At 40.4% G+C, this 576716-nt stretch overlaps 9 protein-coding genes, 1 long non-coding RNA gene and 1 pseudogene across 20 annotated transcripts in view; 6 read left to right on the forward strand and 5 right to left on the reverse strand.

The window, feature by feature from the left end:
• Positions 1–1149: 1149 nt before the first annotated feature.
• LOC127455488 (uncharacterized) lies at positions 1150–8302 on the forward strand. The gene is made up of 3 exons (XR_007899681.1): positions 1150–1317; positions 5615–5710; positions 6929–8302. It is a non-coding gene; the product is annotated as an uncharacterized LOC127455488 (long non-coding RNA).
• A 181-nt stretch (positions 8303–8483) lies between these two features.
• On the reverse strand, positions 8484–17478 carry mettl3 (methyltransferase like 3). Of its 2 annotated transcripts, none has more exons than XM_051722941.1 (11): positions 17229–17478; positions 16659–16849; positions 16089–16541; positions 15823–15998; positions 14110–14323; positions 13507–13694; positions 9944–9982; positions 9741–9849; positions 9166–9231; positions 8895–9007; positions 8484–8750 (listed from the first exon to the last, which is right to left on the reverse strand). In XM_051722941.1, the coding sequence occupies exons 1-11, from the start codon at positions 17329–17331 to the stop codon at positions 8639–8641; spliced, it is 1764 nt and encodes a 587-aa protein (XP_051578901.1). In that variant the 5' UTR covers positions 17332–17478; the 3' UTR covers positions 8484–8638. The 2 variants fall into 2 exon arrangements, with proteins under 2 accessions (XP_051578901.1, XP_051578909.1); XM_051722949.1 differs by having other exon boundaries at positions 16659–16846; positions 17229–17477.
• Positions 17479–17671: 193 nt separating this feature from the next.
• On the forward strand, positions 17672–20858 carry pop7 (POP7 homolog, ribonuclease P/MRP subunit). The gene is made up of 2 exons (XM_051723365.1): positions 17672–17780; positions 20016–20858. Exon 2 carries the CDS (start codon positions 20044–20046, stop codon positions 20488–20490), a length of 447 nt encoding a protein of 148 aa, XP_051579325.1. The 5' UTR covers positions 17672–17780; positions 20016–20043; the 3' UTR covers positions 20491–20858.
• A 1054-nt stretch (positions 20859–21912) lies between these two features.
• epoa (erythropoietin a) lies at positions 21913–36918 on the reverse strand. The gene is made up of 5 exons (XM_051723327.1): positions 36772–36918; positions 31222–31352; positions 31018–31104; positions 28759–28923; positions 21913–23336 (listed from the first exon to the last, which is right to left on the reverse strand). The coding sequence occupies exons 1-5, from the start codon at positions 36785–36787 to the stop codon at positions 23184–23186; spliced, it is 552 nt and encodes a 183-aa protein (XP_051579287.1). The 5' UTR covers positions 36788–36918; the 3' UTR covers positions 21913–23183.
• Positions 36919–50689: 13771 nt separating this feature from the next.
• Positions 50690–51427, forward strand: LOC127455398 (ufm1-specific protease 1-like; annotated as a pseudogene).
• Positions 51428–54089: 2662 nt separating this feature from the next.
• Positions 54090–55756, reverse strand: LOC127455364 (endonuclease domain-containing 1 protein-like). The gene is made up of 2 exons (XM_051723204.1): positions 55367–55756; positions 54090–55151 (listed from the first exon to the last, which is right to left on the reverse strand). The coding sequence occupies exons 1-2, from the start codon at positions 55670–55672 to the stop codon at positions 54570–54572; spliced, it is 888 nt and encodes a 295-aa protein (XP_051579164.1). The 5' UTR covers positions 55673–55756; the 3' UTR covers positions 54090–54569.
• A 7158-nt stretch (positions 55757–62914) lies between these two features.
• si:dkey-85k7.11 (endonuclease domain-containing 1 protein) lies at positions 62915–64665 on the reverse strand. The gene is made up of 3 exons (XM_051723219.1): positions 64653–64665; positions 63891–64138; positions 62915–63625 (listed from the first exon to the last, which is right to left on the reverse strand). Exons 2-3 carry the CDS (start codon positions 64074–64076, stop codon positions 63029–63031), a joined length of 783 nt encoding a protein of 260 aa, XP_051579179.1. The 5' UTR covers positions 64077–64138; positions 64653–64665; the 3' UTR covers positions 62915–63028.
• Positions 64666–64879: 214 nt separating this feature from the next.
• Positions 64880–90423, forward strand: si:dkey-85k7.12 (interferon-induced very large GTPase 1). The gene is made up of 6 exons (XM_051722742.1): positions 64880–65039; positions 73698–73751; positions 73967–74072; positions 82621–82878; positions 82984–83241; positions 83347–90423. The coding sequence occupies exons 2-6, from the start codon at positions 73728–73730 to the stop codon at positions 88044–88046; spliced, it is 5346 nt and encodes a 1781-aa protein (XP_051578702.1). The 5' UTR covers positions 64880–65039; positions 73698–73727; the 3' UTR covers positions 88047–90423.
• nlgn2a (neuroligin 2a) lies at positions 88590–347660 on the reverse strand. Of its 5 annotated transcripts, XM_051722795.1 has the most exons (11): positions 346842–347659; positions 295796–295864; positions 291078–291146; positions 230462–231280; positions 194817–194870; positions 167865–168014; positions 103115–103300; positions 99416–99681; positions 97327–97486; positions 96202–96568; positions 88590–95243 (listed from the first exon to the last, which is right to left on the reverse strand). In XM_051722795.1, the coding sequence occupies exons 4-11, from the start codon at positions 230931–230933 to the stop codon at positions 94412–94414; spliced, it is 2487 nt and encodes an 828-aa protein (XP_051578755.1). In that variant the 5' UTR covers positions 230934–231280; positions 291078–291146; positions 295796–295864; positions 346842–347659; the 3' UTR covers positions 88590–94411. The 5 variants fall into 5 exon arrangements, with proteins under 5 accessions (XP_051578755.1, XP_051578744.1, XP_051578764.1 ...); XM_051722784.1 differs by lacking the exon at positions 291078–291146; XM_051722804.1 differs by lacking the exons at positions 291078–291146; positions 346842–347659 and adding an exon at positions 338544–338569.
• A 54622-nt stretch (positions 347661–402282) lies between these two features.
• Positions 402283–413699, forward strand: tmem102 (transmembrane protein 102). 4 transcript variants are annotated; one of them, XM_051722978.1, is made up of 3 exons: positions 402283–402415; positions 403040–403265; positions 409089–413699. In XM_051722978.1, the coding sequence occupies exons 2-3, from the start codon at positions 403064–403066 to the stop codon at positions 410444–410446; spliced, it is 1560 nt and encodes a 519-aa protein (XP_051578938.1). In that variant the 5' UTR covers positions 402283–402415; positions 403040–403063; the 3' UTR covers positions 410447–413699. The 4 variants fall into 4 exon arrangements, with proteins under 4 accessions (XP_051578938.1, XP_051578948.1, XP_051578931.1 ...); XM_051722988.1 differs by having other exon boundaries at positions 402287–402385; positions 403054–403265; XM_051722971.1 differs by having other exon boundaries at positions 402289–402385.
• A 68344-nt stretch (positions 413700–482043) lies between these two features.
• The window catches only part of LOC127455383 (fibroblast growth factor 11-like), a 126471-nt gene continuing 31798 nt past the window's right edge, over positions 482044–576716 (forward strand). Inside the window, exons 1-4 of one of the 3 annotated variants that reach the window (XM_051723251.1) lie at positions 482044–482838; positions 483018–483793; positions 541211–541321; positions 559933–560036. In XM_051723251.1, coding sequence (XP_051579211.1) covers positions 483601–483793; positions 541211–541321; positions 559933–560036 — 408 coding nt within the window. In that variant the 5' untranslated portion in view covers positions 482044–482838; positions 483018–483600. Of the gene's footprint in view, positions 483794–541210; positions 541322–559932; positions 560037–576716 lie in introns of all 3 variants that reach the window. The other 2 variants (XM_051723242.1, XM_051723260.1) reach the window with 2 other exon arrangements.

Consider the following 576716-nt stretch of genomic DNA (forward strand, 5'->3'; position numbering starts at 1 on the left):
ACTTTCTTTTTTCTGCTGAACACAAATGAAGATTTTTAGAAGAATATCTCAGCTCTGTACATACAGTGCAAATGAATGGTGACCAAAACTTTGAAGCTCCAAAAAGCATATAAAGACAGCATTAAAATAGTCCATACGACTCCAGTGGTTAAATCTATATAATAGGTGTGGTAAGAAACAGATCATTATTTAAATCCTTTTTTACTATAAATTCTCCTCCCTGCCCAGTAGGTGGCGACATGGGCAAATTATGTATATTGCAAAAAACAAAGAAGAAGAATGTGAAAGTGGGGATTTATATTAAAAAATAACTTTAATATTGATTTGTTTCTCACGCACACCTATCATATTGCTTCTGAAGACATGGATTTAACCACTAGAGTCTTATGGATTACTTTTATGCTGCCGTTATGTGCTTTTGCAGCTTTAAAATGTTGGCACCCATTCACTTGCATTGTATGGACCTACAGAGCTGAAACATTCTTCTAAAAATCTTCATTTGTTTTCAACAGAAGAAAGTCATACAAATCTGGGGTGACATGAGGGTGAGTAAATGATGAGAGAATTTTCATTTTTGGGTGAACTATTCCATTAACTGTGTTAAGTGTCATTACAGCACACAGAGGATTTCTATAATCCCATCTTTTGCTGTCCCTCTCATTTGGGCGTGTCCATTCATTCCTTTATGTGCCCACTAATTAAATTAATCACGTTCTCCTCTGTTCTGTTGTATTGGATTTTAGAAAATTCAGTATTTAATTTACCAATAGCAAAAAACAACTCTCAAGTCTCAAAAATCAAATCAAATCACTTTATTGTCACACAGCCATATACACAAGTGCAATGGTGTGTGAAATTCTTGGGTGCAGTTCCGATCAACATAGCAGTCGTGACAGTGATGAGACATATACCAATTTACACCAATTTACTCAGTTACATAGTTTGCATTATAGAAAGAAACTCAAGGTCTTACATGTGAGGATTCTATATAATGTAATAAACTGGTCGTGTAGAGACTAGATAGAGAATGTTTTCCTTATGCTTCACTGGAAACTTGCCAGAACTCTATCAAGCTACTGAGTGAAAGAGGAGGAGGATGAGAAAAAGGAGGAGGGTGTGCTGCTCAGATAAGCTATTTAAAGCTGAACGTCCCGTGCGCTCAGACCTGAAGCTTTCCATGTTGTCACAGCTGAACGGGATCCATCGCCGGTGATCGTTCACACTTTTGAACAATCGTAAATCGATTGGAATTTAAAGTAGATTTCTTTGCACTACAGTTCCAAAGTAGTGTGTGCGTGCGTTTCATAACAACTACTGGTGAGTCTATTGACAATTTGATTATGTATTATTTATTTGTATTATTCAATTATATTATTAATTTTTTTTTTTTAAATGCCAATTGCATTACCATGTACACATTTTCATAACATCTGCATTACGTAACTTACATTTTCAGTTATAAAAAGGTTGTTAGACACATTGGAGGTGTGTCAAAGTGGGAGTGTCTCATAACACGCATTCATGTCCAACTTTGCCTCAGGTACATTGAAAATAATAGCACAGTTGTTTGTCACAGACAATTTTCTTGACGGTTACATTTAACCAATAAGTCTATCCACTTATTATTGATCAAATAACAAATAACCGTAATAATTTTCATTCGTCGCCTGGCACAAATCTTAAGTGAATCTGCAGTAAATGTGATGTTTATTTATATCCGCTGCATAAGAATCTCGCGTTTCTCATGAGAAATGTAGTTTTCTTCTGAACTCTCCATGATCTCTTGCATTGAGATTGTATGTAACGTACTTTTCTACGAATTATGCCGTCTGTACCACGAATAGCCTTAATGTCTGCACGGGGAATCGCAAGAGACTAAGTACACATTCTTTTATCTTTAATAATTGATATACACATTCACCTGTACACAGACCCCCTGTTGCCCCTCTGGACCACCGCGTGCCCGAACGTCACGTACTGCACATACTCAGCGCGCAAATGGGCACGCGCGTGTGAGCGAGGGCAAAACAGTGCGTGATCAAGGGGGAGGCGAGTAAAATGATAAAAATAAGTAATCAAGATCATTAAACGCCATCATTTGAATTGAATTGTTTATGCCTAAACCTTTCTAATTAATGTATCTTCCAAATTATGCTATTACTGGCAAGAAAGGCACTGCTTTCATTCAAGTCTAAAAAGTCATAAAAGCCCATAAGCCCAAAACACATAGTCATCCGTGTATACAGTATACTGTATTTAGTAACTGCTATTAAATCCAAGGATTACATCCTGTCTGGTTGGCAACATTTCACTTTGACAAGTGACAAAGTAAACCACTTGGTATTGAGGGCCACATCAGCCTCTTATAATTACAGCTCTGTTGTTGTTGTTGTTGTTGTTATTATAGCCTCTTATGCATCACTTACTGCAAATACTAAGGCATAAATACAGTTTTTAAAATATTTACTTCACTTGAACATTCGCTTGCACTTTTGTGAAATTACAGCATTAACACAGGCTGAATATTTGTCTTTACAGGGCTGTACATAATATTTGTCTTTATCTGTACAGGGCTGTGTTTCCCAAAAGCATCATAAGCCTAAGTAGATTGTAGAAACCATTGCCGCCAATGGTCTCTACGATCAACTTAAGCTTACAATGCTTTTGGGAAACACAGCCCAGGTCTGTTATTTTGAAATAGCTGTAATTTCTAAACAGCACTCTGCAAATCCGAGCATGTTCTGTGATTTGGAGGAAAAATCTGCAGTGCTGTAAATCAATGTGAGAAGAGAAAAAATTGTGACGCCTTTCGTCTGTTTCTGAGAGTGTGTACTCAATGTGTCCATAGGCGGTGTCTTATTCTCAGAAAAGAGGCTGGGATATAGGAGGAGAAGGGGGATTGAAATATTGTAAAATCAAACTTCAGATTACTTAACTGTGTCAAGCCAAAGATTTTAAAGACAGAGCACAGTCATACAGATACACAAGCCACATTGCTCGCAATGTTTAGTAAATCACATAGAGAGGGCCATCATGTTGAGCCATACAAGTCCACGTTAAATACCCTATAAGGAGGTTTTGCGTGCATGTGTATACAGGGATTCATGTCTACAAGAGCTTTTTTGTAGTGTATTTAGAAGTACAAGCTTCACTAGCAAACAACTTAACTTTAAATTGTACACTTTTTACGTTATTACTGGGTCTCTGTGCAAGAACCTCTTCAAAAATAAAGCATAGGAAAAAACATTCTGTCTCTGGCCTTCCAATCTCTCTCTCTCTCTCTGTATCATTCATTATTCTTGTGCCTCCCTCACCCACCTATTTCTGATCTGTTCTGGGCCTTGTCTCTTCTGAGTTTTGCCAAAAATGGAGTGCTTTAGGGAATCAGAACAGAACCCAAAAGTTCTTCTGATGAGCCCAGTATAGAGTTATTAAAGCAGTAAGGGGAGAAGAGAAGGAAAGAGTGGAAAAACAAGAGATGATTGCAGATGTGATTGGCCGAAGCAGTGATGAAAATGTGTGTGCATTTACTAGAGCCAAGGGAAACATTAATAAAAAAATAAAAAACATTCACCTTTGCTCCTCAGCTTCATTATTGGAAAAGATCCCGAGCACAGTATTGCTCGGGATCTAGGAGCTAGGAGGTTTCTGTGGTTTTATGCGGTGACAAACATCTGAGGCACTAAGAGTTCATTTTGACATGAACTCATATCTGCAATCTTAAAATGGTGACACTGCACAACTACAATGAATAGAAGACATTGTACAGATGCTTGAAAACCTGAAACTTGAAAGTAAACAAAAGCTGAGTTAAACCAAGCTGTCCGTATACATTGACTCTTTAAATAATCTAGATCAGAAGATACCAAACTGTAAAATGATCATAAGGGAGCTACTCAAGTCAAATGACAAATGCCCATAGCTGACATGTGGACATGTGAGAGAAGACAGTGTGCATGCAAATCGGAACAGCTGCTGACACTATAATTAATCCGCAATACAAAGATATACTCCAACACCTCTAAATGGATTATATTTATTCCCCAGAGAACCTTTTGACTTTATCAGCACAGTTATTTGCAGTGACAATGTGCCTTTTTGCATTCAAATTACCATGATTGTAGCAGTTTTAGAGTGTTTTTTAGTTGTTTCATTTGTATTTTGTTTGATTTTGTCCTCAGGCTTACTCAGGCAAGCTAAGTAAGATGAACAAAACCATGTCACATCTCTCATTTTTATGAGAGTTTACCACATAACTTTGGTGGGAAAGGGCCCGGGATGGGTTGGAACATAGCGTTATGCATGAAAATGAATTCTGTTGCAATATTTCTGTTGCATGTGGTTACGTGGATCCTGTGACAGCAGTTTTGCCTGTACACTCTTTCTTTCACTCTCTATTAGTTGTGCATGTGTGTTTCTGTTTAAAGGAACAGTTCACCCAAAAATGAAAATTTGCTGATAATTTACTCACCCTCAGGCCATCCAATATGTATCAGAGTTTCTTTCTTAAAGATAAAGGCAGTGTAACATAAAGGTAGTTGGATGGAAAACATGCCATGAGGTTATTTTTTTAATGAGAGTTGCAAGCTTGACAACTGAATTTTTACATAAGCCTTTTGTCCTGAAAATGTAAACTTTTTGTAGTTTGTGATCCCACATCCCAATCAGGATTCCCATATCACTCACAATCCTATTCTACATTCTCTCGCACAAATTTGCCCCCTCTAAACTTTCTCAGCCACTTAAGTTCCTTATATTGGTTTCTGGGGAAGATCTCTAGAGTCACAGAGCATATCAGAACAGTGTGAAGTCAACTCACACACACTGAAAATGAACCTTTAACTCTTTGCACTACAAACCGAAGGCCAAATAGCTGATAAGAGGAGCCTCCATTAGGGCCATGGAAAGCTCATACATCTGGAGATCTAATATTTGTCAGAATAACAACAGCAGAGCATGTATTTTGAACGCGAGTTCATAAACTAATTAAAACATGATTAATATGCTTAGCAGCTGTCAAAGTGATTTGAAACTGCCATGCACATGGCCCATATATAAGATTACTCTAGAGACAAACCAACCGCCCATCCCCATCATTAAGAACATGACCTGGCATGTAATACCATGACTACCAGTCATGGATTTACTATATCGGATGTCTCTGTGTAGTCTAACCAGTCTGACGTCGTTTAATGGGATTAGACCGCAGAGCAGAGGTCTCCTGGTCTGTTATGTAGGACTTGATGTTATTATCCCTCAATTGCACACGTGAGACATGCTGCCTAAACTTGGTCAAGTGAGTGATGGTATCTTCTGGGTTATCAAGTGGGCGCCCTCTTTCCTCGATGTTTCGCTGATAGGCCCACGAGAACGCGTTGTTCATAGACTGCCAGCCATAATGAGATTAAGATTAGACAGTACATCAAAGTCACGCTCACGGGTTAATTTTAGGAAACGAATGTTGAGAACAAACAGCAAGAGTTTTATTCTGTTGACTGGCACCAGAAGACTAACTAACAACTGTGACTTTACAATTGTTAGTTTAGAAAAATAGTGTTTAAAATGGTCACGCAAAGAGTCAAACATTCTGACAGGACTTTTTCTTGTTTTGTAGCGCCCCCTTTTGAAATGGGTGTGAAGATGCTGCAGTGCTTCCCATTCTACAGACGCTGCAAGGAGAGGTGCAAAAGACAGTGCCCTCCAGAGACGGGTAAGATACTTGCTGTAATTTAAACATTTAACTTTATAAAGGGAGCTATTTTAAGACAAAAACTTGGCTACTTGATAATCTTGCCAAACGATGAATGGGGTTGTTGACATGAAATGTCAAGATGTGGCAGCAGTGTCTTGCAGTGTGACGTGCTATAGTTAATCTGAAACACATTTTTCTTAAACAAATTCTATAATTTATCATATAATTGTTTATTATTATTCAAGTATATTGATGTTTAATTATTATACATGCAGTTTTATGACCATATTAAGAAACTACATGGAATATTTGTTCTTTTAAAAATGAACTTGTCACATTTGAGTGAACTGCAAAACAGTTAAAGGCATAGTCCACCCAAAATGAAAATTCTCTCATTATTTACTCACCTTCATGCCATCCCAGATGTGTTTGACTTTCTTTCTTCTGCAGAACACAAACAAAGATTTTTAGCAGAATATTTTAGCTCTGTAGCTCCACACAATGCAAGTGAATGGTGACAAGAACTTAATAGATCCAAAAAGCATAAAAGTAATCCATACGACTCCAGTGGTTAAATCTATATCTTCAGAAGCGATATGATAGGTGTGGGTGAGAAACAGATCAATATTTAAGTACTTTTTTTACTCTAAATTCTTCTCCCTGCCCAGAAGGTGGCGATATGCACAAAGCATGCAGATTACCAAAACCAAAAGAAGCAAGTGGAGATTTATAGTAAAAAAGGACTTAAATATTGATCTGTTTCTCACCCACACCTATCATATAGCTTCTGAAGATATGGATTAACTACTGGAGTAGTATGGATTACTTTAATGTTGCCTTTGTATGCTTTTTAGACCTTCAAAACTCACTTGCATTGTATGGACCTACAGAGCTGAGATATTTTTATAAAAATCTCAGTTTGTGTTCAGCAGAAAACAGAAAGTCATAGACATCAGGTATGGCATGAGGGTGAGTAAATGATGAGAGAATTTTCATTTTTGGGTGAACTATCCCTTTAAAGTGAATAGAATTGTGAAAATGCTATATTTCATATAAACTTTCCCTCTTACATTCATGTACATTTTAATCTAAAATTTTTATGTTGAAAACAATTTGTCAACCACTCAAGTATTATTTTATCCATTTGTTTTTATGATGTGCAATTTTTTTTAAATTAAGTTAGATGGTTCTAAACTTGTTTTTTTTTATCCTACCCTGCTTTGTCTACTCCTCTAGCAGTAGCAAGTGAAGAGCTGAAACCTCGACTGTTGTCCACTGCCTCCTGGGGCAGTGAAGGGGACAGTGGCAGTAGTCCAAGCTGCCCACAGGCCTATTTTTCCCACAAGGCTCGGCTCTCTCTCCGACACCGGATGGACAGCAACATCAATGCAGTGGATGCCACATACTAACTCTGTCCTGCAAGTGGTCTCTTAAGAATTCTTGAAAGTGAACTTTGGCCTTTCAGCTACAAACCAGTTTACATCCCTTGGTTGAGAGCCTTTGAGGGTAACTTTTGGATGAGACACTGGGAAGATGGAAAAAGCAGCATGAAAGACAACTATTCGAATTTGTGCTCTAAATTTCACCTCCAGTGGCACTGATGAGTGTCAGCATTACACATTTTAACAATGTCAAGATACAGAAAGTGTATAAATGTCTCTAACATAATGGTACAGCTGAGTGTCATTTGGTGAAAGGGGAAATGACAAAACACTCTAGTGAGTGATGTTTACATGATCAATAAGTGCTTTTTGTGTAGCCTGTAGTATTTGTAATCTGCAGTATCTTTTATACATGTAGCTGTAGTATCTGTGATTTTAATTTTAAATGAACTAGATGCTTCTGGTTGGTTTAATCTGAGGAGACACAGATATGCAACTGATTATTTTGAGCTAGAGAACAATTAGTTCAACAATCAGAAGTTCACTCTACGTAAGCCTCACTGGTCATAAATTTAGTGTATGAGCAACTGAATATGTCTTTTTTCACATAAATGGAAAGGAGAATTTCAAAGCTCTTTTATCTTTCTAAGTGCCATTGTTTTCCCTACAAGCTGTAAAAGATACATTAACATCCATATAGCGTGCACGGCTATAACTTAAAATTTCAAGTTCAGTTTTATTATCTAGAATTTCAATGCCTTCTGAAATAAAACATATTTTGCTCCAGAAAGGTAGTTTAAGCAATGGCTTAATGTACGATTTTATGGTCTCACCAACTAATGTATTAACATACAGATGGCCGATTTCTAAATCTTTAAGAGTTGTTCTTTCGATTTGATGTATAAGAAATTCAAGAAGATGGAGATGTTCATCATGATCAACTCATTGCTTCTGTTACTACAAATGTCTGTAAAAAATGTTTCACATGTGCTAACAAAGTATGTGCATCTGGCTGTCTTCAATTTGTCTGAGTGCATGTATAAACATTTGAGGTTTCTAAATGTTATATATGGTTTCGTTTTACACCCTAAACTAGGAAAAGAACAGAGAATTCACAAGACACTGTAACGTGGTCATGATTAATATTACTGTTATGAATGATTCCTTAAGATATTTTTGTACGAGACAATGTGAAAATTTTCTAAAATAAAATACAAATTTTAGCAAATACCTGCAATTTTGTTTTCATTGTCAACTGTAAGAAAAAAATTAACAAATAAAAAATAATGTTTTTCAAAAAGTGTCTTAATTTTTATACTATTCTCACATAAATGTTGTCTCTTTGAAAATTATCTGACGTAGCCAAAAAAACAACAACAACAAAAAAAAACGACAACGACAACTAAAAACAGATTTCAGTGTTTTTATTAAAAAAATTTAAAAAAATTTTAAAAAAGGAAAGTGGTACAAAAAGCTGTTATTGACACTGGCAAGTCCTGTTTGAAATCATCTTTCAGTGTTGAGACCTGTGGCTTTGTGACTATACATCTCACTATTCCAGTCCTCACATGTTTTTAGGTTTAGAGATGACTCCGTCAGGGTAGCGCTTCTTAAAACGTGCAACTACTTCAGGGTCTAAAAGGTGAATACCATCCAGCTGATTACCAAGAGTTATCCTGCAAATAAAAAAATAAATAAAAAAAGGAGTAGCGAGTGAGATAAGTGAGTAAATATTAAAGGCAAAATGTGTATATTATTGAAAAATCGACTTTGTTTTGTAAATGATTTGGACATCAAAATAGCTCCTGAACCCGACTCACCAATTAGGCTGCACATTGTGTGGTCTGCCAAACAATTCAATCTTTCGTGTCCCTGGTGACAAACGTTCGATCATTCCATAGATCTCATCTGGTTTATGACTAGTGGAGCGGACCTTTTGTGTAAACAGATGACAGATGTTGCTGATCATTTAAAGTTGTTGTTACAAATATACATTTGAGCTACAGAAACTACACAGGTTATCAAACAAAATGAATATGTGTAGTTTACTAGTTTATCATTGCTTTATCAATGACAATGATTATGACTGACCTCCGCCACTATGACATCACAATCAAGGCCTCTGTTAAAACCTTGTGGGTTTCCTTTTACACCCACCTAGAGAAAGAATGAATATATTAGCTGATATCAGTGTCAGAAATGAACTTTTCCATTGAGGGACATCATTTGCCGCCTAAATTAAAATTTTAGGAGCATTATTTTTACCTTTTTATTTATATAAAAATATACAGTGTGTCATCCTTTATGTCAAATACTTCATTGTAATCATCTCCTTAACATAAACTCTTAATATTAAATTAATTACATTAAATATCAATATTATATATACATCAAATATTATTATATAATAATTGATGTCTATTCATATAATTTTATTTATTATATTTCCCATAAAATTAAATAAACTTATATTTATGTGTTAATATGGAATTAGGCCTAGAATAGAACAATAAGAACTAGATCATGTTACAAATAAAAAACACTCAGAATGCCCCGACTTTTGATTTCTGGGGCATGTTTGTCACTTTCGGTGGAATTTCTCCCCGATCCCCCTTAATTTCTGACCCTTGCTCAAAAATAATTTATATTTTTACATACACACATACCAAGCAATGCTCTTTGCCATGATTCAGCCAGTGTCCAGTCCTTCCAGTGCGAATTATTCGCTGGAGCTGGTTGGTCTTTACCCAGATAATCTCATCTACACGCTCATAGCTTAACAAATAATAAAAATAAATAAATAAATAAAAATGTAGTTTCAGTTTAAGAGACATCCCTCTTTGCACTGTGTACATTTCAAGGAACCTACCCCCATAAACTCAGACACTCTCGACCCAGCTCCATAGCTCTGTAAAGACAAAAGATGTACTATTGTTGACTTGCATTTGGATTATTGCCAAGCTAGCATTACATCATCTCCTTTCAACTTATACAGATCATGTATACATAGATAAAAAAATATGTATGGCAAGCATATACCAATGGAGCTACCGTACATTAGTGGTCGACCGATATATCGCAGAGGCCGCTAAATCGGCCGATATTCTGATTTTTTTCATTATCGCATCAGCCGAAAAATTCTCCCGTTTGGTCGATTTGTTTCTTGAGGGCGCTGAGAATCGCCTGCTTGAATGTGAAGTGACTGAGACATGTAAGCGACCAATCACGGTTCGGTTTCTTGTTGCGTACCATTGTGTTACTACAATAATAGACCAGTGTGCAACACAATGTCATTTAAACGGTCCGCATATCAGAGCCGTGGCAGGCGCGTTTGAGCTCATAATGTTAAAGTGTTTGCCTGTTTCATTCACCCTCTCTCTCCTCAACAGTTCCCTGTAACTTTTAACTGTCTTGTCTAATGGTAAAAAGGCAAATATCAATAAAACAAATATCTTATACCGTCTGCAAATATGCGTATAACCTCTAAAACACGTATTCTAACAGTCATTCCTCAACAGATCACTGTCACCTTTAACTTTGTTTTCTAATGATAAAAAGGCAAATATCAATAAAACTTGTCTTATATACCGTTTGGTATATAATGGCTCTCTGACGTCCTTCCTGAACATCGGACTGACCTCAGGGTGGCTGAGAGGAGATGCCGGAAATCTAAAGATCCAGCAGATCTGGGTAAGTATCAGTCTCTGCTTGCATCTTTTTCAGATAACGTTAAATCTGCAACAACTTCCTATTACAAGGACCAACAGCACCACAGACACTCGCAGCTTATTTAGAACATTCAACACACTTCTCTGGTCCTCCCCCTCCACCTCACTGACAGCAGACGTCTTTGCCACATTTTTTTACTAATAAGGTTACAGCCATGAGCAATAAATTCTCAGCACAACATCCTCTCAAACACCTGCCTCCTGCATGCAGCTCTTCTGTCTCTATGTTCTCTCCTCTGACTGATACTGAGGTCTCTAAACTCCTCCTCTCCAACCACCCCACCACCTGTTCCCTTGACCCCATTTCTTCAAACCTTCTCCAAACCATCTCTTTGTGCATCCTACCTGCACTCACACACATAATTAGCACATCTCTACTTACAGGCATTTTTCCCACTACATTTAAGCAGGCTCGAGTAATCCCGCTGCTTAAAAAACCTGCACTTAACCCCACACAAGTAGAACACTCAGACCAGTCTCTCTCATCCCATTCATGGTGAAAACACTTGAAAGGGCTTTTTTCAATCATATCTCTGCCTATCTCTTGCAGAACAAGCTGCTGGATGACAATCATTCAGGCTTTAAAAGTTGACACTCCACCGAGACTGCCCTGCTGTCTGTCATCGATTTGCTGAGACAGGCGAGAGCTGGATCCAGATCATCTGTCTTGATTCTACTGGAACATTCTGCAGCCTTTGACACAGTCAACCATCAGATCCTACTCTCCACCCTCTCTACTCTGGGCATCACAGGAACTGTGCTTGGCTGGTTTAATTCCTATCTCTCAGATAGGTCCTTCAAGGTAGCCTGGAGAGGTGAGGTGTCCAAGTCACATCAGCTACTTACTGGAGTACCTCAGGGCTCAGTACTTGGGCCACTACACAACATCACTGGGACCCATCATTCAGGCACATGGTTTCTCTTACCACTGCTACGCTGATGACATACTGCTCTACTTGTCTTTCCAGTCCAAGGACACCATGGTGAATGTTCGAATCTCTGCCTGTTTGGCAGACATCTCGGCCTGGATGAAGGAACACCACCTGCAACTTAACCCAGCCAAGACTGAGCTCCACGTCTTTCCAGCCAACCCTGCTGTTGAACACAATATCACCATGCAGCTGAGTTCAACTACAGTAACGCCTTCCAAAACGGTCATAAATCTAAAGGTAACCATCGATAACCAACTCAATTTCACAGACCATGCCTCAAAGACAGCACGATCACTTGTCATAACTAGACTAGACTACTGTAATGCTCTCATTGCAGGCCTCCCTGCATGCACAATAAGTCTTCAAAAAACAGCTAAAAACACATCTCTTCCATGAGCACTTAACCATTCACTTATAAATTATATATATATATATATATATATATATATATATATATATATATATATATATATTCTTGTTGCACTCTAATCTGTCTTGAATACTACTATTCTGATGCAAGTGAAACTTTGCAATGCAGCACTTTTCGTACCACTGTCTCCTTAAGATGAATCGCTTATGATGTATTATTCCTGTTTTGTAAGTTGCTTTGGGTAAAAGCGTCTAACAAATGAATAAATGTAAATGTTTGCAAATATGCAGATATCTCGTTTAAACAGATGTAATTCATGAACCTCATGAAAATCCAGCTTTTTCTTCCCGATGAGCACTTATCTAATATCTTCCTTTGAAGATTCACAAATCAAAATGGTCAGTACATGTCAATCCAAGCAGGTGATCCAGGCCGTTTAAACTGTCAGGAGATTAAGGCTCGCGCTGGACCCGCACAAGCGTGTGTGTGCAACTTCAAGGCTGCGTCCGAAACCAGGAAAATGCTGCCTCCGGAGGCTGTATTCAGAGGTAGGATGAAAATAAGGTGCTTTTCAAACTGTTCGGAGACCAGTTTCCTTAAGAGTTCCATTCATTCAAAACAGCTGTTAGTTAAGCCATTAACTGATTAGGCAGCACGTAGCAAGTCAGCTGCCAACGTTTTTGGATGAAGCCCAAGGTAAAAGCACTTCACGTGTGCTATAAGTAAATGTCTTATTCACTATGCACTGTATGTACAATTGGTTTAATTCTGTATTTTTTTTTGTTGAGAAAATGTGATTGTTAACGTGGACATGCCATCCATGGTTGCTGGACTACTGTGTGTACTGTTATTTCCTTCTTCCTAATATATTATCAATTTCTTTATGTGCAAATAAATTACTTAAAATTTATGACTAAACAGAAATCTGAAGAATGTGCTATCTACCATATAAAATAAATTATATTTTTGTGTGAAATTGAGTAAATATATTGCTAAATAAGAGTTATATATTCTTTTTTTTTTTTTTTTTTGCAATTTTATGTTTGTTATTTACTATATTAAATTGTGTGATATATTGGCATTGTATCGGCCTATCGGCCACCCTGCCCTCTGGATATCGGCATTGGCCATTAAAAGACCCATATTGGTCGACCACTACTGTACATAAAAGTTAAATCAGACACGTCAAGTCAAATGTGTAGAGCTAGTTTAATGTGTAATTCTCCTATATAAAAAACACGTATGGCATGACCCCAAGTATTATTAGAGAATAATTTAATGTTGCATGTAAATGTACATTTAGCTGTGGATTACAAATGATGCCAAAATGATCTAATGATTACACAGAGACTACAAGGTCTGATGATAAGCTTTGTGTGCTGTGATCCCCTAGAGCCTCTACCTTCCTGTCACCCAGAGGAAGAGGAAACCGTCATCCTGCAATATAGGAATGTTGAGTTTCCTCATCTCGTCGTCTGTGAGCGTTCCATAGGGAAGCTCCATGTGGATGTCCCACGGTGGGTCGGCCATCACCACTGCAAACTTCCCCAGGATGGACACATCCAGATAACGGATATCACAGCAAATCCACTAAGAGGGGGGGAGGGGGGTGTCAGAGAGGACATCTGAAATGTGTCTTAAAGTTAAATTTCAACCTATAATTAGTTATTACATTCAAATTATATTCATATTATAAATTTGTTTTATCAAAAATGAGGAAAAAACAAGCAATTTATCATAAATTAGCCAACAATATTAGCAGCGCTGTAATACCAAATTTCAACAGCAGTATGAGAAATGAAGCATAATGACAATGACTCAAGCAACGAGATAGGGATAAATGCAATAGTAAATGTGCAATAGAAGATAAGTCTGGAAAGCAATTCAAGATCAGACTAGGAGACTAAACCTAATTCCACATTGTATTGTTAACTGTAATCAAACCATTTTCATATTGTTATTGGGCATTATCAGGGGTTGTGGAACAGGCTAATGCTTCCAATACCTGTGAAGGAAACAGCTTGCCCACGTTGCTATCTCCTACAGTGGAGTGCAGTCCAAGCTCAGTGGCACCTGCTTGTGGCCCCAAGGGGTCACCCTCTGCTTCAGGAGGGCTGTCAATCTCATAGTGCACATATTTACAAGTGTCCATGTGGAAACAGGTGTTCAGAAAGGAGCAGTCGCCCAAGCTCTCATCTGTGTGTTTATTAATGATGCGCCTTGAAAATTCAAATGATAATAACATTCAACAATGGATAGTTACACATTAATCAACAAATGAGCAACCACAGAAAAACATGCTCAGATAATAATATGATAATTTTCATATAATAAAAAATATTAGGAAGAGATATTTAGATTATAAATTGAGGTCTACAAGACTATGATTGAATAGGGATGCTTAAAATGTCATATTTTCAAATTCGACTATTCAGTGGGTTGTTTGCACATCTAAATTATTATTAGTTATAATTATAATTATTATTAGTCCATATTAAGCAAGCCCTGTACAATTAGGTTGGTTTCAGATATTCAACAAATAGGCTAAATAACCATAGCCTTTTATTTCACAAGCTCTTTTTAACCACATTTACCGTTTCAGGTGTTTACAAGGCATTTACTTATTAAGCATAATCGTGCATTAAGATCAGGCATGTAAAGGCACGCTCAGTGATTGTCTTGAAATTTATTGTCGAAGGTGGTGAATTTGTTTGTTTGTTTTACAGAGAGCGGTCTAATTTTTTTCTTCAGACTGCAGTGACATCTGACTGACCAATGACATAAGAGCATTTTGTAATTTTTCTAGAGTTGCTGCTGCTGCACAACCCAGTGCATTGGTGTCGCTAATCAACTGGCAAACACAGGTGCTGTGCTCTCTTACTCGTCTCATGCACAAAAACTCAACAAAAATTGTCAGAGAGCACAAAAAACCAAGGAAAATGTTGTTTGCAATTCTGATGACTTTGCTTTAATATTTCTTTTTTTCTTTTTTGCAGCATATTTTAAATGTGTTTATATATTTTTGATTCATGATTGTTATTTTTTAATCTGCGCTAATTATTTTGATCTGCGCTTTTTATTTATTTTTGTGCTTATTATTTTTTTATCTGCACTTATAATTTTTTGATTCACGCTTATTATTTTTGGATCCGTGACTGCAATACTTTTGACAGGATTTTGATCCCATAGAATATACTCGTTGCAAGATTCATGCATTAATATAAAGAGAGAAGACACTGGACGTATGTAACAGCGCTCTTTAATCACCTCACTTGCACAAAAAACATAGATTCTATACTCCTCTAAATGCATCAAAAACATGGAAAGAACATAATGAAACGGTTATGCCAAATTAGGTAAATAACTGCATTAAATATATTAATTTAATGGATTGACAGCTGAATGTTTAAAGATTCATGCACCAGAATAAATGTTTTAAAACAGTGGCGCCAACTGTACAGGGTATCCAAGTTTTTTTTTTCATTTTATTTGTTTCGGTCTCGGTGTGAACAGACCTTTCATTGGCAGTTCGTCTCTCACAAATTCATCACATATTTAGTGTGAATAGGCCTTTAGAATGTAATCATGCTGAAACCTTCTCCAAGAAGATGTGTCTCTAAATTAATTCCCTTTAAAGCATAAAACATTTAAAAGCTACATACTAAATAATCTGCATAAACTCACTAGACGACCATCCTGTGTGTGAGTGAGGGCTGACCTGAAGTGCAGCTTGGTGCAGGGCTGAGGTGTTTCCCCAGATTGCACACACTCCTCTTTGGTCCCATAATCGCAGAACTCCTGCACTTGAGCTCTGCCTCGCGAGCGGAACTTCTCCACAATCGACTGCTCCTTCGCTGAACTAGTGTTCAACAGCTCTAGGATCTCTTGGCTCACCTGACACAGACCCCACATACATATAAATACACATATACAAACACAGACATTTGGGGAAGGTTCTGCTGACTTGCTTCTTAATTATTGTACCTTTTTGCTTTGCTGTTCCTTGGTGGACTGCTGGCTCAGTAGACTCTCAATCTCCATGTCCAGGTGAGATGCTTGGACCTTATTGCCCCGCCCCTTTTTCTCAACAGCACCCCCTCCACCCCCAGATGATCCGGTAAGCTGCAGGTTGGAGGCAGATGCCAGCGAGACAGACGATCTCTTGGGAGGAGAAGATGGTGCTTGAAGCAAAGGGGAGGAGCCTGGAGCTCTTTTTTGATGAATGTCATCTCCTTTTCTTTTGACGGCAGTTCTCTGTGGCTGGGCTGCACTCCCTATCATAGCCCATAGTTTGGTGTGATCGACAGATATAACGAGGGTAGAGGAGGAGGAGGATGAAGAGGCAGTGATGGAAGGCTGCCGAACCTCAATAAGCTCTTGAGCAGAAAATTTGAGTAGGAGACTTTGGATGCAGGCATGGGAAACTGGAGATTCAGACTGAGTAAAAGTAAATAAGCGAGAGCAAAAAACAAGGGTGAGGGAGAGAGACAAGACAAGAGCGTTTCTAGGATGTTCGTAATAAAACACATACACAAGCATGCTGACAGCTCTTACTGTGCTTAGCTGGTTGGTGATAGCAAGGGAATCGATTGGCAAAGAAAGATTCAAGTCAGACAGGTATCCCAGCAGCCGTCTCTCTAGTTCTGGGTCTGGAGGCTGCTCAACTTCCAGCTGTGGCAGACTCTGGAGGGCCGGTCCTGGGCTGTCGCTCCTTGCAGATACTCCCTCACCACTTCCAATCTCTGCTAGAAACAGGAACTCATTGTTGGAAAATGCCCATGCAGTAGGTAGCACTATAGACTTGTAATCCATTCACTGATATGACAACTCTAATGGTTGAAACTTGGTTCAACGGTACATTCACACTGAAAATCAAATACTCCAGTTCTCAGTTTTACCTACATTTATAATGCTGCCTCATTTTTTGATGGAACCCAGTGTGGTCTAAATCAAGTAAACCAAGCTGACGTAATAAGTAACATGTTCAAATGATTTGCTGTAGTAATTATATCATTACTTTACCAGCTAGACAGATTTTATTAGCAGGTAAATCAAATGCTACGAACACAGCTCGCAGTTTTGCACATCTGACAGCTGCTACATAATAAAGTTACCCAAACACACCAATGCTCAGTTGAGTGTTGTCTTTTCTTCTCCTCTGCAGCCTCTCTCGCAGTGAGTCCAGCTGCTTTTTGTGCGCTTGGATGTGACTCCATGTGTCCGACATGGCCTAGTTACAACTAGAACCAGAGAACCTTACGAATGAAATAAAAGTTGACATGAATTTAAGTTTAGGTCGAGTAAAAAAAAAGGCGGAGTGCCTGAATCGTTCATACACACTATAGCGCCGCCAAACTGGTGGCCCTTCAAAATAAAAGACCGCCATAGCGTAATTATCGTCATTTTAGTGCTACCAGCCTCATAGTGGCACTAAGACACTTAAAACTTATTTACTTGATAGATATTAATTTATAATTGTATAACTGACAGTACATAACGTTTCCTCTAAAACTAGTGGTTTGTATTATGAAATCATAGAGAGCGGCTTTAAGAAGCAGTTCCGGTGCGCGTGAGAGCTCTTTCGTCACATGAAGAAAGACCTGCAGAGGAAACACGCATACGAATTATTGTGTTTAGCAGCTATTCATCGAGAAAGACAGGCGCCGGCATTTCAAGGTATTGCAAAGGCATGAAACAACGGCTATGTAAATTAATTAAGTATGTTGATTAATCCGTGATAGCCTACCGTAAGCTTCTTCATTCATTTGGCTTGGGAAAATAAAATTATGCTCATAAACAGGTGCTGAAAATAAAATGTAATAAATAAAATACGATTATATACTTAATATAAAACCAAAATCAATACCAAATACCAAATATAAAACATCTATGTGCGCACAGTTTTTACTGGGCCAATGCGAAAATCTGATATATGGCCATATATGAACATTAAATTGTCCCTCAATAATTGGGGCATGTATGAATGTATTCACATTCCACCACGATTTGAGAAAATGTGTGATACCCAAATGAAGCACTTTGGTAGGGTTTTGAAATATATATGTGTGTGTGTTTTTTTTTTTTTTTTTCTATCAGTGAAAACCATTCATGAACAAACATAATGTTTTACATATATTGCAAATAGGGCTGGCAAACAATTAAATTGTTTAATTGAATTAAAAATATGAAATGCAGATTAATTGAATTAATTACATGTATCAGTTTTTGCTGAAATAGGCCCCAAATAAAGATAATTTAGTGTGTAATAAAGTAATTACTCGTGTATATATAATAAGTATAATGTAATATATATTTATATGATAATTCAAAAAGGCTTTATTAATATATATATTAAATAATTTAATGAATAATTTAAAGATATTACATTATTGTGGCAGAGGAGTAAAGCATTGATTAGACAATAAAAGGCATAAGAAGTTAATGTATTGTTTGGTTTATTTGCATATCATTGAACATAACACTATCACTGACCTACAGTCTACAGCAATCAATTTAGCAAAGGACAGGATGCGTTCTTGCATTTGGTCTGTACGCTACCATGGGCAGCGCTTGGGTAGGCAACTGAGGTTTAAGCCCGGAATGTTTTCAGTAAAGCCCCAAATGTTTTTATTATCTTGTAGTGATGTCAATAGTACCAGTGCTTCAGTATCAAGTTCATACTAAATATATATTTTTAATAATAAGTGACATACAGTATATATAAATAAATGACACTATTCGTTCTACACAGTATAGATAATACCAAATATTGACACAATTCAGTACCCATGTGCTGTCTTGTTGGGCAGCTGTTTTCCAGTACTCATGTGAATGTGCATGCATGCAAGAAGAGCACTCACGATTGTGGCTGTCAATAGAGTTTGAACAGACAAAATGCGGTCTTGGTGAAGTATTAGACACTGTGTTGAGAGTTGGTCCGTCCAGATGCATTAAGTATATCACCCTGAAAGCAATGAGTAATATACAGATGTGCTTGAGGAATTTGCAGACTTTGTCACGAACCAGGACATTTGCATTTTTTGCAAAGCTCTTTTATTAAGACACGATGACATGAAAATCACAAACTTTGGCAAATTTAGCAATAATTTTTTGCCGTATAAGCACCTATTTTAGCCTACTTGCAGCCTGCAATCCTCTAAACTAACTTAAAACACTCCACAGATTAATAATAGGTTATTAAACTCAATTGCACACAATGTGCATCAAACTACTGAGTGCTCAAAGGGACAAAAATTTTGTCTTTTGTAAATCACGTCTTAAAATACATAGTGTTAAAGTACGCAGCTTCTGGTCTTTGAGCATATCCAAGGCAGAGACCAAAGCTAGTGGGACCTTTTTGTTAAATTTTATGTAAGATTTACTTCATAAATGACGCCCCACAGATGCAACATTTAAACTTATTTTAGCCAATGAAGTGTTTTATATTTGGACATTTCATCAAAGGATAGCCTCATTCGTATCCACAGAGGTCTGGGCTAAGCTCAGAATATTGACTGATCCTAGAACTGCCCCTTGCGTCAGATGGACACTTTTGAAGTGTCTCACTGTGGTTGTGTCGCATTTCACTGGCTTACAGCATCTTTAGCCATGAATGCCATAATTTTTAGGATACTAATTTTAAATGTAATTTGAAAAGTCATAAAATGCATTTTGGGACCCCTGCAGTCAGCTGTAGGTTTGTTGCCTTTACAGCTGCACATTGCTTGTACAGCTGGAGCTGTGCTTACCGCTCTCTGCTAACTGCGAGACGCAAAAACATGAATGTGGTACTTCAAGCCTGAATTGCTACATTGGTTGGAGTGTCCTTATTTGCAATATATCACACTTCTGTATGGGGATGAAGAATGCATTGTTAAATGTTATAAAGTTTTTCTCTTTGTGTTTGTACAGTGGTTTTCTACACTATCAACCTCCTGACATGGCTGAGCCACGAAGCCCGGTGTGTGCATCTGTACCCCACACTCCAATGGTGTTGCCCACCCCTGAGGGCTCCACTCTAGAAATGGACCCAATGGAGTACACCCTTCGTAAGCGCCTGCCTCGCAAACTGCCCAAACGGCGAAATGATGTTTATGTCAATATGAAAACAGACTTCAAGGCCCAGCTGGCGAGGTGTCAGAAGCTTCTGGATACTCACAGGGAAATCTGCATCCACGGTCTGGGACTGGCTATTAACCGGGCCATTAACATCGCCCTGCAGCTGCAGACGTCCAGCCAGGGTGCGCTGCAACTGGCGGCCAACACATCCACCGTAGAACTGATTGACGATCTGGAGCCCGAGGATCCAGATGAGGCTGGAGAGCCGCTTACACGCACCCGCAATAACTCGGCCATCCATATCAAGGTGTTTTATCCTAATCCGTAAAGCCAGCACAATGCGTGGGACAGAGACTTCATGAACATTATTTGAAAGTTTATGATGTTTAGCAGTGCTTTAAAGGAATGCATGTCTTTTCTGTCTTGTGTAAACAGAGAAATTCTGGAAGCTCACACTGATTTTGCCTATTAAATTCATTGTTGTGCTGTTTTGAAATGTTTTTCTTTTACATCTACAAAAAATTATTAGACAGGAAATGTGCCATATATATCACCAAAATGTTTTTTACTGCTTTAAGAGTGGTTCTGTGTTGATATGTTTGTTTTCTTGTATATACCTGCAAATCACCGAGATAAACACCCAGCTGTTGTGACTTGAAGATTCATAAAATCGAAGATAAAACAAAAATGATGGCATTTCCTGCTCACTGTTTTTTGGGGATTGGGAGAGTTGACAATTTCAAGCAAAGAGTCCTGTTTGGATGGTTGAGTAGCAAGATATTGGTATAAGCGGCTTTTGGCTGGGAAGAACAGCAGCTCATTTTTTTTTTATAAATGTATTTTTGGTTGATGGGTGGTTATCCCAGCTGAAAAATCGTAAAACATGCAGTGATACAAAATGTTGGTTCTTAGAGGGCTGAAAAAAATTGCAGATGAAATAGTATGTCATCACCTCCAAGGAGCCATGCACTGATCACCCGGTGTTCCAGTGTAAGAGGGCATTATTTTAAAAGTGCTCTGATTTCTTGTTAAACATGCTCAGTGGGTTCTAAAACTTTACTGAGGAAAGGGAGATAAAGAGAGAAAAGCCTGTGAGTTTATGAAGTCTGGGGAGTCAAGCTTTGTTTTCAAGCTTTGTGGTCCTAGGAGACACATGCTAATGCTGGTTCACACTAACCCAACAGACGGCGACATTTCAAGCATTCTTAAGTTGTCTGCTGGAGTTGTATTGCTGGTCATTTTCACACTGATCCAACAAAACCTAACTACCGTTGGAAGTTGGTGTTTGTTGGGGTAGTGTGGTCTAGCTGTTTGAATTCCTTCTATCTGGAATATCAGCTGTTTTGGTGGCTCAGTAAAGTGTTAGATCTACTTTCAATAAGTATGCTGAACCAAAGTGCCTGTAGTGTGAAGAATTTGTTAAAAGTAGCCTTGTACCATAACCATTCTTGACCAGATTGGGAGTTGATATTTCAGAGGTGACTGATGATTTGGGTAAGTAGCAGATAGATATAAAAAGAATAATTTAAAGTAATGGACAGAAATGTTTAATAGTGTGACTAAAATCCTTTAGAAGATGAGAGAAACAAAAGACAAAAATGTGGTGCTCAATTTTTAACACATTTATGGCTAGGCATAATCAATGCCTGAAGTTCTCACTATCATACCTACAAAAGGTTTTGTTCTCACTTTAAACATTCACCTTGGAAACACATGTACATTATTTACAAAATGGTGAGAAGTGAATTGGATCATTCTCATGAGAGATGCTTCATAAGACAAAAAGACAAACTTCCTCTCCTTGTTTATATATTTCATTTTTGTTTTTTTTTATTTATTTTAAAAAAAATTTTTTATAGCTAAGAACAATACTAAATATAAAATGATGTGGGGAAAGAACCACACAACAACAAAAATAATAGGAAAAAACAACTACAAACATATTTTGTTGCATTCAGGCAGTGACTGATTGACAGATGTAAAAAACAGGGTATTTAGCCAAAACACAAACAAGTATTACAAACAAGAATTACCAGAAAAAGAGAAACAAAATGTCATCATTACAGTCATTTCCCAAAGGCAAATATGCAGCATCGTGAGTGAAGTGGAAGTGAGGCAGGATGTTCATTACACACACTAATCAATATTTTTCCTGGCAGTGTTGTTATCCGCACAAGACCATGTTCTTCAACGTAATTCAGACGTGAGCAGCGATAATTAACACAGAGCCTCATCAGCTCTCACGAAAGCTTCCAATTCTCCCAACACAAGCAGCAATCTAGTCCTTCCTCCTTTTCACCCCAACTGACCCGTAACAATTCAGCATTACAACCTTTTTCCCTTGACCCTTAAACATTCCCAGCAGCATTCTCAAAGGCACACACACATACATATGTACATACACTCTCTCACACACACTGAAATTAAAATAAAACACATAGTGCATAATATTAAAAAATAGTATTCTCTATCAACAATTCAACGTTTGGAGGTGCTTGAGACCATGGTAGATGGAGGAACAGAGCCCTTCACCTGAATAACTTCAGAGAAGAACCTGCAAAAGCCAGTGATTCCAACTCTCAGAAATATATAATCTGTATAAATAATGACAATAATGTAATAAGTGATAAAAAAAAACACTTTCAAATAGTCTGGGATAAACATTCCCAGTTGTGCTGAGCATCAGTCATATGGGGAAACTGGAGTGATTTCTTGCATTTTCATATTCCTTTTTCATTGATTTAGCCAGTTAATGCAAGTCAGTTTGCAAATGCTCAACACTCTGAGAGTAGAAAGTCTTGACTCTGCCATAGGGGGCACTTAGCATTCTGGAAGATGTAGTGTGTGATTAGTAAAAACATTTGTCTCTCAGTGCTTCAGCTACTGGTAATTTCTTCTTACTTCAGTGATGTATCCTCTGTGACTCTATCCTTCTGCAAAAGTTAATCTCAGTAATAGTCCATATCCTGCCTCCTGATATGAGGAGCTCAAATTAGTTTGGCCCTTGCCATTAAGTTTCTATCAGCTGACACCTTGATGGCAGACAGGTGCATTGGCGAGCAGAAGACGCACTTTTCCCCGCAGGAAGTTGATGTGGACCTGAAACAGCTCTGAGATTGAATATACTTTCTGTGTCTCCTGGTCTTCTTCATCACTAGTTGGAGGCACAAATTCCTAAGAGACAGAAAAAAGTGTGTAAGCTTCTCACATTATACGGTTTTTAATTATCCTCAAAGTATAGCTCAGCTATAGCTGAAAACAGCTTTATGTTGAAGATTTGTTCACAAATATCTTTAGTATCCTTTATAAATCCTATATAATTTATTATACTGTGTGTGTGTGTGTGTGTGTGTGTGTGTGTGTGTCTGTGTGCATATTGTGTGTATATATATATATATACTACCGGTAAATAGTTTTGAAACACTTGACTGAAATGTTTCTCATGATCTTAAAAATGTTTTGATCTGAAGGTGTATGCTTAAATGTTTGAAATTAGTTTTGTAGACAAAACTATAATTGTGCCACCATATTAATTTATTTCATTATAAAACTAAAATGAATAATAATAATAAAAAAAAGTATTTGAAATTGATGACTTGGACCAAATAATAAAGAAAAGTAGCCAATAAGTGCCCAACATAGATGGGAACTCCTTCAATACTGTTTAAAAAGCATCGCAGGGTGATACCTCAATAAGCTGGTTGAGAAAATGTCAAGAGTACATGTCTGCAAAGTCTAGACAAAGGGCGACTACTTTGAAGATGCTAAAATATAACACAGTTTTGAGTTATTTTGGATTTTGTTTAGTCACAACATAATTCCCATAGTTCCATTTATGTTATTCCATAGTTTTGATGACTTTACTATTATTTTAAAATGTGAAGAAAAAAATTAAATTAAAGAATGAGTGTTTCAAAACTTTTGACCGGTAGTGTATACATATATATACATATATGTATGTATGTATGTATATACAGTGTATATACTGAATAAACACTCACTGAACACTTTATTAGGAACACCTGTACACCTACTTATTCATGCAATTATCTAATCAGCCAATTGTGTGGCAACAGTGCAATGCATAAAATCATGCAGATGCAGGTCAGGAGCTTCAGTTAATGTTCACATCAACCATAAGAATGAGGAAAAAAATGTGATCTCAGTGATTTCGACTGTGGCATGATTGTTGGTGCCAGATGGGCTGGTTTGAGTATTTCTGTAACTGCTGATCTCCTGGGATTTTCACGCACAACAGTCTCTACAGTTTGCTCAGAATGGTGCCAAAAACAAAAAACATCCAGTGAGCGTCAGTTCTGTAGACGGAAAAGCCTTGTTGGTGAGAGAGGTCAACGGAGAATGGCCAGACTGGTTTGAGCTGACAGAAAGGCTCCGGTAACTCAGATAACCGCTCTGTACAGTAGTAAGCATAATAGCATCTCAGACTGCACAACACATTGCACCTTGAGGCGGATGGGTTACAACAGCAGAAGACCAGGCCAGGTTCCACTTCTGTCAGCCAAGAACAGAAAGCTGAGGCTGCAGTGGGCACAAGATCACCAAAACTGGACAGTTGAAAACTGGAACAACGTAGCCTGGTCTGATGAATCTCGATTTCTGCTGAGGTACATTGAGGTCAGAATTTGATGCCAACAGCATGAATCCATGGACCCAATTTGCCTTGTGTCAACAGTCCAGGCTGGTGGCGGTGGTGTAATGGTGTGGGGAATGTTTTCTTGGAACACATTGGGCCCTTTAATACCAATCAATCATTGCTTGAATGCCACAGCCTATTTGAGTATTGTTGCTGACCATGTACATCCCTTCATGGTCACAATTTACCCATATTCTAATGGCTACTTCCAGCATGATAATGCACCATGTCACAAAGCAAAAGTTGTCTCAAACTGGTTTCATGATCATGACAATGAGTTCACTGTTCTTCAGTGGCCTTCCCAGTCACCAGATCATAGTCCAAAAGAACATCTTTGGGATGTGATAGAACGGGAGATTCGCACCATGAATGTGCAGCTCACAAATCTGCAGAAATTGTATGATGCAATCATGTCAACATGGACCAGAATCTCAAAGGAATGTTTTCATTGCCATGAAGGGGTGTACCTGGTTTGCAACAATGTTTAAGTAGGTGGCACATGTCAAATTGACATCCACATGAATGGCCAGACCCAGTGTTTCCCAGCAGAACATTGCTCAGAGCATCACACTACCTCCACTGGCTTGTTGTCTTCCCACAGTGCATCCTGGTGCCATCACTTCCCACAGGTAAACGGCGCACACGTACACGGACATCCATGTGATGTAAAAGAAAACAGGACTCATCGGACCAGGAGACCTTCTTCCACTGCTCCTAGGTTTCCGATGCTCACGTGCCTATTGTATACGTTTGAATGGTGGACAGGGGTCATCACAGACATACAGGCGCAGCAGGGTGCGATGCACTGTGTGTTGTGACACATTCTTATCGTAACCATCATTAAAATCTTATGTGACTTGTGCCACAGTGGACCTTCTGTCGGTTCAGACCAAATGGGATAGTCTTCGTTGCCCTCGTGCATCGATGAGCCTTGGGTACCCAACACCCTGTTGTCCGACCACTGTCGGTAGGTACTCACCACTGCTGACCGGGAGCACCCCACAAGCCTTGCCATTTTAGAGGTGCTCTGACCCAGTCATCTGGCCATAACAATTTGGCCCTTGTCAAAGTCGCTCAGGTCTTTAATCCTCCCCATTTCTCTTGCATTCAACATGTTGACTACGAGAACTGATTGACTGCTTACCATCTAATTTACCCAGACATTGACATGTAGCCTTGTTAGGAGATGATCAATGTTATTCGCTTCAGCTGTGAGTGGTCATAATGTCTTGGCTCATATTGCTTGTTTCTATGCTAAACACTATGACACAACTACTATAAAGTGAATTTGCACTCTTCCTGAAACTGTTATAAGTGTGTAACAAAGTACACTGCACCTGATTAGTTTGACACCACCATAACATCCATTTTAAGGCCAAAAGATACTACATACGAAATCAAAGAATGAATGGGTATGACGTCGTTTAGAAATAAATCTGCCCAAAAAAGTGTTTTTGCATTCATTTAGGTAGTTCGGAACAGCTCGCCTGGGCAAACTTTAAGGAAAACTTCTTACTGGTTGCTAAACACCTTCTTACTGCCATGGGTCTAAGTCATTGATAGGTGTGAAGCTCCACCTACTACTTTGTTTACATTTTTCAGTCATTATTCAGTGTAAACATTGCCGTGCAAGACCATGTCATGCAATTTTTTTGTTTAATCTACAAAAGGAATTAAATCTACTAAAATCCTCTCAAGTGCCCATTTACTTATGTGCCATCTGCAGCGAAAGCCATTCACACATCTGCCCAAAATAAGATATGCCTCTATCACCATTCTTTTGTCTGTTTTCTGAATATTAACACTCTTTTATAAACCTATCTTTGCATTAGTATCAGTGTCATCATAAATTACAACAGTGTAATCGGCGCATATTATGGCTGCGTATAGCATGTTAGCACATTAGCGACATGAATTCAGAATCTAAACAAGACAAATTAAACACTATCTACTGTATATATATTACTTTAAATCATCATCGAGTGGTTAAAACAGCTTCTTTTACTGACCTCATGTGAATTCTACTCATAGAATGAGGCATAAAGTAATTGATAACACATTTGAATATCACATCACTTCAGGTTTTACTGAGCATCCTCATATTTAAATGCTCTTCTAAACGCCTCCCACAGAGATGTGGTGGGTGTCTGAATGTTCGGGAACAGTATACCGTAGCTCGGCTGTTTAGAACTTCTTTTTACACCTGAGCGAAGAATGCAGAAGAACTTCCCAGGAAGCATATCGGGGCCTTTAAAGGAATAACCCCAAAATTATGATTGTCTCATCATTCACTCACCCTTATGCCATCTCAAGCATGAGCACTGTGCATGCGTCAAGCATGAGAAAGTATGAACAAGCTTCTTTCATGAGAGAAACAAGAAGCAGATGTCAAGATTTATAGAGAAAAAGGAGTTACATTTTGTGTGTTTCAAGTCTGGATCGATTGCCTTTATTTAGCCTTTTAGTCCTTTTTGGAGCTTGAATATTATGGACCCCTTTGACTTGCATTGTATGTACAAACAGATATCATAAATCATTAAAAATATCTTTGATTGTGTTTTCGCAGAAGAAGAAAGTCATACGAGTTAGAGACGGCATAAGGGTGAGTAAATGATGGGAGAATTATAATTTTGGGGGTGAACTATTCCTTTAAATACCCACTTTTCATTACATTTCCATGACATTTCCATGACTTTTCAAGTTGTTCGCAATTACTGTATCCAGATTTTTAAAAATCATTTTATAGACTATTTCACTGACATAAACAATAACAATGGAATTACAATGCTTCTGTGCATGTCCGGTAATAAAGCATTTCTGGTAGTGGTATTTTTATAACAAAACTTTCGAAGCAAAATGTCTAGCACATACGTTTTGAGTCTAGCTAAAAGAGAACAAATAAAATATGTGCAAAAACTGAAAATGACAATGAAGTGTTATTACCGGATCCTTTGAAGCAACAACTTTCAGGACAGCAAAGTTTTACCTGAAGTGACTTATTCAGACATGTATTTTGCAGACACTGAGTGCGTCTACACAAGAGAGGCAATGAAAGCGTATCGTAGTTTATGCTTAAAATGATTTTCTCAGTGTAAAGGTCAGTAATATTTGATCGCTCCTATTATAATCAATGAAGCTGTTAACATTGTAAGTGTGTGACTTGTTCAGCTTCATTCATGATAATTGGATGATAACTCTACATGGTCATTTTATAGCCCGTTAAAAAACACTCTAACTTAACTTGCCACCTATACTCTTAATGTTAAACTTTCAAAAATCCAGTTAACCTATCAAAATGTGTGCTAATTTTCCTACAGTTCTTAGTACTGCACACATCCAGCCATCTTGCTTCACTGCTGCGGTTCATGTGTCAATTTGTGTGTTTTTTTCTTCTTGGAAATTTAAACACTTTCCTTTTTGTTAGTTCCAGGTATCCAGGGAGCATCTAGCTACCAAATTACATGGTCCAAACTTTAATGTTGACATTTTATGAAAATCATGTTAACGTATGAATGAAACGCCTCCCGCTGTTGTTTTGAATAAGTTTGACAACAAGCCGGAAGCATTCTAGGAACAAAGATGTCACTTCCCAAACCAATGAATATCATTATAAAATAGTCTATAGAAATTGCACTTACAAAGAGCAATTTCTAGCAGTGCATAACTAGAAGACTATTTCGAATTGTATTTATTCTGATGACTTTCCCTGGCCTGAAAATCACTATATAAAAATTCCCTGATATTTCCAGGTTTTTCAAGACCGTGGAACCTTGATTGTGGTAGTGGCATAAATTTAGTTCTTTGTATAATTTCATAAGCAATATGCAGTTAATAAAGTATGCCATTTCCCACACTGCATCCCAAAGCAAAACAGATTCTGAATCAGCTCTTATACACTCAAATGTTCTATAGATATCTCCCCAAGGGACCTTTGTGACTCACCGGTATGCTGAGACTTCGCAGAACCTGTCTGATGCTGGCAATGTTTCTAATACTCGCATCTATGTGGAAGTGTAGCACATCAGTCTGATTAGATGCCTGTAATGAGCTGATGGCCTGGTTCAGCACCTGCAAGCCTGACTGGACCTCCTGAGCTTGCTGCTCTACCTGTTTTGACAGATACATACACTTATTATACTTCCAGGAATATGAAAACTTAATGTAGAGTGTTAACCACGTGTTATTTATTACATGATTATATTCCAATGGTGGTCTGTGAGGGACTTTTCAGTGGAGGCTGATGTGTAAATAAATATTGATCAAACCAATAAAATAATTCCAGTAAGTTTTCTACAGACTTTGTTTAGGTTTTATTATGTTGGCTTGACAAAGGCAACATACTGTTTTTCTACAGACTTTGTTTAGGGTTTTCTTAAAATCCCAAAATTTCCGATTGTAACTCCTCCTAGAGCTTTCAAGCTATATCCACCAAACTTGGTACAGATCTTCAAACTGTTCTGACTTAGTGTGCTATGTCTTTTCTAACTGATCAAACTTTCGGTTTTCCTTTATCTGACCTTCAAATTGACCAAAAATCCCATAGACATTGACATCTCTATCTGTCTATCAATTTTTATCTATCCATCCACATGTTATTTATTAAATGATTGTATTCCAGTGGTGGTCTGTGAGGGACTTTTAGGTGGAGGCTGATGTGTAAATAAATATTGATCAAACCAATAAAATAATTCCAGTAGGTTTTATTATGTTGGCTTGACAAAGCCAACATACTGTTTTTCTACAGACTTTGTTTAGGGTTTTCTTAAAATCCCAAAATTTCCGATTGTAACTCCTCCTGGATCTTTCAAGCTATATCCACCAAACTTGGTACAGATCTTCATACTGTTCTGACGTAGTGTGCTATGTCTTTTCTAACTGATCAAACTTTCGGTTTTCCTTTATCTGACCTTCAAATTGACCAAAAATCCCATAGACATCTCTATCTGTCTATCAATTTTTATCTATCCATCCATAATAATAATTTTCTTTATTTATCACACATTTGCACATATACAGTGAAATTCTTCTTTTTCACATATCCCAGCTAGGCTGGGGTCAGAGTGCAGGGTCAGCCACAATACAGCACCCCTGGAGCAGATAGGGTCAATGGCCTTACTCAAGGGCCCAACAGTGGCATCTTGGCAGTGCTGGGGCTTGAACCCCTGACCTTCTGATCAGTAACCCAGAGCCTTAACCACTGAGCTACCACTGCCCAATCCACATGTTATTTATTAAATGATTGTATTCCAGTGGTGGTCTGTGAGGGACTTTTAGGTGGAGGCTGATGTGTAAATAAATATTGATCAAACCAATAAAATAATTCCAGTAGGTTTTATTATGTTGGCTTGACAAAGCCAACATACTGTTTTTCTACAGACTTTGTTTAGGGTTTTCTTAAAATCCCAAAATTTCCGATTGTAACTCCTCCTGGAGCTTTCAAGCTATATCCACCAAACTTATTACAGATCTTCAAACTGTTCTGACTTAGTGTGCTATGTCTTTTCTAACTGATCAAACTTTCGGTTTTCCTTTATCTGACCTTCAAATTGGCCAAAAATCCCAAAGACATTGACATCTCTATCTGTCTCTCCATTTTTCTGACCTTTTTTGTTGGACCTGCAACACCTTCAAAATTCAAACATTTAAAACAAAATTTAGCTGATTATTTATGTTCACATACACGGATGATCTGTTCCTAATATCTTAAAAAATACTATTTGAATATACATATTTATGTATTACCATAGAGAGGAGCCTATATGCTGTCAGCCAACTCTGGCATTCGTGCATTGTTTAAAACTCTGGGCTACACCGCATGAAAGAAAAATAAAAAACTCTTCTTTTTACATTATACACATTATCAGGTAAATGTATTACATAAATAGTTTCATCACTTTAGCTGTTACTTTCATTTTGAATTAACTTTTTTAGGAGGTCCTACCTGAAGGACCACCACTTTTTTTTGTTTTTAATGGCAATCTTGTTTTTTATTTCCCTTAATTCATTGTTTTATTTGCCCATGCACAGCAATTTGTTATACACTTGTTGTTTTTAAATGTGCTCTATAAATAATTTGACCTTGACCACTTTTGTATTCATAACAGAACCAATAATATGCCTACACCCAATAACAATAAAATTGGCAAGCACACTTTTATAGTGTCTGATCTTCAAAAAAGTATATATAAGAAAACTACTTACATTCATTGCTTCCCACACATCAAAATCAACTCTGGTCAGAGGAACAGTGAGGTTTGTTGCAATGCTGCAGTCATCCTTACAAGCTTTCTGAGATGATGAGACAGAACATTCACACGATGAGAATGCTATCAAAATGTGCTTAGAATTACAATTAAATGTATTTCTAAGAACACAGCATTAAGCCGTCGAGTGCCTGTCTCTTACCATGGCAGCCTCTGCATCCCAGGCCTCCTTGATGAAATGGTCGAGGACGCGCAGGTCGCAGATGGGGCGTAATGGGGAGGACAGGCCGGGATGGGTCCACTCCAGCACCATCAGCAGTAAGGCAAAGAGTCCTGACACACACAGAACAATTGAAGATAAGTTCAAAATGATACTTCAATCTATGGATGAAAAAAAAAAAAAACACCTTGAAAAGGTGTGTTACAAGAGGAAGGCAGCCTCCATTAGAAAAGACATCACCTGTGCCAGAGCTTGTTTAGACCTGGCAAAACACTAAGGCCACACCCACGTCGGTTGAAAACGCATTGCTTTTGTTATGTTTACTCCTCTCATCTACACTGGAATGGCATTTTCCTCCATTGAAAATTGAGATTTTCGAAAATGCTCTCTTTTACTGCATATGTTTTGGAATATGATGACTTAAGAAAACAGAAAACTGAGTTTTCAACCAAAATTATTAATTTGGATGTGGCCTAAGGAGCACTCAAGCCAGGACAACCAGTTTCTGGTAGTTTCTTTCCACAAGCTAAGACTTACTTAACAGCTCTGTCTCACACTATTTAACATAAGGATCTTTCCTCCTGCACTCCACTCACTGCACTGCCATAGACACTGTAACATAGAGAGTTATGTTTCAGAGACTGTATTCTACTGTATTGTTTACTGTCTACACTCAGTGTATGCAATGCATAATGCCACCTGACTGCTACTAACTACTAGTTTAGTGTATATATTCATTGTTACATAAACTCACCGAGCACTTTATTAGGAACACCTGTACACCTACTTATTCATGCGATTATCTAATCAGCCAATTGTGTGGCAGTAGTGTAATGCATAAAATAACGCAGATATGGATCAGGAGCTTCAGTTAATGCTCACATCAACTATCAGAATAGGGAAAAAATGTGATCTCAGTGATTTCGACCATTGCATGATTATTGGTGCCAGATGGACTGGTTTGAATTTTTCTGTAACTGCTGACTTTTTCACTGGGGTTTTCACGCACAACAGTCTCTAGAGTTTGTGCCTCAGAATGGTGCCAAAAAGAAAAAACATCCAGAGAGTGGCAGTTCTGCAGACAGAAAGGCTTTGTTGATGAGAGAGGTCAACGGAGAATGGCCAGACTGGTTCAAGCTGACAGAAAGGCTACGGTAACTCAGATAAACACTCTATACAATTTGTAGTGGACCATATAGTGTTCCCAATATAGTACTCAGTGAGTGTATATACTGTTATATTTCTTGTTTGTGATTTGTAATATACTGCCATTTATTAAATTGACCAAATGCTTTTATCAAAGTGACTTACACATTTGGAAAAACACAAGTGAGCCAACAATAATGGGACTGCCACAATACAAAGTTTCAAGAGTAAACCAGAATACTGCTATTAAGACATTGCACATCCTATGCTAAATGTATGCACTGTGGTTTCCTGAGGGAACCACATTTGCCCTGCAATGTTTCAAAAGGCAGATTTTGAAAAGACTGAAGCAAATCCTGGGATATTTTAACAAGACTAGCTACTTTGCAGCATTTTGGAGAGGAAAATCGATAAATCTTGAGTGATTTTTGTCTTATATGACCAGCTCCTCACCCGTCCTGATCTAGACCGTTCCTTGTCAATGAATAAACACAGACATACGAACTAAAGCTCCCCATCTGAAGATTCCAACATCCGTTAAAGCTTTGGCTGCCCTCCACTCAACAATAAATCAATTACTTCTAAATCTTTGTTAAAAGAATAGTTCACCAAAAAATTATCATTCTCTCATCTCAGTTCCATGCCATCTCAAACTTTAACTTTTTTTTATGTGCAACACAAACAAAGGTATTTTGAAGGAGATATCAGGTGTTTTTGTTCATACAGTCAATAGGGTCAAACACTTTCAAGCTCCAAAAAAGACATAAAGGCAGCATGAAGGTAATCCATACAACTTGAGTGGTTTAAGCCATGCCTTCTGAAGTGATGCAATCAGTTTTGAGTGAGAAACGGATCAAAATGTAACTAATTTTCACTATAAATCTTTACATCTGTAGTCTCCTCTACGTGCTCATGATTTGCAGCTTGCTTTCCCTGCACTTGACGCATGCGTGGAGCATTGTACAAATGCTCTATGCATGTACACACTGTGCACATGCGCCAAACATGAGGAAGTGTAATCGAGCTTCAAGAAAAGCCTTTCATGGAGCTTGAAAGTAATGGACACCATTGACTTGCATTGAATGGATGAAAACTCCTCATGTTTCCATCAAAATATCTTTGTTTGTTATCCACAGAAGAAAGAAAGTCATACGAGTTTGAGACGGCATAAGGGTGAGTAAATGAGGAGAGAATTATAATTTTTGTAGGAAACATTCCTTTAAGTGCCATACTGTCCAGTTTTCCTCTACAGTAAACACCCTTTACCCATAACTGCTTCAAGGAGTCAACTGATTGCATTCTTTGTTTGTACAAGACTTGTTATCAAAAGAAATCAATGATTGTAAAAACAGGCAAACAAGTCATTAAATAAGAAGATCAAGAGACCAGTAATCAAAATCATGGCCTGTAAAAGAAGTTAAGATTGGCATGAAAAACACAGTAAAAGGCAACAAATCAAACATATTTTATCCATAAAGACACACGTGGAGACACACTCACAAAATAAGGGCAGAACTTTCCAAACAGTGGACCTCTGTCCACCTGACACAGAAAAACAGATTACACAGAGAGAGTGTTTGTGTATGCCTGGTTTGCAACCTCTAATCCTCTATCACATGCATGTCTGATTGTGTGAAAGCTAATGTGTGAGTCAAAGCAAAAATGCAACGATGAAAATACATATTTGCAGTGGCAACAAATGGTATTCCAGAATAGGAGCCACAATTCAGTAATCTTCTCCTGTTACTTTCTTCTTGTTATTTTGCTGAAGCCATCAGTGTTGCCTGTGTATTTTCAGGGCAAATGAGTGCTGAGTGAATGAGTATTCATCCTATGTAGCTTGTGATGTGAACATCTAGCTTTTATATTCTCACTGTAACATTTTGAATGCAGTCTTTCAGCTTTAGCAGGCAATGACACAGTAAGAATGTAATCATAGCAGTTTTACCCTCTGGAGATGCCCAGGCCATAAATGTGTTCCTCTGGTCTTGAGGTATAAAGACAGGTGGACAGAGATCCACTGTTTGGAAAGCCTGAAAGCTACAGAAAGCATGCCCACCATGTGATCAGCCAATCCCTTGAAGCTTTTCCTGGAACTAAATTTCATGTGACCAACTCTCTAGCATTTTAAAGTCACATAATTTAATTAAATGTAGGCAGAATGGCCTCCCACACCTAAACATATGGATATTACCTCTGTAAACACTGCTTTATTTCCTTTAGCCAGCCCCCATACTTCACTCACTCAGTTATAGTGTCCCAGCTACTACTGGGCTCACTTGGAGACCACCATTCACATATTGTTTTGCATTACATATATTAGAATATACAGTATTGTGCAAAACCTTTAGGCAGTTCTGGAAAATGTTGTATAGTGAGGATGTTTTCAAAAATAATGCCATAAATCATTTTTATTTATCAGTTAACTTCATACAAAGTGCAGTAAACATAAAACTGTACAATTGCGCACCGTTTTTCAACGTTGCTGGCAGATAGGTTGTTCCAAGCATCTACAGTTCTATGATTTTAGGCTGTCTCAATTGCTTCTGTCTCTTCATGTAATCCCAGACTGACTCAATGATCTTGATCAATGATCCAGGCTCTGTAGGGGCCATACAATCTGTTGCAGGACTCCTTGTTCTACGTCTATTCTACTCTATTTGCAAAATGAATGCTTGGAAATCCAAAATTGATATTTCATATTGACACTAAAGCAGATGATACAAAATAACCATCTTAAGACAAATGTTTCTTTGAAATATTTAATGTGCCTAAGCCTTTTGCGCAATACTAGATATCTAAGTTAAAAGTGTCTGCCAAGAGAATAAATGTAAATGTAACAGAGCATAATTTAAAACCTTAATTGTGTTTTCATGACAGACCTTTTGAATTATAACAACTACGCCATGTAAAGATGCTAACAATATTAACTAGTTTTAGGTTTTGTTTCAGACCGTTTGAAGTTGATCCTTTTAAAATCAGCCCATTGCCTCTAAATTACTTGATGAAGAATGTGCTAACCCTCCATATCCTTGCACAAACACATACACTTGACCTTAGTCTTTTGTCCCTGGATGAGAAAGTGATAGAAACAGGAAGAGGAGGAATGACTATCCCATGCAGCCTCACTATTCAGCAGAGAGCACAGCCAACCACGTGTTGCGTGTCCATGGGTTTAAGGGCTTGAAGTTAGGATCTTAGCCAATGTTAAAGGTAACAGGGAAGGTGCCAACACTAAATGCCAACCACTAGAGTCTATTTTCTGCCTCACAATAGAGAGAGCACAGACAAAATGGCAAGTCTTACTCTTGGTTAAACAAAGGACCTTGACCTTAATTTGCTGATAAATATGATTTTTATATATTCCAGCACCAATTTACCTGCTTTGTGAACAAAAATCCACCACAGCGCAAGATGGATATTTCAGTAAAGTTGACTTTGACAATAGAAATCCAAGTTTTAACATGACAAAGTGGACCTCCACTTGAAAACTTGAAAATTAAACACATTTGAGATCTTCTAGTTTCATCCTGATGTACTACATAATATTGCTTACAATAAAATATCTCATAACTTTATTATATGTTGAGCTCAAAGGACACACATTTTCCCTTTTCCAATAGATCTATGATTACACATTATTTCCTGAGCTTTTTCTGCAAAGACACTGTCTCACTTTCAGAACAGAATTTGCAGATTTTTTAGAAGTTTTGATGATGCAGCAGTTTTTATATTGAGTGAGTCAGCTCTCCTTGTAACCTAAAACTCATACTCATAAAGATGCCAGGTCATGCATGGGGAATTCTAACACAGAGGAATTACAAGCAAGTAATGTTGAAAGCTCAAAATACTCTGTAAGCGAATTCTACATCACTTCCTTTATGAAAAATACCTTTCTTTGTTTCACAATTCAGTATTTGCACTCCATCAATGTGATGACTCACTGAGTGGTTATCAAAGCTTTTGACATTGATTCTTCCTTTCAGTCAATGATGTCTATTGATTTCGAAAAAAAATGATCCTATTATCCCAGTGCTGATTTACTCCTTCACCATACTAATGAAAGCACTTGCGCTCACTTTCTAACTGTAAACATAATAGTATACCGGTAAAAAGACTGATATGGGAATGAAGGAATTCATATTTTGCCTCTCGTCAAATGAATGGTGTAATTTGTTTAACGTTTTGCTTGCTTTTCATTGCATTCATTATGAGTTTACCTACAAAACGACGAAATGTAATTGAAACAACAAAAATATATAAAAGCACGAATTTGCATGTGTGTGTGACCGTCCCTTATGGGCTACCGCTAGACGCATATATTAATTCAGACAGTAGCATAACAATTGAATTAAGAATAGGCTATTATAAATAGTAGAATCTTACCTGAACTGTAAAACATTCGCAAAGCACCTTGGCATTTTTCAAACACATGATTAAAAACGACAAATCTCGTGCAAAGGCAGCTCAACTACTTGTACAAAAGACATCGATAGACTGGAACACAGACGCATCCAGCCCGGGGCGCTGCTTCTGAGTGCTCTCAGTGAGAAGCACACAAGATCAAATACTATGACATCGTCCCTTCCCCCGTACAGCGACCCGAGGCTTTGCATCACCCTATTGGCAAGCTTTCTATGAATGTAAATTCACTCTCATTCCACGAAAACGATATCACGATTAAACAGAATGGTGGAACTGTCTCACTAATGCCAAGTTAGAGGTGGAGAATGGACCTGTTACTCGTGGGACAGTTACAAATTATTGAAGCCCAGGTGAAGAAAGCCTGAGGCGGTTTAGTTTACTCACTGGGTATCTGCATCTCAGAATCTAGTCCCTTACAGGATCCTCTCCGATTCGTCCATGGCTCCGTCTATTGCCTATTAATTGCAACCGAAGCTTTTTAAGGTACTGTCAGCACTCATCGGTTCCGTAATATTTATTTATTTATTTATTTAAAATTCATGATTTTGAAAATGCAGTTCCAATATAACAGCTCAGTCTCGTGATAGTTATCTGATTAACTTCCTGTTTTGGAAAGGTTTAGTCTGTCATTGTTACTCACATAATAATATCTGTTTTCTCAAAGTAGTCCTCAAAAGTAAACAGTGTCCTAAAAGGGGTTAGTTAGCACGACTTCCTCTCAAGGCAATTTCTATGATTTTTAAAGGGCAATTTCCATTTGGCATATTTCCAGATAAGGGGTGGAATACAAAGAAAAAATATAGTCACAATTATATATCTATATATGCTAAGATATACTTGTGCTAAGTTCACAAAAAGTTAGCTACTTTTGTTCAGGGGTACTGTTCTACACATTCACTCATCAAATATTCATAAGTCAAATCAAGTCATTTTTATATGTATCATGCTTTTCACAACACACATCGTTTCAAAGCAGCTTTACAAAAAAGTATGCTGAATTGTCTTAAAGTCCTCATCGTGCAGTTTAAATGAATACAAATAATTGTCTTTAGGCCTCCAGTGATCAAGCCAAAGGCGACTGTGGCAAAGAACACAAAACTCCATAAGATGTTAGTTTATGGAGAAAAATTACCTTGGGAGAAACCCGGCTCAGCTGGGGGAACCAGATTCCCTAAGTGGATCCTGTCCACATTTAAACAGCATATGATATTAAAATGTAGACATTTAATAGATTATGCTAGTGGTATCCTATAGTACCTTGGAGATGAAACTTCAAGCCAGAATGGTGGTTCAATGCCAAATGAGCAACTGAAACCTTGGTTGATGCAACCATCCAGGTGCTTCAGGGAGGAATGTCCTTAAGGATGTTAAAAAGCCAATGAAAAAAATGTATAAAATAAAAATTACAAAAAGCATTCAAGGTTATTTTGTAAGCATAAAAAATTAATTAGAGTTACAAATAAACGTTAGGAGTATGTTCATCTATGCCCTTATTTCTAATATTTATTTTAATACATTTAAGTAGTGCAGGGGAAACTTACAACTCGAGTTGGGTCTCATCCTAAACACTCTCTATTGATTGTATTACCATTGTAAGGGCTGTTTCACACTGCATGCACAAGCAGGGCTTAAGCGAAGCAACAGCGTAACCACAGCAAGCTTTCACACTAACAGCATTGCACTGCTGCATAACCAAACTGCTTCGCTATACAGAAAATAAGTGACTTCTGGGTCGCTATATTAAATATTTCCTTTAATAACACCCATAAATTATAAAATAGTTATCAGGAGTTGGTCATTGAGAATTATTACAATCTCGATTGTTGTGAAATCTAATTTACACGAGGAGGGGGACCACATGTACTTAAAAGGTAATTAATTGGCACTGAATGGAACCCAAACACCAAACTGTAGCTATAAACTGTTTTAAATAATCTGGATTCAGTCAGTTTAGCTCAACGGAGAGTGCTGTTTGTGTGCCTTCATGTGGAACTTGCATCAAGCTGGACAGATACAATTTTTTTCCCTCAATATAGTATGTTATATTGCTTCACAAAAGCATACATTGCAAAAGACTGTGTTGATAAATACGTTTACAAAGCATTTTCACTATGTTACGTAAGGAATAATTGACGACAGGCCACTGAATTATTGAAAAATAATGCACAACCGAGGTGGTAATGCAGCCATGACACACAGTGGAGTGGATGCTTTTCAGCATTGGAGTAACAAGATAATGTGTGTGCATGTTTGTGTGTGCATGTATGTGTGTGAGGCAAAGAAAGAGAGAAACTGAGAGAGATCGCGTGTGGGATTACCTGTATGCAGCTCTCGTCAACAATAACAACTTCAAATTGCCAAGATGTAAGTCTAAATATACTTCTCAACAGCAACAAGTGTCGCCATTCTTGTATATAGCTTTTCTGTTGCTAAACAACTGTGTGCTAATTTGGCTTCCGAGTATGTGTGAGAGGTAAAGAGAGGGGGAGGGTAGCGCAAGGGTGCTTCCACTATGGGAGGCTGATTAGGGTGAAATACATCAAAACACTTGCACATATTAAATGTTATTTAAGATAATATAGATACTGTTGTACTGATCAAGTTGCGAGGGTCCAGTTTTTGTTAGTTGCGACTTGAGTCTCTATGTGTATGTGTGTTTGTCAGCGTATGAGTGTGTGAGACAAGAGTGAAAGAGAGAGACGGAGTGCGAGAATGCTCTTCAACCGAAATTTAAATAAATTCAGGATATTATAGACATTGTTTGTCATTCTTATCTGATGTACTTAACCACTGTCTTTGTTTTATTTTGTTATTTTGTTGTGGTAGCCTGTACAGCTCTTTGAAATAATTGAAATAATTTGGCGAAGTGATATGGAATTGTTATGCGGACAAGACCTAGAACTACTTCATAGCCGTGCATTTACTTGAAAAATAATTGCACACCGTAGATCATCTGTCAACCAATCAGAATCAAGCATTCAACAGATCTGTGGTATAATCTTAGTGCAACAAAAGTAGGCTAATGCGACACTCCTGTTCTACCTGCTCCATACGGGACTCAAACCAGCATCTCCATTATGGGAGGCAGGTGTGCTAACAAGGAGGCTAAAGCCTCTAGCGTCAGTTGCTAATGCACCTCTTGAGGTCAGCAGAGTGAGGTTTATACACATTGCACAGCTATCTATCAGCTGGTTCCCGTTACACACAGCTCGCTCTGAAACTTTACTTTCACCTATGCTTTGATGCACTCCTGCTATGCAGCACCATGCTCCTTATACAGGCAATGTCAGTACTGTAAACTGTTAATATGGGCGAGGGGTAAATACATGTTGCTTCTGCATGCGGTGTGAAACAGATCTAAAGCCTATATCTTATACAGCTTTCTATCAGAAACAGTTTTGTTTTTTTAATTTAATAAATTTTAATAATTGAAATAGATGAGAAGAATTAGGAATATTAAGCATCAACTGTGCTTAAAATGTAGTAATCTGAGAACAGTGTTTAATTCAGGATACAGCGAGGCTACCCTGGAAAACATACCAGGCTACTGCGAAGACAAGAGTATATTTGCAGAGTTCAAAGCTCCTGAATTTACACTCAGGGATCAATAAAGTTTATCTATCTATATCTATCTAGAGGGCATTCTTAAGAGAGAATTCTCTTTTCTTTTTTTTCTTTTTTTTTTTTAAGGATACTTAGTCAAAAAATGTAACTGGGCTAAATGATATGTCTGATGCAGTGAGTATGAGGCAGAGCTATATCGCCTCACTTTAGTGAATAATATGGCTTACTCAGTGACATAATTTCAGAATGATCAACAGGAAAAACTGAAACCTTTACAATCTTTACAATATCAGTTAACATTTTTTTTGGCAGCCCTTAAACACACTAAAACTAATATAAAAAATGCATATACTGAAATTACAAAAACTGAAGGGGAAAAAACTAAACTAAAACTAACAGTCATAAAGTGAAAACTGCGGACATATATTTCCGCCATCTCTGCCTGTAGGCAGTTCACAAGTCTATAATAACAATTTGGATATCAATGTATATTATTTCCTCTGTTTTAGTAAACATTAGAATAATAAGGTATTTGCACACACACAGACAAGTTTTGTATCGCCTAGAGTCACCATGTTTGTTGTCATGGCTCTAAGTCCTTCCAAATCGTTTGTTGTCTTGTTTGATCAAACTACTGCCTGAGCCAAACTGAGAGCGGGGAGAGACAAGGTACGTGCTGTGGAACATGTGTCATGGCTGGGGAGGGGGCGAGGGCGGGGGCGTCTCGGCATAGTGACTCCAAAGCTTGGACCCTGTCATTGAAATTGGGATGATTAAAAAAGATAGGGGGTTATATGTGGGAGTAAGGCCCAAGGACACCCCTTCTGTTTTTTGTTTTTTTTAAAATAAACAAAGACAGTCAGGAGTCAGCGATGCAGAGATAGAGAGTGAGGAGAGAAAGAGAGAGAATAAGAGGGAGATCTGCATAGTAAACACAGAATGACTATGCATCCTGAATTTGAAGAAAGCCAGATAAGGCTCCTTGTTTCAGGTCCAGTGGCGCGCCACAAGACAGAAAAATGAGAGAATGGGGGACGGGGAGGTCGGAGCCACTAAGGTGGCCTGTCGAAAGTTATTGTTTCAGAGTAAGAAGCGTCCAGAATAAAAAATCTTAAGTTTATCAGGTAGCACTTTGTTGCAGGACTGTTTTCACTTGCGATTCTCTGTACACCTCACTTGGTAAGTTAAAAACGTATCAAATATATTATTGCTGGAAAATTAACACAAGTCACTTCTGTCTTCATCTTGTGGAGGTCAAACATGTTCTATACAGTACAAAAATAGATCTTCAATGTTTTTTCAATTAAATATTTTTTCTGTCCTTCTGGAAACTTTGTATTTATCAGTAAATAAGTAAAAATGGCACAACAAATACCTAGCATTGGTCTTATAAAACAGTATTATACTGTAATAGATAGCAATGCCTTACAAGAGTCCAATGATACAGAAATATCTTTGTTATAACCAAGGGTCCACCTCAGAGTCTGGCCTGGTATTCCTACAGGCATTGTTATTAAAAGGAGATGCTCCTTCACGACATGATAAGGATTTACTGGCCAACAGAGGAAACCTGCAGCTTGACAGAATTTTTGGCCGGCTTCTCCTACGCATAGTCTGCTGGTGACTCTGTTGCTCTAAACAACCCCATGTCTGATTGATTGTTTCAGGAAGACCTCTTCCTTTTTGCACAAGACCCTGCTGCCCACCCCTTCATCTTCAGCTATAAATACTCTGCTCTTTAGGAGGTGTGGGGATTTTAATAGACTGGATAGAGCTTTGTCTACTGATAAAATCCACACTTTACAATGATAGATTGCAACATTTTCTGGCTGGAAACATGGAGATATTTCTAGCTTTGGCCTTTGTTCATTCCAGCAGTCAGGAAACAAATAGAAATCCTCATCATCTTTGGCATTTGGACAAAAGTATACCTTTTTTATTTTTAGATTATTTAACTTTCAGTAAAAATGTTATTTAATACATTTAAGTTAAATCATAATTACATTTCACATTTCATCCACATTGTCCACCAGCTTACTGACCAACTTTCCCAGTACATAAATAACTTGCCTTTGGTGTTCATTATTTTGCAGTCAAGCCCCTTTCTCAAATTCCTGGTACTTTCCCAAAGGTTCTTTTCAGATGAGAACTCTTAAGAGGAGCTGCATACCCGAGGAGACTTTTCTCTCTTGCATTCAAACACACAAAAGGAACCCCCGTAGCGACGTCATCAAGTGACGACATAAAATACTGTACTGAACTACTCACTCATTGACTTAAAAAAAGACATCTTGATGTACGTAAAACATGCAGTAACAGGAACGCAACACTTTCCTCATGTGAATTAGATTTCAAGACAGTTAAGTTTATAAAACAATTTAATTACCCACTCTAGATAAACATCTTCTTATCTATGTCTGTTATCCCAGGAAAAATTAAATGTAGTAATCTAGAAATCACGTTAATTTTCTGTCTAGTCAGTGGGGTTGTAAATCGCAAGTTTCATCACAATATGATCTTATGACTATTTTCTTAGCCAGCGATACGATGTTTGCAGATACTCCAAAGCCTGCTGTGATGTGATTTGATTCATGGGCCTGCGATCGATATAGTGTGTGCCTAGTTTACATAATCATTGACATTTATTATCTCACAAATACAACCAAAATACAATATGAATATTTTCTGAGCTCTCTGATAAGTGCAAATCCATCCAGTATCCAGATTAGGACATCCACAACAAAATAAGGTACTTCAGTTGTTAATAAAATTATACAGAAAAATAAATAATATTAAAAATAGTCACATACATGTGATCATCAGTCATATGATCACAGCTCATTGCCTTGTGGAATAAGGTAAACACTACAATAACAATTTGTCATCTCTATGTCTCTCAATCCAAAATACTTACATACACATGACTTGTTTCTGACAGGAGAGTATGTGCTATTCATGTGTTTTCTTGGCTACAACTTCCACAGTTGTACTGAAAAATTCTGTTACAGTTTAATGTGATCAATGTTAGTAAGGGTGTTGACGTGAAGATGTGAAAAGTCTTGTAATTGATTCTGGTGCAGGGCAGGTGTTTTCTCTTTCCCTTGTTAGTGCTGTTCGAAATGTCAGGGCTTTCGAGCCGTTTGACATGGTTGAATTGCTCCATAGCTCTTTAAAAAATAAAATTCTCATGTAGATTTCAAATGGGTCACATGCGGCACAATATCGATGGAATTTAATTGCGTATGTGAGCCACTCTGCGCTATCCTATCACTGGAGCTCACATTTTGAGGACAACTTCAGGCTTCAATCACTCCGCGCACATCTGTGTCCCACATGAGAAACACATTTAGTGCTTATAAAGCGAGATGAATATCATAATGTTGTTGCATCGCCTCACAGAAATACGTATGGACGTGGCTGGCATGACAATGTCACAATAAAGGTGCATCTTAAAAAAATATACATTGAAGTTTATGCATTGCATCGATGACATCGCATCATTGGTTATATGATTGATGCATCGATCCAGATCTAAAGACTGTTACACCCCTAATAGTCAAACAGTACATATGAAAACTTAAACCACTGTCATGGCTCCAGTAAGTTTGTTGGTTTGTTTTGTATGTTTTGTCATTTTCTCTCCCTCATATCTTGCATGATCGGCATTTCCATGGGAACATTGATTGATTAGAGTGCCGAGCAACACCTGTTCTCCTCTAATTCACTCCCTTAAGCTTGTTGTGTTCTCAGTATCTTTGCTAGATTGTTGTTTGATGTTTAGTACTAACCTCACTCTCTCTGTCTAGTTGGTCCTGCCTCGTGTATCTGTTGGTTGTCCGCATGTCGGGTGTGTGGCTGGTCTTTCACGGAGGATACCTCGTCTCTGCCCGCGTGTCGGGAGTTAAGTTCGCTCATCTCTACTGGGCGTTGTTCTGCATCTCACTAGCTTCAACAGAGGATTCTACTAATCTGTTCCTGACTTCCACAATGCACACACTCATCCTACGAACACACTCTTCACGGATTGCCCCTTGTGCGACTACAACGCGCACGCCATTGGAGATTGCTTCCCGCTGTTGCAGCCGGTGCCGGTATTTTCTACATTCCTCAACCCAGTGACTGCTCATTATTATTGTTAATAAATCCTTTGAACTGTTCCTCTGCTCTTGGGTCTGTTTATCTCACTATTGTTCGTTACAACCACGTCTCCCATTGAAGTCATGCAGCAGCGTTGCTCACCCCTTGCACACACATAATATGTTAAATAGTCGATACTCTTTGGATACTTTGTGTGCTTTGTTATTTCTGTTAACGGAACTGGAAAATTAAAATCAAATCAAATGAAATCAAATCACTTTTATTGTTACACAACCATATACACAAGGGCAATAGTGTGTGAAATTCTTGGGTGCAGTTCCGAGCAACATAGTAGTCGTGACAGTGATGAGACAATTTACAATAAACATCAGATTTACAACACAGTTTAAAATCTAATATACACATAATTACATAACATAATATACAAATAATAACATACAATGTATAGTATACAATACACACAATATAGAATACACATTATACAATAAAAAAAGTATATATAGTATATATAGAATGTACAGTAGGTAGTATTGTACTGTATTGACATTCGTCGGTTGATAGTAAATTGTTAAGAGAGAATATAATATAATAATAATATAATTTATGACAGTCCGGTGTGAGATATAAGAGTAATAAAGTACAGTGCTGATGTATTTGATCGTGGGAGATCAAGAGTTCAAAAGTCTGATTGCTTGGGGGAAGAAGCTGTCATGAAGTTGGCTGGTGCGGGTCCTGATGCTGCGATACCGCCTGCCTGATGATAGCAGTGAGAACAGCCCATGGCTCGGGTGGCTGGAGTCTCTGATGATCCTCCGAGCTTTTTTCACACACCGCCTGGTATATATGTCCTGGAGGGAGGGAAGCTCACCTCCGATGATGTGTCTGGCAGTTCGCACCACCCTTTGCGGTTGTGGTCGGTGCTATTGCCGTACCAGGCGGAGATGCAGCCAGTCAAGATGCTCTCTACAGTGCAGGTGTAAAACCGTGTGAGGATATGGCGGTTCATTCCAAACTTCCTCAGCCTTCTCAGGAAGAAGAGGCGCTGATGAGCCTTCTTCACAACGGCTTCAGTGTGGATGGACCATGTTAGCTCCTCAGTGATGTGGACACCCAGGAACTTGAAGCTGCTGACTCTCTCCACTGGTGCTCCATTGATGGTGATGGGACTGTGTTCTCTATCTCTTCTCCTGAAGTCCACCACAAGCTCCTTTGTCTTACTGACATTGAGGGAGAGGTTGTGCTCCTCACACCTGTGTGTCAGAGTGTGCACCTCCTCTCTGTAGGCTGTTTCATCATTGTCAGTGATCAGACCTACCACCGTCGTATCATCAGCAAACTTAATGATGGCATTGGAGCTATGTGTTGCCACACAGTCATGTGTGTACAGGGAATACAGGAGTGGGCTGAGAACACAGCCCTGTGGGGCTCCAGTGTTGAGGGTCAGTGATGAGGAGATGTTGCTGCCTATTCTAACCACCTGGCGTCTGCTTGACAGGAAGTCCAGGATCCAGCTGCACAGCGAGCTGTTTAAGCCCAGAGCCCGGAGTTTCTCATCAAGCTTGGAGGGCACTATGGTGTTGAATGCTGAGCTGTAGTCTACAAACAGCATTCTCACATAAGTGTTCTTTTTTTCCAGGTGGGAGAGAGCAGTGTGTATTGTAGATGCAATGGCATCATCTGTGGAGTGGTTGTTGCGGTAAGCAAACTGCAATGGGTCAAGTGAGGGAGGCAGCACAGAGCAGATGTAATCTCTGATTAGTCTCTCAAAGCATTTGCTGATGATGGGGGTCAGAGCAACAGGACGCCAGTCATTTAAGCAAGTTATTTTGGATTGCTTTGGAACAGGCACAATGGTGGACGATTTAAAGCATGTGAGGACTACAGACAAAGAGAGGGAAAGGTTGAAAATGTCCGTAAAAACATCAGCCAGTTGGTTCGCGCACGCTCTGATGACGCGGCCCGGAATGCCGTCTGGACCCGCGGCTTTGCGGATATTCACCCGTCGGAAGGATTGTTTTACATCCACTACAGAGACGGAGAGTGAACTAACCTCTGTAGCTTTGGCCGCGAGAGCTCTCTCCGCGAGGGCGATGTTATTTCCCTCAAAACGAGCATAAAAAGTATTTAGCTCATCCAGGAGAGAGGCAGCGGTGTTTGCGGTGGAGTTTTTATTCCCTTTAAAGTCCGTGATGATGTTAATTCCCTGCCACACGCTTCTAGAGTTGGTGGTGTTAAACTGTCCTTCAATCTTGTTCCTGTACTGACATTTTGCTGATTTTTCGGAGGGCATAACTGGCTTGTTTATGCTCCTCCGCATTCCCGGAATTAAAAGCGGAGGTCCGCGCATCAAGTGCTATTAATCCAAGGTTTCTGGTTCGGATAGATCCGTATTGTTCTGGTCGGAACGACGTCCTCTACGCACTTTCTGATGAAACACGTTGCGCTATCAGCGTAAAGCTCAATGTCGTCATCAGAGGATGACCGGAACATCTCCCAGTCCACATGATCAAAACAGTCTTGTAGCATAGATTCTGATTGGTCCGTCCAACACTGGATCGTTCTGAGGGTGGGTGCTTCCTGTTTCAGTTTCTGCCTGTAAGCAGGCAGAAGCAGAATGGAAGAGTGGTCCGATTTGCCAAATGGTGGGCGGGGGAGGGATTTGTAGCCGTCCCGGAAGGGAGAGTAGCAATGGTCCAAAACCCGGTCCCCTCGTGTGTTAAAACTAATATGTTGGTGGTATTTTGGTGCGACTGATTTGAAACTGGCTTCATTAAAGTCCCCGGTCACAATGAATGCGGCCTCAGGGTTTGCGGTTTCCTGCTTGCTTATAATCCCGTACAGTTCATTGAGTGCCCGGTCTGTGTCGGCTTGTGGCGGGATGTACACAGCAGTGATAATGACCGCTGTGAATTCCCTCGGTAGCCAGAATGGTCGACACAGAAGCATGAGAAATTCCAGATCAGGAGAGCAGAAAGACTTGATAGAATGTACGTTCCTCTGATCACACCAGGATTTGTTGATCATAAAACATACACCACCACCTCTGCTTTTACCTGAGAGGTCTTTTGCTCTGTCCACTCCGCGGGTTCAATGGCTGAGTCTGGAATCTCAGCAGACATCCAAGTTTCTGTTAGGCAGATAATGCAGCAGTCCCTCGTCTCTCGTTGGAAAGAGATCCGCCCTTTCAGCTCGCAGAGTTTGTTATCCAGAGACTGAACATTTGCCAGTAGAATACTGGGTAGCGGGGGTCGATTTGCGCGACGTCTTACTCTGATGAGAACGCCGGCTCTGTTTCCCCTTTTCCTCCTGCGTTTCCGCGGCCGGGCAGCCCAGACAAAGGGCTCCGTTGGCGTGTTTGTAAACAGCGGGTCGGCATTGAGGAATTTGAAGTCCGGTTTGCGGTGTGTAATTGCTGAATCAATGTCCAAAATTGTTTGTCTTTTGGCCAACATCCAGTACAAAAAAACATAAGAATTGTAAACAAAACAAACAAAACACTACAGTGTTGTGTCGGAGCTTGCAACGCAGTAGCCATACTCGGCGCCATCTTCATTCTCTAATGATTTTAGTGCAATCCACTGAGTAGCAGGCTAGCAGCTTCAAGTTTGTTTACTCATGGTGGCTGCCGACTCTTTGGGTTTCTCATTGCTTTGTGCATCATACATGTTTGTCCAATCACAGGTTGCAGCACCTCCCACAACTTCTCTGAAAAAATACCTTCCCCGGAGCAGAGAAGCTAAAAAAGTCTCTCTAAACGGCTAAGAAAACAATGAAAAGTAGAAGTTCTGAGTAAAAGTACCTAAAATGGGCTTTATTTCCTGCAGTGGGAAAGGGGATGTTCCAATAGCACCACAAGGCAATATTTAATAAGATAATTTGAAAAGCCCTTCTGGTGATAAAATCTTGTGAACATTTGGACAACTGCACATAGTTTTGGCCTCGTTACAATTAAAATACTGGAGATGTATTACTTTGCTCCTGAAATTGTCACTCAGTCACACAAAGCTAATTTTTCAAAGCATTTAGCTGGTGTTTAAGGGGATTAGTAAAAATATATACTGTCACAAAGCATACATTTCCTTCATACTCCAACAAACACAGGTTAGCATTATTTTAAAATTAGTCGATGGACTTGTGTTTAATATGCTAGCACTGCCATACTTATTGCTGTTAGATCAGTACTGCTTGTTCTGGCTTTTGCACAGACTTAAACAGCAGATGGATGCTAATCATGTCACTATGCCAAAATTACAGTTAAAACCATTCAGAGAATGAATGACAGCCAATGGAAAAAAGAAATCCTAGTGTCATTTCATGAATGAACATAGCAGTCTCTAAACAACTGCTTTAGAGAAGCCAATAATGCAGTTAAAAGTACCTTACATAATATTACATATGCTCATAATATACATCAACAGAAATGTTCAACCTGTGAGCTTAGTAAGATTTTGGCAACAACTTGAAAACATTTTCAAAAGCATGTTTTGGCAACACTTCAACCAACAAATAGGGCAGTCAGTAATTCCAGTATATTGTTGACTTGAATATCTTTACATTTTTATGCCATTTTTAAATATTAAAAACTATACATTTCAATGAAATCTCCGCATCAGGAAAGGTTGAATGCAACCTACATTTTAACTGTACAAACAGCACTTGCTGCACTGTCAGATTCCACTTACTTACAGTTGTGCATCTTGTGTCCAGCTTGAATCATAACTACACAAACAGTTTGACCTCTCTAGGTACTGGGTTTTTTTTATCATTCTGACCAGTGCTTTTTTGCATCAGAGGAGGATTTCCATGAGGAAACAACTTGAGAACAAAGAGGCTGTAAACTCCAAGCACAACGTTTTGATGATAATCCCACACTACGATGGATTAGAAAGGTAAACTTACAACAAAGGCAAAGGTAAAATTACAACAAAGGCAACAAAAGATACATAGCATTCCCTTAAGCATATGACAGTGATTATTTTAAGACACATAACATAATGATTTAAATTAATTACATTTTAAAATGAACTAATGAACTTGGAAACAGAACATAGAATAGCTCCAGCCAGCATAATTATGGATGAGTAAACCTTTCGCAAAACAGACCAAAAAGGAAAAGATTGCAATGTAATGTGTTTCGCAGGCGCTTTTTTAAAATCCAAGTAAACCTATCAACAACTATTTAACAAATTTCTGCCAGTTACTAGCAACCAAAAAATGTAAAGAAGGCTAGAAAACTCACAAAATGATACTTCCAATAAACTGGCCATTTTTGGTAACCCTGATTGAACTGATCACTTGGTTAAGGTTTTGTGACCTTATATACTTTATGTTTAACTTAGCTTAGTGTACATTCACCATTTTAGCGTGAAAAAAAAAAATGTCTTAGTTGGGGTGACAAAAGTCAAAATTCCTCTTTTTTTTTTTTTTTACAATATTTTATAGTAAGAACAAAACAAAGCAATGAGAACTTTCATTTTATAATAAACAATTTTATCCTTTTACATTTATATAGGGTAAGGATCATATACAAACACCTGTTAAGCCTCATCAAATTGACAAATAAACCATTTAAATATAAATATTAAAATATTATAAAATATTAAAATGCACAATCGATCATCGAGGTATTGTATTACAATACACAATAAACACTACTGATTTAAATTTAGTTTATTTTGTCTTCTTTTGGTAGCCTAATGTAAATTATTTAAGTGTTTGTAATACAGAACCGTCGTACAATTCCTCAAGAGTGCGAATTTGAGGCGGAACTGTTTCAGAACGACCTCATATAGCGTTTTCCAAACAGCATTTTTGCAACCTTGAAGGACACTTCGGGAAGGGGACACCACTCAAAGAGTTGTTCAAACAAAAGTAAGAAATCTTATTTTTTCACAAAGGGCCCTTTTACAAGACATTTAGTGAAGGGTACATTCAAACTGTAATGCCATACTCTCTTTATAGAGCCCACATTAAGAGCTTTGTCCTTTGTAGTGATTAGGGTATAGGGATGATCACTTTTGATTGGAATTCACCCATAATCACAGGGACGTGTTTCATTGACATCTGTCTTTATGTTTAATTTTCTGCGCTTGTCATAATGCTCATCAGTCTTGTTCGTGAATATTTTTTCCTCTTATTTGGTATGTAAACGTTAACAGTCGAATGATTTAGCATATGTTTACTGTTGTTTATAATCGCTAATATACATACTCACAACATGGATGAGACCACACAAAGAGAGACAGCTCAAAAAACAGAGTGTATAGACTGGAGTGGACAGGTCTGTGGACAAACTTGGATGACAGTCAATAACAAAACCTGGAAGGATACATTAGTAAAGAATGCCCATGATGGACTGCCCCTGCAGTCTTCAGACTTTGACAGATGCTCAATCATATCAGGAGAGTGTCTCTATTACCATTATGGTTGTGATGGAAAGGATAACAGAGGTTGGGGTTGTGGTTACAGGACTATTCAGACCATGTCTTCATGGTTGTGTATTAATCAATCTCTTAGTACGAGTCCCAAACACTCTCCTAGTCTTTCTGAAATCCAACAGACTTTGGTGAAATTAGGGGACAAACCTGATTCATTTCTGGGTTCCAGGGAGTGGATAGGCATGTTTGAGGCAAGTCTTGTTCTTGACCAGCTCTATAATGTTCCCTGCCACATTGTGCGGTATGGCAAGGAACTTGAGCAAGCTGTGGAGGACCTCCATAAACACTTCCTTACACATGGCTCACCTGTTATGATGGGGACAACTCCTCTAAGGGTATCTTAGGTGTGTGCACAGGAAAACGGGAGCTATCTGCTTGTGATGGATCCTCATTACTTCGGCTGTCCCTTAGATGAAAACTCTCTGCAAAAGCAGGGCTGGGTTTCACAGAAACCAGTTGGTTCTCTGGATCAGTGCTCCTTCTATAATCTTTGTCTTCCTCTTATGGCTAAAAAGTAATAGTGTTTCACACTGGTGCCGAAAACCGGGTTTGAAGTTGGAAGAAGTACGCCCCATGGAGTGCTCGCAGTTGGCAGAGATCCTCCAGTTCCTCGCCGGCCAACACCAGTCCCACCAACATTCCCTGCGTGAGCTTCACCAAGACCAAGATTGCTGGTTCTGCGAGATCCTACAAGCTCAAGCAGAGGACCGGCATACGATCCGGACCCTCCTCAGCCAGGAGAGAGCCCCGGCCGCGCCCCCGGACAACCACAGTCCCCTGCCCCCACCCACACTCTTGAAGATGGGGGCGGAGGACAACCCTGAAGCCTTCCTTGACTTGTTCGAGCGGGCCACGGAGATCTGGGGCTGGCCGCATGACCAGTGGGCGGCGACGTCGTGGGAGTGATCGACCAGGTGGTGCTGGAGCAGCTAATCCTCTCTCCAGAGCCCGTTCCTACCCTGCGGAGGCGAGATGCCCTGCCACCGAGGCCAGTTCCCCATGCGCGGGGGTTTGAACCGCCCCCAGCATCTACAGTGCCCCGCCGCCCTCCCCCTCAGGTGGAAGTGTCCGCCGACGCAGGTGCGGGTGTGGTGCCTGGGCCAGCTGGCTGGAGTTGTGGGGATCCAGGACACATTCGGGATCAATGCCCTGTGATAGAGCTGGGGATGGTGGTCCGGGACACTTTGCAGGCTGCCCCTGACCGAGCAGAACAGTTCGTGAAGAATTGGATGCAATGCTCGATGTAGGGGAAATAGAGGAATCCCACAGCGATTGGTCCAGCCCGGTTGTTCTAGTTCCTAAGAGCGACGGGTCTGTACGGTTCTGTGTGGATTATTGAAAAGTCAACACGGTGTCTAAATTTGAAGAATACCCAATGCCTCGTGTTGATGAGTTGCTCAATCGGTTGGGCACTGCTCGATTTTATTAGACATTGGATTTGACAGAGGGATATTTGCAGATCCCCTTGACACCAATTTCCCGTGAAAAAACGAAATTTCCGTTCGGTTTGTTCGGGGCTCCGGCCACGTTTCAGCGCCTCATGGACCGAATCCTCAGACCGCATGCGGCATATGCAGCATCTGAGGGTGGTTCTGAGGTCGCTGCGATGGGCGGTGCTCACAGCAAACCCCAAGAAGTGCGCAGTTGGGCGGGTGGAGGTACGGTATCTGGGGTTCCACTTGGGCCATGGGCAGGTGCATCCCAAAATTGACAAGACGGCAGCGATTGCGACCTGCCCGAGGCCCAAGACCAAAAAGGGGGTGAGACAGTTCTTGGGGCTGGCTGGCTATTATAGGAGATTTGTGCCTAATTATTTGGACATCACCAGCCCGCTGACTGATCTCACTAAAAACTGGGCTCCAGACCCGGTCCAGTGGACAGAGCAGTGCCAACAGGTGTTTACTTTGTGGGGGGCTGCTTTTACATGCACCTAATTTCTCTCTCCCTTTCGTATTGCAGACGGATGCTTCAGACAGAGGGCTGGGGCCATACTCTCGCAGGTGGTGGAGGGGAAGGAATTACCGGTGCTATACATCAGCCGCAAGCTCTCCTTGAGGGAAACAAAGTACATCACTGTTGAATAGGAGTGTCTGGCCATCAAGTGGGTGGTCCTCACTCTCCGTTACTACCTGCTGGGGCGGGCCTTCACCCTCTGCTCGGATCATGTCCCACTCCAATCGCTCCACTGCATGAAGGATACCAACGCGTGGATCACCCGGTGGTATCTGGCTCTCCAGCCCTTTCAATTCAAGGTGGTCCACAGACCGGGGGCGCAGATGGCTGTCGCCGACTTCCTTTCCAGAAATAAGGGGGGAGTGGTAGACAGGCCGGATGGCTCCCCGGCCTGAGTCGAGCGGTGGGGATATGTGGCAGCGGGGGCGTGGTTGAGCATCCGTCCGGAGAGAGGGAAAGCGGAAAGGGCGCTTATACCTGAGCTAGATTATGTCTAATACCTGTCTCTAATTCCAGTGAGCATGGGGAGAGCGACATATAAACGGCCACGCCACCAGCAGAGAGGCAGAGAGAGTCTGGCACAAGGAAGCCTATGATATTTGTGAAGCTAACGAGTTTATGTTGTGAAGCTAAATGAGTTTATGTTGTGAAGCTAAATGAGTTTGACTGTCTACGTGCCTCTGAACTGTTGAGTCTGTGAAAGTTGTAAAGCATTGAGGTGGCGATTAAAAGCCTTACCTGAGTCTGGAAAACCTGCTTCCCTGTGTCCTCCTTCCCTAGTGTTGTGGAGTCTTTCACACAGTTTAACTGTTTACAGTATGCTTTGTCTTAACTTAGAGATACAGATGGAATGAGTACATACCTTATAGAAAAATCTAAATTTCTCCATAAGGGATGAATAAAGTAAATGTCGATTTGTTTTTTCTGTCTGTTTCATCCCACCAAATATGAATAAAATGGTATGCTGTAGAAAATTAAGAATTTCTCCATGGGGATAAATAAAGTAGGCCTACATTTCTATTTGTTTTTCTGTATTTTTCTTCTCACCAATACTTAAAAAATGGCTTATTTAAATGGTTTAGGCTTCCATGCACATTGTTTAACTGCCTAGTACTTGTTTAACACAAATATTAAAGCTATGCTGTCTAAGCAAGAACAGAAATATTTGAATATCAAATCATGACAATGAACTGATAAATGAAGCATATGTGACTGAGCATAAAGCATTCAACTTTATTTAGATATATTTCTTCACACAGTTGAGATTCTTCAATGTTGACAGCATGTTGATGTTTGTCACTCTGTTTTATGCTTATATTTACATTTAAGTAATTTAACCAAAATGTATCTAAAAGTTTCACAGGCTTTATAATTTACCAGCATCTCACACTTACAACAAAGACTTGTTTCCCAAACATTTCCAATAGGAGGTCATCAAGGAAAACACAATGTCTGATAAATTATCATTTATAGAAATTATTTATAAGTGGTTAATGAATAAATTATTCATCATTTTAATATAATGTGATTAGTAATAGTAATATAAAGTATTTAACCTCTAATCTGAAGGGGTTTAAAGGCCTTTGTGAAATGCATTAAAACACATAATATGTGGCATAAGTAAATGCGATGCCACAAATGCTATGTTTTACTGAATGTATTAAGATCTCAGATTATAATGAAACCATTTGATTGGTTTGTGGCATATTAGGAATTAGACACATAGTCGCTATAAAAAATCTGGAAGTTCCTGTCCACCTGCATTTTGCCCTTGAGAAATTTCTCCAGATTCTTAGTTGGAACCTCTACTATCTGGTTGTTCACACGATCATTAAGGCCATAGGCACCAAATGCCGGAAACTTGTAGCGCTCTGAGTAAGGAGCATTGCGATCATAATCCGTGCAGCAATAAGCTGTCCATATGTACTCCGGGATGGCCACACGATCCAGGTTATCACGACGGATCATGTTACCGGACATCGTCACCCCAGTGATTACATTAGCCTTTCCGTTACAATAGTTGTTGAGTCGTTTGCGGATTGCCTCTTGCTGTGTGCTCCAGGGACCAAAACTGAACTCCCTTATCAGGGGAACTACATTGGTTAAGGTGTACGTGGCGGCCTTGTCAAGTGGGTCTGCCTGATGCTGATCTGGGTTCAGTTGGCCACGTTCATATTGGATCACATCAGCGTAGTCTTCCAACACAGCTTGTGTGTCTTCAAAGTTTTTGTGCATGAAGAATGACTGGGGGAAGGGTTCCATACTACTGCTACCCTTCTCAGTTGCCAGCTGTACAAAATGAGATAGACAGGTGATGAAGAGGAGAGCAAGATACATTTTAGAGTCACTAAATGTACTGTGTATATTATATATATATATATATATATATATATATATATATATATATATATATATATATATATATATATAATATAACAGACCAAACCAGTGTATTTAAAGAATTCAAGGGAAGTTATCCAATTTGTTCTTCTTCACACACTCACCTGTGGTTCAAACATCCAAGGAACGTCTACTCGTTTCTCACCATCTGATTTCTTGAAGGTGTAGGCTGAGTAGATGGGAATGTGTTTTTGGGGGTCATAGAAAGTGATGAAGCGTGGCTTGTCCATATATCGCTGGCATATCTTTTTTAGTGAGGTACTGAGGTAACCTTTTGGTGGAGTGCCCATATAAAGAAAATCCTTACAGCGCTCTTCATGGTTGAAGTCGTCCACCACTCCAGCCTGTACTCTCAATATCAAAGACAGCAGTGGGATCAGCAAGGCTAGAGAAAGGCCAGTGAGCTTCATGTTATTCCAAAGAGTTTTTAATTGTTGACTCTTTCCTGTGAAATCTTCTTTCGACTGGTAAGAGTAGGACAGTATCACAACAAATTATTGTTTTATGCTCCTTTGAATGTAACTGTTCACTGTATCCTAATTTGTCTTCATTACGTTTCAACTCCATCCTCTGGTAGGAGGAGAATGCAATAACAGACTGATTTCAGCCCTGATTAACCAGCCATTGAAAGTGCTCATGCAGAGTACATGCAAAACCATGCTTGGTGAGTTTGACTGCTTATATCTAACTGAAGAAAACCTTCATATGACATAGTGAATCGTCTTTTTCAAGTCTGAAGTCATGTATTTTGTGGAAGCTTTCTTTTCTGAATGTACTCTGCCTTTATGCAAATAAATACTGGCATCTAGCCACTTTTTTATAGAAATAATATTTTATAAAGAAGTTATGAATATTGTGATCTTTTGTGATCTTCAACCAAAAGTCTGTGATTATTCTATAGCCTCCGCAACAGACTTAGCCACAACATGCACCTAATCTTGTTTATTCTACCTATATAAATTGACAATAGTGCTGGGGGTAACACGATAAAAGAAACACTCGTTATGTAATCAGATTACTTTCCCCAAGTAACGAGTAAAGTAATGCAATATTTTTTATTTTTGACCATAGTATCGGAGTTACATTTTAAATAAAGTAACGCATTGCTTTGATACACCTCTACTGTCCCTGTATTGCGTGATATCAGGAGTAAAATGTGCAAACTTCAGGGAGGAGACGTAGTGCATGATTGCCATTGTATTTCTATAGAGTGTGAGGCCAGAGACTACTTAGCAGAAAGAGACGAGTCACTTCTATTTAAATGAATGGGAAAAATTGGAATTCCCAACCAAGAAGCTCTAGAACCCAACAGTCAATATACAGTATGTAGAAAGGAAGTCCCATCTTGCAGGTAAAAGAGCCAATCATCTTTTAGATACAGACATCTCCTGTCAATCAACTCGCTAACGTGCATGCACATTTCGTGTTTTAGCGTAATATGAGGTCAACAACATTCAGTTGAGTGAAACGTGATTGATTCATGTGTTAATAAACACTGCCTAGGGTGTAGATTTGGCTTGAACGCTGGGGGAGGGGTTGCAGCATGAACATTTACCCATGTTTCCATTGATCATAGTATAAATAATGGGGGGGGGGTACTTGCTGATTTTGATGATTGGGGGGTTACCTCTACCCCATACCCCCTGGAATCTACGCCACTGACACTGCATTAAAAAATAAGTAAACGTGTTTAGGCAGAGGGATTATAAGATTAGGCCACGACATGATGGAAAGGCTTCACACAGGGTGAAATACTCGCTCAATTCACGAACTTATATGCAGCCAAACTGCTCCTTGTTAGAGCTCCCTGTAACTGGGAGAATGGGATGAGAAAAGCTGACTCTGGATCAGTGACTCCAAGCAACGTTCTACATGGTTTGTGAATGCAGAGAAAATGTCTTAGTTTCTAAAAATATCCTACTTTTTTTTTTTAATAATAAACAAGTAGTTTGATTCATGAAACAAACCGTTTTTATGACATTTTGGTAGCATTAAAAACGATTCCATTCAAGTTGTATCAACATGCGCCTTTGAAGTTGTGGTGCCTGTAAGCACCGTGGATCAAACTCAAAACAAGCGTGCACTTAAGTGACTTAAGTGAAAAATATTTATTTATTCATCAGACCTATTCCTTGAACGCGTTAGACTCGCATTCTCCACTGAATTTTGTCCTGACTTCTGAAAAACATCTTAAGTTGACTCTGGTATTGTCAATGGGCACAGCACATGATGACATATATGATGCAGGTTCAAGTGTTGGACTTTGCTGCTTTAGATAAGACAGTGGTTATTCTTCATTATTCCTGTTGGCTGCCATGTTCATGGAAAAACAAATCATGCATATTCATGTTATTGATTCTTTATTATAAATATGACATGAAGACCTACTTTCGAAATATCTGTTTGTTTACTATGCTGTTTTGACATCAGTGTTGTACAGTAGCTAGCATGTCCTGTAATGTCTCTATCTGCAATGCATGGCTTATTTCTATGGAATCATAGCATAGCAGAAGAGAAAGTGGCTGTAAGAAAAAAGTAAGCAAAAGTAATGCAAAAGTATGTAATGCTTTACTTTCCATAAAAATAACTTTTTAATTAAGTTACTTTTTAAGGAGTAACGCAATATTCTAACGAGTTACTTTTAAAAGTAACGTTGCCCAACACTGATAGTGGTTTTCAGCTTATGGGTGTTGTTCATTGCAGAGGAGCTGTCAATTAGTATATTTTGTACAGTTGTATTTTGTAAATAATTGTTAAAATATTAGTCAAAACTACATAGGATGATTTAAAGATAGGCATTTATTCTCTTGATTATCCATCTTGATCATTATGTTACATTAATGTAGTTTAGTTTTGAAACAAGTTACAGAAAGGTCTTATTGTGAGCCAGGAGCTTTCGTGGTTGGCTGTATAGGTTGGAAACCTCTGATCTACAATTATACTTGCACAGAAGGCACAGTGATAACCAAACTACAGTGTGCCATTATCATAGTCTCCATGCAAATCAGCGGGTCAGTTTGCTGACTACAGGCCTACTGTTAATTGACTCCTTAAAAATGAGCAAGACCAACCAGGCCTATTGTTAGCTAAGGAGCTAACATTTTTCATCAGTCTGTATAGGATTTACCAGTGATAGTTAATAATGATGACATTAGCTTGGAGTGTTGATTGTGAATAAATAAATAAATAAATAAACATGGTTTGCTGAATATGATTATTGTTCAAAGCATTTGTATAGTCAGCCAGAACAGTCAGAGTTTTCTTTTAACTTAAAGGAATATTCTGGGTTCAATACAAGTTCATCTTAATCGACAGCATTTGTGGCATAATGCTGAATACCACAACAAATAATTTCATCTCGTCCCTCCTTTTCTTTAAAAAAGCTAAGCTGGGTTACAGTGAGACACAATGAAAATGAATGGGGCCAAACTGTAAATGTTAAAATATTCATTGTTTCAAAGATGTAGCCATAAAACGTAAACAATATGTGTGTTAACATAATTTTAGTGAGATAAAATCACTTACTAGCCTTTTCTGTGTAAAGTTATATCCAGTTTTACAACTTTTTGCCATGATGATGTAACGCTGTGAACCGCCCCTTAAAACGGTAATATAAACAACTTTATAGCTAAAAAATACCAACTTTTAACAGAAGAATTAATGTAAGTGATTTTGTAAAATTATAAGCTTCACATTTCTGAATTTAAACCCTAAAAATGACCCCATTCACTTTTATTGTAACTGTGATGGACTGGACACCTGTCCAGGGTGTTTCCCTGCCTTTGGCCCAAAACAGCTGGGATAGGCTCCAACACTACCTGCGTCCCTGCATTGGACAAGTGGCTATAGAAGATGGATGGATGGACTTTCCTTGTAAGTGCCTCACTGTAACTTCAGTTTTTCAAAGAAAAGGAGGGACAAGTCGAAATGAACAGAAAGTACATTTAAAACTTGTTGTATAATTTCTAATCATATTTATTTATTTTTTTTGGATAGCACCAAAATGATACAAGGGCCAAATTGAGATATTATGGACTATAATTCCATTATTTAAACGACATCATAACCAGCACTTTTAATCTGTCAAAATGTCTTTGTAAATGCATACATACATAACTGAAGACTACTACTTTCAGACAGTTGATTAATGTACAGCTGGACATGATTCAGTATTGATTTAATTAAATACTCTATGTAAGCAGTATAAGTAGAATAAACTGATGAGCTGCACTTATGAACAGACTCTGCTTATGGTTCATGTATCCAGGGGTATATATCTACTTTTTTCTCTCCGTTGAAGCGTTTGAAGGTGCGTGAAGTCTGATGGCTCATAGAACTTGGCATAAAGTGGCACACCAAGTAATAGAGCTGATAGACCTGTGGTACAGTGCATCCGGAAAGTATTCACAGCGCTTCACTTTTTCCACATTTTGTTATGTTACAGCCTTATTCCAAAATGGATTAAATTCATTATTTTCCTCAAAATTCTGCAAACAATACCCCATAATGACAACATGAAAGAAGTTTGTTTGAAATCTTTGCAAATTTATTAAAAATAAAAAACGAAAAAAAATCACGTACATAAGTATTCACAGCCTTTGCCATGACACTCAAAATTGAGCTCAGGTGCATCCTATTTCCACTGATCATCCTTGTGATGTTTCTACAACTTGATTGGAGTCCATCTGTGGTAAATTCAGTTGATTGGGCATGATTTGGAAAGGCACACACCTGCCTATATAAGGTCCCACAGTTAACAGTGCATGTCAGAGCACAAACCAAGCCATGAAGTCCAAGGAATTGTCTGTAGACCTCCGAGACAGGATTGTATCGAGGCACAGATCTGGGGAAGGGTACAGAAAAATTTCTGCAGCATTGAAGGTCCCAATGAGCACAGTGGACTCCATCATCCGTAAATGGAAGAAGTTTGGAACCACCAGGACTCTTCCTAGAGCTGGCCGCCTGGCCAAACTGAGCAATCGGGGGAGAAGGGCCTTAGTCAGGGAGGTGACCAAGAACCCCATGGTCACTCTGACAGAGCTCCAGCGTTTCTCTGTGGAGAGAGGAGAACCTTCCAGAAGAACAACCATCTCTGCAGCACTCCACCAATCAGGCCTGTATGGTAGAGAAGCCACTCCTCAGTAAAAGGCACATGACAGCCCGCCTGGAGTTTGCCAAAAGGCACCTGAAGTCTCTCAGACCATGAGAAACAAAGATTGAACTCTTTGGCCTGAATGGCATGCATCATGTCTGGAGGAAACCAGGCACCGCTCATCACCTGGCCAATACCATCCCTACAGTGAAGCATGGTGGTGGCAGCATCATGCTGTGGGGATGTTTTTCAGTGGCAGGAACTGGGAGACTAGTCAGGATCAAGGGAAAGATGAATGCAGTAATGTACAGACACATCCTTGATGAAAATCTTCCAACAGGACAACGACCCTAAGCACAAAGTCAAGATAACAAAGGAGTGGCTATGGGACAACTCTGTGAATGTCCTTGAGTGGCCCAGCCAGAGCCCAGACTTGAACCCGATTGAACATCTCTGGAGAGATCTGAAAATGGCTGTGCACCGACGCTCCCCATCCAACCTGATGGAGCTTGAGAGGTCCTGCAAAGAAGAATGGGAGAAACTGCCCAAAAATAGGTGTGCCAAGCTTGTAGCATCATACTCAAAAAGACTTGAGGCTGTAATTGGTGCCAAAGGTGCTTCATCAAAGTATTGAGCAAAGGCTGTGAATACTTACGTACATGTAATTTTCGTTTTTTATTTTTAATACATTTGCAGAGATTTCAAACAAACTTCTTTCACGCTGTCATTATGGGGTATTGTTTGTAGAATTTTGAGGAAAATAATGAATTTAATCCATTTTGGAATAAGGCTGTAACATAACAAAATGTGGAAAAAGTGAAGCGCTGTGAATACTTTCCGGATGCACTGTAGGATAGCAGGTGGTAGATGAAGCGTGAACAGCCTGTCAGAGTGTCATGTATATCGAAGGGCACTACAGAGCTGAGGGAGAAGTTAAATAAGAGAATGAAGTGAAGAAATAGAGCAGATATCTTCTACTCTGGCATGATTACTGCTTTAAACTGTGCACTCCTGATGAAAGGCATCTAAAGGATGTGAAAGAAAGAGGAAGGGCAGGGCAGAGAATACTGTAAGAAGATGATCTATTTGCATTGTTCCATGCAGTTTTTCTCTTCATGTTGGTATTGTGTTCAGTTTAAATGAAAATTCAAAATTCAATAATTACTGCAACTGGCAGGCTGGCAATATCAGAGCAGACTGTAACTACATGTTTGGTCCCCGCCTATATGTGTGAAAAACATCAAAGCTTGCAATGATTTGAGTGGAACAATTTCAGCAGTTACAGAATATACAGTATCTTTAAATTCACATTCACTAACGAGATATTTCAGAGGAGTGACAGAATTATGAGCATAGTGTCCCTGCATATTGTATACACTGTTCTGCTGTATGGCACAATAAGAATGGAAATAGTCCATGAAGAGTTGGACAAAATCAGATAGGCGAGTCTATTTACTGCTCAGGTATTTCAGCTGGTTTTGTGCCATAGCTGACAGCGTTTAATTCACAATCAAAGCTAATGTGGCAACCTTTCAGTATCAAATACTATTAGTGGTATTCACTACAGATTTGTTGTGCTACTCTAGTACGGAATTGAAATGTATAATGGTATTTGTATTGTTTTCTCTCTTGGATTGATATTTTCTGCTTGTATTATTCTCATTTGTAAGTCGCTTTGGATAAAAATGTCTGCTTAAATGAATGAATACACTCACGGAGAAGTTTATTAGGAACACCTGTACACCTACTTATTTATGCGATAATCTAATCAGCCAATCATGTAGCTGCAGTGCAATGCATAAAATCATGCAGATATGTGTCAGGAGCTTCAGTTAATGTTCACATCAACCATCAGAATGGGGAAAAAAATGTGATCTTAGTGATTTAGACTGTGGCATGATTTTTGGTGCCAGATGGGCTGGTTTTTGTATTTAAAAAAAAAAAAAGTTGTATCCCCTTTTCTCCCAATTTGGAATGCCCAGTTCCCACAACTTAGTAGGTCCTTGTGGTGGCGCGGTTACTCACCTCAATCCGGGTGGATCTGCTTCTGAGACCGCCAGTTCGCGCCTCTTATCACATGGCTCATGGTTTGTGTATTTCTGTAACTGCTGATCTCCTGGAATGTCCATGCACAACAGTCTCTAGAGTTTTTTCAGAATGGTGCAAAAAAACAAAAAACCTGTTCTGGGGATGGAAACACCTTTTTGATGAGAGAGGTCAGTGGAGAATGGTCAGAATGGTTTGAGCTGACAGAAAGGCTACGATAACTCAGATAACCACTCTGTTCAGTTGTAGTGAGCAGAATAGCATCTCAGAATGCACAAAATGGCGAACCTTGAGGCGGATGGGCTACAACAGCAGAAGACCATGTCAGGCACTTTATTAGAACTATAGTAATAAAATGCTCAGTGAATGCATAATTATTGTTTAATCCAAAATGTTACAGCACGATCACTTTGGTTCTAAAAATTATTACTTATTTTGCTGGCTTTTCTCATCTGCTTTTCAAGTGAGCCACACTCAATTTAATTTATTTTTTCTTTATTATTTTTATGTACATTAATCTCTTGAATGGTTCTTGCATTCATTATCAACAAAACACATATGTACGAAGCCAAATAACATTCAAACAAATATAAAATATACAAACTTTTCAGAAGTCTACATAGTTCTTTCACTTCTTGGTATGTGTGTTTTCTGAGACACAGTCTTTGAAAAAGATGCTCACGCTTTTGTCCATGTCAGTCTGATTTTTCAGAAAGGTCTTCAAAGCCTTCAAAGACAATTCTGTAACACTGTGTCCCACTATCTCATTCAAAGCATATGCTGCATAAGAAGGCAACATGTACCGTACTTCATAGGGTGAGTTTCGATCATACCGTGGACAGCAGTAAGCTGACCACAAGTACTTTGGGACAGCTATGCGATCCTCCCTTCCTTTTCGAATGGTTACCCCTGAAACGGTCACCCCAGACACCACATAGGCAACCCCATGGCAGAAGTTATTAAGGCGCCGTCGGACCACATCAATATACGCAGTCCATGGGCCCTCTAATAAATCTGTAATCTGAGGGACCACGTTTGTGAGTGTATAGGTAGCTGCTTTGTCCTGGTTGTCCGCCTGGTGCTGATCAGGGTTAAGTGGGCCACGCTCGTAATTCACTGCATCATCATAGTCTGCTAGTACAGCCTGGCTCTCCTCAATCAGTGGGTCTGTTTCACCACTAGAGGGCAACACTCTCATGTTCCCGCTTTCATCAGCAGAAGCCAGCTGTTGGCGGCAATAAGGCATGAAACTGCATTATACTGAGGGAATTTTAAATGCAAATTTGCTGTTATGTGATGTAAGCAATTTCTCTAATCTAAAAACAAAGATTTTTTTCTCCTCCATTTTATATGTTTTTCATCCACAATTAAATGGTTGAAATGTTAAAAAAATAAACTGCATTTTAAATAGCCCCAATTTTTATTTTCATTATTCTCATTCTCTTAAAGAAATAGAATCTTCTTAAAACAAAACTATGGATATCTGCTACCTGTGGTTCATACATCCAGGGTGTGTCCATCCTCCTTTGTCCATCTGACTTTTTGAAGGTGTAAGCTGAGTAAAGTGCCAGTCTGCGACTGCTGTCATACAGTGTGGCATAACGTAGTTTATCTCCGTAACGTTGGCATATCCTCCTCAGATTGCCCCCTCGGATCCCTGTGGGTGCTGTATGCATATAGAAGAACTGACTACATTCTTTAAAGCTGTCAGAGACTGTAGTGTGTGCCACATGCAACCCTAGCAACAGAAGACATTTTAAGAGTAAAATCTTGAAAAGAGCCATCAAAGCAAGAATCTAAATACGAAGCTGATAAACCATCAGTTGTGTCTGTAACAAAAGTCAATTTTTTTTAAATGCAAAGACAGGCTGGTCCATCTGTTCTTTCATGGTGTTCCACGTAAGACTGATAACTTGGAAGAGTGAAAGCCACCATATGCAAAGCATCACCTCTCTTACCCGCCTTTCTGTGTAATGACCAATAAAACGTAAGCACAGATCATTGCCCCCCAATAATTTACAATAAATGGCTGATAGATTTAAACGGGAGATGATCACACAGTAGGTATTACATCATATGCATTTGTTTAGGAATAATCACGGCATATCTATATAACTATCCAAAAGCATACATTATGCGGAATCAAACGCAACATTAATGCAACACTCAACCGGGTGTTTAGAACATCAGATCTAAAAAGTAGTTTTGTTTTCCCTGTTGCATCAGTTATTCAGGATAGGGAAGGGATTTACCAGAAACGCCCTTCACCCGTTTAAGTTTCGTTTAACCCAACGCGTAAATAGACTACTTTCATTTCGCGATCGGACCAAACCACTGAAAAACAATTTTGTTATCCATTATTTTTTGCACAACGTAAGGTAATGTTAAGTTAATTTGGAGATTAAACCAATGAAAAACAAAAGGTTTTCGCAAAGCACTTAATACAGCAGGGTAGACGCTGTGGCAATGCTTTTGAAAAAAGCTTGTTGCCTAAATGGATGAGTCTGTTTCAAGGTCACACTTTTTTGAGGGGTATAAATCTGATCGCGTAGTTGCGTTTATAGGAAAAGCCGCCACGGAGATAGGCTACGACTTCAAAATGCTGAGTTCTTCCTTCATTTGATTAGAAGATAAGAGTTGTAAGTAATATTTGAATACAATGACGTCTGACTTCCAGTTTTCCTACAATATGAAGATAATTGTAATAGGCTAACCACTTGCATTCTATATAATTTTCAAAACCATGAATTCGACATTATTTTTGTTTCAGCGTTTTTTTTCGTTTTTTTTTCTGTCCATCTTATTTAATATGGACAATTATTATTATTATTATTATTATTATTATTATTATTATTATATTCTTGTGATTTCAGACTTGGATAATAGATCTTTCTCATAGATTACCTATTTTATTATTATTGTTTTTTTTTCCTGGATTAAATAATTTCCATTGTGCACAAAGATGCTCATAGCATAGTTAGGGTTATGTCAGATAAAGTTTTTTTTTCTTTTTTTTTCTTTCTTGAATTTAGCAGAGTATCCCAACAAACACATTTACGTTGTGGCGATGTTGCTGCCACGTTCCGTATTTACTTTGCAACGTTTTTCGCTTCGTGTTCTCCATGTTGTGACAGTGTAGAGATGAAGACGCGAGAAGGCTGTAGCAATTCAACAACTGCGTGACGATGTTTCAAACACATTTTTGTTTACCTGATGCCATAGCAACACATTACTCTTTATTACCATTTTTTATTTAAATAAATAGGTATTTCATTTACAGAAATACTCAAACCAGCCCATCTGGCACCAACAATCATCCATGCGATTATATAATCAGCCACTGGTGTGGCAGCAGTGCAGTGCATAAAATCACGCAGATACAGGTCAGGAGCTTCATTTAATGTTCACATCAACCATCAGAATGGGGAAAAATGTGATCCCAGTGATTTGGACCGTGCTGGTGCCAGATGGGCTGGTTTGAGTATTTCTGTAACTGCTGATCTCCTGGGATTTTCACACACAACAGTCTCTAGAATTTACTCTGAATGGTGCCAAAAACAAAAAACATCCAGTGAGCGGCAGTTCTGCAGACGGAAACACCTTGTTGATGTGAGTGGTCAACAGAGAATGGCCAGACTAGTTCGAACTGACAAAGTCTATGGTAACTCAGATAACTGCCCTGTACAATTGTGGTGAGAAGAATAGCATCTTAGAATGCTATTCTGAGATGTTGGTTGGCGCAGTTTTAGCGACACAAGGGGGACCTACACAATATTAGGCAGGTGGTTTGTCTTCTGAAGCGATGCAATCACTCTGAGTGAGAAACAGATCAGTATTTCAGTCCTTTTTTTAAAATAAATCTCCACTTTCACATTCTAAAAGTGAGAGATTTATAGTAAAAAGGATTAAAAAAATGTAACTGTTTCTCAACCACACCTACTATGTATTGCTTCTGAAGACATAGATTTAACCTCTAGTGTCTTATAGATTACTTTTATGCTGCCTTTATGTGATTTTTGAAGCTCGAAGGGTCAGGTCACCATTCACTGGCATTGTTATGAACTACAGAGCTGAAATATTATTCAAACTTCTTTGTTTGTGTTCAGCTGAAAAAAGAAAGTCATACACATCTGGGATGGCATGAGGGTGAGTAAATGATAAGAGAATTTTCATTTTTGGGTGAACTAACCCTCTAAACCTAAAATACTGAATACATTCTCTACCTCTCCTTATTGGCAGCTCAGACAGCCTTGAGACGACTGGTCAGCTGAAAAAGAGATACATAACATTAGTATAGTTCTGGCATAATAATATTATCCTTACAGTTGCACATTCTGTTAAAGGTTGAGACATATAAACATTTATAAACATCTGTCAAATTTCAGGTAAATAATTATGTAGGCTACTTTTTATTAAATTTTAGGTATTTAATGGGACAAGAGAAAGCAGAAGTGACAGGAAATGACAGAGAGAAGTGTCGGAGCATGTGCAGGCCACGTCTATGACTACTTACTTTTATTTATAATGAGAAGAGGTCCAATAAACCGTACTGTACATGTGGAATAGCCAGTCACTGTAAAATTAAATATGTCAAACTTAGTGTCATATCTAAACTAGCTGTACAGTACACTAAAAAAAAATAAAAGAACACCCACCCCGACTGATTAATTTATAGCTGAGCGGTGTAAAATTACATTATACAATATATAACATTATGCAAGTTCCGGTCCTCGAATCTGATTGTGACACAGTTGCAAGAAATCCCTTAAATTAAGAAAACAATTAGTTATAAATGTAAGGCTCAGTAAGGGTTTTCTTGCAACCTGCAAGACTGCTGATATTTAACATATGAGACGCTTCACTGTTTGTATTGTTCCAAATAAGAGTTTGAGAGTGCTGCAAAGAGCTAGTGGTGCAGATTTTGATTCATCTCAGTGAGTCAAGTCTTTTGAATGCATTCATCAAAAAGATTTGTTCAGATTCGTTCACTGATACATTTAGTGATCATTTCTGTTACATTTATAGGCCAGTAGGTGGCAACAAATTATCATCTTTTAATGAGGACATGTCAGATTGTAAGCATTACTGTTGGTATTTAAAGTAAATTACATTTAAAGCCACCCCATGCCCCCCTCTAGAACCACCCCTGGTATAATATTTGAAATATTTGATCCATTATATTAATATTGTTTTAATACATTGACGGTTTTAACGTTTTATTTAACTGTAATGGCTGTCCAACCCAGATGTTAGAAAAGGAAAGGGATGCATTACCTTCCATATTTTGTGACATGACTGAATGTGTGCTGTCTGTGTGTATAGCTTCTGTGTTGTCCACTGCCATCTAGAGATCAATTATATACTATTAAATTACTAGCATGCAACCATTTGTCATATACAGTATTGTCAATTGTATATTATGCTTTTTTTTCTTACATTATTACTTACACTTACCACAAAATCCAGTGAAACTGTGCAAACTCATGTACATTACAGCACATCACACAGTGCATAATAACAGTTCAAATTAATGCACAGATAAATAGATATTAATTGCATATTCTTCAATTACAATTCTTACCTGCTCCTCTGAAATGCCTGTCTGCTTTTCTCATCCGGACAAACAAACAAACAAACAAACAAACAAACAAAAAAAAACAAAACAAAACAAAACAAAACAAAACAAAAAAAAAAAAACGGATCAATTCTATGGAATAGTGTCAGTTTTTTTTTTTTTTTGCACTTTCATAAATGATATATTTTAAGATATTAAGTTTACTATCACAGGATATCTATGTCTTTGTTAATTACAAGATAAAATAGGACTATATTCATACAAATAAACACTATAACACATTGATTTTCTGTGCAACAATGAACTATCAACAATGGTGATTTATATATTATTTCTTACTCAAGGTGGCGCTGATGTGTCAGTGATTGACTTGATTTACATTTGACATTGCTCTTTGATGAAGAAACAACATGGAAGTAAACTAGAGCAAGTACAACACATGAACAGTATGATTTGACTATTTTCCTTTGGGTGTACAACTGAAGTTATGTTGTGCATCAATTCAGACTCAATAAGTGCCTGAGAAAATACTTACGTGTAGCTTCTGTGTAGATTATATGTTATGTGTAGCTCAATATGTGTTTGACAGCCAGTTGCATCTCATGAAATACAATGTGAAAGTAATGAATCCTGTTCTATATCTGTCCTGATTTGTTGCATTATCTCTTTGATATATGAAAAATAAAACATAAAAATATATAAAAACATACATTTATTTTATTATTTTCTAATGGTCTTGAAAATATTTTGAAATGTTTACACTATCTGGGCATTTTGTAGATCCATTTTTGAAAGATATACATGCCGGGTCTCTAAAGACCCGTATACCATGGCGTTATGGTATACAATTCCCAGCTATGGTATACCCAGATTTTAAAATGTTATTCACATACTGTACATCAGTCATTTGTATCATATAAATAAATATGGAATTAGTAGCCAAAATTGTTCACTTTTGTTCACCTTTCATAAATAAATGTTTGGGTAGGAGGGTAGTGAAAATTTGATGATTGTATTGTATTGATTTGAAACTGAGTTTGTTGATTGGTTGGTCTGTATGGGAATACATTTTACCATTTTGTATGAGCCAAGTCGTGTGATATCTTACGATTTTCCATTATTTGTAGTTGGACTATAAGTGGTTTTCCACCAACAGGTCGAATGGTCTGAGCATGGAGTGTAAAGGCAGTTCTCTTTCAAACATTCGTTCGGTATCTCACTATGGGAAAAGGCCTCGTGCGTGAAATCATGGAAGAAATTTTTATAGCACCACGTCTGTCCAATGACAGACAAGTCACAGCAGTGACCAGGAAGCCCAGCCTTTCTGATATAAACCACTGTCACCTGCCTTTACGTCATTCTCGTTCTCTTCCCCATGAAGATCGAGTTGGAAGCTATCCTTCAGCAGAGTTTTTGGGATTATTGCCATTTAACTGTTTTCAAGGACGAGCTATTGAGGTACGTCGCTAAACGTGGTTAGATTTTTTTCAAAAACTGTAAATTGTCAGAGAATTTACCAGCACGTTATGGTGGGAAATCTCTCTATCGTCTCTCTCCACATTAACGTTGAGGTGTTATTTATCGCATTTAGTTAAATAAATAAATAAGAGAGAGGAAGTGATTTTCTGCCTCGAACTAACCATTCGCGGTGAGTCAAGAGGTTAATCACTGGACCATGTCCACCGCAAAACCAAGTGGAGAAGGAACCTTCTCGCATGTGTGTTTGCGGGTGCATAATTTCAGCCAAGGACTCGCACCCCCTGTGCATTGCTTGCCTGGGGGTAAAACATGAGCAGGCAGCCTTGGCTAATCCTGAGTTCTGCTCGCACTGCGTTAGATTCCCGTTAAGGGTTCGTGAAAGGCGAGTGCGAGACATTATGGAGGAGGCTCGCCAAACCTCTCTCCTCTTTTTTATGTCTCCGTCGAGGAGAGATGAGAAGAGGAGGACAATGAAGATATGAGCCATCGCCTTCTCGAGGATGATGAGGAGGACGAAGAGGATGAGATCCTTCCACCTCAACCGTCCAGGCCGCTGAGCGGGCAGAGTGGGGGCTCTCCTTCCCTGACACCCATGGATCTTGATCTGATCGAGATGTGCTGTCGGGCAGCGGCCAAGCTGTCTATTGACTGGGCATCTCAACAGATGGAACAGGGCATGAAAAGGGACTTTTATGATGGGAAGAGGCTGCCGTTGCTTCTCGCTCCCGCAAAACAGTTCATTCCTGCTGTTCCAGCATGCATGGCAGAGATGAGAAGAGGTTTTGAGATAAACCCTTTTCAAACTGGGTGCCCATCAAGGGTTTTGCATGCATAATATGCAGGAGATGGGCATGTCGGAGCGCAACCCCCCCTCCCCCCCCGCCAGGGAAAATGGATGGCTTTACTGTGTCCGTTCAGAAAATGTACAGGTGCTCTGCTATTTCAGAGAGGGCTCTGAATGCTACATCCCTCCTGATTGCATACCAAGCTGAACTGCTGGAAGAAATGGGGAAACAAATTGACGGAGGGACCCCAAATCCAGCAATATGGGAGGAAATCTGCATTATAGTGGATTTGAATTTATGCACCTCCCGAGGGGCAATTCTGAACTGAGGCTGCAGCATGGGCCTCTCAGTGGAGAGGGCATTATGGCTGGGACTTTCGGATTTCTCTGACAAAGAGAAACTTGACTTTCTCGATGCCCCGGTGGAGCCTAAAGCTTTATTTGGGTCATCATTCATGCCATGAGGCAGCAGTGTGATCTCCAGAAAAAAGAAGGAGAAGCATTTTAGACATGCCTCCCTCGCATGGTAATTGCACGCCCATTTCAGCCGTCTTGCACAAGCTTCACAGCACCTCAAAAAGGGGGACAAGCGGGTTTTTGCACCAGACCCTCCCCCGCACAGCAGCCGCCAGCCGTAAACATGCAGCCAAGACTGGCTCATGGAAAGAAGCCATCCTTCATGGCAGCAGCTGCTAAACATCACCCAATCCCCAGGGAGGGAAGAGGAGGTAGGAAATCTAGCTGCATCTCAGGTGGTAAAGAGGGGACAGTGAACATCACCCAGGATTTTCTGTACACCTCCCCTCCTCACAAAGTGTGCGAACTATTCCCCCCCCTCCCCCCCCCAAACAAGAAGGGAAGGCAATGGAGCAGTCACTCTATTTGAGAAAGAACTGTTCAGTGGCAAGTTCAGTTCATCCACAGTTTAAATGGCATGGAGGCACAAGTTCAAGTAGTGCCCCCTGTCTTAAACCTCCCCCTCCACCCACAGGGTTCAGTCTGAAGGGCAGAGAGTTCACAAGCATGAGTGTGTTGAATGCAAAAATAAATGTGTTCCCTGGCATCCAGGCAGTGGGCTGAGGGCACAGAACATGATCAAAATAAACATAAAAGAAGACAAGAGCATGAGAGCGGCCTAAGCGATCATTATATGATTTAAAGTGGGGTGTGTTTGAACAGTGGTGTCGCCATAGACATAACATTCCTTTTTATGTTCTGTAGCGGACGTGCTGAGTTTTCTGCAAGACCTTTTGGAAAAGGGTAGAGTATTCTTTGTTGTTAAAGCAGGTAATCTTGCAACGATATCTGCATGCCATGTTGGGTTTGACTTGGGAACAACTGGTCAACACCCTCTGGTGTGTAAGTTCATGAAAGGTGAAACCGCTGATTCTGCTGTGGGATCTGTCCGTGGTTCTGAACACATGAATTAGTATGAACCATCTTTCGCTAAAGACTGCTTTATTGTTAGCTCTCGCTACTGTAAAGCATGTGAGTGAACTACATCCTTTGTCGGTACATTAATGTTGTAGGCACTTTGCTCTGGGGTTTTCAAGAGTAATCCTCAAGACAAACCCCGCATTTGTGCCAAAGGTAAGCAATTCACTGTTTAATGGCCAATCAGTGGACTTGTTGACATTTCACCCTCCGCTGTTTTCCTCATCGGAAGAAGAAAGGCTTCATTGTTTGTGCCCAGTTCGTGCTTTGCGTGTGTACACAGAAAGGTGCTGAGAAATCTTTATATCTGTGCTGACTCTCATAAGGATAAACCTATATCACACCTGTGTTTATCTCATTGGGTGGTAGAGGCTATTATATTAAAGTTATAATAGCAGTGGTAAGCAGCCTACAGAGGGCTTGAGATCTCATTCCACAAGAGGCATAGCCACATTGTGGGTGCTGTTTAAGGGCATTACAGTCCAGGACATTTGTGCTGTGCTGAGCTGGGCATCGCCCCACACATTTGTGAGATTTTACAGATTGGATGTTACTGAGCTTTCGCTGGCTCACACGGTCCTTAGCGTGAATAGGTCTAATACTGTTGAATAAGCACACACAGACAGGCACAGTTTTTAATAGATGTTTAAATTATCTCATTCCATAACTATTCCCTGGTGGCAATATAGTTTGGATATGTTTCATACAATTTACTTAGTCAGTCTGTGTCAGACAGCATATCTGCAATCCGGGAGTTGTCCACATCCCATAGTGAGATACCGATTGAATGTTTGAAAGAGAACGTAAGGTTACATATGTAACCCTGGTTCTGTGATAACAGGAGTGAGGTATCTCACCACACTTCCCTCCTTGCAGCACGGGGAAAAGGTATGCTGAGAATGACGTAAAGGCAGGTGAAAGTGGCTTATGTCAGGAAGGTGGAGCATCCTGGTCACTGCTGTGACTTGTCTGTCATTGGACAGACGTGGTGCTATAAAAATTGCTTCTATGATTTCACGCACATGGCATTTTCCCATAGTGAGATACCTCAATCCTGTTATCAGAGAACCGGGGTTACATATACAATGTTACGATATATACTTCTGCGTCGAAAGTACGATGTAGGCTATGCATAACTATGGTGATTATGGCGTAGCTCTCTCCATAGCCTGATGTGCACCCCTCCAAAAATATGCGTTGCATCGACGCAGACCACAACTGCTGTGATTGGTCCGCTTTGGAACCAGACACCCTCCACCAAGATGATTAAAAAGATAGTAGTGTCGCTTTTTCTTCAAGATTTTAAGGTATACACATTATATCACGATGTATTTGGACTTTGAGACAGCGGTTCAGGAGATGTGGGTGATGTTTTAGTTTATTTTCGAATTATCTTTTGGCTTTTGCTTCTTGATGCCTTGCTCTCCTCATGCGCTCTCTCTATATTTCATTGGCTATTACTCATTGCTGGTCTCTTGCTCGTCGGGAAAGTGCATACAACTGACTACTCATCAACTAGTCGAAGCAAGTGCTCAGACTACATGACTGTTGGCTACAGGCACACGCTGCGATCTGAGACTTTTAATTGCAGACCAGTCACTGACTAGTCGCTGACTCAAAACATCAAAAGAGACGAGCTTGAGCCATGTGCACTAGACTTTACACAATCCAATCAATTTACGATTAATATTTACATTTTGCTAAAGTTGTTAAAAGAGCTCTTACCTTAAGTGTCATATTAACTAACTTTTTTATCATATTACCAGCGCACATTGACATTGAGTAGGCGATGCTTCACTGCTGTTCGAATGCATTCAAAATTTACAGCTGTCTTTAGCGCCGTCCCGTTTCAGATGGATCGCCCAAAATTAATCTTAATACCAGGTGTAAACGGGGCATAAAGTGTATGATATTATTTAATGTAAACATGAAATCAAGCCACCATTTCAGTTAATCACATTTTTACAGTTAATGAATGATTATCCTAATTTATGTATTTAAAACATAATCAATTTTCTCTTTCAGTGTCTCAACCAACCCTAAAATACAGCTGCTATGGACTATCCCAGTGAGGAAGAAGTAAGCATTACATCTTACTATCTTTCTTTCTTTCTTTCTTGACTTTCTTAACTTTCTTTATTTAATTCCTTCATTTTCCGTGTTAGTTTTGCAAACAATGTGCCATATATTTTTGTAGACATTGAGGCTTTCAGACACATATTAGGATTTAAACAAATTTAGGTAAAATTGACCTTGGTGCATGCTACTAATGCTTGAAAAACTTTCAAATGAAGGAATATGAAGATGCCAGTGAACACCTTGAAGACGAACAACAAACCCTTTCTTCAGAAGAAACTTCTAGTGTGTCATTTCGAAAGGATGAAGTTACCAAGTTACAAGGTACCAAAATTAAGATAAGTTATATCTGCCCTTACAAAAAGAGTTCATGGCAAATTCACCACTGATTATTTTCACATGCATATGAGCTTTGTGGCAAACTTGCGGCAAATTGTCCATTTTTGCCAAAGGTTTACTGCAGGTTCACCACTACTGGTGAAGAACTGCAAACTTCTGGCAAACATTTGCGGCGAATCACAAGCTAATTTGCATGTGAAAATAATGAGTGGCAGATTTGCGGCAATTTTGTCAGAACTAGATTTTGTAAGGGTGATTAGATCGGAGAACAACAACCATTTTAAGTGTTAGTTGGAAGTCAAGTCATTTTTATTTGTATAGCACTTTTCACAACACACATAGTTTCAAAGAAGCTTAACAGAAAATCATGTATTATCAGAACATTAAACTGCAATATCTATAAAGTCTTAAGAGTCATCATTGTGTAGTTTGATTAAATATGATTGTAAATTGTGTATAAAAATAAATAAATAAATAATAATAATTGTATTTAGAACCCCAGTGAGCTGTCACTCGACCTTGTGTCGATGTGGTGACACTAGGGGTCGCCCTTGGGAGCCCCAAACACCTCTGATCTTTGAGAAAAGGCCAATGGGAATTGGAGAGTGGAATTTGCATGCCACTCCCCCGGACATACGGGTATAAAAGGAGCTGGCTCGCAACCACTCATTCAGATTTTTTCTTCGGAGCCGAGCTGTTGTGTTTCAACGAACTGAATACCTCCACCGATACATTCACCATGATAGCTGTTGGATTTATGGCTCATTACAGCGGTTTCTCCCCCTCTTGCACCGGTGGTGTGCAGAGAATGCTCCTGGGCACTTCAGCAGCTAAAAGAGTATATTCTTCCTAATAAAAGAGTATATTTTCCTACTAAAAAGTGGCACAGATGGAGTGTCTTTTTAAAGATGCCTTTCTGTCTGTGTATAATTCCTGGTTGCAGTTGCTATCTCTCCACTTCTGACGGTCACAGTCGCTGTCTCACGTGCTTGGGCGCTGCCCACGCGAAGACGGCATTCGTGGACGTGTCATGTTCTCACTGCGAGAGCATGACCATGGCAATGTTGCTGTCGCTGCTTTCCTTCCTTAGAGGGAAAGCCACCCCAACCTAAGTGTTCTACCTAAGGGGTTGAGGCCGCGGCGGTTAGCACTGGGAGCGATTTGGGGATTCCAATGGGAGCCGCTCCGCCGGGTAACCCCCCACGGACCTCCCATTCCCCAGCATGCTCGTTTGCCCCAGTCAAGCTCTGCGGTGAGATCGCCAGCTTGTCTCAGGGCGAGTTCGCGATCTCATTCAAGGCTTGCGAAGTGGATGAGCTCTAAACTGCAGCATCGGAGAGCAGACTGGTTCAGTCTGATGCCGAGGACTTGACAGGGCTCCCACTTTTGGGTGCGGTCGCCCCGTCACAGGCCGACGCAGAGATGACGGCCATGCTTGCCTGGGTGGCTGCGAGTGGCAGGCTGGAGAGGAACCCCGCCCCGGTTCCTTTCTTCCCGGAGGTGCATGATGAGCTCACAAGATCATGGCGGGCACCTTTCACTGCCCAGACCCGATTTATGGGCTCCTCCGCTCTCACTACCTGCAACGGTGGGGCTGCCAGGGGGTACTCTGTGATTCCCCAGGTGGATAAGGTCCCGCAAAACGCCGCCACCTGGCGGAACCGTCAGAGACTCCCATCCAGGGCCTGTAGGCTTACGTTGTCACTGGCGATTAAGGCCTATGGTGTCGCTGGACAGGCCGCCTCAGCCCTGCATGCCATGGCTCTCCTGCAAGTGCACCAAGCCAAGGCACTGAGAGAACTGCACGAGGGTAGTTCTGACCCGGGATTGATGCAGGAGCTGCGCTCAGCGACTGATCTCGCCCTCTGGGCAATGAAGGTCACGGCGCGGTCTCTCGGGCAGGCGATGTCCACCTTGGTGGTCCAGGAGTGCCACCTTTGGCTCAACCTGGTCGAGATGGAGGCTGACAAGGTATGATTCCTTGATGCCCCCATCTCCCAGGGTGGCCTATTTGGTGACACCGTCGAGGACTTTGCCCAGCAGTTCTCGACGGTTAAGAAGCAGACGGAGGCTATCCAGCACATCCTGCCGTGGCGCGGATCAAGATCCCGCAACCCGTCTTCTCGTCGCCAAGGGCGTCCCCCTGCGGCAGAAACACCGACTCCGCTGCAGCCCGCCTTAGGAGACCGGCCCCGGCATTGGCGCCACCCGCAGGAAGCAGACGCCACCCGTCTCACGGCCTGCCGCTAAGAACCCGAGGAAGGCTTCGAAGCGCCCCTGAGGGACCGTCTGACTCGGCTACGTGATTCAGTTTGCCAGGCATCCGCCCAGGTTCAATGGCATTCGCTTCACCTCGGTGATGGCTGAGAACGCCGCTGCCTTGCATGTGGAGATCGCGTCCCTTCTACAGAAGGACGCGATACAGCCTGTCCCTCCAACCGAGATGAAGAAGGGGTTTTACAGCTCCTACTTCATCGTACCAAAGAAAGGCGGTGGGTTGCGGCCAATCTTGAACCTACGAGTACTGAACCGGGCCTTGCACAGACTCCCATTCAAGATGCTGATGCAAAAACGCGTTTTACCGAGCATCAGGAATCAAGATTGGTTCGCGGCGGTAGACCTGAAGGATGCGTACTTCCACGTCTCGGTTTTACCTCGACACATGCCCTTCCTGCGGTTTGCTTTCGAGGGCCGGGCGTACCAGTACAAGGTCCTCCCCTTCAGTCTGTCCCTGTCACCTCGCACCTTCACGAAAGTCACAGAGGCAGCCCTTGCCCCGCTAAGGGAAGTGGGCGTCCGCATCCTCAACTTTCGATGAACGGCTGATTCTAGCTCACTTTCGGGATTTGTTGTGTGCGCACAGGGAAAAGAGCAAGCTCTCCCCGGTTCAGAGCATCTCTTTTCTAGGCATGGAGTTAGACTCGGTCTCTATGATGACGCGCCTCACGAGCGAGCACATGCAGTCAGTGCAGAACTGTCTGAAGGTGTTCAGGTGAAGAACGAAGGTCCCACTGAAACAATTTCAGAGGCTCCTGGGGCATATGGTGTCCTCGGCGGTGGTCACGCCACACGGGTTGATGCATATGAGACCGCTTCAGCACTGGCTTCAGACTCGAGTCCCAAGATGGGCATGGTGCCGTGGGGCACATCGCGTGGCCATCACACCAATCTGCTGCCGCCTGTTCAGCCCTTGGACAGACCTTGCATTTCTTTGGGCATGGGTCCCCTAAGTGCAGGTGTCCAGGCGCATCATGGTTACGACAGACGCCTCCAAGCGTGGCTGGGGAACCATGTGCAATGGGCGCGCAGTTGCGGGCTCCTGGACAGAGCCACGACTGCGTTGGCATATAAACTGCTTCGAGTTGCTGGCAGTGTTGCTCGCCCTGCAGAGGCTTCGGCCATTGATCCAGGACAAGCACATGTTGGTCCAGATGGACAACACGGCGATGGTAGGGTACATCAACCGTCAAGGCGGCGTGCGCTCTCGTCGAATGTCGCAACTCGCCCGCCGTCTCCTCCTCTGGAGTCAGCAGCGGCTCAAGTCGTTGCGAGCCACTCACATCCCAGGTGACCTGTTGCAGCAGGTCACGCTCAAGGGAGAGTTGAGACTCCACCCCCAGGTGGTCCAGCTGATTTGGAGTTGATTTGGTCAAGCGCAGGTAGACCTGTTCGCTTCCCGGGAATCCTCCCACTGCCTGCTCTGGTATGCCCTGACCAAGGCTCCCCTTGGCACAGATGCGCTGGCACACAGCTGGCCCCGGGGGCTACGCAAGTATGTGTTCCCCCCAGTGAGCCTACTTGTACAGACGCTGTGCGAGGTCAGGGAGAGCGAGGAGCAGATCATCCTAGTAGCACCTTACTGGTCCACCCAGACTTGGTTCTCGGACCTCACGCTCCTCGCGACAGCCCCCAACCCCCCCCCCGGCAAAGGAAGGACCTTCTTTCTCAGGGACGGGGCACCATCTGGCAACCGCGACCAGACCTCTGGAATCTCCATGTCTGGCCCTCGGACTGGACGCAGAAGACCTAAGTGGCCTACTGCCCGCGGTGGTAGACACGATCACTCAGGCTAGGGCTCCCTCTACGAGGCGCCTGTATGCATTGAAGTGGTGTCTGTTCATTAAGTGGTGTTCTTCCCGACGCGAAGACCCCCAGAGATGCGCAGTCAAGTCAGTGCTTTCCTTCCTGCAGGAGAGGCTGGAGGGGCAGCTGTCCCCCTCCACCTTGATGGTGTATGTGGCCGCTATAGCGGCACACCATGATGCGGTTGACGGTAAGTCTCTTGGGAAACACGACCTGGTCATCAGGCTCCTTAGAGGCGCGAGGAGGCTGAACCCTCCCAGACCATGTCTTGTCCCCTCGTGGGACCTCTCCGTGGTCCTTCGGGGCCTACGGGGAGCTCTATTTGAGCCCCTGGAGTCAGTCGAGCTAAAGACACTCTCCTTGAAGACTGCCCTCCTGACTGCGCTCACTTCCATCAAGAGGGTAGGGGACCTGCAGGTGTTCTCTGTTGGCGACACTTGCCTGGATTTCGGTCCAGGATACTCTCACGAGGTACTGAGACCCCAACTGGGCTATGTGCCCAAGGTTCCCACGACCCCGTTTTGGGATCAAGCGGTGAACCTGCAAGCGCTGCCCCAGGAGGAGGCAGACCCAGCCTTGTCGTTGCTGTGTCCGGTGCGTGCTTTGCGCATCTATTTGGATCACAAGCAGAGCTTTAGATGCTCTGAGCAGCTCTTTGTCTGCTTTGGAGGACAGCGGAAAGGGAGCTCTGTCTCCAAACAGAGGATCGCCCACTGGGTCATTGACGCCATCGCTTTGGCATATCACGCCCAGGACGTGCCGCCCCCCTTGGGGCTACGAGCACACTCTACTAGGAGTGTGGTGGCCTCCTGGGCTCTGACCAATGGTGCCTCTTTAGCAGACATCTGCAGAGCAGCGGGCTGGGCAACACCCAATATCTTCACTGGCTACGAGGCACACAACGGTCTGCCTATCTCGCACCGCCAGTTCACGTAACACAGTTCAGCTAGTTGTGGCATTATGTATAGGGACCCCTAGTGTCACTACATCGACACAACGTCGAGTGAGTGACAGATAGGGAACGTCCTAGTTACTTTCGTAACCTCTGTTCCCTGATGGAGGGAACGAGACATTGTGTCCCTCCTGCCACAACACTGAACTACCCGCTGAAATGGCCGGGACCTTGTCTCAGCTACTCAGCACAAAACCTGAATGAGTGGTTGCGAGCCAGCTCCTTTTATACCTGTATGTCCGGGGGAGTGGCATACAAATTCCACTCGCCAATTGGCCTTTTCTCAAAGATCATAGGTGTTTGGAGCTCCCAAGGGTGACCCCTAGTGTCACTACATCAACACAACGTCTCGTTCCCTCCATCAGGGAACGGAGGTTACGAAAGTAACCAGGACGTTTTGTATGAACTGTAAGATTAATGACTAATGTTTTTGAAGTCCATCCTGGATTAACTGCAGGATTAAAAATTCAACTTCTGCAGTTGTTTGCTGTCATAACAACTCAAAGTAGATAATGATATCAACCTTACTAACCTCGTCCATATCTTCATATCATACACCCACTCCTCCTGATGGGCGAGGCACTGTCAAAAAATTGCAGCTCTATAAAGTATTAGCACTGTGGAGCTAGATTTTTATTTGGCTATTTTTTTTTACAAATTTAATACGTTAAACTTCAAATTATCCACTAAAAACACACGCTGATGTGAGTGAAGACATATTTGATACCATTAAACAAAAACGGGGTAAAAAGACAGAAAAGCTCTTAAATTTTTTAATGTGCTATTAATAAGAAAAACTGCCTGATGTCAACCATGTCTTGAACAAAAGAGATCTCAGATGTAAGAATAAGAATGGACCCTTTTCATACTTTCACGTTCACGAAGCGGAAGTTGTCATAGTTTGGTAAACTATGGCAGCGATCGAGAAGAACAGAAATAGCCATAAGCAGTCGCTCACTGGTGGAATTGTGAAACGCTTTGAAATCTGAGTTGTATCGTCACAGTTTTAACACACCACAAGAGACACGAGAGTGTGTGTCTGCCAGGGTTAGAAGTCGGATGGAGTGCATCATGGGTCTCTTCACTCCTTATAGTCGATAATCGTTTGTAACGAGAGTGGAGTCACATGGCTTCTTTAACCTATCTGTGCCATGTGTGATTAGAATTAAATCTTTCTTTTTTATTGTTTTTGATTAACAACTGACTGTAAAGAACAGAAATGGAATCAAAAATGTATTCAATAAAAAAAGGATTGTGTAGGTCTCATCTTTAGACACACATTAGACGGAACGAATCAAACCAAACCTTTACTCTCAACTCGCAGTGATATTATCTCATTGCTGATCTTCTTCAGCAATATAATACTCAATCACTGGTGAGTAAATTCTAAAAAATTACCAACCAGTGGCTTATCACATACATTTTTAGTCACATAACGCAAAATTTGGTTAAACATGCGGGTGATTTACTTTTATTGTAGTGGGTTGCCACAGAGTAAAAGATCGATCTTGGGATTCTACAAATCGATTTCAGAATCATTCAAATGAGGATTGTGATTAATCTGAAAAAAAAAAAAAAAATTTGGCTCACATTTAACAAAAACCCACCAATTCACTATCTCAAAAAATTAGAATATGGTGACATGCCAATCAGCTAATCAACTCAAAACACCTGCAAAGGTTTCCTGAGCCTTCAAAATGGTCTCTCAGTTTGGTTCACTAGGCTACACAGTCATGGGGAAGACTGCTGATCTGACAGTTGTCCAGAAGACAATCATTGACACCCTTCACAAGGAGGGTAAGCCACAAACATTCATTGCCAAAGAAGCTGGCTGTTCACAGAATGCTGTATCCAAGCATGTTAACAGAAAGTTGAGTGGAAGGAAAAAGTGTGGAAGAAAAAGATGCACAACCAACCGAGAGAACCGCAGCCTTATGAGGATTGTCAAGCAAAATCGATTCAAGAATTTGGGTGAACTTCACAAGGAATGGACTGAGGCTGGGGTCAAGGCATCAAGAGCCACCACACATAGACGTGTCAAGGAATTTGGCTACAGTTGTCGTATTCCTCTTGTTAAGCCACTCCTGAACCACAGACAACATCAGAGGCGTCTTACCTGGGCTAAGGAGAAGAAGAACTGGACTGTTGCCCAGTGGTCCAAAGTCCTCTTTTCAGATGAGAGCAAGTTTTGTATTTCATTTGGAAACCAAGGTCCTAGAGTCTGGAGGAAGGGTGGAGAAGCTCATAGCCCAAGTTGCTTGAAGTCCAGTGTTAAGTTTCCATAGTCTGTGATGATTTGGGGTGCAATGTCATCTGCTGGTGTTGGTCCATTGTGTTTTTTGAAAAGCAAAGTCACTGCACCCGTTTACCAAGAAATTTTGGAGCACTTCATGCTTCCTTCTGCTGACCAGCTTTTTAAAGATGCTGATTTCATTTTCCAGCAGAATTTGGCACCTGCCCACACTGCCAAAAGCACCAAAAGTTGGTTAAATGACCATGGTGTTGGTGTGCTTGACTGGCCAGCAAACTCACCAGACCTGAACCCCATAGAGAATCTATGGGGTATTGTCAAGAGGAAAATGAGAAACAAGAGACCAAAAAATGCAGATGAGCTGAAGGCCACTGTCAAAGAAACCTGGGCTTCCATACCACCTCAGCAGTGCCACAAACTGATCACCTCCATGCCATGCCAAACTGAGGCAGTAATTAAAGCAAAAGGAGCCCCTACCAAGTATTGAGTACATATACAGTAAATGAACATACTTTCCAGAAGGCCAACAATTCACTAAAAATGTTTTTTTTTTATTGGTCTTATGATGTATTCTAATTTTTTGAGATAGTGAATTGGTGGGTTTTTGTTAAATGTGAGCCAAAATCATCACAATTAAAAGAACCAAAGACTTAAACTACTTCAGTCTGTGTGCACTGAATTTATTTAATACACGAGTTTCACAATTTGAGTTGAATTACTGAAATAAATGAACTTTTCCACGACATTCTAATTTATTGAGATGCACCTGTATATATATATATATTTTCCCCAGCCCTAGAAGATACAGAGGAAGCCACTGCTGTCAACAAACAAACAACAATGCTCCACATTTTAAGTAAACAAAGAGAACCTACAGTACATGTTCCACAATGCTCCTGGCAAAACATCCTGTTGACAGATCAAACCAAAGTTTAGTTTTTTTTGGTAAAAGCACAACACTGTGTGTCTATAAAAAAGGGGCTGCATACCAACTTTAAAATCTCATCACAACAGTAAAGTACGGCACAATTATACAATTATAGGAAGTGTTTGGACATTATGCTTACAAAATGGGGTCCACCAGTTAAAACCAATGGTTCAAATACTTTTTCCACCTTGTTTACATGTTTAAACTAATAATAAACATTTACAAGGTGTTCAAAATAGACATTAAAAAATACAATTGTTTTTGTGTTATTGAAGTATCATTGTTTTGTGCAGAGACTGATCGATTCTTGTTTCTGCAGATGTACCAGAACCAGGGGAAATTTTTGTGCAGTATATTGGAACAAGTTCTGTTACACTTGCTTGGGATTGCCCAGAAAACATATCAACATTTGAGTTGACTTACTCCTGCCTCACAACTACAAAGACATCTACTATCTCAAATGTCAAAGCCATAGAGATTGAAGGCTTATGTCCAGGAACTGAGTACACTTTCAGCCTTGTTTCAATAACTGAAAATGGAGATCGAAGTGTGGGAGTTGAAGTGACTACATGCACCAGTAATAGTATTTCAGTCTATACATGCAGTATGTTTGAAAGTGTTTCATTACAAATGACAAAAAGAAAGAGCTGCAACATAAATATTTCCCCTGTTTTCATTGCAGAGCCAGTCCCACCTTCAGACTTCAAAGCTGAGAGTGTGGATACCACATCAGTTACTCTAATTTGGGATGCATTTAACTGTATAGACAAGAAGTTCCATGTAGTCTGCTGCCAGAATGGAAAAAACATTCAGGAAAAGATGACAGAATCAGACACCGTGGTTTTCAGTGGTCTACGTCCTGGGAATAAGTACTCTTTTCACAACACAACAGTGCTTCCAAATGTCAGAAGTAAAGAAGCAGTGACATTTGCTCAAACCAGTTAGTATGATAGAGCAAACTTCACTACAAACATTTTTAAATGATTTGTAAAATTAGGATGTGATTAGAAACAAATGAACATGAACTTGCTTTTTTTGCCAACAGAAACAAACATTCAAAGTCTCTTGGAAGATTTAAGGTTGGAGCAATACTATCCAAACAAACTTTCACTCAGTGCTGTGCTACAGATTGACAAGAGGGCAGTGACAGATGAGTCAGTCCAATCATTGTCATCTTTACCATGGCTGTTCCTGAAGAAACTGATGATGGTGAATGTGACTGCAAGAAGTGTCAAATGTTCTCTTTTGTCATCTGATGAGACTGAAGATTTGTCAAGCTTAGAGATTTACAATGATCCAATGGATTTTCTTAGTGATCAGAACAAGAGTGTAAACCCTTTAGACATAGTGACTGCACTCTTTCTTTGTTCAGATGGTTTCCTACAGCAGGAAATGGTCTCAAAAATGTCAATGTGTCAGTTCTCTGTACCTTTGCTTCTTCCTAACTGTAACACTCAACAGTGCACGTTCATGCTTTGGGCAATGAGAGATATTGTGAAGAAATATAGACCACACTCCTTGTCAGATCAAAGAGGCTTTGTTGAAGACAGAATTGTTTACTCTCAGCTCCCCCTAGTGTCTTTTGTCAGACTTGGTGAATGCAGCATTTCTAAATCTCAGATCTTGAACAAATTGCTCAGCAACCCACAACAGTATCATGATACATTTGTGCATCATGACATGGATTGTGGAGACATCCCAAGAAGAATATCAAGTGGCTTGGTGGAGATGAGTTGGTATCTGCCATGTGGAAACAAAAACATTGATATCTTTCCTGAACCTGTGGCCGTTGCAAACTTGAGAGGTGACATCAGCACCTTTGAAACACAGTATTCTTTACTTTGTCAGATCTCCACTGCAGTTTTTGTGTTCTTTGACAATTTGGACACAAACTACAGGTTGCTTACCAATCAACATGCTAAGGCACAATTGTTTTTAGTGGGAAATGTACATGGGAATGCCTTCAATTTGGAGCAGCTAAAACAAACAGCCACCGAAATGAGTTTAAAAAAAAGCAATATAATTCTGAAGACCAAGCAAAATGATGTGAATTTTGTCAAAAATCTGCATTCTACAATAAACTACATTATTAGTAGTCTCCCAAACGGAGTATGTTTGGAAGAAATGGAGACTATAGCACATGAACTTGGGATTCTGGCTGATGAAGATGGTAAAGAATGTCAGAAGGCCAAAAAAAATGCAGATGCCATTACAAAACATATACAGGACACACTGCAGTTCAAACAGGATCAGCTTCCCCTACAGGGTAAAATCTGGAAAGATTTGGCAAAATTGGAAAAAGAGGAATGCAGACTCCGGAAAGCTGGCGATCAAAACATTGAGAGATACAAGAGTGATCTCCAGATTAAAAAGACTGAACTTAGGAAACAACAGAGTAAATATGATATCTCAGGAGCAATGAGTTGCTTTGTTAGTGCACTAACTAGCTCGAGCCAGGAGAGGTCCTACTTCCTGAAGTGGATGCGGATGAACCTTGACAATCTCTCTCGGAAAAGTCTCTCTTGCCTTCAAGAACAGTACAAAGAAAAGTGTCAGCAATATTCAGAAAACAAAGAGGAAATTGCAAAGCTTGACCAACAGATCTCTAACAGTTCCTTAGGAACAGAGCACTTCTTGCGTGAAATGGGTCAGCTATATGAAGCCGCGGTGTCTCTTCCAGAAAACTTAGAATCACGTAAACAAATGCTTCACTTACCTAGGCTATGTGCTGAGCTGATGTTGGATGGCTTCCCTCTGGAACTTGTTGATGGAGATGCATCAAATATTCCTCTCAGATGGGTCAGTGATGTGCTTCTGCATTTAAACTCTTTGGTGCAGCCCAATAATAAAATCATGGTGATCACAGTTTTAGGAGTCCAGAGCACAGGAAAGTCCACCTTGCTGAACACCATGTTTGGAGTTCAGTTTGCAGTCAGCAGTGGGAGATGCACCAGAGGAGCTTTCATGCAGCTGATCAGAGTCACAGAGGACATCAGAGAAGAACTTGGCTGTGATTATTTAGTGATTATTGATACCGAAGGCCTGAAATCCCCAGAGCTGGCAAAACTAGATGATAGCCATGAACACGACAATGAATTAGCTACACTTGTGGTTGGATTGAGTGATATTACAATTATCAATATCGCAATGGAGAACTCCACAGAGATGAAGGATATTCTGCAGATTGTGGTCCATGCATTCCTCAGAATGAAGGAAATAGGCAAAAAACCCAAGTGTCAGTTTGTCCACCAAAATGTAGCTGATGTATCAGCACATGACAAGAACATGAGAGATCGGAAGCTTCTGCTGGAGCAGCTGAATGAGATGACAGAGGCAGCAGCTAAAATGGAGAACAAGGAGGAGTATAAAAGCTTTACCGATGTGATGGAGTATGATCCAGAGACCTGCAATTGGTACATCCCTGGACTCTGGCATGGAAATCCTCCAATGGCACCAGTGAACGCTGGCTACTCTGAGTCTGTTTATGACCTTAAAAAGAAAATTACTTCCATAATTGCAAAATGCAAACACAAAAGATCTGGAAACAACATAACAGAATTTTTGGAATGGACAAAAAGCTTGTGGAATGCAGTAAAATATGAAAATTTCATATTTAGCTTCAGGAATAGCTTGGTGGCTGATGCATACATGAGACTGTGCACAGAGTTTCATAAATGGGAATGGTCTTTCAAGAAACATATGCACACTTGGTTAATAGAAGCTGAAACCAGAGTGTCAAATTTTGAGATAATGAAACTGAAATCAGACAAGTACGACTTGCAAGATCTTTTATGCAAACTGAAACAAGAAGCTGCCACAAAGCTTGACACCTTGGAAAAGACCACTATGGAAAACCTGTCCAAATACTTTGAACAAACAGAGGGTCATATCTATCTTGTGGAAAAATACAAAGAAGATTTTGTGAGTAGTGTAAAATCTCTCAGGAGGGAAACCGAAAGCTCTCTGCTGACACAGCTTGAGGCAACAGTGGATATCAGGAGAGGAATGAATAATCTGGACAACATCAAGAAAACATTCACTGATACAATGGAGAAAAAAGTGTTGAGTCTACTGGAGGAGTTGCAGAGAAACAGCAGCTCAAAAAGTGATGCACACAAGACTGACGAGGAGCTTGACAGATTTTTTGAAACAATATGGGAAGAAACTGTCAAGGAGCTGTCATTTAGTGGCTTGAAGAAGGCAAACATATTTGATTGTGTTTTCAAGCAACTTCGGGAGAACATGAAACAGAAAGGAAGTTCTGTTGCAGTAGAATTAAATCGAGTGAATCTAAAGGATTGTGGCACAGGGGCCTTTAAAATCACCAAAGAATTCTTTCTCAAAAGATTGTGGAAATGTTTAACTAATGATAATTCTACTTTGAACTTACAGGAATTGGCAGATAATGTAATTCAGGCATGCTCTCAGTTTGTCCTGGAAAAGACCGAGACCCGATCAGATTACCACAACAACTACATTCAAGAGATCCTGAACATAATTGATGAAAGATTTGCTTCTAATAAGAAAATGGGATTTTCAGAAGAATTTGAACTATCCCTCAAATTGTACATTTGTGGCTTCTCTGCACGAAAATTTCAAAACATGCATGATGGTTACATTATGGAGAATGACCCACGTAGATGCCTTGATCAGTTTAAAGACAAATATCGTAATGATTTCAAAGATCTGTTCCACGATCGTGATCAGTGTCAGAGAAAGGCAGAAGAATTCACCAATCTGTGCTTGATTCCTGCAGTTGAGACATTCATCTACAGCTCATTGGGTCCAGACATTGTTGACAAAATGCTTCAGGGTAAAAATGCATTTCAATTCAGCACCCGCGCATTTTTCCAGTACTCACTCTTAAAGCAGCTTGTCAATGAAGATAATTTTAAGCAGTATGTGAAATATATTTGCTCCTATGAGCATTTTGTTAAGGGCTGGATATTAGATCAAATCACTGAACAGTTTTCAAATGGACATGAAGTGTCTGAGTTGGAGGAACGTCATCTCAGAGGAATCACCAATGAGATACTGGAAGCCATCAAAATGGCACAGAATGAAACAAATGAAGATGGAATAAAAGGATTCATCCATTGCATTTGTAGGAAGCTTGGACAAAAACTAAGAATTCCCAAGGATGCACTTGAAACAGTGATTGTTCTAAACAATGCATCTCAAGAGCCATTTGCTTGCTGGCTAACTCGATCTGTAGAGGAAATGGAACAGATGCTGAAGGAAAAATTCAAGAAAGGCAACTTACAGAGCAAATTGTGCAAACTCAAAATAAAACCCCAGGATGAGCTCTTCAAGCGAGTGTTTGGATGTGGGAAACAGTGTCCATTCTGCAAAGCTCCATGTGAGGCTGGTGGAGAGGCCCACACAGATCACTGTGCTTCAGTACACAGACCTCAGGGACTTGGTCATTACAGAAATGAAGGCACTAAAAAATTAGTGACTAATATCTGCTCTACAGATGTCCACAGTGAAGTAAAGTTTAAGTGTGCTGAGACTGATTTTGAATACCATCCTTACAAAAGATACAGAGAAATCTTTCCTGACTGGCACATCCCTGCTGATGCTAGCATACAGGCCTCAGACTACTGGAAATATGTGATGGTTCGGTTTGCAACACAGTTTGCCAAAGAATACAATGCATATCCTGCTGATATACCCATCACTTGGAAATTAATCACAAAGCAGCAAGCAGAGAACAGTCTCAAAGAGTCTTTCAGCATCAAGTAAACCATCATGTTTTCTCTCAAAAGTAGATTTTAATCTTGTGATGTGACAGCACTCCCTCCTTTCAGCCTACAAAAATGAAACAAAATGCTCTACAAAATGTAGGCCACCAGTAACATGGTCATCAGAACAAATATTAACAATGTTTATAACCTTTCCTCGTAATATGAAAATGTTATTGTTGCTTGCAAATGGCTTCAGCTAGTTACCAACAATACTTGTGCCTATACCGAAGTTAAAAATAATCATGCAAAAGTAAAAAGTAAATGAATCAAGTGAATGGCATGTTTCAAGTGTTCAAATTTGTAAAAAATTGCTGTAAATTTATGGCCAATTCCTACAGCAATCTACTGTGATTCTTAAATACAGTAGTTTGCTGTTAAAAATGTTGCATTCTGGGAGATGAAGAGCAGGCTCACTGTGAAGTGACTAGTTTTACGGTAAATAGCTGTTCTGTGCAAGGCATTAAGGGAAAATGAACATTTAAAATCATGATATCAACTTGGTGAAAGCTATAGTGACATTTTGAAATGTATATTTTAACCCCCCCCCCCCCCCCCCCATGAAAATGTTTGTTTGTGGCACATGGTTAGTGTTCATGATGTTTCTGACCAACACCTCTGTTCTTTATCATCTCACATCAGCCGACATTTGTCTGTCTAATGAGAAGTCAAATAAAATAAAAAAAATCAACCTTAGAAGCAATGTACATATCAAATGTACAATTTTGCCAGGATTATTTTTTATGAAAGAAAAAAAAAAACAACAACAACAATCTGTACACATAAAATAACAGTATAGCACTGCACTGTGGGTTATAATGGTGAAATACCCACAAGTCGTTGCGCTTGAATAAGTATGTGTGCTTTGGCAAATGCATTGGAGCTACAAAAATTGTAAAAAAAAATAAAATAAAAAAAAAACGTACCAAATTATTTATTCAGACTTAGTAGAAATCTTAGTTTAATTAGTGTTGTTGTTTTGTTATCAATAGTTGTTTGATTGAAGTCACCATTATGGTGATTAGTGATCTCTTGAGCTGGCACCTTGGACCTATTTTATTATTATATTATGTTCTTCCAGACAGTCAATTTACATTTAAGTAAAAGACAAGTTGATGCACTGTGCTACTTGGAAAACTAAATCTAAGGTCAGCTTGAATATCTGATCCTACCTTGCAAATGGCACTATATGTGGCAATAGTGATGCATTACACATAAAAAAAATAAAGGAAAAACAATAAAGGATATTTCAGCAAAATTATATCTGCGAATTGAGTGTTTGATGAACTTACAGCAGAACCCATGTTTGATGAAGTTACAGCATAACTCGAGCTGTTTTCAAGACACACATATATCAACTCTCGGCATACAAAATGCAGCAGTGGTGACAATTAACAAACATACTTTTATGTAAAAAAGTAAGAGCTGAACATTAAAATCCAAGTAACTTAGACTACAACAAAAACAATGTTAAAATAAACCAGTAAATAGTAAAAAATCGAAGTAATTTCTTCATGCCGCAGTGCATGCGGGGAACATAACAGTTAATTTCAACAACAGTAGATAGTATGTAATTTGACAGCTATATGCTGCTAAATTACAGTTGTATACTGTAGCTGTAAAAACAGTATCTAGCTTTTAATTTCAGCAACAGCAAGACACCGTTAATTTTACAGTAACATGCTGGCAATCCTGCTGCCAGTTCTTTACTGTTTTTTGACGGGCAAATCTTTAAGAGTGTACCATGGGGAATGTCTCATATGTTAGTACAAGTGGTTAATGGAATTTCATTTAAATTTTTGTTGTTTGTTGTTTGATAGATATAACTCTCATACAGTGTATGTTTTGTGGTAATAGATAATGTACAACTTATATTCTAACTTTTTATTCTCATCTACATTTTATTTTTTATTTCTTTATAATAAGATGCTACGTATACAGTATACAGTGGGTTATACAGTACTGTATTATTACCTCAATACTTCTGTGTTTCTTAGCAGCAGAAACCATGAATAACAATTTGTATGTTCGTAGATGAAATACACAGGTCTTGATTTTGATGTATTGTCATTTTGACAGCTTATTGTTATCAAGATAGTAATCCATCTGAATGGGTCTAATATAAAATAGTTTTTTCTTTATTAGTGTTATGTCTGTTTTATCCAGCTGGATCTAATGTTATTGTCTCGTTAAGACAAATCACTTGTGTTGTAGTATTCCTCACATATAAGTCTATTTGGAATAAAGTGCTTGCTGAATGAATTAAAGTAAATAAAACTGTATGTTTTATCACATCTAATACATATGTAAATTGAGTTTGGTGTTTGTGTATAAATGTATTTTTTATTATTCCAAGTAATAAACTCTCTTCTCTCTCAGCTTTGCCACACATTTGCGCTTAAAACAAACAGGTACATCAGTTGTGATGGTGAATAGCTGAGCATGTTGATCTCATAGTGAATAACTATTGCCAGTGAGACAAAAGGTGCACCCCGAATCGCATACCTGGGCACTATTCGATGCCATTTGTAGTGTAAGTAGAGCGAGTAGTATGTTAACATTGAAAATGCAATGAAGTGTATTGTGAGTACCAGTATGATGCACTTCTTCGACAAAATGGAGTGTGAAATGTTGGACACTTCATGCACTCAGTGCTGCAGCTTTCCTTAGGAAATGGAAGGGGCAGAGTTACATGTATTATTTGAGATATAAATGATGAATTGAGTTTTGTTAATGCACTAAAGCTAGTGGCAGGACATCACTTTCATTTGAAACATCACTTATGTCAGCTGAAAAACAACAAATGCTCCTGTGTAGAAAAACATTAATGTTCCATTTCAGACGATACTATATTTTGAAAGTTCAAACACCAGATGGCCGAGTACAAAGTGCATAGAGCGTAATTTGGGACACAGCTCAATACTGTTTGTTGGTAAGGGAAAACATTTTCTAAGTTTATTGTTGGAAAACACTTCAGGTAAGATGATTTATTGCAGTTAACATATACTTGTATTACTTATTAAATGAGTGATTTAGATGAATTGTAGCTTGATTAAAAGGAAACAGAGTCTGATGTCTGGCTATGAATTTCTTTAATATTCCCCAGATCAGAGTCACAGCATACAGTGTATAATAATTTCTAAATAAAGAGAAATATCATCACCTTATTCATATATTTTTACCTTTTCTTTTTGAAAATCATTTATTAACATGTTTATTCTTCATCTCAAGTGTGGCTTTCTGATTCTGAACATAGAGTAAAACAGGGCAACAGGTGTAAATTTGCTTTAGGGCACAGTAAAACTATATTTTCTTAGAGGAAAAAAATGTGCTTCATTTATTCAGTTATCTTTAAACCGCCAGACATACTGAGATCCTCTTGCACTCTTAATTCCATATTTATTATGCCATTATTTCACTAATTCATTCAAAATTTATTAAATGTACTTGTGAAGTGTAAAATGTGACCATAAAGTTATACATTTATTAGTTTTTTATAGTTATTTATTTAGTTCTACATAATATTAGTTATTTCACGAAAGGCATCTAGTGCCTAGGATTTGTCTAGGAACTTGAACATTTTATAAGAACTGGCAGGTTTTATACTGTATCTGAAATTACGGCTAATCATACTTGTGCAGAAATATGACTAGCTGTGATGATTCAAGTGACATCAATACGCTACATGATATTTTTATGCTTAAATGCAAGAGCAATAAATCATCTCCATCCACAGATCCCAAAACTAAATGAAGCAGCAGAAAGAGAATTGAACCTCTTGTGAGCGAGATTTGCCAATTTTGCTGGTGGCTGAATTACAACTTGCACCTGTTGTCCTGGTCACAATGTATTTCATATTTCATTTGACCAGAAAAAAAGAAAAGAAAACAAAAACAAAACATCAAACAAACAGGTAACTGAATATTTACAAATATTTTCTGCTGTTTTGTTCTTACACTAAAAATGTACAGTTAACTTCAATGGATCTTTCTCTCACTGTACGCCTACTGAAGACCCAATGAATGGCTCATTATGGATGTTGAGTCTTTATTCTGTATGTACCACAACATCACACTCTAGTGGCTGAGCGTACAAAAACAAGCAAGAAAAATAACAAAACATCCTATACTCATCCCTTAAATCAGTATTGATTATTAGAACTGAGGCTGTTATTTGTACGCAGCTTTAGTCAAGTCCTCAGCTTGTTTAAAATGGAGGTCAGTTATACCTACAACCACATAAAAGTCCACAAATGATACATATCCACAAGTTCAAATTATACTCTCAGACCTCAAAACAAATTTATCATAGTAGTTGTAGTTTGTGCAGTCTTCCCCCTTGTTTATTGTTGCTCCACTGGGTTTTTAGTCCATTACTGCAGAAAAAGTTTGCATGGCATACTGAACCTCCAGTATACTATCTCTGCAATGCAAATAGTTTCTGCATGTTATAGTATATTGTGCAGCATAGTGGCATAAGTTTTTGCTCCATCATATTGGTTCTGTGTATGACAGAGAAATGTTCTGGACATCTCAGACAGCTGAGCCGACAGCAAGACACACATTTCCTGACACACCCTCATCCTCCCGTTACACATAGCAGAAACATTAAAGTGAGACAAACCAGGCATGAAGAGAAGTGATCATGTTAATCACATAGCTGATGTTTTGTCTGGTGATTTTGATTTGAAGAAATTTAACTACAAACTGTTTATCCACAATTTAACCACAATCCCTGACTTTCTCTTTGCTGTGCTTGTCGTAAACCAGAAAGTCAGGTTTTCCATGCAGACAGATGTGTGATATGGAGAAATGTGGTCAAACACATCAAACTGATTGATATATGAGGTGCTTATAATCTTCCAGCCTCTCACAACGGACTTACAGAACCCCATACACAATTTACATGTACAATGACATATAGCTTGGTTGGAACAGCATGAACGAGAGGGGGCCAGAGAAAGAGAGAAATAACAAGGGCATTTTTACCCTAAGCAGCTGGTGGAGTCATTGACTTTCTCCTGTACCTATCTCTCTCTCTGACACATACCATTGCTAAAGACTGTTGACATACAGCTTAATTCACACACTCATGTTAACACAGATGGCAAGAGACATAATAGCTAGAAAAGACACACTTGCCATGTGTACACAAAAGCTGCTTATTATGCTGGGCCTTTGAATATCAAACAATGGTGTTAAACAAAGAGCGAGGACAGAGAGAGAGAGAGAGAGAGAGAGAGAGAGAGAGAGAGAGAGAGAGAGAGAGAGAGAGAGAGAGAGAGAGAGAGAGAGAGAGAGAGAGAGATGTAAAAAAAAGCTACATGTGCATTTGCCATTTGTGGTATCTAAGTATCTGCCAATAAACTGACCTGACCATCACAGATAGCTCTGGTAGTTCACTAGTACATTACATGTACATCACTACCACTGCCATTGGTCGACTGATAGCTCCCACAACTATATATGATGTCATATATGACAATGCCCTTCTTTGTTACTTTAAAAATATTTCATGCATAGATCCCACCAGGCAAACCATGTAAATATATATTTCATTCTTTTATATATTTGTCTATATATCTATACATACAAAAAATTTCTAAGAATCAACACATAGCCAAATCAAATATGTGTGATAAAACGACATAAATAGAGCAGACAGAGAGAGAGAGAGAGAGAGAGAGAGAGAGAGAGAGAGAGAGAGAGAGAGAGAGAGAGAGAGAGAGATTAGGTTGGCACTTTTGTCTTTTGTCAGAGGTTGTCATTTTCGCTTATTCTCTCTGTCTCTTGTTACAACGTATGATTTAATGCTTGACACAAGACTGCAGGTAAAAAAAACAGAATCCAAGGTTACAGATCACATTCAGACAGTGCTCACAGGAAAGATAAATAATTTGGTAGTGACAACAATGTAATGGAATAACAAAGAAATGGATGAGAGAAAGTAGATAAAGAGATGCACAGATCTGCACTCTGCCACTTTAGCGAGAGAAAAAAGTGGGAAAATGTTCTAATTTCCACTCATGACATCAGATGACCTTAGTCAATTATCAACCAGTCATTGCCTCATTTATTTAAGGACATTGTGGAAAAATAAACAGCAAGCAGAAATCCAGTAAGAGGTTTATGATTCGTCACCGCCAGCCAAAATTGTTGCTCACTGTAGAGTTAGTAAACAGAGCTCCTCTAGTGTGTACAACATTTAGCAATTCTCTGATTTTTGTCTGTGAGAATGCCAACAAAATATACTGTTGCTGCCTTGGTACTGAAGCCAAGAGCATTTTAAGTTAAAGAGCTCAAAAGGTGGACAGAGAGAGAAAACTGGATATGTGTGAGAGCTAGTCCTCTCATCTTGGGGATGGTACTATACACGGGTGGTGGAGTGTGGGTGGGGGAGTGTGTTGTTGTGGCCGATGGTTGTGGGGAAAGTGTTGAAGGCATGCAGCGGTTGCATGCCAGTGATGGTACTAGGAATCATGGTGATGGTATTGGGGGTCATGAGTGGCACATCGTCAGGGGCCCGCCTTAGGGCCAACGTGTAGTCGGGTGGGCACGTGGGTCGTAGAATATCATGCGGTCGCAATGGCTCCATGTCATGGTGTGCATCGTGCTCTGAGTGCTTCATTTGCAGGGACATTATCTCCTCTTCCTGGCTGTGTGCTAAGTCATTAGCGGTTACGCCACGTTGCGGGGACAGCCGGTGCCTTCGCATCTCATGCCGTTTATCACGTTTGTAGTAAAGAGCAGCGAAGGCCAGGATGTTCAGGAACAGGAGTGATGCGCCAACTGCTACTGTCACGCTTAGTTCAGTGGAGTAGTCCCGGGTGTCGCTTGGGAAGGGTGAAAATCTTGGAGGCTCTGAGCCATCTGGCTCTGTTTCAGAAGGGAAGGTAGGGAAAGGCTGACGTGTTGTACGGGGTCCTTGGACCTTCCAGTGTGGGGTACGAGCGGTCCCTGGAGGCAGCCGGGTTGTGGTGGGGCTTGGGAACTCCTCATGGAGGTTGTGGAGGTGAGGAACAAGTTCCAGCCAGAAGGCAACCTTGTTTGCTCGGTAGTTGTCACGGATGCGAGGTTTAAGGCCAATGTGCAGATACTGCTTGTCCTTAGAGTTGAACTTGGTCCAGATCACTTCCTCAAAGCGATTGGGCTTTGTGTGGATGAACTTGGTGTCTTGAGGAACAGGCAAGTTGGGATCACTTCAGAAAAGAACCAAAGAAAAATCAAACATGAGATCTCTTTGATATCTCAGTTGTTTCTCCTAGACAGACAATGAGATTAATAGAGAGCAAATAGAGACTTTTGCTTAAAGCCGGGTGTACACCTTGATTTTTACGTTCCTTTACGTTTGCTTTTCAGACTGTACGATATGATCCCAGTAAGATCTTGGGTAAAAGCCATGTCACACTGTGAGACATTATGTCAGACTGTGTGTCAAGACTTTGGTCCCAATAATCCCGACTGACAGCGTTGATTTGGTGTTGAGTCTTATCTGGCCGTCGTAGGACCAGTCACACTACACGACTACGACTCAAAATTTCGGACACTGCCAGAACTTCGTCAGAGGATAAGATGCACTGCATCAGCCTCCGGTGAATGTGTACCACTAAGCGATCAAAGATGGGCGATTATGCCCTACGACAAGATAAATATTTTACGATCCCTAAAATTTGTCTCAGATGGAAAAATTGCCGCCAAAATCGTACAGTGAGAACACAGCTATAGTCTTCTGTTTCTCCGATTTTTCTCTTTAGAAAAAGACAATTATTTCCCCAGTTGGCAATCAAAAGTCAGAGATTTCAATATAAACTCAAACATTTCTCATCATATTCTTCCAAAACCAAATTATCTGGGCTATGCTATCCACATTTTATAGCTCTAATGCATGTCAACAATTGTCTCATTTACATAACATATCTTAGGACACACAAAAGTGGATATCCATCAAAACTGCTGAGCTATGAGAGAACAAACTCTGAGCAATAAAGTTTTTCACTGGGAAGATATCTTAAGTGAAAATATCTCAAAAGGATATTTGAACAAATTCCACAAAATAAACTGAAAGTAAAAACATTACTTTTATTTTTGAAATCTAGTCCCTTTCATTATATTTTTTAAAATTCATCCGTGACATTTGTTTTGCACACACAGACCTACCCGGTCTTGGCAAAGTTGGTCCAGTAGGTCATGACCACAGCACTAAGCATGACATCATTTTTGGAAAAGTTGCAAGGGAAGAGATCAGTTGCTCCAATCATGGGCACGCCAAACACATATGGAATCTCGTCCCCATGTGCCGCATCTGCCCATTCAGGTCGTGTTTCTGTTTGGCAGTGGTGATAGAATGTGTAGAAGTAAACGGGAGACTGGTACTCCGCATGAAGCTTGGCAGTAGCGACTGCTGGCGCCACCCACTGATGATCAGTGAATAATGCGAGGAGAGTCTTCCGCCGCATTTCCCCATTGTCTCTGTCTGCCCAATCTGTGTACATGAATTTAATAGTCTCCCTCAGGATGTCTTTACCTAGAAAAAGACAGAGAGTAATTAGACTGAAGAAAAGGCAGACAAGAGAATGGGGGTGGAAGTGAGAGACAGATCTTGCGTTTAAGTGACAGAGCATTTGGCAATAAGTCAAATAAACTTAAGAAAATTAAATATGTATTTGTGCATGAGAGTGTGCATGTATGTGGGTCTGTTAAACAATTATACAAATGTCCACGGACAAACGCTTTTTATATATATATATATATATATATATATATATATATATATATATGTTAGAAAAATATAATAGGTCCCTTGATTGTAAAATACCAAAATCTCCAAGGCTTAATGTTTGGTACAATAAAAAACAGCATTCAGGGCACAAATGATGACTGTCATAGCTTGCCTTTTGGCGCCCTCTAGTGGAAAAAATCATAATAGCACCTAATCAACAGAGAAAACAGACTGCTGAAAGCTGGATATGAAGTAACAAATCAGCATCAATTGTATTGTTGTACCCTGTATTGCTCCTACTGTAAATCTAAGCCAGCGTGGTGTTTTCCCAACTAAACTTTCCATGGCACAATAAATACAGGTATATGAACTAGACCGATACTAGACTGTACTGTACCATGAAATCAGGGTCTCTAATGTCATGTTTTCTTTTTTATTCTGTACATCACACAATTTCATATAAAGTATGTATATCATTATATTCTGGTACAGATCTCTTTTTTCATGAGAATTATAAGACAAATAGACAGTATTTAAAAATTATTTGGTACTCAATTGCTTACCTTCAGGGTATCCATAGAGGTTGTCAACAAAATTAGAGATGGTGTAGTCAAATGCTGCAGCTGAAATCCCCTCTTCACTCTCAGTGCCCCCATCATCCACAAATTTCAGCCCCTCACCTTGATTTACACCAATAAGCAGGTCATAGTTCAAGAACTCCCCCTAGTGAAGAAAGCAAGCAAGTATACATTTTTTTTTTGAGAAACTATATATATATATATATAATCTGTCAGAGCAACCAAGTAGTCCTCACTGCAAACTGTAGAGCGATGACTAAATCTACTATGTAATGGATGTATGTGACGAAGTGGATGTTTTAATACGCATGCACAAAACATTCAGAGCTGTAGAACATTGTATTCAGTGTGTACTATATTTAGTGTTATGTGTAAATAAAGAGTGAAAAAGTGAAATAATGATAGCATTTCCTTACAAAAATTAAATTATTTTTGACAAATTAGTATTGTATAGTGTACTCACAACTTTCGAGAGTTACTACTGAGTATGTTGAATGAATTTGTTTGGTATGGAAGATTACTATTACTGTATACATATACAGTATGTATTGTTATTTTTTTATTAATTTGATTCTGTTTCGAGAACATAATACAGCCCTATTCCTTCGTTAATTTGATTTAGGATAAAAATTTTGTTTTGGAAAAATCTACAACACACATTTTTGCTTGCCGTTTATGATGTGCTGTCCAAAATGTAGGGTTTAGAGTTAGGTTAGAGACTGAAACTGTCTATATTATATTCTTGCTTAATAGATCTGTAAAAGCAATCATAGGTGGCGTGTAATATTAATTAATGACTTAATTAAATATAGGCTATTTTACTTTTCTATCTCTCTGTGCTATACGTGACAGAGTATAGATGTGTTATACTAAAATATGTGGATTATGGACAATACATACATTCTTATAAAATGCAAGATTTACTTACTTGAGATGACAAGAATAAAAAGAAAATAAAGTTTTTTTTATGTGTTCTGCAATGATGGAATACAATATGGCACAATTTATGTAAGCAGTCTCGTGGAGATAAAATATAAAACAGTTCATCCATCCATCCATTTTCTATAGCCGATTATCCTATGTAGGATCGCAGGGAATGCTGGAGTCTATCCCAGCTGTCTTGGGCAGAAGGCAGGGAAAATCCCTGGACAGGTGGCAAAACAATGCATACATCCAGTATTTTAAAGAAGCACCAAACTTTGAAGTGGCCAAAAGGAAAATAACATTTGGCATTTGAAAGAATTTAAACACTAAATCTTATACAGACCTGTGGCGTAGCCAAGGGTGGGCCGGGGTGGGCCTGGGCCCACCCAAAATAGACCAAAGCCCATGCAGAATATTACTGATTATTCTTTGACTTCAAATATATATTGATAAAATAATCGGAATAATCTAAAATTCTGATTTCTGAAAGTGTGAAAGAAATGTTTGAATGCACTGCTTTTCCGTTATTAAGGAAAATTTGATAAAAACAAATTTGGGCGTAAAATTGGCCTATCCATTTTTATTGAGGCACACCCAAAAGTAATTTCCTGGCTACGCCCTTGATACAGACAGATGTCTAGTGACAGTAGTTAAACTTTTAGTTAGACACTATTCTAGCCTGTCGAACAAAGTTGCGAATAAGCTACACGCCATACTGATCACACTAAATCATTTAATTTGTGTAACAATATGTAAAGAGAATCTAATGCAATATACAGTTTTGTGTGTGTGTGCATTAAAAAACATCCAGTATGTCCCGGATATCATTGCGCCACAGTCCACAATGAGGACAGTCTCTAGAGCAAACTTAAGTAAGAATAGTTGTAGATGTAGACTGTATATAATCTCATTCTGTATATTAAGAGCATTAATTTGTAGCAGTGTCATTTTAATGAAGTATACCTTCAATAATTTAGGTTTGATTAAGTTTAAACAAATTCTATCTAAAAAGATAGTCCTTTGGTCTGAAAAGGTTTAAGCCTAATCCTTGGCTTGGGAAATGGCAATTCACCATGGAAAATCCTTGATAGACTGAATGGTTGAATTCTTAGAAACTGTATTCACAAATGAAATGTAATTTTATGATCACCTGCTGCATGAGGATCTCTGGGTCATCTGGCACAACATCTCCGTCCACCACAGGTCCAAACGCAATGTGGTAGCGGGCGGGCTGGATGTCCTGATCCACCAGCTCTCTGAAGTTTTTCCTGCGAAGACAGTCCACAAGGTCCGCAGTCTCCCCATACGTGCATCCCACTTTACGGGCCAGAATCTTGGTGTACTTCAAAGGTTGATAGTTAATGGACCAGCTAGAGATGGCTGAACCACTCTGAGCGATGGCTCTCTGAAACAGCCCTGGGTTGGGAAGGAGTGACACAAAGCTGTTAACTACAAGAAAACTCATTTACTTAACCAGGGTCCAAAATGTAATTTTTGCCACAGCTATGAAAATATATTAATGAAAAATGTCTTTGAAACAAAAAAGCAAGCTAAAATGCAATAACTGAAAAATAATTGTGTTGCATTAACAGTGTTTGCATTTTTTGGGAAGGCAGTTTCCTTTGGTTGTATATTTAAGCTGTGAATATTTCAATTAAAAACATAAAAAATTCAATATTAAACATTTACCTTCCAAAATTTAGTTCCAAAAAATATTTTTTATTTTTTAAAGATTTCATCTTTGTTATTCAACAGGTAATATTCATCCATAATATTATGCTTAGCAAATTCGCCTCTAGAATTTCAGTGGTTAAAATGCAGTTGGAAATTGTACCACCTAGTGGTGAAACCTAGTAGCAGAGATTGAAGATTGTGCATTGGCACTCTACTGCTTTTCCTTCAATGCCAGGATGTACAAAGTTGAATTTCCAAATTAATTTTAACTACTGAAATTTTAGAGGTGAATTTGCAAAGCGAAATATAATGGACCGAATATTCCCTGTTGAATAAAAATGAAATAAAATAAAAAATAAATAAAAGGTAATTTTTTGGAACTGAATTTTGGAAGGTACACTGGCGGCCAAAAGTTTGGAATAATGTACAGATTTTGTTGTTTCAGAAGGAAATTGGTACTTTAATTCATCAAAGTGGCATTCAACTGATCACAAAGTATAGTCAGGACATTACTGATGTAAAAAACAGCACCATCACTATTTGAAAAAGTCATTTCTGATCAAATCTAGACAGGCCCCATTTCCAGCAGCCATCACTCCAACACCTTATCATTGAGTAATCATGCTAAATTGCTAATTTGTACAAGAAAATCACTTGCCATTATATCAAAAACAGTTGAAAGCTATTTTGTTCGTTAAATGAATCTTAACATTGTCTTTGTGTTTGTTTTTGAGTTGCCACAGTATGCAATAGACTGGCATGTCTTAAGGTCAGTATTAGGTCAAAAATGGCAAAAAAGAAACAGCTTTCTCTAGAAAATCGTCAGTCAATCATTGTTTTGAGGAATGAAGGCTATACAATGATTGAAATTGCCAAAAACTGAAGATTTCATACAAAGCTGTACACTACAGTCTTCAAAGACAAAGGACAACTGGCTCTAACAAGGACAGAAAGAGATGTGGAAGGCCAGATGTACAACTAAACAAGAGGATAAGTAAATCAGAGTCTCAAGTTTGAGAAATAGACGCCTCACGTGTCCTCAGCCGACAGCTTCATTGAATTCTACCCGCTCAACACCAGTTTCATGTATAACGGTAAAGAGAAGACTCAGGGGTGCAGGCCTTATGGGAAGAATTGCAAAGAAAAAGCCACTTTTGAAACAGGAAAACAAAAAGAAAAGGTTAGAGTGGGCAAAGAAACACAGACATTGGACAACAGGTAATTGGAAAAGAGTGTTGTGGATCTTAACCCCATTGAGCATTTGTGGGATCAGCTAGACTGTAAGGTGTGTGAGAAGTTCCCAACATGACAGCCACACCTATGGCAAGTGCTACAAGAAGCGTGGGGTGAAATGTCACCTGCGTATCTGGACAAACTGACAGCTAGAATGCCAAGGATCTGCAAAGCTGTCATTGCTGCACGTGGAGGATTAATATTTTGACTATACATTGTGATTAGTTGAATGCCACTTTGGTGAATAAAAGTACCAATTTCTTTCCATAAGAGCAAAATCTGTACATTATTCCAAACTTTTTGTCGGCAGCGTAAATATTTATTATTTAGTTTTTAATGATGACATTTTGTGCGAAAAGTTTTCAGTTAAAATATTCACAGGTTAAATATACAACCATATGAAATTGCATCCCCGCACTGTTAATGCAACACATTTATTTTCAATTAGTGTAATTCAGCTTGCTTTTTTATTTAAAAGACATTTGTCATTAAAATACTTGAAACTGAGAAATGTACAGGCCATAATTATTCCTTTCCGGCCACAAAACTGTACTTTTCATTTGCATTATTTCATTAAAAATAGGCAGTGTACTACGTTTTGGGACTTGTACACAGGATTAGCTTTTTATTCAAAATTCAAAAAATATCAGAATTAAAACTTTCATTGATATTTTAACATTTTGTATTTCCATTAATTTTAATAAGCTACTTTGGTGCTACATTTTGTATAGTTTGGTCCCTTTAAATAACATACCTGGTTTGTGCACATATCAGTGACAGGATGAGGTGGCTATGGTTATTTTAATGGCATGTATGTTGTATATTAAACATACTTTGTGTACACACAGGTAACAATGAAGTGTAAGATAACTGTGATTTGTAAATGGGATGGAATTACTGGGAGCATTATCATGTCAATTTCAATGCAACTCTACAAACTGCCAGCTGGAGTTGCATCAATGGAAAAACATGTCAGAAAAAAGAATGACGTTTAAGTATTACTTTTCTCTGATGCTGAACTGATGCTCAAACAACATTATTCAGTGATTATAGAGGTAATATGGTGCTAATGCCATCTTGCATTGAAATACAAGCTCTGGCACTCTCTCTCTCACCCAAAAAACTAAATAATTTCTCTCTTGTACCATTTTCTATAACAAAAACTTTACTTTTCACTTTTCTTCTTATTCTCAAATGAAGTGTAGAAACATTTCCGAAGGGCTCTTCTTTTCCTTGTCCTGCCCACGTTTCTCTCTCTCTTTGGCTTTTTAATTATTGAAGACCATGTTACCTGATTTCCCAGGGAAATCAATATGTAGCTATTGTAGCTTTGTCTCTGCTAACACAACATGCTTTTCTCTCACACCGTCTGCATTTCTAATTGCACACCCACCCACACAATCCCACCTGCAACTGACTAGCAAGTAGCAAATCACGGTTCATGGCTGTGATGTGGCTAAAGCCTATATGCTATTTTAAGAAATGGAGGAGCCTTTTCATAAGTCCAGCATCATCTTAAATCTTCAATTGGAAATCAAGTGATTTCAAGGGGTCTTTATTTGTTTATCCTTCCTGTTTTTGTTGGGATGGATTTCATACAGGGCATTGATGTGGGCTGAAATGACATGGTCTTTGACTCCAGAGATAATGTTTGTCATGGCTTACCTGACATGATTGACAGTTGAGGGCTGCAAGACTGACGTTAGGTGAGGATGACAGTGATGATGAAGATGGTGGGAGTGAAGATGGACTTTTGACAAGGAATTCAGAGAACAAAGTTAGACAGGACGGTAAGACACTTTGTGAGGTAAATGTAAACACACGCCATCTAAACACCATTAACAATCAAATGGAAGCATGTGCAGAGACACTATTAGTTTGTTAATGGATTAAACACACACACACACACACACACACACACACACACACACACCTTTCTTACCCTCAGAGTGGTGCGACAGGATGAGAAGGTTGACACATGACGCTCCAGCCCCAGAGCCAAAGACAGTGATCCGCTCAGGGTCACCACCGAAGTGTCCAATATTCTCATTCAGCCAACGCAGTGCCTGGATTTGATCCAACAGGCCATAGTTTCCTTTAGCAGACTGATCTCCTGTGCTAAGGAAACCTGCAGTTGAGAAGACCAAAAAGGTAGGGTAGGTTGAAAAAAAGTGCAGGGTAGGGAAGAGGAAGGTTGGTTTAGAGGAAAAGAAAGATAAAGAGAGGAAGATTAGTTAATGGAGAGTGTATTATGTACAATATGTGCATCTCTTTGGCAAATATTTAGCAATCTAAACCATACAGGTGATGTAGGTGATTCTAGTACCTATTTTGGGGCCATCGCTGTCTTTCATCTTAGCCCCCTAGCAATGTAATACCATGTAATAACAAAATGCGTGCATAAATCATCAGACAGACAGGGTTCAAACCTGCAATTTCTTGCATCTAGAAATATACCCTTGACCAACATATTTCTCAAGAGCACGAAGGCGGAACCCTAAGGCTGATATCCAATAGAATCGCCCCTGGTCTGAGCAAATAAATTAATCTATAAAACAGAAGGGAATTGCTTGACACTGAGAGCAGAATGTATGCACATTAAACAGGAGAAGAAGAGAGAAAGGAAAAGACTGAGAAAATACAGAAGAGCTGCCAAGTGACCACCAAACTCATTCAATAATGTCTTAAAATGTCTTGCTTAATAATGTCTCAACAATGTCTTGCTGATCAAATGGAGTTTAGATTTTTGTCTCCACTCTCCTGAATTTTAATGTTGCAACTGGGACATAAAATCCAGCATCTGAACTGCAGTCTGAAGACAGCTCTATGAACCACAGGTCTGCAACATACTGGACTTACAGAAAAACTGAGTAAAACAACTGCCGCACATAGCAGTGTTAGAATAGAGGTGAGAGGTTGTATGAGACAGTACAAAATATAAAGATAAGAAGAAGAGAGAGAGGTTTTTGAGATAAATGGGTGAATGAGGGGGTACTCTAATTTGAAAAAACTGTTTCATCTGTCTCCAAGTCACCAGGAACTCTACTGATCAAAGTCTCACAGGCATACACAGATGCATACACTCATACACTCACACACACATAACACACACACACACACACACACACACACACACACACACACACACACACACACACACAGAGAGAGAGAAGTATATGATAACATCTCCAGAGCATATGCAGAAATACTTCAACGTTAAAGGTGGAGTAAGTAATTTTAATCCAGTACACTTTTTGTCAAATTCTGCGATTATCTCTTCACGGTCCGCTAGCTGTCTATTCTGTGTGTGCGCTGAAAACAAATCTTGTGTTTGTATGCAGCCCTGGCTCTGTAAATGGGAAAATAAACAAAGTGGATCGGACCGATCCACACAACACTATTGCGCGTGCATGAATTTGGGGGGGGGGGCTTCTGAAGGAGCACTGAAGGGAGGGTTGTGTTTGTTTGGCTGTTGAGTTCAAAAATCAACAGCCTGTCTCAGGAATAGATAAAAAAAATCATCTAATTTAAGAGGGTTTGAACTACTGCTAGGTAGGTCATATCTATAAGGGAGGGGTTACTTTGTGAACATAGGCAACTATGAATCTGAGTGGACATCCATGACGTGTGGAGTCCCACAAGGCTCAATTCTTGCACTGCTCCCAAATTGCGTACCATAGCTATGTAGACAATACCCATATTTACCTAGCCATATCGCCAAATGACTGCAGCCCCATAGACTCTCTGTGCCAGTGCACTAATTAAATGAATAGATGGATGTGCCGAAACTTCCTCCAGTTAAACAACGACATGACAGTGGTCACTGTATTTGGCAACAAAGGCAAAATTCCCAAGGTAAACACATACCTTAACTCCTGGGGTCTAAAGACAAAAAATCAAGTAAGGAATCATGGTGTCATTTTGGAGGCAGACCTTAGTTTCAGTAGTAGTCACACCAAAGCAATAACCAAATCAGCCTACTATCATCTCAAAAATATAGCGAGAATTTGGTAGGGTGGACTACTGCAATGGACTCCTCACCAGCCTTCCCAAAAAGACCATTAGACACCTGCAGCTCATTCAGAATGTTGCTACCAGGATTCTCACCCAAACCAAAAAAATCAGAGCATATCACTCTAGTCCTCAGGTCTATATACTGGCTTCCAGTTACATTTGGAATTGATTTTAAAGTACCATTACTTGTTTATAAATCACTCCTAGGCCTAGGACCTAAATACACTATAGATATGCTTGTTGAATATAAACCTGACAGACCTCTCAGATTATTAGGATATAGTCAGTTAGTGAGACAGCATTTAGCTATTATGCCACCTGCTGCTGAAAACACATCTGTTTAGCTGTGCATTTATTCACTGAGGACTGTGCTACACTGATTGCACTGCATCATTTTATTTCAGTATTCTTTTTGTTTTTTATTCATTTTAATATTTATATATATACTACTTTTTATTTTTATTTCTTGTTCGTTGGTTTTAAAATGAATTTTGTCACGTATCTTCTATTTATCATTTTTATGTAAAGCACAATGAATTGCCATTGTGTATGAAATGCTATATAAATAAACTTGCCTTGCCTTGCCTAGGTGTTTAAAATCAACATACAAAACAGCTGCTAGAAAAAAACACACATTTGTGTAATTGGACCTTTAACACAAAACCATATAGTTACTGATATATAGCCCTTGTGACAGCTTCCCCATGTCAAAACTACACCCGGTTTCCGCTGTATGAAACACACAAAGGTTCTCTCTTACTGTTATCATCTAGGACCTTTCTTCTGGGTTTCTGTGAACTATCATGACACTACCTAAATTATGAAGTGCTGTGTGACATTTTGAGGTTGCTGTGAGATGTGAGAGGTTAGATTATGGTTGTGGTGTGACAGTTAACAACACAGATTTGTCTATCACAGAGTATTACAGATCTACAAACAGACATATACTTGTAGACAAATACATTTTTCTCATAGAAAATAAAACAAACAAAAAAGAGATCTCTTTAATACAGTTTCTCAGTTGTTTCTCCAAGACAGCAGGTAAATTAAATGGAGAGCATTTGGAAAAACTGCTTCTCAGATTTTTCTTCTAAGACAATTATTCCAGGAATCTCACATGTGTCTTCTCTAGAGTTTCAGATGAGATCTCAACAATGTCTCAAACTGTGCTCAGGTATGCCAAGATACGTCTGTAAAAAAAGGTCAAGTTTAAATATGAACTCAAATATTTTCATTTAATTCTTCCAAAATCAAATTATCCGAGCTACGCTATCCACATTCATTTTAGAGCTCTGTACTCATATTTTTGTCAACAATTGTCTCGTTTGTGTTGTCTTTATTTCTCTTCAGGAAATTTAGGGGAAAAAGTCCTAAAATCTATCTTAGGAGGTCTAATATCTAATCAGGAGACATACTGATACTTAAATTAATCATAAGTAAGAACTCAATTAAGTTTCTTGAGCTATGAAGCATAACCTCTGAGCAATAAAACTTTGCTCTGAGTCGGTACAGAGAGACAGCACAGACAGATGTTTTCATTTTAGGACCGATCTAAAGAAAAAGAAGCTGTCACAGTGTGAGTCCAACATCAACAACTAATGCATGTCATTCAGTAAATCTGGAGTTTTATGTAAACTATACAAGCTTGCAGCTGTACCCAGCACGCATACTGTGTTTTACAACCATTAGTCACGCACACACTTAATGTACAACATAAATGAGTACAAGTTAAGTATCTAATTATTTTCTCTATATAATGAAGATAAATTGCGATGTATTGCTATTGCAGCAATTTCAGTGAATTTAAGTTAAGTGTATAAGTCCAATACAATGTTAGAGCTTTGTTGTATTCAGTTTATATTCACATACAGAAATTGATGAAATAGTTTGATTATTCCTGGAAGAGCATAAAAATAGGCTGTTCAAAAACGTCACATCAACGAGTGTCAGTTGCGGAAATTAGATTATCTGTGGTTGTTAAGATATATTACGTCACTTTTAGTAAATCTCTCACTGCAGGTAAATGATTTGCAAGTACAGTAAACTTGCTAAAGCACGTTTGTTGGCCTTAAAACTTCCCTGTGAACCTTAAAATAACTAAATGAAATTTTTGGCCTGAGCTTTGTGAGCAGCCATTAAAAGCGGCACGGTCATTACCAAGATTTCACCCCCTAACATCTTCAGCTTTAGATTTATCTTCATTATCGTTATTTCTTGGCTCTGTCAACCACATTATCCTGGTGAAGAGTGTGTATGTGTGCACTGCAGTCAGTATGTAAATGACTCTGTAAAATTGGCTCTAAAAGAATCCTGAGAATAAATTTGGACCTGGAAAATAAGATGTGGTTTCATGTCGGTGAGTCAGTGCCCACTTTTCTGATTAGCTTCTGTGCGTGTATGTGTGTGTAGGTGTGCGCAAGGCCTGTTGAACATCATTCAAGACCATTCAAGACATAAATGGCATTTAGGACCATTTTCTACAGTGGCTTTAAAGAGATCATTTGCATTTACAATACAGCACAACCATTTATTTTAGATATCATCATAATGTTAAATTGTACCTATTCTGACATTTGACATTTGTGGATCCACTTTAAAATGGCCCAGGGGTGCACAACACAACCAAACTAGCAAAGCAAATAAAAGCTGAAAACACAATGGAAATAAACCACAACACAACAATATAAAGCCAAAACAAAATGAAAAAGCCACAGCAAAACAGAAATAAGCCACAATACAACAACATTAAGCCACAACACATTTAAATTAACAGAAGATACATATTTTTTGAAAACTGCATTTTAAGTAGTGTAGCAGTCTGACTCGTTGTTTGCGAGATCATGAGACTGTTCAGAAGAAGGGGACGGATGGCAAAAGGGGAGTACAGGCAACGATTGTGAGCCACTTCGAGGACTGATGCTAGAAATTTCTTTTTGATTAGAAATTGATACCTGATCTGATACCTTTGGAAATGTTGAATTAAGTTATGTTCAGTAAGCGTTCTGGTAGAAACCCATTTAGGTATGCGTTGTTCCAGAGCACTTCAAGACAAATAATTACATCATTACAAATATTTCAGCTCATGAATGAAAGGGAAGCCAGCTGACCTGCCCAAGGTTTTCTATAAACAGACGGTCTTATTACCTCATACCATGCTTGCCTCCTTTTTAATTTGGCTGATCTTGTTAATGAGTGTGTGTGAGTTGAAATGGTGATATCAATGCCACTGTACACAGAATATACAAAGAAAGTCATAATTTGTATATAAAAATAATGAAAGCACTGATTTTGATGTCATACAATGCTGAGGGGGAATTTACTTATAATGAATTTTGCTCCAACTGATAGTGTTGGTTTTTTGCACACACTGCCTGTGTTGTTTTAGCACCTAATTCACTAAAGAAATTATGCAAATCAGGAATGGCACAAATGCACACATCAAATTTGTGCTGAAAGCAATTTGCACAGTGCAATTCCCCATCTTGTGGGCTGCTTCTGAGCACAAGGTTTTGGAGGATGCAACAGACTACTAAGATCTGGCACACTTTACTGGGACTGTACAACATTGCTCCACAGCTGTGATCCAGGCACTTGAATAAGCTATTTAGAATAGAAAATGCTGTTTATTACATCATAATGCTTAAAATGAAAAAAAAAAAAAAAAAATTCTGTGCACTTCTTGCGAACATTAATTGAGCCAGGAAAATAGGTCTAAGTTTAATGAGTAAGGCAAAATCTACACTCATTAAACACTTTATAAGGAACACTATGGTCCTAATAAAGTGCCCGACATGGTCTTCTTCTGTTGTAACCCTTCTGCCTCAAGGTTTGATGTGTTGTGCAGTCTGAGATGCTATTCTGCTCACTACAATTGTACGGAGTGGTTATCTGAGTTACTGTAACCTTTCTGTCAGCACGAACCAGTCTGGCCATTCTCTGTTGACCTCTCTCATCAACAAGGTGTTTCTGTCCGCAGAACTGTCGCTCACTGGATGTTTTTTGTTTTTGGCACCATTCTGAGTAAACTCTAGAGATTGTTGCGTGTGAAAATCCCAGGAGATCAGCAGTTACAGAAATACTCAAACCAGCCCGTCTGGCACCAACAATCATGCCACGGTCAAAATCACTGAGATCACATTTTTTCCCCATTCTGATGGTTGATGAGAACATTAACTGAAGCTCCTGACCCGTATCTGAATAATTTTATGCATTGCACTGCTGACACACGATTGGCTGATTAGATAATCGCATGAATAAATAGGTGTACAGGTGTTCCTAATAAAGTGCTCAGTGAGTGTATAATAAGCCTAATTTACATAGAAAGGAGGCATTTTTTTTTGTTTTTTTAAAGAATGTTTTTAAAGAATGACAATAACAAAATTTAAATACCGATGGGGCAGTCCTTTCTTTCAGCACATTTAGCACCTAGTTAAACTGGATTGCAGGTGGTCAGTAAATAAGATGCAGGTGCATGCATTCAAATAAGAGTGAAGAGTGAATTTGTCTCAATGTCCACTATTAATCTGAACACATGTAATGTAATGTATTTCCGCAGTACTTTATTGTTACTTTTTAAAAACACAAATACTTGGTGATGAAAAACTGTGTGTTAGTGGGTGTGATGAGAGTGCTATAGAAACTGTTTACTGGACGCAGGCAAAGAGATGTGTGCATGGATCTTTATAATTGTTCTGTTGGATCTGAGCTGGGATTGAAACCAAAATAATGGCTTGGGAACCCCTTTTTCCCTTTTCCTTTCTTCTGTTCTGAGGTCTTTCTTTTTATTTCTCTCTCGCTCCCTCCTTCTTCCATTTACTCTCATTTGCTATGCCCTCACACACTCGAGTGGCCCTCCTGCCCAGGGTAATGGGGGGTGAAATAGGGGTGACAACAGGCATTTGTAGCCCGACACTGCATGATGGAACACGCACACACCTCCACAAGTGCACTAAATGCCAGTGTGGCAGCCACAATGTGTGCATGCAGTATCAGAACTTTATAAAAGAGTGAAGGGATAGTTCATTTAAACACACACACACACACACACACACACACATGTTAGTGTGGAAATCTTTATGAGAACTCTCAACAGACATAATTGTTTTTGTACTGTACGAACTATAGGTTCTATCCTCTAAACCTACCCCTAAACCTAATCCTCAAAAAAACTTTCTGCATTTTTACATTTTCATAAAAAACATTGTTTAGTATGTCTTTTAAGCAATTTGAATTATGGGGACACTAGAAATGTCCTCATAAACCACATTTACAGCATAATACCCTTGTAATTACCAGTTTGTAACCTACATTTTAACCACCGTTGTAACCACCACCGCCCCCCATCACACACACACACACACACACAGCACTGCAGATAAAAAAACAGCACTTAATTAAGCCCCATCTGCCAGGCTCACGCAGCTCAGGAGCAGATGTGCTCACTGTTGAAGTGAACTGTGTATCATCACTCCGTTTGTCTCCAAATTTAGGTACTCCAGCTCACGCACATGCTGCTGGTGCCCTCATCTGGGTTTGTCTTGAAATGCCCCTTTAGCCCCCTTTTGTTGTTAACATTCATAAATTCAGATAGAAATTCAAAGCTGATGGGCCAGACAGACTTTTTTGCATCAGTTGCAATTCTTTGCCAAGAATCACATGAAAATGTAAGGCCTTGACTGAAATGACAGCTTTTGTGACTCAGTGAATCAAATAATAAATATAAAAATCATTTTCTTTTGAGATCAGAGGACTCCGTGGGTGGAACTGGGGATGGTTAATTATTAATAATTAACATGCTTGCTCTTTTGTGTTCAACAGAGGGCGGTTGAAGTATAAATACCTTCACTTAACATCACAACTCTGTCTTTCTCTAACTCCTCTGAACTTTTGTCCATTACTGTCATATTTTGTGCAGCAGTGCGACAGATTGACCCTATATAACCGCCTCCCTGAGTGTGTCCGGATGGCATCATGCTTTAATGGCTGCATGACTTCCAGTGATCCCACACTGTGTTTTCTCCCTCAGCTCTGAACAGTTCCACCTCTTTCTCTATTCTTTCACTGCACTCAGACCAGCAATGGCTCAGACACTCAAACTAAACTTAGTGTTTTTCAATCATATGCTCTAGTTCTCTCCCTTGCCTTTTTGCCTTGCAGCATAATTCAAAAATGCAAATTATATGATAAACTACAATTCATTTCAATGGTTCAGATTGTGGCAGTTTTTTGCCGAATGTGGCGAATAGTGGAATAAATCTGTCTGATAACAAGCTGTGTGCTTGATAGGCATTAAATAAAGAGGCACGAGAGTATGAGGCTAACAGGGATTAAATTCATCTGTTTGGTGTAAGAGGTGGAGGATCCAGGAAACGTGACTGGCTACTCTTTATGTGTGCTATGCCAGTGGCAGTACATCTGCAACTTTTTATAAAGCCATATAACCATATCTCCTTTATCTGTTTCTGAATTCCCCCTTTTATTTTAAACTACCCTGATAAAAAACCTACTAGGAGTCACAATTTCCAGTGGCTCTATGATGGAAGTGAAAGCAAGCGATGGACTCATGCATTCATAACTCACTCACTCTATAAATAAATGAATGCAATAAACATTAATGTCACAGTGTTTTTCTTCATTATTGGGAATGATTCAGCAAGAGAGAGAAGGTGATCGAAAGATGTATTCACACACACACATACAAGACCTTGACTCCTGTTGAGCCTCTTAGAAATTCAAAAATCTTTCATAATATTTTGAAACTGGCTGACATTTATAAATGATTATCTATAAAAACAAATGGCTCATAAATACAGATTAGAATCCCCATGATTTCATATTTCAGTGGTTATATTTTACAGTGTGTGTCTAACAAAAGAAAAAGAGTGAGAAAGTGAAAGAAAAGAGGTAAAAAAGAGAATGTTTTGCAGTAGAGAGTGGAATGTAAATGCAATAAAAGTATAAACTGTGCTTTACTGGTGGAGCATGTTTGGGTCCATATAGATTGTTAGGACAGAGAGAGACAGGTTAGCTACATGACATTTCAGCGAATGAGCGGGTATGTGTACTCTTTACCATACAGAAGTTTTTAAGGTTTTAAAAAAAACAATGACACTTGCATAGTCTAGTGTCTTGGAGTGATCTTGAATTTTTGTGTTTACCCACAGTGTGTAGGAAACAGCACAATGCACCAGTGCTACCAGAAAATACACAGCTAATACGCATCTGTCTCTATTTTTCACACAACAAACAGAAACAAACAAATACAGCTTCACTAAGCATCTCTTCACTGAAGAACAGGGACTGAATGTGGAATTATTCACACACCTGATACTAACCACTTGTCAAGTAAAGTTGGAGTGGTCTAACTCAGCATTTGACCCCTTGACCAGCATATACTTTTTGAATTATCACTCCGTGTGTAATCCATACATAAATGCCGAACAGATTGCATTAGTGTGGAGAAGTTAATTTTAGTTTAGCAAATTGTTTTTATCCAGTGCTTCAATAATATAAATTCATTTACTTTTGTGTTTGTGATAATTTATGTGATTTATTTTTATGTTGATTCACAAACACAACTGATCTGATGTCTTACCACACATGAATGGTGTTTGTAATGCCAAAATTGGCGGAGTAAGACTGAGTTTATTTAACGAGCCCCGGGGAACCTGTCCATAATAGAAACTAGAAACTCTCAGAAATGCCTGTTAAACTCAGAAATATTTGAGTCTGTCAATGATGGAGGGCCTATAGCTCTATCAGCATCATGCGGAAAAACATGCAGCTCTCTTCAGATTTTTACACCATGTTAAATACATTTGCAATCCATGCTTCTGAATTTGTGGACAAAAGCACCACTCAAACAATTAGACCAATGTGGCCGCAAGACAAACCTTGAAAAATGTTTACTATAAAAACTAATAATTTTACACACACACACACACACACACACACATATACATGCATATATATATATATATATATATATATATATATATATATATATATATATATATATATATATATATATTATATAAGAATTACTATATAAAGAGTGCTTCCCTCGAGGCTACAGGGCTCCAGCTTTGAGGCTTTCCAAAACTGAGTGGCCTTGGATTAGACCATGCTTTCTTATGACAAATAATTAAGAAAGTTTCTTAACACTGCAGATGTATAGCTGTAAAATAATAATCGGTGATTCTCAATCGAAAGGCTGCAGCCTAGTTAAGTGTATTTAGTTGCATGGAATATACTGTATAGTAAATAGGTCTATCAGTTGTATAGGACAAAAAAAGAGTAAAAACACACATTCATACACTGGAAGCTGCAATATTACATTGTCCCCATTATAATATTATTAGAAAAAACTTTACACAGCTTTTTTAAATGCATGTGATAGTTTTGTCTTGTCTAATGTTAACCATTTAAAATTCGAACTGAACTTCGAACTTAGTGGCTGTTTGTTTTTCTGCAACTTAAACGATATGATGTCCCTTTGTTTATGATTACTAAGGCTATATGAACAGCTTCTCAACTGCCCAATCGATTTCTGTCTTTCCGCCCCAAAATTTAAGACCTCTTTAAATAAAAATGAAGAGTTCTGTTGTATCATTTAAGATATTTAAGACTTTTTATGACCTGAAATTTTGGAAAACTGAATTTAAGACATTTAAGACTTTTTAAGGATCCACGGGAATCCTGTGGTAACAATGGTAACAATGATGAAACGGTAACAGTGACATAATGGTAAGAGTGAAATAATGGTAATAGTGAAGAAACAGTAAAAGTGATATAATGGTAACAGTGATTAAATATAAATATACAGTGACATAATGGAAACAGTGATGTAACAGTAACAGTGAAAAACCGTTAACAGTGAAATACACTCAATGAGAACGTCATGGTTACTTGTGTAACCTCCGTTCCCTGATGGAAGGAACGAGACGTTGCGTCGATGTAGTGACACTAGGGGTCACTCTTGGGAGCTCGAGACACCTCTGGTCTTTGATAAAAGGCCAATGAAAATTGGCGAGTGGTATTTGCATGCCACTCCCCCGGACATACGGGTATAAAAGGAGCTGGTATGCAACAACTCATTCAGGTTTTATGCTGAGGAGCCGATATAAGGTCCGCCCATTTCAGCGGGTAGTTCAGCGTTGTGGCAGGAGGGACACAACTTCTTGTTCCCTCCATCAGGGAATGGAGGTTACACAAGTAACCATAACATTCCCTATCTGTCACTCACTCGACGTTGTGTCGATGTAATGACACTAGGGGTCCCTATACGAAACGCCACAATTGGCTGAACTGTGTTACCTGAACTGGCAGTGTGTGGTGGGCAGACTACTGTGTGCCTCATAGCCAGCACACCAGGTCGACACGTAACCTCCCCCAACATAGTTATGAGTGTCGAACGGCCCTTTTTGGGGACAAGTCGACTACACAAGAGATAGAGACAGGCTTAACCCAGTTGTGGCCTCTTTTCCCCTTCTCTTTCTTCCACTCCCTAAAAAGAAGGGGGATTATCCGACTGGGCCGCCAGGTCTTGTGAACACTACTGGGAATTAATGGTTCACATCTTCAGCTCAAAAGGAGGTGGAAGGCGCTATGTGCAAGCGATACACCCGGCCGGCTATCCCGGGCTTATCCGCTTGTGTTGCGTGCCACTACCTGGGACGAAACTGGTTCCACCGGAGGTTGTAAAACCTTGCAAAGGTGTTGGGTGTTGCCCAGCCCGCTGCTCTGCAAATGTCTGTTAGAGAGGCACCCCTGGCCAGGGTCCAGGAAGCCGCTACACCCCTGGTAGAATGGGCTCGTAGCCCTACTGGGGGCGGCATGTCCTGGGCGTGATATGCCATAGTTATGACATCGATGAGCCAGTGGGTGATCCTCTGCTTGGAGACAGTGCTTCCTTTCCGCTGTGCTCCAAAGCAGACAACGAGCTGCTCAGAGATTCTAAAGCTCTGCGTGCGATCCAAATAGATGCGTAAAGCACGCACCGGACACAGCAACGACAGGGATGGGTCTGCCTCCTCCTGGGGCAGCACTTGCAGGTTCACCACCTGGTCCCTAAAAGGGGTGGTGGGAACCTTGGGCACATAGCCCAGTCGGGGTCTCAGGATCATGTGAGAGTAGCCCGGACCGAACTCCAGGCATGTTTCGTTGACAGAGAACGCTTGCAGTTCTCCTACCCTCTTGATGGAAGTGAGCGCAGTCAGGAGGGCAGTCTTCAAGGAGAGTGCATTAAGCTCAGCTGACTGAAAAGGCTCAAAGGGGGCTCTCTGTAGACCCTGAAGAACTACAGAGAGGTCCCATGAGGGAACGAGGCGTGGTCTGGAAGGATTCAGCCTCCTGGCACCTCTTCGGAAACTGATGATCAGGTCGTGCTTCCCTAAGGACTTACCATCGACTGCGTCGTGGTGTGCTGCTATGGTGACAATGTACACCTTCAAGGTGGAAGGGGACAGCCTCCCTTCCAACATCTCCTGCAGGAAGGAAAGCACTGATCTGACTGCGCATCTCTGGGGGTCTTCCCATCGGGAAGAACACCACTTAGCGAACAGACGCCACTTAAAGGCATACAGGCGCCTCGTAGAGGGGTGGACCACTTAGGTCTTCTGCGTCCCATCCAGGGGCCAGACATGGAGATTCCAGAGGTCTGGGCGCGGGTGCCAGAGGGTGCCCCGTCCCTGAGAATGAAGGTCCTTCCTCAGGGGAATTCACCAGGGGGGAGATGTTGTGAGGAGCGTGAGGTCCGAGAACCACGTCTGGGTGGGCCAGTAGGGTGCTACCAGGACGACCTGCTCCTCATCCTCCCTCACCTTGCGCAGAGTCTGTGCAAGTAGGCTCACTGGGGGAAATGCATATTTGTGTAGGCCAGGGGGCCAGCTGTGTGCCAGTGCATCTATGCCAAGGGGAGCCTCGGTGAGGGTGTACCAGAGCGGGCAGTGGGAGGATTCTTGGGAGGCGAACAGGTCCACCTGTGCCCGTCCGAATCGACTCCAAATCAGCTGGACCACATGAGCATGGAGTCTCCACTCTACCCTGAGGGTAACCTGCCGTGACAGCGTGTCCGCTGTAGTGTTGATGTTGCCCGGGATGTGAGTGGCTTGCAGCGACTTGAAGTGCTGCTGACCCCAGAGGAGGAGACGGCGGGCGAGTTGTGACATACAACGAGAGCGCAGACCACCTTGGCGGTTGACATATGCATAGCAGAATTGCCAACAACTCGAGGCAGTTGATGTGCCAATGCAGTCACGGACCTGTCCAGAGGCCGCGGCTGCGTGCCCTTTGCAAACAGTGCCCCAGCCCGTTTTAGAGGTGTCTGTCATGACCACGACGAGCCTGGAGACCAGTTCTAGAGGAACACCTGCCCGTAGAAATGAGAGGTCGGTCCAAGGGCTGAAAAGACAGTGACAGACCGGCGTGATGGCCACGCGATGTGTCCCATGGCACCATGCCCATCTCGGGACTCGAGTCTGGAGCCAGTGCTGAAGCGGCCTCATATGCATCAACCTGAGTGGGTTGGCCACCGCCGAGGATGCCATATGCCCCAGGAGCCTCTGAAAAAGTTTCAGTGGAACCGCTGTTTTCTGTTTGAACACCTTCAAACAGGCCAACACTGACTGGGTGCGCTCGTTCTTAAGGCGCGCCATCAAGGAGACTGAGTCCAACTCCAAACCGAGAAAAGAGATGTTCTGAACCGGGAGGAGCTTGCTCTTTTCCCAATTGACCCGAAGCCCTAGTTGGCTGAGGTGTGAGAGCACCAGGTCCCTGTGTGCGCACAACATGTCTCGAGAGTGAGCTAGGATTAGCCAGTCATCGAGATAGTTGAGAATGCGAATGCCCACCTCCCTTAACGGGGCAAGGGCAGCCTCTGCAACCTTCGGGAAGATGCGAGGAGACAGGGACAGGCCGAAAGGGAGGACTTTGTACTGATATGCCTGACCCTCGAATGCAAACCGCAGGAAGGGTCTGTGTTGAGGAAGGATCGAGACGTGGAAGTACGATCCTTCAGGTCTACCGCTGCGAACCAATCTTGATGCCGGACGCACACCAGAATGCGTTTTTGCATCAGCATCTTGAACGGGAGTCTGTGTAAGGCCCGGTTCAGTACTCGTAGGTCCAAGATTGGCCGCAACCCACCGCCTTTTTTTCAGTACGATGAAGTAGGGGCTGTAATACCCCTTCTTCATCTCAGCTGGAGGGACAGGTTCTATTGCGCCCTTCCATAGGAGGGTAGCGATCTCCGCGCGCAAGGTAGCAGCGTTTTCGCTCTTGACCAAGGTGAAGTGAATACCGCTGAACCTGGGCGGGCGCCTGGTGAACTGAATGACATAGCCGAGTCGGACGGTCCGGATCAGCCATCGCGACGGATTGGAGAGCGCGAGCCATGCGTCCAAGTTCCGCACAAGAGGGACCAAGGGGACAACGTCGTCAGACGTACCAGCAGGTGGGGCCTTGCGGCGGGGCGGAGCTCGAGGTGCCACACCACGTCGTGGTCATGCTGAGTCTAGGGACATTGAAGCACTTACCTGGCTCCTTGTGACCACCCCTGGAACAGCCTGGGACAGGGGAGGAAGAGGCCTGTCCTCGTAACCCGTGGAGACTGCCACATCGGGGGTGGCTGTGTGCCACAGCTGGGCGCTCAGGGGCAGAAAGGCCACCGCTGGAGCGCCAATCCTGCAAGAAAACAACCAGTGGACGGTAGTCGTGGTGACCGTGCACACCAGGTATGTGACCCAGGGAGGAAGGAAGCCGCTCTTTTGCTGAACTGTTGGGTACCGCAACCACTTGGGCATACGGCAAAATCAAACAAAAAGGCAACAAAAGATTTTCCGCCCGGCCCTCCACCATGGGATGGAGTGGTCTTTTTACCAGATCCAGGTGAGTGGGTTCCCTCGTCTCTGGGTTGCCTGTCTCAGGGGCGCTTTGATGACCTCCGTGGGTTCTTATGTGCCGGCTGTGAGACGGGTGGTGTTTGCTTCCTGCGGGCGGGCTGCGGTGGAGCCGGTGCAGTCACTACAGGGGGACGAACTTGGCGACGAGCAGATGGGGTGCGGGATCTTGAGCTGCGCCGGGGCAGGATGTGCCGGATTGACTCCGTCTGCTGCTTCACCGCCGAGAACTGCTGGGCAAAGTCCTCGACAGTGTCGCCGAATAGGCCAGCCTGGGAAATGGGGGCAGCAAGGAACCGTGTCTTGTCGACCTTGCCCATCTCGACCAGGTTGAGCCAAAGGTGGCGCTCCTGGACCACTAGTGTGGCCATCGTCCGCCCAAGAGACCGCGCCATGACCTTCATCACTCAGAGAGCGAGGTCGGTCGCCAAGCGCAGTTCCTGCATCAAATCTGGGGCGGAACTGTCCTCGTGCAGTTCTTTCAACACCTTGGCTTGGTGGACCTGCAGGGCAGAGGCGGCTTGTCCAGCAGCGCTATAGGCTTTAGCCATCAGGGATGACGTGATCCTACAGGGCTTGGATGGGAGCTTAGGGCGTCCGCGCCAGGTGGCGGCGCTCTGCGGGCATAGGTGCACCTGCCCCTGGCCGCCCCGCCATCGAGGGTAGTGAGAGCGGGGGAAATGCGGAATCGGGGCCGGGCAGTAAAAGGTGCCTCCAACGATTTCGTCAGCTCCTCGTGCACTTCCGGGAAGAATGGCACTGGAGCGGGGCGTGGCTGCTTTGAGCGGCGCCGTGAGCCCAGGAACCAATCATCAAGCCGCGAGGGTTCAGGGGAGAGTGGAGGGTTCCACTCTAACCCAACACTCGCAGCCGCCTGGGAAAGCATGTCCGTCATTTCGGCATCGGCCTGTGACTGGGCAATCGTCCCCGAAGTGGGAAGCCCAGCTGAGGCTTCTGCGTCTGACTGGACAGGCCTGCTCTCTGATGCTGCGCTCAAGAGCTCATCATCTTCGCGGGCTCCGAACAAGAAGCCAGACTCGCCGTGAGACGAGCCGGCGAACTCATCTGGAAGCCCGATTGGGGCAGACGAGCGTGCTGGGGAATGGGAGGTCTGCGGGGGGGGTACCCGGCGGATCCGATCCCATTGGGGTCCCCAAATTGCCCGCAGTGCTAGCCACACTGGCCTCATACCTGTAGGTAGAAGGACCGAGGTGGGGAGCCACTGGGGTTGCCATGGTCATGTTCTCGCAATGAGAACATGAACCATCCACAAACGCTGCCTCCGTGTGGTCGCACCCAGACACGAAAGACAGCGATCATGACCATCCGAAGTTGAGAGATAATGACCGCAACCAGGAATATCTTTAAAAAGACGAGTCTTAAAAAAGACGTTCCGTGTGTGCCGCTCTTAGAGAAATATATACTCTTTTAGAGGAAAAAAGCTCTTTCAGAAAATATACTCTCTTGTTTTCTGCCAAAGCGCCCAGGGGCGTTCTCTACAGTGCACCAGTGCAGAGGAGGGAGAAGCCGCTAAAATGTGCCGTCAGATCCAGCAGAGGTGAATGAACAGTAGAATTCAGCTCAATGAGCATGATCGTTCAGCTCCGAAGAGAAAATCTGAATGAGTGGTTGCATACCAGCTCCTTTTATACCCGTATGTCCGGGGGAGTGGCATGCAAATACCACTCGCCAATTTTCATTGGCCTTTTATCAAAGACCAGAGGTGTCTCGGGCTCCCAAGAGTGACCCCTAGTGTCACTACATCGACACAATGTCGAGTGAGTGACAGATAGGGAACTTTATTAGGAAGACCTGTACACCTACATAATCATGTGATTATCTAATCAGCTAATCGTGTTGCAGCAGTGCAATGCATAAAATCATGCAGATACTGGTCAGCAACTTCAGTTAATTTTCACATCAACCATCAGAATGGGGAAAAAATTTGATCTCAGTGATTTCGACCAAGGCATGATTGTTGGTGTCAGATGGGCTGGTTTGAGTATTTCTGGAACTGCTGATCTCCTGGGATTTTCACACACAACAGTCTCTAGAATTTACTCAGAATGGTGTCAAAAACAAAAAACATCCAGTGAGCGGCAGTTCTGTGGATGGAAACGCCTTGTTGATGAGAGAGGTCAACGGATAAAGGCCAGACTGGTTTGAACTGACAGAAAGGCTACGGTAACTCAGATAACCCCTCTGTACAATTGTAGAAAGCAGAATAGCATCTCAGACTGCACAACACATCGAAACTTGAGGTGGATGGGCTACAACAGAAGAAGACCACGTTGAGCACTTTATTAGGACCATGGTGTTCCTAATAAAGTGTTTAGTGAGTGAAGTAATGGTAACAGTGAATAAATGGTAACAGTGATGCACTGGTAACAATGAAGGAATGGTAACAGTAACATAACAGTGTCTTAATGGTAACAGTGAAGTTACAGTAATAATGATGTAATGGTAACACTGACAGTTTAAAAAAAAAGGATGAGTAAGAGATGGAATAAAGGAGAAGCACAATGTAACACTCACAGAGAACACACAGAGAGAAAGAGACAGAGAGATAGTAGAAAAGAGATGTTTTCATTTTTATTTGAAGAGGAAGCAGAAGCTTTTACTGGCAGGTGTAAATAGCTCTCTTCTTTGTGAGAAACAATCCCAAATAGATATAGAGCTGAAAAAATTCATCTTTATTTATACAGCACACATACCACAGTCCTTGTTTAGTGATCTGACCTACTTGCAGGTGTGTTAGTGCAAGATAAACACTATATCCATGTCACCCCCAGCCTAAGCATATATACAGTATACTGTATGTCTGTGCTCTGTGTTCTGATAAGCTAAACTATCAAGGTTCCTGCACAGGAACTGCTGCTAAAAGGCCGGTCATGGTGGCCACAGTTCACTGTTGCCTGGCAACCTTCCAAAGCTGCTGCAATGAGACTCCATCTGTCTCTGTCCTTCACTCATAGTCTTTATCTAACTGTGAGTGCGTACATGCAAAGATATGTATGTGCACCTATACACATACAGGTGCATCTCAATAAATTAGAATGTCGTGGAAAAGTTCATTTATTTCAGTAATTCAACTCAAATTGTGAAACTCGTGTATTAAATAAATTCAATGCACACAGACTGAAGTAGTTTAAGTCTTTGGTTCTTTTAATTGTGATGATTTTGGCTCACATTTAACAAAAACCCACCAATTCACTATCTCAAAAAATTAGAATACATCATAAGACCAATAAAAAAAAACATTTTTAGTGAATTGTTGGCCTTCTGGAAAGTATGTTCATTTACTGTATATGTACTCAATACTTGGTAGGGGCTCCTTTTGCTTTAATTACTGCCTCAATTCGGCGTGGCATGGAGGTGATCAGTTTGTGGCACTGCTGAGGTGGTATGGAAGCCCAGGTTTCTTTGACAGTGGCCTTCAGCTCATCTGCATTTTTTTGGTCTCTTGTTTCTCATTTTCCTCTTGACAGTACCCCATAGATTCTCTATGGGGTTCAGGTCTGGTGAGTTTGCTGGCCAGTCAAGCACACCAACACCATGGTCATTTAACCAACTTTTGGTGCTTTTGGCAGTGTGGGCAGGTGCCAAATCCTGCTGGAAAATGAAATCAGCATCTTTAAAAAGCTGGTCAGCAGAAGGAAGCATGAAGTGCTCCAAAATTTCTTGGTAAACGGGTGCAGTGACTTTGGTTTTCAAAAAACACAATGGACCAACACCAGCAGATGACATTGCACCTCAAATCATCACAGACTGTGGAAACTTAACACTGGACTTCAAGCAACTTGGGCTATGAGCTTCTCCACCCTTCCTCCAGACTCTAGGACCTTGGTTTCCAAATGAAATACAAAACTTGCTCTCATCTGAAAAGAGGACTTTGGACCACTGGGCAACAGTCCAGTTCTTCTTCTCCTTAGCCCAGGTAAGACACCTCTGATGTTGTCTGTGGTTCAGGAGTGGCTTAACAAGAGGAATACGACAACTGTAGTGTCTGTGTGTGGTGGCTCTTGATGCCTTGACCCCAGCCTCAGTCCATTCCTTGTGAAGTTCACCCAAATTCTTGAATCGATTTTGCTTGACAATCATAAGGCTGCGGTTCTCTTGGTTGGTTGTGCATCTTTTTCTTCCACATTTTTTCCTTCCACTCAACTTTCTGTTAACATGCTTGGATACAGCACTCTGTGAACAGCCAGCTTCTTTGGCAATGAATGTTTGTGGCTTACCCTCCTTGTGAAGGGTGTCAATGATTGTCTTCTGGACAACTGTCAGATCAGCAGTCTTCCCCATGATTGTGTAGCCTAGTGAACCAAACTGAGAGACCATTTTGAAGGCTCAGGAAAACTTTGCAGGTGTTTTGAGTTGATTAGCTGATTGGCATGTCACCATATTCTAATTTTTTGAGATGGTGAATTGGTGGGTTTTTGTTAAATGTGAGCCAAAATCATCACAATTAAAAGAACCAAAGACTTAAACTACTTCAGTCTGTGTGCATTGAATTTATTTAATACACGAGTTTCACAATTTGAGTTGAATTACTGAAATAAATGAACTTTTCCACGACATTCTAATTTATTGAGATGCACCTGTATATCTCTATGACAGTATATGTGTTTGTGTAAAGTGATGGGGTTTGAATCTGCAACTTTAGGTAAGCAGCAAATACCTGAAGAGATGATGCAGAGGAGATATTGCTGAGTTGGACTCATCACATTAAATTGAATGTAGTCTTAATTTACAAATATAAATTTCTGATTTTGTACACAGAGATCAAATCTAATATTCCAGATTTGAAGCTGCATCCCTGCAGGAGCACTACACTACATCTGAATGTCAACACACACACACAAACACACACACACACACACACACACACACACACACACACACACACACAATAATATTGAGTTTTGATATGATGGATCTCACTTCATGCTTTATTAAACTGATTTTTCCCCTTTATGAAAATTTAAATTACAACATTTTCCCCATCAATCTAATAATTCAAACCAGAGACTCATTACTCCACTAATTAGTACTGAGAATATCTAATTTTCACCAAAATATTAAATGAGCCTCTGATTATAATGAGAAAATTATGATACGATCATTAAATATGCTGATGGTACTGATTATTTCAGAATTAAAAAGCCTTCATGTGTTCAGTTCCCCATCAATGTGTGAGTGTGAGAGAGAGTGCGAGAGATATGGGTGCATTCATCATTCCTTGCCTTGCATCTTTGCATTAGGCTCTTTTTATGCAAGTACAGTATACGTCTTACAGCACTCTAAAAACGGCATTATCAGTATTATTACTATTAGCTGTAAGCCAGTGAACATGCGTCTCGGTGCTGAGCCGAAATGGTGGCTTTGGTTTGAGTAGCTGGAGATTGGTGGCCATGATCTTATCTTGCCTCCTAATTACCATACTGCATTCAGACAGACTTATCCAGCTAATGGCAATGCAGTCTGTTTTATCATAATCTTGAGCTGATTTTAATATGGATTAATTTGTGCGATGGTTTAAAATCCCTAGGCCAAAGTTCTCTTGTCTTAAATGCTGATCTGCTAGAAGTACTTATAAATGATACATTAACAAATTCTTGGTCATCTATGTTGAAAAGTAGACAACAATACATTTCATGAATTCATGCTTCCAATAATCTATGTGAGTCACATGACATAAGATTGTCAGGTTTGGCTTATTGTGAGGGGCTTTATTTCAAGATTTCTGAAAAATACACAAATAGATTGAAGCAAGTGACAGTTCAGTCATTCTGATGGACATACTGTAAGTACTTTGATGCTCCCTCCAAAAATTTGTTAGGAATTCCATGTATATTAAGTAAACGAATGTCAATTTTCTTTTAACACTGGCGGCCAAAGAACTGAAATGTTTAAAACTTGGTGCGTACTGCAATCCAGTTGACTTTTAAGAAGTTAGATGAGATGAGTAGGTGGTGTGTGTTTGTGTATGAATATGTGTTTGTGTGGCACAATCACGGCAATCTCTCTTTAAATCTAACTTGCCTGCCAGCTTGTCGATGTCACCACATAAGAGCTGCTGATAATGGAAGTTGGATTGAAAAGATTCTCTCCACCCCTTCTCCTTCTTTGTCCTCCTCTCTCTGTCACTCATCCTAACCAACATGTTTTTTTAGCTATTTGATCATCTTGTTTGCCTTTCTCTCATGCTATCTACCATCATGTGATAAGCAAATCTCAAGCACATCTCAATATTCTTCAACAAGAAATCCCCCAGCAGAGGGCCATTTCTAACTCTGAAACAACAATTCAGAAACATGTGCAATGGGAGAAAAGAGAAAGACATAATGTTTTTTTATTAGTTATTGGAGACTATATTATTTGTTTAACAAATGCCTCCAACTGACAAGGCCTCTATTCTTGCAGAATGGGACAGAGAAAATTAATGGAAAATGAAACAAAAGAGATACAAAAATAAATGGAGAGTATGACAATATGATTGAAATGAAGAAAAATGGAGAAAAAGTGTGAATAAAATAAGCAAATAAGGTAAGTTAATGAGTTGCTGTTTCCCCACTTAGTAAAGGGGAAGTTACTGTATAGTGGTATATGCAAATATAGGTAATAAGACATTGATTTATCCATGCGTAGAGAAGCTCTGCCCTGAGATGGCCATTTGTCAGTGAACTTCTGTCAGAGGCTGGGGGCATTGCAAATGAGGGATATTCTGGTAAGTCATAATTCACTTCATGGTTAGAGTTAACCTGAAGCTTATGTAGCAGATAATCTAACGTAATATAATTATTTGATGGGAAAACGCAAATGTCTGGCAAATCTCTGAGAATAATAATGCTACTGAAGTGTGACTATGCACATGGCTGCTCTGCAGCAGTCTGTAGGCTTCAAAGCGATCGTCAAATATCAAACACATGCAAACGTAAATCATTAGGGGGGAAAATGCTTTAATCGGATAGGTGCTGATGTGTGACATTTTAGTCCTGACTCTGCAGCCCCTGAGGTGTCTTTCGGTAAATAAATCAGTAGTTTAATCCAACCGTCACGAGTGCAGCTCAGATCTCTCCAGTCCTAATGACGACTCATGCCTGCCAGAGGCCACTACCTTTACATGGGTGCATTCTCACATGCCTCATCGACCTGTTCTGCCTCAAAGGATCCAAGTGCATCTAACCACTGTGGTGTGGTAAACGTGCTACCGGTATTAACCGCCTTTTTGATGCTCTGAAATTATTAATTCCATGTTAGACTTTCTATTGTAAATTATGTTTTACAATTCCCACTGGCATTTTTTTTTCACTAAGACTTGAGGCCTGATTTTTTGTTTTCATTTTGTAGGGATGTCAAAAGTATCAGAATTTGATTATCAAGCCGATACTAAAATATAAATATAGTTTATTATTAAGTACAGTGCATTCAGAAAGTATTAAGACCCCTTTATTTTTTTCACATTTTGTTATGTTGCTGCCTTATGCTAAAATACTTTTTATTTAATTTTTAAAAAATTATGTATTTTTTCACATCAATCTACACTTCATATCCCATAATGACAAAGCAAAAACCAGATTTTTTATACCTTTGCAAATTTATTAAAAAGATTAAACTGAAATATCACATTGACATAAGTATTCATACCCTTTGCTTTGATGCTTGAAATTTAGCTCAGGTGCATTCCATTTCACTGGATCATCTTTGAGATGTTTCTACACTTTGATTGGAGTACACCTGTGGCAAATTCAATTGACTGGACATGATTTGGAAAGGCACACACCTGTCTATATAAGGTCTCACAGCTGAAAATGCATATCAGAGCAAAAACCAAGCCATGAGGTCAAAGGAACTGCCTGCAGATCTCAGAGACAGGATTGTGTCGAGGCACAGATCTGGGGAAGGCTACAAAAATGTTTTGGCTGCATTGAAGAAGCTTGGCTTCTTAAATGGAAGAAGTCTGCAACAACCAGGACTCTTCCTAGAGCTGGCCACCAGGCAACTGAGCATTCAGGGGAGAAGGGCCTTGGTAAGAGAGGTGACCAAGATGGTCACTCTGGTTGAGCTCCAGAGATCATGTGTGGAGATGGGATAAACTTGCAGAAGGACAATAATCACTGCAACACTCCACCGATCTGGGCTTTGTGGCAGAGTAGCCAGACTGAAGCCTCTCCTCAATGCAAGAAAGCAAAAAAAAAAAAGAAAAAAAAAAAGAAAAAAAGAAACACCTTAAGGACTCTCAGACTGTGAGAAACAAGATCTTCTGGTCTGATGAAACAAAGATTGAACTGTTTGGCCTCAATGCCAAGCATCATGTCTGGAAGAAACCAGGCACCGCTCATCACCTGCACAATACCATCCCAACGGTGAACCATGGTGGTGGTAGCATCATGCTGTGGGGGTGTTTTTCAGCAGCTGGGACCGGGGGACAGGTCAGGGTTGAAGGAAAACTGAACGCAGCAAAATACAGAGATATACTTAATGAAAACCTGGTCCAGAGCGCTCAGGACCACGCACTGGGCTGAAGGTTCACCTTCCAACAGGACAATGACCCTAAGCACACAGCCAAGACAACGCAAGAATGGCTTAGGGACAACTCTGTGAATGTTCTTGAGTGGACCAGCCAGAGCCCAGAGTTGAACCCAATCGAACATCTCTGGAGAGACCTGAAAATGGCTGTCCACCGATGGTCCCCATCCAACCTGATGGAGCTTGAGAGGATCTGAAGAGAAGAATGGCATAAAATCCCCAAATCCAGGTGTGCAAAGCTTGTCGCATCATACCCAAAAAGACTTGAGGCTGTAATTGCTGCCAAAGGTGCTTCAACTAAGTATTGAGTTAAGGGTCTGAATACTTATGTCAATGTGATATTTCAGTTTTTTCTTTTTAATAAATTTACTAAGTTATAAAAAATAGGGTTTTTGCTTTGTCATTATCGGGTATGGAGTGTAGATTGATGTGAAAAAATAAATAGTTTAAAGCATTTTAGAATAAGGCTGCAATATACCAAAATGTGAAAAAAATGAAGGGGTCTGAATAGTTTCTAAATGCACTGTAATATACTGTACATATAAGAAATGATACTAGTGTTTCTCTACAGTATAGGTCATACCAAATACGGATTCAGTTCGGTATCCACACAGCCTCTGACCTGGGACAACCCAGATAGCAAGAAGTGCTGTGCCAAATCAGGCTTACTTTTGGCACTTCTGGTTTGGTTCTGGCAGTGAAACTTGAACACCTTTGTCTGAAAAAGCATTTGGCTAAAGTCTGATGTGAGTCCGGTCAACCAAAAGAAACAAAGCAAAGACAGACATTCATTTGGCTGAACATTGGCTTGAGCCTGGTCAACCAAAATTGGCTGAGATTTGGGCTGAGTCTGGTTTGTCAAATGAAGAAAAAGACATTCTGTCGGCTGAATTGTGGCATGAGTGCTTATAAACACAAGAAGACATGCTTTCAGCTTATTTCTGGCTGGCTTGAGTCTGTGTTTATGAGAATGTACGATGTTGTTTTTTATGGTTTTAAGAACGTATTTCTGCTGCTCATTCTGATTTCAAATTCCCCATTTCTCTGAGAAAAAACCCCTCTTTTCATACCCATTTGACAGAGAAAAACCCTGGAAATTTGCAGCCATTTCCCTAGGAATGCTTTCTCCTGGCATGTGTCTTTCAGAGCTTGTTCAATGCCTTATAATCCACATTCAAAAACCTGCTCGGGCTCTAGGTTGAAAGGCCAAACAAATTCCCTGTTATCAGCATTATTACTATTAGTAGCAATAATGTGGAAATAATTATGGAAACCATGCCCCCAACCCCCTTTTGCTCCACTGGGTAGCAACCTGAATTAATAAAGAGAAAATGAAATCTCCTGATTCTTAGGCGAACAGGCAACATCAAATACAGACTGGGCTTTCTTACTATGGTAACCATTTAAAAATGAATGAATCTATGTAAGGGCATTTGCCTCTCTCTTTTTCTCTCTCTCTTGCCTGTTTGGTCGTCTCAACCATTCTGTTCACCCGTGGAAAGATTCATAATTAATAGCCGTTATAATTGTAGAAGGAGAGCAAGAAAGAGCGAATGGGAGTGCAGTTATGTGGAAGAGAGAGAAAAGAGTGCAGCCTTAACACTATCTGCCAGTTCTAAATATGGATCTGGCACACATATTCATGGAAACATGAATACACAAGCACCATGTGTCCAGGGATTATTGCATATGGGTACCATGCTGGGTTAATACTCACATACATACACCAAAATATCTTTATTTACCATACATGTTTAACAATGTATGCATAAAATCTATTGCTTGATACATGTGAAGTGAAAAATGTACACACACAAGGTCAAGGTTCATGATAGTACTTACTGTATATAAATACGTGGCACGGCTCAACAATAAGGATTTTTTATTTTTTTATTTTTTTGCTGGCTTGTTCATGATTAGTTCAGATTTTTACTTTTTTTTTTTGATTTTTACCCTGCTAAAATGTTCACTGGCCAAACTAAAAAATATTCTAAAAAATTATGTTTTTAGCAACAACATTTATGTGTCAAAAAACTATTTAAATATTTTTCATTTACTGTACCATTAAGTTTTCTTTATGATTTTTTTTACTATAAATAATTTATAACATTTTTAATTTGCAATAATAGCTGGAAATAAAACACTATATTGTAACTCCAAAAATATGAATTTATACATGCAATTTTGCTAAAAAATTACAGCATATGGTGCAAAAAATACTAATTTGTTTGACGCTTCCAAGAATATCGCAAGTCATATTTGCAATTCTGATGTAAACTCATCTACGTCAGCCAGCTAGAAAACGTAACCATGGTGACATATTTAAATCAGCAAAATTCACAACTACATCACACAAAACCAAATGTTTCAGTTTTGGAAGACACAACACAAATGTACATGATCAGCAGTGCAGCACTTACTTGATAGGGCAAGTAACAGTTCTGTCAACTGGCCCAAAACTCTCTCACACTGGCCCCTGGGCCATCCTGAACCTTGCATGAGTATCAACCCTCCTGAGCAATTCTGCCTAGTTAGTCTGAACACTTACTAATTTCTTCTCCAGAGCTGGTTTAAACCTTTCTCCCTAAATTTTACAGACTACCTCTCTTTCTCTCTCATTCTCTCAAACCCTCTATTTCTTGTCTCATTAAAATTTGAATTTAGTTACACATCTCTAACTTCCAGCAGCTCATGAATACAGCATGTGCTCTACAGGCTTCCTTGGCAGATCTCGCCAGGCCATACTAACCTTCCACCTAATGCCGATAAAATAGCTCTCAAAAATAAAATGAGCTGCCCTTGAACTTCTGGAGTTTATGAATTTAATAAAGTGGAATAAATGCTGGCTTTATGAATTCATGCACAAAACAGGAATGCAGAGATGCATGATAGGATGGAAATAAACAGGTTGACCTTCAGTGCTGACCCAGGAGTACCAGATTTCTTGGTTCCAGTAGTAGCACTGAAGTCATATAATCATACTTTTGTGTCATTTAATTGTTTTCCCTGAGGTCAAGTTTTAATTCCACTAATTGTTGAACAAAAAATATAAAAATAAAAAATACATAAATGTTTTTTTTTAATGACAATTTTCACCCTCTCTGTCCCTAAGAATGGAATAGAATTAAAGTATTTTAGAATAGAATTAAACTGGCGGTTACTCATACACGTGAAAAGATTAACAACTTTTCTGTTTACTTGTTTAGTTTGCGTTCAGGTCTAATATTTCAATATCAGTGTCCTGTCATTCAAAAACAGCCTCTTTGCAAAGTGTCCACCCAAAATAGTCATCTTGCCACCCAAAAGAATATCAACAAAATACATGCTTTTTTTCCAACTTAGATTGGCTTTCACATTTTTCTTGAATTAACTATTGACTATTTAAAGGGACAGTTCACCCCAAAATGAAAATTCTCTCCTCATTTACTCACCCTCATGCCATCCCAGATGTGTATGACTTTCTTTCTTCTAAAGAACACAACCAAATATTTTTTAGAAGAATATTTCAGCTCTGTAGTTCCTTACAATGCACGTGAATGGTGGCCAGACATTTGTAGCTCCAAATATTGCTTAAAAGAAACATCAAAGTAATCCATCTGTCCTCAGTGGTTAAATCAATATCTTCAGAAGCTATATAATAGGTGTGGGTGAGAAACAGATAAAAATGTAAGTCCTTTTTATACTCTAAATCTCCACTTTCACTTTCACATCTGAAAGTGAAAGTGAAGATTTAGAGTAAAAAAGAACTTACATTTTGAACTGTTTCTCACTCACACCTATTATATCGCTTCTGAAGATATTGATTTAACCACTGAGGACAGATGGATTACTTTTATGTTTCCTTTATGTGATTTTTGGTGCTACAAAGGTCTGACCACCATTAATTTGCACTGAATGGACCTACAGAGCTGAGATATTCTTCAAAAAATCTTTGTGTTCTGCTGAAGAAAGAAAGTCTTAATACTTAATAATAAAATGTTTCATTTGTGTGTGATACTGTAAAATGAGTGGTGATGTTGGTGCTGAAATTTGAAGCTTTTAATGTTTTGCTGTGTGATCCCTGTGGTTGTTATCAGTGGAGGATCCTGTTACAGAGCAGCAATGTTTTGTTTGCATTGTGATGGCGGTGTTTCACATTGTACATTTAAATTGGCAAAATTTTTCATGAAAACTTTATTTCAGTTTTGTTTCTTGTTGTAATGACTTTAGCTGCCCACTCCACATATCCAAAGGCCCATATCAGGATTACATCCTTGGAACAACACTGGCTCAAACTCAGACTGAAATGATCAGGAACCTTGTAAAAACAAAAAAATTCTTAGTTTTCAGTTCATAGGAATATGCAGAGCAGCAGGTGCTACACACAGTCAGGAACTTTAAAAGTTACAAAAAAAAAACAAGCTCATAAATCAGTGATTCTTATAGATTATAGGATGAGACTATGTGTGCATGAGTGCGTTAAAGTACAGGGTGTGTTTGTAAGAGCATGGAATGGTTTTAAAGGGAATAATTTAGTACATAACTGCATTTGCAACTGTAATTTAAGGTTAGTGAAAACTGGATGGTACAGTTGGTACAAAGAACAAAGGTGATAAAGACCTGTTGTTTAATAATTCAGTGAGCCAGGTTTAAATGCATAAAACAGCTAAATTCACACAAATTATCCTCAACCCCACTGATGACACAAGCACCTGAACCTGAACACTTTTTCAGCAGAAACACACACAGACTCACATGTGTGTTCAAAATCGATTCATTCCCTAGGGGCTCCAAAAGCAATCATAAGGTAGTGACTGGCAACCTCTGCACTTTCCAAAGCTGTCCGATTCACTTTTGTCAATCCCCCCCGTACAAATTCTCTCCCTTTCTGTGCCTTTAAGTGCAATCAGCAGAGAGACACAGGTGAGATAAGAATTTAAATGCATGGACACGACCAGGTCGCTGTGCCTTAATAACCTTGTTCAAGCACAACAAAACCATCTGACCTTTCAACCTACAGATATCTTATGTCTTTTCATCATCTTGTTCTCTTGGTTCCTCTCCTGCAGAGTTATAACTATGGGTACTGAGCAGGCATGTGCACGGATAGTCGTTATAAGGTTAATTGTGTGATTTGCCTATATTTGAACATAAAATCCGAATGGTTCTTGATGCAAAACCATGCCATTGTGTGCTGATACGGGCCAGTTGGCAAGGTTATGGTTTCTTTTTCCACTGTGGTGCTGCGAAATCAGCACCACAATGTATGTAACATATACAGTATGTCACTTGGTGACAGCATGAGAGGTAAACATTGGAGCTTGTGCGCTATGGAGGACAATCATACTTCATTGATCTAATTGTTTGCATTGATTTTGAATAACATCACGCTGATAGCCATGTTAACTTTGTCAGAAAATATTTATACATAAACATGTGAGCAGATGCACACATAAACACCATCTGCTAGAGACTCTGAGAGCAAATCCATCATTAACCTTTAGAACTTAGAGTATGTGTTTCAACCATGTTTAATTAACCTACATTATATGCTAGTTTATTAGTCACATTAAAGTCTCTTGAAAGGCAAGTCAGCCCACTTGGCAGACATCTTGGCAATGCCCAAATGCAGCTATTTTCTTTTCTATAATTTAGAAAATAGGCATGCAATTACAGGTCCCATCAATAGTACTTCAATGAGGAAAGACCAAGATGACCAAAACTGTTTGTTGTGTTCCAACAACATACAGTATATCCAATTTGCAATGAAATCAGACATGATGTATCAGATGCCTGTTACTTCTTTAGCTAAAATCTAGGCTAAAGATGCAATTTAGTCTAAAAACTGTATTTTTGAGGTTGGTCAAGCTAAAAAGCACTTGTATGTTCTAAAGTAATACGTAGAGCTGTCGAAATTAACTTGTTAACGCATGCGATTATTCTTTAACGTGATTAACGCATTTGCACGTTTTCACATTAGATTCTGATACTTTATTCAGCTCTGTGTTAGTTCTGAACACTGGTTGGAATAGGGTGGAACTTTTGCGATGTGTCCAGAGTCAATTACACAGACGCACACACCACAAACACACACAACATTGATTCTGTGTCACTGATCAAGTGACCCATAAACCCATATGGGACCTGTCAAAAGCTGCATTCACATGACTAGCTGGAGTGAAGCATCAGCATTTCCCCGACGTCATGTTGTGCTTCCGTTTTACTGCACAATTCAGATGAAGAATCATTTACATCTGCAGTGCCAGCGCTCAGAGCAAAACAAGACTTTCTCTGCAGCGCTTTTCATGTGGAGTTCAAAACTGCGTGAATCATGCGAATGCGACTTCATGATTGCTGTAGCAAAGTGAATATCCACGATTAATATTGTGGAGGATTAGGATTTAAGAGATTTAATGCCCATTGCAATGAATACTCAAACTATGGTGACCACTTTGGGAAACATTTACTTGTTACTTGAATTTGTTCTATTGTAGTGCATTACTATTTTTATATTATGGAATACTTTGTCAGTAAAACATAATTTCTAATTGTAACGTATGCTGGAACTGCTGACAATGACGTGAAGATGAAGAACCCAAGTGCAGTTTATTTACAAACATGAACCAAAAAATCCTAACTAGAAACGTTAAACCTGGACTGGCCTGGACTGGCCTGGACTGGACTGGACTGGACTGGACTGGACTGGACTGGACTGGACTGGACTGGACTGGACTGGACTGGACTGGACTGGACACGTACCCATTCACATTCAATACTAGACAACTACACAATGGAAAACATGAGGCTTAAATACATGGACATGGGGGAGCATAAACCAATGAACAAACAGAACTGATAACAAGATAATTAAACAATAAACCAATGAAAACATGACACATGAACATGGAGGGAAAACAGGAATCACATGACAAGGGAAACAAGAACTAAACATTTCAAAATAAAAGACATGAATCAACAGAATACACATGACACTAATAAGGAATTAAATGCATTTTGACACCAAAAGAAGTATTTATAGAGTAAAATTTAAGCATTTTTAACTTAATCATAATCTTAAGCATAATCACAATTAACTAAGAACAATCATGCAATTAATCACGATTAAATATTTTAATCGACTGACAGCAGAAAGATGAAGGACTGCCTTTAGCATTAAGGTGATTATATTGACTCACGGAGAGATCTGACATGTGCTGCCCCCCACTCCACAAAAACATACAAACTGGATACCATTATTTACTAATAAATTAAATATGAACACGGGTCATTTTTTTGTCATTTGACTAGACTGGCCTGTACTGGCTTCTAGAAGGTAAAAGAAGAGGAATGGATACTAGAAACAATGCAGTGAATATGCTTCCCAAACTACAAGCTTTTTATAACTTAAAATATCTAAACCACAGACAAGACATCTAACACAAAGCAGCTAATTACATTGAAGCTATTATAGGAAAAGATGTTTTAATAAAATAATATTATTTAATGCAACTATAAATCTACCATCAATTCTACAAAATGTTTTTAAAAAAAATACACTATTGTAAAAATAGTTTAACTTCTGTCAAGCAGCTGTATAAAGTAATTAAAGTAGTGGGTAGGTAGTTGCTTCCCAACACTAATGCTGGGTTAAGGCTCGGCTTGTCCGGGCACCCCAGAGAAAAATGCAGCTCTAGGCGACTGTCTATATTGCCTATGGCAAGATCTGCCACATGGTGATTGTCTCTTTTAACTAAAGGTGGGATTTCCTTTTCAACCACCACCATACTGAGAGCTGCAATAGAGCAAAACTCCATTCATTTTCTCCACAGACAAATAGATTTTTAACAATAACTTATAAATCTTTAAAGACAGACCGTGACCTCCAAGGTTGTTAATCAATGGTACATGCCATTAAATTCCTTGTGAAGAACTTCACTATCTATGATCCAGCAGAGAAAAATCCACAAAACAGTGAACTGCGGCCAACAAAGCACGCCAAACAGGCTCTAAAGCGACTGCTCTCAGCCATGATGCACTTTGAATGAAGCAATTGAGTCAGTCTCCCTACACTCTCAAACTACTTGTATAATTGCAAATATCTAAATATTTTTAGAAATTTACTTCTAATCAACAACTTTAAATGAATTGTTATATATTTTTCTACCGTTTTTAATTTGATAACATCATTCATAATGCTTCATTACGAATTGTAATTCATTCCTTCATTAAAAATGTTAAGTACACAGTCTTGTACCTCGGTCTTTTGTTTAATTTTCAAATATCTTTTTTGCTTTAGATCAAAGTTTGTAATGGTGTGATTTACCTTGAAGCTGGTTGATTTGGTTTATGGCTTAGAACTCTGTTATAAAGGATTTTATGAAATCCCTATGGAAGAAATGAATAGGAAAAATACTTCAGGAACCAAAGCGGCTGAAAAAGTGGGTGGGAACTGTTGCACTCTATCTCTCCTATTCATTTATTTTTACAAGTGGTACATCTCCTCCACCTTATACTGTGTCTGGTATCATGCATGACTGGTAAAGCAGTGCAGTATTTACAGTATTCCTTGTGTGTGTGGGTGTGTATTAAAATTCTGAAGAATGCATTAATGTTGACTATGGGGGACACATGCTTTAGTGTCTCTCTCTGTCAGTGTGTGTGTTTGTGTTCGAACTCCTGCTGTCACTCACTCTAACTGAATATGAAGGCCAACACTAAACAGTTCCTAATACAAGCTGATGATCGAAAGCTTACTGCTATCTGAACCAAGTAAGAAGTAACAAACACACACACACATGTTTTCTATTTTTGTGGGGACTTCCCACTGACTTTATTGTTTTTGTACTGAGCTAATGATATTTTAGCACTTTCTTGAATGAATATTACAGAGTCATCCAATCAGTTATTGCTTTACTCATGAATATAAATTACTCTTTCCCTGCCATCCTACATTTCGGAAACTTGCGAGCAGGTGTGGAGACCGATGGCTCTCCAGTTAAATATCGAAGTGGCACAAATGTACTTTGATAAAGATGAGACAGATGCTGCAGTAACCTCCAATATATGCAAAGTGGCCTTCAAATATAACAGAAATACTAGTGCTATGCCTAATAATTAAAAAAGGCACCCTCGCTTTTAAGTGATTTTCAAAATGATCAGCACAACTTTGTCTGTTTGGACATCTGACCTGGTTGCGACAATTAGAAAAGTGCTTAGAGAGTACGATGACATGATGGTATGCATCCCCATCCTGCATGCTAGATCCCTGGTCCGCCCCTAATCATTTGTACAAGCGGCTGCAAGAGGGGGAACCGCCTGCATCTACAGGTAGTCCAAGCTACACTAAAATATGTTCAGACACTTATGTAAAATTTTAGCTGTTACAGCTTGATGTATGCCTATTTATTGTTGAACATTTCTAATAAAAAGTTGCTTACGAGGAGATAACATAATAGTTGAAGTTTATTCCATCTGATCCATTGACATACAAAACAACGCTCAGACCGTCACTCATAATTATCCCCTGAGGTGTCAAACTACATACGCACGTTTCCATGGCAACCTTTAGGACCCCAGGCACAGCCTAGCTGGCTATCAAATGCCTAATATAGCTACGTTGCTATTTTAAATGACAAATAATTAGCTAAAACCCATTACACTGTAACAAACGTAGATCTTCTATTGTATATTTTAATGATCACTGGAAAGAGTGGAATTTCTGTCTCAACAATCGACTAGTCTAATGGGCTTGACTAGTCGACCATTAAAAAACAGTAGTCATGAAAATCTTGGTTCAACAGAGATTAGTCTGTATTCAGCAGCAGCATTTGCACATGGTCATTCCAGTAGCAGCAGCTTGTGAAGGTGCGAATCTACAGGAGGTCTGAAGTGGTACCATTTAGCTCAGAGCTGTGAGAGTTACAGAGGTGCCAGAGTGACAGCGAGTGTTGTCAAATAATGTAGATGTGAAAAAAGAGGGAGAATTATGCAATACATGGCCAATCCTGTTGAAAAGACCAACATTCTTCTGGTAAATAGAATGGCTAAGCATGTTAACCAGCTAGACCAGTACAAGCCAGCATAAAGCAGTCTGGACAACAATAGAAATGTAGGCTGGTCTAAGCTGGTATTTTTAGAAGCATAAGTATGTGTAAACCTGAACACCACACCAATATGTGCTTGTTGAACTTGCCATAGCATTCAAATGACCTCTTAAAGAGAAAGAGAGAGAGAGAGAGAGAGAGAGAGAGAGAGAGAGAGAGAAATGCTTCTGGGGTTTAGGGAGGTTAGTCTTTAAAAACAGAGGTGATATAGGAACTAAAACGGGGAAAAGGGAATGGCAAACAGGTAAAATAGGAGGAGAGCAACAGCAGACAGATGTTGCCGTGGTGATGGGAATAGACTGGTGGCTATTAATGTGTGAGACAAGGGGAACGGAAGTAAAGGAGACAATAAGAGGGTGATGGATGTGGTGGAGGAGAGAGATGGAAGAGTACAACAGTGCAAGAGGAGAGAGTGTGAACGACAGGGACACTGACAGAGAGAGAGAGAGAGAGAGAGAGAGAGAGAGAGAGAGAGAGAGAGAGAGAGAGAGAGAGAGAGAGTTTAGTGAATGCACTTTGACAGGCTGTCATAACAACCACAGGCCTGGACCTGTCAGCCAGGGCAGAGTGTACAGAAAGGCAGATAGAGGGAATGAATGTACAAAGGACTGAGACTGAACTCCAGAGAAAACATGCTTCTTTGTTCCATCTGGTCAGTAAACATGTCCTGCCCTTGTCATGAAATCTGTGCGACTGTTTAGCTCGAGTGAATGTCCTATGAGGTATTCAGTGTGGACCAGTGTTGAGGCCAGAAATCTCCAAGTGGTTGGATCCTGGTTAAACAGTTACTAATAGTGCCTGTTGGTAAGCACGTAGCCTACGCTGTAGGTTTAATGCAGAAGTATAAATCCGCCTTGACCCTAGATGCAAAAGCAAACCTGCACATTTCAATTCTGTCTAAGTAGCTATTTTTCCTGTATATTGTATGCTGGATAGTTTTCAACATATCATTTAGGTTAAAGTGTGTGAATGCCATTTGATAGTGGTTGCATTAGCAGAGGTTATTTTTTGACCAAATCATGCTCATCAGGGATTGGGCTTTCTGAGCTGTGACTCACCCTAGAGGAGGTGCACAGTTTTGCACACAGCAATTGTTTACATTAGCCCTTGTTCAGCACTGCACAGGCAATGTTAAAGTACATATTTTTAAGTATGACATTGGTCAGATTGTGGTAATTTCGGCAAAAACAAAAAACAAAAAAAATGCACAGACTATAGTGCACCACCCAGGTACCTTTGAAATGCCACAAACCCATTTCACATTTCTGGGTTTTGAACGCAGTGGGATAAACTTCTATACTGTAGCGGTAAATGGGAGACCACAGAAAATATTATTTTTGCATTTCCATTTGCGAAAACAGCAAAAGAAAATATCCACTATTACGTTTCCATGACTTTAAAAAAAGAGAAAAACAAATAGGATAGTATGCAACCTGGGATTCAACCATTGTGGTACTTCAAAACCAGTACTGATTTGAAATTTGCTCTTTGATCATAATTTTGACCAACCGTTTTGGAGATTTCGGTCTTCTGGTGATGGAAAGTCAGATTATTTTCTGTGAACCGGTTCTTTCGGACAGTTCGTTTCAGTGAAACTTGCGTAATGACGTCACTGTACATAATGATAATACCCCAGTGTCATGGAATACACGCTCAAACACATTCAGTAAAGCCATATGTAAGCATATATTTCTGATTATTACATTTTAATCAATAAAGTTATAATAATAAAGGTGTTCATTGCCATCAGTGTTTCATTCAGTTTCCACAAGTTTTGTACCTAAAGCACCCTGTCTGACACTGATATACAAACGTGGATGTTCTACATGTCTAAAGCATATAAAGTGAATAAACTAGTCTTAATCACCCTTTTTTTTAAAAAACATAATCCAGCTCATAACAACTTCAAAAATAATATGCATGCACAATACTCAATAGTAAAATTAATTTACATCTCTTGACTGAAATGTATAGCCCTCTCATTCAAGTCCTCAGTACATACATGCTCATCAGCAGCTCACTCATCAGTTCTCAGTATTTAGAAACAAAAGAGGCAATTCTCAGTTCAGTGTACTGGTGACTCGAGAACTGCTGCGAGCGACTCATTGTACTGGTGACCCGAGAACCGATTTGTGAACTAGTTTGAGCGGTTCATTGCAAAGAAGAGTTAGGAAAAGCAGATATCACCAGGATTCTAGGATCACATTACTCCCGGTTATTGGCTCATTTCAAGTCAGAGTGCCAGGCATGTCCGAGAGACAGGTTAATATAGAGTAATTTGTGGATCAGTGTTGACTCAAGACACAAACTGTTTCATACGATTCAGTCCGATTTGGTGAACTGGTTCAACTCTTTCACGAAAGAACAGATTCAAAAGAACGATTCGTTCACGAACTGGACATCACAACGGTCTTTCCCCATTCAAGTAGATTGGAGCTGTACTTCTATGCCACTTAGAGAATAGTACCCTAAGAAAAAGCTGCCCGGCAGTGTTTCCAAGATGGCGGCCAAGTGGACCGACTTGCCTTGAAAGATAGTTTGGTATGGTCCAAAAGTACTTGTTCAACAAGTATCCTAACGTGTCACTTAAGCATGTATTCTCTTTCTTAGTAAACAGTTTAACATGTGGCAAACAACATGGCGATCCATCTGTCATGACAACAATGATGATCTACTAAATCTGGACAGGTGTCATTAGCCATTATGTAAGATATGATACAAGTGATAGGAACCACCTATTCGAGGAACATGAATCACACACACCACCTTTTCAATTTAAACACACACAAAATGTATTTAATTTGAGTGACTGTCAGCATTACCCAATCAAGATCAACACAAAGTTATCCTACAAAATGACAACATTAGTTTAGAGTGACAGTTCTCGGTTTCACACACTCTGTAATTTTCTTCACATGAGTAATTTCAACAGTAATGTTGAAGCGAAGTACTGGTGCCAGCTCTAAGCTTCATACTGAATTATACATCATATGAATTTATAAATATTTAAAAAGTATGCAAGAAAGCAAATGCAGTCTAAAGAAGTGAAATGCTTAATGAAATGAAACTGGCGTGTAGATACGAATGAGAATGACAGAAATATAAATTGTGTAAGTACATAAAGGTATGGAATGAGAGATAGAAAAAGCAAAAAGATTAGGTGAAGCTACATTGCTTTAATTCTGCACTGTACTTAGTGTTATGCTTGTATAGTTATAAAATGTATCAAATAATACAGCTAAGCAGATGCAACCCAGTACTTCTGTAATTTTCCCTCCCATTTTCATGGTGTATTTCAGCACCACGTATCTTTATCATACTTTTTTTATTTGATCTGCAACTGTTCTGCTGGTTTCGGGTTTCACATGAGAAGTAAAAAAAATTGGTGCAAATCCAGGATGATTAAACAACAGCAAATCTCAACATGATGCGGGAGAAAAGCTGGTGGGAATGAAATATGCTGCGGAACACTCTTCCATCCAAGAAATGCAGCCAAACTGTCAGCTTGCAAGAGTGTCTTAATTGGACTCACACAAACACACAGTCAACCAGCCAGGCCTTTCTAAGTCTCCAGTTATTAAAGTCCTAGATCTGAGAGGTTACGCATTTGGATGTTTCGGATATCATTTTTGTGCCTACAAATGACGTTTGATCAATCCAAGCATGTATTTCCTAGGAAAAGCAATGTCCTATCTTAATGATATTGGATCAGCTTTTCTTGCCAGCATTAAGATTGTGAGCAACACTTGTTAACCAGATCAGTTCAGAATGACAAAGTAGACATGAAACTCTTGGCTACTGTGCTGCTGGCAGCCATTTCTTGATTTAATAAAGATCACATTCTTGAATGTAGCTTAAGTTGATTTTGTGAACAAGGCTGTGATTACATAATGACTTCCTTTCAAGAGTAAACACAGCTCAGAGTGTTAGCCTCAGTGGAGGGAAACTTTTTTAAGATAACCCAGTCAGTTTGCTGCATGTTAATTGATTCTGAATGTTGAAATGTGTAATATGCTTGAATATATTACACTGAGCAAAAAAAAAAAAAAAAAAAAAAAAAAAATCTTATAAAAAAAACAAACAAACAAACAAAAAAAATGCATATAAAAAGGCAAGCACTTGCACAATCACAAAATCCAATTATGTTGCCCTAATAACGCAAAGGTCAGGTTTTTATTAGTTTGCTGGGAAGCAAATTTGTTTTTAAAAGGTACAGAGTGGATACAATAAGCGCTTCTGAGGAAGAACTTTTTTAACCTGTTAACATATGCCCCTGGTTTTGACCACAAGCCAAAAATTACAACTTAAAATTCAAGGGCTGTAGTTCATCACTCTTTTGTATTACAAACATAATTTTGGTCTTTTATGAAAGAAGACACATGAAAGTTTGTTGTCCAACAGCCAGAATTAATAAAAGTCATGGGGATAAATAGTTAGAATAGCTCAAATTGATTGTAAAGTTATCGACAAGTTATTTCCATAACATATTTATATAAAATAATATATGACACTGACCTTCTTTGGGCATAGGAAGACAATGGAGCTAAAGCCACAAGTCTGATAATGTCCTAGTTAAAATTTGAGGGTGTAACATTAAAAGTCTAAGTTATATGAAACATTTTCCAGGACCATGTCTTGTGATTATGACTGCATGTAGCATTAGCTGTTAGCATTAGCGCCTAAATGCATAATGGTAAACAGGACAAAATACACATAATCTAGTGCACATTTCTTACTTCCAATCATATTCGAGTTGTTATAGCAGTGTATGTTCCTGATGTCATGTGTATTCCATTCATATAATGAGGCAGAAAGCAGATTATTTATAGACTGCTGCTGATAGCATATGTGCAGCTCTTCTGCACTGACAGCTACAGAACTGTCAATAAACATGTACAACATATCAGAGACCATATGGAAATAATTGACAAACCATATATTTGGTTTACATTCAAATTGCGTCAAGTGGGACATTTTGACCAAGAAGTGCATTTGACTGTTCACGTGCACATTCACCACAAGACATGAACGCTCTATGGAACACGCGCAGATATACGCATGTAAGCGTTTGAAAGCAGCCGACTGTAGTCAAACAGCGCACGAGTACAGAATTGAGTCAGTAATCGGTACTGCCAATACTATTAACAGGTGGCTATTAAAATATTAAACTGAGCAGACATTTTGCGGCACCCCTAGCCAGTCTTGGCGGCACTCAGTTTGGGAACCACTGATCTATGTAAATAACGGTTAACTTTATCAATAAGTTGTTAGATCTAGAGTTCTGGGCCCCATTTCACAATAACGATCGATCTTAGTGGTTCAGAGCTTTTCTACGAGCAACTTTACGAATGTTCTTTATTTTTTTACATGCGTATCCCAAAACTGCACTTAATATGAACATGCGAGGATGCTGTTTAAGTGCTACTTAAGATAGTCGCTGTCCAATGTGAAGTGCTGAAATGTGACTGTATAGTGCTGTTCGTCATTGTAACTTCATTATATTTGTGTGCAATTTTACAATCATTTGTAATTTACCTCACTAACATTTGTTTAAAAATATTTTCTTATATATTTGACCTAATTAACTACATATTTACATATTGTATTTACAGTAATTTTGTGCAGAACGATCTATTTATTTTACACAATCTGCTTCCATAATCAGGTGTTAATTTGTGATATTTCTTTTTCACAAAATATTATGAGGTTCAACGTGTTATCGCGGAGCGCAAAAAAGGAGACGTTTGGAAGATGCGCATTAGGGACATTCACATATAAAGTGAGGTCTGCTCTTTACTCCCAAAAGTGATAACTTAGACAGCAGTGCTGCATGTGCGGTGCTACACACCTTGTAGTGCTGGCAAGAGAGCCTTTGGGTGTCATAGAGGAAGAGGAGACGAGGATAAAAGAGGCTTGTTGAGTGGTGTGTGGAGGCTTCACGCTATTCTCCGCGGCATCCATTACGATGCTTTTGGAAAATGGGCCGCAAAACTAAGATGAATTGTAAGTTGGATTCTATAGTCTACTTAGGCTTACGATGCTTTTGGGAAATGAGGCCCTGCCTGTTCAAAATCAGACACAGAGATAAAGTAGTGCGATAATATAGTTTTTGGACACCAAACACTCTTTAAAAACTGTGAATTTGAATACTCAATCCAGAAATAATTATAGCCACATAATGTAGAGGGGTTGGCACTCCTGAGAACATGTAATATTAAATTCCTATTCATTGTCATTTTCACATTAATGAGGAAAAAGCAGCGTTGCTGATGTGACAGTTGTAAAAGTTGCACTTACTGTTCATAATGAGGAAAAAATTATCCAAAACGCTCTAATCCTGCAGACTTTGACCACTGAGACATCCGTATGGTATCCATTAAGGCTGCACATGATTGATTGAATTAAGAATAAATTTGCGATGTGGCGTTGTTCGATTTCAAAACAGCAAAAGGCTGATTGTTATGAAACAGTCTCCATTCAGAGCTTCAGTCAATGATGTGTGATCGTGGGGTGCCCACTAGTGATTATAGGAGCACATGTTGGGTAAGGCAGCCATTTTCGAAGAATATTTTTCATATTACAGTATAAATCATCTTGCCGGACAGCAAAAGAAGCATTTGATGGGTCCCGGTTACCTTGTCCACCTCTGTGCAAAACAGCTGAATGTCAAACTTTCCTAACAAATGCTTTGGGTAAGTAATATGGGGCTGATGAACATTGTTGTGTTGTCCGTGTTTCCTGTAGCTTCACAGTTGATTTAAAGACGGCACTGTATGACTTGATGATGTTGTTCTGTGATGTGATGGTTAATCCCAGCTCTGACACTATATTCGTGTCTGGAGTTCATTTCAACAGAGGCATAAAACTCCCGCAATGTGTCATTACAGGGACAGCAGAGAAGGCACATCAATATAGAACGGTGATTAAAACTGACTGGAACTACCTGTGCATTCAACGGTTTGAACTGCACACATTCCAGCCAATCAGAATTGAGTATTAGAGCAGACCATGGTATAAACTGACCTAACTATGGTAATGAGGAGCCATCCATGGTCTTACCTGTGGTTATGGTCGTATTATTATTAATGCCACTGTTAAACAATGGAACAACAATGGTGAACTTTTTAGAATAAAGGGGTTTAAAATCTGGACGTCCAAGAATTATGGATAATTAATGACAAAATTTTCCTCCTGTTCTATACTTCTCATGTTATAACTGCCTGTGTTTGCCTCTCAGACATATCAAGAGATGTCTTAAATCATTAGTCCTGTGTTCTGCTAAACTAATATCATTCTCATTCAAATAAAGTGTCTAAACAAATACATGCAGTTAAAGTCTCCAGTTACCTTTATCACATTTTCTGTGTTTCACTTTTGGCTAGTGAAAATTATGAGTGGCTAGTAACTTTGCAACACCACTAGTCACAGTGGCCAGTGGGTCAGAAAGTTAATGTCAAGCCCTGAGTCTTGTATTGTGGTGTCGTTGATTTCAGATTTACCTGCCACTAAATAGCATGCAAAAACAAAATTAACTATTGTTGGTGCTTACATGTTGCTCAGATGGCCTGCTGATTACTGCTAAATGTCAGAAGTCTGGCAACGTGAGACCAATGAAAAGCTCCACATTTACACAAAGAAAATTTTGAGGAAAGAAATTTAACTGCCATCCTTTCAACATTTCATTCTTCCTCAACAGCAGAAAACTATATGAGTTGGTTCCATTCAGAACAAACATTATATATAGAGTATACATGGTGAATTCTGACCTAACAGTGACTGCTTGACCAATAAAGACATGCCACCTCTAAATTAATTACCAAAAAGGCTCTTTTAGTTAGCTAACCTATAAGCATACTGTGTGCTTCATAATGAGTAAAGGGGGCTTGAATAATCACAACTAGAGGCAGATAAATTATAAAGAAAACAAATTAAATCAGACAGGACTTTTAAAGCTAAACATCTCATTGTTGATTCTAGCTGGTCTCTTTCTCCCTCCAAACTGTTTGCATGCAGGAGCCGCAGGCTAGATTTCATTATCAAAAGAGCTACTCTGTCTGCATTTAGGATGGGGAATAACAAACATATGTTGATTTAAAAAAATGTACTAGTGCTTCTACCATCATTCTGCCAAATCCCACATCCACACGGGGGCTCCGGAACCTGACTGGCTCAGTGGTAGACTTGCCACGATATCATAATTTTCACACCGGTGTGGTGTTCACATTCAAACTGACTAACACAGGTATTACCTCTGGTTGGATGCTAAGTGGTACTATGGGGTAATTTTCGTTATGCAATAGCCTACTCAATAACGCAATGCAGCTTTATTTTTTATTTATTTTAATTAAAATTCAAATGAAACTGAAAAAATGAAGTGCAATTAAAATGTGTGTTCAACTTTTTGAAAGATGGCTTTTCAACAGTTGTGAAGGGCAACATATCTTTGGCAAAGAACTTACTTCATCCGTGCATTCTCTCCATCATGGGCTACTGGTCGGGTATTTCGTTGTCCGGGCAAATACATCACTTATTGTGGGTTGTTGCGGGTTTAATGTTGGTGTTTATTACCTTTCATCCCAGGACTCAGTTTAGCTGCTTCGGAAGGGTAATGACTTTGAATATGTGTGAATAAATTTGTTTTGTTCCCTCCTAGGGCTGGGCAATATGCAAGAAATATGTTCATGATATTTAAAAAAATAAAAAATAAAAAATCACAATATCCAATTACATCGTCAATCCCCCGGCTGAAGGATCGGTGAATATCCTTGCTTTAGTGATTTTGCATTGAAAATCAAATTAATTTAAAAAATGAAAAACTTACACCAAAGACATTTCTAAATTCAAATTGCACTTCAAACGAAAGAAAAAGCAATTAAAATAACGACGATATAACCACAATTCCATTTAAGTCACGCAAGTATCGTCTATAAAAACAGGCGGAAAATTACTAATTCAAATTAAGAGCTAAAAACAATTATAAATGTAAACATAATAATTATAATGATGATAATAATCACTGAAATATAAATCATGGTTTGAGGTGAATGTGTTTTTATATTATTTTATGATTTATGATTTTATGATTTTATGAAGTAACCCTGCAGAGTTGCACTCACAACGAACTGCTCTGTGGAAATAAAGCGAACTGAACTCAGAGCACCTCCTGAGCTGAGATGGTCTGAGGTCATTTGCAGCATTCTCATAGAAGATACTATTCTTGCAAAAAAATTTCAGAAGACTAAAACAAAGAAAGAGTGAGAACTCTTTACATACGTGCGTTCCACAAGACTGCACGCATCCAAACACACAGCACGTCAGACATTCACATAGACGACTTTTCTGTCATCTGTTCTTAAAAATATAATAAAGTGTGTTTCTTCAAGTGTGTGTCTGTGTGTCTAACAGCATGTCTTGTGTCATTCTGAATCCGAGACGTCTTACAGTTTCCCACCATGCACATTTTATTTGCTACCTGCAATTAAATGTCTTCTGTCAGTGCGCGTACTTTGCTGCCTGTGTAATTTGATATGTTGGTAAAGAACATCTGGCTTTCAATGCGTTATTTAGGTTCATTTATCATGGGTCACAAACTCTTCATCAGGCAACTATTCTTTATTTAAGGCTATTCTATTCGTTAGGCAATTGTATTGATATTAGAAGATCCATTTATAATGTTTCCCTCTTTTACCCGGTATAAAATTTCACACCAGTGTTGTCCCTTGTACCGAGTAAAACTGGTAACACCGTACACACTGAATTACGGACCGGGCCAATGGGGCTAATGCCCAGGGGCCCTTGACTACCAGGGGCCCGGGGAGGGGGCCCTGGGTGCAAGGTCTCATGTCCCATCAACCTTGAAAACAAATGTTTATATATGCTTAAATATTTGGGCCCCAGAGCTTATACAAGGCCCCCTCAACAGGTCCCTAGTGACATAAGGGCCCCCAGACCTCTTATAGGACCCTTTTGCCTTCCTGTTTCTAATTACATTTTTTGAGCAACTCTTTAACCTTATAATGCTGTATGTATCATATCTGATACATGACTTTCTGAAGCCTCTACATCATTACGATGTGTATGAGATGTCTACTTTCTCCTGGTGAAAATAGCTACCTTCATGTTTTGATGCACTCATCTTTTTTATGTGAAATCTTTGCTGATTTTGATAAAGTAAATTAACAATAACATTTATATTGTTACTGATATTTCAAGTTACTGATATTTCATTAGTATTTATTGAATTCAAGCAACATGTGCTAAAAATGTAATTATTTTATAGAAAAAAAGGTTTAAAAAATAAAACTATTATTTCATTTGTTTAAGCTTTATTCTTTGAGTAAAAGGGCTGTCGAACAAAAACGTTTATTATAATATTCATTGCTATAATGGCATGTTTGCCCTACATAAAAAAATTATAATAATAAAAAAAAACTTGGCTTAGGTGGTTGGGAAAAAACTCTAATGTTGGTCTGACAAAACCTTGTCTGACAGTTTAAAATAGTTTAAATGCTTGAAGTTAGAAATTTTTACAGGTTTTACAGTAAGAAATAAATAAAGAAAGAAAGAAAGAAAGAAAGAAGAGAGCATCTTAAAGCAGATTAAAGAGCTTGCGTGTAAGTTTTGACAGCGAAAGTTTGAAATTACGAACATTCCAAAACAGACTCGTTGCTCATTTAAACATTCTGTCAATGTTATGTAGTCTAGGGGATTTTTGGACACTTTAAAAAGGCTTTTTGATGGAAGAATTATAATGGTAGCCAAGCTGTAGGGTCGTTCCAAACAGAATTTCCCCAAAAATGACCAAAATGACCACTATTTTTGATCCCCACACTTTTCAGCCCTTCAAAACTCTCACAATGAAGGGTAAAGACTTTGAAGGAAATAGGGTGTAGGAATGATCACTTCTGAATGCAACGCACCCCATCATTCAGATGAGTTGAAAAGATATAGCAGCGTGAGCCAGAACTGCTTTGCTGAATTTGCCAATGCCAAACCCTTGCCAGATGGAAAATACTGTAGCCTACTGTATTTTTTAAATTCATCAATATTTAAAGTGTTTGAAGTTAAATATTTCATAATTTATTGTGGCCCCTTTAAATATATGCATTTTATATGCATAATTTGTAGTATTTACATTTACATTGAGTTTACATGATGTATAACAAATGTTAAAATAGTACTGTCTCATTAAGAACAGTGGCTGTTAGCAAATGTGTTTTGGTTGAGTGGATTCTTTACCACATCTGTGCTGTATGTTTGAATTAATCTGACTACAAATAACAGAACAGGTATTAAAAGAGACTTAAATCAATGAAATAGATTGCGTAGATCTCAATTTTAAAAGAAAATTGGCCCCAGGGCCCTTGCTTGCCATAATCTGCTCCTGACCATGGCAACCCTACTCAACGGTAAAATTGTCCAGCTGCCAAAGCCTTTGATTAGTCTTTGAGCTGTGGCTAAGGCTGGGGTAAATACAGCAACATGCATTCTGTTGTGGCATACTGCTGATAGATACTTTAGCGCTTTGTGGAGGAAAGTGAAGCAAGCGAATATGCCTCGCTGAGCATGGTAAACCCAAGCGGAGAGGATGAGTCGGCTATAAATATGTTTGCTTTCTCTTCAAATTTCTTCTATGGAAAAGCATTGCTGGAATAAATAAGTATAGATAATAACAGTGGAGGTCTTTAGCCTTATTCGGATGGCAATTGTTTCTCAGGGTGATGTCTGTAAAAGTACATTTTCATGGTTCCTCTGTGATAAAACTCATGCATTTGGATGACAATTAAGTCACGGAGGACGAGCAAGACTGCATTTGCGCTTGTTATATGGAAAATTCATCATTTCACAAACTGTGTCCTCTGTATTTGCTGTGGGGATCGAACCAACAACTTTCTGCTTATCAGTTCAGTCCTTTGGTCCACTACACCACCACCACTCCATTTGAGTTCCCACTCACTGTAGTGGAGTGGCAACGTAATTTTATTATCGTGAATTATTTTACAAATTTCTGTTACACAATCCTCCAACTTTCACAACTGTCCATTACCGCCAGAGCTGTTATGATGCACAGCGCAAAGGTACGGCAAGGTATTTCCTAAATGGCTTTTGGATTATAAACTCAGATATGTGGATTTGGACAGTAATTCAATTACCACACGACCTTGGTGTTTTAATTTATTTTTTTTTAATTTTCACATGGGAGGTGGGAGAAAAACATCGACATTTCAGATTCGGATGGCAATAAAATCACTGACTACACCCTGTAAATGCTGGAATTACCTCACATCCCCATGTAAAATAATTGCTGTCCGATTAGGGCTATAGTCTCTGCTCAGCAGAGTGTGCAAGGTTTATTAAACACTCAGTGTAAGAGAGTGGAATGAAAGGAGACTGGCAGAGATAGCACCTTCCTGGCAGACCAATGTGAAAACAGGCTGACAGGAAATGGGCTGCTTCCCCAGAATGCACCAGTTAATTGGTTAATGAGTTCATTAACAGCTTGTGAATGTAAAGTTTTGCACTGAATGAAGGTTATGTGCACACTAGGGCACACGGGTATGCAGTCTTGCACACTTATACTGTATGCATGCAATATGGTATCTGTAAACCTGATTACCCTAAATTGCAACTTAAATTGAACCTTAAACCATCTCCTCTCTCACCATATGCTACTTTTCATCAGTCATCCATGCTGTGTGTGTCTGAGTGTGTGCATGTGTTTAACCTTCAGTAATTGTAGCTTTGTGTAGTTCTTTCCCATCTAATTTGCATGCTAGGAAAATGGGTGCTAAGAGAGGGGTGGCAGCTGATCTCCACATGCAGTGATGACCTTACAGATGAGAAAGATGCAGGATATAGAGGCACAAGATCAACAAAAACAAAGGGAGGTGAAAACAGAGAGAATACCTTCCTGATACTGAAGTCAGTATGCAAAATGCAAGTATTATTTATGATTTATTATATCTTACCTTCTTTCTACTTGTTAATCAAAGACCTGCATCTCTACTGATTCTCAATATTTTTTTCAGCATCTATTACTGTGTTATAGGGAAAAGAGGGCTTGCATTAAGCATGTCTGGGATGTTCTCTCTGCCTTGTAATTTCTAATATCTTTTCCACTGACCCTGTGCATTCCTATTAATGCTTTTGCTCTCAATTTCTTCTGTCGCATCCCTGTAACTTTTGCCAAGCAGGGGACTTCCCTTAGCTTTCAGTAACAGGAGACCAATTCAGTCACAGTAGCCAGTGTTCACATCCTCCACCTGTCCTTCAGCTTATGCAAATGAGCCTGACAGCCATTATCAATTTCACTGATGCTGCCCTGTTTGTGTGTGTGCATGTGTTGTTTAAATGCAGAGATACTCACATGAGTATTTTCTTGTTGCCCTTCCCAACAGGATGTGAACACAGTTAATAACTGTGAAAAGAGACACATCAAGACCCTTGGAGAGGACATCCACAGCCATTACAGATTATGATATCATATTTAATAATCTGGATTCTGATACTGGATAATGACAAGTCATTCCAGAACTAATGGCTGACTATAGAATTATAGAAACAGTTCTTTTGACCACACACTGGTGTCATCGATGTGTGATAGGACAAGGGTTATTTATTCTTAGCAGTCAGATCACCTGCTTTGACAAATTAAGCTGTGATGCTCTTATGGGCAAAGCAAATTTAAGTCTAGCTCATGCTCTTTCCTAATCCTGTTCCCAACCTCTCCTTCCAATCACTTTCTGTCTGAATTGAATCTGGAAAAACTCTGAGAATGTGTGATGAGTCAAGACAAGCAAAGAAAAAAGAAATATGAGGCATATAAAATAATATGGATAAAAATAGAGTTGGAGTATTGTTTTAGATTCAGTGTTTAGTCTATATCCTTATACATGTATAAAATCCCAGGGTTGATCTGAACTCAACCAGTGACCCTGAGATGGCTGATTCACATGGGCCTGAGTCTCCTTCTGTACCCACTTAAAATCTTGAAGACTGTAATTCCCCCAGGTTAACCTGTCAGGTGAAAAATTCTGTCATTCACCACTTTGAATGCAGACTTGCTCTATAGGCAAAAAAGTTGTGTCAGCTATTTGAAGCAAAGTTGAACAAATCATTACGAATTCTCTCCTGTATGTCAGAAGCTTGAGAAAACTGTTCTAACTATAATAGAGCCATAAGATTTCAGAAAGTTATCAAAATAAGTGTCTGAAGTCTAATACATCTATTAGTGGCTTTAATTTATTTTAAATCTGGCTCAGGAAGCTGGAAAACTAAGCAATGGATAATGAAAGGAAAGAGAGTGAGAGGAAGAAAAAGGCAGTATGAACTTTTAGGTTTTCAGATGGATGAATTGGAAGAAAACTTGTGACAAGGGGAGAATAGCAAATAATCAGAGAATGAGCTAAATATATGGATATATGAAATATATGAAACAGGTGTAATAGAAATGAACAACTTTTTTGTATATCTGATGTATTTGTGTGTGTGGCAGTGGGTGCAGTAGTGCAGCTCACTTCCTCTAGAACAGACCACTTATTAATGTCATCCGTCCATCCCCGTCTCCTTCATTATTTTTCCTGCTGCCTGATCTTTCATTTTAAGTGTCTCTTGCTCTCTCTAGCTCACTTTTTTCTGTCTCTTCCTCACTCACACTCTTGGAGTCAAGAGGCCTCTGCTTATCAGTTCTGCCGAGGGTTGCTATGGAAACTGTCCGGATGGTCAGGATTTAGAATTCGTTCACATCTTAATATCTCCCTCAACCTTGTCAGGACACATGCACACACATAGAAAAGACCCCCTAGCAACTCTCTGGATCTCCACCTTACCCACTCTTTTTAACTTATTTATTTAATGTCAGTGTGGGTGTGTCAGGGTGCAGGTGTGTGAGTTATGTGTTCTCTGTTATCTTTTATCTTTATCTTATGTTTTTGCTAAAGAATTTTTTAGCAAACAACTCAATACAAACTCTAGTGTTTCACTGAAAAAAATGACTAGTAAGATTTATGCAATTTTTATTTAGCAAGTTTTTGCCCACAAGTAAATCTTAATGGTATAAAACTAAGTAAAATCTAATTAACTTTATTACATAATACTGATTAAAGTGTGTGAGTAAATTTAACCTAAACATTTTAGTAAATTCAATAACTTTTACTTATGAAATACATGGAACTTAAATACACTTAGTAAAATATTTAGTCACATCTTGAATTTTCCTTTCAAACATGTTTATTCATGTACCACATGACATACAGAAGCCTGCCACAGGGAAACTAGATGCATGCTATGAGACAACATCACCCAGCATTTCTAGCAACAGAGACAAGATACAGAGCAGCGCAGACCTCCACACTTGGTGCCAAAACACCATGATGGTGACAGTCAACAGAAGTAGCAAATGAGCTTAGGACTGCACAAAACAAAAAGTTACCAAACGTAACAACAAATAAAAATGGTGTAAATACACTTGCAAAGAGTGAAACCGTGCAAGCTCATTAATTATTCAAGCCCAGTTCATGCTGGGAACACCAGCTTCGAAAAGTTAAGTACAATTTACTTTACCAGTGAAATTTACACAAATTAGCACATAAATATGACAAGATATTTTACTTTAGGATAAATACATGGTGACACATTTTAAAAGTTACAAACAATCAAAAATCATATTTACTTAATAGCTAGAGCATTAATTTGTACACGTTTGAATGTAGAATTTACTTAATATATTAACAAGTTTACACTTTAACTTATTCAATGTAGAAATTACTTAATCTTTTCTGCTATGTTTACTTCCACAAAATATATATATATTTTTTCAGGGTTCTTTCTCCTTTTTCTTTGTGGGTGAATCTCACCTGTCAAGAACATGCCTGGGTCATTTGTCACCCCCAAATAAAAAGAATAATAATTTACTAAAGAAAATAAAGCCTATTTTAAGAAACAAGATTTTTTGACATTATTTTTATGCCAGTTACCAATTGATCTTGGGGTGAAATGTGACCCAGACACGTATTAGCAATTACTATTTATTATACGTTTTATTTTATTTTATCCATTCTTTCCAAAAAAGTACTCTGGAGTTACAATAGTTCAGTGATGGAAGTACTGTTACACCTCCATAATTACCATGGTACTGAATGATTACTATATGGATATACAATAGTATTTACATGGAACTCCAAGGTATTACCATGGTACATAAGCAAATACCTGCCTATACTATGGCAATACTATTGTACTTTTTCTATTTTTTATATAAATGTCTCATTATCTTTCAAATATATACTTTTTATCTCTCTTACATGTCCTTCATCTCTACCTCCTCTCTTTTCTATTTTCTCAATTTCTCTGTCTCTCTCTGTCTCTCTCAGCAAAGTCAAGGTCTAAATTGTTTTGTGCGCACCTGATTCATCCATTACATATTTAACAGATAGAGAGGCATTCCCTTCAGAATACACTCAACACCAGAGCCTGTAATGAGACAAACAGGAACAAGAGAAAGACAGTTGAAAAGACAGACAGCACACACGGGGAGTGATACGGATGGAGTCGTTAAGATCACAAGGGACAAAAGCAAAGAAAAAGAGTTAAAGAGAGTGAATAAATATCCTCTTCTTCTTCTTTTTTTTATTTTTTATTTTTTTATAATAACTGCTGTGATATCCAGTGTGTGATCGGTGGGGTTGAGACATCGTTTTCACTGTCTGCCAGAAAGACGCAGTGCAAGTAGTAAGCCTAAACATTGCCTCCACAGCAACCACCATCACGGTAACATGGTAACAGGGGATGCTGTGAAGAAAAAAACAACAACCACGTGGCTGTGTTGGGGAATATGAATATATTACATCTACCTGAAAAGCCACAGTATAGCAGGAGGAAGGAAGATGTACTGTATATGAAAAAGTTATAATTTCAGGGAAATTATGAATACTGGTGTAGTCTACTTAGACTTTCTTCAGAAAAACCTGTACTGAGGTGTGGAACATCAGCGGTAGCACTTTAGATCAAGTGGAACCAAGGGTTGCCTACACACATTCACACCCACATACATTTTTCAGTGCTAACAGCAACAGGCATTCACTCATAAATAAGGTGAATTAAGCTTAAATGAGATACCATTCAGAGCTATAGATCTCTAAGATGTTCAGACAGTCAAATGACTATGAGGTATTCATGACCCTGTACAGTAAGCATATGACATATAATGTCTGTCAGCATTACATATCATTGCCTACAACAGCTACAGTATATAGAGTACTAACAATGCCTTCTAATGACTTATATAATCTTCATATGATCTATACAACCTTCAAAATGTCCTATACAACTTTACAACCTCTAAATGTCCTATACAACCTTCAAAGGTCCTACATAACATTAGTCTTCAACAGGTGGATCTGTTCTGCTTTCTGTCGCAGACAGCAGGGATAAAACAATAATAATGCAAATAATCATAGCAAATAACCATATAATCGTGTATAGTTAGGGTAGCAAAATGAATAGGCATATCAAGGCAAATTCATCCGTGATTTCAAAATTCGAGAGACATTAAGAAATGTTGGTAACAATTTATATTACAGTGTTCATGTTACATACATTGCATGCTACTATAATTTACTACTGTAGTAATACCATTAACAATGCAAAATTACAAAATTACAAGTAGATACAAAAAATATTTACACAGTAATTACATGTAAGTAATTAATATTAACTCTGTTACTAATACATAGTAACAAAAACACTAAAATACATTTAAATGTTAAATGTAATGTAATCATCATGATGGCGCCTCCATGTTTGTTTAGTAATCTTTTTCCAGTCAGTTTTACCAGAGATGAACTGCTGAACATTCGACAGCATATACCAGACAAAATTTTCCCAGTTTTTGAATATTCAGATGTTTTGCTGGACATTTTAGTTGGAGGCGTGGCTGTGTTGTTCAAGAGACGCAGGCGAGGGAGATGAGCAGGCACGCTGGTCAAGCTCCGTCGGCACGGCTTTCGAACAGCGCTGCCGAGTATTCATCTTGCGAATCTCCATTCTCTTCCTAACAAAACGGACAGACTACATCTCCTCACCTACACAAACAAGGACTTTTCAACCTCTGCTGCCTTGTGCTTCACAGAAACCTGGCTGAGTGAAGCCATTCCAGACAGCGCGTTACATCTGCTGGGCTTTAAGTTGTTCAGAGCGGATCGCATCGCAGAGTTAACGGGGAAAACGAGAGGTGGTGGAACATGCTTTTACATCAATTAAAGTTGTGTACAGATGCCACGGGAGTTTTCCTCGTTTATTCTGGTGAGTGTTTACATCGCGCCAAACGCATGTTTCAATACCGCGCTGCAACTGATGGCTGATCAAATCACAGACACGGAACAACAATACCCAGACTCAGTTATTATTATTCTTGGGGATTTTAACAAAGCAAACCTCACATGTAAACTGCCCAAATACAGACAGCACATTACATGCCCCACCAGAGTCAGAAATATACATTATCACTTCTACACAAAAATAAAGGATGCATATTGCTCTGTCCCTAGAGCAGCTTTGGGACTCTCTGATCACTGTCTGGTTCATCTTCTTCCAAACTACAGACAGAAACAAATATCTGCTAAGCCTGTAGTAAGGACTGTAAAGAAATGGACCAATGAAGCAGAGCTGGAACTACAAGCCTGCTTTGACTGCACTGATTGGAGTGTTTTTGAGGCTACAGACACCAAACTGGACGAGCTCACAGATACTGCTACATCGTATATCAGTTTCTGTGAGGATATGAGCATCCCTACTAGGACTTATTTAACGTTTAACAATGACAAACCATGGTTTACAGCAGAACTCAGGCAGCTTCGTCAGGCCAAAGAGGATGCTTACAGAGGTGGGGATAAAGTCTTGTAGAATCAGGCCAGGAACACACTGAATAAGGAAATCAGAGTGGCTAAAAAAGATACTCTGAGAAGCTGAAAAACAAGTTTTCAGCTAATGACCCTGCATCAGTGTGGAGTGGCATGAAAAAACTTATGAATTACAGGACTCCTACCCCCCAATCCTGTGGTGGACCAACAACTGGTTGATGACCTGAATGTGTTCTACTGTAGATTTGAAAGGCCCAATCTCACACCCCACACCCGCTCTAACCTTCACTTCACACAAACACCAACACCTCCTGCAACCCCCCTCCTCCCCCCTCCTGCTACTCAACCTGCACTTAAGATCTGTGAAGATGACGTGTCTTTTGAAAACAAAAGATAAGGACAGCACAGGGCCCAGATGGCGTTTCACCTGCATGTCTTAGATCCTGTGCCAACCAGCTGGCCCCCATCTTCACACTGATTTTCAATAGATAACTGGAGCAGTGTGATGTTCCCTGCTGCTTCAAATGCTCAATCATCATTACTGTCCCAAAGAAACCAAAAATCACAGGACTTAATGACTACAGACCTGTCGCCCTGACGTCTGTGGTCATGAAGTCATTTGAGAGACTGGTGTTGGCCCACATGAAGGACATCACTGGACCCTTTCTAGATCCCCTTCAATTTGCTTATCGAGCAAACAGGATTGCATCATATCCTGCAACATCTGGACAGACCAGGGACATATGCAAGGATCCTTTTTGTGGACTTCAGTTCGGCTTTCAACACTATCATCCCAGCTATTCTCCAGACTAAATTACACCAACACTCTGTTCCCACGTCTATCTGTCAGTGGATTACCAGCTTTCTGATGGACAGGCAGCAGCCTGTGAGACAGGGGAAATTCACTTCCAGCACCTGTACAATCAGCACTTGTGCCCCCCAGGGGTGTGTGCTCTCCCCACTACTCTTCTCCCTCTACACCAACGACTGCATCGCCAAGGACCCCTCTGTCAAGCTCCTGAAGTTTGCAGACAACACCACTGTCATCGGCCTCATCTGAGATGGCTGTCTGGTGCAGTCAAAACAATCTTGAGCTGAACATGAATAAAAACAGTGGAGATGACTGTGGACTTTAGGAGGAACACCCCAACACTGTCCCCCCTCACCATTCTAAACAGCACTGTGGCAGCAGTGGAGTTATTCAGGTTCCTGAGCACTACCATCTCACAGGACCTGAAGTGGGAGACCCACATTGACTCCATTGCGAAAAAGGCCCAGCAGAGGTTGTACTTCCTTCGCCAGTTAAGGAAGTTCAACTGCCACAGGCGCTGCTGATACAGTTCTACTCAGCAGTCACTGAGTCTGTCCTCTGCGCTTCTATATCTGTCTGGTTTGGTTCAGCTATGTAATCGGATATCAGAAGACTACAAAAGGACAGCTCGGACTGCTGAGAGAATTATTGGCTGCCCCTGCCCTCTCTTCAAGAACTTTACACTTCCAGAGTGAGGAAAAAGGCTGGAAAAATCACTCTGGACCCCACTTACCCTGCCCACTACCTTTTTGAACTGTTGCCTTCTGGCCGACGCTTCAGAGCTCTGAGCACCAGAACCGTCAGGCATAGGAACAGTTTTTTCCACCAGGCTATCCATCTCATGAACAGTTAAAACTGCCCCATTGAGCATTAATTAATGTGCAATACACAGCTTAGTCTTTTTATATTATCCAACACATTCAACCTCTTCTGCCATTACATTCCCTTGCACTGTATATAACCGATTTGTATTTAGATTTGCACTACGTATGTGTATGTGTGTATGTATGTATGTGTGTGTATGTATGTATGTATATATATATGTATATATGTGTATTTGTGTATATGTATGTATGTATATGTGTGTATTTGTGTATATGTATGTATGTATATGTGTGTGTGTATATACACTATATTGCCAAAAGTATTCACTCATCTGCCTTTAGATGCATATGAACTTAAGTGATATCCCATTCTTAATCCATAGGGTTTAATATGATGTCGGCCCACCCTTTGCAGCTATAACAGCTTCAACTCTTCTGGGAAGGCTTTCCACAAGGTTTAGGAGTGTGTTTATGGGAATTTTTGACCATTCTTCCAGAAGCGCATTTGTGAGGTCAGACACTGATGTTGGACGAGAAGGCCTGGCTCACAGTCTTCACTCTAATTCATCCCAAAGGTGCTCTATCGGGTTGAGGTCAGGACTCTGTGCAGGCCAGTCAAGTTCTTCCACACCAAACTTGCTCATCCATGTCTTTATGGACCTTGCTTTGTGCACTGGTGCGCAGTCATGTTGGAACAGGAAGGGGCCATCCCCAAACTGTTCCCACAAAGTTGGGAGCATGGAATTGTCCAAAATCTCTTGGTATGCTGAAGCATTCAGAGTTCCTTTCACTGGAACTAAGGGGCCAAGCCCAGCTCCTGAAAAACAACCCCACACCATAATCCCCCCTCCACCAAACTTCACAGTTGGCACAATGCAGTCAGACAAGTACCGTTCTCCTGGCAACCGCCAAAACCAGACTCGCCCATCAGATTGCCAGATGGAGAAGCGTGATTCGTCACTCCAGAGAACGCGTCTCCACTGCTCTAGAGTCCAGTGGCAGCATGCTTTACACCACTGCATCCGACGCTTTGCATTGCACTTGGTGATGTATGGCTTGGATGCAGCTGCTCGGCCATGGAAACCCATTCCATGAAGCTCTCTACACACTGTTCTTGAGCTAATCTGAAGGCCACATGAACTTTGGAGGTCTGTAGCGATTGACTCTGCAGAAAGTTGGCGACCTCTGCGCACTATGCACGTCAGCATCCTCTGACCCCACTCTGTCATTTTACGTGGCCTACCACTTCGTGGCTGAGTTGCTGTCATTCCCAATCGCTTCCACTTTGTTATAATACCACTGACAGTTGACTGTGGAATATTTAGTAGCGAGGAAATTTCATGACTGGACTTGTTGCACAGGTGGCATCCTATCACAGTACCACGCTGGAATTCACTGAGCTCCTGAGAGCGGCCCATTCTTTCACAAATGTTTGTAGAAGCAGTCTGCATGCCTAGGTGCTTCATTTTATACACTTGTGGCCATGGAAGTGATTGGAACACCTGAATTCAATTATTTGGATGGGTGAGCGAATACTTTTGGCAATATAGTGTGTATATATATATATATATATATAAATATATATATCAAGATGGCGCCGAGTATCTCAAGATGGCACTGAGTACGGCTGCGTTGTGAGATCCGACACAACATTGCAGTTTTTTGTTTGTATTGTTTACAATTCTTATGTTTTTTGTCTTGGATATTGTCTGCCTTATTTTCTATGACAGACAAACTCTTTTGAACATTGGTTCTGCAATTGCACACCGTAAACCGGACTTCAAATTCCTCAATGCCGACCCGCTGTTTACAAACACAGCAGCGGAGCCCTTTTTCGAGGCAGCCCGTCTGCGGAAACGCAGAAGGAAAAGGGGAAGGAGAGCCGGTGTTCTCATCAGTGTAAGACGTCGACCCCTGCTACCCAGTATTCTACTGGTAAATGTTCAGTCTCTGGACAACAATCTCTGCAAGCTGAGAGCGCGGATCTCTTTCCAACGAGAGACGAGAGACTGCTGCATTATCTGCCTTATGGAAACTTGGATGTCTGCTGAGATTCCAGATTCAGTCATCGAACCCACGGGGAAAGACCTCTCAGGTAAAAGCTGAGGTGGTGGTGTATGTTTTATGATCAACAAATCCTGGTGTGATCAGAGGAACATACATTCTGTCAAGTCTTTCTGCTCTCCTGACCTGGAATTTCTCATGCTTCTGTGTCGACCATTCTGGCTACCGAGGGAATTCACAGCGGTCATTACCACAGCTGTGTACATCCCCCCACAAGCCGGGCACTCAAGGAACTGTATGGAAGTATAAGTGCACAGGAAACCGCGCACCCTGAGGCCGTTTTCATTGTGACCGAGGACGTTAGCAAAGCCAATTTCAAATCAATCGCACCAAAATACCACCAACACATCAGTTTCAACACACGAGGGGACCGGGTTTTGGACCATTGCTACTCTCCCTTCTGGGATGGCTACAAATCCCTCCCCCACCCACCATTTGGCAAATTGGACCACTTTTCCATTCTGCTTCTGCCCGCTTACAGGCAGAAACTGAAACAGGAAGCACCCACCCTCAGAATGATCCAGTGCTGGTCAGACCAATCAGATACTACGCTACAAGACTGTTTTGATCAGGCAGACTGGGAGATGTTCCGGTCCGCCTCTGATGACGACATCGTGATAGCATTATGTGTTTCATCAGAAAGTGCATAGAGGATGTTGTTCTGACCAAAACAATAGGGATCTACCCCAAACAGAAGCCATGGATAAATAGCGAGGTTCGCTTGGCACTTGATGCGCGGACCTCCGCTTTTAATTCCAGGAATGCAGAGGAGCGTAAACAAGCCAGTTTTGCACTCTGCAAAACTATCAGAGCAGCCATACGCCAGTACAGGGACAAGATTGAAGGACAGTTTAACACCACCAACTCTAGAAGCATGTGGCAGGGAATTAATATTATCACGGACTTTAAAGAGAATAAAAACTCTGCCGTGAACACTGCTGCCTCTCTCCCAGATGAGCTTAATACTTTTTATGTTAGTTTTGAGGGAAATAACACCACTCTCGTGGAGAGAGCTCTCACGGCCGAAGCTACAGAGGTTAGTTCACTCTCCGTCTCTGTAGCGGATGTAACCTGTTCCTTCCGACGGGTGAATATCCGTAAAGCCGCGGGTCCAGACGGCATTCCGGGCCGCATCATCAGAGCGCACATGAACCAACTGGCTGGTGTTTTTACGGACATTTTCAACCTTTCCCTCTCCTTGTCTGTGGTCCCCACATACTTTAAAACATTCACCATTGTGCCTGTACCAAAGCAATCCAAAATCACTTGCTTAAATGACTGGCATCCTGTTGCTCTGACCCCCATCATCAGCAAATGCTTTGAGAGACTAATCAGAGATTTCATCTGCTCTGTGTCTCCTCCCTCACTGGATCCATTGCAGTTTGCTTACCGCAACAACTGCTCCACTGATGATGCCATTGCATCTACACTACACACTGCTCTCTCCCACCTGGAAAAAAGGAACACTTATGTGAGAATGCTGTTTGTAGACTACAGCTCAGCATTCAACACCATAGTGCCTTCCAAGCTTGATGTGAAACTCCGGGCTCTGGGCTTAAACAGCTTGCTGTGCAGCTGGATCCTGGACTTCCTGTCAAGCAGACGCCAGGTGGTTAGAATGGGCAGCAACATCTCCTCATCACTGACCCTCAGCACTGGAGCCCCACAGGGCTGTATTCTCAGCCCACTCCTGTATTCCCTGTACATACATGATTGTGTGGCAACACATAGCTCCAATGCCATCATTAAGTTTGCCGATGATACGACGGTGGCAGGTCTGATCACTGACAATGATGAAACAGCCTACAGAGAGGAGGTGCACACACTGACACACTGGTGTCAGGAGCACAACCTCTCCCTCAATGTCAGCAAGACCAAGGAGCTTGTGGTGGACTTCAGGAGAAAAGACAGAGAACACAGTCCCATCACCATCAATGGAGCACCGGTGGAGAGAGTCAGCAGCTTCAAGTTCCTGGGTGTTCACATCACTGAGGAACTCACATGGTCCATCCACACTGAAGTCGTTGTGAAGAAGGATCATCAGTGCCTCTTCTTCCGGAGACGGCTGAGGAAGTTTGGAATGAACCGCCACATCCTCACACGGTTCTACACCAGCAATGTAGAGAGCATCCTGACTGGCTGCATCACTGCCTGGTATGGCAATAGCACCGCTCACAAAGCCCTGCAAAGTGTGGTGCGAACTGCCAGACACATCATCAGAGGTGAGCTTCCCTCCCTCCAGGACATATATATACCAGGCGGTGTGTGAAAAAACTCGGAGGATCATCAGAGACTCCAGCCACCTGAGCCATGGGCTGCTCTCACTGCTACCATCAGGCAGGCGGTATTGCAGCATCAGGACCCGCACCAGCCGACTCCATGACAGCTTCTTCCCCCAAGCAATCAGACTTCTGAACTCTTGATCTCTCACAGTCAATATACATCAGCACTGCACTTTATTAATCTTATTATCTCACACTGGACTGTCATAAATTATATTCTCTCTTAACACCACACTGGCAACTGACTATCAACCGATAGCCTGAATGTCAATACAGTACAATACAACCGACTGTATATTTTATAGTATAATATATATACTATTTTATTGTATAATATGTATTCTATATTGAGTGTATGTGTATTCTATATTGTGTGTATTGTATACTGTACATTGTATATTATTATTTGTATATTGTGTTGTATGTAATTATGTGTATATTAGATATGTAAATTGTGTTGTGTAAATCTGATGTTTATTGTAAATTGGTATATGTCTCATCACTGTCATGGCTGCTATGTTGCTCGGAACTGCACCTAAGAATTTCACCCACTATTGCACTTGTGTATATGGTTGTGTGACAATAAAAAAGTGATTTGATATATATATATATATATATATATATTGTCTATTGTTTATTCTATATATACTTTTTTCTTTTCAATATTTATTTATTTTTTATTCAATTTTTAATTATTTTTTAAAAGTCTTGTTGCTGTTTTGTATTGTTGTGTACTGGAAGCTCCTGTCACCAAGACAAATTCCTTGTATGTGTAAGCATAATTGGCAATAAAGCTCATTCTGATTCTGATTCTGAATGTAAATGTAAATGTAATAATTTTGCATATTGTTGAGCTTTTGCGGCTCATACTAATATTAATACATTTTAACGTTTGATTAGACATTTATGTTGACATTTTGTTCCTTTGTTGGGTCACCAATTGATGTCCAATGTAAAAATTAAGTCCTAAAGTAAAACCAGTAAAGAAACACTGCTGTACAACTATACAACCTTTAAATGTCCTATACAAATATACAACCTTCCAATGAACTATGCAACTGTCAAACAGTAAAAACAAGTAAACCAAATGAAATAGAATTCTTACAGTTGGATGTGTCTGGACTGTAAATTAAATCCATAACTCTAATGAGCAAAGCATCTGTGACTGAACAAGTGACAGACTGTGTTCAGGCCAATGGTTTCATCTAAATTATAGTTTGAGTCATGTCACTCATTCTCATTTCAGATGATGGCACACAATCTGCAATTATTTTAATAACTGTCACCTCAGCGCTCGTACTGCTGGCCCCCATCCAGGCCCATGACAGAAGCTGATAGCTGAGCAGAGGGGCGTGACGACTGAACACTGCTGGCATTGCATGATGAGATGTACTGATGTTAATGGTGTCCTGTCACTGCTGCCATTAATCAAGCTTTGCATTTCTCAGTAGTGGAGCAACAGGTGTGCTCAAGGTCCAGGTATGGCACAAGTCAGCTGGCCTGCCACTAACTTAATGACTGCTTGGCCTGGCACCTCTGGACCTTCTGCACAACACCATAATTTTCCCCAGCATGACAAGGGGACCACACCCCTTTTTGTGTTTCACACACCATGGAGACTTCTTCTCCCATTATTATTGGTGGTGATTGCTAAGGCACTGCTAAAGCTGGTGCCACACTAGCAGACTCAAAACAACTTGATTTTGAATCATATGGATTACAATCAGCGTTTGTGCTGAAATGCACATGAATGCGATTGCAGATGAAAACGTTGAGATCAGCTTGGCGTCTTGTCAGTTCCTCAGGAAAAAGAAGAAGCTCATTGGTCACTTAAGGAGAACACAATAGCCCACTGTTACTACTGCTCATACTTGCAGCAGTGTATCCATTAGTCGGCAATTAACAGTTTTTGACCGTTAAACCGGCACAATGTGTGACCAAAAAAAAAATTGTCAGACACAATGTCTGGCGAAATTATGAACTCAAAGCTTCAGCAGCCCCTTTAGTTGATGCCACGAGTGTACAGCATGACGCCATCTTAATGATGAGAGCACTTCACTGCCAAGGCCAGGTTAAAACTCGCAAAGTCTTAATCTGCAACTATAGCGGGTTGTATCCCCCACACTGACAAAATCATCCTGCGTTATTTCCGTCTTGCATGTCCAAAGTGTAAAGCTTCTCAATTCAGATTGCCATGAAGCAGCTTTCCATTGCCATTTATCTCAAGTTGAAGAGAAACGCTGCACACATTTGACTTCACGTCAGCAGCAAAACGCTTCTGTCTATGAGGAAAATAGTCATAAAAATACAAAAGAAATTATCCAAGGTGAGAAATGATGATTAATGACATAACCTAACTAATTTTTGCTTTTGTTTTGAAAGTTTTTATTTTAATTAGATGCTAATTCCATAACTGCCATTTTTTATTTTTATGAAAAAGCAGCTATAATGAACAAATGTTTATTGTTCATTTGACTTGCTTGTGCCATTATTATTGCATAATCGCATATTATGCATAGTCCATTGCATTATAGCACAAAATCAATCCAAATCAATCCAAAATGAGATGACGGGATTTTTTTCCAATTAGTCTGGTAAACTTTCTTTTTCCCGGACACGTTGGCCGATACCAAAATTTCTTAGCGGAAACTCTGACTTACAGAATGGTTAGGGATTTGTATATTACACTTTGTTGCTAAATTCATCCTACACCGTTTTGCTGTGGACATGAATGATACCTAAAATCGTGCAACTTGTTACTAATACTTTACTAAGTGTGTGGAATTAAAATTTTCACCTGGCAGACAATCTAACAGCTGAAATAATTCCAAAGAAGTAATGACCTGAGCCATAAGGGACCAGAATGTCACAAGTGGGCTCTTTTGACTTTGTTGTATAAGTAAACACCTAGCAACCACCCATAACAACTTACTAATCACATATCAACATGCCAAAAAAAAAAAACAAAAAAAAAAACACTTTACACTTTAGCAACAACATAGCAACATGCTAAAAACCACCCAGACACATACTTGCCACAAATTTGCCACTCATTATTTTCACATGAAAATGAGCTTGTGATTCACCGCAAACGTTTGCCAGAAGTTTGCAGCAAACCTTTGGCAACAATGGACAATTTTCCGCAAGTTTGCAGCAAAGCTCATTTGCATGTAAAATTTTTTGGAAAGTTTGCAGTAAATTTGCCATGAACTATCGATTTTTGAAAGGGATCACTTTAACAACTGCACAGCAACATGCTAAAAACCATGTAACATTTTTGCAACTGCATAGAAACATGCTAAAAACCATTTAGCAACCACTGTCTTGGCAGCCGCCCACCACACCCTAGCATCATGGCAGCAAGTTTTCACATTTTTTGCAGAAAATTTAAAAACCTACTTTTTAAAAATAAAGGGTGACATTACTAATTCCACTGTGTCTTCACTCTCGTCACAGCAGACAGTCACTCTCCATCTACAGTATAATTTACACAAGAATACAAACACACACATATGCTCTGGCTCACTATAAAATCCTCATTCTTTGCCTTATATCAAGGAAGAACAGCCTGCTAGTCTGGAGTCTATGACTAGACAAACAGACAGTGAGGGAAAAACATTCACAAACAAACATAAGCACACTCTTTTGCATGGCAAGAAGAACAAAGCTGGGAGGCTGACATCTCTAAGCCTCGCTGTCTCTGCTAAGCTCAGAGTCAAGTACATAATGCACTGATATACGCCAGAGAAAGTCAAAATACTGAAGAACCACACCCAGTCTTATAATCATCTGAGTCAGCATGCAGTCCAATAGCATTTGTGTGTATATTACAAGATATTACAAAATCAAAGCAGCATTAACTATTCTAGTGGTACTGCTTTGAATATCTCAAATGGCTTTTTTCCTTTTTTCTTTTTTAAATTAAGCACAAATCTAAAGGCCATCTTACCCCCGCTCTGAGCAGTGCTGCAGTTAAAGTGAGAAATGGAAAAATATATTTCTAACTTCTTGTCCCAATAAAACTGTCAGAGCCAAAACTGATCTGCATGATTATATAACAATTCAATATTTCAGGGGCCTGGGCAGCTCAGTGGTAAAATACGCTGGCTATCACCACTGGCGTTTGCTAGTTCGCTAATTCGAATCCCAGAGCATGCTGAGTGATTCCAGCCAGGTCTCCTAAGCAACCAAATTGGCCCGGTTGCTAGGGAGGGTAGAGTAACATGGGGTAACCTCCTTGTGATCGGTGGGGTGCGTGGTAAGTTGAGCGCAGTTGCCGCGGTGGATGGCATGAAGCTATGTCTCCGTGGCAACACGCTCAACAAGCCACGCGGGTTGACGATCTCAGACGCGGAGGCAACTTTGTCCTCTGCCACCCAGATTGTGGCGAATCACTACACGACCATGAGGACTTAAAAGCACATTGGGAATTGGGCATTCCAAATTGGGAGAAAAAGGAAAAAAAAAAAAAATCTCCAGAGTGGTATGCTGGCTAATCACACTACATACGAACATACGAACAAGAACCAACGAGGAACAAGAGAAACATGAGGGTATAAATACATACGGACTAATGGGCTAAACTAGACACAGCTGAAAACAATGAGGAAGGGAACCAGGAAACCAGACATGACGAAGGAAGGTCCGGTGGTTTGAGAGCAGGCTCCAGGAAAGGAGCAGGGTCCGGCGGCCTGGGAGGCAGCTCCAGGAAGAGAACTGGCAGAGGATCAGGAGACCAGGAGGCAGAGCCTCAGGAGGTTGAGGCCCAGGGGATGGAGCCGCTGAAGTAGAGGCTCAAGAGGCTGAGCCATGGAAGTTCAGGGCTCGGTGCTGCAGGAGGTGGAGCCACAGGGGCAGAACCGCAGGCGGCGGAGCAGTAGGTGGCTCAGGAGACGAAGCCACAGGAGGCAGAGCTGCAGGAGGTGGAGTGGGAGTGTCATAAGGAGGAGCGGGTGGAGCCGCTGGAGGAGGAGTCTCAGGAGGCTCAGGAGGAGGATCGGGTGGAGCTGCTGGAGGAGAAGCAGGCAGAGCCACAGTAGGCTCAGGGAATTGAGCCTCTGGAGGCAGAGCCGCAGGGGGTGGAGCAGTACATGGCTCAGGAGATGTTGGAGGAGGAGTATCAGAAGAAGAAGCGGGCGGAGCCACTGGAGGAGGAGTATCAAGAAGAAGAAGCGGACGGAGCCGCTGGACGAGGAGTATCAGAAGAGGAAGCAGACTGGGCCTCCATTGAGGGGGTCTCTGGAACCACCAGAGCTAGGAGCAGAGGGGCCTCCGTCGAGGGGTTCTCCGGAACCACTGAAGTTGAGAGCAGAAGGTCTGCCCTTATGATTTTGGAGATAAAATCCTGAAGAGACAGACAATCACAGTCCAAAGGGACCAGTTTCCTCACCTGGCCATTGAGTCCCAACCAGAACATAGTTCTGAGGGATCTCTCACACCAGTTCAATTGGGTGGACAGACTCCAGAATTTGAGGCAGTATTCAGCTGCAGAAGTGGACCCTTGGGATAATTTCTCAATCAGTTCTGCTGGATCCATAATGTGGTTGGTTCTTCTGTCAGGAGTTTGTGCAGGGAAGAGGCGAGAGAGTGAGGATCCAAATGCAAAACTTTAATAGTAAACAAAAGAAGATGATTCAATGAAGGCGGTAAACATATGAAGAAGAAGGTAACTCAAACTCCACAGCGGTATGATGGCTAATCACACTACATAAGAACCTACGAACAAGAACCAACAGGAACAAGAGAAACATGAGGGTATAAATACACATAGACTAATGGGCTAAACTAGACACAGCTGAAACAATGAGGAAGGGAACCAGAAAACCAGACATGATGAAGGGAAAAATACATTTCAAAATAAGAGTTCACTGAGAATGTCAACAAAAAAATATTTGCAAACATAAGGATGATGACGATGTCAACGGACGATGATGATGACGAAGGATGATGTGACAATAAATCTAATAGAATATAATAAAATATAATAATAAATGCTAGACATAAGATAAAAAGGGAATTCACTCTGGGGCTATTTTTGCCCCCACATTAATATCTTGGCCATATTCATCTCTTTTAGTTTTATTTTTTACCCACGCCCTGGTTAATGTCTGACCCTTGTGTGAACGCCTCAAAAGTGCATGAGTGGTAAATGTGAATCAATAATTTCCTATTTACAAAAGTGTTGTGTAGGAATCAATAGCTGCCTCCAATCTCTTCAGGCCCTCTGAACATGTATCAGCACTTGCTTATGTTAGGTTTCTGCTTCCAAACATTCAGGCACAGATGCCACATCTGCATGGAGAATTTTTGAGTGCACAATTCAAGTCGACTTACCCAGAACTCCTAGTCTGTAGTTCATGGTGACCACAATGACGTTGCCATACGCTGCAAGCACGCTGGCATCAAACATGTTTCCGGTTCCTTCCATATATGAGCCACCGTGAATGAAAAGCATGACAGGTTTCTTCCTACGGTCACGGATGTCTGAAAAAAACAAAAACATCACAATGTGGAAAAAGAGAGTTTTGTGTAAGTGAGACCTAAAGAAAGATGAAAGATATGAGTCACTTTGTGGAACTCTAGATGTTTTTATATGAGTGTGATGGTTAGATCATTGATTTGAGTGTACATAGGTGGACTTTCATTTATGCTGATTGCTGGGTCAATTTAAACAACAATATTCTCTTACTTTTAAAGACATAACACACAAACACACACACACCGAGATGCAGAGGAAGCTGCAATGAAGCGTCGCTATAGTAACTGCCTCAATTTAATTTCCCCATCTACCCAACAGAGGCCATTCCATCAATGTGACTTGCTCTCATCGACTGTTGCCATGGAGATCTATTACGTAGACAAATACTTTCACTTTTCTAACCCCTTGACACCCTCAATCACCACCTGAATCTCAGCTGATTTTATTAAAGCAGATAACTGATAAAGTCAGACGTTCCAAGATGTAGACTAAAAACATATGCACGCGCGCGCGCACACACACACACACATACACACACACATATACACACACACACACACACACACACACACACAAATGTGATGTGTTACTCAAGCGTCAAACAGACAGTCAGTGAAGGAGGGCCACTAACTTATTCACCCACTCAAATTTAGATATTGAAATGAGGACATAGACTTCTATTTTTTTTTTTTCTATTAAGCTAATTATAATTTCATTATCTCGGTAACACTTTACATTAAGGTTCCCTGTGTAAAGTGTTTAAAAAGGGGTTGATTAATGACTAATAACTCATCTACATGTGCATTATAAGTAATTTATATGCAGTTATAACAACATAAATAAAAGGGTGACTTTCATGCGATACTAGCCAAATAGTGAGACAATTTAAAATTGCATTTTATAAATGCTTAATAAAGGTGCTTATTAATATTTTTATTCAAAATCATGAAATTTCATAATTCATGATTTATGTCATGATGCAGCAAAAATAGACTAATATAGTGAGATTAAAAGGTTTTGTGTTTGTGTTTTGTCACTCTCCTTGTCACTTTGATGTCAAAATGAATGGTGCTAATCCAAGTGGTGTCTTACCAACAGTTTTCTGCAAAAACACTTTCCAGGTCTTGATGCTCTTCTTCAGCAATGTATAATCTTTCTTATTCTCTCTTGTTTATCAAAAATATATAGATTTCCCACAAACACTTCATTTTATGGGCTATGTCTGAACTATCATTAATTGTACCTTGCAAAGCTTAAATTTAATTTGGATGTTTTTATCAACATAAGTAACCTCAAAAAGGGTACCTTAATGCAAAATGGAAAATCAATAATAATAAGTTACCCATGAACCATTACCATCAATAACCTATGAAATTGTACCTTAATGTAAAGTGAACACCTGTGAACTATTTATTAATAAGTTACGAACATTAGTAAACTATGAAAGTGTATGGTGCTGTAAATGAGCATGAAGACCTGAAAGGTGTTTGGCTGAGACATCCCAACTTTGATACACTGAGCAGTGGCATTATTTTGTTGCCAACATGACAAGCAAAGTGACATAAGTCAAGACATTAGACTAATGAAGACAAACATAAAGCCTTTTAATCTCACCATAGTAGCCTATTTTTGCTGCATCATGACATAAATAAGGAATTATGACATTTCATGATTTTGATTATAAATAAGTATCAACAAATACCTTTATTAAGCATTTATAACATGTGAGTTTAAGTTGCCTTACTATTTGGCAAGTATCCCACAAAAGCCACCCTTTTTATTCATGTTGTTATAACTGCATATAAATGATTTATAATGCATTTGTTGATGAGTTATTAGTCATTAATGAACCCTTTTATAAACCCTTTACAAAGGGAACCTTAATGTAAAGTGTTACAATTAACACTAACCCAACCCCTACATCTGAAGGGAAATGTTATGTTTTTTTTTTTTTTTCTAAATGAGGACATCCCCAAATGTCCCCAATGAAACATTTTGCCAGATTTAGCCCACCTCTTGGGATACATTTGTCCCCAAACTACAGTATAGCTAAGTAAACCCACACATACAAAACACATTTGTTTTTAAAATCATGGTGGGACTTACCATTGATTTCTACACTAATTACAATTGCAGTTACTTTACTCTGACCCTTTTTGAATTTTCAAATGTTAATTAAGACATTATTTAGTTAATTTACAGTAATAAGCTATTTTCCTTATGGGGACCATCGGGCAGTGCTTACAATGTAGGTAATATTAGGTTTTATTATCAACGATAGCAAAGCCTGATCCATACACACACAGACAATTTCTATCACAAATGACAAGAGAAATATGGTACACATACTGTGAGCTGTGACATGTACACACACGTTGAGGCTGTCATGTATGAGTGTCACTTAATCCAATTCATTTCAGTCAGGATCAAACCAGAACAGTTTCCCAAAAAACACACACACTGTCACATCTCTGAGAGAAACATTCCAACCCTCAATCTCTTGCCCCACATTTCCCCTCACCTGTGTACTGTGAGGATCTGTTGTCTCTATGACTGTGTATTCTGCTTCATTTCAAAACCGTTGTTTCTCTTTCTTCTTCTGTTTTTTCCCCAAACCCTTTTAATGGATTTATTTCAATTCTCAATATGTTCATGTCTTATAACCATAAAAGAAATATCCAGTTCTTTTATTTTTCCCCCTGATGTCCTTGTGTCCTCACATTCAGACCCTGTAAATGTACCGTAAAATGGACGTACAGCAGGAGGGTGAGTAGGTCTGAAAGCAAACAGAGAAATGGGGGGAGTGAAAAAAAGACATGGGCTGTGTCTGAAAGCTGAAAAATGCTGCCTTCTCAGGCAGTAAACAGAGGTTGGGAGGACAAAGGCACATCCAGATCCAATGTTTGTGTAACATCCTGTCTATATTCCTTCAGATTTTGAAGTAAGGCTGGAAATTGATTTCAGAAAGTATTGATTCTTCGATACCAAAGCACTGGGAATCGAAAGTCAGGGGACCAGATTCCTCTTAGGGGTGTGACATGATATTTTGTCATTCATACTAATATCAATCAGTGTGAAGTATGCTTTATACTGCACTGATTATTGTAATATTTCACTTTGCCACAATTTTTTTTTTTAAATCGCTGAAATCAGTATGAAAGTCTGGAGTAGAGTCGATTCCAAGATTTCTGGAATCGAACAGCCCAATTTTGAAGGCCAAATAAATGTATCCTTCGCAACCTATTGTAAGACTGGCACAGAATTGTCTGCATCACTTTCGGGAAAGTTTAAAACTTGTGAGATAACATCGTCATAAAACTCACACACAAAAGGGACAGCTGCACTGAAGTGGCACCCCCTGAGAAGACATCTCCTCCTGAGACAACATACCCCACTGATTAGGGACCATGAAATGCAAATCACACTCACATCTGCTCTCTCTCTCTCACACCACAGGTCACTTTAAGGACACCAAAAACTAAGTTATGGCTTATCATGTACTGTAATGTAAAAAGGTTTTTGATCATACATGTTTGGCATCATTCAAGAGGTAACAGTGAAACTGGTAAAACGGTCTCATTCCCTTTCAGCAAAGTCAAATCACAAGTAAGATTTAAGAACTTAGTAAAATACTGTATTCTATCAGAAAATGCCCCTCCCAGGGACCAGATGCTGTATGCAGATTAGGTGCATTCTTTGTAAACATCAATCAAACACTCAATCACAAGTTTCAAAGGTCTACCTTCAAACCCCTAAATTGTAAACCAAATCCTGAATAACATCAAACACACACATCTGAAATAACAATAGAATCATTTGGTACTTAAAGAAAGATGGCAGAGGAGCTCGGGGAATCTGCATTCAGATCTCCCACACAATTGCTGTGAGTAATGATAAAGGAATCAGGTCTCTGTAGCCAGATGATCCACACAGTAAACATTGTGTGTAGTTTTTTCTCTACCAGGTAACTGCAATTTGAATTTCTTATGTTTTGATAAAATGTCTAAATTTGATTTACTATTGTCTAATTGGAATTGATGAATGTATTATTTTACCTGGTAAATAAATAGTTACATTTGAGTTTATTCTGATTTACTCTGAAACTATTGTTTTTAGTAGATTACGTTATGTTTCTGCAAATCTATAACCAGGTTAGTAGCGGACTAAAGCTCAGTTCTGAGTGGAGCATGGGGCACACCGACTGAGACTTTAGAGCTCCGACTAACAAATTGGCATTACTTCTAGTGTACTTAGAGGGTACAGGCACGATATGGAATTTCCGTTTAGGACAACATGAAGTTGTCGGCCAAGCCTAAATAGGGTGAAGTCTAAACCTCTGGTTATTGTAATATTTTCTAGCTAAGTGTATATAGGAAACTGTGGCATGATCATATAAAGCTATTTTAACTAAGGTATTGTTGGTCTACCTTTGTAAATGTAGTGGTCATGACCTCTGGGTAGAGATAATGTTACTCTAATTAAGTGTTTACTATCTAAGGGGACTAAACAAAATACTTTTAGATAAAAAGGCAAGCATGAGCAGCCATCTAATTAGTATTTCGTCAGTTACTGTTTTAATGACCAATACTGGCATATTTGTGACCGTGAGATCCACGTACACGGCTGGCGCGAGACTCTCTAAGCGACAGGAATCCGAATATGATGATCAAATGTTAAACCAAATTGAATAATAATAATTAAGATTGGAACATTAATATATCCTTGGAAACTTTTATAATTGGAGTCAGATAAAATAAATGGGGATCATAAAACGAATAATATAGTTAATTAATTGGAACAAAATAACTTAAACTGAATGCACATGATAAGACAGAACACGCAGGAGACCTTCAGCCACACCATTGGATGCCGCCATTGGACCAGTGGGTGGACTCTTACACTATGAAATGTCAAAATCCTGTGTGTGCTGTTTGGTGGTTGGTGGAAAGAATAAAAATGGTGTGAGATGAAACTTGTGACTCAAGTTCCACTAAGAAACAAGCAGTACTCACTAATCATTAGATGTTACAGTGCTTTGAAATCCTGTTCGAAACCAGTTTCCTTAGGATGTACCTTCATGCACCAAACTCTGCCTGTTAAGTCATTGACTGGGTTTGGGAAGGTAGAAAAGAGGAGCAATATTGAAGGAAAATGGGAGAGTAGGACAGGATGTGAAAAGGAATGCTCTAAAAAAACATAAACCAATTTAACGCACCTGCAAACACAAAAATACACGCAAAGATAGAACGGCTCTTCTGCTCACCTCTGATCCTCTCATGCAGAAAGGAGACAATGGGGTGATTAGAACCCAACTTGTGTTTACTGTTCAGCGTGTTTGCATGTGTGTGGGTGCGAACCCACAAACATGTTCACATTCTACCATTATGTCTCTTGGATGGTGGGAAGCCTCTATCTCTTATGTGAACTTAATTAGCTCTGAATCCATTAGACACAGCCACATAAACAATTCTTTCCTCTATTCTCCTGTCACCCTCATCCAATTAAACTTGTGCTGAAACATAATAGTGTATTTCTCACTTGAGACCCTCGCTCCTTATATGCTACTTACCAAATGCCATTGTAGCTTTTGCTTGTAATTAGTAAACTCAAACAAGTTTTGGTCAGAAAGTGCAATTTATGCTTTTCTGTGGTGTTATTGTGGTACTGTGTAAAATTTGATTGACAGGATCCATGACTAATAGGAGAAAAGATCAATTGGTTCTTCACTACCAGATATTGATAGTTTGGATCAATATCTGTCAGAAAGCTAGATATTTACCGTCTGAAAAAAAAAAACACACCCACAAAAAAAAAAACGACAATCTCAGCTGCTAACAGTCTAGTGACATGTATTCACCCTGCTCGGCTTCATGAAACTGCTATGCCAAAATACTAGAGGTCATGCTTTTTCAGATGATCATATTAGATTGTACACAGTTTTACAGACTGTAAAGCAAGACTTTGTTTTCTAAAGTAAAAACTGTAATGCTAATGGGCCATCTCACCCACAAATGAAAATTCTGTTATCATTTACCCTCAGAATGTGCTTCATGTGGTAACAACTAAATTAACTGGTTTTATTCAAGTCAAATATGTAATTAAATCTGACTAAATCAACCTGACAAATTAGGTAACAGACGAAATTCATTTTTATTGGTTAGATCAAGTAGAAATATTTGGTAAAACTACAATAAGGTTCCATTCGTTAATAGTTAATGCATTAGGTATCATGAACTAACAATCAACAATAATTTTTTTACAGAATGTATTAATTTTTGTTAATGTTTGTTAATAAAAAATAAAACTGTTCATTGTTTGTTCATGTTAGTTCATAGTGCATTAACTCATAAGAATGTACTAAAAATTTATTACTATTTTGTGATTTATATTAACCAAGATTAATAAATGCTGTGAAAGTATTGTTCATTTTTATTACATGTTAACTAATGTTGTTAACTAATGTTAACAAATGGAACCTCATTGTAAAATGTTACCAAATATGTCCTTGAGGATATATAAGCCATAGCTTTGTCTGAAGAACAGATCAAAATGTAAGTTATTATTTGCTTAACAAAACTGCTTTTGCGTCTGCAGATATTCAAATATGCTGTGCACACAGAGTCAGATTTGATATCAATGACACCAAATGCCATTGGTCCTTGAGTATCTCTTGACCAGTTGCTATGTGCTAAGTTTGACAATGCGAAAGTGCAAATGAGAATTGAGAGCTATGGCAGAAGGGAAGATATAGTCCTAGGTCACTGTATGCTTTCATTGTCTGGAAAAGAGTAGAGTGATCATTCTGCATAACTTCTAATTTTGTATTTGGAATGACATTTGGAATGACATAATGGTGAGTAAATGATGACAATTTTTTAGTGAACAATCCCTTTAAATCAACAAACTTATGGCATTTATTTCTGTGAGAATCATACTAGATTTTCTTCAGTTTGTGAGTCACATCATTACACTAAGTGAAAGACAACATATTAAGCGATGGCAAGAATGAGGGAGAGAAAGAGAGAGAGAAATTTATTAGACAGAGACTAAGAGAGTTTATCATAAGGAGATGAGGTGAGTGGTTGTGAAGGACCAGAAAGCCGGGCGTTTGAAGGACTGACAATTTACAGGCTGCCTAATAAGCTGAGGCACAGTCAACAGTTCGGGTACAGACAGTCTCTTAGTGCCTCTTACACATGGGATCAATACTGTAAAGAGCACTTTCAGTAGGATAAGACTGAGGCTGCAGTAGTGTTATGAATACTTCAAAGTGCTATCTTTAACATACCTATCCAGTCGACGACACATCCGCATTGCCACTCACACATCTCACACATGTATACATGCCTTTAAAAGCCTTTAAATATATATGGAATATAAGTTGAATTAACTACTTTTATGGTGCTTTTTTATCCTTTTCAGAGTTTGGCAGCCGCTGGTCACTATCTACAGTACTCTTGATGTATGGAAATAAAGCTCAAAATTCTGCAAAATGTCTCCTTTTGTGTTCAGCAGTATGAAGAAAGTCATAGGGGTTTGGAATAACATGAGGGTGAGTAAATGATGAATTTTCCTTTTTGGGTGAACTATTTCTTAAAATAATCTAAGCATGGCAGCCAATTTAAAGGTCCCTCTTTGTCTGTGTGTGACTGTGGTCTAATTTTCTTTGAAATTAAGAGAGAGGAATCCCCAATCACATTCCTTATATGAAAAGAAAGGGGGAAGGTAGTTAAATATACAGAAGAAGAGAGAGAGAAGGGTCTCTTTTTTAACCGAAACAAAGACCTTCCTATTCTTCTATACCAACAGCCTCGCCTTCCACAACCACAGAAACAAGACAACTATTCTTGTTTGCCATCTCTGCCACCGCCCTCCCTTCCTCTCTCTGTATGTTTCATCTCATATAATGGGACTTATGGACTCTTTCCTTCTTGCATGAACACTTGTTTTCATTTTTTTCTTTTTTCCCATCTTGCTTTTTTTTATTTTATTTTTTTATTTCCCTTTCCTCTCCTGCCACTGCTTTTTAATTTTTCAGTGCTCAGAGCGTTCTTCTCTCTTTAATCTTTCTAATGCTGTCACTCTTCACTACCCTCTCTTTCTCTCTCTCAACGTCTTGCAGGGGTTCCAAAATGGCATGCTTAAATTAAGTTGATTTGATTTGTTTTTATTTAAAGAGGATCAATCACTGAGATCCAGCAGCCATACACACATCTGATGTGACCACACACATGAACTATTACACAGAAAGCACAAATGAAAGCCTCGTTTTTCGATCCCTTTCTTTCTCCACCCTCAATACTCAGCTCTCCGCCTTTCTCATTTGCACGATCTCTCTTGTTTATTTCAGGATAATGGCAAAACCAACAATAATAGACTGGACTCTCCTGGCCGCTGTTGTGGAAATTGATGTGTGTGTGTGTGTGTGTGTGTGTTTGGAAAGAGTGTCCTAATTTAACCTTGTTAAGTCCCTTCTCCATAAACTTCCCCTCACCCCAGTAAGCCCCATCTAATTGGCAATGTGTTCTGGGTGAATGTGAATGGTGTGGTGCTTGACTGGGCGAGGCTCATTAAACCTTTCTTCATCCTCCTCTCATTTAGATTACAGAGAACCACTGTGAAAAGTACCGCTGTCTGGCCTGTTGACGAGAGAGAAGCATCACTGACTAGTAAACCATAAACAACAAAGCATTCTGTGCAAGACAGTGACTGAGCACACATGACGTTCTGTATTGAGAAATTACAGTAATTCAACAAAGCAAAGAGTTTCAGGGAAAAACCTATTGCCATGTGCTGTTGGTTAAATGACCTCAATTCTGTCAAAGACTGGCAAGTATATTTCTAGATAATGCTGCAATTTTTAATAAAGACATGGACTGAAGTTCTCAGAATTTTCAATACTGAGAAATGTAAATGGCTTTAATCTAAACATATGTTAGACAAAAAATATCACCATAAATGTTGTCCCAACAAGCTTAGCAAATTTGTCTAAACAAACTTTGTGGTATGAATATATTTTTATGGTTAGTTTTATAGGCTTATTTTTTGCTGTTTGCAAACTTTATCTGTGCTGTTGTTGTTGTTTCATCACTGTTAGTTTATAGTTATGTGATGATGTTCAGAGCTCATCTTTTTATTAATGATGTTTGTGGATTGTAACCATTAGTGTGTATCAAGTTTTGAAGTCTATGTGCCCACCTCACTAGTTATCACGTACTGTGATTTCTATGCAATTTGCTAATGCCGTAAAATTCAAAGATTGTACTGTGTACTTTGCATAAATTATGCAGATAAAGTGCAAAAGAGTAACATTTTTTTTTTAAATTATATTAATGTTATTTGAACAAAACAAGTCAAGTCTACATTTCTTAAATCAAATGTTTTTTTCAATTGTTTTAACTGCTGTCCCAACAAGAAAAAAAAAAAAAAAAAAAAAAAAAAAAATATATATATATATATATATATATATATATATATATATATATATATATATATATATATATATATATTACTAAATAAGTCTTGTTGGGACAGCAGGTAAAACAATTGAAAAAAACATTTGATTTAAGAAATGTAGACTTGACTTGTTTTGTTCAAATAACATTAATATAATTAAAAAAATATGTTACTCTTGTATGTTACTTTATGCAAAGTACACATAAATAAGTTATACTGATATGTTTTCATATCAATATAACTTCACAACAATATAACAAAGATAACACAACTAAGTTAAGTTAAGTCAACCCAACTATTTTACCACATTAAAAATACAAAAAAAAAAAAGGCAAGTTTTTAGGGCAACAACATTTTTACAACATTTTTAAGTTCAATGAACTTGTTGAGGCATACAGTGTTGTAGTTTATCTGATTATTTTTTGTAGAGTGTGCAAGAATGATTTTGATGCCACACTACCAGTCAAATGTTTAGACATACCTCCTCAATCTTTCTTATTATAATTTTACACATTTTAGAATAATAGTAATGTCATCAAAACCATGAGACAGAACAAATGGAAGTACAGAGTAGTAGTAGTAGTAGTAGTAGTAATAGAAGTATAGAGGAATTACATTTTCTTATATTTCAGCTCGAGTATCCACCCTTTGCTTAGATTACAACTTTGCTTACTCTGTGCAGATGATTTGGGCTGAAGAGTGAAGTAAAAACAGCCAACACTGAAAAAAAAACAAAAACAAAAAAACACGGCTTTTTAAATGTTTTTTTTTTTTTTTAAAGTTAAGTGTTTGCATAAAATTTTTAATCTACATTTGATATGTATTTTATGAGTTGAAAATATTCACTATTTTGTAAGTTAAAACAGCTCAATTATCTTGAATATATAATACAATTATATAATACCATGTTCATTATTATTATTATTATTATTATTATTATTATTATTATTAAAATACAAAAATACACTTGTAAAAGGTTAGTAAAAGGAGTTAAATTGTAAAGGACAAGGTTTACCTTAGTTAGAAAGGAACACTAATCTCCATGATGGTGACTTCAAATAAAACACCATAATTTAAAACAAAATTGCAAAGGTAACATTAAACCGAATAGTAAACACAACCCACAACCCTTATTAGTTACTGTACAAACAACATCTATTTATGGTCCACATACGCCCACATACCTTGCCTGGGTCTACATAATTAAACAATAATTTTTGTTTAATATATTTAATTATACATAATTATACATATTTTTTCTGATTGACTTTAAATAATTTAAATAATTTTGTTCAAAACACAGAGAATATTAAAATATATACATTATTATACAGTAAAATGAAAAAATATAATTAAAATGAATAAAATGAGCAAAATGTTTTAACAGAATTTATTGAACAAGTTCCAAGCATATATAGGAAATCATTCAGTACTTTAAAAAAAAGCATCCCAGGTGGATACATCATGAAGTGGGTTGAGAAAATGCCGGGAGTATTATCACGGTAAAGGGTGGCTCCTTTGAAGAAGCTAAAATTAAAGAAGAACTTTCTTTTTGGTCAATGCATAATTCCAGTACTTCCATTTGTGTTATTTCATACATGACTTTACTATTATTGTAAAATGTGGTAAAAAGTAATAATAAAATATTGAATATATGTGTCTAAAGTTTTCTAGTACCATACATTATTCCCTTTCTTTATCAGTGACTATACTAATCAAGCTGTTGTGTTTACAGTTTGTGTCTAATTCTCCACAAAAGAGCTGGAACCTCGTTATTATTTATAAGGTCTCTTTTGGAAAATAATAAAATCCAGCCTGAAAGGAAAGCGTAGGAGCAGCACAACATCTCTATCAGCGCCTTGAAATATTTATTACTAATCAATACATTTGAAAGGGATGTAGATGTTATGAGTACATTGCTGTTTCACTCTTTGAAGATGCCTATTCAAAAGCTTTATAGTGAAATTAAAGCATGCATTATTCTATTACAGTGTCACTGTGATTTGATCAACACTTACTCAGTAGCTCTCTCTCTCTCTCTCTCTCTCTCTCTCTCTCTCTCTCTCCCTGCCAACTCAAACAACCTGCTCCCTAAGACTGAGATCTGACATAAGTAGGTCAAGCCTCTCTCTTTTATTTTCTTTCTCTCTACTCTAATGGTAAGCAAATAGGTAAGCAAAACTCTCTTATTATTCTGTCATTAAAGAGTCAATGAAATGGCTTAATGTATGCAATTTTCTTTCTAATATATATATATATATATATATATATATATATATATATATATATATATATATATATATATATTAAACAGTGTTGGGTATAATTTAATTACAATGTAATTAATAACTGTAATATTAATTTACAGTAAATAAAATACTGCAAAAACTACTTTTTTGTAGTATAGAGAATTATATTTCAAATTCTTGTAATCTTGTAAACTGTAAAATTATGATTACAGTTTCTTTCAATTAAGTTATTTACTTTTAATAACTTTACATTACAAATATTTATAAAATAATTATATACTGTATGTACAATACATTTAAAACATGAATTATGTCTCTTTGTTTTGTGCAGCCTGATCTCATGGAAATTATGTGACTGAAGCAACATTTTTGTAAAATGAAATTACACGTATCGCTTCAGTTTCTAAGTGAAATATCCACCGAGGTGCACTAAAAGCAAGTTTAATGTTCTCCCAAAAAGATGAGGTGTTTAAGGTCAATGCTCTATGGATTTTAGGTCAATGCTCTATGGATTTTAAAATTAATAAAACCTACCTCCCTAACTTAAACCTTTAACCGAAACTTAACCAGTTGTGCAATAAAAAGCAAATGTGAGATGTTTTTTAAAAAATTTTTTTTAAATGAACAAAACCGAAATCCCTACCCTAAATCCGACACCTAAACCTAACCAATGTACTGTAATAAAAAGAAAATTTAATAAAAGCAAATGTGAGGTGAACAAAACAGACATCCCTACCCTGAAACCTAACTGACAGTGTCATAAAAACAAATGTAAAAATAAATATGCAACGGCTATAGCAGCCATGTCATTTTGTGGTACTTTTATGATATTTTCAGCTCATGTATCAACTCACATGATTTGCCTGGTCTTGAACCCCAGACTTACATTTTCTAACCCCAATGATCTATCAGTTGCACCACCAAGCAGTTTAGTATATGTAGTTGGTTATGTAATGCAAGAGTTAAAAAACACCTTGTTTCAAATAATGCATTCTAGTAAATGTGTTTAAATGTAATAATATAATATTGTGTGGGGAACAGAGTGAAAAACAAGTGTTTGTGAAGTGTCATCTGGCGTTTTGTTGTTGTAGTGCCTCTAGTGTTTATTTCAGCAGAAAACTGCAGCGATACATAGTGAGAGGTACAACTCATTTTGCAAAAATTTTGTTATAGTAAAGTTTTTACAATGAGAACAGGTTGGTTTTGGATGTGTGCTCATAGAAGTGACACGAAATGATGTGGTTGCTTCAGAATATTTGCTTTTCATTTTGTATTTTGTTTTTGGACAGTATCGGTTAGGTTTAGGTGTTGTTTTAAGGTAAGGATGTCTGTTTTGTTTACCTCTCATTTGCTTTTTTTAAAACACTGTTGGTTAGGTGTAGGTAAAGTTTTAGGTTAGAGTTTTACTCATTAAACCTCTATCTAATACTCACCTTAAAAACCTTGTCTGATTACGACACCCTTTCACTCCCTTTTGGCGCCCCCCACTGGACATTTCACAAGGAAACTGTAGCAAAACATGTAATGAAGCGATTTTTTTTAAGGCATACATTTTTTAGGTTCAACATAGCAAAATCCAACTATTTTTGCGTACCCCCTGGAACCTGCATCCCCCAGCTGGGTATCACTGTTCTATCTTACAAATGGGGCTTTTCCACTGCATGGTACAGCTCGACTCGACTCGACTCTGCTCACTTTTTGTGGGTTTTCCACTGTGGATAGTACCTGGTACCTTGTACTTTTTTTAGTACCATCTCGGTCGAGGTTCCAAGCGAGCCGAGCCGATACTAAATGTGACATCAAAACCCTGCAGATCACTTATTGGTCAGAGAGAATCGTCACTACCAGTGTCACTGGATTTGCGACACGGGACATCAACCCGCTAGTTTTAAAGTTAGCAACAGCGATAGCAGTATCATTTGTTCACGTGACTTTCGAATTGTAAAAAGAAATGGCTGTGTGCAAAACCATGCCGTGGTCAATAAACGAGGTGGAGACGTTCCTCTCGTTAGTGACGAACGAAACAACGTGAAACGAAAAAGAGTTTCAGGAAGTGTCTCAGCTGTTGGCCACACACGGCTACCACCGGACCTACCAACAGTGTAGAGAAAAGTTAAAAAACCTTAAAAGTGACTACAGAACCATCAAGGATCACAACAGCCGGAGTGGTTCAAACAGAAGAAAGTGGAAGTGGTTTGACCAAATGGACATTATCTATGGCAATAGACCGGTGAGCAATGGGAGGGAGAATGCCCTGGACTTGGCCACGGCATTGTTGGAGTCCAAGATGGAGGATGGTACGTTTTGTTACGTTAACTCTATATTCTCCTTGAAAGCTTCACTTTATTTAGTTGACCAGCTACTGGAAAGGTTGCTTCTAAAACAACCAGGCCAATTTAACTGTTACACTTGTGTAAAATCACCATGCAACAACTGCTTTATGCAGCACAATGAGCTAGTAGCTAACAGCTAGCGGTCGTGTTATTGTTTATGGTCAGTAATGTTTGTGTCGTGTTTAAGATGATGTCACGGCAGTAGAGGGGGAGCAACTATGACGATCAGCCTATAATTCCACCCACGTTGAGGTGGCACTAGACTGCACTGGAAAAGTAAGCTCAGAAAAGTAAAGCGAGCAGAGTCGAGTCGAGTCGAACTGTAACGTGCATTGGAAAAGTGCCAAAAGAGGACACCTGTAGATCTTTTATTGTGGTATCATATATGGATATATGTGGGTGTTTTCCCCCTAGGGGGCACTGTAAGACTCAGTTGTATAGCTAAGCGTCTGTGAATGAGGAATCACAGAGGTAAGGCACCATTGCTAATGAAATAGAACACGCAAATAGTCAGACATCAGCACACATCAATGCCCACAGAGCAAATACACCACACGCACATACAGATGGAGCAAAAAGAGAAGAGGGCAAGAAAGGAGAGATTCAGTGAATATCGGATAGAGAAAATGAGTAATATGAAAGAAGAATGAGAGGCTTAAGGGGGAACATGGCAGGATCTGCTGCAGAGAACAGAAAATCTGTTTAGAAAAATCAAGAGAAAGAGAGGAAGAAAGAGTGAGGGATTGGCAAAGTGCAAGAGAACATGACAGATCGCTCTCTTGGTGATCCAGCTCAGCACCTTCATCAGACACACACACACACACTGCAGTCTGTGTCAAACAATCAAACCCAACGGCAACTGTGTGTGTGTGAGTTTTTGAGTGTATGTGTGCATGCAATGCGACAGCAAATCTAAAAAAAAAAGGAGTGTGTTGGCAGCTCTATAGCACTACTGTTATAATGATGAATGTATGTACAGTCCTGAACACTGTAGAGGTTACGAAACATCTGCTGAGGTGGTAAAGTAAAGATAGAACAGTAGCAAAGTTACTTTTCTACATGGGTCTCTTAACAAAAAACAAAAATACTAACAAGTACTTAAACATTGAAAACTGCAGCAACATGAATGCTAACAATATGGTGGGAAGTCTTCCATGAAATCAGTGTTGAGGAAGTTATTTTAAAGCATTCCAAGCTACAAGCCGCTCATAATTTAGTTATGAGGGTGAGTTTAGTTATTACCTCAGATTGCTCATGTGTCATACAGTGTGACATAAAAACATTGATGTAATTTCACCTTTAGTTAATTACTCCCTAGTCTCACGTTGCCAGACCTTTGGCTAAATGGCAAAAAAACTGGGCCGTATTGCAGTTTATTCTAGCCAAACATCCACTTAGACATGAAGAGGCATCTGACTGACATGAAAAGTGATCAGTCACAGCTTACAGTATATTGATCCCGCATGCTGTTTTGGGCTGGGGTTATCCGAGATATATATTATACCACAAATAAAGACCGCTGTGAAACAAATAATAATTTTAATAATGATGCAGCAGTCTCTCTGCAGACTGTTCACTTGCTGTTTACTTTCTATTAAGTGCCTCAAACAAAACTAATGTCACTAACCTGACAAATTCTGGCAAATCCTGTGAATATTTATTTCTCCAAAAAACTTATTTTACAAGGTGCCCTGTAATTATGACTTTGTTTCCAGGTGGACTGATAAAAAAATAAAAAATAAAATAAAATAAAAAGTTTGCCCAAACTATTTAAACTTGTGTCAAACCAGCCAATTTGATTAACACTTACTAGATCGAGAAAGTGTTTTCCAGTTTTGTTTGCAATTTGCATTAGATGGATAGTGAACTTGTCTGTGGGTGTGCCGTCTGAGACTGAGACTACATACTCCCCAACACTGACCTATACAGTGGTGGCCAAAAATATTGGCACCCTTGATAAATATGAGCAAAGAAGGCTGTGAAAAAAAATCTGCATTGTTTACCCTTTTGATCTTTCATTCAAAAAATTCACAAAAATCAAACCTTTAATTGAAAGAGGGGGAATATCTCATTATTAAATAAGTATTTTTCACCAAAACACATTAGCCATAATTATTGGCACCCCTAGAAATGCTTATGAGTAAAATATATCTGAAGTATATTCCCATTCATATTTTATATTTTTTAGTGCACCTGGGTGACTAGGAATTGTTCAGCCAAGACTTCCTGTTTCATAGGGGTATAAATATGAGGTAACACACAGGCCAAATTCCATTAATCATCAATCACAGTGGGTTAGACTAAAGAATATAATTCTGTTGTGTGGCAAAAGGTTGTTGAGCTTCACAAAATGGGAAGTAGCTATAAGAAAACAGCCAAAGCATTGAAAATGTCCATTTATACCATCAGGGCAATAATTAACAAGTTCCAATAAACTGGAGATCTTAAGAATCGGCCTGGAAAAGGTCATGTGTCTATATTGTCTCCATGCACAGTGAGGAGGATGGTTCAAGTGGCCAAAGAATCTCCAAGGATCACAGCTGGAGAACTGCAGAAATATGTTGGGTCTTGGGGTCAGAAAGTAAAAAAAAAAAAATATCAAACATCACCTACATCACCACAAGTTGTTTGGGAGTGTTTCAAGAAAATAAGCCAACTCAACCAACAACAAACTCAAGCATCTTTAGTTTTCCAGACACTACTGAAGCTTCAAATGCGACCGGGTTCTATGGTCAGATGAAACAAAAAAAGAGCTTTTTGACAGAAAACACCAGAGATGGGTTTGGCGCACACAGAGATGAAGAAGTACCCAATGCCCACAGTTAAATGTGGTGCAGGATCTTTAATGTTGTGGGGCTGTTTTTCTGCCAGAGGTCCTGGACATCTTGTTCGAATACATGGCATCACAGACTCTATCAAATACCAACAGATAAAAAATCTAAACCTGGCTGCCTCTGCCAGAAAGCTTATAATGGGCCCTGGTTGGATCTTCCAACAGGACACTGATCCAAAATAAACATCAAAATCAACACAAAAATGGTTCACTGACCATAAAATCAAGGCTCTGCGATGGCCATCCCAGTCCCCTGACCTGAACCCCATAGAAAATGTGTGGGGTGAACTGAAGAGGAGAGTCCACCAACATGGACCTCTGAATTTGAAGGATCTGTAGAGATTCTGTATGGAGGAATGGTCTCAGATCCCTTGCCAAGTGTTCTCTATCTGTCACTCACTAAACATTGTGTCGATGTAGTGACACTAGGGGTCACTCTTGGGAGCCTCAGACACCTCTGGTCTTTGATAAAAGGCCAATGAAAATTGGCGAGTGGTATTTGCATGCCACTCCCCCGAACATACGGGTATAAAAGGAGCTGGTATGCAACCACTCATTCAGATTTTCTCTTCGGAGCCGAACGGTCATGCTCACTGAGCTGAATTCCCACGACTGTTCATTCACCTCTGCTGGATCTGATGGCGCATTTCAGTGGCTTCTCCCTCCTCTGCACTGGTGCACTGCAGAGAATGCCCCTGGACGCTTCGGCAGAAATAAAAGAGTATATTTCTCTAAAAGTGTATATATCTCTAAAAGAGTATATTTCTCTAAAAGAGTATATATCTCTAAAAGAGCGGCACACATGGAACGTCTTTTAAAAGACGCGTCTTTTTATAGATGCCTTTCCTTTGTGTGTTATTCCTGGTTGCACTCGTTATCTCTCACCTTCTGACGGTCACGATCACTGTCTTTCGTGTCTGGGCACTGCTCACGCGGAGACAGCGTTCGTGGATGGGTCATGTACTCATTGTGAGAACATGTCCATGGCAATGATGCGGTCGCGGCTTACCTTCGTAAGAAAGCAAGCAACCTCAGAGGCTCCCCGCCTTGGTCCTGGTACCCACAGGTGTGAGGCCAGTGCGGCTAGCACTGGGGGCAATTTGGGGACCCCAATAGGACCACCTCTGCCGGGTATCCCCCACGGACCTCCCATTCCCCAGCATGCTCATCTTCCCGATCGGGCTTCCGGATGAGTCCACCGGCTCCTGTCACGGCGAGTTCGACCTCTTATTCGGAGCCCGTGAAAGTGATGAGCTCTCGAGTGCAGCATCGGAGAGAGGGCTCGTCCAGCCGGACGCGGAAGCATCAGCTAGGCTCCTCCCTTTGGGTGCAGTCGCCAAGTCACAGGCTGACGTGGAGATGACAACATGCTTTCCCGGGGAGCCACGAGCGTCGGGCTAGAGTGGAGCCCTCCGCTCTCCCCTGAACCCTCGCGGCTCGATGATTGGTTCCTGGACTCGCGGTGCCGCTCAAAGCCACACCCCGCCCCATTCCTTTCTTCCCGGAAGTGCATGAAGAGCTGACAAGGTTGTGGGAGGCACTTTTTACTGCCCGGTCCCGATCTTTCAGCTTCCCTGCCCTCACTACCCTTGATAGTGGGGCAGCCAAGGGTTATTCTGCAATCCCCCCGGTGGATAAAGGCGCTCGCGGTGCACCTATGCCTACAGAGCGCCGCCACCTGGTGTGGGCGCCCAAAGCTCCCATCCAAGGCCTGTAGGTTTACGTCGTCTCTGACGGCCAAGGCCTACGGTGCCGCTGGACAAGCCACGCACACCATGGCTCTCCTGCAAGTCCGCCAAGGCGCTAAAGGAAATGCATGAGGGTAGTTCCACCCCGGGATTGATGCCGAAGCTGTGCTCTGCGACCGACCTCGCTCTCCGGGCGACGAAGGTCATGGAACAGTCTCTCGAGGGGGGGGATGTCCACCTTGGTGGTCCAGGAGCGCCATCTTTGGCTCAACCTGGTCAAGATGGGAGAGGCCGACAAGGCCTCATGGGCCCTCCAGCTGAACTGGAGTCGATTCGGACAGGCACAGGTAGACCTGTTCGCCTCCCACTGCCCACTCTGGTACGCCCTGACCGAGGCACCTCTCGGCATAGACACGCTGGCACACAGCTGGCCCTCTGGCCTGCGCAAATATGCATTTTCCCCAGTGAGCCTACTTGCACAGACTCTGTGCAAGGTCAGGGAGGATGAAGAGCAGGTTGTCCTGGTAGCACCCTAAAGAAGGACCTTCTTTCTCAGGGACGGGGCACCATCTGGCACCCGTGACCAGACCTCTGGAATCTCCATGTCTGGCCCCTGGACGGGACATGGAAGACCTAAGCGGTCTATCACTCAGGCCAGGGCCCCCTCTAAGTGGCGTCTGTTCGCTAGGTGGTGTTCTTCCCGACGGGAAGACCCCCAGAGATGCACAGTCAGATTGGTGCTTTCCTTCCTGCAAGAGAGGTTGGAAGGATGGCTGTCCCCTTCCACCTTGAAGGTGTATGTTGCCGCTATAGCAGCACACCATGACACAGTGGACAGTAAGTCCTTAGGGAAGCACGACCCAATCATCAGGTTCCTGAGAGGCACCAGTAGGCTGAACCCCTCCAGACCGCGCCTCGTTCCCTCATGGGACCTCTCTGTAGTTCTTCAGGGTCTACAGAGAGCCCCCTTTGAGCCTTTGCAGTCAGCTGAGCTTAAGGCACTCTCCTTGAAGACTGCCCTCCTGACTGTGCTCACCTCCATCAAGAGGGTAGGAGACCTGCAAGCGTTCTCTTGTTCGTGCCTGGAGTTCGGTCCAGGCTACTCTCACGTGATCTTGAGAACCCGACCGGGCTATGTGCCCAAGGTTCCCACGACCCCTTTTAGGGACCAGGTGGTGAACCTGCGAGTTCTGCCCCAGGAGGAGGCAGACCCAGCCTTGTCGTTGCTGTGTCCGGTGCACGCTTTATGCATCTATTTGGATCGCACACAGAGCTTTAGGATCTCTGAGCAGCTCTTTGTCTGCTTTGGTGCACAGTGGATAGGAAGCACTGTCTCCAAGCAGAGGATCGCCCACTGGCTCATTGACGCCATAGCTATGGCATATCATGCCCAGGACGTGCTGCCCCCGGTAGCACTATGAGCCCATTCTACCAGGGGTCCCTCTCTAACAGACATTTGCAGAGCAGCAGGTTGGGCAACACCCAACACCTTTGCAAGGTTCTGCAACCTCCGGGTGGATCCGGTATTGTCCCAGGTAATGGCACGCAATAGAAGTCGATAAGCCCGGGATAGCCAGACGGGTGTATCGCTTGCACATAGCGCCTTCATCTCCTTTGAGCTGAAGACATGCGCCATTAACTCCCAGTAGTGTTCACAAACTATGTTCCCTGGTTGACTTCCTCCGAGCCCTGTGGCAGTCGAGTTTTCGGAGAGACTCGCTGCCGGCCCAGAACACATGCTTACTAAAAGCCCTGTTCTGGGGTAGGTGCTCCGCATGTGGCGGTTCCCTGTAGGCAACCCCATGTGATGTATATCTTCCGCTAATTTGTTTCCCTGTTGGCAAACTGCGTCTTCCTTGGGCAGAGGCCCCTCTGCCACAGTCTCCATGTTTGTAGTAACTCCTCCCCCGTTGGGTAGGACCTACCATGAGACTTCTCCACATGATCGGCAAGACCATGTGATGTATTTTCCACTTAAATATCCCCCCTCTCTCTAGGCAAGGTATGGTCTCCGCGGTGTCCTCCCCTTGGGAGGGACATCCCCTGCCTAGACCTGGTCGGCCCAGTCGGATAATCCCCCTTTTTTTTAGGGAGAGGAAAAAAGAAGGGGAAAAGAGGCCACGACTGGGCTAGCCTGTCTCTATCTTTTGGGTAGTCGACTTGTCCCCAAAGGGCCGTTCGACACTCATAACTATGTTGGGGGAGGTTACGCGTTGGCCTGGTGCACTGGCTACGAGGCACATAGTTGTCTGCCCGTCACACACCGCCAGTTCACGTAACACAGTTCAGCCAGTTGCAGCGTTTTTTTATAGGGACCCCTAGTGTCACTACATCGACACAACGTCGAGTGAGTGACAGATAGGGAATGTCATGATTACTTGTGTAACCTCTGTTCCCTGATGGAGGGAATGAGACATTGTGTCCCTCCTGCCACAACGCTGAACTACCCGCTGAAATGGCCGGACCTTGTCTCGGCTCCTCAGCATAAAACCTGAATGAGTGGTTGCTCCTTTTATACCCGTATGTTCGGGGGAGTGGCATGCAAATACTACTCGCCAATTTTCATTGGCCATTTATCAAAGACCAGAGGTTTCTCGGGCTCCCAAGTGTGACCCCTAGTGTCACCACATCGACACAACATCTCGTTCCCTCCATCAGGGAACGGAGGTTATGCAAGTAACCATGACATTCTCCAACCTCATTAGGTATAATAAGAGAAGACTCAGAGCTGTTATCTTGGCAAGGGGAGGTTGCAAAAAGTATTGAATAAAAGGGTGCCAATAATTATGGCCAACACGTTTTGGAGAAAAATATTTATTTAATAATGAGATATTTCCCCTGTTTCAATTGTTTTATTTAAATTAACGATTAGATTTTTGTGATTTTTTTTGAATGAAAGATCACAAGGATAAACAATGCAGATTTTTTTTTTTTTTTTTAATTTTCACAGCCTTCTTTGCTCATTTTTACCAAGGGTGCCAATATTTTTGGACGCAACTGTAAATATGGTATAGTACTAATTACCTAACATTTTACATGAAAAACCTGGAAATATCTCAAAATACTGAGACAGTTCTCAGTTATAGAACAATTGACTAAATCTGGAGGCAAACTCTGACAGATGTCCCTTTTAGCTAAGCTAAATATACACAAACCAATCTTAATGCTGTTAGATCATCCCCCATTTGTGCAGATTTACGTGCAGATACAAACTCCATTTGCTGTCATTTTTATCTTTATCTGAAGTATTGCTGTCCTTCAGGCACCATGAGGACATCTCTACTTCCGGAGTCACAACAGTTTATGCCTGATTGAAATAAGATGGAGTAGTTGTCACTCAGCCCATGTTGTGCAATGACAAAACAATCTAGCTTTTTGTACCCTTGGTCTCTGATTGAAGCATGTTAATTCCCTTGACCAATCAGCAGCTGATTTCTTTTTGTTGCAGTTTTGCTGGAGTTTTGCTTGTGCTAATCTATTTTGTAAATCAGGGTAACCATCCATGAAAGACTAAGTAGGTAATTAAGATCAGAACCACCTAAATGCTAAAGCTTTATTGGAATTTAGAAGTAAATTGTGACGTTGTGTCAAATTCTTATTTGTTAGTGATGATAACCATTAGTGGGTGACCACAATGGGTTTTTCAATGGATGTCATGCTTAGGATGACATCTACAGAGCAAATAACTGGTATAATTCCAGTATATGGTGCTATTACTACTGAAATTAAATGTACATAATATTTGGTTTTTATTTTACATTTATGTTCATTTATTTTACATTATATTTAATAAACATAACAAAAAACAAAGATGTCCATAGATTTAAGAATTGACATAAGCAAAACTGATTAACCACTTCTGTTAATCAGCCAAGATGGCTGAATATTGACAGAGTAATCTCTCAGGACAACATATGGTTTGTCGCTGATCTCCAAAACTAGAGCAAGAAATGATATTCTTTCTTCTTTGTCACACTGACCACATGTGATTGGATCAGATCATGTGAGCAAAGCAGAGCGGTGTGACACTCTGCTCAGTAACCTGCTCCATGCCTGATGGCCCAAGCGGATGCTCCGCTCAAGTACTGCTCGCTCACTGGTAAGAAAGCGTATGCTCAAATCCCGCTCCGACATTAAATTTCTCTGTAGTATACTTGGTTCCAAGCATGTACACAGGGGGTAGCTATAGTGGCCCAAGCAACTGCCCCTTTGCCCACATGGGCTGAGGTGCCCCTCTGGGTGAAATATAGACTATAGGCCGACATTTATTAAATTATCAAATGATTAGTAATGTACACATCTGAATTATGTGATTGTATTGTTGTGTTTTTGTATATAAAATCTTGCTGTTTATCTTGAACTGGTTTACAACTGCTGTTAGATAATTGGGTCTACCAGACCTTCGTTATCATTTGTAATCAGTCAAATATTTCTCTGTTAGCACATATGTCATCAACATCTTCAAAAAATACCTTAAAAAAAAAAATCAGTTCTAAATTACCATTATTTACTTCAAACAAGTCATCAAACATGCCTCTACAAATGATAAAACATGTGCGTTGGCGCGGAAACTCACATACGCACAAATTTGCGCTTTTCAGTTTAAACTGGACCCGAGTGATACAACCGACCCAGAAAACCACAATCTTTTCAACTTTAAAGTTTGTTCGAGTCATTTATGTCATTAATGAAAACATGAAAAATACTGCAGGTAAAAGTGAAATTCATAATTATGCTTCAGTTGTCTCCACGGAATGATTATAGATTTGATGCATTAATATGTTTCTGATTTAATGCTATCAGACTTTGGGTCTGTAAATTAAAATGAGCAATTTCTCATCCTAATTTTGTGTTCAGTTTTAAAGGGTGTATTAAGTTATCCAGAAAAGAGCAGTGAATGTGTTTCTCTTTTTCAGTGATGTTGCTTTATTAATATTCCCTACAGTTTTATATGTACGAATCATATTCAATCTAAAGGACTGTGGTTATTTAAATAATAATTATTATATTAGTAGATAGCATGTGCCCCCTTTGTTTTTTCTTGATATTTTTAAAGCATTATAAAGTGAATCTGGACTTTATATGCATCAAACGATCATGTGTTGTGCATGCGCTCTTTATATGTACTGCAAGTTTTAATCATGGATTTAACAAATAAAAAAATATTTGTCCTGCATAAAGTGAGATTTTGTCCAATATATAAAAATTATTTAATTCACAATTCACTGCCTTCGTTGAAGAATTTATTTTTTTTCTAATGTACAATCATTTATAGGTTTTTTTCTCTGCGCATGAATGTAGCAAGCGATGTCGGAAGAGGATATCTGCAAACACTAATCTAGAGTAATTTTTAAGTTTCACTTCATGTTAAGGTGTGGATTTGGCTTTGGGAAACTGACCAGCAGTTATGTGCCACTTTATCCCGAAGCAGAAATCGAAAGCAACAGGCAGTTTATTAGGCTAAGTGAGATAATTCCGCTATGAAATTCTCTATGCGAGAGCGGAAATCTTTACCAATCAAATGCTCAATTGTACAACTAGAGGCATGAAAGCAGAATGCTCTGCCTGCAAATTAGGACACTGATCTGCAAGATCATACATGTTTATTGGTTTTGATGCAGGGATTTTTTGTGTGTGTTCGCCGGGATTCAAGGAAATATGCTTTGCCAATATACAGTATTATTAATCGTACATATTCAATTCAGGGTGTTCTAACATTCGCAACCCTGCAGAACCGGGCCTGTATCTAGCTGGTAGCTGCACTGACATGATGGCAAAACAACAAGATACCTTACTTATCTATTAATTTATTATCGAATAGTAGTGTAGCCTACTAGCTCACCTTTTGCTGTGCTACCATGTTCGCGTAGCACATCCTCATGCTCTCTAGCAATGTGACAGGTACGACTCCAAAAGGAATATTTGCTAATTCTCACGGTCTCTCCACAGTCTACAGTCCCTTTCGATTTCCTCGTTCTCAGCTTTGATTTATACTTTGCATTTATTTAGGTTATAAGGTTTGCAACTTCACTAAAACAATGTTAGAGCTCCATAACATCAGGCCTATAGCTTATTTCGCAGATTCCTAAACCAGCATATCATGAAGCGCATTCTGGGTTGAGCGAGCGGCACTGAGCGGCCTGAGCGAGCGGAGCAGGATCTTCAAAAAGGCGCTCTCCACTCAGGTGAAATTATCACAGCTCCGCTCAATGCTCAACCCGAAACACATTTTAAATGCCAGGTGAAAACAGGGTCATATACTGTACATTGAAAATCTGTGATTCAATATTGAATTAAAATTTTAAATAAACAGAGCTTTTGGATTTGCAAAAATGTAAAACAAAGAAAAGATATGACGTAAAATGAGTACGAAATATTTAACATTCTGCACAATTTCTAGGTTCTATCAGAAAAGACTCTGGATGATTGAAATTATTACGAATGTAGATAAACTTCTAATATTTGGTGTAAGCCCCATCCTATGGTTCAGCGTTCAGATAATTGCTTGAAATGTCACATCCTGCCGGAGGCGATGACAGCAGGGGAGCAGAGCTTACCCCCGCCCAGGACGGGACGTAAACTGGTGGAGATGGGGTGGAAGGGGGTGAAAACAAGGGAAGTATGCGAACAATAGAGACAGGTGTGTAGACTTATAAAGCGGAGGCTGTATTGTGATTAGATGAGATGCCTGATTGAATGAAAGTGTAAGGATCCAGAGTCTTCCTGCTAGAACTACCGCTTACTTTTCCATTTCAAGGTGTTGAGTGTGAAACTGTAAATTCCAAGTGTGTGTGTGTGAATTTGCGCATAGATAATTATGTGACACACAGCTTAAATAATGAACAGGGCTCTGGTGGACACATACCATGTCTGGACACCTACTCTTGGGCTGACGCATAAACTAATCACACACACACACACACACACACACACACACACACACACACACACACACAAACATACTCGTACTAATACGTGACACTCTCTCCCTCAGCAAAAATCAATCCTGTTTTCAGCACAGGGGCTTAACACTGCCTTGTTCACAAATAGCACTTCCCCTAAAGACCTGACCTAACACACACACACATAAAGTATACACACACACATACATAGCCATATTAAAACAAACACAGAAAAACACATACAAAGTATATAAAAACACAGAAGTACACACACACTCATAATCATTCCAGATTATCTAATATTTGTAGGTGAACTTTCCCCCCATCATACGATAGTGGCAGAGCAGTCATGAATGGATTATTTCGTATGCACTGATTACACTTGAGTGAGTCCGCAATTCAGTTCCAGAGAGGCCACAAGCTTTCAAGGATCCAACCAGCAATTCATCAACACAGTAAAAACACTGAGTTAGGGACAGTGTCAAATTGCAAAGGGAGATAGAAAAATGGAGGAACACTCTAAAAGCTTTCTAAACCCCATTGCTGTTTCATTCCCAAAAAAAAACAAAAAACAACAAAAAAAAACAAACAAAACAAAAAAAAACAGCAAGACTGAGAGGGTAGGGAAAAAAAAAACAAAAAAACATCTTTGGTAAAAACAAGAAAACATCAGGGCAAAAACATACATTTCATAGGATCTTTTTAAGAAAGGAGTCCATAAAACGAGTATTAGCCTAATTACCATGTCCAAGATAAAAGATGACAACATGTGCTGATCCATGTGTGTGTATCTGTGTTTTTCTGGCTTTCCTCTAGCCACTGGCCCATTTTATTTCTTAGATTTATTGCCTGGTCTTTACTATCACATTCAGAGAACAACTTGTGCTGACAAAACATAGCGAAAACACCTCTTTGTCTTTGTGAGAGTTGGAGATAAGTTTAAAGCCTAATAATCGCTCCAAGTCTCAAAAAACATCATAAAAGCAACCGCCTCCCGAGAGAAGCTGTAAAATTGTACTTCAGACAGCACTGTCTGGGTATTACATTTCTAAACCACTGTTCTCCTTTTAGTTAATGAAAGTACAGTGGGGGTTTTTCTTTAATGGCTGCTACTATGATCTACAACAGTGAGCAGTTGAGTGAGTGCCCTCCAAAGTCATATGAGAAAGTTTTCAACTCATTCCACACAGACATTTACACACATATACAGTATGCACAAATGATTCATATACCTTTCATCACTACCAATGAAAGGCTGTTTTCTTTATATATAAAAAAAGAAGAAGAAGAAAAAAAGATTCTTTTTGAAAAGACAAGAAAAAAGGAAAAACATGCAACAAAAATACCTTCATCTCGTGGCCGGTTCAGTGTTGATTCATCAAGTTTTTTTGTGAGTGGACCTAGGGTTAAGACAAAAAGGAGGGAAAAAGAGAAAAGAGAAAATTCAAAAAGATTACTGTGGTAAGAGAAAAATCAAAAAAGAAAACAAGAAAGAGCAAAAAAACAAGAAAGCAGCAAGAGGTTATTGTTGTCATTTTCAAAAGGTGACAAAAAAAAAAAAAAAAAAAAAAGAAAAGCAAAAAACAACAAAAAGTATCATAAACACAAGAAAGACACAAATCTTCCACAAGATCAAAGAAGTTTGATGTTAGATCTGTGAATATTCTCTCTCGTCATTGTTCTGCTGTGCTTTGCGGTACTTTTTAATACCAGCTTTACTTTCTACTATTCCAAATGGCTTCCGGGGATGAAGGAAAAATCAATGTAGAGAAATCAGGAATTAACTGCTGCGGTATGAAAAACAAGAATTCCCATTCCCATCCCACCCCATCTCACCCCTCCCTTCTCTTCAGTCGTACCTCCCGCTGCTTTGGTCAAGCTAGTACCATCCGCCTCATGTTGAAAATGTGAGAGGTGGAGAAAGAGGACCTGAGGGAAGGAGAACACAACACACACCAGGCACGTGTTCTCACACAAGCACACAGCTAAAACTCCCTGTAGGGAAACATGAACAGAGGGTGCTGTGCTCACACATACACACAGTGTTAATACTGTTGTCTTTGTGTGTAAACTGTGGAATTTATCATCTATATACATACAATACGATGCAATAAATATATATTTCTAATTAATTTAATCATTAGACTTTATTTGTTGATATGCCTTTATTTTAAAATAGGTGAAGAAAGAAATGGAGTGGAAAGGTGGAATGTAATGTTACCTTATGAAACAAATAATGTTTGTCAGAGAACGCATTATAAAGATATGTTTAGACCATTTTTGAAGATTTCTTAACTTAGTGTGAGCTCAGAAAAGTGATAAATATAAGGTCTGTTCCAAAACCTAGTGAACTTCCAATCGGAAGCAGAATTTTAAGACATCATAGGCGCGTTACCGACGTGAAGGCTGTTCCCAAAGGTAGGTATCTTAATTATGCTGCCTCTTAAGATATCTCGTTTTGGCCAAATTCTAAGGTATCATCGTTTGTATCCTTCCCTGGGTGGGCAATCCCAGAATGCATCGTGATGAGCTTGGTGGAAAAATAAATCCAAGATGGAGGATGAAGCAAGAGAAATTTGGATTTTAAATTACTTACAATCCATACAACACTGAAAGTTAATACAGACTATTTTACACAAAATTAATGCGTAAAAGGCGTAATTACGCTTATTAGAGTACGCGTTGTTCCTCTCGCATCACCTGTATTGAAATCAGTTGCAAGTCGAGTTTCCAGTACGCTGCGCACAAGGTGAGCTATTTGACTGATGCGCGGAGCTGCCGCCTATGTAGAGTGTTCCAAATCACTCTCTTATGAGGCATCATTTCTGTAAGGATGCTGCCACAGAAAACAGCTGTCTTTGTAGGCAGGAGACAGCAAGGCAGCTCACTAAGCTTCAGAACAGACCCATAGAAAGAAAATGAAGGGGTCTCTCTACTAAACAATAAAGATTAAAAAGGAAGGGTGAGAAAGATGTGAGATAGAACGATAAGTCAGCAGACTCTCTTAGCGAGCGAGAGTGGTTTACTGTAAAATCAGGGGAGAATGTGTGTATTTGATGACAAAGAAAAATATCTTGTCACACACAAAAGAGAGGCGGTCTGGCCAAACAGGAAGTGCCATCTGCCACTTCTGCTGCAGAGTTTACAGACGGTATCCATGAGCCCAGCACTGGCTTTCCTACATTGACAGGCAATAACTGGCCCTCGATGACAAGAGGGTAATCTGATTGGGTGAAAAACATATGGCAGCAAAATTTTATGAGATTCAGTGAAGGCAAGTTTGAGTTACAGTCTGTGGATATGTTAGGACATTAAAAAAGATGTGGAAAAAGACAGACATAAGCACATTATTGAGATTAACAGTACTGCGCCTGTGTGTCTCGCAGCCACATTATTATAAAGCATCTCTAAATGAATTATTGTTCTCAGTTTAGCTTTGCAACCTTCCAAAATCAATTCAATCCAGATCTTGGACTGGCTCATTTCTGCTTTTCTCTCACTGATTATTGAGTCATTTACCTGGACTGTACCCAAATTCATCCTCCAATCCAAGTTGTTCATTTTCTCTCTCCTTGACTTACATTTTTTTTATGATCATCTCTCCTCATCATTTCTCTACCCATAGCCTCTTTTTCTAACTGCCCCTCTCTCTTTTCTCTCTAGTTAAGTACTTATGCAATCTGTTATTTCATCCCCGTTCCTGGTGTTGATCTTGCTGTGCCCTCTGGCCTTAACAGGGCAGCTAAAACCAGCAGGCTTACTGCAAGTGAGTGTTTTCATGTGTGTGTAATGCCCTTCTTTTTTTGCACCTCCTTTTAAACAGGCTTGGCATCACCAGTCATAACCAGAGGTTGTGTGAGTGTGAATGTGGTCAGCAGTTTATCTGTTCTGTTCTTGTTTACGTGTTGGGGGTATGTTTGTGCAGTAAAGCTGAGGACAATTTGTTTAACATTTTGCATTTGTATGTGTGTGCATGTGTTTTACAGTATAAATATGTACTGTAAAACTGGGCTTTAAACAGGACGACACCTGTCTTTGCCTGCCGTTTCATGTGTGTGTTAGTGTGTATGTGTGTATACGTTACTTACGTTAGATGAATGCTCTGTATGAGTTATACGGCTATATGGCTTCCAAATATTCCCCATCCATTAATTGGCTCAATAATTCTACTCTCTCCTCTCCACCAATAGCTGGTGTGTGGTGAGCGTACTGGCGCACTATGGCTGCTGTCGCATCATCCAGGTGGACTCACACTGGTGGTGGTTGAGGAGAGTCCCCTGTTCACTGTGTGAAGCACTTTGAGTGTAGTGTCAGAAAAGCACTATATAAATGTAATGATCATTCATTCATACGAGGTCACTGTTTAATGTGGATGAGTTGCTCATACACACACACACAAACACACACACACATGTTGGTGCAGCTATCATTATGAGGACACACACAGCGGGCCTCATCAGCAGATGCCAGTGGAATTACACACTCCCTCAGTGTTAGATGTCAGGGTTCGTAATCAGGCCGACCACAGGTTCCTGTGTACCGAAGCGTTCTAGCTGGCATCTCCTCTCTCTCTCTCTGATTTCACAAATGGGGGGGTATGAGTCCAATCTGCTACCTGTGGCTCACCCTCTTTACAGAAATATGATTCCGAAAATCAGCTTCAAAAAGGAATGAGATAGCCAGATGGCTTCCAGCTGATGTTGTCATGCCTCTCAGCTTCTGCTGAGTGGAAATGGGTTGAAATTAGAGCAGAGATAGGAAGAGAACACCCAAGTGACTTTGATAGACTGGATATAAAGGAGCTCTATTTAACAGCATTAAAGATTCCTTGCCAACCTGGTGCGAAGTGACTTTCTATTATATGAAATGGAGAGATTTAAATTAGAATTTGAATAAGCATTAGAGCCAGCTCTGTTAAACAGAATTATTCAACGAATGGCTACAGTCCAGCATGGTTCTTTAATGCAGTCGGAGTTGATTTGCTTGAATAAAGTTGCAAGGCAGATTCCTGGTACTGAGTGAGAGGGAAAGATGGACAGAGAGAGAAAGAAACAGTGGATTTTAAAGACAGAAACGGAGAGATAGAGAGAGCAAATGGAAGGAAAAACCTTACAAAATAGTGCTGTGGTGGTATGTTAGGGTGTTAGGGTGAATATCACAAAATTTGTCAAGAACATGAACAAAAGAACAAGAGAAAGAAAGAAAGAAAGAAAGAAGAAAATATTTTGCTTAAAGAAAATTAAAACTATTTTTAAAACCATTAAGATATATTTGCATTAAGACATAATTATGATGACAATTAAGCACCCCCTCCCTTTCAATACTCATTATTTTAAGTCTCATTAACCAAAAGGTCTCATTCTCATTACTATAATGTGAAAAATATATATTATTTAAATAGTAAAGCACTTATACATGATTGTGTTTTTTATACTGTTTTTATGATGATTATGAAAGAAAAATCATTGTATTTTTTTAAATTACAGTATTGAGAATCATCATTATTCAGAATTATCAAAACTCAAAAGAAAAATTTCAGGATGCATTACAATAATAAGAATTCCAATAATATGCTTTATTTTCTTTATGCAAAATTTAATTTATTTTATTTATGATTATTTTGGGGTGAAATGTGACCTGGAAATGTAATCATGAGATTCACCCAGTAATAACATAATGGTTTGATATATTGTATGGTTCTGCATTATTATTGTATTTATATACAATGGTATTTAAGGTACTTCAAAGAATACCATAGTATAAACATTATGGTAGTGTCCATAAAACATAGCATTGCCATGGTACCGTGTCCAAATAACCATTGAGAGAGAGAGAGAGAGAGAGAGAGAGAGAGAGAGAAAGAGAAAGAGAGAGAGAGAGAGAGAGAGAGAGAGAGAGAGAGCGAGCATGAAAGACAAATAGGGAAAAAGGGGCAACATTGGTGAATGAAAGTGGAAGTTTTTAGTGTAAGTAAAGAGAACGAGAGGGATGTATACAGAGACAAGGTGAATAGAGGGAATGTGTGAAAAAAGGAATATTTGAACAGAGCACAGCCGGATGGATGATATTTGGAGGTGTGGTGGAGATGCAGACAGGATGAAGGTTAAAGCTGTTTCCCAGTAACCCCTGGTGCTTGGAATTAAAGCTCAGTCTCCAGAGAAACATGATGCCCAGCGATATCTGCCTGCTTAGTCATAAAGACTGCAGAGAGCTGTCATAGGCTTTTCAAACCTTGCATAAAGCTGAACTTAAAGCTTATTACAATACCTGTTTTAATATCATATTTTAAGAACTAGTTGTGCATCTAAACTGTACCGATATATCTGCACTGAAAAAATAAAATCAGAGTAATCAACTTTTTATTAACAATTTATTAATTATTTCAGTTCTTACTTTTAACAGCCATGTTGCAGAGAGATAAAAGTAATGCATGACATTAAAACTGAGATAATATATGTAATTAATGCAGATAATACATAACTACTGTCATGCAACTGAGATAATACATGGGTACAGGGTGCAAAATGAAAACTCGCCAAGTGCAAACTGGCTTTGGTGCGGATGTAAAATGCCAGTTGGCCAGTAACTTTATTAGGAACTGCAACATAATGCATAATTTAAGTCAAATCAAAGACACAGAAACACTCTAGAAAACATCTGTTGCCATTAACACTTCTTCTAACAACTTTTACATTAATACTGTCGATTACCTAATCTAGGATGCCTAGAACGTTTTTTTTTTTTTCCTTTTCTATGGGTCTTCAAGTTTTTGTGACAAGTAAGTTTCATCTCGAGTGACACAATGACTTGTGCTGTTTGTCACAAATATGCACGTAAAAAACCTCTTTATAGTCCCTTTGTCATTGGGACAAATATGCTGTATATTTTTCAATAAAAATAATGCAAACAACATTGCCAGAATGAATTATTTATGGCCATTATAATGCCTGTTTGGCATTTTGGACCATGCATGGGAATTTAACAAATAACATTGACGTTCACTTTTTCCAACTTCAAGATTGTAGATTAAAAGTTGCAGTATGTAAAATATATAAGGGACAGTGTATATTTTAGGTCCTCTGACTGCTAACCAATTCCTTTTTTAAAAAATCACTTTTTAGCTTCTTTGCAGTTCACATAAATAGTCATGTAGTTTGCCAAATGAATTTTTAGATGTACAAATATTGTACGCACTTGCTAAATTAATAGGAGGTCATAAAAGCTGCAAGCATAATAATTATGCTATTTAAAATAGTTTTAAATGGAGTATAATGTAGGACAATTATGTGATGTGTTATCTCAACTGCTCACATAATGCCATTTGTAGTCATACGGCATCTTGGATAAGAAAAACATCATAATAACTGCAATAAATGGTTTATGACAGCTAAGACAAACAATTCATGGTGACTTATGAGGCCTATTAATGACTTGTCTTTTCTTTCACTAAACTTCTTAATGTGTGTTTGTTTGTGAGTATAAAGATTGTGTATATGAGTGTACATATGACAGATGCAGGCTAATCTTGCTGGTTTAGTGTAATCTATCCCATTTTAAGGGACAATTGTTCCCAACAGTTTCTCGCTGACGTTGATGTAATCCTGTTAAAACAGACAAAATGCTGCCACTAATCACATGGATCTAAATAGAACATGTCACTGTCAGTGAAAGTGTTCCACCATGCCAACTGCTTCTCTTCTCTTCTCTTCTCTTCTCTTCTCTTCTCTTCTCTTCTCTTCTCTTCTCTTCCAGGCCCTGTTCATAGCATTTACACCACAAATATGATGTAGTAACATGCATTTCTGACTCCTACTGTACAACTGTGAGTTATCCACTAAATTATTGAACCATCAGAGGCTGATGTCACTACCAGGTGTAAACTGGGTAAGGGAGGCCATGCTTATCTATATTCATAATAATAAACTTTGGCTAATAAACATATTCCTCTTTCTCCAAAGTCTCCCTTTCTTTGTTCTTTTTCTCTCCTCTCTACTTCATCATCCCCTTCGCCACCCACTGTGTCCCCAGTAACAGTTTCAATACCTATGGGAGCTGATGAAATGTAAGAAATGTATTTTTTTTTCACCCCAATTAAAAAAATAAAAAAATAAATATATATATATATATATATATATATATATATATATATATATATAAAAGGTGAGGCTAGTTCACTCCTTATGCACCGTTAAACTTCCACATCCTCTTTATATTCCACCTTATTCCATCTTTCTCCCCATTTATTTATCTTTCACTGCCTCTGTCACAGTTTCTTCTTCCACATTCATCCTTCTCTGAAGCACCGGGAGAGGTACAAGCTCAGTATGTGTGTGAGTTGGTTTTTCAATCTAATTTGCATTCACAGCCACTTGCCGCCTAAGCTGCAGCAGGAATTGAAGAGACGGCCCTTTGAGCTACGCAGAAGGAGAGAGAGAAAGAGAGAGAGAAGAAACAAGATGTAAAGAAAGCAGCAGGAGGAGAGAGAGGGTGAGAGACAAAGAGAAAGACAGACCCAAGTGGAAACAGAGAGAGAATGAGAGGGCAATGATTCTATTTAAGTTAAAATTTAAGTGTGTGTGTATGTGTGCACACTTGTGCATGTTTCCATGTGTCTCCATAAAGAAGTCCTATACATTTACTTATTGGCAGACACTTTTATCCAATGTGACTAAGAGTGCATTCAAGCTATACATTAAATTTGTATGTGTGTTCCCTGGAAATCAAACTCATGACCTTGGTGTTGCTAGCGCCATGACCTACCAATTGAGCTACAGGAAAATTTAAGTAGGTTTTAACCTTCCTAGCAAACCTTTAATAAGATTCAGCCTTTGGCACAGATACCATCCTCCATTTTACATTATTAGCCATTTACACTGTCCTACATGGACAGCGCCCTGTAAAAACTGCCTTTGACTAGTAAATAACATGTCACCAAATGTCACCGTAGCGACTTTTTGTCTACATCATGAAAACATCTTTGTCATTCCGTTTTCACCGAATTTCAGACAGTTCCGTCATAGGCTCGGCAATCTTCGGATTTAGTGAGTGTGTTTAACTGCAATATGTTTCATTATACTTATAAATAAATTTGATTAAATATTACATTGTACTTATACTTGTTACATTATACTATCATATCTATATTTTACATTTCTTAACCCAACCCCACCGCTAAACCTAACCACTTATAAACAATATAAACATGTCAGGCAGGGCAATCATTATTTCAATTACACTATAATACAGATATTTTTGAAAACACAACCCCATGCCTAAACTAACCAATAATATAACAACAATATACCCAACCAACTAAATAAAAGATGTGACAAGCAGATGCAAGTACAGTCACAATATTTAATAATAAAAAAATAAACACAGTAAAAGTATTCTAGATGACTCATACTGCAGGTAAAGTCTTCTGAAACCATACAATAGCTCTGTGTAAGGAACAGAGTGAAACTGAAGATGTTAATCGCTGAAAATCTTACTCTCCATAAAGGCAGTCACATCATATTCAGAAATATACATCCAAACATTAGAATACTGCAATCTCTCAAAGTACACCTACTTCACATCACTAAATGCCGTCATATTGCTTGTTGAGGCATACATTTTGAATTTTTAAATGAGAGCAGGATTTGAGTATTACTTCGGATGGGAGCGCTGATTGTTGTATCAAGACTAAAATGTGGATTTTTTCCTCACACTGTAATGATGAGGGTCCGGGGAGTAGGAGTTTAGAACCCAAATGCAGCATGTTTATTAAGTAAATGAAAATCAAAAGCCATAAATGTCAAAATGAAATGAGAACTGAGCTAAGCAAACAAAAACTAAGCAAAACAAGCAAGAACTCACCAAACTACAAAGATATCAAATAATGCAAGACAAATGACAGGGAAAACATAAAGGCTATATATACACACTAGAACTAAGAAGGGTAACAAGACACAGCTTGAATGAAAGGGAACAACAAAAACCAAACTTCAAACTAAAAGACTTAAACCTCCTAGCGACCTCTAGTGGCCGCTAGGGAAAATATCCCAATTATTACAGAGCCCCCATCTAAGGAGATGCTCCTGAAGCTCCTTAACACATAAAAAATAAAAATAGTTCATGGGAGGAGCTGCAGGAGGTGGAGGCCCAGGGGGCAGAGCTGCAGGAGGCAGAGGCTCAGGGGGCAGAGGCGCAGGAGGCAGTGGCTCAGGGGCAGAGCTGAAAAAGTTTCAGGGAATGGAGTCCCAGGGGGCAGAGCCGCAGGAGGCAGAGCCACAGGAAGCCCAGGAGGAGGAGCTGCAAGAGGCAGAGGCTCAGGGGGCAGAGCCGCAGGAGGCGGAGGCTCAGGAGATGGAGCTACAGGAGGCAAGGGCTCAGAGGTTATGGCATCTGGGGATTCAGAGGGCTCAGAGGTCAGAGCAGCTGGGGATTCAGAGAGAAATGCACTAGGAGACTCGGAGAGCAAGGCACTAGGGGACGGATGGAAAACTCGAGGGGCAGAGCCATTGAAGACTCGAGGGGCAGAGCCATGGAAGACTCAGGGGGCACAGCCATGGAAGACACAGAGGTCACCGGGGGCTGAACAGGATCATCAACGGACACAGGGAACTGGACAGGCTCATTGGCAGCCTCAGGGAACTGGACAAGCTCGTCGACAGCCTCAGGGAAATCGACAGCCTCTTTGGCCGGGAGCACTGGCAGCGACTGGGGAACAGCCTCCATGGCCAGGAGCACTGGAAGCCACTGGGGAACGGCCTCCATGGCTGTTAGCACAGGGAGCAACAGGGAAACGGCTTCTGTGGCCGTGGGCACTGGCAGTTACAGGTGAACGGCCTCCATGGTCGTGAGCACAGGCAGTGACAGGGAAACGACCTCCGTGGCCGTGGGCACTGGGAGTGACAGGGGAACGGCCTCCGTGTCCGTGAGCACTGGCAGTGACAGGGGAACGGCCTCCATAGATGTGAGCACAGGAAGTGACAGGGGAATGGCTTCTGTAGCCGTGGGCACTGGCAGTGACGGGAACAGCCTCCATGGCCGTGGGCACTGGCAGTGACAGGGGAACGGCCTCCATGGTTGTGAGCACAGGAAGTGACAGGGGAATGGCCTCTGTAGCAATGAGTGCTGGCAGCAACTCGGGAACGACCTCCATGGCCGTGAGCACTGGGAAGCAAGAGCCCTTCTCCTCCTCCTCTTCCAGACGGCTGGGAGCACTGCAGTGGGAATGGCCTCCGTGGCCGAGGACGCTGGAACTGGGATGGACGAGGTTTCAGGTGCTGGCTCTGGGACGGATGAGGCTTAAGGTGCTAGCTCTGGGATGGCAGAGGCTTCAGGAATTGGCTCTTTGACCATGGTAGGCATGGGCACTGGCTTGTTGACCGTGGCAGGCGTGGGTGCTGGCTTGTTGACTGTGGCAGGCGTGGGCGCTGGCTTGTTGACTGTGGTGGCCATGACAGTGGACACAGATGTGGCGGCCGCTGAGGAAGGGATAACATAATTATCCTCCACTCCTACAGTAAATGGTGAACCACTGAGTAACAAGGCGTAGTCGATGTATAGTGCCAGAGTCCAAGGAACTCCACCACAGGGCAGCCTGGAGTACACAGGCTCATTTAATCACACATGAAAAAAGTCCTTAAGTGCCACATCACTAAAATCTACCTTGCAGGACAAGGCGCAGAAGTCCTCCACAAAATCCTCAAGTGGATGATTCCCCTGGTGAAGACATATAAGCGCTACTCATTATGGGTCTTGCATTCTGTAATGATGAGGGTCTGGCAAGTAGGAGTTTAGAACCCAAATGCAGTATGTTTATTAAATAAATGAAAATCAAAAGCCATAAAGGTCAAAACGAAATGAAAGCTGAGATACAGCAAACAAAAATTAAGCAAAACAAGCAAGAACTCAGCGAAAAAACTACAAAGACATCAAATAATGCAAGACAAACAATGGGGAAAACATAAGGGCTATATATACACACAAGAACTAGACCACAAGGTAACAAGACCAGCAGGAAATAATCAAAGGGAACACAGAGAACAGAGGCACAACAAAAACCAAACTTCAAACTGAAAGTCTTAAACCTCCTAGAGACCTCGAGTGGCCGCTAGGGAAAATGTCCCAAATATTACACACATAAAGTCAGCACACAGCACCGGAACATCCAGAATACAGTGCACAAATAGCATGGTTTGCTTTTATGATAACTGTTATGGGGCTTTTCTTGTTTAAAATTCATTTCATTTTAAAATGTAGCCTTGTATAAAGTATTAAAATCCTCTAAAATGAGTTCAATATGGCATCAGAATTATATTTAAAATACGGACAGTTTTGGTGGCAGAGGCAAAAAGTCACTATAAACTCACTGAGCACTTTATTAAGAACACTGTGTTCCTAATAAAGTTCCCGATGTGGTCTTCTAGTGTGTTGTAACGTGTTGTGCATTCTGAAATGCTATTCTGCTCACTTCAATTGTACAGAGTGGTTATCTGAGTTACCGTAGCTTTTCTGTCAGCTCGAACCAGTCTGGGGTGCGTTTCCCAAAAGCATTTTTAGCCAACTATGGTCGCATGTTCCATCATTAGAAACAGAGTTCAACGATTTGGTGTTTCCCGAAACTGTAGTTCCAACTAACATTCGCAAACAATATCGCAAAGTTGTGTGGTTAGAATTACAGTTCTTTACCTTTCGTTAGAAGCATAGTTCCTTGTTAGTTTGCTGTGTGGACATTATTTCACTTCACTGAGGCTTCTATATATTTTACACTATATAAAGTATATCTTTCATTCTGTCAACACTTTGAACACTTTGACATTTACATGCATCTAAGAAAATGTCTTTTCCTGGGTTTTGCAGAAAGCAGTGTTCTGAAACATCACATAAACACAAATGCAGCTGTTTAAGAGAAAGTGCTTTATCACACATGGTTTCTGTTGGAGAACTCAGCTTTTATTGGTTTATATTAACGAATAAGTGCCATTTATATGTGTTTGAAGAGTGTGTATGTGCGTCTGTGCTCAAGTGCGTCGGGGAATCCCAAAGTATGATGTAAAGGGAAATCCATCTATTGCAGCGTATGTATCTACACAAAAAGTCCAAAAGTCACATTTAGGCAGCATAAAAGTAATCCATGCGACTCCAGTTGATCAATGAATGTCTTCTGAAGTGAACTGAAGTGAACCGACAGGTTTATGTAAGTGTGAACACTACTGGGAATTAATGGTGCATGTCTTCATCTCAGAGGAGGTGAAAAGCGCTATGTGCAAGCGATATACCCAGCTGGCTATCCCAGGCTTATCCACTTGTATTGTGTGCCACTACCCGGGATGAAACTGGTTCCACCCAAAGGGTGTAGAACCTCGCAAAAGTGTTGTGTGTTGCCCAGCCCGCTGCTCTGCAAATGTCTGTTAGAGAGGCACCCCTGGCCAGGGCCCAGGAGGCCGCTACACCCCTGGTAGAATGGGCTTGCAGCCCTACCGGGGGCAGCACATCCTGGGCGTGATATGCCATAGTTATGGCATCAATGAGCCAGTGGGCGATCCTCTGCTTGGAGACAGACTCCTTTCCACTGTGCACCAAAGCAGACAAAGAGCTGCTCAGAGATCCTAAAGCTCTGCGTGTGATCAAAATAGATGTGTAAAGCACGCACTGGACACAGCAACGACAGGGCTGGGTCTGCCTCCTCCTGGGGCAGCGCTCACAGGTTCACCACCTGGTCCCTAAAAGGGGTCATGGGAACCTTGGGCACACAGCCCGGTTGGGGTCTCAAGATCACGTGAGAGTAGCCCGGACCGAACTCCAGGCACGTTACGCTGACAGAGAATGCTTGCAGGTCTCCTACCCTCTTGATGGAAGTGAGCGCAGTCAGGAGGGCAGTCTTCAAGGAGAGTGCCTTAAGCTCAGCTGACTGAAAAGGCTCATAGGGGGCTCTCTGTAGACCCTGAAGAACTACAGAGAGGTCCCATGCGGGAACGAGGCGCGGTCTGGAGGGGTTCAGCATCCTGGCGCCTCTTAGGAACCTGATGATCAGGTCATGCTTCCCTAAGGACTTACCATCTATTGTGTCGTGGTGTGCTGCTATAGCAGCAATGTACACCTTCAAGGTGGAAGGGGACAGCCGCCCTACCAACCTCTCCTGCAGGAAGGAAAGCACCGATCCGACTGCGCATCTCTGGGGGTCTTCCTGTCAGGAAGAACACCACTTAGCGAACAGACGCCACTTAAAGGCATACAGGCATCTCATAGAGGGGGCACCTCGTAGAGGGGGCCCTAGCCTGAGTGATCGTGTCTACCACAGTGGGTGGTAGACAGATTAGGTCTTCCATGTCCCGTCCAGGGGCCAGACATGGAGATTCCAGAGGTCTGGTCGCGGGTGCCAGATGGTGCCCCATCCATGAGAAAGAAGGTCCTTCCTCAGGGGAATTCACCAGGGGTGGGCTGTCGCGAGGAGCGTGAGGTCCAAGAATCACATCTGGGTGGGCCAGTAGGGTGCTACCAGGACAACCTGCTCCTCGTCCTCCCTGACCTTGCACAGAGTCTGTGCAAGTAGGCTCACTGGGGGAAATGCATATTTGCGCAGGCCAGGGGGCCAGCTGTGTGCCAGCGCGTCTATGCCGAAAAGTGCCTCGGTCAGGGCGTACCAGAGCGGGCAGTGGGAGGATTCTTGGGAGGTGAACAGGTCTACCTGTGCCTGTCTGAATCAACTCCAGATCAGCTGGACCACCTGAGGGTGGAGTCTCCACTCTCCCCTGAGGGTAACTTGCCATGACAGTGCGTCCGCTGCAGTGTTGAGGTCGCCCGGGATGTGAGTGGCTCGCAGCGACTTGAGGTGCTTCTGACTCCAGAGGAGGAGACGGCGGGCGAATTGTGACATACAAAGAGAGCGCAGACTGCCTTTGCGGTTGACATATGCTACCATTGCCGTGTTGTCTGTCCGAACTAACACATGCTTGCCCTGGATCAATGGCTGGAACCTCCGCAGGGTGAGCAGAATTGCCAGCAACTCGAGGCAGTTGATGTGCCAACGCAGTCACAGGCCCGTCCATAAGCCAGCGGCTACGTGCCCATTGCAAACAGTGCCCCAGCCCGTTTTGGAGGCGTCTGTCATGACCACGACACACCTGGAGACCTGCTCTAGGGGAACGCCTTCCCGTAGAAACGTCGGTCCAAGGGCTGAAGAGGCGGTGACAGACCAGTGTGATGACCACGTGATGTGTCCCACGGCGCCATGCCCATCTCGGGACTTGAGTCTGAAGCCAGTGCTGAAGCGGTCTCATATGCATCAACCTGAGCGGGGTGGCCACCGCTGAGGATGCCATATGCCCCAGGAGCCTCTGAAAGAGTTTCAGTGGAAGCACTGTTTTCTGTTTGAACGTCTTCAAACAGGTCAGCACCGACTGTGCGCGCTCGTTCATGAGGCGCGCTGTCAATGAGTCTCAGTCCAACTCCAAACCGAGAAAAGAGATGCTCTGAACCGGGAGGAGCTTGCTCTTTCCCAGTTGACCCGAAGACCTAATCAGCTGAGGTGCGAGAGCACCAAGTCCCTGTGTGCACACAACATGTCCTGAGAGTGAGCTAGGATTAGCCAATCATCGAGATAGTTGAGAATGCGAATGCCCACCTCCCTTAATGGGGCAAGAGCTGCCTCTGTGACCCTCGTGAAGATGCGAGGGGACAAGGAAAGGCCAAAAGGGAGGACCTTGTACTGATACACCCAACCCTCGAATGCAAACCGGAGGAAGGGTCTGTGTCGAGGTAGAATCGAGACATGAAAGTATGCGTCCTACCGCTGCGAACCAATCTTGATGCCGGACGCTTGCCAGAATGTGTTTTTGCGTCAGCATCTTGAACGGGAGTCTGCGTAAAGCCCGGTTCAGTACTCGCAGGTCCAAGATTGGCCACAACCCACCGCCTTTTTTCGGTACGATGAAGTAGGGGCTGTAAAACCCCTTCTTCATCTCGGCCGGAGGGACAGGTTCTATTGCACCCTTCCTTAGGAGGGTGGCGATCTCCGCGCGCATGGTAGCATCATTTCTGTCCTTCACCAAGGTGAAGTGGATACCGCTGAACTTGGGCGGACGCCTGGCGAATTGAATCGCGTAGCCGAGTCGGACGGTCCGGACCAGCCATCACGATGGATTGGAAAGCGCAAGCCACATATCCAAGTTCCGCGCGAGGGGGACCAAAGGGACAACCTCGTTGGATGTACCGGCAGGTGGGGCCTCACGGCGGGGCGGAGCTCGAGGTGCCACACCATGTCGTGGCCGTGCTGAGTCTAGGGACATCGAAGCACTTACCTGGCTCCTTGTGACCACCCCGGAACAGCCTGGGACAGGGGAGGAAGAGGCCTGTCCTCGCAACCCGTGGAGACTGTCACGTCGGGGGCGGATGTGTGCCACAGCTGGGCACGCAGGGGCGGGGAGACCGCCGCTGGAGTGCCAATCCTGCAAGGGTAAAAAGGTGGATGGTGGTCGTGATGATGACCGTGCACACTGGATATGTGACCCAGGGAACAAGGAAACCACTCTTTTGCATTTGGCGAAATCAAATGAAAAGGCAACAAAAGATTCTCCACCTGGCCCTCCACCGGGGGATGGAGTGGTCTTACTACCAGCTCCAATGCAGTGGGTTTCGTCGACCCTTGGTCGCCCGTCTCAGGGGCGCTTTGAAGACCTTTGTGGGTTCTTGGCGGCCGGCCGTGAGACGGGTGGCGTCTGCTTCCTGCGTTGGGCTCCACGCTGTGGCCGGGCCAAAGGGGCGGGCTGTGGCGGAGCCGGTGCAGTCACCGCAGGGGGACGCCCTTGGCGATGAGCAGACGGGGTGCAGGATCTTGATCTTGAGCCACGCTGGGGCAGGATATGCTGGGTAGCCTCTGTCTGCTGCTTCACCATCGAGATCTGCTGGGAAAAGTCCTCGATGGTGTTGCCGAATAGGCCAGCCTGGGAGATAGGGGCAGCAAGGAACCGTGTCTTGTTGGCCTCACCCATCTCGACCAGGTTGAGCCAAAGGTGGCGCTCCTGGACCCCTAATGTGGACATTGTCTGCCTAAGAGACCGCGCCGTGACCTTCGTCACCCGGAGAGCGAGGTCAGTCGCCGAGCGCAGTTCCTGCATCAGATCTGGGGCAGAACTACCCTCATGCAGTTCTTTTAGCGCTTTAGCTTGGTGGACCTGCAGGAGAGCCATGGCGTGCAGGGCAGCGGCGGCTTGTCCAGCAGCACTGTAGGCTTTGGCGTCAGGGACAACGTGAACCTACAGGGCTTGGACGGGAGCTTTGGATATCCGTGCCAGGTGGCGGTGCTCTGTGAGCATAGGTGCACCGCGAGCGCCTTATCCACCGGGGAAATTGCCGTATAGCCCCTGGCCGCCCTGCCATCGAGGGTAGTGAGGGCAGGGGAACTGAGAAATCAGGACCGGGCAGTAAAAGGTGCCTCCCACAATTTTGTCAACTCCTCATGCACTTCCGGGAAGAAAGGCACTGGAGCGGGGCGTGGCTGCTTTGAGTGGCGCCGCGAGCCCAGGAACCAATTATTGAGCCGCGAGGGTTCAAGGGAGAGTGGAGGGTTCCACTCTAGCCCGACGCTCGCGGCCGCCCGGGAAAGCATGTCCGTCATCTCCGCATCAGCCTGTGACTGGGCAATCGTCCCCGAAGGGGGGAGCCCAGCTGAGGCTTCTGCATCCGACTGGATAAGCCCGCTCTCCGATGCTGCGCTCGAGAGCTCATCAGCTTCACAGGCTCTGAACAAGAGGTCGAACTCGCCTTGAGACGAGCCGGCGGACTCATCCAGAAACCCGATCAGGGCAGACGAGCATGCTGGGGAATGGGAGGTCCGCGGGGGGATACCCGGCGGAGGCGGTCCCATTGGGGTCCCCAAATCACCCCCAGTGCTAGCTGCGCTGGCCTCAGACCCGTAGGTAGAAGGACCGATGTGGGGAGCCGCTGGGGTGGCTTGCTTTTCTTACGAAAGCAAGCCGCGACCGCAACGTTGCCATGGTCATGTTCTCGCAGTGAGAACATGAACCATCCACGAATGCTGCCTCCGTGTGGGTCATACCCAGACATGAAAGACAGCGATCGTGACCGTCTGAAGTTGAGAGGTAACGACCGCAACCAGGAATAACACACAAACGGAAAGGCATCCTTAAAAAGATGTTTCGTGCGTGCCGTTCTTTTAGAGAAATATACTCTTTCAGGAAAATGTACTCTCTTTTTTCTGCCAAAGCACCCAGGGGCATTCTCTGCAATGCACCAGTGCAGAGGAGGGAGAAGCTGCTGAAATGTGCTGTCAGATCCAGCAGAGATGAATGAACAATCAGCTCAGTAGACATCGACCGTTCGGCTCCGAAGAGAAAATCTAAACGAGTGGTTGCACGCCAGCTCCTTTTATACCCGCCAACTGGCACCAACAATCATGCCACGGTTGAAATCACTGAGATCAAATTTTTTCCCTGATGGCTGATGTGAACATTAATTGCTCCTGACCCATATCTTCATGATTTTATGCATTGTACTGCTGCCACACGATTGGCTGATTAGATAATTGCATGAATAAGTAGGTGTACAGGTGTTCCTAATAAAGTGCTCAGTGAGTGTAGGGACATATTGTTATGAGAGTGTTTTTGCCAATTTGCAATTAAAGGCTGGATTACACAACACAACTTTTAAAATCTGAACAGATTTCAAAATAGTAGGCATCATAAAATACCGACATTGAAAATTGCTACAGACAATAACTGGGCATCACACACCAAACAACTGGATATCACATACTTCCTGACTTACAAGTTGAACCCGGTCACAAACTAATGCAAAAACACACACCCTTCTGTTCTAGGAGCCGCATGACAGATGTAAACAAACATGGATACAGGAACTGCCAGCAGTTTTTGGTGCTGCTAATCTGTTCCGATTGGCAAAAGAAAGTGTGAGTGTACATTTAAGTGGGAAGATGCAGCCAGTATGGCCTCTAGAGACAGCAACGCAATGGGAATGCCATTAAAAGTGCTTGTTCACCATCTCTGTTTCTTGAGCATTGTGGCCCTGTGCTCGATTTCCATTGGCTGCTAATCGTATGACTTCAGATTTGAGTCATGCAGTATCATGCACTATAAGATTTCTCTGTAGACGAGGAAAGTCGGCTCAAAATATCAAACATGTTTGATATCCTCTGACTTGATGGAATCATATACAGAGGGTAAGAAACCGCAATCTGTACCCATCAAACGCTTTGCTATTTTCACAGACTCTGACTTTCTCAAAAACTGCAGACTGGAGCAGACTAGCCTTGACTTGCACTAAATTGATCTGACTGAAAATATGGGCTAAATCGATCCAGCCTTAAATTTAATAGGAACTGCAATGTAACACATGATTTGAGTCAAACCAAAGACAACCATATACTGAAGAAAACATCTGTCATGACTCACGCTTCTTTTATTTATTTATTTTTTATTATTTTTTTACTCACGCTTCTTTTAGCTTAGTCAAAAATGTACTATCATGAGGTCATCTAGGATGCCTAAAGTATTTTTTTCTCCATAACTCAATGTGGTGACACATATTATGAAAATATGTGGAACAAAATACGGGTCTTCAGGATTTTGTGACAGTTTCAGTTTCACAGAGAAATGGAGATTGTCTAACCACAAGTGACAGAATGACCAGCACTGTTTGTCACAAACATGTACATACAAATTCAGCTAAATAATTCCATTGTCACAGGGACAATATATATATATATATATATATATATATATATATATATATATATATATATATATATATATATATATATATACAATAAAAATAATTCAAAATACAGTTTTATGGCTGGAAAGCAATATTTCTGTATTTCACTACATTTCCACCTTTGGCACAGACACCATCCTTCATTTTACATCATTAGCCTTTACAATGTCCTGATAACAGGTTCTTTAGAGACTTGATCAATACTTGTTTATTAATGGCGTCCATTAATTTCCTGCTGCTTCTTGCTTTAACAGTCCCAGCAGTCAGCGGGAATTTTAGCGAGCTCGATTCCATCAATTGCTGTAATTGTTCAAACATATCCGACAACAACCGATGTCAAATCATTTAGCTTGTTAGTATATGAGGCGAATGTCTGTGCAAAGAAGAAAGAGAGAAAGAGAGAGATAAAGAGAGATGGGGGGTAAAGAATGTACCCCCGACCCGGTACAATGCACCATCTGTGCAATGTCACCATATATCAAGACTTCACATTCGCACACACACCTTATAACTTTCTCTCGAATGGTACTCTCTTCGGTGACTATAAATAGATTGTGTGGCTGAGCTCTTGCTAATTCCTTCATTGAAAGTCTAGTGGTAACACGTAGGACTCACACACACGCTCACACATCTCTGATGTGCTGCCTGACAGCTATATGCAGGAAGAGCTGCGGGGTTGCCAAGGCGACCCTTTCCCCTGCCAAACCCTCATTCTGTGTCAGCGTTATCTATCCATACATATCATCTCTCATCTCATTCTCCTTCACTTTCTCTGCATTTCTCTCTTTTTAATGTTTCTATTACTTCAATTTTTCATACTTACATTTGGCCTGTTTTCTTTCTTGATTCTCTTGCATCACATCTGCATTGCTTACGACTTATTCCCTTTTAGGTGTAAATTTTTCTATCAGCTAGGTTATCTCATTCTTTCAGTTATGTATTTGTTATTCACTTGAGCTGACAGTCTTATATACTCACTAACACACACTTCCTGTCCAAAATCTCATGCTGCTGCAGTCTAACAATATAACAATTCGTCTCTGAGAATTCCTCACACACACACCACACAAACACACACACCACACATACAGTACATCTACTGTACCACAGCAGAGTATTAAGTGCTAAAATCCCCATTTAAACAAACACTGCACACACACATACATACACTGATGAGCCAAAAATTTATGACCAATCACAGGTGAAGTGAATAATGTTGATAACAGGGCCACATGTCAAGGTCTGGGTAGATTAAATGGTATGTGAACAATCAGTTCTCGTAGTCAATGTGTTGAATGCAGAGAAATGGGCAGGAGTAAAGACCTGAGCGACTTTGACTAGGGCCAAATTGTTGTGGCCAGTCAACTGGGACAGATCATCTCTGAAACGGCAAGGCTTGTGGAGTGCTCCCAGTCAGCAGTGGTGAGTATCTACCGACAGTGGTCCGAGGCGGGACAAACCACAAACCAACGACTGGGTGTTGGCCGCCCAAGGCTCATCGATGCGCGAGGACAATGAAGGCTATCCTGTCTGGTCTGAACCGACAGAAGGTCTACTGTGTCACAAGTCACAGAAAATTTTAATGATGGTTTCGGGAGGAATGTGCTACAACACACAGTGCATCACACCCTGCTGCGTATGGGGCTGTGTAGCCGCAGACCAGTCAGAGTGCCCATGATGACCCCTGTCCACTGTCGAAAGCAATGAGCAAGTAAGCGTCGGAACTGGACCTTGGAGCAGTGGAAGAAGGTCGCCTGGTCCGATGAGTCCCATTTTCTTTTAGATCACGTGGACAGCCGTGTACATGTGCGCTGTTTACACGCACAGTGGGAAGACAACAAGCCGGTGGAGGAAGTGTGATGCTCTGGGCAATGTTCTGCTGGGAAACCCTGGATTCGGCCATTCATGTGGACGTCAATTTGACACATGCCACCTACCTAAACATTGTTGCAGACCAGGCACACCCCTTCATGGTAATGATAATCCCTGATGGCAGTGGCCTCTTTAAGCAGGATAATGCGCTCTGCCACACTGCACACATTATTCAGGAATGGTTTGAAGAACATGATGAATAGTTCAAGGTGTTGCCCTGGCATCCAAATTTATCAGATCTCAATCCAATTGAGCATCTGTGGGATATGCTGGACCAATAAGTCCGATCCACAGTGGCTTCACCTCGGAACTTACAGGACTTGAAGGATCTGCTGCTAATGTCTTGATGCCAGACCCCGCAGGACACCTTCACGGGTCTTGTAGAGTCCATGCCTCAGTGGGTCATTGCTGTTTTGGTGGCATGCAGAGGACCAACAGCATATTAGGCAGGTGGCCATAATGTTTTGTCTCATCAGCGTATATGACGGGGTCCAAAAGACTGAGACTACTAGTGAAAATGCTTCTGTTTTTCACTCTTTTCTAATTTAATACAAAATATTTCATTGCAAATAACATTATCAGCATAACTATTTGAGTGAAAAGTTAACATGAATGTTTTTTAGAGAAAAAACTAACATTCATTTCAACATTTCTAATTTCAGGTATTTGGTGTGTCCCCCTTTTGCTTTAATGACAGAATGCACTCCACAAGTTTGTGTAAAACCTGATAATTCATGTTATCCAGCATGATTTGAGAATGTTTCAAAGAACATCTTGTGTACTTCAGTGAAAGCAAGGAAATATGACAATTTGTACCAAGGAGTAAACATGGTCAGTGTCACAAATTGGTTTAGGCCTAAGTTTAATTAGCTACCTAGATATAGTGAATCTTTTTTATTTTATTTTTATTTTATACCATAACTTTTTTACTCCACATTAAATTAAAACAAAAACAAAAAACTCTAAAATTAAGCTGAGAAATTGACCGTGGCTGATTCCACTGGTTTGACCTTGCTGCAAAATTGAAGTCTTGCTTTGGATTTTCTCTTTAAAAAAAAAGGAGGATAAACAACTCTTTTCTTGCCTCTAAAGACTTATTTGAATCAAAATATCACAATGATTTTGTTGCTAAAATCAGCGAACCTCATATACTCAACTGATGCTGTAAAAGAAAACGGCAAAACACATAGATCACCGGCAGCCTCGCGATCTGTCATTTTTTCATTTAATTCATGTTATTGGATTACAATTCTTATTTAATCATGACAACCAATACATCATTAGAAAGGTGCACTCCAGCTTCGATATTTTGCCTCAGTTTTACTATATAAATGTTACATTGAGATTAATTTCTTAATTTGTGTCAACATATCAAAACATCAAAACGACAGTTATAAAAATGAAAACTGAATACAGATGCACCTATCAATTCAACTGTGTAAACTCCCATTGATTTGTCTTAAGCAGGCGTCAGTGAACTACATTCAATTGAACATTTAGTCCAAAAAGTTTGCACATATTGATGGATTCTCATTTGTTTACTTAAGATTTCTTCAGAAAGAATTGTCATACTGTACATGTCCACTGAATCACAATACTCTTTTAATACTCTCTTATTGTGCAAGTTATATGCATCCAGAACAGGGGAGGCCACTGTTATGTCTTCCAATGTCCATATGCCAAATATGGACATTAGAAGATGCTATTACATCATGGAAACCTCACAGGCCACATTACAAGAACTTTCGCATGCCATTCCGTATTATCCTTGTAACTTCCGCATAAAGCATTTAAAGAGCACCTATTATGGTTTTTAGATGTGCCTAATTTTGTTTTAAAGGTCTCATACAATAGATTTACATGCATCCAAGGTCAAAAAACACTTTAATTTGCTCATAGTTTAAATTGCAGGATTACTTTTTTTTTCCCAGTGTCAAAAACGACTCGTTCAATGATCCGTTCTAAAAGATTCATTCTAAATTCCTCCTTTCAGAGAGCGTACCCTGCTCTGATTGGTCAGATGTCCCAGTCTGTTGTAATTGGTCTACCGCTTACAGCGCGTGTCGGAAAGGAAACGCCCACTACCATATCCGAGTTTCAGCTCCGTCTGAAAAAATTTCTGTTTTACCTTACCAATTTGAGCCCGAGTCCGATAGTGATACATTGGAAGATCAACCCGAACCACCATCGCAAGCACAACGAGAACAGGATGTTTCTCAGTGATAAGTTTATATGTAGTTTGACAATAACGTGAGTTAGCCAGTTAGCAGAGGCTAACAGCTAACAGGCTAACAGCATACACTGGCTGTACAAGTATACAGACCAGAGGCAGGTTTTTTGTTACCAAATTATGTAGGTTAGTACAGGAAGTAAGTCTGGAATTACTAACGCCTCGTTTCAGGTGTTCAGAATCGGTTCTTTCTTTTGGGAGTCAATAACTCCACTTGTCATGCACTTTGATTTTTGAAACTTTACAGATTTTTTACATTCACAAACAGCTATATAACACACTACATGAAAGGTAATATTTGAAAAACCATAATAAGTGCTCTTTAATTTTGATTGATTGAACAGGTAGTAAATAAATAAATTATTACAGCAATATACGAGTGCCTATATTTTACAAACAGTCTCTTGTATTCTTATATGTTTATTATAGGAAAAAAGACAAAGTTGTCACTGCAGGTGTCATTTGGTCCACATTGCATATTCTATAAATAATATGCTTTCTGCCTCATTCTATGAACAGAATCCACAAGAGATCAGTAAAAGAAGCTGTTGTATCCTATCAATGATTATAGAAAGTTTTTTTTTAATGTTTTTCATTTCGGTTCGTTCTTAGCAAAAACGGTATTTTTCTGTTCCAGTTCAAGTGTTCCGCTGTACTCCTCTCCAATTGCTAACCGGTTAGAATGAAATTAAATAACCGTTATTCATTTTCTTTTTATTTATTTTTTAAATGACAGTACTCTGTGATAAGGGTGAGTAATGTACCAGTTGCAGTGTTAACACATCTCTCAAGAAAGAGAGCTTAGAACTGGAAAAACTCAATCAACGTTAATAAGTGATCAAAATAAGTGTATCTAATCTGTATCAATGCATCATTTCTAACATCATAGACTTGGAAACAACTTAGAATTTTTTCCCCTTGTTTCTGGATTAACTATGCATGTATACATAGTAATTATATATAGTTGTCTAAAAGGTCTTCAGAATATCACAGAAGGCTACATCCACAATGTGCATTAAGGCAAAGAAATGTGTGATGCAACAGTTTCCTTCAGATTCAAATGCTTATCATGTTCAACTAAAAAGAGAGAAGCTTAATTTTGGGGGGAAAAGGATATGGTGTCATTACAAAAATGTACAATAATAAACCATTTAGACTAACAAAATCAACCAGTTATTAACCAGTTATCAACATTTAAAAACTTGTTTTAACTCTGGAACAATTGAAAGGGACTTCTTTCCTGTTTTCTGTTACGTTCTGCAAAAACTTTAGTTCGTTTTGGTTTTGGTTTTCATTCCTTGGAATGTTTTCAGTCCCAGTACTGATTGCAATACAAGGGTCTCTGGATTATTCGATTCTGATTGGTCAATGGCGCCATCTAGCAGTCTGATATTTCTGAGCAACAACCGTACATCCGGGGATTAAGACATACACTATGTTGCCAAAAGTATTCGCTCACCCATCCAAATAATTGAATTCAGGTGTTCCAATCACTTCCATGGCCACAGGTGTATAAAATGAAGCACCTAGGCATGCAGACTGCTTCTACAAACATTTGTGAAAGAATGGGCCACTCTCAGGAGCTCAGTGAATTCCAGTATGGTACTGTGATAGGATGCCACCTGTGCAACAAGTCCAGTCGTGAAATTTCCTCGCTACTAAATATTCCACAGTCAACTGTCAGTGGTATTATAACAAAGTGGAAGCAATTGGGAATGACAGCAACTCGTAAAATGACAGAGTGGGGTCAGCGGATGCTGACGTGCATAGTGCGCAGAGGTCGCCAACTTTCTGCAGAGTCAATCACTACAGACTTTCAAAGTTTATGTGGCCTTCAGATTAGCTCAAGAACAGTGCGTAGAGAGCTTCGTGGAATGGGTTTCCATGGCCGAGCAGCTGCATCCAAGCCATACATCACCAAGTGCAATGCAAAGCGTTGGATGCAGTGGTGTAAAGCACGCCGCCACTGGACTCTAGAGCAGTGGAGACGCGTTCTCTGGAGTGACGAATCATGCTTCTCCATCTGGCAATCTGATGGACGAGTCTGGGTTTGGCGGTTGCCAGGAGAACGGTACTTGTCTGACTGCATTTTGCCAACTGTGAAGTTTGGTGGAGGGGGGATTATGGTGTGGGGTTCTTTTTCAGGAGCTGGGCTTGGCCCCTTAGTTCCAGTGAAAGGAACTCTGAATGCTTCATCATACCAAGAGATTTTGGACAATTCCATGCTCCCAACTTTGTGGGAACAGTTTGGGGATGGCCCCTTCCTGTTCCAACATGACTGCGCACCAGTGCACAAAGCAAGGTCCATAAAGACATGGATGAGCGAGTTTGGTTTGGAAGAACTTGACTGGCCTGCACAGAGTCCTGACCTCAACCCGATAAAGCACTTTTGGGATGAATTAGAGCGAAGACTGCGAGCCAGGCCTTCTCGTCCAACATCAGTGTCTGACCTCACAAATGCGCTTCTGTAAGAATGGTCAAAAATTCCCATAAACACACTCCTAAACCTTGTGGAAAGCCTTCCCAGAAGAATTTAAGCTGTTATAGCTGCAAAGGGTGGGCCGACGTCATATTAAACCCTATGGATTAAGAATGGGATGTCACTTAAGTTCATATGCGTCTAAAGGCAGATGAGCGAATACTTTTGGCAATATAGTGTATCAGACCAGAAATCCGGTTATTGTGAGTCATCTTTCCTGCTTCTCGGATTACTGTGCGATCTCTACAAGTAAGCTAATAAAATAATGTCTACTCAAATCAATGCTTCATGTCTATTTATTTATTTATTTGGCAAGTAGTCTTGTAGTAAGCTGGATATTGAGCAGTCAGACAGTCATTATTTACAAAATAAACACCAACACACACACACACACACACACACACACACACACACACACACACACACACACACACATATTTTCCATGCAAATCAGTATTTTATGTCCATTTATTTCAGCCTGGCCTCATGACATTTACGTGAATATGACAACATTTTTGCAATTCAAAATTTACGCTGTGTATAACATGTCTGGCTGCAGGTTTTCAGTGAAATGTCCAGCTGGGGGTGCCAAAAGCAAGTAAAATGGTGTAGTATTCAGATGCGGTTTTAAGGTGAATTTTAGATTTTTTTTTTTTTTTTTTTTTATACATACCTCCCTAACATAAAACTTTTTCCTGAACCTAACTAACAGTGTTTTAAAATATAAATGAGACATTTAAAAAAGGCATCCTTACCTCATCAATGCCTAAATCTAACTGTGATGAGGAGGAGGGCGTGGCTGGTCATGCTCCATCACAGCCTAGCCACACCCTCTTCTTCGTCACACTGACCATTAGTGTTTTAAAATGCAGAAGCAAAATGAAAAAGAACATTTTCTGAAGCAACCACCTCATTTCGTGCTGTTTCTCTGACTCTGTATTGTCAGGTGTCAGCTTGCGTACATAGCTGGACTTGAATCACGGTCCTCTGACTTGAAGTTTAATGCCCAATCAGGTGAGCTACCGCGCAAGCTATTTCTGTTAGAAAAAGTGTATATATGTAGGTGAGTCTGAAATTAAAAGCATTAAAATGTTTTGTTTTTCAAAAGATGTGTCGTAAAAGTAAAAGTGTGTCGATTTCATAAAATAGCAGGTTCTGAGTAACAGAGAGAAAAATAAATAGTTATAAAATCAATATCAGCCATTTAAGTCAAATAAAGATTTGAGTGAAAGTGAATAAAACACACAGTTGTTGTAGTGCCTCTAGTGTTCATTTTTCCTGGAAACTGCAGAGAATTGTACCTGGAGACACGTTTAACAAGTTTTGCAAAAATGCAAATAGAGTCACGTTTTCACTATGAGACCAGGTTGATTTATTTGGTTATTAGCCATGTAATAAATGGGATAATGTACAGTCAGCCTTTTGTTATCGCAAAATAAACCCCAATACCCCTCCGCTTCACCTCGGTGTCCTGATCACCCTGTCTGTGTTTATTTTGCAATAACAATTGGCTGACTGTACATTTTCCCTTATTTATCATACGTAGAGAATTAAAATATTATACTTGCATGATTAGTTCTAAGTAATACAAGACAAAATTGATCTAAAGGAGATGGTAAAGGGGGATGGTGGTTTTACAAAGAGGAGTGTTTTTTGCCATTTCTATCAGAAAGACTCGGAACAGCATAGCATAAAGGGAATGACAATTTCTCGATGAACAATGAAATAATAAAGTCTTTTGGTGTAAGCCCCCATCTGACAGTCCGGTGAAAATTTTAGTGAACTTTAAAATCCTGCCGGGGAAGACGGCAGGGGTGAGGATTCTACCCCAAAAATAACTTTTAATACTAGGACCTCCAAAAGAGAGAAAAATAAGGAATACCGGCCAGCTCTTTATGTTGGCAGGAAACAATCTGTAAAAGATAACGGAGCAATTAGAAACATATATATATATATATATATATATATATATATATATATATATATATATATATATATATATATTGTTTTAAATGCCATGTTGTGTGTGCGGGGAGGGATGGGGGTTGGGGGAGCATTGTTTGTGCAATATCCTTGAAAAGGATAACAATGCTATGAGGAAAAAGAGGGAGGGGTGCATCGTTTGTGATGTTTGATACATTAGAGCCCTGACTTGGGCAAGCATTTGGTTGTGCAATACCCTTGACAAGAGTAAGCAAAGCTTATGATATATATGAGCCCTAAATTGGACAAATATTTGGTTGTGCAATACCCTTGAAAAGAGTAACCAATGTTTATGACACATGAAAAGGAGGGGGCATTGATTATGTAATACCCTTGAAAAGGATAACCAGTGCTTGCAATGCTTTTGAGCCAATATTCTTGATAAGAATAACCAAAGCTTGTAACGCATTTAGGGGAAAGGGAGCATTGTTGTGCAATACCCTTGAAAAGGATAACAATGCTTGGGGAAGTAAGAGGGAGGGAAGCATTGTTTGTGCAATACCCTTGAAAAGGATAACAATGCTTGGGGAAGTAAGAGGGAGGGAAGCATTGTTTGTGCAATACCATTGAAAAGGATAACAATGCTTGTAGGAGTATGAGGAAGGGAATGCATAGCTTTTTTATTTTTTGTGTGATTCTACCACCACCAGAAGTGTAAGAAAATGTTGATGCATTGCTTAATATGAGCTGAGTTTGGTTGATTGAATGCAGATTGGGATGTATGTATATCTTGTACCATCGTCCCAGCGTCTTAATGGAAGACTCAGAAAATCCTTGTCAGACATAATAAGTAGTACAACGAATTGCCACATTGGCACCTGAAGGCAGCAGAGTGGTTGGCTGCTGGCAGACCTTTAAAGTGAGAGGTGAACAGTGATTGGTTAAAGGAAATTATTACTGAAACGATGACGTGTACCGCATGAATCTCTCTGACAGAACTACCACTTACGCTTCTATTTCTTTCAACGAGGGGGATGGCAAACCATCACATCTTCTGGTGGTGCCCTAGGCAACCACCTAGTTCGCCTATGCCCAGAAATGACCCTGCCTTCACAAATGATTGATACTGGAAGTCTGGACTAAAAGTGTCAAACCTGAAAGACAATATTCTAAAAAACATTGTCTTCTAAATACAAATAATTCACACAATTTTCTCCTGCCATCATGGACAAAACATACCTTCAGTAAGAGTTAAAATATGTTTTTTTTGTGTGTGTGTTTCATGACTTTGTAGGTGCCTTTTTTACTCTGTAACAGAAAAAAAGCGAGTAAAACACAAAAACTCATTAAGTACGTTTTCTTAAATTAATTTAGGCAACAATGTGTCAAAATGGGATAGATTATGCATGTGACATCAAATAAACAAGTTACAGTAGGTCAGAGGTAATCCAAAAGTAATCATATTAGATTACCCAAAATATAATCCAAGGGATTACGTTACTGATTGCAATTTATCATGTAATTTGTAATCATTACCGGTTTGCAATTCAGCAATAATCTACCCTGTAGACCACAAACTGCTGTTTGGATTATTTGTTTTTGTTGTGTCGCAGAGCTGTTTTTCACTCATCCCTTCCGTCCTCGGCATCTAACACTCCAAAGGGGCCCAGAACAGTCTGTCTATGTTCAGAATACCTCAGAGCTTGCAGGAGCTAATTAAAAAATGCCCTCCACACCAACGCATAGGAGCTCTTCGAAGCATTTTTGATTTCCTTTGCATAGCAAACAGAGTGCCATCGAATTCTGTCTTTTATTCATGCATTCCCTCTTTTCTTTTTCTCATTTCTCCCCCTATGGCCATTGGGATACTTCAATATTTGATATAATATTGTAGGTCCTTTAGCCAGAATGATATTGCATTTTTACTGAGGTTTGCATTGCCAATTTATCTTTTAATTCACTTTTTATTTTCCAGTCTATTTGTTTAACTATTTTTACATTAGCTGTAAAATTACAAAGTACTGCAGGTTTTGTATTTGTTGTGCATCTCTCCATGTGTGTGTCTCTCTCTTTTTTGCTTAAACACGACCTCACCATTTGTCTCATGACAAGTCATAATAATAGTAGATGGCAAAATTGTAAGACATTGTATGAGATTTGAATGAGCGTTCTTATGATTTATCTTAAGTTTAACCCCTAACCCAAACCCCTAACCTAAACCTAACCATAAAGTGCAAACCATTACCCAAACTCTAAACATAACCATGATTTTAATAGGAAAATAACTTTTGTGTTAAACATTGGGGACATTGAAAGAAAATATCAGGGTTGGAACGAGATAAGAGAAGCACACAGTATTACATATTATTGACATACTGTACATCAGTCATTTGTGTTGCATAAATAAATATGGAATGAACAACCACATTTTTTCACAGATGTTTTCTGTTGGATAGGAGAATAGCTAAAATTTGATGCCTGTATTGTATCGATTTTAAATTCTGTTTGTTGATATGCTGGTCACTAGGTACAAAAGTAGAGACTAAAAGTTGCACCTTTTCTTACGAGTCAAGTTGTATGATATCTTACGATTTCACCATCTCGTCAACATTTTTATGAGTTGTCATGAGACTATGTTGGAGTGGACAGGGTCATGGCTTTTTAGTTTAACATGCCTGTCACAGTTTCAGATGGGGTGCAGACACAACAGTCATGCTAAAACTCACCCATCAGTTCTACATGCCTCAGACTGATCCACCCCCTGGCAGTCAGTCTACCTCCACTATCCTTAATCCTGCCATTTCTCTCTAGGCTTACTCAGCCTTGTGGTAACTATAGGACAAGAGCAAGAGGACAATACAGAGCAAAGTGGTTTCTGAGGGAGAGGGAAAATGAGAAAGAAACATCCACAAAACAAGAAAAAAGTAACAAAGGATTATTTTCCTAAATCCTAAGAAAAACGGCCATATTTGATCTCCATTGTTTCTTAAGGTTACATGTCTACAGCAGAATAGGCTACTGCTCTCAGAGCCAGACCTGTTCATGGCTTATTATGAAGTGTTTGTTATCAGGTAGTGGGCTGTAAAAAGCAAGAGCACTCCGTGCCTCACAGATGACTGAAGAACAAGCGCAATAAAATAACAACAGGGAGAGCAAATATTAAAATGCAGTGCTTAGCGCTCCATAAAAAACAAGGGAGACAGCCCAGTTTCAAAAGGGACACATTGATGTAGCAACGATTATTCATGCACCACCATAACATTGCTCTGGGAACATCTGATCTTCCTTTCAGAGGATTCTGTAAAGTTTTGGTTATCTTTCAGATATTATGATGTGCTTGAATGACGTATAATACGAAAGTAGGGACAAAAGATATATGTAGAGATATTTTTTCAATACAGTACTTTATGAATTACATATGTTTGAAAGATTGTACTGTACACTCCACAGTTGATTATAAAATGGATAGTTCCTGTCCTGGATACTGATTGGTCAACAGCAGTGCTTTATTCATGATAAAGCACAGCTCTGACCTTGTCACAGAACTTATATATGTATCACTCCACAGCACCCATAGCTGACAGTTATTCTTGTTACCTAGCAACATTCTGTTTACTTTTTACTGTCAGAGACTATTTTTTGGTGGAAGGATGGCATTTAGTATGATTTTACTTACAAAATAACATGCTCATAATAATATGTGGTGACTGTTAAGGACGAGGAGGACTCTGGACGAGAAGCATCACGCCGCGTCGCGGCTAGGAAACGGCACAGGTACCAAACACAGGGCACGTTGATGAGGTTCACATGGCAGACAATACACACAAAAGTTAGCAAGGTTTTTCCCTTCTTAAAGAATGAACAAAGCTAGTGTAAATAATATATGTCCATTGATAATGATTTGGGTCAAATTTAATGGAAAATATTTGAGTTGCACTGCAGAAATTTGAGCAGCCTCCAGAGTTGCAGGTGTGCGTAGATTCATAGAAAACAATTTTAGAACGGGCCATGCCATCCGCCAGACGCATCCTGTGTGCGACCCCCTTTAAACTTGCATCGTGCCTAACAACGCCCTTCAGCTGTGACTATATTTACAATATAGCATGGCCTCTCAGGCCTTATTATATTACAAATAAGGCACAAAATAATGTACTAAATTGAGGTACAATCATCCATAGGGACATATTGGTGGTGTGCAGATACATATTGGCAGAGAAGTTTCCTTGTGAAGAGGAAGCTCCGGTACATACAATTTTATACATTAATATTTCATACATAATTCCATTCCATACATAAAAATGATTCATATCTTGAGTGTATAATCTGAGGATTTATCTCAGGAACTCTGAGCAGAAGTCTGATTTAGTTTGTTCTAGAGGAGGCTGTAACAGATATCTCACTCACAATTTATGGTCAGAGGACATAACAGGAAGAAAACAACAACAACAACAAAAAAAGAACAAGAAAGAGACAAATACTGAGACACATGTACTGCTGTATATATTGCCTAGGGCAGTGGGGGCAGTGCTGGTCCCCACATACACTAACTGATGTGGTAGCTTTGATCTCTTGTCCACCCCCTCTTCCAGCTCACACGGATCAAACGCAGCACTGCGTACAGGTCTGTATTTTGTAAATATATACTGCAGAGCAGTGCTTAAAGTGAAAAATAATTAATTAATTAATTAAATTGATGCTGTTAATTGTTTGCATTTATAATGGTTGGGCAGAATACTTAAATAAAGTATTCTGGGCTAAACACTAAATACAATTTTTTGTATTATAATCTTCTCCTCAACCCATTGTTTGATTGACTAACAAAGATCAATACATTTGGACACAAAATTGGATACGAAATACAAATTAATCTTTTTTTTTTTTTTTTTTAGATGATAACTGAATGCCACTTACAGATATTAAACATGCAATATAATGAGGTCCTGTGACAACAATGTAATTTGAATGATTTTAGCTTGCTTCCATATTTAGGCCTATTTATTCTTTGTATTTTCTATTTCTTTTATTACTGACACTTTTATTTTTTTGGGTGCTTTTAATTATTTTAGTCCTTTGATTTTAATGGTCAATTTTAGATTTTTTTGCAGATTCATATGATATGTTAAATAAATGTAGGCTATTTATTCAGCAATTACAATCACGGGAAACAATGTATCATGCGCTCAGATGCAATATTTGTGTAAAAATGTGACTGTATTCATTCTGGTGCATAGCTGACAGTGCGCTGATTAAGACATTCCGGTGCGGTTGCCAGATATTCAATCCAAGAATGATTATACATGACTAAGACAATGTATTTTCATAATCTAGTGTCTACCATCAAACCTTTTGTTGACTACGGTCCATTTTTTAAGTATCCCAAAAATCACAACCAGAGATTGTGTTTTCAATTTAGCCCAATTTGGTATGAAACCCTGGCAACACTGCTCACGCAGCTGCTCTGGGGAAGAGAGAGCGAGAGGATAAGTGTGCAGTGCGCATCTGTGCTGTTCAGAAAAACTGTTCAGAAAAACAATCAAGTTTCATACTTGAGTGACAAGAATTTTTTTATTTCTGTCTTAGTTTGTGGTCATTATGAGAGAACATTTCTAAAAGTATTCTAACAAAGTTTTATAAAGTGCCTGTATTCTAAATACAGGTGCTTGAAAATGTAACAGGGGCCATATACAGTTACATCATTTTTGTATTCTGAATATATGTAACGTTGTTACATGTATTCCGTTACAGCCCAACCCTCTGTATTCTGTATTTCCTTAAAAGAGGAACTTAATGCATTAAGTAAGCTATATTTTAAATTCAAATTTCAGCACATAAAAATCAAAATATAAAAAGTTTAATTAATTTATTGACAGCCCTAATTTACCTGTAAAGTATAGGCCCCCTACTTGCTTACTGATGGAAACAGTGGTCTGTTCATGACATCAAACTTTTAAAGATATTTATGGATTTTGTTTGTGGCAGTGAGTCGGAAGTAAATGTGATATCCACACATATCTGCCCAACTATCACTGCTGCCCGACCCTAAAAGTATTGTAGAATCAAGTTTTATTGGTGGTTTAACATCAGGTGAACCCTTCATATCTGAATGGACAGTTGTTGGCCATATTAAACTACAATATACACCAAATAAATAGCAGGTTGTCAAAAATTTGGCTTGCGAGACTAACAGTCTTTGTCTAGTGGGAGTGACTGTATTGTCAAGCAGGGAGATAAGACACTCCGAGTACCGACACTTCGAGCACTGCTGCAGAGCTAACATGCTCACATAAGTGTAGACATGCTTATAAAACAATGAACCAAAGAGCTACTTGAGTCGTTTTGCATACACACACTCACACACACACACACACACACACACACACACACACACATGTTGGTGCTGCTATCCTTATGAGGACTCTCCATAGGCATAATGATTTTTATACTGTACGAACTATAGATTCCATCCCCTAACCCTACCCCTAAACCTAACCCTCACAAAAACGTTCTGCATTTTTACATTTTCAAAAACACATTGTTTTGTATGTTTTTAAGTGATTTGGTGCATAAAAACAGTGCATTGGATAATGTATTCTGTTCTTAATAGTAACTTTAATGTGTAGAATTGGATGAGTGTATCAGAAGACAAAGAGAGAGATAGAGAGAAAGAGAAAGAGAGAGAGAGAGAGAGAGAGAGAGAGAGAGAGAGAGAGAGAGAGAGAGAAGGGGAAAAGACAGAGGAGAAAGAGCAATCTCAAAAAAAGCAACACACTGCTGGTAGTGTCAAAAAAACAAGAAAATAACACTGGCATCTTCACTGTGAACACACACGCACATGCACAACACACTCATACACAGATGTGCTTTCTGACTGAAAAGACAGTGGTGTTGTTCATTCATGCTGATGTACTATGAGGCATTTTGAATCGTGCAGAACTTCACACAGTGTGTGTTCATGTGTTTGTAAGTTTGTGTGTGTGTGTGTGTACTTTGACATGCTAAGGTAGTTCTTTAATGATTTTAAACTGGTTGCAAAATTACAAAGAGCTCATTCATCATAGAAGGGATTACTTAAGGTAATTTGCATTGTAAACACAAAAAACTAAACTGGCTGTCAAAAAAGAAGTAAAAACTGAGAGCAAAAAGGGCCCAGAGATTGCATATTACAGCTAATGTCAATAATTTGTTTCTCTTGGCTACTCGGTGGCTGAACATTAATTGCAAGAAAAAACACCTCCTTGCAAATCAGCTCTTTCCATCCTTAGAGGGTCTCTATCCACTTTGCTCTCTCTCAAAAGAAAAAGAAAGAGGGAAAAAAACTGGAAGAGGTGAAGAAAAAAGAGAAATGCTGAGGGGTTTTACCTCAGTCTCAAAAGTCATTCACTTATTTGAACTCTCGCTTAATTTACTGCAATTTGTCGAAATGTACATCTTATACTACAGCATGAGTAATTTCCAGAACATTTCAGTCTTTCCAGCTGGCCTTTCTCTTTAACTGAATTATAGGCTAAACTATTCCTGACCAGTCCTGATCTGGAGTGCAGTGGACTGATCATAACTAAATGTAAGATGTGCCCTTAGTCAGTGTCTGGTAATCCTGCACTGTAGTTCAAAGCCTTTGATATCAGAAATGTGTCTACTTCAGTTATAAAGTACTGTACTTTGTATTAATGTTGTACTAAAGTGTTGTAATACATGTTATGCAGCAACATAGACATTATGTTGTGTTACTTGTGATGTGTTGAGTCCTAGCAATATTGGAACCATCCTAAAATTTTAGTTTTTCCTATGGGTTTTCCTATGTTTAGATTAGAGGTGCACTCAGCAATAGTTTCCTAGTTAAAAAAAAAAATGTTTTACATTAGAAAGATCAGTAGTTTTGAAAAGTTTGTTTAAAATGACGTACACTGACATGAGGTGAAAAGTCATCTTATTCTTAGTCTTATTCTTCTTGGAGTTGGACCAACCTTCAAGGGCACTACCATGTTGAGAGAGGGAGAGAGGGGACCAGCAGACTTATACTTATTTTAGCTCAATAATCCCGTTATTAGACTTCCGACTAAGAAATAAATTAATCATGCACCCAAAAATATGACTGTGAATAAGGTATTTTATAATGGTATCAGTAACCAAAAACCTCTGCTATTGACCTTATTCACAGTAGTGCCCATTTCAATTTTTGACGGTTGAGACAATAAGGCTGTGAGGGACAGACTTGCAGTCTCTTCAATGGGTTGTACAGTTGTTTACAGTGTTTTGGATCATTCCACTGATGATGCATTGAAAAACAAAATTCTCAAAAAACCAGTAGACAAAAAAACTTCATAAAACAGGAGTTGTGAAAAATTGTATGTGATCGATGTGCTTTATACAGATTTATTCTACAACAAATATGGTGAATAAGGTCTATACATTACTGTGAATAAGGTCTATTGCGTGATGCTGCATCCACACCAAAAGGTGTCAGTATAAAGTCAAAGTCCTCAATTGTATTGGCCAGCAAAACATAAACACAAAAAATACTGAGTGCACCTTTAAGAATTCACAACTGTACTCTTCACTTAGGCCACATCCACACTCATTTGTTTTCAGTTTCTTAATGTCATCAGTTTTCCAAAGTATGCTGTAATGGAGAGCGTTATTGAAGTCTTGCTTCAAAAGTACATATAAAAATACAAAATAAATGGATTAGTGTGGACATGGCCTTAGATTTTCCAATGCATCTTTGCTGTGTTGTGTTGGACACTCACCGTCCTCTGTGGGCACATATACATTGAGGTAGAGGCAGTCTTCACTCTGATTCTGAATGTAGGTGGCTGCCACATCCAGACTGTCGGTAAACCAGACAGGCAGCATGATCTCAGGCAAAACACCATGCACGCTCTGTGGGCACACAGGGGCAAACTGCGTGGCGTTCCGCACTTCCTGCCAGGACCCAGGAGCTTCAGGTGGCTGGAAGCGGCGGTCTCCAATTGGCGCTGTGGCATATGGGACACCCAGATACTGTTCCACAGGACCCAGGATCTCGTTATTGAGCTCTTTTTTTATCCCACGCAACTTGCCGTAGTTTGTGGTGACAGTGGGATACTTGATGCCAGGATCAATATGTTGGCATGCTGCCAGTGTTATCCAGAGTGCCAGCCAAAGGATGGAGATTGTGTGGGTGGCCTCTGACTTGTGGGTTTGGCCCAAGTCACGTTTACAGGCATGGGGGGGATACATGACTGTTTCGTTCTTTCGTTCTCTCTTCGCTCCACTGGTTTATTAATTTCCTCTTTATTTTGTCTCAGGTGAAGGGCAAAGGAAAGTTAAACAATAACAACAAAGAAGAAGAACAAGTGAACCTGTTGGTTTGTTTGGGTGTCTTTCAGGAAGAGGAACAAGAGAAGGGAGGAAAGGAATGGGGGAACTGTGGAAGGGTTGGGGTGGACGAGTGGCTTATGTCGTGCTCAGCCCTGGTGTGTTGTTGAAATGCAGTGGAGAGTAAAGGTGAAAAGTCTGTTACGTTCCATCTCCCTGGGCCCGTCTCATGGGGTCAGTCACAGAGGTCACGCAGATGATCGCTGATCCTGTTTGGAACAATAAAAATAGGGCTAGAGTTAGGAGTCAGAGATAATTCAGAGTTCTAACCCTTTGCATGCGCATCAACCAGTAACACAACTGAAGTACCAATACAAAATAGAAGAAACCATTAAGTCAAGAGAGGCTGTGCGTTTCAGTGATTTTCCCAAGGGTTTGGGGTGGTCTAAGGCACATCATAAAGCCGTGACAGAAGCACTATGATAAATTATACTGATGTTCGATAAATAGTTACATTTATCATTATCAATAATCAAGTTTATGGTGGCCAAGCAACATAGCAACATGGAGCATTAAGATGGAATGTGTAGTAACTTATGGGTTTATAGTAAAACATTTATGGAATTATCATTTTATAATATTTGTCTCCACAACTTTCATAAAACATTCACATAGACTTTGAACATTGCCATCAATAATTCCTCTGATGCAAGTTGGATTGAGTGTCTTGCTCAAGGACACGATAGTGAAGATGTTTTTTTAACATTTTCATGTTGCTTAAAGGTGCTGTAAGCGACTTCAGCCATTCTGGAACTTCCACCAGACTTAGCCGTTGATTAGCAAAGCCCCCTCTTTTCAAAACCTTGCACTCCAAAGACATGCACACACACAGACATACTTGGAGAACATTGTATTAGAGCAGATGGTGGGCGGGGGGTCCCCGTGGGTGTTCACCATCCAAACATTAGCATTTTGCAGGAGCAGAAAACTGTACCTGTACTTACACGAGCATAATGTATATGGGCTGCCCTATGAACGAGCACAATGATTAACAGGAAGAAAGTCTTCTGATTGGCTAAACAAATGATCTGACCATGGCCAGCGGACACCTTTTTCATAGCTGTCCCTGCTGCCCCTGTTCTGTGCACATCAGTGAGATTTAGGTACATCTATCAAGTATAGCATTAGTTCAGGCAGGTCACGTTAGTCAAGCTTGCAATCAGCTGCTGTTCAGCTGATCATGATATCTACCAATACAATTCAGTCTCCAATCAAAGAGGTCCTTTTTATGTCCTTCATTCTTTCCCTCAGCTTCCGTTCCACTGCACGGATGCAAGCTAAACTTAACACCCTCCTCCATCTCCAGCTCCATCTGTTGTATGACAGCTTTTTAATTCTGTGCTCTTTGTAATTTTTATATAAGTTTAGTTTTATAAGTTATAAATAATATGTTTATTTTCAATGTGTTTGTGGCTTGTTCTTGATTCACCAACTTGTTATATCTGAAGTTCTATCAAGTGTCTATCTCAGTGTTTCCCAATCACTGTGCCGCGGCACACTAGTGTCAGGTGTGCCGTGGAAAATGATCAAATTCCACAAAATAAATAAATGCATGAAAAAATAAAAAAATAAAAAAATAAAATTAGGGATCCAAACTCCTCACCTTTCGGAGAAATTTGCCATATTGAAACCATAATCGGGCACTTTTGTGATTGTGAAGAGCAATGATTAATGTGCAAAAGTGACTGATATTTATACGCGTTAAGGGTCTTTCACATGACTTGTGTCAGCACTGCAGAATACATTGAAGTCTATGAAGTGATGCCACTTTACACCAAAGTGTTTTTCACACACACGTTTTTGCTTCACCAATAATGTCTTTGAGAGTACTGAGCAACAAGAAATATTTAAAAGCTGTCCAAATTTGTGAAGAGACATTGAATGTCTCATAATTTCTTTTAATTAAATATTACCTTATCGTTTATGAATATCAGAGACCCCAGTTATTGAACTAATTTAAATTCACCAAGAAAACGCTTAGACCTAAACATAAACGAGTCCTTTTATTACTTTCTGCTATCAAAGCATCTGCAAGCTTTTTTTCTCTCTTCCAAATACATGTTTTCAATGTTTATTGTGCACACCTCCCACTTTTTTATGTGGCAAACTCATAAAATCGCCCATCTGTGACGCTTTCTGCAACTCTTGTCATGTGGAGGGCAAAGTGTCGCTTGACGCTGGTGTTGAACGGAGCGTTGACGCCTTGACTCAACTCATGTGAAATGCACTTTACAATGACGAAAGAAAATTATTGAAACTCAAAATTATTATTATTTGTCTATTATTGTGGTCTTTTCTGATAAAGCCATGCTCAGCAGTTTAAATAGGCTAATGTGGGAAAATGATAATGTAGATCTGCTATGTGTTTATAATTCTTATACTGAAGTCAGTAGATTTGTAGCCATACAAGTTTTAATAAAGGAGAAGGAAAGGACGTTATTAAAACTCACTATTATTAGGCTATTATTGTTATCAGAGTTTTTTGCTTTAATGTTATATTTTGGCCACTAGAGGCCCTCCTTGTGTTTCATTTCAGTTTCCCGCCATTGTATCATGTGTTATTGTTTTCACATGTGCCTCGTTCTGGGCTGTGTATTTAAGCTGATCACTTCCTTTTGTTTCTTCGTTTGGTTATTGATGTTCCTAGCCAGTTGCTGCTGTAAGTCTGCTCTAGTTCTAAGTACTAAACTTTGAATGCCTTTTGGATTGTTTTTTCCCTGTGTTTATTTTTTCTGTTTTTTGGTGTCTTTTTCCTGAGTTCTTTGGAGATTATTTTTTTCCCTCCTTTTGGATCCTTTTTGGACAAAAGATTTTTCTGTTTTGTGGTTGTTAGTAAGAAATTGCTTTTTGTACCCTTTTTGCTATTTTTGTTAATAAACTGAGTTCTTTTAAGAACTCGTCTGACTATTAGGTCCAACTCCCTTCTGTGGCTCAGTGGTGGAAATTTAAGAGACTTGAGCCAGAGATCCAAGTTCAAATCCTGGTTCTAACAGTATGTATGTATTAAGTACAAAACAAGAAATAGGAGCACTAATAAAACAATAGTACATTTACAAAGGTGTGAAATAATTAAGTGTTATTTAATAAGGTGGAAATGTAGCCTATCTCTATTTCATAAATGAATTCCAAGGGCTAAATTATTTAGTTTGACCTCTAATTTCAACTACATAGTATTTAAACCTACACTTAAAAAATCTAAATATAGAAATAAAATGACACATGAAATATATCAACTTTAGAACAATCAAACCAAACATTAATTAACAAAAGTTAGCCTAACTCACCCTTAGATGATAGTCTAAATTCCAGGTCGAACGTCAGTGTTTCAAAATACTACAATAAATGAATGGCTCCTATGTAGGCTGGAAAGAAGAGGAACTGCTGCTTTTTTAAACATGAAGAAAAGACAGTGTTATGCTGCAAAACCAGTCAAATGCATTTCAGCACCAAAGGAAATGAACAGCGACCGATCAAACAAAAATATTGACAATCTATATTAAACTATGAAAAAAAGAAAAGATTGACTGTTCCACTGAGACAGACACAGGAAAGTTTGAATTTGAAAAGGGAATTGATCTTTCTGTGTTCCCTTACGCCCCTCTTATGTTGCGTTATATTTACGGAAACCCCGTAGATTGATAGTGTTATTCTGGAATAAACGACAAGCACCTGGTCAATGAACACTCTCATCTCCCATGTATTTTATAGGAAATATAAGAGAAATATATAACAAAATTGGCGACGAGGACCTTTTGTTCTCACATTAGCCTTTGTTTTTGAAAATAGTCAGTATTGTAAGACTATAGATGTTCGCGGCGCGAATCCTCCGGCCACGCTATCCCCATGAGAGAGAGAGAGCGAGTGTGGATGCACGGCGGCTCTGTACACAACCATGACAGTCGGAATGGAAAGAGCAGTCTTCTCTGCAAGGAAACAGAGTGAAAGACGGGAAAACAAGTCGACGACGCAATGCGGATTGAGTGCGGGGAGAAATCATAAGAGCTGACGAACAGAAACAAAGAGGGGAGTGAGTAAAAAGAAAAATGGCTGCATTGATTGGTTGTATTGGACTGTTTGATGAATCAATAGAACAGTGGAGTGCTTTCACCGAATGTTTTGACAAATTTGTGCTGGCAAACGAAATCAGAGCTGAAGCTATTGTGCCAACATTTTTAAGCATCATGGGTGTGAAAACATTTAATTTGTTGTGGAGTTTAACACAGCCAGAGAAACCAGGCGACAAATCATATCTGGAAATAATGGGTTTACTCAAGGACCACTGTTCACCCAAACCACTGATTATCGCAGAAAGATTCCGGTTCCATAAAAGAAATCAGCAAGATGGTGAATCAATCTCACAATTTGTGGCTGTGTTGAAACGATTGTCCGAACATTGTGAGTTTGGCCAGTCACTGAGTGACACCATACGCAACATGCTTGTCTGTGGCCTCCGTAGTGAAGCTATACAAAATCGACTGCTACCTGAAAGTAACTTAACATTATAGAAGGCCATCGAGATCAGTACATCAATGGAAATGGCTGCCAAGGAAGCACAACAACTAAGTGCATCCACCCAAGTACACAAGGTGTATTCTGATTCAAAGAACAAATCATCCTCAGATAACGTCCTGGTTACTTGCATAACCTCCATTCACAGATGGAGGGAATGAGATGTTGTGTCGATGTAGTGACACTAGGGGTCACTCTTGGGAGCCCGAGACATCTCTGGTCTTTGATAAAAGGCCAATGAAAATTGGCGAGTGGTATTTGCATACCACTCCCCCGGACATACGGGTATAAAAGGAGCTGGTATGCAACCACTCATTCAGGTTTTATGCTGAGGAGCCGAGACAAGGTCCCGGCCATTTCAGCAGGTAGTTCAGTGTTGTGGCATGAGGAACACAACGTCTTGTTCCCTCCATCAGGGAACGGAGGTTACGCAAGTAACCAGGACATTCCCTATCTGTCACTCACTCAACGCTGTGTCGATGTAGTGACACTAGGGGTCCCTATACAAAAACGACACAACTAGCTGAACTGTGTTACGTGAACTGGCGGTGTGTGATGGGCAGACCACTGTGTGCCTCGTAGTCAGCGCACCAGGCTGACACGTAACCTCCCCCAACACAGTTATGAGTGTCGAACGGCCCTTTGGGGACAAGTCGACTGCCCAAAAGATAGAGACGGGCTAGCCCAGTCATGACCTCTCATCCTCTTTTTTTCCCACTCCCTAAAAAAAGGGGGATTAACCGACTGGGCCCAACAGGTCTAGTCGGGGGGGGTGTCCCTCCCAAGGGAAGACACCATGGAGACCACATGCCGCCCAGAGAGAGGGGGGGTATTTAAGTGGAAATATGTCACATGGTCTTGCCGAGCTATGTCGGAAGTATGCCATGTGGGGGAGTCCCAAGGTAGGTCCTGCCCTATGGGGTAGGAGTTACTACAAGCATGGTGACTGGTGCAGAGGGGCCTCTGCCCAAGTAAGATGCTGTTTGAGCAACAGGGAAACGAAGTAGCGGAAGATATACGTTGCATGGGGTTACATACGGGGAACCACCACATGCGGAGCACCTACCCCACTACAGGGCTTAGTTAGCACGTATACTGAGCCAGCAGCGAGTCTCTCCGCAAACTCGTCTGCCACAGGGCTCGGAGGAAATCAACCAGGGAACACAGTTTGTGAACACTACTGGTAGATAACGGAGCACATCTTCAGCTCAGGGGAGGTGAAAGGTGCTATGTGCAAGCGATACACCTAGCCAGCTGTCCCGGACTTACCTGCTTGGGCGTGCCACTACACGGGACGAAACCGGTTCCACCCGGAGATTGTAGAACCTCGCAAAGGTGTTGGGTGTTGCCCAGCCCGCTGCTCTGCAAATGTCTGTAAGAGAGGCGCCCCTGGTCAAGGCCCAGGAGGCCGCTACACCCCTGGTAGAATGGGCCCGTAGCCCTACCGGGGGCGGCACGTCCTGGATGTGATATGCCATAGTTATGGCGTCAATGAGCCAGTGGGCGATCCTCTGCTTGGAGACAGCACTTCCTCTCTGCTGTCCAACAAAGCAGACAAAGACCTGCTCAGAGACTCTAAAACTCTGCATGCGATCCAAATAGATGCGTAAAGCGCGCACCGGACACAGCAACGTCAGGGCTGGGCCTGCCTCCTCCTGGGGCAGCACTTGCAGGTTCACCACCTGGTCCCTAAAAGGGGTCGTGGGAACCTTGGGCACATATCCCGGTCAGGGTCTCAGGATCACGTGAGAGTAGCCCAGACCGAACTCCAGGCACGTTTCGCTGACAGAGAATGCTTGCAGGTCTCCTACCCTCTTGATGGAAGTGAGCGCAGTCAGGAGGGCAGTCTTCAAGGAGAGTGCCTTAAGCTCAGATGACTGTAAAAGCTCAAAGGGGGCTCTCTGTGAACCCTGAAGAACTACAGAGAGATCCCATGAGGGAACGAAACGCGGTCTAAAGGGATTCAACCTCCTGGTACCTCTCAGGAACCTGATGATCAGGTCATGCTTCCCTAAGGAATTACCATCCACTGTGTCATGGTGTGCCGCTATAGCGGCTACATACACCTTCAGGGTGGAAGGGGACAGCCGCCCTTCATACAGGCACCTCTTAGAGGGGGTCCTAGCCTGAGTGATCGTGTCTACCACCACGGGTGGTAGACCGCTTAGGTCTTCCGCATCCCATCCAGGGGCCAGACATGGAGATTCCAGAGGTCTGGTCATGGGTGCTAGATGGTGCCCCGTCCCTGAGAAAGAAGGTCCTTCCTCAGGGGAATTTGCCAGGGGGGCTGTCGCGAGGAGCGTGAGGTCCGAGAACCATATTTGGGTGGGCCAGTAGGGTGCTACTAGGATGACCTGCTCCTCGTCCTCCCTGACCTTGCACAGGGTCTGTGCAAGTAGGTTCACTGGGGAAAACGCATATTTGTGAATTCCAGGGGGCCAGCTGTGTGCCAGCGTGTCTATACCAAGAGGTGCCTCAGTCAGGGCGTACCACAGCGGGCAGTGGGAGGATTCTTGGGAGGCGAACAGGTCTACCTGTGCCTGTCTGAATCGATTCCAGATCAGCTGGACCACCTGAGGGCGGAGTCTCCACTCTCCCTTGAGGGTAACCTGCCGTGACAGCGCGTCCACTGCAGTGTTGAGGTCACCTGGGATATGAGTGGCTCGCAGGGACTTGAGGTGCTGCTGACTCCGGAGAAGGAGATGGCGGGTGAGTTGTGACATACAACGGGAGCGCAGACCGCCTTGACGGTTGACATATGCTACCGTTGTCGTGTTGTCTGTCCGAACAAACACACACTTGCCCTGGATAAATGGCCGGAACCTCCGCAGGGCAAGCAGAATTGCCAGCAACTCGAGGCAGTTGATGTGCCAACGCAGCCACGGGCCCGTTGCAAACAGCGCCCCAGCCCGTTTTGGAGGTGTCTGTCGTAACCACGATGCGCCTGGAGACCTGCCCATAGAAATGTGAGGTCAGTCCAAGGGCTGAAGAGGTGGTGACAGATCGGCGTGATGGCCACACAATGTGTCCCACGGCGCCATGCCCATCTCGGGACTTGAGTCTGAAGCCAGTGCTGAAGCGGCCTCATATGCATCAACCCGAGCGGAGTGGCCACTGCTGAGGATGCCATATGCCCCAGGAGCCTCTGAAAGAGTTTCAGTGGAACCGCTGTTTTCTGTTTGAACGCCTTCAAACAGGTCAGCACCGACTGTGCGCGCTCATTCGTGAGGTGCGCCGTCAATGAGGCTGAGTCCAACTCCAAATCGAGAAAAGAGATGCTCTGAACCGGGAGGAGCTTGCTCTTTTCCCAGTTGACCCGAAGACCTAGTCGGCTGAGGTGCGAGAGCACCAGGTCCCTGTGTGCACACAGCATACCCAGAGAGTTGGCTAGGATTAGCCAATCGTCAAGATAGTTGAGAATGCGAATGCCCACTTCCCTTAACGGGGCAAGAGCTGCCTCTGCGACCTTCGTGAAGACGCGAGGGGACAAGAACAGACTGAAAGGGAGGACCTTGTACTGATACGCCCGACTCTCGAATGCAGACCGCAGGAAGGTTCTGTGTCGAGGTAGAATCGAGACGTGGAAGTACATGTCCTTCAGGTCTACCACCACGAACCAATCTTGATGCCGGACGCTCGCCAGAATGCGTTTTTGCGTCAGCATCTTGAACAGGAGTCTGTGTAAAGCCCGGTTCAGTTCTCGCAGGTCCAAGATTGGCCTTTTTTCGGTACAATGAAGTAGGGCCTGTAAAACCCCGTCTTCATCTCGGCCGGAGGGACAGGCTCTATTGCATCCTTCCGTAGGAGGGTAGCGATCTCCGCGCACAAGGTAGCAGCGTTCTGGCCCTTCACCAAGGTGAAGTGGATGCCGCTGAACCTGGGTGGACGTACCGACAGGTGGGGCCTCGCGGTGGGGCAGAGCTCGAGTTGCCACACCATGTCATGGCCGTGCTAAGTCTAGGGACATCGAAGCACTTATCTGGCTCCTTGTGACCACCCCCGGAACAGCCTTGGACAGGAGAGGAAGAGGCCTGTCCTCGTGACCCGTTGAGACTGTCACATTGGGGGCAGATTTGTGCCACAGCTGGGCGTGCAGGGGCGGGGAGACCGTCGCTGGAGCGCCAAACCTGCAAGGATGGAAAGGTGGATGGTGGTCGTGATGACGGCCATGCACACCGGGTACGTGACCCAGGGAATGAAGAAACCGCTCTTTTGCTAAACTGTTGGGTTCCGCAGCCACTTGGGCATGCGGCGAAATCAAATGAAAAAGCAACAAAAGATTCCTCCTGGCCCTCCACCGGGGGATGGAGTGGTCTGCTTACCAGCTCCAAGGTGGGTTTCATTGTCCCTGGGTCCCCGTCTCAGGGGCACTTCGAAGCCTTCCGAGGGTTCTTGGCAGCCGGCCATGAGACGGGTGGCATCTGCTTTCTGTGGTGGGCTCCACGTCGGGGCCGGGCCGAAGGGGCGGGCTGTGGCGGAGCCAGTGGAGTCACCGCAGGGGGACGCACTTGGCAGGGTTGGGATCTTGAGCCGTGCCGGGGCAGGATGTGCTGGATAGTCTCCGTCTGCTGCTTCACCATTGAGAACTGCTGGGCAAAGTCCTCGATGGTGTCGCCAAATAGGCCAACCTGGGAAATGGGGGCAGCAAGGAACTGTGCCTTGTCGGCCTCACCCATCTCGACCAGGTTGAGCCAAAGGTGGCACTCCTGGAACACTAAGGTGGACATCGCCCACCCGAGAGACCGCGCTGTAACCTTCGTCACCCGGAAAGTGAGGTTGGTCGCCGAGCACAGCTCCTGCATCAAATCTGGGGCAGAACTACCCTCATGCAGTTCCTTTAGCGCCTTGGCTTGGTGGACTTGCAGGAGAGCCATGGCATGCAGGGCAGAGGTGGCTTGTCCAGCAGCACTGTAGGCTTTGGCCATCAGGGACGACGTGAACCTACAGGTCTTGGACGGGAGCTTTGGGTGTCCGTGCCAGGTGGCAGCACTCTGTGGGCATAGGTGCGCCGCGAGTGCCTTATCCACCGGGGGAATCGCTGAATAGCCCCTGGCTGCCCCGCCATTGAGGGTAGTGAGGGTGGGGGAACTGAAGGATCGGGACCGGGCAGTAAAAGGTGCCTCCCACAATCTTGTCAGCTCCTCATGCACTTCCGGGAAGAAACGGACTGAAGCAGGGCATGGCTGCTTTGAGCGGCGCCAGGAGCCCAGGAACCAATCATCTAGCCGCGAGGGTTCAGGGCAGAACTGAGGGTTCCACTCTAGCCCGATGCTCGCGGCTGCCCAGGAAAGCATGTCCGTCATTTCCGCATCAGCCTGTGACTGGGCAACTGCACCCGAGGGGGGGGGGGCCCATCTGAGGCTTCTGCGTCCGACTGGACAAGCCCGCTCTCCGATGCTACGCTCGAGAGCTCATCACTTTCGCGGGCTCCGAATAAGAGGTCGAACTCACCGTGAGATGAGCCGGTGGACTCATCCGGAAGCCCGATCGGGGCAGATGAGAGTGCTGGGGAATGGGAGGTCCGTGCAAAAACAAAAAGACATAACCAAGCAAAAATGCTGGACCTAAAAATAAAAATTACCAGAAATTTAAACAAATGCATGTGAACCAAATGGAAAATGCCCAGCACACACTGAGTGATTCTGGATCTGAGGAAGAGGATGCCTTATGTGTTTTATCTGTTTCAGTAGATGAACGGGGCTATTGGGTGACTCCTCTTTTAGAAGGGAAACCAGTACGAATGCAGGTGGACACAGGAGCTGCGGTATCTCTGGTGTCTGAGACAACATACAAAAAAATGCTACCACATCTCACACCCCAGCCATCCAACATTACATTGAAGATCTATGCAGGTGAGACAGTTCCTGTTAAGGGGGTAATTGAGGTGACAGTTGAACTAAATATGCAGAAGAGGAAACTACCTTTGTACATTATTGAAGGCAACCACCCAGCTTTGTTAGGGAGGACTTGGCTGGAAAAGATTAAGCTTAATTGACAAGAGGTCCATCTGGTCAGCGAAAACATGAAACATCACGGTGAAACTGATGGTGAAACCAAGCAGTAAACCAAAGCATTTGAAAGCTATACCTGTAGCGTATGCAATCAAACCAAGGTTGAAGCTGAATTAGAGAGACTGGTAAAGGCTGGAGTACTGCGACCAGTACCCATGAGTGAATGGGCCACACCAATTGTGCCAGTCATAAAAAAGATGGGTCCCTTCGACTCTGCAGAGATTTTAAGGTGACTGTTAATCTGGTTCTGACCACAGAGCAATATACCCTGCCTCTTATTGAGGATCTCTTTTCTGGTCTGGCTGGGGGTCAAAGGTTCAGTAAAATAGACTTGAGCCAAGCATATTTACAGATGCACATTGAATCAAGCTCTCAAGAACTCCTTACAATTGTAACCCATAAGGGAAAGTATCAGTATCAGAGACTTCCTTTAGGGATTACCTCAGCCCCAGCAGTGTTCCAAAGGATGCGATGGATAAAATTCTCAGTGGGCTAACCGGGGTATTGTGTTACCTCGACGATTTGCTAATTACCGGAAAAGATGAGCAAGAGCATTTGAGTAACCTGGAAGCCATTTTGCAGAGACTGCAGAGCTTTGGACTGAAAGTTAGGAAGGACAAGTGTGAGTTTTTCTGCCCTTCGGTAGAGTACTTGGGTCACGTGATTGATAGTTCTGGACTTCATAAAGCACCCTCAAAAGTGAAGGCAATCGTTGAAGCTCCATCTCCACAAGACGTGAGTCAGCTTCTGTCCTTTTTGGGGCTGTTGACTTATTATGCACTCTGCGGGCATAGGTGCGCCGCGAGCGCCTTATCCACCGGGGGAATCGCCGAATAGCCCCTGGCCGGGGCTATATGTGAGGGGGCACGTGCCCCCTTACTTCGAATGGGCATGACGCCTCTGGGCATATACTGCATGCTTGCTCTTGAGTCACTTAAATAATATTAAATACATATTTTGGCATACTTTTGATGCTCCGTGCTGAAGAAAGTAAAACATCAAATTAATGAATAACTTCTCACTTAACCAATACAAAATGGGTGTTGTTTTAAAGCATAAAAGCTGGACTTTACCATGCATATAGGCAATATAACCAACTTTTAATTGGTGCTTTTTAATTAGCTGACAAACTAAAAAAAATATGTTTTCATAACTTATGAAATATGAATATTTACAGTACACCATACTGTCAAACAAATGGTCAAAACATTCGACAGATCAGAAAGTTCTCGAGTAGAATAAATGACTATTGTGTCACTCACATACCAAATACATCAAGTAAAAGACCTGAGAAAAAAAGCACAGAGTTTATATACACTCACTGTGTACTTTATTAGAAACACATGTACACCAGCTTATTCATGCGCATATCTAATCAGCCAATCATGTGGCAGCAGTGCAATGCATAAAATCATGCAGATACATGTCAGGAACTTCAGTTAATGTTCACATCAAAAAATGTGATCACAAAAAATGCGAACTCAGTGATTTCGACCGTGACATTATTGTTGGTGCCAGATGGGTTGGTTTGAGTGTTTCTGTAACTGCTGATCTCCTGGGATTTTCACTCACAACAGTCTCAAGAGTTTACTCAGAATGGTGCCAAAAACAAAAAACATCCAGTGAGCGGCAGTTCTGCAGACAGAAACGCCTTGCTGATGAGAGAGATCAACGGAAAATGGCCAGACAGGTTCAAGCTGACAAAAAGGCAAGGGTAACTCAGATAACCACTCTGTAAAATTGTAGAGAGCAGAATAGCATCTCAGAATGTGCAACATGTCAAACCTTGAGGCAGATGGGCTACAACAGCAGAAGACCACGTTGGGCACTTTATTAGGACCATAGTGTTCCTAATGAAGTGCTTAGTGATTGTACAGTAAAGCCCCAATTTACTAAGATCCCAAATAACTGGTGCTAATTTGCTTTTGCAATCTATGAAATTGCGTGTGCGTGTCGTAGGCGTTTTGCGAGTGATTTACTAAGAAAAATCATGCAAATAACTACAAATATGACACACTTTCCAAAAGGAGGCTTTTGCATTTGGTACTTGTACTAAATGCAGTTACAGGACAGCTCTCACTAAATACCATTTTACTTTTATTCTACATGGTATTTATATGTTTATTTATAGGACTGAATGATTTCATCATAAAATCCCTGCTATTTAGCAAGTGTAAGAGTAGTTGATGAGAATGCACATGACACTCTTCACTTGAAATTTTCATAATTCACAAAGAAAATACAATATTATGTACACCACTGAAGCCATCGCACCACTGATGCAAACTTAAATGAAATCTGAATTTCAAACCACTATTATCTTGACCATGGCAAAATTAGCTGCGCATGAGAGAGACACAGGAAGCTGCATGGTATAGAACTTCCCTTGCGTTTCACGGGATGGCATACAGGTGCGTATCGACCTGCCTACTGGAAAGAACATATTTCGCAATATGTCAGCAGTTAAAAACAATGTTTAAAACATTAAATTACAACATAATTTAGGCATAAATTGTTAATAGGCTTATGATGTTATCAGTTATGATATCAAGTTTTAAAATAATCGAATAATTTTTTTTTTCATGAGTAGCCAATTTTTTTAATTTCACATTAATGTGTGTCAATAAAGGGGGTTCTAGATATTATCTGTTCTCAAAGTCCCTCTTTGCCACAATGACAGCATGATGCACAGTGCAAATCAGATTAATTCTTGCCTTTCATTTGTATTAACTTGCTCTCATAGTTTCTGATTCTGAAATGATTTTAAGGCTTGATAAATCACTTTGTGGGTGCAATTTGATTCATTTGCATCTAGACCACCCTTTATTATGTGCACTTGGAGGCACACCTCTAAATTGCATATTCATGTCGGGGAAACATGCAAAAACTGCCAAGATGTGCTATTTTGCACATCTGAAAGATGCAGTCTTTAAAAGACTACATTAGTAGGTCAGCTCGGACCTTTTTTAGCTTGCTATCAAGTTTGCACATGTTTTTATACATGCAATCTTTTAGTAAATCGGGGTCTAAGTTGTAAACGCATTTTCGCTTGAAACTTTATGAAACATAAACAGAATATAAAATAGCAGATTTTGCAGATTAAAACAATGCTCCCGAGTGCAAATGCAATGTGATTTGATGCATAGATCTTAAAATAATTTTGGAGAAAATGCGACACTACCTTAGAAATCTTTTTTGTCATGCTGGGGGTCTCTGGTTATAAAGTGGACCAATCCCAGCTGTTGTGGTCTGCATCGACGCATCATGTTGTTAAAATTTTGGAGAGGTGCACATCAGGCTACGCTGTAGGCCACACCGTAGGCTACACTGTAACTCCCGCAGCTATGCATAGCCTACGGCGTATGTTCGACGTAGAAGTATAAATCCGCCTTAAGCCTTGAAAAAAGGTATACTTTAGGTGATGACAGCTCAAATTACTTGTTCGGGGCATTTTGAGGATTACAAATACAATAAGACAGGAGACAAAAAAATAGTCAGTTGACTAACAAACTAAATATAGCTGTTTTAGCTCTCACAACATGAAGGTAGTCATCTGTGTGGATATGAAGTCTAATTAAGAAACAACACATTTAGCAGTGAACATATCTTTTGTTTTTAAAAGCCTCTAATCGCCTGGGAAAGCTGGTTGATGCTTTGAAACTTTGATGTTAATTTCAAATTGTGTTAGCAGTTAGCCAAGTGCGCCAAGCCTAGATACGCTAGCATTTTAACGGTTAGCAAAAACAGAGGAGAAAGAGATTTAAGGATCCCTGCTGAAAATCAGCTTATAGCTTAATGCCTTATCTGGTTTGCTGGTCTTAGCTGGTCCCCCAGTCTGGTCAAGCTGGTCTGTTTGTTGGTTCTTAGAGGAATTTTGGATTTGTCAGCTGATCAGGCTGGGAGACCAGCCAGCCAACCAGCTAAATCAGCTGAACACCAGCTTGGCCAAGCTGGGAGACCAGCTAAACCAGCTAAGTGCAGCAAACCAGCTTACGGTGGTTTAAAATGTTTTTCTCAGTAGAGATGTGACTGGATTTATTGTGACTTTTGATTTGAAGTCAGGACCACACAGAGGGCAAAAGGTCATGCACAAGCAGTGAGCTCTAAAACTGATGGAGGAAGAGGCAAGAAATCTCAAATCTGAGATGGCAGCAACCTCATATATAACGGCACTGAAAGACACAAATAGGTGCCGATCCAGCAAGCCAAAAAAAGCACTCCAGCATGTAGATGTAGATGGCAAGCTATTGAAAAGCAAAACAACGCTTCCTCATCATCATCAGCATCATCACCATCATCTATAATGCGGCAACAATCACCATGTTGAACGGACACCTTCAGTGATATTACTTTATCACCATCCTATAATAGTGTAATTTAATGTGGCCATTAGCACTCCTAGCATAGCAATGTGTCGCTATGTGTGTCTGTCTTTTTGTTATGCCAATAAAGCTATTTGAATTTGAGTATTATGGATTGCATAGAGAAAGAATGAACAGAGAGAGAGAGAGAGAGAGAGAGAGAGAGAGAGAGAAAACGAGAGAGACAGAGCAAGAGAGGTGTAAAGAGATGCTGCGAAAATGTAGCTCAGGGGCCTATACAGGAATTCTAGCACTTTAAATATGGTTAAATGCTGTAAAAATGCAATAACAACTCTGGGTAGAAATCCCACAGTATCTGTTATGTGGTGTTTAAGGAGGTGAGCTGCCTGTACCTCCTTTTATAGCACTATAACTCTTCTCGTCTTCTTATATAATAAATCATCATGACTCAATTCTGTGCTTTTTTTACCCCATCCAGCCTTCTGTAAATGTAAGGTGAGTTAAATGAAGAGAACATTTTTCATAAATGTTTTAATTGTCTTTTATGTGCATGTTAGTTCTATATGCATTTAAAAAAAATAAAAAATAAAATAAAAAAAAAGTCTTCTCTCTCCAGATTATCCCTCCTATAATTTGTCAATTTCTCATCATCTCTCTCTCTCTCTACTTTCTCTCTGTGTTCTGTGGAGTGTAAAATAGAGGAGGATGTCTCTGGGGCTCTGAGGGAAAGTCTTGGGAACATTGACAGGATTCTCTGGCTGATCTTTAATTAAACCTTAGAGACCATACACACTGCACAACTCTCTCTCTCTCTCTCTCTCTCTCTCACACACACACACACACACACACACACACACGCACACACGCCAAGCATTCTCTCTTTAAACAATAATACACTGAATTGATCAGGAGAAAAGGAGGGATGAGTGAAAAACAGGAGCATTAGAAAGAGGCAGAAACAACAAGAAGGACATTAAAGAGATGGAGATACAAGGAAAGGGAGGAAGAGAAAGAGAACTGTTTTATGTAACATGGCAAGCTTCTGATTAGTGTTGTGGAGTAACTAAACGTAGCAATGCTAATATGTTAAAAACAAAAATAATTAATGGTGGCCTGGGTAGCTCAGCAGGTATTGATGCTGACTACCAACCTTGGAGTTGTGAGTTCAAATCCAGAGCATGCTGAGTGACTCCAGCCAGGTCTCCTAAGCAACCAAATTGGCCCAGTTGCTAGGGAGGGTAGAGTCACATGGGGTAACCTCCTCATGGTCTCAATAATGTCCTCCGCCACCCGGATTGAGGCAAGTCACTATGCCACCACAAGGACTTAGAGAGCATTGGGAATTGGGCATTCCAAATTAAAAACAAAAAAACAAAAAACAAAACAAAAAATCAGTAATCTGACAATAGCTTGGCTGTTTTCAAAATAGTGAAGCTTTTCCCAGTAACAAACCACTTTTTCCAAGCAGTAACAGTGCAGCGTGACTTTGTTTTTGTGTCAAATATTTTAGACTGCTGTCATTGGTGTGTGAGTGTGTGTGTGTGAATGGGTGAATGTGTCGCAGTGTAAAGCTCTTTGGAACAAGGTTAAAAAAGCACTGTATAAGTGCAAAAGCACTATATATTGTGCATGTGGCCTTTCAACCAAGCGTGCGGGGACAATAATAAAATGCATTCTCAGAACGTCCTCCCTCTCTCATGTAGCATGTGTAAATCTGATTTATTTTAGACCAGTTTGATGAACGCCCCCCTACTTCATTCCCTTACAGAAATTAATAATAAAAGTGATATTGTTAATATATTTGACATTTGCCGTTTTTTGAAAATTGTATACATTAATTATTTATTTTTATATTTTTAACAGTGGTATTTGTAACAAGACCATGGTAAACACATGAAAGCATGGATCATCTTCACTACCATGGTTAGATGTAATATGATTTCTATAAAACAAACTATGGCATTTTTGTAATTATAAACAGTAGACCTACTTTAAACACATGTAAAAACATCCTGGATACTTGCGTAACCTCCTTTCCCTGAAGGAGCAAACGAGACGTTGTGTCGATGTAGTGACACTAGGGGTCACTCATGGGAGTCCGAATCACCTCTGGTCTTTGATAAAAGGCCAATGAAAATTGACATACGGGTATAAAAGGAGAAGGTATGCAACCACTCATTCAGGTTTTGTGCTGAGGAGCCGAGACAAGGTCCCGGCCATTTCAGCGGGTAGTTCAGCGTTGTGGCAAGAGGGACACAACATCTCGTTCCCTCCATCAGGGAACGGAGGTTACGCAAGTAACCAGGACGTTCCCTATCTGTCACTCACTCGACGTTGTGTCAATGTAGTGACACTAGGGGTCCCTATATGAAACGCCACACTGGCTGAACTGTGTTACGTGAACTGGTGGTGTGTGATGGGCAGACCACTGTGTGCCTCGTAGCCAGCGCATCAGGCTGACACGTAACCTCCCCCAATGCTGTTATGAGTGTTGAACGGCCCTTCGGGGACAAGTCGACTGCCCAAAAGATAGAGACAGGCTAGCCCAGTAGTGGCCTCTTATCCTCTTTTTTTCCCTCTCCCCCCAAAAAAAGGAATTAACCGACTGGGGCCACCAGGTCTACGTCGGAGGGGTTTCCCTCCCAAGGGGAAGACACCACGGAGACCACACCCCACCTGCCGAACACTCGCTAGAATGCGTTTTTGCATCAGCATCTTGAACGGGAGTCTGCATAAAGACCGGCTCAGTACTCTCAGGTCCAAGCTTGGCCGCAACCCACTGACTTTCTTTGGTACAATGAAGTAGGGGCTGTAAAACCCCTTCTTCATCTCAGCTGGAGGGACAGGCTCTATCGCATCCTTCCATAGGAGGGTAGCGATCTCTGCGCGCAAGGTAGCAGCGTTCTCACCCTTCACCAAGGTGAAGTGGATGCATCTGAACCTGGGCGGACACCTGGCGAACTGAATCATGTAGCCGAGTTGAACGGTCCGGATCAGCCATCGCGACGGGTAGGAAATTAGCAAGCCATGCGTCCAAGCTCCGGGCAAGGGGGACCGAGGGGACAATCTCGTCAGACGTACCGGCGGGTGGGGTCTCGCAGCGAGGCCTGTCCTCGTGACCTGTGGAGACACATCGGGGGTGGATTTGTGCCATAGCTGGGCGCGCAGGGGTGGGGAGACCGCCGCTGGAGCACCAAACCTGCCAAAACCTGCCGTGCACACCAGGTATGTGACCCAGGGAACAAGGAAACTGCTCTTTTGCTGAACTCTTGGGTACCGCAGCCACTTGGGCATGCGGCGAAATTAAATGAATAGGCAACAAAAGATTCTCCTCCCGGCCCTCCACCGGGGGATGGAGTGGTCTGCTTACCAGCTCCAAAGCAGTGGGTTTCGTCGTCCCTGGGTCGCCCATCTCAGGGATGCTTTGAAGCCTTTCATGGGTTCTTGGCAGCCGGCCGTGAGACGGGTGCATCTGCTTCCTGCGGTGGGCTCCACGCCGGACCACCAAGGTGGACATCACCCACCCGAGAGGCCGCGCCGTGACCTTCTTCGCCCAGAGAGTGAGGTTGGTTGCCGAGCTCCTGCATCAATCCCAGGGCGGAACTACCCTCGTGCAGTTCCTTTAGCGCCTTGGTTTGGTGGACTTGCAGGAGAGCCATGGCGTGCAGGGCAGAGTCGGCTTGTCCAGCGGCACTGTAGGCTTTGGCCGTCAGAGACGACGTTGAACCTACAGGCTTTGGACGGGAGCTTTGGGTGCCTGTGCCAGGTGGCGGCGCTCTGCGGGCATAGGTGCACCGCGAGCGCCTTATCCACCGGGAGAATCGCCGAATAGCCCCTGGCCACCCCACCATCGAGGGTAGTGAGGGTGGGGGAGCTGAAAGATCGGGACCGGGCAGTAAAAGGTGCCTCCCATGACCTTGTCAGTTCCTCGTGCACTTCCGGGAAGAAAGGAACTGGGGCGGGGCGTGGCTGTGAGCGGCGCCGTGAGCCCAGGAACCAATCATTGAGCCACGAGGGTTCAGGGGAGAGCGGAGGGTTCCACTCTAGCCCGGGAAAGCATGTCCATCATGTCTGCGTCATACCCGAGTGAGGGAGCCCAGCTGAGGCTTCCGCATCCGAGCGTGCTGGGGAATGGGAGATCCGTGGGGGGATACCCGGTGGAGATGGTCCCATTGGGGTCCCCAAATCGCCCCCAGTGCTAGCCGCGCTGGCCTCATACCCATAGGTAGAAGGACCTGAGGCGGGGAGCCGCTGGGGTGGCTTGCTTTCTTACGAAGGCAAGCCGCGACCGCAACGTTGCCATGGTCATGTTCTTGCAATGAGTACAAGATCCATCCACGAACGCCGTCTCCGCGTGGGTCGCGCCCAGACACGAAAGACAGTGATCGTGACCATCAGAAGGCGAGAGATAACGACCGCAACCAGGAATAACACACAAACGGAAGGGCATCTTTAAAAAGACGCGTCTTTAAAAAGACGTTCCGTGTGTGCCGCTCTTTTAGAGAAATATACTCTTTTATTTCTGCTGAAGCGCCCAGGGGCGTTCTCTGCAGCGCACCATTGCAGAGGAGGAAGAAGCCGCTGAAATGCGCCGTCAGATCCAGCAGAGGTGAATGAACAGTCAGCTCAGTGAACATCGACCGTTCAGCTCCGAAGAGAGTGGTTGCATACCAGCTCCTTTTATACCCGTATGTCTGGGGGAGTGGTATGAAAATACCACTCGCCAATTTTCATTGGCCTTTTATCAAAGACCAGAGGTGTTTGGGGCTCCCAAGAGTGACCCCCAGTGTCACTACATCGACACAACTTTGAGTGAGTGACAGATAGGGAACAATAAATACAAAAAATAAATATTTATAAGTTGTAACAAACATTTATTATATTCCCTCTCTCCCCTAATGTAGTCTATGACAAATTTAATAGCGCTGAAGTAGTGATTTGATAATATTTATTATCAATCTATTTCTCCCTAAAGTTCAGTTAGTGTTACTATAGTAAATTCAAGGGTGGTGATGTAGAATTCTGTCGAATTCAAATGGTTTCCGCTTCTCGCGCCTTGCTTCTCACTGATTCTCACAAAGCTGCATGTTTAAGAGCTGGAGCTTTAAGAGCTTTGCGCTCACGCTGCTCTGTCCATTGAGCCGTATCCATGTGCCTCTGCCTGTGTAGTTGACGCTGCTAAATCAGATACTTCAGATGCGTCACTAGACTTCAAAATCAGATGAACAGCAGTACAAATGTGTACCAACCCATATAATTGAGAACCAACTGATATACTCCAAGTCTAGATAAATGTTTTAATGCAAAGAGGAACTTGACAATAGATTTGATTATTATGACTGATAAATGCCCCCCATTTGTAACCTAACGCCCCCCTCTCCACTAATTTGCTCTCAGCGCCCCCTGGCATCCTCTGAATGCCCCCGTTGAGAACCCGTTTTAGACAATCGATTCAGATGATTAATTTCAGTCATTATTCAAAACTGTTCCCAGCAGTCTTTGGGCAGCATATTACATTTTTGTTGCTGTTGTTGTTTTTTGTAATGGAAAAAAATAAAATAAAGATATATTGTTGAATAATTCTCTTTAGCATTAGGTTTTCAATTCAGTTATATAAGTTCATTATTTGTATGTAGTGTAAATTCCTTTGTGTCCCCTTTTATGTTGTCACCCTAATTTTCATCCTCATTGTTTTTGTGAGAGATAAATACTGTTCTGATTTTAAAATGGCAGATGCTATTTGAACTAAGTGCAAATAGCAATAGATGTTATTTACAATTTAGCATCTTTTTCTGGCCAAGATACACCACAAAATCTACCAATTAACACAGACATATTTTTGCCCGCTACCACGATTTCGCATTGCAAGTAAACAATGTAAGCAAAATGTTGTGCTCATGCCTGTTTATGTTCTGACGTGAAAACAGAGAATAACCTGATGATTTCAAATCTCATGTTAACACAGTTTTTATGCGTTGTCAGATGTTTTTGGAATAAGCTGATTTTTGGTACAGTTGTTAACTGTAAACACACTTAGTGACAACATAAAGTAATAGACTCATATGGAAAAAAACAAAATTAGTGGGGCAGCAGTCTTGATCCTTAAACAGCTGTACCAAAAATGCTTAAAAATTAGCTGAAAATATGTTTAGAAAAGTACTGATTATTTACAGACATAACTCAGAAAACAAAGCAAATATACATACAAAATACACAGTTCTGCATGTTTCTTTGCAACATAGTGCCTCAAACATATTTTATATCTGATGCCTTCGCAAAGTTTGCAAATTTCTGGTACCTTTTAAAAACAATTTTGTTTCCTGGTGGACTGATAAAAACCTCTGTACAGTTGCGTAGCAGTTTTTTGTGCAATATGCCTCAGGAAATCAGTGGGCTTGCCGTCTGACCATGTGGTTCATAACACTGATGATCTGCTCCATTCACAGTTCATCCCATATGTCAATCATTTCCCATGTGATATCTTATCCACATATCCATTCCATTCCACACTGATCTGTGATCAGCGGCCACAGTAATTAAGGCTTATGTCAGACTAATTGAGCTTGTCACTTTCCTGATCGTGAACCAGTGTGTGCAGTGTTTAATCAGAATGCTGGACTGGTCCACTAGCAGCTGATGCCCCTGCCGCCATGGCAAGACAGTAAGGAGAGCAGTGGGAACAGAGTGAGCACAAAGCTGGCACAGGCACAATGGCTGGGGTGGGGTGGGGGGTGCTTAGGTTGTTTGGGTCTTAATTGCTTAATTGGCATCGTTACAGGGCTTAAAATGGGCAGTTGTAGCAATGCTGTGTGCCCGCTGGGTGTGATGAAAATGATGAATGAGAGATATAAACAGAGAGAGAGAAACAAAGAGAAAGACAGATGAATAAAAAAGGCCACACACACACTCTATCTCTCTTTCACACACACACACACACACACACACACACACACACACGCTTTGTCTGAAGGGGTAACTAGTGAGGTGTGAATTTGAGACACTGGCACAAGGCCTGTCTGTGAGTGAGAGAACAGATATCTGCAGGGAGTGTCAGAAAGTAAGACAGATGTGTGTGTGTGTGTGTGTGTGTGTGTGTGTGTGTGTGTGTGGTTCTAAGCAGCGCCCTTGTTCAGCCCCTCAATGTTTTGCTACTGCTCAGCACCCTGGGAGACGACAGCAGTTAGAGAGTGTGTGAGTGTCTGTGTCAGACAGCCAACTGATAGAAGAGCTGCTGATAGCCCCCCTCTATCTAGTTCTCTCTCTCTTTCTCTATTCCATATTTCACCACTCTTTATCTCAATGTCCATCTTCATTTTGCTTAGCCACAGTATAAAAACTAAAATTTAAGCATCAAAAACCCAAAGACCAGGTTGAAGCCTCTGGAAAACAGTTGTGCTGGCAACACACAAAAGGTAAGCAGCAATCCAACTGATTTTCGTCTAGTCCATTCGCTTTGCCACTTGTTGAAGTGTTGCATCAGTGTCCACTATTCATGGATCACATGATTTCAATTGCACTTGTTCTAAACAGTTTTAAACTAAACAATGTTGACAGTAGGAGAAAATATCCTTTTGTCCACAAACTGTGTGACATTTTTGTATGGTAAAATATATGGAATAATATGGAATTACACGAAAGTGAAAATAAAGTGAAAGTGGAGCACTTTGCATTCACAAAGCGCGATACAGGTGAACCACAATGAATGTGCTGCAGACATCTGAGGCCACATCCACACTTATACATTTGAAAACTCAATTTTCAGTTTCCTAATGTCATAGTTTTTCAAGTGTATGGTTATGGAGAGCATTTTTTTATGAAGTCTCAGTTTTTAGTAGAGGAAAACGCCATTCTCGTGTGGATGAGAGGCAAAAGCATAGCGAAAACAAACAAAAACGTATTATTGTGGACGTGGCCTGAAATGGTCCAAGATCTTTTCAATTTTTTCAACCAATTCATGGATCTGGTTATGGAGATATACACACTTTCGTTTCTCACCCGCTACATTTCAACTGTGCGTATATTCTTCACTCATACTATCCCTCAACTCAGTGTTGGACTTGCTAGAAACAGCAAACATCACTGAAGCAGCACAATTTATTGTGAGTTACTGGCATAAAGTAAACATTGACCAGATGACTAGTCAACTACTTTTTTAGAAGACCAGTTGACTAGTAAAAATGTGCAAGCCCTGAATTCTACTACGGCTAGAGCCAACTTACCAAAGTATGCCATTCAGCAAATAAGGTAGAATAACTGGATGAATGTGAAATCATGTAATTAGTATTACGGTTTTTCTCAGTTGCTAACACATTATAACTAATTCTATTGGCCCAATTCCCCCAACCATTACTTCAACTGTCGAAACAAAGACACAGTTTTCAAAACTATAATCACAATTCATGTCCCAATTTGTTTAATATTTTCTGCAAAACACTACATAAAAATACCCTCATTTTGCACAGGTTAACATTCATGTTAATGTTATGTTCACATTCAGAAATCACAAGAACTCAAAATAATTCACTCAAGGCATCAATGCCTGAACTCATTTAACACCCATTTCTACATGTGTAAACACTAAGTAGCAAAATTGTTCACAACCCAATCAGAATTTCAGGACAAATAAAAATGGCCACAGAGGATCATGCGCTTTGGAAAATTGACTCTAACAACTGAAGTGCACGGACAGAAGGAAACTAAGAGAAATTTAACAATTCTACACAGAATGACTTAAATACAGAATCTACACTGACTTTCTCCTGAGCTATAAATAAATTCAGACTGGTGCCAGGAAGTCTGAGTTTATCACATCTGGCAAACCTTAACTGTGGGGGAAAGCACAAAAAAATCTCTCCTCATTTTTGTCCTTAATAAACCCCCAACTTAACTCATCACACGACTGATAAGTTGAGGGACTGTTCTATGACCACCATGGAAACCTCCATTGTTCTTCAATATAACCAACCCTTTACACTTAAAATTATTATACTAATAATGAGGCATGTTTCCGGCTCACCAGCTCACATGAAGCTTAGTTTAGTAACATTTGACATTAACTTTGGACATTGCTTATTTTACTACTATCAAAATACACAGCCATGTGTAGGATTATACTTAAAAAAATGGACAAATGAATCCTATGCAGATGATAACCCTGACAATTATGTTTCTCATAAAGTGAAATATATTATCCATGTTTAAAACCAACAAACTAAATATTAGGAAGTTTTATCATGCATTATAACTGAATTATAATTGTAATTTAATAAGAAAGTACAAGTAATAACAATAATAATAATATGTTTATTTTATATAGTGCCTTTCTTGAACCCAAGGTCGCTTTACATGAGAGTAAATACATGAAATACAGCAAAAAATATGAAAAAAAAAAAAAATAAATAAAAAATAAATAAAAAATAAAAACCTCCCTAACAAGAAGCCGAGAGATAACACTGAGTGAAGAGATGAGTTTTTTTTTTTTTAAAGGAGGAGAAAGTGGTGAGTACCTGAAGGGATTGTGGGAGAGCATTCCAAAGTTGAGGAGAACCTGTTTGGTATGTAATTTATTGTCTTTTAAATTCCAGAGTGATGGTGCAAAGTATTTTTGGGTCATTTACAGTTATAGTTCTCTTATGAAATTCATGATTAAAATGTTAACTTTTTGAGTGGGAAACTCACAAACCTTAGAACAATAGGTCGTAAATTAATTATATTGAGGGGAGGACAGAAATTACCATGTGACCTAGCAAAATACACTTCTGATTGGCTCAAGACACCTTTGGGGTGCAGCCAACCTCAACTCAACAAAACCTCCCTGCCTAGGACGAACGCTCTCTGTTCTTCATTCTTCTCCTTGCACACATGTGACGGGGAGTCCCGAGGCTCCCTTGCAGGAGCCCTCGCTTCCGGGGCTCGGCCTGGTCACTCCATTACCCATCCATCGACGCAACAGACAAAGACTTTCTATGGATCCAGCAAAGGAACCAAAGCAATGCAATGCAAATTGGACAAGTACACACCTCCAAACTTTTGCTGAAAGTGCTGGTGTTTTATAAATAATTTCGTACCCAACTGCAAATTGAGGCATACTAAATTAAGAAATTATGGTTCTCAAGGCATGGTCTGTAGACTCCATAAAATTCATTTGTCCGTTACAGATTATTTCCATTTCATCTTATGTCAAAACTCACTCATCAACCTGTGTTTTATGTTTGTCTGCTGTATGTGTGTTAGTTTATTTTTATGTTGTAGATTAGTTAATAAAGACTTGTTTGTATTCAAAGAGAATTTGACTGTGTATTTGATTAAATCATATCTGTCCCTTGAAATCTATTGATCCTAAATGCTATATAGTCATAAACAGTATTTCAATTTATTTGTGATATTATTTTCAATGGCCATGAAAGTAGTTTTACTGTGAGAATTAATCTTACGTCCCGATCAACTGGCCAAAGACTTTGATCGGACATAAACATCAATTATTTTAATGGTTTTATCCCCTTATTGAGCTAAATTCCTTGCATTAATGGTTGGAAAATGATGCAGGCATAAGCTTAAAACTATAAGCTAACCATTATGCAAATTCCCTACATTTAATTGGTGGTGGAACTCAATTCCAAAACTAATTACATATAGCAAGTCGCTACATATCCATATTGGTGGATTGAATACTGGTAGATTCCGATAAAAAATTATTTATTTGTTTTGTCCTACATATAACTGGTGATGAATGCTGGCAGTTGTAAACATGCCCTGTCACAAAGCCGCTAATTCCCTACACAATGTTTGAAGTTACAGAAGGAAGAGAGACAGGAGACAGAGGGGAAGAGGAAGATGAAGAGGCAGAAGAACAGTTGTCCCTGATGATATTTGTTCTACAGTATTCTGATTGACTGTTCTCCTGCATGGTACAACAGTGCTGGGCAACAAGTTCAGCTAAATCTGAGTCGTTTTATGGTTACATCTATCATTTACATAAAACTTCAGACAAGAAAACAGGTGGCAGTACATGCAGTAACTGAAGCTTACTGTAGAAAAATAGGTCACTTACAGGGCTTCTATTCTGCATTACTGCAGTTTAGAGGCCATGTACTGTACTGTGTACTGCATGTACTGTATCATATGTTAATGACACTTGCTCTGATCATGTGTGAAAATGGATGTCTACTTTGACTAACATGACAGTACTTGTTCTACTGTAATGTACTGTATTTCTGCAGAACTGAGGAGCATCTTACAATATAGAGTAGTATGATTTTTTTGTGACAACTCTTACTTACAGTTTTACAGTACTTACAGTAATGTATGCTAATTGTGGTGTACTTTGAAACAATTTGTTACAGTAGTGTAGAGTCACTGCATTTCGCCCAGCATCACTTTACATTACTGTAATATAGGCATACTCTCAAATAAACTTTCTGAACACTTTCATATTTTATATAGTATTACATGTGTGCCATAACCACAAAACATATAATGATTGACCTGCAAAATTCTCCCTGGTTGAAAGAGGTTTTTGTAGCTGTGTTTTAAACTGATCTCATTGATGTGTTGTGGTCAGGGCAATATGTGTGTGTTTGCTGGGTTTGTGTGTCATTTGAAGTACATGTTTAATTTTGACAGAAGATATATTTTTGAGAGAAATATTTGATTTTGACATGGAAGTTTAAGTTTTGTACCAATACCAATGTGTGTGTAGTTTTGAGATTGTGTTTATAGTGTTGAGAAAATGGCCGCCTATTGTTTTTTAGTTTTTGTTTGTTTGTCCTGTGTTTAGTAATCTTTTTCCAGTCAGTTTTACCAAAGACGAACTGCTGAACATTCGACAGCATTTACCAGTCAATCTTTTCCTGGATTTTGAATATTAAGACATTTTGCTGGACATTTTATTTGGAGGTGTGGCTGTGTTGCTTGGGAGACGCAAGCGAGGGAGATGAGCAGGCGTGCTGGTCAGGCTCTGTTGGCGCGGATTTTGAACAGCGCTGCCGAGCATTTATCTTGTAAATCTCTGCTCTCTCCCTAACAAAACAGATGAACTACATCTCCTCACCCACACAAACAAGGACTTTTCAACCTCTGCTGCCTTGTGCTTCACAGAAACCTGGCTGAGTGAAGCCATTCCGGACAGCGCGTTACATCTGCCAGGCTTTCAGCTGTTCAGAGCGGATCGCATCGCGGAGTTAACGGGGAAAACGTCCTGGTTACTTTTGTAACCTCCATTCCCTGATGGAGGGAACGAGATGTTGTATCGATGTAGTGACACTAGGGGTCACTCTTGGGAGCCCCAAATACCTCTGCTTTTTTGAAAAAAGGCCAATGAGAATTGGCGAGTGGAAATTGCATGCCACTCCCCCGGACATACGGGTATAAAAGGAGCTGGTATGCAACCAATCATTCAGGTTTTGTGCTGAGGAGCCGAGACCAGGTCTCGGCCATTTCAGCGGGTAGTTCAGCGTTGTGGCAAGAGGGACACAACGTCTTCCCTCCATCAGGGAACGGAGGTTACGAAAGTAACCAAGACCTTCCCTATCTGTCACTCACTCGATGTTGTGTCAATGTAGTGACACTAGGGGTCCCTATAAAAAACGGCACAACTAGCTGAACTGTGTTGCGTGAACTGGCAGTTCTCCAGACCGAGAAAAGAGATGCTCTGAACCGGGAAGAGCTTTCTCTTTTCCCAGTTGACCTGAAGCCCCAGTCGGCTGAGGTGCCAGTGCACGAGGTCCCTGTGTGCGCACAGCAACTCTCGAGAGTGAGCTAGGATTATCCAGTCGTCGAGATAGTTGAGGATGCGGACGCCCACTTCCCTTAGCGGGGCAAGGGCAGCCTCTGTGACCTTGGTGAAGATACGCGGGGACAGTGACAGGCTGAAGGGGAGGACCTTGTACTAGTACACCTGGCCTTAGAAGGCAAACCGCAGGAAGGGTCTGTGTTGAGGTAAGACCGAGACGTGAAAGTATGCGTCCTTCAGGTCTACCGCCACGAACCAATCTTCATGCCAGACGCTGCTAGAATGCATTTTTGTGTCAGCATCTTGAACGGGAGTCTGTGCAAAGCCCGGTTCAGTACTCGCAGGTCCAGGATTGGTCACAACCCACCGCCTTTCTTCGGTATGATGAAGTAAGGGCTGTAGAACCCTTTTTTCATCTCGGCCGGAGGGACAGGCTCTATCATGCCCTTGCGCAGAAGGGTAGCGATCTCCGCACTCAAGGTAGCGGCGTTCTCGCCCTTCACTGAGGTGAAGCGGACGCCGCTGAACCTGGACGGGCGCCTGGCGAACTGAATCGCATAGACGAGTCGGACAGTCCGGGTCAGCCATTGCAACGGGTTGGAAAGCGCAAACCATGTGCCCAAACTCCGGGTGAGGGGGACCAAGGGAATGATCACGTCGGATGTACCGGAGGGTGGGGCCCACCATAAGATTGGCCGAGGAGGGGGGAGGAGGAATCTCGTCCCCGTAGTCCACTGGAACCAATATCTTGTGGGTGTGTTTGTGCCACAGCTGGGCACACAGGGGCGGGGGGTCCGCCGCTGTAGTGCCATACCTGCCAAAATGTGACGGTGGTCATGACGACGACCGTGTACACCGGATATGTGACCCAGGAGACGAGGGAACCATTCTTTTGTCAGGCTTTTGAATGCCACAGCCTCCTGGGCATGCGGAGACAAAATATTCTCCTCCCTGCCCTCCATCGGGATCCAGTTGCCCATCTCGGGGGCGCTTTGAAGCCTTCCTCGGGTTCTTAGCAGCCGGCTGCGAGATGGGTGGCATCTGCTTCCTGTGGAGGGCTCCACGCTGGAGCCAGGCCACGGAGGCGGGCTGCGGCGGAGCCGGTGTTGTTGATGCAGGAGGACACCCTTGGCAATGAGCAGACAGAGCGTGGGGTCTTAAGCCGCACTGGGGCAGGATATGTTGTAAAACCTCCGTCTGCTTCTTCACCGCTGAGAACTGCTGGGCAAAGTCCTCGACGGCATCGCCAGACAGGCCAACCTGGGAAATGGGGGCATCAAGGAACAAAGTTGAGCCAAAGGTGGTGCTCCTGGACCACCAGGATTGACATCGCCTGCCCGGAGAACGAGGTCAGTCTGCGAGCGCAGTTCCTGCATCAATCCCGGGTCAGAACTTCCCTCGTGCAGTTCTTTTAGCACCTTGGCTTGGTGTACTTGCAGGAGAGCCATGGTGTGCAGGGCGGAGGCGGCTTCTCCAGTTGCACTGTAGACTCTAAACATCGGGGACAACGTAAACCTACAGGCCCTGGATGGGAGTTTTGGGCGCCCATGCCCGGTGGCGGCGCTCTGCGGACACAAGTGCACCGCGAGCGCCTTATCCACCTGGGGGATCACCAAATACCCCCTGGCCGCTCCACCATCAAGGGTAGCGAGAGCGGGGGAGCTGAAAGACCGGGACTGGGCAGTAAAAGGTGCCTCCCACGATCTTGTCAGCTCCTCATGCACTTCCGGGAAGAAAGGAATGGGGGCGGGGTATGGCCCAGGAAAGCATGTCCATCATTTCCGCATCGGCGTGAGACTGGGCGACCGTTCCTGAAGGAGGAAGCCCCACCGAAGCCTCTGCGTCAGACTGGACGAGCCCGCTCTCTGATGCTGCGCTCGATAACTCATCGTCTTCTGGAGCTCCGAACGAGAAGTCGAACTCATGCTGAGACGAGCCGCCGGTCTCGTGTAAGAGCCCGATCACGGCAAGCGAGCGTGCTGGGGAATGGGAGGTCCGTGGGGGGATACCCGGTGGAGGTGGTCCCATTGATGTTCCCAAATCGCTTCTTATGAAAGCAAGCCGTGACCGCAACGTTGCCATGGTCATGTTCTCGCAATGAGGACATGACTCATCCACGAACGATGTCTCCGTGTGGGCAGTGCCCAGACACGTTAGACAGCGATTGTGGCTGTCAGAAGCGGAGAGATATCGACCGCAACCAGGAATAACACACAAATGGAAAGGCATCTTTAAAAAGACGTTCCGTGTGTGCCGCTCTTTTAGAAAGAAAATATATTATTTTTAGAATATACTCTTTTAGTTGTTAGTTGTTTCTACCGAAGTGCCCAGGGGTGTTCTCTGCACTCCATGGGTGCAGAGGGGGAGACGTCGCTGAAATGCGCTGTAGAATCCAGCAGATGAGGTGAATGAACTTCGTGGATGAATTCAGCTTCAATGAATAGAACCGCTCGGCTCCGAAGAGAAAATCTGAATGACTGGTTGCATACCAGCTCTTTTTATACCCGTATGTCCAGGGGGTGTGGCATGCAAATTCCACTCGCCAATTCTCATTGGCCTTTTTTCAAAAAAGCAGAGGTGTTTGGGGCTCCCAAGAGTGACCCCTAGTGTCACTGCATCGACACAACGTCTCGTTCCCTCCATCAGGGAACGGAGGTTACGAAAGTAACCAGGACGTTTTCCCTGTTAACTCCATGATGCGATCCGCTCTGAACAGCTGAAAGCCCAGCAGATGTAATGCGCTGTCCGGAATGGCTTCACTCAGCCAGGTTTCGGTGCAACACAAGGCAGCAGAGGTTGAAAAGTCCTTGTTTGTGTGGGTGAGGAGATGTAGTTCGTCCGTTTTGTTAGGGAGAGAGCAAAGATTCACAAGATGAATGCTCGGCAGCGCTGTTCGAAATCCGCGCCGACGGAGCCTGACCAGCACGCCTGCTCGTCTCCCTCGCCTGTGTCTCCCAAACAACACAGCTGCACCTCCAACTAAAATGTCCAGCAAAACGTCTTAATATTCAAAATCCGGGAAAAGATTGACTGGTAAATGCTGTCAAATGTTCAGCAGTTCGTCTTTGGTAAAACTGACTGGAAAAAGATTACTAAACACAGGACAAACAAACAAAAACAACAAAACAATAGGAGCACTCCACACCGAGGCGGCCATCTGTGGCGCCATCATGATGTAATATGTTAGGGAATATGTTACCTTTACTTATTAAAGATTTTGCTTCCTGACATAAGCGTCATCCCAGAAGTAAACTTTGTTGAATTTGTATATAGTGTGGGACTTTAAAGACTGGATTTGTATCTATTTTGTGGAGACACATTTACAGTAAGTGGCCAAGTGTAAATGTACCCAAATTGTTCAGCTGGGCTCATTACAGTTTTTCTTGATTGCTAAGACACATTTCATGAAACAGTTCACCATTTTCTCAACACTATAAACACAATCTCAAAACTACACACACATTGGTATTGGTACAAAACTTAAACTTCCATGTCAAAATCAAATATTTCTCTCAAAAATATATCTTCTGTCAAAATTAAACATGTACTTCAAATGACAAACAAACCCAGCAAACACACACATATTGCCCTGACCACAACACATCAATGAGATCAGTTTAAAACACAGCTACAAAAACCTCTTTCAACCAGGGAGAATTTTGCAGGTCAATCATTATATGTTTTGCGGTTATGGCACACATGTAATACTATATAAAATATGAAAGTGTTCAGAAAGTTTATTTTGAGAGTATGCCTATATTACAGTAATGTAAAGTGATGCTGGGCGAAATGCAGTGACTCTACACTACTGTAACAAATTGTTTCAAAGTACACCACAATTAGCATACGTTACTGTAAGTACTGTAAAACTGTAAGTAAGAGTTGTCACAAAAAAAAACATACTACTCTATATTGTAAGATGCTCCTCAGTTCTGCAGAAATACAGTACATTACAGTAGAACAAGTACTGTCATGTTAGTCAAAGTAGACATCCATTTTCACACATGATCAGAGCAAGTGTCATTAACATATGATACAGTACATGCAGTACACAGTACAGTACATGGCCTCTAAACTGCAGTAATGCAGAATAGAAGCCCTGTAAGTGACCTATTTTTCTACAGTAAGCTTCAGTTACTGCATGTACTGCCACCTGTTTTCATGTCTGAAGTTTTACGTAAATGATAGATGTAACCATAAAATGACTCAGATTTAGCTTCAATGAATAGAACCGCTTGGCTCCGAAGAGAAAATCTGAATGAGTGGTTGCATACCAGCTCCTTTTATACCCGTATGTCCGGGGGAGTGGCATGCAAATTCCACTTGCCAATTCTCATTGGCCTTTTTTCAAAAAAGCAGAGGTGATTGGGGCTCCCAAGAGTAACCCCTAGTGTCACAACGTTGAGTGAGTGACAGATAGGGAACGAGAGGTGGTGGAACATGCTTTTACATCAATGAAAGTTGGTGTACAGATGTAACAACGTTAAAGAAGATGTGCTGTCCTCATTTTGAAGCGCTCTTTATTAACTGTAAACCTTTCTATTCGCCATGGGAGTTTTCCTCGTTTATTCTGGCGAGTGTGTATATCACGCCAAACACGTATTTGAATGCCGCGCTGCAACAGCTGGCTGATCAAATCACAGACATGGAACAACAATACTCAGTTATTATTATTCTTGGGGATTTTAACAAAGCAAACCTCACACATGAACTGCCCAAATACAAACAGCACATTACATGCCCAACCAGAGACAGGAACATACTGGATCATTGCTACAAAACAATAAAGGATGCATATCGCTCTGTCCCTAGAGCAGCTTTGGGACTATATGATCACTGTCTGGTTCATCTTCTTCCAACATACAGACAAAAATTAAAATCTGCTAAGCCTGTAGTAAGGACTGTAAAGCGATGGACTAATGAAGCAGAGCTGGAACTACAAGCCTGCTTTGACTGCACTGATTGGAGTGTTTTTGAAGCTGCAGACATCAATCTGGACGAACTCACAGATACTGTAACATCATATATCAGTTTCTGTGAGGATATGTGCATTGCTACTAGGACTTATTTAACATTTAACATTGACAAACCATGGTTTACAGCATTACAGAACTCAGACAGCTTCGTCAGGCCAAAGAGGATGCTTACAAAGTTGGGGATAAAGTCTTGTACAATCAGGCCAGGAACACACTGAATAAGGGAATCAGAGTGGCTAAAAGAAGATACTCTGAGAAGCTGAAAAACAAGTTTTCAGCTAACGACCCTGCATCAGTGTGGAGTGGCATGAAACAACTTACGAACTACAGGACTCCTGCCTCCAACCCTGTGGTGGACCAACAACTGGCTGACAACCTGAATGTGTTCTACTGTAGATTTGAAAGGCCCAATCTCACACCCCACACCCGCTCTAACCTTCACTTCACACAAACACCAATATCTCCTTCAACCCTCCTCCTCCTCCCTCCTGCTACTCAACCAGCACTTAAGATCTGTGAAGATGATGTGTGCCGTGGCTTTTGAAAACAAAGGATAAGGACAGCACAGGGCACAGATGGCATTTCACCTGCATGTCTTAGATCCTCTGCTAACTCCCACTCACCCAGCCCACTACCTTTTTGAGCTGTTGCCTTCTGACCAACACTTCAGAGCTCTGAGCACCAGAACCATCAGGCACAGGAACAGTTTTTTCCCCCAGGCTATCCATCTCATGAACAGTTAAAACTGCCCCTTTGAGCAATAATTAATCAGCAATATACAGCTTAGTCTTTTTATATTATCCAACACATCCTACCTCTTCTGCCATTACATTCCCTTGCACTGTATATAACCGATTTGTATTTAGATTTGCACTACGTATGTGTATGTGTGTGTGTATGTATGTATGTATATGTATGTAAATATATTCATATATATGTATATGTGTATATATGTGTATGTATATATATATGTATATATATATATATATATATATATATATATATATATATATATATATATATATATGTGTATATATATATTGTCTATTGTGTATTCTATATATACTTTTTTCTTTTCAATATTTATCTATTTTTTATAAAATAGATAAATATCTATTTTATAAAAAATAGATATTCTGTATATTGGCTTTTCACATCCCTTAATTTACATACTTTGTAGTGCACAGTATATACAATATTGCACACAGCCATACTATGAACACTTACAAATATAAATTTTTTTTTTTTTTTTTTGTCTTTCCAATAAAGTAACTGAAACAGAAAAAAACTTGAAGTAATAGAAGGTAGGATTCTTAGAAAAGGATTAAGGCTCAACAAAGAGAGAGAGTGTGTGTATATGTGTGTATGAGAGAGAGATAACCTTTGGCCAGTCACAGGACACACACATACACACTGGAAGGAATGTTGCAGCCCACCAGAGCACAAAATTGGAAACAATAGAAGAGGAAGACTTAAAAGCAAATATTTACAGGGTTTTAATGTAGGCCGGGGCACGGCTGCTCTGTGAAGGGTCAGCAGCAGTCAGCGCTTTGCTAATTAGACAGCGTGGAAGCCATTACTCACCACCAGTCATATCTGCTCAATCACAGCCTGCTGTAATGAGTGTGTCATTACATTGTAGGCCATTTAATGTTGTCTTAAGAACTACACCAGAACAACATCTCCTGAAAACAGCTGTCATGCATTTCTTCCAATTAATATTCAACAGCAAGTGAGGCTGTAACTGATGCATATTCAAAATATGCACTGCCCACACAGCTAAAATCCTCTGGCCAATTAGAATGTACTCTTCCATAAAAGAGAGACTTTACAAGAGAACTGCAAGAGGAGAGGAAAGGGAAAACCAACAAAGCTCCATCCATATCGCTCTTATATAAAGTTGAATGATATATGCTGTATTTTGTGTGTGTGTGAGACAGAGAGACAAGTGAGAGAGAGGTAGAAAATTATTTCATTTCTCTTTCTGAGTACACCACTGTTTAGGCCCCAGGGTAGTTCACAGCCCAAATTCTTTATCAATGATGAATGATCAAGTGCCCTTTGTGTCTGTGTACAAGCTTGCTTAAGTTAACATACTGTATATGCAAAACTGCACAGTAAAATATGGTTTTAAGTCAAATCATGTTTATGCCAACTTTATAGTCAAGTCATGTTATGTCAAGTCAAGTTATAGTCAATTCCATGTTTTGTACTTGTTCACGTTTATAGTTAGGGTTTTGGGATTTCACGTTTGCAAATAAAACTGCACTTGGGTTCATCACACATCATCATCTCTTCGTCTGCCTGATGCCAGCATCGTTACAGAATACCTGACCGACCAAAATGAACCTAGCAATCCAACTTCTTCGTTTACGCCAGGGGAATCGTCCCCTGGAGGATTATGTCACGGAGTTTTGTGGTCTTTGCTACCTTGTCGATTTTAATGAGATTGCCCTCAAGGACTGTTTTCGCATTGGATTGAATGAGCCAATCTCTTCCCTGATGCCAGGTGGTCAGAGTACTCACAGCCTGGCTCAGTATATCGACCTTGCCCTACTAATATGTGGTTCATCGTTCACTGTGGGGGAGGTGGATGCCAAGCCAGAGTTCCACGTCATGGCCGCCAAGCTAGAGTTCCACGTCATGGCCGCCAAGCCAGAGTTCCTCGTTATGGTTGCTGAGCTAGAGCCATCTTTTGCCCCGGATCCTGAGTCTGCTCCATGCCATGTCACAGCCATGCCTGAGTCTGCTCCATGCCATGTCACATCCGCACCTGAGTCTGCTCCATGCCAAGTCACAACCATGCCTGAGACTGCTCCATGCCATGTCACAGCCAAGCTTCAGTCTGCCCCATGCAATGTCTCAGGCTCACCTCTGGTTTACGAGCCAACACCCAAGCCTGCCACGTTCAACAAGCCAACGACCACGTCTGCCACATCCAACGATCCAGTGTTGCAAGCCTTGTCCATCCCAGAGCCAGCATTGCAAACCTCATCCGTTCCAGAGCCATCTCTCACTGGGCTATTTGAGTTGGAATTGGTTCCTGCCCTTGTGCCCACCCTGAGTTCTCCTGATCAGCCCTTTACCAGGGTCCCTCGTCCCTCCAGCTCCTCCTTGGTCTGTCGGTCACCTGGCTCCGCCTTGGCTCTCCGATCCTCTAGCTACGCCTTGTCTCTCCGATCCTACAGCTCCACCGGGGACCTCCTTCCCTACGGCTCCGCCTTGGTCTTCAGCCCCACCGGCTCCGCCTCAGTTTTCCGATCCCCCAGCTCCGCCTTGCTCCTCTGAACCTCCGTCACCGCCTTGGTCCTCCCTGCCTCCGGCTCCACCCTGGCCCTTCGAGTCTTCGGCTACTCTCCGGGTATCCAGTTCTCCATGGTTTCGCCCCTCGAGCCTCTCACGGCTCACTCCCCCACGGGCCCCGCATGGTCTCATGCCATGTTTTAACCAGACCACGCCCCACACCTTGTTTCACCATGTTTCCATGTCCTGCCACGTAACCACGTCAAGTCACCACGGCCCCCCATGGTGTTTGTTTCTGTCATGTGATCTTGTCATGTGGTCCCCTGGTCATGTGATTTCATGTTTCCCTCCATGTTCATGTGTCTTGTTTTCATTGGTTTATTGTCTAGTTACCATGTTATCAGTTCTGTCTTGTCATTGGTTAACTTGTTTGTCTTGTTACCCTTGTCCATGTATTTAAGCCTCATGTTTGCCATTGTCCATTGTCAGGTATTGTTTGTTTGTGTATGCTGGGTCAAGTGAAGTCATGTTAATGGCAAGTTTATAGTCAAGTCAAGTTATAGATAAGTCCATGTTTTGTATTTGTTCACATTTATAGTTAGGGTTTTTGGATTTCACGTTTGGAAATAAAACTGCACTTGGGTTCATCACACATCATCATCTCTTCGCCTGCCTGTTGCCAGCATCGTTACAGGTGGCTGCTTCATGCACTACTCTTAGACTGTTTACTGTACATGAACTGTACAGTATAACAGTTTCTATACCAACTATGACCTGCAGGTCTCTAAAGCTAAAGCTCTCTTATCTACACTTCATAAATAAGCATAAGCAGATAAAGTTAATCTCTCTATCAGTGCAATCTAAGTTCCTTTTTTCTGTCTGCTATGACCCACAGGTCAGTATAGTGCCCTTGAACATTTGCTAGACATTTCTTCACCAACAATGTCCCGCTAGCCACTGAGTACAGCATGGCTTTCTTTACCAATAATAAGTTGTAATAATCATTGGTAATTATAATGATTGTACCAATATTTTTAATTACACAGTAGAGAGTAAACAGCAGTTTTCAGATATCTAACAATGTTGTCAGGTTCACCACAGTGTGCGTCCTTCCGTTTATGCTGTACAGTAACATACGTTTGAGGCCATCAGCGCCTCTAATGTTTGAGGAGGCTTGACTCTACTTGAATATTAGTAGGTTCCTTATGAAAATGTTCTACAAATAGTATGTTGAGTTTGTACTTTGCTTTCTATTTGCCGCTAGTATGGAAACCTGGACCCATATTCACAAAGATTTTTATCTTACCACTAGAAATTCTCCAAAGAGTTCCTAGCTATGAGTTTTTGCTTAAAACCTATTAACAAAACTGTGAAGAGCAAGTTTTACTAAAGAAATCTTAAGATAAGAGTAAGGCGGAGTTGACCTTGTTGCTATGGATGATGTCACATTTTATTAGCATGCTCTTTTAAATCACCTTCAGTGATTGATAGACAGGGAACCACTACTTGCCAGGGAAAACAGACAATATAGATGATATAGAGGATATATAAAATAATATAATTACCAGCTGTGCAACTATACTGAGCCTGCAAACAAAGGGGTACCATGATGACTAGACCATACCTTGACCACACCTTCATCAGCATACAACAGTTGTGTGTAAGTGGAATTGCTTTGTATTTACAGCTGGATTACACACTATGCATCTCATCCATGGTGACATTCTTTATCTAAAAAAACTAATAAATTATAGTTTATTATTAACATAACATTAGGTATGGCACCGATCCGATACACGGATCGGGTATCGGTCCGACTAGCCGATCCAAATCCGATACTGAGGGTTAGTCATGTTTGTTACTGTCAAACTCCAAAAATGACATAAAAGAACCATAAATACACCATTAAAGTAGTTCATATGACTCGTGCATTTTATTCAAAGCCATCTGAAGACGTGCGATAGCTCTGTGAATCACAAAAGGCTGTGTTTAATAAGTAAATATATAATATGCACACGCAGGGCCAGTGCGTAGTGAATGGCGCTGCTCTGTTGAAACACACACACTCGCGGCTATTTTTAGCCTTCACGCAATATTTGAGTGCTACTCACGAACAACATCTCAGATGTACAGGTGCATCTCAATAAATTAGAATGTCGTGGAAAAGTTCATTTATTTCAGTAATTCAACTCAAATTGTGAAACTCATGTATTAAATAAATTCAGTGCACACAGACTGAAGTAGTTTAAGTCTTTGGTTCTTTTAATTGTGATGATTTTGGCTCACATTTAACAAAAACCCACCAATTCACTATCTCAAAAAATTAGAATATGGTGACATGCCAATCAGCTAATCAACTCAAAACACCTGCAAAGATTTCCTGAGCCTTCAAAATGGTCTCTCAGTTTGGTTCACTAGGCTACACAATCATGGGGAAGACTGCTGATCTGACAGTTGTCCAGAAGACAATCACTGACACCCTTCACAAGGAGAGTAAGCCACAAACATTCATTGCCAAAGAAGCTGGCTGTTCACAGAGTGCTGTATCCAAGCATGTTAACAGAAAGTTGAGTGGAAGGAAAAAGTGTGGAAGAAAAAGATGCACAACCAACCGAGAGAACCGCAGCCTTATGATTGTCAAGCAAAATCAATTCAAGAATGTGGGTGAACTTCACAAGGAATGGACTGAGGCTGGGGTCAAGGCATCAAGAGCCACCACACACAGACGTGTCAAGGAATTTGGCTACAGTTGTCGTATTCCTTTTGTTAAGCCACTCCTGAACCACAGACAATGTCAGAGGCGTCTTACCTGGGCTAAGGAGAAGAAGAACTTGCCCAGTGGTCCAAAGTCCTCTTTTCAGATGAGAGCAAGTTTTGTATTTCATTTGGAAACCAAGGTCCTAGAGTCTGGAGGAAAGGTGGAGAAGCTCATAGCCCAAGTTGCTTGAAGTCCAGTGTTAAGTTTCCACAGTCTGTGATGATTTGGGGTGCAATGTCATCTGCTGGTGTTGGTCCATTTTGTTTTTTGAAACCAAAGTCACTGCACCCGTTTACCAAGTAATTTTGAAGCACTTCATGCTTCCTTCTGCTGACCAGCTTTTTAAAGATGCTGATTTCATTTTCCAGCAGGATTTGGCACCTGCCCACACTGCCAAAAGCACCAAAAGTTGGTTAAATGACCATGGTGTTGGTGTGCTTGACTGGCCAGCAAACTCACCAGACCTGAACCCCATAGAGAATCTATGGGGTATTGTCAAGAGGAAAATGAGAAACAAGAGACCAAAAAATGCAGATGAGCTGAAGGCCACTGTCAAAGAAACCTGGGCTTCCATACCACCTCGGCAGCGCCACAAACTTATCACCTCCATGCCACGCCGAATTGAGGCAGTAATTAAAGCAAAAGGAGCCCCTACCAAGTATTGAGTACATATACAGTAAATGAACATACTTTCCAGAAGGCCAACAATTCACTAAAAATGTTTTTTTTTATTGGTCTTATGATGTATTCTAATTTTTTGAGATAGTGAATTGGTGGGTTTTTGTTAAATGTGAGCCAAAATCATCACAATTAAAAGAACCAAAGACTTAAACTACTTCAGTCTGTGTGCATTGAATTTATTTAATACATGAGTTTCACAATTTGAGTTGAATTACTGAAATAAATGGACTTTTCCACGACATTCTAATTTATTGAGATGCACCTGTAGATGCTTAATAGCTCGGTTCACTTATAATGTGCATTTAGAAAAGCACCGGAGGTGCATTTTACCAGAATTTGAATAAGAAGTGAATTAAACTACTGTGAACTTGCCTATAAACAGTCACACACAGGACTTCCTGGAGATTTCAGAATGTCAAAAGTTAAAGATGCACAATTGAAAAATATTACTGTTGTATTTACAATTCTAAAAGTCAATAATAATAGTAATATTAATAATTTATTATCATTTGTTTACAAATTATAACAATATTTAAGTTGAATGGGTTCCAAAAAATAACTGAATGAAAAGTGAACTGATATCTTACTAAACTAAAACTAAAACTGAATTGAACAAAAAATAGATCTGAATTCTTTAAAATCCAGATACAAAATTGAAAACTTTTTGCAAAAAAATAAATAAAAATAAAATAAAAATAAAAATAAAAAATCCTTCTTTTCTACTGGACACTTATACTGGAATTACTTTTAATTTTGCTGCTACACTATCCAACAGACTAGTTAACAATAAAACTTTTCTTAATAAAATATACATTTATATTGAAATAATGTGTAGTTAGAAGTTTGTGTTTCTTTACATATTACAGAGTACCCCCAATTCATTCCACACCGTAATGTAAAGTTATTCTAAACTAATAAGGCAAAAACAACAACACTGGTATCGGATTAGGATTGGCCGATACTGAGATTTCAGATGTCGGAATCAGATCAGAAGAGAAAAAAGTGGTATCGGTGCATCCCTACATAACATCTTACTCTAACATTACTTAGAATATTTAATTAGAAATTACAAATTTTAAGCGATACACTGAACGATCCTCAGCATTTATTGTTCGACATTGTAGGGATCCTTGGGAAATCTTACTGAGCCAATGTGGTGTGTCTGACGTCATTACTCAGTGTGAACGGAGCATCAGCCCTGAGCTTTCATGGCTACCACTGCATTTTTTTTCTCTGCAGTCCCGCAGTCTCTACAGTAACCGCTGCATTTTTTTCTCTGCAGGGTTCTGCTGTTTTCTCTACAGAACCCTCCTCGAGAAATCGTCATCTCTAGCCTGCATTATATGAGTAAAGAGCTGCCGAATATCGATGATGCAGTGTCAAGGTCAAAGACATAATATATTTTATGATATTACAAAGAATGAAGCAACAGTGATACTATCATTGGGCATCTCCAGCATGAAATTTCAGCTGATCAAGCAAACTATGTCTGTGATGTCAGGTAAACTTGAAGTGTTCTGTCATTTTGTTCAAGAGAAAGCTGATAATAGTCTCATAAAAGAAACTGACAGTAAATTAATCTAGTGCCAACAACATGACTATGATCAGCTGGATTACTGGTATAATTGTTTTTATTTTAAATGTAGCTTTTTTTTTTTTTCTTTTTTTTTTAAGAAAAATGCAGCCTTTCAGAATAAATAGCACAACTCATTAAAATAAATTCCATTTTAATTCCATTTTAATAATTTAAGAAAGACATTTTAAGATAAATAATATATTTCTCATAATTTATGAAAAGGTGCCTTGAGAGGATCAAATCTATTGAGACATTTGGTGACAATATTGTGCAAACAAAAAATTACATTATAATGTCATATATTTTAAGTTAATTCTTGTAGGTTACGAGTGGGTGGGGGTTGCAAGGGGCCCCATCAAGTTTTTTTGCACTGGTTGTCAAGGTACGCAAGCAGGAAGCAGGATCCAAATGCAGGAATGAGTGAAACAAATGATTTTATTAAACAAAAGAAAAAACAAACAAACATGAAACACAAAACTCTCACGTGGGAGAAAACACGATAACAAACTGAAATATAGCCTCAAGCAACTATTGTCGAGGGCCAAGCACCATATGGCGAGATGACCAAAACAAACAAATTTGACAGAAAAGATCCTGTGGATGCTGTAGCTATTTTGGTGTGACATTTCACTTGCTTTGAGTACAGTTGAAAAAATAGGATTGTCTTAAGTTATAGCACCCCCTAGCATAACAAAAATGAACGAAACATGTTATGTTACCTCAGAGTGCTCTCTTATCCATGTGTACAAATTTTGTTGAGTTTGAAAACTGTGCTCAGCGAGTAAAGATGCTGACTACCGTTTGAAAATTGCACACAAGATACAGGCAAATTAGTCATTATAGGCCATGGCCAAAACATATTTGCTTATATCTTTGGAAAGATTTAACACATCAAAATTGTTTTAATAACTTTTTGTCAGGAGGGTCTGTAGATAACATATACCAAGTTTTATGAGAATCGGGCAAACGGCCTAGCACGAGTTTGAAAAAGTAGGTTTTTTGAATAAATCAAAATTGTAAAAAAAAGTTTATTGCGAAAATGGAAATTCAAGTGACCATATCACTGTGGGGCACGGGTGGATTCAGAGAAGCTACAATTTTGTATTGTAGCCTATACGGTTCTGGAGTTATGAGCAAAAATGCGAATTAGTTTATTATACTGCCACCGTGTGGCCGATTGCCACAAAATTTGATATGTGGCTTCGAGTTGACTTTGCTTGTGTATAGTAATTTCTATAACCCTCGGCCATTCCCAATATGAGTTATAAGGTGCTGAAATTTGATTGGCCGCTGGCAGCCATTTTTGTTAAATTGTCAAATCGATTTTTTAAGAATATGTTAGCATTTGAACCAAAGAAGATGCATATTTAATTTAAAACTTTGTCACTCAAATGTATGTAAAGAGAGTACATTTTGAAATTAAGTATTATTTTAATGTATTTCTACACAGAATGAAAGAAGTAGGAGACTTGTTAGTGTTTAATGTTCTGTTATGTGGGATTTAGAGAAGTTTGTGTCATGGTGGATATTTTTTAGAAAGTTACCATTGTGGAGAAGAGTGAAGCTAATGGTTAGGTCAAGGATGGGTGATCTACAATATCTGTGTTTACATGGACACTTTGTGTTATAATTTGAATGAATTCATCCCGATTGATGATTCTGAATGAACTGTTTACATGAACGCTACATAAAGTGATCTGATCGATGTGAGCGTTTTTATGCAACAACCATCAGATAGGAACTACTATTATGACATGTTGACACTGCACGAATATACAGCATTCCCTCACCGTTGAAGGGGTGTTCACACTAGATTTTGAGCAAACAAAATTATTTCGAACTTCTCTACAAATGAGGATATGATGTTCCACGAGACAGTTTATGGTTTAAATAATCAATACATCACAAATAACAAAAAATACATTCAAAATGTTCAAATATACCATCTACTCATTTTCCAGCAACAACAAAAACATCCAGCTTTGAAATATACAGCCTTTGAATTGAGCCAAGAGGTCAGTTCTATTTACCTGTTTCATGTGATATCTTTATATGACATCGCTGCCATATATATTAGAGTATAGGACCAAACTCCACTTACCTTCTGTGTGCTGCGCTGTGGGATGCGCCAAAAGTCAGCTTTTATTTCTATTTATAAAGCTTAATAAAGTGATACTGCTGTTTACATACCAGAGCCAAAATCACACAGTCAACTAGTGACGAAAGAGGAGAGCAGCGATTAAACACTTATAATACCTCGTCCGTGTAAGATGTGTGATGATTGTAACACATTGTATAAAAAGCACTATAATGTCACTATACAGTATATATTTAATTAAAGGCTGTACAGTATACAAATGTTGATCATTAAACAACACATAAGATTTTGAAGCACAGAATTTATTCACACCACCAGACTACATTGAAAAAATATTTACACAGCAAGTTAATATGGAAAATGCTGAATATTTTTTTCATTAACCATGCTACAAAAGAGACAATATATGCATGACAACATAAATAAAACAGAATAGTAATTAAACTCCAAGTATATTTGCATAAGTGTGTTTGCCTCGGTTGCTTTCTGTGTTCTCTTGTTGAGCTAAAAGCAGATCTTACATTCATAGAGGCAGGATCATCACATACGTTTTGTAATACTGTAACCCAGTCAGACCAGAAAACAACACAAACATTTGTAACTCCTGAATGAGAGATGTTTACAGTGATATTCTGCTGGGTGTGTGTGCTCGCCGGTCACAGGTCAGACTTGCCGGCGTACGGAGATTAATTGTGAATAAAATATATTTAAATGTCCGTGAAAGTCAAATCTGGCAACATTTCTGCTTCCTTCAAACCTGTACACACTTTTCCTAGCACTTGTCATGTATCAAAAGCAACATTTGGATGATTTTATTGATGTTGTTTGACGGATGTTTCTCCATTCATTCACCGGGATTTTTCAGTTAACGCAACCCCTGGACCCATCTATATCTGTCACGAGATGCAATACATCAATCATTACATTACTGTGTTACTGCAGGATTAATGTGTTGCTTAAAATAGTGCAAGCAAAAACAAGATATTTTTGTCCTGTGGCTTCCTCTGGTGGACAAACAGTAAAACAGCCTGTCTTTCTCCATATTTCTAACTGCTAAAAATGCAGTTGTAAAAAGAGCTATTTCTTCTGTAATAGCTCTGCAAAATTGATTAACTTTGCAAGTGACCTCAGAAAGTTACCTTTTCCGAGGTTTTATTATTTTTATTTTTTTTTTGTGCTAAGTATGAAAATTGCACTCACAAGATACAGGCTAATTAGTCATTATGGTCCATGCCAAAACATATTTGCTTATATCGCCGCATAAAAATTTGGACAAACGGCCTAGGACGAGTTAAAAAAAGTAGGCTATTTTAAGTGCTTTATTTTAAGAATATGAAATGTCAGAATAATAGTAGAGAGCATGATTTATTTCAGCTTTTATTTCTTTCATCACATTCCCAGTGGGTCAGAAGTTTACATACATTTGTACTCTTGTTAGTATTTGGTAGCATTGCCTTTAAACTGTTTAACTTCGTAAACTGTCAAACTTTTTAAGTAGCCTTCCACAAGCTTCTCATAATAAGTTGCTGGAGTTTTGGCCCATTCCTCCAGACCAAACTGGTGTAACTGGGTGCCTGGGTAGCTCAGCGAATAAAGATGCTGACTACCACCCCTGGAGTCACGAGTTCGAATCCAGGGTGTGCTGAGTGACTCCAGCCAGGTCTCTGTTGCTAGGGAGGGTAGAGTAACATGGGATAACCTCCTCGTGGTCGCTATAATGTGTGGTTCTCGCTCTCGGTGGGGTGCATTGTAAGTTGTGTGTGGATGCTGTGGAGAACAGCGTGAAGCCTCCACATGCTCTATATCTCTGCAGTAACGCACTCAACAAGCCACATGATAAGATGTGCGGATTAATGGTCTCAGACGTGGAAGCAACTGAGATTCATCCTCCGTCACTCGGATTGAGGCAAGTCACTATGCCACCACGAGGACTTAGAGCACATTGGGAATTGGGCATTTCAAATTGGGGAGAAAAGGGGAGAAAAAAAATGGTGTAACTGAGTCAGGTTTGTAGGCCTCCTTGCTCGCACACACTTTTTCAGTTCTACCCACAAATTTTCTATTGGATTGGATCAGGGCTTTGTGATGGCCACTCCAGTACCTTGACCTTGTTGTCCTCAAGCCATTTTGCCACAACTTTGGAGGTATGCTTGGGGTCATTGTCCATTTGGAAGACTCATTTGCGACCGAGCTTTAACTTCCTGACTGATGTCTTGAGATGTTGCTTCAATATATCCACATAATTTTCCTTCCTCATGATGCCATCTATTTTGTGAAGTGCACCAGTCCCTCCTGCAGCAAATCACCCCCACAACATGATGCTGCCACCCCCATGCTTCACATTTGGGATGGTGCTCTTCGGCTTGCAAGCCTCACCCTTTTTCCTCCAAACATAACGATGGTCATTATGCTGAGAGACGCTGATAAGAGAGCATGAGCAACGCCCAAAGACCTTGACCTAGGTCATTGTCAGTGCAATTCCAAAGTGCTTTTTTTTTTTTTTGGCGAATATTTGAATTTCTAAATTTAACTGGATAGCCTTGTCAGTCATTACTCTGTAGCCTTAGCCAGAATCAGCCAAGTGGACCAGAGTTTATGTCAACTGACAAAAGTCTGGCACTGCAAGTCTATTACCATGTAAGAAATATTGATGAAAGAGAGAGCCTGTAATTGTCAAAGAGCAGAGTCCTCCCTTCATCCTTCCCTCTTTATCTTCTCTCTCTTTTCCTCTCCACTCCATCTATGGGATGGATATCAAAGTAATGCACAGGCTATGAACACCTCCCCAATATAAACCTTTGCTATGTGTGTGTGTTTGTCCACCCCTACACTATTTGTCGGGTCTCTCCATCTATCCTTTTTAATGCTATTGGCTCACAGTTTCCTCCTCCACATTTTTTCACTTCATCCCTCTATCACATCAATGCACTCCCGCAGATTCACCCTCCGTTTCCACACAGTAACGGCCGCCGCTACACAAATTAATTACTGTGGCCAATAACGATTACTGGGCAGAACTAAAGCTCAGGCAGAGGATGGAATTGGGCAGGGGAGAACATTAGACTGTGGTTGTGTGTATATGTGTATGTGTGTGTGTTTGTGTGTGTGTGTGTGTGTTTGTGTATGCGTGTGTGCATGCGTGTGTGTGTGTGTGTGTGTGTGTATGTGTGTGTGTGCACAAATATGTGTGCCCATGGCAACAGTAGGATGCAAGCAGTGGCACCAGCATCACATTAAGCCAAAGATCCTTTTATGAGGCCAAATGATGGACACCATATTCTGCTCGCAGCACTTCACAGGAGGTGTGTAATACTAAAACAGTGTTTGGGGAACCACAGCATCCATTCAAAAGGCATTCCAGTGTGATAACACTGATGAAAGTATAAACCAGAAATGGGGACTCGAGTTAGTCTCTGACTCGAGTCGCACTCGAGTCACATTTTAATAGACTTCAGACTCAACTACAGACTCAACCTAAAATGACTTCAGACAATATTTTTTTAATTTAATTTTTATTTATTTTTTGGACTTAAAACAGCTAGCAAGTTTTTGTCAAAATTACACCTATTGATTTTGAATTATGTTGCATTACATGTCATATTGCATTGTGTGGGTGCTCGTTCTGAGCCTTGTTGAACTGACTGTGAGAAAAACTGTGGCACCCTTTTTACAAAAAAAAAAAAAAAAAGAAAAACAGTACAGGTTAAGTTAATTAAGTCTGTGAAATCATAAAAATAAAATTTAATAAATAAAATAAAATTTAACAAGTTCAGGTAGAATCCTATCTGTATCCCAGATTTTCCAAAGATCATACATTTTGGCTAGATAATGAAATTTTGTAAATAGGATTTTAAAGTAAAGCATTTTTTTTTTTTTTATTTTAAGCGTGGATAATGTAATGTTTAGTGACTTGGGACTTGACTAGGACTCGTGACAAAAGACTAGAGACTTGACTCGGACTTCAGATGAAAGACTTGTGAACATCTCTGGTATAAACACCTCTAAAATCAAGCTTTTGTTGGCTGAAACATAACTAACTCAAGTGCAGCATTCAGAGTCTGTATGTAAAGCTCTCAGCCTCCAAATCAAGGTTAGTCCCTATAAAACAGCTATCACTATCGCTTTCACCAGAAAAACTGAAGGTAAGCAAACTAATCTGTGAATGTTCGTATAGTTCTATGTGTTCAGTGAAAGCCAAAAGCATATATTCACAAATACTTGTTGAAACTGATACTGACACACACACACACACACACACACACACACACACATGCATACACAACCATGTGTGCTTACAGAGACAGTATAAGGTGGAGGAGACAGGCCGTTTGTAGAAAATGATTTGGAGAAATTGCAGCACACAATATGGTGGCTGAGCAAAAGTAACCCTACCTTTCAGTTCAGAGAGCCACTAACCTTTCTGCAAATGTGCATTAGCTGGACCAGCCTCAATAATACAGATTTTTAGACTGAGCTTAAAAGTGGAATTTAAGATACCATTGTTGTCCAAATTATTTGATTATTTGTAATGTTATAGAAACATAATCTTGACAAACAATTTTAGAGAATTTGGATCTTTCCCTATTCAAGTAGATAGGAGATATGCTTGTATGCAAATTGCCTTCATAGAAAGTAGCTACCCAGGGGCATTGTCAAGATGGTGGCTGAGTGAATTGATTTTCCTTAAAAGGACTTTGGCGTCAACATGATCACGAGATATCGACATGTTGCTTCCGAAATTTCACGTACTCTGAAATCGACCCAATTTAGCCAAATTACTGACAAGTGGCATCCCCCATCAGACACTTTTGCATCAATTCGAGCATGAACACATTTCCCTCTAGTGCTACTGATGGTTTTTGGTCTTGGAAGCAATCACATTCACACAAACAATGGTGAGCAAGATTCGGAGGATGTATTTTAACTCTAAAATTAAAATTTTACTCCACTGACAGTTAGGTTTAGGGGTTGGGGTTGGGTTTTGAGGGTAAGTTCAAAAGTTAATAAAACATGCATTCCTGTTGACTGTATTACATCTTTTACAAAAAAAAAAAAAAAAATACAACTCGCTTTTGGCACCACTCTTTGGACATTTCACCCAGAAACAGAAGCTTATACGTGGCCATACGTTCAACAACACTTCCAACTTCGGCCAGTGGGGGCAGTGATTCGAAATCGATAAGCACAGACTGATTTCAGCAGTAAAACTTTCGACCTACTGTACTGTTGCCGAATTCAAAGTTTTGGCGCTGTGCATTAGCTGAACCAACCTGAAAAAAAAAAATAAAATACAGATTTTTACCCTGATTTGTGCAATATTTTTAAGAGGAGGATGGAGAGTGTCTGAGAATGAGAGGAGGGGAGGTTGAAGAACCAACGAAAGCTTTAAATAAAACATATCAGGGCTCAATAGTAAGAATTTGCTGGCCTGGTCAGGTCAGTATGAGATTTTTACTTGCCTTGCCAACATTTTCACAGGCCCCACCGCAACAACATAAAGACTTCATTTTAAGCAGTATATTTGTGTATGCATAAGTGCCAGAAATAATATTTATACTTTTCATTAAATGTTAAGTTTTCTTTAAAAAAAAAAAAGAAAAATAAAAAAGGGAAAACGATGGCATAGGGGGTAAAACATTACTGATTAATTTTTAATCAAACAGAAATTTAAAGATAAACCCTGATGATATTCACAAGTGAATGTTTTCACATGTGCCTGTAAATTATACACTTACACATGAATAAAAGCAGAAGGTATCATGAATCTCAACATTATGCATGTGAACTCTTCCATGCTAGCATGCCTGAATCAGCCAACCTAAACATTTCCATGTGCAAAGCTGTACCGCAACACACAGGGGACATGAGTGGGTGTCTGACGTAGCTTTAAACATTCATTCGTCTTGACAAAAGAAGAGTAACTCTTCATCAGTCCATCAATCTCTTCATCACATCTATCCCTCCATCACTGCATCACAGCTTCTGCTTCAGAGCCAGACAGAATCAGCCAGCCACCCTGCCAGCACTTGTCCTAGTTACATACAACTACTAATAGAATGATCACAGGGTGCTCACTGTCAAAACAACAACCCCTCTCTACTGACGGTGTACAGATTTCTCACTGAAATCATGGCATGCATTTTTAAGTATTTGGGAAGCAGTAAAACAAAAGGATTCTGGGATAAAAACAAGAGAGTTAAAGAGAGCGTAGCTCCAGTTTGCAAATAGTAGTGGTTGTGTTTTTAAATTATGAGGGCCACTGGGCTGCCACAGGCCAGGCAGGGTTGGACTGGCGTCGTCACCGAGGGGTTTGAGTCAATATTAATTATGCCAGCCTAGGCTTGAAACTGTTGGTCTCAACGCCACGGCAGTGGTTGCTAACCACCATGGCAACCGTTCACATGGACATGGCCTTAGCCCCTGTACATACCTGCCAGAGGCCTGAAGGTAAACAAATACAGTGTGTGTGTGTGTGTGTGTGTAATAGCGCTAGGGATGTCATCATCACCATAAATATAAACATCACACAATTTCTTCACTCTATCTGACACTGAATAATATACATGCCATTGCATGTCTGCATGTTGATGTGAGAGAGAGGGAGGGGGAAGATGGCAGGAGACGTGTTGCTCATCTTTCTGATATGTTTTTAGATATTCTGCCAGCCTTTCGGCCATGAGGGAGTCTTAGTTTGTGCAATTGACTGACACTAGCGAGAGTTAAGAGACCATGCAATCCCAAAGTAATCAACATAGACACAAGACAGAAACACAACACAATACCTACAGCATTAATACAGTGTGCTCTGTATTAGTCATCTAACGACTTTAACTAAGGTCACCCCTCCGTGTCTTGTCCAATATAAAACTAAATTTCATCTTAATTATCTTTAATACATGTAACGACATGATAATTAATGTACGACAGAACAATATTTATTTGTTATTTGGGTCGTGAATTAGATCTATACTTATTAACTGCCAGCCAGATCTCAATAGCATATAAGACCATATCTGACAGGATTTAAATCTAAACTGTGCTTTTCAGGTGGTTTTGGATGAGAGATCTTATACCGTCCAAAAGGCAAATGAGATCTCTTTATAAGTGAATCAAAACTTTCATTTTGGTCTGTTCCTCACAAAAATCTATCATACGACTTCAGAAGACTTGAAATATAGCGCATGAGTTGCACTTTTTCATGGAACTTTTAAGGTTCTTTTTGTTCTTTCTAGACTTTAACAGCCCCTGGTTACTATATGCCTTTGTTGTCTGGAAAAGAGCAGCATGAACATTCTTCAGAATTGCAGCACTTCAAAATAATATAAAAAGTCATACAGGGGTGCATTTCCCAGAAGCATTGTTAGCTAACTATGGTCACAAGTTCCATCATTACCAACATAGCTCAACGATTTGGTGTTTCCCGAAACAGTATTTCCGAAGAACATTCGCAAACTGCATCGCAAAATTGTGTGGTTAGAACTACAGCTCTTTACCTGTGGTTAGAAGTATAGTTCCTTTTTAGTTTGCTGCATGGATATCATTTGACTTCGCTAAGACTTCTAAATCTTTTATTCCATATACATGTTTCATTCTATCAAGACTCTGACCACGTTTACATGCACTTAAGAAAACTGCTTATACCAGGGATTTGCAGATAGCGGCGTTCTGAAATGTCATATTGACGTGAATGCAGCCGTTTAAGGGACTATTAAAGACTGTTAAGAGAAAGTGCTTTAAAACACACAGCTTCTGTCTGAGAACACGGCATATGTGTCCATGTTAACGCATAAGTGAAGCTCTTATGTTTTTTAAAAGTGCACATGTGCCTATGATCTCAAGTGCGTCGGGGGAGCCCCGAAGTTTGATGTAAAGGGAAACTCAGTGTATCTGTTGCATTTATACATAGTGCACGCAGCTTTTGTGTCTTCAGCAGCTTTCACACATTAAATAGCTTTCTGGAGTATGAGTAAATTAGCTATTATAACTTGATATCCGAAGAAGTTATTACTCCACCCCCTGCATAATGTCAGTAACGACAGCTCTATATTGTTGAATGAACGTGGTTCATTTGATGGATGTGCGACATACTACGGTTTTGGGAAACAGCAGTTAATAGCTAGTTAATTTTTTCCAACGATGCATCGTACTATGGTGGTTCAGCGGTGAGTTACGTAGCTGTACAAGAAACGCACCTCAGGTTTGTAATAACATGAGGGTGAGTAAATGCTGACAAAATTTTTATTTTTGGGTGAACTCTTACTGAATGTCAGTAATTCTCTCATTTATTTCCATTTTTATTTCCCTAAGGAATTTCAGGAGGAACATCTGAGCAGGGGTGTGCAAAGGGGGGAGGGCCTACAGTGGCCCAAGCCACTGCCCCTTTGCCCTCCAGGGTTGAGGTGCTCCTGTGGAGAAAGTAATTTAATTTGCATATATTCATCCACACTGGAACGGTGTTTTCCTTCACCGAAAATGCTCTCCACTACCACATACTTTGGAAAGCAATGACGTTAGGAAACAAACAAAACTGATTAGTGTTGATGTGGCCACAGTCTCTTCAACAGTGACTGGGATTCTCATAGTGTTTGTCCTGAGAGGGGTATCAGCTTACTTGGATTTGAAAATCAGAGATGTAATTTTCACTTAAAAGGGGCAGCGAGACTGAACTCAGTGGGGAGTGAAGAGGATTTACTGTCACCTGGTGTGTCAATGTGCGACAGTGTCTCATAATTCTTGTGACCTGACTGCTGCTGTGGCACTTCAGTTTCTGCTGGAATCAAACGCTCACAGTAAACGGTCTATTAAACAGCACAGGATGGGCAAACACACAAACACACACACTCTCATTTCTCATATCCTCCATCTTCACCGCAATAACACACATATACCCTGCACACACGCTTTCAATTTATCATCTGATTAATATTCAATCTTCCTTGCACCCTCACACCTGACACAGACACGCACACACACACACACACAAAACACAATCCATACAAACTTAAATTACACACTGTGTGAAGCTATATTAACTTTGATTATGGAAATGTATGCAGAGAGAGACATGCCACTGTCATCTCACTATCTCTGAGCCAAGCAACGTGTGGACGTGAAGTGTACAAACAGACTCTATTTTTCACAAACACACACACATGTTTGCTATGTTTAAATGGTGACATACAATAGACTTCTACTGTTTTTATATAAAGCTAAACATAATTACTATAAACTAACCCACACCCTAAACCTAACCCTAACTGAAAATTTTTGCATTATTAGAATTTAGAATTAGAAATATCATTATTTAATTAATGCATGGATCGTTTTCCCAAATGAGGACATCCCAAAATCCCAAAGGGAAGTTTTATCCGATTTAGCTCACTTCTGGTTACAAAATTATAGCTATACACACATACTATAGCTATACACACATACACATACTTGTGGCTAAATGACAGAGAGCAGGCCAGTTTATTAGTGCCAGTGTCACAGCAGATAAATTGACTTTATGTGAGTGCAAGGTTGGCAGGTGTGTGTGTGTCTATCAGCATGCTCCATGTGAGAGGTAAGGAATTCAATACAGACAAAACACAGGTCACTGTAGACAAAAAATGTCTGAGGAGCATTAACACACTTTTCAGATTCACAAACATGCCCATGACGTGATGAATACAAATAAATTGCTATTAAACAACACATACTTCTAGATTAACCCACAAATAAACACACCGCTCCTGGTAATGTCCTTTGTGCTGCTGAACAAAATGGCAAATTAAGCTTGGTAACGACTTCTGTCATCCTAATCATACTGAAATTAACCTGCCTGTGTGTGTGTGTGTGTGTGTGTGTGTGTATGCATTTGTGTATGTCACCTTGGTCACAGATCAGTAATAAGGGCAGAGTCTAATTGTTCTAAATTTGTGATGTGTACTTGTGTGTGTGTGTTCTCTTTGTCACAGATCAGTAATAAGGACACACTCTAACTGTTTTACGATTTAGCTGTTTCTTTGTTTTGAGTGTGTGTGTGAGCTAAGGCATGTTTTTGTATGAAAACACATTCATTTTGCAACGTTTACGCCTCTCGTCCACACAGGAATGGCTTTTTCCTCTACCAAAAATGAATCATTTCGAAAACACTCTCATAGTTTGGAAAATGATGATGTTAGGAAACTGTAAATAGAGTTTTCAAAACCTTCCTTTTGGGACATTCTGGGACATCCTCAAACTTTAAAAATTCTAAAAATTCACATTTTTTAGGTGTAGGGTTCAGATGAATGTGTATGTGTATGCATATGTAGGCCCCCAAAAGAACATGGCTTATTAGATAATGTCTTAATGAACATGCAAAAAGACTTGTGTGAAGGGTTAGGGGATAGAAAATGTCATTAGCTCAGTATATAAACAGTAGAAGTCAATGGAAAGTCCCCACTATTATAGAAAAAAACAAACATGTGTGTAAAAGTCTGTTCAGTTCCAGTTGAATAATTTGTAATCTCTCTATGCAGTAGATCACACTGCAGCTTGATAGTAACTTCTTCTAATAACAGAGCTCAAAACATTATGATCAGTCCCTGCTCAGTCTTTGCCATGTTAAAGGCAGTTTTCAAAAATGTCTTCAATAATAACCTCACCCGGTGCCCAAATCAGTAATAAGTGGGTGTTGTTATAAAGCCTGAGTTTTGTTTAAAAATAATGACCAAGAATTGTGTTCCCTGATCATTCATAAGTATACACGAGCTGCAGGTGGTTCAGTTGAATTCATGACTAGATGTGTCATCCAAGGTCAGCTTTAAATTTATTAGGGATGGGTGAGGGGTTTAAAATGATCGCTATAACACGGCTGAACACTTTATTCCTGCACAGTTCTGCTGCAGACAGCACACTACCTTCCCACCCCTCTTATACACACTTGCACATACAATCATATCCACAGCCTTAACATCTCAAAACCATGGCAACTGTCCTTGGCAACAGCCCACTATGCGTCAAAACATCCTAGTTACTTTCGTATCTCCGTTCCCTGATGGAGGGAATGAGACGTTGTGTCAATGTAGTGACACAAGGGGTCGCCCTTGGGAGCCCCAAACACCTCTGATCTTTGAGAAAAGGCCAATGGGAATTGGTGAGTGGAATTTGCATGCCACTCCCTCGGACATACGGGAATAAAAGGAGCTGGCTCACAACCACTCATTCAGGTTTTGTGCTGAGGAGCCGAGACAGGGTCCCAGCCATTGCAGCGGGTAGTTCAGAGTTGTGGCAGGAGGGACACAATGTCTCATTCCCTCCATCAGGGAACAGAGGTTACGAAAGTAACCAGGATGTTCCCTATCTGTCACTCACTCGACACTGTGTCGACAAAGTGACACTAGGGGTCCCTATACGAAATGCCACAACTAACTGAACTGTACTACGTGGACTGGCGGTGCGAGACGGGAAAACCATTGCATGCCTCGTAGCCAGCACACCTGGCCATCATGTAACTTCCCCCAATGCTCCTATGAGTGTCGTACGGTCCCCCGCACCTCGGGGACAAGTCGACTGCCCAAAATGGGGACAGGCCGGCCCAGCCGTGGCCTCTTCTCTTCCTTTTTTTTCTCCCCAAAAAAGAATGGAAATCGTTCAGCTGGGGTTCATAAATGTCCACATCGGGGGGGGGGGGGGGGGTATCACCGCGGAGACCACATCCTGCCCAAAGGGGAGGCAATTGTGTGGAAATACGTCACATGGTCTTACTGAGTCTTGTCGGCAGTGTTGCTAGCCCCCGTGGTAGGTCCTACCCAGAGGGGAAGGAGCTCTACAAACATGGCGACTGGTGGCAGAGGGAAACTCTGCCCAAGGAAGACGTGAGTTTACCAAGAGGGAAACTGTCTCGTGGAAGATACATCACACGGGGTTACAAACAGGCAACCAGCGCATGTGGAGCACCTACCCCAGTACAGGGCCTAATAGCACACGTACTGGACCGGCATCGAGTTTCTCCACGAACTCGCCTGCCACAGGGCTAAGGAGGAAGGACATCCAGTGTCCACGACCTCATGAACACGGCTGGGGGGTAACAAGTGCACGTCTCCCCCTCCAGGAGGGGAAAGGCACTATACGCAAGCGGTACACCCGGCCAGTTGTCCCGCCAACTTACCAGTTCGTACCTGACAACACAGGTAGGGAACAGATGTTACATGTCAAAACAGGCCTGTGTCAAAATCTCAAACTAACTGTAGGAGCTACTCGTGCGTTTTATGCTGTTAACAATTTATGGATGCTTGATTGTCCGTGAATGCATGGATACATGATTTCTCTCCCTCTACTCTGATCCAGATGTAGTTGTCTGTGGAATTCAAACAGTTTTGAAATGAAACATGACTAGACTGCTGTCGCATCTGTAAACTGCTGTCAACTCACTCACATGTTTATTTTTCTAACACAGTAATGCTAACTTTTCATTGACTTTTAAATAGTTTATACTGAGTTAATGTTACTTTCTATTCCCTAACCCTAACCCTACCCCTCGCACAAATCTTTTTGCATTTTAACATTTTCATTACAATATTATCCAATATGTTCATTATGTCGTTTTCCTCATGGGGACCATTGACTGGTCCTCACAAAGCACTTTAGCTGATTTCAGGTTGTACTATCCTTGAGACATTTGGTCCCAACAATGATGGCAAAATCTAATCTAAACAAACACAGACAATGATTTTTCTTTCCCAAATACTATCTTACTTTCACAGACACTCTCCATAATCAACCTCCCTTTCAGTCATAAAAAGACTTCTTACCCCCTCTACTCTGCCGACCCACACACCTTTCAATTCACCAAGACGGCACACCCTCAACTCTCCAGTGGAAACTGAGATATAAAAATCCAAGCACGTGTGACACAGTCACTGCCTCCAAACAAAGATTTTTTTCAGCTGAGTGCATGGGCAAATGACATCTGTTTATTAGATCAGAGATGTGACATGGTTAAGCTGGGGAGTGCAGCGCTGGGGTGTAATGTTATAGATGTTTCCCTGCAGAGAGCTGACAAGATGCATGGTGGCCCGGAGTTACACCAATCAGCCACAACATTAAAACCACCTGCCTCATATCGTGTAGGTCCCCCTTGTGCCACCAAAACAGCTCTGGCCTGTCGAGGCATGGACTCCACAAGACCTCTGAAGGTTTCCTGTGGCATTTGGCACCAAGACATTGCAGCAGATCCTTTAAGTCATGTAAATTGCGAGGTGGGGCCTCCATAGATCGGACTTGTTGGTCCAGCACATCCCATAGATGCTCAATCGGATTGAGATCTAGGGAATTTGGAGGCCAAGTCAACACCTTGAACTCTCTGTCATATTCCTCAAACCATGCCTGAACAATTTTTGCAGTGTGGTGGGACGCATTATCCTGTTGAATGAGGCCAGTGCCATCAGGGAAGACCGTTATCATGAAGGGGTGTATGTGGTCTGCAACAATCTTTAGGTAGGTGGTACGTGTCAAAGTAACATCCACATGAATGCCGGGACCCAAGGTTTCCACATTGCCCAGAGCATCACACTGCCTCCGCCAGCCTGCCTTCTTTCCATAGTGCATCCTGCTGCCATCTCTTCCCCAGGTATACGAGGCACACTCACCCAGCCGTCCACATAACCTAAAAGAAAATGTGATTCATCAGACCAGGCCACCTTCTTCCATTGCTCCATGGTCCATTCTGATGCTCACGTGCCCATTGTAGGCGCTTTTGGCGGTGTACAGGGGACAGCATGGGCATTCTGACCTGTCTTTGGCTACGCAGCCCCATACGCAGCAAGCTGTGATGCACTGTGTGTTCTGACACCTTTCTATCATGGCCAGCATTAAGTTTTTCAGCAATTTGTGCTACAGTAGCTCTACTGTGGGATCGGACCAGACGGGCTAGCCTTTGCTCCCCACGTGCATCAATGAGCCTTGGGCGCCCATGACCCTGTCGCCGGTTAACCAGTTGTCCTTCCTTGGACCACTTTTGGTAGGTACTAACCACTGCATACCGGGAACACCCCACAAGACCTGTGTGGCATGGGGAAGTGATCATGTGTCAGTCTGCGGGAGAAAGTGAGCAGTAAGGCTCTGGTCTCTCTCCCACTCTGATGCTCTGGTGTGCCTTTTCAGGTCTCCCTCCACCATCACTATAATTAGAGAGAGGTGTTAGAGATAATTACGACCCAGTTCTCTCTCTCCCGCAGACCGACACATGACCATGCCCCCCATGCCACAACCTGCCATTTTGGAGATGCTCTGACCCAGTCGTCTAGCCATCACAAATTGGCCCTTGTCAAAGTCACTCAGATCCTCTCTAACCAGGTCTTCTCCAGCAGTGTGAACCAGCGCTGTCTCCCCCTCCATGTTGCAAGAGAACTTGTGAGCGAGTGGGGGTGGGATTGCGTGGAGAGTGTGAGAGAGGAGAGATGCAAACACGGCTTTACGGAAGAAACGGGATATGTAACACAACATCAAACTATATCAATATAAACGGTATTGTCTCATCCTATATCTCATTTACAAATATATCTCATTTACAAATATATCGATTTAACTTAAAAAATCTATATAATCTGTACCAGATTACAATTGAGGAGTAATCTACCCAGCACTGGCTGTGTTTAAAACTTTTCTGTGTTAGGTAAATCATCATCTTTTATATTAACTTAAGTCACTGTCACTTACTCAGGCTGTTGTGATAATAGAATACAGGCATTACTTTGGTTATTCATTCATACTGACAGTATTCAAGCTAGTACTATAAACTGTAGTATGAACAGGACATTTCTAGACTCACGCTTTTAAGTAAATGCGATAGTCAATCTCAAACACTGACTGTGTAAACGTAGCCTAAAAGACACAAAAAACAACTGGTTACGTCAATTTCACTATTTTTTGTAATAACGTTTTTGTAAATCTATACACTCTGCATCAAAAATAATTACCTGCATTTCAGCTGACAAGAACAAATTCTAAGCCACCTTCTATAAAATGCCCTTTCCCTGGCAGAGTTTGACATTTTGTTATGTTTGGCTTTCAGCAGCCATAAAGTGGAAATGATCTTTTTTCTTTTCTTCTTTGACCGTGAGAACAAAGTCTGGCACCAAATCTGAAACTATTTGTAGGATGATAAAAAATTTGAAGAGTAAATGCAAGCATTTCATTCACAGAGGGAAACTTTGGGCACAGACTTGACATGCTTTGCTGTGATAACGATGTGGTCCATTCATTCCATGCAGCTGGTAGAATGCCCACTGGAGTTTGACTCTAACTGAAAGGAGGAATCATTGAGACAAATGTACACTGTTTTTCAGATGCTGGTGGCCATAGATCACAGTGCATGTGGCTGTTGTATCTAGCGTGTTTATATTAAACTAAATCAAAGGCATACATACATACAAGTAAGCCCCTGAGTAATGTCTGCATGTGTATCAATTTTAAAGATGTCTGGCATTCGTTCATCAGCTAGTGGATTTGTGCGACTGTGTTCAGAAGGGCCCACTTCTTTTTTTTTTACATTGCCTCTGTATATATGGAATAAAAGATAGAGAAGCCTCAGTGAAGTCAAATGATGTCCACACAGCAAACTAACAAAGAACTATGTTTCTAACCACAGGTGAAGAGCTGTAGTTCCTATGGTTTTGGGAAACACCAAATCGTTGAACTAAGTTGGTAACGATGGAACTTGCAACCATAGTTGGCTAACGATGCTTCTGGGAAATTAAGCCCTGATGAGGTTAAGTTAATTGCACTATGGAGTCTATAGAGGAACAAAACCAACTTCCCTCCCCTAAACCTTAAACCTAAACCTAACCAGTAGTGTCATAAAAAGTAAATGTGACATTAAAACATTTGCTTAAGCAACCACATCATTTTGTGATGCTTCTGTGACACTTTTGGCCCATGTGTCAACTCACATATCAGGGTGAACGATAAGTGTTAATAAACAGATAATCTGTCGTTTTACTCAGGATTTGTGTGAAAGGAAATAAAAGGCGTTGTAGTAGCGCCTTTAGCGTTCATTTCACCTAGCAACTGCCACGATACGTAAAAACATTTTGCAAACATAGGTAGGTATCTACTGAGATGTTGCTGATGCACAGTAGTGGTTCTAGCTTGTATGGTGCCCTGGGCAAAACTCCCTTAAGCACCCCATACCCCCCCCCCAACCCTGCTAACAAAAGTTGGGGGGGCATGTCACCCCTGCTGACGCACGTATGCTTCAGAGTTATGCTATTTTAATGGTTAAATGGGTAATCATTCTGGTGCTGGGTAATGGCTCTGATTTAGTCTATAGACTGCTTGTGTGTGTGTGTGTGCAAATGCCTTCTGATGGCTGGTTTTCTCAGCAGTCACACAAAAGATTCATTGCTTTGAGCATGCAGACAAGGGGTGGCCATGGCAACACAGCCATTAAAGACCCATTGAAGGAAATGCCACTAAGTAAGGAAAAACACACACACATAGACAGAGTAGCCACCCAAGCATTTAGAGCAAACAATAAACTTCAAAAGAGTGCGCATAAACAACCTCAAAAAGCATAAAAAACACATTGAAAATGACACACACACACTTACAAATAGTTTACATCCCTATTTTGGTGGTTACCAGAGTGAGTGAATGTTAAAAGAAAGTGTGTGTGAATGAGTGTGTGTGCATGTAAAATTGTCACACTGGGGAAAGACAGGACCCAAACGCAGAGGTAAAGCTCACAAGTCTTTAATGAAAACAGTCTACACAAAAGCGCTACAGCGCCAGCTCGGTCGAGCTCAATAAGGAAGTCACTGGGGTGAGGATAGGGTGTTCGTCAGTGTGTGTGCTGTGGAGATCCAGAACAATCTGTTTAAGCGTGGTGTGGTGCGAAGCAGAGCCCAGAACTAGTCTCCCGACATGAGGGCAGAAACCAAGGAATCCTCCTCGAGCGCAATTACCAGGCAACGGCGATCTGATGGGCAAACACCACTGGAGACAAAGCAACCAACAGAACGGAATTTCACACTAAACACAAACAATAAACCAGCAAACATTCAGGGAACACACAAGGGCTAAAGTAGGGCGTGCAATCAGAGGAAGACAGGTGGAGTGTGTGAGAAACCCATTACCGTAATCGACGCCTCCCCGGGAGTGATCAGCGTTCCCATGGAAACACTGATTATGTTCACCGACTCCACCTGTGAAACACGAGGGAGAGAGAAAAACAAACAACAGAATGAACCGGCAAACGGCAAAGCCATGACAGTAACCCCCCCAGGGACGCTTCCTGGCATCCCCAGCCGAATTACCTCGCTGCTGGTGAAAGCGTTTGATGAGGGCACGATCCAGGATATCCCGCGCTGGAACCCAGCACTTCCTCAGGTCCATAACCCTCCCAATTCAACAGATACTGGTACCATCTGCCCCTTCGCCTGACGTCAATAAATTTCCTGATAGTGTAAGCCAGAGAGCCTTCAACCAGACACGGGGGGGTCTGGTTGAGGGGGGTGCGGGACGGAAGTGACGGGGTGCAAAATGGTACGAAAAACGGGTTTAATTTTGGATACATAAAAGACAGGGTGAACGCGACGGAGGTGAGGAGGTAGTTTGAGACAGACCGCCACCGTACTAATAACCTTGGCGATGGGAAATGGTCTGATGAATTTGGGACCCAGCTTATGTGAGGGGAGACGGAGTGGAATGTCCTGGGAGGACAGCCAAACCTTCTGCCCACACACGTACAGTACTGTGCAAAAGTTTTAGGCACTTGTGAAAAATGTTGCATAGTGAGGATGTCTTCAAAAATAATGACATAAATAGTTTTCATTTATCACTTAATGTCATACAAAGTCCGGTAAACATAAAAAAGCTAAATCAATATTTGGTGTGACCACCATTGCCTATAAAACAGCACCAATTCTCCTAGGTACACCTGGACACAGTTTTCTTGGCTGTAGGCAGATAGGATGTTAAAAGCTTCTTGGAGAATTTGCCACAGTTTCAATTGCTTCTGTCTCTTTATGTGATCTCAGACTGACACGATGTTCCGTGGGGGGATTTGTGGGGTCCATGACATCTGTTGCAGGGCTCCCTGTTCTTCTATTCTAATCTTTTCTATTTGGAAAAGTAATGTTTGTGAGTCTAACTTTTATATTTCCTATTGACACACTAAAGCTGTAGATATAAATAACCATCTTAAGACAAATACGTTTGTGAAACATCTTGTGTGCCTAAGAGTTTTGCACAGTACTGTAAGTCAGGGGTTTAGACCGGTGTCAGTCTGCTGACCTCTTAATACATGTGCCAGCCATAACAGGGCTGCATGAAGGGCTTCTCTGGTGGCTTTCCAGGTGCGTCGGCACCTCTGTAAAAAAGCATGAGCGGACGGAACCTGAGTATCGGGCTATTGGGCAGGAAACGGGGGGGGGGCTGGTAACCGAGACTACACTGGAAGGGTGACAACCCTGTAGACGATGACATCACTGAGTTGTGATCATACTCAACCTAAACTAAACTCTCGTTCCAAGAAGAAGGGTTTCGGGAGGCCATACACCACAGGGTCTTTTCCAGTTGTTATTTGGCTCGCTCTGCTTGCCCATTCGTTTGGGGATGAAACCCAGAGGACAAACTAACTGTAGCCCCCTGCTGTCGACAGAACTCTGTCCAAAAACGTGACCCAAACTGGGGGCCTCTGTCAGAAACCACATCCACAGGGAGGCCATGAATATGGAAGACGTGATTAATGACCACTACCGCTGTGTCCTTTGCTGAGGGGAATTTGGGGAGGGGAATAAAATGAGCCTTTGAGAACTGGTCCACTACAGTCAAAACGACTGTTGCCATGGGAGGGGGGAGACCAGTTACAAATTCCATGGCTATGTGCGACCAGGGTCTCGGAGGGACTGACAGCGGTTGGAGGAGCCCAGCCAGGTGACTACAGGAGGTCTTTCTTAGTCGCACAAATAGGACAAGCAGTGACAGACTGACGACTGACAGCGATGGCCACCAAAAATGCTGTCTAATGAGCATTTGAGTACAAGCAGCCCCTGGGTGGCAAGTGACGTTGGACGAGTGACCCCACTGAAGGAATTGCATTCGAAATGATCACGGAACAATCAGCTTAACCGCTGGGTATGCGGTGAGCGATGCTGTGTAACGTAGCATGGTGCAGACTATAGCCTCCACCTCCCAGGACACCATGCCCACCACTTGAGAAGCAGGGAGGATGGTGTCTGCTGGAGCGGTGGAGGTCTCGATTTCGAAACATCGAGAAAGGGAATCGGGCTTGACATTTCTGGAGCCCAGATGATACGAGAGAGTGAAATCAAAACGAGTGAAATATAACACCCAGTAAGCCTGCCTAGAGTTAAGACGTTTAGCGCTACAGATGTACTCTAGGTTCTTGTGATCAGTCCAAACCACAAAAGGTATCCCTGCACCCTCTAACCAGTGACGCCACTTACCCAAGGCCAACTGGACAGCCAGTAATTTCCGGTTACCAACGTCATAATTCCATTTGGCTGGAGTTAACTGGTACAAAAAGAATACACAAGGATGCACCTTTCCATCTGAGGGAGAGCGCTGAGTGAGAACTGCTCCAACACTGACCTCTGATGCATCCACCTCCACCATGAACTGTAACGCAGGGTCTGGGGTAATTAAAATGGGTGCGGTGGAAAACTGCTCCTTGAGTTTAGCAAACACGGACTCTGCCCGCTGAGACCAACTAAATTCAGTGCGCGTGGAGGTAAGATCCGTCAGAGGTGTGGCAAGTTGGCTATAGTTCCTAATAAATCTTTGATAAAAGTTGACAAACCCCAGAAACCTCTGCAAAACTTTGCGAGAATCTGGGGTTGGCCACTCAGCGATGGCTTTAACCTTTGCCGGGTCCATACACACTCCCTTGGACGAAACAATGAACCCCAGGAACGGAACCGACTGTGCATGAAAAACGCATTGCTCCGCCTTGACAAACAGCCAATTCTCTAGCAGTTGCTGAAGAAACTGCCTGACATGCCACACATGGTCTTGCATATTCTGGGAAAAGATCAGAATATCATCAAGATAAACGAAAACAAAATGATTGACTATGTCTAGTAGCACATCATTCACGAGGAAGACGGAAGGTGACGTTGACCAATCCGAAAGGCGTGACTAAATATTCAAAATGTCCCCTATGGGTGATAAATGCCATCTTCCACTCATCCCCCTTCCTTATACTGACCAGATGTTAAGCGTTCCGAAAGTCCAACTTGGTAAAGACGGACACCCCCTGCAAGAGTTCGAAAGCTGAGGACATCAGCGACAGAGGATAATGGTTCTTAACCGTGATGTCATCCAGCCCTCGGTAATCTATGCAGGGTCTAAGCGTGCAGTCCTTCTTCTCCACGAAGAAGAACCCCGCCCCTGCAGGTGATGAGGAAGAGCAGATTGTTTATATACCTGTTCATGGCCTCTCTCTCGGGGACCGAGAGCAAATACAACCGTCCTCGAGGCGCCAGGACGCAATTCAATAGTGCAGTCGTACAGGCGATGAGGAGGAAGGGTGGAGATGCAGTCCTGGCTGAATACCGCCCTCAAGTCATAATACTCCAGTGGAACACCAGAAACATCTGCTGGCACATCCTGCAATGAAACATAAGACTGGACAGGAAAGAGAGCAGAGTTAAGACAGTGTGAAGAGAGTTGGTTGCCCAATCAATGTGAGGGTTGTGTATTACCAACCACAGGTGTTCAAGAACAACTGGGGTAGCTGGAGACCGCATGAGGAGGAATGACATCTGTTCAGTGTGATTCCCGGAAACAATGGTAACAGGCTTGGTAGAGTGGGTGATGACAGAGAGTGCGTTCCACTAAGTGTGTGTGCAGTGATATGTTCGTCCAGTCAGAATCTGGGAAGCTACCATATTAGGGCTCAGTCCATGTTGATTAAATTTCCCTCAGCGCTGGAATCCACCAGAGCCGAGATAGCGTTGCAGCTACTACCACTATGCAAGCAAACCGGAAGGAGAGTGCAAAGTCCGGAGGCTTTGTCAAAGGGTGTTGTGCTTGCCAGTAACCCCCTTGCTACAGACGAGTGGGGTCCTTTAAACAAACAAAGTGAAACACAAGCCCTTGAGGAGCTGAAATTGCCTCTCTCTATGTGAAACTGGGAGCCTGCCCACCTGCATGGGCTTAATAGAAGGATGAGGATCAGAAGAGGCGGGAGAAGGAGTGGCTAGAGGGTGAGCCTCAGCGGTCCGTGCAGATGAGTAGTGGCATCTGCGAAGTTCTCGGCATTAAACCAGGCGCTGATCGACTCGAATGGCTAAGTCCAATAAGTCATAAAATCGAGGGGGCAAATCCAGTGAATAAATCTCATCCTGGATGGAGTCAGATAATCCCAGCAGAAAGCGATCCCACATAGCGTGGTCATTCCAGTCACTGGTGGCAGTCAGCATGTGAAACTCAATCGCGAAGTCCAGACAATACTCTACCTACCTTCCGGCCCTGAGCGGTGTGATCGAAAACCTTGCGGAGCTCAATAGAAAACGCTTCACAGGATGAGCAGCAGGCATGACGGTTGCCCCACATCACCGTTTCCCATTCTCCAGCCTTCGGTGTGGTGCGAAGCAGAGCCCAGAACTAGTCTCCCGACACATGGGCAGAAACCAAGAAACAACGGCGATCTGATGGGCAAACACCACAGGAGACAAAGCAACCAACAGAACGGAACTTCACACTAAACAGTAGAACTAAGTTAAGGTACAGCAAACAATAAACCAACAAATATACAGGGAACACACAAGGTATAAAGTAGGCCGTGCAATCAGAGGAAGACAGGTGGAGTGTGTGAGAAACCCATTACCGTAATCGACGCCTCCCCGGGAGCGATCAGCGTTCCCATGGAAATGCAGATTAAGCTCACCGACTCCACCTGTAAAACACGAGGGAGAGAGAAAAACAAACAACAGAATGAACCGGCAAACACCGGAGCCATGACAAAAATAGCAGGCAAAGCACTCTACTCCACTCCACTGCATCCTGGCTCTTTCAGTCCATCTAATATCTTACCATCTCTCTCTCTCTCTGTCTGTCTCTCGTCTGGTCTGATCTTATCTGATGTATTTGATGGCAGTATTGGCAGTGTATTGATGGGATTACATGTGAGATAGACGTCAACTCTGAGCTTTTCATGATGAGATGTGAATGACGTCATACATAAACGCATGTAGGCTTGCCTATGATTCTTCCAGTGTAATGTTCACTGCTTTTTAAAAAAAATAAAAATAAAATAAACTTTATATATATATATATATATATATATATATATATATATATATATATATATATATATATATATATATTTTTTTTTTTTTTTTTTTAAGCGATTTGAATTATGGGGACACTAGAAATGTCCTCATAAACCACATTTATAGCACAATACCCTCGTAATTACCAGTTTGTAACCTAAAATTTTTTCCTCGTAAACCACCCAAACCTACCCACCCCACACACACGCACGCTCTCTCTCTCTCTCTTTGTTCTATTTTTTCATATTAAGTTGTATACAAACTTTTCTTTGTACAGAATATATAAGAAATAACATCTATTTGTTTTTTCCTTTATTTTTCTTTGTTTTGTTTCTTTGTTTAAAGGTCATGAATGCAACAGCATTACAAAATTGAGTCTATAACATTTTCTTGAAGGAGAACAAGGGAACAAAAAGACAGAGATAAAGAGGTGGAGAGACAGTGAGAATGACATCAGGCCACATAAAAAGAGGGACCATCTGAATTTTTAACAATTTGAATATCTGAGCCAGTCAACAGTGGCTCTGGGACCCAGTGAGCACCCTTGAACCTTTGAAGCAGCCGTCATTCTGTAGTGCATACTCAAGGGAACATGTTTAAGCATACTCCAGTCAGTGTATGGGAGAGTAACAGGAAGTGTGTTTGTAAGGGGGAGAAAGGCAGAGGGCAGTATGTGTGTGATTACTGCTTCTGATCAGTGAAGTGCTCTTAATAAAGCCATCACTGTGTCTGCAGCGATATTACATGAGAACAGGACGGAAGAGCCTGTGCCTGCGGATTTGACAGGGTAAAAGAGGGATTTTTTGGGGAAAGTGTGCATTCATAAGTAACACCTGCCAGCTCAGCCTCTAGAGACCAGCTAACTCTGGGGGGGTGGTGGTGGTGGGGGGGGGGGGGGTTACTAAGAATGAATTGCGCCCATTAAAAGCGCCATTTTTTGCAAGTGCTGTATGTGCACGTTTAGCAACCGATTCACTAAAGCAATTATCCAGATCTGGCAACGGCTCAAACTCACCCACAAAATCAATGCTGAACACAATTTGCATGCACGATTCTGATCTTGCAGGGTGATTCTGAGCGCTATATAGGATGACGCAGACTACCATATTTTACACAACCTGCCGAGATTGTACAGCATTACTGTAATCCAGACACCTGAATAACATATGCCAGGATATAGCGCTCTTCTCCATCATTTGATCCTTATTTGATTAATTACTGCTGATAAGATTGATATATGGTATATTGATACTGTTGAAAATGTACAAAAATATCTCTTTTTAATAAAATAAATTTTAACGCCTACATTCATTTGCCGGTAATAGCGCGATCTAAATTACACCAGGCAATTTTTGTGAATTAAGTGCAATTTATAGTAAGTCTAATTTATATAGAAAAGAGGCATGTTTGCACGGAAAGGAATGACAATATCCCCTTTCACACATGCAACCAGGTAAATTACAGGAAAATTTGTGCTGTTCACATATTCCATTAAAATGGACATTTATAGGTACTAATGATACTCAGAAGTTCTCATTAAGGGAAAATGCCAGAGCAAAATTTACTAGTATTTTCAAAAGGGTCGTGTTCACAAATGACCTCTAACCTGAAAATTGCAGTACATTTTCTGGAAAATGCTGTATGTGTGAATGGGGCTAATGACTTAATTTAAATACTCAAGACACAGAGCAATTTCAGTGCTGACTGCACCTGCTAAACTAGTTAGTTGTTAGTGAATAAGACGCAGGTTTTTGTGCTGAAATACCACGCGCAAATGTGGGCAATTGTTTATTGAATTTGCCCCTAGCTGAGAAAAAAACAAAAACATCCATATATGGCAAAAGAGCAAGCACATACACATACTCTAGTACATACACACAGGCAGCCATTTTTAAAGTGGGGAAGAATTTACCTCAGTCATGGTAGATGCCGTAATTTACTTGATTGGAAATAAGGTTGTTTATGTGACCTCCACCAGCTGAAGCAATCCCAACATAGCAAAATTGGCTCAACCAATGGAGTGGTTGAGTGCCACGCTTCTTTAATGGGGACTTAGTGATTGATATAAAAAGGGGCGCATTAACGCACTGGATTATATGGGCTGAAGCCCAGGGGCCTACAACTCCCATGGAGCCCAGCGGTAGGAGCGAGTTTAAACACATGTTGACATGGTGACAGTGTGCAACCATAAAAGGCGTCCTTGTAGCGCTTGTTCAACGCACAGCAAGTCTTTACTCAATTCCATTTCTCAGCGACTGGCCCTCCTTTCTATTTTTAGGCCTTCCCCTCTCTCTCCTCCTCCTCCTCTTTCCCTGTTCACCTCTCTCCCTACATTATTCCATAAAACGCTTCTCCTGAGCCGCTGCCTTGGTCTATGAAACACCCCCTTTGCACACGGGTATTAGAAGACACACAGACACACACACGCCTTGCAGAGCCAAAGGCAAAAGGGGGAGAGGCACCTCTCTAGAACTCATCTCAGCTTTTAAGGAGCCGGCCAGAGGAGGGCTGAGATTAAAGGAAGAGTGGAACAGAAAAGGACAGGTAATAGATATTGAGAAGGTCCTCAGTAAAGGGAAAATGGAAACAGAATGGAAGGGCTGCATTAAGTTTGTTGTTAGGTTATTCTTCACATGCAGTTCTGGAGCCAGAGATCTATCAAAAATCTCAGCAGGTGGAGTTTTACTCTGCAAAGTAGCACTAATTGTAGGCCCAGTGCCATTTAAAATAATTTAAGTCATGCTGAATCAAAGGTAATATAGTTGTAACACTGGGTACTTGGAGTGGAAGAGAGAAAACGCAGGAGTAGATACTTAACATTTTTTAGTGACAATCGCAGGAGTGGAACAAACGCTGGAGTAGAACAAACAAAAAATCTTAACATCATAACTTAACATAAGGTAACACTTCAAGGACTGACAATTGAATGAACAAAACTAAAGGGTATATATACACAAGGAACTAATGAGGGAATGGAAGGCAGGTGCGGATGATGATGAACAGATGGCAGTGATGAGGGAAGTGAACTATGGGAGATGTAATCCAGGGGAAAACTTCCAAATAAAAGTCCTTAAAGAACATGAGGGAGACAGACTGTGACAATAGTCACCCAAAGGGCAAAGATGATGTTTTTACTTCTTTGATATGGAAGAAAAGTTAAAGGGGTCAAAACAAATTTACCTTGATCTTTGGAAATAAAAACATTTCAATGTACAATGGAAACATACTGCAACTTTCAGAACTCAAAACTTCTTCTCCAGTCCAAAAAGAGCATTTAATGAGACTAAGCTGCAAAAACAGCATAGTCACGGTGAAGTAGTGTAGAAGAAGCAGTACTGATACTAACATACTTAAATACCAGCAGTAGAAGAGGTGTAAACAACTAACAATAAGAGTAAGATATGTGGGAAGTTCGCCAATCATTGTGCTGTTCCAGGTTTACAAAGAAGCTGTTACTGTAGGATGGAGCAGCAGCAACTATATTAGACCTGACAGCAAACGTGCAGCCTGTAAGCACAGCAAAGTGTTGTTTGTCATTTCAAATGCAAAGAGTGTTTACATAGACATCTTAAAGGTACAAAGGGTACTTAAAAAAGGGTCTATTTAATTGTACGGGTAAGAGAGAGGGTGGAAAATTGTCATGAGAAAATATAGCCTAGACTAACATTATAAGTGGCTCCAAGCTCAAATTTCTTATATATGACCCCTTTAAGATCTCACATCATGGTCAGGAAAACCCACACAGTGGCACTGAGATTAGCACACAGTGATGTTTACTGTAGTGCATCTGAAAGGATATGTGTGACAGTTTGGTGATGTTCAAATTTGTGCAGATATATGTAAATGATCTCATATTCATGAGTCGTGACATTTTGAGCTTGTTTTGCACCATGCAGCTCTGAGTATAGAGGGAATGAAAGCCAATTTAGGCTAAATTCTAATTATGACTCATCTGCTAAACTGAGCTGCAAGGGGCACACTTACAATAAAGCAGAGCCATAACCAAGTCATGGGTTTCCAAGCTGCAAGTGTAATGGCTCATGCCAACTAATTGGTTTCATGTGTCAAAAATAATCAAGTCACATTTAAATTTCCTGTTGAGTCAAATCGCTATAACCAGACGCATTGTTCATTTGATAGATGAGATGTGTGATTCCTTATGCATTAATTTTTCAAGTAAGGGAGCAAAAAATTATGAATATTATTACCAATGCTGTATTACAAAGAGTGCTGATTATACCAAGTATACACACGCAGCCTTTAAGAGAATTTAACTTCTTTTTTGAAGCGGAATATTAACTTAATTGCTACGTTTCATCACTGTATTTCAACTCGAGTAGAGTAGAGATGATTTACTTGTGCAGATTCTAGAATTACAGCTTGATTCAGAGACAAGATTATTGATTTGATTTGTTAATTTGAATGGATTGGTTTACTAATTGTCAGCTACAATTCATCCACATTATGAATGAATTTCAGGCCCTGTTGAATGTTGTTAACTACTTAAAATTATGAGTAGCTTATAGCTTTAGAAGCCATTTCAAAGTAGTTATTCTTTGAGAATCAAACTGTTTGTTCCACAGTTGTTTTTGTCCCATTAGTTCCTCTTTCCACCACATACATTTCCCAGACTTACATTTACCATTTTACCACATATCAACACGATAATTTATCTTATACAAGCACATATGTAGCATCATTTTGGTGGTGCTAGCAGATGATGGACAAAAGAGTGTGTGAGCTAATCATTTGAGAAAATAGGCCTTATCCAAAATTATGAAAAAACATCATGTACATCATTTAAAAGAAAGTTCCCTATCTGTCACTCACTCGACGTTGTGTCGATGTAGTGACACTGGGGCTCCCAAGAGTAACCCCTAGTGTCACTACATCAACACAACATCTCGTTCCCTCCATCAGGGAACAGAGGTTACGAAAGTAATCAGGACGTTTCTTACAGGACACAAAACAGCCAGCAGTAAGCTACACAGTGAGATCCAGAGGGATCATCTGGCTAATGATAGTAGTGTTAGCATCTCTCATGACTGCAAAAATTCCACACATTCATCCTTCTCTCTCTCTCTCTCTCTCTCTCTCTCTCATTTAAAAATGGTATGATAGCAAAAGTGAAAAATGTAATTATACTGGAGAGAGAAAAAAGACAGGAGAGAAAGGAGGGGGAAAGAGTGAAGAAAGAAATGAATGAGAACATATAAATCTAACCTACTTGAATATGACAGAACCTTTCAGAAAATTAAAGCATAAGAGAGAAGGAGAGGGAGACAAAGACAGACAGAAAAATAAAAAGAGAATAAAGCATAAAAAAGAAAACAAGAGGGAAAAGCATACAGCAAAAGAGAGAAAGAGACTGAGAGAGAAATCCGAAATCCAAGGCATAAAATGGGAGTGCCATGGAAAGGTGAAGCTCTGCAGTGGAGTGATGCCTCCATGGTAACAGGCATTTACATTTATGCATTTGGCAGACACTTTTATCCAAAGCAACTTACAGTGTACTTATTACAGGGACAATACCCCCAGAGAAACCTGGAGTTAAGTGCCTTGCTCAAGAACACAATGGTGGTGGCTGTGGGGATTGAACCAACAACCTTCTCATTACCAGTTATGTGCTTTAGCCCACTACACCACCACCACTCACAATAGGCTGTTTTGATTTAAACCACACCTCTGAGTGCTAGCTGCTGACTCAATATGGCTGGCAGAATAATCACCAGTAGATGCTCTCTATTAAATTACTGAGGGAAAAATAATCAGCTAAATTATCAGCGGATGAGGAGGAAGATATATGAGAGTAAGAGATTGAGGTGTACAGCGAGGGAGGAATCCAATGATAGATGCTCACAGAAGGAGGATGATAGAGATAATGCAAATTTTAAGGAAAGATACAAAGCACAAAATATTCTGCGGTCAAGTACATTTCATTCTCAGTTTTGGCCATTTTCACCTCTGTTCAACACGAACCTTGAAACCTTTAAGTGTAAGGGCTGTAAGTGATGCTAGCCATGCTGGAACTTCCACCAGACTTACACTCTGTCTAAACCGGACACGAGCGCTGCATCATGTCAAAAGCAAATCACTCCCATTACAATAAATGATGCTATCTTGTGGCGCTTTCAGTTGATCGATGCTCCATTCTATTGGTGACTCGTTGAAGTGCTACTCCAGTCACTTTATCTATACAGTCCGTCTGAAATGAAATTATTTTACTTACCAAAATATCATACCGTGATTCTTTCTGCCATGAATTGTATTCATTATAAATTTAATTAAAGTTACATCAAAGACAGCTTGTGATATTTATGGTCTCTGGTCTACTAATTTAAAAGAACATTCTGGGTTCAATACAAGTTGAGCTCAATCGACAGCATTTTTGGCATAATGTTCAATACCACAAAACATAATTTAGACTCATCCCAAAAGCAAAAATCAAGGTTACAGTGAGTCACTTAAAATGGAAGTGAATAAGGGCAATTTTTGGAGGGTTTAAAAGCAGAAATATGAAGCTTATAATTTTATAAAAGCACTATGTTATTTGAGCTGTACATTTTTACAGTCATTTTAGAGTTTTAGGTTTTGTTGACAACATCATGTCAACAAAGTTGTAAAACATAAGGGTTACTTGCGTAATCTCCGTTCCCTGATGGAGGGAACGAGACGTTGTGTCGATGTAGTGACACTAGGGGTCACTCTTGGGAGCCCGAGACACCTCTGGTCTTTGATAAAAGGCCAATGAAAATTGGTGAGAGGTATTTGCATACCACTCCCACGGACATACGGGTATAAAAGGAGCTGGTATGCAACCACTCATTCAGGTTTTGTGCTGAGGAGCTGAGACAAGGTCCCAGCCATTTCAGCGGGTAGTTCAGTGTTGTGGCAGGAGGGACACAACGTCTCGTTCCCTCCATCAGGGAACGGAGGTTACGCAAGTAACCAGGACGTTCCCTATCTGTCACTCACTCGACGTGTCGATGTAGTGACACTAGGGGTCCCTATACGAAACGGCGCAACTGGCTGAACTGTGTTACGTGAACTGGCGGTGTGTGACAGGCAGACCACTGTGTGCCTCGTAGCCTGAGCACCAGGCTGACATGTAACCTCCCCCAAACGGCTCTTTGGGGACAAGTCGACTACCCAAAAGATAGAGACGGGCTAGCCCAGTCGTGGCCTTTTATCCCCTTTTTTACCCCTCTCCCAAAAAAAAGGGAATAAACCGACTGGGGCCACCAGGTCTAGATGGGGGGGTGTCCCTCCCAAGGGGAAGACACCGCGGAGACCACACCCCACCCAAGGGGGGGAGTATTTAATTGGAAATACGTCACATGGTCTTGCCGAGCTTTGTCGGAAGTATGCCATGTGGTGAAGTCCCATTGGTAGGTCCTACCTTACGGGGAAGGAGTTACTACAAGCATGGTGACTGGGGTCTAAGTCTTCCACGTCCCGTCCAGGGGCCAGACATGGAGATTCCAGAGGTCTGGTCACGGGTGCCAGATGATGCCCCGTCCCTGAGAAAGAAGATCCTTCCTCAGGGGAATTTGCCGGGGGGGACTGTCACGAGGAGCGTGAGGTTCGAGAACCACGTCTGGGTGGGCCAGTAGGGTGCTACCAGGACGACCTGCTCCTCGTCCTCCCTCACCTTGCACAGTGTCTGTGCAAGTAGGCTCACTGGGGGAAACGCATATTTGCGAAGTCCAGGGGGCCAGCTGTGTGCCAGCGCGTCTATACCGAGAGGTGCTTCGGTCAGGGAGTACCAGAGCGGGCAGTGGGAGGATTCTTGGGAGGCAAACAGGTCTACCTGTGCCTGCCTGAATCGACTGCAGATCAGCTGGACCACCTGAGGGTGGAGTCTCCACTCTCCCCTGAGGGTAACCTGCCATGACAGCGCGTCCGCTGCAGTGTTGAGGTCGCCCGGGACATGAGTGGCTCGCAACGACTTGAGGTGCTGCTGACTCCAGAGGAGGAGACGGCAGGTGAGTTGTGACATACAACGGGAGCGCAGACTGTCTTGACGATTGACATATGCTACCGTTGCCATGTTGTCTATCCGAACTAACACGTGCTTGCCCTAGATCAACGGCCGGAACCTTCGCAGGGCGAGCAGAATTGCCAGCAACTCGAGGCAGTTGATGTGCCAACGCAGCCACGGGCCCGTCCATAAGCCGGCGGCTGCGTGCCCATTGTATACAGTGCCCCAGCCCGTATTGGAGGCATCTGTCGTAATCACAACGTGCCTGGAGACCTGCTCTAGCGGAACGCCTGCCTATAGAAACGTGAGGTTGGTCCAAGTGCTGAAGAGGCGGTGACAGATTGGCGTGATGGCCACACGATGTGTCCCGTGGCGCCATGCCCATCTCGGGACTCGAGTCTGAAGCCAGTACTGAAGCGGTCTCATATGCATCAACCCAAGCGGAGTGGCCACCGCTGAGAATGCCATATGCCCCAGGAGCCTCTGAAAGAGTTTCAGTGGAACTGCTGTTTTCTGTCTGAACGCCTTTAAACAGGTCAGCACCGACTGTGCGCGCTCGTTCGTGAGGCTCGCCATCAACAAGACTGAGTCCAACTCCAAACCGAGAAAAGAGATGCTCTGAACTGGGAGGAGCTTGCTCTTTTCCCAGTTGACTCGAAGACCTAGTCGGCTGAGCTGCGAGAGCACCAGGTCCCTGTGTGCACACAGCATATCCCAAGAGTGATAGTTGAGAATGTGAATGCCCACTTCCCTTAACGGGGCAAGAGCTGCCTCTGCGACCTTCGTGAAGATGCGAGGGGACAAGGACAGACTGAAAGGGAGGACCTTGTACTGATACGCCCAACCCTCGAATGCATACCGCAGGAAGGGTCTGTGTCGAGGTAGAATCGAGACGTGGAAGTACGCGTCCTTCAGGTCTACCGCCGTGAACCAATCTTGATGCCGTACGCTCACCAGAATGCGTTTTTGCATCAGCATCTTGAACGGGAGTCTGTGTAAAGCCCGGTTCAGTACTCACAGGTCCAAGATTGGCCGCAACCCTCCACCTTTTTTCGGTACAATGATGTAGGAGCTGTAAAACCCCTTCTTCATCTCGGCCGGAGGGACAGGCTCTATCGCATCCTTCCGTAGGAGGGTAGCAATCTCCGCGCGCAAGGTAGCAGCATTCTCGCCCTTCACTGAGGTGAAGTGGATGCCGCTGAACCTGGGCGGACGCCTGGTGAACTGAATTGCGTAGCCGAGTCGGACGGTCCGGATCAGCCATCGCGATGGATTGGAATGCACAAGCCACACATCCAAGCTCCGAGCGAGGGGGACCAAGGGGACAATCTCATCGGGCGTACTGGCAGGTGGGGCCTCGTGGTGGGGCGGAACCCGAGGTGCCACGTCATGTTGTGGCCGTGCTGAGTTCAGGGACATCGAAGCACTTTCCTTGCTCATTGTGACCATCCCCGGAACAGCCTGGGACGGGGGAGGAAGAGACCTGTCCTCGTGACCCGTGGAGACTGTCACATTGGGGGCGGATTTGTGTCACAGCTGGGCACGCAGGGGAGGGGAGACCGCCGCTGGAGCACCAAACCTGCAAGGATGGAAAGGTGGACGGTGGTCGTGATGAAGGCCGTGTACACCGGGTACGTGACCCAGGGAATGAGGAAACTGCTCTTTTGCTGAACTGTTGGGTACCACAGCCACAGTCATGTTCTCACAGTGAGTACATGATCCATCCACGAATGCTGTCTCTGCATGGGTCGGGCCCACACACGAAAGACAGCAATCGTGACCATCAGAAGTTGAGAGGTAACGAACGCAACCAGGAATAACACACAAACAGAAAGGCATCTCTAAAAAGATGCATCTTTAAAAAGACGTTCCATGTGTGCCGCTCTTTTAGAGAAATATACTCTTTCAGAAAAATATACTCTTTTTTTTCTGCCGAAGCGCCCAGGGGCGTTCTCTGCAGTGCACCAGTGCAGAGGAGGGACAAGCCGCTGAAATGCGCCATCAGATCCAGCAGAGGTGAATGTACAGTCAGCTCAGTAAACATCGACCGTTCAGCTCCGGAGAGAAAATCTGAATGAGTGGTTGCATACCAGCTCCTTTTATACCCGTGTCCAGGGGAGTGGTATGCAAATACCACTCGCCAATTTTCATTGGCCTTTTATCAAAGACCAGAGGTGTCTCAGGCTCCCAAGAGTGACCCCTAGTGTCACTACATCGACACAACGTCGAGTGAGTGACAGATAGGGAACTGGCTATAACTTTACACAGAAAAGGTTAGTAAGCAATTTTATCACACTAAAATCATGTTAAAACGCATATTGTTAATATCTTGTGGCAATACTTTTGGAATAGTGAGCATTTTAACATTTACAGAGTGGCCTCATTCACTTCCATTGTAAGTGCATCAATGTAACCCAGATGTTTGCTGTTCTTTAACCCTCTGGGTTCATCGCATAACAGCGGAAACAACTTAAAATACTGCGTCATCTTTGGGCATACAGATAAGTGTAAGACATCAATAGAAACCATAAAGGGTCTACTTTTATTTGTGTACACTCACAATAACAACAAAACCTTGTGCTTTTGTAAAATGAAGAAAATAAACAGGGTACGCTTTCAGCTGTCTTTGTCTCCACGAGCATCTTTCTGAAACACGTCACGAAAATGAACTGAAACGCCGTGAATATTTATCACACAAACATGAAACATATGTCTAAAGAAAGCTTAAAAGGTATACTTTTAAATAAAACAATTCAAATTTCAAACAAATATTCTCCTGCAATGTAATCTGTATGAAACAAAGCGATGTACAGTTTCTCCTGGCTCAGTTCATTATCTCTAATGAGATCACACCCACCAGCAGAGAGCGCTATTCATACAATAATGTGCTGAGGCGATCAATGCAAATGGTGAACGCCCCCAACAGTGCTTTAAAAAACATCAAGTTCATAATCAGATTCATTCACTTTTCTGCGCGTTTGGAAGATGGCATGCTACACAGATGAGGAAGCACTACAGATGGTCCTGGATAGTGACGAAGAGTTCACATTTTCCTCAGAAGAAGAGCGGGACTCCGACGATGAACGTTTGTATTTTGAAGAGCGTCTTGATCCAGCCGAGGATACAATTCCGGATGAGTAAGTCTTTACTTACATTAGTTGACATGCTATTTTATATAAACATGTATATATTTTACTAGTTGGACTATTTCCAGACTTGCCAGCCAGGATTCAGAGTATTGACATTTGAAATATGTCCCAATAGGCAAGTTTTAGTTACATTTAAATGTTGTTTCGGCTAAATCAGGTATTTAAATTGTATGCTGTATGATATCAATATGATATGTAATATGATATAAAAATAATATGAATATTTAGATTATATTTTAACTAGTGTTTATGCTGCCTCATTATCATCAACGAAGCTTACGCTTGCAAATATCTGTTCGGGTGTAAATGTGTAAAATGTGCTGTAAATATGCCCATATTAGAAAATCAGCATATTAGAATGATTTCTGAAGGATCATGTGACACTGAAGACTGCAATAATGATGCTGAAAATTCAGCTTTGATCAAAGGAATAAATTGCATTTGACAATATATTCAAATAGAAAAGTTATTTTAAACTGTAAAAATATTTCACAATATCACTGTTTGGATCAAATAAATGAAACTTTGAAGAGCAGAAGAGAATTCTTTTAAAAACTTTAAAAAATCTTACAGATCTAAAACATTTAAATGGTAGTGTAGGTCTAAAGTAAAGTCTTTATGTAAAGAAAATGTATAGTCAGATTACTTCTTTTAACAAACTTAATTTTGTGAATAAGCTACAAACATTCATTCTCTCTCAGGGGAGGGGTCTTTGTCTCCTCAGGTGTGAATCACATCAGTATTCATGATCATCCACGCCTCCTCGCATATGGCCTTTCTAACACTAAAAGTGTCTTACAAAAGTTAAATGACTATTTTGTTTTGTATAAATGAGTGATCAGGATGGTTTTCGCAAAAACTCTAGGCTACGAGATCCAGTCCTCAAAAGTCTTGTGAACAAATGTTTAGTATGTGTAATATGGCCTTATTTCAGTGACTTAAAATTATTTATTTTTTTCAAAAACCATGCATAAACGTTATTTTCTCAAAAATATAAACATGTACATACATGTTGCTCACATATTATTGTACCCCCGTTTGTGCTGAATACAGTGTTATCAGACTTTAGCCATTAATATGTTTTTAAGCAACTGAAAAAAAGCACAAATGTCAAGGCATGTCAAAACTTCTCCAGGGCCCAAAACACCCTCAGACCCCAGAGGGTTAAAGAAAAGAAGGGGCAAGTCTAAATTTATTTTTGTGGTAATCAATATTATGCCACAAATAATGTCAATTGAGCTAAACTTGTATATTCCTATAAATCATCTTTTGTCTCTAACAACATATACTAATTATACAATACTAATTATATATTAAGTACATTTTCAAATGTGTCCAAGTAGACAGGGTGTCAGCCACATAATTAGACATGCCCACTTTTCAAAAACCCACCCTGCAAAGATACTGTTGCACTATTGGAATCGTTGTAATCAAAGACGGAGGAGCACCACAGCACATCATCTCAACTGTCAAAGTTGTCAAAAGCAACGGTAGCACAACAGCTTTCTTGCATGACAAACTACAGTAACAACTGTCAACTGCTTATGATGCTGAATGTCACATTAAACTTAAATAATCCACTTCAACACGCTCTTAGCGCTCCCTGCTGCCAATATATGGGCTGCCCTGTGAACGTGCAAAATGATTGACAGGCAGAAAGAGTCTCAAAGTCTTCTCTTCTGATAGGCTAAACAAAGAATCTAACTGCAGCATTCTGACTGTAGCCTGAAAAATCTATTGTAATTAATGTAATTAACAGCCAAAACTGCTGTGAAGACAACAGCTTGCAAATGTGAGTTGTTGCTTTACCATCACCCCCACATTGTCTGAATACAATGTGTACCTTATTTGAGATATAAGTGTTGAACTGAGGTTTGCTAATGCGCTAAATCTAGCAGCCACACATTTTTTGCATTGGAAACATCACCTCCGTCAACTGAAAAACAGTGAATATTTTCATGTAGTAAAAAACTGTTTGTGGTCCATTTCAGATGATACCTAACTCTGAAAATTCATACACTTGATGACCGAGTGCATTATGTATAGAGTTTTAATTGAAACCCTGCTTGTAACTCATGTCTAACAACCTAAAAATAACAAGGCTCCAAACAGTTGATGTAATTAAACTTGTTTTCTTTCGCAAAAAGGCTGATGATGAGACACTGCAAGTACTATCCTCCAAGGGTTTTGAAGAGGTTGGTTTCCAGAGGAACGGAGGATGTCAATTGGTCATAATTATCATCACTGCTAGAGAGGATAAATACCCACTTCTCAACATTTCACCCCACCTGTCATCTTGTCATGAGAAAATTGAGAAGCCCTCCAGGAAAGAGTGGAAGTGCTCTGATCATGTAGTGTTTAAAACAGGGGCGAGGGAGAGCTTCATGAAGGGAAATAAATAGCGTCTTTAGCTGAGTCTGAAAACGACTTGTAGGTCAAGCAACTGCATTTACCAGTAAATTGAAATAAATGAAATCAGATTACATTTTACTCCATAACTGAACTTGCATATGTCAAGGAAGTAGTTTCCCGTAGGAAAGAAAAGTGAGATCTCTTTTATAACTGAATTGTTTCTCCTACAGCAGTAAAATTTAATGGAGAGCAGTGGAGACATTTGCTTGAGTTTTCTGCTTCTCAGATTTTTCTCCTGAGAAAAAGACCCTAGTAATCTCACATGTGTCTCCTCTAGAGTTTCAAAAGAGATCTCGACAATGTCTTAAACTGTGCTCAGATCTGCCAAGATACCAAAGTCTGCATTTAAAATTCAAAGATATTAATATGAACTCAAACATTCCTCATCACGTTCCTACAAGACTCAAAATATCTGAGCTACTGTCTGCTGCTGTCCATATGCTGCTGTCCACATTTACAGTATTACAGTAAGTAATTTTAGTTGAAACAGACATAGAAACTGAAATGAAACTTAACTAAGTCTCCTGATATACTGTATGACAAGCTCTGTCCAGTTTTTTTAGTTCAAAATCTAGTTTGACATAACATCTTCCTCTTTTATTCTCTTTCATCATATTGATTGACTTGACTGATATGGACAGCCCTCACACACTGACATCACTTTTAGAAACCTGCCAGGCAAGTTTTGCCCCCTACCTTGTGTTACAAGAGGAGATTAATTCATACAGAGGCTATTTAGATGGACGCAGAGCTATGCTTTATATTTAATTGAGTTGTGATTGTACTGACCTCATTCCCATGGCTTCTGGTCTACCTGTGGTTAACTGAGGGTTGTGACCTCAATGCTTCAATTTCTGTTGTTACCACACTATGAAATCTTCTGAATACAAGATGAAGGGATGGATCAAAAGAGTTTGCACAGGAGGTAAAACGAGAATAAAAAAGCAATAGACAGACACTGGAGAGGAGTCGTTTTTTTAATTTCCCCTGGCAAAATATTGTGCATTGCCTCATCCAAACCTCATAAACAATAACAGTGAACAATTCATTAATTTAATGGCCTTGCTTACATTAACTGATGTAACTCCAATGTGCAAAAAGGCAGTAAAAATGTATATGTCTAATGAAGTAATCATAAAAGCTGTCTAAGGGACAATGTATAATAAAATAACATTTAAAAAAAATAAATAATATGATAATTGAGTAGTAATTATAATAAGAAAGAATCTGAAAAAAAAAAATATTAAATACAATTGAACACTCTCTGTAAATGAATCAGAATCTATTGCTCAGTCAATTTGAGAGAGATCAAAGCATCAGTAATCCAGTTCTGTGCATCCTCTCCAGCAAGGCAGCCATCCTTGAGCTCTGGTATCAGACCAAGACATGATGACTATGTTGACAGCTCAAATGTTCTCTTTAATTGATTAATTGATTGGGAAGAGTAGTAAGATTAATTGGTTAGATCCTCAGAACGGAGGATCAATCTTCAATGATCGTCAACGATCAGGCGCCTCATTTGCAGGCACTAAACAAAGTCATTTGACAACAGTAAAGTAGATACAGTGGCCCTATCAAGCATTTGGACATACTTGAAAATGTATAATTGTCATTGTATTAGATAACAAAATATTAAACCAAGTGGGTTTCTTTACCCACCAAGTCTTTAAAGAAAATAAGCACTTGCACACTTTTTAAAATTAAGTCTGTTAGGTTTTAAATTATAAAACAAGAGATTTACTGTTCAAAATTAAAGGAATAGTTCACCCCATAGTATAATAAAAGTAGTGCATGAGTTTTGTGCATCGTATCCCAAATCTTCTGAAGGCATACCACTGTTTGTTGAGAAACCACCTGAAATTGAAGTTAAAATCTTGACATTCGTTGCACAATTATGAGTACATGAGAGAAGCTCATCACAGTGGAACACATGTTTGATTTTATTTTATTTTTTTAGGAGCCAGCTTCTGTAATAGCATTCATGAACTTGCAATCTCGAACACCAGAATTTTGAAAAATTGTTTCTCACCAAAATCATATGCCTTCAGAAGACTGGTTTGGAATAACATGAGTGTGATTATTTAATTTTTAAGTTAAGACTACAAAGTATTTGGATGCTTTCTGATTGTAAAAAATAATGGAACATGTCCATTGATGGTAGGACACCTGTGTGAACTTGTGTGAGGGGAATTGGCCTCATATACATCCACTAAAAATTACATAGGGACCAGTTGGTTAAAGCACAAAAAAAAAAAAAAAAAAAAAAAAAATGAAGATAGCATCACTTGTTTGCTAATGCCACTTTGTTTGATTTTGTTATCTAATGCAATGAGATTTACTCATTCATGCAAGTGTGGTAAGTGTTAAAGGTCTGCAACCCGACCTGGGCCAGATGGGACCTGAGAACCCGACGGGTTTCAGTCCGGGTTCAGGTCAGTTTTTCAAGTAGGACTTCGGGTTCAGGTCGGTTTGTAATTAATGAAAAAATAAACAGAGCATGAACAAATCGACGAGTTAGGGGCTGTTCACACCAAACGTGTTTTTGCGCGCATCTGTTCTGTTTTCCCATTGTTTAAACACATGCTGGACGAATGTCTTTAACATTTGCACCGTGTCTCACTTTTTCTTCAGTGTCTCACGCAGGACTGGAATATTTTAAACACCATGTCAAGTTCAAAAGAACTTCAAATTTTCAAAAACGCTTGTCGAGACACCTGTGCTCTGGTTCATTCTTTGCACTGTGTCTAGATTGTTTTCAGTGCAGTTGTCAAAAAGATTCAACATTCTGAACAAGTTCAGGCAGCATAGAGGGACTGTTGCATTGTTTCATTTTATTCCAGATTGTTCTGCACCAAGTGAAGTTTCAGCGCATAAACAGTAAGTCAATGCTTTTTTCCCCTTTAACAAGGGCTGCTGTGCCTTGTTAAAACTGTGTATGTTTACTGTTTCAGCACTGTTATGAATGTTGCCTATATGCTTACATAAAATACAGCCTGTTGCAACAGTACTTACTAGGAGAAGAAATTAGATAGTAAGCGATTTCGGGTTCGGATCGGGTTAGGGCTTAAAATCTGACGGAATCGTTCTGGCCAGGTAGGGTCTCGGGTACAGGTCGGGTTTCATTTTGACCCATGCGGACCTCTAGTAAGTGTCCAAATACTTTACTGGGGCCACTGTTGATACAATTTTCTGCAGGCCTGAAGTCACTACAAAATGACTGGTCATAACACTATATAATATTTCCATTTTCACAATAATGAGAAATTCAATTCACATAATTTCCAGAATATTCAGTAGTTCCACATATAATTTTTCTTCTTCCTTTCTGGTAGTAGCATCTATTCTCATGTGTTTAGTTCTGTGCCAAATGCTTTAGACAGGTACTGCAGTGATCTAACACAAGAGCTCATAATGATTGCCAATTAACTTACAGGGGGTTTCAAAACATGGAGTGGATGTCATCCAGTACTGTTCAAATGTATATTTTTACTTAAAAGATAATGTGTATTTTTACAAGATGAACTGTGCCTAATAAAATTTAAGACAACTTTGGAAGACGTTCATGAGATCTTGAGAGAAGTTTTCGATTACTTGTTTAGATTCAGGAATGTTTTTGTTTCTTTTAAAGTCTTACAGCATGAAATTGACTTCAAAGCGCTGCATGACACAAAACCTGAATTAACCACAGGCTGACCTCAGTAACTAAAAATAACATTCCAGCCAACAAAATGGCCATATTTAAGGCTTTTTTCAGGATAATCTATATTCCCTCCATATAACATTTATTGTCATGACTGTAGAAATTCTTCTGTGGCCAAGATCAAGTCTGAGGTAGCTATAAAACACTGGAATGAGTGAAGGTGAGTGGGGGGGGGGGTGTAGAAGATTGCTCACGTAACAATCAATGGTGATTCAAATTTCTCCACCCCCCCCCACATTTCACTGATCACTCATGATCACCTTGTGTCACAGACCCGATTACCACAGATTGGGTCAGTCCACTCTCTCTTTCTGTCTGTCTCTCACCCTCCATCCCCTCTCATACCACTCTTAATTTTTCCGTAATCCCTTTTGTTGTGAATCCTTCTATTTTATAATCTCCCTCTCTCACTATCTTTCATTTGCAGGTTCTTGCTTTAAATTATCCCTTTATACCATTCTCTCTTTCAACAATTTTCTTCCTTTCAGGGCTCTCTCTTCAATCCTTTTTTATTACCATATAACACCATCCTTGTTACCTTCAGCTTCATTTATCTCCAATTTTCTTTCCAGACTTCAGTGTCTCTCATCTGCTTCTAAAATGTGGGTCGCAGACAGCAGGAAAAGAACAATGTTATGGCCTCACCCCCATTGAAAACTTTAATGATAATCTCACTTTCTGCTCTTTATAAGGTCTAAATATGCTTCTCATCTGCAACGCAATATTTTTGCAGTGTGATTTAAGTTTGGTTTTTGTGCAAGTATGGTGCGAGTCATTACTGAGCACTAGAGTCAATGGACCCTTTTCACAGACTGTGATAAAGCATTTCCACCTTATTTACTAGTGTAAATTAAGCAAACTTTTTTATTATGTGCATTTTTTGTATTTAGTGTAAAAGTATAACATTATATTGATAGATATCAAATTATCAAATTATTATATTATTACATTATACATAATATACACTAACTGACCACTTTGTTAGGTACACCTGTACACCTACTTATTCATATGATTGTCTAATCAACCAAACGTGTGTCAGTAGTGCAATCCACAAAATCCTGCAGATACGTGTCAGGAGCTTCAATTTGTTCACATCAACCATCAGAATGGGGAAAAAATTTGATCTCAGTGATATCGACCGTGGCATGATTGTTGGTGTTAGGGATGTGCAAGACTAGTCAACTAAATGGTTCTGATACTGCTAGCTGACACTGGAATTACTAGTCAGTCTATATTTTTCCACATTAAACTGTTCAACATTTTTACAACTTACATTTGGTTTTATATTATTACAAAGGCTGCACTTAAATTACTGGCATGTTAATGTTACACATTTTAAATGTAATTAATAATACAAATATAATTAAAAAGAGGATACAGTATCTGGAGCAGATGGATTTAATTTCACCTCAGGCTGCGCATGCTTCTTCCCTCTGTCTTTTTCTGTACAGAGCACACAGAAAAATGTCCTCTCGCAAGATGAGGTGCAGAAAGCAATTTCTGAAACTTTGGCTTACAAGTCGCTATGGATGTGTACACATTTGAGTCTTCTCTAAATCTATGTGTGCTTGCACTTTATTTTCCAGTCGAGCAGGCTTTTTCAAGTGTAGGATAATCGCCTCAGGTGAGTCAGGTCCCATCTTTCACCGAACCATGTTGACATGTACATTTTGCTCATCAAAAATGTATGCTTTTGATTAAGTGGCCTAGAAAATGACTATTTTAGGCTAGGTGTGACATTTTTTTACCCTGCTAAACAAAAAGGATATTTAAAAAACAATGTGCCGACTACTTAACTGGTTAAACTATATTTTATTCTTTGTGCATGTCATGTTTAGAACAATACATTAGGTTTATAGTACATTTCTCACAGGCCTACTTTTTTTTTCCCCATCCTAGCTATTTATTTATTTTTTACATCGTAACTGTTATTGGTTAACGTTCTTAACCCAACAGCTGTCATATTAGATCATAGACTAATGCACTTTTCAGCAAATTTTTTCTCTCTCTTAAATTTGGCTTATCTGTTAAATCTTTTCAACAATGTCCTGACTATTTTAATATTTTAAGTAACCATTAAGAACAGGTTATCAGGGTTGCTCTATTGGTCCTGCACTATTAATTCAATTGTTTTCAATAAATATGCCTGTATTCTCTAACGCTGATTCAGTGATTGCGTGTCATGTTTTATATTTAATGTACAATGATCATAATGCAAGGCAAGTACGTTGCCCCTTTTCAGAGGAATTTAGTGTCAGATTTGGCTCTTGTTGGCATAGAATGAGTCATTTAAATGGGGTGCATAAATACACAATGTTTTTTGACTGTTTTCTGAGAATTTCTTAATTTTTAGACTAGTCGACTAGTTTTTGTTTAAACATCAGTGAAATTATTCATTCCGCACATCCCTAGTTGGTGCCAGATGGGCTGGTTTGAGGATTTCTGTAACTGCTGGTCTCCTTGGATTTTCATGCATAACAGTCTCTAGAGTTTACTCACAATGGTGCCAAAAATTAAAAACATCCACTTAGCAGCAGTCCTGGGATGGTAATGCCTTGTTAATGAGAGAGGTCAGTGGAGAATGGCCAGACAGGTTCGAACTGACAGAAAGGCTACTGTAACTCAGATAACCCCTCTGTACAATTGTAGTGAGCAGAATAGCATCTCAAAATGCACAACACGTTAAACATTGAGGCAGCTGGGTTACAAAAGCAGAAGACCATGTCGGGTTCCACTTCTGTCAGCCAAGAACAGAAAGCTGAGGCTGCAGTGGGCCTACCATCTGTATGCCTCAGCAGAAATCAATGTTAATCAGATCAGGCTATGTTTTTCCAGTCTTTGACTGTCCAGTTTTGGTGAGCCTATGCCCACTGCAGTCTCAGCTTTCTGTTGTCGGCTGGTCGAAATCACTGAGATCCAATTTTTTTCCCCCATTCTGATGGTTGATGTGAACATTAACTGAAGCTCCTGACCCGTATCTGCCTGATTTTATGCACTGCACAGCTGCCACACAATTGGCTGATTAGATAATTGCATGAATAAGTAGGTGTACAGGTGTACCTAATAAAGTGATCAGTGAGTGTATATTACCCTGTAATATGCTTTTAAAAAACTATTTACCACAGCTGCAATGAGGTTTCTAATACAGCTTCTGAGGGAACAGAGCATGTGAGCGGAGAATTTCACTGGAGCGAGGAGCATGTTTCACGAGACTACGCTCAGCCCCGCTCACAATGCGCTCACTTTCTGCTCCAAACAGAATGCGCTACATTTCGCGTGTGGCCACATTAATAGGCTATGTGTGTGCTTCTACACTGACAAATATCTGGTGTTGGCAGCTGTATTATTTCCAAGATTTTAAACAGAGTGTATTATCAGAGATGAGACAGCCTTTAAACTCAGTGTGATTCTCGAGCTGATGGTGACAGGTGCAGATTCCAACAACAGACTACAGTGAGGTGAGAGCGCAGAGGCAGTTCAAAACAATGATTAGTTTCCCGGACATACATCTGTAAAGCAAAATCATTTTATTAGGCTACCTCGGATGTCTGTAAGTTTTACCATCGATTCACATTGGATAAGAAATGTCTGTACAAATCACAGAGATGAGAGTGTCAACTGCATTTACACACTGCTGTCACGCGTAACTGACACATCAGAAAATTTATGCTAAATAGCTGTGATGATTTATTATGAAGTAAGTATTAAACATGTTCATATGTATCTGGGACTTTTAGAAACTGACTTGAATATCTGGCAAAATACAACAGAACTGGTTACATTAGCAAGCCAGTAATCCTACAGTACACTCTTGAATTAAAAATATAGAAAATAATTTCACATTATGTCATTTTATTTGTCCCCCCTCAAAATATGTTGCGAAACGTGGGGCTCAAGACAATTTTTCCCATTCACTCTGCTCAAATCACAAAATTAGCACTTGTGTCCTTTTCTAATTTTCCTAAATAAAATAAATCATGTTCGTTTGTTTCTCATGCAACAGTCCAAACGCAACAGCCACCGTTAGATAAAGTTTTGAAGCGCATCTTACATTTTCTGGTGTCTTCTCAGTGACCAACATCCACTTCAGACACTTGGTGAACTTTAGAAACAATGAGTTAAAGGCTTCACAGGTGCAGTGCAGATTCACTGGCTTTTTACCAACATGTCAATTTCGCATGGGATAAGAATAACAGGGGTTATTTTGACAAAGTGTTTGATAGGTAAAAGACACTATTATCTTTACCGGCACGGGAGTGCGTAGCTCACAAAAAGTCTGGAAAAATTACTGACATGAACGATTAGCACGGGATTAAAATAAATGAGAAGATCTGGTAATTAGGCTGTTACATTACTCCACGTCCCCATATAAAATAACCACATCCAAATAGGGCAGAGAGAGCAAGGCTATTTTTTGAAGCATTCTACAGCAGTGTTACGAGCGGGCTCTCCCTCACGAATATTTGAGCCGAGCGACAACTCTCTTCACTCTGCTCACATGCTCTGTTAGGGAGAAACAGAAAATTTGGCCTCTTTCTCTCTTCTGTCTGCTATAATCCATGGCTCTATTCAAAACATTTTTTTCCCCATTCTGATGGTTGATGTGAACACAAACTGAAGCTCCTGACTCGTATCTGCATGTTTTTATGCACTGTACAGCTGCCGCACGACTGGCTGATTATATGATGGCATGAATAAGGTGCAAAGTGTACCTAATAAAGTGGTCGTTGAGTGTATTACCCTGTAATACGTTTTTTGTTACCACAGCTGCGATGGGGTTTCTAATACAGCTGCTGAGGGAGTGACAGAAAATGTGGCCTCTTTCTCTCTTCTGACTACTGTAATCCAAGGCTTTTTTTTTTTTTTTTTTGGAAAGCTGTAAAAGCATAATAATGGATTTTGGTTTTTACTGTTGGAGGAAACGGGCAAGCAAAAATTAGATTTACTGCATTCTCCCATTACAAGTTTATTCTGCTATCGTTTACTTCCACATTCCAAAACTGGATATGTGAAAAGGGTCTGATTTGCTCAGGTCTAATCTATTGAATCTCTGGAGCACTCGCACGTCAACCAGGCTTCCCTCGATATTGCAGCACAGACCACACAACTGATGCAACCCATTTGAATTCTAGTGAGAACTTTCTAGTTTAAAGCACTTTAGAGAAAGTCAAACAGCTAGAAAACTATAGCATTATAAGCAGCACTGAAGAGTAAAGGAGCCTTCCTAAATCACCCTTACTAAAATGCATAATGATCTTACAGTAGTAACTGTGATATTTTGACAATTTTATAGTTTCATATTAAATAATCTAAGTAGAATCTAATAGACCTCATTTTTATTACAACTGTGGCAGTTGTCATTAAAGATTCTAAATGCGTTTAAGCTACTATTTTTAATAACAAATATTTTTATGTATTACTAGCCTATTAATATTTTTTAGAAAGACTAATATACTGTAAGATATTGCACTGTAAATATAAGAGCAAGTACATTAAAGTCTGGACCTCCACGACTTATGGACAAAGTTTTCCTTTCTTTGCAATTTTCTCTCTCTCTCTCTCTCATTTTACAGTTCAGAGTGAGGAGTATAATCCTTTTCCATTCAACTCCATATGTACCTCCATTCTCTAATAGCTGAAACCAAACCTCAACACACCATCCCAATTTAAATTTGTATGCAATCCACTCCACCACCCTGGGAAAACAGCTTCCTTAAATCAAATTTGACAAATATGGTTAAAAAAATTTTTACATAGAAAAATTTGATGCTAATTTAGTGTGCTTGACTCATTTATTAGTGGGCCTCTCCGCAGTGTGTTACCACAGGAGGACTGATATGCTAAAGCTATTAGCAAGTACCAATCCCCAATAGCTCTTGTAAAAAGTAAAACAACCTTAGGGGGTGACATTTACTTTAATGTGATTTAACAATTGATTGGCAAAAAGAATTGCCATTTTGTGACAAATCTATTATGTAGCAATCGTTTTGATATGCTAAATGTCATTTCTTGTGCACTCCAGGCTAAAGAATGACTTCTGACTACTTTTAAACATAATTCTGCCTACAAGACTGTCATGGTCCTGTCTCTATCAGTCTGGGTTTTGGTCTGACAGGGCCGTGGCATTATCCGCCCATGTCTTTCTTTGTGTGAGCACGTGGTCTCAGTTTTATTCCCTGCTGCGCGCTCTTCAGTCTGTTGTGTTCCATGTCTGGAGTGTGGTGTCTGGGTCCTGACTTCCTGTCTAGTTCGATTTCGGTCTGTGTTGGGACCCAGACATTCATACTCCTTGTCTGTCTGTTACTGACGTGGGTGCATCCCGCTTGTGTCATCTTGGCTGCATGCACCCGCGTCAATAATCTATGTCGGTCTTTGTGTCTGTCTCTCGCGATCGTGGATGTGCGTTGCGCTAGCTTTGCGCCGTGATCCCGAATCGCGAGTGGTCTTCATGTTTGTGCTGATGTTCGGTCACTTCGGTAAAGGTGTCGGGTGTGTGTGTGGCCAAACTCTCACACAAGTGTCTTCTCTCGTCTTTGTCGATTGGCATGAGTGTATATTGCCTCATTGGTTTGGCGATGTGCGCTCATTCATTTGGTTACTCATTACATATTTATTTATGCAATACAAATGACTGATGTAAATAATCTGCTTTCCTTGTCTTATTCCAAAACCTGATGTTTTCTTTCTTCCGTAGTACACACAAGTTATTTTCCTATTAAAATCATGGTTAGATTTAGGGTTTGGATAAGGGGTTCAACTTAGGAAAAAATCGTAATAACATTGTTTGTTGGTTTGTTTATTTTTCTCCATGGGAGTTAAATTTATATGTTTTTGTAAGTGCCAACTTCTCTTGTTACAACTTGTTATGAGACTGGGTTGGTCCAATTACAAAGCACTAACTGTGCTGTGTGAATTAGAAATACATTCCATTAGCAAAATGTGATTAAATGTGACATTATGGTGGCCAACTTTAATTTCATATTTACCAGCACCGTACAACCACGAACAGCAGCTGCTGTTTTCCCATACACAATCCAAGTCCCCTTAAGCTTGCGTGACAAGGTTGCCTTGTCTCAGTCACATCACTAGCAGATTTAGTGCCCACTTATGTGACAGATCTTTGGTTTGGTAATTGTATTTGAGTGCTCTTGAGTACAAAGATTAAAAAAATAAATAAATAATGTGAACCGAACATTAGTAATATACACTGCATTGGTATGAAGTCTTGTTTTACAGAGCTACAATGCTGATTCGATTTTACAAACTGCTTTGTTTTTGGCTGGGAACAAACACTAATGGGGCAATCAAACATCACCAGTATGCTACATCATTACTTAACACAAAACAGTTAACATAAATAGTGTTTAGAAGGGTCTACGGATAAAGATACAATGAATGCCAAGTGTCAACACGTCCAAAGGTTAATAAAAACAATGCTGAAAGGTTTGTGTGAGGGTTGGGTTTAGGGGTAGGGGAAAATATTGTTACCTCATTATAAAAACAATAGAAGTCAATAGAAAGTCCCCACCATGAAAAAAAAAAAAAAAACCCTGTGTGTGTGTGTGTGTGTGTGTGTGTGTGTGTGTGTGTGTGTGTGTGTGTGTGTGTGGAACAGCACAAAAGGAAGTAAGGGAAAACATGTCCTCTGTACGTATGGGCTCTCTGGGGCATCATATGTTGTTTTGTCTGCAGGTGTCCACCTGTACCCAAAAATAGGTTCCAAAAACCACACTCTTGCACTCTCTCTCTTTCTGCACCTGTCTGTAGCTCACTACAGGTGTAGTATGTGGCTAGGGGCAGACTTTGTGTGTGTGTTTAAATGAAAATACAGTTTTAATCTCATAGCACACAGTCTACTTGACCTACATGCTTCAATGGAAAATCTCTTAATGGTGTTATTTTGCTTTGATTGGCAGCTGCATTTAGCCCATGTCTTGAAAAATAAAATAAAGTAAAAAAATAAAATAGAACAGACGTGGATAATTAGTGTCAATCAACCGCAGGCGAATAATCATGCTCTTGTCAAAGTGTTCATTTACCGTGAGGTACCCTGGCATGCATGGCAGTGAAAATAACGCCTGTATCATTGAACAATTATGGCATAGTCAATCGCATTGATGCTTCAAATGGCCTTGAGTCTGTGTGGATGTGTGTGTGCAGAAGCAGGACATATGTTCTAGTGAGTGTTGGTTGGATGCTTGTGTAAAATATTTTCCAAGACTGTGTGAGTAAATACAAACGTCCTTTTATATATAGCCTGTGAGTGTCAGGAAGGATGGACAAAAGATCCAAGTGCGGAGACAATGATCTGATATTTATTTAACAGCATGGCAATAAAGGTAAAGCTTCAATAGGGGAACCCCGGCACCGACTGCAGCGTGAAGAAGGATGGTGTGTTCGTAGGCTGGTGTGCGTAGTGATCATGTGTGGAGCAGTCCCGGTGCAGAGAGGTATCACTGAGCGGAACTCAGGAGAAGCATCAACGGAGGCGAGGCAACAGGCAGGATGGTAACCACAATCCTGGTGCACACAGCACAGACTGGTAACCACTACACAGAACACATAACAGGGTATAATAGGGCAGAGGGAGAGAGTGGTAAACAACTGGACACAAACAACAATCGAGTGACTAAATCAGTTGCTCTGAGACCACGGCTGCAGGAGAGGGATGATGGTAATGGTCAGCCGACCTAGGAGGTGAGGAGCGACATCGGCTGTGTCGGAGTGCAAGGAGTTGGTCAGCCCTTATGGCCAGAGCGACCAGATCATCAAAACGGGAAGGCAAATCCAGTGTAAATCTCATCGTGGATCGTATCAGATAAGCCATCCAGGAAGCAACTCCAGTGCGCTGCCTCATTACATTCACTGGGCCCGGCGAGAGTGCGGAACTCGATAGCATTGTTCGCAACAGAGCGGTTACCCTGAGTAAAACCGGACAGAATCCTAGAGGCATCTTGTCCACGTAAAGATCCGTCAAAAACACAAAGGAGCTCAGCCGAAAACTCCTGGAATGACTAGCAGCAATGGTGGCAAATCTCCCATACAGCAGTTCTCCACTGGCCGGCCCTCCCAGTCAGGAGCTTTTTAATGAAGGTGACCTTAACTGCCTCTGTGGAGTAAGCTGAGGGCTGCAGCGAGAAACAGATTGAACACTGCTTGAGGAAAGTGCGACAGGACCCCGCCTCACCTGAGTATGGAGGTGGAGAATTGACACGGGGCTCAGAGCGTCCAGTGGTAGGGAGAACCGCTGGGGCTGGTGAAGAAACCTCAGCAGTGGAGTCAGAGTCAGGGAGTTGATGGAGTTGTGGGAGTCATTGAACCAATGATGTGAGTTCCACTAGCTGAGAAGCCACCATTTCAATGGCATGGTTGGAAGCGGAGATCTGGTTCTGCTGGCGACCCGGAAATGATCCCTGTTGAGTGAGTGCAGCCTGCAGGTCGGTCTGTTCCACTGGATCCATTCCGGCTTGATTGTTCTGTCAGGAAGGATGAGACAAAAGATCCAAATGTGGAGACAATGATCTGATATTTATTTAACAACATAGCAATGCTGGTAAAGCTTCAATAGGGGAACACTGGCACCGACTACAGCATGGAGAAGGATGGTGTGTTCGTAGGCTTGTGTGTGTAGTGGTAGTGTTGAATAGATCCTGGAAGAATCCTCAGAGAGTAGTATACTCGTAGGCTTGTGTGCGTAGAGGTCATGTGCAGAGCAGTCCCGGTGCAGAGAAGTATCACTGAGGGGAATTCAGGAGAAGCGTCAACGGAGGCGAGGCAACAGGCAGGATGGTAACCACTCAACAACAATCGAGTGACGAACCCAAAGCAGAGTGAGGTAAGTATAGTCAGAGAACTAATGGCGATCAGCAAGCTGGAATGAACAGTGTTACCATGGAAACAATCAAGGCTTCCATGGCAATACTGATTATGTGAGCCAGCGGCACCTGAACCAAACAGAGAGAACATGTAATGGCAAACTGGAACAAACCAGCAGACTCATCGAGAACATGACAGTGTGTCTGTTTGTTGCTGTTTATTTGCTCGAATGAACTACGTTTGGCATGCAGCTCTACATTGTGTATGTATGCTATTCCATCCCAGCCGATTATGTTTACATTTACATTTATATTAAAGTTGGCATGAAATAAAAATTCACCCTATCTATTTTCTAAATGCATGTTATTGATCTTATTGTGAATGATTCATCCATGCATATGTTTTATTTATGGTATTTTTTACCTCGTAATCTTTAATCAAAATGTAATAACTCGATCTTCCGGTGAAATGACAGACTTCTCTCTGGTGACGTATGCAGGACTTCTCCAATCATTTAGTCCGCTTAAACCCTGCCTCTTTCTTATAAATACCACAACCTTGCGTAGAGTTGAACAAAGTGTCAATCGCATGTTGGTGAAGATGGCAAGGTGTATTTTTGTCTGTTCCCCTTCAAAACTTTCGTTCCTCAACCCAAACTTCCTTGGTTACAGGTCAGCTGGCTTGAATTTACATTCCAAATGAGGAATAATGGCGAATTTGAGGTTGTGTTCGAGACATTTCATGGCCGAATTGCTGAGGTGATCTCTAGTGAATACAACACTTTGGTTGCCTCTGGAGTTTATTTAGATTTTTGAATGCAGTTATCTTGGGAAAACTCTACACGAGTAAGTGTTTTTTCATATATATTTAGTGTATTGTGATTCAAAACATTAAAATATGGTTATCTTTTACTCACTTGTTTTTCAGTGGCTGCAGCCTCTTCGTAAGCAAAGTTGTCAGTTTGATAATAAATGTGTTGAAATCGCTGCTCAATTTTACCAATAACCGGCTCTGACTCGAGCACCATGGTGGTAGGGGTGTGTGTGTCCACTGCAAACTTGCATTCAGATCTGCCTCTGTTCCGTTATGCAACGCCTGTATTTTCACAATCCAATCAACAACCAATGGATAAACTCAAATCCCCGCACTATATTTTTTTCTTGTTCAACAAGCTGTTGCACTCGGAAATACATCACAATGCGGAAGTCGGTCACAACTTCCGTTTCATGCAAGTTCTTACCAAAGCGACTCACAATAAAGAAAACAAACTCTGGCAGTGAGCACTTTTCTCCCTTTCTGCCATCTCTCATCTTCATTTTCTTTCTCTTTTCATTCATTTTCTAAATCTCTCACTCCAGGGTGCCTTCTCATTTTTCTTCAAAGTGCTGGGCTGTTTATTCTCTGTAGGGTGTGCTGATGTTGGATTTAATGGGACATGCACCCCGTGCGATTATACGGCAACACACACTCTCTCCATCACTGACACACGCTGGATGACAGATGAGATGCATGCTGGGGAGCTCTCCTTTATCCACAATCCTCTTGGCCAGCCAAGCTTTGAGCTGAATGGCTGACAGCCGTAAATGTCCATATAGGTTGGTGGAAAGAGGCCAGAGTGCTATAAGGTATGTTCTGTGTGTGCATGTGTGTTTGTTCATCCCTCTCAGGTCAGTAATGTTAAGCCGGTGTGTGATTGTGAATATGGAGCAGTGAGGGAAAAACAAGCTGGGGAAAAAATAAAAATGGATGACTTTAGGCTAAAGTGGTAGTGTTGGAATGTGGAAGATAATATACGGGAGATAAAACATTTTTTTTCCAGTAAAACATTCTTAAAACAAGATAAATGTATGAGAAGCTAAATAAAAAATAATAATAATAATAATAAAAAAAAGATATTTTGTCTTTTCAGAAAAAAAAAACTAAATTAGTAACATTTATGCTTATGAAAACTATTTGCCAATAGGGAAAGAAAAACAATTTAATCAAAGGTATTTTTTTCTTACCCCATTCGCGCATATATATATATATATATATATATATATATATATATATATATATATATATATATATATATATATATGAAAAAAGATTTAACATCTAATGTCATTGTGCTTTTCTTTCTTGTTTTAAGGATGTTTAGATATTTTTACTGGAAAACAAGACTGAAAATCCTCAGTTAGAAAATTATTTTTTGCAGTGAATGGGATCAAGATACATTGCAGGCTGGACACAAACCTGCATCACCCGCATGAGTGTCATTATTCAATAAGTCAAGAGCATTTGTGCTAACCACTGCACTACTGCTCCAACATTTAAAAAACAAAAAAAAACAAAAAAAAACGTATAGTCAATAAAAATGCCATTTTCATCTGGAAGTGATTTAACTGTTAAACATTTGCAATCCATACCTTAATTAGATTTTGATGCATAAATAGCTAATTGGCTATTCATTATGCAATATTGTGTGACCTTGGTGACATCAGCAGAAAACGAAAGTAATTTCAGAGGTTGAACAAGATTCTGAAGACAAATATATAGGCCCATTTTCTGTTTTGGAATAATGTGCAATGATAAATCATTCACAGTACAATAAAGAACATGCATTAAGAAAGTAAATATCATCAATTTTGATTTCTTATTGACTTTGAGAAACCTTAAAAATTTTCATACAGAGCTTTGAAAAAAAAAGGCAAAACTAAGAGTTTTTCTCCTCTTCGCTACTTTCATCAGGACTTCATTTTGTCATAACAATTCTCTTTGCCTTTGAGACTATTACTCTGCAGAATCACATTTAATCTTATTCCCACAAGTTTTTGATTTGACATGAATGTGCTATAATCCTGTCACAGACCGACAGTCTGTAATATATATTCATTTGAACAAATGAAAATTTACTGCCCATTACCCTGCAGTGCAATGCAACTTTACATTCATACATCATTACAATAACTGTTGCTATCGAAGTAAATAAAGACAGAAAGAAACATGTGAAGAAATCACAGAACAGAGAGCTCTCAGTGATGAAGAGAGCTTCTAACATGTTTTTAGGTTGTAGGTGGCAGTGTTTATTTGGTACCAATAAAGCCCCCTCGGTGCAAACTGGCTACAAATTTAGTACTGTCCTATGACTAACAGTCTGTCTGCCATATGTTCATATTCACCTAATACAAGATCCTCAGATACAGGCCTCCCACTGCCGAGCAAAACAAACAGCACAAATGATTCTTCCAGGAATTACCAGGTCTATTTCAATATAATATACATCAAACAAATGGAATTGTACTATTCTGTTGAAATGCCACGCATAGTCATTTGATTACAATAACAACAAACTGTACTAGAAAAAGGTCACTGTTAAAGATCACTCAAAAATGAATTTTGTCATTATTTACTCTCCCTCATGTTGTTCCAAACCTGTATGATATTTTTCTTCTGTGGAACACAAAAGGATATGTAAGGTAGAATGATAGGGACTGATAGCCTCAGTCACCGTTCACTTTCATAACAACGTTTGTCATACAATGAAAGTGAATGGTGACTGAGGCTCTTATTCTATGTCTAATTTTTTGTTCCATGGACGAAAGATAGTCATACAGGTATGGAATTACATGAGGGTGAGTAAATGATGACAGAATTTTACAATAAATGTAACATAAAACAAATTGTTGAGGACTCCTCCCCTCCTGAAAAACCGGCAGCACCCATTGGTTGAAACTTAAAGGAATAGTTTTTTCACCCAAAAATAAAAATTTGCCGATAATTTACTCACCCTCATGTCATCCAAGATGTATCTGAGTTTCTTTCTTCATCAAAACAGAATTTAAGACTTTTAGGATTTCATTTCAGGCCTCCTCCTCTAAACAATGCAAGTGAATGTCCTCCATTTTTTGACGGTCCTAAATGCATATTTAGGGTGCATCAAAATAATCCACACGACTCCAGTCGACAAATAAAATGCTTCTGAATGCAAACAATTGATTATTTTTAGAAACTAAACAATATTTATATACTTTTTAACTACAAATGTTCGCTTTGGTACATCTCTGTGACGTGTGCTCATGAGAGGGATGACGTAAGCTCGTTGGTAAGGTCACGCGTCACGTGGAGGAGGAGTCAGGAAGCGCGTCATTGTTTACATTGTTTTTGTTTTTTTATTATTATTTGGAAATGTTTTTATTTTATATTGTTTTGAAATTGTTTTGGACTGTTTTGGTTTGTGAATGGCATAAGTTTCTCTTGTAAACAATGACGCGCTTCCTGACTCCTCCTCCACATGATGCATGACTTTACCAACGAGCTTATGTCATCCCTCTCATGAGCGCACGTCACAGAGATGTACAGAAGCGAACATTTGTAGTTAAAAAGTATATAAGTATTGATTTGTTTCTCAATATAATCAATTGTTTGGGTTCAGAAGAACTTTATTTGTCGACTGGAGTTGTGTTGAATATTTTGATGCACCCTAAATATGCATTTTGGACCGTCAAAAAATGGAGTACATTCACTTGCATTGTTTAGAGGAAGAGGCCTGAAATGAAATCCTAAAAGTCTTAAATTCTGTTTTGATGAAGAAAGAAACTCAGATACATCTTGGATGGCCTGAGGGTGAGTAAATTATCAGCAAATTTTCATTTTTGGGTGAACTATTCCTTTAAGCGGCCCTGGTGACATCAGCCGTGAAGGAAAATCGTTTTAGAGGTGGAACAAGTTATTTCCTTTTGATGCAAAACAGCAAAGAAAAACTTTTTTTTCTTTGTAACAGTGGCAAATTCTCAGGGCCAGCAAAGCCTTCTCTGCTGGCCTAACATGCCTAATAAATAAAAAAACATTTCATCCTTTCATTTTCATTCACCTTTTTGCCTATGTATTTTCAATCGATTTCCACTCCTAATTCATCTACAAACGAATAGGGAAAAACAAAAATTGTATCCAATCAGAATTTATTCCTAGGTGCTTACAAGCGAAACATGACGGTTGTTTCACAAATCGCATGCCTAAGCAGTGCGTGAGTCTGAGCTCCACCCCGTTAGGCCTTCAGAATTTCTACAGAATCCCTCAACTGTGCAAGTGAATATGCATCTAAAGTCAGATTGCCTATGGACCATAGGCTTAGGGTGTCTTATTCATTGTGAAATGGTGTTTTCTTAAAGGCCTAGACTTAAAATGCATGGGCTGCCACTGCTTTGTAAAAACATTCACATGCAGAATAATACAGTGAACATGTATGTAAAAAAGTACAAAAAATGTCAATTTAAAACACATAAGGGATGCATCATATTGATGTAGAAAATGATTCATCTAGAAATTAAAGCTTCACATATTTTCTATTTGGGCATCCCAAAAAGCATGAGCTTAAAGAAATATCTTTGCAGATCTGTGGGAAAGAGCTCAAACTTTTGGCCTCTCCAACATCAGTCAGCAATCTAGTAAAGGAGTGTGAGCTGCCCACTTCTGGGCTCAGCAGTAAACAAGCATGAAAGAGTGAACATTACTCCCCTGAGACACGGGCAGCTCTCTAGGCAGTTAACATGGGCTACAGCAGGCCACATAAAAGTAGTGAGAGCGGGAGTGAGAGGAAGAGAGAGAGAATGGGAAAGATAGAGAAAATGAGATCAGGTGAACACAGAAGCTGAAATAGCCTTTGTTAAACCAATCCTGGGTATCCTGACAGCCTTATTCACAGCATCTAGGGTGCATCAGGAACATTAGGGTGTGCAATTACATCACAATGGTTCCACAAGCTCTTTTGACAGATTTCTTTTAGCTTATCTGCCCCTGCTATGGATAAAATGTTTTTTTATTTTCACATTATTTAAAAAAAAATGTGGAAATTGTGTGTTTTTGAAAGAAATAAAAGGTGTGGCATAGTGGTTACTGCATACGCTCCAAAGCATTGAGCCATGGCTAGATTGAATCCGGCTTGTGACATCTCTCGATCTGCTTGCTCTACTGTCACTATAAAATAAAGTTACAGAGCTATTTTTTTCTTCTTCAGTGTGGTATAAAGCCACAACTTTAACACATTTAACAACATTTGTTGATTATTATTTCATTTATTTATTATTTTATTATTATTGAAATAGCATCACATTTATCTGTCCGCCAAAGGGGGCACATTGGGAAAACCATTATGCCACCCTCACAGATGCTTCCTTTAAAATTTCAATGATATGGAAAAAAAAACAGCTTAATTTATTCAACATGTAAAACAACATCACTACTCTCATAACTGAAGTGTGTGGTTACCACACTGAAGAACTGAGCAGTTGCTTGGAGGAGCTATAGAAAATTAACAATAAGCAAGCGCTTTTATTGAACCACCCTCATTTGTACACAAGATAACATCCTTCCACAGGAGAAAGAGAGATACAAATGAAAATACAAACACCAGCATGTGCTCTACAGTGAGGTAATACAAATGGTCTGGATGTTTGACTTCAAGGCTTATTTATTCTATTTTTACGGGGTTCTCATCAAATATCCATAAATGGTACTGAACCATCATTGCAAACAGCCTCCCAAACTAAACTAAACAGCTCCTCCATGCATATCAGCAACACTGTCATCCATTTACCTTATTAGAGATGTGATAAGATGAACACAGTAATGTATAGAGCTCCATGCCCCTCTGAGGAAGTCTGAGCATTAGACCTGAGTTCAGTGGATCCGGGAGGGCTCAACCCACTAAATCATGTCTGCTGATAACCCCCACAGACACGTTTCTGGTCCTGATCCATTTAGTAACCTGCTCGCCTCATTAGGTTCTGACACAGTCGCGTATGTATGTGTGTGTGAAGAATATGGTAACAGTTAAGTAGGAAGTGGACTGAGTTGACTGGGTTGTCAGGGTTGTTCCCACTGCGATTAGCACAATCTATCCTAATTGGACTCTAGCTTTCACCCGAGTCTCCATCCCAGAGGCCAGGGAAAGCAGGAAAATTAATTCAAACATTGCTGCTTAACTTTTTTTTGTCCCCTGCTGGTATGTACACACATCAACAAACAAGATTTAAAAAGACAAAAAGAAAAGGTTAAGAAAGTGAAATATGTTCCCCGGTCCATTAAAAATTACACATCCGTGGTTAAACACAGAGGTTCAACCCCATCTATTGAATTACAGGGAAGAATGGATGAAGTAGAAAGTCCTTCTCTGGAGGCCTTATTTATGAGCATGCTGATCAATGGTTAATTAAGCAGAAAGAGACTGTCCAGTGCAAAAAAGGGGAAGAGGGGTGAAGGAGCAGGAAAAGCTGCAAGGATGAGCAGTGGTCATGGGAAATATAGTTTTCTCTAATTACAATGTTGTTTACAGGCCTGTTTTGACATTGAAATGAATACTGAATGGTTGACATTTCTATCTGATGGGCTTCATTCAACGGGGACTTACAAATGATTCATCATCATGTCTGAAAGCTCAGAGATGGCGGCTTCTATATTTCCTTGATGCATGGAGCTATTTTGTGTGATTAATTGACAAGGACTTTATAATTCAAGATTTCAATAATTCAAATAGGGCTGCAGAAGGTGTGTGTGTGTGTGCGAGTGAGAGAGAGAAAGAAAAATCCTTCATGCATCAAAGCCTTATGGCAAAAAATGCAAATACAGTACATTCATACACATTATAAATTCAATAGAGTAAGAGAAGTAACAGAGAGAAAGAGAACAGAAATGGAGTGAAATATGATTGCGTATTTCTGCTTTAATTTAGCAGAGTAAATCTAGTAAACTCAACATATTCACACAGTAACTCGACATGTTGCTACTGAATGTTCCAGAACCCTGAAATCGACACCGTTCTGCCGAGTTACTGACAAGTGCCATCTCCCATCAGACATATATCAGTTCAAATTAGGGCTGTGTAGATCCAATCAAATATCGATATATCATGATACTTTTTCTCATGATATTGTATCGATACTTTAGATCCATCTATCCATATTTATATTAAACTACTTGTGAATTCATATCATGTAAACACATAACAAAGTTGGCATTCTGTTACTTTCAAATCAATCCTCAGAGACACCAGGAAGTAATTGGGTTTACATAATAATTATGAGCTCTATTTGGAGGATTTTTGCAGTAAAATTACATTTGTAATCTACTGACGGTTAGGTTTAAGTTTGGGTTAGGACATATGGTTAATAAAATATGCATTCCTGTTGACTGTATTACATTATTTTAAATTAAAAACAATTTGCTTTTGGCACCACTCTGTGGACATTTCTCTCGAAAACTGGAGCTCACACATGCCGATACGCATAACACATCAGATAGCTATCTGATCAGCAAAAATTCATGAAGTGACTAAGTGTAAATACCAAGTATTTTTCCCCACCCTTCATTGCTCAGTCTTATTTTTCCTCCTCGCCTCCCTGGAGTTGGAATATCGTTTCATCCGCCTCTCTCTCTGCTGTGCTTTAACCCGCCATGGGACTGCACAGAGCTGAAGGAAGTGACATCACACCTCATTAGGTTATGCCCATGTGCTATTTACCAAAAAGCTGCAACGCAGTATGTTCCACATGTGCTTGTTCCCGTGAGCTTGTCAGTGAGTGACATTAACATCCTCCGCTATTCAGTAGGGATTTAACTTTGAAAGTAACCTATTTCTCACTGATGCAGCATGTTTTGTCCCAAATTACAGTTGTTTTGAAAACGGTGGTGCTGGCAACACAAGCTGCAACATCTGAAGCACCATGACCGACTGCCAGGCACCCATCGGCCTTCATGCAGGTGCTTTTACTTTTTAGGGGGCAGTTTTGCTCTTTTATTAGTGGTACTAGCCATGGCAAGCATCACTTTTATTACTGCTCATACTTAGGGTTAAAGGTTTGTTCTAAACACCTCCTTAGTATTAAACTTTGACACATAATTTGCTTGTGATACGGACATGAAGGATACCTCAAATCGAGTGGCTTATTGAGGAAATATGCTCTTAAAAACACAGTTATTTTTAAATTTTTCTTGATCAAGCTTCACCTGGCGGATAATAAAATGGGTAAAAAAAATCCTTAAGACCATGGGCTTTAAAAGTCCCAATACCTGTTTGTCCTAATGAAAATAGTATTATTTAACTGTTAATATAATATTTAAAACACATCGACCTGATATAATGTTGAACTCGTAATAATGGACACATCATGATTTTGTTCCACATGTTTTCGTATTTACTACGTAACTGCTGCCACATGAGTTCTGAGAAAATGCTTTTTGTGTCCTAGACAAACTTGTGCAAGTCGTACGAAGACATGAGTAGCAACAGATGTTCTTAGTTGGCGGTTTATATGTCATTTAATTTGCTCACATCTTTTACATCGTCAACAAGCTTCAGAATATCATTCTTACAATACGAATTTAACCATGTATTATGCTGCAATTCCTAAAGGTTACCGGCCAAATGACGAGTGGATTCCTCAAACTCCAGTATTGTCTCTCTCTCGATATACCATGTCCACAGAGGCAAATTATTTGTACAAATGAACAGAGTGCAAGTGCGCAGGACATGTTTTGAGTGCATCCTGCATATATTTGAGTGTCCAGTTTTGTGCGAGAGTGAAGGAAATCCTTCGCATAACATGCATGTGCTGTCGACATTTAATCATTTAACGCCATAGAGCTACAGTCTATCAAGCTGGACTATGGTCTATTAAGCTATTAATTTTTATTTATCTTCAATACATTTTATTGGATTTGATTTTACATGATGTTAGCGGTGTACTCGTTACCCCATATACAAATGGCTTGGTCAGTAACTTGTTGATATGATGCAGCAATACATCTGGTGACATTAATTTAGTGATCCAGTCTTTTTCACACAAAGGCACACTCTTCAAAAACACAATGTATGCATTTATATTTTAATAGTTTATACTTTTTTTTAATTTCTGTATGTATGTATGTTTTTCTTTATTTTTTTTTTTTGTTTTGTTTTATTTGTGTGAAGGCATATGTACATGTATGTCTTCTTTGTAAAGCACTTTGTAAACACTGTTTTTAAAAGGTGCTATATAAATAAAGCTTTACTTACTCTCTTTATATGACCACATAAGCCGCACTCTCTGGGAGAAAGGTGTGTTAAACCACTTTCTCTTAATCCCTTAAGGGGCGTAAGCAAAACTTTTTTGCTTATATTATTTTTAAGAAACCCTGGAATAAACCATTTTCTTAAGTGCATGTAAATGGGTCAGTGTGTCATAGCACACTCACCACTAGACCACATCTCCAACAAATTGTCAAGTTTAATATTTACAGAATGCTGTAACTACCACAGTGAAGTACACTATAACTTCATGTCAAGTCTAGCAAGTCAAATGTCCATGGAAAGCTCTAACATGGTTCCAATTCACCTATACGAGGGCTCAGTGTATCCACCCATCTTTTCCCGCTTTCTATTAATTTACTGAGTGATTGATTCAGCCTTGAGGGAAAGAAAGAGCCTCCTGATTAATGAATCTTGAAAAAGCCACTGTTTCACATGAAAAATGGCAGAGCACCAAACACAATGCCCAGCGCTTAAAGAGGAAGAATGGACGAGTAGCTAGTCAAGCTGAAACAGCCAAGAAAAGTGTGTCAAGCTTTTTTATTGGAGACTTGAGGTTACCTAATTCACTCCCTCTCGTTTTTCTCTATAAATCCTTCTTCTTTTTCTCTCTCTTGGCTCAGCGTGAATGTTCTTGTTGCTGACTGTAACAGTAACAGTGATGATTATCAGTAAAAAGAAAAGAAAAAACATCTACTATTTCTAGATATGGCCCTCTTTCTTCACTGCCATACTGCTAACAGCAGTCTCTGCCCATTCTTCAGTTTCCCTCTCATTCTCTTTCTTTGTCTCTGTTGCTTTCTTACAAATATAATAGCCATCCACTAGAGTATGACATAGAGTGGTTAATTATAATTAAGTATTTCTGAGTACTTTTCTTAAGTATCATTAAAAACTCCATACTTGTATTCTATTCTTACTCAATTGCATTTCCAAGACAAAAATTATATTACTTAGGCTACTATATACAATTTAACTTAGACCTTTCAGATGAAGAACTTATCAAAGTACTTCACAAGTTATCATAATTTAAATCTTTCCTCTTTCAAAAAATAGGGAAATCTATTTTTATTCCATCTTACTGCATTAATAAAAAGTGAAATTGTGCTCCCACAAATTTTATTTAACCTTTATTTAAAAAAGTCAATGAAACAAAATAAAATCCATTTCAATGTAAAACATAGGTAAGTGGTCACAACTATAGTCATTCGCCCTTGTGAAGGGTCATCTCAAGAATCACCACAATACAGAGTTGTAAAGCAACATTTTATGTTACAGTAAAACATATGCTGTTAATGATTTTTAAAATTAAAAGCAAAAAGAAAGACAGTACCAAGGAGAACAACAAAGAATGATGTAAATAATTCTTTACAATTTAAATAATATATAATTTTTTTGCATTGTGGTAACGAGAATTGGGGGGTAAAATGTGCATAACTCTCATGGAAATAATGTCACAAAGTAAAAAAAATTAAAAAAAAATAAAAATCTTGTTGGCCCTAAAATAGGCTTAATTTTCTATATGAAAAAAATTATTGAATTCTTTTTTATTTTATTCTATTTTGTAGTCAAATATGACCAGGATATTTTCTTGACAGGTTTTTGTGAGAATCACTCAGAGACAACTTTTACAAGATCTTATCCATGACTTGAAAAAAGTTTTCTCATTGAATATCTTGTTTAACACAGAAATATATCACAAAATATAATGAAAATATAATGGGTTGTGAACACTGTTTCAAGTTGAATTTAAGAAAGAAAGAGAGAGAGAGAGAGAGAGAGAGAGAGAGAGAGAGAGAGAGAGAGAGAGAGAGAGAGAGAGAGAGAGTGAATACAAGACAGATAGTATGTTCAGTGCTTCATTACTGTCCCCGGCCTGTGACAGTTGGTTGTCATATTGCTCGCCGATGGTGGCACTTACTATGTGCTGTCTAACGACCCTTATTATACATTAACATTCAGACAAGGGCACAGACAGACCCAGGCACCCACAGCAGACAGTCAGACACATATACACAAACACACACAGTACAGAGAGTGAGATCAAGGAAAAGTAAGATGGTTGTTCTACCAATTAAATGGCTGGATCTGGATATCATCAGACTGATGAGCCCAGATTAACATCAGTATTCAAAATATGTCTATTTTAATTTCCCAGAATTCAGAGTTACCAGGAGTGTGTGTGTGTGGGTGTGTGTGTGTGTCTTACATAATAAATATACTAATCTAGTTGAGTGTCACCGTGCCATGCGGATTTACTTAAATCCCCTCAACAGCAGGAAGAGGAAATCAGGCCATAGATGAGCAGTGACCTTGCAGTGCCGGTCACCTGATGCATGGTGGTGACTCAACAGAATATCAGTGCAGATCAGTGCAATCAACAGATATCTCTGTCAGTACTCAGGGGTGGAAAGAGTACTGAAAAATAATACTCAAGTAAAAATACTGTTACTTCTTAAAAATGTAGTTTGAGTAGAGTAAATGTACCTGTCCTAAAAACTACTCAAGTAAGAGTAAAAGAGTAGCTCTTTTAAAAGTACTCATGAGTAGTGAGTATTGAGTACTGAGTTGCGAAAGCTATGCCCCTTTAAAATAAAAACTCGATGCTGCAATTTCAAAATGTAGCACACATAATGTAATTTACATTCCTTTTTATGGCTGTTTGCCAGAAAGAATATATATAAAAAAGGTATTTTATAGGTGTTTGTGATCGACAACTTTTAAAATACATCACTTATCTATGATACTGTAAACACTACATGAATCAGATTTTTTTTTTTAAATAAATAAAAGGGTGACATGATTACAGAAATGGCAAGATGAAAAAGTTATTTTCAGTATCATAATGTATGAAACAATTACATTAAAATCAGTTTATGTGTAGGGTCTAAATTTTCCTTAATGCTGACTGAGAAAGTTATTGTTGCGCATAAAACATGTTCAAAACAATGCAAGGAATGCAAAAAAACCACTAAAAAAGCAGGGTCACTTGGAGCGTCATGTCCCGCACAATAGAGATGGTAGAGCAGTTGTTTGGTACAGGGGCCACATCGGGCATTAAAGGAATAATTCACACAAAAATGAAAATTCTCTCATCATTTAATCACCCTTATGCCATCCCGGATATGTATACCTTTCTTCAGCAGAACAAAAATTACGATTTTTAGAAGAACATCTCAGCTCTTTTGGTCCATACAATGCAAGTGAATGGGTGCCAAAATTTTGAAGCTCCAAAAATCACATAAGTCAGCATAAATGTAGCCTAATTCATGTGACTCTAGTGGTTAAATCCATGTCTTCAGAAGATATATGATAGGTTGTGTGAGAAACAGATCAATATTTAAGTCAATTTTTACTATAAATTCTCCTCCCTGTTCAGTCAATCTCCACTTTAACTTTCACTTTCTTCTTCTTTTGTTTTTGGTGATTCACATTCTTCATGCATATGGCCATCTACAGGGCAGGGAGAAGAATTTCTAGCGAAAATGTACTTAAATATTGATCATATCACTTCTGAAGTCATGGATTTAACCACTGGAGTCATATGGATTACTTTTGTGCTGCCTTTATGTGCATTTTGGAGCTTCAAAGTTCTGGCCAACATTCACTTGCATCATATGGACCTACAGAGCTGAAATATTCTTCTGAAAATCTTAATTTGTGCTCTGAAGAAAGAGAGTCATACACATCTGGGATGGCATGAGGGTGAGTAAATGATGAGAGAATTTCCATTTTTGAGTGAACTATTTTTTAAGTAGCACATGGGGGGCCACATTGTCCTCCTTTTGAGATACAATGTTCAACATTGATTTAGTTCTTGTATCTTTTAAGCCCAGAAATAGTTGTGTTCTCATTCTAATGCATGATGCACAATTTTCTAAAGTTTGTGACTTTGTGGGAATGTTCTGCCTGGTTGATACTTTTCTATCAGGCATTAGAAAAAATATGATACAGGCTAAGCATAATTATAAATTATTTTATCATCTCTACTTTAATGGTAATTTATTATACAAATTAGCACACTCTCTACATCAGGGGTTAGTATTATTAAAAAAACTAACAATATTATTAAAAAATATTGTTATTAAAAATGTCACTGTTTTATTCTGTTACATTAATACATTTAAAGCTACTCAAGTTATTCAGACAAAAGTAGTGAGTGCTTTTCTCATTATTGTTGTTTGATTAATAGCCTTTATTTGACATAGCCTACTAGATAGTGCTCAATTAGGTTACATGTACACTTCAAGTCCAACATTTTGATGCAAATACGCTTTTTGTCCCACTGTTTACATTCACTTTAGACCAAACCGACTGCGTTTACATTAATGCATCATCAAGACGGGCATTGGTGGAATTATAAAGTGTATTTGATCGTTTAAGCACGTACCCGCATTAGAACACAAACATTAGCCACCTGTCAATCAAACAGCACGCAGCTACAGACGGAAATAAAAAGTAAATCTTTTATGTTTTATCTAGATCAACCAACCAGTGGTTGTCTTGTTATCGTGATCGATGTAATGATCACCCCTGTTCTAGATGTAGAACATAGGCTAAGTATAGAAAATTACTCAAAAGTTTATCATCTATATCGAGGACATCTCTGTCTCTCTCTCTCTCTCTCTCTCTCTCTTTTCTGAGATAAACTTCAAGATTGTTTTATCGCCCAGCCCTATTGATAACTTTGCCTTAATCTCTCACATCAACCCAATAATCTCAGTGATAGCTATCTTAATTTCAGGCTACATTATAGACACACAGAATCTAGTAAGCAGAAATATTAAATTTACCTCGATATGTTTCTTCAAACTAGAGGCAGGATTAATGCTGATATCTGGCTTGAGCAAGTTAAACTCACATGACACAGTCAAGCAATTGGCCTTTTTCCCTGCGAAAAGCCCTTTCAGGTGCGGCCGTGATGTTCAGGTGTTGAAATGTGTTTGAGGCATCCTCCACATCCATAACAGTTGCCGTTCAAGTTTTTTACATGTGATTTGATTTGACGGGAGTTACGAGACTCTCTCTAGCCAATCATGATTATAGATAAAAATAAAGTCAGGACAGGGAAGTAGCGAACACAGACTGTGAGAAAATAGTGCATTAAAAGTACAGTTACAGCACTTAAAATGTACTCAAGTAAAAGTATACAATTTTAAAACTACTTAAAAAAGTACAATTCCTGGGATAAACTACTTACAGTAAAGAGTATTTGTAATCCGTTACTTTACACCCCAGTCAATATTTATGTGAGACCTGTACTAAAAGAGAGAGACAGAGCATGTATTCACAATCTGCAAAGATTACCATTAGATAGACAGATAGAAATAACAGAAAAACAGCAGCAGATGAATTAAACGCTGCATTTTAACCAGTTTTCTAAACCCCAAAGATAAATAATGTCACCTAACACCTGGCCCACCTGAGTGCTCATATTTTCAGACCGCTCCTTTCAACACTGTGTGAATTAAAGACAGCGTCATGCCTTGGAAACCTGCTCTGGCTGCTACTGTTGTGGGCTTAACCATCCCATCAACCACACTTTGGGAGCAGACAAACCTGACAAATTAAACTTAAAGGTGAAGTGTGTAATTGTTTCAATATAAAAACCTCCTACCCCAGTTTAACAGAAAGGTTTTTCAGAAAGGCCAACTTTGTTGTATTAAATGTGCTATATAAATAAAGTTGAGTGGAGTTCTTTCTTAAAAAGCTGGCTTGAGATAAAATATGAGACAAGTGATGTTTGAAGAAAACAGAAAATTCAAGTTAAATATAACTTTTTTTGCTAAATTACACAAAAGGTGGGAAAATATTATTTAATTGTGTGTATTTATGATACACAAAATGTTAGCTATAAAACTGCCTTAGCAAGACAACAGAGGCAACTTTTTTTTTCAAAAACAGTAAAATGTCATTTCCATCACCATCATTTCAACCACAAAATTCTATTATTGTAAACCAAATACAGAATTTCAGATATGCTGTAAATGACTGTATTGGGAATTTTCATGACTTTCAAATAAATAACAATAATGTCATAAATCTTCTGTGATGCATGTATATATATATATACACTGTTGGACATTGTAGGCAGACACATTTTCCACAGTGCTAAAACTTCCCGAAGTTAAAGAAACACCAAATTATATTTTTGCTATTCTGTTTGGTGCCGCTAGTGCCTCGTTGCCTGAGATGAAGGGAACGAGACATTGCAATGCTATGGTGAGGAAATATCATTTCCACAACCATGTATCATAATGGCAAACTTATGACTGGCAATTATGTTTGAGCCCCGCCCCTATATGTCTATAACATAATTTCTTCAGAACTTTCTGACTGAGGGACAAGAACACGTCGCTCATTCCTCAAAACTCTGAAGTAGTAGTGCGGCCAAGTTTTGCAATGTCTTGTTCCCTTCATCTCAGTAAACCGAGGTTACATGAGTAACCAGAGACATTCCCTTTTGATTCAGTTCACTTGACATTGCAATGAACACTATGGGGAAGTCCCATCACGCTGCACTACGTAGCGTCATACCCTAAGATGTACCAGGGTTGAAACACTTAGAAGAATATGTATATGAGGTCACGGGCCCTTTGGACGATGACTTATATGTCTTCAAGTATGTATGAAAATGAATAACCCCACATGGTGAAAACCAGATGGAAAGTTAATCTTAATCTGAGGATCTATGTGAGTCATATAATACACACAGAATAATTATCGCATCAACGATCCAGTGAGAGAGCCTTTGTTTGGAGACAGACATACCTTTTGTGCTTCCTCCATAACAAACGAAGAGCTGTTCTGACAGTCTAAACTGCTGAGTGCTCTCCACATACATGTGCAATGCCCGCACGGTGCATAATAAATGCACTAACTGCTCCTCATCCGCATTAGATGATGAAGAAGAGAAAGCTTGTAGGTGCACTATCTGAGCCCTGAAGGGCATGGAAAGCACCTTAAGCACATAGCCTTTTTTGGGTTTGATGGTGGCTTTTGAAAGCTCCGGACCAAATTCCAGACACGAACGCCTGTATATCACCAACCCATTTGACTGAGGCCAGAGCCAACAGCAGTGCAGTCTTTAAAGAGAGCACACGTAACTCAACGGATTCCAATGTTTGAACGAGGGGCTCGTGAGGTGCTCGTGAGCTCCCTCAGCACTAGATTTATTTTTAAAAACGTGCCATTTTAGTGCATAGAGGCGTCTTGTAGATGGCTCTCTAGCCTGCAAAATGGAGTTCATTACAGACTGAGCTAGTTCAGGCTCATTCGCTGTGCTCCATTCAGGGGCCATACGTGTAGGTCCACAGCTCCGGCTGGGGATGCCAAACCGTGCCCTGCCCTTGAGAAAGCAGATCTCTCCTCAATGGTATTTCCCATGGAGGGCCGCCTAATATGTCCATCATTTCCGGAAACCATGGCTGGTTGGGCCAATTTGGCACAACCAACAGAATTGTTTCCTTGTCCTCCCGGACTTTTTCTGATGACAGAGAGAGGAGACGTACCAGGGGAAACACATATTTGTGTTTTGTCGGCCACTTGTAGGCCAAGGCATCCACTCCCAGCGGGGCTTGGGACATGGAGTACCAAACAGGACAGTGGGCTGTCTCTGTGGAGGCAAATAGGTTGACTTCTGCTTTGTCGAATATTTCCCAAATCCTCAGAACCGTCTGAGGATGAAGTCTCTATTCCCCCGCCATCGGTCCCTTGTGCAACAGCATTTCCGCTCCGCAGTTCAGATGGCCCGGAACATACTGGATGTCATGCGCTGGGAGAGGAGGTGGTGCGTACTCCACACGAGGAGGTGTTTCGCCAGGCTCATCATTGGTAGTGATCGAGTGCCGCCCTGGCGATTTATGTACGCTACCACTGACATATTGTCTGACTGAATCAGAACATGATGATTCACTATGTTAGAATGGAAAGCTTTCACCGCTAAGAAGACGGCTAGTATTTCCAAGCAGTTGATGTGCCACGCCTGTTTCGCACCTGTCTAAGTGCCGAAAGCCGGGCATCCATCGCACAGCGCACCCCAACCTGTGTTGGATGCATCCGTGGTCAGCATCACACCCTGCTGATAAAGGTTTGCAGCTGTCCATGATGTTAGAGCAGCCAGGCAGCAGCAAGTCATGGTGGCCTGACACCAGGCGTGACTCGGTACATAATGTTTGAGCCAGCACTGGAGAAGTCTCATGTGTAAAAACCTAACGGTATGATGGCAGACGCTGGGGAAAAGACTTTCCCCAGTTTGAACTGAGGCAGACACTGGTGAACGGTCTGGATGCGCTCGCTTGTGAGGTGCACACGCATGGTCATGGAGTCGAACACCCAAAAAGGAGATTTGTTGGCTGGGAGAATGTGTGTTTTTCACCCAGTTGACATTGAGACCCAGGCTGTTCAAATGGTGAAGTATCAAGTCCCTGTGCTCGCATAGCAGAGCCTCTGATCGGGCCAGTAATAGCCAATCATCGAGGTAATTCAGAATGTGCATGCCATTCATCTTCAAAAGGGCGAGCACCGCATCGACAGATTTCGTGAACGTGTGTGGGGCCAGAGACAATCCGAAGGGAAGGACTTTAAATTTATATGTCATCCCTTCGAACGCGAATCTCAAGAACAGCCTGTGATACGGTACAATTCGGATATGAAAGTACGCATCCTTTACAAACCAGTCCTGTGGGCGGATGTGCGATAAGATCTGTTTCTGAGTTAACATTTGAATGGCTGTTTTGCAAGCATGCTGTTCAAGTGTCTCAGTTCTAAAATTGGCCAAAGCCTGCCACCTTTCTTTGGAAAGAAAAGGTAGCAGCTGTAAAATCCTTTGCGGGCGTGGCAGCTCGGAACAATCTCTATTGCATTTTCTGCGAGATTGTGAATTTCTGCATGTAATACAGGCACGTCCCATGATGGAACCTGTTGAAGTGAGGCGGTATGCATGCGAATTGGATTGAATACCCGTGTTTGATAATTTTTAGCACCCAATCTGACATGCCGTGAGCACCCGCCACGCATTCACGTAATGGGATAGCAGGTGCTTTACTGTATATTTGACACTAATTGTGATAGCATGCTGCTCACCATTAGGAAGCATTTGTGCACAGTGTGTGAAATGGGGAAGCAAGGCAAATTCTCCTACCCCAGTTGAGCTTAAGTTATGGTTTATGAGCGTGAAAACATAAGAGAGAGAATTGTTTGTTTGTGATCATTATGAACAGAACCCAAAAAGGGCTCAATTCAAATGTCACAGATGCAGATAGGCCACCATCTTTCTGCATTTTTATGAGAAAATAACAGCTGTGACATTCTCTCTGTGCACCGTATGGGGAACGACCCCTATTACGTCTCTTACAAGGAGATTTACTACCTCGGAGTGCAGAATGGTCGTGTCCTGCACTGTAACGTGGAGGATAGAACGCTGTTGAAGTGAGGCAGCCGCGTCAAGAACAAGAATGTATAACCGCACAGAGCTTTTTCAGCCTTCAGCGTGCATCGAGTAGCCACTACGAGCTACACACTCTATTCAAGCAATGCAAGGAAGCATTGCAATAAAAACTCTTTTCCAGAAGAACAGCGGGGAAGGGCAAGTCGAAACATAATAGAAAAAGGCAGGAGCTGTAGATTCCTATAAACTATATGCTTCCAGGGGCATTGTTCATGCTGGGGACTGACAGCACTATTTGCGTCACAGTACAAAGATGCTAAAATATGCCTGAGAACGGTAGTTCCTCCGTTCTGGGCACGCGCAGAGGAGGCTGTGCGCCAGGTCTCAGTGAGCTACATTTGAACCTCAGGGAAGAACGACACTGCTTTCTGAACCATAGTCTTTTGACAAGAATTTTCCAGCTTGACAGGAGGCGACCACTCAAGGCTGAGTTCCTCGACAGCCCGCACAATGAGGCAGAGTAACTCATGTCATTGGCCAGTGCGTGCTCCTCACCCTTGTTGGGTGACCCGCCGAATACAACAACACCGTGCTCATTCATAGAAGGCTGGAGGTCATCACATGCGTACTGCACTGGTGAAGATGCTGTGTGGGAAGATTGAGGGGCTCATGGGGCTTGCGTCGGTGCAAGATCCTCCTCGGGTTCTTCATCTCTACCTTGGGCCCCACCGTGCTTCCTCATATGGCCCCTCAAGACTTAACACAGAGGAAGCGGTTAGGAGGGCGCGGGAGGCGGAATCGTCCCTTAGAACGAGAGCGACCCTAGAGCGGAGCATCTTGAGACTCATGTCCTCACAGTGAGGGCAGTCTGTCCCCATGAGAGCTGCTTTGGCGTGGCCCAGGCAGTGAAAGCAGCTCTCTTGTTGGTCTGATGGAGCGATGTGTCGCTCACAGGAACACTTGCGATACAACATCTTTAAAAAGACGCGGACACACAAGCGGCTCTTTAATAGAGTGTTTTATGTCACTTGGACGGAATATTACATATATACATATATATCAAAGGATACAGCTCCTGCCGGGATTCTATGGGAAGCGGGTAGATGTCTCGCTCAGCGAAGATCCCAATCCTGCGGCGAGGTGGAGAGACTTCTTCGCCGGAACACTAGAAGGGGCAGGTGAATCTTTGACTGCAGGCACTGAGAGTCGGGTGAAGAACATTCTGATGCATCTGCAAGGAATCCCGTCCACTGATGGGTGTCCGTCGACGGCGAATAGAGGGCTGATCCAGATGCGTAGTCAAGATGAGACGATGTCAGTCTTGAAGGAAGAAAATTCTGAAGAAATTACTGCTTATAGAGGTCAAATGCATGCCTAAATTGCCAATCATAAGATTCCCGTTACGATACAAGGGCTTCAACTAGGTCGTGGAAAAGGAATTTCCCCCCATAGTGTTCATTGCAATGTCAAGTGAACTGAATCGATAGGGATCTATACACTTCAACCTTAAGCTGAACAGCTCAACAGGTGCCCCACATGCTGAGGTGTGTGCTTGCGTGCGCGCACTCGTGCATGTGTGTTTTTATGAAAGATTCTTTTGAGCATCTGACCTTCTTCTAACCTTAAAACGAGAGCCCATGAAAAAGTATGTGAGGTGCTGTGAACAAAAAGACTGGAACAATCTATTGTAGAGGGAGAGAAAGAAACACAAACCAGAGGAGACAGGAGGACCATCACACCCCCGTGAGGACACAAATCTCATTAAAATGGCTGCCGAGAGGTGACATGATGGCAAGCATTGACTTAAAGCTCTGAGATGCATGACCAGACATAATCCTCTACGTGTGTGTGTGTGTGTGTGTGTGTGTGTGTGTGTGTGTGTGTGTGTGTGTGTGTGTGTGTGTGTGTGTAATTTTGTGAGAGAATCCTGCCTTTATCTCATTCCCTTTCCCATCTATCTCTGTCCCTTACATCCAAACATCACACAGATCTGATTGATATCGCTAAGAACACTAAACACCTGGATAGGTTCTGTAGACTTAAGCCTTCAAACACACACACATCAAAGCTGATGGAAATTACATGAACCAGAAGAAACCATCAAATCTGACCTTTTGACAGGCCTACCTTTTATCCCTGAGCTTAATGCTTAAATGACAATACAACACACACACATACACACACACCTCACAACCCATTCCAAGCATAAATAAATCGGATGAACTGCTCTGAATGAACAGATTCCGGGCAAATCGAAAGAATGCTGAGGTAAATATGGTGTACACAGTCCCGGCATTAGACAACAGAGAAATCAGTAACTATCAGATCAACACATGGAGATTCAACAGCCTGTGTCCAACTCTCGCTCTCTGGCTCAGTCCAGCCCATCTGTTACAGGGTATGAGACCATCCCACACACACGCACAGTTCTGTATACTATATTCTACCAGGGCATCACAAACACGCATATACATAGAGACACGCATGTAACACATGCGCACAGGCTCATATATCCTCCAATGACAAGGCCTCCTGCCTGTCTGTCTCTAATCATTCCATTGAAATCAATTAGAGCCCATTGATCGACTGCTGCTGTATGAATAAACAAGATATGCTGTCTGGTACTGCTGCTGCCTCACACTCACACAGAACATATTGAAAATATACAACCTACAGTGCAAAAAACACATTCCCTTGCTCGAACATAGTTTAAAGAATCAAGCTGGGAAGAAAAAATAACATCTACAGAAACAAATCAGTACAACACAAGGACAGTCAGCTGCATTCATCCATTACTCCCAAATGACACAGTGAGCTCCATATCTGCTATTTGGGCCAGAGAGAGAGGGCTCAGCATTCCCAGCTAACAGAACAGAGCTCTTCTGTCTCTTCTCAATTCTGCTATCCACTGGGTTTGGAATGGCCACACCAGGATAGCATATAAATGTGACCCATTCTTTCAGTTTGTGTGTATGTGTGTGGTAGCTGCTGCTCTTGCTTCGACCTCTCCTCCCATCAGATGTTGTGCACATTAGTGAACTAGCGATTACTTGTTGCTGATATACACTCACTGAGCAGTTTATAAGGAACACCTGTACACCTGCTTATTCATGCGATTATCTAATCAGCCAATCATGTGGCAGCAGTGCAATGCATAAAATCATGCAGATACAGGTCAAGAGCTTAAGTTAATGTTTAAATCAAACATCAGAATGGGGAAAAATGTGATCTCAGTGATTTCATGATTATTGGTGCCAGTATTTCTGTAACTGCTGATCTCCTGGGATTTCTAGAGTTTACTCAGAATGGTGCCAGAAACAAAAAGCATCCAGTGAGCAGCTGTTCTGTGGACGGAAATGCCTTATTGATGAGAGAGGTCAACGGAGAATGGCCAGACTGGTTTGAGCTGACAGAAAGGCTATGGCAACTCAGATAACCCCTCTGTACAAATGTAGTGAGCAAAATAGCATCTCAGAATTGCAACACGTAGTGTTCCGAATAAATTGCTCAGGAAGTGTATGGTGATAGGTTTAAGTTTTAGTGTGATTGTTAGTGTTACAGAACAACGCTGAGGAAGATACTGTTGCCTAGATCTTCAACAAGATCAATAATCAAAATTATAATAATCAAAATCAATAATCTTCAATTATACTTTTTTCCATTATGACGTCAAACCACTTTCAAATATTCAAAGAAAAGGAACCAAGCAATGAGTTGACAATGTTTTGAATATGTTTGGAATGGAAAAGGAGAACCAAGCATTTGAAACTGCCTTGGCCAACAAGGCATGAAAACATTAAATATTTTTTTACTGCTTGACGTACTAAAATGGGTCAGTATGTAGCTGCCCCAGTTCATGCAAGTGCGGATAAAGCGCCTAGTGCTCTGGATTTCGGGAAAGCAGGTGCATTCATAACAAGTTACTTGCACAGCGCAAAACCATTCAGTAAAAAAAAAAAAAAAAAAAAAAAAAGTGATCATATCATCTTACAAAAATATCAACAACAATTTGTATGTGTACTTCGCTTTTTTAAAATAGCTTAAATGGCATGAATGCACAATAAAATTAAACATCTGAATTTATGACATCTTCACTATGGAAATGGTTACCTGGGTATGAGCAGCAGGCAGAAATCGGCGGTTTGTGTATACTGAGATCTATGGTATTTCCTCGTTTTCTCAGTTGTTGTCAGCGCAATTCCATCAGCCCAAGCTGCATTCTTTCATATTTAGCGTCTCTGAATAAACCACAAGAATCTCCGTTGTCCGAGCATAAAACAGCAAGAAATGTTTCACGTCTTCTCCCCACAACACCCCGACATCAGAGACATTCATAGGAAACGATTTCAAAAGTGTAGAATTGCGTACGTGCGCCGCTCTATTAACCAAACCTGTACGTCAATGAAGTCTAGCTGAATTTGTACGTTGAATTTCTTGTTTGAAAACGACAGCCCGTTTCTCCCATCACAGCATAAGGGGAGGAAAAAATAAAATAAAACACAGATTCACTTCTACGACCTTTTAACCCCCTCTTTTTTTCTAACCAACACTATATTTTCGTTTAAACGTATTTGACGCGAGATAATCCGGTTTCCCGGCTACCAACGCTGATTTCACGCGAAGTCCTAGATGCAATCTGCAAGCATCTTCAGCATCTGATTCCTGCTTCTAAAGGCGGTCACGGTGCTCACCGGCTCCGGTGCACCGCGACTGCGATTGCAACAGTGTTCCCGTATTTCCGGGACTCTTTGCATCGGGATAGATGCTGTGCTCCTCTCTCTCTCTCTCTCTCTCTCGCTCTCGCTCTCTCGCTCTGTTTCCAAGCTGCTCTGTCGCTTTGACAACGCGCGCATTTCACACACCGGCCCCTCAGCATCCCTGCATTCCTATATGATGCATCTCTTCTGGACACACCACTACACCAGACCCCGGCGAATTACGGCGTGGTGTCGGCCGCGGTGCTGTTAAGAAGAAGGGTGTTGAGAAGAAGGGGGAATTTTATGATACGAAACGTTTTATTTCTCTCTCTCTCCTTCCTCGCTCACGAGGTCATCCTCAGCCCTGCATCAGAATGACGTCAGTGCATATTAAAGTGGCAGAATCCCCACTTGTTCTCCATTACACGATGTTCTCACCCGCGCCGGATAAATCGTTATTTAGTAGGGATGGGCATTTTGGTCATTTTGTCTACTAGAGTACTCGGGGGGGGGGGGGGGGGCAATGACATGTACATAACTGTATATAACATAACATGTCTGACATACGTCTTTGGCTGCTGTATTGCATCATGTGGTTCCAGTGTATCGTCTATTCATTATTATAGACTGTAATAAAATAATCTGTTACAAAATGTACTGATGTGGTGATTCGTGAAGCATTCCACTTGGAGAGTCGGAATTTACACCTTTCAACTGGGGAAAGTGCAACGGAATGACACTTTATGTCTGACTTCTAACTTGGAAATTTGTGCGGAAATCTTCAACTCCCCTTTCATAGAGATGCAGATGTGTGTTAAGTCACGCAAACGGCACCCAGGGCAGGGAGGTTTACAATCAGTGACAAACATTCACTTTTATTGAATAATATCCATTAGTGAGTCAAATTTCTTTTGCAGAGACAGGTGTTCAAAACACGGTTAATTACACTCTCTTTTGATTTTTGTAATGATAGCATTGCAGCATCTATATCACTTTGGTTGCTGAGATGTTGCTGACAATCAATGTGCCCCTCCAAATCACAACGTAATCAATCTCAAAATTAAAAATAAGCTCCCTCTTTGACACGTTTGTGTTTAGTTGTCAGGTTATTGTCACTGAATTTCGAATTAAGTGAAAAGTCAAATCATGCATGATCACATCGATCATCGTTTTCATGATCGATCATTGCTGCCACGTCGAAGTACTCGAGTACTCGTGCCCATCCCTATTATTTAGTTATGTGAATGACTTATTTGTTTGTACTCTGTACTCTGATGCATGTCAGTGTTCAACGGGTCATATCTTTGGTAGCCTATACAAAGGATGGCTTGTCATTCTCAGGAGTTAGTGCCATTTGTAGGCCTACCTGAAAATGTCAGGAATTTATATATACTGTATATAGATAGATAGATAGATAGATAGATAGATAGATAGATAGATAGATAGATAGATACATACATACATACATACATACATACTTATATATATAATTTTACTTGAAAAGGTTACTGCTGAACTTTCAAGAAATCATATTTTCCCACCTCAGGCCAAAAGTTGGGTCCATAATTGATAGGGACCACCACAAGGGAACATGTCCCATCCAATATTCAGATGTGTGGTTGGTCATAACGTGGTTGGAGGTGGTTTGGCAAATCTAGCAACTATGTTTTCTCATAATCAGCTGTTTTTGCCTATTTTACAGCCTAAGACTTTAACCCTTAAAAGCATTCCTTGGGTCTGTAGTGACCAGGACCCCATTCCACCTCCTGTACCTCATCCATTTTTTGGAGTTATTCCCACGCTTCTTAAGGATTCCTCAACCTTTCTCTCATGAATTGTCTAACAATAAATAATATATATATATATATATATATATATATATATATATATATATATATATATATATATATATATATATATATATATATATATATATATATATATATATATATAGATATATATATAGATATATATTATTTATTGTTATTGAGGAATCCTTAAGAAGCGTATATATATATATATATATATATATATATATATATATATATATAAAGCAAATTTGCAAGAATTTTTTTTTCTAATTGTTTAATTACCAAAAGTGTATAGGGTCTTAGTGACCCAAGAAATGCAAAGGTGTAGCAATATATATTTCCACTTCTATAAATCATATTTTTATGATTATTTCATATCAATTTAAGTTTACTATTACAGGATATCTTTATTGAAATTAATCTTTATTAGCCATATTAATACAAATTACTACTTTATCATGTCGATTTTATGCGCAGTTGTGGTGAATTTTCAGTATCCCATTTGCGTGTACACATGTGTTTTTTTTATATTACTCAAGGTGGCGCTGTTGTTTCTGTGACTCGATTAACATTTGACATTGCTATTTGATGAAAAAGCAACAATCAAGGTGCACTCAGTGGGTACTTCTCAATCGGAAGGCTGCAGCCTCGTTATGCTGGATATCCCGGCTGCCACTTCATCAAGCACCGCCGAAGGCAGCAAGAAATTAATTGCAATTTTGAAACGTGTATAAAATCATGACTACTCACATGAGATGAAGACTCTAGTCACACTAGTAACCTTATAAATGCTGTTTTATACTACACTACTGGTCAAAAGTTTTGAAACACTTGACTGAAAAGTTTCTCATGGTCTTAAAAATCTTTTGATCTGAAGGTGTATGCTTAAATGTTTGAAATTAGTTTTGTAGAAAAAAATATAATTGTGCCAACATATTAATTTATTTCATTATAAAACTAGAATGTAATTACACCAAAAAAATTTTTTAAATTGATGACTTGGACCAAATAATAAAGAAAAGCAGCCAATAAGTGCTCAACATAGATGGGAAATCCTTCAATACTGTTTAAAAAGCATCCCAGGGTGATACCTCAAGAAGTTGGTTGAGAAAATGTCTGCAAATTCTAGGCAAAGGTTCACTACTTTGAAGATGCTAAAATATAACATAGTTCTGATTTATTTTGGATTTTGTTTAGTCACAACATAATTCCCATAGTTCCATTTATGTTATTCCATAGTTTTGATGACTTTACTATTATTCTAAAATGTGAAAAAAAAAAAAAATTATAACAAAGAATGAGTAAGTGTTTCAAAACTTTTGACCGGTAGTGTACATGGAGAGGGTCTCCCATGTTAGGATTACATGACCTACTAAATGTTGCTTACTTAATCTCAGTAATTGCCCTGTTATTGGACACTTTCGCTCATGGATTAAATTAATCATAGTTTACTGTGAGTAGTGAATTTCTACATTGGTATCTGTATTTGAAACATATTGCATTTAAATGATGTTGCATCCATGCCCCTAGGTGTCAGTGTAAGTCCAAAACATCTTGAAAAACTTACTGAGTGCACCTTTAAACTAAAGCAAGTACTACTCATGAACAGTACGATATGGCTATTGACATTTGTGTGTACTACTGAAATTCTGTGTGTTGTACATGTATTTCAGTGTGGAAGTAAGAAACCCGTTCTATCACTTGTTGCATCATCTCTTTGATACATGAAAAATAACAGCAGAATAAAAAACAGAATATATTCTATTCTATTATTGTCTAATATTAGCCCAATTTTATCGTCATTATATTGGCTATCTGTTAAATTTCGTATTAATTTTAAAATTCTGTTAACTACATACAAAGCTTTGAATGGTCTAGCTCCACAGTACTTAAGTGACCTTTTGACACAATATATTCCGTCATGTTCATTACAATCACAAAATTCTGGCATCCATTACAAGAATATCAAAATCCACAAAAGGAGGTAGATCCTTTTCATACTTGGCTCCTAAACTATGGAATAGTCTCCCTAACACTGTTTGGGACACAGACACACTCACTCAGTTTCACTCACAATCTATTTAGCCAGGCATGCACCTAATTTATCATTCAACTCACAATTAGGCTGCTTCTACGCTAATATTATTCTATTGTTTCCATGTCTCAACCTCGGGATTCATATGCCGAGATTACCAAAGCCTGCAAGATCCAGCCCCGTTCCTGCTTGGTGTCGGACTCCACTGCTATACAGTATGTCGCTGAAAGATGACGACAAACTACAGCCGTTGCTAGCCAGACATCACTTCAGTTTTTTGACTTCAGAGGATGAACTGATGCCACCTCCAACTGTAAGACATCAGATACTTTATATGCCACTGCCTGAGCCTTGGATTTAGGATGGACCCCACCGAGCCTCACTGAAATGACCTGCAGGTTGAATTGTGATGCACCTCATCATTTATCTCTGCCTGCATCACCTTTGTCTATTGATGGACTACACTCTTGAAATGGAATACATAGACTATAATTGAATTGCCAACAAAAGCCTTCCTCAGCCAACTAGCAAATGACAATGCATCTATATAAACTTCTGCAGTTAATCCAGGATGGACTTCAAAGACATTAGTCATTAATCTTAAAGTTCATAATAAATATTTTCTTTTTCTTTTTTTAAAATACTGGACCTTAACGCTTAATTTACCAATTTAAAACCATGACTTGCACTGCACACAAATAACTAATATTTGCATTATGTTCATGCTGTTTAGCCAGAGGTGAGCTGGCCCCCACAGTGAGCCTGGTTTCTCCCAAGGTTATTTTTCTCCATTAACCAGCATCTTATGGAGTTTTGTGTTCCTTGTCACAGTCGCCTTCAGCTTGCTCACAGGGGTTTTAAATACAATTATTATTTAATTTCTAAACACATTTTACAATCATATTTAAACAAACTACACAATGATCACTGTAAGACATTATAGATATTACAGTTAAATTTTTGTTATTGCATGATTTCCTGTAAAGCTGCTTTGAAATGATGTGTGTTGTGAAAAGTGCTATACAAATGAAAATGACTTGACTTGTCTTAAAAATGCTTTGAAATTGTTACACTATCTGGGCATTATTTAGATTAATTTGCGATTGATATAAATGACGGGTTACTAAAGACCCAATGAATGTAATAATGTTTGGCAAAACGGCCATGCATTTTAAGGTTAAGCTAACCCAAATTATTAATGTAAGCTATTAAACTGTCAGTTGAACACAATGGTAAAATACACTACGGAAAGCAGCAAGGGACAAAAATAGTGTTTTGAAAACCACGCTTAAAGTTAAAGTCTGATCTTTGAGCATATCTGAGACTGAGACAAAGTTTGTGTGACCATTTAGTTTTAGTTTCAGTAATATTTAAAGATGTATTATATACTGCAAATGACACCTCACAGTTGTAACATTTAAACTTTTATTATATAGTGTATTATATTCTGATATTTTATCAAAGGATGCCCCCATACGTATCCACATAGTTCTGGGCTAATCCATGAATATCCACTGACCAGAACTGCCCCTGTTATATGAGCCACATGCAGTTTACAGCTGTTATTTTTTGCAGTGTGCAGCCACAAAAGTATTGAACAGATCTGGAGAAAAGTATACTTTTTTTATTCAAAATTTAGTGAAGTGGGCCTTGATAGCTCAGCGAGCAATGACATTGACTACCACCCCTGGAGTTGCGAGTTCAAGGTGTGCTGATTGCCCTTTTCCACAGAAATGGTGATGGCTCGCGTGCCGAGCCTGTGCTCCACTGGGTCACGGCCAGGGCAATCTGGAGCCTTTCATAAACCGGCGGCGCTTTTCCACTGACTTCAGGACCAAACAGTGATGTAATGGGTTACGTGACTACTTCACCTGCCCACAAAACAAACAAAGCATGTCACAACAGTGTTTGTGTACAGCTTTTGCTCTTGTTTTTGTGGACATATTTAAATAAACTCAGCAAAAAAAGAAATGTCCCTTTTTCAGGACACTGTATTTTAAAGATAATTTTGTAAAAATCCAAATAACTTTACAGATCTTTATTGTAAAGGGTTTAAACAATGTTTTCCATGCTTGTTCAATGAACCATAAACAATGAATGAAAATTCGCCTATGGAACAGTCGTTAAGACACTAACAGCTTACAGACGGTAGGCAATTAAGGTCACAGTTATAAAAACTTAGGACACTAAAGAGATCTTTCAACTGACTCTGAAAAACACCAAAAGAAAGATGCCCAGGGTCCCTGCTCCTCTGCATGAATGTGCCTTTAGCATGCTGCATGGAGGCATGAGGACTGCAGGTGTGGCCAGGGCAATAAATTGCAATGTCCGTACTGCACTACAGGGAGACAGGAAGGACAGCTGATCGTCCTCGCAGTGGCAGACCACATGTAACAACACCTGCACAGGATCGGTACATCCGAATATCACACCTGCGGGACAGGTACAGGATGGCAACAACAACTGCCTGAGTTACACCAGGAATGCACAATCCCTCCATCAGTGCTCAGACTGTCCGCAATAGGCTGAGAGAGGCTGGACTGAGGCTTGTAGGCTTGTTGTAAGCCAGGTCCTTACCAGACATCACCGGCAACAACGTCACCTATGGGCACAAACCCACCTTCGCTGGACCAGACAGCACTGGCAAAAAGTGCTCTTTACTGACAAGTCGTGGTTTTGTCTCACAAGGGGTGATGGTCAGACTCCCGTTTATTGTCGAAGGAATGAGTGTTACACCGAGACCTGTACTCTGGAGTGGGATTGATTTGGAGGTGGAGGGTCCGTCATGGTCTGGGGCATTGTGTCACAGCATCATCGGACTGAGCTTGTTGTCATTGCAGGCAATCTCAACGCTGTGCATTACAGGGAAGACATCTTCCTCCCTCATGTGGTACCCTTCCTGCAGGCTCATTCTGACATGACCCTCCAGCATGACAATGCCACCAGCCATACTGCTCATTCAATGCGTGATTTCCTGCAAGACAGGAATGTCAGTGTTCCCACTGAGCACGTCTGGGACCTGTTGGATCGGAGGGTAAGGGCTAGGGCCATTCCCCCAAGAAATGTCCGGGAACTTGCAAGTGCCTTGGCGGAAGAGTGAGGTAACATCTCACAGCAAGAACTGGCAAATCTGGTGCAGTCCATGAGAAGGAGATGCACTTCAGTACTTTTTTCAGGGACACATTATTCCATTTCTGTTAGTCACATGTCTGTGAAACTTGTTTAGTGTATGTCTTAGTTGTTGAATCTTTTTATGTTCATACAAATATTTACACATGTTAAGTTTGCTTAAAATAAAAGCAGTTGAAAGTGAGAGGACGTTTCTTTTTTTGCTGAGTATATATGGAGTAGTGCAATCCAACGTTATTACATTGCTTAAAAAGATTTTCAGAGACGACATCTACGCTAAAGACAACAGGTAATGTAATTATATTATTTTGTATGAACTATGGCTTAACTTGCTTGTAACAGTGGAATCATTATTTATTTTATTTTTATTTATTTTTTTTTTCTCCCCTTTTCTTCCCAATTTGGCATGCCCAATTCCCAATGCATTCTAAGTGCTCATGGTGGCGTAGTGACTCGCCTTAATCCAGGTGGTGGAGGACGAATCTCAGTTGCCTCCACGTCTGAGACAGTCAATCCGCGCATCTTATCAAGTGGCTTGTTAAGTGCATTACCATGGAAATATAGTGCATGTGGAGGCTTCACGGTATTCTCCAAGGCATCCATGCACAACTCACCATGCACCCCACCGAGCGAGAACCACATTATAGCGACCACGAGAAGGTTACCCCATGTGACTCTACCCTACCTAGCAACCGGGCCAATTTGGTTGCTTAGGAGACCTGGCTGGAGTCACTCAGCACAACCTGGATTCGAACTCGCGACTCCAGGGGTGGTAGTCAGCGTCTTTACTCGCTGAGCTACCCAGGCCCCCCACAGTGGAATCATTATTAACATTGGTATAGCAGATGGTTATATTTGGAATTTTTTTCATAGCATATAATATTATGTTTTCATCTTGATTGAGAATCCCACCATTTTACTTAAAAGATAGCCGCAATCTTCCAAGCTTAGTTAGTAGCTGGTCAAATATCCGATTACTGAACAAAACAATGCACAAAATATAAGGACAACAGAGTAAGGAAATCTAACAAAGTTGGCAAATATAATAACTTACTGAGATCAGCAGCAGAGGACACTGGTGATTCGGTGTTTATCTTGAGCGTGACTGGCTGAATTTTATGTCCTGTTTAGATAGTAGGCTGGTCGGTGTCTGAGCCCAAAACATTTTGTTTAGGTCCTTCTTTCAGTCCCTGCACTCCCTTAAGTGTTTTTGGGCTAAAGCCCAAAGTATACTTCCTTCAGACGTGAATGCTGAGCGTCCACGTCCAGGACGCGTGACGCAAATCTCGTCATCAGCAGAGTGCACGAGCATGGAATGCCCAGCCAATTTTTCTAACCACACATCTTTGAACGCACAGAATGTGCATGTGCCTGGAGTTATTTGCATTAATTAGTGGGTCCACAAGGTGGCAAAACTTACAGTACGTTGCTGTCCCGAAGAAGAGCTAGAAGAAGATGTAATCGCTGTAATCAGGAGATGAAGGTAAAAGCAATAACAGTGGATGTGCAAATCAAGAGCGCATGTGTGAGGAGGTCTGGTGATACCTGCATTTGTATAACTTGAGTCTGAAGGAATATAAAGACATCTTTATGGGTCTAAAGTCCTAAAGAGAAAGTCCGGTGTCTCAAAGCAGTCGTAGCGCACATGCACCAACTACCTGTGTATGTGCGCACAGTTATACAGAGTATAATTTGACTGGCTCGTGTTCAACTGCACGCAGACGCTAAACGTTCTCGTCAAAATGGAAGTATACCTAGGGCTTTAGTTTCTGCGGTGATGCTCCCTGCAAGCCACGTGAAAAGATGCATGGGGGTGACTGTCTCAGAAGTGGAGGCAACTAAGATTCGTCCTCTGTCACCCAGATTGAGGTGAGCAACTGCGCCATCACAAGGATCTAGTGAGCATTAGGAATTGGGCATTTCCGAGAAAAGGGGATAAAATCCAAAAAATAGCAAAATAAAAGTGAAAGTGTTTGTACTGTGTTGCTACATTTTGCAGTTTTTTAAATAGAAATAGAATCGCATTTTAGAAAAAAACAAAAACAAATACAATATAGACAGTGGATGCATATTTTTATTTCAATAAAAGCCCAAAATCCTTTCCATTACACATTAAACAATGTCAAATCTATCAAATCTCGTGACTAAGTCCAGCCTCTTGTTAATTATAGTAGGTCTAAGCCATGGGCACACACGTGGAAAAAAGCACCTAAAAGTGACCCATGTTTTTTACATGACTATCAGATCTAGGTTTGATTAAATTTATGATAGATAAGATTAATGTCAATGTCATTAAGTTCATATTGAGCCAGATTTAACTCTTTAAAAAAAAAAAGGATTTTTGCTGTTTGTTTCAATTTAAAATCAACTAAAGCAACATAAAAACATTTCATAATTTAATTTAATTGCATTCTATCCATTTAAATTTGTAAAATGGAAGTTTATTTAATCCATTTCTGTTAGGAGCACACTAATACTTTTTGTGGTGTTAATGTAGCATCGCTGAAACTGGGAAGGGGATTTCTATTTCCCAGCATGCTTTGCATGGGACTCGATAGGGAGAGTCAATAGCTGCATTTCCATCCAATTACTTTTGTGCATTTTGAAAATCCTGAATGGAAACACTTGATATGTGAATAAACTAAATAAAATTTAATGCACTAAGAGGAGGTGGATTTTCTAGAGTTTTGCATTAGTTAAAATGTGCATTAAAGTGATGGAACCTGCTTATTCGCATGAACGATGATATGTCATGCCAATTTGAACACCAAAGTTCTCACCAACAAATCTGTACTCGGCATCTGTACTAAGTTGCGAGCTTGTAAAGCGCGATGGCAATGAGATCGTTGGATGGTATTGGATGGTACACAATTCTTCAAACTTAGCCCTGATTAGTCGAAAGTGCTCCACCTACAGATCATCGTTAAAGTGGGTCTTCACAATCCACAAGAACTGTTTTGAGCACGGGCGCTCCCAGGTATATGGGACTGTCGGCGAATAGGAATAGCATTTGAGCCCTCATTATGTTAGCTATTGAACTTATTTTGCGACATCTCCTGGCAGCATTAAATAACATAATGTACAATTGCTTTATTACAGCAAACTCTCCCCGAAGCAAAGAGGTCATTCAGCTGCTCCATGACAAAAATGCGGGCTCCCTCAAGATAATGCGCATTTACAATTCATGAAAATGCACGATGTTTCGCATTTCCTTTAGTCGAATTTTCAGAAATGTGAATTAAAAATGGAAAACATGTAGATGAAAACCCAGCTAATGTTAAAATGAATTGTTATTTTTGTGCAAGATGAATATAAGGAGGGAAAATTGTTATTGTTTAATATTTTGTTATGTTGAGATTTAGAAGAGTTTCTGTCAGAGTTTCAAGAAAACTTGTGAGGAAAAACACTCTTGCGGGAATATCCACTTTCTAATTCTTCTCTACAGAATGGTGTGTTGAGACCAAGAAGAAACACAAATCCAGTTTGTTATGCTGAAATAAATGTCATGACAACCAATTTCCAGACAACACAAAGGAACTTCAGGTGATCTTAAACTAATGCAGGCTGATCTCACCTTAATTTGACCTGAAGTTGAAGGCAGCAGGTGTGTCTAAATCTATTAAAGCAGCAGAAAAATCTGCTCTGGGCAGAGGAGGAACTCGTTCCTCCTGCCTCTCACAGCAGGAGGGAGACACTCACTGGCCTAACTTGCCACAGTATCCCACCTTACAAGACCATACCCAAAACAACAGAGGTTCACTGAATGTTCCACAAACAATTATTTCTATATCTAAAGGATTCAATGTCTACAACCTCAGAGCAAGTGTCAAAATGGCTTTACTGGAATGACTGTAAAAGATTGCAATATTGATAAAGAACTTAAATTGTACAGGTCCATGAAAATGTTTAAATCAGTTGAAATAAAATCATATAGTACATTAATTTTCTTTTTGCAATCTATACTTGAACTCCCAAAACTCCAATATATTTCAATGATACTGTGCCCAGCACAACATTTTTTATCCAAAATTGCAATATTTGGAAATATGAGCCATTTCCAAAACTTGATTTGTTCAGGGTAACTGGGGGAGAATGTCAACATAGTGTTTTACAGTACTGAAAATCATCAGTCTCATACAATGCTTTTTGTCACATTTCTATAATGACTGATATGCCTTTTTGCCAAAGAGCATTTTAACCACTTTACTGGCAGATTATCAATGATGAAGACTGGGGAATCTGGAAGACAAGAGAAGGGAAGATGATGTTTGATGGATTTAAGGGGATGCATTGAAGGAAGCAAATAGGTTTAGGGGGAAAGGGTATAGGCTGGTGGGCTATGAATGAAAATACTCATACCTGCACACTAGGGCTGTGGGTTGCTGATTAGCCTACACATCCATGTGTATCGAATTATTGAGGCTTAATGCCATTTTTATGCCATGTTGTCCATTACATTTGTCAGCTGAGGGTGCTGCTTTGCTACTGCTGTTTTTGACAAGTGCTCAGTGTTGGTCTCAATATAACTCACTTGGTATTTTTGGAGAGCTGGGTTTTGGAAAGAGAGGGTGTGGCTAATCCAACGGCTCAGCTTGTGGAAATCTCATACAGCACCTATAAAAGCTCTTGTTAATTTAAGAATGTTTTTACGTACTACTTAGATAAGGATGCTTTTGGGAAATGTGCCACTACTTAAGTGCTACTAATGTACTTATTGCTTCGGGAAACCCAGCCCTGAACTGTTAACATGGACAGTGACCTTTACAAATTATTACACACGTTACATATTAAAAAGCACTAATATTACATTGTACCAAACCCTGTCACCTTTTCCAACTTGTGCTGAGTTTGCAGGTATGGATACTACTTAAGATGATGACAAGAAGAAACTGCCCGAGACAGAAACAAATCTGCCCAATGTCCCTGACATATTACCTTCATTACACTTGTCCACTCTCCACTGAAATAAAGAGAGAGAGAGACGAGAGAGAGAGAGAGAGAGAGAGAGGTCAGAGCGGGGGATGGTTGACAATTCTCAGAGGACAAGCATCAGTCATCAAAGGTAATGGTCCATACCAGAGAAGACCGACATCTGTGTACAACCCTAGTTAAACACAATCTTACATTTAGCAGATGCTTTTATCCATAGCGACTTACAAATGAGACACATAGCAAGCAATTTGTCATACAAAGTTTAACAATATCTGCAGTACAGGACTGCCAAGTCCATACAGTGGCTGGAGTAGTAAAGATGCTAGCACAGAAGAGACAGAAATGTTTTTTTTATTTTTTATTATTAATTTTTTTTTTTTTTTTGTACATTAAGTGCAAATGCACCTCTTTGATATTCGCAACACACATACAGTAGACACTGTTTGCCCATTGGGGGTCATCTGCAACTGAAAAGGGAACCCCTAGGGAGTTGCACATTCTATAAAGAACTATTCTGCAATGCTCTCTCTTTCTCTCTCTCATTTCTTCAGAGGGACATTACTGGCTCATTCTCAGTAAGTGACCAGTGAGAAGATTCTTTGAAATGTGTTACGGGATTCTCTGCTGCTGTCAACCCCCACAGGCTGAGGGGGCCTTGATTTATAAAGACGCCTCACACAAACATATACACACATGCTGACAGATTGTGCGCACACTTTTCATCCACCCACTCACGTCGCAATCTAATGTTATGCTTTTCATACAGTCACCGTTGCTCTTATACAATGGTAATGTTATAAGCAACACTGAATTTTAAGAGTGCGTTTACATACACTTTAAAAGTTAAATTTTAGTCGAACTTAAGCAATAGTTCGTATTTTTTTGTAATGTAAATGCTTTAGTCCAACTGAAATTGTACCATTCCGATTTGTTTTTTTTTTAATCAAACTAAAAGACCTAGATAATGCAACTGTAGCTCGGCTCTGTCCAACATGTATACACATAATTTGGACCACAATTGGCCTCGGCATTATGCACATGCTCCGAAAAACAGAGGTGCCACGCAACATGTATTTAAGGTTGAAGTCAAATGCAACAAAGCAGAGAAGAGCAACAACAACACAAATGTCCCATCAGTTCAAATGGGATAAATCGGGCAAAACAGTGAAACATATAAAGGAAAGGCTAAAGGAGCCACAGGTGAAAACAATAAGGAGTGTGTCAGTGTGGGTAATCGTCTCCATGGAGCGCCAGCTGTGCGACACATGAGAGCGAAAACCAACACACACACACACACACACACACACACACACAAAACCAGCACAATCTCCCCGAATCCCAACATCGAATGTCTTTTTTAAAAAAAAAACTTTCAGGATCTCACATTGACTATTTTCACAAATTCCATCATAAAATATAATAAAAGAGGGTAACAGGTGCAAACTATGGCCAAGTTCAGCATGCTAGCATTAGCGCCATGAAGGCAGAATGTAAACATTACAAATTAAATATCATCTACTGCATATATCTTACCTTCAATTAACATTCCAGTGGTTATAGCATCTTTTACTTATCTCATGTGGATTTCATTCATAAAATAAAGCAAAAAGCATGATATTTATAGAATATATCAAGTATACTGACAAAACTATATACCAGTGATTGCTTGGAAAATATAGTCATCATATTTTCTTAATCATCTATTTATTCACAACATCTCTCCTCAGTCTAAACGTTATTATTACGATTTTCACTGAGTTTATATGGATAATGTTATTAATTGAAGGCACTAAATGAAGCAAATCAGAGCTTGGATAGTTAGAATAATCCAGGAGCAAATTGTGTCGTCTTCTGCCTTTGGACATCACCATAAGCAGAACAAATAACGTACATCTGATCTACACTGAAATAAATGTGTAAAGAATGTAGGAAATGCACATGGCTGTAAAGTTTTCCATGTTGTTGTACCTGTTGTGAGCGTCTACTATTTTTGAAGCTAGTTAGACTTCTACGTACTACTATGATGCAAAAAGTCATCCGTAAAACATCTACATCACTTCCTCAACTGATGTCCTTCCTTCAGCTATTCGATTGGGCATGGTTTCATGTATACTTGAACAGAGAGATGAAGACTGTAGATCGACTACACAAATACCTGTGGGAGCTTGATTATAACTGCCCATGTTAACATAATCATAGACTCGTTAACATACTCATGGGTAGGATCTTTGTATGGTCTTTTGGATGCTTCAAGTTTTGGGTGCTTCATTTACAAGAGGTATTTATTAAACTTTTTGTATACTAAAGGATTATTCCATGTCAAATCAACAAATTTCAGAAACTTCCCCCATTTAACTTTTTGATGTTGTTTATTCTTTTTTGGAAGAAAGAACATGCATGATGATGAAATCCAAAATATTAAATGTTATGGATCAAAATTTACTCAATAATATGTAATTTTGTAGAATATGGTCAAAATGACAATGTTTGCCTAAGAGTTTGGAACAAAACTATATATGTTAGAAAGATAGCAGTGTCATTGTTTTATTTTTTACAGTAAAAACTATAGGTCTATTACTGAAATCATTTGACTTCAGCACCCTTTATTGCATTATACATCAATAGTGTGAGTCCAAAAATGGAAAAATAAAACAACTTCTTTGTAATGTTTTTCCAAAGTTGTGCCTATAACTCCAGAATTATTAAATATATCTTAATATCTTTAAGATTCTGGTTCAGAATAAACATTTTTAGACCCTATTTGTTTCAATTCCAGAGATTACATATGTTTATCTTTCACTCATAAAAAAACCCCAACAAAATTAACAAAAACAAAAAATCAAAAAGCTGTGGTTGAGCTGACATGGAATGACTCTAAAGGATTTAATGTAAATATGATGTTTGCCATATAGAAAAAATCTCAGCTACACAGAATACTGTAAAAAAATATCCTGTCTACATGGGTGAATCTCATGAGGCCTGTCAGGAATATGTCTAGGTTATATTTCTACCTGCACCACCCCTACTATACTGTATAGCAATATTTGTTGTACTGGCTTTAAATCATGATTTGAATGTAAAAAACATAGTATTACAATAACATAATTACTGTATTACAGTAATTAAATCCATTGAAAATAATGAGTATCCTCAAAAGTAAAGTGTCCGGATGCATTACCGTAACGAGAATCTGGTGTGCTTAATCATCAAGCAAAAAATTTTGATGGTCTAAAAATAGATATAATTTTCTTTATGGAAAATATAATTTCTTAGTTTATCTCTTTTCTTAGATTCACCCATTTACATCCCAATTCAATTCACGTTTTTACTTTAAAATTTAGAATAAAGGTCTTAATTTACATTCAGGCAGGATGCCATTCACAATGTGTATCTCTAATCCAATTATCAATTCTATTATCATACCTGCAGAAAAAGGGGCCAGGGTGCAGGGTCAGCTACACTTCAGCGACTCCTGGAGATGGGGTCAAAAGGCACCACGCCCCTGTCTGGGACCAGCTTCCCTTACCACTTAGTCACCGCCATCTGTACTAAACATGTTTACCACAAACAAAATGTGTGCTGGACATGAAGGAATTGTTTTTCTTTAATTCATTTTAACAAGAAATGGCTCCCTGGAACTACACTCTCACCCCCACATCTATATTCACCAGCCACGCATCATCTCACAAATGGGATTGAATCAAAACATACAAAAGGAAGTGTTGCCATACACGTGCACACAATATATATATATATATATATATATATATATATATATATATATATATATATATATATATATATATATACTGAACAAAAATATAAATGCAGCATACAACAATTTCAAAGATTTTACTGAGTTACAGTTCATTTAAGGAAATCAGTCATTTGAAATAAATTCATTAGGCCCTAATCTAATCTAATCAATGCGTATGGAAAATTCCTGGGATCTATTATTTCAGCTCATGAAACATGGGACCAACACTTTACATGTTGAGTTTATATTTTTGTTCAGTGTATATATATACAGTGTGTATATATACTTTGCTGATGGCAATTTTGTTTTAGACAGACAATCTGGCAGCTCTCTCCTCAGTCTCTATAACAGTATTTGAACTGTACAGTGACACCTGTCATAACTCTGATAAGTTTAGCAGCGTCTGTCAAGACACATTCAGGGCTGTGTGTAATGTGCTCAAATTGAATTGCATGTTTTATAAATGTAAATTGTCCTATGACGGATAAAATTATGAAGTTGCCATGGCATTAATATGACATAAATATCTTAGCTTATGTCAGTGCATTTGAGCCATAATGTAATGAAGACTGGATTCATACTGAGAGTCAGACAATGTGTACAGAAATTGTATAATTAACCAGAATGTTAAACAAATGTAATGCCTCAGTCAGTGTGTAAATTATGTCTGAAACTGTAATGTCATTATGATTTAATTGTGGATTTTTAGAAATGACATTTCATGTAAATTAGAATTTCTTAAACTAGAGTATTAGAGTGATGCTTTCTGGTGCATTGGTGGTTTCAAGGATGTTATTGGTCGAAGTCAAAAGAGTCAACCCCCAAGTATCTATGATATTCTGTCTCCTATGATCTTCTGTCCCCTATACTGCTCATGTACCCCCTTCAATATAATTCTATGTATATTTTTTTCCCAAGTCCATTTGCTGAGACCATGGGTTCAAAGAAATTTCAAAGAAAAAAGTTAAATGTTTACATTTTAACACAAGTTTTAAAATTAACAACCAAATTTGACATTATTAATGTTTCATTGTGCTTTATAAAGACAATAACTAGATTTCAATTGAATTAAAAAAGGTTTTTCCTGGATATTATACCTTACTCTAATAGTAAAATAAAAATATATGCTGTGAACTTAATACAAAGTAAGTATTTATCAAATTATTAATTAATTTCTTTTGACTTTAGTATTATGACAATATAAAAACCAATTATTTACACCGGTAACACTTTACAATAAGGTTCCATTCATTAGCATTAGTTTATGCATTAGGTATCATGAACAAACAATTAGCAATATATTTTTTACAGCATTTATAAATCTTTGTTAATGTCAGTTAATAAAAATACAGTTGTTCATTGTTAGTTCATGTAAGTTCATAGAGCATTAACTAATGTTAACTAATACAACCTTTGATTTTAAAAATGTATTAGTATATGTGTCACGTTCTGTCTCCATGTTGCCCTAGGACTCTTATTTTGAAGTTTTGAAGTGGACTCCTCCAAGCCTTCACCGGCTCCTCCCTCCAAGCCTTCACTGGCTCCTCCCTCCAAGCCTTCACTGGCTCCTCCCTCCACACCTGCCATGATCAACGAGCCAGTGCCCACGCCTGCTATGGTCAACGAGCCAGCGCCCATGCCTGCCACGGTCAATGAGCCTGTAGCCTCGACCATCCCAGAGCCTGTTGCGTCGACCATCCCAGAGCCAGTACCAGCAGCCCCATCTGTCCCAGAACCAGCTCTCGCCAGGTTGGTAGACATGGACTTTTTTCCTGCCCTGATTCCCACCCTGACTACCCTTAACCCTCCGCTGGTTCCAGCCAGTATAATGGACACCCTGGTTCCGTCCAGTGCCCTATCCCTTCCTCCTTCGCTGGCCCACTTAGGACATCCACTCCTCCTCCTCCCTCTGTTCAGCCGGTTCCCCTCAAGTCACCGGCTCGGCCATTGGCCCCGGTGACCCCACAGACAAGGGGATCTGTCGACCCTCCGCCTTGGCCCTCCGAACCCTGGACTCCGCCTTGGCCCTCCGATCCCTCTTCATCACCCTGGCTCTACGTCCCCTCGTCTCCACTGTGGGCCGTCAGCCTATCGGCGTCACTGGGGTCCCTCCAGCTCTGCCTTGGTCCATCGGTCACCTGGCTCTACCTTCGGCTCCACCAGGGACATCCTCCCCTCTGGCTCCGGCTCCGCCTTGGTCCTCAGTCCCACTGGCTCCACCTCAGTCCTCCAATCCCCCAGCTCCGCCTCGGTCCTCTGAGCCTCCGGCTCTTCCATGGCCCTTCGAGCCTTCGGCTGCTCTCCGGGCACTAAGATCCCCAGTTCTGCCATCGAGCCTCTCACAGCTCTGCCTTCCCTGGCTCTGCCTTCCCTGGCTCTGCCTTCCCTGTCTCTGTCCCTCGAGCTTTCCATAGCTCCACCTCACTCAGGTGGAGTGAGGTGGACTCAGCCTCCTAGGCCTCCTGATCCTGTCCCTGTTCTGTGGCCGCCTCCCAGGCCTCCTGATCCAGTCCCTGCTCTGTGGCCACCTCCCAGGTCTCCTGATCCTGTCCCTGCTCTGTGGCCGCCTCCCAGGCCTCCTGATCCTGTCCCTGCTCTGTGGCCTCCCCCACAGGCCTCCTGATCCTGTCCCTGCTCTGTGGCTGCCTCCCAGGCCTCCTGATCCTGTCCCTGCTCTATGGCCGCCCCCCTGAGGTCATCTCCCTGGCCTCCTGAATCTGTCCCAGCCCTGAGGCCACCCCCCAGGCCTCCTGATTCTACCCCTGTCCTATGGTCACCTGTTTCCTCTTGCCCTTCTCCACCTTTAGGCACCAGGAGCACCCTTGCACGGGGGGGGTAGGTAATGTCACATTCTGTCCATGTTTCCCTAGGACTCTTATTTTGAAGTTTTATCCCAGACTACATCTCCCATAGAGCACTGCCTTCATCACTTCCAGCTGTTCCTCATCCTCACCTGTCTTCTATTCCCTCATTAGTTCCTCTTGTATATATATATACCCTCCAGTTTTGTTCATTTATTATCAGTTCTCAGCCGTGTAATGCTTGTGTTAGTTTGATTTAGTTTATGGCACTCCATGTTGTTTTATATCGTCCTCATCTTCATTAAAGCCTGCAAATAGATCCATCGCCTTTTCATCACTACCACAAGTTGTGACAATATGTTGCAATTAACTAAGGTTAATTAATGCAGTAAAAGTATTGTTAATTCATGTTAACTAATGTTTTTAACTAATGTTATTACATGGCGGCCTGGAATACTCTATTCTGGTTGACCAATGGCACCACATAGTGGTCTGTTATTGCTTTGTAACAACTGCAGCTCCACGTATCAGACCGCTCATCTGGGTCCTTGTGAGCCATCTCTCCTGCTTCTTTGATCACTGTGCGATCTCTTCAAGTAAGGTAATAAAATATTTTCAACTCAAATCCATGTTTCATGTCCATTTATTTATTTGGTTAATAGCCATGTAACAAGGGGATAATGTATAGTCAGCTGGTTGTTATCGCAAAATAAACCCCTTCAGGGTGATACAAGACCGCTCCGCTTCACGTCGGGGTCCTGATCACCCTGTTGGGTTTATTGTGTGATAACAACCAGCTGAATGTACATTGTCCCTTACTTAACAAATGGAACCATATTGTGAAGTGTTACATTTACATTTGCAAACAACATGTTGTCAGTCTCACGCTTACTATTTTTCTCAGTATAAATGGTTAGTTGCCTTTATATTTTAGGAAGGGGGTCCCTCGCTTGGATGATTATATTTTGGGGTTCCTTGACATCAAAAGTTTGAAAAAAACTGGCTTAGAAAAGTAGCACACCTCTGCAGTAAGCCATGATTTTAGGTATTATTCATGTCCGTAGCACAAACGGGACAAGTTACGAACCAAAAAGGTTTATTAATATCCTGAACCCTAAGTGTAAGCAATAGTTATGCTAGCATAAGCAAGCATGCTACAAATATAAATCATATTCTCTAAAAATCTGCAGTATAAAATGGAAATGGCAACAAGAGGAGATAAAAGCTTACAATTAAGTTTGCAGTTTTCTCTTGGGTAATTTGATTGGTTTATTTACAAGTCCTGGATGAAACGGTACTGCTGCTTTTATCTTGCCGGAAGTAATATTCATTCAGGTAGTTTCTGTTTTATGGGCAATTACTGTAGGTCAACAGAACCATGGTGGAGATGCTACTTTACTGAGCATTCATCCTTGTTAGTTCTGGGACAACATTCCAATCAGATTTCAGTGGTAGGTTTCAGGTTATGGGTTAGGCCAGAGATTATTTAGCAGAGATGGACCACTTCTATTAAAAAGTATAGGAGAAATTGGAATGCACAACAGTCCACAGATGTAGAAAAGAAGTCCCGCCTTATAGTTAAAATAGCCAATCACCTTTTAGATACAGACATTGCCTGTCAATCAACTCGAATGTTCATGCACATTAGCTATACAAGCAGTGATAATCTGAGGTAAAGAAGAACAATTTATGATTCCAGTGTTATCCGATTTTACTGCTGATTTGAAATGTTTTTTTTTTATTTTTATTTTTTTATCTTAATCCTGACAAACCATTTTGGAGATTTTAATCTTTCTCCATTTAAGTTGATAGGAGCTGCTCTTGTATGCCGCTTGTTTACATAGGAAAAATAGCTGCCTGAGAGCGTTCCAAATATGGCCGCCAAGTGGGCTGACTTGCTAGAAAGACTTTGGTTTGGCTTAGGGCTGGTGTGTCAACAACATTATTGTCAATATGTAATTTCCCTCTGATTTTAGGGGTTGTTAATGGCTGGGGTTAGGACTGTATTTGTTTGACTGGAATATTGTTCCAGGACCAACAAAAGATTTTGATCCAAGAACACATCCTACTTGGCAAAATCACAGTCACAATCCATTGCAGAGTGAGCACATGTCTCTTTTCTGTCCTTTTTAAATCTTACTTACATATCTTTGAGTTCTCTGTCAGTCTGAGGCCAGTTCCACTCATCTGAACTGAGCAGCCATCGGATGGCTGCAAGCCAGTACCACCTGGCAGGGTCACAGGGCAGTCACCACAGGCAAAATGACTGGCATCCCACTGTCCCCTTCGTTCCCTGCCATTCTCTCTTTGTTGCTCTTTCTCAGCTTGCATGACAAGAAACAGATTAATATAGCAGCAATAACAAGACAAAGTGGGACACGGTTCTTCAGTGTGCGTGTGTGTGTGTGTGTGTGTGTGTGTGTGTTTGTGTTTCTCACACTTTTCTGGCATCTGTTCTTAATTGAAGCCCATATGAGATCTGGCATGAGGAAAATAGACAGAATAGGAAGGGCAGAAATGGATAGTGGATACATCCACCTGCCCTCAATATAAAAAATGCATGGAGAAAGGATGGAGTGAGAATTAATGGAGAGGAAGGAGAGAAATGGGGAAATGAACACAGAGACACAGAGGAGAAGAAAGATGAGAAACAGACAAAGAGATGAGATAAATGGGGAGAAAGACAAGAAGCGAGAGAAATAGAGCGAAATCTTTTTTTCATGATCATTTTTCATACTGAATATGCATATAGTGTATGTTAGACAACATGGCATATAAGGCAATCATTTGTAATGGCATTCTAGATATGACCAAGGTTTCTTTTCTGAATGAATTGTATTGTATATTCACTGCACAAAAAATGGCTTTTCGAAAAGAAGAAATAAAGTAATACATTTAGTGAGTTTAATGCTTAAAGCAAGCAGGAAAAAAACAAATCATCCAAAGGTACAAGACAAAAACACTTTCATTCATGATACATTCTCAGAAAATAAGTCTTAATATCTAATGCAATTTGCTCTACGTTAATCTAATCTGGTCTTGTTTCAATGATAATTACTGTAAATATTTTTACTTGAAAAAATAAAAAGTTTTTTGCAGCATGTGTGTGTGCATTTCCATTTGTGGTTTCCCTTCTGTGTGAGCAAGTGTGTGTGTGTCATGATTCATTGTTGTTTGCCTTGTGTTTCTCCCCTGTCATCTGTTCCTCCCGGACTACACTTCCCATAATTCCCTGCCCTCATCACTGCCAGCTGTCCTTGATTGTATTCACCTGTCTTTCATTTACTCATTACCCATTGTGTATATAATGCCCTGTTGTTTGCTTAGTCCTTGTCAGTTGTTATGTGTTTTGACCTCCCGTGTTTGACCAGTGCCCTTCGTAGATGTTTCCTCCTGGTCATGTTCTTGTTTCCCATTGTGGATGTTTTATTTTGTTCCTGTGTTTACCCATTATTTTGTACTTGTTTATTTCTCATTAAAATCATTAGCCACACCTAGATCCAGCTCTCGTGACTTCCTTCCAGATCCTTCCAGATCGTGACGGCAAAAATGGATCTAGTGGCATACTTCACACAACTGAACCAGGCGGACTTATCTATAAGGGAGTACTCTAATTTCTTCACCACCATTGCCGCCCACACTGGATTTGATGATGCCACTCTCAAATCCATTTATAAGATTGGACTCACTACACGCCAGTGGAGGGAATTGCCAGACTCCGGAGATGACACGTGGGAGGAATATGTGAGGCTAATACTCGACACTCTTGCTACAGAGGAGCCTCCTCTCTCAATACCAGTTCCACGCCATGTCACAGTAAAATCTGAGCCCGCTCCATGTCATGTCACAGCCACGTCTGAGCCCGCTCCACGTCATGTCACAGCCACGTCTGAGCCCGCTCCACGTCATGTCACAGCCACGTCTGAGCCCGCTCCACGTCATGTCACAGCCACGTCTGAGCCCGCTCCACGTCATGTCACAGCCACGTCTGAGCCCGCTCCACGTCATGTCACAGCCACGTCTGAGCCCGCTCCACGCCATGTCACAGCCACATCTGAGCCCGCTCCACGCCATGTCACAGTCACGTCTGAGCCCTTTTCACGGCCCTTATCTCCAAGTTGAATTATCCTCCACTGATATCGGTGCATAGGGCTATGAAGACCCTTCCCCACAAATTGTCAGTGCCCTTGCCTGCCACGGCCAACAAGCCGAAGCCCACGCCTGCCACGGCCAACAAGCTGGAAGCCTTGTCCATCCCAGAGCCAGCGTTGCCAGCCTCATCCGTCCCAGAGCCAGCGTTGCCGCCTGATCTGCTCTGGTCTCCTTGGTCTCTCGGCCATCCACCCGATCTGCTCTGGTCTCCCTGGTCTCCCAGACTTCCACCTGTCCTGCTCTAGTATCCTTGGTCTCCGGCTCCATCTTGTCCCTGCGCTTCAGGAGCCACCTATTAGAGGGGGGGTTCTGTCATGATTTTCTACACCAACGACTGCATCGCCAAGGACCCCTCTGTCAAGCTCCTGAAGTTTGCAGACAACACCACTGTCATCGGCCTCATCCGAGATGATGATGAGACTGCATACAGAAGGAAGGTTAAACAGTTGGCTGTCTGGTGCAGTCAAAACAACCTTGAGCTGTACATGCTCAAAATGGTGGAGATGATTGTGGACTTTAGGAGGAACACCCCAACACTGTCCCCCCTCACCATTCTAAATAGCACTGTGGCAGCAGTGGAGTCATTCAGGTTCCTGGGCACTACCATCTCACAGGATCTCTCCACTGTGTAAAAGGCCCAGCAGAGGTTGTACTTCCTTCGCCAGTTGAGGAAGTTCAACCTGCCACAGGTGCTACTGATACAGTTCTACTCAGCAGTCATTGAGTCTGTGCTATGCACTTCAATATCTGTCTGGTTTGGTTCAGCTACGAAATCGGATATCAGAAGACTACAAAGGACAGTTCAGACTGCTGAGAGGATTATTGTTTGCCCCCACCCTTCTTTCAAGAACTATACACTTCCAGAGTGAGGAAAAAGGCTGGAAAAATCACTCTGGACCCCACTCACCCTGCCCACTACCTTTTTGAACTGTTACCTTCTGGCCGACGCTTCAGAGCTCTGAGCACCAAAACCATCAGGCCCAGGAACAGTTTTTTCCCTCAGGCTATCCATCTCATGAACAGTTAAAACTGCCCCATTGAGCAATAATTAATGTGCAATACACAGATTAGTCTTTTTATATTATCCAACACATCCAACCTCTTCTGCCATTACATTCCCTTGCTGTCTTGTTGCTGTTTTGTATTGTTATGTACTGGAAGCTCCTGTCACCAAGACAAATTCCTTGTATGTGCAAGCATACTTGGCAATAAAGCTAATTCTGATTCTGATTCACTGTTGTTTGCCTTGTGTTTCTCTCCTGTCATCTGTTTCTCCTGGACTACACTTCCCATAATTCCTTGCCTTCATCACTGCCAGCTGTCCTTGATTGTTTTCACATGTCTTTCATTTACTTATTACCCATTGTGTATATAATGCCCTGTAGTTTGCTTAGTCCTTGTCAGTTTTTATGTGTTTTGACCTCCCGTGTTTGACCAGTGCCCTTCGTAGATGTTTCTTCATGTTCTTGTTTCCCATCGTGGGTGTTTTATTTTGTTCCTATGTTTATCATTATTTTTTACTTGTTTATTTCTCATTACAATCCTTAGCCGCACCTAGATCCAGCTCTCGTGACTTCCTTCCAGATCGTTACAGTGTGTGTATGTACTGTATGAGTGTGAATATTTGTGCCATTCGTGTACCTGTGTTGGCGTATGTGTACACAGGGTTGGGAGGGTTACTTTTGAAATGTATTCCACTACAGATTACAGAATACATGCTGTAAAATGCAATTTGCAACTTATTTCGTTAGATTACTCAAGGTCAGTAATGTATTCTAAATACTTTGGATTACTACAGCATTGGTAGATTTATTTTTTTTTTCTCCCCACTTGGTTTGACTATAAAAACTCTGCCAGTACAGTAAGACAAAATACACTTGTTAAAAATACATTCTCTGAAAAACCTAAATGTCTTATGCAGTGTTGTTTCTAAAACAAGATGAATCAAATTGATCTTGTTAAGGATTTTTAGATGTTTTTAAAGGAAAACAATACAAAAATGATCAAGAATACGATTTCTGCCCTAATATCAAAGGTCTTACTAGGAAAATAAATTATGATCAACGTGAATTTTATTGATAAAATATGATCATGCCTGGTAACATGCATGTAAAATGACATTTTAGCTTAGCGTAAAGCAGACAGTTTACACAAGGTTTATTTCTATTTCTTCTGCTCCAAACTTCTCTGTCTGCTCGTATGAATGTAACACATCATAAGAAAGTGTTTTGCTGCTGCTCAAATGCTCTTTGGATCACATCATTTATATGTATAAATGTTTTCCATCTGAAAGGACTAAATATTAAATGAAACAAATGTCAATAAAATGCAAAGTAATCTCTTCAGTAATCAAAATACTTTTTGAATGTAACTGTATTCTAAATACCAATGATTTAAATTGTAACTGTAGTGGAATACAGTTACTTATATTTTGAATTTTAAATACGTATTCCCGTTACATGTATTCCGTTACTCCCCAACCCTGTGTGTACACCCTCATGAATATCTTCCCCTACTGGGGAAGAATCCCTGGGTCAATTAATTATTCATCATACATATCTTGTTAAAGAAAAAAAATCAAGGCTGGATGAAATGTGGATGTTTGATATTTCCATGAAGAGAGTTCTTTCATTAACAGTTCTCTGTAGATACAGAAAGCACGAGTTATTGAACACACCAGCAGTTTGAATGTAGGCCACCGTGATCCCCCAACATCCTGATTGATGCTAATTATTGCGACTGGCCTTGTCTCCTGCTTTCATTCCAATTTATGACAGTGAATGGATGCTGTACATTGTTTTTGCATTTCTGTCTTTCAGTGTGTGTGTGCGCGTGTGTGTGTTTGCGCATGTGTTCACACTTATCAATCTACAAATATTACTGCTATCTCCCAATGTACTCTGGTGCGAATGGCAAACAGGATATCTGCACTATGGGATAATGTTATCACACATTGCGAGGTTCATTTATTTAAGGATTTAAACTGATTTAAAGGTGAAGTATGAAATGTCTGCAACACTATTTGCTGTACACGGAATTGCAACAATAACTAGATAGGTATTTTCTAAAGAAAATATGTGTGTTGCTTGTCGCACACTCATCATCAGAGTATCCCACCAAGGGCCTCAGTACACTGCCCCAAGTCAAACGAACCCACTCCCATGTCTCTATGATGTTCTGGTGCTGAGATATGGGTGTTTCTATACGATTGCTAGTGTACTCTGTGTGGTAGTTAGTCAGTTTCCAGGGGCATTCTAAAAAGACTGATTGCTAGCTCGAATCAAAAGAGCCCACCCCTAAATTTCTCTGATGATCTAGCGCTAAGATATGGGTGCTGATATACAGTTGCCAGGCAGTTGCCATGGTGATAATTAAAAGCTGCTTGCTAGACTAAGTCAAAAGGGGCCACCCCTTTGTCTCTACAATGTTATGTTGATGAAAAATAGATGTTGCTATAAGGTTGCTGTGGTGTTTCCTCTGGGTTCTAGGCAGTTGCCAAGGTGACACTTAAAAGGATGCTTGCTAGCCTGAGACAAAATAGCCCACCCCCATGTCTCTACGATGTTCTTGTGCCACCATATGGATTTTGCTATATGGTTGCTAGGGTGTTCTGCATGGTTGCTAAGGTGTGGCTAAACAGTTGCCACACCCTTTCTTAATGGCTGCTTGCTAGCCCGAGTGAAACGAGCCAACCCCCACGTCTCTATGACATTGTCTAATCAACATATGTCTAATCCCTCTTAGACAATTTCAATGTATGTCTGTGGGGTTCGGTTGCTAGGGTGCTCTGGATGGTTGCTAGGGCATGGCTAGGCAGTTTCCAAGGGTATTCTTATTGGCTGCTTGCTAGTCCGAATCAAGTGAACCAATCTTTATGTCTCTATGACATGTTGATCTGGAGATATGATCTCACATATCTCTTGTCAATGTTAAGTCTAAAGTATTTTTTGCCCGATTTTGGCATGGTACACACAATTACTTCTAAAAGTCATAGCAGAATACTCTTCAGTAAGTAACCACACTTCTGAAACCAGAGCTGGGTAGTAATGGATTACATGTAATATAGATAACATAATCAGAATTACATTCCATTTTATAATTTATATGAAATTTTATGGATTACATGATTACATTCTTGATTACATCACAAAATTTTAAAAGAGTGGTCTGAGCGGTCTGTATTTTAAATATCTTATGTAACATCTTGCCATGTGTGCATGTAGCCACCGAAATTGAATTGCACTGAAAGTGCTTAAAAGTATAGTTCAACTAAGAATGAAAATTGGGGTGATTATGAGATGGCTGGTGGAGTTCAGGGCTCCCACTTGTCTTTGTGGGCACTGTGTCGCCCCCCGCAAGGTGCTGCCCGTGTCGCCCATGCCTAAATCCGCCACTGTACAATATACATACAGTACACATGTGGGCTGTATAATGCAGGTGAAGAGCTCAACTGTAGTGAGCAGAACAAAGACAGGAACAATAGGAGGTAATATGAGGAACAATAATCCAGTGCAAGAAAACAAGCATCAGTGATCATGAAGGCTTATATACTCCCCAGATAAACTCTCAGATATAATTTTGTGTATGAGAATGTAAATCTATCCCTCTGATGGATATTGTTATAGATGCAGTTGATCTGTGTTTTGTGGTCTACTCATGAAGTCAGCTTAACAAAGCAAGAACGAACAGCAGTGGGAATCTGCCCTAAAGGAGGCTCAGCTGAAAATCAGTGTAACTTGTTCATCTCGCTTTTTTTTTCTTATTATTATTATCAGAATAAACAATGTGGTAATTGTTGCCCAGGAGTGCTGCATAAGTCTATCTCCAAATCCGTGAGTTCCTCTCTGGATTTGTGCATGTACTGTATGTGTTTATGTGCATGTATGAATGCTTATGGATGAATGTGAATGTGTGTGCTTTGTGGACATTATAAGCCACATCCTCTTCATGAGTCATGTCAGAGTTCTGCCCACTGCCCCAGGAGACAGTACAGCCTTTCTCCTCTTTTAATTAACCTTGTTAATGAGAGTCACCATTCAGATGAAAGGGGCAGAGAGGCTGCTTTAATTTTTGTTATTTTTCGAAAGAGGATAACGTCTAGCTTGAGAGGTTGCATCTGAACTTCAAGAGTTTCTCTTAAGGCCCTTACAGCCCTGTCAATCATCTCTGAGAATTAATTCAGATTCTTTTGGAATGTATCTTAATGATGTTGAGAACTCAATAGGGATGTCATTAGTTCTGTGTGCAGTGCAGGCAAATTCGTGAAGTAAGTCTGGTCAGATGATGTAGATGATGATCTCCTGAAAACAGCCTCTTAAACAATAAAAATGAAAATGTTTTTCTGAGCACATCTCAGGATAAAGAGACAGAGTGTCACCTGGCAACCATCCAAATATTCTTAGAACCACAAACTGGACTGCTTAGCAATATAGCATTGTCACCATAGAGACACCGAGCAACAGCTGCCTGATTGCTGAAGCAACAACCTATTAAGGTGCCTTTGGAGAGCTGGTGATGAAGACAAGTTGCAGTGGTGTGCATGCATGCATATGTATGAGTGTACATGTTTTCTTTACAGAAACTAATAATCATAAGCTGCAATAATGCTTAATTTTTGTCTAAACTTTTGCAACATAAGTCAGATGACATTAATACATGACTGCCCACATGTACATTAGAAATGGACCCTATAAGTAAAAAAAGAAATAAAATGATAAATAAAACAAATGATAAAGCTGAAATGTGTTATTTCTATGCCACTAGTGCCACAGAACAAAATTTGCACACACACACAAAAACATCCCTCATCTGCTTTCCAAATACATCCCTCATCTGCTGATGATCAAACAGATAGTCCCAGCCACAACTTATGCCATTGGTTGAGTATGAAAAAACAGAGGAATTTTTTATAGCACCACAGAGACACATTGTTTACAATTTTCAAGAAAATTAACATATTGTATGAATGTTTTACTTATACACTCACAGAGCACTTTATTTGGAACACCTGTACATCTACTTATTCATGCGATTATCTAATCAACCAATTGTGTGGCTGCAGTGGAATGCATAAAATCATGCAGATATGGGTTAGGAGCTTCACTTAATGTTTGCATCAACCATCAGACTAGGGAAAAAATTTGATATCAGTAATTCTGACCGTGGCATGATTGTTGGTGCCAGATGGGTTGGTTTGATTATTTCTGTAACTGCTGATCTCCTGTGATTTTCATGCGCAACAGTCTCTAGAGTTTACTCAGAATGGTGCCAAAAACAAAAATCCAAAGAGTGGCAGTTCTGCGGACAGAAACGCCTTGTTGATGAAAGAGGTTAATGGAGAATGGCCAAACTGGTTCGAGCTGACAGAAGGGCTACGGTAACTCAGATAATTACTCTGCACAATTGTAGTGAGCAGAATAGCATCTCAGAATGCACAACACTTCGAACCTTGAGGTGAATGGGCTCCAATAGCAGAAGACCACTTCAGGCACTTTACTGAGACCATAGTGTTCCTAGTTAAGTGCTCAGTGAATGCAATTGTCTCTGCATATTAAGCTGGGACAGGAAAATGTACACTGCCTGGCCAAAAATAAATAAATAAATAAATAAAATCGCCTTTTGGATTTAAATAAGCAGATACTTAAGATCCTATGATTGGATCATTATTTTTCCGACCACATTTCTTCGGTTCACCACTATCTTTCCAGGTTTTAATAATGCGTTGGACAGTTATTTTAACCCTAACTAATGCAGTGTATAGCTTCTCATTTCTTAAGTAGCCATGTCAGAAGACATATCCTGTAGTCATGGAAAAGATGTTACTGTGTTTCAGAAAGGGCAAATTATTGGCCTACATTAAGGAAAGAAATCAACTAAGGAGAGCTGAAATCACTGGAATTGGGTTAAGAACATCCAATGCATTATTAAAACCTGGAAGGATAGTGGTGAACCATCAGCTTCATGGAAGTAATGTGGTTGGAAACAAATCTTGAATGAATGTGATCAGAGATCACTAAAATGCTTGGTGGTCACATCATAAAAAATTGACAGGAGAAGTCACGGCTATGTTTAATAGTGAAAGTAAGAGCATTTCCACATGCATAATGTGACGAGAACTTAAAGGATTGGGACTAAACAGCTGTGTGGCCACAAGAAAGCCACTTGTTAGTTAGGCTAATCGAAAAAACGACTTCACTTTGCTAGGGAGCATAAAGATTGGACTGTGGAGCAATGGAAAAATGTAATGTGGTCTGATGAGTTCAGATTTACTCTATTCCAGAGTGATGGGTGCGCCAAGGTAAGAAGGGAAGCACATGAAGCGATGCACCTGTCATGCATAGTGCCCACTGTACAAGCCTCTGGAGGCAGTGTTATGATCTGGGGTTGCTTCAGTTGGTCAGGTCTAGGCTCAGCTACATTATGCAGCAATAAAATTAAGACAGCTGACTACCTGAATGTACTGAATGACCAGGTTATCCCATCAATTGATTTTTTCTTCTCTGACGGCACAGGCATATTCCAGGATGACAATGCCTAGATTCATCAGGCTCAAAGTGGTTCAGGGAGCATGAGGAATTATTTTCTCACATGAATTGACCACCACAGAGTCCTGACCTTAACCAAATTGAAAGTCTTTAGGATGTGAAAATTAATGCAACTCTGGATGGAAATAAATGTTGTGATGTTGCATAAGGTTGTCGAAACAATGCCAAAACAAATGTGCGCCGTAATCAAAGCTAAAGGTGGTCCAACAAAATATTAGAGTATGCAATTTTTTTTTTTTTTTTTTTTTTTTTGGCCGAGCAGTGTATTTTAACACAGAAACAAATTACATACTTCAGCTTTAACAAAAACCCATCTTAAATAGTAGGCAACGGTGCAAAAATGTTTTGTATGTTAAAGGAGTAGTTCACCTAAAAATGGGCTAAATAACATTTTTGTCATAATTTACTCACCCTTATGTCATTCCAAACATGTAGGACATACTTTCCTATGTGATTTTAATAAAATCGTGCATTATAATCCAAGTTATAGTTATAGTCAGTTACACTAACTGACACTATGGTTCTAATAAGGTGCCTGACATGGTCTTCTGCTGTTGTAGCCCATCTGCCTCAAGGTTCGACATGTTGTGCATTCTGAGATGAAATTCTGCTCACTACAATTGTACAGAGTGGTTATCTAGTTCACCCACAAACGACAATTCTCTCATCATTTACTCACCCTCAAACCATTCCAGATTTGTATGACTTTCTTTTTTTCCTGCTAACCACAAACAAGATTTTTAGAAGAATAGTTCAGCTATGTAGGTTCTCACAATGCAAGTGAATGGGTACCAAAAAGCACATAAAAGAAGCATAAATGTAATCCATACGACTCCATTGGTTAAATCCATATCTTCAGAAGCAATGTGATAAGTGTGGGTGAGAAGCAAATCAATATTTAAGTCCTTTTTTTACTATAAATTATCCTCCATGCCCAGTAGGTGGCGATTTGTATGAAAAAAGCGAATCACCAAAAACAAAAGAAGAAGAATGTGAAAGTGGACATTGATTTACATTGATGCATTTTGCAGATGCTTTTAACTAAAGTGACTTACAGTGCACTTATTACAGGGACAATACCCCCAACCTTCTGCTTACCAGTTCTGTGCTTTAGCCCACTAAAGCCCACCACCACTCCCTATTGATAGTAAAAATGGACTTAAATATTGATCAGTTTCTCACCCACACCTATCATATAGCTTCTGAAGGCATGGATTTAACCACTGGACTCATATGGATTACTTTTATGCTGCCTTTGTTTGCTTTTGGAGCTTCAGAAATGTAGTACCCATTCGCATTGTGAGGACCTACAGAAATATTCTTCTAAAAATCTTTGTTTGTGTTCAGCAGATGAAAGAAAGTTATACACATCTGGGATGGCATGAGGGTGAACTATTCCTTTGAACTTTTTCCTGTTTCTGCATAAGAAAGAAAGTCATACGGGTTTGGAACCACATGATGGTGAATAAATTACAAAACTGTAATTGTTGTGTGAACATTTTCTTTAAGACTCATATACCACATTTGCTCAGTAGTTCTAAAGGTTGTTCGAAAAAGAAGTGAATGTTTGGATGACATATGGAAACTTTTGACTAAAAACATTTAAATGACATTTATAGCAGGTAAGCGGAGCAGGTCTGAGAGCGCACCCCTGTACTTTTCAAAATGTGATCTGGATAAACCCTGTCAATTAGCATCAGCTGCCATTGAAGCAGGATGAAGATGAGCCTAAAGAGCTTTGCTAATTACAAATGTGCTGATCACTGTCCCTATCTTTCCCTTGCTGTCTCTAACATCTTTCTCTTTCTGTTTCACACTTTTCCTGTTGCTGGACGATTTGTGCAGCAGATCAGGCATTTCAGTCCGTAGATCAATGTAGTTACATTATATGTTAGTATTACTGGAGTCCCCAACACATAAAATGTGCGTGTGTGTGTGTGTACCTTAATCTCTAGCATAATTTAAATGGTTGTGAAGGCCAAGCTTACAGGGAAGGATCTGAAGATATCAATTATAAAAAAATAAATCCATAAACCATCTAAATCTTCCTTGCCCTTTCTTCTGATATAGCCTTGGAGCAAAGGTTAAGTGTTCTGTACATGTTCTCCTCCATGCTTTTAAAACAAGAATAACATTTTAATTTTATTATATGTGTAGCGGGGATTTCTCACTACAATGTAGGAGTAAACACTTTACAGATATCTTGGATGGCTAAAATCGTGACAGGAGCTATGTCCCCAACTTCTAGCACAATTAATTCCCATACTTAAACAATAAGTATGTTTTTGTCTGTCTTGTGTAATTGTGTTCTCTTAATTTTGAACAAACTGGTGAAAAGGAGGCTCCAGGATTCAGTTTGGGCACGGTAGCTTCCCCAGAGTGTGATGTCTAATTGTGTGTGTACTTAGCTTACCCCTTGTTCCCTATCTGTCACTCACTCGACGTTGTGTCGATGTAGTGACACTAGGAGTCACTCTTGGGAGCCCCAAACACCTCTGATCTTTGAGAAAAGGCCAATGGGAATTTGCATGCCACTCCCTCAGCAGAGAGGAGAGAGAGTCTGGCACAAGGAAGCCACGCCACGGTGCTCCTGAAGCTGTTGCATTTAATCTATTGTGTTTGTGAAGCTGATGTGTTTAAGTAACTACGTGCCTGTGAAGCTAATGTTTTTGGGTGACTACGTGTCTGTGAAGCTGTTGAGTTTGTGAAGTTGTAAAGCACTCAAGTGGCCGATTAAAAGTCTTACCTGAACCTGGAAAACCCACTTCCCTGTGTTCTCCATCCCTTCTGCTGTGAAGCTGTGTTACACTGGTGCCGAAACCCAGGATCCTGAAGTACACCCCATGGAGGCCTCGCAGTTGGCTGAGATCCTCAAGTCCCTCGCCGGCCTACACCAGATACACCAACATTCCTTGCTTGAGCTACGTCAAGACCTAGACCGATGGTTCTTTGAGATCCTCCGAGCTCAAGCAGAGGACCGGCATGCGATTCAGAGCCTCCTCAGCCAGGAGAGAGCCCTGTGGGTAGTACCCGCACAGCCACCTGCCCCCACCCACACTGTGTTTTCCCCACTCTCTCCCCCTCCCTTCTTCTCTCTCACTCTGCTCTCTCCCAGAGCCCGTTCCTGCCCCATGGAGGTGAGGAGTCCCACCACCGAGGCCAGTTCCCCATGTGCGGGGGTCGGTACCTCCAACATCTATGGTGCCCTGCCACTCTTCCCCTCAGGTGGAGGCGCCTGCCAACGCAGGTGCAGGCATAGCGCCTGGGCCAGCCTGCTGGAGTTGCGGAGATCCGGGACACTTCCTGGATCAGTGCCCTATGATGGAGCTGGGAATGGTGGTCCAGATCCCCTACACTCCGCAGGCTGCCCCCGACCAGGCTGGAGCGTACCGGATACCGGTAAGTGTCAATGGGGTTACTCACTAAGCATTGGTGGACACGGGTTGTAATCAAACCACTATCCACCAAGCTTGGTTCAACACGAGGCTTTGGGCACAGCTAAAACGGTGAGGGTGGCATGTGTACATGGGGATATTCACAACTACCCTGTGGTGACCCTTGTGATTAAATTTCGGGGGACAAAACATAGAGTGGAGGCCGCGGTTAATTCCCGCCTCACCCATTCGCTGATTCTGGGGACTAATTGGCCTGAATTTAGAAATGTATAAAAGGGAATATGCGCAGATGGGTCCTGTACTAAAGCGATGAGATGTGAAATGTGCGATGCTCTGGCAGGGGAGGCGGAACCGGGGCCATCTTCATCAGCTCCATGTCAGGATGACATGAAGGGGGGAGAGGCTGCAGCCCCTCCCATCCTCAGGGGATTTCCCGAAGGGGATTTCCCTCTGGAGCAGTCGCGAGATGAAACCCTCAAGCACACCTTTGACCAAGTGAGAGTGATCAATGGTCAACAACTCCAGCCGAATGTTGCACTTTCATATACCTATTTCATGATCATAAACGAGCGGTTGTATAGGGTGACGCAGGATGCTCAAACAAAGGAAGATACAACCCAGCTCTTAATACCGCGGAGCCGTCAGGAAATGGTGTTCCAGGCGGCTCATTATAATCCCATGGTGGGTCATCTAGGGGAAAGGAAAACACTGAACCGTCTAATAGCCCGTTTTTATTGGCCGGGCATTGGCGGCGATGTCCGCAGGTGGTGTGCAGCTTGCCGTGAATGTCAGCTGGTGAATCCGCCGGCCACCCCAAAAGCACCATTGCACCCTCTTCCGCTGATCAAGGTCCCCTTTGAGAGAATTGGCATGGACCTTGTCGGGCCATTAGAGCGGTCAGCACTGGGACATCGCTTTGTATTGGTCTTAGTGCAATATGCAACGCGATATCTGGAAGCAGTGCCTCTACTCAGCATCTGTTTTTAAGTAAATACGTGCCTGTGAAGCTAATGTTTTTGAGTGACTACGTGTCTGTGAAGCTGTTGAGTTTGTGGAGTTGTAAAGCACTCAAGTGGCCGATTAAATGTCTTACCTGAACCTGGGAAGCTGTGTCTGGGCTACAGCCATGCTGAGACAGCGTTCGTGGCTGAGACTGCGAGAGCGTGACCATGGCAACATTGCGGTCGCGGCTTTCCTTCTTAAAGGGGAAAGCCACTCCAGCTGCTCCCCGCCATGGTCCTTCTACCAGCGGCGTCCGCTTCACCTCGGTGAGGGGTGAGTACGCCACTGCCCTGCGTGTGGAGATCGCGATCCTTCTGCAGAAGGATGCGATAGAGCCTGTCCCTCCAGCCAAGATGAAGAAGGGGTTCTACAGCCCCTAATTCATCATGCCAAAGGAAGGCGGTGGATTGCAGCCAATCTTGGACCTGTAAGTGCTGAACCGGGCCTTGCACAGACTCCCGTTCAAGATGCTGACGCAGAAGTGCATTCTGTCATGCGTCCAGCATCAAGATTGGTTTGCGGCAGTAGACCTGAAGGACGCGTACTTCCACATCTTGGTTTTACCTCGGCACAGACCCTTTCTGTGGTTCGCCTTTGAGGGCCAGGCGTATCAGTACAAGGTCCTCCCCTTCGGTCTGTCCCTGTCACCTCACGTCTTTATGAAAGTCATTTCTGACTTCCAAAGGTGCAGTTACGTTAGTGTAGGTCATGGGAGCACAAATCTTAGGAAACACGTCCTTAGCTAGGGTACATCTTCAGCATTGGATAACCCACTCTTGTACATCGTTGGACATCGTAGGCCAATAATAACTCTGTCGCATCCGCTCCAAAGTACTCCTACATCCGAAAATGATCTCCATGCTCATGCAATCCCTCCTACACTTTCTTCTGTAGAGATTCAGGCACTACCAGTTGCCAAATATCATCTCCATCTCTTTGATCCATAATCACTTGGAACAACACTGCATGTCTCAATTTCAGACACTGAAGCTGTCTAGCTAATTTCTTCTGCTTTGGTTCCATGGTTCGGAAACTTCTTGGCACAAACTTCCCGTTCTTGAGCACGACATTGTACACAGGCATTATACACAGATCTTTCATTTGCTGCTCTTCAATGGCTGACCAACTGTAGCCATCTACACCTTTCCTTATTACTGCTTACATGGCAACTATGATGTCTACACTACCTGTACACTTGCTCCAGAAAGCTTCCATTGTAGTGCATTACTGTAAACACATGTGACATGGAGTAGGGCGTGGCCAGGCCATGATGGTGCACGGCCAGCACTGAATCAACTTATCAGTGGGAGAGCGTTGTATAATACCACCATACTAATTGATTATTTTATTTATATTTCATGTTTTCATGGTACTCCAAATTACTTAAACAAATACCATGGTTTTACTATGGCACATGTCAAAAACATTGCATTATCACGGAAAAAAAAATAAAAAAAATAAAATACATTGCAATACCATGGTACTTTTTGTGAGAAAGATGGCAGAATAGGTTATTATTTGTAATGAAAGTAATAATGGAACAGTTAGGATAAGTATATAATAAAAGAAAAATGCTTATATATATACTTATAAGCATTTTTTTTTATTTTTATGAGTAGTACTTATATATATATATATATATATATAGTACTACTCATAAAAAAATAAAATAAAATAAAAATGAGTGCCCTTTATTATCCTTCTCCCCCGGCCCCTGCCTCTGTGCACGGCACGCCACTGGTCGGGGCTGTCTCCTGTACTCTGCAAGGGCTCTTTATAATTTAACAGCAAACAGGGGGCTGCATCTACACACCTGCTGCACTAGCCCACAGAGAGCGAGAGAGCCTTATTTTTTTTTATCTATTACTGAAGCTCTGTATTTGCGAAACTGCCAAATATGAAGATAAAGATTATGCGTGCATTGTGGAATTCAGAACAATGGTGGTGAGGATATGAAATATACATCTCATATGTTATGCACTACAGTAACAATTTGTTAAAACAGCTTAAAAGCATTTAGCTATGGAATTTAAAGTAACAGAGAAGAATAGAATAGAATAGAATAGAATAGAATAGAATAGAAAGCATAATTAAATTAATGGAATATTTGACTAGTTTGACATTCATATATCTAAAGCATGTTTCCTTTTAGAGGTGAATTTGATGACAAGCATGTAAAGTAGCAGATTTAATCCAGAATGTTATACTGATATTGTGTTTTAGTCTTTCTTTTGTGCTTCAGACTTATTTTATTTTAATTAGAGTTTTTGTTGTTGTTGTTTCTTAATACTGTAGGGCTTTACTGGTTGTTTAGATCAGTGTTACTATCAGAAATAATTAATAATTATTTCTGTAGTTATTAATTAATATTTAAATTAATCAATTGAATCTAACTCATTAAAACCTCATATGGGGCTCCAGTAAATGTCTTGCGCTACGCTTAGGAGCAAGTTAGGTTATTAGCAATAATTAATAATTATCAAAGATAGTTATTAATTATTAAAATCAATAGAACATTGATGAGAATCAATGTTAGCTTTTTAAATCCTTTAAATCAACAGTTATCAAAGATAATCATTAATTGTTAACATCGATGAAACATTAATTAAAATTAATACTAGCTTATTGATCATTCAAATTCAATCATCAAAGATAATTATCAATGATCAAAAATCAATAAAATATTAATAAGGATTAACATTGACGGGGCACCACCCTGAAATCAGGGACTAATAACCGAATAGTAAAACAGTCTCAGTATTAGATTGTTTTCTTAGGAAAATCGGCATCCGAAGAATATCGATTTTCGGGAAAAAAATCAATGAATGAAGGTTTGAATCCGAGCACTGACATCCCGTCAGCATGACACAGGTGTATGCAAAACAAACCAAAACACTTCTCTTTGTAATATAAACAAAAGTTTATTTATGCAGTAATATCAATTAATAATTAGTACAATGCAGTCAATAAACTTCGACTTACAACTACAAACTAAACAGTGATATGATTAGATATAGAAATAAAAATAATTCTATAACACATAGGGTGTGTGTGTGTGTGACAGTGTGTGTGTAAGGAGGGATGCGCACAAAATAGCGGACGTGACTCTCGTGGAGAGTATGTCACGCGAGACTTCCGGCCAGGGAATATGACCGCGAATGGGGGCGGAGATGGCGTCTACCAGTTACCACGTATATCCGCTTGTACGATAGCTTAGGGACAAAGCTGGGCTTTAGCATTTAAGCTATCTACGAGCCAAAATGTGTGCCAGAATGTTTGTGAGGGGTCGCGTGCCTGCGTGTGTGTGTGTGTGTGTGTGTGTGTGTGTTAGTATGAGAGAGAGAGAAGTGACAGCCCTAAAGCTGATTTCGCAATCGTGGAAGAGAAAGCAGCTGTTTAGTTCATCGCTCAGAGACGCGGTGGACAGCTCGTAAACAGTCCTGCATACTTTGACTATTTAGTGGATGAACTCAGTTGCTGTCTCACCCGCGATGGTGAAATTGCACAACAATCCAATTTGGTTGGACCACAATACAGCAAAACAAATTTGTGATAATTAATACCCTGAGTATTAGTAATGAGCGGACATGGCGGTCCGTAAACTGTTCAAGCAAAAACCTTGAAACACAAGAATAACACACTATAATATTCTATCTCTGCCCAGACATAACCTCTTACTTGAATTGCATGAGGACACAGGTAGAATGTGTTTTCCTCCGTCCTTTAACTTTGACCCGGTTCCTTGAGGCTCGGGTGATGACGGGAGGCCGTTTCCTCGCTCTGTCGGCGGGCGGTATGGATGTTGATTGTCAGCGGGCAGTACGGCTGTTGATTCTCGGCAGGCTGACGGAGAACTCAGAAATGTCGACTTGATTGAAGATGGAAGAGAAATCTTTAATCTCTTCACTTCTGTAGACAAACGGATGAAGATGCAAATTGCTCGGCGGTCTCCTTCGGATCCGTTAGAATGTTTGGTTGAACACAGAGTAATCTCAACTCGTCCAGCGAGATGGAGATTGTATGGCAACAGTTTCAAGTCGGACATTACTTCCTTGTGCCACGAGATTGCACCGGAGAGCAGCAAAAAAACTACATCTATATTCGGTGAACAAAGTTGCTGGAAGCAACTCACGAAACATTTCAGAGGTATTTCAACTCCTGATGATGTCATGTTTGAGGGACGTTCTGTTGTGTGCCTCATCCAATAGGAGTTGAGAGTTCGATCCTTTAGTGAGCAAGGCTTCATGGATTTGTAGTTTGTTTTGGACTCCCTTTGTTTGATTTTGGCGCGATTTTTATCAGTAAGATTTACGACATTGTGTGTGGGGGCTGAGTTAGGTTTTACGACTTGTGTTAGGCCTGCCTTTGTCTTCTATCTGAATACATGAGGCCCAACAATACCAAACAGACACATTATGAAATGACATTGTCAGGTGAGGATTCAGCCACGGGGACATGCTGCAGGAGGAATTGCTTTAGTGAAAATGTCTCCAGTTACACATGTAACCTCGGTTCCCTGAGATGAAGGGAATGAGACATTGCTGTAAGCACTATGGGGAAGTCCTTCTAGACGACCTTGTTGAAACCCTTATTCATTCACGGCAATCTTCTGATTGGCAATGGTATCTGAGCCCTCCCCATTAGGCACAGTTGGCCTATATAAGTGTGCGCTCAGTCATCATTTCTTCAAAATTTTATGACTGAGGGACAAGAGTGAGTCACTCATAATATGAAACTCTGAAGTAGTAGTGCTGCCAGCTTTGGCAATGTCTCGTTCCCTTCATCTCAGGGAACCGAGTTTACATGTATAACCGCAGACATTCCCTATCGATTCAGTTCAGTCGACATTGCCGTAAGCACTATGGGGAACGATATCCCATCACACCACACTACATGACATTACAGTCCCAGAGTTATAACTCTAAATAGAGATATTCATAAAGGAGTCACAGATCACAGGCCAATGACTTAGTCATATTAAAGGGTATATGAATAATCCCACATGGTGGATACCAGATGGAAACTAATGTAGTCTGGGATCTATATGAACCATATAGATATACACAGTATGGATTAATACCCCTCTCACAACAAGGTTGGGAAAGTAGGTTTCATTTCTTATGGGAGTGCTTATGACTTTAACACAGTACAAAGTATGGATTATTAACCCTCTCACAACAAGGTTGGGAAAGTAGGTTTAATTTCTTATGGGAGTGCTTATGACTTTAAAAGAAGCAGTTTAACAGCATATAATAAGGTGGCTGTGTTGATTATAGTTGGTAGACCATCCGTAATTAGATCTTGGGCTCACCAGCTTGAATGTAAGAAGCGCTCTGTACAGAGAGGACTTGTGAAGAGATGGACACCACGTCCAGGTTATAAAACCTTGCAAATGTGTTTTGAGAGGACCATCCTGCTGCTAAACATATGTCCTATAAGGATACACTGTTTGTCCACGCCCATGAAGAGGCCATGTCTCTGGCTGAATGCGCTTTGACAACAATAGGGCAGTTTGCCCTGTGATTCGTAAGCGAGAGAGCCTTTGTTTGGAGACGGACATTCCTTTTCAGAAGTTTGTCCTCCACAACAAATAAAGAGCTGATCTGACAGCCTAAACTGATGGGTGCACTCAGCATACAGTATGTATGCAATGCCCTCACCGGGCATAGCATATGCATATATTGCTCTTCATCTGAATTAAATGGTGGGGGAAAGAAGGCTTGTAAATGAACCACCTGAGCCCTGAAGGGCATTGATAAAATCTTAGGCATGTAGCCTTTTCTTGTGGTGGCTTTTGACAGATCTGGACAAAACTCCAGGCATGATCTGTCAGTCGACAGTGCCTGCATGTCACCCACCCATTTAAATGAGGCCAAAGCCAATAGGAGTGCGGTCTTAAAGGAAAGCACCCGCAGCTCAACAGATACCAGTGGCTCAAATGGGGAGTTTGTGAGTGCCTTCAGCACCAGATTCAAGTCCCAAGTCGGCACGATAGTAGGGCGAGGGGGGTTCAAATTCCTCGCTCCCCTAAGGAATTTTATGACTAGATTATGTTTGCCTATCGAAGAGCCATCCTCCAGGGCATGGTATGCATACATAAACCTTGAGCGTTGATGGTGTATGAACGGCGTCCAGCCGCTCTTGAAGGAATGTAAAAATCTCAGTAATGGGGCAGTTCACCAGGTTTTTACCATGTGAAGAGCACCAATTTGCAAACACGCGCTATTTAAGTGCATAGAGGCGTCTTGTGGACAGTGCTCTAGCTTGTAAAATGGTATTCATCACTGACTGAGACAATTCTGGTTCCGTTCAGGGGCCACACATGTAGGTTCCACAGCTGTGGCTGGGGAAGCCAAATCGTGCCCTGTGCTTGAGAGAGAAGGTCTCACCTCAGCAGTATTTTCCACAGAGGGCCGTCTAGTATTTCTGTCATCTCCAGAAACAAGGACTGATTGGGCCATCTCGGCGCAATTAACAGAACTGTTTCCATGTCCTCTCGGACTTTGCTGATAACAGAATGAAGGAGGTGCACCGGGGGAAACGCATACTTGGAATACCAGAGGGGACAGTGGGTGTTCCACGCAGAGGTAAATAGGCCGACTTCCGTTTGGCCGATTATTTCCCAAATCCTCATCACTGTTTGAGGATGAAGTCTCCATTCCCCTGGTAATACTCCCTGGTGTGGCAACAGATCCGCTCTGAAATTCAGATGGCCTGAGACATGTGTCACAAGCAATGAGAGGAGATGACACCCACTCCATTGGAGGAGGCGTTGTGCATTGCTCATTAATTGTGGCGACTGGAGTCCGCCCTGGCGATTTACACTACCGGTCAAAACTTTTGAAACACTTGACTGAAATGTTTCTCATTGTATGCCACTACTGTTGTGTTGTCCGAACGAATCAGAATGTGGTGATTCACAATGTCAGAATGAAAAGCTCTTAAAGCTAGAAATACACACCACACCCATTTCGCTCCTCTCCAGGTGATGAAAGTCAGGTGTCCATCGCACACCGCACCCCAACCTGTGTTGGATGCATCTGTGGTCACTGCTTTTCTTATGAAAATTTGACCCAGCATAACACCCTGTCGGTAGAAGGCTGGCGCTGTCCATGGTGCTAGAGCAACCAGACAGCAGCTAGTCACCACAATGCTCATGCGCCTGAAGCTCCAGGCACGATGTGGAACGTGCCGCTTGAGCCAGTACTGGAGAGGTCTCATTTGTAACGACCTAATGGTATGACAGCGGATGCTGCTGCCATAAAACCCAGCATTCTCGGAAATGACTTCAGTGGCAATGTTTTCCCCAGTTTGAACTGAGACAGACACCAAAGAATGGTCTGTATGCGCTCGTTCGTAATGTGCGTACGCAAAGAATGGTGCGCTCCTCTGGACCTGGTCTGTTGACGACGGCCAGTTTGCAAAAACCATTCATCCAGGTGAGATTTTCTGGCTCTTCTGCAGGGGACCACACAAGACCAAGCTCTTCAACCGCTTTCTTGAGAACATGAAGAAGCTCCTTGTCCGTGGAGTGTGCACATTCTTCACATTCGCTGGGGGAAGTGGTGGCAACATCCTCCGTAAACCACACGCCTGAAGCTGCGAGTGACGTAGCATCAACCCAATCGTCAGAGCCACCAAACGAAATGAGGCCCTCAATAGAGGGCCGGAGCTCATCATGCACATATTGCACAGGCGATGACGTTAGATCGGAAGGTCGGGAGGCTTGCAGGGCTTGCGCCGGCATGAGATCCTCCTCTAATTCTTACAGCTCAACCTTACTACCCTGCCATGCCTCCTCATGTGGGGGACTTAACACAGAAGAGGTGGGTGGGAGGGCACGCAAGGCTGGATCTTCCCTCAGAACAAGGTCGAACCTAGAGCGCAACGTTTGGAGATTCATGTCCTCGCAGTGAGGGCAGTCTGTCTCCACGAGCTTATGCGTGGGCGTGGCCCAGGCAGTGAACATAGCTATCGTGCTCATCAGACGGTGGGATATGCAGTTCGCATAGGAAACACTTGCGGAACGACATCTTTAAAAAGACGAGTATCACGCAAGTGGCTCTTTAGGTAATATTGTGTATATAAAAACGATACAGTAACTCCAGCCGGAGCGCTGTGGGAAGCAGGTAGAATTTCGCTGAAGCACCGTGTTGATCATTGATGATCGTCTGAAGCGAAGAATCCGTTCACAGAGAGCGTCTTTGACGGCAATGTGGAGAACTCTTCACCGGAACACACAGGGGAACAGAAAGCCTCTCAGAGCAGGCGCTGAGCACAGGCAACGAGTCCTCCTGTTCGCGTCTTGCTGAGAAGTTCCGTCCGCTGTAAGTGTATATTGATGGTGAAGCAGAAGGGTTCAAAGACGAAGACAAAGTTCATAGTCTTGAAGGAAGAAAATTCTGAAGAAATGGTGACTGAGCGCCCGCTTATATAGGCCAACTACGCGCCTAAAGGGGCGGGGCTCAGACACCATTGCCAATCAGAAGATTGCCATGATTGAATAAGGGTTTCAACAAGGTCGTGTAGAAGGACTTCCCCATAGTGCTTACGGCAATGTCGTGTGAACTGAATTGATAGGGAACTGGTGTTTTCCTTGGAAAGCCTTGACAGAAACAGGCGTAGTGACTCAAGGCAAGTGTGTGGTTTTTATACAAGAATATTTCATGTTTGAGCTGTTATGCTTGTCATTCTGCCTTCTGTTAGTGGCTAAACATTTTGTTGGAACAAAGTATCATGTGTAGCCTATTAATTTAGTTGGCCCCCACCACCACACACACACATGTACACAAAGAATATGCTATAGCCTATCATCTCACAGATTAGCTACAAAGACACAATTGCACAAGCACATACACCTTATACAAAAGTAGGATATACTGCCAAAAAGGATCAAGTGTGTGTGTATGTGTGTGTGTGTGTGTGTGTGTGTGTGTGTGTGTGTGTGTGTTAACTCACAGCAATTAAGGAAATGGCTTGACTAACTACAATATCTTTACCTCAGGACAGATGCACAAATGCAAATGCAGTGCCCAAACGCTTGTTTTTAATTATACTGTATTTATATTCTGTTAATTAGTAAATGGGACTGAAACCTTGTTTTTGCCCAAGGACTGGATTTTATTTATTTATTTTTTATGAAATGCAGGGCTTACTTTGTACATTGAAATGTCAAGAGAGTTTTGCAAGCTTATGGTAGTATATAAACATGCAAAGCAAAATAGCGCCCCTCACTGGAAATTGCAACCGTACGTGTCTATTACACTGCTGAGTCAACCAAGAAATTGTACAATAATTACACGTGGTAATCTTATTATTCATATATAACACGTGCAGATGGAAATAAATAAATAATCGTTGTGTATTTCATATACATCTTATTTATGTAAGTATTATTGGTTTTATAGCACAACAGTGATAAATGCACATTCAATCAAACCTGCATGTTTTGTTTAGTCCATACAGAGATGTGAAAAACCAAACCAGGAGAGTTAGATTTATTTAAGTTTTTGGAGCGCAGTGGATTATTAATAAGTCATACAAACCATATTTAACAGCCCAATTAATTATGCAGGGATAGGTCTTTCAGAGGCCAAGGTAGAGAAATTGTCTGATATTTAAGTGTTAAATTACGTTCACACCGACTTCAAAACGATCTGGTTTCTTACCTAGGTGGTGTGAAAATTATTAACACACGGTTATTTATGTATTTCCGTGGTCTTGACTAACAAAAGCACACATTTTACACAAAGAACTCGTAATTCTATAAACATTTTTGTACTTATAAAATATTGTGAAACTGAGTTCACAGTGACAGTCTGACTTTAGCGACATTCCCTGTCCTTACTGAGTGATTCAGTGATCTATCTTTCACTCAGTTATCAAAACACGTGACGTGAAACTGTATCATTAGTCACTATCTTGGGGTAAAAGGCCAAACTGTAAGAAGTTAATGCAGAGCCAACATTGTGAATATGATGCATTTTGTATAGCTGTTTGTTCATTATGAAGTGCATTGATGACATAATGGCAGTCATTTTAGCACATTCTCCTTTTAAGTGTCCTCAGTTGTATGATACTGCAATCAAGTACCATATCTACCACAGTCTGGCATTATTAGGAGTTGCACGCTGCAGGAAACCTGTGCAGGTAAACAAAACAAAAAAACTTTTATTGTCATGCAACTATATACACAAGTGCAATAGTGTGTGAAATTCTTGGGTGCAGTTCCGAGCAACATAGTAGTCGTGACAGTGATGAGACAATTTACAATAAACATCAGATTTGCAACGCAATTTAAAATCTAATATACACATAATTACACACAACACAATATACAAATAATAACATACAATGTACAGTATACAATACACACAATATAGAATACACATTATACAATAAAAAAGTATATATAGTATATATAGAATGTACAGTAGGTTGTATTTTACTGTATTGACATTCAGGCTGTCGGTTGATTGTAAGTTGTTAAGAGAGAATATAATATAATAATCATATAATTTATGACAGTCCAGTGTGAGATATAAGAGTAATAAAGTGCAGTGCTGATGTATTTTGATCGTGGGAGATCAAGAGTTCAAAAGTCTGATTGCTTGGGGGAAGAAGCTGTCATGTAGTCGGCTGGTGCGGGTCCTGATGCTGCGATACCGCCTGCCTGATGGTAGCAGTGAGAACAGCCCATGGCTCAGGTGGCTGGAGTCTCTGATGATCCTCCAAGCTTTTTTCATACACCGCCTGGTATATATGTCCTGGAGGGAGGGAAGCTCACCTCCGATGATGTGTCTGGCAGTTCGCACAACACTTTGCAGTGCTTTGCGGTTGTGGGCGGTGCTATTGCCATACCAGGTGGAGATGCAGCCAATCAGGATGCTCTCTCCAGTGCAGGTATAGAACAGTGTGAGGATGTGGCAGTCAATTCCAAACTTCCTCAGCCGTCTCAGGAGGAAGAGGCGCTGATGAGCCTTCTTCACAACGGCTTCAGTGTGGATGGACCATGTTAGTTCCTCAGTGATGTGGACACCCAGGAACTTGAAGCTGCTGACTCTCTCCACTGGTGCTCCATTGATGGTGATGGGACTGTGTTCTCTATCTCTTCTCCTGAAGTCCACCACAAGCTCCTTTGTCTTACTGACATTAAGGAAGAGGTTGTGCTCCTGACACCAGTGTGTCAGAGTGTGCACCTCCTCTCTGTAGGCTGTTTCATCATTGTCAGTGATCAGACCTACCACCGTCGTATCATCAGCAAACTTAATGATGGCATTGGAGCTGTGTGTTGCCACACAGTAATGTGTGTACAGGGAATACAGGAGTGGGCTAAGAACACAGCCTTGCGGAGCTCCAGTGTTGAGGGTCAGTGATGAGGAGATGTTGCTGCCTATTCTAACCACCTGGCATCTGCTTGACAGGAAGTCCGGGATCCAGCTGCACAGCGAGCTGTTTAAGCCCAGAGCCCGGAGTTTCTCATCAAGCTTGGAGGGCACTATGGTGTTGAATGCTGAGCTGTAGTCTACAAACAACATTCTCACATAAGTGTTCTTTTTTCCAAGTGGGAGAGAGCAGTGTGTATTGTAGATGCAATGGCATCATCAGTGGAGCGGTTGTTGTGGTAAGCAAACTGCAATGGGTCTAGTGAGGGAGGCAGCACAGAGCAGATGTAATCTCTGATTAGTCTCTCAAAGCATTTGCTGATGATGGGGGTCAGAGCAACAGGATGCCAGTCATTTAAGCAAGTTATTTTGGATTGCTTTGGAACAGGCACAATGGTGGACGTTTTAAAGCATGTGGGGACTACAGACAAAGAGAGGAAAAGGTTGAAAATGTCCATAAAAACACCAGCCAGTTGGTTCGCGCCTGCTCTGATGACATGGCCCGGAATGCAGTCTGGACTCCTTGGCTTTGCGGATATTCACCTGTCGGAAGGATCGGTGTTACATCCGCTACAGAGACGGAGAGTGAACTAACTAGCTTCGGCTGCGAGAGCTCTCTCCGCGAGGGCGGTGTTATTTCCCTCAAAACGAGCATAAAAATTATTTAGCTCATCCGGGAGAGAGGCAGCGGTGTTCACGGCGGAGTTTTTATTCCCTTTAAAGTCTGTGATGATGTTAATTCCCTGCCACATGCTTCTAGAGTTAGTGGTGTTAAACTGTCCTTCAATCTTGTTCCTGTACTGACGTTTTGCTGATCCGATAACTGGCTTGTTTATGCTCCTCCGCGTTCCCGGAATTAAAAGCGGAGGTCCGTGTATCAAGTGCCACGCGAACATCGCTATTAATCCAAGGTTTCTGGTTCAGATAGATCCGTATTGTTCTGGTCGGAGGGACGTCCTCTACGCACTTTCTGATGAAACACGTTACGCTATTAACGGAAAGCACGATGTCGTCATCAGAGGCGGACCGGAACATCTCCCAGTCCGCGTGATCAAAACAGTCTTGTAGCATAGAGTCTGATTGGTCCGACCAGCACTGGATCGTTCTGAGGGTGGGTGCTTCCTGTTTCAGTTTCTGCCTGTAAGCGGACAGAAGCAGAATGGAAGAGTGGTCTGATTTGCCAAATGGTGGGCGGGGGAGGGATTTGTAGCCGTCCCGGAAGGGAGAGTAGCACTGGTCCAAAACCCGGTCCCCTCGTGTGTTAAAACGAATATTTTGGTGGTATTTTGGTGCGACTGATTTGAAACTGGCTTTATTAAAGTCCCCAGTCACAATGAACACGGACTCAGGGTGTGCAGTTTCCTGCTTGCTTATAATCCCGTACAGTTCCTTGAGTGCCCGGTCTGTGTCGGCTTGTGGCGGGATGTACACAGCAGTGATAATGACCGCTGTGAATTCCCTCGGTAGCCAGAATGGTCGACACAGAAGCGTGAGAAATTCCAGATCAGGAGAGCAGAAAGACTTGACAGAATGTATGTTCCTCTGATCACACCAGGATTTGTTGATCATAAAACATACACCACCACCTCTGCTTTTACCTGAGAGGTCTTTCGCTCTGTCCGCTCGGCGTACGGAGAACCCCGCGAGTTCAGTGGCTGAATCTGGAATCTCAGCAGACATCCAAGTTTCTGTTAGGCAGATAATGCAGCAGTCCTTCGTCTCTCATTGGAAAGAGATCTGCGCTTTCAGCTCACAGAGCTTGTTATCCAGAGACTGAACATTTGCCAGTAGAATACTGGGTAGCGGGAGTCGATTTGCACAACGTCTTACTCTGATGAGAACGCCGGCTCTATTTCTCCTTTTCCTCCTGCCTTTCCGCGGCCAGGCAGCCCAGACAAAGGGCTCCGCTAGTGTGTTTGTAAACAGCGGGTCGGCATTGAAGAATTTGAAGTCTGGTTTACGGTGTGTAATTGCTGAACCAATGTCCAAAAGTGTTTGACTGTCGTAGACAATAAGGCAGACAACATCCAATACAAAAAACATAAGAATTGTAAACAAAACAAACAAAACGTTACAATGTTGTGTCGGAGCTCACAATGCAGCAGCCATACTCGGTGCCATCTTGAGTCCAAACATGTCTCTCATCATCATTTTTACACGCTCTTAAACCAAATAAGGACAATTTCATAAATTTCAGCCATAACCTGAAATCATAGAATCCCTTTGCAATGAATAATCTACATGTTATGAATTGAATGAGGCACCAAAACCTAAGCAGATTTTGCAATCGGATGGCACAAAAGGAACAACCCAGTTAAAATAACAAAGTAACACAAATTTATTTTTGCTTTAGGAGGGCACAATCCTCCTCGCTGGCATGGGCTGCTTATGTGGTCCCCTGTACCACCAGGCCTTAACGAATGACCCCAGCTTCAGTAAGCTGGCACTGATCAGAGGCACACTACTTATTGTCGGGTGGGCTGCCATGGCCCTTTGAACTTTAAACATTTACTTTTAACCACTCCATTTGACAGACCTTGACTCTCTGACTGCAGCATTCACAGAGATGTTATGTTTTGTCACTTGAACAAGAAAATAATAGATATGGGTCAGCTGAAGGAGAGAAGGGCTTATCGAAACCTTAGTCATGTCTGGAAAGTGATGATAAGGCCCTGGGATCATTTTATTTATTTATTTATTTTTATTCACATTGTCAGGCATCTTTATTTTGTCAGCATGAAAAAAAAAACATTTTAGAAGCTTTCCTTTGTGGCTTTACTTATTACTGAGAGTGAATGAGTCACACTTTGAGTTTATGTTGAGAGTGTATATGTACATACTTTTTCTTTGTTGGAGAAAACAATAATGCTATCTGAGACACTAATTGCCAGTTTGACCTTCTGATATTGTGGTTTGTGAAGGGAAATGGGGTAACACTTTATTTTGATGGTCAAAAATAGATATTTAAGTGACTATAAGTGACTTATCAACTGGCTTGCTATAGCTAGTAAACGGTGTTTCAACAAACATTCAGTAGACTTTCAATAGACTGTATAACAGCAGCAAAATAACAGCTTATCGACTGACTTGCTATAGGCAGTAAACAGTGTTTCAACAAACATTCAGTAGACTTTCAGGAGCCTGTATATAGATCTTTATTAATGACCTTTTAATGAACTGATGTTCTCAACAATAATGTAAGTAGGTCATTAATAGAGATCTATATACAGGCTAGTGAAAGTCTACTGAATGTTTGTTGAAACACTGTTTACTGGCTATAGCAAGTCAGTTGATAAATGTAAATAGGTCATTAATAGAGATCTATATACAGGCTACTGAAAGTCTACTGAATGTTTGTTGAAACACTGTTTACTACCTATAGCAAGCCAGTTGATAAGTCACTTATAGTCAGTTAAATATCTATATGGGACCATCAAAATAAAGTGTTACCGGAAATGGCTTTCTGAATAACTCTCCCAGGTCAGTTATAAGATGTCTCAATAGCCTTCAGGCTTTGATCCTGTAAGTATAAAGACAGTACAAAGCAGTTCATTACCAGTGACCTCAACTTTAGCACTTCCAGTGTCCAAACTTATTTTTATTTAAAATGGAAAGTGAAATCCAATGAGGTTCTAATTCCAGGGCCTCTGACTGTCGGCACATAGCTGAGTTTGGGACCTTTGAAAATGGCTTTATAAATCCTCAGGTCATTGTACAAGGGCAGCTTCATAAGCCAATTCCATTTAGGTGAGAGGCTTCTTTTGATGCTGCACGTCCCAATAAAGTGATCACACCACTCGTAAAACCCTCATTAACTCAGGCTATTAGCGGAGACATGCAAATCATGTCAAGGCAATCAAACCACTTTAGTCATCTCTTCGTAGTACTGATGGAAGAATACGAAATTCTCTGTGCTAGTAAAAAGAAAGATACTGTATTAATGCTTATATTTGAAGGACTAAACAATATAAAGTAATTTTTCTGTTATGCATGTGTATTTAGGTATGATTTTAGACCCAGCTAAATGAGCTGGAGAGTGAAGTATGTCTTCAGACTCTACAGCTTTAAATTGATGCCTTTTATGAGAAGTTTCTTCCTTGCTTTATTTTTCTCCTTACAGACATTTCAAAAGTGTTCAACCAGTCGCTCATTACTGAAGTCAGATATGAGTGTCTTTGTGAAAATCCATGAAGGTGTTTCACGTTATGCTTCATAAGGTCATGTTAAGTGATTCTTCCCTGTCTCTGTCTGGATAGCATCAGCCTGTAAAAAATTATGTTTAAAGCACACAGTACATTGCAATGGCCCTGTAGTCATTCAGTCATTAAATTCTCATTGTGCTTGAATGATCTCTCTGTGTTTCGGCCAACTTCTAAGGGACAGCACTGTGGGCCAGAAACTTTTAACTTGATTTCTCTTCAGTTTGGTAAAAAATTATTAGTGGTATTGGGATGTTACGGTAGGTATTGTTAGTTGTCACTCATGGGAGTTGAAGTCTCTCTCTGTTAGTATTTATAGCCAACATGGCCCTCCTTCCCTGAAAACCAGCTGACATTTTGGATTTACACTCACTTGTTCTAAGTTTGACACCCAATTCATTGCTTTGTCTGAATTTAGAATGACTTGGGTTGTCAATCATTGCGCACAAAAAGCAGCTATGTTGCGAAAACTTGGAAAGAGATGTTGTCTAAAGGTGTTGGAGGATTCGTTTTTCCTCTTTGAATGAAATGCCCTCTCACACTGATATGATTACCCAAACCTGTTTATTTCGTACCGCACTCTCACGATTCCTCTTTGATGCATCAATCATACCAGCACATCCCACACACTGAAAACCCTAATAAGTTAGCTTTACTCAACTGATTGAGTAAACTCACCTCCTCAGTTGAATTGAGTAATGGTGTCTCCACAACTTGTGTAACTAAGTTAGAATGATCTTAACTATTTAAGTCAAGGTAACTAGATGCAAGCAGACTTAACTAAGGTTTGCTATTTAAATGTAGTTGTTTCAACTTATTAATTTTAATTGAATGGATCCAAATTTTGGTCATGCAATAACACCTTAAATAATGAAGATTACAACTGATTCTATGTCAATCATAAAATTAATTTAATTTCCCACAGAAATGCATATATATGTACTTTAGATGACAATGCACAAAGAGAACTGAGATTCAGATTGTTGACAGGGTCCAACTTGACCAAAGGCCACACAGAGCACTGTAATGGTGTCATCACACGAAACAACTATTTGCAACAAAACAACATAAATAATACTACAAAAGAGCTAAAACATCTATGAATTCTTAATAACAACTATTTAAATGCCCCCATATGTTCCCTTTGACCAATGAAACATAATTAATTAATTCAAGTGCAGGGCATTGTGGGTATTCCCCATAACTCAAACTATTGAGTACAAAATTGAGGCTATTAAAACTTCAAATCTGAAGTCTATGGTATTTAAGAAAATAAAGTTCAAGGAACTTAGATATTTGAGTTATGAGCCCAAAACTTGACATTTCAAGTAATATTTAATTAAGTCAACTTGATTTTTCCAGTAATGACAACATTAGGGTTTACAGTGCAGAAGAGTGTTTATACATAAATATATCATATTCAACATATCAGCATCCTTTGATCCCATCTGCCCCCATAAAAGAGATCATCATCCTGTCATGCTTCAAAATCTGTCACTAAACATTCTTCTAAATTAAAATCTCATTTGAAACTGTTGTCTAGGCTTTTCCGTGGCATTAAGCCTGAGTTCGATGGAAACATGGGCACTGGAGCTTTGTGTGACAGATAAGTGGATTGTGTCCATAAAAAATCCTGATAAAAGAACCTGAATACAGCAGACTTTCATATTAGAAATGAAAATAAAATGACATGCATATCAGATGACAAGGTTCAGTTGTTAATTAGATGGTATAGAGCTGCTATGAATAGTGCAGAGAGAATGATACCAAAGCAGTGAAAATTACTTCTTGCTGTCTTTGGTCTGCTCCGTTCCTTCCACGGCATCAATTATCTGGCTGTCAGCCTCTCAGATGCTGCTTCAAAGGGGAGGTATTTCAAGGTGACACCAAAGAAGAGTGTGTCGGAATAGGACGGGGAGAGGTGGCAAAGGGTTTTGAAAATCTTTTGATCTCTTTTCATCTCATGGAAAAAAAGTGTAGAGTGGAGGAGTGGAAGAGTTTAAAAGCTGTGAGGGGAGCATTTGATTGGAGTCCATGGTGTTACTGTCATGCGTATCCAACTCATGAGAGCCAACAAATCTCTGACTCACACTATCATACTGATAATTTATATCAGGAACAAGTCTAGGATTTCATTCTTAGGGGTGCTCAGCCCCAATGACACTATAAGATGTGCTCATTTAATGTATTGCCCTCTATTGAATAGATAGTGTTTTTTCAAAAAACAAATTCATGATGTATAAAAATAACTGAAACCACTTAAAGAACCATTCAAAGAATATATTTTTTTAAATTCTCCATTTATTAACAAACATTGTAGAACATATATCAGTAATTTGGTAACTTCTATAGTTATGTAAAAAAGAAACACCACAAAAAAACTATCATTACTATAAATGTCACATTTAGCTTGGTCATTAGTTAGTGTGTGAATTAACTCCAGATGATGTTTCTCGTACTGTATGTCATTAACTCGTGACTCGAGTCTTTTAAATTTGTTCAAAAGAGAAAACCAATCTGAAAAGAGATTAATCTGGTAAAATAAAGGTATATAAAAAACAATTAGTTTATATTTGTTCACTTATTCGTTCAGTGACCGTCAGTGACGATCACACTTTTACGCCAGAAAGTGGCAATAAATGAACGTCTTTTATGTGTTTGAGTGAGTCATTAAACCATTGACAAACACTGAATCGTTCACGACCAAAACAGGTCTAATTGTAATTTATAAAGACACGGTCACATTTACCTTTGCACTGCGAAATTCTGGAGGTGAGGTAGGCGTGGGTGGACGTTGAGCATGTGTGAAACCAGCAAAAAAAATGAATTGTCAAGCAACGTCTTTTTAATGATGCACTTTATACTCTGTGAGAGTGAAGTTAAAAAGAAACTCACTGCTAAAATGGTATCCTTGCCCATTGTGAATATTCAGTGTAGCTGTGAATGAAGAACCACCCACACAGAAGTCACTGCCAAACCAAACAACTTTTTATTGGTCAACATATCGAATTCGTCTTTCAAAGTTTAACAAACTTGAACTCCACTTGAAATCCGCATGGGGAAATTCTTCGCCACTGGAAGTCCATCGTGGGAAATTCACGACCGCGTGGATTCTCATAGAGATGGCTGTATTTCGCCCATGGAATTTCATTGTGCAAAGGTAAATGTGACCGCGCCTTAAAAATCTTCACGTCTACTAAGAGACTTTAGCAGAGTGTTTAAGCATCATAAGCATTTCACCACAAATTAAAACAGCATATCTTTAATTTTGTAAACTGATGTGCATGACTATCAAGCTATGCAAAAAAGACAACGATATTAGCCTAAAAATAATTATAGGTTTCAGTTACATCCTGATGTCATTATAATATCATTAGTTACCTTTCCTCTTATTTCATTCAGCCCCTTTTTCTCCTTGATAAACGAGATTGCAAAACTAAACAAACGATGTGCCTTCTCTCCTTCAGTTGGTCAACAGATGCTGATCCTCACACATTCACGAATCGAATGGGGGAATAGGGCGTATTCGTTCAGTGGATCAAACTAATGTTATGCTCCTTCACAGCCCGCACTCCAATGCTATTGGCTCGCGCTATAGTCAGTCTTTACAGGTGGGAAAAGCCACCTATTCAGTCACACTCTTTAAAGTAGTGCAGTGCTGTGACTACTTTTGTTTAAAATATTTGCATGCTGATTGCAATCACACATTTTTAGGGGGTCTGAGATGAATTTTAAGGTGACTAAAGCCCTCCTAAATAGGGTCTAGCAACGGTATATTTAACTATTTAAAAAAGAACTTTAATTATACCTTACTGTATTATTTATCTTGATTTTGTTTAGCAGAATTGTTATATCAAATTTCTCTACCTTTCTGATGTCAGGGATGCAAACTACTCACCTTTCAGTTAAAGATCCCTTTTTTAAACTAATTTAGCCAATTAGTTTGGAAAAAATGCAATACTTATTAAAATCACTTGAAAGGGGGACTTATAAAATACAACAAACAAATCAACTAAAAATATACCCTTGGGACACCTGCTATGACTTTTTCACGAGTTTGCACCCATGTGATGCAATATGAAACAACATCTTACATAAACTCTTGAAATGACAAAATCAGAAGGCTACATTTATTTATTTATTTTTCTAATTAAGGACCAATATTTACCCTTTGCATTAGATTTTTAGTGGCATTATTTATTTATTTGTTTGACTTTATGTGAGGGCATTTTTCTTTCTAACAATATAAAAGTGTCATTTCAAAGCCTTCAATTTAATCCATTCTTTCATATCAATACTGAGTCTGAAGATTAGTCTGTTACCTATAAAATCAGATTGACATAAATGTATGCCATATCCACATTAATCCTAAATGCCTAAAATAGGATAACTAAGTACACCAGATGTTGCATAATAATAATAATAACAACAATAATAATAATAATAATAATACAAAAACAATAAAACAAATATAAAAAAACAAAGGAATTTATTACAAAGGGCATTTTTTAATATCACAGTTTAAATTTCGAGGGCATTTTTGTCACTTTCTATATATTTTTTGCCCTGAGACCCTGTTAATTTCTGACTCTTGTGAGAGTTCAGTTTCATTCTTTATATGAAACTCTGTGCACTTGGGCAGGGTAGGTTTGTATCCCATTAAAAGTACTACTATTCCCAAGGTTCTCGGAGGAGGTCCGTGATTTCCGGGAATAGTGTTGCTAGTGGGAAGATGCGCGCAGGAGGACCTGTTGGAAAATACGGGAGCAGAAACCCTGTTTCAGATAAATCAAAACAAACAACCCGGGGTCTGAAGGTAGAGAGCGTCGAACTAGCAGACAACAGGGTGTGTGTAAATTAGAGTAGAAATACCAGCGCTGATACTTGAGGTCTGTAGTTGGTTAGCACGTTAGCTCTCATATTTACTGATCCACACCTGCTATTTAGCTAATTTGAGCTACTTGATCTTCATGCGTCACAGTGTGGGCACATGCTCGTTTATCAGCTGTTTAAAAAAATCCCATCTTTTCCCCACTCCTTCAGCCCATGGCATGAGGAATTCTTAAAGATCCGTATGACTTGGTTTTAGAGGTGTCGTTGTGTTTATTATAATGAAAGATCAAATGTGTACGTTGTTTAACTGGAGAGACTAAAGGAGACTGTTTAGATGCTTAATCTGCCCTGACCTACATTCCACTGCAGTTGGTATGAATAACAAACATGCCTTTAAGTATTAAAGTGTTATTAAAATTTAACCTAAGTTTGAGTTGGGTAGTTGGCGCGATTCAGTAGGACTCGTTTAAAACGCTGTACAGACTGCTTTTACCAGCAGAATTGTGAGTTTCGCTTAATTTAGAGAAATTTGCTTAATTCGATATAAAAGTAATTACCGACATTCCTTAATTAACGGACATACAATTAAGACTCAGTACGTTTTATCAGTGTGATTATTTTGTGATTGTTTGGCTAGTGCTTTTCTCTCAGGTAATGCTCAATGGAGACGCTCATGAGTGCCGTGGCCCCGCGTGCACCGACGCCGGTGAAGCGGGTGTCCGAGGTGGATTTCCGCTCGGGCACGACACTGGAGCAGGTGTCGGCGCAGGTGCAGGAGCTCGTTCAGCTGGAGCAGGGGGAGTTCGGAGACCAGACAGCGCTCGAGGTGCACACGGCCAAAGACTTCATCTTCAACATGTTGGGTGAGGAAAAATCATGGTCTCACACACATAATACTTATTAAATGTGTGTATATTAACATTGTGTGTGTATGTAGATATTTACAAATACTTACACAAAACTTACTAATTTCTATTTCATCACAATTAATGTCATATTTTTGTTAGCCTTTTTTAACCTAATTCCTTTAAGACACTTTAATAGTTTAACAAATAATACAGATTACATTTTTACATTGCACAGCTAAAAATCGGAAATTTCTGACTGTTTGCGAACTGACTAAAATTTTAATTTAGTTCATTTAATTTTCACAAGGGCCAATTTCTTGTTCAGGCAACAATGCAAGTGCCAAATAATCATTTACTAAATGTAATACAGTGTTTTAAGTATAAATGACATTGTTTACTATTCAGTTACAGAACTGAATGGCTTAATAATGACTCTTACAGTATGAGCAGGTCCTCTATAACCTTAAAATATAACCACTAATGAAGGTATATTTTCATTGTACTGATAAGTCTCTGATTCAGTGCATGACCCAACTGAAACTATTTGTCCAGCAGGTGTCTCTAGTTCTCCTCGGTTTTGTTTCCCAGCAGAACAAAACAGCCCTCCTCCCAATACCCTTTTCTCATCACTTGTTGCTATCCCCGTACACACACACACACACACACACACACACACAACGTCATCCTGCAGGGCTCAATGCTAAGGATTTTTTTCAACTGTGTTTCAGATTTTTACTTGCCCTGCCAAAATTTTCACAAAAAGGAAAAATAGCTTCTTTTTTAATTCTAACTACTACTACTACTATTTTTTTTTTACAAGAATAATTTAGAAAAAAAAAATGTCAGAAGCTTAATAATTGTATTTTTTTTTTATTAAACATTACGTTTTTAAGACATTTTCTCCCAAAATTGTATAAAATGTATAATTTTCAAGATAGCTGTAAATTAAAGCTTTATACCTTATGTGACCCCATATAAGTGCTTTACAGGTATAAAATCATAAATGATATTAACCTCCTGCCATTTACATGTTTGTGTTTTTCAGCCAAGAGTTCAGTGGCGCAAATGATGGGTTTTTGGTCAACCTTTGGCCAATTGTAGTGTTTTTGAGCCAGGCTCAGAGATTTAGTGTCCGAGTTCAAAGATTAAAAAAAAATCACAATCTTGATTGTTGGCTGAATGCAATAAACATATACATTTGAGAGAGACCTTGCTACCAGATCAGTTTTGAAGTGTAATATAGGTTGATATAAGGTCTAATCTATGAATGCGAATATAAACGTGAAATTAGACAGTGCAAACAAAACAAACTGATACACAAGCACAGGAAAAAAATACCCTTCTAGTCCAGATATGAGAAGTTTAACAGGTGTGCTATGACGATGATATGAAGTAGACCATTTTAAATGGTTATCTTCACCCTGTTTACAGGTTGAAATGCTAATTGTTAATTGTATGGTACCTTACATTTAGCAAACAGAGCATCTCATTATTTCTGCCAGAGGAATGACCCGAGTTTAACCCTGTTTAATTATGTTTCATCCAGCCCTCCCATCTCTTAAGGCGACAAATGAGAGAAAAAGGCTTCTATTATGGGAACAATACTAGACTCTGTCCCTCTGCTAGTGTGCATGCACTATAAACTTATGTGCGTCTACGTTGTGCTGAGAGAGATATAAATTAAACTATTTATTTCTTGCATTGCAATATGTTAAAATGAAAAATGTGGGAATTTTACGCACTGTGAATATTGAATGTGCAGAGATAATGAAAATTTTGCGTAGCACATGCAATCCCACTCGAAAGTCATGAAGTGTTTTGTTTTTCCTTGGAGAGCGCGCTCCGGGCTCGTGCTCGTCATTCTGTTCACTATGTTTATTTGTGTGTTCATGCAACTTTGCCTTGGCTCATTAAATATGTTATGTGATCTCTGCATGCATGGTTAGAAAACTGTGTTTGCTCTGTGTAATTGTTGTGCTCTCTCGTTTGTTGTCAGCCTGCACAAACGGTATAAGCGCAGCACCGGGCCTTCGGGCAGTCCTTATTGTCGAGCCCTGTCCTGTCTCTTTCTCCCTCTCCTCTTTTGTATCAGTGAGGGATGAGCAGATTTTGCAGAACTGTATTGTTCTCTGAAAACATCACCACAGCCATTTCACATAATCCTGTCAAATGCTGGATTAAGTGACGATTTCTCTTTTTCTCTCTTTCTGTATTTTCCCTCCCTCCCCAGCTGCATTTTGCAGCCACAGCCTTTCCTCATGCATGAAAACTTTTAGCCTCCAGCTTTTCTCTTTTTGTCTCATGTGTTGCATTGTTACCTATGAATCATGTAGAACTTAATTTGTTTGTCCTTTACGTTCAGACTTTTGTTTACTAACATGGTTGGTTGGATGAATTTATTTTCTGCCATCCTGCCTAGGAAACTTTGCAGTTTCTCTTTTATCCACCTCTTGCTGCTTTCAGTTGTTACCTGTCCCCTTTTCCCCGCTCTCTTCTTTCACCCCTTGATGTTCAGTCAAAAGCTTCCCTCTTTCCACTGTCTCCCTCTCTTACTCTTTACAAATAGGCAGACTTTTTCAAGGTAGCATCCATCACACACCCACTGAGAGTGACAGGCAGGCAGCTTTTTATTTTTATGCTAGGGAGTGTGCTCCTTAGCATTAATTTGATTATTTAGCCCTGCTATGTATTATTGAACAACTGATGATCCACTTTTGATGACCCTTGTCTTTACCTGCTTATTAAATTTTGCATGTTAAGTCTCTTCTGAAGGCCAGAAAATATGAAAATGAAAGCCTCGAGTTAAATGAATTCATCAATGTTTGTTTCTTTGAGCATTCACCATTATTCCCCTTTTCCACACCTCCATAACCTGCAAACATTTACATACCATTTGCATGCCAGCTTGTAGACTCGCTACAATACTGTAACCCTTTCCCTCCCAGCAGAGCTAATTAAATGGAAACAGTGTTATAGCTGGTAAAAAAGTAAAGGACAAAAGGGATCATTATTATTGTAGAAAAACAAGAAATATTTTCCAGCTATGATGTCATCCTGGAGTGAAGGTCACTGGGGTCAATAAGCAAAAATAATAACAAATGTTAGTGCGAAGACACGCATCATTGTTTTTTTTTTTTTTGGTATCTCCTTGGCTTGTAGTTCCTAGTTGGTTTCATTATCCTTCAACAGAAGAAATCAAAATCTGGTACATTCCTCCTTGAGGGTTTCTCAGATTTATTTTCCAACAGGGCCTTAATATGCAAGTGAACATGGAATTTTTTTTTTCTTTTTTTTTGTGGACATCAAAAAGACAAAAAAGAGATTGTATGCATTTTATATTTTTTGCAGTATCAATCTCTAATTAGAATGGAAATATACTGTAAATGAATGCAATGCATGTTTTTAAGAAGCATTTAAATAATTGCATTTTAATTTGGTATAAACACTTATGCAGCCCTCATTCATTCAGTGCATCTTTAATGTGCAATTTAAATTGGGGATACACTGATAACATTTTTTTGTGCCAACACAATAACCAGTTATTTAGAACAACATCTGCTGATACCGACAGTTTGGTTGTTCAGCTTTTTTATGCTACCTTGTTTCAAATTACTAATAATTACACAACTTCAAAAGAACATTTTTCTTTGTCTCTGCATGTCTTCAAAATTTCAGAGTAACTGGTCTCAGTTGTAAACAAACAACTGAAACAAAATGCACATTCTTAACTCACATTAACTGAATGCTGAATAGCCTCTTGTAAGGCTTACGTTAAGTGCGTAACTCGTGCATTGACAGCAGTACATACAAAGCTCTATGCTAACCAGCTCCCTTTTGGCATCCGTCATGAAGACTGATGTTTCTTCTGAGCTGTTGGAAAGCATAACTATTCTTTTGTTGTCCTCAAGTGGTCAATCAAGGTGACTGTTTGATAGAATGATGAGTGGAAACCACCTGGTGCCGATGGCTTTGGCAGTAGGGGTTGATGATAAATTAATTTGCATTAAACAATCTGGTAATTAGTAAAGCTGTTGTTTCTTGTGTTGGACAACCTCTCCCTATTTCCTCTGTGGATGATCATCTTTAAAGAATGGGTCATTAAAGTACTATAAAGTAACAGCATAAAATATGGCTGCTATATTAGTAATTGTTCTTTTGTTGAAAATGTCCTTTTAATTACAGTGGATTGAAATGAATTAAAATGTGTGTGGTAAATAATCCTAAAGTTCTCCATGGTGAGCAGTCAAACAAATACAAAATAAAAAAAATACTATAGGAGATTATATCAGACACTTTTAAATGAGCAGCTAAAGCTTTTAAAAAGAGGGGTCACATCTGAAAGTGAGAGCATTGGCTTGAACTACAAAACAGAAGAAATTGAGGCTATTAATTTATGCTGGAAGGATGCATAACACCATTAGAAATCCTCCCAGTTTGCTGGTCAAGTTGACAATGGCTACGTTTACATGTACACCAATACTCTGATTATTGCAATAATCAGAGTATAAGGAATAATTAGATTAAGATGTTTACATGCTTTGGGCCAACCACTTCAATCTCGTTTACATGCTACTTGCCATTACTCTGATTATTTGCTGAGAAATGTGATGTTTTAATGCTTTTTTATAAATGAATATTTTTACAACAAAACAACTTGATGCAAATATGTCTCTTTAAATACAGCTTGACATAGTTTGTGAGTCTTTTTGAACGATTTATTAAAAGAACCACTTTGTAAGAGTCATTTTCGACTACACTGGATGCGCTGTCTGTTTTGATTCACTATAAAGAATCGGTTCATAAGAGTCATTTGTGTGTGAATCGGAAAACACGCGATGGATGTTGTTGCATTTCGCCCATGTGTTTGTCCCCAACATTCAATTCAGACTGCAAACAGATATTCACATCTCAGGGAAAATGTTTTCTTTTGCCGTGTTGCTGTAGATGGGGGAGCACCACTGCTGGAAAACTGTACATGGAACTGCTGTTTTACATGAAACCGAAAAGTGCAGCTTTTATTTTTTCGTAATGTTTTCGAACATGTGCTTTTATTAGCATAATTGCAATATCATAATTGCAATATTCTGTTTACATGAGCTACATTTTAATAGCAGTATTGCCTTAATCACATTATAATTGCATTTATGAGGGTGCATGTAAATGTAGCCATTGATAACATTTACAAATGATAAGGAATTAATTATATATTAGATTTTGTCTAACAAACTGACCTTTTCTTTGGAATTTTGAGCTATAATAGTTCTTTCACTCTCAATGTTTTTCCCTCTTTCTCTTCCCCTCTTTTGTCTACCTACCCCTTCCTTTTCTTTTTTTTTTACACAAGTGACAAGGGACCAACTGCCTCTCTTGTACCGATGAGCAGTTTGCGCATGTGTGTTTTTGTCTAGTTTCTTACTTGTAACATTTGTGCTCACACTGACCCTAGTAAATTTCTTCTTGCACTTTCAAGAACCACACAGTTTTGAGAGTCAGAGGCCTTTCCAAGTGTGTGATTCTTATACATGTTTACCATATCACATAGCAGCAAAGATTAACTGTTTTCTCAAGTCTGTCTTGCATGTTCAAAAACACAATAAAAGAGTTATGTTGTAATTTGCTACTTAGTCAGCAATGAATGTGTAAGTTGCAACTTAGTCAGCAATGAATGTGCAAAGATATACACTTCATCTATTGCATTCCACTTAGAAAGTCTTTATCCAAATAAACAGATTCTTTACATACTGTAATTTTGTGTTGCTCACCATGACATTACCTTGCTGAATATTGCACAATCCGAGTCCTCTGTGTTTTTGACCCATTTTTACGTCATCTTCACAGGCCTGGTGCAGAAGGTAGACAAGCGGCTACCAGTTGCCAATGAGTACCTGCTGTTATCAGGTGGGGCCAGGGAAGGTGTTCTTGACCTTAATCCAGAGCATCTTGGTGACTATGCAAAAGGTGTTGACTTTGATTTGGACTTTACTCTCTTGGTGCCTGCTCTTAAGCTGCATGACCGCAATCAGCCTGTAACACTGGACATGCGGCATTCTCCGCCATGCCATTCATGGCTGAGCCTTCGACTCTGCGACCCTGCGATGCTATCACGGTGGCATATCTGCTGTCAAGATGAGAATAGAGAGGAAAAAGATGATGATGAGGAGGAAGAAATTGGAGCAGTACAAGGCTCAATCCCATCCTTGCAGTCTCCCCAATCATTAGATGGATGCTACTTATCTCCTTTGCTGGTCACTGATTGGTTCTGGGATGTAGTTAGGACAGCGGTGGAAGAGTTGCGACAGAATCCTCAAAGAGGGATTCCTGTTCCTGATCGTGTGGAGCGGAATGGTCCACTAACCACCCTAATTCTCACTGCAGGAACTAGCCGAATCCTCTATGACTTACTTCCAGTAGTTTCATTTCGTGGCTGGCCAGCTGTTGCTCAGGGCTGGCTCACGACAAATCATTTCTGGGATGGTAAAATAACAGAGGAAGAGGCCATCAGTGGGTTTTACTTGCTTCCTTGCTATTCGCCGGCTGCTAGCCCTTCTACCAGAGCTGACCGCGAGTGGAGACTAGCTTTCTCCCGCAGTGAGGTTCAGCTGAAGAAATGTGTGCCCTACCCAATGGCACAGGCCTTCCAAGCAGCTAAAGCTGTACTGTCAAGACTGTTAGTTCGTCCACGCACCGGCCTTAGCCTCTACCACCTACGTACCTTGATGTTCTGGGCATGTGATCGCTTGCCTACCACCTATCTTAGCTGTCCAGACCATGAGACACCTGCCCGGCTGTTCCTTGGTCTTCTTGATGACTTGGCACACTGCATTCTGGGCAAAAACTGTCCCAATTACTTCCTTCCCCAGTGCAACATGCTAGAGCACCTCAAAGACAATGCCGCACTATTAGTTGCACGGAAACTTGCACATTTACGCTCCGATCCTGCCGAGCACTTAAGAGCAGCATTCAACCAGGCACAACAGGCATGTCAGCTCAAATGTGAAGCAGCTGGAGCTGCAAGCAATGGGCATGGCTTATCATCGCTTAGGCATAGCTATGGTGCTGGATTGCCTCAAGATGACCGGTTAGCACAGCGACTACAACAGCTGGTAACAGAAAACCCTGGCAAGTCTATTTCAGTTTTCCTCAACCCAGATGATGTTACACGCCCACATTTTCGGATTGATGACAAGTTCTACTAAGCAAACTAAGTTTTAAGGTTTATACACTGCCCAGGGTACAGCAAACCTATACAACATAGCTTATAATAAGCGGACATAATCCTCTCAAAGTGCTACTGTATTAAACCAAATCATAAACAAATCCCATGTTTCACAGAGGTTTTTTTGCCTCTGTCCCACAGTCAAACACTCAACAAGACTGACCACAATCAAAAGCACTTGTTTGATGCTTTAGTACAGGATTGAAAAGGGGGTTTCACATGACTCACGTCAGCTTTGCCAAATACATTTAACTGTTTGGAGTGCAGCATCAGCATTTCCTCAGGCTCCAAAGTTCAAACAATTTCAACACTGACCCCATTGCAGCTGACCTTCCAAAGTGTCGACCAATGATTACCAGGCAATTCAGATGATGCATCATTACATTGGCGGTGCCAAATGTCAGAAATTTTTTTTTCTGCTGTGCGTTTTGTCTGTAGGTCAAAGCGGCGCTTGCGGTGCATTGATGACCTGACGCGAGTCATGTTACCAACAGGTGTCGCACATGTCAATAGAAATGAAAAAGATGAATTTATACTATTATGCAACTCATAAAATCTTAAAAGGGGTGATTCAAGGGCATCTTACAGATATCTCCCATTGATGGACTAATCCAATGATATTGTATAGGGTTTTCAGAAGGTTCACTCTAATGAAATCAAATGTCTTTTTGTAAAAAAGGTTTGGGATTGTTGATTACGTAATCTCTTTAGTTTTGTCTGTCAGTTACCCTGCTTGCTCCCTTTCTCAGGTACATTTTTTTTCTTTTGACTGGTGAGTCTGAGGTGTTTTACAGTAAGAGAAAATAAAAACAGAAAGAGAGAATAAAGAGACAAGGAATATCTGTCAAACCCAGGCCTTGTCCTTTGTTTGTAACACGCTGCTGTATAGCCTGTAGAAATAATCTTTTGGAAACATGAACTGTTCCAAGCTATTTTTGTTTACTTCATTAGATATCTAGGTTAGAGTGTGCCGATGATGGCATATAAGATTTCAGAGACTATTTTAGATGCTGGATAGTGATTGGTTGAGCTAATGACTGTGATGGATGCTAATTGGGTATCAGCTTGGTTTCTGATTGTATTCTAATCTGCACATAAACAGATTTGGGCAAGAGTATGTGTTAGTTTTTTTCTAAGGGCTTTTATCATTTGTGTGTATGTGTTGTGTATATGTCTCTGAAAGTTCCTGAGATGATTCAGAGAATGGGATTTTGTGGTGATAGATCTCTGCTTGAAATGCTTGTTTCAATAAGCTTCCAGAAATAAAAAAATTTTTTTGGCACTATGCAAACTGGAATAATAGAGGAGAGATTTTGAGCTAAAAACTGAAGTTTAGAGAAAGGGAGTAAGATAAGGATGGAAGGAGTGTGTGATAAAGGAGGTGGTGATTCTCCTGTGACCACTTGTGTTCGGATTTCGAGGGGAGGGTCTCTGGTTTCATGATGACATCAGTCATTACTGCAAGATAATAAACAGCTAAAAAGTAATAATAATAATAATAATAAAAGACAAAGTGTAAAAAAAGGTGCACTGTTTCACCCAGATGCAGTCCCAGCTTGCACAAACGCAACATTTCGAGCAGAATTTCCATTTATTTTAGTGCTAATCTGAGCTTCAGATGTGTGTGCATGTCATCTGTGTCTCTGCATGTTGATATCAGACACACTTAAGAAGTTCTGTGAAGTTCTCATGCTTGTATATGTATTTTGCTTTTTCACATTTTTCCAGTCTGACGGTTATTCCCTTTTAAGGGCACACATAACCAGCAATGTTTAAACCCTGGTTTTAGCGCAGCGGTAGATTGACAGGTTGAAGGGTGGTGCTTTGCTGCTGTCCTGGACGGATTGCGTTTCACACCTCAGATGTGATGTGGTCACGTGTGCTTTTAACTACCTCCGTATTTGGTTTCATTGAACCAGTCACAAAGCATTTTAGTCCCAATTTCCACCAGAGGCAACTGCTGACCACTTGTGAAAGGCTCACCAAAAACGGATCTTAATACCAGGTTGAAATGGGGTCAGGGAGAGATGGATAGAGAGTCAAACACAATGTCCACTAGATAGATTAGACCCTACCAATGGAGCTTCTGGGACTGCAAACAGCTGCTCTCCCTCACTCGTTCTCTGTTTCTGTCTCTATCCTAATTCCTTCCCACTTCATCGGCCTCCATCGCTCACTTTTCTTTATCCATCTCTTCCTCCTTGGAGTATGTTAAAGGATTAAAGTACAATGTTACATGTGTATTAAGAATAAATCGCATTAGCACCCTGTGGGAGTTGGCAGACTATTCATGTGTGCTGACATGGCTGCAGAGCAGATGCAGAGCAATCAGTAACAGAGTTGCCTTTGAATGACTGCAAAATAGTGAGGAAAAGGCTAATCTGACTTTTTGCTAGTGGATTCCTTCTCCCATAATGCTGAATTTGAGATGCACATTTGTTTGTTAAATCTGTTATTAAAGAAAAATGAAATGGATGTATCTCTAATGTATATTGTCAGGGTTTGAAAATGTATACCTTAAAATGTCTATTTAGTGAGTTTAAATATTTAAAATGCTTGAATCAATATTCATAAATGTTTTGTTTGTTTTTGTTTTTTTTGCATATATTATTACCATTGTTTAGCACAATGCCTGATATCAAATGAACAGTGGAACTATGCAATTTCAGAGGTTTTCCATCTCTGTAAATATAGATATTGTAAATGTAGATATTAAGGCCTACCATCATTACCAAGAACATTTCATACGAATAAGATGATTTAAATGGGAAAAGTCAATGTTCCTGCCTCAGGGCTTAATAAAATATTCCGGACACATTTCAGATGAAATATCTGAAGAAAACCAAAGCACATTTATTCCCTCCCTAAATTATTAATGATGCTGAAGTGGTCCCAGTGTTTCTTTATCTGACAGCAGTGTCACTCAGGTTGTGCTGTTGTGTATAATTTTTTATTTTTATTTTTTTATTTTTTTCCCTTCAGCTGAAAAGCAAACAAATATGAATGTAAACAGCATACCTCTTATTAATCTAGCCGTCATCTCAAATACCCTGAGTGGAAACAGAATAATGTGTATGTAAATAATGTGTATGTAAATTGTACCAAATATTTCATTTCTCATGTGCCTCAGAAGGCATTTCTTTTTCTTTTGAGCAGATTGCCCTCTTTTGTTGTGATGATGTGTGATGCTCTTTACAGCTGTTCGATTCATGAAATAAAACATTTCATCTTGAGGATTTGCACTGTGTTTGATAGCAGCTGTAAATGGTGCACATGTCTTGGTGTTTCACTGAGAACTGCATGAACAAAAACAATTACAGTAAAAGCTGACCGTCCTGTACTCTAAAGCCCAGTTTTGGGACCAAGTTAGTGTTTAAAGGGAAAGTTCTGTCATAATGAAAGTTTGTCTTGCATAATTTTCTTATCTTGTTTACTTCTCTTAGTCATATTATTTCCTTCCTCTATCACTGTAAGTAAAGAGCAAATAAAAAAATACATTCTTATTTAAAAGAATAGTTTACCTAATCATTTACTTACCCTCCAGCTGTTCTAAACCCTTATGACTTATAAGTATCATAAAAGTCCATGCGAGTTTAAATATTTTGAAGGCATACAGAAACAACCCAAAATGTAATTAAATAAGTTTTCGCATGAACATGCGTTCCACTGTGCACAAGCTTCTCCCAGTGCTCATGAAGCATCAAGATTTTCACTGAAAAATGACTTAAATTACAGGCTGTTTCTCACCAAAACATGAGAATAGTATGTCTTCAGAGGACTTGAAATATGACACACGAGCCGCATGGTCTTCTTTTATACTTTTGGGTCCTTTTTTAACCTTTAAAAGGATAATTTTTATAATTTAATTACCTTCCCTTAGGTCTGCTGATAATGTTTGTAAAGTTTTGCACCAAAACTAATGTAATAATCTAGTAATATATGATCATTTTCCACCTTGTTTTTGGCCCGGTGTCTGATTTGCTTAGTTTTGGCCTAAGCACCAACTTAAAACTTCAACGTAAATGCCCACTGTTATGATTGGCTAACATTGTGCAGCCCCTCAAATACAGCCATATTTGAAACTCAATTGGAAGAGAATGAACAAGCTCCTCAACATTATAAAACTAAATTTAAGGGTTTACACGCAACGCACATCCAACACACCTCATCCGGATATGTTAAACTGCACAACTGTTAACACTCAGCACCATAAACTATCAAACAGTGATGACATTTGAAATATTCATGAAATAAACTTTACTTTTTTAACTGGCCCATCCTTCAATAACAGTTCCTTTGCAAAGCTTGAATTATATGAGTAGTTCACAAGCAATCCACACTGATATGAGCCGAAAAAACCACACATACATAGTCCAAAGCGATGAACTAGGGAGTGGTTAGAGAGATAGGATTGTAAAGTCCCTGACTTGCTCTGGCTGCCCTTCAGAGCTGTGTACCGATGTGCTTCAGTGGCCAATGAGCTGCTCGTACTTGGATGCCTGTCTTTCGTGCTCACTGAGCAAGCGTTCATAACACGGTCACAATTGTTTGAAAGAAACCCCAAATTAGTGGGCTAATTATCTAAATTCTTATCAGCTCACAGTACATTTGCACCTTAACAATAAGATGAAATCAAATAAGATTTAGATTTAAAATTAATTGTTGTTTTCACAAAGTCATTAGCCGAGTTCGGCATGGCATACTACCATCCTGCTCTTACTATTTCTGCCATAGACAGATATGGCAAAAGTAGTATAAGTAGTAAGGGTAGTATGCCATTCTGAACTCAGCACTTGACTCAAATTTGGCTTCTCAATGTGCGACGCAGTGTGTGTCCAACAGAGGTCGCTGTTTGACTGCAAAGTGTTAGCCTGATCTACAGCCATCTCTATTGTGCTGATAAGACCAAACAGTCCAGACCAGATGAGACTGTAACTGCCACAGTCCCTAAAATATTCTTCTCAACTCATACTAATTCATACTGACCAAACAAACACTCTAAATTCCACTTTGTGCACACACACACTACCTTAAAATACTCACAGTGGCCCCAAAAATATTTGGATGCCTAAGCCATGCTTAAAACTAATGATTTAGATAAAATATCAAGACCTAGACCTAAAGTACTGATGTAGTTCAGCATATTTACTATGGACATGTTCCACTTTCACAGAAAGTGTCTTAACAATTATTAAATATATTTGTTGTTTTATAATTTAAAGCTAACAATCTTTAGAAATGTTTAGGTTTGGTCAGGTTTTGTATTGCACTAGGTGCATTTTCAGGTGTTTGTGCCGACAAGAATAGCAAAACCTTTGCACACTTTCTCTCATACCTCAGTCTGAGCTACGGACTCGCACACTTCCGCTATAGCGAATCTGTGATCTCTTGTTCAGATGTGCATGTCCGAGGTTAATTACTGATTTTTTTTAATGGATCAACCACACCAAGATTAAAAGAAGTTTAAGCTGAAATACTGGTGGCACACGGTGCCGTTTCTAGCCTTTTGGGGGCAAACTAAAGGAAAGAGGTCCCCTTGGGAATTAATCCCCTGGTGGCTTAGGGGTCCTAAGAGGCCGCTTGTACCAAGAAATGGCACACACTTTCAAACAAATTAATTAATTGGCTATTACTCTCAATATTGTTAATTTTCTGTCTCATGTTTAATAAGTTTTAGCTGTTTAGGTCATGAAGGGAACTTTGGCCAAGGTTGTTTGATCGATGAATGGGTGGAGATGCAGACCTGTCTGTGCAAGATTATAAAGTCGCAGCCTCATTCATTCTCTCTCTCTCACACACACAGTCCCGCTTATACCTCAGCAGTCTGTCTTGTTTCATAAAGAGTATTAAACATCAGGCACGAGGGGATTTTCTGGAAAGGGACACTCCTGTCTGTCAGTCATTCTGTTGTTTCCATGGTAATTTTGCTATTGCCGGACATCACTGCAACCACCAACTTGGCTCATGCTCAAGGTTGAGCAGGGGGCAGATTAGAGATTTGATCCTCTTGGGACACTAAGAGTAGAGATCTCTCTCTAGAGATCTCACATGTATTAATAGTGAAGGTCTGATGGGTAGAAAGATCGTTCATTGCTCTCTCTCTCTCTCTGCCCCTCTGCTCCTCTCCTTGTGTAATTATTTTCAGTCAAATCACTTTATTGTTACTCAACCATATACACAAGTGCAACAGTGGGTGAAAGTCTTGGGTGCAGTTCCAAGCAACATAGCAGTCATGACAGTGATTAGACATACACCAGTTTACAATAAACATCAGATTTACACAACACAATTTAAAATCTAAAATGCACAAAATTACACACAACACAATATACAAATAATAATATACAATGTACAGTAAAATATATTTAAAAAATATATTAATATGCAGTAAGGTTGTATACTGTATTGACATTCAGGCTGTCTGTTGATAGTCAGTTGCCAGTGTGTTTTTAAGCGAAATATAATAAGAATAATAGATTCTTAGTAAGAATAATAGTATTCTTAGCATGCTGTGTTACTGGAGTGATCCTAATGGAATTAATATAAATGACAGTGATCTCTCTACTATCCTTCCCTTGGTGTAATCATTAAACAGAAACTTGAGACTCGGGAGCCAAATCAGTGCTAATTCTGTTGATGAACCCCCCCCAAAAAAAAACATTATTAATGTATTGTAAGATGAAAACGATAATGAAAAGAAATTAAAAAAAAAAAAAAAAGTATGTCAAAAAATAAAAAATAAAAAAATATTTACATTCTTAGTAATGTATAGAAATGAAAAGAAAATGCCATAAATTGATGATTGAGTAATGAGCACTTTATCTGCAGTGCTGCAGCACCCACGGTTCTAGGCCAACAGTTTGTAATCAGAAGGCAAACTGTTTTTAGTACAATAGTTTGACATGGTTTTTACCCTTTACACCAAGAGGTTCAGAACATTATTTTAACATAAGCACACATTTTCCAGAACCTTCTCACTTATATACCATGCTGATGGAACAACCATCTAAACTCCATCAGAACAGATGACTCTCGCAATCTTTAAGGCATGACTATAGAAACAAATCTTTTGTGAGTGCTTAATTATCAGCCATCCAAAATAATTCACTTTCTATACTCCATTTTGAAATTGAGCACTTTTCTTAAAATGTGCTGTAGTTTGCTGTTTGCAATCACTCCTCTATATGAGCTTGTATTCTCAGGCCATCCAAGATGTATCTGAGTTTCTTCATCAAAACAGAATTTAAGACTTTTAGGATTTCATTTCAGGCCTCCTCCTTTAAACAATGCAAGTGAATGTCACGCGGAAGAGGAGTCAGGAAGCACGTTATTGTTTACAAGAGAAACTTGTGCCATTCACAAACCAAAACAGTCCAAAACAATTTAAAAACAATATAAAATAAAATAAAATAATTTCCAAAACAATGTAAACAATGATGCGCTTCCTGACTCCTCCTTCACGTGATGCGTGACCTTACCAACGAGCTTACGTCATCCCCCTCATGAGCTCAGGTCACAGAGATGTACAGAAGTGAACATTTGTAGTTAAAAAGTATGTAAGTATTGTTTTGTTTCTCAAAATAACCAATCGTTTGCATTCAGAAGACCTTTATTTGTCGACTGGAGTCATGTGGATTATTGTGATGCACCCTAAATATGCATTTTGTACCATCAAAAAATGGAGGTGAGGTGCAGAGAAAAACACCCAGCAGACTGGAAGGCAATCACTCTCCCGACACGTGGGCAGAGACGAGGAGTCCTCTGTTGGAGACTCGTGAGTGCAGAGAACAAGCATACAGCAAACTGGAAGGCAACCACACTCCCGACACGCAGGCAGAGATGGGCAACCAAACAGATACATGAGACAGGAACAACGAGGCAGAGAGAGTGAGGTAAGTTACTTCACATCAAACAACAATCTAGCAATGTTACTGAGAACACGAAGGGCTTCAGTAGGGAGTGAATCAGTGAAGAACCAGGTGCTGCTACCATGCTAATTAGTGGCATGATCAGCGTTCCCCTGGGAACAATCAATGTTCCCATGGAAACACTGATTATGCATGCCGGCAGCGCCTGCGAGACATGAGGGAGAGGAAAATAAAATGCACAGAACAACTGACAAACTCGCCAGAGCCATGACGTTCATGAGGGGAGTTGGAGCAGAATGTCCTTAGAGGACAACCAAACCTTCTGCCCACACACGTAAACTGGGGTCTTAGACCGTTACTGGTCCGTTGACCTCTTAGCATGAGCACCAGTCCGTATGAGGGCTTCTCTGGCGGCTTTCCATTGTGCGCCGGCACATCTAAATATAGGCGTGGGCAGACGGGACCTGAACGTTGGGTTCTTGTGTGGGGAACAGAGGGGGCTGATAACCGAGGCTGCACTGGAAGGGTGATAACTCCATAGACGATGACTGCAACGAGTTGTGGGCGTACTCGACCCAAACTAAATGATCGTTCCAAGAAGACGGATTACGGGACGCCACACAGCGCAGAGTCTTTTCCAGTTCCTGATTCAACCGCTCCGCTTGCCCATTTGTCTGGGGGTGGAACCAATGATTCCACTCGCCCAAGGCCAACCGGACAGCCAGCAGTTCTCAGTTACAGACATCATAGTTTCATTCTGCTGGTGTTAAGCAGTGTGAAAAAAAGCACATGGATTAAAGTGTGAGACAAGGCACAACAGGGATGTCTGGTGTCCCACATGGCAGAGACGGGCAACCAAACAGTCACATGAGACAGGAACAACTAGGCAGAGAGAGTGAGGTAAGTTACCTTACATCAAACAACAGTCTAGCAAAGATACTAAAAACACAAAGGGCTTAAGTAGGGAGTGAATCATTGGAGAACCAGGTGATGCTAACACTTGATCATGCATGCCGGCAGCGCCTGCGAGACATGAGGGAGAGAAATAACAAAACACACAGAACAACCGACAAACTCACCGGAGCCGTGACAGTAACTATGTATTTTCACAGTTTAGTAGAATAATAACTGAATAATGACCCACAAATAAAAGGTAAAATTATATACTGTACATGCCTATGAATAATTTCATTTTTTTTTCGCATCCTGTAACTCATGTTACAAATTGTGGATGCTGGTAGGCTGCTTCTCATAGCAGAAGTGGCTTGTAACTGCACAATTATACCACACTCAATATGTAAAATGTATACAGTAAGCTCTACTAAACAGCACCCTTCCCCCTGGAAAAGAACATTAGACAGACCTGCTCTTTAAGGCTTTTCTGAGTATTTTCTCAGGCTTTTTACAGAGGTAATTGCCACACTTGCCACACAAATGTCACTAATGGTAGGTAATTGTGGCACTTCATAGTAATAGCAATAGACTCGATTGCTACTGCAGTTAAAGTTTTTTCTAGAGAAACTGTGAGACTGATTCTACTGCCATCTTTAGACACTCATGGGTATTTTATATTATATTAATAATATATATTATATTAAAGATGTAAGAGAACTTGCATAAGATTAAATTCCAAAGCAAAACAATGCAGCAAAGTGAAATAATTATTAAGACAATCCATATAAGATCAGATAATTTATAAAGGGGATGCAAGGCAGTGATGCAGCAATATCACTTGCATGTTAAGAGAACCCATGCGAAAAAAATGTTTCAGTTTTTAAGGCATTTAATGCAAATGAACTACACATCCTTACTGCTGGTTCAGGATTTCTTCCTCGAGTTCCTTCAGCGTTTAATGCCGGTGGTCCAAACAGCTTTCTGTACTTTAGTGCCACAGTTGCTCTGGTTCTGGTAACTGCAACGGCTTCTGACACATGATCTAAAGCTTACAGTTCATTCAGAAAGTATTCAGACCCCTTCATTTTTTTCCGCATTTTCTGTTGCAGCCTAATGCTAAAATGCTTTAAAGGGAAAAAAAAAAAAAAAATTTTGATAACTTTGCAAATTTATTTCAGTTTTTTCTTTTTAATATCACATTGACTTAAGTATTCAGACCCTTTGCTATGACACTTGCAATTTAGCTCAGGTGTTGAGATGTTTCTACACTTTGATTGGAGTCTAGCTGTGGCAAATTAAATTGATTGGACATGATTTGGAAAGGCACACACCTGTCTATATAAGGTCTCACAGCTGAAAATGCATATCGGAGCAAAAAACAAGCCATGAGGTCAAAGGAACTGCCTGCAGAGCTCAAAGACAAGATTGTGTTGAGGCACAGATCTGGGGAAGGCTACACATTTTTTTTGGCTGCATTGAAGTTTCCCAAGAGCACAGTGGCCTCCATAATTATTTTAATTTTTTTGTATCCCCTTTTCTCCCAATTTGGAATGCCCAATTCCCACTGCTTAGTAGGTCCTCTTGGTGGCACAGTTACCACAATCCGGTTACTCACCTGCTCAACAGCATCCCAACAGTGAAGCATGGTGGTGGTAGTGTCATGCTGTGGGGGTGTGGCAGGGACTGGGGGACTGGTCAGGGTTGATGGAAATTTGAACACAGCAAAATACAGTGATATCCTTAATGAAATCCAGGTCCAGAGCACTCAGGACCTCAGACTGTGCCGAAGGTTCAGTGACCCTAAGCACACAGCCAAGACAACACGAGTGGCTTAGAGACAACTCTGTGAATGTCCTTGAGTGGCCCAAACAGGGCACGGACATTAACTTAATCTGGAGAGACCTGAAAATGGCTGTCCACTGATGGTCCCCATCCAACCTGACAGAGCTTGAGAGGATCTGCAGAGAAGAATGGCAGAAAATGCCCAAATCCAGGTGTGCAAAGCTTGTCACATCATACCCAAATAGACTTGAGACTGTAATCACTGTCAAAGGTGCTTAAACTAAGAACTGAGTTAAGGGTCTGAATACTTGGTCAATGTGATATTTCAGTTTTTTCTTTTTAATACATTTACAAAGTTATAAAAAATTTGGTTTTTGCTGTGTCATGGTATGGTAGATTGATGTGAAAAAAATTAATAATTTATAGCATGAAACATAGGCTGAAACATAACAAAATGTAAAAAAGTGAAGCGGTATGAATACTTTCTGAATGCACTGTATATATTACTGGTCAGGGCATTTCTTCACTGGGCGAAGAAAAAAAATCGACACGCTCACAGTAAAAAAGGTTTGCTTTGCTATTCTGCACAAAAGTTCACTTCAGGTGAGAATGGCTCGTTAGGAATCTATTGTTTCGATTCAGCGTGTTGATCGTGGCGAGAAATCGCGTTTGGTGTGCAAAGGCCTTGAGATGGAAACCAGTGGTTGACTCTAAGAATATTGATGGTTACATCTGCTCCACTTTGCTGTTCTCTACCACAGTACTTTAATGTTTCTTTCCTTACGCCTTTATTCTCAAAACATTACTACTTTATTCTCATAATGCCATGACTTTATTCTAATAAGACTTTAATCTCATAATGCTGTTGCTTTATTCTCATAATATTGCAACTTTATTCTTGTAATATTATGACTTTAAACTCAAAGTAACAAATCTATTCTCGTATTACTTTAATTTATTAATTCTACAACTTTATTCACATAATTTTGACTTCATTAAAAAAATAATACAACTTTTTCTTGAAATCGTATTTTTTTCTTAATGTGGAAATAAATGCTATCGTACACCACAGTACATGTACAGTACACTTACCAAAAGTATGTCATATCAACTACACTTATGTGGTTTGGTAAAGTGAAGTGGACAACTATTGTTTTGATTTGTGTCATGTGTGTGTTTTGTATAAAATGCATCCATCTTTGTTAGTGTTTTGTCATTTGTCTTTCATCATGTTAGATAGAGATACTTGTGCTTTTCCACCTCCACAACAATGTTCCTCTCTTTCACTCCCACAACAATTTTTGCTAATTCCCTCCATCCCTCTTTCATCCTTCTCAATTTCCAGCCTCTTTTCTAATACCACTCTCCCTCCCTCTTTCTCTTTTTAAAACAGTCTCTCTCTGTTTTTACCCCCCTGCTCTTTTACCAGTGCACATTTATCTCCATTAAAGATGCACACGTATTTATAGTGAAGGTCTGAGGGGTAGAGAGATCGTTCATTGCTCTCTCTCGCTCTCTCTCTCTCTCTCTCTCTGTTTACTATCAAACAAAAAATAACCTTTTCTTGTATCCTTCTTATACAGTCACACTGTGTGTATTTGTGTGTGTGTGTGTGTTTATTTAAAATGTAAAAACAAAATGGTTAACTGTCTTGTATTATCCAATTACATTTTACCCAGCTCCTTTGTGCCTGATTGGTGGTCAGAGGTCATGTGATGGAGATAAGATAAGAAAAGCATGGAAGGCATCAGTGATGAGCATTGTGACGTGGATCATTTTTTCCACTGAATGCAATTAAAGTTTATTGATCATGCCGTTGTCAAATCTCTTCCTGGTCTGGGGTTTGCTGCTGGACTCTCTCTCTCTCTCTCTCTCTCTCTCTCTCTCTCTCTCTCTCTCTCTCTCTCTCTTCATCTTTTGTCTTAGTGATTGCTTGCTTTTGGCAGCCTCGTCGCTTTCCTTTGTTTTCCTAGGGGGACAAAACAGGACTTAAAACATTTCCTCTGTGTTTCTACTGCTTGGCCATTTCAATCATTATCACTGTCAGCCCATCTGTAGTTACTAAGTCCATTTACTCACTTGCTGGATAAACTGATACATTGTCTTATCTGTATCTAGCCAGCATTACTCCTCCTCCGGATATTCATTTAGTCATTAATATAGCTGTGCCATTTAGTGGTTCATTTTGCCAGGTTATCCATAATTAACTCGAAAAAACATGCTATTTATTAGTGGTGCTTGCTTGGGCTAGTAAATTACCACCTAGTAATCACATGTGCTAAAAACCCTCAAAACACTATCAACTGCATAGAAAAGTCCTGGCAACCACCCAGAGCATTGTGGCTGTAAGTTGCACACTGGCAAGCACCACTAGCATTTTTCAGAAAATGTAACAATCTATAATGCTAAGATATAAATTATCTTCAAAAGCCAGAGACTAGACCAATGGCCAAAAACGGATTAATAACAAAACACAATATGTAGAATTAACATAATGAATCATGGGGTTTTATTAACATATATTTGCACACAAAACAAATTCAACCAAGGCCACTAAGGATCAGAGGATGTTCTGATCTATTTACAGATGCCTAGAAGAGAATTTGGGCAGTGTGGTATGAATGTAAAGTTTTGTGCAGAGGAGAGCTGTGTCTCTGTACTGCTCATTAGTTCCTGTTTGTGTGCTTTAGTTTGAGTTTAAAACTTCATTAGAAGGAGCTGCCGAAACAGCTGTTAAGTGTCAGCCTCTTCCTTCTGCTGCTGCAATTACCTGAGCCACAGAGAATACTCTTACACCATGCACGTACACCATTTGCTTTATGCTATCTAAACAAAGACACAGACAGATCAGTGAAATCGGAAACAGTAGGTTGACTGTTCTCAAGCTAAAATCGGTCTGTGCTTACCAAAATTCGAAACACTGCCCTCAGTGGCCAAAGCGGTAAGTGTTGTTGGGTGTATGGGCACCTGTGAGCTCCATTTTCCAGGTGAAATGCAAGTAGGTATAGCTGCAGGCCGGAGACCTCCAAATGGGGGTGGAATCTACAAAAGAGGGCAGAGTTACTCCAAAAGGGGGTGGGATTACTCCAAAAGGGGATTGCTGCACAGAGCTCGCAAGATCGCAATGGGAGAAAGGTGCCCAGAGTTGTTCCTGACAGGCTACTCAGCATAAAAGGCTCTAAATGGTTAGGATTATAGATGTTCATAATGCATTCTTACATTCTGAACAAACATAAGATAACCATAATCAACAGTGTAGGTACACTCTGACACAGGATCGACTCAGTGGTCTTGAGAAAATAAGTATCAACCATGTGATTGCTGGGCAGATTTGACAAAGTCATTGATGAGTATTCAAAGTCATTGATGAGTATTCTGCTATTCTCTTTATTTATTGACTCTAATTGTGCAATTTAAGTTCTGTATATATAATGTACGTTAATATAATTTACCATATATATATATACACATACACACACACACACTGTAAATATATATATATATATATATATACACAGTTGTGCTCAAAAGTTTGCATACCCTGGCAGAAACTGTGAAATTTTGGCATTGATTTTGAAAATATGACTGATCATGCAAAAAAAAACAAAAAAAACTGTCTTTTATTTAAGGATAGTGATCATATGAAGCCATTTATTATCACATAGTTGTTTGGCTCCTTTTTAAATCATAATGATAACAGCAATCACCCAAATGGCCCTGATCAAAAGTTTACATACCCTTGAATGTTTGGCCTTGTTACAGATACACAAGGTGACACACACAGGTTTAAATGGCAATTAAAGGTTAATTTCCCACACCTATGGCTTTTTAAATTGCAATTGTCTGTGTATAAACAGTCAATGAATTTGTTAGCTCATGTGGATGCACTGAGCAGGCTAGATACTGAGCCATGGGGAGCAGAAAAGAACTGTCAAAAGACCTGCGTAACAAGGTAATGGAACTTTATAAAGATGGAAAAGGGTATAAAAAGATATCCAAAGCCTTGAAAATACCAGTCAGTACTGTTCAATCACTTATTAAGAAGTGGAAAATTCAGCGATCTCTTTATACCAAGCCAAGGTCAGGTAGACCAAGAAAGATTAAGTAAAAAATATAAGTAACTGTATTCCATTACAGTTACATTCAAAATTATTTTGATTACTTAAGAGATTACTTTGTATTTTATTGTCATTTGTTTCATTTAATGTTTAGTCCTTTCAGATGGAAAACATTTATACATATAAATGATGTGATCCAAAGTGCATTTGAACAGCGGTGAAACACTTTCTTATGGTGTGTTATATTCATACAAGCAGACAGAGAAGTAAGTTTGAAGTTAGTTTGGAGCAGAAGAAATAGAAATAAAGATTGTGTAAATTGTCTGCTTTACGTTAAGCTAAAATGCTATTTCTAGCCATTTTACATGCACGTTACCAGGCATGATCATATATATTTTTTTATCAATAAAATTCACGTTGGATCATAATTTCTTTTTTCTAGTAAGACCTTTGATATTAGGGCAAAAATTGTATTCTTGATAATAATTTTTGTATTGTTTTCCTGTAAAAATATCTAAAAATCCTTAAAACAAGTTAAATTTGATGGATCATGTTTTAGAAACAACACTGCATAAGATATTTAGGATTTTCAGAGAATGTATTTTTTATGTGTATTTTGTCTTACTGTACTGGCAGAGATTTTATAGTCAAAACAAGTGAAAAAATAATCTTGAGTAATCTAACAGAATATGTTACAAATTACATTTTACAGCATGTAATCTGTAGTGGAATACATTTCAAAAGTAACCCTCCCAACCTTGTGTGTGTGTCTGTATATATATATATATATGTATATATATACACTATATTGCCAAAAGTATTCGCTCATCTGCCTTTAGACGCATATGAACTTAAGTGACATCTCATTCTTAATCCATAGGGTTTAATATGACGTCGGCCCACCCTATGCAGCTATAACAGCTTCATCTCTTCTGGGAAGGCTTTCCACAAGGTTTAGGAGTGTGTTTATGGGAATTTTTGACCATTCTTCCAGAAGCGCATTTGTGAGGTCAGACACTGATGTTGGCGAGAAGGCCTGGCTCACAGTCTTCGCTCTAATTCATCCCAAAGGTGCTCTATCGGGTTGAGGTCAGGACTCTGTGCAGGCCAGTCAAGTTCTTCCACACCAAACTCGCTCATCCATGTCTTTATGGACCTTGCTTTGTGCACTGGTGTGCAGTCATGTTGGAACAGGAAGGGGCCATCCCCAAACTGTTCCCACAAAGTTGGGAGCATGGAATTGTCCAAAATCTCTTGGTATGCTGAAGCATTCAGAATTCCTTTCACTGGAACTAAGGGCCCAAGCCCAGATCCTGAAAAACAACCCCACACCATAATCCCCCCTCCACCAAACATCACAGTTGGCACAATGCAGTCAGACAAGTACCGTTCTCCTGGCAACCGCCAAACCTAGACTCGTCCGTCAGATTGCCAGATGGAGAAGCGTGATTCGTCACTCCAGAGAACGCGTCTCCACTGCTCTAGAGTCCAGTGGCGGCGTGCTTTTACACCACTGCATCTGACGCTTTGCGTTGCACTTGGCGATGTATGGCTTGGATGCAGCTGCTTGGCCATGGAAACCCATTCCATGAAGCTCTCTACGCACTGTTCTTGAGCTAATCTGAAGGCCACATGAACTTTAGAGGTCTGTAGCGATTGACTCTGCAGAAAGTTGACGACCTCTGCGCACTATGCGCCTCAGCATCCGCTGACCCCTCTCTGTCATTTTACGTGGCCTGCCACTTCGTGGCTGAGTTGCTGTCATTCCCAATCGCTTCCACTTTGTTATAATACCACTGACAGTTGACTGTGGAATATTTAGTAGCGAGGAAATTTCACGACTGGGCTTGTTGCACAGGTGGCATCCTATCACAGTACCACGCTGGAATTCACTGAGCTCCTGAGAGCGGCCCATTCTTTCACAAATGTTTGTAGAAGCAGTCTGCATGCCAAGGTGCTTCATTTTATACACCTGTGGCCATGGAAGTGATTGGAACACCTGAATTCAATTATTTGGATGGGTGAGCGAATACTTTTGGCAATATAGTGTATATATATATATATATATATATATATATATATATATACACACACACACACATTGGGTTGGGAAGTTAAGAGGGGTGCCACCTCGGAGGGGCGCCATGTCGGATCTTGCCTAGGGCACCAAGTAAGCCAGAACCACCACTGGCCAAAAGTGAGCTGTGAATTAGTTGTAAATTTAGCTATTCATGATGTAATACAGTGAGGAGAATTTAAATATTTTATAAACTGAACCCCCAACCCAACCCCCAAACCTAAACCTAACCATCAGTGGTGTAAAAATGAAATGTTAGAGGGAAAAATGCAACCTCCAAGTTGCGATAGTCAATGAATAAGCAAACGTGATTATTTCCTGGTTTCAACGTCGGATCTGAACTCTGGTCTCCCAAGCTGCTGATGCAACACACATCCAGTCATGCCACAAGGGAAGGTAAACATGCTTGAGCCGATGCAAAATTGTCAGATGGAAGATTGCACTTGTCAGTGATTCAGCATAGTGTGTCCGATCCTAGGGTCCTGGAACCAGGGACTAAACTAAATGTTTTTGATTTCGGTTCGTTCTGAGCAAAAACAGTATTTTTTCATTCCGGTTCAAAAGTTACGCATCCTCCTTTCCAAAAGGTTACTGGTTGGAACAAAATAAAAGAATGGTTAATAACATTCTTTAAAAAAAATCAGTACTCTGAGCTAGGGGATGGGGGAAATACCAAGTGCAGTGTTGCCATATCTCGAAAGAGAAACAAGCAGCCTGGTCTGGAAAAACAAGCCTAAAATAAGCCACTTTCCTCACCAAAATAAGTAAAAATAAGCTATAAATGTTTTTGCTGTGTGGTGGATTTATCAGCATAGAAACCATAACAAGCAATTAATTAACAGTTAAAGGTGCAATATGTAACATTTTTAATGTAATATTCGCCTTTTGTTTGCCAATGTGTGAACCTTAAAAAATGAGCCCTTCCTGGACTTCCTAGGTTGCCTATTAAAGCCTGTAGACTGATTTTCATTTGAAGGGAGCGGGTCGCGTTTGCCGGGAAAATCCAAAGGATGTGACGTTTTGCGCTCTCCCGAGAGCCTTGCCTCAGTGCTTCCTTATTTAACAGTGTCAACAGACAGTCTGCAAGACTAGGTAACGTTATCTTAGAGATGGAATCCAGCAAACGTCCGGCTCCAAACACAACACCGACTCCTACACAACTCCAAGTAAGCCAAAAAAAAAAAAAAACATTTATCTACTGAATCCCATCTGGCTAAGTGGGAATGTGATCTTGGTCGAGCGAAAACTAGAGTGAACATCGGCAGGACATTAGGGACCTTCATTCGGTTTTGGGGATCAAAACCGACCCTGAATTGGCGTTCTTCTTATTGGACAGGTAAGCTTACATAACTGCAAAGCATGTGAAATATAGTGCCATAAGGATTGATCTGTGTAATTTTAGCTAACTTGATCTTGCCTGCTAACGCTGACGAATTGCAAGCTACCTTGCTTTGTAACTTTCAAATAATTTCAAGGATCTTCTCTTTATATTAAAAGTCAGTTATGCTGATTCACAGTAACTGACATAATGTTAATCTGTAATTATTCAGCAAGGTAAACTACAATAATACATGAAATGTTCAAGATAATGCAAAAAGCTCCATTCATTAGTGTAACGTTACTTGTTTATACAGAAAATATATACATTCTATTATTATAAACCAATAGCACATCAATATATCAAAATGACAGTTGTGATGGAATCACATCAATACTGAACTGTGTCAACATATTTATAATGTACAGTCTATTTTATAAACAGATACTGTCATCATCCACCAAATTTAGCTAACAGCTATTGATAAAGCTGGCTAGCTAGCTAACGCCGACATAGACTATCGTATAAATGAAGTCAATGTATCATGCAAAGAAAAGTGATTACTTCAAACTACAGTCTCGCATAGTCAGACCTATATCCACACTTTGTTTTAGCCCTGTTCCAGCACTGGAGAGTCAAATATAATCTACAGTCTCAAAGTTTGTAGTAAAACAATCATAACTGTGTAATTTTAATTATGCTACCTTATCTTTCATCATGATGCTGGTGAATCACATTCAGTCTCTTTGTTTTTGTCATGCTCGCTCGCGTCCCTATAGAGAGTGTGTGCGCGATCACAAGCAACAGGCTGCAGTTCACTTAACGGCCACAGGTGTCATTAATAACAAGGGTTTCTGAATCTTAAATACTGCACCTTTAAGTATATCTTTATTTACAGATCTGCTTCTGAGTCAAAACCTGGCAGCATCAAATCTGTATTAATGCATCATATCTAACTATAATTCAGTGAAGACTTGGAAACAACTGAGTAATGTACTTTTTACCTCTAATAATGTTTTCCTTGTACCTGGATATCTGTGAATGTATACTGTATGTAGTAAGTATACATAGTTGTTAAAAAGGCCTTCATTCACAGAATGCTACATCCACAATGGGCAATTAGGCAAAGAAATGTGTAATGCAGCAGTTTCCTTCAGGATCAAAGCACATTTTTCATTTTTTGGGGGGCAAAATTAAGTGGTGTAGTTCAAAAAATGTACTTTGATAAAGCCTTTGGTCTTAATTTCATGAAAAAATTTTCAGAACAAAATTAACCAGTTATAACCGGTTACCAGCAATTAAAAATAACGTTTTTACTCCGGAACAATTGAAAATCACTTTGTTCCATTTTTTTGATTACGTTCTGATAAAAATGTAGTTCGTTTTCGGTTTTCATTTTTTTTCCTTGAACTGTTTTTAGTCCCTGCCTGGAACTCTCGGAAACTTCCCGTGTTATCATGTTGAAAGACAAGGGAATACTGTTCTCATCCACCATAACACAAAAACACATTCACACTTTTTATTTAAGCTTTGTCCTTCTGAGAAACAGTAGCTATATCAAACAGATAATTAAGGGATTATTGTACCATCTTGACTCTACTGGTTTAAATTAAATAGAATTTTATATTTTTGATATGGAGACTTGAAAAATTTAGGCTGCTGGATAGACAATACCAAATTGCTTGTATGCAGTCATTATCTTAAATGTTCTTTCTGAAAATAAAAGTTCACAGAACACAAAAGAGATGCTTAAATAAATATACCAGTCCATCTCATTTCAATACATTGGCAGTTAATAGTGACTCACTTTGAAGCTTAAGTAGTAGAAGTATTAATGATGTATCATAAAAGTAGTCTTTGTTTGTGCATTATATTTCAAGTCTTCTGAAGGCATACACATTTGGTGAGAAACAACCAAAAATAAGTGCAAGCTCATTTGCAGCTCTAAACAGTGCAAACTCTCACATAAACCTATCTGCACTTGAAAGAAAGTCATACAGGTCTGGAACAAAATAAGGGTGAGTAAATTGACAGAATTTTCATTCATCCAAAAATTTAAATTCTTACATCATATACTTAGTCTTATGCTGTTTGCGGAACACAAACAAAGATGTTTTGATGATATATGTGATGCTTTTGTCAATACAATGTAAGTCAGTGGGGTCCAAAACCTGCAAGCTCCATAATGGACATAAAGGCAGCATAAAAGTAATCCATATGACTCAAGTGGAATCACTGTCTTGAAGCCTGCAATGTGTTCTACTTGGGATTTTATCCCTTTTTCTCCCCAATTTGGCATGCCCAATTCCCAGTGTGTTCTGATTCCACGTGGTGGCGCAGTGACTCGCCTCCATCCGGGTGGCGGAGGAGGAATCTCAGTTGCCTGCGCATCTTATCACGGTTTCTTGCTAAGCGCATATGGCGGAGACCTAGCGTGTGTGGAGGTTCACGCTATTCACCATGGCATCCACACTCAACTCACCATGTGCCCCACCGAGAGTGAAAACCACCTTATAGACCACCACCTTAGCTACCGTGCCAATTGGTTGCTTTGGAAGCCTGGCTGGAGTCACTCAGCAAACCCTGGATTCAAACTCGCGATTCCAAGAGTGGAAGTCAGCGTCTTTTGCTTGCTGAGCTACCCCCATATGGATAACGTTTATGCTGCCTTTATGTACTTTTTGGAGCTTTACATTTTTGGACCCCATAAAACTTTAAATACATTCTTTAAAATATCTTCGTTTGTGTTCCATAGAAGAATGAAAGTCATACAAGTTTGAGATAGAATGAGGGTGAGTAAATAATGAGAGAATTTTAATTTTTAATTGTGGGAAAAGTCTGATAGAATACCAAGACAAACTGTAGTACCTGCTTTGAAAACACAGCAGCACCAAGCCAGAATGGTGTATCTTTCTTTGCCATTTTAATGTGGATTTTCTAGTCAAGTTTTCTTTTAATCAGAGCATAGTTTAACCAAACCCATCAGTTTTGACAAAATGTGTACTTACTGCCTTTTGTTACAGCTATAGCCATAACACAAAGGAGAGGCAACGCAAAGGCTCACAACATAAAATATTATTATTATTATTGAATTAGAAACAAAAATCAAACTTAAAGTGCAGGGAGGAAGGCAAAACACAGACAGCATTACAGATGTACAGTGTTTATGCATGTTTATATGTGTATGTGGGCGTGTGCACGTTCATTTGTGAATGTCTATGCTTATATGCTCATGTGCTAATGACTTTTCCTCAACAGTCAAATCTTTGCAAGCACCCACCCACGCCAGCTAATACCCTGTGAGACCATCAAGTCCAGCAGCACCAGCAGTGGCTAATGGACTAAACGTGATAATGTTACAGTCAATACGTTAACGTTAATGCTAACCACACTAGCTCCCTACGGGTATCAAATAGACTTGCTGTGTTTACAAATAAAAGGTTTCATGCTGCATTAGCTGGTAAACCGCAGAGCGGCATTTTCCAGACATTCATTCTCACATTGTAAGAGACCGCAAGCAGTGAAGTTGCACTAAGTGTTGGTTGGCTCTGTGGAGAAAGACTGACACTGGTAACTGGTAAATAAATTGCAATTAAAATCATTTAAAACTCAAATCGGCAGATGTTATGGCAGGTTTTGACTTATAAGAGCTGTTTTACTGAATTTCACCATTCACAAATGAAGCCTCAGAACACTAGACACATGGTTATTGTTGTAGACAAGACCAACACTGCGTCCAAATTCATGTACTGTCAGAGTAGTGTTTTCACGACACCAACATTTCTGTAGTCAGTAACCAATATTGATTCCCAATACTAATTTCCACAGCAAACAATGATACATTAATTAATACTTCATACGGGGATGTGGGCATTGTCCTGTGACAAGTCACAGTGTGAAGATTCACTTGCTTGCTGGCATTTTGAATCCAGTTTTGCAAAGAAATACTCCCTTTAGCAGTCCCCATCCGCTCTTTCTCTTTCTGTCTCAATCTTCTTTTTTGTGAAAGCATCGTACTATAATCAGTGTGCAACACACAATTTTTAGAGACTTGCATTAGCTCTGAGATCTGATTGCTTACATATGAACTACTGCACATTTTTAACGCATTTGGGCCTGCTCAAGCAATGTCAGTACTAATTAATGCACATTTGGACCTGCTCCAATGTCAAGCGTTGGACCCAGTAAGACCCCACACCCCCTCCCACTGATGCTCTTGAGCTGCAGCCCTACAAAACAGAGACGCGACGCAATAGCCGAAGACGACCATCTAGCGCATGTTTACATAAATCAACAAAAAATAATCACGCAGCCAATGTTGTACTATTCATTATATATAAATCGCTTTGAGGCTGTGGATAAAAAGGCTTTCTCCAGAGGGGCATCTCAGCCCAGGGCAAAGGGGCGGTGGCTTGTGGACGTCCCTGGTGCCAGCTTCACAGAGATGCAATGTTTGCACAAGATTTGGTTGTATAACCTACAGACATCAGTTATTCCGTACACTGTCGCAAAATCTGTTTAATTACATGCCCAACCTGAGTAATTATTGCAAAATGTGTAGGCATTATGGCAGTGTACAGAATAGGCTGCACAACTATGTTAAAACATAGCCGAAGAGGATTAACTAGTAGCCATTTAGCTTGGCTTGTAACCATCACTATGCCATGGACATTTGGAAACGTTCATTTTGTTTTACTCTATTCTGGTACTTATATTATATTTCTACTGCATTTGTGAAAGAAGTTATCTATGTAAAATACTTTTCGCTAGGAGAGGTAGGTACCCGTCAGGTATTCTGCTTCTCCTTTGTGCATACGCACGTTTGAACAGCCTTTGTTGGACTACTATATGGTGACGTCACTGTGAGTATGAGCATGTGTGTGCATGTGGTGTGGTCTCTTTCATTTCATATCAGCCCCATTCAACTGCGTGCAGTGAAGAAAGTGTGCATCTGACTGGGGCTAGCAAACATTATGTTAATAATAGAATATTAATGAACCAGGTGAAATTTAAACAGCGGTGCTCATAATTGCATATAGTGGAAACAGTGTACTCAAAAATGCATATAGACTTTGTGGTCAGAATTTCCACAAATCCAAAAGTCCAGTTATTTCACAGACATAACTCTCGTTTCTAATTGGCTAAAGAAAAAAAAAAAAAAAAAAAAACACTGGCAAGTCCAGTGACTAGTTGACTCAATGTAGCATACTTTTTCTGGTAAACAGAACTTTGTTTTTCAGCAAAATAAAAAAAAAAAGAAAGTGCTGAAACTGAATAGAAGCTAGCTAATCAGATTGGAAGTTGAAATCTTTGAAAGCTTTTACCATTTTTATTTGCATAATGCACCAGATTGTTAGTTCATGGGCATACCATCTGAGGCTAAGACCAGGTTAAAGTGAATTTAAGAGAGTATAGACCTTAGTCAGGGTAGACGCCATGTCAGTAAGGTCTGATTGGAGATGGTGCTTGTCATAAATTTGGCAGAATGCGGACAATTTCAGGGGTACATGAACATTTAGAAGCAACATGTTGATTTCCAGTGTGCTCATGTTGTAATTAAACACGAGCAAGAACATTTATATTGTACAATCCATTGAACAGACTGTACTGCTCTTCTATACCTCAAAGCATCGCTTTCAGTCGTGAACTACTAAACATGGTGTTCACCCTGACTAAGATCTATAAACTGATCTGGGTTGCTCACAATTTTCAATTAAGCTATTGTGACCTGACCTACTAAAACATTTGTTTACCTCATCACACAGCTATTACAGACTCAAAAGCTGCAGTAATAAAAGCATAACCATGGACTAGAGCAAGTCAAAGCATGTAAGTTTCAGATTAATTTTGCTCTGGTGAAACAGTTATGTGTGTGTTAAAGGTTTTGTATATTAGGCTGAGAGAGGATTGCTGTCATTCTTGTTCGAATGGAAATATTTTCATCAGACTCTGAAATGAGACCACTTCAAAACAACTTGCATGCTTTCATTTATGTACACTGCCTTTCTTTATCATTATACTCTTATACCACTGGCATTGTTTGTACTTTTGCTCTTCCTCCTTTTTTCTGTCCTTCATCTTTTTCTGAACTCACTCTTTGTTCTCTCTCCTTGTGGTTGGAGAAAAACATGACTAATTCTGGATCATTGCTGTATTTATTATTACACTTAGGATAATGGGCTGTGTTTTAGAGCCAGAGAAAGAGAGAGAGAGATGATGGGATATCACTTATTTTTGTCCTCTTTCCTTCCAACCCTGATTTCTTCTATCCCTGTCGGTCCCTCTTCTCTAAATGAGTGCACATGCTACACCCACCAATTGCATTCCTCTCTCTGCCACCTCACTCCTGCTGTAGAAATTGATTCTACGAAGAGAAAGTCATTGAGAAGAAATGAAAAAGCACTAAATTTATGTGCATAAATCCACATACACACAACAATGTATGCACATCCTTTTGTGTACACACGTTCCTGTGGTATACATGCAGAGGTTCATTAGGGCACACAAAAACCCCCATACAGACTTGCTCACTCACGCACAAAAACAAACATATGCACCAAAATTGAAATGAGATGCTTGTCAGTGGAAAATGGATTCTGTAATGGGGCAGCCAAACCCTGAGCTATGTTACGGAAGACAGAGCCGTCACTGGTGTCGCTGCCATCACTGACATTTAACAGGGTGGAAAGGACAAGGAGAGAGAGAGAAAATGTGGGTAGAGAGGAGGAATGGACACACAGATTGGCTGGTGCACTAGTGTGGTAGAGCAGCATCTGTTGGCATAAAATAGTGCCTTGAAAAGTCTAAATACATGGAAAGATAAACGGACATAAAAATATACACATATATTTGCACATACATTCCGCTTTAATAGTGTTGTTTTAAAATTGTTATGTTGGCTTTGATAAGCCAACATACTGTTCTAATTTTTAACATACTGCTACAGACCTGGTTTTGGTTTTTTCCAAAATCCCTCAACTAAAACCAAAATTATCAATTGTAACTTATCCTAGAGCTTTCGAGCCACATCTTCCAAACTCGCCACAGACCTTCAGAATTTTCTGACTAAATGTGTAATGAATTTTCTAACTGTGCCTATAAATGTCCCTGTGAAGGTGTTTATAAGGGCACAAGAAAGGAATAATTATGCTTAAGAAACACAACAATCAAACTTAGAAAAACTATTCAGCTGAACTCAAAAATATAAATCAAGAGAACTATGCACATCATGTTCATGTGTTCGGATTCCCAGCATGCACCGCGGCATTAATACATTATGCAAATTGGAGTGCTACTATCTTATTTTTTTTTTTTATTGTTTTAGTGTTTGCTGATTTTATTTATGTTGTGTTTGTTGTCACTTTGAGTTATTTGTCATGTAGTAATAATTCAGAGCTCATCTTTTTACTTGATTATGTGTGATGAGTGTCACCATCATTGTGATTTGTTTGAAAAGTGTTAAGACCAATGTGTGTGCTATATAACCATATACAATAATATGATGCAGACAATAGATGTTGGTCTTTTATCAGTCACTGGCCATTTATCCTCAAATGGAAGTTTAAGGCGTCTCAGATAATGAGCCCAACTACTACTACATACTATGGTATCCAATAAAGTAAAGTATTCAATCTGAATTGAGTTAGGATTAAGTTGATTGAATTAAAAAAAGTCAAGTTTATTTAAAAAGACATTGTTTATTTAACAAGTTATATTCATTTAAGGCACGAACACTTACTTTTTTAAGTTGAAACAACATGATTTATTTACAGTGTAGTTTTGCTGCAGTGGCGATTTCTCAGGGCCAGCAAAGCATTCTCTGCTGGCATAACATGCCTAATAATAATTAAAAAAATGTCATCCTTTCATTCTCATTGACCTTTGTGCCTATGTATTTTCAATCACTGTCCACACCTACTTAATCTACGAACGAATAGCAAAAAAACAAAAAAATGTATCCAATCAGAATTTATTCCTCAACAACTGTTTCACAAATCGCATGCCCGAAGCCATGCTCCCTAGCTGAAGCAGCGCATGAGTCTGAGCTCCACCCCATTAGGCCTTCAGAATTTCCACAGAATCCCTCAACACTGCAGTGAATAGGCACCTAAAGTCAGATTGTCAGATTTATCAGCCAATCAGATTTGTTCTTGTGGGTGTGGTCTTTAGGATATGTTCCAGTCCACTTGCCTTCTAGCTGGCCTTGAGTGACGCAATCACGCTTTAAGTGATGTACGTAATTTTAAAGCGAAGAATGTGAGATCTTGCTGATGAGTCGGCTGTCATCACTGCTGCTATTGCCATTGAGAAATAGATCCTTATGGATTTAAAAACCTGAGATGTTCTGCATGATCGTGCAATTGATTAAACAGGAAAGAAGGACTGATTTTCACTTCAAGCAAATTGGTAAGTGCTTTTTGCATTGTTATTGCAGCATCAGGAGTTTAAGTGTAAATTAGGCTGCTGGAGCATTCAGTGTCAGATCAAGTTTTGAAAAGTAACCGTGTACCCTGACGAAACAATTTATTTCAAGCAAAATTTAAATCGCAAATATTATTAGAGAGCTTTTTCTTGGTATTAGACCTCCTTGGTTCTGGCTTTCGTGCATGGACGTGTTTTTAAAATTTCAATTGGTATTACTATTTGACTGCCACATAATGTATGATAGGCATACAGTGTCTTATTCATTGTGAAACTGTGTTTTCTTAATGGCGTGAATTGCACCAAAGGCCTAGACTTAAAATGCATGGACCACGGCTGAGTTGCTGTGACAAGAATTTATTGGCTAAAGGAGATATTTAGCATTTAATGAACAAAGCTAAGTTGGCTGTAGTACTATGGATACTGTAATTATATTTGTTGAGAGAACTAAAAAATTGCAATACATCATGTTGCCTTAAATTTGTAACTTTTCTCCTTTTTTGCATTGCAAAGCTAAACATTTTAGTTGTGTGGGGTACTTCAGTCAAAAGTTGAGAAATGTCAAAAATCTCTTGCAGCCTGTTGCCATGATATTTTGAGTTTTCTCAACTGTTTTTTATTTTTATTTATTTTTTTAATACAGTTTACCAAAATGTATCATGTATTACCATGATTTTTGGATTTGGCCCCATGTTAAGACCATGTATTTTTGGATATGGCCCCATGGTAAGACCATGTATTTTTGGATATGTAACATGGTAATATCATGTTGTTCTTTAAAGTACCTTGAAGTACTATGTAAATACCATGATGCATAAACATAATACTCATTTAGTACTATGGTATTATTATGTACCTTGGAACCACCACAGTCATTTTTTTAAGGGAGAACAACTAAAGTAGTTAGTTGTTTATCTAGGTGGGGATTGTGAAAGAACAAAACTAATTGTAGAGAGAGAAAGGGAGAGAAAAATAAGTGGATAATTTATTTATTTATTTATTTTTTGTGTGTGTGTCTATTCACAACACATTTTGTATGTATATGTGTGTTTTGGAAAACATATAGTAAATGTTTGTAATTCCAAGAAATTTTGAACACAAAATTCACTTAAAATATATAGACACACTATGTTGCATGACACATATGAAAGCACAAACATGTTCACTTTAAAGTACCAGAAAAGACACAGAAGACTGACAGGGACAGGTCATTCAAATATTATAACTAATTTAACAACATACCAGAGTAGATATTGTAGACTGCATGCTGGTTTGAGAGAGAGAGAGTTAGATAGAGAGAGAGGTGGAAAGGGGAGCTAGAAACTGCTGTTTCTCGTATTTTGCATGGTACAATGACTCATTTTACTTATTATGGCACAGAGAAAGCTTGGTGGGGGAGCCCAGGGACTGGTCTGGGAAATGAGGGAAATTTAATTGCTGAAAAACAGTAGTTAAAGTTAAGTGTGTGTGTGTGTGTGTGTCTGTGTGTGTGTGTGTGTGTGTGTGTGTGTGTGTGTGTAGGCAGGCACCAGCAGGAGAAAAAGTGCACCAGTTCTGCCTGTCACCCCAAATTCTGACAAACATACATCTTGTACTGTATTCAAGGCCATAGAAGGCACTGTCTCAAACACACGCACGCACACACACATACAGTACACGTACACATGCTTTGCAGAGCGTAGTCACACTTCAAACGCCACTGAGACAACAGACACACCCCTCTGGACATGCCATCGTCAGTTCATCTATGCACGCTCTGAATAGCACAGACACTCATAATCCCAGTGGCTAAAAATCTGTCTATCTCATCCCTCCCACAAAACCCTTCCTTTTACATCTCTCTCTCTCTCTCTCTCTCTCTCTCTCTTTCTCTCTCTCCCAGTTTCAGTTTTAAGGTGCTTTATTGGTATGACAAATATTTGACTGCAGAATGATGTACATTATATAATAATAATAATAACAAGAGAAATATACAATGTATACTTGACAAATAAGGTAAAACAGTAATGTTAAATAATAAAAATAAAATATATATAAATGAGAGAGCAAAAAAAAAAAAAAAAAAAAACTAGTAAGAAAGAACCATAGTAAAAAATGGAGACACAGACTAAAGTCAGTTCATTCACTGTTCCTCATATTGTGGCTGGCAGACACACATATTGTGCTGCCATCACACTGCAGTCTTTGTGTTCTGTAATAGGAAGTTTTTCATAGTTTGTTAAATTACTAAATGTGCTGTGTATGTTTAATTTTGTGGTAATATATTTTTTGCATTCTGTTAGAAAATGCAGCTCTGTCTCTATTTTGTTTTTGATCACAGTGTGAACACAACCTTTCTTCCTGTGGCAGCCATGTTTTCCTGTGTCTGCCCTTTTCTATAGCGAGGTTGTGTCCACTGAGTCTATACCTTGTCAAGGTGGCTCTCAGTTTTTTATCTGTCACTGTGTACAGACAGTCTGCCATGGTGTATTCTCTTGTTAGGGCCAGATAGCATTGCATTTTACTGTGTTGTTGAGTTTGATTTTCCCAATAGGTGACATCATTATCACTTATTTGTGTTGAAATTTGTCTGTTGAGTTTGATTTTCCCAATAGGCGATATCATTATCTTTTATTTGTGTTGAAATTTGTCTGTTGAGTTTGATTTTCCCAATAGATGATATCATTATCACTTATATGTGTTGAAATTTGTCTGTTGAGTTTGATTTTCCCAATAGGCGATATCATTATCTTTTATTTGTGTTGAAATTTGTCTGTATCTAATTATTTTGGCCGGGTTGTTCAGGTCCAGATCTTTAGTGTGATGGGGGTTAGTGGATGTTAGTGAACCATCAGGACTAAAGCTACAGATACACAGTAATATACAGTATATATAATGAAATAAAATATGAACTAATATATACATTTAAGTGAAAAGGTTTGGTTTAGTACCTCAGAGTTCTTTCTCTCAGGTTATGGCAGAGTGTGACATATTTAGCAGCTGTGGGGGCCATGTGTTCTTTCTCTCCTAATATGATTTGAATTTGTTCAATTTCAGGCAGTTCACAAATTTTAGGTATAGATTCACTGCATTTTGTGAAGAATGTGTTTCTAATTAATTTATATTTTCCACAGTGGAGGAGAAAGTGCATCTCTGTTTCAACCTCTCCATTCTGGCAGTGAATACATGTCCTGTTTTCTCTGGGGAGCCAAGACCTTTTAAGTCTCCCTCTATCTATGGCGAGGTTATGATCACTCAGCCTGTATTTGGTCAGGATGTGCCTCTGTTTTACATCTCTGATGGTGGACAGATAAACTGGCAATTCATATTTTCTTTTTAGACCTCTATAGCATTCTAATTTGTGTTGTGATTTAGTTTCATTCTCCCAATTTTCCAAATAGGTATTTTTATTGTGCTTTATGATTTGGCCGAATTTGATATGTTTTATTTCATGAGTACTGGTCTGTAACTGTTTTGAGCTGGTGAGTTTCAGGACCAGCTGGCTGAGAGGACTGCTTTTCGGGTTCAGCTCTTGGTCTAAAAATGCTTCATGGTAGAGTGTTTGTTGGGGGTTTAATTTAAGGTATTTCCAAAATGTAATAGATCTCTTTTGAATGTGTAAAATTAATGGGTATCTGCCTAGTTCAGCTCGGCATGCATTATTTGCCTTTTCTTTTGGACTCTTAAAATGTTCCTACAGAATTCTGTATGGAGGGTCTCAACAGGGTGTTTATCCCATTTAGTGAAGTCGTGACTACAAAGGGGTCCCCAGATCTCACTTCCATACAGGGCAATGGGTAAAATGACACTGTCAAATATTTTGTTCCAGGATTTGATTGGGATTTCTATGTTATGAAATTCTATTTTAATGGCGTAGAATGCTCTCCTTGCTTTCTCCTTCAGTGTGTTAACAGCCAGATCAAAGCCACCTGACGCGCTCATTTTTAGTCCAAGATAGTTGTAGTTTAGTGTGTGTTTTAGGGTGGTGTTGCCTAGTGTGAAAATATATTTGATGTCTTGAAGTTTGGCTTTCTTTTGATAAATCATAATTTTGGTTTTAATAGGATTTGACTGCCAGGGCCCAGTTGTGGCAGGACTGGAGCAGGTCTAGGTGCTGCTGTAGACCTTCAGTTGTGGGTGACAGCAGCACCAGATTATCTGCATACAGGAGAAACTTTACTTCTGTGTTGTTTAGGGTGTAATGCTCTCTCTCTCGCTCTCTCTCTCTCTCTCTCTCTCTCTCTCTCTCTCTCTCTCTCTCTCTCTCTCTCTCTTTGTCTGTATGTCCATCCATGAAGATTTGGGGTTTTTGATTGGGTACTGAGAGTGATTAGTACTGATGAAACAAGAATGTGTGTTTGTAAGCGTGTTTGCTCCAGTGTACCTGCATCTCTCTATGTGTCTAGGTAGTTTGACCTCATGGCAAAGCTAGTTGTACTGATGAAGGTTTAACAGCTATCCAGCAGTGTGTGTGTGTTTTATTGGGGTGTGGGGGTGGCAGATGTCAGAATCACAACTTATCTAGTAATTTGCTGCTGTAACACCAGCAGGGTGACCTTGAAAACAAGTGGTATGTGTGTTTGGGGGGTGGGGGTGGATACAAAGTGAATATTTCAGATAATTTTCGTGATATTGATTGAGCTACAAAGAAAACATATTATAAGTTTCCTCTTTTGTCATTTTTCTGTTTCTGTGTATGTGCACATGATTCACCTGAGAGGCTGGGAGAAAAAGACAGTATAGAGACAGTATGCTCTTTCAGTAGATGTCTCTGTAAAGGTCAGCCCTACTCTGTCCTCTACGTTGTGTTTTACAAAGGCAACATAAATCACCTCACAAACAAGTCACATCATTCGAAACTTGCACAGAATTGCATCCGTTTTATCTGGAGAAGCCAGAATACACACACACACACACACACACACACACACACACACACACACGCACAAATCCCCAAAACAAATCAGATTCTCTTGCATCCTGTGATAATTTTTGTTAGTTCATAACCTCAGAGTGGGGGTGGGTTACCCCTGAGTTTTCTCGTTAGTGGAAAATAATGAGAATCATTTTTCACTATCAAGGTTTCCTTCTCTCCTGTACACACACACATGCACACTCCCCAGCTAGCCAGATGCTTACAATTTCACATCTGTCAACTTATATCACAGGGTTATATGAATATTCATATAATAAAATCTGCACAAAGGGGCATCTGCACAAACAAACGCAGTCATGTGCATGTGTGTGTTTGCATTAAATGACACAATTACTGTATGCAATATCAAGAGCTGAGCCTGAGTGGACGTAAAAGCATCATGTCTGGAAAGCAATATGCATATAGGGCTGTCGAGACATTTTAAAGAATGTGGGTGTGTGTTCTTCAGTCAAATTTTTGTGTCTTGAGCAACTCTGAAATATGTCCGTGTGTACACTTGTAGTTTCAGCCTCAGACAACACGCTAACGGCCCTTTCATTGACTGTCTGATGCATATTGCACACAAAAATGGAAAGAACTTTGTCCACATGTCAAACTCCAAGATTCGCTTGTTTTACACTATTTCTGGGAATCAGGGTGCACAGGTTTTGAACCGTCTGCCAAGAGACAAGTCATGTTTGTCAAGTTCCCAGGCTTCTATAATGAATTTTTCTGAGAAAGATCACTATAAAAAGTGGTTGCATGCAGTTGTTTCCTTAAGGTGCAATTTCTACTTTAGCTCACCATTGAAAAACACTTTTAGTGCATATTAAATACTATTTTTTGACTTGAATTAAACCCAGTTAATATAGATGTTACCATATGAAGCAAATGTTTTAGGTTACCTGACAAAGCATTTTTTTTTTCAGTTCAAAGTTCAAAACACCAGCCTTTTGAAGATATTGTATAGTTGTGTTTCAACTTTGTAGCAAGATAACAAGATTTCCCTGTATTCACACCTGTATATTCTGCTTTGCTCTCATTTCTATCAGGTTTTAGATGCCCCTAAAAATCATGTAAAAAAAAACTGTCCTTTAGTCACTTTGTATGTCAGCCAGACAACCCCTTCCTGTCTAAAGCCCCATTCACACATGCAGCGACAAAGCGGCATGATCTCATTGAGTGTGTTTATATGCACTTTAAATGTTTGATTTCAGTTGGACTCAAGCAATAATTTACCTTTTAAAATGTCATGTAAACACGTTAATTGTACTACAGTTTCTGAACGCAATAAAAGTTGAACACAATAAAAAGCAGAGAAGAAGAGAAACAACAACAACACAAATGACCTTGTGTTCCAAATGGGATAAATTAGCCTCCAAAGTGCACTTCAAAATCATCATACCCATGCTGTGAGAACGCTTCAAACTGAATTTCCAATAAAAATCACTTAAAAGATGAGTTCCAAATAAACATTATTTTTGAGCCCCACACTTTTTAGTCCTCCAAAGCTCTCACAGTGGATGGTAAAGTGTTTGAAGGTAATAGGGCATGGGGATGATCACTTCTGAATGAAACGCACCCTATATCATGGCAAACGCTAAAAATTTCATTTTTGGACAGATCAGCAGTCTGTAAGCATTCATGCATATGACACATTGATGTGCATCTAATTATTATTCTTTTGTCTGTATTCTGCCCATTGACTAACCCTCTTATATGTCCTCCACGGTAACACCTATATCACACAACACCCATCTTTGCAGTAGCATATACTGTATCTTTCTTTAAAAAACAAGTATAAAAACCTTTTTAATGATCTTATGTAGGCTATTTTCACAAATTCCATCATAAAATTCAATAAATGAGAGGAACAGGTGAATACTATGGCCAAGGTGAGCATGCTAGCATTAGCATTAGTGCCATGAATGCAGAATGTAAACATTACAAATTCCACAGTATCTACTGCATATATCTTACTATCAATTACCATCCAGTGGTTATAACAGCTTCTTTTACTAATCTCATTCTCATTCATAGAATGAAACAGTTAGCGTGATATTTATTGAATATGCAGCCTGAAGCGAATGCCAGGTCCAATGACAGATGCAGAACTATTAAAGTATAAAGACAACAAACCTATAAATATACCAGTGACCACTTGGAAAATATAGAAAAACCATATATTTTCTTAATCATCTATTTATTCACGACATCTCTCCTCAGTCTAAACGTTATTATTATGCTTGACACTGAGTTTTAAGGATAAAGTCCTGACTTCTGGTTGGAGCGATGCCATGTAAAGAGGAAGAGTTGTCGAGCTCCCCATGAGGAACTTCATATTTCGTTAATAAAGCTCTTATTTAGAGTATTAGGTTGTTGAAGCTACCTCTTTTGGCTTTTAAATACTTAATAGTTGGAATCCTGTTGGTTTGAACGTAATCTGAGCTGCCTCCGAAGCAAAATTAATAAAAGCCGGTGTAACCGCCATGAAGCAGAATGTGCTGTTAGCCATAATGCTAACGCTAGCTCCGAACTCCAAGCGACATTTAAGAAGGACACAGCCTCAGTGAATGACCAAATTGTGGTTTTTCAGGCAATTAATTCACTTAAAGATGACCTGCTTGCAAAAATTGAGGAAAACAGCGGCTGCCCAATCAGTTGAACTCTGCAGTCAAGTTGACCAGCTCCGGTCCGAGGTACGTAATGGCGTGGAGCATGCTAATACCAGAGTGGAAGCAGTAGAGGAGCGGGTGACCGGATTGGAGTCTGCGATTGGGGGCCACTCAGACTCCATTACTACCTTTGAGAAGGAGCTTATCGCTATGAAAAAGGAGTTGACCGCACTGAGAGAACAGAGCGAAGATCTCGAAGCGAGGTCACGCCGTTCAAATATTCGCATTACAGGAGTAAAAGAGGGGCATGAACACGGCAAACGGATAACTGAGTTTGTGGCCAACCTTCTGAAAGATGCCCTGAACCTTGAGAAGACTCCGCTATTGGACCGAGCTCACCGTACCCTTCGCAGCAGACCAACTGATGACAATGAACCACCATGCGCCTTTGTGGTGAGTCACTACTCACTGTGTCACTACTTCTCTGAAAAAGAGGAGATTTTGAAGAAAGCCATAGAAATGAAGTCTGCCATTACAGCCTATGGTGACCGGATCCGGATTCTCCCTGATTTCACCCAGACAGTGACAGTGAGAGTATACCTCAAGCTTTCATTCGAACAAATAACAAAATATCCAAATGCTCCCTGCTTTTTAGGGGGACAAGGCAGGGGTGCCCTCTGTCCCCATGCTTTTTTATGTCGCTATCGAACCCCTTGCAATTATGCTTAGGAATACGGCGGGCTTCACTGGAATACATAGGGAGGGACACGTGCATAAGCTTTTGCTATATGCGGACAATCTCCTTCTCTTCTTGTCCAATCCAAATCTCTCTATACCAATTGCCCTAAAAATTATTTCCGATTTTGGGAGTGTGTCGGGGTACAAAATTAATTTAACTAAGAGTCGTCTTTTCCCTATTAATGAAAGAGCATATCGAATGTCATTTCAATCTTTTCCTTTCTCAGTAAGTCTTGATAAATTTCTCTACTTAGGGTTGAGTGTCACACACAGATCTATTCAATAGTAATTTCAAAATAGCATTTGATAAGGCCAAGCGAGACATGGTACAGGTGCATCTCAATAAATTAGAATGTCGTGGAAAAGTTCATTTATTTCAGTAATTCAACTCAAATTGTGAAACTTGTGTATTAAATAAATTCAATGCACACAGACTGAAGTAGTTTAAGTCTTTGGTTCTTTTAATTGTGATGATTTTGGCTCACATTTAACAAAAACCCACCAATTCACTATCTCATAAAATTAGAATATGGTGACATGCCAATCAGCTAATCAACTCAAAACACCTGCAAAAGTTTCCTGAGCCTTCAAAATGGTCTCTCAGTTTGGTTCACTAGGCTACACAATCATGGGGAAGACTGCTGATCTGACAGTTGTCCAGAAGACAATCATTGACACCCTTCACAAGGAGGGTAAGCCACAAACATTCATTGCCAAAGAAGCTGGCTGTTCACAGAGTGCTGTATCCAAGCATGTTAACAGAAAGTTGAGTGGAAGGAAAAAGTGTGGAAGAAAAAGATGCACAACCAACCAAGAGAACCGCAGCCTTATGATTGTCAAGCAAAATCGATTCAAGAATTTGGGTGAACTTCACAAGGAATGGACTGAGGCTGGGGTCAAGGCATCAAGAGCCACCACACACAGACGTGTCAAGGAATTTGGCTACAGTTGTTGTATTCCTCTTGTTAAGCCACTCCTGAACCACAGACAACGTCAGAGGCGTCTTACCTGGGCTAAGGAGAAGAAGAACTGGACTGTTGCCCAGTGGTCCAAAGTCCTCTTTTCAGATGAGAGCAGGTTTTGTATTTCGTTTGGAAACCAAGGTCCTAGAGTCTGGAGGAAGGGTGGAGAAGCTCATAGCCCAAGTTGCTTGAAGTCCAGGGTTAAGTTTCCACGGTCTGTGATGATTTGGGGTGCAATGTCATCTGCTGGTGTTGGTCCATTGTGTTTTTTGAAAACCAAAGTCACTGCACCCATTTACCAAGAAATTTTGGAGCACTTCATGCTTCCTTCTGCTGACCAGCTTTTTAAAGATGCTGATTTCATTTTCCAGCAGGATTTGGCACCTGCCCACACTGCCAAAAGCACCAAAAGTTGGTTAAATGACCATGGTGTTGGTGTGCTTGACTGGCCAGCAAACTCGCCAGACCTGAACCCCATAGAGAATCTATGGGGTATTGTCAAGAGGAAAATGAGAAACAAGAGACCAAAAATGCAGATGAGCTGAAGGCCACTGTCAAAGAAACCTGGGCTTCCATACCACCTCAGCAGTGCCACAAACTGATCACCTCCATGCCACGCCGAATTGAGGCAGTAATTAAAGCAAAAGGAGCCCCTACCAAGTATTGAGTACATATACAGTAAATGAACATACTTTCCAGCGTGGTACTGTGATAGGATGCCACCTGTGCAACAAGTCCAGTCGTGAAATTTCCTCGCTACTAAATATTCCACAGTCAACTGTCAGTGGTATTATAACAAAGTGGAAGCGATTGGGAATGACAGCAACTCAGCCACGAAGTGGTAGGCCACGTAAAATGACAGAGCGGGGTCAACGGATGCTGAGGCGCATAGTGCGCAGAGGTCGCCAACTTTCTGCAGAGTCAATCGCTACAGACCTCCAAAGTTCATGTGGCCTTCAGATTAGCTCAAGAACAGTGCGTAGAGAGCTTCATGGAATGGGTTTCCATGGCCGAGCAGCTGCATCCAAGCCATACATCACCAAGTGCAATGCAAAGTGTCGGATGCAGTGGTGTAAAGCACGCCGCCACTGGACTCTAGAGCAGTGGAGACGCGTTCTCTGGAGTGACGAATCACGCTTCTCCATCTGGCAATCTGATGGACGAGTCTGGGTTTGGCGGTTGCCAGGAGAACGGTACTTGTCTGACCGCATTGTGCCAACTGTGAAGTTTGGTGGAAGGGGGATTATGGTGTGGGGGTGTTTTTCAGGAGCTGGGCATGGCCCATTAGTTCCAGTGAAAGGAACACTGAATGCTTCAGCATACCAAGAGATTTTGGACAATTCCATGCTCCCAACTTTGTGGGAACATTTTGGGGATGGCCCCTTCCTGTTCCAACATGACTGCGCACCAGTGCACAAAGCAAGGTCCATAAAGACATGGATGAGCGAGTTTGGTGTGGAAGAACTTGACTGGCCTGCACAGAGTCCTGACCTCAACCCGATAGAGCACCTTTGGGATGAATTAGAGCAAAGACTGTGAGCCAGGCCTTCTCGTCCAACATCAGTGTCTGACCTCACTAATGTGCTTCTGGAAGAATGGTCAAAAATTCCCATAAACACACTCCTAAACCTTGTGGAAAGCCTTCCCAGAAGAGTTGAAGCTGTTATAGCTGCAAAGGGTGGGCCGACGTCATATTAAACCCTATGGATTAAGAATGGGATGTCACTTAAGTTCATATGCGTCTAAAGGCAGATGAGCGAATACTTTTGGCAGTATAGTGTATGTTGCATAATAAGATAATCAATAACAATATTTGAATAATAATAAGAATAATGTCCTTATAAATTGAAGGCGCTAAGTGCAGCAAAGCTCATAAAGTTAAAATTCCAGGAGCAAACTGCATCGTCTTCTGCCGTTGGACATCACCATAAACACAATGGATAACGTACATGTGATCTGCACCAAAATCAATGCATAAATAATGTAAGAAATGCACGTGGCTGTAAAGTTTTCCATATTGTTTTGCCTGTTCGTTTTTCTGTGCATCTTGCTATTGAAAAGGTCAACCGGAAACCATCTTCAGTTCATTAGCTGACGTCCTTCCTTCAGCTGTCCAACTGTGTATGGTGTCATGTATACTTGGATAGAGAGATGAAGACTGTAGCTCAACTACACAAAACCCTGCGGTTATTTCTGAAGCGCCAACAAATTAGTTGTTTTGTCGACTAACAAGAAATTGTAACATCTCTGTCTTGCCTGCTCTTGATTTCAGTATCTCACAGAAGATGTATGACATGAGCTCCACAGACACTGTCTTCACTGACGGTGTCCGTGGAGCTCATGTAGTGCTGGGGCAGTGGTGGCTCAGTGGTTAAGGCTCTGGGTTACTGATCAGCGGGTCAGGGGTTCAAGCCCCAGTACTGCCAAGATGCCACTGTTGGGCCCTTGAGCAAGGCCCTTGACCCTATCTGCTCCAGGGGTGCCATATCATGGCTGACCCTGCACTCTAACCTCAGCTTAGCTGGGATATGTGAAAAAAAATAATTTCACTGTATATGTGCAAAAGTATAATGTGTGATAAATAAATAAAATTATAATTATTATTAGTACATCTTCTGTGAGATACTGAAATCGAATGCAGGCAAGACAGAGGAGAAGTTAAAGTTTCTTAAGCTGCACAGTGGACCAGACTTTGTTCTGATTGTCAAAAGCATGGTTACGTGAGACTAGTATACATATCAGTAAGTGTTTTGAAGCGTGAATGACAGAGATCAAGGGAAGACTTTAGGTTAGAAAGACTTTCGTCTTTGCTTACATTTGGTTACACTTTGGTTGTGTCACATCATAAATAAAGTTTGAAACTTAAAAAAAAAAACATGTCTCAAGATCCCTGCATTCGAAATTACGGTCTGTCCAGCTGTGTTTGAATGCAAGAACTCATTCTCATCTTGTGCTGTCGCTATTGTCAAGCAAGCCTTTTGCTTACTGCCACCTGTTGAAAATAGGAGGTACTTCAAGCTTGAATTAGTCCGAATGTAGAAATCTTCCATATTATGGTCCGGGGATATGACTAGTTACGTTTTTTAATGCATTAAATCAACCTTATAAAAATTATTGTCTTTCAATGAAATCATATCAGCCATATCACCAGCTTCATCTCTTAAATTTGGGATATATGTAGTACAATATAAAAATGTATGTGTGGTGGATAAAACACTTGAATAATCATATTAAAATATGTTGTAAAAGAGTGTTGTTTATCTTCCTCAAAGCAAATAATATCTCGGTTATACATTTTTAATTGAAAAACATTTATATCAAAGTGACAATAGAACATTTTGACTCCGGTTCTGCAGGTGAATAATATGAGGCAAAGTCCAGGTAACCTCAAACCATGAGATTCATCAGCGTAGAACAGCAGTGCCGAAATACAACTGATGTAAAATGTTCCTCTTCAAGTTGCTTGCAATTTGATGTTTCAGCCACAGATTTCACTAGAGAGCCCAAAGTTCCGCAGTGCAGCTTTAGCATAAGGGCTTGCTTGGGATTGCGTGGTACCATATTTCTATTTTGTGTGCCAATGAGGATGTTAGAATGCAACATGATTGATCGTCCAGTCAGTGCTGTCACTCATTACCAAAGACTTAGATGAGATGTATATCATACAGTCTGATATAAAAGTTTATAATCCTGGGTTGTTTATTGTTACACACACACACACACACACACACACACACACACACACACACGAACACACAAGAACACATATTCATATTCTGCTGGCAGTCATCACTCTTATTTGGAGAGCCCTGGACAAGACACTCATTTGACAGAAGTACATGTTCGTTATGTAAGTTTGTGTGTTTGTGGGTGTTTGCGTGTCTTTTGCATCCCTCGTCCAAACTGTACTGTATAAGGAGATGCCAACTATAATCAGCTTTTTGTCTATCTCTATTTGAGATTCACCATTAAAAGAGTATTTTAATAGAATAGAGCAACTGCATGGGGACTGGATCTACTCATGTACCCAGGGACTAACAATGGTTCATGGAACTAAAACAAAAACCGAAAACAAACCAAAGGTTTTGCATAATATAACCAAAAATGGAAAAGAAGTCCCTTTCAGTTGTTCTGGAGTGAAAACTTTACTTTTAAATGCTGATAACCGGTTAATTTTAATGACTATAAATTATTAAATACATTTATAACTGGTTTTTTTGGTTCCGATCATTTTTGTTCCGATCATTTTTTCATGAAACCAAAGACATTAAATATCTTTTATCACAGTAATTTTTTTTAAATTACACTACTTCCTGTTGCCTGAAAACTTGGACAAAATCATTGAGTGTGAATGAATGTGAGTGTTCAACATTGGAAACCTATTTCTAATTTTGTTTTATTTATTTATTTTATTATTATTTATTTTTTTGCTTGCTAACTGCAGTGACACAAATTACACAAGTATGCAATGACCTTTTACTGCAAAATAACACAAAAATGCAGCAAATTTCAGTTCAATGTTTGAGAAAGGCCACAGCAATTTGGTCATTTGGAGCCGCAATAATTAAGAAAAAGTGCCGCAAAACCAAGATTGTCTATGGGTGCACCAAGATTTAAAACAATAAAAATAATTAAGCTTGCAGGTGACGTTTAGCCCATATGAGCCCACACAGTGTGTGTGTATGTGTGTGTTTCAGTACTTTTGAGGAAGAATTATTTGGAAATAAGAAATGAAATTCTTATTGCATTTACTGCTCTCAGCATTCTGTTTCCAAATGATGAGATCATTTCATATTTCTATACAGAGCAGATATATGCTAACATATAAAAAATAAATTGAATACAGTTCTTGTAAAAAGCATGTTTGTTCACGCATTATCTTTCGCTCTGTAGATTCTATAGCAGTGTTGCAGTGCTGAAAAACACTGTTTATTTTAGTCTGGTTATCTGTCCGCATCGCCGGAAGGATGCATGTTCAAGAACTGTTAACGGAACCAGAGACCCCTTGAGGACAAAACTGGAACATTACTTTTAGAAGTGGACATAGACATTAATATAAAGGAAAAAGCACCCACCAGAGTGACAACTGACACTGCAAAATTCACCAGCCAAATAGAAAATTATTTTTCATTTCGGACCCTGGCTATGCTGTTATGATTTCTATGCTGATCAATCATCCAGATAGGATAATTTTAAATGTAAAGTATTTGAAATTTATGTTGCACAAAAGTACAAAATGTCCAGTACTTAAACTAATCACAAACTCTCTTACTGTTTCAGTATTGATGAAGTTTTGCTTGTTCGAAGTGTAAGCTGATGTCATGTTGTATTTTTTAAAACAAGATGGATAAGTACACAAACCTATCAGAAGTGACACTGATGACAAAAATGCCTGAGAGACCCTGGGTGACATCTGCTTATGCAAAACACGCCCGCCCACACACACACACACACACACACACACACACACACACACACACACACACACACACACAGGCCTCCAGAGATGACAACATGGATTGGATGAATGAAGATAAAAGTCTAACCTCTCTACACCGCCTCCGTCAGTCTAAGATGTGCCTATTGCTTTTTACATGAAAGCCAATGTGCTATGACTCACAGACCGTTAACTTAAGCGCAGTGCCTTGTCAATATTACAGCTGACACCTCGAACTCTCTGACCTTCTCACAAATCAGATCCACTTAATTCCTCTCAGCTATGACATCATCCACCCATGTCATGATTATTTTAGTCACATATTCTGTGACTCAATATGGGATGTGATGCGGAGGCGATCAGTCATTGAGTGAAAACAGGTATCAATGAAACTTTGCAGAGTTTAAACCATGACTCAGACTTGGACATTTCATAGAAAGCCACTTATACAGTATGTAAACAGGAAATGGATTTAACCCATTCAACACAATAAGATTTATTTAGGATAAACAGAGTTGTTTGAATAAATATGCTTGGGAACATAAAATCTTTTATTTCATAGTTTTTGTTAAGAGTGATGATGACATTGCTTGCTTGTGAATATTATGAAGAAAAATTGGAAATCGTTTCCCTTTTGATGTAACTGCCATGACTATATGAATATAATGCCCTCAATAATATGCAATCTGATAAAATAAAAAAATAAAAACACAAGGGCTTGACTTCATAAAAATATTCATTTTCTCATCAAGTTCCATTTGGTAGCTCAGAAATTACCAATAGATCCCTATTTAATGACATTTTATATAATTTGCCATGTAAGCAGCATTGCAAAGAAACACTGCAAAAACATAACCTGAAATAAAATTATTTAATCAATCTACATCTTTATTATAGCTCACGTAAGAATATTATTCGTCATCCATTCAGCCTATTTAGTTTATTAGGTGAGCAGAGCTTAGTGAATGGTCAACTGGACCTGTTTTATAACAGACATGAAGCAATTTGTTTATAGTACCTGGTCTGCAGTGATGGATTATGTTTTTGTAGAACAGCTTCACAGCAGAAGGGAAGGAGAACACAGGGAAGCAGGTTTTTCAAGGCTCAGGTAGGACTTTTAATCGGCCACTTAAGTGCTTTACAACTTCACAAACTCATCAGCTTCACAGGCACATAGTCACTTAAACACATCAGCTTCAAAGGAACGTAGTAACTTAAACACATCAGCTTCACAAACATAACAGATTAAACATAACAGCTTCAGCTTCAGGAGCACCGTGGCCTTCCTTGTGCCAGACTCTCTCTCTTCTCTGCTGGTGGCGTGGCTGCTTATATGCCACTCTCCCCATGCTCACTGGAAATAGAGACAGGTGTTAAACATAATCTAGCTCAGGTGCAAGCACCCTTACCACTTTCTCTCTCTCTCCGGACGGATGCTTGACCACGCCCCCGCTACCACATATCCCCACCGCCCGACTCAGGCCGGGGAGACATCCGGCCTGTCTTCCACTCTCCCCAAATGAAGTCGGCGACAGCCATCTGTACTCCCAGTCTGTGGACCACCTTGAACTTAAACGGCTGAAGAGCCAGATACCAACGGGTGATCCGCGCGTTGGTATCTTTCATGCGGTGGAGCCATTGGAGTGGGGCGTGATCCGAGCAGAGGGTGAAGGTCTGCCCCAACAGGTAGTACCAGAGAGTGAGGACCGCCCACTTGATGGTGAGACACTGCTTTTCTATGGTGCTGTACTTAGTCTCCCTCAGCGAGAGCTTGCGGCTAATGTACAGCACCGAGCGCTCCTCCCCCTCCATCACCTGCGAGAGCACAGCCCCCAGCCCTCTGTCTGAAGCATCCGTCTGCAAGACAAAAGGGAGAGAAAAATCTGGTGAATGTAAAAGTGGCCCCCCGCAAGGTGCGGCTTTAACCTGCGTGAATGCCTGTTGACACTGCTTTCTCCACTGGACCGGGTCTGGAGCTCCCTTTATAGTGAGATCAGTCAGCGGGCTAGTGACATCCAAATAATTAGGCACAAATCTCCTATAATAGCCAGCCAGCCCCAGGAACTGTCTCACCCCCTTTTTGGTCTTGGGCCCAAAAAGGCGATGTGGAACCCCAGATACCGTACCTCCACCTGCCCAATCGCGCACTTCTTGGGGTTTGCTGTGAGTCCCGCTCTTCTCAGTGATCTCAGAACCGCCCTCAGATGCTGCATGTGCCGCTTCCAGTCATTGCTGTAAATTATGATGTTATCTAAGTAGGCAGTGGCATAAGCTGAATGCGGTCTGAGGATTCGGTCCATGAGAAGCTGAAACGTAACCGGGGCTCCAAACAAACCGAACGGAAGCGTCACAAATTGGTGTAATCCAAATGGTGTGGAGAAGGCTGTTTTTTCAAAGGAAATTGGTGTCAAGGGGATCTGCCAATAACCCTTTGTCAAATCCAGTGTTGAATAAAATCGAGCAGTGCCCAACCAATCGAGCAGCTTATCAACATGAGGCATTGGGTATGCGTCAAATTAGACACCGCGTTGACTTTTCTATAATCCACACAGAACCGTACAGACCCATCGCTCTTATGGACCAGAACAACCGGGCTGGACCAATCGCTGTGGGATTCCTCTATTACCCCCATATCGAGCATTGCATCCAATTCTTCCTGGACAATTTTCTTTTTGTGCTCGGGCAATCGATAGGGATGGCTATGTACCACCACCCCCGGCTCGGTCTCGATGTGGTGCTGGATGAGGTTCGTACGACCCAGTAGAGGGGAAAACATGTCTGCAAACCCCTTTTGCAACTTGGCAACCTCTGCGAGTTGATACGGTGAGAGGTGGTCTCCGCAAGTGAAATGATTGTGTTTTGTATTCACCTCCGGCCTGAGCTCCACACTCTCCAGAACTACCGTAGCCAACTACCGAGCGTGTGCCCCCTCTATCATTACTCTTTACCTCATAATTGAGATCCCCCACTCGTCGTGTGACTTCAAAGGGTCCTTGCCACTTGGAGAGTAGTTTGGAGCTCGATGTGGGGAGTAATACGAGTACCTTATCTCCTGGTGCAAATTCCCGCAGCCGAGTTCCCCTGTCATACAGTTGGCTCTGTCGTTCTTGAGCTTGAAGCTAATTTTCCTGTGTTAGTTGCCCCAAGGTGTGGAGTTTTGCTCTAAGATCAAGAACGTATTGAATTTCATTCTTAATGTTTGAAGGTCCCTCCTCCCAAGCTTCGCGTATGACAACAAGCACGCTGCGTGGCCATCGCCCATACAGCAGCTTGAATGGGGAAAACCCTGTGGAGGCTTGCAGGACCTCTCGTACTGTGAATAACAGGGGATAGAGCCATTTGATCCAATTTCTAGCATCCTCATGCACAAACTTACGAATCATATTTTTAAGGGTTTTATTAAATCGCTCCACCAGGCCATCTGTTTGTGGATGGTAAACGCTGGTGCGGATTGATTTAATGCCCAATAATTCGTAAAGCTCGCATAGTGTCCGTGACATAAATGTTGTGCCCTGATCGGTGAGGATTTCTTTCGGAATCACCACCTGGGAGATTATTTTGAAGAGTGCCTCCGCAACACTATGTGCTGAGATGTTGCGCAGGGGCACTGCTTCCAGATATCGCATTGCATAGTCCACTAGGACCAATACAAAGCGATGTCCGTGTGCTGACCATTCTAATTGCCCGACAAGGTCCATGCCAATTCTCTCAAAGGGGACCTCGATCAACGGAAGGGGGCGCAATGGCGCTTTTGGGGTGGCCAGCAGATTCACCAGTTGACATTCACGGCAAGCCGCACACCATCTGCGAACATCGCCGCCAATGCCCGGCCAATAAAAATGGGCTATTAGACGGTTTAGTGTTTTCCTTTCCAATAAATGACCCACCATGGGATTATAATGAGCTGCCTGGAACACCATTTTCCTGCGGCTCTGTGGTATTAAGAGCTGGGTTGTATCTTCCTTTGTTTGAGCGTCCTGCGTCACAATCGTCTTACGATCTCCGCAATTCCAACAGGCTGGCCCAGGCGCTACGCCCACACCTGCGTCGGCGGGCACCTCCACCTGAGGAGGAGAGCGGCGGGGCACCATAGATGTTGGGGGTACCGACCCCCGCGCACGGGAAACTGGCCTTGGTGGTGGTCCTCCTCGCCTCCGTGGGGCAGGAACGGGCTCTGGAGAGAGAGCAGAGTGAGAGGGAAGAGGGGAGGGGGAAGAGAAAGGGGAAAACACAGGGGGAGGGGAGAGAGAGTAGGAGGGCTCTTCCACCCTCGGGTACGCACCATATGGTTGACCACACCCCCGCTACCACAGTTTTTAATCTAAAAGTCCTTTTTTTTTTGTCTTGTCAGTGCTTTAAAGACTCATGTTGACTTTGTTTTTTTGTTTTTTTCCCAGAGTCAATGACAGTCAACACAGGTGTGCATAATAAACATGTTGGCTAGCACTGTCAAAACTTGTCAAGTCACACCATTTGTTATGTTAGGTTGGCATCAGCAATGAGTAAAGCACACCAAACAGAATATAATTATATGTTTGGTGTGTTTTAAATAGTTCCATAAGATAGTACAGCTAATGTTAACATGATCCTTTTTTCAACACAAAATTCCACAAATACTCAGTGGTATCAACATAAAACTGGGAATATGTAGGCTAGATTTAATAAAAATAATATGTTTTTGTCTCATTTACCTTTACTTATTAACTAGATGCTTTTGCCAAAGGAATAACAACATAAGTGATTTAGGAAGGCAGTAAAATGAGAAATGCTGCAATACAAAGTTTCAAAGTTTTTACTTTGGTTTGGCTTAGGTTTGGGGTTCTGGTTAATGGGTTCAGTTAATAAAATATGTGTTTTAGTTGTCTGTATTACATAATGTACAAGTAAAAATAAAACTTGCCTTTGGCGCCACTCTGTAGACATTTCAACTGGAAACTGGAGCTCACACGTGCCCATACGTTCAACAACACTTTCAGCTATGGCCACTGGGGGCAGTGCTTCAGATTTTGGTAAACACAGATCGATTTCAGCAGCAAAATTTTCAACCTACTGTCACCGAATTCACAGTGCAATCAGTCTGAAATATCATTCCACCAGCAAGTAACAATGACAGTGAAAGTTTGGGAGAGTGCCTCTGTATTGGTATCATGTTGTACTCTTCACTCATTGACCGCAGGCTTCTGAAGGGAATGTAGATTTGCAGAAGTGAGTGGAGGTAGGACGGTGTCTGTTCTATATGCAAACATCAGTGTCTTGAACTTGACACAAGCAGCAACTGGCAACCAGTGAAACGAGACAAAGAGAGGTTTAACATGCGCTCATTTGGGCTCATTTTGGAACAAATGCACCGCTTCTTTCTCGATCATTTGCAATGGTTTAATTGAGTGTTCTTAAACACACACACACACACACACAAAAAACATTAACAATCTTTAAAAAAGACTGATTAAAAATTGTGCCAAAAATGTTTTTATGGCATATTTATTAATCCATATTTAAATTTTAAAAAGGTGTAAGGAATTGACAAAACTTGTTAATTTTACATATTAAATGCCATAAAAATCTGCTTAAATCATATAATCCGTAGTCCATTTATATTTTTCTCCAGTACATTTACAGTATTCAGTTATTAACTGTTAATAGAAAGAAAAAACAAGATAACCACCTTTTCACTGCTGGGACTACAAAGGGCCCATGGTTTGAGAATCAGCCCAGTCTGAAAGAAGACTTACACCATGTCTACACCAAACATGAGCGGTGCAGTGCGACCAAAGCAAATCACTCCCATTATAATCAATAATGCTCTCTACACTGGATGTGTAAGTCGCACTGACAATAAATGGCCATTTTGCGCTGCACGCACTGGTGCTACTCCTGCCAACAAGACAAATAAACGATTTAGAATGTTTGCGCAGCCTCAAGCCGTTGCGTCACAAAACGACATGCTAGTTCACCACCTGCTTTCCTCTGGCAGCAATAGAGCTGTTCAGGTTGTAGTCCAAAAAACCAGAAGAGAATTCAATGTGGGTTCCCTCTGGATTTTCCTATAGGTTTTTATGATGGGGTTTTTCAATTTATTAGTAAAATAAGGTCTGTTGTAAACATTACTTGACAATACGTGGACGTTGTGTTTTACAATATAAATTACACACTTTCATACCTCAAACGTGAATTTTGAAGCCGTGTTGAATTTGCATACTTAAAAAAAAAAAACACAAAAAAACACAACGGCTTCCAAATGCACATTTGAGGTATGAAAGTGTGTAATTTATGTTGCTTGACTTATGGGTTCAACTACAAACTGACATCATGGCTGAACAGCTCTATAGCACAATTTTAATTGCCCTGGGAAAATAGCAAGTAGTTTTGTGAATAAAGCACAATCTATGAGCCTAATTTACATAGAAAGGTGGCATGTTTCTCAAGACGCAGTGCTATTTCAGTGCTGATTGCTTAGATTGCGAATGGTTTGTGAATAAGACAGCTTTTTGCTCAGAAATACCATTGCGCAAAAATGGCACAACTGAATTCGTCCCTTTATGCAGCACCTCTATGACTGCCAAAAAAAAAATAAATAAAAGAAGCTTGTGGGTCTGTTTTTGGTGCTAGGCTGCTCTCAGCCTGATTGAGTGGAAAAAAGGATATAAGAGAGAGAAAGGAAAGGATGAAGTCTGGGAAAGAGGCGCTGGCACAATATCTGTGAACAACTCTCAGTGGGACCGGACTTTCTGTCTTCATTGAAGTCTGTACCATCAGTAAATCCCTTTATTTTAAAAACCTTGGTGAGATGCCTCTGTTTCTCTCTGTCTCTTGCTCTCTTTCCTTCATTTTCTGGAGCATAATCAACTAATCTCTCACTATTTTTGTGTGATATGACAACTGCGCTATTGTCATTGTAAAGCCATCTGATTGGATGAGCGGCAACATTTTATTCAGCACATCTCCATGTCCGGGGTCTCTTTATTGCTTTAGGGGATTCCATTTACCCCTCTAAAGCTGTGCATTAGTTTAACTCTATCTGCTTCCAGCACTTTTGTGCTTCTCACGTTTTCACTCTCTTTTCATTATGCCTCCTCCCTTTTATCTACATCTCTCCTTTTTTATCCTCTCACTTATGTCTGTTTCACTCTCTATACTCCTTTCACTTCATAAGATGCATGATGATGATGGGACCAAATGTAGTTTACACACTCAGCCATACCATCCATACACACACACTGTACCTGTGTGGGGTATGGCTGAGTTGGCCACTCTTTAGGCAATAAAAAGACATGATTTTCTCCTTAGTGGACTGAAAGAGGCAATTACATTATCAGACCTTAGATGGAATTTGGAGATAGCCTGCATAACACTTCTGCTAAGCTTTTAATCCAACTCATGACAATCAGATGGTCATCTCCCTGAGGATGTACTTTTATGAGACTTGACTTTCCTGACAATTACTGTTACAGCATTGGACTGCAAGAAACCATGACTGAAAATCTGTACAACACACACACATGCTGAAATGAGCTTGTTCAATTACCAAAGTTGAAATAGAGTTATCCTGAGGTCACCACATTCTCCGTTTATGTTGAATTATTTATCATTCATCTCTCCTGGCACCCTGCCTCATCATTTCTGTCTCTCTTTATGTAATCTATTTATTTCTGCACTGCTCCATTACGATCCTTTCATCTCCTAGTTGAAAATGTTACTATAACAGCAGGCCTTTTTAATCATACCAAAAAAAGCCTCTGCCTGTTAATCCTCTGACCAAATTAAGCATTTATGTAACACTCTCAAATTTTTAATTAAAAATAAAGAAATAAATCAACATTTTAAATGGCTCTCACTGAAACGGGAAACTTGGCAGCGGGATGAAAAATGCTTAAAGCGAACAAGTGAGAAAAACAATTCCTCGCTCTCTCATGTCCCCTTATTCACGTTGCAGAGTCTCATAGAAGGACAACTTTCATAACCGCTTTGATCTGCTGGGGGGGAAAAAAGAAAACTTGTCAAAATAATTAACTGACTGACTGTACATCACTCCAAAAGAGTGGTCCAAATAATGAACGTAAACAGATGAGGGAGAAAAGCCCATTTGAACTCCACTCTGCTGAGAACACAGACCCACATACTCGCAGACACATATGACCACAATTTCATATAGTGGCCACAAAATGTACTTGGACACCGAAGCCACTCTTTATAATGTAAAAAATTATAATAATAATAATAAAAAATGTATAATAATATATGTATGTATATATATGTGTGTGTATGTGTGTTTTTGACTCTTTAATCCCATAAAGTTTTCTTGGAATTACACAATTTGATGTTATTTGATTATTTAACATTAAAATTATCTGATATTTTTTATATTGATATATAAACTGACTGACCTTAACACATAGTCATGAGGGTCCACAGAGGTCCTCTCTATGATAATATGTGCCCTTCAAGTGGAGTCTGAAATATCATAATTACGAGTTCCAAGCACAAGAATGATCAAGCGAAGTCATATTTACGAGTGGGAAAGTCCGAATTCTACCCGAGTTTCCGAGTTGGGTTGTTGGAAGGGGTGTGTCGATATGAAAAATTATGGAAACCAGTGATTTCCAAAATATTAATTTGTTATATACGGCAGTCAACTAATGACTCACACTTCGCGGTTTGTTTTAAGCAAATTAATTAATTATTTGTAAGATACCATGCATTAATAAATCATATATGTTGTGTATAAAAGATGCAGCCTTATTCACTTATGTTTATTCACCAGTACAACAGAAAAAGAGCTTTAGCCATTGTTTTTTGTGTATTTGTTTAAGTTTGGCTTCTTCCATATTTTGTTTCCCACTTGAATGTGTGACATGTAGTAATGAATGCCCAAGGAGATACAACCTTCCCAGGACCACTTGAAGGCAGCATTATTTCCTGTTTTGTGGTTTTCTCATCACATGACAACAGAATGCCTTTCTGCATGTTGGTTATACCACATTGACTTTAATATGGTGGACAAAGTTTTTGCAACTAAAGGTTTTTTGTTGTTTTTTCAAGAATTTCAGCCTTTTAATAAGACCTTTTTTTTAAGGATAGTTACTCAGGACAGTTACACCACCTAGACATCAACATCATCACACAGAAAATTAACATGTTGCTTCCGAATGTTTATGTACCCTGAAACCAACCCCATACTGCTGAATCACTGACAAGTGTCATTCCCCATTAGACATTTTTGCATCAATTCAGATGGGTTTACCTTTCCCTAATGCGCTAATAATTCTTTGAGACACAGGTTCTAGTCCCTTGGAAACCAGAAGTAATCACGTTCACATACACAATGTTGAGTGTGATCCAGACATGGCATTTTTACTCTAAAATAAAATTTTTACTCCACTGACGTTTAGGGTTGGGGTTTGGGTTAGAGGACAGGATTAATAAAATATGCATTCCTGTTGACTATATTACATAATTTACAACTAAAAATACAACTTGCTTTTGGCACCACCCTGTGGGCATTTCACCTCAATAACACTTCTAGCTTCAGCCACTGGGGGCATTGGTTTGAATTTCTGTAAGTACAGACCAATTTCAGAATCAGAATCAGAATCAGCTTTATTGCCAAGTATGCTTCCACATACAAGGAATTTTTCTTGGTGACAGAAGCACAAACAATACAACAACAAGACAGAGATAATAATAATAAAAAAATAAAAATAAAAATAAAAAGTGAATAGAAATATAAGTATATATAGAAATACACAATAAGACAAAAAGATATAGCCTATATATAGTATGAACAAATACAAATCTGTTATATACAGTGCAAGGGAATGTAATGCAGAAGAGGTAGGATATGTTAAATAATATAATTGACTAGGCTGTGTATTGCATGTAATTATAGTATAGTTTTTAACTGTTCATGAGATGGATAGCCTGAGGGGAAAAAAACGTTCTTGTGCCTGATGGTTCTGGTGCTCAGTGCTCTGTAGCGTCGGCCAGAAGGCAACAGCTCAAAAACGTATTAGGCTGGGTGAGTGGGGTCCAGCCCTTTTCCTCACTCTGGAAGTGTACAGTTCTTGAAGGGAGGTCAAGGGGCAACCAATAATCCACTCAGCAGTCCGAACTGTTCTTTTTAGTCTTCTGATGTCCGATTTCATAGCTGAACTAAACCAGACAGATATTGAAGTGCAGAGGACAGACTCAGTGACTGCTGTGTAGAACTGGATTAGCAGCGCCTGTGGCAGGTTGAACTTCCACAACTGGTGAAGGAAGTATAACCTCTGCTGGGCCTTTTTCACAGTGGAGTCAATGTGGGTCTCCCACTTCAGGTCCTGTGAGATGGTAGGGCCCAGGAACCCGAATGACTCCACTGCTGCTGCAGTGCTGTTTAGAATTGTGAGTGGGGTCGATGCTGGGGTGTTCCTCCTAAATTCCACAATCATCTCCACTGTTTTGAGCATGTTGAGCTCCGGGTTGTTATGCAGCAGTTTCAGCAGCAGAACTTACAACCTCATATTGCCGAATTCAGTCTGATTTTATTTATTTATTTTTTTTTTAACTTGAAACCCAACAAAACACATCTAAATGAATTTTCATTTATTTTGAATACTTGAAATTAATTTTGAATACTTCAAAAACCATACAAGTCATTGTTCTGTCTAGGTCCTGTACCTAAATCATGTATACCTTCTGTCGCTATGTCTAGCTATAATTGTTTTTTCTCTTGCTTTTTCGGAATTTGATCTTTTTAAAGTATATAATCAAGAGTCTGTTACTAAACAGCAGGCAATCTCCTTTTTACTCCATCCTTTCTCATTCTTTCCTTTATTCTCTTTTTTATTTATTATTATTATTTATCTATAACTGAATCTTTCTCTTGTAATTTTTCACTATTCTCTTCTCATTCTTTTTTTTTCAATTATTCTTTCTCTTTTCTATTGAATGTTATCCACTCCCTTACAATTTCCTCCCATATTTTATCATCTCCCCTCCTCTGTTTCATAAACCATGTCATCTCCTCTTTATCTGTCTTTACTGAACTCTGTTTAGCCCTCACACTTAGCTCAATGCTCTTTTGACTGACAGCTCAACAGATGGGCTCTGCATTACCCCATTAAACAGATACTGAAACAGCTGGAGTGATCTCTTTAAAACACACACACACACACACACACACACACACACACACACACACACACACACACACACACACACACACACACACCTTGGTGTGGCTATCCTTATGAGGACTCTCCATAGACATAATGGTTTTTATACTGTACGAACTATAGATTCTATCCCCTAATCCTAAACCTACCCCTAAACCTAACCCTCACAAAAAACGTTCTGCATTTTTACATTTAAAAAAAAAAAAAAAAAAAAAAACATCGTTTAGTATGTTTTTTTGTTTTTTTTTAAGCGATTTGAATTATGGGGACACTAGAAATGTCCTCATAAACCACATTTATAGCATAACACCCTTGTAATTACCAGTTTGTAGCCTAAAAATTTTTCCTCATAAACCAAACAAACCCGCCCACACACACACACAGCTGGACAATGGGAGAGGACGGTGGTCTATGATGCACTTTTAGCTCCTGCAGTTCATCATAAGGATGCAAAAATTGACCTTTTTCTTCTGTCTCCCCACCTGTGAGGACTAGATTGATTGATGTAGTGTTCCGAGAGCTGTAACATCCCTTATCTCACCATGACTATTATATCATGCTTGCATAATGGCTCTCAACAATGCATTTGCTGAGATTGAAATGTTATAATATGCAGCCACCCTGCCAGCTAATAACTGCCAGCTTCAGGTCAGACAGACTGGACATAAAAAAAAATATAAATACACACATGCTTTTGGTAATCCAATGTGTCCAATGATGACTTCTTCTTCTAAATTTATAACAATTAACAATCATGTAAGTCCAATGCGAGACATACAAATGTTATAACATGTGGTGCAAGCATTGCTTGGGTTAATGGAGGCAGATGGACAGTACAGTGCCTAGATTCTTTCTTTAATGTTTTCTGAATGCCACCATGGCAGAGTTGCCACCAGGACCACAGTATAGTTTTCAATGTGTCTTGGGTTCACATTTCACTAAATGTTTTAAAATGATCTTTTTAGTGGTCTTTCTCCCCTCACATTGGTTAGTTGCCATTGTATAACTGCCTCTTGATGATCTTCTTTGGTACCCCTGATGCATAATAAATCCAGCCCCACAACTTGGCACTGTGTATGAATAAGTCCTCCATACTCTTGCAGCTGGTACAGAGCGCAAGAGTCTGTTTGTAAATTAAAATCCCATTAATTTTTTTCCATGGACGAATTAATGTTCAACAATAACTTATAAACCTTTAAAGACAGACCTAATGTGAGCTCCAAGGTTGTTCATTGATGGTATATACCTTTGTTGAAGCCATCAGTCTGTGTTATTTCAACTTCATTAAAAAATTGTTTAATAGCGGAATTCCTGGTGAGCAACTACACTGCTCATGATCCAGCAGAGAAAGACCCACCATGGCCAGTAAAGCCCGCCAAACAAGTCCAGCAGTGACTGCCCACTTCTATGATGCACTGTGAATGATGAATTTGAGTTGGTCTCCTGACCAGAGTTACCGCTAAGCAATTTTGGTCTCCGCAAAAGTGTCCAGGAATTATAGAGATTACTGAACAAATTGGAAAAAATCCGGTCATTTCATTTCTGTGTTTATTTTATGCTGTAACGCAACGAACTATGCATAATTTGTGATATAATAAAGATATAATCAAGTCAAATGTACAATAAACGTTTGTTCTTTATAGTTGCTTTCCCATAAAAAACAGCAGTCATGTAATTAGCGTCTAATTAAAAAAACATTCAAAACAAAAACAGAGGGCAAAGCAAAAATCTAAACCAATTTTCCAAATATCTTTGCGTTCACAAAGAAATATTAAAATAACAAACCTAACAATTTTATGTCATAATTTTTCACCATGGCTAATTTCTTTCTCTTTATTTTTATGACTATTTTCACTCGATTTTACATAGCATAGAAGTGTTTGGCTGCCAATGTGAAGTCAAATGTGTGCAGCTTTTCTCTACAGCATGAGATGCACATAAGCCTGGTGTCCTTCTCCAATAGACAGCAACACAAGGCTGTTTTAATGTGATTCTGATGTGAAAGCAAGATGGGAATAACGCAAGCGGCTTTTGCCAGTGTGCTTTTACAACCCGCTGTAGTTACAGATTTTGCAAGCTGTCAGCAAAGTTTAAACCTCTAGGGCAGCAAAGCGCCGTCATCATTGGGATCGCGTCATGCTGCACACTTGTGGCATCAACTAAAGGGGTTGCTATTGCTGATGTTTCGTGTGAATATTTTCACCAGACATTGTGTCCGATAGTTTTTGAAGTTGTCTTAAATTGTCCAAAAGGTGGCAACACTCACAGCTGAGATGTTGCTTTCACAAAGAAGTGCAAGAAGAAGATGTAATCAATGCTAAACAACAGGAGACAAAAGTGGAAACAGTTGGTGTGCACTTCAAGGGCATGTGGGTGAGGAGGACAGGAGATACCTGCATTTGTAAAACTTGAGTCTGAAGGGCTACAAAGACATCTTTATGGGTCTAAACTCCTGAAGAGAAATAGTCCAGTAAATCACAGCAGTCGTAGTGCGAATGCGCCAACCACTTGTGTATGCGTTCAATTAAATTAAGTATACTTTGAAAGCTGAGCGTTCAACTACGCACAAGCTATTCATGTAAAAACTGAAGTATACTTTGCACTTATGATCCAACCTTAAATTAATAGTTTTATATATTTCCATAGTTATTAATTCAATTGCGTCTTTCTCAATGCTTCATGGGATTGTTGTTCATGCCATCATGAAAGATGGCAAGTACGCAGTCTTGTCTTTTTGTCCTAATTTTTTTAATACATTTTTGCTTCAAATCAATGTGGATGGTCTGGAATGGCATTCCAGCAGCTTCAATGAAAACAAAATGCAGCATGTTTGTCAATTCCCTCTATTTCTTGTAGCTCCAGTTTTGTTTGATCCAATTTACACTTTCCGTTTCCATTTAGTGAGTGTACCATACTAGCTCAAAAAATCATTTACGTTTATTACATTTATCATTATGCTTTTTATCTTACGTTTAGGGTTCTGCGACCTCCAAAATCCCAATTTAACTCCTGATAACAAGGATACCAGACAGGTTGTCAAGAGTAAGGACATTTGCATTTGCAGTTTAAGAATCTTTTCATAGTGCTGCCTGTAACATTGAGACAACTGCCTGGAAGATTAAGAGGTCCCCAATAGACCGAAAATATACCAACTACCAACCGTCTTCAAGTTCCTTATGGAGAAAATAGGTAACACACAGAAGGTAGATATTGAATTGTATTGTTGCAAATATGTAGCCCTGTTTCACTCTGGTTTGAAATCTTCTCCTGAGGTTGTTGTGAAGATCATGTGGACTGCACTGCTGTTCTTCCTAAAGCTAAAGTGTGAATCTTTCAAGCAATTTCTCTTTGAAATTATCCTCCAGCCTGTGCAGCATCACCTTGACTATGACCTTACCAGCAACTGCAAGAAGGGATATTCCCCTGCTGCTTCAGCAGATGGACTTATGACCTTTGTTTTTGGAAATGGTTACAATGCTTGTAGCCCACCATTGCTGTGGGATGATCTTGTGGTGTCCGTTTGACTAGAAAAAACTCAGCTAGACAATCTAATTTTTCTTACTGGTATTGGGAGTTATGGCAACTATGTTGTACTGTACAATGCTCAAACTGGAAGGTGGCTTATTTGAGCCTCGTAAGGAATTGTATAAAAGTGTCTGCTAAATGACTTCTTCCCTAAAGCTTACCAACAGAAACTTTTTATGTATAACCCAGAGGTGTCCAGAAGTGGCTCATTGTAGTGATCTGGTTTAAGTGTATGGCTTGATGGCTTAAAGGGGACTACAACATTTGCAGATTGTTAAACTGAATTGGATTCCAGCAGTGACCAGAAGCCAGTGAAGAGACCTGAGCATAATTGTGACTGGCAAGTGGTAGAGAGTTCAAAAGCGAGAGGTTATTAACATATTTCAGCGAGCATAAAACTTCCTCTAGTTGGTCTCTACTGTACTACATGCATCACATGGATCCTGCAGAGATGCCAATATCACTCTGGAGATCCTTACACACACACAAACACACACTTTACGTTACAAACTTTATAAACAAGTACACGCAATTTAACGCCTACAAACACATGCATGGACATTTGCACCCCATCCATTGCTCAACACACAAACATACACAAACATCTCCTCAAGCGTGCCTGCAGCGCTTTGAGACTGTGAGTTCCTGTGGAGTGCTGAGGCTGGCTCTCTCTTCTCCTGTGTGTATGCTGATACCTCAGTGAGTAACTGAGCTGAATTGAGGACTAGGACATCCTTTTGAATCTTTAATGCAGTTTTTGCCTTTGTTCGGTGGATTCTGTGTTTTGTAATATGAAACAGTGAGGGAGAAATAAGAGCCTCCGCTTCGGCTGAGATAACTTCACAAAATAAGTCAACACTTGATAAATGTAATTGAATCTGTGAGGGATGTCATTATAAACCACAGAGTATTACACTGTATATATACTGTATATATACTAATGCCATTGTGAGAATCATATTAACATAAATGTTCAAAGGTGCTGCCACCTGACTTATTTTGACATGATTCTCAGCTTTAGTGTCATGTTGTAACACACAGATATGCTTCCTGAAAAGACAAAGTAGCCTAATAAAAAAAATAAATAAATAAAAAAGGAAACTTTCTGAGTATTTGTCTATCTACCTATATTTTACTGTCTTTGTGCCTGTAGCTCATTGCCAGTGTTGGAAAAATGTACTCGTCCTATAGTCACTTTACATAATTTTTTATGTTACAGTGTCACAATATTAACATTACATATTTAAATACTGACAATGCAGATGAATAATGTTTACTTAATACTAAACTGTATTAATGTTATTAGTGTATATACAGTACATACATGTTCCTTTGTCTGACACAAACACTGTACCAAGAAAGTGTACAGTTTACAGGAAAACGTCATGGTTACTTGTGTAACCTCTGTTCCCTGATGGAGGGAACGAGACGTTGTGTCGATGTAGTGACACTAAGGGTCACTCTTGGGAGCCCAAGACACCTCTGGTCTTTGATAAAAGGCCAATGAAAATTGGCTAGTGGTATTTGCATGCCACTCCCCCGGACATATGGGTATATAATGAGCTGGTATGCAACTACTCATTCAGGTTTTATGCTGAGGAGCCGAGATAAGGTCTGGCCATTTCAGCGGGTAGTTCAGCGTTGTGGCAGGAGGGACACAACGTCTCATTCCCTCCATCAGGGAACGGAGGTTACACAAGTAACCATGACGTTCCCTATCTGTCACTCACTCGATGTTGTGTCAATGTAGTGACACTAGGAGTCCCTATATGAAACGCCACAACTGGCTGAACTGTGTTACGTGAACTGGCAGTGTGTGGTGGGCAGACTACTGTGTACCTCATAGCCAGCACACCAGGTCGACACGTAACCTCCCCCGACACAGTTATGAGTGTCGAACGGCCCTTTGTGGACAAGTCGACTACCCAAAAGATAGAGACAGGCTAGCCCAGTCGTGGCCTCTTTTCCCCTTCTCTTTATCCACTCCCTAAAAAAAGAAGTTGGATTATCTGACTGGGCCCCAGGTCTATTCGGGGGGTGTCCCTCCCAAGGGGAGGACACCGCGGAGACCACACCTCGCCCAAAGAGTAGGGGGGATATTTAAGTGGAAGAATATGTCACATGGTCTTTCCGACCATGTGGAGAGTCTTCAAGGTAGATCCTACCCAACAGGGGAGGAGTTACTACAAACATGGAGACCGGGGCAGAGCTCTGCCCAAGGAAGACGCAGTTTGCCAACAGGGAAACGAATTAGCGGAAGATATATATCGCATGGGGTTAGCCTTACAGGAAACTGCCACATGTGGAGCACCTACCCCAGAACAGGACTCTTAGTTAGCACGTGTACTGGGCTGGCAGCGAGTCTTTCTGAAAACTGGACTGCCACAGGGCTCGGAGGAAGTCAACCAGGGAACAAAGCTATGTGCAAGCGATACAACCGGCCGGCTATCCCGGGCTTATCCGCTTGTATTGCATGCCACTACCTGGGACGAAACCGGTTCCACTGAGAGGTTGTAGAACCTTGAAAAGGTTTTGGGTGTTGCCCAGCCTGCTGCTCTGCAAATGTCTGTTAGAGAGGCACCCCTGGCCAGGGCCCAGGAAGCCGCTACACCCCTGGTAGAATGGGCTCATAGCCCTACCAGGGGAGGCATGTCCTGGGCATGATATGCCATAGTTATGGTGTCAATGAGCCAGTGGGTGATCCTCTGCTTGGAGACAGCGCTTCCTTTCTGCTGTGCACCAAAGCAGACAAAGAGCTGCTCAGAGATCCTAAAGCCCTGCATGCGATCCAAATAGATGTGTAAAGTGCGCACCGGACACAGCAACGACAGGGCTGGGTCTGCCTCCTCCTGGGGCAGTGCTTGCAGGTTCACCACCTGGTCCCTAAAAGGGGTGGTGGGAACCTTGGGCACATAGCTCGGTCGGGGTCTCAGGATCACGTGAGAGTAACCCAGACCGAACTCCAGGCACGTTTCACTGACAGAGAACGCTTGCAGGTCTCCTACCCTCTTGATGGAAGTGAGCGCAGTCAGGAGGGCAGTCTTCAAGGAGAGTGCCTTAAACTCGGCTGACTGCAAAGGCTCAAAGGGGGCACTCTGTAGACCCTGAAGAACTACAGAGAGGTCCCATAAGGGAACGAGGCGCGGTCTGGAGGGATTCAGCCTCCTGGCGCTTCTAAGGAACCTGATGATCAGGTCGTGCTTCCCTAAGGACTTACCGCCGACTGCGTTGTGGTGTGCTGCTATGGTGGCAACGTACACCTTCAAGGTGGAAGGGGACAGCCTCCCTTCCAACCTCTCCTGCAGGAAGGAAAGCACTGATCCGGCTGCACATCTCTGGGGTCTTCCCATCAGGAATAACACCACTTAGCGAACAGACGCCACTTAAAGGCATACAGGCACCTCATAAAGGGGGCCCTAGCCTGAGTGATCGTGTGCTTAGGTCTTCCACGTCCCATCCAGGGGCCAGACATGGAGATTTCAGAGGTCTGGTCGCGGGTGCCAGATGGTGCCCCGTCCCTGAGAAAGAAGGTCCTTCCTCAGGGGAATTCACTGGGGGGGGGGGGCTGTCGCGAGAAGCGTGAGGTCTGAGAACCACGTCTGTGTGGGCCAGTAGGGTGCTACTAGGACGACCTGCTCCTCATCCTCCCTGACCTTCCACAGGGTCTGTGCAAGTAGGCTCACTGGGGGAAACGCATATTTGCACAGGCCAGGGGGCCAACTGTGTGCCAGCGCGTCTATGCCGAGGGGAGCCTCGGTGAGGGTGTACCAGAGCGGGCAGTGGGAGGATTCTTTGGAGGTGAACAGGTCCACCTGTGCCCATCCAAATCGACTCCAAATCAGCTGGACCACCTGAGGGTGGAGTCTCCACTCTCCCCTGAGGGTAACCTGCCGTGACAGCGCGTCCGCTGTAGTGTTGAGGTTGCCCAGGATGTGAGTGGCTCGCAGTGACTTGAAGTGCTGCTGACTCCAGAAGAGGAGATGGCGGGCGAGTTGTGACAAACAACGAGAGCGCAGACCGCCTTGGTGGTTGACATATGCTACTGTTGCCATGTTGTCTGTCCGAACTAACATGTGCTTGCCCTGGATCAACGGCAGAAACCTCCACAGGGCGAGCAGAATTGCCAACAACTCGAGGCAGTTGATGTGCCAATGCAGTCGTGGGCCCGTCCACAGGCTGGCGGCTGTGTGCCCATTGCAAACAGCACCCCAGCCCATTTTGGAGGTATCTGTCATGACCACGACGTGCCTGGAGACCAGTTCTAGGGGAACACCTTCCCGTAGAAACGAGAGGTCGGTCCAAGTGCCCTTCCTCATCTCGGCTTGAGGGACAGGTTCTATCATGCCCTTCTGTAGGAGAGTAGCAATCTCCACGTGCAAGGTAGCAGCGTTTTTGTCCTTGACCAAGGTGAAGTGAATACCGCTGAACCTGGGCGGGCACCTGGTGAACTGAAACGCGTGGCCGAGTTGGACGTTCCGGATCAGCTATCGCAACAAAATGGAAAGCGCAAGCCACACATCCAAGTTCCGCGCAAGGGGGACCAAGGGGACAACATCGTCGGACGTACCGGCAGGTGGGGCCTCGCAGCAGGGTGGAGCTTGATGTGCCACACCACGTCGTGGCCGTGCTGAATCTAGGGATATCGAAGCACTTACCTGGCTCCTTGTGACCACCCCCGGAACAGCCTGGGACAGGGGAGGAAGAGGCCTGTCCTCATAACCCGTAGAGACTGCCACCTCGGGGGTTGCTGTGTGCCACAGCTGGGCGCTCAGGGGTGGAAAGACCACCGCTGGAGCTCCAATCCTGCAAGGAAAAACCCGTGGACGGAAGTCACTGTGCACACTGGGTATGTGACCCAGGGAGGAAGGAAACCGCTCTTTTTCTGAACTGTTGGGTACTGCAGCACCTTGGGCATGTGGCGAAATCAAACAAAAAGGCAACAAAAGATTTTCCACCCAGCCCTCCACCGGGGGATGGAGTGGTCTTCTTACCAGCTCCAGGTGAGTGGGTTTCTTCGTCCCTGGGTCGCCCATCTCAGGGGTGCTTTGACGACCTCCGTGGGTTCTTAGCAGCCGGCTGTGAGACGGGTGGCGTCTGCTTCCTGCGGTGGGCTCCACGCCAGGGCCGGGCCGAAGGGTGCAGTCACCGCAGGGGGAAGCCCTTGGCGACGAGCAGACAGGGTGCGGGATCTTGAACCGCGCTGGGGCAGGATGTGCCGGATAGCCTCCGTCTGCTGCTTCACCGCCGAGAACTGCTGGGCAAAGTCCTCGACGGTGTCGCCGAATAGGCCCGCCTGGGAAATGGGGGCAGCAAGGAACCATGTCTTGTTGGCCTCACCCATCTCGACCAGCTTGAGCCAAAGGTGGCGCTCCTGGACCACTAGTGTGGCTATCATCCGCCCGAGAGACCGCGCCGTGACCTTCGTCGCTCGGAGAGTGAGGTCAGTCGTCGAGCACAGTTCCTGCATCAAATCTGGGGTGGAACTACCCTCGTGCAGTTCTTTCAATGCCTTGGCTTTGTGGATCTGCAGGAGAGCCATGGCATGCAGGGCAGAGGCGGCTTGTCCAGCAGCGCTGTAGGCTTTAGCCGTCAGGGACGAAGTGAACCTACAGGGCTTGGACGGGAGCTTTGGGCGTCCGTGCCAGGTGGCGGCGCTCTGTGGGTCCACTGGGGGAATCGCCGTATAGCCCCTTGCTGCCCCACCATAAAGGGTAGTGAGAGCGGGGGAACTGCGGAATCGGGGCCGGGCAGTAAAAGGTGCCTCCCACGATTTCGTCAGCTCCTTGTGCACTTTCAGGAAGAAAGGCACTGGAGCGGGGCGTGGCTGCTTTGAGTGGCGCCGCGAGCCCAGGAACCAATCATCAAGCAGCGAGGGTTCAGGGGAGAGCGGAGGGTTCCACTCTAACCCGATGCTCGTGGCCGCCCGGGAAAGCATGTCCATCATTTCGGCATCAGCCTGTGACTGGGCAATCGTCCCTGAGGGGGGGGGAGACCAGCTGAGGCTTCTGCGTCTGACTGGACAAGCCCGCTCTCCGATGCTGCGCTCGAGAGCTCATCATCTTCGCGGGCTCCGAATAAGAAGCCAGACTCACCGTGAGACGAGCTGGCGGACTCATCCGGAAGCCCAACTGGGGCAGACGAGCATGCTGGGGGATACCCGGCAGAGGCGATCCCATTGGGGTCCCCAAATCGCCCCCAGTACTAGCCGCGCTGGCCTCATACCCGTAGGTAGAAGGACCGAGGCGGGGAGCCGCTAGCGTGGCTTGCTTTCTTATGAAAGCAAGCTACGACCGCAAGTTGCCATGGTCATATTCTCACAATGAGAACATGAATCATCCACAAATGCTGCCTCCGTGTGGGTTGTGCCCAGACACGAAAGACAGAGATCATGACCATCCGAAGTTGAGAAATAACGACCGCAACCAGGAATAACACACAATCGGAAAGGCATCTTTAAAAAGACGTTCTGTGTGTGCCGCTCTTTTAGAGAAATATACTCTTTTAGAGGAAAAGGCTCTATCAGAAAATATACTCTCTTTGTTTTCTGCCGAAGCACCCAGGGGCGTTCTCTGCAGTGCACCAGTGCAGAGGAGGGACAAGCCGCTGAAATGCGCCGTCAGATCCAGCAGAGGTGAATGAACAGTAGAATTCAGCTCAGTGAGCATGACCGTTCGGCTCCGAGGAGAAAATCTGAATGAGTGGTTGCGTACCAGCTCCTTTTATACCCGTATGTCCGGGGGAGTGGCATGCAAATACCACTCGCCAATTTTCATTGGCCTTTTATCAAAGACCAGAGGTGTCTCGGGCTCCCAAGAGTGACCCCTAGTGTCACTACATCGACACAACGTCGAGTGAGTGACAGATAGGGAATTAGATTTTTTCCCTCCAGTTTTTCTTTTATCCCTCTGTTATAATCCCTCTCCTACCTTCCTTCATATGTCCTTCAAGTCCTCCAGGAGCAGATTTCATATGATGCTCTTACCATAGACAACAGCCTGGTGATGCCTGGAATGGATTTGGAAGGACATACAGTAAGAAAATGAATTTGGACTCACCTGAAGTAAATTTCTGCCTTAATAGAAACTTCTTGAAGTTACACTTTGTCAGGTTTGAGGATGGAAGGTTTGTGTACTTTTCGAATAAATCCCTGAGCTAAGGACACACACCATAAGGTCTTAATCAGTATATCCTCTCTGATAACCCTCTTTAGGAAGTGTGTGTGTACTCAGTGCGAATTTAAGGAAAAAAATTAACTGGATGCAGTCTTTAGCGTGTTCAGTTGAGATTTCCCACTGAAGTATTAACTCCCTAAACTCTCTTACAGACAAAATCTGTGTCTAAAGTAGATCTTTAAACCTTTATATCTGCTCCAGACCTTACGTGAATTACAAAAGACTTTAAGTGTGTCTGAGAGAGAGAAAAGACTACATGAGCAGTTGTCTACATTCACACTATCCTATCCCACTATCCCACACTAAGCAAATTGGAATGTCTCAAGTGACTGATTTGATATGGTCTTCATAGGCAACAACTTTGTTGACATCTATACATGTTAGCACTACTCAAATATGGTCTTCATAGGCAGGGTTGGGGAGTAATGGAATACATGTAACAGGGTTACGTATTTAAAATACAAAATATAAGTAACTGTATTCCACTACAGTTACATTGGTAATTAGAATACAGTTACATTCAAAAAGTATTTTGATTACTGAAGAGATTTTGTATTTTATTGTCATTTGTTTCATTTAATATTTAGTCCTTTCAGATGGAAACATTTATACATATAAATGATGCGATCCAAAGTGCATTTGAACAGCGGTGATACACTTTCTTATGATGTGTTACATTCATACGAGCAGACAGAGAAGTAAGTTTGGAGCAGAAGATATAGAAATAAACCTTGTGTAAATTGTCAGCTTTACGCTAAGCTAAAATGCTATTTCAAGCCATTTTACATGCACGTTACTAGGCACGATCATATTTTTTTATCAAGAAAATTCACGTTGGATCATAATTAATTTTTTTCTAGTAAGACCTTTGATATTAGGGCAAAATTTTTATTCTTGATTTTAATTTTTGTATTGTTTTCCTGTAAAAATATCTAAAAATCCTTAAAACAAGATAAATTTGATTGATCTTGTTTTAGAAGCAACACTGCATAAGATATTTAGGTTTTTCAGAGAATGTATTTTTAACATGTGTATTTAGTCAAGTGAAAAAATCTACCATTGCTGAAGAAGTAATCCAAAGTATTTAGAATACGTTACTGACCTTGAGCAATCTAACGGAATACGTTACAAATGACATTTTACAGCATGTATTCTGTAATCTGTAGTGGAATACATTTCAAAAGTAACCCTCCCAACCCTGTTCATAGGCAACAACTTTGTTGACATCTACACGTTAGTATTACTAAAATATGGTCTTTACTGCCCTTACAAAATATCTAAACTAGCTGTAAACTTGCCACAAATTTACAGCAAATTTGCAGCTTGTTATTTTCACATGCAAATTAGCTTTAAATTCGCCGCAAATGTTTGCCAGAAGTTTGTAGCTCTTTGTCAGTAGTGGTGAACCTCCAGCAAACCTTTGGCAACTAAAGAAAATGTGCCGTAAGTTTGCTGCAAAGCTCAATTGCATGTGAAAATTATCAGTGGTGAAATTGCAGCAAGTTTGCAGCAAATTTGCCATGAACTCTTGATTTTTGTAATGGTGTACACATTAGCATTACACACATGTGGTCTTCATACAGTAGGCAACAACTTTGTTGACATCTAAAGATTTAGGCTACGCAAATACGGCCTTAATATGCAACAACTTTTTTGACAGCTACAAATTAGCTCCATGCAAATACGGTTTTTATAGGCAACAACTTTGTTGACAGCTACAGGTTTATGGCTACGCAAATACGGCCTTAATATGCAACAACTTTTTTGACAGCTACACATTAGCATAATGCAAATATGGTCTTCATAGGCAACAACTTTGTTGACATCTACACGTTAGTGCAACGCAAATACGATCTTCATAGCCAACAATGGATTCCTATGGCGCTATTCACAGCGGGTCTGACATATTGTCCACCGACAATACAAAGGTTTATTTTTTTTTACGGAGAGTGGTCTGCATCATATTTTATACTATACCTGTTATTCTTAATGTACATTATTCCACGTGTATTTATATCACTGTATCTTGCGTTATATTATCCAGGCATTAATTTAGGCATTATAAAAAGAGAAGTTGAGTTCAGGAGTCTGGAATATATACCTGCTTGTAGCAAAATGCATGTGCAAATAAACATGAAATCTCATTGGCCACCCTGTGGCCACCCCAGAACTGATTGATTGTTCATCAACACAAGAACAAAGAACCAATAGAAACACCTGTCAATCAAAGATGACATCTCAGGTCATTTGTTGATTTAGAGCCACACTGACCCAGAGTCAGATTTATATTTCTGATCATTATAGTAGTCGTGGGACTGAAGCTGTGTGAGCTGATCTTTGATCAGTGGGGGGAGGGGCAGGCAGGTGCCGCAGGTCACGGGCAGCAGGCGCCAGGTCTGGAGTATAACGGTCGGTCAGAAGCACGAAGCTGACACGAGCTAGCGTCTACCTCCAACTTCCAATGAGTTGACGACGTCGATTTGTGGTCAAAAAGAAAGCTGTTATTTGAGAGGTATGTTCATCTAATCTAACGTATAATTTATCCCGAATTCCCATGTGAATGTGAAAATATTTTTTCATTGTTACAGTAGCTAGGTTAAAGAGTAAGCTAGACCCTACACCACATTCAGCATGTTATCTTTATATTGACATAAAATATGAAATGCCATGTTTTCTGATTTAATGACAGAGGTGTGTAAAGCGTTTTACAGATGTATATGTTCAATAGCTAAAGTTATATATATGGCTAACCTGTGTGTGAAATGGAAGGGTTTGTGCTGTGACTGTACTTTAAATCTTTACATGAGTTATTTATGAGCTCTTTATGTGTATTACTGGTCAGTCAGACCAATAAAATCTTCAAAGTTTTTATACCTTATTTGACATTTTAAATATGCAGAGGCAGGGCAAATTGCACTTAAATGCCGCAAATGTTTTGACTAACTATTTTATTTGGTAATATTCAAAGTAATTGAAGCTATCAGAACATGTGGAAAATAAACCTGAGTAGACACTGTAAATAGAGTTTTGTTTTTTACTGTATTCAGAGCTCAATCTGCAATTTTGGGGTTTCCAGACAGACACCTATAAACCCTCGTAACCAATTTCACACACTGATTTGTACCCAATTTAACAATATTTCTGCTGGACAGTGCAGTTATAGCTAATAAATGAATGAATAATTGATTGAATGATTGATTGAATTGCGCCTCAATCAGTTATCACCTGTACTTGTATCTTTTTATGATTATACACTATACCTGATGTTATACGCAGATTAATTCTCTACAATGAGAATAGCTCTTAAAAATGTGTAACTGACTTTTCCTAAACAATTACTGATTTAAAAATGGATGTTATGTTAAAATAACCAGAGATTCCCAGAAACTGTAATAGGTTGAAATAGAACAGGAATAGAAAACTGTCAAATGTCAAAACAACAGTCTGATATTGAATACAAACAATTCAGTGAATGCTAACATGAGTTTAAAAATTCATTTATTCTATATGTGTAGATGTAGAAGCAATGCGATATTTACACATTTTGATCATGTGACATTCATAAAGGTTCTCCTGGTATCGCCACCCCTCACTAGGTCTGTGCCCCATCTTGGCCACCCCAGTACAAATGTCCTGGATACGCCACTGGTTGGCATGTTTTTTCAGTACCCTAGGAACGGGCACATAATGCAGAGTGAAAAGCGTCATCTCCCATCAGACATTTTTGCATCAGCTCAAGCACGTTGACACCTTTCATTGTGGCGCGACCGGAAGTGCTTTGCGTCAGCAGCGTGGGAGACCCAGGTTCACATTCCGCATTGAATCCAGGAAGTAATTGCGTTTACATAATCAGTGACAGGTGTGACTCGGAGGTTGCATTTTTTCCCCCTAAGAATTATATCTTTACTCCACTGATGATTTGGTTTAGGTGTGGGGGATTTGGTTTATAAAATATGGATTCCTCTTCACTGTATTACATCCTGTAGAGCTGAAAACAACTCGCTTTTGCCGCCCCGTAATTTATTTTACCCAGAAAATGGAGCACCCAATAACATTTACCACTTTGGCCACTGGAGGGAGTGTTTCAAATTTCGGTAATCACAGAACGATTTTTAGCTAAAGAAAAGTCAACCTACTGTTTCCGATTTCACTGTAAGATCGGTCTGCAAATTTTTAGGGCAGGTATCTTAAGGGGCAGAATTTGCTGCTTACAATTTGAGATAAATCTTCACTTCGGTGGCATGCCTGTATTGTCTGAAATTACTTTCTAGGTAAGAAGCTCATTAGTTTTTGTGATATGTGTGTGTCTTTTCTTTTTTTTTTTTTTTTAGGCCTGTTGCTAAATAACTAGAATAATTAAAGTCTTGTGAATGTGTTAATGCATATGAATATTTGTTGTTGTGTGTGTATGTGTTTGAAGAGCTTGATAATGCTTTCTGGACTGTACAGTATATAGGAATGAAGCCCATATAACAGCAGGGGTTTAGTGCTGTGTTTTAAAAGACTGATTAAAATGGAAGAGACCTGTCCTCTCTGCCAGCACAGTCTCTATCCTTCACTGGACATCCACTATTACAATTAAAGCATTCACGTTTGCCAAGATGAAAATACACTCATTCCTGCTCTACCCTTAAGTAAGTCTCAAAATTTCCTCAAAACTATCACAAAGACTGCAGCAATAACGTTTTACACACACAGAGAGATACACCCCCACCCCCAACAAAGATGCCCACCTCACTCACATACAGCCAGTCACAACTGATACTTTTTGCAATTTACACAGTGCAGTCAAAGTAGATGCAGACTGTTTTAATTTAAAATGTATTTAAGGGGTTCAATACAGGTTAAACTCAATTAACAGCATTTGTGGCAAAATGTTGATTACCACAAAAAATAATTTAGACTTGTCCCTAATTTTTTATTATTAAAAGCAAAAATCAAGGTTACAGTGAGGCACTTCAATGGAAGTGAATGGGGCCATTTTATTGGAGGGTTTAGAGTCAGAAATGGGAAGCTTATAATTTTATAAAATAACTTGCATTAATTTTTCTTTTAAATCTCAAATAAAAAGCTGTAAATGTGTTTAAATCGCCATTTTTACGGTCATTTTAGGATTTACAGAGTTATGTAGTCATGGCAACAAAATTGTAAAACTGGATATAACTTTACACAGAAAAGGTTAGTAAGTAAGGGATAATGTGCAGTCAGCCGGTTGATATCGCAAAATAAACCCCGGCAGTGTGATCAGGTCACGGGACTTGTATCACACTGAAGGGTGTTATTTTTGTGTGTGTGATAACAAACGGCTGACTGTATTTTATCCCGCTTATTACACGGAATTGATTTTAAATTATTTTAAATAAAATAAATTAAATATGTGAGAATATATACAGTAAATCAATGAACAGCTGAAATCCACCTCCTGTTTACCTTGGAGTTTTGTTGGTGTTTATTCTATGAAAATGAATCCTTATTATTCAGCCTATTACAAGACAATTTGCCATAAATGGATATAAAACATTGATTTGCTTTGAAATTATGGAATTATGCGAGAAGAAATAAATCGCTGAACAACTGAAATCCACTTCCGGTTTGCGTCAGAGTTCTGTTGGTGTTTATTTTGTAATTAATGACTGTCTGACTGCTCATTAAAAGACTACTTGCCAAATAAATAAATTCACATGAAACATTGATTTGAGTTTAAACTATTTTATTAGCTTACTTGTAGAGATCACACAGTGATCCGAAAATCAGGAAAGATGACTTGCAACACTAAGATGAGCAGTCTAATTCGTGATTGTACGGTTGTTACTCAGAGATATCAGACCGCTACGTGGTGCCATTGACCAATCAGAATCATGTATTCCAGAGAGCCACATAATAAGTGATTTTATCACACTAATATCATGTTAACACTTGTATTGTTTGGCTTGTGGATACTTTTGAGACGTGAGTATTTTAAAGTTTATGGGTTGGCCCCATTCGCATTTATAGTAAATGTCTCACTGTAACCCAAATTTTTGCTTTTTTAAAAGAAAAGGAGGGAAATTATATGTATATATATATATATATTAAGTCTAAATTATTCTTTTTTTTCAAATTCAATAGAATGAGCTTAATTTGTATCAGGGTCGGAAATTGTATGAAGGCTGTCTCTTTGGTAGACCTTTATTTATGAAGTAATAGGTTTGTTGCCCACATACCTTGCAACACATGTTAATGTTAATTCAGTTCTCACTCAGCCTTCGTTCAGATGATTTATTTTAATACATAAGGTGTGTGTGTGTGTGTGTGTGTGTGTGTGTGTGTAACATAATAAAGAAAGGATTACGAGTACACAAACTCACAAACAAGTAAACTAATAAATAAATAATTTAAAGTTTGTCATTTTGTAGGACATAGTGAGACTGAAAGAGACAGAAGTCAAGTCTGAGGTGATAGTGAGAAAAAGAATAAACATATACATTCACATTCTGGGGTCTCTTGGGTCTCAGTTGAGTAAAATCTTCTCTGACAGACTGAACAACATGGTCACATCACGTCAGGGGGTTTTGACAATAAAGAAATTGTAACATGCAACCGTTCACGTCATGGTCATCCATTAGACCTCTGTCTTTGTTCTTTGCCAGATGATTTGTGCATCATAGTTGACATGTCCAGCATTACCACTGGATGTCATTGCCGTAACTCTGCCGATTAAAATGGCTTTGACTGTGTGCCTAGAAATTTTGCACCACTCCAATAAGTGCACTGGCGGTGGAGCAACAGTCAAATAGAGGTGTCACAGGCCATGACTAATTCAAACTTTCTGTGGGTTATAAAACCTTATTATAACACTCATTTGAATTAGGCTGCTGGTGAAGAGATCAGAGCCCTATTCAACCTGGGTGCACACTGCTGGTGCTCAGATAGCTAAATGTTACTCCACTAAACTAAAGCAGAGGAGGAGGAAAGGAAGAAAGAGATAATAAAATCTGTATTCATGGAATGCATTTCAGAGTGTTTTCAGAGCATTTCTTTCCTTTAAAGAGAATTAAAAAAGCAGCTGATGCTAGTCAATTTTCCCAGTTTCCTGTCTGATTTGAATGAATTTTGTTTTTATCAGCTCAGACATGAATATGTGAGGGGAAATGTGATGAATTCAGAGTTGAAAGAGGAATTGAAGTGGGGATAATGAGTGATGAAAATTTAATTATGAAGCTGATTTTGCATCATAGTTCACTCTGAAAGAAAGATCTGGAGAATTAAAGACTCATTATTTACAGTGATAGTGAATGTACTGCCTTCTTAATGTTTATGATTTACCTTTCCTTTGATGCTTTAATGCAATATAGACAGGTAATAACATAGTAACAATATGGTTATAGAGGCATATTGTATTGGATAATTTACAAATAATTGTTCACAGTGACAAGTAGAATGTATTTTTAATATTTCTAATTTTTTGTTTCCTTGATGCTTAATTAATGCTATATAAACAGGTAATTAACATAGTAACAGTATAGTTATGTAAACAGATGCACATTTCATTGGAGAATTTAAGACTCGTTATTCACAGTGACAGCAAGCAGAATATATTTTTCATTTCTAATTAAACTTTTCCTTGATGCTTTATTATTAATGTTATATAGACAGGATATAGCATAGTAACATTATTGCTAAAGATGCATATTGATTTTGAGATGTAATAATCATTATTCACAGTGAGAGCAAATAGAATGCATTTTTAATATTTACAGTTTACAGTTTCCTTGATGCTTTATTAACTCTACTGTATGTAGACAGGTAATAACAGTAGCAATATAGTTATAGATGCATAATTTATTGGAGAATTTAAGACTCCTTATTGATGGTGCATTTTTAATATTTCTAATTTACCTTTTCTTTGATAATTAATGCTATATAGACAGGTTATAACATAGTAACAATATAGTTATGGATGTATATTGCATTGGAGAATTTAAGACTTGTTGTTCACAGTAAAAGCAAAAAGAATGCATTTTTAATATTTCTAATTCACCTTTTACTTGGTGCTTAATTAATGCTATATAGATATGTTATAACATAGTAACAATACAGTTATAGACCTATTTCATAATCACAGTACTCAAATTGGTTTGCCTTTTTGCTTTGTCTGTGTTTATGTGTTTGGGTTTTTTGTATAGTGTTTATTTGAGTTCACAATGTTTTATGTGTTTGAGTTTGTATAGTAATGTGATTCATATCTTTGTCTTAGTTTATTTGACATGTGTGTTTGTGTTGGTGAGAGTGTACTACATGTGACACTCTACTGAGTGTTAAGGAAAAGATGACAGTTGCCTCTGTCTGTCTTTCTCTCTCTCACTATCTGTCACTTTAAGGCAGCATGAGGAAGGTTTAATTTTTTAACGCTCCAGACCACAACAGCAGCCAGAGCAAGAGAGAGGGAGAGAGAGAGATAGAGCGAACAAAAGAGGAATGAGGAATGAGAGGGGTGGGTGTGAGGACACGAAGAGAAGGAGGGATTTTGAGTGATCGAAAAAGGAGGGATCTGAGTGACAGAGAGGGAGGGCAGAAAAGAGGTAAGGGGAGGGTTTTCAAAGAGATAGAAAGAGAGAAAGAGGGAGTAAAGCAAAACATGTTGCCAGTGTTGGCTCCGTAACTCACTCTGTCAAGGCAAGGAAAGGAAGGGAGAGCAAGAGAGCGACACATTCACACACTCTCTCAATCACTCTCATACACACACATCCATGCACACACACACACACTCAAACTCTCACATAGAATCAGAGGTGCCTTGCTGAAGAGACTCTAATATGCACGCCTGCAGGAGTGAGGATACTTTCATCAGTGTGTGTTCTGACCGCAACTCCAGAAAATTGGACTAAAAACGAACACAGGGACACCGGGACAGATCCAAAGGATGTTCTTCAAATGGGACCTTCACAGCACAACAAGCATCTGGTGATGATCGACAGCTAGAACCCGGACAAACAAATACCTGCACCATCTATTCTTTACATTCCTTTCTTTCCTCTTTCATCCCTCCATCTGTGCCTCCCTCTCTCCCTTCCTCCTCTCAGCTCAGCTGGTGTGAATGACACAGGGCTACGGGTTCCTCAGCTCTCACCGCCTGGTTGTCTTACGGGAGTCTTGGTGTTTCCCTCAACTCTCCCTCTCTCTCTGCGCTTTCACTGGTTCATGAATGTCACCTCTATCTGTGGAAGCGGCTGGAATTTACAAACACTCTCACAGGAGCTGGTGGAGAGGGAGCAAAGGGGAATGTCAAGAGGGCTGAGAAGGAAGAGAACTTGACCTCCGTCTGATTCCTTTCATTCTCATCCATCAAATCATTCCCTGCCCCAGACATGAGGTCCAGGGTCGACCACAACTGTTTTTGACTTTTAGTCCTTGTCTCTCTTTTTGCGTTTGTTTTTGTGCTCCAGTCACAGTTTAATGGATGCAATTCTTGGAATCAGGTAACGGAATTTCAGAGTTTCAGAAAGGTTGTCTCAGGATATTGTTCCTTTTTTCCATGGGATCAGTTTGTACACATCCCTTGATCTTCTGTCATTAATTTTTTGGGAATTTCACTGATTTGAGAAACCATATGGATAGAGGGGTTGGACATTGCCTGACCTTTTTTCTGGACTTGCAGAATATTTCTGATGTGGGTGATTTCTGAAGATCGGCAGTCAATCCAAAACTAGAGCTGAGGGAGAGAAGTGAGAAGCCAGGGCTTATGCCAGACAGGCTGGGACAAAACTGCAGGGATGAAACAGACAGAAAGTGAGTATGGTGTTGCTGTGTCTGTTTCACTTATCTTTCAAAATACCAGTATGGCTCCATGGATCATCGACTCCCACTTTCCCAGTCCTGCTGTGCAATGAGACCTGATATACAACACTGACACTGAACAAACAATTTCAACAATGACAGATGGCATTCATCAAAATCACAATACCAGGAATACTGCATTCTAGGACCAGTTTAATAGCCAAATAAGTTTATTGTGAGCTTCAAAAGTGTCCCCCCCCCCACCCCCCTTACCCTTAAACCAAGCCCCTTTTGTTCCTTATTAAGTTGTAACACATTCCCCCCCTTGCTATTGTGAGTGACCTTGCTTTACTCTGAACATCTGCCCTCGTGCCTGCTCCTCTTCTCCGTGACCCTGGGTGATCGGACAGGTGTGTGGCCCACTGACGCCCTCTGTGCCCCACGGGTGAGCAGGGCACAGCAAAATGGCTGCCCTCGCCAGCTCGCTGATCCGACAGCGCAGAGAAGTTAAGGACCCCCAGGCCAACCGACAGATCTCCAACAAACGCAAGCCCTGCCCTAAGAGCAACAAGTCACTCTGCCAGAAACAGATTCTTATCCTTATCTCCAAAGTCCGGCTTTGTGGCAGCCGAGGGAGAAAGTTGGAGAAAAGACCCGGTGAGTCCCCCAAAACTAACTTTTCCCATTCTGTCTCAATCAAACCTCCTGTCTCTCTCACTCCACTTTCTTCTACTCTTTTTGAACACCATGGACTTCCTTTGACCTCAAATAGTGTGCGTGGCAGTAGCATTTAAATGGACGCGTGATGTAAATTCTACTTCTTCATATTTCTATTCATAACTCTTTGAATTATGCATTTGGTGGTCTTGATGAAGCTCCCTGATCATGATATTTCAAATATGAGGCTGATTGTGTTGCATATATAAAATTGGGGCTTAAAAATAGCTAGTTTCAGTTAAAAGCTAGAGTTGACATACATAATTCAAAAAAAGGATGGACTGATTAAAACTAAACCAATCAGCTTGCTTCTTCTTACTGATAGTATGTTTGGCAAAATGTCTTTTCAAGAGACATAAGAATGGACATTTCCACTGTGTGTCAATGGCAAGTTGTGTCAATGGCAAGTGTGTCTGTATGGATGAGAGTATGTGCTCTGAGACTTTGAAGCCTGGCTATCGTCCAGCCCCTACTGAGAAGCATGTGTAGCTATAGTGAGTTTATGTTGTGTATGGGAGTGGGACCCAGAGCAGCACATGCTGCTTTGTAATCGTTGTGATCATTTGGCTGCATGTTTCTGTACTTCTTTAGACATCACCTGTTAATTTATGATCACCCAATGAACGTGATACATGCCACGATCCTTCACATGCACATAAAGATGTCATGGCCTCATTTACGATGAACTGTTTCAGTCTTTCCCTTCATCCTGCCCCCCCCCCCCCCAACACTGGAAACCATGTGTTTGTTAGTCTTTATTTGTGTGTGTGTGTAATGGGGGGGGTCATATGTTTATATAATAGACCCCAAAAAGACATTTACAGGCAAGCTGCTGTATCTGTATGCATTGCCCAAAAACGCCCTCTCACTGTCATCTGAACCAATGTCAAAAGGAAAACCATACAAGAGAGACCCAGAGCATGTACGATAAAGACGAACAGCAGCCAGAGAAAATAATACCTTTGAGATTTAAAACTTCAGCAAATTAAACTTCAACTTTCAGTCTGTATGTATAGTGTGTTATAATGCATTGGCAATGTACACTTAAGAATATCTTGCCAATAAAGCTTGATATTAACTGGAATCTGACAATTTGATCCTATTATTAAAAAAAAGTCCACTGGAAAACAGCAGAAAGATGTTGCCAAACTTTTAATTACAGCATGTCCACTGATTTTATGCCATGTATACATATACTTGTATAAAGATTTGTATCTGGAAAAATGTGTCTAATTTAACTCTATCCGCAAAAAAATAAAACAAATAAAATAAATAAAAATAAAAAAAAAAAGAAGAAAAAAAAACATTTTAACGTACATATTTAAAGCTACACTATTTATCTTTCTTGAAGCATAAAACTGCAAGTTACTTGCAGAGGAACACTTTACGACAGTTCTTCTGGCAGATGTAACTCATGGTTTGAGGACTTGGAGATTACCTGCAGAGCGGAGACACGATGAGCTATTTTCATGTTGTTATTCGATTAAAACTGTATAACCGATATATTACTTACTTAGAGGAAGATAACACTCATAATAATATTTTAATATGATTATTAAAGCGTTTTAACCACTGCACAATATACATTAATGTTTGTATTGTACCACACATATCAATTTAAGAGGTGAAACTTGTGAAATGGCTGATATGAGTCCAATTGAAGACACTTTTTCTACAGCCTCAGTGGACAACACAAGTGAACCGTCATACTAAAATAGTATGTCTGTCTATGCACTGCAAACAATAAGACTGTAATATAAAACACAAACAAGTATTTAATAATGTCATATTACTTTACTGAACATGAAAATAATATGCAGAAATTTGCAATACAACAATTATAATAAAATATTTTTAATTGTTTATTTGGAAGTAAAGTTACAACAGAGAGATGGTTGCATGATAAACAAATTAATAAACATTACTGTGCTATGAAATCGGTACATTATAAACAATTTGAGATGAGTATACAATCACCACCATGCACGTATATTGGCAAATCTATTAAATCTGCTAAAAGTATAAAATGGCAAATGTCCGTACACTGATTTATTGCTCCAAAAAATGCTTTATTGGCTTACACTTGCTTCCAACGTTTAGACCATTAGGTCTTTGTGAGGCAAATAATAATAATAATATTTTTTTTTTGTTTTCTGCTAAAAGGACAATGGAAAGTGACAACAAACTGTGCCATTCTGTAACTGAGGTAAAAAGAAAGAAAGAAAGAAAGAAAGAAAGAAAGAAAGAAAGAATGGCACACATACATAGAGACACACAATTTAGGAATTTAGAAACTGCAGCAATGGTATAAAATACTCAGAATTCATGAATATTAGAAAACATAGAGTAACTGTAAATGAAATGTATAAACACATCGCGATCGGTACACATCAGTAATGTTCGATTCATTAATGCATGACAAACAATATAAGCTTCAACAACCCTACCAGAAAATATATCCAGGCATTATTGCAGGTAAACAACTTCGCTGAACAGTAAAAAACAGTTAAATCCATTAGTAGAGTGGTTTCAGTGTGTTGCTATCCTGACTCCTGAAACTGTGACTGGACTGACTGAACAGCTGTCAAACACATGACACAGCTGGACCTTTTTTTCTGAGCTTACGGATATGACTTAAACACGCAAGGATGAATGACATGTGCCTGCGATTTCATGCCAAAATATGACCCGACAGCTCAAAATAAAAATCATTATTAAAGACTTGTCGTAGTGAATCAGGGTAAGACAAGAACATGGTTTTGAACACCAATTTTTTACGTACTCACTCAATAATGAACTTTTTTTTAATTGTAACACAAAAAAATCTAACATAGTTCAGCTTTAAATAATTAAAATAAATGATGAATAAACAATTTCTTGCAAGTTTTATAGTATAACTATATTTATGATTGTATTTTAATGTTTGTTTTAATGTACCATGTGCCATGATTAACTGCCGAAGCCAGAACTGCAAATGAATGTACCAAAAGAGAGTAGAATTTGTAGTTGTAAATTATGTAATAGAGTCAACAGAAATGCATATTTAATTAACCCGACACCGTAATCCAAACCTCAACCCTAAACCTAACCGTTAGTGGAGTAAAAACATTTTAACCTCCGAATCATGCTCACCCTTGTTTATGGGATACTTCAGTTCCCACAGGACCAGAACCTTTGAGACATGGAAGTTGTTTGTGCAACATGCTAGCATTAGCACTATGGGAAATTTGTTCACACCTGAATTGATGCAAAATTGCCTGATGGGAGATGCTTCTTCTAAGTATTTTGTCTGAATGGGGTTGATTTCAGGGTACATGAACTTTTGGAATCAGTCAATGTTGATTTCCCATGTGATCATGATGTGCACAGTATACTTTTAAAAAGTACCACTGTAAAGTCATCTTAATGAAATACATATAAACGTGCTGGTTTGGGAGGTGTTGGGGGAGGGTTATATATACACCGATCAGCCACAACATTAAAACCACCTGCCTAATATTGTGTAGGTCCCCTTCTTGCCACCTAAACAGCGCCAACCCGCATCTCAGAATAGCATTCTGAGATGATATTATTCTCATCACAATTGTACAGAGTGGTTATCTGAGTTACCGAAGACTTTGTCAGTTCTAACCAATCTGGCCATTCTTATTGACCTCTCTCATCAATAAGGTGTTTCCATCTGCAGAACTGCTGCTCACTGGATGTTTTTTGTTTTTGACACCATTCTGAGTAAATTCTAGAGATTGTTGTGTGTGAAAATCCCAGGAGATCAGCAGTTACAGAAATACACAAACCAGCCTGTGTGGCAGCAGTGCATAAAATCATGCATATACGGGTCAGGAGCTTCAGTTAATGTTCACGTTAACCATCAGAATGGGGAAAAAATGTGATCTCAGTGATTTGGACCTTGGCAAGATTGTTGGTGCCAGATTGGTTAGAACTGACAAAGTCTACAGTAACTCAGATAACACTCTGTACAATTGTGGTGAGAAGAATAGCATCCCAGAATGCTATTCTGAGATGCGGGTTGGTGCTGTTTTGGCGAGGGGGACCTACACAATATTAGGCAGGTGGTTTTAATGTTGTGGCTGATTGGTGTATATAGATTTTTGAACATTAACAAAAAAATAAAATAAAATAACTGAAAATGAAGACCAGGCATACTTTTTAGGGCACCCTATGTACTTTAATTGATTTTGTTATGGAAACATGCACTGACCAACTAATTTAACAGAAAACATCACACAGCTTTTGCCCCTCACAGCAGGGGGAGCCATAGAGGTTGATGAAGTGGAGAAATGCAAAATGATTCTGCTTTTGTGCGGGAGATCACAGCATGCACATGACTTCATAACCCTTCTGGCTTTCTGGTTAAAAGATGGCAAATATTTCATCACAGAAATGGCAAATTAAAAAAACTTGATTTTTTAATGCAAAGTACTTAGCATGGCCTGAAGGAATGTTAAATGCAATTTTAAAATAGAACAGTAGGCTCCCAAAAGCACATTTCAAACAGAGATGCTAATGGGTTGAAGAGTTGGCTTTGAATATTTGTCTTTGTGCTTATGTTGCCTTTGTGCTTATCTAGAAGTACAGGTGAGACTTGGATATATCATATTTTTACTAAAGGGTTGATTTTGGACTTGATATTGGACTTCACTTGATGTTAACTTGATAAAGAATTAATATTTGTGGTAAGACCTTATTTATGATTAAATTCACCCTCTTACACATACTCACACAATCATCCACAAATACTGTGCCTTATGCAAACTTGGACTCATATATTCATTCATTCACAAATCCACTCTCCTGCAGCTCCAATCAATCCTTATGGCCCAGCTGCATTCATGTCATCACAGTTAGATATTTATGACACGTGTACCCGAAGTTAATCATGATAATCACCATGGAAACCATACTCCCGTAATGCAGCATCTGCCGCCGCAAAGTGCCTCATGCCAAGCGGTAATTACGTCTAGGAAAAATGGTGCTGGTTGGGGCGCAGTAAAGAAAGAAATGTTTTCTGTCAGTTTTGGGTGGGGTGCATAGCTCAGGATCCTGCAGGAAAGCTCATGTCCTGTGCTTTTGTTATGCTAACTCTGCCTGGATGATTTTGCCTATTGTTTGATGGAGAGGATCAGAGAAGCCCACTTATAGTGTTGCCTCCTCAAAAACACAGTTTTGCCTGTCAGCACAAAATAGAGAAAAGGAGAGCTGCTTAGTGCATACCTCATGAAGTGCTGTCTACTCCTGTAGTTCTCTTTCCTTCTTTGATTCGGAATAAGAGTGCCTTACAAAATATTCAAACAACCTTAAAAGAATAGTTTACTGAAAAATTAAAATCCTGTCATTCACTCAATCTCATGTTGTTCCAAACCTGTAGGACTTTCTTTCTTCCATTCAACACAAAAGGAGACATTAAGCAGAACGTTAGCCTCAGTCGTCATTCACATTCGTTGTATGGAAAAAGATGCAGTGAAAGTGAATATTGACCGAGGCTATCATTCTGCCAAACATATCCTTTTGTCTTCCACAGAAGAAATAAAGTCATTCAGGTTTGGAAAAACATGAAAGTGAGTAAATGATGGCTGAACTACCCCTTTAAAAAAAAAAAAAAAAAATTCTGTTTGCATCTCTCTTTGTTTCTCACACTATCCATGGATTGAGCTCTCAATTACGTTATTGTAAAGTATGTAAAAATGCGAAACTTTCCTGGGAAAAGAATGTAAAAATGCCATAGTAAAACTTGGTTAACTACAAATTACACTATCATATACAGTAAAAAGGTGAAAACTTAAATTATACTTAACAAGACATGTACATTTACAGTAAAAAATAAAATAAAACATATTTACAGTTAAAAAAATGTTGTCATCACATATGATTATCTATTTTTTTATTACTAAAATAGTTCCTTCTTATTTTTGTTATTAGTTATGCACATTGGAGTGTTTTTTTTTTTTTTTTTTTTTTTTTTTTTTTAAATGGTGTTTAGTTAATGTTTATTGCATTATGTTTGTGCCATGGGTGTTTTGTAATTGTGTGGGTAACTGTGAACTGTCTATATTAAGCCATGACTATTAGATAGTCTTATTTTGATGAACTTTAAATCATCATATGGCCTTATTTTACCACCTGTATTATTAACAGTGGTTAACAGTGTATTTTAAAGTACAGAGAAGATAAAAGTAGTTCAGTTAGTTTGGTATAGTAACAATATATCAGGTATTGTAAAACATACATGTACCAAAAGGCCATCTTGTAATGCGTGAAACTTTGTTTATTTTATTTTAATTTAACAGGACTTTTGGCAACAATTCCTTCACATGTCCACATGCCTCCATTCATGTTTCTCTATTTCTTAGTTTCTCTCTATCCGAATACATGACCTGTTTACTCTATTTTCTGTAAAAACAGCCGGTCAGTTATTGTGGCTGTAGATAAATCGGTGTGTGTGGGTAATATAATAAGGAAAGGATTACAGTACACAAACTCACATGAGGCTTTGTTTAATTGTTTTGCACCTGTCTGCTATATGACAGCTTAAATGTGTGTAGGTGTGCTTGAAGTGTTCTGTCAGGTGAGATTAACAGACATTAATGACCACCAGTCACCAATCACAACAGCCTACTCAGAATTTAACAAGGTCACTCCCCAGTCCAACACTGCACCAAACACCAGGGTTGGGAACAACATAATACATGTAACGGGAATACGTATTTAAAATACAAAATATAAGTAACTGTATTCCACTACAGTTACAATATAAATCATTGGTAATTAGAATAAAGTTACATTCAAAAAGTATTTTGATTACTGAAGAGATTACTTTGCATTTTATTGTCATTTGTTTCATTTAATATTTAGTCCTTTCAGATGGAAAACATTTATTCATATAAATGATGCGATCCAAAGTGCATTTGAACAGTGGTGAAACACTTTCTTATGATGTGTTACATTCATACGAGCAGACAGAGGAGTACGTTTGAAGTAAGTTTGGAGCAGAAGAAATAGAAATAAACCTTGTGTAAATTGTCAGTTTTACGCTAAGCTAAAATGCTATTTCTAGCCATTTTTACATGCACATGTTACCAGGCATGATCATATTTTTTTATCAAGAAAATTCACGTTGGATCATAATTTCTTTTTTTCTAGTAAGACCTTTGATATTAGGGCAAAAATCATATTCTTGATAATAATTGTTGTATTGTTTTCCTGTAAAAATATCTAAAAATCCTTAAAACAAGATCAGTTTGATTAATCTTGTTTTAGAAACAACACTGCATAAGATATTTAGGTTTTTCAGAGAATGTATTTTTAACATGTGTATTTTGTCTTACTGTACTGGCAGAGTTTTATAGTCAAAACAAGTGAAAAAATCTACCAGTGCTGAAGAAGTAATCCAAAGTATTTAGAATACGTTACTGACCTTGTGTAATCTAATGGAATACATTACAAATGACATTTTACAGCATGTATTCTGTAATCTGTAGTGGAATACATTTCAAAAGTAACCCTCCCAACCCTGCCAAACACACACACACACACACATTCACGCTTGAGAGCCCATTTTTAATCAGTGAATGAGATTTTAATCAGGAAACCGTCATGGTTACTGGTGTAACCTCCGTTCCCTGATGGAGGGAACGAGACGTTGGTTTCGATGTAGTGACACTAGGGGTCACTCTTGGGAGCCCGAGACACCTCTGGTCTTTGATAAAATGCCAATGAAAATTGGCGAGTGGTATTTGCATGCCACTCCCCCGGACATACGGGTATAAAAGGAGCTGGTATGCAACCACTCATTCAGGTTTTATGCTGAGGAGCCGATATAAGGTCCGGCCATTTCAGTGGGTAGTTCAGCGTTGTGACAGGAGGGACACAACGTCTCGTTCCCTCCATCAGGGAATGGAGGTTACACCAGTAACCATGACGTTCCCTATCTGTCACTCAATCGATGTTGGTGTCGATGTAGTAACACTAGGGGTCCCTATACAAAATGCCACAAGGCTGAACTGTGTTACGTGAACTGGTGGTGTGTGGTGGGCAGAATTGCTGTGTGCCTCATAGCCAGCACACCAGGTCGACACGTAACCTCCCCCGACACAGTTATGAGTGTCGAACGGCCCTTTTTGGGGACAATTCGACTACCCAAAGATAGAGACAGGCTTAACCCAGTCGTGGCCTCTTTTCCCCTTCTCTTTTTCCACTCACTAAAAAAGAAGGGGGATTATCCGACTGGGCTGCCAGGTCTAGTTGGGGGGTGTCCCTCCCAAGGGGAAGACACCGCGGAGACCACACCTCGCCCAAAGGGGGGGGGGGTATTTAAGTGGAAGAATACATCACATGGTCTTTCCAACTATGTGAAGAGCCTTCAAGGTAGATCCTGCCCAATGGGGGAGGAGTTACTACAAACATGGAGACTGGGGCAGAGGGGCTCTGCCCAAGGAAGACGCAGATTGCCAGCAGGGAAACGAACTAGCGGAAGAAATATATCGCATGGGGTTAGCCTTACAGGGAACCACCACAAGCGGAGCACCTACCCAAGAACAGGGCTCTTAGTTAGCGCGTGTACTGGGCCAGCAGCGAGTCTCTCCGAAAACTCGACTGCTACAGGGCTCGGAGGAAGTCAACCAGGGAACAAAGTCTGTGAACACTACTGGGAATTAATGGCGCACGTCTTCAGCTCCAAGGGAGGTGGAAGGCGCTATGTGCAAGTGATACACCCGGCCAGCTATCCCGGGCTTATCCGCTTGTGTTGCGTGCCACTACCTGGGACGAAACTGGTTCCACCCGGAGGTTGTAGAAACTTGCACAGGTGTTGGGTGTTGCCCAGCCTGCTGCTCTGCAAATGTCTGTTAGAGAGGCACCCCTGGCCAGGGCCCATGGAGCCGTTACACCCCTGGTAGAATGGGCTGGTAGCCCTACTGGGAACGGCATGTCCTAGGCGACATATGCCATAGTTATGGCGTCAATGAGCCAGTGGGCGATCCTCTGCTTGAAGACAGCGCTTCCTTTCTGCTGTGCACCAAAGCAGACAAAGAGCTGCTCAGAGATTCTAAAGCTCTGCGTGCGATCCAAATAGATGCATAAAGCGCGTACCGGACACAGCGACGACAGGGCTGGGTCTGCCTCCTCCTGGGGCAGCACTTGCAGGTTCACCACCTGGTCCCTAAAGGGGTGGTGGGAACCTTGGGCACATAGCCCGGACAGGGTCTCAGGATCACGTGAGAGTAACCTGGACCGAACTCCAGGCACGTTTCGCTGACAGAGAACGCTTGCAGGTCACATACCCTCTTGATGGAAGTGAGCGCAGTCAGGAGGGCAGTCTTCAAGGAGAGTGTCTTAAGCTCAGCTGACTGCAAAGGCTCAAAGGGGACTCTCTGTAGACCCTGAAGAACTACAGAGGTCCGATGAGGGAACAAGGCACGGTCTGGAGGGATTCAGCCTCCTGGTGCCTCTTAGGAACCTGATGATCAGGTCGTGCTTCCCTAAGGACTTACCGTCAACTGTGTCATGGTGTGCTGCTATGGCAGCAACGTACACCTTCAAGGTGGAAGGGGACAGCCTCCCTTCCAACCTCTCTTGCAGGAAGGAGAGCACTGATCCAACTGCGCATCTCTGGGGGTCTTCCTGACGGGAAGAACACCACTTAACAAACAGACACCACTTAAAAGGCATTCAGGCGCCTCGTAGAGGGGGCCTTAGCCTGAGTGATCGTGTCTACCACTGCAGGTGGGAGACAGCTTAGGTCTTCCACATCCTGTCCAGGGGCCAGACATGAAGATTCCAGAGGTCTGGGCGCGGGTGCCAGATGGTGCCCCTTCCCTGAGAAATAAGGTCCTTCCTCAGGGGAATTCGCCAGGGGGAGCTGTCACGAGGAGCGTGAGGTCCAAGCACCACATCTGGGTGGGCCAGTAGGGTGCTACCAGGATGACCTGCTCATCATCCTCCCTGACCTTGCACAGGGTCTGTGCAAGTAGGCTCACTGGGGGAAACGCATATTTTTGAATGCCAGGGGGCCAGCTGTGTGCCAGCACGTCTATGCCGAGGGGGGCCTCAGTCAGGGCGTACCAGAGCAGGCAGTGGGAGGATTTTTGGGAGGCGAACAGGTGCACCTGTGCCTGTCGAATCGACTCCAAATCAGCTGGACCACCTGAAGGTGAAGTCTCCACTCTCCCCTGAGGGTAACCTGTTGTGACAGTGCGTCTGCTCTAGTGCTGAGGTTGCCCGGGATGTGAGTGGCTTGTAGGAACTTGAAGTGCTGTTGACTCCAGAGGAGGAGGCGGTGGGCGAGTTGTGACATATGAGAGCACAAACCACCTTGGCGGTTGACATATGCTACCGTTGTCGTGTTGTCTGTCTGAACTAACACGTGCTTGCCCTGGATCAACTTCCGAAACCTCCGCAGGGTGAGCAGAATTGCCAACAACTCGAGGCAGTTAATGTGCCAATGCAGTTGCGGACCCGTCCAGAGGCCGGTGGCTGCATGCCCATTGCAAACAGTGCCCCAGCCCGTTTTGGAGGCATCTGTCATGACCACGATGTGCCTGGGGACCAGTTCTAGAGGAACACCTGCCCGTAGGAACGAGAGGTCGGTCCAAGGGCTGAAAAGACAGTGACAGACCAACGTAATGGCCACGCAGTGTGTCCCGTGGTGCCATGGCCGTCTCGGGACTCGAGTCTGGAGCCAGTGCTGAAGCGGCCTCATATGCATCAACCCGAGCGGGGTGGCCACCTCCGAGGATGCCATATGCCCCAGGAGCCTCTGAGGGAGTTTCAGTGGAACCGCTGTTCCCTGTTTGAATGCCTTCAAACAGGCCAGCACCGACTGGGCGCGCTCGTTCGTAAGGCGCGCCGTCAAGGAGACTGAGTCCAACTTCAAACCGAGAAAAGAGATGCTCTGAACCGGGAGGAGCTTGCTCTTTTCCCAGTTGACCCGAAGCCCTAGTCGGCTGAGGTGTGAGAGCACCAGGTCCCTCTGTGCGCACCAGGTCCCTCTGTGCGCACAACACATCTCGAGAGTGAGCTAGGATTAGCCAGTCGTCGAGATAGTCGAGAATGCGAATGCCCACCTCCCTTAACGGGGCAAGGCAGCCTCTGCGACCTTCATAAAGACACGAGGAGCCAGGGACAGGCCGAAAGGGAGGACTTTGTACTGATATGCCTGACCCTCGAACGTGAACCGCAGGAAGGGTCTGTGTCGAGGAAGGATCGAGGCGTGGAATGTGTTTTTGCATCAGCATCTTGAATGGGAGTCTGTGTAAAGCCTAGTTCAGAACTCACAGGTCCAAGATTGGCCTTAATCCTCTGCCTTTTTTCGGTACAATGAAGTAGGGGCTGAAAAACCCCTTCTTCATCTCGGCTGGAGGGACAGGTTCTATCGCTCCCTCCCGTAGGAGGGTAGCAATCTCCGTGCAAGGTAGCAGTGTTTTCGTCTTTCACCAAGGTGAAGTGGACACCGCTGAACCTGGGCGGATGCCCGGCGAAGTGAATCGCTCAGCCGAGTTAGACTCTCCGGACCAGCCCTCGCGACGGATTGGAAAGCGCAAGTCATGTGTCCAAGTTCCGCGCAAGGGGGGCCAAAGGGACAACGTCATCGGACGTACCAGCAGGTGGGGCCTCACGGCGGGGCAGAGCTCGAGGTGCCACACCACGTCGTGGCCATGCTGAGTCTAAGGACATAGAAGCACTTACCTGGCTCCTTGTGACCACCCCCGGAACAGCCTGGGATGGGGGAGGAAGAGGCCTGTCCTCATGACCCGTGGAGACTGTCACATCAGGGGAGGATTTGTGCCACAGCTGGGCGCTCAGGGTGGGAGACCGCCGCTGCAGCGCTAAACCTGCCAAATAGAGTGGTGGATGATGGTCGTGATGACGGCCGTACACACCGGATTTGTGACCCAGGGAACAAGGAAACCACTCTTGCTGAGCTCTTAAGTACTGCAGCCACTTGGGCATGCAGCGCAATTAAATGCAAAAGGTAACAAAAAGATGGAGATCTGCTTACCAGCTCCAGAGCAGCGGGTTTCGTTGTCCCTGGGTCACCCGTCTCAAGCCCGATCGGGGCAGACGAGCGTGCCGGGGAATGGGAGGTCCGCGGGGGGATACCCGGTGGAAGCGGTCCCATTGGGGTCCCCAAATTGCCCCCACTGCTAGCCACGCTGGCCTCATACCCGTGGGTAAAAGGACCTTTGAAGCCTTCCACGGGTTCTGGGCGGCTGCGAGACGGGTGGCGTCTGCTTCCTGCAGTGGGCTCCACGCCAGGGCTGGGCCGAAGGTGCGGGCTGCGGCGGAGCCGGTGCAGTCACCACAGTGGGACGCCCTTGGCAATGAGTAGATGGGGTGCGGGATCTTGAGCCACACCAGGGCAGGATATGCTGGCTAGCACCCATCTACTGCTCTACCATCGAAAACTGCTGGACAAAGTCCTCGACGGTGTCGCCAAATAGGCCCGCCTGGGAAATGGGGGCAGCAAGGAATCATGTCTTGTCGGCCTCACCCATCTCGACCAGGTTGAGCCAAAGGTGGCGCTCCTGGACCACTAGTGTGGCCATCGTCATGGCGTGCAGGGCGGAGGCGGCTTGTCCAGTGGCACCGTAGGCCTTGGCCGTCAGAGAGGACGTAAACCTACAGGCCTTGGACGGGGGCTTTGGGCACCCGCGCCAGGTGGCGGCGCTCTGCGGGCATAGGTGCACTGTGAGCGCCTTTATCCACCGGGGGATTGCCGAATAGCCCTTGGCCACCCCACCATCGAGGGTAGTGAGGCCGGGGAAGCTGAAAAGATCGGGACCGGGCAGTAAAAAGTGCCTCCCGCGACCTTTTCAGCTCTTCATGTACTTCCGGGAAGAAAGGAACGGGGGCAGGGCATGGCTTTGAGCGGCGCCGCGGGACCAGGAACCAATCACTGAGCCGCGAGGGTTCAGGAAAGAGCAGTGAGTTCCAGCTCGCGGCTGCCTGGTAAAGCATGTCGTTATCTCCACGTCAGCCTGTGACTGGGCTTTCTTACGAAGGCGAGCCGCGACCGCAACGTTGCCATGGACATATTCTTGCAATGAGAACATGACCATCCACGAACGCTGTCTCCGTGTGAGCAGTGCCTAGACACGAAAGACAGTGATCGTGACCGTCAGAAGGCGAGAGATAACGAGCGCAACCAGGAATAACACACAATCGGAAAAGCATCTTTAAAAAGACGTTCCGTGTGTGCGCTCTTTCAGAAAATATACTCTCTAGTTTTTCTGCCGAAGCGCCCAGGGGCATTCCCTGCTGTGCACCAGTGCAGAGGAGGGAGAAGCTGCTGAAATGTGCCATCAGATCCAGCAGAGGTGAATGAACAGTAGTATTCAGCTCAATGAGCATGACCGTTCGGCTCCGAAGAGAAAATCTGAATGAGTGGTTGCATACCAGCTCCTTTTATACCCGTATGTCCAGGCGAGTGGCATGCAAATACTCGCCAATTTTCATTGGCCTTTTATCAAAGACCAGAGGTGTCTCGGGCTCCCAAGAGTGACCCCTAGTGTCACTACATCGACACCAACATCGAGTGAGTGACAGATAGGGAACTGAAAGCAACTGTAATGATTCAAAGTTTAAATACTGTATGTCTATGGCTTATTTCATAATCAGAGACACAACACACTCAAAGGACAAGCACTGCATGTACTTGTGATGCAAACATCCTTTCAGCTCAAGAAAGTGTGTGTGGTTTGTACAATGTGTGTTTGTCAGTCGACAGGAGGATGACAAGCAATTGATAATGGATATTTGTATGCGTTGCGGTGTTTGTGGATTGTTGGAGCACTTCATTGTTACTGGGTGATTCATTTGTCCGCACAGTGTGCCTTTTATTAACACTCTCTGATTCATCAATAACTCTCGCATGTCCTGCTCTCCTCTTTTCATTCCTCTCCTTCAAATGCTCTATATTACAATTCCTAATCTGACCCAGGACAATTTCCACTCTCTCTCTCTCTCTCTCTCTGTCTCATTATCTTAGTGTATGGCATCTTCTCTCATTGTGTGAGCATCTCTCTTTCTTCTATTCTCTTGTTCATGCTCTCCTGTTTTTTCACTCTCAGCGTGCTTTCTTTAAGTCTAAAGTTGTAATGATGTTGGCTGGGTAGGGTAGTTTGTCTCATGTTGACAGTGGCACAGAGTCATTGTGAGTGTATAATAAGAAAGTTGACTGCTTTGCTTCTGGGTTATTGTCCTCCTGTTACCGGGCAAGTGTAGACTGCTGCTTCAAGCTCATTAAACTGTGTAGGTGTGGGTATAATTCTTTCTGTTTGGTTGTAAGTAACCCAGATGAACATGTATTCATCTATTGTCTTTAATTGTCTCTTATTCAAATATTAACAGCTTTACTATAATGAAGTGTTGAGTGTGTCTGGAAGTGTTGGCTGTGGAAACAAAGTCTTCTATTTTTTAAAAGTGTCACATATGAAACATTTCCCGCTGGGGGATGTGATAAAAGAATATTTGATTCAAAGTTTGTTATAAAGAACTTGTATGGCCTGTAGTGTAAGTTTTTGGGATTTAGTGGTATCTCATTAAATAGTGCTGTTAAATCTGTTATTGGAACATGTATAAATGTCAATACTGTCCTAAAACTTTAACACATCCATCATAAGCACTGATGTTTGAAAGATGCAGTACTGTTCCCCTCTCAGTCTCTCTCTTTTTCATTCCACCTCTGTCATTTTTTCTCTCTCTTATGCTCTTTTTCCCTCTCTGAAAAGTAAGTCACTGTCATACAATTTGTTTTATATTGATTGATTACTTGATGTTCTACATAGCTAAATTAAACTTGTGTACCAGAGTCTGGGTGGTACAACAGTGTTTTAGTGCCATGTCAAAAATAAAACAAAAAATCTATGATTTTGAGAATCATACTGTCTAGCATTACTAGAATAAAGACAAAATGTTTTGAGAATAAAATCAAAATTACAAGAGTAAAGTCGTGGAATTATGAGATTAAATTCATAATATTTTGAGAATAAGTATCGAAAATAACATCAAAGTGATGTAGTGGACAACAGCAAAGTGGAGCATCTGGGTCTTTGGATACAGTAAACACTACTAACCAGGGAGACAACATTGGCTATGCAACTTTGTTGTAAAGTTAGCCGAGCTGAATTTGTGAGAAGTTTTTGTGAGCTCTCTGTTCATTAATGAGGTGTGCATTACTACTGGAGTTTAAAGGAGGTGAGAGATATAGGCTTACACTCAAGTGAAGCGAAAAATAACTGGAAATGCTGTAAATTATACAGGTCCATTTCAAGACATTTTATGTCGTAGTATCCCCTCAGTTATAGTATTGTTTTGTGAGTAAAAACCAACAAAAAAGCAGACCAAACATCACTTACGTCCGAGTGGGACTGCGAAATCTTGCTATTTCTCCTGAATAAATTCATTCATTAAACTCCATACTGATGTGCCAAAAGACCAAGGATTTCTTTATTGCTAAATCCTATGCTAAAGTATGATTTAACTTAATCCTCCACATCCATTTCTTGCATGAATGAAGCTGCTGGCTCAGCGTCCGTTCTATGTGATAATGACGCAATGTTTAATATTGTGATTTTTTTTTTTTTTTTCTCTATATATTTCTACTTTATTCATGCAATATACTAGGGATGTGCACGAGCAATTGACTAATCGTTCTGCACCAGCTAGTTGAATATTAAAAACGCTACTCGAATATCGCAAATTAATTTTCATTTCCTCATTTGCCTGCCGTGAGCAGCGCTGAATTGCACTGTATTTTCCCTCTTGCAGTTTGAAATGAGTCCACTGGGGGGCATTGTGGATAAGTGGTGTTGAGATGTTGGATGAGAGAAGAAGATGTGATGGTGTCTGTGCTTTCCAAGCAAAGCCAAGTGTGGCAATACTTGTAATATTTTGATTCTTATTGAATTGAACTCGACTGGTATTTAGTTCTTGTCAGAGTCATGCAAACAACGAGGATCTGCTTTTATGGTGGAAAAAATGTGGAATGGTACGTAAAGCTTATCAGACCAGTATGTCTGTATGTGCGTTAAGTCTCTGAATAACGACAGAGCAAGTTTTATAAAAAGCCAACTTTTACCACTTGTTTTTTTCTGAATAATAACTTGAAATTATATAAATGTGATAGCATTTTTTATGTTATTTTAGAATAAATAAAATGATATATAAAATATGATGATATATACTGTATATTTGGCTTGAACATTGGGTGGGTTGCAGCGTGAAGCATTTACCCATGTTTTCATTGATCATGGTCTCATCAATCTACGAGATGACAGAGAAGAAATAGTCATCATATGCGTGTTTCGCTAGACACGCTTGTACTACACGCGCGAGCCACAAAGTGCCAATGACCCTCTGAATACACAGTGAATCAGACACGCGCATTGATGGCTTTTCTATCGTATGTTCTTTAAAATATCACCAGGTGTGTTTCTTCAAGCGTGCGTCTTTGTTTCTAATGTCATTTCTTGTCGGATGTCACTCCAAGACACCACAGTGGCAGGTAGATGAGCAAAATTACCCGCCAATGTGCATGAAATACCTGCATTTGGTGGGTGCTAATTTCATACCCTGATTAAAGTATTTGACTACAAATTTACTTGAAAATGCCCTACAATATAGTACTTTATTCTCAAAATGCTATGACTTTATTCTAATAATTTGGACTTTATTCTCAAAATATTATGACTTTAATCTCATAATGCTGTGACATTATTCTTGAAAGTTTATCATTTTATTCTCATAGAAGGCATGTTATGAGAATATTCTCAAATTATTTCGACTTTATTCTCATAATACTATGACTTCATTCTCGAAATCATAGATTTTAATTTTAATTTTGACGTGGCACTAAAATGCTGTCATAGTACGACATCTCACCCTGCTGACACCCCCCCCCTTCCAAAAAAACAGCTAACATCAGCTAAAGGTATTGAGCTGGTCACCCAGCTTGGTCAGGCTGGTCAGTTGGGTGGTTTTAGAGGAGTTTTGGGCACTTTTTAGCAGTCAGAATGGGAGACCGGCTGGACAGGCTTGACCAGGCTAAGGTGACCAGCTTAAACCTGCTAAAGCCCTGTTCACACCTCCAACAACATGATCCCATTCATTTTCAATGAGAGCACAGTGACTTACGGTGACATGAGATGCCGCGTCCATTGGCGACAGAGATCACCTTGGAGAGCGACAAGTTGAGAAAATTTAAACTTTATGCAAATGATGAGTGAAGACAGTAGAGCTCACGCCATCTGTCTCCTGGCAGATTGGAGACGAGTGCAGGCAAGATAGAGAAGTTTCAGCATCATGAGGGATTTTTACTGTTCTGTATCATTTGTCTGTAACCACATGCATGGATATAATAAAACAATGATGCGTGGAAAAACATGACAGAAACATGTCAGTCTGCATTCCAAGTGAGTTTGATTCATTCATTCATGACATATTGATGGTCTTGCTAATGATTTAATGCACTGAACACTGCTGCACGTTTTTAAAAAAACACTACACTGCAGAATGTAAATTGTTAGAGACAAGATAACTGATTCCTTGTCAAATTGTAATGATAACATAATTTTACCGGTATTAGGTCTCATCCATGATCATATTTTTAAAAGCTATGGCCAGACGTGCAGTCCTCCAATAACATTACAGCGACAAACAGTAGGAACGCCCACTAGCGACACAGATCGCAGAGTCTAGCGACACCAAGCTTCAAAATCGCAGGTGGTGTGAATGGGTCTTAAGACAGGAAAAGTCCTCTGAAAGGTGAACCCTCAAAAACTATTAAAACCTTTGTGTTTTTTTTTTTTGTTTTTTGTTTTTTGCCACCAACATGTAGATGCAAGTGGACTGCATCTCTAGCTGCAAATATCTTAATTTGAAAAATAACTTAATTTCACCTGTAATATCCATAACAAATGTCATTCTTTGAAAATGTCCCCTTCCTACTTGAATTTTATTGAAAAGTGTTAATGCAATAAAAAACAGCTTATTGACAACGATCAATACTCACTTAAAAACTGCTCAAAGACAGCACAAGCCTCCAATCAATTAAAGAGAAATGATAAATGCTCCAAAATATTACAATGTACAACCATTAGTCAGCATACAGCTCTGCACCAGATGGTGAGTATAGTTTTCTTTCTTTTTTTTTTTTTTAGGGCGAAATAAGGGTTTTCAAAATAGAGGTGTTAGTACAAAAATTTTTATTAATTAATTAAAAGTTAATCAGTCAAATATGTGTAGATTTTTTGACAATTTTACTGGTAAAACACTTGAGAAGGGAGAGAAAACAGGGGTCTGGAAATGTCCCAAGCAAGAATTAACCTTGGGTGGCCCCCACATAAGCGCCACCACGCAACATATTAAAATGACAATTTTAATTGGTAAATTTATAGTTTGCTCACTAACCATCTTGCCAACATACCTGATGACACAGTTGTGAGTAAATTGCATAAACAGTATACTGTATATAGGTGTAATTCATAGCTTAGGTTTGCTATCCACTGTTCTGCACCAAGTGTTCTTTGGCCTTCCTCTCTTAAGTTCCATCAAGTGATGGAGAAAGGGCCTCTTAACCGTAATTTTTTGTACAAAACAAACCCAGATGGGACTGCACACGACCCACTGGAGTAAAGCATCAGCATTTCCCAGGCATCACATTGCGCTTCCATCTTATACCAGACAATTCGGATGAAGTATCATTACGTGGACAATGCCAGTGCTAAAAGCAAAACAAGACATTCTCTGCAAGCACTTTTCATGTGAAGTTCAAAGCGGAGTGAATCATGTAAATGCGGCTTCACAATTGCAGTAGCAAAGTGGAAACCACAATTAATATTGTGGAGATGAGGGTTTAAGAGATGTATTGCCCATTGCAATGAAAACGCAAACTACAGGGACTAGATATTTCAATTAGTCAACCTTCCTCTTAGACTTTGGGAAACATTTAATTTGGCATGAACTGGACCTTTTAGGACTTTTCTGTCTTTATACTGTGGAATACTTTGTTTGGAAAATGTTAATAAAACATTATTGTTTCATATTGTGTTTTTTAAAGGAACAAAATGCATTTTGACAGGAAAAGAAGTATATATTAAGCACTTAAAAAATCTAACTATCAAAAATCATGCAACAGCACTAACTTATTTAAAGGAAGCTGTATTATATATATATATATTATTGACTCAGACACTGAGTCAAGACCTCTGGCTGGGTGAAACTGTCATTGTATTGGAGACCACCACATCATCCTCGTACCTGCAGATGCAGAAAATGAGAAGGTTGGAGATGACGTTACACATAGCAGCTTGATACATTTCCAGTGAGTACACTGAAAATTCATTTAAGGCTGCATATTTCCCTTTAGTAAAATTGTGTAGTGGTTGATATATGCAGGGTTACACAACACAACACAAAAAGCAGTCTGAGTGGCAGCGTTTGGAGCAGAGGAGGGTTCTCGACGTGGCCTGCATAATTGTGTAAACATGCCGAAAAATACTGTTGTTGTTGTTGTTATGTTCGTGTGTGTGTGTGTGTGTGTGTGTGTGTGTGTGTGTGTGTGTGTGTGTGTGTGTGCGTGCATGCGTACGTGTAGTATTTGGATCGGTTTATCAACTCTTGATGTGACCTCAAATCTTTCCTGCCAAACTCGCAGAGGTAACACAAAGAGAAACACTCTGAAAGCATCTTCCTTTTAAGGTAGTGTAACCCAACACAAGATGACCAACTTGACAAGAGAACCGGTATGAACAATTTAAAGCAAGTACACACACACACACACTGACAGCTTCTTCCTTTTAAGGCGTAGAGTAACACAACACTAGATGAACGACTTAATAAGAGAACAGACATCAACAAATCAGAGTGCACACACAGTAACAGACAAAGAAGGTAAAAGGTTCTCAGAACACAATTGCCCATAACCTCAAGAGCACCAAACCTCAGTCCGGATTCACGAAAATGTTCTTAAGAAGAAGAAGAAGAAGGGAAAAAAAAAAAAATACAAATTCATAGGATACATTTCAAGTGCAATTCTTGTAAAATTCTTACGTTTTTTTTTTTTTCTTAAGAATAAAATGACAGGCTTTGACGTTGTCTGATCATACTAGCCTGCTCATGAGGTTGCCTAGTTTAAAACAACGGAGGAAAAGAAACAAAAACGTCTGTAGAGAAAATCTGAAGGTTCTTGTTGAGGAAATTACTGCAAGTTTAGAGGCGGACATGGGAAAGGGTGGTGGAGGACAGTCTCAGCTTTCTAATGATATAATTATTATGTTTCTTTGGATTCTAAAGATAACAGAGAGAGAGATAAAGAGTGCTAATCAGTGCATCCGTTTGAATTGACTATCATAATTGGTCACCTCATTCAGAAGCTTCAAAACAGTATTTATTGTATACATTTTGTGATAACATTAACATGTTTTGAAAGCTGAAAATAAAAACAACATAAAACAAGAAACAGTCAAAAAAAAAAAGTTTTGGTCTAAAATCACATTTCTACATAAACAGCCCATTGCAACTTCCGTCTCAACATTATAGGATGCATCATATTTGAAACCCAGTAAATTCATTAAACATCTTATCTTTTGAAATTCAAAACAACTGTGAGGTTATCCTAATTTTAAAATGTAATTTACAATGATTTCTAATATTTTTTTCTTAGAAAAAAATGAGAATAGTGGTTGATTAATATGTTTTTTTTTTTTTTTTTGATATATATAACCAATTTTGTAGGGCTGCCCCCAAATAGTCGACCAAACATTAGTCGATGAGAAGAGTCTTGGTCGACCAAGTTTAGATTGGTCAGTTGGTGGCAGAAAAAAAAAAAAACTCGACAGGAAGGGGCGAAGTCACGCAGTCAGTGACGGACAGACATGATCGTTTACATGGCTGGTCCATGTGGTAATTAATTATGTCGACTAATGGCTTAAACTAACGACTACTAGTTGACTAGGGAAATCTTTGGTCAGGGGCAGCCCTACAATTTTGAATATTTCACATCTGGTCCCACCAGTCTTGTATATTTGGTCACATCCTTGCTATAAGGTAGATAATCTGTGCTGCACATGTGGCACTGTATTCATGCGGTGTGTTATCTGCATATTCCCCTGAAGTCTCGCTAAGCAACAATAAATTCTTACTTTCTTACTCTGCTGATGGCTTTTCAGGTGGCTTTTAGGTTTAGTGCTGCATTGCATTGGAGTAAGTGTGTGGGTGTAAATCTTGTAAGAGCTGTTTTTCATTGAGAGGAGAGATGGCTGCATTCTCGCACATAATGTAAAAGGAGTTAGTCAAAGTTAATTGTGAGATTGCCCGGCCTTAACGTAAATACCCACAAATGCATACAGACAGTCAAACACTTGTTTAGCACCTACCTAGCCCCTATTCCCCTTTAACACACACACACACACACACACACACACACACACACACACACACACACTGGCACACACATCACGTATTTAGAGCACGGTGTCCTAAAACAGTAATGTCATTGTGTTCCAGAACGGTGTCAGGTTGTTTGGATCTGAGTCTCAGGTTAAATCCCTCTCTGGATCAAATATACGAGCGCAGACACAAAGACACATGCATGCACATGCATACAAACACTCACACCAGCTCATACAAGGTAACTCACATGTCGTACATTCTACTGGGATTTCACACCTGCTGAGCTATTAATCCCTGCCTCTGATGTGTGTGTGTGTGTGCGTGCATGCTTATTTGCTTGTGCACACATCTCAATTTTAGTAGGAAGGTTTCATAACAGGTGTGTAGAGAGCGGAATGAATTGTGTTGATCTAATGTAACACACACACACGTTCAAGAATCTGTCCTTGTCAAGGTCTGCACTATGACCTCATTTTATTCAGAAGGACTCTTTCGTCTGTCACATTTAAAATAAATTGACTACAATAATTTTGGCATGCTATTATACAGTATGTATTTTAATTACATGGCGGCCTGGAATACTCTATTCTGATTGGTCAATGGCACCATCTAGCGGTCTGTTTTTTCTCTGTAACAACCGCAGCTCCATGTATCAGACTGATCATCCGGGGTCTGCAAGCCATCTCTCCTGCTTCACGTAGCACTCTGCAATCTCTACAAGTAAACTAATAAAATAATTTAAACTCAAATCACTGTTTCATGTGCATTTATTTATTTATTTGGCAATTAGTCTAGTAATAAGATGCATACTAAGCAGTCAGACGTTCATTAATTAAAAAATAAGCAACCAAACTCCAACGCAAACCAGAGGTGGAATTTCAGCTGTTCAGCGATTTATTTCTTCTCACATAATTACACAGTTTCAGTGCAAATCAATGTTTCATGTCCATCTATTTTTTTTATTTGGAAAGTAGTCTTGTAATAGGCTGAATATTGAGGAGTTAGATGGTCATTTTCACAAAATAAATACCAACAGAACTCCATGCAAACCGGAGGTGGATTTTTGCAGTTCAGCCATTTCTTTCATCTCAAATTACATAATTTCTATGCAAATCAATAGTTTATTTCCTTGTATTTATTTATGTGGTAAGTAGCCATGTAATTAGTGGGATAATGTAAAGTCAGCCGATTGTTAACACACAATAAACCCCTTCAGGGTGATACAAGAACCTCCGCTTCGTGTTTGACCCTGATCACCCTGTTGGGGTTTATTGTGCGATAACAACAGGCTGACTGTACATTATCCCTTACTTATTGGAGTTACATAGTGTTGCTGTTTTCACTGAGCACATTAACATGCACAGTCTTACACAGATTATGCTCAATAAGATGACAATGTGGAAGGTCATATAAATGCCATAAACAGTTTTCCTTTATCGGAGTAAGGTCATAAACTGTTTAAGCAAAAAAGATTTTTGGCAGTTACGATGATATTGCTCCGCATGTTAACACCTTTATCGGCATTCTTACCGTCTTATCTAATGTGCCAATGTGTTGTGTGCATGCCTGTTAAGGTTTTGATGTCAAAAGCAGAAAATAGCCAGATGATTTCAAATTTCATAAATGCGGTTTTCTTAGGATGTCTGAGTTTTTTAATGAGTTGATTTTTGGTAGTTATCAGCATGTATCAGCATGGTGTGCATATAAATGCACTCACTGTCTGCTGCCAAAATATACAGTACTCACACTTGGCAAAAGCTGTGGTATATATGGCAGCTACAAATCAGCATTAATGGTAGGTTTTGTGCATCGCTGAACATAATTTCTATTTATTGTTAGGGCTGTTAGTTGATTAAAAGTTTAATTGAATTAATTACATGACCTGCCAATTAATTAATAAAATTAATTGTAATCATTGTTGGGTAATTTAAAATTAGTAATCCACTACAAAATACGAATATTTCTTTAAAATTGTAATTAGATTACTAATTAATTAATTGAAAAATTAATCACATTACTAATTACTTTAATTTTAAGTTACTCACCTAAAACACTTTTCCGCTCAACAAATTCAAAATAATGTATACATTTCTTTCTTGTTCATTGTTACACACAAGTCATACACTCATCACCTCACATTTCTCCTTCACAATGACTCGTTACGGGGTCATAACTCATGTATTTTACACAAATAATATATTATAAATAAGCATAACCCTATAATGTACTTAAAAGTATTTATTTGACCTGTATCTGCATGATTTTATGCACTGCACTGCTGCCACACGATTGGATGATTAAATAATCTCATGGATGATTGTTGGTGCCAGACAGGTTGGTTTGAGTATTTTTGTAACTGCTGATCTCCTGGGATTTTCACACACAACAGTCTCTAGAATTTAGCAGAGTGGTGCCAAAAACAAAAACAAAAAACATCCAGTGAGTGGCAATTCTGTGGAGGGAAAGGCCTTGTTGATGAGAGAGGTCAACAGAGAATGGCCAGACTGGTTCGAACTGACAAAGTCTACAGTAACTCAAATAACCGCTCTGTACAATTGGGGCTGTTTTGGTGGCACAAGGGAGACCTACACAATATTAGCCAGGTGATTTTAACGTTGTGCCTGATCAGTGTATATATGTACACTACCGGTCAAAAGTTTTGAAACACTCATTCTTTATAATAATTTTTTTTCACATTTTAGAATAATAGTAATGTCATTAAAACTATGGAATAACATAAATGGAACTATGGGAATTATGCTGTGACTAAACAAGATCCAAAATAAACATATATATATATATATATATACACACACACACACACACACACACACACACACACACACACACACACACACACACACACACACACTCTACCGGTCAAAAGTTTTGAAACACCTGACAGAAATATTCTGTGCAAATGATCTGAAGGCGTATGCTTAAATGTTTGAAATTAGTTTTGAAGACAAAAATATAATTGTGCCACCATATTAATTTATTTCATTATAAAACGAAAATGTAATAAAAAAAATAAAAAGTTTTTGAAATTGATGACTTGGACCAAATAATAAAGAAAAGCAGCCAATAAGTGCCCAACATAGATGGGAACTCCTTCAATACTGTTTAAAAAGCATCCCAGGGTGATACCTCAAGAAGTTGGTTGAGAAAATGTCAAGAGTACATTTCTGCAAATTCTAGGTAAAGGGTGACTACTTTGAAGATGCTAAAATATTACACAGTTTTGATTTATTTTAGATTTTGTTTAATCACAACATAATTCCCATAGTTCCATTTATGTTATTCCATAGTTTTGATGACTTTACTAATATTCTGAAATGTGAGAAAAAAAAAAAAAAAAAAAATATATATATATATATATATATATATATATATATAATAAAGAATGAGTAAGTGTTTCAAAACTTTTGACCGATAGTGTATATATACAATATCACATATATATATATATATATATATATATATATATATATATATATATATATATATATATATATTGTGTGTGTGTGTGTTTGTTTGTGGTTTCTGTGTATAGCTGTATATTTGACAAACTTTTTATCTCTGTGTGTATACCTTAATATGTGTTCAGGTGGTGCTGCGTGTTGTTTGTGTGTTCTCTTCCTGTACTCCCTCTGGTAATGATCAGTGGTTTGTCACCAGCATGTTTGAGATTGTTGTAATTTTAAAAAGTAATGGATGCATCACAGAATACATATTTCTCTCTTTCTATCATTCTGTCTCTGGCTTTAAACACACACACACACACATTCTCTTCATGCCCATAAAACTAACATAGTTGAACATATTCACACTGACAGGTGGTCCCTGGGTTTTCCATTCATTCTACAGGAAAACATTTATCAATATCTGTCCTGAAAAAATTAAGGATGAGTGGAGAATGGCACAAATATGAACTGACCATCCATGCACAGGGAGGAATAAGGATGCGTGCATCGATTGCAGGGAAAACGAGCAGCTCTTTGCATAACTATAGACTGCTGTGCAGTAAATAGCTTTTAGATTTTATGGATACAGACTGCAATATTAAATATAAAGACAAGTGACAGTGTGACAGTTTAAAAATGACTAAAAACTGAAATAATGATATTTGTGGAGGAATAATGGTACCTCTTTTTCTTTTCTTTTTTTTTTGCTGTTAAGGGTATTTATCCTACTTCCATTACTGTGACTAGGCAGGCCAGTTTTCTGAACACCAAATGAGTGTGGTTGATGAACAGTTTCAGAAAGAGACATTTTTGCAGCTGAGGTTTTATAGATGGATTTTTTGGACTTTGAAGGTTTTGAGTTCTGAAAGTTCCAGTATTGATAGTACATTGTACATCCAGTACTCATGGTAAATATTACATACAACTCTTCAAATTATCAAACGAAATTTGATTTTATACACACACACACACACACACACACACGTTAATTTTAATTTAAAAAATAATTACACGTTTAGCTTAATATGCTAATTCAATGATAGATAAAGGAAGCTATATTTGTGCCGAACAGATTTTCATTTTGAGTAGTTTAGTCTCTTTAACTCTTCAAGTTTAGTCCTTTAGTACACCACTGTTTAATACACAGCCCTATATTTTGGCTGTAAAGAATAGCAGTAAAAAGTTTTTGCCTCGTAATATTAATAATTTTACAGCTATGCACTTTTGACTGTGGATCGAGGATCGCCCTGTGACTGCAAGCACTCCAGTTACATTAAAGCATATCATTCTGTTTTGTGCCACTCTGTATTGGAGCTTTTCTTGTTTCTTACTTTTATTACATTGAAAGTTTTGTGCAATGAGGTTATAATTATTTAGCCTATTTATCTGAGAATCCGTTACCCTGTTAAAGGGCTGAGCTTAGTATCCATATATTCATATAAAACACGTCTGACCGGGTCACATGGACAAAATGCATCCTTATCATCCTTTTTATTTTTATTTTGCTCAGAACATTGCAACAGAAAGTAGCCAGGGCTACTATAAAAATAATAGGGCTAGTAGTAGTTAGTTTAAGCCATTAGTCTACTAGTTGTCGCACGTTTATGATATTAATTTAATTACTTAAATATGTTTTTTTGGGGGGCATCAGAAAATGGTTTGAGTTCCAGGGCTGAGAAAGAATGTTATAAGTAACATTGCTAACACTGTTCTACATTACAGAGAAATACTAAACCGTAATAATGAGCCATTGAAATATAAATTTTACAAGCGCATGGACGAAGCGAGCAGCAGTGACACCGGCATAAGCGGTAATGATTCTGAATGTGTCAGAAAAACCAGCAAGGAGACTGTCTGAACATTTTGTTAATTTATAGAGAGAAATGCACATTAAGTTAAACATGCAGTAAGCAAGCTACTAATTTAGCTTCCATACTCCCCACGAACACGTGGATAAGCCTAAAGGGCATATTTATCTAGGTTATCTAACATTAGAGCGAGCGGCCATGCTAAGTTGCTAACGTTAGGCTACTTACATGTTTCAAATGATAAGCCTTCAGAGTTTGCCTGTCACCTTCTTGGGGTCATCCTTTACCCTCTTGAAATGTTCCCATACTTTGGATTTCCTGCCTGACATAATTAATTACCGCATGGACCAGCCATGTAAACGATCATGTCTGTCCGTCAATGACTGCGTGACTTCGCCACTTCCTTTGGAGTTTTTTTCTGCGACTAACCGACCAATCTTCTCATCGACTAATGTTTGGTCGACTATTAGGGGGCAGCCCTAAAAAATAAATACAAAAAATAATAATACTACTAATAAAAACAAATATTTCACAAAATCCTAAAGTACTACACAGGTCCACAGTATTAATAGCTTTCTTGTTATTTCTGATCATAATGGAATGTATATAGTTTATTCCTAATCTTAGTACAGGCAAGCCAACTAATAGCTCAAGCAACACACGCTGATTATGAAAATTGGTAGTTTTGCACATCCCTACCTTTTACCTTCAAATTCTGAATTACATAGTGAAGCAGTTGTCGTGTCAGGCACAACTGTTCTTCAATAATCATTTATTTCTAAGAAAAAAAGGGGTTAACACACTAAATATATCATAACATCAAATACTTTAAAAATCGCAATACATATTGAATCAGCAACTACATAAAGGGGCAGGGTTACAACTTCCGAGGCCCCAAGCAACTGTCCAACCGGGGTCCCCTGGGATGGGTCGATATGGCTCAAAATTTTTATCTTTAATGTTTTTCAGGCTGTTGATGATATATGAAACATATCTTGATAATTGTTTTTTGCTCAGAAATTAGATTCAAAATGTTTAGTGAAATAAAAATCTAGTTTTTCACTAAATGAACACAAGGAAGAAAGGTATTTAATTGTAAATATTAAAAAATATATATAATTTGAACACACCAATATAACAATACAGTAATAAAAAGGCAATGTTTACCTACATATATTTTTACAAAACATTTTTGTGAATGAATAGGGTATGCAAAAACTACAACTTAACTCACTTATATTTTGTAACTTTGCTGGATATTATTTATTATTGTCCAGTCATGTTTATTATTATAATATGGTGCTGAATTAGTATAATTATTCTGAGGGCTTGTTTTATACATTAGTAATATATTTTCATTGACTTCACCTTCACATAGGGCTTTTATTTTTAAGAAACAATGATAGTAAACTACAGTATGCATTTCACAGTTTACAGTGTTCCTCATCACAAATCTGGTGAAACGCTGTCACCTCCTCCATTTCTTTGAGACTGCGTTGCATTTTTAGATTTGTATAATAATTTTTGTTTTTTAATTGCACAAATGGGTGAACCTGCAGCACGTTGCCTTTACAGCGTGCGTAAACTGCTCTGCAACCGCTGAAAACAGAGTTTCCATGCGTGAACACAGAACAGTTTGTCACCCCTTCAATGTTTTGCTCTCCGATGTCCGGGGCCCCATGCAATTGAGTGGTTTGTGTGGTGGTTAACACCGCTACTGACTAAATATCAATATTTTGAAACAGGTCGAAATAGAAACCACTCAGAAGAAAAGGTGATAATAGAAATCACTGTGATTAATAGCTTCTCTCTAATAATGAGGCTTTGACCAAAGTCTTTCTAACAAGTCAGTCCACTGTCAGCCATCTTTGGAATGCTCTCGGGAAGCTATTTCCACTCATGAAAGTGCAGCTCCTATATACTTGAATAGGGGAATACCGAAATTTCAAAAATGGTTGATCAAGATTGCAATCAAAGAACACATTTCAAATCAGCAGTAAAATCTGACAACACTATAATCATAAACTGTGCTTCTTTACCTCAGTTAACACTAAAAAAATGTAAAGAATGAACTGAATGCAAAAATGTGAATATAAATCTGATTATAGGCTACTTTGTCACATGAGTCCATCACTAGGCCTATTGGTGATTTAAATGACTAACCTAAACCAAACCCTAAACGGGGGTAATCATTGCAACACTTTTGAAGCTAGTAGCTTATATCTTGTATATTTCTTGTTTTTGAGGGTATTTTGTGTGTGTGTGTGTGTGTGTGTGTGTGTGTGTGTTGGTAGCCATTGTGTAACAATAATCTTTGACAGTGACAACATTTTATATATGATATTTTATAACTTAATGCAGCTTTATTAGGTGGAATCTCTCTTTCTCTTTCCACTCTGTTCCAGCCAACATCAAGCCATGCTCACTCATCATTAATCATTTTTTTCTGTAAGTTGAAGTAAGAATGTGTACTTGGACCCCCTGAGTTCTGTTAGTGCTGACTCAACATACTTACACTTCACAGACTGATTCGCAGAGACTGGGATTTCTTCTAATTGCTTTGTGGGGCCCCTTGTGATGTGTCTGCAGATGGGCGGGGCAACTCTCAGGGATTCCCTCGTCAGCAGAACGTGTGATGGGGAGATGACAGAGAGGGAGGGGGAAGTGTGGAGCGATCAGGACCAAAGTGTCTCTTTGGGAGTACAGAGTGTAATTGAAAGACTCTTAATGGATCTATTAATGAATGAAACATCCAGGACCATGTCTGTGTGCGTGTGTGCAGTGCTCAAATTGAGGGGGGGCTGACCCCCGGGACCCCGCCGTAAGGCATTAGGGGTCCCAAATATTTGTATTTTAGTAAAGATAATAATGAAAAATACTGTTTAATTTACGCTGTTAGGATACGGTAAATTTCTTAAATTATTTTCAATAATCAGTGCTCTACAGTGCAAGCATTTAACTCGCATTTGCGTGTGTAAATTACTGCTTACGAATACTGAAAATTATTTGGGCGCACTGGTGCGAGTTACAGCTGATCTAACGCCCAAAGTTATGAACTTATTATTGCAGCCTACCATCAGAATAAAAACTCCCTGTTGCATCTTCCCTCAAATACCAAATACTTTTAAAAGAGGCGCATTAATTATTTTTGCTTAAAAGTGCATTTTTTTCACTCTCGCATGGCTGCGAGCACTGTCCTCTCCCTCCCTTGTTTTCTTTCACGTGCACTCAGAGACCGAGGGAGAGATATACCACATGAAGATGGTTTAAGCGGAGTTTCTTGCTTGTTTTTATGTGTCAAAATGACTGACAGTGTTCTGAATAATGACGGATTAATCTCACGCTCACGCAAGCAGGGTTGGGAGGATTACTTTTGAAATATATTCTACTACAGATTACAGAATACATGCTGTAAAATGTAATTTGTAACGTATTTCATTAGATTACTCAAGGTCAGTAACGTAATTAAATACTTTGGATTACTTCTTCAGCACTGGCAGATTTTTTCACTTGTTTTGACTATAAAAACTCTGCCAGTACAGTAAGACAAAATACACGTTAAAAATACATTCTCTGAAAAACCTAAATATTTTATGCAGTGTTGTTTCTAAAACAAAATAAATCAAATTGATCTTGTTTTAAGGATTTTTAGATATTTTTACAGAAAAACAATAAAAAAATTATTATCAAGAATATGATTTTTGCCCTAATATCAAAGGTCTTATTAGAAAAAAGAAATTATGATCCAACGTGAATTTTCTTGTTAAAAAATACGAATGTGCCTGGTAACGTGCATGTAAAATGGCTAGAAATAGCATTTTAGCTTAGCGTAAAGTTGACAATTTACATTAAGTTTATTTCTATTTCTTGTGCTCCAAACTTACTTCAAACTTACTTCTCTGTCTGCTCGTATGAATGTAACACATCATAAGAAATTGTTTCACCGCTGTTCAAATGCACTTTAGATCGCATCATTTATATGTATAAATGTTTTCCATCTGAAAGGACTAAATATTAAATGAAACAAATGACAATAAAATGTAATCTCTTCAGTAATCAAAATACTTTTTGAATGTAACTGTATTCTGATTACCAATGATTTAAATTGTAACTGTAGTGGAATACAGTTACTTCTATTTTGTATTTTAAATACGTAATCCCGTTACATGTATTTCGTTACTCCCCAAACCTGCACGAAAGATTCTGAGAAAAATAACGAGTCAAATAAACATGTGCGAATCCATAATATGCACAATAACAGTAAACAACATGTCATCGTCCTCTTCTAACTCAATGTGATAAGCAAAATCTCAAACATAAAAATAAATACAAATAAATCATGAAATGTCACTCTACCAATAACAGCCTCTTTGCACAACTACGCGAGGATGGTGTGTACCAAATTTACAGAATTCTGCTTCTAATGCAGGTGTGCTGGCTGTCGCGTGGACAAGTGCTTCTGGGTTTCTTTTTCTTGGATCTGTAATGAAAATTCTATAACATCATAACCATGCACTGCAACACTGCAAAAACCTCTTAAAAGGGCATACCCCGTTGATGCTTTATAATGAGACCATTAAGCAGCTGCATGGCTCTGCGTCAATGTGTAATAGAAATGTCAACTGCCAGAAATGTATCAAGTATCATGTCTGTCACAGTTATGCAAAATCCATGGCAATGCAAGTTCCAAAAAATCGTTGTATTTATCATTTTGCATTTCTCACAGCCATTGATGATAGTGCTCCCTCACACGTGCACATGAGCAAACACAGAGCGCGCATCCATGGTGGTGATATACTGTATGTGTAGACATAAATAAGTATATTTTTTTTAAAAAAAAAAAAGGTTGGGAACTACTAGTCTGGTGCATATTTTCATAGAAAAACAATAATAATAAATAAAAATAAAAAAACAGCATATACAGACATAGAATTGCTTCTTTTTTTTTTTTTTTTTGTGGTAGTTTATGTCATCTAAAATATATTCACGTTTTATAACTTTCATGAATAACCCATTAAGCATTATTGCATTATACAATGCTTAATAGACAGTTAAAACTGAAAATACATTAATGTAGTTATGAATGTCATGAATGTTTGATTTGATATATTTAAATTTTGAAGAACTAGCTACTAATCTGTTAAGAATTAGGCCTACCTACAGTATATGTTTGTTAATGACAAATAGAAGTTTAAAATGGCATCTATATATTATTCGTTTATTAGTGGCTTAAGGAGATCTGTTAGGACTGATGTAGTTTGGTGCTGCCTGTAAGGTTAATTTAAAAATAACATTTGAAAAGGTTTATCAGAGGTGTCCTTTGTCATGTATCAAAAATCTTTTGTTAATGAATTCTGTAGTAATTTTTAATGCATGCATGCTCTGTTGTAACACATTACCAGTTGTATCAAACTGAATTCCAACTGTGCCCCTAAATACCGCTAAGCGCAATACACTTCATACATTTGTTCATATTCAGCCCAAGTCGGTCAGTTATTGAACTCCTGTGTGAGACAGAAAGTTTGATGGCTTTGAACAGAAACCCTAACCCAGCATACTCATGTCCTCTCATTGTTTCAGCAGAACAGAGGCTGAAATATAAATGCATTTTTAACTGCAGGTCACTCTGCCATTGTTTTTAATAACTTAAGCTGTGATTTGCCATATAAATGTTAAATAGCAGTCAAGGGAGGAAGCAGAAGATGAACTTTTGTGTGCTTGTAGGGGGTGAGCATAGCATGTCACAGCCCAGTGAAGTGCAACAATGTTAGTGTCGGCAACCAAGTGGAAAAATGAAGAATGAATCCGTGGTTCAATTAAATGATGATGAAAAAGAGAATGAAGGAGGGAGAAAGAGTTGTTTCTTCCCATTTTAGATTTTTATATAGATCTTGTTTAGAGGTTGTACTGAATGTCAGTATAGTTCCCAAAACACAAAAAATATTGTTTCTTGTTTGTTGCAGTCCTGTTACACCTTTTGAGTTATTTATTCCTGTAGCTTAACTGGTAAAGCATGGTGCTTGCAACACCAGGGTCATGGGTTCGATTCCCAGGGTATACACAAACTGATAAAAAAATGTATACCATGAATGCACTGCAAGTTGCTTTGGACAAAAGCATCTGCCAAATGCATTCATGTAGATATTATTGGGTCATCAATACCAACTTTGGAACTCTTTACTAACTAAATCTATATAAAAGTCTTCTTCAGCTTAGAGAACATTGGCAAGGCTTTTAATACCGAAAAGTCGTCTGTAAACTGAATATTATACCTGAAGAGAGCTATTCATTAGCATTCCAGTTCAGCTGTGACCTGCATGATGCCATTTTTTCTCATGGGTACTCATGCAGCCTTCAAGTGGAGTTGGAAATATCATAATTACGAGTTTTGAGCACATGAATAGTTACCAATGGAAAACTCAGAATTCTTGATGATACCCTGAGTAACTGAAAAGTATTTAGATTTCAGTGCTTTATTTCAATAATATAAATTTGTAATTTATGACAGAGCTTATAGTCAGCTAATGAAAAGCTATTGATTCACCCTTCATGGTTTATTTTATGCAAATTAATTAAAGATTTGTAAGGCTGTCGATTTAATGTGTTACTTCACATTAGAAAAATTCAGTTAAATGTATGCAATTAATAGGGATGTCATAAAATATCAATATATCGATTATTGATCGGCATGTTATTTCATCAACATATTTTTTGAGGCATCTATATTCAAATTAGCCTACATTTAAATTAGAAGCCATATTTGCATGAAAAAGGCTTTGATCCCAAACCTTGCAATTAATCAAGCCACCTCAATAAGGCATTTTCCCACCAATGGAGCAATTCAAGTCTCAGTCAGCAACTTTTGTTTCCCTGATGAATTTTTTTTATTATTATTATTTAAAATGTTATGTTTAGCTTAATGCTAATACAATGATAGATGGATATAGGAAGCTATTTTTATGTCTTGTTCCACACAATCAGTTTTCTCTCCGAGAAATTTAATCTCTTTAATTCTTTACATTTAGTCCTTTAATGTACAGCTGCTGCCTGCTACAGCTTTCAAAGTGCCGCTTGTTTACTGTCGGACATCAAATCCTCTAATGTAATGTGTAATGTTCCTACTATTATGCATATTCCACAGGTTTATTTGTGAGGTGTTTTAAAGACAATTTTTGGATGCCGTTAATTAAATTGATTATGAAAATGGAACAGTAGTCTTACACATCCATACCTTTTACCTGCAAATTATGTATTACAGCCAGGGGGTCCGCGGTGGACCCCCTTTTTTTAATAATCACTCGCATGCGAGCGACAGTGAGAGACAGGAGTATGAATTATTGACATGTTGAAGTCCTTAGCAGCTGTATGCCAAATCTTAGTGTGATTAAACAGCACTAGTCAGCAGAAGCGCACAGCCTGGACAAACCCTTCACGTGCCAACTGCTCATCACAAGCAGGTTTAGCAGCGCTGCAGTGGAGGGTCACGTGAGTAAACGCGTCTGTTTTGCATTGGACGCGCTGTACGGTTGATCAGATGACAGCCTACTTTCAGAACAATAGCTTACTTACCTGGTGTAAATGAATAGTTACTGCTGAGCTTATCAAGCTGGCATACAGGGTCCTTGACGTACCACACGCACTAGACGGTGACTCTCAAATCAACATAATTAAAGGTGCACTCAGTCATTGTTTTCCTCATTACAAATGTTTACTCAATGAAATCAACAGTAATTTTAAAATATATGTATAAAATCGATCACTCACATGAGATGAAAACGCCATTTTATTAACCTTATAAAAGTTGTTTTATTCTGCATGGACAGGGTCTATCTGTTTTTCTGTCTGTCTATCTATCTGTCTGTCTTTTTTTTTTTCTTTTTGGAGGAAGTTTGGCACAGGGATTTACAGGAGAATTTAAAAATGTCACTTTATGTCAAAAATGTTGCCGACCCCTGCTGTACATCCCTGTTGAAAAGACCAGCTAAAACCAGCTTAAGCTAATTTGCTGGTTTAAGCTGGTCATCCAGCCTAGCCAGGTTGGTCAGTTAGCAGGTTTCAGAGGGAGTTTGAACACCTTTTAGCTGGTCAGGCTGGGAGACCAGCTAAGACCACCCTGACCAACTAAGACTACCCAGACCAGCCTGACCAGCTAAGATCAGCATGACCAGCCTGACCAGCTAAGACCAGCTAAGGCCAGCTAAAACCAGTCAACCAGCTTATGCTGGTTTTAGCTGGTCTTTTCAGCAGAGCAGCATTTAATGATTATTTCAATGGCTTTGCAATGTAAACATCATGAAGTATGTACATACAATAATATGGTAGCCTACCATCCATGTTTTTATAGGCATAAAACGCAACACTCAATTTTATACAATATGTAACGGGGGTCCCGACTTCATCTCTCTACCCACCAAGGGGTCCTTGGCCTGAAAATGGTTGAAGACCCCTGTATTACAGAGTGAAACAATCATGTCATGGCAAATAAACATTTCTTGCTAAGATAAAAGGGATTAACACAACTAAAAGTATCATAACATCAAATTGCAATCCTTACAGAATCACAAAACTTTATTAATCACATTACATGTTGAATCGGCAACTAATTATATTTGTAACATCGAATTGGTAGGTCTGTGGCAATTTCCAGTCTGTTTATGGCTAGAGACAACACACTCTGACAGCGAAATCGTCAGGATTCGTATGACTTTTCTAAATTTGGCTAATTCGTATGATATTGTGCAACTGCACTAATTTGAATTCCGATGACTTTCACTACAGCCAATGACGTTGCTGGACATGGTTTCCATCTAATACATGACAATTATTTGCTTCTGTCACACACAACAGCTTCCTATCAAGATTACACACTGTACTGACTGGTTAAGTTTAGATAAGGTGTTTGGGTAAGGGCGTAAATTAATAAGTATGTCCTTAACGCCTTGTGCACGGAACTCGTGCTTACTTCCGCATTAGACATCCAGGAATTTGCACATGATGAAGTCGTACGAGATTATGCGAACAACATCATGCGAGACCATACGAAATAGCCAACCCATAATTATGTAAGAATTTTCATGAGATCGGGTTGGCTAGAGACCGTAAATGCCATGTGACTAATTTCTCTGAAGCCACAGGAAAATTACGGTAACAGATATGATTGGCTGATGGCACAAGAAGAATATGCACAGTCCCAAGTCCTTCACTTGTTACTATCCTGATTTATGACGTCAAAGACAGCAAACCCTTAAATGATTTAAGAGCCCTCCAGAAAACTGAGCACTATATATTTGCAATTTATATATTGCTTACAAAATTTTTTGTCAATACACGGCCAGCCATCAATGGGGAAACAGGACTTTTGCCACCATAATGATGTCATTGTGGTTTTCTAACAGGGGTTAACTGCTGAAGCTAACAAACCCTGACCCATTAGAAAATCCACCTTTCTTCCTCTCTTTTCTCTCTCTTTCTGAAAAAGCCCACACTAACTAAACCTTTGGAAATCAAGAGAGGCAATTACAATGCCAAGACTGTAATTACTGAATTGATTATCCTCATTATCATTACATATATGAGGAGGCAGCTTTAAAGAGCTGGCAGACATTTTCAAAGGGAGTTTCCAGATACCCTCAAGGCTCGTCAGGGCTTTCAATACATTTAAGGAATGCCCGTAGTATCCTGTGATGTCTGGAGAGATTTGTTTGAGGATGCATTACTGCATTTTGGCAGTGAATCAATGCAAACATCAAACAAGGCAGCAATGAATGAATCAATCTGCACGTGCAGATCCTTTGCATGTGTGTGTTTCTGTGTCTGCAGTCTTTACAGGGTATGTTCTCATCATGTCTAAATGAGTGTTTAGTGTCAATAAATACAATGAGGAAACTCCACAATGTTAAGCAAAAACAGTTATCACATTTTCATGCGATAACTGAAAAGCTTTCTGGATATTCTTGTTTCTGATTGGTCAATTACAGCAATAATCAGTTAAATATTTCTGAATAATCAGTTGTCCTTGCCGGGTGTTTATTTTGCAGTTATGATTGGCTGACTGTACATTATCCATAACATATCACACACGCCTGTATTACATCGTCTTATTATATAGCAATGCAGCTTATCCCTGAAATTGATAGACAAATTTGTTAAGTCATAAAATAACTAATAAAAAACTGATAAATACATAAAATGCATTTTTTTTTTTTTTTTTTTTTTTTTTGCTTGCATTTTTGCACTTTTTTTTTTTTGCAGTTTGTGTCAGTTTTCCTTGATTTCCCCCATTGAAAAATACCGGGATCACTCTTTGTAAGCCATTCAGTATTTTCAAATTGAGTGCACATTATGTTTGTTACTAATGTAACATCAGTGCCTCGATCAGTGATTGAAGCATGTGGTTAGTCAGCCAATCACAGAACGAGTTAACATGCACTGTAGTTCACTATCTCAGTTTTTGTTTTTGATGATAAAGCAGTAATTGCAATAAATAAGCTGCAACTGAACATCAAAGGGGAAAGAGGAACAGGGTTTGGTGGTTCAAGGAGACCGAAAGAATAAGGAACACATCAGATTAATTAAGGAGTATTGACTCATGAGATTAGACAGGGGGCTTATGGTGAAGGAGATATGATTATAGAGTGACCTAAAGTGAGAGAAAGAGATAAAGAGAGAAAAGATAGAAAAGGAGAAAAAGAAAGAGCAAACGAAAGGGGTTAAGATAAGGAGATAAGTTGGTGGGGAAAAGAACGAGCAGAGTGAAAGAGAGAGACAGTTGTATGTAGAGAAATTGGATGAAGGGAGAATTATGAAGTGAAATGTAGACCATAATGGTAGTGAAAGATGTTCATAAAAGTAAAGGGGAAAAGGAATGGAATAGAGAAAGCTATAAGGATGGAATGGCTGAATCCCAGTCTATCTACACTGTAAAAAGTGGTAACCTGTGATTGTTACCTTAATTCGCTATTTCTACCTGATCAAACTGTTAAAATTAGTTTTGTTTGTGTAACCTAATGTATTCAGGTTGATTCAGACATGTTAAATAATATTTTTTGACTTGAATCAAGCCAGTTAATGTAGATTTTGCGAAATGCTTTAGGCTAACTTTTTTATTTTTAGTGTAGGGCTGTGCCGTTGTCGTGAATCGATAATATATCATGTTTATTTTTCTCACAATATTGTTTCAATACTATATATCCTTTCACCAGTATTTTTATATATCTATGTGTACATTCTTCTTATTTCCCGACATTCCATTAATGAAGAAGCAGGTAGTTTACTTTAAATAAATCCAGCATTTCTCTATACACTACCGGTCAAAAGTTTTGAAACACTTGACTGAAATGTTTCTCATGATCTTAAAAACCTTTTGATCTGAAGGTGTATGCTTAAATGTTTGAAATTAGTTTTGTAGACAAAAATATAATTGTGCCCCATATTAATTTATTTCATTATAAAACAAAAATTTTATTAAAAAAATATATAACATTTTCGAAATTTGATAACTTGGACTAAATAATAAAGAAAAGCAGCCAATAAGTGCCCAACATAGATGGGAACTCCTTCAGTACTGTTTAAAAAGCATCCCAGGGTGATACCTCAAGAAGTTGGTTGAGAAAATGTCAAGAGTACATGTCTGCAAATTCTAGGCAAAGGGAGACTACTTTGAAGATGCTAAAATATAACACAGTTTTGATTTATTTTGGATTTTGTTTAGTCACAACATAATTCCCATAGTTCCATTTATGTTATTCCATAGTTTTGAAGACTTTACTATTATTCTAAAATGTGAAAAAAATAAATAAATAAATAAATAAATAAAAATAAATTAATAAAGAATGAGTAAGTGTTTCAAAATTTTTGACCGGTAGTGTATGTATCACAATATGTATTTTATCGTGATGTAGTTGGCAGTACCCAGCACTTAGACTATCCATCCTCTTACAGAAGTGTTCCATAATGGAAGCCTGTTTTTGTTTTCCGTTCTTAAGTGTTTTCACTCGCATTTTGCATATGTTTTTAATGGATAATGTAATGTTGAGTATATTAATTAGTAAAAATTGCCAGATTAAAAAATAATTTGGCTCAATAGTGCCGATACTTTACAGAGTCGCGATTTTGACAGTGCCTCGCCCATCAAAGTGTAAGGAGTGGGTATGACATGAGGTAAAAGCCCAAGGTTACTGCAGTTCATATCATTAACTAATTTGAGCTGTTATGACAGCGAACAACTGCACAAATTGAGCCTGAACTCATTTTTACTCCAACTAACAATTAAAATGGTTGTTGTTCTCCATCTGGACTGCTTGTTTCATTTGTTTTTATATTGCTTCTTATGGAGATTCTAACCAGAAAATAGTCTAGCGCCAATAAGAATCATCATGGCTCTGCCCAGTGGTTGGTCAGGAAAACTGTGGATAGTATGCTAGATAATGACTGGTGCGTCCCAAGTCATATTAACACTGAAAGTAGTATGTCATCGGTGCCTGGATAACCTAGTGGATTTTTCAAAAATGTACCCGTGCATGCTTTTTATGCTAATACTCCTCACAATCCCCTCCAGCATGTGTTGGTTTGCAATAGTTCACTGATGTGGTTTCAAGATTAATTTATATGATGTTGCAGTATGCCCCAAATGTGGTGTATTGTCTGCCCAGCATGTCTTTGCAAGTCCTAATGTAGAACATCAGAATTAATACACACACCCATTCATTACAGTGGAACGCATAATAACATGTTAAACCCTAAAACTTTTGACACATATCTCAACACGGCACATTTAAACAAGAAACTGTGATTTTGTTAAGTGTTTATCCCTGGAGGTGTTACTTGTCAACCTGATACATATTATTGCTGGATGTGAATGAGGGAATGAGTAAATGAAAGTGAAGGGATGAACAAAGATGCAGCCTGGCTGTTGTCTTGCTTTTATGACTTCTGACATCACAGCAAGTGAGACAGAGCAGGAGTGCCAGAAAAGAAGAGCGGCTGATTAGCATTGTGTTCATGTCCCACTGCTGTGACTCTGACTGGATGGGAGACAGCAAAAGAACATGGGCGAGACGGGGGGAGAAGGACAGAGGGGGTGAAAGAGCCAGCTCAGCATTTTCCAGAGGCCAGGGTGCAGGAAAGGAGAGAGGCTGGTGAACCTGGGAAGAGAAAGAAAGCAGACACACAGGGACACACACACACACACACACACTTCTCACAGGCTAATTGCTTCCCTCTATCTCTCTCTTTCATCTCTCTCTATTGGCTGAGTCTTTGGGTGAGGTTAATAAAACAGGATGGAAGTGTCAGGAACAACTGTTGTTGATAGAAAAATAAAGATTTTAATAGGAAAATAACTTTTGTATACCACAGAAGAAAGAAAACATTGGTGTTCGGAACGAGAGGAGGGAAGCGTATTACAGATTATTGACATACATCAGTCATTTGCATTGCATAAATAAATATGGAATGAGTAACCAAATTTGTTCACAGATGTTTCCTTTTTAAAATAAAGTGTTGGATAGAAGGATAGCTAAAATCTGATCAATGTGAAATTCTGTTTGTTGATTGGTTGGCCTGAATGGGAATAAAAGTTGTACTGATGATGTCACTGTACATAATGCTAATACCTTGTCGTCGTGGATTACACGTTCAAACACATTCAGTAAAGCCATATGTAAGGGCACTGTGGAGCGGGACATGGTCATGTGTCTGTCAGTGGGGAGAGAGGAAGCAGTAAGAGCCATCACCTGGTGATTATTGATGCTAAACAACTGTGTCTCATTTCAGTGACGGTGGAGATCGGCTTTAAAAAAGTCGCTGGAATGCCAGAGCGAGTCTGAGCCACACACACACCCTGAAGCTGTACGCTGAAAAGCTGTTTGTTTACTGATTTAAGTTTGTTCTGACTGTTATCATTGAAGCTGTGTGTGCAAAATAAAAAGGCTTGCTGGAAAGCATATTTTGAGTTTAAAAGCAGAGAATAAAATCAGACTTATGTGGACTGCAAACCCGGCTCCCGCTTCCTTCTTGCTGGAACCTTCTACACTGGTGCCGAAACCCGGGATTTGGGAATAAAACTGGCTGCCATGGACACCTCATCACTGGGTGAACTCATCCGTGCCTTGGCTAGCATCCAGGAGACTCACCATCAAGCTCTCCTTGCCCAAGAACGCCTCTTCCAGGAGCTCCTTCAGGCTCAGGCTGAGGATCGGCAGGCCTTATGGAGCTGGTTAGCTCCAGGCAGATCCTCCACCACGGCCCTGGAAACAGCGATGAAGTCGCACCTTGTACTCAAGAAAATGGGGCCCCAGGACGATCTGGAGGCGTTCATCAGCTGGCCGTGAACACAATGGGCCCTCCACCTGCTGCCGCTGCTTTCCGGGGAGGCACAGCAACTACCCGCTGAGGACCGCCTGGACTACACGAAACTGAAGACAGCTGTCCTGCAACGGGTTGACCGCACACCGGAACAACACCGCCAGCGGTTCCGCTCCCTCACCCTGAGCGAAGCCGGCCGCCCGTTCACGTTTGCCCAGCAGCTCCGTGATGCCTATCGGAGGTGGGTGCTAGCCGAGGAAGGCCGCGATGTGGAGGACATTATCGATCTGATGGTACTGGAGCAGTTGACCATTCCACTGATCCTCACCCATCCACTGATTTTGGGGACCAATTGGCCGGGGTTTAAAAGTTTCCTAAAAACGTTGTGTGTGGATGGGTCCTGTAAACCGAAATCTCGGTGTGTGATGTGTGATGCGAAGGCTGAGGAGGCAGAGCCGGGGCCGTCCATGTCTGCTCAGCGTCAGAGTGGTGCAGGAGGGGAATCCTCTGGCATTCCCTCCCTTAGGGAGTTCCCGGAGTGGGATTTCCCTCTAGAGCAGTCACGTGACAAAACCCTTAGGCATGCCTTTGACCAAGTGAGGGTAATCGATGGCCACCAGCTTCAGTAGAGGTTTGCTTAAAGGAATAGTTCACCCAAAAATGAAAATTCTCTCATCATTGACTCACTCTCATGCCATCCCAGATGTGTATGACTTTCTTTCTTCTACTGAACACAAAGATTTTTTGAAAAATATCTCAGCTCTGTAGGGCCATACAGTGCAAGTGAATGGTGGCCAGACTTTTCAAGTTCCGGAAAAAACCACAAAGTCAGCATAAAAGTAATCCATATGACTTCAGCGGTTAAATGTCTATAGAAGCGATATGATAGGTGTGGATGAGAAACAGATAAATATTTAAGTCCTTTTTACTATAAATCTCCATTTTCTCTCACATTCTGAAAGTGAAAGAGGATATTTATAGTAAAAAAGGATTTACATATTGATTTGTTTCTCACACAGAGCGATTGCATCACTTCAGAAGACATATATTAAACCACTGGAGACGTATTGTTTACGTTTATGCTGCCTTTATGTGATTTTTGGAGCTTTAACCCTCTGGGGTCTGAGGGTGTTTTGGGCCCTGGAGAAGTTTTGACATGCCTTAACATTTGTGCTTTTTTCAGTTGCTTAAAAACATATTAATGACTAAAGTCTGATAACACTGTATTCAGCACAAACTGGGCTACAATAATATGTAAGCAACATGTATGTACATGTTTGTATTTTTGAGAAAATAACGTTTATGCATGGTTTTTGAAAAAAACAAAAATTGTAAGTCACTGAAATAAGGCCATATATCACATACTAAACATTTGTTCACAAGACTTTTGAGAACTGGATCTTGTAGCCTAGAGTTTTTGCTACAAAAAATTATGTGAAACCATCCTGATCACTCATTCATAGAAAACAATATAGTAATTTAACTTTTGTAAGACACTTTTAGTGTTAGAAAGGCCATATGCGAGGAGGCGTGGATGATCATGAATATTGATGTGATTCACACCTGAGGAGACAAAGACCCCTCCCCAAATCTCCCCTTCACAAAATCAAGTTTAAGTTAAAAGAAGTAATCTGACTATACATTTTCTTTACATAAAGACTTTACTTAAAAACTTTAGACCTACACTACCATTTAAAAGTTTATAGATCTGTAAGATGTTTTAATGTTTTAAAAGGAGTCTCTTCTGCTCACCAAAGCTGCATTTATTTGATCCAAACAGTGATATTGTGAAATATTTTTACAATTTAAAATAACTGTTTTCTATTTGAATATATTGTCAAATGCAATTTATTCCTGTGATCAAAGCTGAATTTTCAGCATCATTACTGCAGTCACATGATCCTTCAAAAATCATTCTAATATGCTGATTTTCTAATATGGGCATATTTACAGCATATTTTACACATTTACACCCGAACAGATATTTGCAAGCACAAGCTTCGTTGATGATAAAGAGGCAGCATAAACACTAGTTAAAATATAATCTAAATATTCATATATTTTTTATATCATATTACATATCATATTTATATCATACAGCATACAATTTATATACCTGCTTTAGCCGAAACAACATTTAAATGTAACTAAAACTTGCCTGTTAGGACATATTTCAAATTTCAATACTCTGAATACTGGCTGGCAAGTCTGGAAATAGTCCAACTAGTAAAATATGTACATGTTTAAATAAAATAGCATGTCAACTAATGTAAGTAAAACTAAATGGCTTACTCATCCGGAATTGTATCCTCGGCTGGATCAAATCGCTCTTCAAAAGTAAATGTTCCATCAAGTCCCGCTCTTCTTCTGAGGAAAATGTGAACTCTTCGTCACTATCCAGTACCATCTGAAGAGCTTCCTCACCTGTGTAGTGTGCTATCTTCCAAACGCGCATGAAAGTGAATGAATCTTGATGATGAACTTGATGCTTTTTAAGGCATTGTTGGGGGCATTTACCATTTGCATTGATCGTCTCAGCACATTACCGTATGAATGGCGCGCTCTGCTGGTGGGTGTGATCACATTAGCGATAATTAGCTGAGCCAGGAGAAACTGTACATCGCTTTGTTTCATACAGATTACATTGCAGGAGAATATTTGTTTTAAATTTGAATTGTTTTATTTAAAAGTAGACATTTAAGCTTTCTTTAGACATATGTTTCATGTTTGTGTGATAAGTATTTGCGGAGTTTCAGTTCATTTTTATGACGTGTTTCAGAAAGATGCTCGCGGAGACAAAGACAGCTGAAAGCGCACCCTGTTTAATTTCTTTATTTTACAAAAGCACAAGGTTTTGTTTTTTATTGTGAGTGTACACAAATAAAAGTAGACCCTTTATTGTTTCTAATGATGTCTTACACTTATCTGTATCCCTACAAATGACAGAGTATTTTAAGTTGTTTCCGCTGTTATGCGGAAATAATCCATCAGGACGCGCTGGCGCGTCCGTCGACCCCAGAGGGTCACTTGCATTGTATGGACCTACAGAGCTGAGATATTCTAAAAATCTTTGTTTGTGTTCAGCAGAAGAAAAAAAGTCATACACATCTGTGATGGCATGAGGGTGAGTAAATTATGAGAGCATTTTCGTTTTTGGGTGAACTATCCCTTTAAGGACAGATGGAGATGTCTGTGTTCCTCTCTTCTGAGGTGTCCAGTTAATGTTAATTTAGCTCTTTTCTTGATGATGAAATGAAAGAGAGACTGAAATTATGCTTGTTGGTTTTGTTAGAAGAAATCATGGAGCATAAGGACATACAGTATAAAGCTTCTGTTATTTGGAGAGACAGCAAACATGCGTGTCTCTTTGACGTTATTTTGTTGTTGACCTGTTATGAAAGCAATAGTATTTCTTTCTTTCTTTCTTTCTTTCTTTCTTTCTTTCTTTCTTTTGTGTCTTGGCTTATCTTTTCCACTCATCTCTTTCTTCCTCCATTCTGATTACATTCTGTGGCAATTGCTTTTCTCTGTCCCACTGTTGGCAGGCCTCAGACCTTCCCCTGCTTTTTTAGACACAAATCATTAAGCTTTACAGAGAAATAAAGGGCCCATTAGTCTGGATTTAATTAATACAAAACTGCACCTTCCTATCTGTTCTGACCTATGTATGTCTGTGGGACTTGATTTGACATTCTCTTGCATTCAGATATTAGACACAGACAGACAGATAGATAGATAGATAGAAAGATAGATAGATAGATAGATAGATAGATAGATAGATAGATAGATAGATAGATAGATATGATGGATGACAGATTTCATATCTCAGCCTAAAAACAATCATAATGACCTCACTGAGCCCCTGGCTGTCACACTTTTGAACCTCTTGAGCTTTTATTTATAAAACCTTAATAAAGCGAATTATAAGCCCCTTTGACATGGTGAAGTTGAGTTATATTATTATTCATTTCCCAAAATTCCATGCTTTGGTACTGCAGGGAGAGAGAGAGACATGATGTAGTTGTTCTGCAGGTGCAGGGCAGTTGTCTGGTGAGAAATGAGAGAGCCGTTCCCAGGGCATGTGATTGACTGTGCAGCTTAATATTGTCATTACAGCCTTGGCTACCACTGCCCCGCCCCCTTCATTACTCACAGTCACATAGGCTGTGTTCCACTTCACTTTTAACAACCACTTGCTAACTCCCCTAAGCACTTCCCATTCCCACCGCCATTTTGGAAGTCTGTTCCACTTCGTTAAGTGAGCGAGGGAAGTTTCTGTTGACAGACCCTCAACCCCTCGATTATTTCTAACATTTCATTCTAATGATTATTTTTTTTAAACATACAGGATTTATACAAAAGCCTCTGAAATCAATCTCCAAAAAAAATTTTTTTTCTCAGGTGCAAAAATCACTAAATAATTCCACAAATTGATATCAGCCTTCAACATGCTCCAAGTGATCATGGGTTAAGGGTGTTCCAGTTAAACTCATTGCACTTCTTCCGCCAGTAGTGGACACTCATGCTACGTAAGCAGTGACGTATATCTGAGTCCCTGAGACGGAGTGAAGTTTGCGAGGGTAGGGGATATAAATTTGAAATGGAACGCAGCCATAGATCTTTTTCACAGACTGTGATGACACATTTCCGCCTTATTTAGCAGCGTAAATCTCGCAAACATTTTCATATTATAAATGTTTTAAATATTGAGTGTAAATTTGTAACATTATTCTTTGTTTTATATTACCCTGGAATTAGTTTTAAAAAACAAATTCCCACATCTTCTCCCATTTTACTGTCTTAATCCACCACTTTCTATTTTTTCCTCTTCTGCAAAGTTATTCAAACATAATCTTTTGCTTTTAGAGCAAATGGGTAAGTGAAAATAATATTTGCTGTGATCTCCCATTTACCGCTGTCGAAGTTTATCCTGCAAACGTTTACTTCTGCGTTCCAAAACCCGGAGTGTGAAAAAGTTCCATTAGGGCGCAGGGTGCATCCACTGTAATGTTATGCATTTTAGTCTAATACATCCCGTGAATATAAAGTGTGCACTTGTGCACTTCCACTCCCGTTAGCTCGGCAGATACAATATTGTACTTTACATGTAGGTTTGTGTAATTTGTTTTCGGCTGTGTTCTGAGTGGTTACTAGGGTGTTACTAGGCGGTTGTTAAGGTGTTCTGAATTGTTGCCTGGACATTGCTAGATGGCTACTTACTGGCCCAGGAGCCAGCTTTTAAGGCTTTTTATACCACAGGTCTGTTGAATGATTGATTCTGATTGGTTGACAGACGTTCTAAGGTGTGCAATTATATTTCAAGTAAATGTACCGCTATGAAGTAGTCCCAGGTCTTGAATGCATAACAGTTCCATATCACTTCGTCAAATTATTTCAGTTATTTCAAAGAGCTCTACAGGCTACCACAACAAAATAACCAATTAAAACAAAGACATTGGTTAAGTACATCGGATAAGAATGACAAACAATGTCTATAATATCCTACATTTATTTCAGTTTTGACTGTCCTTGGTCTCATCCCCCAATGAAATAAATTAAAATTTTGATTGACAGCTAAATGCTCGCCAAAATTAACGTTCTAGCACCGTGCATGGCAACATACCAGTACTCGCGGCTAGGTGCTCCAATAGTTAAAATAGTCCAAATGGGGCTTGCCGTTCAGGGGTTATTGAGATTAAGGCCCACATGTTTTATAAATAATTATGACATTATTCAGTGTTGTAAATTATTTTTCAAGACTTCCACAAGCATATAGTCTTTAGGAAAACATATCTAAAAGGTTTTAATGTGGTTATTAAAAAAAAGACTGACAAAAAGAAAAGAACAACCATCATCTCAACACAAGGGGGTGCTGCAGCACCCCACTTCCCATGGCCTTGCACTACCTTGTTACGCCAATGCTGAAAAGCAGGGCATCCTCCATTGCTTGTTATTAAGTGACGTTTTCGAACTAGCAACGAAGGCTTCAGCTGAATCAGAATCAGAATTAGAATCAAAATGAGCTTTATTGCCAAGTATGCTTACACATACAAGGAATTTGTCTTGGTGACAGGAGCTTCCAGTGTACAACCATACAAAAACAATACAAAAACAGCAGCAAGACATAGATAATAATACAAAATAAAAAATAAAAACAAATTATACACATACGTACAGACACACACATACATACAGTACATACACATGGGTAGTGCAAATCTAATACAATCTGTTATGTACAGTGTAAATACAAATCTATTATGTACAGTGCAAATGTTTTTTTTTTTTTTTTTTCTTTTTCAGATCAATAATCAATCAAAGCTAGATACACTTGATCAATACAACAGTTTCTATATTATCTGAAATATCTGTGGGAAACCCTCATGCTCCCCCTTCCCCTTTCTTAAGCTCTCACACATATAGCAATGTTACTTCTGACGAGAGCTGCAACAGAAAAGGTAATCCCAGAAGCGATCTCTCTCAGTTTCTGAGTTTCTCTCTTTCGATCACTCAAAAACAAACACACACAGGCACGCATGCACGCACGCACTACCTTGTTACTCCAGTAAGTGCTTCAGTAAAGCAGTGCAAGCCTTGCAATCCTCCGTTGCTAGTTCTAAAGTGACGTTTTCGAACTAGCAATGAAGGGTCGGACTGAATCAAAGCAAGACGCTCAATCCATGGTAAAAGAAAGTAGTTCCACTCACAAGAGCGTTTAAGGGATGAAAACCAATGTCTTGAGATAAAACCCTGAAGCGGAATAATTGACTCCGGACCACTGAATTATTGAAAAATAATGCACACCCGAGGTGGTAATGCGGTCACAATGCACAGTGGAATCCGTCGTCAATTATTCCTTACATGATGTTCTTGTCCCTAGATATGGCTTGGAGTCCTCTTTCAATGTTAGTCTATGGGATTTTAAGCTCATTTTATCAACCATTTTATTATTTATGTCTGTAGCACAAATAGTACATAAGGGGTAAGGGGTTTGTTCAAATCTCTAAAGGATGAACAATAGTAATTGTAATAGTGATGGTTGCCTTAGCATGCGGCACTGTGAATGACACTGAGAATGAACTGGTAAAAAGCAGTTATTTGCAATCGCTATTTGAACTGGTTTAGCGCCTGATTCACTAAAGGAATTATGCAGATCAGGTAACACAATCTGTGCTAAAGGCAATTTGCACACACAAATCCGATCTTTCAGGACTATCCTGAGCGCTGATTAGCAGAGAGTGCAGAAGACCATTGTTATCTGACACAATTTGGCAGGACTGAACAGCATAACTGACTACTGTGATCCAGACACCTGAATAATCTCTCAAACATGCAGAAAGTGCACTTGACTACATGCGGTATATGCCAGGTTATATGCTCCTCTCCATCATCTGATCATTATTTAATGAATTACTGCTGATAAGATGCAGGTTTTTGCACTGAAATACCCCACTCTAAGTGGCGCAACTGTTTAGTGAATTCGTCCCAGATTGTCTTTAGTGTTGGTGTAAATGAAGACACTGCCGTTAAACTTTTCTTTAAAAAAAATTGTCTTTCCATTTTGTTCGATCACCTATACAGAGCTTTTTTGCATTTGGACTGTATTACTGTCCTTACCAATGATACATACATGGTACATATGTTGTATCTACAGACAAATGTGGCATAACAATACATACTTATCTAAAGTGACATTCAGTTCAGTGACTTTATTATACAAATGTGGAAATTTGTCTTCGGCTTCACCATAGACACCAAAACATCACATAAAACAGAATATAAAAAAAACATAAAAAATTCGATCATTTAGAAGTATACCTTTTGCAGACATTTTCGCATACCCACACACACATACAGCATACACATATATACAGCTGCGCATTTAACAGTCTGATAGCCCATGGTTGCCTAAATTGCCTCCCAGAGGGTAATAACTGAAAGTGACAGTATAGAGGATGGGAAAGGTCCTCTATAATGACCAAAGACTTTTGATGTATATATTTTATATCATTTAGTTGCCTCTGTGTTTTACCTATAATTTTACTTGCTACATTAACAACTTTAAACAACTTTGCTTTGTTTTTTACTCTCAGGTTGTATTGAAAGACATAATGCTCTCCACGAGAATTTTGTAAACCATTTCTAAAATGTCTGCACTCACACCAGAGTGGTTTAACCTCTTAATAAGATGCTGTCTCTGCATTGCTTTTTTAAAAATGTAATCTGTATTCTCAGTAAAATTAAGATTACTATCTATAAATAAATGATCCCAGGTATTTAAAACTACAAACTATTTCAACAGGGTGCACACCAAGTATTAAAGGTTTCACTAGTTCAGGGATTTCCTGCTTGTTGCTAGTAACAAGTAATTCTTTGGTTTTACTCTCAAATGCACTCACAAATGGTAAAAAATATGAAACTTTACAGTACGTCTCAATGCTACACAATATGAAGTACTTACAGACAAGTGTCGGGTAATAACAGGCTCTTACTTATAGTGTATGTACATGCTAACTAAGTGTACGTACATGCTAACTAATGTGAAACATTACGATATACAATACTTTAAAAATGATAGATATTAGTAGGTACAAGTCCTCATGGTACGTGCTTCGGAAGTTGGATGGGATTTTATATAGAACCAACCTAATATGAAACACAGCAGTAACTATACAGTACTTCATAGGGTTAGTACTTACTAGTATTAAGCAAGGCCTTCTTCACCTGACATCTGGTAAAGTCAAGTGCAAATATGTGTCTGGTAGCTACTGCCAGTGCTGTGTAGTAACAGATTACATGTAATCTGGATTACATAATCAGATTACAAAAATCAAGTACTTGTAATTGGATTAAATTACATATTAAAATACTCGTAATCGGACTACAGTTACTTTTTTATAGATTACATGATTACATATTAACAAGGCAATGGCAGTAAAATGTTTAATAATTTATTGATTATTTTCATATCAATATCATCATATTCTTACCCCGAAGTGCAATAGTTTCACAGATGAGCATTTTGAGCATGTGCTCCTTTTACATTACAACGGTAAGATACAGTGCATCCGGAAAGTATTCACAGCGCTTCACTTTTTCCACATTTTGTTATGTTACAGCCTTATTCCAAAATGGATTAAATTCATTATTTTCCTCAAAATTCTACAAACAATACCCCATAATGACAATGTGAAAGAAGTTTGCTTGAAATCTTTGCAAATTTATTAAAAATAAAAAAACGAAATTAATCACATGTACATAAGTATTCACAGCCTTTGCTCAATACTTTGTTGAAGCACCTTTGGCACCAATTACAGCCTCAAGTCTTTTTTGAGTATGATGCTACAAGCTTGGCACACCTATTTTTGGGCAGTTTCTCCCATTCTTCTTTGCAGGACCTCTCAAGCTCCATCATGTTGGATGGGGAGTGCCGGTGCACAGCCATTTTCAGATCTCTCCAGAAATGTTCAATCGGGTTCAAGTCTGGGCTCTGGCTGGGCCACTCAAGGACATTCACAGAGTTGTCCCGTAGCCACTCCTTTGTTATCTTGGCTGTGTGCTTAGGGTCATTGTCCTGTTGGAAGATGAACCTTCGCCCCAGTCTGAGGTCCAGAGCGCTCTGGAGCAGGTTTTCATCAAGGATGTCTCTGTACATTGCTGCATTCATCTTTCCCTCGATCCTGACTAGTCTCCCAGTTCCTGCCGCTGAAAAACATCCCCACAGCATGATGCTGCCACCACCATGCTTCACTGTAGGGATGGTATTGGCCAGGTGATGAGCGGTGCCTGGTTTCCTCCAGACATGACGCTTGCCATTCAGGCCAAAGAGTTCAATCTTTATTTCTCATGGTCTGAGAGTCCTTCAGGTGCCTTTTGGCAAACTCCAGGTGGGCTGTCATGTGCCTTTTACTGAGGAGTGGCTTCCGTCTGGCCACTCTACCATACAGGCCTGATTGGTAGAGTGCTGCAGAGATGGTTGTTCTTCTGGAAGGTTCTCCTCTCTCCACAGAGCAATGCTGGAGCTCTGTCAGAGTGACCATCGGGTTCTTGGTCACCTCCCTGACTAAGGCCCTTCTCCCCCGATCGCTCAGTTTGGCCAGGTAGCCAGCTCTAGGAAGAGTCCTGGTGGTTCCAAACTTCTTCCATTTATGGATGATGGAGGCCACTGTGCTCATTGGGACCTTCAATGCTGCAGAAATTTTTCTGTACCCTTCCCCAGATCTGTGCCTCGATACAATCCCGTCTCGGAGGTCTACAGACAATTCCTTGGACTTCATGGCTTGGTTTGTGCTCTGACATGCACTGTTAACTGTGGGACCTTATATAGACAGGTGTGTGCCTTTCCAAATCATGTCCAATCAACTGAATTTACCACAGGTGGACTCCAGTCAAGTTGTAGAAACATCTCAAGGATGATCAGTGGAAACAGGATGCACCTGAGCTAAATTTTGAGTGTCATGGCAAAGGCTGTGAATACTTATGTACATGTGATTTTTTTCGTTTTTTATTTTTAATAAATTTGCAAAGATTTCAAACAAACTTCTTTCATGTTGTCATTATGGGGTATTGTTTGTAGAATTTTGAGGAAAATAATGAATTTAATCCATTTTGGAATAAGGCTGTAACATAACAAAATGTGGAAAAAGTGAAGCGCTGTGAATACTTTCCGGATGCACTGTATGCACCTCAACTTTAGAATATGCTTTAAGCTGTAAGGATTCAATGTATTTCAGTGTTTTTAGATGAAAGCTTTGATTTAGGCAACGTTGCTGCTGTTGATTTTATGGTAATTAATTTTTGTTCATTTTATGATCTATTTATGTTGATTTTATGTTACATTTTGATTTGATTTTACATTAATATTCTAATGCTGCAAATAATTGTTTTATGCACTTAAACTGAACTTGATGTCTCATTGTTTTGAATTATAAACTCTGGCCAAGCACTGCCATTGCTGTTAGATTTAATGTTTATTTAGTTCAGGGATTTCCTGCTTGTTGCTAGTAACAAGTAATTCTTTGGTTTTACTCTCAAATGCACTCACAAATGGTAAAAAATATGAAACTTTACAGTACGTCTCAATGCTACACAATATGAAGTACTTACAGACAAGTGTCGGGTAATAACAGGCTCTTACTTATAGTGTATGTACATGCTAACTAAGTGTACGTACATGCTAACTAATGTGAAACATTACGATATACAATACTTTAAAAATGATAGATATTAGTAGGTACAAGTCCTCATGGTACGTGCTTCGGAAGTTGGATGGGATTTTATATAGAACCAACCTAATATGAAACACAGCAGTAACTATACAGTACTTCATAGGGTTAGTACTTACTAGTATTAAGCAAGGCCTTCTTCACCTGACATCTGGTAAAGTCAAGTGCAAATATGTGTCTGGTAGCTACTGCCAGTGCTGTGTAGTAACAGATTACATGTAATCTGGATTACATAATCAGATTACAAAAATCAAGTACTTGTAATTGGATTAAATTACATATTAAAATACTCGTAATCGGACTACAGTTACTTTTTTATAGATTACATGATTACATATTAACAAGGCAATGGCAGTAAAATGTTTAATAATTTATTGATTATTTTCATATCAATATCATCATATTCTTACCCCGAAGTGCAATAGTTTCACAGATGAGCATTTTGAGCATGTGCTCCTTTTACATTACAACGGTAAGATACAGTGCATCCGGAAAGTATTCACAGCGCTTCACTTTTTCCACATTTTGTTATGTTACAGCCTTATTCCAAAATGGATTAAATTCATTATTTTCCTCAAAATTCTACAAACAATACCCCATAATGACAATGTGAAAGAAGTTTGCTTGAAATCTTTGCAAATTTATTAAAAATAAAAAAACGAAATTAATCACATGTACATAAGTATTCACAGCCTTTGCTCAATACTTTGTTGAAGCACCTTTGGCACCAATTACAGCCTCAAGTCTTTTTTGAGTATGATGCTACAAGCTTGGCACACCTATTTTTGGGCAGTTTCTCCCATTCTTCTTTGCAGGACCTCTCAAGCTCCATCATGTTGGATGGGGAGTGCCGGTGCACAGCCATTTTCAGATCTCTCCAGAAATGTTCAATCGGGTTCAAGTCTGGGCTCTGGCTGGGCCACTCAAGGACATTCACAGAGTTGTCCCGTAGCCACTCCTTTGTTATCTTGGCTGTGTGCTTAGGGTCATTGTCCTGTTGGAAGATGAACCTTCGCCCCAGTCTGAGGTCCAGAGCGCTCTGGAGCAGGTTTTCATCAAGGATGTCTCTGTACATTGCTGCATTCATCTTTCCCTCGATCCTGACTAGTCTCCCAGTTCCTGCCGCTGAAAAACATCCCCACAGCATGATGCTGCCACCACCATGCTTCACTGTAGGGATGGTATTGGCCAGGTGATGAGCGGTGCCTGGTTTCCTCCAGACATGACGCTTGCCATTCAGGCCAAAGAGTTCAATCTTTATTTCTCATGGTCTGAGAGTCCTTCAGGTGCCTTTTGGCAAACTCCAGGTGGGCTGTCATGTGCCTTTTACTGAGGAGTGGCTTCCGTCTGGCCACTCTACCATACAGGCCTGATTGGTAGAGTGCTGCAGAGATGGTTGTTCTTCTGGAAGGTTCTCCTCTCTCCACAGAGCAATGCTGGAGCTCTGTCAGAGTGACCATCGGGTTCTTGGTCACCTCCCTGACTAAGGCCCTTCTCCCCCGATCGCTCAGTTTGGCCAGGTAGCCAGCTCTAGGAAGAGTCCTGGTGGTTCCAAACTTCTTCCATTTATGGATGATGGAGGCCACTGTGCTCATTGGGACCTTCAATGCTGCAGAAATTTTTCTGTACCCTTCCCCAGATCTGTGCCTCGATACAATCCCGTCTCGGAGGTCTACAGACAATTCCTTGGACTTCATGGCTTGGTTTGTGCTCTGACATGCACTGTTAACTGTGGGACCTTATATAGACAGGTGTGTGCCTTTCCAAATCATGTCCAATCAACTGAATTTACCACAGGTGGACTCCAGTCAAGTTGTAGAAACATCTCAAGGATGATCAGTGGAAACAGGATGCACCTGAGCTAAATTTTGAGTGTCATGGCAAAGGCTGTGAATACTTATGTACATGTGATTTTTTTCGTTTTTTATTTTTAATAAATTTGCAAAGATTTCAAACAAACTTCTTTCATGTTGTCATTATGGGGTATTGTTTGTAGAATTTTGAGGAAAATAATGAATTTAATCCATTTTGGAATAAGGCTGTAACATAACAAAATGTGGAAAAAGTGAAGCGCTGTGAATACTTTCCGGATGCACTGTATGCACCTCAACTTTAGAATATGCTTTAAGCTGTAAGGATTCAATGTATTTCAGTGTTTTTAGATGAAAGCTTTGATTTAGGCAACGTTGCTGCTGTTGATTTTATGGTAATTAATTTTTGTTCATTTTATGATCTATTTATGTTGATTTTATGTTACATTTTGATTTGATTTTACATTAATATTCTAATGCTGCAAATAATTGTTTTATGCACTTAAACTGAACTTGATGTCTCATTGTTTTGAATTATAAACTCTGGCCAAGCACTGCCATTGCTGTTAGATTTAATGTTTATTTAATTCATGTAATGTTTAATGCACTTTTTAAAAAAGGAGATCTTTTTGTGAGGCTCTTTTTGTTAGTGATAAAGAATGGAAAACATTTTCTTCCTCTTTGTACTTTTATGTTAAAATGATTATCCTAATTAAATGCATATGACATAAAATAAAACAGAAATTGAAAGCAATCCAAAAGTAATCAGATTAGATTACCCTGAAATGTAATCTATGAGATTACATTACTGATTGCAGTTTTTGTCATGTAATTTGCCTAGCAAATTCAGCAATGCCTAGCACTGGCTACTGCATATGTCCAAAATGAGAACTGTCAACACATATATAATTATTAGGTATGTAATCAAAAATCCCTTCGTGAATTGCCAGAAATTACAAGGATGTAAGGAGGGTAATGTCATGGTAAATACCAATCAGTTAAGATAATCAGTATTCAGTTAAAGATTGTTAGGTAAGGTGAACTGCAATGGGTACAGTACATGGTACTTACCAGTGAGTACTCAATAAGTATCTTCATCCACATGCTTTGTATCACATTTGTCTGTAGGTACAACATATTTACCATATGTACCAGGAAAGTACATGTACTGTAAAATAAATTGCTACCAAAATATGAGTAACAAAATTACAATGCATTGTTATGTTTTTGTGTCAGGTGCCGTTTCACAGATAGATGGAGACTGACAGTGACCTACGCTATTTGTCACTAATATGCAAAGAAACAAAAATCTTATACCCATTGTCATAAAGAAAATGAAAATAATGCAAAATATGCTTTCATGGTACATTATCACAATTCACCAGCCATTTGCAGGTATGACAAAAAGTTAATTTTGTTTTGGACTCTAGTGCTCATGCACTTGTTAATCAATACGGTCTTGGTTTTATTTGTATCAACAGTATGTCTCTCTCTCTTTCTCAGAATGAGATATGGTAGTGGAGCAGTCAGACTTTTGTTAAGATCTGTTGTGCCTGAAGGCTTTATCAATGGTTTGTGTGAAGTATGAGAGTCTTCCTTTTTTATTTAGTGTGTGAATGTCTCAGAATAAAATAACCATGTCATAACTTCTGCCCACTGCTCTCTTGTTCTCCCTCTGTAACACTTGTTCACTTTTCTCTCTCCCCAGTGAAGGTAACGACTCCATCTCCAGCTGATTGTTTGATGAATGGCATTATTCACAGAGATACAAAACCAAATAACTCACCCTGAAGGGTCTTATAGGAAAGACAGAGAGACAGTGAAGGACATAAAGTGAGATAGACAAAGAGATGGGGAGAAAGGAGATCTTTAACCAGGGGATGTCCTCTGTGGGCCAATGTGTCTGTGTAACTTTTGTTGAAGGCTGGGCTTTTGGCAGGCTGGCATTCCTGAGCGTACGCTCTCAAACGCACATCAATATCACCCATCAGGAGTGCCCTTCACACTCCCTGTCCCCGGAGACGGGCTTTATGGTTATGCAGTGCAGACAGAAGACAGAAAGTGCTTGTGTATCGCTGGTGCTCTGTGGGTGGCTTTCAAAGCATGTCATGGCAGCAGTACTAAAGAGGCTGACAGAGACGGATCTGTGGGGATTTTACCACAGGACTCAAATCAACTGAGTCAGAAGAGAACGTGCTGTATCACAGCGGAATATGAGCTTTATTATCTATTTGCCTGTTCTTTGCTAGTGTGTACTTTGTGTGGACCCTTTAACACACACACACACACACACACACACTTCCTCCCTGCATCTGAGCGCAGTGATTTGTCTGTGAACTGTGGTGGTGGCAGCCAGACAGTGTGCCATGTCGCTGAATGTTAAAACTGTAGTTTGGCCCCTCAGGGCCTCACCTTCAGAACTGATCAATGGATGCCAGCAAATACAGGCCTGGAGAGAGAGAGAGTCAGAGAGGGAGAGACAAAACTATGTATGCAGTGTTTTACATAAAGGGAGGTAGAGAGAAAAAAGAGACTCACACAAAGCATGACAGTTTGAAAAAAAGGACACAAAAGATAAAGGGATGAAGAATACATATACGAGGTTCATATATACATTATATGTAGGTCTAGGACAGTAGCCTTTTTTTCTTTCTTTAACCTTCACAAGGACTGTGTAGGCTTTCTCTGAATGCTGACACAGCTTCCAGGACAATAGACACTTTACCTGTCATCTGTGCTTTTTATGAGATTCCTTAATATTTTCCTGTGTTAGCACTTAAAATACACCTCACAAAACCTGTGGGTTATTTTTTGCTGAATTTTGTCTGAAAGTATTGTTAGACAACACACACACAGAGAGAGGCAATAGATGTTTTGTTTTGTTCTTAGTAAAAAAGGAGACCGGCACACTGCTCCATCTGCTTTCATGTTATTTAATAGATTAAAAAGCAACCTCCATTTTCAGTCTTGTTTTGTTTTGTTCCCATCATTACAATATCACAGTCCAGTACAGACAGAAACACAGTATGGTTGTATTTTTTATTTATTTATTTATTTATTTTTTTACAGCTGATACTGTGCAAGTCTTTAGAGGTAACCTGTGTCATTAAAAATGTATTGTCTTGTTTGTGTTGGTTAGTGAGTGTTTTTGGGTTTCTTCTTTTTTTTTTTTTTTTTTTTTTGAAAAAAAAAAAAGGTTTGGTGTAACCTCTGGTTCATATGCTGCTGTACACGAGCATATATTTTTCATGATGCATTTAGACATGCACATACATGTTAACTTATCAGCGTTCATAGAGACTGCATGTGTAATGAAATGCTCTCTCTTTCTCTATCTCAGACCCTCAGCTGAAAGGTATTGTCACACGCCTGTACTGTCGGCATGGCTTCTACCTGCAGATGTTACCCGACGGCACCCTGGACGGCACAAAGGATGAAAGCAGCTCCTTCTGTAAGTGCATTTGGGTGTTTGTGGATTTTGTGTGCACTGTAAAGAATTTATGTATTTTTACAGAAAAGAATACAATTTAACATTCATTCCACGTCTTTCAATAAAAGTGTGTTAAAATCCCCTAAAATATATTTATTCACATACAATTTACATTTTCCCTGTAACTTAATTGACTATATGTGTTAAAAGTAAAAAAAAAAAAAAAAAAAAAAAACACACACAGGCATTCACCTTTTAAAGTCCATAATTTAACTGAAAAAGAATGTAAAAATGCTACAGTATAAAGACATTAATTGGTTAACAGGTAGTTACTTTAAAATATACATAATATAATATATTTGATAAATATATATGATAATATATTTAATAAGACAATTTTTATTTGTTTAAAAAAAATTGTTTAAAAAATGTATTTTTTTTTTTCAGATTTAAAATGTGATTTTACCATATAATTAACTTAAAACAAATTATATTATGTTTAACAAGAGAATACGTGAACTTGTACTGTAAACTATTGATAAAATTATGGTGAATAATTGGGCGTCCCAGAAGTCCCTGCGTGACTCTTCACATTTCATTATATTTTATGGAAATTGTTATGATTCTTTTTATTCTTAATATCAATTATGGACATTGGGGTGTTCTGTGTTATTTGATGTAGTTTAGTTAATGTTTATTGCATTATTTTAGTGTCATATGTTTTACCCTGATGGTGTTTTGTGTTTGTGTGAGTTACACTGCGAACTGTCTCTGCATGTGTATTAATCAATGCTCCTGCTTGCACCACTCTTGATTAACTTTAAGTCATCATGTGGCCTTCTGTTGTTACTACATTTTTTAACAATACAAATAAAAATAAAAATTGAAAAACAGATTTTTGGTAGATTCAGGAGGCTGATATATTAAGTTTATATAATTTAATAACATAAACGGTAGTGAACTGTAAATTTACAGTATTTAACCGTATATTTTTTCCTAGCATGCTTTGCATGAGACTCCATGGGGAGAGAAAATTATGAAATTATGAGCTATTTGATGTGTTTTTGTAAGTCTGTATTGTTCTGTTTTGTTGAGATTTAGATGTTGGAGTTTTGGGGGTTACCACTGTGGTGAGTTGAGCTTGAGCTTAAAAGCTCCTAAATGTGAAGTGAAATAAAGTCTTAAAATAATAAGTTTAAATGAGCTTAAATTCAATAGTTGAGTAAACCTAGACTCTTAGGGTTAAAAAAAAAAAAAAAAGATATAAATATTCGTTGGCGAGGCACAGTAATTACAGGATTTTTCTTTTCTTTTCTTTTTTTAATGAATGGTTTAACAGTGTTATTTCTATTTACAGTCAAAACATGTTTTTTAATTAATGGTCTGCAAATGTTTTTTTTTTTTTTTTTTGCTTTGTTTTTTAAAGAACAGTCAAAACATATAATTTAAATTTACATTTGAAACATGCTATTTCAAATTACATTTTAAACGTCATTTCAACTTACAGTTTCAACATGCTATTTGAAATTACAATTTAAACAAGTTATTTCAGTTTATGGTTGAAACAGCTATTTTATTTTGCAGTCTAAATATGTTAATTCAGCCTAAAACTGTTTTTTCAGTTTATGGTAAACGTTTGGCACTCTGTGCTGCCATGCTTTTTTTTTTTTTTACTGATTTGTTTCTTACAGTGTGTCTGTGAGGTTTCACATGTTTTAAGAGGAAACATCGGAAACAAACATCAAAGTGCGCCAGACTACCAATACAGAGAATTTCATGAAACATGTCAAGAACATGTCCAGTCACATTTCACAAAAAAATATTATGTATACATATTGTTGAGATATTATTTGAATTGTTAATTATTTTATAATACTACCATTTAAATACCATCTAATAACTTTATAATACTACCATACTACTACTATGATGTATAAATGCTTCACAATTCGAATAATATATAAATGCTTTTTCACATTATAGTAATGAGAATACAATTTTTTTTTTTTTTTTTTTTTTTTTTTTTTTTGCAAGTTGGCATCCACATCAGTCAGACAGTTTCCACAGTGTTCAGCTCATAATTTCAGTCCTAATGTACAGAATGTGCTCTCCTGAAATACGCAGCACTATCCTCATAAATTAAATCTTCCCCTCATGAGACACATTTCTTAGCACGGCAAAACAGATGCACCGTAATATCTTTTTAATCTGAGAAAGTAATAAACATCAAAACAGTCAAATCCCAAAAGGGTTTTTCCTCTTTTTACTGCAGACATCTCGAGAAGCTTCCCAAGACAAAACTGTTATTTCGTAAGTGTTTTATCCATAAATCTAGCGTAAAAGTAATTTAACAGTGAGCTGCTAGCTGATTCAGAGAGGATAAGGTGTGTGTCACATATTGTGTAAGTGTTTGTTCAGTGTACTGAATTTAATAGTAGGGGGACCATCTGGGTACAGCTGTGTGGTTGATGCTCGAGAGAGTGTGAAAGTTCAATGACTTTTTACACAGTGCTACTTTAAAGGTGTTTTTGTTTAAAGGTGAAAGAAAGAGGATGCATAAAAGAGAGTGAGAAAGCTGTATGTGTATGTGTATGTGTGTGCGTGCGTGCGTGCGTGCGTGTATGTACTTAGTTATAGTTTAGGGACAACATTTTCCCCAATGGTGAGTTTAATCTAACAAAACATCTCTTTGAAAAAATATGAGGACATCCTCAATTGGAAAATCTATTCTAAAAATAATTAGATTTATATTTCATTTACCTAGAAATTTGTCAAATAAAGCAAATACTGTATTAGATAGGTTATATATTATACAGTATATAATATATAATTATTATTATATAATTATTTTTGTATAAAAACAACTGTTTGAATAGCTGATATTATATGTGTTGTGAAAGCCCTATTCAAAAATTTAAAAAATGTCTATGGTATGTCCCCAGTAAGATATATAAGGAAACATGTGGCTGGGTAGGAGTGTGCGTGTGTGCGTGCGTGCGTGTGTGCGTGCATGCATGCGTGCGTGTGTGTGTGAAATTGCGGTCATTCACTGTGTAACAGGGTCAAGAAAGAATAAAATCTGTAAAGGAAACAGATCTATGCTACACACCGCTCTCTTTCTCTCTTTCTATCTCTCTCTCTCTGTTTGTGTCTGACACTCTCTCTTTGACTGAGGTCAGATGTTAAAAGTCTGCACTCTCATTAGCAGTGAGGGGGTTTCAGTAAAGCTGCTCTTTATGCACCCCACTGCGGCGTATGGCAATGAGTCCCAAAAAAACCGCCAAATCAGCACAGAGAGAGAACAAATACATAATTAACATGGTCTGATTCATATCTGGAACCCCTCTGTTATAAGATCTACGATTCCAGCATTAAATGACCAAACAAGTTTCCAAACAGTTCACCAGTCCTAAGCTCTGATCAGTCCTGACAGACTGTGATAGAATGGTTTTTAAAGCATTAGCTCTGTGTACCTGAAAAGCAACCATATTACTGTATAACATAGATTATGTTCAATTTTATGCCAAGCGACAGTTGAAAATTAAGACAATAACACAATCAGCTAGACAGCAAGTTAGACAGCAAGTTTATGGCTTCATGTGTCTATACTTCTTGTGTCATACCCTTTAGAAATGGCAGAGTTAGAAAGAACAGCTTTGACCACCATTACATATGGCATGGAGAACTGTCTAGTACTCCCAGTGACTTCTTTTACATGCAACTAAATAATCTATTTATAATTCGACTAAGAGCTGAATTGGAATGAAAAGCATTCATGTAAACACCACAATACATCCGACTGAGCTTGATCCAAATGAAATTTCTATTCGATTGAAAGTGATGGTGTATATTATGGATGTGCCAGGGTGGTCAACTAATTGACTAGTCGTCCAACAACTGACTAGTAAATTAGTGAGGTCGACTATTAACATTAATATTTTAAGTGGTGTTGGTTTTAATGGGAGATGCAATTCTCAAATTTTTGAGAGACACAACATCTTGGAGAGAGTTTTTGCATGATTATAGCTTGCTGTGCTTAATAGTGAATAACAGTCAGTACAGTAAAACCTTCTGCAGGAAGTTTCGTCTCTTTTATGCTTTGAGTTTAGTCCATTTAGCCATGCACCTCTGCTGTTACAGCCATCGAAGCACTGCATCCACAAAATATTACAAGACAATCACTGTCAGACATTAAATATGAAATATAGGGATTATGAAAATAGGTAGTTTTGCACATCCCTAGTGTAGATCTAAAATAATCCATCAAATATAATTTTAGTCAGGTAAACCGTTGAATCCAACTACTTTCTCAATCAGATTCAAAAATATACATATGCAGTGAAGTGGACAGAGCTTTTATGAATTCGAAATTGATTGGAAATTACACAAATACTCGTTGCAGGGACCTAATTTATACACAGCAATGGCAACATGCATAATTAGAGGAATAGTTCACCCAAAAATGATAATTCTCTCATCATGTTCTCACCATTATGCTGTCTCAGTCTTGTATTACTTCTTTTGCAGAACACAAACAAAGTTTGACACATGCAAAGAGTGTGTGTACGGCGCATGTACATGAGCAAAGGGCATGGATTCGAGCTTCAAATCATGATCATTTGTGTTCTATCAGGAAGACTCACAGACTCGAGTGAAATTTAAGATGGCATTTATTTGATGAATATAAAACAGAAAATGTAATGTCTCTTTTTGGCGTAAGCCCCATCTGGCGGTCCGAAAAAGTTGTACTCGGAACCGTCATATCCTGCCGGAGATAGGAGGCAGGGGCGAGGAGCCTACCCCGTGCAGTATGGGACTCAAATCGTGGTGGTGGGGTGGTAGAGGTTGCCATGTTAGCACACTGAAATGCAATGTGATAGATTGTGATCAGTCTTATAATGTATTGGCTTACATGTGATTGGCTAGGAGTTACCTAACTAATGGTGCGATGATGTACAGCTGCTTGTCTTCCAGCTGGAACTACACTGCGCTTACATTTCTGCAGAAGAATGAAAGTCATACGAGTTTTAGAGGGCATAATGGTGAGTAAATGATGAGAGAATTATCATTTTTGGGAGAACTGTTCCTTTAAGTGTACGGGGGCTAGTATTGTATATTCTGCAGGGCAAATTTGTTCTTTTATGACATCACATAAAGCAAAAAAGAACATCGTATCATTCTATAATTCTGTTTCCAATCCACATTTGTAAACTCCTTAAGGACAACTCTCCCAACAATCTTTACTTCGTACTCTCAACCAGAGATGCTGGTTATTAAAGTAGGAATGGGCATGAGGCTAATGTGGTTAAGCCAGACAGGATGTTGGGGCACTGCTTCTAATTCTCTTGTTTGCCGAGTAAAGTGAGTAACATAAGAAGAAAGATGTCAACTAAGCAAAAACACTGATTACAAACTTTGGTGCCATGCTTACTGCTCACAGTGGTTTTCTACGCCTTTCTCCGCTTCTTCAGAACATGACAACTGACGCTCTTTACATGCGCAGAAGTTTTGTTCGGAATACATGTAATGCACATGTAAACAAATATTTGTATTAGATTGAAAATTTTAGGGTACATACTGTATAAACAGTACTGCAGTATGTGTGTTAAGAGAAAGTTTGCGTTAATTTGGTGTAGAGGGACAAATTCAGAGGTGGTGATAGCCTAGCAATGTTCAGATGGTTACACAGAGGGTTGCTGAGTCAGTTCCAGGTGTGAGCCATGAACTATTTTTACATTAAGCAAGTTTCCAAAATGGTCATGGTCAAAGTTCTGTCTTGAACAATCCCTTTCATCTACATCATCCAAAAAGCAACAAACATGCAACATAATTTGTAATCTTACACATGGAGTTGAAATGCATGGAATAATTTTAAAAGCTAAAGCAAAGATAATGGGGAAGTCAAAATACCAATTTCTCAAAGAAACAAATAACAAATAAATCTAACAATACTAACTTGTTGAACTTGCAAATTCCCAATATTATAAAGTCTAAAGTCTAGGAAAATAAGGTCTAAATCTTAAATATTCCGAAAAATATTCTTAAAGGTGATGTGTCTAATTGTTTTGATGTTTCTTTCTCCTATCAGCTTAATATGCTTAGACAACTTTAAGTACGCTATTTGTAGGTAAATTCCCCTGAAAAAAATTTAAATACACTGTGACTCAGTGGCATAATCAAATATTGCCCTGTTTGAACATTCATGTTAATGATTCTTAGGCACCATTGACTGCTCAGGTTTAAGGACAGTGGTTGGGGCTGCAGGTGGCTGGCTAAATTCATGCACATGCTTGTACTTTTTAAGGTGTCTGGTGTCCCCTGACACCTCCCATCCACTGTTCTACTCAGCCTTACCATCATGCACCTCTGTGATTTTTATACTCACCGCAGAACCAGCCCTGACCTGGAAGCCTCCACAAAACTCAGTTTGCTTTCATAAACTATAACTGTAATTTTTGGCAAATCTGTACAAAACATCCTTCAATTATAAGCACAGTCTTAAACATGTTTGCACTTCAGCCCCTTATGGGTCACAAGGTGAGTAGCAAAGAATAACCTGAACAAGGTTTTTGATCTCTGTCATTAAATTATCCTTTCTCTCTTGGAGATGTTGATATTCAAATGGTTAGGTTCAGTTTGTACACTTTATGATATAGAACAACAGTCTTTCATTAATTTATTTTATAAATGTATTTAGGTGAACTTTTTAGATTTATACATATTAGTACCAGGTCCCCAGATGGCACAGTGCTTGTGCAGGCCATTCTCATAGCAAAAGAACCGCTGGTATGAATGTGATATGTGTTCCTTTACAGAGTGTGCCCCCATGAAGCCTGGCAGACTGGCACTCCTAATTTTATTTTCATATTCACTTGAACCTGGAGCTAATTATGTAATGACTTAACAAACAGGATGGGAGAGCAGAAAGATGCAACTGTGTATATGTATATGAGTGTGTATGTGCATGCGTGTGTGTGCACTCCCAACTTTCAGCCAAAGAACATCTTGACCTGACAATGCATTTCACCCCTGCTCCAGGATCATCACTTGAATAGATAAGAAAGATAGAGGAGGAGTCAGGTGGAACTGGATTGGATTCCGATTTGATCTTAGATTTGAATTCGGACTGACAGCTATGACATGGTCTAACAAAGTCTTCACAGAGGCCACTGAGTGACATCAGAATTTAAATAGAGTGCTCTTAGAATAGAAAAGGTTGAATCCCCTAAATTACGGTTCTGTGTGTATGGAATACAGTCACTCCAAAATCTGCAGTAGTTGACACAGTGATAACCATAGCAATGTTTTGGCATCTAACTGCTGTATACAAGAAATGTTAATGACTACAGGCGATTCTTGGTGAACCGCCATTAACAGAAGCGCTGTGGTTTGTTGAATGCTTGCTACAACAAAAAGAGGCACCTCAAGTCTGAGGTAATGCAACAGTGGAATTAGTTTAATTTTGGCTTGTGCATCTGGTGACAGACATTTTTTTTTTAGAAGCATCTGGCCAATATGGCCAACTAGAGATGAAACATAAAGCAGATATACAGTAATGCCCCCTTAAGAACACTAAAAGTTCACCCATACTAACATTTAACAACCTTCCTTCATCTTCTTCGAGAGAAACTCTGAAGGTCTTTAACAGACACTGAGATGCCAGAGCTGTTGACAGTGTAAGGCAAACTGAAAAAAGAAAAGCAGGATTCTTCATAATAAGTAGCCTATATATATTGTGTAGCATTAATGAATGGACTAAAAATATATTGTCACCTTTTCACATTACACAGAACAAGATGAAGTTTATCAAAGTTACCTTTCTCAAAAGCCTGCTGTGGCAGTATCATGGTACAATATGGTAAAACCTTGGTATTTTTATTATATACAGTAGGCCTATATCATGGTATTTATATGGAAGGCTACTCCAAAGAACATGTCCAAAACACATGGTATTGGTTTGGTTTTGGTACTTTTAAGTGCTTTCATGAAATGTAAGTGTTTCGATACACTTTAATTTAGGCCGTGTTCACAATGGCACACTATCCATACTACTCTCACTGTTTTTTGCCAAACACAGGTATAACAGAAACAGTAAGAGTAGTATGGTAGTAAGGCATTTAGTACACAGTCTATTTGTTCAGTGGGGGGCGCCACAACACGTTACTGGAACACACAGGGTGTATTTTGTTTGACACAGATTGAACACATTCTTATTAGCTTCGTAGATCGCACCCCCAAACTGATACCGGCAAATGGGTTGACCAGTCTTGGCATCAGGTGATGCTAAAGCACAGAAAGCTGTTTTGACCAACGACATTAAACACGGAAATAACATGAGGAAGAAATCCTAAACCAGCAGTGAGGATGTGTATTTCATTTTCACCAAAAGCCTTAAAAACTGAAACATTTGTTTCTCATATGGGTTCTCTTAACATCTAAACGATATTGCTGCATCCTCTTTAAAAACCTTTCTGATCTTATGTGGATTGTTTTCATAATTTTTTCCATATTGTTGCATTTTTTGCCTTTGCATTTAATCTTATGTGAGTTCTCTTATATCTCTAATATAATATATTTCGGCATCTTTGCCTTTATATCACTTATAAATAAACAACTTTACTGACCTTAAGTGTTTACTGTGGTACAGATAAAGTTAGACCTCAACCCTTAACCCACAAACCTCAATAACACTGACAAACCTTGTTAAGTAAAAAGATGATCTCTGAACATCACCACAAATCAATTAAACAAGCAGTGGCAACAAAAACAACAACAACAACAGCCTAAATAAAGTCAATAAACAGCAAAGAATAAGCCTATAACACTAACAGCATAATTTATATATGTTGCAGTGCAATGGGAACTCACATTCTTAAATAACTGTACATTATTTAAAAAATGTCCTTTTGTGTTCAACAGAAGAAAAAAAAACAGCATATGGGTTAAGAACAACATGAGGGTTCAACATGATTACACTGGAACTTGACATGTTTCTACTAAATGTTCCAGTACACTGACATAGACACAATTCTGCTGAGTTACTGACAAGTGGTATTTCTTATCACACATTTTTGCCTTCTCCTTCTCCTTTGTCCTGACTGACACCACATTGCGTCAACAGCCTTGGAGACCCAGGATCTCATCCCATGTTGAATTCGGGAAGTAATTGCGCTCATGTAATCAATCACGAGCACGATTTGGAGGTTCCATATTCCCTCTAAGATATGTGGCAGGATGAATGAGGCACAGACAATTATTCTCAAGTGCACAGTCCCACAAAGGGGGTGTTTTATTGTGACAATAGATAAAAGAAGAACTTGATGTGTGGTGTCTTCGGTGCAAAGGGCAAGGTGAGCATGCCGGGATGTCTGTGTTCGTGAGTCCTGTGTTTAGTGAAACTTCCGCAGAATAAGTGCGGTGATCGGCGCTCACTCGTTGCTGGAGTCTGGAATTGTGAGAGAGAGAGAGAAGATGATTAGTGATATGCCTTAGAGTTAAAGCTCACCGTCTTCCTCTTCCTCTGGCGTTTAAATCCCCTCCAGCTGATTGTTCGCAGGTGACACCGATCAGTATCTGCATTCCACGGTTGATTGGCAAATGAGCTCCAATTCCAGGGCGACGCTGAAATGCACAGGATACTCACCACACACCACCCCACCCCCCCCCCCCAAGTGACGTCCTGGACCTGGAAGCACACAGAGGGGATGGGTGGGAGGGAGTGAACTTTTACACAGACCTGACCATCCTTTGAACATCCTGGACAGGCCGTCCACATTGCCGTTGGCTGCCCCCGCTCGATGTTGCACCTTGAAATGGAAGTCCTGGAAGGCGAGGAACCAGCGGGTTACCCTGGAATTAGAGTCCTTCGCTTGTGCCATCCATTGCAACGGGGCGTGGTCAGTCAGCAGAGTGAAGCTCCAGCCCAGTAGATAGTATCGTTGCTCCAGGATGGCCCACTTTATGGCCAACTTTATGGCCTTCTCCACTGCCACATGCAGGGTTTTGGCTGGGGTCAGCTTCCGGCTGATGTACACTATGGGGTGTTCTTCTCCCTGTTGGACTTGGGACAAGACAGCCCCCAACCCCATATCCAAGGCGTCTGTTTTTAGGAGGAAGGGGCAGCTGAAATCTGAGGTGTGTAGGACCGGAGCTGAGGTCAGGGCATTCTTCAACTTCTGGAAGGCTTCCTCTGCAGGGCAGCTCTATTGCACCTTCTCAGGCTGCCCCTTCCTGTTCAGGTCTGTTAGGGGACAGTCTATAGTGGAGAAGTGAGGTATGAAGCATCGATAATATCCCACCAACCCAAGCAATGCACGTACCTGGGTTTTGGTGGTTGGTCGGCAGAAGGAGCGTACTGCCTCCAATTTCTGTTCCTGGGGCATGATCAGACCCCTTCCGATCTGATAACCCAGGTAGCATGCCTCCGATGCACCTAGGTGGTACTTCTTTGGATTGGCGGTGAGTTCAGCTTTCCTCAGTTCGGTCAGCAACCTCCGCAGATGGTCTAGGTGGTCCTCCCAACACTCCAAGTGGATTACAACGTCCAGTTAAGCCACCACGTATGCCTGTTGGGGTCTCAGGAGGATGTCCATCATCCATTGGAAGGTGGCAGGTGCCCCATGTAGAATGAAAGGAAGCACCCGATACTGCCAGTGGCCACTAGGTGTGCTGAACGCTGTCTTTTCCCTGGACTATGGGGATAGGGGTACCTGCCAGTATCCTTTGGTCAGATCCAGGGTGGATATATATCAAGCTTGGCCCAGCTGCTCGATAAGCTCGTCCACTCGGGGCATGGGGTATCCGTCGAAGGTGGAGACTTCATTCAACTTCCGGAAGTCATTGCAGAAGCGGAGGGTGCCATCGCCCTTCGGAACCATCATGATCGGGCTGGACCAGGGGCTTCTGGACTCTTCGATGACCCTAAGTTGCAGAATCCATTGCACTTCCTCCTCTATAGCCTGTCAGCGAGCCTCCGGGACCCGATAGGGACACTGCTGCACGATGGTTCCAGGAGGTGTGCGAATTTTATGATGGATCATGTTGGTCCACCTGGGGCAACTGAAAACATGTCACTGAACTATCAGGGACCAGGGCTTCCAATTCCTTCCTTTGATTCGCAGAGAGTTGGTTTCCCAGATCTATCACTGGGGCCTCTGTTTGGGCATACCCGACGACCCGTCTCTCGGGATCGATCCAGCGTTTGAGGAGGTTAATATGGTAGATCTGCTCCGCTCGTCTTTGTCCTGACTGCCGGATGCAATACGTTACTGGCCCTGTCTGTTCCACCATGGTGTAGGGACCATGCCATGTGGCCAGGAACTTAGACATGGCACAGTGGATCAGCACCAGGACCCGGTCTCCAGGGTGAAATTCACGAGCTTGGGCAAGGCGGTCGTACGTGCGCTGCTGGGCCCGTTGGGCCTCTGCCAGATGTTCGCGCACCAGGGGCATCACTTTCTCGATCCTCTCCCTCATCTCACGTACATGCTTAATTACTGATCAGTGCAGCGAGGGCTGTTGCTCCCAAGCCTCCAGGGCGACATCTAGCAGGCCCCGGGGCTGGTGACCGAACAGTAATTCGAAGGGTGTGAATCCAGTGGATGCCTGAGGCACTTCCCAGATGCTGAACAACACGTTGGATATCATGAGGTCCCAATCGTGCCCATCCTCGGTTACCACCCGCTTCAGCATCCGTTTTAGGGTCTGGTTGAAATGCTCCACTATTATCCGTCCGTCTGGGGGTGGTAAACCGAGGTGCGGAGTTGTTTAACCTGCAGCAGCTTGCACACGTCTGCCATGAGCCGGGACATAAATGGAGTGCCCTGCTCAGTGAGGATCTCTTTTGGGATGCCGGCTCGGCTGAACAGCAGGAACAGCTCTCAAGCGACGTTCTTGGAGGTGGCTTTCCTCAGTGGCACTGCTTCGGGGTACCGAGTCGCATAATCCACTATGACCAGGATGTGCTAATGTCCCCGGGAAGACTTCGGCAGTGGTCCCACCAGGTCCATCCCGATGTGCTCGAAGGGCACCTCGATGATGGGCAGGGGTATGAGGGGGCTGGGGGGAGGTCATCGTGGAGCCGTTCTTTGGCAGACCGCGCAGCTCTGGCAATAGCGCCTCACTTCCGTGTCCAGTCTGGGCCAATGGAACCAGTCCCTAATTCATCAGGTGGTGTTTTCAATCCCTAAGTGCCCGGCCATGGGAAGCGAGTGGGCCAACTCGAGCACGGTCTCCGTCTTCGTACGTGGCACCACCAAGAGGCGTTTCTCCTCCCCCCGACTGTGAGCGACACAGTAAAGCAGATCATTTTCCACAATGAAGTGAGGAGAGGGGTGAGGGGCAGGAAGTTGTACCTTGCCATTGACTACTCTGACCTGGGACCAGCAGTTTCTTATGTGGTTATCCTCCTGTTGTTCCTTGCCGAATGCGCCCCCCTCCATTATCTGCTGGAAGAGGTCAGAATATACATTAGGAGCAATCACTCTCAACTCACCATCTTGCTTGCTGTCAGTGGCCAGCAACACCGGGCATCTCCGTGGTCTTGGACGGGGTCCCCTGCAGCATTGCACCTGGCGGCTGGCAGGTTGGACAGCTTGGGCCAACAGCTGTTTGAACCCCAGCCAGTCTTATCCTAAGAGTAGGGGCACCGGCAGATCTTTGACAATCCCGACCTCCACTGGCCAGCTTCCTGGTTCGGCCTCGATGGTAACTGACTGTGTTGGAACGTAGTGCGTGTCGCCGTGCACACAGGTGATGGGGATTGAGGCTTTGCTGTGTGATCATGGGGAAATTATTTGGGGCTGGGCCAGGCTTACTGTGCTCCCGGAATCCAGGAGGGCTTTCACAAAGTGGCCCTCGACCTTCACCTCCCTTTCCGGGGCTTCCCGGGGCACTGCTCATGAAAAATACAATCTGCCAGCCAGGCTCGGGCCTCCGGGGGATTTGGGTCCGTGGGCATGGGTTCCTCCCAAACGGACGGTGTCGCTGGTCTGCTTACTGGCTGCGAGGTGCCCTCCAGTGGTCGCCTTTCCTGGTGCGTTTTACGAAAATAGGTGCCAGCTCTCTCTCCGCCGCCAAGGGCTTGCGTTGCCTCCGCCAGTTCCACAGCCTCCACCAAGGCGGCGAGGGTCTTAGGGTTTCGCATTCCTACAGCCCGCTGTTGCTTGCGGGGAGGGGCCGTAGGAACTTGTCCACCACCACTCGTTCCGCTACCTGTACTGGTGTCGGTTGCCTGGACAACAGCCATAGACGGGCTAGACGGGATAGCTGCGAAGCCTGTATGCAGGCGGGAACCTTAGCATCATACACCCGTTCATGGAAGCGCTGCGCTGCACATACCGGTGAAAACCCCACCTGTGCCAATATCTCATTCTTTAGCTCTTTATAGTCTTAAACGGAGGTTAGGAAGGGCGCAAGAGTTCTCACCCACTCGCTCCTATCCCACCCCTCCCTTTCAGCTATCACCTCGAATGTATGCAGATACGCCTCCACATCATCATGCTCCGTTAGCTTGGTGATCAGCTGACTAGCTCGGGCATGGGGTTCGGTATGTGAGCAGTGGCTTCCAATCGCAGCTGCATGAGCTCCAGTTCCGCCCTCTCTTGACGTGCTGAAATTTGGTCCGTGATTTGTTGCTGGCGGAGGGAGATGTTCGCGAGCTGATGCATGAGCTCTTCCATTGTTTCCAGAGAGAGAGCTGGACCTGTGGAAAAACCAGACGGAGAATTGGGGTAAGTTTCATTGTCTGACCTTACTTTCTTCATTTCAGACAGAATTCTCCACCACTGTGGCAGTATGAATGAGGCACAGACAATTATTCTCAAGTGCACAGTCCCACAAAGGGTGTGTTTTATTGTGACAATAGATAAAAGAGGAATTTAATGGTGCATGGTGTCTTCAGTGCAAGGGGCGGGGTGAGCGTGCCGGAGTGTCTGTGTTCATGAGTCCTGTGTTTAGTGATGCTTCCACGGAATGCATGCAGTGATCTGCACTCACTCGTTGCTGGAGTCTGGAATTGAGAGAGAGAGAAAAGAGGATTAGTGACATTCCTCTTCCTCCAGCATTTAAATCCCCTCCAGCTGATTGTTCGCAGGTGATGCCGATCAGTGTCTGCATTCCACGGTTGATTGGCAAATGAGCTCCAATTCCAGGGCGATGCTGAAATGCACTGGGTACTCACCACAGATAACAGTTTTACTTTACTGAGTTAGGTTAAGGGTTGGGGTTTGGGGGTAGAGTTAACCTCTTCAATGTATTACATCATTTTCAACTAAAAAACTGCTAATTTACAACTCTCTTTTTGCACCCCTCTGTGGACATTTTACCCAGAAACTGAAGCTCACATGTGCCCAACCTACTTAAGTCAAAAAACAGTCAACCTAATGTTTCCAAATTCACTGTGAGATTAGGCTGCAATTATCATTGGATGATCATTAACTAACTCTGACCCAGAGTTAAACCTTTAGAAAGATGTTACCTCTGCTGTCATCACTAGAATTGAAGCTGATTATGAAGGAATAGTTCACCCAAAAATAAATATGGAATATATGGAATATAGCAAGAGTTATATGAACAACTTTTATTTTATTTTTTTTCTTGTCCTTATTCTTTTGTTTTGTCCTTTTTGGAGCTTGAAAGCTGTAGTCACTATGAACTGAATGGAAGAGAGGATATTCTTTTTCCAGGAGGAAAATCTTTCCTTTTGAAAAAATAAAAATAAAATAAATAAATAATAGTTAAGGGTTTGGAATGAAATGAGGTTTAGTAATTAACAGAACTTTAATTTTTTTGGGGTGAAATATTCCTTTAAACTTCACACAAACATGTATGTGTGCTGTAGAGATCTCTTTACAAAGCAAAATGTTTCTGCTCAGCTGGTTGTAGTTAACAGCAGCTGTGTTCTCCCTTATTTGTTGTCTACACACTTTTTCCCCTCATATGTTGCACAAAAAAACTTGTGAATTTTTCAGGAAGAATGGGTGGTGGGTCAGAAAGAGAGTGAGAGAAAAGATAATAAAAGAGAATCTGCATTGCTTATAAGGAAAATCTGTGGAACCTTTTTTGTTTCAGAAAAGTTCATACAGAGGGTTTGGCAGACCGATGGATTGTATGTACAGGATCTCCTCTATGCTGTTTGTCAGTGTTGTTATCTTAGACATAATAGGATGTGAATCACATTGGCAGAACCGAGCCACACAGAGTCAAGGAACTGATTGAGTAAATAACAGAGAAATGGAGAACAACAAAGAAAGATAATTATTATTGTTCTTTCTTGTTCTTTTATTTGTTTTCATTTATTGATTCATTTATTAGTTTTTAGTATAATTTAATTTACACAGTTTGTTATAATGACTGGTGACTAAACTGCTCTGGCTAGTGCGTTACTGTTGCGTCATTTGTCATGCTAATAAAGCATATTGAAACCGCTGTGTTCCTCGTCTATGTCACAGTGGCTAGGCTAGATCTTTCAGTGAGCACACAGTGATGAAAATGCTTTCTTAAATTTTTTAAGTCTTCCTTAATGCCATAAAGTTTCAGGTTCACTTGAGGTCTGCAATGTCATGCACATGGTTGTCACAACACCAGGAAGGGCTGCTCAAATCTGCATTGCTCCCATGGAGACATGTTGCCTCAGGCAATTTGTCAATACTGCTAAAGTCAACATGTCGCTCTCACCAGAAAACCTGTCGGTCAAAACTCCACACCAAAATAGACATGCTCTCATCCTCACCACAAAAGACTTTTGAATGAGCACACATCCACATCAGTCACACAGAATTCACATGCCTTGAGCTAACATCGCAGTTTTGGATGTACTGGAAATCCTGTTCCATTATGGCTGGCAGGCTGATGGTAGAACAAAGGCGAGGTGTAAGGAGATTTCTCTGTTTCTCTTTAATGTGCCTCACTGAACCTGAAAGCTAATTTTGCTGGGGTTTGTAATTCCTGGAGATTTCTGCTGAAGTTTTCAGAAATATTGAGAATCATTTCTCACTTCTTACCTATACAGTAAGACTGTCCACACTGATGGGTAATGACTGTTTTAACATTCTCTCTTTTTTTGAATTTCATGAAGAACAACAGCTTCATACAAAAGGTTATTTAAATGATAAGAGCAAATGGAGTCAAAAGTAATATTAAAGGAATAGTTCATCCAAAAATTAAAATTCTGTCATAATTTATTCACCCTAATTTAGTTCCAAACCCGTATGACTTACTGTCTTATGCTGAACTCAAAATTAGGTGTTTTATAAATATTGCGCTCTTTCTTTTCAATACAATAGCATGTGACAGTGACTCACTTTGAATCTTAAAAAGCACACAAAAGTGTCATAAAAGTTGTAAATGCACCTTGTGTGTTATATTCCAAGTCTTCTGAAGGCATACAATATGTTTTGTTGGTGAACAACCCAACATTTAAGACATTTTTAGTGAAAATTTGGATGTCTGTTGTGCATTATATGACTTTTATGTACTTAACCCTCTGGGGTCTGAGGGTGTTTTGGGCCCTGAAGAAGTTTTTTCAGTTGCTTAAAAACATATTAATGGCTAAAGTCTGATAACACTGTATTCAGCACAAACTGGGCTACAATAATATGTGAGCAACATGTACATGTTTGTATTTTTGAGAAAATAAAGTTTATGCATGGTTTTTGAAAAAACAAAAATTTTAAGTCAGTGGAAAAAAGGCCATATAACACATACTAAACATTTGTTCACAAGACTTTTGAGAACTGGATCTTGTAGCCTAGAGTTTTTGCTACAAAAAATTATGTGAAAACTATCCTGATCACTCATTCATACAAAACAATATAGTAATTTAACTTTTGTAAGACACTTTTAGTGTTAGAAAGGTCATATGCGAGGAGGCGTGGATGATCATGAATACTGATGTGATTCACACCTGAGGAGACAAAGACCCCTCCCCAAATCTCCCCTTCACAAAATCAAGTTTAAGTTAAAAGAAGTAATCTGACTATACATTTTCTTTACATAAAGACTTTACTTAAAAACTTTAGACCTACACTACAGTTTAAAGGTTTTAGATCTGTAAGATTTTTAAATGTTTTTAAAAGAAGTCTCTTCTGCTCACCAAAGCTGCATTAATTTGATCCAAAATACAGCAAAAACAGTGATGCAATTTTAAATAACTGTTTTCTATTTGAATATATTGTTAAATACAATTTATTCCTGTGATCAAAGCTGAATTTTCAGCATCATTACTGCAGTCACATGATCCTTCAGAAATCATTTTAATATGCTGATTTTCTAATATGGGCATATTTACAGCACATTTTACACATTTACACCCGAACAGATATTTGCAAGCACAAGCTTCGTTGATGATAATGAGGCAGCATAAACACTAGTTAAAATATAATCTAAACATTCATATTATTTTTATATCATATTACATATCATATTTATAACATACAGCATACAATTTAAATACCTGCTTTAGCCGAAACAACATTTAAATGTAACTAAAACTTGCCTATTAGGACATATTTCAAATTTCAATACTCTGAATCCTGTCTGGCAAGTCTGGAAATAGTCTAACTAGTAAAATATGTACGTTTATATAAAATAGCATGTCAATTAATGTATGTAAACTAAATGACTTACTCATCCAAAATTGTATCCTCGGCTGGATCAAGTCGCTCTTCAAAATGCAAACGTTCCTTGTTGGAGTCCCGCTCTTCTTCTGAGGAAAATGTGAACTCTTCATCACTATCCAGGACCATCTGAAGAGCTTCCTCACCTGTGTAGCATGCCATCTTCCAAACACGCAGAAAAGTGAATGAACTTGATGCTTTTTAAGGCATTGCTGGGGGCGTTTACCATTTGCATTGTTCGCCTCAGCACATTACCGTATGAATGGCGCGATCTGCTGGTGGGTGTGATCACATTAGCGATAATTAGCTGAGCCAGGAGAAACTGTACATCGCTTAGTTTCATACAGATTACATTGCAGGAGAATATTTGTCTTAAATTTTAATTATTTTATATAAAAGTAGACATTTTAAGCTTTATTTAGACACATGTTTCATGTTTGTGTGATAAGTATTCGCAGAGTTTCAGTTCATTTTTGTGACGTGTTTCAGAAAGATGCTCACGGAGACAGAGACGGCTGAAAGCGCACCCTGTTTATTTTCTTTATTTTACAAAAGCACAAGGTGTTCTTGTTATTGTGAGTGTATACAAATAAAAGTAGTCCCTTTATAGTCTCTAATGATGTCTTACACTTATCTGTATGCCCAAAAATGGAGTATTTTAAGTTCTTTCCACTGTTATGAGGAAAAAATCCAGCAGGACGTGCCGGCGCATCCGTCGACCGCAGAGGGTTAAGCTTTAAAGTGAGTCACTATCCATTGCCATTGTATTAAAAAGACAGACCGGGATATTCATTAAAACATCTCATTTTGTGTTCCACATAAAAAAGAAAGTCGTACAGGTTTGGAACTATAGTACATGAGGGTCAGTAAATGACAAAAGAATTTAACTTTTTGTGTGAACTAGGGAATAAATCTGCAGAGTAAAAATAAACAAATCTTAACAATATATTCTCTCTCTCTCTCTCTCTCTCTCTCTCTCTCTCTCTCTCTCTCTCTCTCTCTAACACACAATTGCAGTGCTGTTCAACTTGATTCCTGTGGGTCTGAGGATAGTGGCCATCCAAAGCACCAAGACGGGTCTCTACATTGGTATGAACAGCGAAGGCTACCTCTACACTTCGGTATTTACACATATGATTTATATTCTCCAGTTACAAACCTGTCAAGACCTGTCCTAAAACAAACTATTATGGCAATGCCCGTGTTTTATTCTCTTCATCAAGGAAACCATAAAAAAATATGTTTTGCTTGGAACGGGTGCTACTAATGAAGTTAATTGTGACAATTTTGTGTGTCTCAGACCGTGAGTGTGAGTGTGGTCCTTTTGGACATAAACAGTTGATCTAGGGTTTTTCTCTGTTGTTAAACTCTTGTGAGTAAGACCTGCTCTCTCTGAAAGATGTTTCGCTTTGCAGTGTAATGTTATCCTACTGCAGGAAAGCAGTCACTCACCTCTCTTTCTCTGATTCTCTCTCTCTCTCTCATTTGACGAGGAGAGGACGTCTCATCTCTTAAGTAGATCAGATCCCAACAACCTTTTAAAACAAAGCCACAACCTGCATGCAGCCCAGTAAAGGTGATAAGAAATGTATACATAATCTAAAGTAGCTCTAAGTCATTTTAGTGGATGGATGAAGTCAATTCCCCTTATAGATCCCAAATCAAAGTTTTGTGGCTTGTAGTTTATGTGTGTTAGCTTAGTCGTCAATATGCTAGTATACTCCTAAACATTGACAAAATTCACTTTAAGCAGATATGCAGACCCACTTTATATTTGGTGGTCTTGTACTACTATGTACTTAAGCATTTCATATAATGTACTTATTACGTACTTGTGCATTGTTGCATTGTACTTACATTTAAAGTACCTGCATTTAATTACATCTGTAGTTACACTGTTAACCTTACCCCTAATCCTAAACCTAACCTTACCCCAACACCTACCTCTAAACCTACACGTACCTCAACCTCAGTGACAGAAAATGTGAATCTTAAGAGAATTTAGCAAAACATCATAAACTGTAGTTGCACAATAAGTACATTTTATTGTATGAATTTTAATGTTAGTACATAGTAGTTAAAAACACTTAATATAAAGTGGGACCGATATTTTACGCTGCACTGACTCATTTTGAAAAATCAAATGTTTTTTGGGCCACTATACAAACACACACAGGCATTCACACACACTCATGCACACTAGTTTCTGCAGAATCATGTGTAAAGTGGCACACTAGTAATTCAGTACAAATATATGAAAACTAAAGCTCTTTTTCCAAGTAGTTCTGCATAACAGTGTCTGCTAAAAGCCTTCAGTGTGTAACACAAGGCCACACTTGCACACAATGAAAAAAAAAACACTTTCTTGCACTTACCTCTCATCTGTAATGACCACTCTCTCTCTCTGTCTCTCTCTCTCTCTCAAACACACAGAAACACACATGCACACTCTGTCTCTCTCTCTTTCTCTTTCTCTTCTCTTAGAAGGACAGAATCTGTAGAGGATGTGTCCTCATGGGAAGAACAGTGACCCATTTTCCACAGAGGGAAATGACCATACATTTAAAAAGAAAAAGAGAGAGGGGAAAAAGAGAAAATCCCTATCCGAGACAACCTCAAGCAGGGCGACCTCTTTTTCTTTCCTCTCTTCACCTCCTTTCTGCGAAGCACTCACAACATTCTACCTGTGTCCTAACTTTCAGCTTTTTTATATATAATATGAGAGACTAGTATGAAGCCAGCAAAGCATGCCTCAAAATGCAATTCAAAACAGACTTAATACGCTTTCAGCAACAGAACGTCGAAAGCTCTGCGGCTGAAATCTGTCTGTGCTTACCGAATTTCTAACCACTGCCCCCAGTGGCCAAATAATGAAGTGTTGTTGACATATGGGCATGTGTGAGCTGCAGTTCCCAGGTGAAATATCTACAGACCGGCACAAAAAGAGTTGTAAATTATGTAAAATAATCAGCAGGAATTCCTATTTTATGAACCATATGCCCTAACCCAAACCCTAAACCTATCCATCAATGGAGTAAAAATTTAATATTAGAGCAAAAAAGCAACCTCCAAATCGCACTTACCATTGTTTATTGGTATCAGGAGCACTACAGGAAAATGTGAACACAGTTGAAATGATGCAAAAATGTCTGATGCCGCTTGTCAGTAATTCTGCAGTATGGTGTTGATTTCAGGGTTGATTTCATGTTGCACCAAAAAAAAAAAAAAAAAAAAAAAACGGGGTACAGGACGGTTGAGTCACAGCTCACTCCTGAGGAATCTAAAAGAATACAATCAAAACATATTCTGTTGTTACTTTATTGATATGTTTTGTGAGAAATTAATTAATTGACACCATTTAATGCTTTATAATGTGCTGTGAGAAGAAAACAGATGGAACATGAGTTGTTTTCAGTGGAGTGATTATGCTCAGTTCCAGAATTCTGCCTTTGTTACAGTTTGGTGGCAATCTGCTCAGCATTCCTGCACTGAAATCAAATAGCAGAAAATCTTAGAACTGTTGCAATAAGAAGAAAAAAAGAAGAACATCACAACTTTTCCATTAGGACTACTTTACCTAAAATTCAATGTCCAAAATGCTCCATCAGTGTAATCCAATACTACCAAATTCCAAAATGTCTTATTGTCAGAAAATTGTCCAGGTTTAACCTGGTGGTTGTTCATTTAATGATTCTATTTGTAGTAGGTCGATGTGCCAGCTCTTGGTTAAAAGTTCAAAGTGATTTTTGAAGGCTTGGAAATGTGTAAGGTTTAAAAGATCTCTCTTTTTAACCCTTTCACCCCAACACCCACACACACAGGTGGGTTGATATATGTAAGGGATAATGTACTGTACTGTCAAGCAGTCATTATCATAAAAAAACTGCCAGGTTGATCAAGGGTATAACGAGTCAGAGGCAGACACAGAGTGAAGATCCATATGCAGAGTTTATTAGAGAGCGTAGTCAAACAGGCAGAGGTCAAAACCAGGTAAGCAATCCACACAATGCAATAAATCCAAAAACGGTAGACAAAAGGGGTAAATCCAAGGAACAGGCTAAGGTCAAAACAGGCAGGCAATAGAGGATGATAAACATTCAGAAATCCAAGACAACAGAGTGAATTGGCAAGACTTCGCAGTGAAGTGAAGTGAAATAGAGTGGAGACTATATACACTGGGAGTTGATGAGGGAATGGAAATCAGGTGTGAGAGTTAATGGCGGGAGGAAAGGAATTCTGGGAAATATTGTCCGGGATGTGGTTAATACTCAAGGGAAGGAGATCTCATGTGAACAGATCTGGATTATGTGACAGTACTCCCCCTTTGAGGCCCCCCTCTAGAGCATCCAGGGGGTCGGCCTCGGGGCCTGGCAGCTGGGCAGTCAGGATGGGCTAGGTGGAACTCCAAGATGAGAGAAGGGTCCAGAATGTCCTCCGATGAGACCCAGGACTGCTCCTCAGGTCCGTAGCCCTCCCAATCTACCAGATATTGAATGAGTCTGCCCCGATGTCGAGAGTCTAGGAGAGTGTTAACTTGGTAGGCGATTTCCCCATCGAGGTCAAGAGGAGGGGGGTGGGAGGGGAAGGTTGTCGCTGGAGGTACTGGAAGACTCGGCCACAGGTTTGAGGAGGGACACATGGAAAGTAGGAGAGATGAGGTAGTGAGGGGGCAGTTGAAGTTTGCAACAGACAGGATTAATTTGTTTGATAATCTTGAAAGTTCCAACATACTTTGGGGAGAGTGTTTTGCAGGGTAGTTGCAGGCGGAGGTCTCGAGTGGACAGCCATACTCGTTGGCCAGGATGGAGAGTAGGGAAAGGTCGATGACGTTGGTCGGCATGTATCTTCTGCTGACAGATGGCTCTCTGCAGGTGAACATGAGCCGACTCCCAGGCTTTGTTGCTGCGCTGCATCCAATGGTTCACTGCAGGTATCTCCAAAGGTTCTCCCGACCAGGGAAAGAGCAGAGGTTGGTATCCCAGGATGCATTGGAAAGGAGTTAAACCAGTAGAAGAACTGCGAAGGGAGTTTGGGGCATATTCTGCCCAAGGGAGAAATCTACACCAATCATACTGGTTAGAGAGACAGAAGGTGCGGAGATAGCGACCTACTTCTTGGTTGAAGTGTTCTGTCTGGCCATTAGACTGAGGATGATATCCAGAAGTCAGGCTGACGTTGATATTTAGAAGTTTGCAGAACTCTCTCCAAATCTGTGAGGTAAATTGAGGTTCTCTGTTAGAGACGATGTCGTCTGGAAAACCGTAGAGCCGGAACACTTGATGGAAGATAGTTTCAGCCGTCTCTAGGGCGGAAGGTAGTTTCTTGAGAGGGATGAGACGGCAGGCTTTGGAGAACCTATCAACCACTACCATGATGGTTGTGTTCCCCTGAGACACAGGTAAATCAGTGAGGAAAAGACCAGGGACATTGTGGAATGGGTAAGGTGTGGAGGAGTCCTGCTGGAGGAAGTCTGGAAGATTTAGCTTGAGCACAGATAGAACAACCCTTTACGTGCTGAGCAACATCTCGGGACAGGGAAGGCCACCAGAATTTAATAAATGGACATGAAATATTGATTTGAGTAGAAGAAAGAGATCACAGAGAGACAATACCTTACCACAGAATGCTGTGATTGACCAATCAGAGTGTGTATTCCAGAAAGTCACGTTGCAAGGGACAGCAAATAGATTAATGAATCCACTAGGTGGGGTCTTGTGTAAAGTTTTTAAATTGATGAGTATAGCCATGTTTTACACAAAATCACTCAGAGGAATAGAGGGTACAAGAGTGAGTGTGTGTGTGTGTTTGTGTGTGTGTAACATAACAGGATTAATTCATGTCACAAACCCACCTCTGTATGCGATGTATCTTAGGATCATCTGGCCTTGAACACATGGCTTCTCTCTGTCACACATACCTGCCTTAAACTCAGAACCTATCAATAATTCATGTTTTCCAGTGGCTGACACACTCAGACATGGACCTCCACAGAGACTTGTAACAGGTAGAATTTACAAGTGGCGCCCAAACTTTTTATCTCTGGCCTTGGATCTGCAGTGTGGATGAGGCAACGGTGTCGGCAACGTTGCGAGCCTCGTGTCGGTATGTACGATGCTACCCACTGCTGATTTGCATGTTTGTGAGCCTGGCTACACAGCACAAGCAGACATTTTTTGCTTCAGACACGAGCGATTCATCCAGACACGTGAGAAGATTTATTCGGACACCAGTGATTCAGTCAGACACCAGAGAAGATTCATTCAGACACCAGCGATTCAGCCAGACATGTGAGATTCATCCAGACACGAGAGAAGATTCATTCGGACACCAGCTTTCATCCAGACATGTGAGAAGATTCATTCGTACACCAGCAATTCATCAAGATGCGTGAAGAGATTCATTGAGAGAATGAAGGATTCGTTTGGATATGGGGATGACTACAAAAGGTTTACAACACTTCGGTTTGTGGTTCATTTAGGTAAAGGAAAGTTTTCCTGTATTTGAATTTAAACTTTGTTTATGGTGATTTTCCTGCTCTTTTGTCTGTTTGACCTTGGGAACTGCATGTATTGAACCAACGGATTTAAAATGAATGAACATTTCTATACTATCCTTGTCCATTGCCTGGAAGTAACCAATTCATCTGGTTTTAACTGGAATTCGAACTAAATTTAAATTGTTGCTTCATCTGAACTGTTCAATGCATTTCATTGCCATGAAAGTACATATTCAACTGATTTTCACTACAAGCTGAAGTGGCAGTGCTGTGAAGATGCTGGCATTTTTCATGTAGTAAATCTTCAGACATTTCAATCATGGGATAGAGCCTTGTCCAAGAACATTTTCCATAATGGTTACGATGAGCCACTTTCACTGAAAAGAGATGTCATTTTTCAGATTGACAAAGGAGAATCTGTAAATGCTGACCCTAGAGTTAGTGAAGAATTCTCACATGTACTCTCAAATGAACACTCAAATGATCACTTACCTGAACATTCACTAGAAATGACACCTGATGGTACGGATGTTGTTGCAGACTCTGATTCCTTTGACATGATACCTGACACTGATACTCATGAATACGGCTGAAACGATTAGTCGACGTTATCGCTAACGTCTACAATAAAAAATTGTTGACAACATTTTTGTTGTCGAATAGTCATTTGAACTCATTTAACGTAACATGAGATCACATTAAACTCTAATGATGACTCGCGAGAGCAGCACTGCAGTTCACGCCTGACTGAGGAGAGGAAGAATTACACAGCTCAAAGTCCAGATGCACTCTAAACTTTCCAAACAGCATCAGGTTATGTAGATCGCAAAGTATGAGGGAATTATACAAAAATACCAAATAAGTAAATGCAGAAGCACTCTCGCTGTGGAATAAATTGAGCCGGAGCTCTTTAAAGGAAACACCCCGGTGTTACATCATAAATGCAGTTATATTTAATGTGTTTAATAGCTTTATTAAAGTTTAAATAATACAGAAGCAAGTCATTTAAATAACTACAAACTCCGACAGTGGCATTTCTCTGTGCGGTCAACGCCTCTTCTATGAGTTGCGCAAATGTCCCGATCTAAGGTGGAGAGATTGAAACTGCACACGGCTGAGGCACACTGTCACGGGGAGACTCATCCCTCGAGTGCGCATGCTTAGTGCAGCTAGATTATAATGTAATGGCTCATGACTTATTGAATCATAATAGTATCGCTGTTAATATGTTATTATAGAGATTGTTTTTTTTGTTTGTTTTTTGTGAGTTAAAGATGGACTGAAGTGAACAGAAAGGTGAGAGAGGGTAGTCTTCACCCCATTATACACTGCAACAAAATATGTTTTTGATTTGTTTTTGTTTTGGTTTGTTTTCCAATATAAATATCTAAAACTCCTTTAAAACAGCTTACATTTTAAACAGCAGCAATACTGCAGAAGAAAAAATTGTTATCTGAGAATGTTGAATATAATATTAAAAATACAAATATTTTAAAATATATAAAAATCCTTTAAAAAAAATATTTACTCACTTGAGAACCAGCATATAAGATATTTAGACTTGCTTTTAGAGAATAAATCTTGAATATAAGTATAGTTTGTCTTTACTGCACTCGCAGAAGTATAACCAAGTGAAAAAAATACACTTATGTACAAAATACACTTATATTTAAGAGACATTCTCTTAAAGCAAGTCTAAACATCATATACATTGCTTCTCAAGTTAATGTATCTTGTTTTAAAAATGTTTAGACAATTTTAAATGGAAAACAAGACAAAAACACTTGATAACAATAGGAGTTTTTGCAGTGAATTTCTTCACTGAATTAAACTTACTAAAAAGTATTTTTCCCCCTTTAATTCAGTGAATGTCATTTAGAGGTATTTTTAAAAGATGGTTTTGTCCTCTTAATTGTTAGCAAGCATGTTTAATACAACCTTTTAAGTCTTGGCACAAGCTGAATAATCAGTTGAGAGCTAATGATTACTCGTTGCAATAATCGCAGAATAGTCGAATAATCATTCTAACAATCGTTAGTTGCAGCCCTACTCATGAACCAGTCTCTACTGACTCTGTCCAGGGTACTGACCATTACGCACTTAGAACAAGACGGGTCCCTCAAATTACTTCTGACTGGATGGTCAATAGGTGGACTAACCCCTACCATACGCAAAATATTGACTTGAAATGAAGACAAATGACACAGTAATGTTGGTGTTAATTGTTGGTGTTTATTATCAAATGTTCAAGGGTTGTTCAATTTGTACTTGATCCTCAGAAGACTCTCCCTCACTCTCTGACCTCGAGACTTGTGGTTGTGCCTCATCATGAATGGAAGAATGATACTTTTCACATATTGTTGTATAGAATGGATGTCTATTATTATGCTAAATGTATAACTCGTGTAGAATAATGTATATATATCTTTAAAAATATATATTATTATTATTCTGTATACTAATATTAATAAGTTTTACTTTACTTAAAATATGCCTTTAACACATATGTGGGCCTGCTAAAGCAATGTCAAATCTAATTATTGCACATTTTTGACGCATTTGGACCGACTCAATTGTCAAGCGTTGCTCCTGATCCACTGCCTTGCAACAGAGTGACGCAACGCAACAACCGAAGACGGCTGTCTAGCGCAAGTTTACTTAAACCAAAAAATCATGCATACAGTGTTATGTTCATCATATATAAATAGCTTTGACACTGTGGATAATAAGTGTCTGCAAAATTAATGTACACAAATGAAATGACTTTCTCCAGAGGGGATACCTCATCCCAAGAGGGCAAAGGGGTTGTGGATTGGGCCTCTGTAGCCACCCCACTGTGCACATCACTGCTATCTTCCTCTTTTACTTTCTCTTCTCGTTGATCTTTCACCTTATACCACTCAAATATTCTCTTTATTCCTGTAGTCCTGCAGTCTCTTATTTATCTCTTTCATGTTCCCTTTACAATCTTTACTTATCACCACACAAGGTCCATTGAAATTTGTTTCCTTCAACTTTCATACAAAGTTACCATAGAAAGGATTTCATGGATGACTAGATTTTACACATTTTCTGAAGAAAATGTAAGTAGTGCTTGCCTTTCAAAAAGTCACCGCAACAATGCTACATTACATGCACCCTCATAATGCAATTATAATGCGATTAAGGCAATACTGTGATTAAACTGTAGCTCATGTAAACATATTGTGATTATGATATTGCGATTATGCTTATAATCAGAGTAATGATAATTGCAGTAAAATATGTGGAGTACTCCTGTTTAATTGCTGTATGCTGGCATGTAAATGCTGACCAAAGTGCATCTGCGGCAGTGCTGCAGACGGATCATGTTCCACTCAAGCACAGGTTCGAAAACATAGTGAAAAAAGCTGCAGTTACGTTTCGCCTACACGTAAAATGGCAGTTCCATTCACCATCTTCCAGCAGTGGTGCTCTCCCATCTACAGCCACGGCAAAAAAAAGCAGATTTTCCCAAGTTGTGAATGTCCATTTGCAGTCTGAATTGAATATTGGGGAGATAAAAAGATCATATGCCGCAAAATAATGGGAAGGAAATCCGTCTTTGAAATGAGTTTGTGCTCGTGGGTGAAACACAACAACATCCATCGCAGGTATTCTGATTCACACACATAAGACTCTTATGAACCAATTCTTTTCAGTGAATCAAAACAGACAGCACATCCAGTGAAGTCGAAAATGACTCTAATGAAGTGGTTATTTTAATAAATCATCCAAAAAGACTCAAACTGACTGACTAATTTTCCTTATGCCAAGCTGTATTTAAATAGACATATTTGCAACAAGTTGTTATTTGTAATTAATATTCATCTATAAAAAAGCATTAATACATCACATTTTTCAGCAAATAATCAGAGTAATGGCAAGCAGCATGTAAACAGGATTGAAGTGGTTGGCCCAAGTCATGTAAGATCTTAATCTGATTTCCCTATCTGTCACTCACTCGACGTTGTGTCGATGTAGTGACACTAGGGGTCACTCTTGGGAGCCCGAGACACCTCTGGTCTTTGATAAAAGGCCAGTAAAAATTGGCGAGTGGTATTTGCATGCCACTCCCCCGGACATACGGGTATAAATGGAGCTGGTATGCAACCACTCATTCTGATTTTCTCTTCGGAGCCAAACGGTCATGCACATTGAGCTGAATTCTACTGTTCATTCACCTCTGCTGGATCTGACAGCGCATTTCAGCGGTTTGTCCCTCCTCTGCACTGGTGCACTGCAGAGAACACCCCTGGGCGCTTCGGCAGAAAAACTAGAGAGTATATTTTCTGAAAGAGCTTTTCCCCTCTAAAAGAGTTTATATTTCTCTAAAAGAGCGGCACACACGGAACGTCTTTTTAAAGATGCCTTTCCAATTGTGTGATATTCCTGGTCGTTATCTCTCAACTTCGGATGGTCATGATCGCTGTCTTTCGTGTCTGGGCACGACCCACACGGAGGCAGCGTCTGTGGATGGTTCATGTTCTCACTGTGAGAACATGACCATAGCAACATTACGGTCGTGGCTTGCTTTCATAAAAAAAGCAAGCCACCCCAGCGGCTCCCCGCCTCGTTCCTTCTACCTACGGGTATGAGGCCAGCACAGCTAGCACTGGGGGCGATTTGGGGACTCCACCTGCCGGTACGTCCGACGACGTTGTCCCCTTGGTCCCCCTTGCGCGGAACTTGGACACATGGCTCGCACTTTCCAATCCGTCGCGATGGCTGATCCGGACCGTCCGACTCGGCTACGCGATTCAGTTCACCAGGCGCCGGCCCAGGTTCAGCGGTATTCACTTCACATTGGTCAAAGGCGAAAATGCTGCCACCCTGCACGCGGAGATCGCTACCCTCCTACGGAAGGACGCGATAGAACCTGTCCCTCCAACCGAGATGAAGAAAGGGTTTTACAGCCCCTACTTCATCGTACCAAAAAAAGGCGGTGGGCTGCGGCCAATCTTGGACCTGCGAGTACTAAACCGGGCTTTACACAGACACCCGTTCAAGATGCTGACGCAAAAACGCATTCTGGTGAGTGTCCAGCATCAAGATTGGTTCGCGGTGGTAGACCTGAAGGATGTGTACTTCCACGTCTCGATCCTTCCTCGACACAAACCCTTCCTGCGGTTTGCATTCAAGGGTCAGGCGTATCAGTACAAAGTCCTCCCTTTCGGCCTGTCCCTGTCTCCTCGCATCTTTACGAAGATTGTTGAGGCTGCCCTTGCCCCGTTAAGGGAGGTGGGCATTCACATTCTCAACTATCTAGATGACTGGCTAATCCTAGCTCACTCTCAAGACATGTTGTGTGCACACAGGGACCTGGTGCTCTCACACCTCAGCCAACTAGGGCTTCGGGTCAACTGGGAAAAGAGCAAGCTCCTCCCGGTTCAGAGCATCTCTTTTCTCGGATTGGAGTTGGACTTGGTCTCCTTGACAGCGTGCCTTACGAACAAGTGTGCCCAGTCAGTGCTGGCCTGTTTGAAGGCATTCAAACAGAAAACAGCGGTTCCACTGAAACTTTTTCAGAGGCTCCTGGGGCATATGGTGTCCTCAGCAGTGGCCACCCAGCTCGGGTTGATGCATATGAGGACGCTTCAGCACTGGCTCCAGACTCGAGTCCTGAGATGGGCATGGCACCACGGGACACATTGAGTGGCCATCACGCCGGTCTGTCACCATCTTTTCAGCCCTTGAACCGACCTCTTGTTTCTCCGAGCAGGTGTTCCTTTAGAACTGGTCTCCAGGCATGTCGTGGTCACGACAGATGCCTCCAAAATGGGCTGGGGCGCTATTTGCAATGGGCACGCAGCCGCTGGCCTCTGGACGGACCCGTGACTGCATTGGCACATCAACTACCTCGAGTTGTTGACAATTTTGCTTGCCCTGCGGAGGTTCCTGCCATTGACCCAGGGCAAGCACGTGTTAGTTCGGACAGACAGCATGGCAACGGTAGCATATGTCAACCGCCAAGGCGGTCTGCACTCTCGTTATATGTCACAACTTGCCCGCCGTCTCCTCCTCTGGAGTCAGCAGCACTTCAAATCACTGCAAGCCACTCACATCCCGGGCGACCTCAACACTACAGTGGACGCGCTGTCACGGCAGGTTACCCTCAGGGGAGAGTGGAGACTCCACCCTCAGGTGGTCCAGCTGATTTGGAGTCGATTCGGATGGGCACAGGTGGACCTGTTCGCCTCCCAAGAATACTCCCACTGCCTGCTCTGGTACACCCTCACCGAGGCTCCCCTCGGCATAGACGTGCTGGCACACAGCTGTCCCCCTTGCCTACGCAAATATGCGTTTCCCCCAGTGAGCCTGCTTGGACAGACCCTGTGCAAGGTCAGAGAGGACGAGGAGCAGGTCGTCCTGATAGCACCCTACTGGCCCACCCAGACATGGTTCTCGGACCTCACGCTCCTCGTGACAGCTCCCCCCTGGCGAATTCCCCTGAGGAAGGATCTTCTCTCTCAGGGACAGGGCACCCTCTGGCACCCGTGCCCAGACCTCTGGTATCTCCATGTCTGGCCCCTGGACGGGACACGGAAGACCTAAGCTGTCTACCACCCGCGGTGGTAGACATGATCACTTAGGCTAGGGCCCCCTCTATGAGGCGCCTGTATGCCTTTAAGTGGTGTCTGTTCGCTAAGTGGTGTTCTTCCTGATGCGAAGACCCCCAGAGATGCGCAGTCGGATCAGTGCTTTCCTTCCTGCAGGAGATGCTGGAAGGGAGGCTGTCCCCTTCCACCTTGAAGGTCAACGGTAAGTCCTTAGGGAAGCACGACCTGATCATCAGGTTCCTAAGAGGCACCAGGAGGCTGAATCCCTCCAGACTGCACCTCGTTCCCTCATGGGACCTCTCTGTAGTTCTTCAGGGTCTACAGAGAGCCCCCTTTGAGCCTTTGCAGTCAGCCGAGCTTAAGGCACTCTCCTTGAAGACTGTTCTCCTGACTGCGCTCACTTCCATCAAGAGGGTAGATGACCTGCATGCGTTCTCTGTCAGCGAAACGTGTCTGGAGTTCAGTCCGGGTTACTCTCATGTGATCCTGAGACCCCGACCGGGCTGTGTGCCCAAGGTTCCCACCACCCCTTTTAGGGACCAGGTGGTGAACCTGCAAGCGCTGCCCCAGGAGGAGGCAGACCCAGCCCTGTCGTTGCTGTGTCCGGTGCATGCTTTACACATCTATTTGGATCGCACGCAGAGCTTTAGAATCTCTGAGCAGCTCTTTGTATGCTTTGGTGCACAGCGGAAAGGAAGCGCTGTCTCCAAGCAGAGGATCGCCCACTGGCTCATTGATGCCATAACTATGGCATATCTCACCCAGGACATGCCGCCCCCGGTAGGGCTACGAGCCCATTCTACCAGAGGTGTAGCGGCTTCCTGGGCCCTGGCCAGAGGTGCCTCTCTAACAGACATTTGCAGAGCAGTGGGCTGGGCAACACCCAACACCTTTGCAAGTTTCTACAACCTCCAGGTGGAACCGGTTTCGTCCCAGGTAGTGGCACGCAACACAAGCGGATAAGCCCAGGATAGCTGGCCGGGTGTATCGCTTGCACATAGCGCCTTCCACCTCCCTTGGAGCTGAAGACATATGCCATTAATTCCCAGTAGTGTTCACAAATTTTGTTCCCTGGTTGACTTCCTCCGAGCCCTGTGGCAGTCGAGTTTTCGGAGAGACTCGCTGCCGGCCCAGTACACGTGCCAACTAAGAGTCCTGTTCTGGGGTAGGTGCTCCGCACGTGGCAGTTCCCTGTAAGGCTAACCCCATGCGATATATATCTTCCGCTAATTCGTTTCCCTGTTGGCAAACTGCATCTTCCTTGGGCAGAGCCCCTCTGCCCCAGTCTCCATGTTTGTAGTAACTCCTCCCCCATTGGGCAGGATCTACCTTGAAGACTCTCCACTTGGTTGGATAGACCATGTGACGTATTTTTCCACTTAAATATCCCCCTTCTCTTTGGGCGAGGTGTGGTCTCCGCAGTGTCTTCCCCTTGGGAGGGACACCCCCCGACTAGACCTGGCGGCCCAGTCGGATAATCCCCCTTCTTTTTTAGGGATTGGAAAAAGAGAAGGGGAAAAGAGGCCACGACTGGGTTAAGCCTGTCTCTGTCTTTTGGGTAGTCGACTTGTCCCCAAAAAGAGCCGTTCGACACTCATAACTATGCTGGGGGAGGTTACGTGTCGACCTGGTGTGCTGGCTATGAGGCACGCAGTAGTCTGCCCACCACACACCACCAGTTCACGTAACACAGTTCAGCCAATTGTGGCGTTTCGTATGGGGACCCCTAGTGTCACTACATCGACACAACTTCGAGTGAGTGACAGATAGGGAACGTCATGGTTACTTGTGTCACCTCCGTTCCCTGATGGAGGGAACGAGACATTGTGTCCCTCCTGCCACAACGCTGAACTACCCGCTGAAATGGCCGGACCTTATATCGGCTCCTCAGCATAAAACCTGAATGAGTGGTTGCATACCAGCTCCTTTTATACCCGTATGTCCAGGGGAGTGGCATGCAAATACCACTCGCCAATTTTCATTGGCCTTTTATCAAAGACCAGAGGTGTCTCGGGCTCCCAAGAGGGACCCCTAGTGTCACTACATTGACACAACGTCTCGTTCCCTCCATCAGGGAATGGAGGTTACACAAATAACCATGACGTTTTCCTCCTACATGTCATGGTCACCACATTAGATGGTCCACACCTTCATTACAAGTAACTTTTAAAACTTTGTCATGAAAAAGCTGGCCAGTTCAACAAAATCTACCCCAATTCTGTCAGGTCACCTCTGTCAGTACATATATGCATCTCTCTCTCTCTCTCTCTCTCTCTCTCTCTCTCTCTCGTGTGTGTGTGTGTGTGTGTGTGTGTGTGTGTGTGTGTGTGTATAGTACACTGTATCTTTATCACCTTCTTTCTCTCTCTCTCTCTTTTGTGTTCCCGGCCCAGGAGGGCTTCCACTGAGTGTTGAGTTCCAAAAAAAATAAAAAATAAATGGGTCAGGTTATAGAGACAAAGCACTACTTTTATCAGAAATACATTTTCTGTGGTCCCCTAAAGGTAGCACAGCTCACTGCAATGACACAGAGTTTTCCAAATATCTTAACCTTTACATACACCTCTCAAAAGATCTAACATATGACAAAAAGAGAGAGCTGGTGATGAAGGATGAGAGCATGAGAGGAAGGTAAACATGGAATGAGGGAATGCCAAACAGAAAGAAAGCTGAGAAAAATAGAGCACAGAGAATGAAATGGCAGAAAAGGAGATAAGGAATAATAGAGATAGATTAAATAAAAAAAATAGTGAAATATAGTGATGAACTCAACCCCATGGGCTGCGCTCTGGATGCATTCTCTTGTCAATCTCTCTCTCTCGCTCGCTCGCTCGCTCGCTCTCTCTCTCTCTCTCTCTCTCTCTCTCTCTCTCTCTCTCTCTCTCTCTCTCTCTCTTCTCCCTATGTTTGATAAAGCTCTTTGTTCTTGCTGCAAGACACTTTGCTGGTTAGCACTCCTCCTTCTATGCCTTTATCTTTCTCTATTCCTCCATCACCATAAACCATTCAGCTCTGTTTTATTCATCTCAAATGTCACTATTCTGTCATATGAGAGAGATGACAGAATGGCAACATGCTAAAAACCAGCTGTGTAACTAGACCCTGGCTGATAGGGCTGAAGCCCCGTATATTTTGTTAATAGCCCAGAATGTTTTTTGTAATGATTAAAAAAAAAAAGAAGAAGAAATGAAGGCTTAATGTTAATTGTATCAGGGTACAAAAGCAAAAAGGCAGTCTGCAATTCTGGCTTCAAATGTAAATGAATTTCGATCAGTGAGTCCAACCAGCATTAATTGACAATTCGCACTTTGACTTTTACCTGCTGTTCGTGCTCAAGTTCATCAGACATGTTACAAGTTCTTTCTATTTTCTCTCACAGGGGTGCAACTTTTTGCATCGGAGGCATGGAGGTTTTTTATGCATGACTTATTTCTAAATGTATAATCTATAAGCCTCATTTCTAATCTTCATTTGTTTTTAACAATTCACACACCAAGTAGATTTTACTACATGCCCCAGGCAACTTGTTCGGAGCACCCCTACTCGCTCCCTAAGATGGACCCTTAAAATCAGTTAGCGCATTTAAGAATTACCATCCATAATAATATTTGCAGCAGGTTCACTGAACGGCGAACCAACCAGACTTTATTTAGCATTAGTTGATCAGAATGAAGAAGGTATGTCAGTAACAATACAACAAAACTTTAACAAGGATAAGATTTGTATGATGTAGGCCTACGATTGTTATGCCAGTAGGTAGCCATGTTAATGACTAGTTGCTAACTGGTTAAATTACACATGGGCTGACCAAATATCTGGATTTATAATTATCCATTGATAATTTGTAGTAGAGATGTGCATGGTTACCATTTTTACCATTCGTTTAAATGCAAGGTTTCACGAACGGTTATTCAGGTTTTCTCTGGGAGTTGATACGTGGAAATAAAGAATGTTTATTGCAATGAAATGTCCTCAAACACTACTCAAAATAGCAGCACAGTGAGCTATAAGCCTAAATAGCACAATACATAGGTCTTAAAAATTTAAATGATAAAATCTCACAATAAAGTTATACAAAAATGATCAAACTGTCACTGCCTGTATATGCACTCTGCCCGGGCAGGTTTACATTGTCGGGCAGCAAAAACACTGTCTTACCGTTTATCAAGCATTGAAACTATGCTTTGGTTATAAACAACCTGGAATCATGTTTAATGGCGTAACAGTCATGAAACCCAACGCTGGTGTTTGGAGACACATTTATAAAAATGTAAATTATTTTTAACTATACTCTGTGATCCTACGATGGCATTTATTGCCACATTAAATAAAAGGAAAAAAAAAATATTTTGAGATTATAGTCATCATATTTTGTGAATAAAATAAAATTATGAGAATAAAGTCGTAGCATTATGATAATAAAGTCGTAGCATTGTGAGAATAAAGTAGAAATATTTAGAGAAAAAAAATCTCTAATGAGAGCATCATCACAACAGTAGAACGGACGCCGAGCCAGCAGATTAATTAATGCAAGAGATGGATTTGGAGGATGTATTAAATCATACTATATAGGATAGGATTTAGCAATAAAGAAATTCTTGGTCTTTTGGCACATCAGCACAGAGTTATTAGTTTCCGGACACTGCAGTGATTATTTATGAAATTTAATTTATTCAGGAGAAAGAACCAGACAGACATTTGCGCAGTATCGCTCGGCATGGGTGATG

The sequence above is a fragment of the Myxocyprinus asiaticus genome, chromosome 2 (assembly GCF_019703515.2).
Source record: "Myxocyprinus asiaticus isolate MX2 ecotype Aquarium Trade chromosome 2, UBuf_Myxa_2, whole genome shotgun sequence".
Taxonomy (NCBI): Eukaryota; Metazoa; Chordata; class Actinopteri; order Cypriniformes; family Catostomidae; genus Myxocyprinus; species Myxocyprinus asiaticus.

Bases quoted from the DNA above. Each gene is read 5' to 3' on its own strand.
- nlgn2a (XM_051722812.1), bottom strand. From the start codon at position 230,933: ATGTATCCCCCCCATGCCTGTAAACGTGACTTGGGCCAAACCCACAAG. The intron at 103,301-167,864 runs GTAAGTCGACTT...TCTCAACTGCAG, and splicing joins CTACAGACTAGGAGTTCTGG to GTTTCCTTAGCACAGGAGAT. The intron at 95,244-96,201 runs GTAGGTCTGTGT...TCTTTTCTGAAG, and splicing joins ACCAACTTTGCCAAGACCGG to TGATCCCAACTTGCCTGTTC.
- si:dkey-85k7.12 (XM_051722742.1), top strand. From the start codon at position 73,728: ATGGACTATCCCAGTGAGGAAGAA. The intron at 74,073-82,620 runs GTACCAAAATTA...TTGTTTCTGCAG, and splicing joins TGAAGTTACCAAGTTACAAG to ATGTACCAGAACCAGGGGAA. The intron at 82,879-82,983 runs GTAATAGTATTT...TTTTCATTGCAG, and splicing joins TGAAGTGACTACATGCACCA to AGCCAGTCCCACCTTCAGAC.
- LOC127455364 (XM_051723204.1), bottom strand. From the start codon at position 55,672: ATGAAGCTCACTGGCCTTTCTCTAGCCTTGCTGATCCCACTGCTGTCT. The intron at 55,152-55,366 runs GTGAGTGTGTGA...CATTTTGTACAG, and splicing joins CTTGGATGTTTGAACCACAG to CTGGCAACTGAGAAGGGTAG.
- pop7 (XM_051723365.1), top strand. From the start codon at position 20,044: ATGGCTGAGCCACGAAGCCCGGTGTGTGCATCTGTACCCCACACTCCA.
- si:dkey-85k7.11 (XM_051723219.1), bottom strand. From the start codon at position 64,076: ATGCATACAGCACCCACAGGGATCCGAGGGGGCAATCTGAGGAGGATA. The intron at 63,626-63,890 runs GTAGCAGATATC...TGCCGCCAACAG, and splicing joins CCTGGATGTATGAACCACAG to CTGGCTTCTGCTGATGAAAG.
- mettl3 (XM_051722941.1), bottom strand. From the start codon at position 17,331: ATGTCGGACACATGGAGTCACATCCAAGCGCACAAAAAGCAGCTGGAC. The intron at 15,999-16,088 runs GTACAATAATTA...GGTCTGTGTCAG, and splicing joins AGGAACAGCAAAGCAAAAAG to GTGAGCCAAGAGATCCTAGA. The intron at 9,983-13,506 runs GTAGAGGCTCTA...TTGTCTTTACAG, and splicing joins TTCCTCTGGGTGACAGGAAG to AGCTATGGAGCTGGGTCGAG.
- epoa (XM_051723327.1), bottom strand. The intron at 31,105-31,221 runs GTAAGAGACAGG...TCATCATCTCAG, and splicing joins GGGATGCAGAGGCTGCCATG to AAAGCTTGTAAGGATGACTG. The intron at 28,924-31,017 runs GTAAGTAGTTTT...CTGTCAAAACAG, and splicing joins ATGTGTGGGAAGCAATGAAT to GTAGAGCAGCAAGCTCAGGA.
- tmem102 (XM_051722978.1), top strand. From the start codon at position 403,064: ATGGAGACGCTCATGAGTGCCGTGGCCCCGCGTGCACCGACGCCGGTG. The intron at 403,266-409,088 runs GTGAGGAAAAAT...TCATCTTCACAG, and splicing joins CTTCATCTTCAACATGTTGG to GCCTGGTGCAGAAGGTAGAC.